This window comes from Equus przewalskii, chromosome 18, assembly GCF_037783145.1.
Source record: "Equus przewalskii isolate Varuska chromosome 18, EquPr2, whole genome shotgun sequence".
Lineage (NCBI taxonomy): Eukaryota > Metazoa > Chordata > Mammalia > Perissodactyla > Equidae > Equus > Equus przewalskii.
In genome coordinates this window covers 47,326,964-47,903,679 of record NC_091848.1, presented here as the reverse complement: position 1 = coordinate 47,903,679, position 576,716 = coordinate 47,326,964, and the positions used below count along the sequence as shown (strand labels likewise).

Here is a 576,716-nt window from a genome sequence, read left to right as displayed (position 1 = left end):
GGATTTGAGATTTCTTTTTTATTCTGACCTCTAAGAACATCTCTTTTTCCAGCCAATTTAGCCATGCATTTAAAAAGAGGTTTTTGCATATTGCCCAGAGTTTTTAAGTGTTCGGTATACTAAAAATTGTTGCTGAACACAGAAGCCTCCTTGAAATCTGTGTCTGGTGCTTTCCCAGTATCCACCCTGGTGTGTGTTTCATGCTACTCCAGGAGATTGTCGTGCTGTGGGAAAACATTGTGGGGGAAACGGGGAACTTTTGGAGAACTGTGCCTTCTAGAGGGTAAGGAGGGATGAAGTCACCCAGGGGTAGAGTGATAAAGAAGTGAGAAACTTGTAGAGAAGAAAAAATTCCTGAGAGGCAGCTGAGAACAAAGATGAGGAGATGAATACTGAAGTGGCCGAAGTTTGTTTCCCAGTGAAGGAGCCTCCAGAAAGAAAGGAAGTGTAATATTTGGGCAGAAGGAGAGGAAAGGTAATTTTGCATCAGGAAACAGTAATTAGTAGGCTGGAGGTAAGAAGGAAGGAGGCAAATTCAAGCCACGGTAAGAGGAATGTGCAGTGGAAATAGAACTGTGTGTATTCAAAGATGGAAGGATATGAATATCTACATGGAATAAGAATCATTGTGTCTGCAAACAGGCAGGTGATTCATGAAAATTATGACTTAGGGAAGATTAATCCTGTAGCACAGTGCTAGACAGTTCGGGTCATAAAGAAATTGGTTACAAAGAAGACCAACTAAGAGACTATAGCAATAATTGCAATGCGAATGTTGAGAAATTTTGCCTGTGGTGGTGGTGGACCTGAAAGGTGCCAGGCAGATCTGAGAAACGTGGAAGAGGCAAGTCAGCAGAATGTGACACCCAGCTAGAAGAGGGGGCAGAAGTAGCAGAGGTCCCAGGTGGGGGAGAGCACGTGGATTCTCATGGTGCTCCTAAACTTTCTTTGAGTTCTAGTTCAACCTATAAAGGTATAATTTAAAGCTCATTCAGTGCAAAATTAGATAGATTCCAAGATACAAGGGTCTCAAAAAATCAGTTATTTTTTTCCTTCTGAATTGGCAAGAGTTGGGAGTACAGTTTTCTCAGAACATTTCCGTCCTTATATCTGAGCAGCATCGACAATGGTGTGAGCAGGCTCCCTTGGCGTTCTCCATAGTAACCAACCACCGAGCTTCCTTGAAAGACTTGTGACAGCTGAGCCAGCTGACGGTCTGTGTACTGCCTTCCCACCAGCACGCTGATTGGTGAGCCAGAGGTGGCAGTTACTCACAGTGACGCAGGTCAGATGAGGAAAACTCATTTTGGACGAACCAGGGTCGAAAATTGAAAATGTTTCACGTTAACCGTTTTCATGCTTGACACACTTCAGAAGTTATTCCTTCTGAAACATAATCAAGGTTAGTGGTGGGCTTAGTGTTTTATTTTGCCTTCTTTATTATCAAGATGTTGTTGCAGTTTCTAAATGAATCATCCCAACAATAACCTTTAGGAATGGCAATGTCATTTTTCAGAAGGAGGCAGAATGGCCTGCCCACTTTGTGTTGAGCACCTTTCTGCGCCCTAAGCGTCAATTGCCTTTTCAGAGAGGATAATTAATTTATGGAATAGATGCTCTTTGAGACAGAGGTACAAAGTGTGGCTAACTGTGTAGTTGGGAAGAAAAGAGGCAAGAAATTAGAGGGAGAAGTTATGACAACGTGGCATGACTGCAGTGCAGCTGGAATAACCCAAGCATGCCTGTCTTCTCCAGGGAAGTGACCCCACACTTCAGTTTGCTTCTGCTGAGACATTTTGGAAGAGCCACCTTATAGGAACAATCTCACTGTATCAGATACTGGGTTAAGTGCTTTTCACAAATTATCTCATTTGACCCTTTTCACACTTTCAAGAGGAGAGTACTATTCTTATTCCTGTTTTAGCAGATGTGAAAGTTGAGGCTCAGGGAGATTAAGCAGCTTGCCCAAGGTCCCACACCAATAAGTGTTGGTGCTGGTATCTAAACCAGCATGTAGGACTCCAGAGCTGGAGCTGTCCGTCATTGCTTGCCCAAAGAGTATTGGGCCTTGGAAGATCCAACCAACCACTTTGAGCATCAGTAGTATTAGAAAATAAGGTAACTGGCCTTGATGATTCATAAAGTTGCTTCCAACTTTAAGATCCTATTCAACTCTGTCTCCGAAGGATGGAGAATAAAAAGGTGACACCACATAAAAGATTAAGAATATTAGGTCCCTGGCCTTGGGAAAAGTCAGCATTAGAGTCCAGATGAACTCCTTTGGTGGGGTGGATGTGGACGGGTAATAACAACAACTGAGTAGTTGTGTCCTAGAAGAATCCTGGAAAGATTTCTAAAATACTGAATGTTGAAACAGATGGATCAATCTTAATCTTAGAGAAATGACTCATGGGGGATTGGAACATATTATTTGGTTTCTTTTCCCTCCTTAATAATTGGATGCTCGGAAGACAGAGCTCAAAGCTCTGCAAAAATACAAGAGATTCCATTCTGAGGGATTTCCAGGTAATCTGCCTTAGTTCTGGGACCTTCGGCTTTCTGAAATCCCTTCATCTCATTTTGAGGTGGATTATTAAACTTTTCCTCTCCATACTGAACCTGAGTTGAAAACTAACCAAAAACCATTAAGGCCCATAGGCAGAAAAACTCAGAATTAAATGAAAATCCAGCTGTACTCTCTAAACACGAGTAGAGGTCTTGACATGTTCTCAGTTAATCTTTACAGTGTTAAAGCCATTTTAGTCCTAAAGAAATGCTGTGGGCAGGTATACCATTTAAATTTCCTTTCTCCTCCCCACCCTCTACCTCCCTCACATTGCTTTTGATCATAAGCAACGTTATTACCCTTTAAGCACAAAAATAGATAAGGTAATATTAACAGCCAATCTGATTACAAGTGTCCTCCACTTCTCTTTCATCTTCTGACAGTGATGTAAGTCTGGCTTCTCCACTCCAAAACATCTCCATTCAAATTTTATTATTTGCAGGATTTTTAAAAACATTCCAAGCAATAAAGTTGTTTTAGTGATCCAAAGGCTAATTGTGTACAGGGTAATTACAATTTAGCCAATATGAAAGATTGTTTAGAAGGAGATGACCTCTGTGCTCTTGGTAACTGCAGTTTAGGACCCAACCAGCTGCTGCGATGCATGAAAAACATCTTAGTTCATTAGGATCAAAGGAGTGAGTCACTTGTTCACAGTGCTGATTTCTGCAGCCAAAAAAGTATTTACACCAATTAACAACTTTTTAAGGCCCTCTGCTTGAATTGTTAACCTTCAAATAAGCTATCTCTGGGGAAATCATTGATGATACACCACTTGTCTCAAAATTCATCTGCTTGATCTTTATTGAACTTGATGTGCAAACATTTAAATGATAATTGAAACACTAATTAAATACTGTGTCTGGGCACTGGAGTCAGGAATTCAGAGAGCAGGACCGACTTACTGTTGGCAATTGCAGGAGCCAAAGCCCAAGGTGCTGCCGATTTAAGCAGGAGCAGTTTAGATCATGTTTGGGCTGCCCTGATGTCTACTGATGTGTGCAAGGCTCTTCTAGGTGTGCCATCAAACACAACACGGGGATACACACAGCTTCTAATCCCAACTGATCAGCAAAAAGATTCACCATCCATCCCAGAGAGGACCAGGTAAAATCGTATTTTTGAATGAGGCCATTGTTAGGATTATTATTTCATTGATTTTTGTTTCTTATTGTCTAGGGTGTACATTTTTCGGTTCAAATTTGGGAGCATTGGATGTGCACCTGTTTACTTTCTTTTCATTCAGTGGCTTAAAGCAGTGGTTCTCAACCCTGACTACATATTAGCATCAACTAGAAAATACTGATACTAGGGCTGCATTTGGTACCAAGTGTATCTCTGGCAATGAGGCCCAGGCATTGGCATTTTAAAGTAGTTCTGCTGGTGATATTAATGTGCGGTCAGAGTTTAGAACCACTACACTAGATGTGAGCTCCATTAGGGTAAGTGTTACCTCTATTTCACTCACTCTTGCATTTCTAGGATGTGGCACAAAGCCTGACACATAATAGCTATTCAATAAATATTTTTGAATGACACGTGCTTTGTAAGAATCCTGGGTAGAGCCGAATTGGCTGGGGCCTCTCTGAGGGTTATGGAGTGTGCCATAATTAGAGAGTAAATTAGAGAGGCAGATAGATTATTCCTACCCCGATTCTACCATTGCTTCCTGATACCAGAAAGCAACGATCCTGGAGCAAGCCCTTGGAAGCTGAATACCTTCCAAGCTGCAGTCTTTCTTTCAATTCCCACCAGATGTGCCCGCTTCCTATGATTCCTATGACTGACTCCCCATTTTCCCATTGCACTCCAATTTCCTGCTGGCATTGGCACCTCGCCCTGAATCTAACCCTGAAGAGGAGATGGTCCCCAGTCACTGGGAGTGCTGCTGGCAGACACTCCTCAGCTATCAACCACCTATCAACAGAGAATTCCTTCATCTGAGTTCACACCCTCTTTTGGGGGCATCCAATACCGAATGACTGATGTCAAAGTGTAAAGGTGAACACTTTGCCCCAACTCAGGGCCGTTCTCATGGACTATCTCAGCTCCAGAGCTCCTGGGGAACGAGCTGAAGTCTTGTTTGGGACTGTACTATAGTTTGCTTCTTCCTCTGCCAGCTCTTCTTCCTTCCCTTTCCTCCACAGGTGTTGATAATAAGGGCACTTCCTAATGAACTACTTCACTCGAATCTCCATAGCAGAGTCTGCTTACCAAGCACAAAATGACAATAGCGTGAACTACTTAACCTCAGCTATCCATGCCCTCTCAGACTGAGCCTGGGCTCTTCATACCACTGTCTGCCATGTGCCAGACGCCATGGTAATAATGATCGAGACAGGCAAAATTCCTGCCTTTATTGAGATCACATTCTGGTGGGTGAGACAAGCGATAAACAAAACATTTTGTAATGCTGGGTGATGATGAAAGCCGTTTAGAAAATTTAAGCACGGTAAGAGAATCAAGTGATAGGAGTGAGGTGGGGCAGGGGTGTGCTGGCACAGTTTCATGCTGGCTCGTGAGAACTGAGTGTTAAATCCACAGGAATTTTGCAAGCCAGTTGTCAAACAGAATCTTTATTAAAAATTAAATGACATGAACTTAAATCATATTAGAAACTAATACATACTCAAAACTCATCCCTTTCTCCTTTTACTACATTTTGCTTTATATTTGCTCTTGTGGTTATTTACATCTATTATATCTGTGTGGTGGAAATACTTTGTAATGCTGCACAACGGTACGTCTCCTCCTAATTATGGATTCAGTGACGTCAATGGGCCTGAACTGTACTCATTCAGTTGCAGCCATAGGTTGGTTATGGATACAAGAGTTTGGCAAAAATCAGCAAAAGCTTTCTGAGGGAATCAGTTGTGTAGAATCTACAATCAAGAATAATGCACGTGTTATTTTTATTTCTAAATTGTGTGATATACATCTTTTATATCAGTAAAATTTGTAATACGCTTACATACATATATACATGCATACATTTTCCCCCAGAGATCCAGCTGTGAACATTTACCAACACATCACTGGGTAGCGGCTTCATTTCAGGTACGTTAGGGAAGAAGTGTGTAACATTTGAGCTGATACCTGATTGGACCCAGGAAGCCTGTGTTTATTGCTCTTGGGGAGAAAATATGCTGCCCCAAATCCTTTGTGTTCTCATTTCTTATTCTCAGATGACGGTCTCTAGACAATTTTGTGAGCAGTTCACCCATAGGGATGATTTATCTCTCTCAAATTCTATTGATTTCTTTTAGGATTTTGAGAACTTCTATTATGTCACAGCTCAAGGTCTTAGCTTTCCCAATGAGGATAAACTCAACTTGCTTGTTTCATTATTGTTTACATTCTGATAGCATATTTTGTTTGTAAGTGCCTAGCTGTAAATATATTTAGTCATCTTTAGTTGTTTACATGGTAATTACAGATATTTTTGTAAAGAATGCCTCTCAATTATAAATTTTATTCTCTCTGGGAATTTAGATACTTGAGTACTGAACTAATTTCTTGGGAATCACAGTTAAAAGATGCTTAGATATCAACATGCAGGTATTATTATAGAAAAGGCATAAAAAAGAAAAGAAGTTGGGTGTCCTGAACCAATTTTTGGCTTTGTGATCATGAGCAAATCACATGATATCCCCAAATCTCAGTTTCCTGATCTGCACAATGGAAATTCAATTTGGCAAACTGATTTATTATTAAGACCGTGCTGAGATTGATTGTTAAGATTGTGTTAACAATTAGCCCTGAAACTATTTCTAATTCAGTGTGATGAACATTAACAACACCTGTAACATGAATACAGAATTGTGCGAAAAATCAAATGAGATAAAGTAAATCAGCACGTTTTGTGAACATGGAAAGTACTGAACCATAAATTTGTAACGTTCAGCTGCTCATAGAACTTCTGGGTACTAGGTGCCGAGTGCTTCCTGGCACTTGATAAATGCCTACCTAAGGAATGAATCTGGTAGTATGCCAACAGGTTGTTCCAGTAAAGACCACCACGCTTCTAGGCAAAGACTGGCTCTGCTGCTGTGTGGTTATGTTTAAGCTGCTTAATCAACACTTGATCACACTGGTCTAAAATAAACGTGTGGTTGCAAAATGTAGTCTAATTATGGTACAAGATGTTAAAGTAAACAAAATGTTTCTTTAATAGAACAAAATCATGCTATTTTATCCTGTGCCTTTTCTGGGCATTTCATCTGAGCACCTGCGGTTGCTGCATATTGGTTCTTTCTAAAGCCTTCAGAGTGGTAGTAACTACCCACCCACCTCATGTTAGAGATGAGGCACCACACAGGGATGTGATCATAGTTTGAGGCCAATATAAGCAATTCTTTCATTGGTCATGAGAAAATGCTTATATATAATTGAGTTTTTTAAAGAAAGAAGAAAAAGCTTTTTCTATGGTAGAGATTATACCTGTTCATCAGAAAAAAAGTTTAGAAAGTACTGAACAGCAGAAATATAATCACCTGCTGTTCCACCACCCAAAGACCATCATTTTAACTTTTTGGTCTCTATTCCTCCAATCTTTGTCTATGCATATTATTATGTGGCTGTAATAATCCTAGATGTATAATTTTATACCCGCTTTTTTTTTTCATTTGACATTATAACAAAAGCATTTTCTGAGCTATGGAACATCTTTTTAAACATCCACTTAAATGACAGCATGTATTTCACGGTGGGAATGTGTCACACTTGTAGCCGGTTTTTGAACCACTGTACCAAAACTTATTTGAAGGAATGAATGCTGACTGATTTAATCATCTGGGAAGGTTATTTTCTTAATCCAATGACATTGCCATTCCTTAGATTATTTTGGAAATGACATTTTTGGAAACACCTTCAAAACAACTCAGAAAATTGGTGTCATCAACCTACAAATTTTTTAACAAAAATAGAATTTCACCTACCTTGTTCCTTCTAATGAGCTATGAGTGACTTTTGGCTATTTCTAATAACCAAATTCACCTTGAAGAAAAAGCATTGACTAACACTGAAGACATTCAAAAGAATTCTGCATAGACTTTGATAGCACTTTCCAAAGGGAAGTTGGGAAATATTTTGTGAAATGGCTATAATAAGAGAAACTTATATTTTTTTTTACAGAGTGACTACTTAAGGTAGAAAAGAAAACTAATTTGCATAAGCAAGTTTCATCATGTTTTCTAAAAATCAGGTATTTTTTGTTACAGTCATGCCCTCATTTCCGAAGACCTCAAAATTTTGACATCCCTTAGGACTTTAAATCTCTCTAGCTGATCGGTCCCTCAGGTGTGCCCTTGAGTTTCCAGGTTCCAAATGAAACTGCTATTACACCAGCGCTCTTCAAGATACATCTGCTCTGACGTTAGAAGTAGAGAGTCCTCCAAGGTCTTGACGCAGAAGAGAATCAGTTCCTGGTCAAGAAGAAAAGAAAGCCAAAACTCAAAAACACTGCATTAGGCCTTTTCTTATCCAGGAAACCCATGCTATTTGGAGTGTCAAATATTTATGAATGACTGCTGAGCAGAACGTCCTGTGCCGGGCATCCAAACTCTGCCTTGATCACTCTGGGGGGATCTCTAGTAGGTTAAGCATCATTTTGCACGGAATGGTGGAAAGCAGAAATTTAGTAGTCAGGGGCCCTAAATATTGATAAACGTTACTTCCACTGTTAACCTAGGCAAATTGTTTCTTTCTGCCTCAGTTTCTCCTTTTATAAAGTGGCAGGAATGGGTGTGGGAGACTTTTTGTGAGATAATCTCCAGATTAAGCTCTATGACTCCTTGGCTCTGCAAACGTGGTTGGCAGTACAGGGGGAGGTCAGGCTGATTTTAGTCATGGTGAGATTTGCTTCACTGAGCAGTGAAGACTCAGGAGTGCTTTAAAATGCACGAGCATGAAAAATGACTACCAATGTTGTACGAAGGGGATAAAAACTCTTCCAAACAAATTCTTATATTCTTGACTTTGCCCCCTGAACTATCAACTGGAATTTTAGCTATTTTGGAAATATTCTTCTACCCTCTGGATGCAGAGTTTGAAAATGTAGAGATTCCCTCTACCTAGTTCTCTCTTTTTCGCCAACTCAATGAGGGAGGCTTAGTCTGGGTTGATGGAGGTGGTGAAGGAAGGGCTTGTGATCTCTTGATGGGACTCCCAGGGCCTGATATATACCAGAGTTTTGAGGGATTCAAATGCTCAGGGATGATGCGATTAGGACAGATTGGGACGAGAGGGTAGAGGAGGGAAATTTTAGTGGTTGTCCAGAATAAACAACAGGGAGGAAGTCTCTGGAAGAGTTTAAAAAGCACATTTCAAGAATGAAAGGAGTTTTGACAACTCTGGTCCAGTCTCTGGTTGCCTGGAGATGGAAAGATGTGAGGAGAAGAGGACAGGGCTTTGAATGTGCACTATAGAAACCATGAGTACATCACATGGTGTCACGGTATATTGAGATGGGGCATAATAAAACAAGAAATAGGATTCTAGAGCATGGGACCAGCAGGAATAACGCTGGAAAGCAGTCCCTTATGCCTTACTCTGGCTACGGGGTAGAATTCCCTCAGATAGCAGAGACTCTTGGTTTCCACTGGCTTGGAACAGAAGTAGGACCAATTGCCCTCTGTTCAGGGGTTTCTCATGCACTGTCAACATACCAGAGGGCCAGGTTGACCACCCATTTCAACTCAGAGATCAGTGATAGACTATCATCATATAACTCCATGAGCATGGGGTGAACACCAGTGCCCAGCAGCCTGCAGTGGTGCCAGGCAGAGGTATGGCAGCCAGGAGAGTTCGGTGAAGCCAGCCTTTGGGATACGGACTGAGACCACATTGTTCAGCCTGACTTTTGGGAAGGTGGTGGTGGAAGAGGGTGGAGGAAGGGATGTTGAAGAAGTAGAAGCCGCAGCCTCCTTTCACTGTCTTCTGTTGAACGTCCCAAATGGGGCAGCCTTCCTTTCCTGTTTCTCTACGCCTCAGAGACTCAGTTTCTGTGTGCACATGATGAAAGCCTCAGGGTTTTTGAATTAATAAGCTCCTTTAAAAATGTCAGCCAGGAAGCGCTAAAGACTTTTCACCAGCCACTTTTCAATCTTGTTATTCTAATACTTGCCTATACCCTAGACTTCGTAGAAATGTAAAAGGTAATGAAGCGTTTCACAGGCTGTTTTCTGTCTTTTTATTCTAATTTAAATCTATCATTTAGTGTGTGCTTTAAAAACGATGTTTACTTGAGTCAGAGCGCTTATTCCGTGCAGCCCAGAAGTGCTCACTGAGCTTGTATTTTAGACACGTCATGCACGTTAACATGGCACACAACCAGCGCCGTGGGAGAAGAAACATATTTTCAAACTTAGCCCTCAGTTTTAATCTGGAAATCTGTGGGGTTTTTGTCATGTACCCTATTGGGGTCAAGTTGGACCTGCTATCATCTAGCGAGCTAGAGAGCAGGATCCTGAGTCAGATACGCCCTCCCTCCATCTTGAGGCTGTGACTTCCCCCTCCCTTGCTTTATTCTTTTAGCTATAAAAAACAGAGAGAAAGGAATGCTACTTCTATATCATGTTGTGGGTGAGTTGAGAAGTATTTCATTAGTGCCCAAAAGATTTCTAAACAATCATTCTAATTTATCGAGCATATTCTACACGTGTAATAGTACAAGGTGTGAGGGAGACCAAGTCCCTGCCTCCAGTGGCTCAGTCGCATTAAACAGGCCAACTGATAAAAAACAATACAACATGATACAGGTGAGCATGAAACAGATCACAGTGCTGTGGACTACCAGAAGAGGGAGCAATGGGTTCCACCGAGATATTTCAGGAAAAGAGAGGATTCGTAGGATCCAGTTTGAAAAACAAATAAAGGACAAGGCTGGGACGTTGCAGACAAAGGAAGAGTCACGTGACAAAAACCATTAGAGAAAGCTCCATGTGTCTAGGGACCAGTGAGAAATTGAGCATGGCTGGAGCATCAAGCGTAGGGCAGGGCAATGGGAGAGTCGGGTACAAGCCTGGAAACACACGATGAGATCCACTGAGAATACCTTGAACGGCTGTGAAATTCATTTGGACTTCTCCTTTAGCCGCCTGAAAGCCAGCATAGAACTTAAATCCTGGAAGTCAGACAAGAGTTGATGGGATGTAAGGGAGTGCATTCTGGCGTCAGTGTGGATGGAGGGTGAGTGGGAACACGGAGGTGATTACAGCAACTTAGGTGAGAAATGGTGATAGCCTGAATTAAAGTAATGATTGTGGAGATGGAAAAGACGGGCCGCATCCAGGAAGCATTTCTGAAGTAGAATTCATAATATTTAGTGATATTTTTAGGCATGTGGTGAGAATAAGGTGTGGCTTTAGAAAAAAAAGTGAAAATGGATAAAATTTGTTTTCATTGTTTTGGAATCCACTTTGTGGACTTCGGCTTCTTTCCACAGGACTTTTAATCAATATCTGCTCTTAGGCCCTTAATTCACACTAATATGAATTTAGTGATTACTGACTACAGATGAAATGCTGCTCCTGAATGGGAGGATTTATTTTTGCTTTTTTTTATATGATTTCTATTTCTAGTTTTATTTTTTATATTTTACTATGAATCCAAAGATGTTCATGAGAGTGTTTTTTACGTAACAGAATCATTGAAAAACAGCCTAACAGTGGTATGTCCAAAAATGATCTCTAGAACAGTCATCTAAAAATACATAGAAACACATTTACTGACTTTAGAAAGTGTTCAAAATATATTAAGAGAAAAAAAGAACAGTTTACAAATAGTATATACAGTATAATCCCATTGTCTAAAAATAGGTATTTTTCAATGTGTTTCTAAGCAAAGGAAAAAGACTGAACAAATATTCACTGTGTGGGAAGTGAAATTATCAGTGACTTTTGTTGTCTTCATCACATGATCCTGCAACTTCCAAATTTTCAATAATAAGTATACTAAGATGCTGAATTGGAGGTTACCATGAAAGCACCAGGATATCATGGGTATGACATTCCAAAGTGAGATTCTGGACCAAATAGCAAAATTTCAAAAGTAACTTCAAAAATACAGTTTGACAAGTTTTAAACCCCTCATCCACAGTGAGAGTGTGAAGGTGTGAAGCGCCAGGTTGTTCAAGATGAGTCGTGTAGGACTTCCGGAGGGATTTCTTTGAAAACATTTGTACTGTGTGTCCTGTCTCCATCAAGGAGGAGAGGTGGATATGCCAAACCAAAAAAACAGAGCAAGTGAACAAACAAAGCGAAACAAAACCAGACTCACAGATACAGAGAACAGACTGGTGATTGCGGGGGGCTGTGGGGGTGAAATGGACGAGGGGATCAAAGCGTACAAACTTCCAGTTATAAAGTCAATAAGTCACGGGGATGTAATGTACAGCATGGGGAATACAGTCAATCATATGGTAATGACTTTGTAGGGTGACAGATGGGTTCAGTTAGTGCCTTAAAAAAAAAAACAAAAACAAACAAGGAGAAGAGGTGAAATAATGTTTCTTTTTCCTCTCTAGCTAAGAAAAAAAGGATTTTAAGAGGATGAGGTCTTTAAGAATTGGATCTATATCCCCTGCAAATGAAGGAGAATGGGCTTGTGTCTGACCCCCGCCTGAAAAATTGAAAGAGAGCGATGGATAGTCTAGATCCTGACAGATGAGCTCGGGTGAAGGTGGCTGCTTTAGCGTGAGCTTGCACGACCAGAGCTTGTGAAGGCAAAGAGCAGGCAACTATTTCCTGTGGCCCATGGTCACGTTTGGAATTTTGATAATGTAGGAGTAGACATTACTAATACAGCATCGGGACCAGGTTTGGGAATTTTGGGTGAACGAAGGATTATTATCTAAGGGTGACTGAGAAGTTCATGGAACTGTTTGAGTTTTCGTCCACGGGCATGGAAAAGAGCAATCTCCCACCATATATATGAAAACATTTTAAAGAGATAGTTGGAGAAAAAGGTTTACTGTATAATTTTATCAACTAAATTCTGTTTATTTAGTATCAGCTTTCAAATACATATTATTTTGCTAACTCTTAGGTCAGGGGTCTCCTTTTAAGGTTGTCCCACTGGTTATCACTCTAATATATTATTGTCATCTTTGTAGGGGCAAAAATCAACCACAGCCTACGTCTAAGTGAGTTTCCCAAAAGCCACACAGTGTTTTGAGAAGTACATTTCTGTGATAACAGTGATTGCATGCTCATGGACGTGGATTCCATATGCGAACAAGTTAACCGCTCCTCTGTCCGGTTGCAGTGTTTCTCCCACCTTCCTTTAAAGAATATGAGACAAGTTTCCCCCAGAAGACTAACTTGTAATTTTGCAGGAGTTGATGGAACAGACTCCTGCTCAGTGATGCACTTCTAGGAGGCACTGGAGAACATTGCGAATTAAGCACTCGTCTATGAAATGCGCAAACAAATTCAGCACTTGCTATGTATTACAATTGTTTTTGAGAAACTTAAACAAGAACTTTTGTATGACAAAGGGAGAGGAATGCTTTAAATTATTTGAAAATTTGAATTGGATCACTTATAACCTGAAAATCACTCTGGGCGACAGGATGGATGTAAAACTTGAGGGTGCGTGTGTGTCTGTCCAGTTGTGTGTGTGTGTGTGTGCGTGTGTGTGTGCATGTTTGTGCATGTGTGGAGAAGGGGGTGGTCCATAATATATCCTGATGATTCAACTATCAATTTAATTGGATCTGTTACATTCACCTAAGTTTGCCTCTGCTGCTACTGACTTTTATACTAAGAAAAATGTTTAGCTGAAAGATGATTTTGGACTAGGAAAGGATAAGAAAACCAAGATAGAAAATAAAATCCCAAAAGGTCAAGACGTATTAAGGCTTCTCTTGATGTTGACAATGGTACCATAGTAAGATTACTGATTACCACTACTGAAAGAACAGAAGTAGCAAGAGAGGAGAGGGTGTGTTTCTCCGAAAAAGGCTGATACGTGGAAATCCACCCATTATACTTGTAGGCTCTGTGCCATTGACCAGGCAGAGGCTGTGTCCCTGAATGCTCAGTGCAGACTTTCAGCTCATGGATGAATCTTCTCCTGCTGTGGGTACCGCACACCTGAGGAGGCACACTCTACTCTGGGGTTTGCTAAAGGGATGACCAGAGATGAGAACTTTGAGTTTCAGTGCTCTGTTTGGTAAATGGTTTACACTTGGATTCCTGAACCACCATTCTCAGGTGACCCAAAAAGAGGCACGGAAACCACTGTTCCCCCGAGTATGTGTCTGTTGACTGGGAAGGGGAGGCCACTTCAGCAAATGTCACAGAGAAGAAAACAGAGACCTCAGTGACCTGCTTCTGTTTGACTTTCCCTTCAATGCACTCATCAGGCAAGACCAGACAAACAGCTACCCTTGCTTTATCTGTGCAGTTCCAGCAATGAGGAGCTGTGTACATGATGTATTAAGGGGAGGGCATAGAAAACAGAATAAGGCAAGTCTCAAGCAGATTGAAGGAATCAGTGTAGGAGACACGTTACCAGACTCCCTTGGGAGGGATGTTCACAGAACCTGGGAGGGATACTCTCTGTCCATCTTGCTCGGCCAAATGACTGGACCGGCAGTGGGGACAAGGGCTCTGGAGTCAGACCCCTGCATTTCAATCCATGTACTGATGGTGTGCCTTTGAGTGATCCCTAATTTCCCTGTGCCTTACATCCATCATGAGTGAAGAGGAATAAGAGTAGTTGATACTTTATGTATACTATATACATAAGAGTGTGTGTGTGTGTGTGTGTATGTATATATAGCACTTAGAGCACCTTGCACACAGTAAGAGCTCAATAGCCACTGCTTATTATTATAGAAAGAAAAAAGGAAGCTAACATGTATTGAATACCTACCATGTGCCAGGAATTGTGCTAAGTACTTTTTCCTCATTTCCTCCTCATAACAACTCTATAAGGTAACTAGTTTAGAGTGATTAAGTGGTTTATCCAAGAATGGTTTGGATTTAAAATCAGGCCTTCTCTGTTTCACAATAGGATACTTCCTATCCTGTGGTGCAGTATTTGAGACACAGAAAGAAAAGGAAGAATCAATGTTATTTCAGAAGTCCATGTCTCTGAGTGCTAACGAACTGTCAGGGTTCTCCTTCAACTAAAGATGCTCTAAGAATGAGTGATTGGCACTGGCCCACTTATATTAGTAAGGGAAGGCTTGTTTCTGGACGAAGCAAAATGCAGCTTTCAGCAGCTTTAGGTAGAAGCTCCTTGTGCTGGCATCAAGTCCAGTCAGTGTTGGTGGATGCGGTGCAGATGGAGTTTCTGCATCGAGGGACTTGGGCTCCTTCCTTTTTGCCAGTCCTGGAGTTCTCTGTTGAATCCTCTGCCTACAGCTGGAAAATGAGGGGAAGAGTGAGTTTGGCACATTTGGACTACTTACAGGTTGGTCCTGGAAGTGGGCACACCACTTCTGAGCATGCTCCTAACAGCCAGAACTTGACCACATGCAAAAGAGGCTGGAAGAGTAGTTTGGTTGAATACACAGGAGGAAAAGAGCTTTTATAATTAGATAGTCTGTGTCACAGTCTACTCTTCTGATCACTAAGTATTTTCACTCTTCCTTCCATATATAGAACCCATCGTCCCCCTACACAAGAGAGACAACACTAAGTCCCATCCAGTTCAGAATCCAGGATCTCTGGGCAATGCAAAGTCCTTCTCAGGCTTGGATGTGCAGCCTCTGGTGATCTACGAAGTGAAAAAATAAGTTATCACTTCCCACTCTCCACTCCCCAACACTATCCCTTTTCCCCTCAGTAGACAATGGTTAAGCAACATACAACTTACACCATTTCTTTGGAAAAGGGCAGAATGGGAGACACAAAGCAGTCACTCATCCACCAAACTTCTGAAATCCTCCTGGCCAGGCAGTCTGAAGGGTCCCTTCCTGGCAGTGGAGGAAGTGACTTGGTCAGACCCCGAGTCTGTGCTCTGCCCCTCACCCTCTGTGACCCTTGATCCACGCACTGGGAGTTTCTTTCTTCTCTATTTTCCTCCATGGTTATATCTGAAGTGGGCCTGGGGAATAAGTTCTCCCTGGGAGCTTTACCGCTTTCACAGCCTGCTTCCTGCTCATGCAAGTTCAGGGGCTCAAGAATTGTTTTAAGCCTTAAACAATCAGAAGCCTTGTTAGAGCAAGCTTGTGATTAGTTTGGCAATAGAATTTCCTCAGACTCAGTAGGCTTCTGACCTATTTGTTTCTAATGAGTAATCACACCCAGGTTCTTTCGTAAACATAATTCTCAAGCCTGATTTCTTTCTTTTCTTTTGCATCTCCATGCATCCCTCTCTCAACTTCCTGGCCACTAAATTGAGGCTCACTGAAACAACAGACTTTGATGCAAGGTATCCCCCGTATCCTGATGTTGCTGCAAGTCACTGTGTGTCAGCAAGTAGTCATACAGGGTCATCATAGCTCAGGATTTTCCCAGCCTTATCTCTTACTATTTCAAGTCCAGCCGCAGTTGGCTCTTCCAAATTCGTAAGACTCTTGATCTTTGGATTTTTTCCATTCCCTTCAATCTCTGCCTGAAAAACACTCCTTTCTTGCCTGAGCTCCCGTCCTAAAGGCATTTAAGAGCAATCGACACACTTTTCACTCTACCTCTTTCCAGCCACTTTGCTCACAGCTTCAGGCTCAGAGGCAGGCAGGCGTTTCCCAAGTTGTTACAGATGACACTTGTGTGAAGTGTTTGGCCAGAGAATATCGAGGCTCTCTAACTCCGTACCTTGCCATATTTATCTCCTCACCGCCTGCAATCTGACCACTAAAATAGCACCACACACTTTAGGCTTTCACTAGGTCAGCATCCCACTTTCTGTCCTGATTTCTGTATTAGACAAAGAAGGCTAAGTGCTAGAACCAGTAATCTCAAAATATCAGTGGCTAACACACTGGAAGTTTATTTCTTCCTTGTGTAGAGTCTAATTGGCAGTAGGCATAGGGCAGGGCTCCTGTCTACCACGCCCTCAGGAATCCAGGCTCCCCGACTCTGGGGGCTTTCATCTCCTAGGTCCCCAGTCCACTGTTGGTTTTTTTATATCAGGTCTGAGACTGCCCGGAAATGACTTGCTTTACCCACATTCTACTGGCCAGAACTCATCAAAGTCCACATCAAACTATAATGCAAGGTAGAAAATGTAGTCTAGCTGTGCGACCAGGGAAAAGTGGCTATGAGTTGGATAAAGAATAATCTTTCTCCACCACACTGCTTCTGCCCTGAGGTGCTGACACCCTCAGCTGTAGCATGTGAGAATACACGAGATGGAGTGTAGCATGGGGAGGGAGTGCCTCTCTCTTGATGGACACAAGTCAGAGACCATGAGATAACAGCTTAACTTTTTCCCTAGATTTCATATTGAGTAAAATCCTTGAATATTGGAGGACCACTAAATGCAAGTATACTGTCATATTTTCAGCGTTCAATAATTGTTCAAGTCTTGTTCTGCAGAAATAGATACGATCGGTTTGGTTTTCTAGAGGGGAACTGACTCTTTGATGGTATTTCCTTCTGGAAAATATCCTCTGCACATACAAATCCCTCCTTGTTGTCTCCATGTCAGAATATTTTACATAAAAGTCATTATTATCTGCTTGTTATTATAGATACTGCAAGAGATAGATAGATATTGCAAGAGATATAGGATTCTAAATAAAGTAAAATCAGTAAGATTATAGCCCACCATCTCTAGAAGATGATTTCAAGCTGACTACATAAGAACCAAGTTACATACTTTGATAAAATACGCAAGCTGAGATCCACTTCTGGAGATAAGACTCCTGATTAAAAAACACCCAGATGACCTTAATTATTGATCTGGTTTGTGGATCACTGTCCAAGAAGACCAGGTTGCGCTTATCTGCCCAAATTTTGGCTTGGGTTGACTATGTAACGTGAGACTTTGAGGATCCTCGTGCTGTGGGAGTTTAGGGTCTTGTACCTGGTGTTTCCTCCTGGAGCCAGGCAGGAGAACCCTCTCCCTCCTTTTGTCTGATTGAATTACTTCCTTGTTCTTCTCTTATCTGTTACCCAAGCCTGTGAGTTCTCTCATAGCTAAATGATTAAAGGCAACTTTCCATTCTCCTAAAAAAAGAATAAAAGGCTCTTTGTGGTGCTGGCCTGTTTTCAAAAAGTAAAACAGACTTCTGAGGTTTAGGGTTCTCTTTGTGTGAGAGTACAAAGAAGTGTAAGCAACTAACACGTGGAGACAAGTTACAAACTTGAGGAGTTTTGCTAGTGGCACATGCTGGATGAAAAAGAGGGGGATGGCTGTGTTTGCAAGAAACCTGCTCCTTTCTCCTCCAGTGTATACAAGGGCCCACCTGAGATGATAGGATGTTGATGCTTAGTCACCAATGAGCCAGGAAAAGTGGAGCAGGGACGCACACGGCCATTACCCCCAGTTCCAGGAGAGGAAGAAGTCGATTTTGGACCTCACAGGATGTGTGAGCCAGAGATGCCCTCCCATTCTTCGTTTCTCGGGCACGGAAATGATATACAAGCAGCAGTGGTTTTGGGGATTTTTTGTGTGGTAAGAGGACACCACAGCCTCTTCCTTTCTCCTGTCACTTCTCTCCTCTTTGTAACAGAGGAAGGACATTGGACTCTGAGTCAGAAGACCTGAATTCTTATTCTGGCTCTGTGTTTAGCTAGATTTGTGACCTTCAGCAGCTCACTCACTTCTGTGAAAATTTTCTCATCTGTGAAATGAAGAGGAAGGAATCTGGGAGTTTCTGGGATCCCTTGCAACTCTACTTTTGTTGTAAAGGCTAGTGGTGACCTCCCCTGCCTCCAGGAAGTCCCAGTTGGATCTGGAACAATGGATTATCCTGTGGGGAACTGTTAGTTGGGTGATATTTTAGCACACATTTAAAGATGATAGTTTGGAGAAAAGAGTTCTAGGCTCATCTGGGGCATTTTGTGGACGCAAAGCTGTGAAGGTCAATCTACACCAGAGGTATTTGGGAATTTTCCTGATGACCTGTGGAATAATATGCCTCTTTACCAGTGTTCCAGGACACCTGGGGGAGGCAGTCAGGGGCGATTGCTGTGATGCAAGGTGGCACGATTGCTTTTAGAGCAGCAGCTACAGCTATTTGATCTTTCGTCCTCCTACCCCTTGAAAAGCATTAAAACCCCAGGCTATCTTTACTTCCACTAAGTAAGTAATGTTTCAAAGAGAACTGAGGAAATGTCTAGTAGCTCTCAATTTTCTGATGCTGACTTAGAGTGAAATGCATCCAGAACCCAGAGGCATAAGGTGTAGAATGGGTTTTCTAACAGAAGCCTGAGGTGGCACCTAGGTGTGTGTTTACAAACAGGGGCACATTCAAGGCTGCCTGGATCTCATCTGAAAGGCCAAGTTACTGTGGATCATTTTGCTATTTAAAAATTATGTATTTAGTGTGGGTTTTAAGCTGTCAAATAGAGGCTAAGTCAATACAATTACTCAACCAACTGTTTGAGGATGGCTGTGAATGGAGTGGGTCTGGGTTTCAGCCAGGTGTTGGACAAAGTCTTCTGTGTTACCTGTGAGGCAAGATGTGGTGCTGTTGGCCAACAAGAGCATAGGTGGATGATTTACTAACTTGTTGAATGAGACCAAAAGGATTAGTTAATGGATCAGTGTTGATTTAGTCTCCCTGCCACAGAGATTTATTCTTGACCCTGTCCTGTTTGTAATTTTTCTCAACGACTTGAGTGGGAACATTGAATGGCCAACTGAAAATATGGGTCAAATTCAGTGACATGAAATTTAGCAGAGGTAAATGCAAAGCCCAACACTCGGGATCAGGATATTTGCCGTTCAAGAACAGTGTAAAGGAGGCATCATTTAACAGCAGGATGCTATAAGTACTTTTGCATCCAGTTACAGTTGGATGTAAGTTCAGTCTGAATCAATAGTGTAACATTCCTGACAAAAAGGCTAATGACGTTCTGGTCAGAACCTCAGCTCTCTGCTGGGAAGAGCTCACTTGAGGAAGAGATGGCTCTTTAGGGCCCCAGATGAGTAGCAGAAGCTGGCAAACCACAAATGCATGAGAACAGGCTGAAGGAATTCAGGGGGTTTATGTTGGATTAGGAGAAGACTTGTGGGTGGATAATTCTCTCATCAAATCTGCAACAATCTCCGATGGAAGAAAATTTTCAGATTTATTCTGGGTGGCTCCAAAGTGCAGGACTAAAGCTAATACAGAAAAATATAGTGTGGCAGATTTTAAACCAACACATGGGAGAATTGATTATTGACCTACCTAAACATTAAATGCGCTAGCCTAGAAGACAGTGAATTTTGCATCCCTGGGGTGTCCAAGGAGAAACGGATGAACACCCCATGAGCAAATTGCAGAGGGAATTTAAGCAACATATGGAGAAATGATGTCTGATGTTTAACCCTGGCATTCAGTGTTCAATGGATAGGGTATGAGAGTTGCAGAGAAACTTATAGACAGTATAGTCTGAGGTAGTTTTGGACAAAATCAGCCTTCACCTGGTTGCATCTTACCGGATAATCCTTGAATGGTATTATATATTATTGGCTCCTGAGCTGAGGCTGACAAAACCTTTAGAAGGTAGATTAAAGTTTTTAGGAAACTATTGTTAGAACATAGGAAGAGTTCTAGAATAAAAATTAGGAAGCCTGAGAGCATGATTTTTGGTGCCAGAATTGATCTTTGGGAGTCATCGGGCAGGTCGCTATGACTCAGCATCCTTAACTACAGAACAGGATTCCACTTTTATTTATTCTTAGAAGCTTTGGATTATATGCTGTGCTTCTAACTGCCCCAGGGCAGAGAGATAGTAAATTATGAAAACGCTTCGTGGGACTGCGATGTGTATTACCAAGGAGGAGTTCCTTCTGAGCTTGAATTCCTTTGCTGAACAGATCTCTGTATGAATACAAATAATCATTAGAGAGACAGCTGGCTGCTGCTGTGCATCACCGATAAAACACTCTTCACACATCCCTGTCTTTTCTTCCTGGGAATTTTGCCAGAAGGGCTGGGAGCAAGTGTTTGGATAAGCAAGTGGGGTCTGCTGTCTGCTTCTGTAAGGCCCCATGGGACGTATTGATTCCCCTACATCTGTAACATCAGGAATGAACATGAGGCTAACAGACTTGGAGAAATAGACTATGTAGGGCCAGCTCTCCCCAGCTGTCGCTGTTGATAGGGAGGCCAATGAGATTAAAGAGGCAAGGCCGTTAGAACTGTCGAGAGTGGAAGGTGTTTGGGACTCGTGCCTGTTGAGAGTGTTGGGAGGAGCAGACACCACAGAGAGGAAGATCCCAGAGGCCAAAGTTGGTACTTTTCTGTCCTTATGCTACTGCACCTCCCCAAATCTCAGCCATTCCCATGACTTCAGCTGTCACCCATGAGCAAATGACCTCCACCTCTGTATCTCCTGAGCCATGTTTCAGACCTGTGTAACCAAATTCCTATTTGATGTCTCCATCTGAATATCACACAGGAAGCTCAGACTCAACATGTTCAAAGATGAGCTAACCATTCCTCTGAAATTACTCTGCCTTTGCATTTTCTTTACAAGTGAATGACAGCACAATCCACCCAGTCATCCCAGAAAGAATCTTTTATCCTTTCACTCGTTGATCTGAAAAAATATTTATTTTACTGCATACTCTGTACTAGGCAATCCTTGCTTGTTGTCAATTTAGTAGTTAAAAGACAAAATCGCTGTACTCAAGATAGTGCATTTTAGTGCAAAGAGATTGACTATAAATGTGGTAAGAATAACAATAAAAATCAAATGAAATAGGTACATATATGAGAGAATATCAGGTAATAATAATATCTAAAAGGAACAATGAATAAATAGGAGGGTGAGGGGTTGGGGGTGGTCAGAAGGTGCTCTCGCCAGGGTGCTCAGGGAAAGAAGTTGAGTGAGTGGTGAATTCTGCTGCCGTAGGAAGATTTGCAGGAACATTAAATGCAAAAGACTCTCTCTATATGTGTGTTTGTGTGCATGCATACTATGTAGGGGTGTGTGTGTGTGTGTACACATACATACCTATAGATGTGTATATATATGTGTGTGTGTCTGTGTTCAAACAAGGGTATGCATTGGAAGGATAGTGGTGAATCTGGGGACACAAAGAATGATCGAAAAGCCAGGCTTTGGGAAGAGCAGGAACCAGCGCTCCTTTGGGGATCTCATAAGCAGGAGACTATGGGTCCTTCCCTCCAGATTGCCGCCAGTCATGTGACCTGGCAGGAATAATACCCAGTTTCTATGTCTCTCAAGCTAAAATTCCAAATTCTAGATATAATTCAATCAGTTTGGATCTCATATGCAATACTGCACCAGTTAGTTTTATTCAGAAGGGCAGGATTCCACAGCTTAAATGTGAATATAGGAGACACCAGTGTGTGGGACAGGTAGTTCCCAGAGATAAGATGTTAGGTAGGCAACTCCATACGTGTCCTTAGGGAGTAATTAGAAATAAGAACAAAGATTTGTAAGATGTTCACACAGCATGATTTATAATAGCAGAGAAAGAGAAACCCCAATGTCCAGTTGGAAGGGAATGTTTCTGTAAATTATGATCAACTATTATTAAGGCAGTTAAAATTGTGTTCATGAAGAGTTCAGTGATGTGAGAAAATTGCAAATGATATAATAATTAAGTAAAACAATTTTTACAAAAGTTTTTAAAATATCATGAAAACATCAAAATATTAATGGAAGTTTAACATGAATAGTAGTGAATAAAATTAGCACCTGGATTTTAATGTTGTCTTGATTTACATAAATTCCTTACAATGGTCCTGTATGACTTTTATAATCAGAAAATTAAGCTATTTAAAAAAAGACATACTTAATAAAAGCTGTATTTTGTAGCGTTGAAACTCCAAAAGTAAACCTTCTGTGTTTGTAGTTTGGTTCTCCCATTTACTACCTGAGCCATCTTGGTTACGTGAATTGACCTCTTGTAGCCTGAGTTTTTGTATGTGAAAAATTGAGGAATGATAATTCTTACTGCCTAGGGCTTTGTAGGCATTGAGTGCATGTAAAACACTTAACCTCTGCTGTGTCTATCATCTGATGAAAGGTAACTATTGTTGTAATAACCTAGGAGCACAGATAAGAGCCAACTAATCCTGATTAGGAGAGCAAGAGGTTGTGACATTTAAACTGGGTCTTGTTTCATTCATATTTATTTCTTGAAATAGGGTGCTATTGTGAATTGGATTTTTTTGAAAGAAGATTGGAGACTATTAAATCCATTAATATAAATACTCCCATAAGGTATGGATCTTCTTTACCTTACAAACGTAGCAGGTGGCTTCCAAGCTGTACTCACATGGGAAGGTCCATGAGTAGGAGCAATGCAACTGAAAGGCCTAATTGTCCCTGTGTCCTCTGGTCCTTGGGCCTCTGTGGTGGGGCAAGCTAGACCAGCTTCAATAAAGAGTCAGAACAGTGTGACCTCCAGCCTCTGGTGCAGGCAAACCACTAGTCTTTCTTACTCTTGGCACAGGATTGGCCAAGAGGCTGCAAGGCCAGGACTGACTGGTGACTGCCATTTGTACGTAAGCAGTGGGAAAATGGGGCTGGGGGTTGGTGGGAGGGTCCCATTGTCAGCCCTATTTCTGCTTTCGTGCTCCTCTTCTTGTCTCTCCCTCCATAGCTATATCTAGAAATGTGACTAGAGTTCTGAATCTGAAGCTCTCTCACAATACTCTTTTTTTTTCAATAGGCAAATAGTTCTAATACATTTTCCACATAAGCCTTACTATCTTATTCTGCTACACTTTTCCAAGTCTCAAGGTACTTCAGATTATTGGTGGTTAGTGGGAAAAGCAGAGCCATATTAATAATTTAGAGGCCATAAGCTTGGAAAAGAGTAATAATGCCCACTCTCCAATATTTATTTTTTTCAAAAACCCACAGCCTTGAAAAATTATGTTTCAAAGTAACACAAAATTTTCATGTAGGCTGAAATTAAAAGAGCTTTTTTGCACCACACTTTTCTGATTTTTTTTTTTAAACCACTCCATTAGATATGATTGACATACAAAAAGCTATACATATTTAATGTATACAACTTGGTGAATTTGGAGATAGGTATCCACTCATGGAATCATCACCACAATCTATGCCATAAACATATCCATTACCTCCAAAAGATTCCTCCACTCTCTTTATTATTATTATATTTGTCTGTGATGAAACACTTAAAATTATCTATGCTTTTAATAAAAATTTAAGTGCTTAGTACAGTATTGTAAACTGTAGGCCTATGCTGGACAGTAGATCTCTAGGATGTATTCATCTTGCATAACTGAAACTTTGTACCCTCGGAATAATGCCTTCCAGTTTCCACCTTCCTCCAGGCCCCAGCAACCATCTTTCTGCTCTCTGCTTCTATGGGTTTGACTGTTTTAGATTCCTCATGTAGGTAGTATCATGTAGTATTTGTCCTTAATGTAGGCATTTAGCACTATAAACTTCCCTCTTAGTACTGCTTTTCTCATATTCCATAAGTTTTGATATGTTGTGTTTTCATTTTTGTTTGTCTCAGGATATTTTCTAATCTCCCTTTTGATTTCTCCTTTGACCCAATGGTTGTTCAAGAATGCGTTGTTTAATTTCCGTGTATTTGTGAGTTTTCCTTTTTGTATTGATTTCTAGTTTTATTACATTGTGATCAGAAAATATCCTTGGAATTATTTCAGTCCTCTTAAATTTATTGACTTGTTTTGTGACCTAGCATGTGCTCTATCCAAGAGGATGTCTTACATGCTATTGAGAAGAAGGTGTATTCTGTTGCTGTTGGGTGAAATGTTTTGTGTATGTCTTTTAGGTCTGTTTGGTATAGTGTTGTTCAAGTCTGCTGTTTCCGTATTGATTTTCTGTCTGGATGATCTGTTATTGAAAGTAGGGGATTGACGTCTCCTGCCATTATTGTATTGTACCTGTCAATGCTTGCTTGATATATTTGGGTAATCTGATGTTAGGTGCATAAATATTTATAATTGTTCTGTCTTACTCTATTGACTCTTTTATTATTATGTAATGAGCTTTGTTTCTTGTGACAACTTTTGACTTAAAGTCTCTTTTGTCTGATATAAGTATAGCCACCCCTACTCTCTTTTGGTTAACGTTTGCATGGAATATATTTTTTTTCCTTTTTTCACTTTCAGCCCATGTGTGTGCTTAAATCTCAAATGAGTCTCTTGTAGTCAATATATAGTTGGATCTTGGTTTTTATGCATTCAACTACACCATATTTTTTGATTTGTGAGTTTAATCCATTTACATTTAAAGTAATTATTGATAGGTAGGGACTTACTATGACCATTTTGTTCATTGTTTTCTGTCTGTCTTGTAGTTCTTTAGTTCCTCTCTTCTCTTGCTGTCTTCTTTTGTTATTTGATATTTTTTGTAGTGATATACTTTGAATCTTTTCTCTTTATCTCTTTTGTATCTACTGTACTTTTTTTGTGGTTTTCATGAGGCTTGCATAAGACTTATAGTTATAACTATCTATTTTAAGCTGATAATAATTTGACTTCAATTGCATGCAAAACTCTGCCCTTTTACTTCCTCACTTACCCTTTATGTTATTGATATCAGCATTTGCTTCTTTTTATCTTGTGTATCCATTAACAAATTTTTGTGGTTATAGATATTTTTAATACATTTATCTTTTAACAGTTATACTAGGGTTAAAATTGACTTATGCACCACCATTACTGTATTACATTCTGTATTTGTCTATATATTTACCATTACCAGTGATATTCACATGCTTTTATGTTGCAATTTAGCATCTTTTTATTTCAAATTCAAGAACTTCTTTCAGCATTCTTGTAAGGCAGTTCTAGTAGTGACAAATTCCCTTACTTTTTGTTTGTCTTGGGAAATCTTTCTCCCCTTCATTTTTAAAGGACAGCTTTGCCAGATATAGTATTCTTGACTGGAAATTTTTTCTTTTGGAAGTTTGAGTATGTCATCCTACTCTTTCCTAGCCTGCAAGGTTTGTGCTGAGTAATTTGCTGATAATCTTCTGGGTTCTTGTCTATGTCATGATTTGCTTTTTCCTTGCTGCTTTCAAAATTTTGTCTTTGAATTTTGACAATTGAGTTATAATACATCTAGGTGTATACCTCTTTAGATTCAACCTATTGAAATCTTATGGGTTCCCTCCCCAGATTTTGGAAGTTTTCAGCCATTATTTCTTTAAATAAGCTATTTGCCCCTTTCTCTTCTCATCTCCTTCTGAGATTCCCATAATACACAGTGTCCCATAAATCCTGTAAGCTTTGTTTACGCTTTTCTTTTTTCTTTTCTTTCTGTATACTATCGAATAACCTGTCTTTGGGTTCACTGAAAAAAGTAAAGAAGAATTCTGCTTGATTGAGTCTGGTTTGAAGCTCTCTAATGAAATTTTCAGTTCAGTCATTGTATTATTCAGCTCCAGAATATATGTTTGGGTGTTTTGTTGTTGTTGTTCTTTTGGTGAGGAAGATTTTTCCTGAGCTAACATCTGTTGCCAATCTTCCTCTGTTTTTGCTAGAGGAAGATTAGCCCTGAGCTAACATCTGTGTCAATTTTCGTCTATTTTGTATGTGGGTCACTTCCATAGCATGGTCTGACAAGTGGTATAGGTCTGTGACCAGGATCTGAACCCATGAACCTGGGTTGCTGATGGGGAGTGTGTCGAACCCAGCCACTTCACCATGGGGATGGCTCCTTTTTGTTTTTTTCTAATGGTTTCTATCTCTTTGTTGAATTTCTCATTTTGTTTATGTAATGTTTTCCTGGTATTGTTTAGTTGTCATTCTGTGTTCTTTTGTAGCTCACTGCGCTTTTTTAAGAGGAATATTTTGAGATCTCTGTCAGAAGTTTGTAAATCTCCATTTCGTTAGGGTCAGTTACTGAAGCTTTATTTTGTTCCTTTGGTGAAGTCACGTTTCCCTGATTCTTTGTGATCCTTGCAGCCTTGTGTTGGTGTCTGTGCATTTGAAGAAGCAGTCACTTTTCCCCAAGCAGCCCTGGTGGCAGAGTCCACTGACAGGCCTGATGCTGGGTTTCACAGGTGGGTGGACCTGGTATCAGGGTCCCTGAGTGGGCTTGATCTCTCTTTCTCCCATAGGAGAACTTCTGAACCAATGGAATCTCTCTCAGCTCTGCCCTGTGCCAAGTTGGGGATGCAGTGATGTGGGTAAATGAAACTGTTCTTCTTATCTTTTCAATGAGTCTTTTCTTATTCTGAGCTCCATCAGGGTACTATTATCTCACTTGGATTCCAGGACTCAAATAAGTTATTTTTGCCTGTGGATGTGTTGTTAAATCAGTGTTTCTGTGGGGGCGGGGGTGAGAGCTGGGACCTCCCATTCTGCCATCTTCTCACATTTTTCTAACTTTTTATATCCGTCTCACTCCCTTTTTGTTTTTCCTTAAAATATGTGCTAAATGTGCTCAATGGATCATTCAATACAGGCCTGGGAGAGAGCTGGGATTTTGACTATGATTGTGGTAATGGCCTTAGAAGTCATCTTACCTAAACTTTTCCACTTTGCAAATATGGAAATAGACCCAGAAATGCTAAGTGATTTGCTTAGGACCTTACAGTTAGTATTAAAACTAGGTCTTCTGGCATTTCTTTGTCTAAAAAGTAAACAGCAGCTGAGCTAGGCTTGGTTAATTAACCGATTTACATCTTAAAGATTTCTTGAAGCCTGTAGTCCAAGTGGACCACGAGACTGGACAAAAGTAATTTACCTCATTGCAGCTTCCTCTCCATCTCTCCTGTGTACCTCCAAGATAGTAGTTCTCAGTCCAAACTGCACATTAGAACCACCTGAGAATTTTGTTGTTTTTTAAAAAAATAACAATACCAGGTCTCATTCTAGGCCTATTAATTCAGAATATCTCGGGATGGGCACAGACGTGAGTACTTTGTAAAAATCTCCCCAGGTGGTTCTAATGTGTAGCTAGCATTGAGACCCACTAAGCTAAAAGATTGTTTCCTTGTTTTTTGTTTGTTTGTTTTGCTTCGCTTTCAGCCTCACATTTTTTCATATCTGGCTCTCTTTTTTCCTTCCCTCTTCCTTATGCCCATTCTCTTTTCTGATTCCCTCTTAACTGGCTATCATGTGGAATTGAAGTTCATTGTTAAATATTTGTTACATATTTGTTATACGTATTGATTTTTGTTTGCTGCTTGGTCTTAATTTTTAAATCAGGTGATTTGAATCTTTTTTCTTCCTTCAGACTATCTTTTCTTCACTCTCCGCTAAACTTAATTAGACTGTTGTTACACATAGCCTTAAATTAGCCTATTTTGCTGTGTGAAATAGACCTCTATAGAAAAAAAAAAGTGATGTATTCTATTTGGAGTTTTGGAAGAGGCATTATTTCATAACCACAAAAATATATTTGACATTATTGACCACCTTTTCTTTTCAATTCCCTTGATACTGCATTGTTCTGGGCTCTTACCATGTCCTGACTGATCTCTCCTAGCTCCTATTTATCTTTCAGATCTAATAACCCACTTGTCTTCTCACTGCACATGTTCTTCCATGGTGGTTTCACTTACTTTACAGCTTAACTGTCTTATCTCTCTCTCATTTTTATTGTTGCTCTCACTCTCTCCAACTTTATAACTATTGGTTGAATAATCCTCATCTTTACCTCCCTTAGTTCTTCAAATCAGCATAAATTCATCTTCTTTTTTCTCTTCTTTCCCATCTCCACAAAAGGTTCTTTCACCATTTATTGATGCACGTAATTGTTAACTTATGAATTCATTTCTTCAAGTACTAAATAAGTATTGATGAACTCGCTACACTATACCAGACACAGTGATAGCCTGGGGAGAAATCATGGGAAATTATTTTATTGGCAACAATGATTCATTCCTTCCTTCTGCTTGAGAAGGTTATATATCCCCACTTATTTCTATATGATTTATAGTGTCTTCTCTGTGGTGAATAGTCCTTCCTTGCTCCATTGACTTTGGGCTTGGTTAGTCATGTAACATATTTTTGCCAAAGGAATATGAGATGTGATGTATACCATAAGTGAGCAAATTTTTTAGGCAACATCACAAGTTTGTCAGTGCTCTGGCCCCTGCCTTCTTCCATGAGAGTAATATTTACAGAGAGAGGCTGCCTCTCAGCCTGGGTTCTTGAGTGAGGGACATATGCAGTGGAGCTGCTGCCTGGAGCAGAGTTGCAACTGACTCACAATCTACTTATAATGTGAGCAAGAAATCAGTGATTGTTGAAAGCAAATGGTACTTGAAAGTTATTGCAGCAGCTAAGTTGGCTAATACAATGATGATGAATGAAACACTGTCCTTGTCATCAAGGGCTCAGAATTCAGTGGAGGATCTCCAGTTCACTAAGATTTGTCTCTTCAGGCATTTTCAATTTTTCCTTTTTCACTGTATCTCACATTCAACAGAATCCAATTCATCCTTTAGATTCAACATCCATGTTGTCAACTCCTTTTCACTATTTGCCATCTTCCTGACTATTGTAATAGCCCCTATTTGGCTTTCCCAGCCTTAACTGTGTTCTTTACTTGGTTTTTCCTGCTGAAATATTGCCACTTTATGTATTGGTTATGAATCCATGTTGCAAATGATTAAAATCTCAACTTAAATGGACTTAAACAATGGAGAGGTTTATCTAGTTCATGTAACTGAAAGAGTTTGGGTAGGAATGACTCATGCAAAGCATGTTCCAGTGGCTTAAATAGTGCCAAGTTTCTCTGCGTTTTTTTCTGACTTTTTTAAAAACAACTTTACTGACATATAATTCACATACCATAAAAATTCACCTGCTGAAAATATACAATTAAATGCTTTTAGTACAGTCACAAAGTTCGCAACCATCTCCACAATCAATTTTGGGCATTTTTAATCACCTGAAAAAAACCTCTATACCCTTTAGCTATTACCCCCTCATATCTCCATACCCTCTCCCCTGTATCCCCAAGCAACCAATAAGTACTTTCTGTGTCTCCATTTGCCTATTCTTGACATTTCATATAAATTGAATCAGGGAATATGTGATCTCTTGAGACTGGCTTCTTAGAATATTCTTAAGATCCATTTATGTTACAGCATATATCAACACTTCATTGCTTTCCATGACTGAATACTCCTCCACTGGATGGATATACTACTTTTTTGTTTATTCATTTATTAGTTATAGACATTTGGGTTGTTTACGCCTTTTGGCTATTATGAATGATGCTGCTATCAACATTTATGTATAAGTTTTTGTGTAAACATATGTTTTCAATTCTTTTGGGTATATACCTAAGAGTGGAATCATTGGGTTATATCATAACTGTATGTTTAACTTTTTGAGGAAATGCCGGATTGTTGCCAATGTAGCTACATCATTTTACTTCCCCACCAGCAAAGCATAAGGGTTTCAATTTCTCTACATCCTCACTAACAATTATTGTCGTCCTGCTTATAGCCATTTTAGTGGGTGTGAAGTGGTATTTCATTGTGATTTTGATTTGCATTTCCCCAATGGCTAATGATGTGAGCATTTTTCATGGATTTTTGGCCATTTGTATACTTTCTTTTTTTTTTTTTTTGTTTATCCTTCTAATCTTTTATTTAGGGTTATATGTTTATGTAAACATATTTTCTTTTAGAACAATGGGGTCATATTGCTGATAAGCTGCTGTACAATTTTTTTAATGGCTAAATGCTTATTTTTTTATTGAGGTAACATCGGTTTATAACATTATATGAATTTCAGGTGTACATCACTATATTTTGATTTTTGTGTAGACTACATCGTGTTCACCATCCAAAGACTAATCACATCCATCACCACATACATGTGCCTAGTTACCTTTTTTGCCCTCTTCCCTCCCCACCTCCCCTCTGGTAACCATCAATCTAATCTCTGTGTCTGTGTGTTTGCTTGTTGTTGTGTTTATCGTCTACTTATGAGTGAGATCATATGTTAGTTGACTTTCTTCATCTGACTTATTTCACTTAGTATAATACCCTCAAGGTCCATCTGTGTTGTCACAAATGGCAAGATTTCATCTTTTGCCATAGCTGAGTAGTATTCCATTGTGTATATATACCACATCTTTAGCCATTCATCTCTTGATGGGCACTTAGGTTGTTTCCAAGTCTAAGCTATTGTGAATAATGCTGCAATAGGGGTGCATATATCTTTACACATTCGTGTTTTTGTGTTCTTTGAATAAATACCCAGCGGGGAATAGCTGGATCGTATGGTAGATCTATTCTTAATTTTTATTTTTTTGTTGAGGAAGATTTGCCCTGAACTAACATCCATTGCCAGTCTTCTTTTTTTGCTTGAAGAAGATTAGCTCTGAGCTAACATCTGTGCCAGTCTTCCTCTACTTTGTGTGTGGGATATCTCCAAAGCATGGCTGATGAGTGGAGTAGGTCCACACCTGAGATCCAAATCCACATACCTGGGCCACTGAAGCAGAGTGCATGGAACTTTAACCGCTCGGCCATGGGGCCGGCCCCAGTATTCTTAATTTTTTTTTTTATTTTTTTTATTTTTATTTTTTCCTTTTTCTCCCCAAAGCCCCCCAGTACATAGTTGTATATTCTTCGTTGTGGGTCCTTCTAGTTGTGGCATGTGGGACGCTGCCTCAGCATGGTTTGATGAGCAGTGCCATGTCCGCGCCCAGGATTCGAACCAATGAAACACTGGGCTGCCTGCAGCGGAGCGCGCGAACTCAACCACTCGGCCACGGGGCCAGCCCCAGTATTCTTAATTTTTTGAGGACTCTCCATACTGTTTTCCACAGTGGCTGCACCAGTTTGCACTCCCACCAGCAACGCATTAGAGTTCCCTTCTCCACATCTTCTCCAACACTTATTTCTTGTCTTGTTAATTATAGCCATTCTGATGTGAGTGAGATGATATCTCATTATAGTTTTCTTTTACGTTTCCCTAATAATTAGTGGTGCTGAACATCTTTTCATGTGCCTGTTGGCCATCTCTATATCTTCTTTGGAAAAATGTCTGTTAAGATCTTTTGCCTATTTTTTAATTGGGTTGTATGTTTTCTCTTTATGAGATGTATGAGTTCTTTATCTATTTGGATATTAACCCCTTATCTGATATATGATTTTCAAATATCTTCTTCCAATTGTTAGGTTGTTTTTTTGTTTTGTTGATGGTTTCCTGTGCTGTTTAGAAGTTTTTAGTTTGGTGTAGTCCCATTTCTTTATTTTTTTCTATCGTTTCCTTGCCTTCTCAGACCTGGTATTTGAAAAGATCCTGTTAAGACCAATGTCGAAGAGCATACTGCCTATGTTTTCTTCTAGAAGTTTGATGATTTCTGGTCTTACATTCAAGTCTTTAATCCATTTTGAGTTAATTTTTTTGTATGGTGTAAGATAATGGTTTACTTTCATTCTTTGCAGTGGCTGTCCAGTTTTCCCAACAACATTGATTGAAGAGACGTTCCTTTCTCCATTGTATGTTTTTGGCTCCCTTGTTGAAAATTATCTGTCCATAGATGTGTGTGTTTATCTCCAGGTTCTCAATTTTGTTCCATTGATCTGTGTGTCTATTTTTGTGCCAGTACCATGCTCTTTTGGTTACTATAGCTTTGCAGTATATTTTGAAATCAGGGGGTGTGATACCTCCAGCTTTGCTCTCTTTTCTCAGGATTTCTTTGGCTATTCATGATCGTTTGTTGATACCTATAAATTTTAGAATTCTTTGTTCTCTTTCTGTGAAGAATGTTGTTGGAATTTTGATAGGAATTGCATTGAATCTGTAGATTGCTTTAGGAAATATGGACATTTTAACTATAATGATTCTTCCAATGCAAGAACACTGAATTTCTTCCCATTTCTTTGTGTCTTATTCTATTTCTTTCAACAATGCTTTATAGTTTTTGGTGTATAGATCTTTCACCTATCGTTAAGTTTACTCCTAGATATTTTATTGTTTTTATTGAAATTGTAAGGGAGATTGTATTCTTAATTTCTCTTTCTGCTACTTCATTGTTAGTGTAAAGAATCTCAACTGAATTTTTTTCTTTTTGGTGACAAAGATTTGCCCTGAGCTGACATCCATTGCCAAGCCTCCTCTTGTTTTTTTTCCTTGAGGAAGATTAGCCCTGAGCTAACATCTGTACCAATCTTTCTCTACTTTGTATGTGGGATGCCTCCACAGCATGGCTGATGAGTGGAAGTAGGTCTGTACCCAGGATCTGATCCAGCGAACCCTGGGCTGCCGAAGCAGAGTGCACGCAACTTTAACCACTCGGCAACAGGGCTGGCCCCTAAACCCAATTGAGTTTTGTATGTTGATTTTGTATCCTGCAACTTTACTGTATTCATTTCTTATTTCTTAAAGTTTTTTGGTGCTCTCTTTAGGGTTTTCTATATATAAAACCATGTCATCTGCAAACAATGATGGTTTCACTTCTTCCTTTCCAATTTGGATCCCTTTTCTTTCTTTTTCTTGCCTGATTGCTCTGGCTAGGACTTCCAATAGTGTGTTAAATAAGAGTGGTGAAAGTGGGCATCCTTGTCTGGTTCCTGTTTTTATAGGGATAGCTTTCAGTTATTCTCCATTGAGGATGATATTAACTGTGAGTTTGTCATATATGGTCTTTATTTTTTGTTGAGGTACTTTCCTTATATACTCATTTTATTCAGAATTTTTCTCAAAATGGGCACTGTATCTTGTCAAATGCTTTCTCTGCATCTATTGAGATGATCATTTGATTTTTATTCTTCATTTTGTTAATGTGGTGTATCATGTTGATAGATTTGTGGATGTCGAACCGTCCCTGCATTCCTGGAATAAATCTCACTTGATCATGATGTATGATCTTTTTAATGTATTGTTGTATTTGATTTGCTAGTATTTTCTCGAGGATTTTTGCATTGATGCTCTTCAGTGATATCAGCCTGTAGTTTTCTTTTTCTGTGTTTTCCTTGTCTGGTTTTGATATCAGGATAATATTGGCCTCATACAATGAGTTAGAAATCTTCCTCTCCTCTTCACTTTTTTTGGCAGAGTTTGAGAAGGATAGGTATTTACATTCTTTGAATGTTTGGTAGAATTCACCAGGGAAGCCATCTGGTCCTGGACTTTTATTTTTGGGGAGGTTTTTGGTTACTGATTCGATCTCCTTATTGGTGATTGGTCTGTTGAAATTCTCTATTTCTTCTTGATTCAATTTTGGAAGGTTGTATGATTCTAAGAATTTATCCATTTCTTCTAGAGTATCCAATTTTTTGGTGTATATCTTTTCATAGTGTTCTCACAATCTTTTGTATTTCTGAGGTATCTCTTGTAATGTCTCCTGTTTCCTATCTGATTTTATTTCTTTGAGCCTTCTCTATTTTTTTCTTGATGAGTCTAGATAAAGGTTTGTCAATTTTGTTTATCTTTTTAAGGAATCAGCTCTTCATTTTGTTGATGTTTTCTATTTTTTTCTTTTAGTCTCTATTTCACTGATTTCTGCTGATTTTTATTATTTCCTTCCTTCTACTGATTTCGGTCTTTGTTTGTTCTTCTTTTTCCAGTTCCTTTAGGTGCACTGTTAGGTTGTTTATTTTAGATTTTTCTTATTTGTTGAGGTAGGCCTGCATTGCTATAAACTTCACTTTTAGATCTGCTTTTGCAGTATTCCATAAATTTTGGCATATTTTCATTTTCATTTGTCTCCATGTATTTTTTTTTATTTCTCCTTTGATTTCTTCATTGACCCAATCGTTGTTCAGTAGGATTTTATTTAATCTCCATGTATTTGTGGCTTTTCCAATTTTCTTCCTGTTGTTAATTTCCAGTTTCATACCATTGTCAGAAAAGATGCTTGGTACTATTTCAGTCTTCTTAAATTTATTGAAACTTGATTTGTGGCCTAATATGTGATCTATCCTGGAGAATGTTCCATCTGCATTCAAAAAGAATGTGTATTCTGTGGTTTTGGGACAAGGTTGGACTTGCTGCAAGTGCATGTGGAGGCTAGGCTGTCCCCCTGGCTAGCTGGTTGTAATGCTCAGCTGTATGTGGCTGCTATGGCCCCTCCAGTCACTTTATCAGGTGTGGGGCTCCCCAGCACAGTTGGCTGCAAGGTCTAAGAGCACATTCCTGTTGCAAACTTTCTGTTAAGTGAGTAGGCCTCCTGTGTGGCTGATTGCTAGGCTCAGGGGCTTGCAATTACTGTAGGCCTCTGGCCTTCAGGCTATTGTCAGCTCTCTCAGTAGTGCAGTTGGGTGGGGCTGGTCCCAGGCGTAGCAGCATACAATTGTTTTAGGCATTGGAAGGTGGTGCTCATCCCCTATGTGGCTGTTTGAGAAGCGCAAGCCTTCTCCAGCTGACGAGCCCCACTGCCCATAGGCCCACACACCCCGTCAATGCAGTCCTGCCCTGTGCACATGACTCAACCCAATGAAGCAGACGCACTCACCCCACTGCAGAGGTCCCACACACCCACCTATGTGGGCCTGCAAGTTGCCTGAGGGCTTGCTGTTGGGTGGGGCTAGTCCCTAGGGCTGGGCTGCCTTCCCTGGCTGAGCTGGATTAAACTGGTGCTCTAGTGGGTGAGGCAGACCCTTGTGCTAATAGGCCAAGGGAAGAACTCCAATGGAATCTGCCACCATCTCTGTCAGCACACTTGTACTAGGTCACAATAATGGCTGCCACCAGTGTCTCAGTCCCTGGGGAGGTGGTCCCAGCCTGTGGAGGTCTCACTGCTCATTGAGATGTGGTCAGAGTTTATCAAGAGAATCTCTTTTTACCAAAGGACTGTGCATCTCTCTTTCTGGTGATTTTAGGTTGCTTTCTGAAATGGGTGAATTTGTGCATGGGCCCTTTAAGAGTAGACTTTTTCTCTCCCTTATATTAAATGGCTTTTTCTGGACTATTTCCCATTGTTGTTAATAGCCAGCAAACCCAGGTTTTATGACACTCATCTTGGTTTTGTTGAGTGCAAAAGCTGCTTATTGTGGCAAAGATATCCCATTGAGATTGCCCCACTCCTCCAGGGAAATCTTCATACCTTAAGATTTCTCCCAGTTGTGAGCACTGCAGCTGGAATGCGGCTTTTTCCTCTCCAGAAATGAATTTCTGCCTCTTCCACCTCAGTCAACACTGTGCCTTGTGGAGTTCTTTTTAACCAGTTTTCATTTCTCTCTCAGTGGTGATTGTTCCAAAGGTAGTGGTAAATTTGTTGTGTCTGTGGGAGGAGATGAGTTCAGAGTCCTCCTACACCGCCATCTTCCCAGCAATCCCCTGTGTATCTTCTTTGAAGATAGTCTATCCAGATCTTTTGCATATTTCTAAATAGAGTTGTCGTTTTATTAGTGAGTCATAGAGTTCTTTATATATTCTTGATACAAGTTCCCTATCAGACATATGATTTGCAAATATTTTCTCCCATTATGTTGGTTGTCTTTTAATTTTTGTGATAGTGTCTTTTGAAGCACAAGTTTTTAATTTTGATGAAGACCAATTTATCTATTTTTTCTTCTGTCACTTGCACTTTTGGTGTTGTATCTAAGACTCTGTTGCCAAATATAAGGTCACAAAGATTTACCCCTGTTTTATTCTAAGAATTTCATAGTTTCAGCTCTTACAGTTAGGTCTTTGATTGATTTTGAGTTAATTTTTGTAAATTGTGTGAAGCAGGAGTCTGACTTCATTCTTTTGCATGTCATCATCAGTTGTCCAAACACCATTTGTTGAAAAAGACTATTCTTTCCCCATTGAATGGTCTTGGCATTGCATTGAAACTGTAGATCATTTAAGAGTCTACATAGCATTAATTCTTCCAATCTATTAACATGGAATGCCTTGCCATTTCTTCAGATCTTTTATAATTTCTCTCAATGACGTTTTATAGTTTTAGTGTACAAGTCTTGCATGTCTTTATTCCTAAGTATTTTATTCTCCTTGATGCTATTATAAGTGAAATATTTTTTTAAATTTCAACAGTTGTTAATTGCTAACAAATAGAAATATAATTGCTTTTTGTGTATTGACCTTGTATCCTGAAACATTGCTGAACTCATTGATTAGTTCTAGCATTTTTTTTTAAAGTAGATTCTTTAGTATTTTCTAAATAGAAGATGATATCATCAAGGAATAGTGATGGTTTTGCTTTTTTTAATTTCTTTTTTCTGAATTCCTTTTTTTTTCCTTTTCTTTACTTTCTTTTTTCTTTTACTTCTCTTTTTTCTTCTTTTCTTTCTTTTTTTTTCCCCAAAATGACATGGTTATAACTCCTAGTACAATGTTGAATAGCAGTGTTGAGAGCAGATCTCCTTTTCTTGTTCTTAATCTTGGGGAATAAAGCTTTCAGTCTTTCTCCATTAAGCATGATATTAGTTGTGGGTTTTTGCAGGCACCCTTTATCAGGTTGAGGAAGTTTCCTTCTATTCCTAATTTTGTTGTTTTTCATCATGAAATGGTTTGGATTTTGTCAACCTTCATACATTGCTGGTGGGAGTGTTAAATGGTGCAGCCACATTGGAAAACAGCCTGGCAGTTCCTTAAAAAGTTAAACACAGAATTACCATATGAGCCAGCAATTCCACTCTTAGGTATATGTTCAAGTCAATTGAAAACATATGTCTACACAAAAACTTGTAAACAAATGTTCATAGCAATGTTATTCATAATACTCAAAAGTGAAAACAATCCTAAAGTCCATCAACTGATAAATGGATTAACGAAATTTGGTATATCCATCCAATGGAATATTATTCAGTCATAAAAAACAATGAAGTACTGATATATGCTACAACATGGATAAATCTTGAAAACATTATACTAAGTGAAAGAAGCCAAATACTAAAGACCATATATTGCATGATTCTATTCATATGAAATATCCAGAACAGGCATATAAAGAGAGACAGAAAGTAGATTAATTGTTTCCAGGGTCTAGGGGAAGGGGGAATGAGGACTGACTCTTAATGGGTATAGGGTTTATTTTGGGGGTCATGAAAATGTTCTGGAATTAAATTGTGGTGATGGTTGCACAACTTTGCGAATATAATAAAAATCACTGATTTGTGTACTTCAAAAGGGTAGATTTTGTGGTGTATGATTTTTCTTTCAACAAAAAAAATCTACCCATTCTGGTTTTTTTTTTTTATTATTTTTTTAAAGATTTTATTTTTTCCTTTTTCTCCCCAAAGTCCCCCAGTACATAGTTGTATATTCTTCGTTGTGGGTCCTTCTAGTTGTAGCATGTGGGACGTTGCCTCAGCGTGGTTTGATGAGCAGTGCCATGTCCGTGCCCAGGATTTGAACCAACGAAACACTGGGCCGCCTGCAGCGGAGCGCACAGACTTAACCACTCGGCCACGGGGCCAGCCCCAAAATCTACCCATTCTTTAAGCTTTATTGATCTTCCTCCGCATCCACTCCAATCTGATGTGTTCAATTCTTCCTTTGAACTTTTATCTTTTGGGCAAAACTCTTTTATAGCAACTCCTATGGCCTTATTGCACAATTATTTGTGTGGCTTTCAAAGGTTTAAAGGGGGCATGTCCTGAAATGGACTGAAATGGATATCACCTCTAGAGGCTGGTTGGTTATCAACACAGGGACTGTATAGGTAGCTTTATGGTAGAGAATTTGCTGTGGTCCAATCAGTGATTCAGCCTCACTGTTCAGAAATTCTCTCTTGACAGTATTCCAGAGTTAATCAGACCTGGACAATTCCTAAACTCAACAGAGTATGAGCATGAGCCTAAAATGCCATTATGTTAATTTTGATTCATATCAACTCTCTAGTGGACTGATCATAGCAGTGTATGTTCTTCCTCTGGGGATATACCAACCGGGATAGCAAAAGCCAGAAATTTGATTGGTGGGCACATAATCAGAACAATACCGTGATTCAAAAGCTTGGTACAAAAGGCACTCTAGTCAAAAGCAGCTTCACAGCAGGGCTAAACCAGACACAAGAACTGAATAGTGTTTATCTCTGTGGCTGTCCTTTATCCAAGAATTGCCTGACTCTTGCCCATCTTGCTTCAAGTCCAGGAAACATTTTATCTCTAAACTGCCTTTTTACAGACTTCTGATTGCGCTTTCTGTGCTGATTTTATAGTTCAAATCCTACAGAGCAGCCTTACAGTAGCACCAGCCAACGCTCAATTTTTCCTATGTGAAACTGTAAGTTCCATAAGACAGAGATTGACTAACTCATCTTTGTGTCTCTTACATCATCTAGCATAGACTTACATGTTATAAGTATAATTGAAATGAACTCTAACTTGAGATAATTTATCTTTAAAACACATTGATAATTTTCTTTTCCTTCATAGTATGGTGTATGATAATTGAAGAAATTTAAAATTTTGTCAATGTGACTGTCATTTTCTGAAATTATTTAGCTCCTCTATCTATATATTGAGTAGATTTATTCTGAGGATTATCTACATTGTTTTATGCGAAGTTGCTCAAATAATGATGCCTCAAAAATGGTTATTGCAAGTGTACTGTCTTCTATTTCAGTAGTCCTCAAACTTAGATGTGGACCATAATCACCAGGAGGGCTTGCCAACACACAGAATGCTAGGTCCCAACCCCACAGCTTCTGAGTCAGTAGGTCTGGGGTGGAGACTCAGAATTTGAAATTCTAACAGCCTGTTCTCAGGTGATGCTGTTGCTCCTGGTCTAGCACCAACTACACTTTGAGAACCATTGCTCTCCTTCCTATTTCTTGGTCTTCAGTGTTTGAATTGGATCCCCAAAGTGTGGTCTGTGGACCACAGCACTGGCAGCAGCTGAGAACTTTTTAGAAATCGAGGATCTCAGGGCCCATCATGACTTCTGAGTCAGAATCTGCATTTTCACAAGACGCCTCAGGTGATTAGTATGCAGTCATTAAAGTTAGAGAAACACTGACTTGGAGCACTGAGAGAGGTCACTTGCAGAACAGGCCAGAGAGATATAAAGTGAAAGATGTTCTAACAAAAAGGAACAGGAAACCGTAAGTGTGCTAGATGGTGCATCCTTAAACTAAGCTGAGAGAGCAGAGAAAACAAGATGACTAAATCAGTACGGGTCCTGGCAGGACGCAAATGGGACTACTCAAAGAGGAAACTGAAGAAACTTTAATGAAGACACTACTTGCAAAGGTGTAGGCAGGATCAAGTTAACCTATAATGAATGGTGAAGCATTTAGACATTAACAACAGAAAAAAGCTGTTACCACCCTTAGGTCTGAAGGGACAAGAGGAGGAGTTGTAGGGGATAGAAGACAGAAAAACCTCCAGACCTCTTTTTCTTCTCATCCTTTAGTGTTCTCAGTGTGACTTCCATTGGCCAAATCCACTCCAAGAAGGCAGAAGGCAGGGAAGCCTAGCTGAAGGTCCCTAGAAGTCAGCCTTCTGGGGGCACAGAGGAGAGTTTGGAAGGGTGGACAGCTCTCTCTTAAAAGAATCATTTTTTGTTCAAGTACTGGTCAGAATAGGTCAGGTCGAAAGTTATACTTCTCATTTTTTTTCTTCAAATGAAAATATATGCAGAAAGTGTCAATTGACTTGATGTGGAAAATCCAAATATTCCCGTTCCACCTGCAACCTGATAACGTTCTAATGACTGCCACCAAAAGAGAGCATGGAAGGCAGCATGTAATGGTAAATTAGTGAGCAGTAGATCAACTGGCTCGAATTTGTCCTCAGAGCTTATTTGTAAGTTGAGGCCCTGCAACGGAAAAGTAAACAGGCAGCTGATCATATCAGTGACTCCAGGAACTATGCAAAGGCTGGGGCAGGAGGTTTGTTGGGACAAGCATGATGATAGAGGGTTCAAGCTGAACTCATGTGGGAACAAGAGGGAATGGAGAAATTATTCTCTTGAGTAATTTTAAAATGTCTTAGTGTTCATTCTCTCTCTTTTTTAACAGCTTTGTTGAGATAAAATTGCTATATAAAGAACTGCACATATTTAATGTGTACACTTTGATGAGTGTGGACACATGCACACACCCATGATGCCATCAACACAATCAAGATAATAGACATATTCAACACTTCCCAAAGTTTCCTTGTGTCCTTTTGTTGTTGTTGTTTTGTGTGTGTGTGTGTGTGTGTGGTAAGAACACTTAACATGAGATCTACCCTCTTAATAAATTTTGAAATGCACAATAGCATATTGATAACTATAGGCACAATGTTGTACAGCAGATCTCCAGAAGTCGTTCGTCTAGTATAAGTTTCAGTCATACTCATTGAACAACACTTCCCCGTTACCCCTACTCCCAGCACCTAGCAACCACTATCGCATTCTCTGCTCCTATGAATTTGACTATTTTAGATGTCTCATTTAAGTGGAATCATGCAGTGTTTGTCCTTCTGTGACTAGCTTATTTCACTGAGCATAAAGTCTTCCAGGGTCATCCATGTTGTCACAAATAGAATTTCTTTCTCTTTTCAGGATGAATAATATTCCATTGTACATCTATGCCACATTTTCTTTATCCATTTATCTGTCAGTGGACACTTGGGTGGTTTCTATATTTGGCTATCGCAAACTAATGTGCATTCTCTTGAAAGCTGGCACTCCAGGTGTTGCTTACCCTACATCAGAACTTCTCAAAATGTGATAAGTGCATATAAATTGCCCGAGGATCTTGTTAAAAGACAGATTTTTATTCAGTACATCTGGGGTGGGATCTGAGATTTTTTTCCATTTTTAACAAGCTCCCAGGTGATGTCAATGCTGCTGGCCTTAGGAACACATTTTAAGTAGCAAGGTCCTAAGGTACAGAAAATCAAGAGTAATCCTGATTCCATGAAATTGGAATTTTGCTGTCTTTGGCCTTTGGAAAATGGGTGGTAAATTAGAAAAGATCCATGGAAGGAGGAGAGGGTAGCTCAGGGAGTCAATCATGGTGAGTTTCTTGTAGCTTATAACTCATTCTCATTTTTCCCACCGGGTCAAAACTATAGAGTTTGTTCTTATTTTCTTCTTCCCCTGTCTTGGCCCTTAACATGAATTTCATACTCCTTTGACATATTTACCGTGTCAACAATCCCTTCAATCTTTAAATGGACTTGGTTTCATCCTATTACAGATGTTGATGCAGGAATCACAGTTCTGCTTAGTTTGTGTTCCATACTCCCTTGGAATTGGCTTCTTATGTATATGTCTACTATGAGGCAGAGAAAGAGGTAAATTTGATTCCACTTTTTTTTTTTAAAGATTGGCCCTGAGCTGACATCTGTTGCTGAGCTTTCTCTCTCTTTCTTTTTTTTTCTTCTTTTCCCCAAAGCCTCCAAGTACATAGTTGTACATTCAGTTGCAGGTCCTTCTAGTTCTGCTATGTCCAATGCCTCCTCAACAGGGTTTGATGCTAGGTCCGCGCCCAGAATCTAACCGACAAAACCCTGGCCCACCAAAGCAGAGCATGTGAACTTACCCACTCAGCCATGGGGCTAGCCTCTGATTCCACTATTTTTGATAATAAAGAAAATTTCTATCCCAAAACATCCTCTGCTCAATGCATATGAGCGTAAGCCATAATGGCATCTATAGAATGATATCAACCAAGATTCCCAAGGGTATAGAATCTTTGGGAGTCAGTCATCACCACTGTCTGATGAAACAAATAAAAAGTAAAAACTATGCTTCAAGGACAAGTCAGAAACCCACACTGCCCCCTTGAAGAAGTTGCAGATCCATTCACAGTGAATCAACGAACAGATACTCACTGAACACCTACCATGGGCCTTGTATTATGATTGATATTGTGAGAATGTGGAAAAAACAAGGACTCTGGATCTAGAGGATGGCAACGTTAGAGGGAAGACAGAATCAACATGTGAAACAGTAACACCCTGTGCTTGGTCAGGGAGGACTTGGCCATCTCAAGTTGGCTCTATACCATATGCCACATGGAAAAAGGACATCCCAGCCCTGATTCACAATTCAGCCATGAACTACTCACCCTCCAAACTCATCCCATTTGCTCTCAGCTATGATCTTACAACTTACTCTGTTCTCCCTTTGCAATTTGACCTGGTTGTGGGTTACCTGTCAATTCCAACTTTAGATTAATCTGGCTCCTTTAAACACTTTTTGTTCTCCACCCACGTCTACTGCCTCAGGCTGCCTTGACTACTCCTTGTCCCTGAAGACCAGCCCATCTTGAGGTCAGTCCTCCTAGAGGGTAGACCTAAGGCCCATGAATACACTGAATAGAAGTGATATTTAAGTGGTGACTTGAGCAAAAAGTTAGAGTTTATCCAGTGAAAAAAGTTGGTGAAAGTGTTTATAGTGGTGGTAAGTGTGGTTTCCAAGCACGGACAATGAGAAGGAATATGCTGCAAAGACACGTACAGTAGTGCTCCCTTATCCGTGGTTTTGCTTTCCTTAGTTTCAGTTACCCACATTCAACTGCAGTCCAAAAATATTAAATGGAAAATTCCAGAAACAAACAATTCATAAATTTTAAATTGCATGCTGTTGTGAGTAGCAAAATCTCATGCAATCGAGCTCAGTATCACACAGGACGTGAATCATTCCTTTGTCCAGTGTGTCCACACTGTACATGCTACCCACTCCTTAGTCACTTAGTAGCCGTCTCAGTTATGAAATTGACTGTCATGGTATGGCAGTGCTTGTGTTCAAGAGACCCTTATTTTACTTAATAATGACCCCAAAGCACACAAGTAGTGATATTGGCAATGCGAATATTCCAGTAGAAGCTGTGAAGTACTTCTTTTAACTGAAAGGTAGAAGTTCTTGACTTAAGGGAGGGAAAAATTCCTATGTTGAGGTTTCTAAGATCACAGTAACTTTTATTATAGTATATTGTTATAATTATTCTATTATTAGTTATTTTATTATTAATCACTTCCTGTGCTTAATTTATAAGTTAAACTTTATTGGGTATATACGTATGGGAAAGAATATAGTATTTATAGGGTTAGGTACTCTTTGTGGTTTTAAGCATCCCCTGGGGGTCTTGGAGCATATCCTTTGCAGATAAGGGGGACTACAGTAATAATATCAGATATATGGCTGGAAATAGTGAGAAATAACACTGAAAAGCCATTCACAGAGGACCATGACGTGATTCTCCTACAGTGGAATGATAGCAATTGCTCTTCTATATGCTTTGAGGCCACAGAGTACAATTCAGTTTGCAGTGAAGCTCCATGCATGGGGAACCCTTGATCTTACTGGCGCCAGATTCTGCTTTGAAGTGGATGTGACCCTGGCTTTATGTCCTGAAGATTCTCAAGAATGGGAAGGTCCTAGTTAATTCCAAGCTTAACCATTTGCCTAGGCCGTCTACAAGACACCTTGGTCTTATGGTGGTATTAATCACATTTGAGACAGACAAGCAGGCATTGACAAAAAACTAGATTAAATAGCTTGGAAAATATTTTAGTAAAATATTATAATTTTGGTCACAGACTCTCATGTGTTTTTTGACCTTTGTTTGTTTTCTCAAACGCCACTAAGGCCACCATCACTGTCAGTGAAAGAGATTAATAGTCTAGCAATAAGATTCAAATTTAGAATGGAATGCCACTAAAATATCATGTTGCCCAATACACTAGGGCAAAATAAACCCAGAATATTTAGTTAATATGGAAACCAAAAAAAGAGAGAAATCCATGCAATGACCCGTGGAGAGTTGACACATGTGCTGATGCTCTGCATCCATCATTTTGAGGAGAACTCCCAGGTCGATCCTATACATAGTTCAGCAGAAGCCACATCTGTTCTCTTGCGCCAAGATGTAACTGTGCCCTGGCTTGATCAGCTGTCTCAAGATTTTCAGGCCCTTTTGTCCTTTCCCAGTATAAATAGCAAGGCCAGGCCTTTGACTTCACTTTGGAACACTATCAAAACCCAACAGGTGTTGACCTTTGCTGACCTCTGGGGGCCTTTCTCTTTTCAGGGAGGGAACTGTCTACTCTTCGTGAAAGGGATAGCCCCACAACCTGACACCACAGGATGACAGCTGGTCTCCTCTCACAACACATGCCAGCAAGGAGGAAAGCTCAGAAGCGACAGCCGAGAGTACATGGCACCAGCCGCTCGTCCTTGTAAACCACCCATTAGGACAAGAAGAAAGAGAAACAAAACTGCTGAGAATCTTATGTTTCCTACACATGTAATTACCACAAATGTAAAAGATTTGGGAAGTTACAGGTTGCCATCAGAAAAATCCAATTACTTAGAGGTAAAGGTGATGTCTTTGAAACATGGTAGATAAAAATGCAAATCAGTTGTTCAAAAATGTGTCTCATAGGAAGGACTGAGGACGGTGATGCTGCACAGTTTTGGTTTTTTTTTTTTTGGCTCTGAGGCATTGCTTCCAAATTAGGTTGCCAGATTATACAAATAAAAGGAGAGGATTCCCAGTTAAATTTTAATTTCAAGAGGACAACAACAAGAAATTTGTATAAACGTGTTCCAGGCAATATTTGGAGCACACTTATACTAAAAAGTTATTTGTTATGAACCTGAAATGCAAATTTAACTGGGTGTTTTGTATTTTTTCTGATCATTTGACTCCAAATCCAGCAATCTATTGCCCTTTCTAATTCCCAGTTATTCTCCTCCTAAGACCAACAGTGGCACACCCATGCCAATCGCCACTTTATTCCAATCTTTTGAGAGAAATGGGAGACCTCAACCACAGGGCCTCAGTTGTGTCTCTGGGTTTGACTCTCTGTGTGATGCTGCTCATTTCTTTCTGCTCACTCCGTTTTTAATGCAAGTTTAAGCATCTGTCTTTTGTTTTATAATACCTTATAAATAACTGCTTTCTCAGAGGAACTGAGGCAAGTATATTAAATGAAATTTAATTTAATTTGACTAATATTTGCCCCATGCTGAATCAGGCATGATCTGGAAGCAGAGGGGCTGATGAAGTAGTCTAGAATGTTCTGCCCATTCTGCTTCTGGTGGACTATGGGATTACAACTCATTACAAAAAAGAATAGATCACTGCGGATTACCATTCAGCACAGTTAAATAAATACTTACTTAATGCCCACTAGGTACCATCTGCTGGACTAGATGCTGAGGATGTAAAAATGGACAAACCATTGTCCCACAGTGCTGACTGTCTTGTAGGAGATACATAATGGGGCAAAGATGAACTTTATATGGCAGCCTCAGGGAAGGCTTCACAGAAGAGAGGGTGGAAACAGCAAAGCTCCCTCTTAGGGGAAGTGTATCAGGGACCAGAAGTTCTGGGAAAGAATAAGAGGTAGCCTATTATCAAGGGATTTTTCTCGCCTTTCCAGTCATCCCTTGTACACTTGTGGGATTACTTGCTTCATTCCGTAGGAAATTCTGTTGTATTTCCTGCATGTTAAAGGCATTTATTGGTAAATTTTAGAAAGGCAACATAATGTTGTTACTATAGGGCAGAGAATCCATACATAGCCTTGGAGGTTTAAGAACCTCCTGAAATCATATATAAAAATTTATATGTAACAGATAACATGACTTTTTCTAGGGAAGAGGGTTTTATAGTTTTTTAAAAAAAATTCTCAAAGTGTTCTATGATACCCCTAAAATTAAAAACTCCATCATAAAGAAATCAGAATGTTCATTCAAAATAACATAGCTCATTGTAATCCATAAATATATATTGAGAGTCAACTTCCTGCAGAGCTGTTATTACCAGCTTAGGAGGACACAACAAGAAGAGGCACTACGCCTGTGTAAAAATAATCAACAGAGATGTCAAGGAGACTCGTGTTACATTTGATGATGCCACTTACCTGCTCTCTGGATTTGCAGGTCTCCTAACAAGCCCAACCTTATCCCATGATACACTTACTGGAAATTTGCTGTTTTTAATACTTTTAGTTTTACATAAAAAATATGTTAATGAATGTAGAGATTATAATTAAGCACAATATAATTGTATGTACAATGCAATAACGGAACAGATCATCATGGCATTTCCTGGGCTTCAGATATTTGACAAGATAATTGCTCTGTGGAGCAAAGTGAATCAAAGAGGTAATGATTTATTATGGTTGAATAATGTAGTTTAGATTAAAACAAAACTAGCAAATAAAGATGAAACCAATCATTTATCTAACAGATATTGAAATTTGTTATTTTATTCAGGTCCAACATTAGACTTTTATGCAGAGGTTACTAATGCTCACTAACTTCCAGGTACTTCTCTGTATTTCCCAGCCTCCTTTGCAGTTAAATTGGGGCCAAATGCCTGGCAACTGTCCTGGGTTGCTTCTATATTGAGGCATTTAGAAGCTACAGTGCCACCTCCAACGCTTTCATCTTCTACTCTGGTATCTTGGAGGCCAAAACTTCCAAAAGATACGCTATGAGAGCTGGAGGAGGGCCAAGCAATCCATACTGGGCTTTCCATGAGCGAGAAGTAAACACTTAGAGTGTCATATTAGTGTGGGTTTGGGGGGTTAGTCTATCACAGCTGCCCTCAAAGTGTAGTTACAGACCCGCAACATGAGCCTCCTCTGGCAGCTTGTTAGTAATGCAGATGATACCAACCAGAATCTACATGTTAACAAGATCCCTGGGTGCTTGATATACATATTAATTTGAGAAGCTCTGTTACAAACTACACCAGAAATTCTGGTAATTTGGGCTACCAGCTGTGAGATTCTAGTCTGGGGATTCCAAACCTGATTTAACTACCAAAGGCAATAGACTAGATTTTTAAAAACACAGAGATATGAGACCTACTGGATAAAAATCTCTAGAGGTGAGGTCAGAAATCTCCATTTGTTAACATTTCCCAGTGACTCTGATCATCAGCTAAGTTTAGAATTTTGTCAGTTTTAATTGGGAATACAGGTGAATATACACCATCAGCTTCAGTTTTGCTATGTCGTAATATTTATGAATCGTATAAATCTTCAAAGTTTAGTAAAAAGAGATTCTAGGAGGAGGCCCTAGTACTTTTATGTAGAGTTGATAGAATTGATCATTTTTATCACTTGTCATCTGACCTTCAGACACAGGGCACTCTCCTGTTTTCTTAGCCTCGGAAACTCTGGGGAACAGAGCAGCCGAGCAGTGGGGAGGGTGCCGAAAGCATGGCTTTGATGGGCACTGCATTTTCCAACTAACCGGCTTGCTTCAGCCCTTTCTGGGCAAAACGTGTCCCTGAGTTTAAAAAGCCCCTGCAGCTGTCTCCATTTAGCAGCTTCCTCATCAGAATGAGGCAGCTCCATTTCCCTTTGTGTACAGACATCAAAATACTGCCTCTTTCCTTCTTTATTTCTGCCTCTCTTCCTCGCGGGTCAAACTGCACTGAAAAAGAAGCATTGTAATCCAGTAAGCTCACTACCACAGAAGGGCAGAGAGCCTGGCTGCTTTAGGAAACAGCCAGTTAGAGCCCCTCTTCTTAAGTTTCTCACTGCGGTGGTTGTTATTTTGCATATCATTTTTAAAACATCCTCTCTCTCTCCTTGAACTAGATCAGCAGCCTTCAGCTCCCTTCATACCCCCCATTTGGCTCCTAGCATTTTGTCTCTGCCTGCTCTTTAAGCATGTAACACAACAGGAGAATCTTTAAACGTGCTTTTGCACAGTAGTTTTCTCATGAAAATCCCAATTTTAAGTTATAAAACCACCCTTCATCTTTTAAAAACATGGTACCTCAAAGACAATCATGCAAGATGGGCGACACAGCTGAGCGGGCGTTTGCCTGATTTCCTGGAGGCTCCCAGCCATGTTTAGAACAGAATATTTCCAACAAGGACAGAAGCTAACGAAGATATGGCACTTATTTCAAGGACTTAGATGCAGGGAAGGTGACTGGAGAGGAGGAGGCAGAAGTCACCAGGTTCTGTAGAAGCTTTGGACCCCAGGGGAGGGGAGCGAGGACTACAGGGGGTAGGACGTTGGAGGTGGCAAGGAACAGATCCTGAGGAGTACAAAAGGAGAGAATGAGGAAACAGTGTGAACAGCGAGGATATTGTTTTGCATGGATTAAGTAGCAAATTCTTTTCATGAAATAAAGCCCTGTGATTTGTTTTTCAGTACCCATAAGAGAAGATAGGTGCAGAGCAGATTGGACTGAAGATAAATAAACAAGTATTTCAATCCAAACAATTGGTCAATAATTGGTTAGTATCTGCGTGGAGTGTTGTTATTAACAGGTTTATAAACAGATACCATCTTAAATGATCATATATTCCTCCTACACGGGATAGGCTATTCGAACATGTGAAATATTTAACGAAGGCAGAGTTGTGAGGTAATTTTATTTTTTTTAATGCCTCCACAAAGTGTAGCTCTCCATAACTACAGAGATTCTTTGTCTGTCTCTCTGTGTCTCTCTCGTGACTTTGGGGTTTTGTCAGCTCAAGAATCTTCTCTGTCCTGGTCACTCTAAACTGAAACTACCTTTGTCTCGTTTCTCTTCTCTTTCTTTAAACTGCTCTCTCTCAGTCATCTTTGACCTCCAGTCTGTACTTCCCCTGCTATCATCTGCTCCTCCCTGGAGACAACATTTCTTGCCTTCTTTGAACATATTTGAAACGGCTGATCCAGAGCTGCCACCTAGTTCTTCTGCGTAAGGCCTTGGAAACGCCGAATAGTTTTGCAGGAAAAAATGTGCAAATGGACTCCCTCCATGAGCGCCACTGAATTCCTTGGAACTCACTGTGGCGTGGATGTGAGTCCTGTGAGCCATCAATGGCAGATACAGAATAGTTCTTCTTCCCTCACAGAGAGATTCCTGGGTTAGAAGTTCCAAAACAGGACTCATCAAAACCTGGAAGTTACCATTATGAGGTTGAGACCCCAGAGAGCTAGAGTCTCAGAATGAAGGATGACCAGAGCTTCATAAGAAAGGCAGCAAGTTCACTAGGAGATGCAAGATGGAAACACATTCCTGACTGGCCTTATGGCATTGGCTCCCATGAGTCACAGGCGTCTTGATTTCTAGTTCTGTGAAGAGAAGGAGGGAAAGAAGGAAAGAAAGATGGATAGAGAGGAAATAAATAAAATCAAAGGACACGACAAACCTACCCTGTGACAGAGAAGAGTTGACGTTAGCAGACCTGAGGCTGCTATCCTGTGAAAGACCTGCTTACAAGGTGGGCCCTTGGCTGGAGTCTGGGAACTTGGCTTTTGGAAGATTCCCGTAGTTTCCTGATAAGAAAGCCTCACTGTGCCTAAACTGTTTGTGAAAATGAGGTAGTTTATGTTGAATGCCTGTGTGCCTTCGGGGAGTCCAGAATTTTGGTACATGCTCAGTGGAGGGGGCCTATGCGACCAGTCCCTGATAAAAAACTTGGACTCTGATGAGCATCTTTGATAAAAAGCACTTCCCAAGTGTTGCCGGAGGAGCTGTGTGATGCTCCACTGTGAGAGGATTCTTAGAAGCTTACACCCAGTTTTCTCTGGACTTCACCCCAGGCAGCTTTGCTCCCTCTAATTTTGTTTCGTATCCTTTTGCTGTAAGAAATCATAGGAGCAGGTACAACTATGTGCTGAGCTCTGTGAGTCCCGGCAAATCATTGAACCTGGCAGTGGTCTTGAGGACCCATGACATATCACCTTTCTGTCACCATTTAATAGCTTCGATTTTTAAAACTATGTGTTGACTTTATAAACCACCTAGGAGAAATTTTAATTCATCTTTTCTGTACCCACTAATTTCAAGTTTGTTTGGAAAATGAGATAAAAATGAATAGTCTTTTGAAATGTTTGGAATGTTAATGTTCTTTAGATTACATAAAACCAATTAAACAATTCACAACCAAAATGTTGGCAGCGTAGAGCCAAGTGAGAAGCAGGTCAGAGCAGAGTCAGAAATTTGAGTCTGAGGCTTGGCTCCTCCACTTAACTGCTCTGTGACTTTGTACAAGTTGACTTTTCTGAGCTTAAGTTTTTAAAAATCTGTAAAAATGGAATGGTAGTACCCACCTACGGATGTAATTTTGGGGATTAACTTGGGACAATTTATGTAATATACTTAACATAGTGCCTGGTACATTCGAAATGCCCAATCAGTGGTGGAGGTAGGTGTTGTTAATGAACAATACAACAGAAACAATTCAAGGATGCCGTCAAGATCATTTCAGGGGTAATCTGAGAAGCAGAAGCCTATAGCCAACTGGCCCTTGGGGGCTCCAGTCACATCTAGAGCAGCCCCAAGAGGCATCATTTTGAGACCATTATAGCCCACCCAAGGGCGAACCTACACCTCACAGACCTCCACTAAGTTCTCCTTGTGCCCACTCCCTCCCTTGTGACCTCAGTCTCTTGCAGCTCCCTGCAGGGGAAAGGGTCCTTTGGGGGTTTCCTTAAGTCCTTTCTCCTGAACTTCAGTAGTGTAGTCACCTGGGCAGCATAGCGTGATTGAAGAAGAAAGACACACGGTCCCATCTCTGTTTCACCCCATGTGACCTTGGGAAAGTCACTCCTCTGAACCTCAATATGCCTCACTGGAAAACAAAGTAATTAAAAATATCTATTCTCCACCACCTCACTTGACACTTGAGAAGAAAACCTCAGATAATATTGGTAGAAGCTTCGGAAATTGTAAAATACTATACAGAGAATTGCTGAGGGACTGCTCTGGGTTTTTTCTAGGGTGGCCTTAAAAACCATTATTCATGGGCGTTGGGCGTTTGGCAGAGGAAAGTGACACGAGCCTGGGACTTATTGACAAAGGAGATATCCTGCTATGACATTACTTTAAAAATATAAATTGAGTCCTGGGTATGTATTTAGATGTCACAAAGCCTGACAAAAATTGATCCTCTTCCAGCGTGAGCTGAAGTAATAGATAATGAAGCCACAGCCTTGGTATTTAATTGCAATAACTGGTATCATCCTTTTCTTTGGCTTGACGATGCAGCATGATTATTTGGGATTGATTTATTGCTTTGTTGTGCAAACTTGTTTTTCATTGATTTTTCTGCCTCAGTGCTCTTCCTCACTAATTGATTGATTTGATTGTTAGAGCTTCGACTCCATCTCTGAAGATGGATTGGGATCATTATTGCAGCCTGCTGTTTAATCATTCTGCCACACAATGACGGCTGCTCTTGTGCTCTGCACCAGCACTTTATTAGCTGTAGTAATTGTAGTCGAGTTTAATAATTTAATAACACACTTGGAGATGATAACTTGGTCATTATTCAGGGGCACTTCTGTGGAACCTGCAGGCTCCCAGGCGAGTGAAAGGCTCAGTACCCGCTTCTCCTGTTAGGTGACCTTTTAAGAAGTACTTGAACATTCCACCTTGCAGACAACTGTGGCCACGAATGCCCAATTTGGAGAGGTGGAATGGGGCATCTCAGCTCAGGGGATATCAATTGTTTAGGAACCTGAGCCTGCATGTAGTAACACTTACCTTCCTTAAGTGCCACCCTCCCCAAGCCTCAGGATATTGTATAGCTATGCACACAGGTGGAACATAATACCGATCTTTGTTAATTGTGTCTCATGATATTTTTTGATAAGCCTGTAAAACTCCCCCAAGCCTCCTTCTTCTCTGAGATCAGAATGAGCAGAGCAGGGTAATCTCCAAAAGTAAAATGTGATGGTTTCACAGCATGAGGTGAAGCATCCTTCTTTCTACCCTCATCTTTTCACCCTGAGTTGGGTGAATTCTCTCTACCACGCCTGCAACCCTGCACCAAACTTGCCGTCTCCACCTCCCTGGGAAAAGAGACCAGGACAAGAGCCAAAGGCTGCTCTGATTGACCAAACTCTATTTCAAAACTCAAGACAGGGGCCTACTCCTAATTCAAGTGTACATGCACCACATACTAAATTATTCACTCGGTGTTTTGCTTCCCACATAATGAAGACAGCCGCACTTGTTTGTGAAGATATTTGAGATTCTCACAAAAGAGCGTTGCTTAGTGTTGAGTTGTATTAATTGTCTGCTCTATCAGTGTCACCTAGATTGGAAGCAAAACCCTTCGGAAGTTGATTCTGATTTCTTCCTTTGTTTTCTATTTTAATCACAATTATGGTGTTCACTAAATCAATGGGGAAGAAAACTTTTTTTAAAAACATTTGTTATTAATAACCCATAATTCTTTCCCCTCCGTTTCTTTCTCTCTCTCTCTCTCACACACACACACACGTGCACACACACCATTGACTTCATTGCTTATTCCTATTATCTCTCATGTCAATATCCTTGATTTTGGAGCTCATAATTTGGAAAAATGGTAATCTACACAGCATGAGAAGGTAAGCTGTCCAGACTTGCTGTGGCACTCAGAACTATACCTGTTTTGCTTATTTGATTTTTTCTGACATTGAGGTAAAAGAAAAATATTGGAATATAGAAATCTTCATGTAGAATTCTCGCTAATGATTTATTGTTCGAGGAAATCTACTTTGCAGAACTTTTTGTAATTACGATTTCTTTTACTGATTTTTGTTAAGCTTAAGAATTCCTTCCCAACCCAACTGCACCTCTATCAAGGAAGATGTGTTGGCTGGACAACAAATTGCTAATTTTGCAAGCAAATGCCATACACAGAGACCTGACAAGGATCCCTAATACAACAGCAAGACTTTCTGCTTCTTTCAATAGAGCATGCTGAGTTAAGGAGAGACACGTAGGTCTGAAAGAAACCTAATGCTTCTCTTTTTCCCTTCAGTGGCAGCTACAGGCACAGGTAGATCTTGCTGCGATTTTGCAAGGTGGAAGAGAGAGAGGATGCAATCCTGTCCTACCACGTCAAATCGAGAATCAATAATAACAGCTAACTTCTGGAAGGTGAGCTACCATAGCCTGACCTTTCTGGGCACTTCTGCTGATCTCCAGAAAATATGTCTGACTCAACTTGTTTCTAGGAAAGCATAACGGATTCTTTCTGTTATGAGTTAAGTGGGAGGAAGCTAGGATCCTGTAGTCCTTTTAAAGTGAATAACTTTAGTAGAAGCTTAAGATATTAGGCTTTCTTGAGTTGCTGCAATAGATTGCAAGTACTATGCCTTTTGCAGAGATACCATACACTTTGGGTATTTAGCTTGTAGAGAATTATCATTTGCTTATATCACTCCATCAGTTCCAACAATAATAATAATAATGGCGTGGTAGGCTGATAATGGCTCCCCAAATTTTCCAGGTCTTAATCCCCGGAACTATGAATCTTACCTTTAATTGCAAAAGAGACTTTGCAGATGTGATTAAGTTAAGGATCTTGAGAATGAGAGACTATTCTGGATTATCCAGGTGGACCCTAAGTGCAATCACAAGTGTCCTTATAAGAAGCAGGCACAGGAAAATTTGACAGAGGAGAAAGCCATGTGAAGGAACCAGAGAGAAGCAGAGCCAGAGAGGGTGCAACATCTCTAGTTTGAAGATGGAGGATGGATCTACAAACCTAGAAACACAGTCAGTCACTAGAAGCCGGAAAGGGTAGGGAAATGGATTCTCCACTAGAACGCCCAGAAAGTGTGTGGTTCTACCAACACCTTGATTTCAGCCCAGTGAAATGCATTTTTGGACTTCCAGCTTCCATTTGTAAGAGAATAAATCTGTGTTGCTTTTAGCCACCAAGTCTATGCTAATTTGTTATGGCTGCCATAGGAAACTGATACAAGTGGCACCAATAATAACTAACATGTATTGACCATTTCTTCTTTTACTTACCAGTCGAGAACTGTGCTAAATATTCCAAATGGATTTTTTATAATTTTATACTCACAAAGCAATGTGATGTAGGTATTAAAATTATTCTCATTTTACAGATGAGCAAACTGAGGCTCAGAAAAGAGCTAGTATTAAACCCATATCTGTCTGACCCCAAAACTCCTTCTCTGAACCTGTATGGGGAAGGTGTGTCCCCAAGGGGTCACTATTCCAGGGAGGAACCACTGCTTCTCCCGGAAGTACCTGTACTATCAGATCCCTGCCAAGCTGTGGGCAAAGCTTCTGGTGTCTGAGACAGCATATCAGAGTGATCATTCATTCATTCTTCAAACATTTTCTGAGTACATAAAGATGACATAGAGGCCCTATTATCTTGAGGTTCACAATCTTGTGGAAAAAACAAACAGATTCAAAGCCGAGTCATTCATAAGGGTAATCTTAGGCATACTTCCGGTAGTGATGCTAGTAGTGTCAGGTTGGGGTGGGTATCAGAAAAGTCTTCCTGAGGCAGTGACATTGAAGGAGATATAGGAGTTGTCTAGGTAAGAGGAAGTTGAAGGGCCTTCCAGGCAGAGAAAATAGCATACTCTAAGGCCCTGAGTAACGGAGACTGTGGAACCTTGAGCAAATTGCAATTCACTTGCTGTGGCAGTAAGGACTGCATTGGGTGGAGAGAGAGGGTACAATAGCTAGGGAGGTGACACAAGAAGAGGCTCCAGGCCCACCACTTGGACTCGGGTTCCAGCGCCACCCCTGTGGGTCCAGGCTCCAGGCTTTCCCAAGTGCCAGACCTCCCTTTGTAGACCCAGGCTTCAGGCCTGCCATAGCACCAGGCCCACCCATGGCCTGGATTCCAGGCCCACTCCTATGGACCCAGGTTCCAGGCCTGTCCCAGTAATCCCTGGTGCCAGGACAGCTCCCAAATCCAGGCTTCAGGCTTACCCCAGTGCCAGGCCAGCCCCCACAGTCCCAGGCTCCAGGCCTACCCCTGTTATCTGCAGACTCAGGATCCAGGCCTGCATCCGTGAACCCAGATTCCAGGCCTGTCCCACTGGACCCTGAAACCAGGCCTGGCTGCCTGCAGACACCAGCAACAGACCTATCTGTGGTTGCTGCCTGCCACTCCACCTAGAACCTCTGGTCAGGGTGACTGGTGAAGGTCGTTCCCTGCTGAAGCCAGTCTGTAAAGATTGGAAGAGGTGATTACATCTTCAAATGCACAGACACCAATGCAAGGAATCCAGGAGCCAGGTCAAAGAGATCCTTGAGAGTTCAGCTCCCACTGCCTCCTTTTCCTCAGATCATAGTCTCTTCTTAACTCATTCCAACTTGTCCACCAGTTCACCTAATCAGTGCTTCCCAAGGTCTCTGATGAGTCCCACACCACTAGCTCTAAGGGATATTTTGTAGACCTCATCTCATTTGACCTCTAAGAAGAGTTCGACAAAGAGGACAACTCTCTTTGAAATGCTCCCTTCCTTATCACAGCTGTAATACCAAGTAATGATTTCTGACTGCTCCTTCTCAGGCTTCCTTATAAGTCCACACTCGTCTACCCAGCCTTTAAATGTTGAACTTCCCCAAGGCTCAGTCCTAGGTTCCTCTTCTTTACTCTCATATTCTCCTGACTAAATCAGGCTTTTCTGCTATCTGCTTTCATAGCACTGAATCATTTTTATCATGACACTCCAGTTTGTAATTTTGTTCAGAATCTGTGACGATTAATGTCTCTACCCTACATCCTTCACAAGAGACTGTAAGCACATGAAAGCAGACTGCATTTGATTTTGCTCACCATTTCCTAGGGCAATGTTTGGCTCTGTGTACACACTCATCAAATATTGGTTGAGTAAATGAATGCATGGACATTTATCCTAGTCGAGGAGAACTATTGAGGCATCTCAACTTGATAAGGTTTGAATTTGAGATAGAACACAGGCTGCAGAGTGGAGAACAGATGAGAGAAAACTAAGACTGAAGGCAGTTAGAGCACATTGTAATAAGACAAGTAAGAAACACTGACGAAGTGGATGGAGAAGGAGAAAGGAAACATATTTGAGAAATATTTATGAGGTAGGCGTAGAACTTGGTGATCAACTGAGTGTAAGGATCAGAGAAAGAGAGACAACAAGAATTGCACCTAGGTTTATGGCTCAGTGACTGGCTTTGTGGTTATGCAATTCAGTGAGCTAGACACAATATGGGGAAAGGAGCTGTTCATAGGTTAAATATAATGGATTTAGATTTAGGTGTATTAAATTTGCAACGTTTATAGTCAGCATATCGCCAGGTGTTTGGATGCAGGTCTCACACTCAGAAGAAGAGACCGTAGATATAAATTCAAAAGAAATGTGAATTTGTGCTCACTTTCCCCCTTCACTTGTTTCTTCTTTTGTTGTTCCAAAGCAGATATCGAGTAGTTGAAATGAAATGAATGGTTGATTGATTTCACAGTTCCTTTCAAAAAAGAATTGAGGCAACAATACAGGTCTTATTAAATGCCCTCTGTTGGGAGAGAATTTTCATATGAACACTGTCAGAGAAAAGCCAGTGTGACCCCTCTGTTCACTGTGAAGGTGATGAGGTCTCAAGGTAAAGGATACTCTACAGTAAGAAGTTCAGCCTTAAGCAAGATGTTGAGACCTGGCTGGAAGAGGTTTATTCATACAATATATGTGAATATTTTCTAAATATGGTATCAGAATACTGTTATTTATAACTTGAGTTTTGCAGTTTTGGCCCTGGCTGTTATGGGGTGGCAGTAATCAACTCTGGGCTGGGCTGGGAGAGAATGAGCTAAGAAAGGAAAAGTTCATATTCTTCGGCTAATGAGCTCCTCCACATTCTGGTGTGATTCACAAATGAGGCTCAGTGGGTCTAGGTACATTTTCAAGAAGCTACTGTTGCTGTACAATCTTAAATAGAATTGGAAATGAACTTTAAACAGAAAACTTCAAATCTACTCATCCACACATCCCTGACTACACTCTTCAAGGCAGGATGGTTTTGAAAGATCATGTATCTGCACCATGACTTTCTTTTGTCCTCATATCCAGCTAGCAGAGTTATATTGGCTTAGTTAGATCCATGAATGTCCAGATCTTGGTCTCTATTTTAGCCCCCTGAGAATAAATGTCAATATAAAGGTGTTTTCTTCTATCTAGGATATAAGATACAGTGACATAGGATGCCAGGGATTCTAATTATAGAGTAGGTAAATATTAAAGGTAACATTAGATCCATCAGGATGAAGAGAGAGGTTGAAAATTCTCTCCTCCTCTTTGTTAGGTTCCCTCTACCCCTTCAGCTCTTTAGCCACAGGGATTGAGGTGAGTGGGAAAATGAGATAGGATTTCTGAGAGAGGACTTAAGAAGTTATTACAAATTTTGGAGATCATTAAATTTTGTTTAAGCCTTTCTCTTTCCGTTAAGCTCCATTTGGATCTTTTTTTTATTTACTCTTCCAGCATGGCAGATACCATGTTGCCAATAAAAACTCCTAATATCCTACAGCTCAATAGTTATTCTTTCAATTCATGATACTCCACAATACTGTGAACCATAGCAGCAAGAGACATGATGCATCCTGTCTCTGAAATTGTCATGTCCTTTGAAGAACAGTTGGGTAAATGTAAAAGCCCTTTCTTAAGCTTGCTATGTCTATACATCATTCACCATTACAGCATCTAACGAAGATATATTTGTAAACTGAATTATAAAAACTGGAGTCAAATGACATGAGAAATCAATACCCTGAAATAAAGGAGTTGATATTTGGTTCCTTTAAAACTATAGTTGGGTTAGATGGAAAGGGCGGAGTTGCTTCACATGAGGGCACTTTGTGACATCTCATGCTCGTGGTGTTGTTCACTGTCATATTCTTTCACTCTCAAAGTATTTGAGATTCAAAATTATCAGCAGTTCTGTGTGCATTGTATTTGGCTGAATTCCTACAATCCTGCTTGGCAAAAGCTTAGGAAATATTGGTGCCTACTGCTTCCCTACACACACCCTAAGCTATAGCCGCAGAGAAATGTGTGGTATTTCCTTGAGTATGTTCTTTCACATAAAGAAATTATCAGCTAACGTTTAGGAAAGACCATCTTCTTCCTAGACCCTAAAGTAATTAATTATTTTAATTTGTAAGACATTGAATAAAGGAGTCAGCACTCCAAAGGTCAACAAATAGAAGATATTTAATAAACTCCTACATATTTTTATACAAGTTTTCATTAAATTAAAAAAAATCAGACACTATCCACACTAGTTTCTCAACCCTTTGCTATTGAGATGTCTTTTGCTTCAATCATCTGAACAATGAAGACTTTCCCTATTTTAAGAGGAATAAGATCTTCCACGATCTAGCCCTTTGGAACCCACCTGCTTATATCAGGCCTGGGGTGGGTGACTTCCTTTTATACTGAAAATCGTTTACATGGATAATTTTTCTTTCCCACTTGGGACGTGGGGAAGCAGGTTTCTTCTAATCCTTAGCAAAAATATTACAAAGTTTTCTTGCTGATGTACTGTAAATCCCATTGGCTTTCTTCATTCTTTTTCATTCTTTTTTGTTTTTCTAGCAGGTTAATTTCAAGTGATCTGTCTTTGAGTTTGCTGATTCTTTATTCTGCTTCACCAGGTCTGATGTTGAAGCTCTCTGTTGAATTTTGAAGTTCAGTCATTGTGTTCTTCAGCTCCAGAATTTCTGGGTTCTTAAAAATGGTTTCTATCTCTTTGTTAAGTTCTCATTATGTTCATGCATTGTTTCCCTGATTTCATTTAGTTGTTTATCTGTGTTCTCTTGTAGCTCTCTGAGATTTTTAAGATGATTATTTTGAATTGTTTTTCAGGTAGTTTGTAGATATCCATTTCTTTAGGATTGGTCACTGGTGCTTATTTTTTTTTCTTTTGATGGTCTCATGTTTATCCGATCCTTCATGATCCTTGCAGCTTTGCATTGGTGTCTGTGCATTTGAAGATGTAATCACCTCTTCCAATCTTTACAGACTGGCTTCAGCAGGGAACGACCTTCACCAGTCACCCTGACCAGAGGTTCTAGGTGGAGTGGCAGGCAGCAACCACAGATGGGTCTGTTGCTGGTGTCTGCAGGCAGCCAGGCCTGGTTTCAGGGTCCAGTGGGACAGGTTTGGAATCTGGGTCCACGGATGCAGGCCTGGATCCTGAGTCTGCAGATAACAGGGGTAGGCCTGGAGCCTGGGGCTGTGGGGGCTGGCCTGGCACTGGGGTAAGCCTGAAGCCTGGATTTGGGAGCTGTCCTGGCACCAGGGACTACTGGGACAGGCCTGGAACGTGGGTCCATAGGAGTGGGCCTGGTGCTATGGCAGGCCTGCAGCCTGGGTCTACAAGGGGAGGTCTGGCACTGGGGAAATCCTGGAGCTTGGATCCACAGAGGTAGTCCAGGAACCTGGTTCTATGTGTTGGGCCTTGTGCTGAGGTGGGCCTGGAGCCTGGGTCTACAGGGTAGGCCTGGCAGTGGGGCAAGTCTGGAGACTGTAGACCTGCTGGTAAGGTGGGCCTAGAGCTCAGATCCATGAAAGCTAGCCTGGATCTGGGGTGGTCCTGGCACCTGGGTTCATCGGGCTGGGCCTAGTGCTACACCATGCTCATTGCCTGGATCTGAAAGGGTTGGCTTAGTGTCGGACAGATAAGGTAGGCGGTAAGGTGGGCCTGGAGCCTGGGTCCACTGGGATGGGCCTGACACTGGGATGTGCCTGGAACCTGAATTCAGGGACTGACCTGGTACCAGAAGATACTGAAGGGAACCTGGAGCCTGGGGTCTGGCCTAGTGCTGAAGTAGGCCTGATGCTTGGTCCTCTTTCTCCGTCTTGCTCTATCTGAATGCACAACTATAATCTGTCTACTAACACCTTTTTAGTAATAATTCTTATCATACAGACTTGAAAATTTTACACTATAGCTCATTAACATGCATTCTATTTTCCTAAGCAAATTTTTAAATTTTGGTGATAATTTCTACTCAATCCTCAAGTCTAGTGTTTTGAGCAGTTGCAGCTCAGTGGAGGGCTGCTTCCTGCAGAGGCTCATTCTTGTGCACCGTGTGCCCCAGCTTCAGAAATATCATTCAACGTTGGATGGTCTCAGAGCACTTTGGTCTAACCACCCAAAAGCCATTTCAATTTAAGCAAAAACTTAACATGATCCCTCTTTCCACTTTATGCTCTTCACAGGCCTCTGCTAAAAAGACTCAAAGGGCCATACCCTAGTCCATGGAGCCCTCCAATTATATTAGATTCATTGTTCTGAACTTGAAGAATGAAAAGGAGTTTCTTTGAGGCCTGTATCACCCAAGGTAACAGTGAACTGAGTAGACTGCCTGAATACTATTTAAAGATTTATTTTGTGCTCTCTTTTGCTGAAAGTGCTCCATTATACTTTGGCTATGCAGCAATCTACATCTAATGTGGACAAATTATATCTACACAACAACTGTCTAGGCTGGCTTAAGGGAGGTATGTACAAATTATAGGCATTTGTTTTGTTGTATTGATGGCCTTCTCTGATTACTACATAATAGGATAGTTTGATCTCTTCTGTAGTTGAACTTATTCTCCTGTAGCCTAGCCTCTTTCCACAGATGCTGTCCAAGTGTATATTTTTGTAATTTCTCCATACACACTGCACCATGGCTTGGGGAGATGAGCACCTATTCCAGGAGACTCTGGGTCAAATCCCCTTTATAGGCTGGATAGCCCCATTAATACCATAAATTTAATTATTTTATCAATTTTTGGTGGGATGGAATAACAAAGTATGACTTAAGTAAGTACCACCAAGATCTGTATGCATCTTTCTCAAAAATAGACATGTCGCAGAATTGCAGCAGAGAGGACATATATTTAAGTTCCTATGGTAGTTGTTTATCCAAAAAATACGAATTGTGATTTAATGTCCTATTAGAAGGCAGAGAGAGAGAGAAAGCTGATTATTCCTCCTATGTAAAATGAGATGATGGATCTAGCATGAATGTCATCACTGCCAATTGCACCTACACTCAGAGAAGTTATACCACGGGCCAACGCACTTTCTCCTTTTGAAGCACGTTTCCGGTTTGGGAAAACCCTGGACTACCCATAAGATTTGGAGGGCCTTCTTCTCCAATACAGAAAAGAGGGGGGCTGAGTAGAAGGTTGGAACCAAAATGTTAATATGTGAATGTAGGGTAGTATCGTTTAAAGTTAAGACTGAAAGGGAATAGGGTAACACTGGACTGAGCTCTCATTATCTTGAGAACTTAAAATTTCTGCCTCATGGCTTATTTCAAAGACAAAACAAAACAAAAATTAATTCCGAGAGGGAAGCCATCCCGAAATCAGAAGTATTTGCAGCCATGTGCCCAGTGTCATACCCTGTGGCGAACCCTCCTTCTTCCTTCCAGAGCTAGTAGTATCCACATGGCTAATTCCTTCAAGAATCCAGTCACACATCACCCTCACCAAGAAGCATTTTCCAAAGTTAAAATGTTTTCCCATCAGAGTTCTCATCGGATCCTACATGTATCTTTCCAGCAACCTTGGTGGCATTATTTTCATTACAGTACCTGGCACATGGCTTAACAGTTGTGGTAAATGAACGACTCAACCTTATCAAGTACCCTTCGACGGCCTTATGATTGGATGGAGGGTATGAGGGGGCCCTAACTTTAGAATCTGTTAACATTATCACTTGAATCAAGTTACAGAATATTTCAGAGCTTAAAATTTAAACAGATACTAACACTTTCCCCAAAAGTGGGAATCAACAAGACTAAATCTACCAAAGACTTTGTAGGAGCAGAATAGGAAATAAACCCTTCCTTCCCAAGCATGAAGAATGTTATTTGTGGGATGACTATGATGATTTGTTCCATTCATCTACACAACTTGCTGTCTAGCTGCACGCTCTCCAATGGGCCTTGACACTGGCTTTTCTGTGTCTCCTCTCTCTAATGTGGTCTCCCCCCAGGTCAAATTATCTGTCCCAGGGAGGCCCTACTGATCTTTATGGCATCATTTGCATAATTTTTTTCATTTCCATGGAAACCTCTCCACTGACTCAGAACTGCCTCTGTCTTCTTAAGAGAGAGATATTTATCTTCCCAACAGTGAGATATGTGTGATGTAAGACAGACGGGAGTGCTTTCCCTGTAGTCCTCACCTGATAAGACTCTCCTCTTTAAAGGGATTTATGATGGTCTGCCTTTAGGTTATTTATTTATATTTTGCTCCATGACCGCTTTTCCAGTAATGAGTTTAAATATAAGTAACATAAACCCATCTGGAAATAAAATTATACACTAGCTTCACGACAAAAGATAATTACATTATAATCAAGCTGTCATTTTTGGAGATAGTAGGAGATGAAGCGTGCTATAAACTGACATGTAAAGTGTATAGATCGTTCTTTCGAATACCCTCCGCAGTGGCTGTGAGCACAAAGATTCCTAGTGAGTCATACCAGACTCTTTAACTGGAAGTTTTCTGGGAGTGACCAAACATCTAATTTCTGAGAGGAATGGCTACTAATACTCAGAGGACCAAAGGCCGGAACTAGAATTTCTGTGCTCTGGCTTAGAACACAGCTTGGCTACACTGAAACCACCTGGGTTGTGCCCAGTTTCAGAGCATGATTCGAAATTTGATCATTTTTTAAACTTGTCTTTATTCTTAGGTTATTGTTTTACTTAGGTTGGTAGGAGCTTACACTGGGATCTTTCTGATATGTTTAGGCAAAATGTAGAGGGTTGGCTGACATGGCAGAAACTGATAATTTTAGGAAAAAAGAAAAGAGTGTCCTTGAAGTTATTTTTCACCACTCTGGGCTCAGTTTTATCTTGCAGCAATGAGATGGGTCACTGGTTTTTCATGGCTGAGAGGACTTTCCCTTTTCCTTGAGCTCAAGATAGCCACTGTGATAAAGAACATGGTCTACCTCCAACCACGTACTTGGCTAGACCATCAGGAAAGGGAGAATGGCATAATTGACACAGGAACAGCACAGAAGACACCAGAAAAGGCACTGCTAACACTGTCCTCTGCCACTGCTTCTGCCACAAAGGAAACCCATCACCTCAGAGAAAATACACTAGCCAAGGAGGCCCAGGAAAGCAAGCTTCTGTTGCCCCTTTCCTTGACACCATCACTGCCCAGAGTGGTCAGAGAACGCCCGTACTAGAGCAGCAGGACCCCACAGACCTCCTGGGATGCTGTAAGCCCTTGGCTGCTACTCACTGCACAGTCACTGACTATAAGTCACTTCTCTGCGTTCCCCAGCTTCTCTGAACTCTAAGCACTGATTTCTTCAATCTGCACTCAACTCCCCCGCCTCCAATCCTCACCTTTATTCTTTGGTGAACCCCAAACACGGCAAGCAGTACACTGTTGCTGAAAGTGTGGTGCTCAGGCTATCACTATCAGCATCATCTGGGAATTTGTTAGAAATGCGGAACATGAACCCAGCCCCACATCTCCCCAGAATCAGAATCTGCATTTTAACAAGATCACTGGGTGACTTATACATACATTAAAGTTTGAGATGCACTGTAATTAGTAAGTTCGAACTACCAACTGGTGTGATTTAGCTTTGGTCTTGCTGCACCCCACCCCCAATAGGCTGAGAATCAGGTACACATGGGATATGACTCTGTACCCTGGATTTCCATTCAGGACTCAAGCTTTCCACTCAGTCCAGAGCCCTGTGCAGAAGCCAGACTCTGGCTAGGATCTGACCTGTTTGGTTCCTACCACTGTTTCTGGTGGTGGGTTTGGAAGTAGAAGGCTGGATCCTATCTCTGGCCTGTGATTGTGGTTCTTCTTTCAATAGCCAGGTGACCAGAAACTATGAGTGCCACTAACCTGACTTCTACTAGCTCCTGCCATCTGACCTTCTGTTCTGTAATCATCTCCATATTGGACTGCCTTATTTATTGACGATGGCACTTCAAACTAAGACTGACTCAATCATGTTCACAGTACAACAGAGGTAGTAAGAAGGCTATTACTTCTGGTCACCCAATGTTAATGGCCATGTCACCATCCTCTAAATATAATTGTACCATCTTCATTTTTCCTAGAGGCAAGTCAGCTGAGGTCCCAGCAGCTTTTACAACTATATTAGTTGAGTTTTGGCAGCTGATCACTGCCATAGTCAAAGGCAGTTCTCTTTAAATAAGAGGTGAGAAGACCTTAAGTCTGAAGCGGAATGACGTACATCTATTCCCTTCCATCATGAAAGGATGGGCTTCCAGTGACCTTTTGTGCAAAATATATGACTCAGTGGATCCTGGAAATGCAATCTATGGGTAATCAATCTATAGGTCCTGTGAGGATTAATGACGGAATGATATACAAAACCTTAACTGAAAACAAAATGAGAAAGAATAAGAATGGCTGTAAAGAGAATGATTGCCTTGTGGTTTCTTTGTCCTGAGACACAGACCAGGATCCACCAGAAAAGCAGGGTTGACTCCAGATGGAAACTTCTCTTCCAAAATGAAACACCTCTACAAACATTTCAGGAGAAAAGTCATGTGCGGGACACCTGATTCTCCTGTGTTTGTTAAAGACCAGAGGTGGGTCTGTCTCGAACTCTGCTAAAGGAATGACATAACATATTAATGTATTATGAGAATCTTTCCTTAAGGTGGCTCCATATGTTGACCTTGAACATGATGTTTCAGAGAGGTAAAATAGGCATGAAGGACAGAGCCATACATGCTTGCTCTCGCTGGAGAAGCTACTAGAGTTATTCTGCATTAGCGCAGAGTGGCAAGCAACATTGCTGAGAACAGGATTTTGACTTCTGTTTGATCTTCATCAATGTTTTTTCCTACTTTAGTAACCTGTATTGAGGATGGGTTATGATGAAAAATAAAATGCCATAAGTAAAAACAGAAAGAGAGAGGTTATGCTGGGGGAGGCAAGAATGTGAGATTTGAAAAGCAAAGTCATTTAAACTGAAAGAAATCCAACGGAAAACTCAGTGATTAAGCAACGCCCCCCCCCCACCCCCCCCCCCCCCCCACGCACAGACATATTCCAACCTATAGAAATGGATTGTATGTTAACCCCATAGATCAGATCATGGAACACATTGTCGAGTTATGGGCAAGGGTCCCAACCAGAACATCAGTGCTCCCGTCTAGATTTCTGCTCTGTCACATCTCTCCATCTGGGGAATACTATTGAATAATAATAATATATTATATTTATTGTGCACTTTCTATATTTTAGACCTTGATTTGAACACTTTATGTGTATTAAATCGTTTGTACACAACTGCAAAAGAGGTTTCAGAACCCGTGGTCTTAACCACTGATTTGTACAGCTGGTCTATACAAGCTACATTAGAATATATTACAAGATCTGCTTGGGGTCATGGTTATAGTAGAGGAACAACAGGTACTGTAGGTAGTAGAGTATACTAAGAATTGAATTCTTTTTTTTTTTTTTTTTTGAGGAAGATTAGCCCTGAGCTAATATCTGCTACCAATCCTCCTCTTTTTGCTGAGGAAGACTGGCCCCGAGCTAACATCTTCCCATCTTCCTCTACTTTATATGTGAGATGCCTGCCACAGTATGGCTTGCTGAGAGGTGCTATGTCTGCACCTGGGATCCGAACCTGCGAATCCCAGGCCGCCAAAGCGGAACATGTACACTTAACTGCTGCGCCACCGGGCCAGCCCCAGAATTGGATTCTTAATAAGGTGTAGCCTACTCCCTGGCTATGCCAAGCCAAAATCCCATAAAAACTGACCAGAGGAACTTTTAAAATAACTCCATCTCTGTTTTACTCTGAGTAAGGCCCGGGGAAGCCACATCTTCATTGATGGCTTCAGTAATAGTCAAGCTGGAAGTAAAAAGGTAGAACGATGGTTAAGAAAAATGAAGAAGACCTGCTTTCAGGTCCATCTCCATCATTGACTACCAGTGGGACTGCTCTGCCTCAGTTTCCTCATTTGTTCAATGCAGCATCCACATCATAAAATTGTTGTAAAGATTTAATTAGTTTATATTCAATTCTTGAAACATGATGACTACTTAATAAACGTTGATAGTATACTAAATATTGTTATTATAAAAATATAGGCAAAGCAGGAAATATGCCAACTTTATGTTTGAATTTGAATTTGGGCTGTTTTCATTTACAGACATAACTCCTAGCTCTACCATGTACTGACAATGTGAACAAGTTACTTTGCTCCCTGGATTTTAGCTTCCTCTTCTTTTAAATGATGATAATAATACCTACTCCATAAGGTAAGAATACAATGAGAAAACATATATAAATTACCTGGCACACAAGTGAGCACTTAAATATTATAAAAAGTCAAAGCCTATAACAATAGCTAATGTTCTTCATGTGTCAGCTCCTGATACTCAGCTAATTAGATAAGGCACTTAGGATAATTGAATAAATTTTATTTTTGGACCTCATTAAACTAAAAGTCCCTTTCTATCTCAAAAATTGAACTTTTAGAAGATGATCCATTTGAATTGCAATTAAATAGCAGTCATCTAAATAATTAAACAATAGGGTATCTATGTATAGCAACTATTAGACAGTTTTTCTCTATCTATTTTAAAGACTTGTGGGTGTATGCTATGCAAATGGATTTTCAGGGATTTTTTATTAACATAAATAGACTGTGAATTTAAGTAATTTAGGCAGCACAGACAGTGTGAGTCATAGTATTTTCAATTTTTTCTCGGATGCCTTGAGTTTTGTGACAGCCATGTTCAGTAACAATGGGGCCTTGTGAAGGATGCAGGAGATCTGAAAACACCTATGGCACAGAGCCTTTGTTGTCACCTCAGGTATTCAGATATGCCCTGAGATACACCCTATTCGTCCACAGAGTTTAACAGAGATGAAGACGTCTTTCTCTGTTCTGCCTGACACACGGAACAGCAGGTCTGTCTGATGGGCTGGTAACTGCTTTCTGCTTGATACAAAACAAGAGTTACCTGAGCTTAATTCACTGCGATTTCACAGTTAGTATTTCTCACTTCAGAGTTAAAGTCATGACTGTGGTCAGAATCAGAATCCAAGAACAAATGACTCAATAAATCAAAATATCAACGACCGCAAACATACTTTCTGTGCACTATTCAATCCTGTGCACCTTCTCACACAAACCACAATGAAACATTTGGCTTATGTGTTATGAATTTATTTAGAGAAGAAACTTTTCAAAATCTGACATTACTACCCTTAAGGCCTTTTTTTTTTTTGTCTTCCATAAAATCAGATGAAGAGAAAGAAGATAGGATTTTGGTATGGATTATTTTGTTTAGTTTGAAGCAGCAGCTGTGAAGAATAAATCTTTCTCAAACTAACTCTCTCTCTCTTTCAAGTGCTCTCTCTCCCACTCCTCATCTCTGACCTGAAATCTCCCCGTGGACGGCCCATGCTAGGTCACATGCACAGAGCTCTGGGTCTTTCTCAACTCTCTTCCATTTAATTCACCTCCATTCTGCTCTGGCAAAGGCCAGGACGGCCACACCTTGAAACTTACCTTCAGGCCTAATTGCATCATCTGTCATATCTTGGACTTGAAGCTTTGTCTGTTTAATTGACCTTCTGTCTCTCCACTTTTCTCACTCATGTTGCTCCTTAACTTATCCACCAATGGAGAGTAGAGGAAAGGGTATGGATTGTACTATTAGACCCAAGTGTGAATGCTGGCCCCATATTTCTGTGGCTGTACACAAGTTACCCACCCTCTCCAAACCTCCGTTTCTTCCACTGTAAAACAGTGATAGTTACCCCTCTCAAAATAGCATGCAATAGATACTAACTTTCTCTGACTGTTCTTGACCCCTATTCCTCACTTCTCCCTTTGTCCTCCCCTCAGAATTTCAGAGCTCCCATTATCTTACACCATACACAAAAATTAACTCAAAATGGATTAAAGACTTGAATGTAAGACCTGAAACCATTCTCTTAGAAGAATATGTAGGCAGTATACTTTTTCACATCTGCCTTAGCAAAATCTTTTCCAATACCATGTCTACTCTGGCAAGGAAAACAAAGGAAAAAAATGAACAAATGGGACTACGTCCGATTAAAAAGCTTCTGCAAAGCAAAGGAAATCATCAACAAAATGAAGAGACAACCCAGACACTGAGAGGAAATATTGGCAAATCACATATAAAATAAGGAGTTAATTTTCAAAACATATAAAGAACTCATACAACTCAACAACAAAAAAATGAACAACTCGATCAAAAAATGCGCAGAGGATAAGAACACATACTTTTCCAAAGAAGATATACAGATGACCAGAAGGCACATGAAGAGATGTTCAACATCATTAATTATTAGGGAAATACAATTTGAAACTACAATGAGACATCATTTCACACCTGTCAGAATGGCTACAATAACAAGACAAGAAATAACAAGTGTTTGAAAGGATGTGGAGAAAAGGGAACCCTCACACCGCTGGTGGGAATGCAAACTGGTGCAGCCACTAAGGAAATCAGTATGGAGATTTCTAAAAAACTAAAAATAGAAATACCATATGATCCAGATATTCCACTATTGGGTATTTATCCAAAGAATATAAAATCAACAATTTGAAAAGATTTATGCATCCCTATGTTCATCACAGCATTATTCACAATAGCCAAGACATGGAAGCGACACAAGTGCCCATCAATGGATAAATGGTTAAAGAAGATATGGTGTATATATACAATGGAATATTACACAGCCACAAAAAAAAAACAGAATCATGCCATTTGTGACAACATGGATGGAACTTGAGGTTATTATGCTAAGCAAAATAAGTCAGACAGTGAAAGACAAATACCATATGATTTGGCTCATATGCAGAAGATAAAAAACAAACACATGGATAAGAAGAACAGATTAGTGGTTTCCAGACAAGAAGGAAGAAGGGGGAAGGCAAAAGGGGAAAAGGGGTACATGTGTATGGTGACGTATTAAAAACTAGACCATTGGTGGTGAACATGATGGAATCTATACAGAAACTGAAATATAATAATGTACATGTGACATTTATACAATTTTAAAAGCCAACATGACCTCAATAAAATGATTTTTTTTTTAAAGTTCAGAGCTCCCTGACACTTCCCTTTGTCTTGTAGTCATTTCTAGCTTAGTGTCTTTCTCAACCTGGCTGGACTCTGGTTCATGTTTCAAGTCTTCACTCACTAGTTCTCGAGAGTGTGTCCCTCAACCTCTGCCACACTAACTCTGATAATCCTTAGCCCTGGATAAATCCAAACATCCATTCACTCTGGGTTATTGAGTGCTGATGGCTGGAATCACAAGGCAATGCATCCGACTGATTTTGGTGGAGATTTCAGAGACCGTTGGATCGTGATCACCTTTTTTATCGCAGGTGAGCCTGACACACTTTGGCTGAAGTAAACTAACATTCCCTTCTTGAATCATTTGTTAGTATCTCACAGTGGACATCCAAGTAGCCTAGGAAAAAATATAGGAGACTCAGGAAGAGTATGAGGTTTTCAGTTTATTAAGGATTTCATAGCAGAAATTTGTTTTTTAACAAAAAATCTATTAACCATACTGATGACCCCTGAACTATCCTTTGCTAACCTCAGTAGAGCCCTAAACGTTGCCTGACAGTTCTTTTCAGCTAGCTCATTTCCTTCTTCAGTCCAGCCCCTCTTCTAATCTCCCACTCTTCATCAGCAGCCAACGTCATTCCAACCTGAGTCCCTTCATTTTAGCCATTCTAATAGGTTTGTAATGGTACCTGTATTAGTGCACTAAGGCTGCCATAAGAAAATACCGTAGATTGGATGGTTTAAACAACAGAAATCTATTTTCTCATAGTTCTAGAGGCTGGACGTCCCAGATGAAGGTGTCATCAGGTTTGAGTTCTTCTGAAGGCTCTCTCGTTGACTTGGAGATGGACACCTTCTTGCTGCCTCTTCATATGACTGTCTACATACATGCTTCCCAAGTGTCTCTCTGTGTGTCCTAATCTCCTCTTAGAAACTCATCAGATGGATCAGAATAGGGCTCCCCCCACCAGCTCCTCTTAACTTAATCACCTCTTTAAAGGCCTGTCTTCAAATACAGTCACAGCCTATGGTAATGGGGGTTAGGACTCCAACATATGAATTGCGGGGTTGAGGGCAACACAATTCAACCAATACCGAGCCTCATTTTTGTTTTGTCGTATTTTGGGGGGACAATTCTCCATGGATCCCTCATGTTTCTGAACATTTTGCAAGCAGAGGCACTGCCTGCCGTTTTATTCTGGACTATCTATTTAAGGATGTTTGAACACTGAACAACCTTGAGAAATAGAGACAATCTCTCCTAGTCTGTGATGCCTACTTTCCGGTATAAAAGATTCAAGTTCCCCAAGCTCAGAGTTCCTCAGCTACGATTCAAACAAACTGCATTTGAGACATGTTTCTGATCTTAGGAGAAAACCATTCGGTCTTTCACCGTTAAGAATAACCTTAATGTAGGCTTTTTGTAGATGCCCTTGATCTAGTTCAGGAATATTCTTTCTATTTCTGGTTTGCTGTGAGGTTTTTGTTTGTTTTTTGTTTTTATCAGAAATGGACTTCGAATTTTGTCAAATACTTTTTCTACATCCATTGAGATGATCACTAGGTTTTTCTTTTCAAGTCTGTTATTATGATGAACTACAGTGACTGACGATCAAATGTTAAAGTAACCCTGCGTTTCTGGGGTAAACCCCACTTGGTCATGTTGTAGTATGCTTTTTATATATTTTAGGGTTAGATAGGCTAAAATTCTTTTAGAAATTTGTGCCTATGCTAATAAGGAATATTATTTTTCTTGTCATGGTTCTGCCTAGTTTGGGGGTCAGGGTAACGGTTTCATAAAATGAGTTGGGAAATATTCCCTCCTTTTCAATATTCTGTAAGAGTATGTGTAAAATTCAAGGTAAAGTACTCTGAGTCTGGAGTTTTCTTTGTAGTAAGATTTTTAACTTTAAGTTTGGTTGTTTTAATAGATAAAAGGCTATTCAAATTATCTATTTCTTCTTGAATAAGCATAGGTAGCATGTGTCTTTTAAGAAATTTATCCATTTCATTTAAGTTGTCAAATTTATTGGCATAAAGTTGTTCATTATATTCTTTTATTATTTTTAATATCTGTAGACTCTCTATTGATGTCACTTCACATTCCTGATATTGGCAATTTGTGTTTTCTTGCTTTTTTCCTGATCATTCTTGTTAAAGGTTGATTAACTTTCTTGATCTGAAAGAACCAGCTTTTGGTTTTACTTACTTTGTGCTATAATTTCCCTTTCAATACCGCGTTAGTGCATCTCACAAATTTCTAAGTTGCTTTCATTTCCTTTCAGTTAAAAGCACTTTCTGACTTTCCTTTAGATGTCTTCTTCGTTTCATGAGTTACTTAGAAGCGAGCCAGTTAGTTTCCAAATATTTGGAGGGATTTTCCAGCTATCTTCTGGTTGTTGATTTCTAATTTAATTCCGTTGCAGTCAGAGAACAAACATTGTATAAATTAAATCTTTTCAGATTTACTAAGACATGTTTTATGGCTCAAAATATAATCTAACTTGGTAAATGTTCCATGTGTACTTGAAAGGAATGTGTACACTTGCTGTTTGTATTTGGCATGTTATGTAAATGACAATTAGTTCATATTGATAGAAAGCACTCTTCAAGTCTTCTGTATCCTTACTAATGTTCTATAACTTATTAAGAGAAGGATATTGACTTTTGTTACTGTAATTGCTGTTTATTTTCCTTATACTCTCTCAGTTTTGGCTTTATGTATTTCAAACTTCTATTATTAGGTGCATAAAAGTTCAGGATCATTATGTCACCTTTATGAAATGACCATGTATCATTAGAAAACAGCCCTCTTTATCCCAGTAATAGTCTTTGCTCTGTTATATACTTTGTTTGATACTAACATAGTCACTCCGTTGCAGCTTTCTTTTGATTCCCATTAGCATGGTATGCCTTGTCTCGTATTTCCACTTTTAACCTACTTGTGTCTTGATATTTAGAGTAGGTTTCTCATAAACAGTATGTAGTTGCTTATTGCTTTTTTATCCAATCAACAGCATATAATGTGAGTACTGATATGTTTGTGTCTAAATCTACCATGCTATTATTTGTTTTCTATGTGTCCCCTCTGTTCTTTGCTCCTCCTTTCCTCTTTTCTGGCCTTTGTTTTCTATTTAAGTGATCATATCTTATAATTTAATTTTATATCCTTTGTTATTTTATTAGCTATAAATCTTTTTATGTTATTTGAATGGGCACTTTAGGGTTGATAGTATACATCTTTAATATATCATAGTCTACCTTTGAGCGATGTTATACTACTCTGCGTAAATTACAGAACCTTAATAGTACACTTCTATTTCTCCTCTTGCAGCCTTTGTGACATTGTCAGACCTTTTACTCTTGTATATGCTAAAAACCCTACAATACATTATTATTACTTTTACCTTAAACAATAATTTTTTAAAGGTGTGAAATAATTAGATGTTTTGTATTTACTCGTGTAGTTCCTATTCTTTTGCTTATATCCAGATTTTCACCTGACATCATTTTCCTTATGCTTGAAGAATTTCTTTTAATATTTCCTTTTGTGTGGGTCTGCTGGTGATGAATTCTTTCAGCTTTTGTATCTCCTAAAATGTCTTTATTTGATCTTTAGCTTGGAAAGATATTTTTAGTGAGTATAGAGTTCTATACTCTTTAGAGAGTATAGATGACAGCTTTCTTCTTTCTCTTTACTACTTTAAAGATGCTCCTCCATTGTCCTCTGGCTTACATCGTTTTCAAGGAGAAATCTATCATCCTTATCTTTCTCCTTCTGTACATAACATATACTCTGGCTGCTTTTAAGACTTTTTTTATAACTAATTTTAAGCAAATTTGAACAATTTTTGGCCATGTTTGTTTCCGTCATTTCTCTCTGTCCCTCACCCTCATCTTCTTCCATGATTCCAAGTACTTGTGTGTTAGGCGTCTTGGAGGTATCCCACAGTTCACTGCTGCTACATTTTCTTCTTTACAGTCTTTTCCTCCTTTTATCCTTTGAGATAATTTCTATTGTTGTGTCTTCAAGTTCACTAATCTTTTCTTCTGCAACGTCTAATCTTTAACTCCACCCAGTAAAGTATCCATCTCAAATATTGTGGTTTTCATCTCTGTTATTTCAGTTTTCATCTTTTTTCTATCTCCCATGCTTTTGCTTAACATGTTTATGACTTCCTCTAGCTTCTAAAACATATGAGACACAGTTCTAGAAACTACTTTTAATATCTTTGTCTACGAATTCTATCATTTTTGTAATTTCTATGTCAGTTTTGATTGATTGATTTTTCTTTCTCTAGCCCTGAGTAGTTTCCTCACATAAATGCACTGATCAGAAGACATGAGAAGACACTCTGAACATCTCTGAAGTTCTCTTTCTGTGCAGCTCTCTCCTCTGTAGGTACTTTGCTTTAGTAACATTTGCTGCCTTGCCCTTCCTGGACTCCCAGCTCCATCTCCTTAACCACTGGGAACAGCTGGACTCCACTGCATTCCTCTCCCTGAACTATGGCCCCAAAACGCTTTCCAGGAAGTAAGATGGCAGTCAAATGGCTCACCTCATTTGTTTTCTATCTCTTAGTGATAACCCTCCTTTGTTGCCTAATGTCTCATGGCTTGAAAATCATTTAAAAAATATTTAGTCCAGCTTTCTAGTTGTTTGAGTCAGGAGAATAAATCTAGTCCCTGTTATTTCACCTTAGGTATTATAAAACCCTCCTAATTTGCCATACTCTTCTTATTCATTTTAACAAACAACAATAACAATAACAACGACAAAATACATATTGAAATCTTACATTGTATCAGGGCGGGTATAGAATGTTGGTGAGAAGAAGATGAAGAATTCATGGACTCATACCTTGAAATGCTCAGAATTTATTCTCTTCCAATGTATCTTTGAATGGACAGATTCCCACAAAATAGAATAGGGTAAATAATTTTTTTAAACCCATATAAGGTTATGTTCCCTTTTAAAGCCCTACAATGCCTCCACAAAATATTAAGCTTACTATCCTTCTCATGGTATACAATGTATTCCTTGGTCTCTAAATAACTACCTCAGCTTTATCTCCCTCAGTGGATTATATCTCTAGCTTACTTGTTGCTATATTTCTTTAGTATCCAGCAGAAGGCTATCTAGAATAGGCATCCAATAAATATTTGAGTGAATAAATTCACTCACTATGGGAATGGGGAAAATGATCAATATAACAAGAAGAAGAGGAAGAAATGGATTATTTTAAATAAAAGAAAATCCACTATGAATTAGAGAATAAGGTGACAAAAGTAAAAAGTGAGATGGGCAAAAAAGGAATTAGTAATTAGGTCAAATAGTCCAAGAGGAACCAAGGAGGATGTAGTGGGGGCAGAGAAGGAGGGCTAGGATGAAGTGGTGAGGATAAGATGCGAGAGCCTGCCCAAGGGCTCGCCCCAAAAAAACCCCAAACAACAAGCAAACAAACAAAGCCACACACACAGGAGCAGAAAAATATAAAGAATGGAAAAATTGAGGAGATAAAGGCAAAGGAAAGAAAAAGATATATAACGTGAATAATAAAGTAAGGAGAAAAATTAATAGAAATTTCATTTGTAACTGTCTCTTTCAAATTGACAAGTAATAGTTGTTATGTGTAACTTAATGGGCTTACCAGAATTACTGCCACTTTATTCTTTACAGCCCCAGTTATAAAACAAGAGTAAACAATAATTATATCCTATTCCAATGGATTTAGTCAATGTAGATATTTTCTATAGTCTATGGAATAAAGGCCAGGAAATGAATCATATTTCACAACTCAATTTCTGGTTGATTCTTTCAAATTCAAATGCCTCTTCCTTTTTCTTTGAAAAGTGTAGTTTAATTGAACAGGATTTAGCCTTGGCCTTTTATCCAAATGCTGTAGAATAAGAGCTGTGTTGAAATTCGTGATATGGTTTTCTATAGCAAGGCCATGACTCAATGACTGTGCTCACTGAAACACTAAGATTTGAAACAACAAGAAGCACAGTTGATAACACATCTCAATGAGAAGCAAACTAAAAATTGCTTGAAGAGCTAACAATGTGTGATCCTGAAAATGAAATGCCTCAAGAAATGTTCTAGCTACTATTAATTTTAAGTTTGAAAGAGGACAGACACTCTAGATAGACAAAAGGCATTTCCATGGGAAAAAAATCTGAAAATAAATAGCGGTGTTTGGGGAATTGCTCTGTGACAGGAAAGACTGACTTCCAGTTTGATCTGAACAAATCCGACTTAATGGGAAGAGGAGTTCATAGCAACAAATAAAATAATGTCCTTTGTGAATCACCTTGGCCAATTATGATCTCAGCTGTTTGCCCCAATAATACCCTTCTTCAAATGAGCAGGTGTATTGCCTAGGAAGGTGAGATGATGCAGACAAGCCTTGGTCCTGAGCCTGCAAGTCAAGCCAAAATTTCCAAATCTCCCTGGAACTCCTTGGGAGTTGAAGCAACTCTCTATTTAACCACAGATACAGCATTCTCTTTAAAAAACAACCCGGATCCTAGCAGAGCACAAGAGGCCCTTGGCGACCTTGCTGAAGCCAACTCACCCCTCTCCTGTGTATTCTGTGCTCCAGCAACACTGATCTACTGCAGTTACTGAATAGGCCACACACACTCCTTCAGACTTTCCAAATTTTGCAGTCTGCATTCTCTGCTTAGAAGTCCCTTCCCTTCTCCTTTCCCATCAGGAGGCAGGCAAATTTTATTTGTTCTTTAAGACATCTCAAATGCCGCTTCCTTTGTGAGGACTTTCTCATCTCAGACTCAGCTGCCCCACCCTTTTTCTTAGATATCCACACCAGGGCTCAGTTAAGACTCTTGAAGCCCAACCAATAAAACAATTATGCAGCCTCCCTTATGTATAATGTAAATAAATCTTAAAACAAACAGAGAGGAATTCAACAATGTCTGGATTGTCCCAGAAAACCTCAATTCTTTTTTAAAAATATATCCTTTGTCCTATGAAGACTATGTCTTGTCTGTCTTTGGGTCTTGTCTGTTTGAGTGACTAGCACATAGCGGATACTCAACAAAGGCCTCTTAAGTAAAAGAATTAATCCTTAAACATTTTTTGTGTGTGTGAGGAAGATTGTCCCTGAGCTAACATCTGTGCCAATCTTCCTCTGTTTTGTATGTGGGCCACCACCACAGCATGGCCTGATGAGTGGTGTGTAGGTCCACACCAGGATCCAAACCCGCAAACCCTGGGCTGTGGAAGTGGAGAGCGCGAAATCAACCACCACGCCACCAGGCTGGCCCCAATCCTTGAACAATTTTACTTGTACTTTGATAGATTTTTCATCTTTTTGTAAAAAACACCCCACTATTTTCCAACGCTCTCATATTGTTTCTCTTTTTACATAATACTATTTAATGAAGGAAATGTTTTTATTTTTAATAGTGTAGATCTTAAAATGAAAGACAAAACAATCAACCATAAAGAGTTGGGCAAAAATGTATCTTTAACTTCTGAGATTCAAGACCTTCTTTGTGTTCGATAGCCTTGAAAGTAATTCCTGAATGAAACTCTTGGAGGGGGAGTACTTAATTTCTGTACACTCCTATCCATCATCTTACTATGCCTGAATATTATCATCATCATCATTATCATCATTATTACAACATACTCAAGTGGAAAGTTCCAGAACAAAGAATTATGGTAGGGAGGAAACAAACTGATTGCAGATTGGAAAGGGAACTGAGCACCTTCGGAGGTAGTGGAGGACACTGGGAGGCTTAGAATGGAGAGGAGGAGCGGGGAGCTAACGGAGGTGGGTCATGAACACAGAATCTCTCTCTTAACTACATAGTGGTGGATGACACCACAGATTTTTAAAAAGGAGTGTAAAATGTTCTAATTCTGCTCCTCACTTCAGACTCTATGCTTGAGGTCCTACAGTTTCTCCCTGGGTATGGAACATTGTAACAATAAAGACTAACATCTACTGGGGCCTTATTATGCACCAGGCAGTGTTCCGGGCATTTTATATGTACTAGTTTATTTAATTTTCATTAAAAAATCCTATGGGATAGGAACTATTACAAGTCCCATTTTACAGATGAGGAAGCAAGTATAATGGGTGTAAATCTAGGCAGCTTGGCTCTAGAGTCCTCATTTATCCTCTGCTTTATTACCCCTGTGTCTTTTAAGTGGGAGCTGGAAAGGTCTTAGAGACCATATAACCCAACTCCTGTGTTTTGCAGGCAAGGAGCTAGGTCTAGAAAGGCTAAGTGATTCCTGTGAGGTTGCACAGTTAGTGAGGGGTGGGGTTGGATCTGAATCCAAGCGGTCTGTGTGGGCCCTTGCCCATACCTCTGCAGGGCCTGAGAATGCATGCTTGACCACTATAGTGCCGTGTGGGCAGGTATAGGAAGATAGGCCAGGGATAAAGTCCTTCAGTTGTGAAAGGATCCGTGAAAGCCCAAGGCCAGAGTGGAGCTCAGACTTCCTCACCCCGAGTCAAACTTCCCTTCCACTGCACCACTCTGTCTTCTGAATGACCTATGCAGATACCGTGTCAAACCCAGCACTAGCGATATTTTCGCTTACTCTGAGATCTTGGGAAAACCCTACTAAAGACAGAAGCCATGAAGGGATACTACCCAAAGCCATGCAGCTATGTAGAAGAGGAACTGGGACTTGAGCCCAGGTATCTGACCCCAGGCCCATGACCCTCATGGCAGACAATCAGAAGCAAAGCCAGGTCAATAAAATTACTGCAAGTATTTAAAAATCATGTTGTTTAAGAAACATTTAAATCACATTAAATAGAACTAGATGACTGGCATTCGTGCCGCAGTTGTCCCTTGATTTACAGTCAAGGAACTGAGACCTAGTTCCCCCAAGTCCAAAAGCAGAACATTACAATGGACTGTTAGACCCAAGGCTTAGAAAATTCTACCATGATGACCAGGCTACCAGAAGGGGTGAGCATTGTATCACTCAGAAAATGGCGTGCAGTCTCCTTCAGCAAGAGCTGTATGTGAAGATAGAATTTGCCTGCAGAAGGAAGGTCAGACATACCACTGACCACAGCAGCTCGGTGCATGAGAACCTGAGAGGAACAAAGCTGAGCCCAAACCACTGGTCGTGTTTATCAATTTTCAACAGGAAGTGAAAAACGCGTGCTGCTCCTTGGCCAGCGCTGTTGAAGTGGCTGAGGTTGCCTGGGTGGTTCAGAAATATTTAGCAGTGTATGCTTTTTACAGCCAAAATATACAGGAATTTTAAATTTTTTTCTCCTGTCTTCTGTCAGGACTGTAAGATGTATCTTAGAACGTAAAATCTCTTCAGTAGAAAATTATAATTATAATCATTAAAAATATATGTGACTTTTATACGTAGCAATAGAAATGTACTCAAGTGCTTTTACAGGTAGTAGAGAACATAGTGAGTTAGCTGAAACTGAAGTTTGCAAAATCCACGTATGTAAAATGGAAGAGCTCCAAGAGTGACTGGAAAAGCTTGCAGAACTCTGCATTAAAAAGTAGACGAGCTTATGATTAACTACATTGATAGAGCTGTGAGTGTTTCCTGAACCTTTCTATTGTCTAGGCACTGGACTAGCTTCTGTGAAAGGGAAACAGTTGACCAAATTGCATTCCCTACTCTCAAGAAATTGTTGGTCTAACAGAGAAGGTGAGCCATATACACAGCTAACCTCAGGATCAAGTCACGATGCAATTTTTCTCCACCCAGTAGAGGACTTTGTATTACCAAGTACTAAGAGAGTTCAAGAGAGGGAGAAATAAGCCCAAATGGGCATAAATTAACATTTGTATTAGGTCTAGAAGGAGAGATAGGATCTTGATAGATAAAATAGGGCATGAGCATTTCAGGAATAGGAAACAATCTTAGGGTTTTCTAAGTAGATGATTATGTTGTCTGTAAATGTGGAGACAGTTTTCCCCTTTCTTTTCCAATCTGTATGCCTTTTATTTCTTACTCTTGAATTTTGCACTGCATAGAGCCTCCAGTACAGTGTTGGATAGAAGTGGTAAGACATCTTTCAATTTTTTCTGATTTTGAAGGGAAAGCATTCAATCTTTCACCTATTAAGTATGATGTTAGCTGTAATTTTTTCTTATATGCCCTTTATCAGGTGAGGAAATCCCCTTTTATTCCTAGTTTGATGAGCGTTAGTATCAGGAATAGAGTATTATTTTGTCAAATTCTTTTTCTATATCTATTGACAGTATCATACAGATTTCCTTTTTTAGTCTGTTAATGTGGTAAATTACATTGATTGAATTTTGAACTAATTTTTGCATTCACAGAATAAATCCCATTTGTTTATGATGTATTGTACATTTTTATGTTGGTGGATTCAATTTGTTGAAATACATTAAGAATTTTAGGATGTACGTGGATGGGGAACACAGTTTTCTTTTTTGTGATATCTTTGCCTGGTTTGGGCATCAGGATAATACTGACCTCATAATAAAATCAGTTGGAGATTATTCCTTCATCTTTGATTTTCTAAAAGAATATGTGTAAAATTGGTATTATTTTTCCTTAAACATTTGGAGAATTCATCAATAAGTTATATGAGCCTGGAGTTGTTTTCTTTGTAATAGAATTTTTTACTGCAAAATCAATTGCTTTGGTATATATAAGACTATTCAGATTTTCTATTTCTTCTTAAATGAACTTTGACAACGTATCTTTCAAGGAGTTTGTCCATTTCATCTAAGCTTTCAAATTTATTGGCATAAAGTTCTTCATCCTAACTGTTCATGTACCTAATAACAGAGCTCCAAAATCCAAAACTGGTAGAATTACTAGAAGAAATAGAAAAACCCACAATAGCAGTCAATGTTCTTCTCCCAATAATTGATCGAACAAGTAAAAATGTCGAGTAGGTCCGGTTGGTTGATAATGTTCTTCAAGCCTTCTACAAACTTACTTGTTGTACCAATCTTCCAGATAACTTTTTGTTACTGACTTTTAATTTAATTTCATTGTGATAATGAACACACTTTGCATGATTTGAATGACTTTAAATTTGAGTCTTTTTTGTGGCTCAGAATATAGTCTACCTCAGGAAACATTTCCCGTGCACTTGGAAGAATTTGTATTCTGCTGGTATTGAGTGAAGTATCCTACAAATTTCAGCTACATCCAGTTGATTGATAGTATTGTTATCTCCTCTTGTGAATTGACCTTCTTCTCATTATGAAGTGACCCTCACAAAATTTATTGCTCTGAAGGTATTTTGTCTACTGTTAATATAGTGTTCTTTGATTCCAGTATTCTTTGATTAGTATCTACATGGCGGATCTTTTTTTTATTCTTTTACATTTAACCTATTTGTGTTTTCATATTTAAGGTGGATATTTTTGTAGGCAGGATACAATTGGGTCTTGCTTTTTGATCCAAGCTGACTACCTCTGCCTTTTCTGCTGGTACTTACACGATTAATGTTTAATGTGATATTGATATTGATTAAATGTGCCATCTTGTGCTTATTTTCTATTTGTGCCACTGGTTGGTTGTTTCCTTCATTGTTTTTTTCTGACTTCTTTTGAATTTGAACATTTGTCTTATGGTTATATTTTATCTCTTTTGTTGGATTATTATCTATAACTTTTGGTTGTGTTATTGTAGTGGTTGTTTTAGAATTTAGTGTTTCACTTATCATAGTCCACCTTCAACAATATGTATAGTATGAGAACCTTAAAACAATAACCTTCTATTTACTATTCTCAGTCTTTGTGCTTTTCTTCTTAGAAATATGTAGAATTTTAATTCTACATATTTTATAAATCTCAGAATACATGGTTATGTTTTATTTTAAACAATTATCTTTTTAAAATATTCAAAAACAGGAGTAAAATCCATTTATATTAACACACTTATTTACCATTTCTAGTGTTCTTCATTCCTTTGTGTATATTTAGATTTTCATCTGTTAGTGTTCTTCTGCCTGAAGAACTTCTGTTGACCTTTCTTGTATTACAGTTTTGCTGAAATATTTCAACTTTTGTATGTCTGAAAATATATTTATTTTGCCTTTCTTTTTGAAGGATATATTCTGGTTATAGATTTCTAAGTTGATAGTTTATTTTTTTCCTTTTAGTAATTTAAAGTTATTGCTCCATTTTTTTGGCTTGCAACATTGTTGGTGAGGAGTCTGCTGTCATTCCCATCCTCATTCATCTGTATTTAGTATGTCTTCAAGTTCATTGTTTTTTTATCAGGGCTTTATCTGCTGTTAATCTCATCAAGCATATTTTTCACCTTAGACGTTATATTTTTCATGTCTAGATTTTCAGTTTAGGTCTCTTTTGCGTTTATCACATCTGTACTTAACATGCTCAATCTTTACTTTCTTGAACATGTGGAATATAATGTGAATAACTATTTTAATGCTTGTGTATTCTAATTTTATCATCCATCTCCTTTCTTAATCTGTTTCTGCTGATTGATTTTCCCCTTCATTATTGGTTGTATTTTTATGCTTCTTTGCAAGTCTGGTAATTTTTGATGGGAACCAGATATGATGAATTTGGGGTGCTTGATATTTTTGTGTTCCTATAAATAACCTCAAACTATTTCTGGAACTTCATTAAGTTCATTGGAGGCAAGTTGATTTTTTTGAGGCTTCCTTTTAAGCTTTGCTAGATGAGACCTTGGAAAAACTTAGCGTAGGGCTAACTTTGCTGAGGCAATGCCCTCTCCCCAAGTCCCCGTGATTTATGTTTTTCCACTCTGGCTGATGAAAAAATGAATTATTCTCAGCCGTATCTGAGCTCCAGGAATTACTCATTTTTATTCTTTTGGTTGATTCTTTCCTCATCCTTGGGTAGTTTCCTCACACACGTAAGCTACTCAGTACTCAGGACCCTCTGCACGTCTTCAGAGTTCTTTCTCTATGCAGATCCCTCTTCTCTGGTGCTTTGCTCTGTTAACTCTAGCCACACTCACTTGCCCAGATCTCACTCCGTTTCCTCCACTCAGTGAATTTGCTGGGATCTACTTGGCTTCTGCTTCCTTGTGATTTAGTCCGGAAACTCTCTCAAGGAAGTAACCCAGAGAAATCATACGGCTTGTTTGTCTCTCCTCCCCTCTCTCAATGATCACCATTCTGTGACAACTGATGTCTAATGTCTGACAACTGATATTTTGTGTATATTTCCTAGATTTTTAGTTGTTTTGAGTGAAAGGATAAACCCAGCCCTCCTTACTCCAACTTGCCTAGAAATGGAATTCCCCATGCTCTTTCTCCTCCCAGATATCACTTCCAAGACATTTTTGTTTATTGAGATATAATTGACAGATAACATTAATTTCAAGTGTCCAACATGATGATTTGATATTTGTATATATTGAGAAATGCTCATCACAATAAGTCTAGTTGACATTAGTCACCATACATTACAAATCTTTTTTCTTGTGACAACCACTTTTAAGATCTACTCTCTCAACAACTTTCAGATATGGAATACAATATTATTAATTATATTCACCATGTTGTACATCATATCCTCATGAGTTATTCCAAGACATTTTAACACACTTTACTATACATCTGACTGTGACATGATTTTGAGACTAATATCAGTTCTACAGCTTTAACCTAAGTTATCTAATATTTCTTGCCTAAATGGTTTTGTCTCAGTATAAATGATGTGGTTGTAACAAATCAGTGATGCCCAACTTTTTCTCTTTTTCAGCAGATCTGAGTCAAATTGCAGAGATTCTATCTAGGAATAATTCTCAATAAGCGGGAAGGGGATGGGCATTCATTATCTTTAGGGGATGTGATGAAGGGTGTTATATACCTTGGAAACAGCTCTTTAGTGGGATGTGCCATTCTCTCAGTTGACACTATCTGGAGTAGATGACTCAATTCTAGGAACATCTGTTGAGCAGCTTGAGCCTAGTATAGTTTAGTTCTGTGAAAGGGGCAAATATTAGTAAGACTAGTTTTATATCCCTAAGTAGTGACAACATCTAAAGTTCTATTACTAAAAACTGTCTGAAGAGTTTCATAGCAGTTGGGATAATGTGTAATTGGAGTCAGAGTACTAGGACACATTGCATTAATAAAGTTTCTTTCTAGATTTCCAGATTTTAAAAAGAACAGAAATGCAGTGGGTGCATGATGTGACACTTTACATTGCTAACTGAAAACTAGAAGAGTTCTTTAGATCTCTGGGAACTGATAGTTTAATCTATAGAAAATGATTATAGGTCTTTTGTATTTTTATATTTTATAAATTTATGTTCAAGATAATTCTAAATCTCAAATTATTTGAAATATATTAGAAAGATCCATACACCTGTTTTGGAGAAATTCACAATGATATTCATTCATAGTTTATTGACTCAAACACGGAAACTAGTTTGTCCATATTTTGTGCTGCAGACAGCTAAACACTGACACCATTATTCCCAATGAACTAGAATAGGTCAGTAATTTTCCAACTTAGTAGACTTTATTTCTTACCTACACAGTCTAATACAATTAACGCATTTATGGATTAGCTGTCTTAGACTGTGAAACAGTTGTTCCAGAAAACCCACTAATCACTAATTACTGTAGATCCTTTCTGGAAAATCATTTTCAATGTGCAGACCCAGGGGCTTCTAATCTGGTTAAAGGATTTCCAAGTGGGATATGTAGTGCTTCAGCCAATCTGTACAAACTGATGAGTGTACAGCTAAGTGGCACTGAAACTTCATCAGAGTCATATGTGCATAACTAGAGACTTGAGGATTTACACACATTTTCTGGATGTGAATGAAAAGAATCGTTGAAGTGTGAGCTGGTATCCAATCAGCTTTGCAATCCAACCCAAACTCCTGTTGGCATATTCTCACATTCTCTTGTTTTACTATACAAGTGTACAGTTTGCACTATATCCTGGCTCATGTTTTATATTTTCCTACTTTTCTTTAAAAGTGAGACTTGTTATCCGATAGAAGAGAAGCAGAACTTAGCTCTTCAGGAGAACTAAGGCTGATTTTCTGCTGTGACCAAGGGTCAAATACAGCTGCGGCACCTGGTACATGCTGTCCTGTGGCCAGAGATGAAGATTTTCTTTCTTCAGTGTGCATTTGAATTACTCAAAGCAGCTGGTAAATGCAGATTTTCCATCTCTGTCTCAGAGATTCTGATTTAATAAATCTGAGGTGAGGCCCCAAACTTGCATTTTTAACAAACTTTTCAAGTGAATCTGATGAAGGTGAACTATGGATCACTTTTTAAGAAAGACTGGGGGGCAGTCCCCGACATAGTGGTTAAGTTTGGCACACTCCACTTTGGCAGCCCGGGTTCAGTTCCTGGGCACAGACCTACACCACTCATCAGCGGCCATGCTGTGGTGGTGACCCACATACAAAACAGGGGAAGATGGGTGTGGATCTTGGTTAAGGGCCAATCTTCCTCACCAAACAACAACAACAGCAACAACAAAAACGGATGCTAGTATTAAAACTTTGATATTTTAATTAATAAAAAGGCTCCTTTCTTTCCCTCACATGACACACTCCATCCCCACTGGTCTATTGAATTTAAAATTTCTGACACTACTATATTACACAGAATGAAAGGAATAGGCCAATAGATGCTCTGGTAAACAGTAAGGTAGAGATTTCTTTTTAATGCTTAATGCTATAGCACAACGCATCTCTCCCACTTTTCTGGATTCCATGTAGTAAACGCTTGCTAGAGAAATACTTCTGGCCCTTTCCCCAACTTTTAAGAATGAGGTACCTGGTTAATAGGTGACATAGGTTAAGTGTCTCAGCTGGAGGAAGATAATATATTAAAATCCATGCATAATGTGGAATGAGTCTCCCATTTGCCCACATTCTTAGGGTGAAGCAGAAATTCTGGGTAAGTGCAGCTGGTCTATGGATTCACTTTTCCCTTGAGTACCAGGACTGAACTAGGAGTTGGGAGAGGAGAGAGCACGTACTTACAAATACAGGTGGTCCCCATGCTAAGCCATATCCTCCCAGTAATTTTATAAGTAGTAAAGGTGATTTTTTTTTTAATTCACATACCTGACTCCTGTTCCATCTCTCAACGTTTTGAACTTGGGTGGGGAAAAGGGAGTTATTTGTTGAGCCCTACCTCTTAGACCCCAATGCTTGGCAGTTTGAAGCACACTAACACATTTTGTGAGCCACTGTTTACATGGATCTTTCTATAAGTCAATTTCTATCCATTTATGTGGTCATGCAAACTTTTATTTTCCTACCAAATTTTCCACTGATGAAGAAAAGTATAAATTATTTGAATTCTGAATTTTAAAAAAGCGGTTTGTGGGGCCTGCCCAGTTGCACAGTGGTTAAGTTCTCACACTCCACTTTGGCGGCCTGGGCTTCGTGGGTTTGGATCCCGGGTGTGGACCTACATACCACTCATCAAGCCATGCTGTGGTGGATCCACATACAAAATAGAGGAAGATTGCCAACAGATGTTAGCTCAGTGACAATCTTCCTCAAGCAAAAAGAGGAAGATTGGCAACAGATGTTAGCTCAGCGACAATCTTCCTCACACACACACACACAAAAGCAGTGTGCCATTCTAACACATGCCAGAATAAAGGCTCCAGTGTATTGAGTAAATGTGAGTAATTCTGTGATAGCACTAAGCTGTTTAAACCAAGGAACCAAACTCACTGTAATGAATTTCTGATAACCTAGGAGAAAGAGAAACTTCCATAAGAAGTGTCATTTCATATTTGTGTGATGTTTATAAAGCTAGGTCCCTCATGACCATACTAGAGCTCGTTGCTTTAAAGAAGCACAGTAGTCCCCAAAGAAATGCCAATCTTTATTCATATCTTGGAACATTTAACAGGGTTCCATATATATGATCTATGACAACTCTTCTTAACCTCTCTTGTCCTCTCCCTTTCTCTTCCATTCCTATCTCGCAGAAGCCTTCCTGTCTCTTAGCCCAGAACTTTCTCTTTGATAGCATCCCTTCCCAGTCATCTTATCCCATGAACTCCCTCTCTTATTACTGTGTCCTTCCAAAAAAAATCTCCTGGCACATCCTAGCTCCCTGCCATGCCGTGCCCCTGGGGGTGTATATCATCTTTTTCCTAGATTGCTTGTGAATTTTTTTCTTTGTCCACTTGGAATACAGAGAAGGGAGATGGAAGTTAAGCAGGCAATACCAGGTAATTTTCTTTGGGGAGTGTGTAGGGAAATGGCAGGAGTGGGGTGAGGGTGGTGGGGAGGTTGACGGAAAATTGTGAGCCTCTACACTTCGGTAATGTCTTTATTTCATCACCTCTGTGATATAGAAAGTCACCAGAAAACTATGAAGATGCTCTATATTAGCATAGCTGCCCATCTTCACAGAAAATCATTTATGAGTTGACATTTTAATGTTTTGTGTTCACTTTTATGAAGCCCACAATATTTGGCCAGACTGCTGAATGAATATCTATTCCTACAGTTTCAGACATTGGGGGGGTGTGGGGGAGGAGGTGGGGAGAGGAGTCGACCATGTCCACTGGATGTGGTAGATACAGCACTAATGATGCTGTGACCTGGAGCACAAAATTGATTTGGCTCAACACTTTTCAGATTGCCTACAGATTCTTTTGAAGAATCTGGATCTCCTCATCACACATACACACTCTTTGTAAATGAGATGTGCAGATTGTTTACTTATGTTTCCCTCCTTACATGTTCTGACTCCCCTACACTTTGAAAAGAAAATCAAGAAAAATGTTTTCTTTGAAAATTCCCCTTTCTGGAAACCATTCCCCCTGCTCTGTAACAGCAATGTGAGGGCCAGACGAGATTCCTCCAGGGTTTAAGAACATCAATCAGTCTCACAGTTGGAGGCAAAACACTTCCCTTGGGGAGCTTCTCTTAACAAAAAGCAGAATCTTTGCAGCCTCTGGTTGTGTTAAAAGGAGGGGGAACCGGAGTTCACTTTTCTACTCTTGTTTAGTTGTATCTGTCTTCACTTCTTTTCCAGCTATTTCCCTTCTTTCCTTCTGGTCTGTTGAGCTGGAGAGCTCCATGACTGCGGTGGTGGTGAAGAAAAATGTCACTTCCAGCCTTGCACCAAAGGCACTGGAACACCAGTCTGGACTTAAGTGCTGCTTTGTCCTTCTTATCCTAGACCAACATGTGCTAAATCTCTTCTGGAACCTAAAAAGGGGAAATAATCCTATAAATAAGGGCTGCTTTTTAATGTCTAAGCCATCTATCTATATCTATCTACTGACCTACCTACCTGTTTATCTCAGGCACAAACCCATTCCTGCACATAGGCACTTCCAGTGCAGACCCTCCCTGGTTGTAAGCTAAAATGAGTAGCAAAGTTGGATCTATAATCTCTATTTTCCTATCTTCAAGGTGAAAATATCACGGGAAAAGGGAAAACGAGAGTAGGTATGTGTGTGGAAGACCAGTCCAGATAACCTGGAGAACTGCTGGAATGATGATTTTTTTAAACTTAGATGAAGGTTGTGAGATTATTGTTCAGCCGTGATATTTGTGCAGGATAATGATGAGAACATTTTTACATCCTTGATGTAACCAGAAGGTCAAAATAGAAGCTTATTGGGGCTGGCCCCGTGGCCGAGTGGTTAGGTTCGCGCGCTTCACTGCAGGCAGCCCAGTGTTTCGTTGGTTCGAATCCTGGGCGCTGACATGGCACTGCTCATCAGACCACGCTGAGGCAGCGTCCCACATGCCACAACTAGAAGAACTCACAACGAAGAATATACAACTATGTACCGGGGGTCTTTGGGGAGAAAAAGGAAATAATAAAATCTTTAAAAAAAAAAAAAATAGAAGCTTATTCCTTGCCAAGGTTATTTTGCTTTCATAAATCACAATAGGGCTTAGTAATTATCTGGAGCTACCCTACAGTATTAATGTTTGTCTTAGAATTTGGAAAATGAGGTGTCCACAATCCCTAAAACTTTAAAAGAGTTCTAGTGCTAATCTGTCCCTGGGGCATTTGGAGGGCAGTGCAGGGGGGAAGCCCTTTCTGAAACCTTTGGTGTCCCAGCAGCGGGAGCTTCCTATCTTAGACTGTGGCTGTCTAAAAATACCCTACCTAGCCCCTAAATTGGTATGGGGGTCATCTTACTTCTTACTGTTAGTCCTTCCATATTGGTTTTACTTGAATTTTAACGAAAACTGTTATTTACAACCCACAGCTGCCTTCTATGGCAAACAGATCCCACCCACGGATGCTCCTTTATTTTGCTAAACAAGGTAATAAGTGAGAATGCAATTTGAATGAGCCAGAAAGTGTAAATTTCTCAGCTTGGGTGGAAAGGCGGTATTGGTGGTGGTATCATGGTGTGAAGGGGCCTCCAGGAGTGAAGTAAATTGGGGCCACGTGGGGCTGGCTGTGCTGTGGAAGGTTAGAGAGTTAAAAGAGACAGAGAGAAAGTAGCAGGGTGGGATGAAAGCAGAAAAGGGCACCTTCCCTTCCACTTCCCACAAGAGCTTCGGGTAAAAGCTACTTTTGACTTTGGGCTCACAGAATCGGATTTGTAGGTTTTGGGGAGGAGGGACTTGGGAGTGAGGTTGCAGCAAAGTGCTGAGAGCAGCCTCAGGGCAGGAGTGCAGCTAAACCACAGGCTGCCCTAGGGAGCGCAGATGTCAACCCCATACAGTAGCACCAAGATATGCGTCTGTCTGTCTTCTATCTATCTATCTATCTATCTATCTATCTATCTATCTATCTATCTAATCTATCTACTTACCTATCCATCTATCATCTATCTAGAGCAAAAATAAATAAAAATATAAAAACTGAAATAGAATAGCATTTTCCTGCTATTTACATAGTATTTCAAAAATAAGAATCTTAGAGCAGTGAATATTAACCCATCAACCAATGACTTATTTGTACTGAAAGAACTAGTTCAATTTCTGATTTGATTTATGGAATGGGTTTCTGGAACTGTGCAATCTATATCACTCAACCAAACACATTTACTGCTTTTGTGAAGTTTTTCTTATTATTTGCTACATCCCTCCCTTCATATCACTGAAAGGACTCTGCAACTTCCCCTGCCCAAACGTTTCACTTCCTTCACCAACAAAACGTAGTCGAGGGTACAGTTTTCCAGAGCAATGACAAAGATTTGGTTAGCGCTACAGGTACTTCACAGGCTTAAATTTCAAAACTTTATGTGTAAATCAATTGTTTTGTGTGGTGGTTGCATTTTTCCCATTGAAACTATATTATAAATTGTGTAGCAGACTTCATAAATCTATAGCCTAAAGTCCTTTAAAATGCGTTCTCTTCCTGTGGTGGGATGGATTTTCTTTTTTCTTCTCCTGAGCCTGGCATACATTTAGCTAGGTTAACTGAAACACGCCTTCAGTAATGTAACCCAAACCAGAGAAGGAGACACTATTTAATAACAGAACTTGGTTTAGTGCAACGGAAAGGCGCATCTTGGCAGTGGGGCAGGTCTCATGTTAGGTATTCCATTCTGAGGTTAGATTAGACCATACTGAGCCTTTTCCCAGCCCTGCCCACCACCACCCCTCCTCCCCCACTTACAACCTGGGTGCAGGCTGAGTGAAAAGGCAGGAGGGATATTAAAGGAGGGCCGGGAAGCAATGGGCTTAGACAAATAATGGGCCAAGAGGTTGGAGGAGAGAGAGAAGACCAAAGAGGAAGAGATTTCCCTGATAACTGGATGTGGTGGTTGCTTAGGGTGCCCCAGCCAAAGAAGTTACACACTGAGCCAATAGCTCAGGAACAGACACTGAAGGATGCACAGAAAAGAGAGGAAAGTATAGATAATAGAGAAAGGAGGAACTTTTAGCAGTAGCTGAGATTGTGTAAGTTAAAATTGATTTTGGGAAACATTTCTGTGTGGCACACTGTTTCAAACCTCCAAACTAGCCCTTACAAGAAATTTACAGAAATACTTTCGTTATTTTCCTAAACACCCAAGGCAGCTTTGACGTGACCCCATGCAAACATTTGCTAGGTGAGGTCCCAGGATTTATCAGAGTTACAAAGACAGAAATTGCCTATACCTGACGAGGGTTATTTTAGGCTGGTTATTTTTAAAAACTGCAGACAGGAAGGAGGCTCTGAGGAGTGGAATTTGCTTGCCCTTTGATGAGAGACATTTGCATTTGTGAAGGAAGTCTCCATCTGTGGGGGTGTCTCCCTCTCTGCACCAGGAGGAAGGAGGGATGACCTTATCTCTAGAAACTCTTAATGTGGACGGCAAGGACTTAAGTCTTGTTTATTGTGCTTGTCTGGTAACCTCATGTAGCTGACTGCCCCCACTACCAACATCCTCCTTTGTCTTTAGCCGAAGATAATATTTAAAGTGGTGGCTTCTGCCATTTACTTAATCCAGTTTTATTCTTATCTAAAAGTTATGGGACCACCCAATAACCAGACCCTACTGGCACTGATACCATTTAGCAAGTCTTTTTACATATTCTTTCCTTTGTCTTGTAAAGAGATAACTCACATACCTATGCCTTAAATTTAGTCCTACTCTCAACCCACGTTGGCAGCAGCTCTTTATTGCCCATGGGTCCTGTCACCAAGCTATTCCACACTATTCTCTAAATAAAAGAGCACTACTGCCAGACCTTGAGAGTCCAAGAAATCTTTCTTTTGACTCTTCGGCTTGCTGACCCTGCATCATACCTACCAGAATTTACTTTCTGCCAGCTTCAAGGAAAGAAAAATGAGCAAATCTGGTTATAAATTAAACCTATAAATATATCTTAGACTATATCACCACAAGCAGTCTTTGAAATTCCTGATATCGATACTATTTTCCCAATTTTTTTTTAAGGCTCCAAGATGTGAATAAAGTAGATGCAATTTGAGGCAAGCCAATCCACAATTTTTATCAAAAAAGAGAAAGAAGAAAAATTTTTAGGCCTGGAGCTTCTCTGGAGCTAATTTTCTGAATGTCTTGTCTGGAAACACCTGTTTTGAGGTGAAGGGAGAAGCTGAGGGAAAAACAACCTAGGAATACTTTATTGCATTACATCCACATTTTAAGAGACTATTTTTTTAGTGGTTTATAAATAAGGAAAATGGTATTATTCAACTTGTTTAGCAGTTTATGTTAATAAAACCCCAATTCTGAGAGGTCTTACTTGGAAGACTGTCATCCAATGTCCTCAGGTTGTGTTCCTGAGCAAAGCAGGAATGACAACACAAACCTGTAAGAATGGCTGGAAAATCAGCTTGGCGTAGCCCCACCTATAAGGATCAATAGTTCCACCTTCATTTACAAAGGATAGCATCTCTTTACTCCCCTGGGACCACCATTTTCTTTAATATCTACGTAGAGTAATTCAATCCTCCATCCCACCCAGCCTTAGGAAGCCAGGTGATGTCCCCCAGGAGGGGAACATGGGATGTGCTCAAAGTCTACCAGGGGTCAACAGTCTGTCACCTTTTTCTCTGAACTCTTCCTCTCAGCCCAAATTTCAGGTCACCCCTAGTGTTTGAATAGTTAATCTTTTTGGTCCAAGTAAGAAGAGACACCCCTGTTCTTTATTCCTTAAAGCATGAGACTATCACAAAGATCCTCTGTATAATGCTTTTACTGATGAATTGGGAATAATGGATAGAAATTATGGTAAAGAAATCAATTAAAATCAAATATAAGTATCACCATTCTGTAAATCATTCATCCAACCCCATCACAGGCAGATGTTGCAGATGGAGTTCCTCAGGAAGTAGAATCTAAGACAAAGATTAGTGTGCAGAGTGGAAGTGCTCTTGGGGTCAAAACCTGTGGAAGTGAAGGCAAAGAAGCAGAGGCAGGCAGAGGCAGGGGTTGGGCTGTGAGGCATCTCAATGAAGCTTCAAATGACTCCATGGAAAACTCTGAACCTGGGATGGCCCTTCAAACCTGTCTCAAGTTGGGGCAAAAAGGACAGGGCTTTATACTGCTATGTCATTGGAGGTAAGTTGCTTCAGAAGGATGCCATTGGGTGAGGTGATGCTCTTCAGCCTAGGCTATTTTCAAAGAGGACTGACAATTGAGTGCTTTATAGGCAGTACTTTCTAGTTGGCACTCCTAGCAGCTGGGAGACTAAGTCTTTGATTCCTAAAAGATGGAGCATCACAGTGTCCCTGCAGGAAGCTTTGACTGGCCATCTTTCTCCCTTCACATGGCTGCGGCCATGTTGCCAGATCCTACTTTCTGTGTAGTTGATCTCTTTTTCTATCATCCTCTCTTTTCTCTGAGTCCAAGGAAACTCCCCAAATCCCAAATTCAGAACATCAAATTAAAAGTGGAAATTTCCTGTTATTTATTGCTTTATCTCAGAGTCTCCACTCTGGTCTAAGTACTTTGTCTTGCCTTTAATAACCATAATGCCTATTAATATGTTCTCCTTAACAGAATAATTCACCTTTGGGACCACAGAAAACAGCCAGAAGCTTTTAAGTCACAGGTTATCCTTAATGAATCTATAAATTCCATATTAAATTTCTAGGTGGTACCCAAGATCAAATTCTCTGCTTCCTTTGCTTAACTACACTGAATTTTAGATAAAAATGATAGATTAGAGCCAATGAAGAGTCATTTTCCTCCTTTTCAGAGCAAATGTCAGTAATTTTGTGTAGGTGTGTTTTGATTTATTTATATGTATATATATGTGTGTGCATATATTTATATATAAATATACTCATTAATGTCTTATACACTTATGTCTTAAAAAAATGGTTAGAAGTCATCATTGGCAAACCTAATTCTACTTGATAACTAAGATTTTCATCTACTCAAGTCCTTTTTTTATATATACAGTCATGAGTCACTTAACAATGGGGATGTGTTCTGAGAAATGCATTGTTAGGTGATTTCATTGTTCTATGAACACTATAGTCTACCCAAGGGGAAAAAACTTGCCATATCAAAATGTGTCCCTTTAACATGAGGATTATTTTAGGTTTACTATTTTTAAGAAATGAAAGACTCAGAAAATTTTTCTTGTTACCTCCCCTTCAACTACCTACAAGAATTCAGATAAAAATCCTGTCTTGGAAAGCGAGATATCACTAGCATCACACAAACTAGGTGATAGATGGAGGGAACCTAGAAAAGCCTGTTTGTTGGGCTCCCCTTCTGTGTTCTTCTGTTTCTGTGTGGCCAAACACTTGTTTTCCAAACATTTGCTCCTTTTCACCTACCTGTGAATTGCCTTCCTTCCCTTTGAAGTCCCTGACTCTCCTCACCCCCAACATCTTCTTTTGTTTTTAGCTGAGGATGGTATTTAAGGTGAGGGCTTCAGCCATTTTGGCAAGTTACCTGGTTTTCCTGGGTTTCTTTCATGTATACATATCATTAAACTTTTGTTTGTTTTTCTCCTATTAATCTGTCTCATGTCAATTTAATTTTTAGACCAGCCAGAAGAACCTAGAATAGTAGAGGAAAATTTCTTCTTCTCCTACAGTACTTACACAAGCCTAGATAGTATAGCCTACTACCCACCTAAGCTATATGGTACTAATCTTGTGGGACCGCCATCATGTATGCAGTCCGTCATTCACTGAAATGTCATTATGCAGCACATGACTGTATAGAGAAATACTTAAAACATTTTTGACCTAGAAGATTATAGATGTAATATCTTGATTCAGGGTGATTTTGGAGATGTTGAAAATGTTTATTAAAACTAAACTTTATAGAAAGCTTGAAAAATATAAATATTGCAACCTTGTTTGAAGTTGTTCTCTGTTTCAGCCTCTCTGTATATAGAGTCTCATCAAATCCTTGGAACAACTCTATAAAGTAGGTATTGTTATCACCATTTTACTGATAAGAAATTTGAAAGCCAAAGAGGTTAACTGATTCCCTCAAAGTGATAGAAATGATGAGATTTTAATCCAAAATTCCTGGGCCCTAAAGAACTTGTTCTTTTTGCTCTTCACCACGGTGCATCTCAGGAATCCCTCTTTAAAGGACTGAGCCTTGGAATGGTCCTGGGCCCTAAAATAGTCAGGTTGACCTTTTCAGCCATTATTGTTTAATCTCTTAATTCAGTAAACATTTATCTATACCTATAGATGCCAGAAAATGTGATAGGATCCAATGTGGCTCAGCCAGTTGACTTTGTATATATGCTTAGGTAGATTAATTTTGGGGGGAGAAAACTTGACTATGGGGAATTTGTTCATGTCATCCAATCCTAGTCATGAACATCTTTTGGGAAAGATTTTAGATATGAGCCTACTTAGAAACATGGGATAAGTCCTGGTAAGACCTTAAAGTGTCTGTAATCTTCTTCTTTCTATAAAAATAAAATAAAATAATTTAAAGTCTGGGAGAAATTTTATATCGGCACAGTAAATTGTGGGAAAATGGCTATTCATTAATTTCCTAATCTAATTGAAAGGACACCTGCAGGTTTTATTGATTAGGCATCTTAGCAATAACTCTGTTGACTTAATTAGTTCTCATATAATTACATGGAGATTAATTTTCACTCTGAGTATCAAATCACAGAAATGAAATAAAAATATTTATTGAGTGTCTACTGAGTGTGAGTCATTGTGAAATGAGAATTGGGAAAACCTAATGAGGTCATCACATTTGTCTTCCATTTAAGAATAATGTTATTTGTCTTCTCCTATTTTTCTTCCAGGACCTTGTCTGTTATAGTTTTGAGTATCTTATCCGAAGTTACAAATTTTGCCAGAGAACTTTGTTTTTACAGATGAGCAGCCTGAGTCTTTTTCATCGACTTGGAAAACCTCTTGATCCTACCTGCAAAACCCTCCATTTTATTGTAAGCCGTAACGTTAGCACATAGGAGAGGCATATGCTGTTTTTACTCATTCAGTTCCATTCCCTATCTTGTTAATAGCTCTTTGGTTTCCTTTTGAGAATCTTCCCACATCATTCTCAGCCATGGAATATAATGGGTTTGGCACCAATCACAAGCTCCAGAAAAGACCATATAACTTGTGAAAAACCAGTTAAAACTTTGTCCAACTTTGACTAGTTTAGCGATGGGAACATGACCAACTGAGTCAGTGAGAACCCCTCCCCAGAGTTTTCTGAAATTATTGAGGGGGACAAGCTCTCTTTACCCTTACAAGATCTAAGTGTGCATCTGCTGGATGCCACTGTGTGGATAGAGCCTGTCTGTAAGTGAGGCCAACACAGAGGATGGCAGATTTAAAAAAGAGAGAAGAAAGCTAGAAACAAGATCTAACACATCATTTCAGCCTTCGATTGGAACTAGACCCATTCATGGACTTTTCTAATGTATAGGTCAATAAATTATCATTTTGAAATAGAAATTTGAATTGGGCTTCAGTCGTTACAACTGAAAGATGCATGATGAATGCACAGATCCACCTGGCCAAATGCATCAATGGGAAGGAAGAGGCAGCACTACTCTGTTGTACAGTCCTTGCCTTTGTCCTCTAGTTCTGCCCTTGTCATTTTTATCATTTCCCTCTAACAAGTTGCCTTGCCTTTAGCATCTTTATTAAGGTGCTAATGGGGGAATTCAGTTTGGAAAAGCCTCTCTTTGCAATCTGTTCTAAACTGAGATACCATTGATTGGATGAGTTTGAGACTTGCTCAGACCATCTGAAATGAGGAGTGGGGCAGGAATTGTATTTGTACAAGATCATTCTCTCTTGGGACTTTCTTCTGTAGTGCCTCTAAGCTATCTGTCACATTACTTTGTTCCTGTAGTTCACTAAATCTTGACAGCTGTCAGGCAAAATTTGATGCAGCGACAATACAACTAATTAATATGCCTGCACAGAGACTGGGAAGAAGATGCTGGCTGCTTCCTAGCACGTGAGTTCACCTGTCTTCACCAAACACTAATTAACTATTCTCCACAATGCGACAGAATACAAGGGCTTTCAGACAAGATTTTGATGAAGAGTTTTGTCTGGCTTGTCCAATTGTGTCAATGAATCTCTTAGAGCTTGACTTTCCTCATGGAGCTCGACATCACTCGCTTTGGCACAATCAACTTCTATAGTTACAGGTTCACCTGGAATGGTGTTCCTTTCCTTCAGGGCTCTTATTCCAGTCTATGATTATGCATTGTATGAGTTTTTGATGAATGCTTATGTACCCCTCTACACTGTTAGCTCCGTGATCCTACCTCACCTTTGAATCCATGGTCCCTAGCATAGTGTTTGGCCTATGAAGTCATTCCATGAAGATTTTTTGAAAGAATGAGGGCATAAATGAATAAAAGAGTAAAAAGGGCATAAAGTCACATTTCAGGAGATGGTTGAGAAGACTAGTTGGTAAAAGATGAGGAGGACAGGAAGCGGAATACCTATGCAGTGAGACAAAGAAATCTCTTTCGCTGAGAAAGAGTGAATATTCCACCAGCGGGACCCTTTGTGTGCAGTCTTCCAAACCAAGTGGGGGTGACCTCGCAGTAAACTGCAGTAAAGGCTGCAGTCCCCATACTCGTCTGAGAATGGGGAGTCTTCATGGACGTCTTTGCTGAAAAGGGGATGAGATCAGACAAAAGGAGAAGAAGTTCACAGACTCATAGGTCTCAGTGCTGGAAAGGAGTTGAGAAGATCACCCTGTGTAGCCCCCAGCCTTCATACAGAGATGTTTGCATTTATAGATTTGGCATCCATAGGGGTTTGGTGACTTTCATGAAGTTCAAAGTCATAGTGGTCTACAGGAAATGGTTTGAGTCTGTTTCAACAACAAACCAGTTTAGACTCATCCCAGAGTACAGTAGCCAGTTCCCTGTTAGCCCAGAGATGGATCATCCACACTTTTTGAAGCTTCCTTTTGGAAAACGACTGAGATAAGAGTGAAGCAAATCACCGTCTCTGTCCACACTGGGGGCATTTCTCACAGCTGTGATGTGGTGCTAAGAGGAGCTGTGGGGTGAGAGTGGGAAAAGGTGTAAGAGGTGTAAGAGTCATGTAGGGTACTTCAAATTCTCTCTTGAATCAGCCACAGTGGCAACACCACAAAACACAGAAACCCCAACTTTCATTGCCCCAGCGAAGGAGGTTAAATTCACACGTGTAAGGCAAAGCATGGCTTGTCATGGTGATTTCTGTGCTGTGGTGATAGAAGCTCTCTGGAGGAGCTCCTGCTGCAAGGCTCAGGTTCCACAAGACAGCTGTAAAGATGAGCTTGGTGCCACCCAAAGACATTGTCACCTGCCAGAAAGGAGACAGGTATCAGGAGGGAGACCCGTGCTTCTCTGCCTGACTGAATCCTGAATAGAAGGAGCATGTCCTGAAGGGAGCCGAGCAGCATGAAGACTGGCTGTCAGCACCCGGGCATTGCAAGGATGGTGAGGAACTGAACCTTTTCTAGTCAGGATTGTCGAAAATCCATGGAGGATCTGGGGCCCCACCTCCCTTTTTAACCCCTTGACAATGCAGACGCAGGAAGCTGTCTTCCAAAAGATAGGCATAAGAGTGTGTCTGAGGGTTTGTCATGGGAGTCATGGGCATGAGCAGACTGGGGGTGGGCCCACATTCAGGTCCTCATGCTCCTTCATCTCCTAAGCCACAGGTTGCACCCAAGGAAGTAGGCGCTGAGCCAATCCCGATGCTGGGTGAAGAGAAATGTTGTAAATCAACTAAGTGACATGTCCTTGAGGGCACTGTGAGATGTGGCACAGCCAAGGTCCAGCTCGTTAGGGCCAGCTTCACCAAAGTGGCCACCTTAGGCTATCTACTTTCAAAATGGGCTCTTGGAGCAGGAGGGGGAGGCAGAGGTGGGTGAGGGGGACAGGGCAGGCCTATTGATATGGAAATAGGTGAGGCCTGGGAGGCAGGGACAGTGTCTTCTGTCCACTGCTGGGAATGCACAGGCATAAGAAATGGTTTTTAATCAGAATTGAATGTTACCACTCTTGCTCAAACAGATAGAGGAAGAATTATTCCGCACTCACCCCCTTACCAGGCCATGATGGGACGAGAGACCAGGCAAGCAAAAAGCAATGACAGTGGCCACTTCTTGGTGGAAAGGCAACTGTGTGCAGCCCTGTATCTGAGCAGGTGTGCTGCTGAAGATATGCTTCCAGATCCCCCCTCCTTTCCTCTTCCAGCTACAGATTGAGGGGGTTGCCTTGCCTCTTCTAAACCACTGCTTCCTGAACGTTAGTATGCCTATAAACCATTGGGGTACGTTATTAAAATACAGACTTGAATTCAGCAGGTCTAGGGTAGGGCCCAAGATTCTGCAATTCTAACAAGCGCCCAGGACCACACTTTGAGGAGCAAGATTGTGGACCAACAGTTTCCAAACTTTGCTGCACGCTGGAATCATCTGGAGATCTTGGTAGAGGACACATTGTGATTCAGCTGGTCTCAGGAGGGGCCTAAGAGTCTGCCTTTGCGTCAAGTTTCCAGAGATCGCCTATGCTGCAGCTCTGCCGGCCACACTTGCAGCAGCAGTCTTAGACGGCTAGTTTTCAAGTTTTCGTGTGCCTAAGAATCACCTGGAGAGCTAATAAAAATGCAGATTCCTGAATTGCACCCCGAGAAGGTCTAATAAACTCTAGTAAAGTCTGGAAATACAAAGCTTGAGATTTTTTAATTTCTATGAAATATTCTTTGCAAGTTATAATTAAGGGGAAAAACGCATGTTGATTTTTCAGTCTTTTTATCTTTATATTGTGACAGTTTTTGCATGCTTGTGTTTTTTCACATTTTCATTAGATCCTGGAGGAAGCCTGTCACTCACATAAGTAAGGAAAAGTTGTCATTGGGTGACATCATTGTCAATCATCTTGGGATCATGTGCAGGAAGCAGGTCACTCTGACAGGGACAGGTTGTAACCAAGTTGCGGACTTTATTGAAAACAACCTTCTGAGTGATATAACTCTTTGAGTTCTGAACCTTTCAAGCCACAGTTCTATAAAGAGAACCTATGAATTATTTGAGGGCATGGCAAGGGATAGGAGTCTTCTGGATCTTTGGCTAATTCTCCCAAATAGCAGATCTGGACCAGGACCAGGAACCCGCATTTGTATAAACGGTTAATTTGATTCTTGTACACACTCTGGGAAACACTGCTGGAGCAAAGCTCATCGTGTGACGTGGTTCTGCAATGTTCAGTTCTTTGTTTTTTCAACCCTCTGTTAAAAAGTCATGTAGTGATTTTCAGACTGTTCCTGAGAGTCTTATGGATCCACAGATGTGTCTCTGGAGCCCACCAAGCAGAAGGCAGCAAAGAGCCTAGAGGCTCTAGTTCTCTGTACCTTGATCCCACGTCAGAACATCTGAGCTTTTATTTATGTATTCCTTTAAAAGGGGTAGCACACAAGACATCACTTGGAAAAGAGTGCCACTGTGAACAGCAAACCAAAACAAAACACCACTGTGAGCAGTGACAACGTTGGAAAGCCGCTCGACCAAATTGGTTCATTGTGAAGCTCTCTGTTGGGCTCAACCTGCCCCGCTGCCTGTGTCTTTCCTTTGTCTGCCCCTTGCTGAAGCTGGATTCTCCATGCGCCTCACCTGCAGACCAGGCCCGCTGGTGCCGCTGCCAATCCTGTCTGGGGCAGGGAGTTTCTCAGCTGCCTCAGCACCCCCTCTGGTGGGCACTGGATTCCCGCAAGGGTGCTGGGCTCTGTGGTCACCAGCAGGTTGCTGTGGTCCCTACCGACTGGCTTGAGTGTGTGCCCAGTTCCCTAGGGAGAGGCAGTGAGGCTTAAGAAAGAGGAAAAGCTTTGAAGTCAGACAGACTGAGAGTCTAGCCTCGACTCTGCCACTTCTTAACTCTTTGATCTTAAGCAAACTGTGTCTCGTATCAAGGTCTGCTGTCCAAGCATGAGCATGACAGCATTCACCCTTCAGAGCTGTTATTCAATCAATCAAATTCAAACAAATACATAAAGAGCCCAGCATAGTACCTGATGTTAGAAGGGGCTCAGTGAGTAGTAGCTTCTTGTAAGTTACAGCATAGGATTTGTGCTGCCAAAGTGTCCTTACTATTTGATGTAACATCACAAGACATTCCAGACTTTCCAGGGGTTTCATATTTAGTTTCAGATTGGAATTTGAAGTTATTTGGAAGTAAAAGATATTTTATGTGATGGCACTTAGTTAAGTGTAAAATATTTGGCAAATGTCTCATGATAAAAGATCAGGGTGAAAAAAATTAACCAAAAGCTAGCAGGGGGTTGAGGAAAATGAGGGAGATGTTTGGGGGAATCAAACATCAAATAGGAGCTTATTGTCTATCCTAGGTTTGCAAAAATCTTTGCCCAAATTAGTATCAATGTTTACCCTGGTTATAAAATATGTAGTGCCAATAATACATCATTTCAGCTCAAATTCACCATTTTAACTCCTTATAAGGAGTTCTGCAGGAACATTAGACTCTTAGATTCATATTGCAAGATGACCTACTTATTAGTATCATTATCCTCATTATCTAAATTTTACTGAATGCTTGGATCAGCAGGCATTATGCTAAACATTTTGTATACTAATTCCATTTCAGCTCCCAATGACTCTCTGTATTGACCATCTAATACTGTCTGTATTAGACAGTATTGCCATTCTCATTTTCCTGGGTGGACACTGACGGCCAGCAGGTGATGAACTTGCCCAGGATAACACAGGTAGCAAGTGACAGGTAACACCAGAACCCTGGTCGTCCCGCTCCAAGTCCACGCTGACAGTCAGTTAACACCAAGTCACTCAGTGACTTTCAGTCAAGGCTTAATCAGAAAATGAAAATCAGCTCCTGCAATGGGCCCTCTGTGTCTCTTTTTCCTCTGGTTCATCTATTCTCTCAACTCGCAGCAATTCGACTCTCAAGGTTCAGGTATTTGAAAAATTAAGAAAGACACAATTATCGTTAATTGACTTTGAAGCAGGGGAAAGAGTGCTTACATTTCCAAGGCTGAGATCATTTCCCTCGACATAAACAGAATAGCTATCATGATTCAATGCTCTCACCAAGCGGGTGACATGTCTTGATGCATCGAACACTCGTGTCACCCTATGAGATATCATCACCCCACGGGAACCGAGGCACAGAAATTGAGAGTTACTTTATTATGGTCACTTTGTTAGTAAATAGTGGGGCCAGGACTCTGGCCCTGAGACATCTGATTCTGAAGTTTGTACTCTTACCCTCTATCCCACACTGTCTTTAGTTTTTTAAGAGATTTGTATATTTCTCATTCACACTTGTTTTCGTTAAATAGGAAGTACCCTGAAGCCTCACTTTTTTTTTTTTCATGTTTCCTTTTACTTTCCTGTAGGCTCTAGTACAAAGCAGTTCACACAGCAAAGGCTCTGAGTGACTTCTAATATCTGCTGCTCGAGGTGGGGAAAGGGAGGCGCAGTTATGAACTGAATAATACCACCAGCCACATTTCTTTTGTCCTGCTGGTTCTTGTGGATCAACCCTCTCCCATGGAGAAATCTCATAAATCTTCAAAGGTGTGTGATTAGGTCTTCGTTGGGTGTGCAGCTTATCAGTCCGCTTGTGTATCTTGCTAATAAGTGTCAGCTGATTTACATGACTATCTCTGAAAGCAATGAGATTACTAAGAAACAGAAGACTACTGAAGAGTTTCTCTGAGTGGAAATACACCAGGCCATGATCCATGTCATCTTGTTTACTCTTCATTCTAAACACTTATCAGCTGAATGACAGTGTTTTTGCTTTATACTAGACAGATGTTAGACTCTGTCTCTGCATTCCTTGAATTTATCTTGTCCTGGCAAAAAGACACCAGGCAACAAGGGAGACTGTATGTGTGTGCCTTCTGGCATTGAAACATACATACAGTTTTTAGTCTTCCTATTATTTTCATAGTATTAATTAGTAGAATTTACTAAACTTTTTCTACATAAATCATTTCACTTAATCCTCAAACAACTCAAGAGGTAGAGATTACTGTCAGACAATGTAGAGATGAGGAAAATGAGGTTTTAGGGGTAAATAACTCATGCAAGTAGCAGAGCTAGTAAGCAGCGTGGTTGGGCTATTAACCCAGGTCTTCAGCGCAAAAGTCCACTGTCCTTTCTCACTACTATCCTCACTTTAGTGTTGCTCTGAATGGGTATTTACATTTCAACTTGACTTTTAAAATCTTTTCATCTCATCTCTCCATAGCGTGTGTTTGTAGATCTCTTACGTATAATTATTGACACAACACTGGAGAGTCCTAGCTAAACGTTTCAGCTGGTTGGAGTATCCTCAAGTTTCTATATCAAAAGCCCCAACTGTAGCTCAGTAGGGTGCTTCTTTGTGACCTCCCAAAGTCTTCTAGGACTTCTTAGATGATAGTTGTGCTTATGGTTACCCGTGAAAAAGATTTAAACCTATGTTGAAAGTTGTTTGTTTTTTTGATACAGTCATAAGACAAAAATCTCAGGTGAAATTAGAGTGATAAAAATGGTAGTCTTCTTTAATTTACCTTTGACTCATTTAAAAAATTAAATTAGACTAGTCCAATAGAAGAAGCCTGTATGCAATATGACAGCATATGCAATATGCTTTCCTAAGCTCTATGCAATACAGAAGCAGAAGGAGAAAATAGATTGGCAGATGAAATTCTAAACGTTGTAAAAGTTCTCTTGAATCCTTCTAACTTGACCATGTCTTGAAGGTCACCATTGTAGAGACTGTGTTAACATTAAAAAGAGTTTTGCTAAAATAATAATATGAATGTGTCTGAAAACATATTTACGATTGTAACAAATTTAGTAACATAAAAAGCATTACATAACATTGTGTGGTGATGGATTGTAATTAGTCTTTGGGTGGTTAATGTGATGTAATCTACACAAATCAAAATATATAATAATGTACATCTGAAAAAACAAAAAAATTACATAAAAAATTATATGAGGATTCTCATATGTTCTTGCAATAGGGTTTGAAAACATTTACCAAGATTAGATTGAAAATATGGATTTCTACTGCCTTAAATGCTTTCTGAAGCAAGATGAGTAAATAACAATTTAAAAAATTAATTTCTCTTGAAGTCAAACCAGCTAACATAAGCCTGATTCAGAATAGCTGTTGGCTTTTTGTAGGTCATGTGGAATGAATATTCTCTAATTGCAACTTGGCTTTTGAACCAGTTGATAATAAGCAACTGTTTCATAATACCTTGAATCAAGATCACTGTAGGTGATCTCAATTATTCTGAAAGCGCATGGCATTTACTGAAAGCATAGTTACTGTGCATCTATGATAGGCATAGGTATGATCTTTTAATTGGATACAATTTGGCTACTGCCACCACACTCACCTTCCAATTGATTTGAAAGCTATCTTTGATCGTTCAGTGCGATTAGTGCTTAGAATGTCAGCAAACCCACCCATCACCTCTCTAGATACCTTCATCTTCCTGCTAGCACAAGGGCACTGTTCTTTTAAAACCAAGTGGGGGCTTTCCATGACCATACGTAGTTTCTGGTCTCGGGAGTACTCATTGGGTCCATTCATTCCTAGCAGCTGCGCTCTAAAGCAATTCGAAACTTCTCCTGATTCCCAGACCTTGACCATGTTTTATTTCTAGTTTCTGAGTCTCTTTAGTTCTGAGTTGCAGTTGCTGTGTTCTGTCTATATTTCTTCCTGCATTGCCATGCCTACAATTAAAGGGATCATTTGTTTTTGACATTTGTCAACACCTTAGCCTACTATGTGTAACCTCATACCAACTAATGGCTACCATTTATTGAGGGCTTATTATGTGCCAAATTATAGGGAACTACAAATTTAAATTAGTAGTAATATAGCAGTAATTTACATTATCACTTGATATATTATTTTAATAGTTATTGAATATTATTTACAATAAATTATTAAGATTATTAATTATAAATTATTCATGCAATCTACGTAGTAACCTGGTAATGTACATACTCTTACAATTCCCATTTTACAGATGAGAAAGCAGAGGCTAAAGAAATTGAGGTGACCAGTTACATCATAACCACTATACAAACAGCACTGTCTTTGTTCTCAAGAATCTCACAGTCTAAATTTAAAGAGCTATGTGATTAGGAATCAGTTGTCTGTTTTCCACAATAAAAACAAGAATCCAGGTGAGAGAGAATATTTTGACCTTAGTTTTGGAAAGCGATTTTTGGAGGTGGCGGAATTGAGCTGAGTTCACAGCTCACACTGAATGGTGGTTATGACATATAGTCCTCATTAGTTTTGCAGATTCATTAATATAAATCCTGCGTGTTTCTTGTTAAATTTATTATTATTACTGTATACATTTGAGTTATTGTGAATGGTATCAATTTTTTCATTTTATTTTTTTCTATTTGGTCATCGCTGGTATACGGGAAATCTATTGATTCGGGGATATTTATTTTATGATCTACAACCTTGGTGAGCTCTCCAATTAGTCCTACTACTTTTTCATTTGATTCTCTTAGGTTGTCTGAGTAGGCAACAATCGTGCCATCTTCAAATTAAGATACATTTAGCACCTCTTTGCCAAAATAGATCTCTCTTAAATTCCACAACGGCATTAAATAATATTGGTAACAGCTAGCATCCTTATCTGATTCTGGCTTTTAATAGAAATATTTTAGAACTTCACTATTAAATATAACATTGACTTTTGGTTTAAGATGAAAGTCTTTCATCAAGGTAGGGAAGCATCCACCTGGTCCTAGGTAACTAATATTTTAAGCAGTAATGGATGTTGAACTTTATCAAATTTTTTTTGGATTGGAGGGGTAAAATGCAGATAAGATAGAGTTGTTTGACTTAAAAGTGGGAAGAATGGCAGAAACAAAAGTGCGGCAGTGGAAAGGCACATGGCATGTCTGAGTAGACAAATTTGGTTAAACAGGTGGATTCATGCTGATGAAAGATGTGAAGAGGTTACAGAGACAGACGTGAGTGGAGAACCTTGAGTTCTAGGCCGAGGAACTTGGGCTTTACTCTATAGAATGTACCGTGGGAAGATAGCGAATTTTGGAGAGAAGGATGATGTGAACAAGCAGTGTGTTTGGAGGAAGTCTCCCACTTTTGTTCCAAATCTACTGGCTGGGAATCTCGTGTGAAGGCCATTGTAATCGTGGGGATGTAAGACAATGAGTGATTGCCCAGGCAGTTAACCAATCACCAGCTTCTGGAGAAGAGTCTGAGAAGGAAATAAGTCAATTAATTCCATGTGCATGGGAGGTTTATACCTCGTCTATGGTGTCAGAGCAGAAATAGAAGAATGGTATCTGTTATATGGAAATGCCAATGTGAGCCATAATAGTATGTGACTATAGCATAATAGTATATGAGGAGAGGAGTATAGGAAACGTTTTGAATGTAAAAGGAGGTCAGAGAATGAAGGGAAATGAAATCAAGGTGTAACAAGTCAGAAACAGAAAAATGAAGGGTGATAACAAATGTGAAATCACATTTTCTTAAACTGAATGAACTAAATTGGAATGGTCTTGAACAGAATGGAACAGAAGTTAGCTATAGCTTATGAGAAAGGTACATGCTGGAGATACAGTTCTGCAAAAGTTCTGAACAACAGCAATAACTCAAATATTGAGAGTTAATGCACTTTCCAAGGGTCAGTGCCAGTTAAATAAGCAAGAAACTCAAGGATGCTTTCCTCAAGAGGGTGGAGACCTGAACATTTTTGAAGATAGAAGGCCAATGGAAAAAAATTTTGAGCAAACCAGATGTAAGGAATTGTTGATAAAGAAAAATCAGAAGAGGCGGGGAAAGTGGGAGTTTTGGAAATGGAGAGGGAGCTATAGGACCAGGAGGCAGATGTAGGAGTTAATCTAGGAAAGAAGATGAGTACGTAAAAGCATATAGGAATGTGCTCAGAGTACATACATAGATATTTCCCAGGAGAGAAAAAGGAAAATGGCCTCAAGCTTCTTGGTGAAATAATAGATGGGGTTATCTGCTTAGAAGATGGAACTAGACCTAAGGATAGAAGAAAAGCATGGCAACAATTGCAATGTGGAATTTTCCAGAGAATTAATCAGTGGAAAAAAGAACTTCTGACCATTAATTAGGAGCAACTGTCTGAATCGATCAAGAGCTATTGGGCTAGAAGATGAGGTTTACTCAGTGTGTGACCTTCTCTAGCTGTTTTCTAGGGCACAGGGTGATCTCAGATTGAGGACTAGCATGGGGAATGGGAAAGAAGACCAAAGGGGTGAAGGGATCGGGGGCCATAGCGACTCCACCATCAAAGGGCTGCCCAAAGCATCAAACCTGCGGAGAATTCAGCAATAATCCAGCAGATGATTAGAGATTATATTTATTCAGTACTGTGCAAGTTAACAGGAGAGAAATAGGCATAATTACTAAAATCGTTAACTGTGTAGTACCAATTTAGACACACATCAAAAAGGCTGGCCCTTTAGCACTTATTCTCAGCAATAATTTAGTTAACCATGGTTTATTTCTGAGATGACTTTATCATGGCATTGCTGTATATTTTCTTGTCCCTATCCAGTGAAGTGAAAGGGAAATTGGGCAAGAAACCAATAAGTCTAGATTTTTAACCTTATCTCTGCTGCATAGCTGTGTAATGTGGGGCAGATTGTATCAGCTTTTTGGATCTCAATTCCTTCATCTGTGAAGGAGAGGGGATTGGGAGAAGGAGGAATGGAGAGAGGGAAAGAGAGAGCGAGAAAGAGAGATTAATGTACTTGTGATTAAAAGATGTCCTCTGGTCCTAATAGTCCACTACTGGAAGGCAACGAGTGCTTTCTATGGTCTTAGGAACGCCTTTAACATCCTTGTTAAACAAGATTCTTTTCTTCTTCTTTATTCTTATCCATGAAAACTGTTCAGTTTGTCTCCAACCATTTTCTTCTTTATTTAAAGAATCTCATTCTTGAGATTCTTCTTCAACAACACATGCTAAAAAAGGTTAAGACTGTGCTTTGTCTAACAGAAATTATTTGTACAGCCTATTTTCTTCCTCTCTTTCATGGCTCGCTCTTCTTATTAGGGTATCTCTTCATTATTTTTTAAAAGATATAGGTATCATTTTTATTACCATTATCATTTTTACAGCATTGATGCTGCTACGATGCCTTATATATGAAAACTATTCTACTTCTAATTTCTCTCTACAGAGGCCCAGAGTTAGGTTTTTACTTAAAGAGTCACCCAGTGAATGTTGCCATTCTTGAATTAAGAGAGAAAAGGTGAATTGGTTCCAAATTTCATAGGAGCAAAATAAATACAATGCATATGCTCCAGATGTTTATTAATGAAGGAATCAATGATTGATTGGTCACTGTTATAACGCTTGGGCAAAATACACTTATTATCTTCAGCGTTACTTAAAGATAAGTTGGTGACTATAGGTATATTCTGAAATGTACCTAAATATAAAGATTCTCAATGCATGTATGAAGACGTAGACATAGAATTTAGTTCACCTACAAAGTGATAAGTAAGATTTAACCTGGTCAAAACAAGATCAAGAACTTAAATGTGGTTCTTTATTTTTTCAGTTTATTTATTTATATCTTATATTATATACTCCCCTCCCAAAAAAACTCAAAGCAACCTAATAAAGGTAATAAAATACAGCGTGATGAACTAAGTCTAGATGTTCATATGCTCATCCTGTGATATGTTAACAATGATTATCTGAGTGATGGAACCATCTTTAGTTTTCTTTAACAAATATTGTCTTCCTGCATTCTCTAAATTTCTCAACAATGAGCACGTATTAACAATATGATATAAATAATACATTTAAAGGTTAAAATAAAGGAGCATTATCTTAACATGAAGTCCAAAGTGAGATTAGTGTTTGGAATGCATGCTCTGACAATTGTATATACTTGTGAGATGCCAGCCACAAATTTAGCTATGTTTTCTAGCATCCAATTGAAAAAGGGAAACAACCAATTCCACAATCCAGATGATGCATGAAGTTAAAAACCCATCCATTTCTCAAGAGAGGCACACATAATCCTCTTGCTGGTACTTAAGAAATGTCCTCTACCTGGATTACACTGTGTAATGTGAGAAATAGTAACTCCAACAGCATTCTCCTAGAAAGCACAGTGATGGCTTTCATGGAATAGCGTGAGTATCTCTCAATTCATACTCATGACATTTTACCGAAGAGTAATTCAGTGTAAAGCAATTGTCAAGGAAGTCAACATGATACCCATAATGCATGGGACACATCTGATGACTTGGCTCCTTCCAGACCTAGATTTTAGAGTGCCTAGAGAAATGGGTGTTCTGCATATGCTTCAAGTAATTTTACATAAATGTTATTTCTTTCATTCGAACTTTTAATAACTAAGCTGTAGTGAATTTGTTATTCTTCTTGGCAAGCTTTGAAAATGCAATAATCTGGTGATATTAGTTAATATGTAGACATGTCTTCTTTAATAAATTAAGATAGTAGAAGCATAAACAATACTCTTTTTATAAAAATGTGTCTTTTTTCTTTTTAAAGATTTTATTTTTTCTTTTTCTCCCCAAAACCTCCTAGTACATAGCTGTGTATTTTTAGTTGTGGGTCCTTGTAGTTGTGGCATGTGGGATGCCGCCTCAGCATGGCTTGATGAGCAGTGCCATGTCCGCACGCAGGATCCGAACTGGTGAAACCCTGGGCCACTGAAGCGGAGCGCGTGAACTTAACCACTCAGCCATGGGGCCGGCCCCTAAGAGTATTAACAAGGAAGGAAGTATGAATAGATGGCCACCTCATCTCTCTCAGAGGTTGCCAGAGAGAACACCTGTGGAGAGAACCAATGCTCTCCTTAGAAAGTGATCTTGGATTTATTTTAAACCCCCCTTATTGAGGGTTTAGCTTTATTTTGAATGTACAAAGTTAAAAACTGAGTTTAAATATATATATTTTTTAAATTGAAACTTGATACTATACCTTCATCCAGCTTCCGCTAATGTTCACATCTTAAATAACTATGGTAATTTTGTTGAAACTAAGAAATTAATCTTGTTACAATACTATTAACGAAACTCCAGACTTTGTATTTCACCAGTTTTTCGACTAATGTCCTTTTTCTGCTGAAGGATTTGATCCAGGATTCCAGGTTGCATGTAGTCATCATGTCACCTTAGTCTCCTCCAGTCTGTGACAGTTTCTCAGTCTTCTCTTGTTTTTTTGTGTATCGAGAATTTTGAAGAGTACTGATCAGATATTTTGTAGAATGTCCATGAACTGGTTTTGTCTGATGTTGTCTCACGATTAGACTGTGGCTATGGCTTTGGGGGAAACATACCAAGAAGGTGAAATGACCTTTTCATTGAAAATATCACATCAGGTACATATTATCAACATGATTTATCCCTGGTGATATTAACCTGGGTCACTCGGTTAAGGTGGTGTCTATCATGTCTCTCCGCTCTAAAGTTATAATTTTTCTTTTCATGCTCTATTCTTTAGAAATGAGTCACTAAGTTCAGTCTGCACTCAGGGGGAGGGAAATTAAGCTCTCCTTCCTGGAGGGGGAGGGTATCCACGTATATTCCTTAGAATCCTCGTCTAAGGCAGATTTGTCCTTTTCTCTCATTTATTTCTATCCAATCATTTACTTACATTAGTATGGACACATGGACATTTGTTTGGTTCTTTGGGTTTTAATCCACTGCTATAGTTATTTATTTTCTTTCTCGAACTGTTCCAGTTTTGGCCATTGAGGGCTCTGGCAGGTTGGTTCCTGTGTCCTTGTGATGTGTGTCCATCCTTTTTCCTTTTTTCTTTCTTTCCTTTTTTTTTTTTTTTTTTTGTTGTCATTCTTTCTTCTTCTGAGCACTTTCTATCTGGCACTACAACATGCTCCAGGCTCATCTTTATTTTCCCTGCCCTAGGCCAAAAATTATCCACATCTCCAAGGAGCTCTGTTAACTAACTAATTTTTTATTTATGAACTCAGAATCTTAAACTAAGGTTTATTTTCACTTAAGTGTCTGAAGGCTGATGCAAATTTGCAGATGGTCCATCTTATGCATATGGATGTTTCCTTGTTCTTTTAACTTTTACAGTGTCGGAAATCATATCTGACATGCACTTGAAGAACTTATCAGTTATCAGATAGCTTATTGTTATGGTTTTAACCAGACAAATGCCATTTATACAAAGTCTAAATGGTGGATATTATTCCCGTTCCATCAGATCTTTGGTGACCGGGAATAATTTAATTAAATTCTGCTCTAAGAAATAATGTGATGGTAATTTATGTTTTTTAATCTAGTGCAGAAGATTAGCGTAAATTTCTTAGCTTGTGCTTTCTAAATATATTTCCTAGTTTATCTTTCCTAAAATATGTTACCAACATTATTGAGCTCTGGACAGCTGGCCAGAGCTAAATGCAAGCTATTTTCCCCATGAGCCATATGTTCTGGGAATCACTCTGCCGATAGATTTAAAACTCTTTGCTGTGATCAGGAGGAAAGTAGGTGTGTCTCTAAAGTAGACTATACACAGTCCAGGCGCAACCAGGGAGAGCAGCAATTTACTAACACTTCTCTGGTCTTATGAAAACAAAAGAGACAGAAAGTAAATCTAAAAAGACAGACTATAGTGGTGTTTTCAGGAGACCACATTTTTCCTGAAATCTTCCTTTGTTTAATCCATTTCTTTCTTTAAAATATTACTGCAACCTTCTTAGATAAGTTGAATTTACTACTCTAACTCCCACGTCAAAATATCTCATAGCACAACATCCTAATATTGAAAAATTAGGAAAAAGATCTTTTTCTTAATAACCTTATAGTCTCTGTGATGCAATGCTTTTATTTAACTTAGTGCTCCAATGTGTTCACTTTAACGATAAATTTCTTTGGTAATAGTCAAAAATCAGTAATTTCATTGCCATGTTTCTTAATTTTAGTGGCCATTATATGACTAGAAGACACAAACTAGACATATTTAACAGTAAAACTATGTTGGAGAAGGAGTTAATTCATGCTTATGTTTGAACATGGAGAACCAGTCTGGCCCTAAAAAAATAATTCATCAAAACCATCATTTCAACATTTCTGCTTGTGCATTATCGAAAGATTATCTGATAATCTTGTTTCCTGTATAGTCTGCATGGGCTACACTGGTCAAGTTTCCATTCTGCTTCATCATTCATAATGACTTTAGCTCCACGGGAACAAGCAAAACAGAGAGAGGAGGAAATGTAGGCCCCAATAATAATGATAATAATACCACCAGGTTTTAATCTATTATAAAATACCGTCTTATGCTCCATCTCTTTTGAGGCTCCTATCAATTTTGGCCAGAGATTGACTCAGGTGTCATTTCAAACACCTAAGCGCTCTCACCAGAGCAGGACCAGAGGCTCAAGTAAGGTTGAACCTCCAGGTCTTCTTTATACATCTGAGCAGCCTGAGGATTTCCAGTGAAGATAGTTCTCCTTTGACCCAGATGACCTCTGGAAAGCGCATTTAGTCAGAGATACCAGAAAATAAAAGTTCTAGAAATACAATGGGAGAATTAGTGGGGTGGCATCAACTGCACTGAAGAAATGAAAAATAGGAATGGCTTAAACATAATGATACAAAAAAGTCACAGCGGCCGTTATTGTTCCCAGTTCTATTAATTAGGTGAAGAGCCCACCGAGAGATGCTGTAGGTAGAACAGGAGAGGTGCTATGGTGACTGAGATCTCATGAAACAGCCAAGTTCACCCAAACTCCTCCATTCCAACAGCACCAAGTTCAGCCAAAGATACAATCAGGATGATGAAGTATCAGTTTTCAAAGTTAGAAGGAACCTCAGAGATTCCCGCATTTTACAAACGACAAAATGAAGTTGAGAGTTGCTAATTTGTCCAATCTCACTCAGACAAATGGTCTCTCCTACTTTAAAGTCTCCACAAAAAGATACAGAACTTTCTTTTGTAAGCCTTCCCACGGTTTATCATTGTTAACTACCATGATATTTCTCCGAGCGTCTACTTGAATCACCCATCCTGCAGTTTAGGCCCTTTCTGCTGAGAAATAGGATAAAACAAAACACATATATTCTTGTTTGTGCATCTTCCTATCTCACTGGAACATTCTTCAACCTAAGGCGATAGGATTTGGGAGAATCTGTTTTTGGAGCTGACACACAAAAAAATCTGATTCACAGCCCACTACTCTTTCTTTTGCAAAAAGGTCCTTCCTCCACTCCTTCGGTGCAGCTGAAGCATTGCTTTTTATAAATAGACTGTTCTCCTACAATCACGTCTTTGTCTTTAAATGTTAAACATGAATGACTCTTCATTCAGGCAGACTTTGGATAATCAAACCTATATTAAATGTATCAAAAAGACCTAATTTTTAAATTTTGCATAACTTCACTGATTATTGCTCTGCAGAATGACAACATTAACTTCATAAAACAAAGAAAATTAAAACTCTACAGGGGAAAAGCACCGTTGGAAAGTTCTCTTTGACATCACACAGAGCAGAGAATTCTTGGCAAAAATTTATCTGTGGATAATGATAGGATACAATTGTTATGTAAAGCAGTGGTTATCTATGTTAAATACCCCTTATGGGGACAGTGTAAACTAATGGATCCAGATATTGGTTTACACATTAGACCGTATATTATTTAGAATAAAAATAAGGAAATTCTTTTCACTCTAAAGAGACTCTACCAAGTGATAGAATATGTTTTAAAGAAAGCGTATATTTGTTAAGCATTAGCACATCCAGTACAGAGAGACCCTGACCAGCACACCTACATAGTAGGCACTCAGTGAAGATATGCTGCTCAAGTTTACCGTCGCCAAATTATTGAGATATCCAAAAGTGGCCACTTAACCCCTTGGATGGCTTTTTATCCAAACTCAAGGATATTGAGAATGGCATCTTGTTGGCTAAAAGAATGATTTTAGAGCATTGTGGATATTATTCCTCTCTTTGTTATTGTCCTTCTAGTAAAAGCTCTTTTTCTGGCATTAGGCAGCTGATGCTAATTTGATGCCCAAGATGATGTGTTGAGCCTTTTTGGCAACTTTGATAATAAGGGCACCTTCCCTAGGTGCTGCCATCGTTTCATGCTCAGGCAGAGACAAAGCGAGTTATTACTCAGGACACCAAGTTAGTTAAGGAAAGATCTCCCACCTCCCATCCTCGTGGTTTGGTACTATAAGTCACAAAACTACTCCTTGATCCCCTAAGTGGGAAGTGGGCCCGGGGTGGGGGGGGGCACTTCTAGTTCCAAGTCATGGCAGCGCAATGTAAAAGCCATGTAAAACTCAATGTATTGTAACTCCAAACACTGCATGGGGGTGGAGTAGGATGTGGGTCTCATAATGAATGAATGCAAAAACCCAGAGAGGGCTACCTGGGAGATCCCACAGGGTTGGAGGTGGGGGAAGAATAAGAAAACCCTTGGGGCTTGGGGAACATTTAACCTTTTTTTTTGGTCTCATCTGCTTATATAAGAAGCCAACCAAGGCTCAAGTAAGGCCTTCAGTGTCTAAATTTCAGTGCCTTAAATAACAACAGCAACCCTACCATTTATTGAATGCTTGTTATGAAGCAGAAACTACGTTAAACTCTTTGACCGCCTTAGCCAATTTAATCACCACAAAATGTCTGTGCAGAATATATCATCTTTGCTGTGATCTTCATGCTGCACCTCCAACCTTCCCAGAGTTTGCCTCTCAGAGCTTCATATCTAGATTTGGCCTCTTTTTCCAGTAAGTACCCTGAGTTAGTTTGACTCTTCATTTTGGCTGCACTATGGGCAATCAGACTAAGGCCCACTCTCCCCCAATCCTATATCCCACTCAAGCTCCAGGAACCCTTCACTGATCTGGCCTCCAGATCAGATGGAAGGTTGCCGGTACATCCTGGAGAAAACAACTGCGGGCCCTGGAACCGGAGCCTCTATTGTGAAGCTCCTTCTGGAGAGCTGGGGAAATCCATTTACCCCACTGGCCCCTGGTTATCCTTTGTATAGGTGTCATTTAATGTCAATTCTTTAAGAAATTCCACGTCTATTCAAACTTGGTGATGTCATGTGATAGTACAAGATTCACTAGCCTAGTGCTGTTGTCCTGGCTTGAGTTCCCCTTGAGTCCAAGCAAGCTATTTAACTGAAGTTCAAATACTCCATGCTAATTTACCCCCCTGTGACTTTGCACCTTCTTTTTTCTCTACTTAGAACACTTTTCTTTCTTCATCTATCTACAAGCGTTTCATCCATTTTTCAAGGTTCAGTTCAAATGTCCATTCTGTGAGATTTCTCTGACCACTCGTTCCTTTTCCAATGCAGGGAGGCTATATTTGTAGAGGACTAAAAGAAATTGTGAAAACATAGAGTTCTACAGTTGTCAGGCACCTTAGAGATCAATTAGTCAACGTTCTAATTTTACAAAGTAAAGGATCCATGAAATACAGGAGTGGTAAGATGACCAATGAATAAAGACTTTTTGATGCAGAACAGAAATTATGAGTCAGGTTTCCTCACCTCTAATCCTAGGCTGTCTTCATCAAACTAGGTTTATGACCATGTTAAATTGTGATTGTGAATTTAACATTCTATGCAGAGGAGATGCATTTGCATGGCTTCCTCAATACCCTTCTGTGATTGTAGTGTGAAAAGCAATAACTGCTCTTAAAAATGAGGTTGAGATGAGCATTTTACTTTGTGTTTCTGAACTGAGGCACATTAATGGAGCAGCCTGAATGTGAGATTAATATTATCAGAAAGGGGCTGCATGAACTGCTGCCTAGGAATATGTGCAGCTTTGAAGAAAGAAGGGAAAGAAACAAGGACTAAGGAGGACAGAGATCATTTAATAAGGAAGACAATGACAAGTTGATCTTTTGAATTAATACATAAAGGAAGGATCTCCAGCACACCAGTTTCTCAATGGTTGGCAGTTAAATATCTACCTGTTGGTAGAAAAATGTCCACTGGACAGTAAAGTGACCGGTAATGTTTGAGAAAATGAAAAGCTATTGAAAAGGAATCATAGAATCAAACAGACAGTGAGAAGTTCGGAGAACTCATCAACAAAAGGAAAGCAAGTAACTTGCTAAAGACAACCCATTCTAAATGTAGCTTTGGATCCAGAGGGCAATTCAAAAATTGAGAACAAATTCTCCAATAATTGAGTTTATGGTAATGGAGTGTAAGCACATCAGCTCACCAGGACAAAATACTCAACAAATAGGAAAGTAAGAAAAAATCACTTTGCCCTTCAGAAATCCAGTTTTTAACTTTCGGTAGCAGAAGTTGAGAGATTTCTTGATGAAAAATGCCCGAAGTCCTGCTATCACATTAGCCTGTATGGTTGGGAATTGGAGGATTCACTAAAAGAGCCCAGAGATCAAAGCAGAAGCTGAGTGCCCTGAGTCTGAGAGTGTGTCAGACGCAGGAGGAGAAGCAAAAGCAAGTTTTCCGTGAATGCCAAGTGCATGTTCCCCAGGGTAAAAGGGATGACAACTGTTGGGTTGCTCCCCGATGGGGTTAATCTTGACAAGCTTTTTTGCAGTTGTTTCATCTTTATGATACCACAAGATAAAAATAGTGATATCTGTTAGGGCTTTACGATTTTTTAAATGCTTCAAATTACATGACTTTTGGTAGCCTGTGCTCGCCATCACCCTGGGAGTTAGTGCATTTTTGTTGTCTGAGCTGATCTGTAGCAAGTCACAATCCCTTCATCTTTGTCCTCAGCTGTCACCCACTTCCATGTGATCCTGACCCTATTCCCTTCCATTAAGTCAAAGCCTGACTTGGTCCTCAACCCTCAGCTCTGGCTTCCGTTTTCTGACCTGCCTCCATTCTTTGAACTTTTTAAAATGCTTGTGGGTGCACAGCCAGACTCCAAGTCCTCCAAAAACTTGACGTCACCCATCCAGTTCTTCATGCTTTTCATCACCAGCCCCGCCCTGACCCCACCCCACTCGCTGCCCAGGTAGTTCTCTCCTTAACGCCTCAGGTCAGTGGGAAATAAACCTACCTTGTACTTCTCTGGTTGCTCAATATTCTAGCTGGGCCCATTTTTTTAGATAAGGAAACTGAGGCTGAGAGAAGATTCATTGGCCAAAATCACATACCTCTCAAGTTACAACCCAAATGCAAACTATGTCTAATCATCAGTTATCTATACATTAACCATCTCTTTTTTAACTCCTTCATCACATATCACTTAATAGCAAATACTATTTCAATGTAAATTAACGTCTCTCTTCTAAGCATTTCAAGATTGGCTCCTACCAAGTTTCTTCCTGCTTGTTAATTTTGCAAGCTTAGAGGGAATGCCATGAGCTGGGCTGGTTTGGCCTGGTATAAGTAACCTAAAGATCTGGATGAATTACATAGTGACACTGTAACTACAGCTAAGGAGGTGTGTGTGCTCACATGTGTGCTTAACTGTGTATCTTGGGGAGGGGAGTTTAGGAAGAGGTGAACAGTGATCAATTTAAGAAAGTGAGTGAGTGTCTCATCATAGAGGGTCTGTCTGACGTATTAAGGAGTTTAGGTTTTTGCCTTGAAGACTTGAATGTGCCTTAAAATTATTTTAACCAAGAGAGTAATAGAATCACGTTTATGTATTTTATATTACATTTTGTGGCTTCACCCTTCTGTGTACCACATGTATTCTCCCAACAGACTTAAAGACATGGACCAAAAGAGGTCAAAGTCCTGAGGGGCTTCTCAAACTACAAGCAAAGCCAAAAAGATCATCTTTCATAAAGCAAATTAACTCCAGCATCTATGTTTCTATCTTCTCGATAATTTGTAAATTTCACACAAGACAAAGATTAAATTAAATTATATACAGGAAAAAATATTGTAAATCAGGTATCAGCTCCAGGGTTATTGAACCATTTACCATGTCATTCTAGAAGATAACTGGGGAAAACATATTCTGTGTTGTACACCATTTAATTTCCATTAATTATAGTATCCTTTTGGAGATGTCCTTGGCTGACCTAGGATTGTCTCCCAAAAGCAGAAAGATAAATAACAAGCGGATTGTTCATCAAATGACATTGTTTTTGTCTGGAAACATATGCCATTACTTTTGGAGGTTTAAAAAAAAATGTTAAAAGTCCTGAATTGCCTGAGTTGCAGTTTTCTCAAATGAATATATAATAAATCATCCTCAAAGCCTGACTATATAAACAAATAGTTTCTGTTCTAAAAAAGTCTTGCTCTGAGGCCCAGAGAATCATAACAACTTTCAGGAAAACTAAAATAATATTGTCAGCCCTTGTAAATTATCTCTTGGATTGTAACAGTAAGAAAGCAATGCTTAGACTCAAATAATGGCATCTACAGTGCTCTATACTTCTACCTACAAGTACCAGGGTCCACCCATAAGGCAAAATAATCAGCATCCCAGGCAACCAATCCCTGAAGACAGAAGATGAGTAATCCCTAGCAGCTGTCCAGGCTATGAACATAGACACTTGGCCCTCTCACAGAGGGGCTGTGAAAAACCTCATAAATAGTGAATAAAGCAAGAAGTCACCAGTGGATATTTCAAGAACTGTAACTTCATAAGAAACCTGAAGGGCAGAGTTTGATCAGTGTAGTAGAAGCTGAACCACAGAGATGGAAGTTAGAACAAGTAACCCCAGGAGGCGGAGAATTTAGAGAACCTAATACTGAAAACACTTGGCTCTCATTCACTGCAGCTCCCATGTTACTATGTAATTTGAACATCACCTTGATAAAGACCTGATCATATCCTGTGAATGTCCCAGACAAGCTGTTAATGTGGTAACTCTTAAAACTGATATTTTCCTAAGTCATAGGTTCAGCATTTATTTATAGAGATGGCTCAGGTGTGTGAAGGAAGGAAAGGGAAAGAGGGCCCCACTGGGCAGCCCCAATGCTGTACTCCACTCAGCAAAACAGAATGCTGGAGTTAACTGCTTGATCCTCCTTAGAAAGCAGTTTAGGTACCATCTGTTGACAAATATCCCTCGAGGGTTTACTCCTTCACACTAAGTAGCTTATCAAAATAATCCTCCCCAACACACACAGACCCACCCCCATCTCTTCCCTTCCAGGAGTTCTGGTAAACAAACTTTTCTTTCTCCTTGTACATTCTATGTAATATTTTAATGCTCCAGGCAACTCCCCATTTGACCTGGCTCTGATCACAGCTGGATGCCATCCATCTGAAGAACAACTACAGGCAGTCAGTGCAGTTTACTGCTTTGTAGCATATTTATAGTTAATCAAGCTTGTTCAAAGTTGGTTCTTCATTTACGTACCCTTCTGAGCAAAAGAGAGAGAGAGAGTAAATGGCATGCCCAAAGTCATACAGATCATAAATTACAGAGCAAGAAACTCACGTTCAGGTCCTCTGACTCTAAATTCCATCCTCTCCCCATTAAAGCATGCTTCTGGACTGGGCCTACAGCACTGCTCTGTGGCTAATGGTCATTGCAAAAGGAAAAAAAAAGATAATCCTTGCCTTAGGTTGTTATGATATAAGTGGAAGAGGATTTGTAATCTAGGTCAATAGGTATGGCATCTTGATGATATTACAGAATATGTATGATGGTCTAAAATAGACCCCTGATACTAATTGTCATCATGACTCTAAGAAACAAAGATACTGATAGGCAAAGTAAATAACCTGGAGTAAGCTGAATAATTTGGGGGCCCCATTAACACCTGTATGTCTCTTGACAGCTGGACTTTTTGTAATTAACTGACCATTTGATAATAGGACCAAGCTGAATGTTTCACTATATATGCTGTAAGCAATTTGGTAGAGTGAACTAAAGGAAACCTTATTTGTAGGTGACAGGAACACAATTTCCATCTTTTCAAAGTCTCATTTATTTACAAGTCAGGTTTTCTTTAAAAAAAAAAAAAAGGGAATTTCAATTAGAGTAAGATTTGTACAAGATAACAAAAATCGAAGTATAGATGTATTTTTTACATGTGAGTTTTATCACTTTCATGTTCTCATAGTATCCAGAACTAGGATAATATAAAGTTCATAATTAGCATATTAAAGTAAAAAACCAAGGACAGCTTAACTTTGATTTTCAGTTCTAAATCAAAACATGTTTATTGGGCACTTATTCAATAAAGAGCCCTGGAGATGATATATGAGTCCTTGCTCTCAAGGCACTTAAGGTGTGTGTGGCTTCATTGCATGAATATGCAAGTTAATATGGTGGCGGGCTTGAAATGTTTATAAGAGCTATCCCAACTTCCATTAGAATATCCATAAAATACAAAAAAGTTGAAAAATAAAATAAAAGCTGGCAACAGCACTGTAAACTCAAGAGAAGAGACGACCATCTGCCAAATCCGGGTGGAATTTCAACTAATTGCATCAACCGTGGGGATAAATTCAAGAAGTACTTTCTTGAACTATACAACATGCTCTAATCTCTGAACCAGAACAGGCTCGATGGACCTAATAGGGTTAGAAAAGACTCTGATTCACCTTCTCTGTAATTGCTTCATTCTGAAACACTGAAGACAACTGACTAGAAAAACGTGTGTTCATCCTCCAACTCCAGAGGAATTAATTTTGTAGCCAGATGGAGCCAAGGTCTTACCCCCTCCATGTTTATCCCTATTATATTCTTTTTATTACCATCATTTCAAAAGGGTAATTCCCAGAACATGGCACAGAAGGAAGTACGTAGGGATGAAAAGAGACTTGATAAGACATAGGATGTTTTGTCCTCTAAACTTGGGCAGAGATAAGAAAATGTTAGAAGGGCAAGCTGGAAGCTGTGGTCTTTCATGTAATTCCAGTTCAAAATATAAACTGCATCACACCCTCTTGTTTAGTGAAAGAATATGACAGAGCAAGGGAAGATCCAGAAGACTTGCACTAAATTCCTGCCTTCTAACGATGGTAAATTGAGGGAGGACAAAACTTAAAGTTTCTATTTAAGAGAAACAATTTTCCAGACCCCCAAGAGATGGTGGTGGAGACCAACAGCATAACATCAGTTTTTTCTGATAGCAAATCCCAAAACTTCATTCATGTTTTCCCTGACAGCAAAGCATAAAAAGAAGCAACATTAGGCCCATTAAAAAATGCAGCAATAAAGAGAACATTGTTGTGAAGATTCACAAGGAAAACATTCTTGGTATGATTTTCCATAATAAACCAATGAAAGTTTTAGAAGACTGTGCTTTGAATCTTCAAATTATTGTGAAAGGAGAGTATTTTCAGTTTTAAAATGACAGTAAAAGATAATGGTTTCTCCTTCCCTCTCTTAGATATCACACAAAACAAAGAAAATGAGCAACGGGAGTACTATTTCCATTTTCAACAAAACCAGGAGATAGCTATAATTTTCTAAAATTTCTGAGAAAGAACTACAGAATTTAGTAAAGGTCTAACAGCCTTATGGAAGAAATTTCGAACATATGCTCACATCTGTAAATGTCAGGCAAAGCTCTCAGAGCACAGATCTCCAAAGTAATTGGCACCCCTAACCAATGAACTCTGGTTTAGAATAATCAAAATGCGAATGTTCCCTGGATGCAATCACTTCTCTGGACTCACTTTGCTACAATAGTTCAAGCAAAAGGGAAACCAAGGGTAAGTAAGAAATCACACAGAGAAGCCATTTTTGCTGGAAGATGTCTGTCAGTAAGGCAGGGATAGGAGACTTTGCATATGGTGAGCCACCTACCACCTTGATCCCATTAGATTGGGGAAAGTCACGCTGAAAAGAAACCACACACACACACACACACACACTTTTCTGTGTCATAAGAAGAATTTCTGCAAACTTGAAACAGTCTTGGTCCTCAATCCACAGGAAGCTTCAAAGTCTAAAAAGTCCTAACATGAATTATATGAATAGTAATAAAATCAAAAGAACTAACACAGGATCATTACAAAGATATAAAATAAAGAAAAGGAATATGGAAAGAACTTATAGATAAAATATACTCATTCTAAAAATTTTTGATGGAGCAAAAGAAACAACTGTGGGCAAATGAACTCCCATAAAAATAAAAATTAAAAATCAGAAGCTTAATTGTCTCTAAATTGCTTTTAAAGAATATGTCTCTAAAATAGGAAAGACATGACAAGGCAATAGAAGGAGATCAAATTTGAGCATTCACAGGGCAAGAAGTAAACAAAAAATGTCTAAAACCATAACAGAAGAGAAGGACACATGAGAAGTAGAATATTGGAAACTGCTGAAAACAGTTTTAAGCACGTGAGACATGATAGGCCTGAGGCAAAGGTATGAAATGAAATAAAAACAAGTAAAATAAGAGTACTAGAAAAAAGAAGATTATCTATATGGAAAACAGACATGGGAAGTGTAACATAAGTATAATTTTTATCTCCCTCTGTGCCCCCCAATAAAAAGAGATCTGAAACAATGAGACAATAAATATTTAAAGGTTTTTATAATATTGACAAAAATTTTTTAAAAACTTTTAATCCATAGACTTAAGGGCACCCTAAGCCATGGGAAAAATGTTTGCACAATCATCAACACTAAGAAATATATTCTGGTGAAATAACCAGCTTCAAAGATCAGAAAATAAGACTTTGACCATTGAAAGCTAGTCATCTATTATGAGGGACACAATAAGATTCATTTCAGACTTTTCCACAGTAACTTTTAAATCTAAAAGTGCTGTAAAATCCTTAGAGTAAGAGACTGTGACCCAAGGATTTTCTATCTAGCTAGTATGCCATTAACATACAAGGGTAACAGATGAATAATTTGAAACATGCCAAGGATAAGATCCCTTAAGCCTATCTTGAAGACACTTGAAGACACAAAGAAAACGTTAGCCAACAGAGATATAAATGCAGACCTTACAGAAAAAGGTCTGGCAGGGAGCATTTGGTTTGCTTAGCTATAAATCTGAAACTAATGCAAATATGGGGATCAATTACCTAACAGAATATAGAGCTTATAAGTCCAGACAGTACGGAAATTAAGAATCTAATCAATAATTTGGAAAAAGGAATTGCAAAAAATAATAATAATAACCCTGAGTAAATGAGTGGGAATTAATGAGTTAGAAACCAGAAATTGGTAGAACTACTAAATCTAAGAGTGAATTCAATGATAATAATGAAAGCAACAGCAATAAAATATTTAAATTGCTAGAAAACTAAATTAAGAAAAATTGGGATAGCACAAATTCACAAAATAATTACAATAACTACAGGAATTATTTTATCAGCTTAAAGAGAATATATTTTAGGACTTGGATGAAATGGTCAATTTTCTAGGAAATCATAAATATCCAGCATTGACCTAAAAAAAGAGAAAATCGAAACAGATCAATTACTATGGAGAAAACAGAGAAAGATGTCGAAGAGCTAACCTTAGGAAAATACACCAATCCCCAGATGGTATCACAGGGAATTCTCCCAAAGCTCGAAGGAAAGGATAACTTGATGCTGTTTACAATGTTCTCTAAAATAGACTAAAAAGGAAATCTACCGAATTCTTTTTACAAAGTGGGTATAATATTGATACCCAAACCCCAGGCAACAAAATGAAAACAGAAAACAAGTTATTTACAAAGGAAAAGAACCAGACTGACCTTAAACTTCTTTAACACTGAACACCAGACAACCACAAAACAGTGCAAAATGTTGTGACCTGAGAATTTGAGTCAGAAAATGTGGTCATTTAGGTGTGAAGGGAACAGAAAAACAATCTTTCAGATATGCAGTGGCTCAGAAAATATACCGCCTATCTACTGTACCTGAGAAATCTATTTCAAGATGTTTTAACTGGGGTAAGTGAAATAAAGAATTGATGAATGGGGACAGTAATGGTATAAAAAGATTATCACGAACACTGGAGTCAATTACACATATACAAGGTAAGTTTGATGCCAAATGTGTCTGTGTATGTATATATATGTATACATATATATATATATATTATACGTTTGATGCCAAATGTTCATCTGAGAATTTATTTAATAAATATCTTATGGCAATAAATACAAATTTAAATAAAGAAAGATACACTTCCTACCAACTGGAAATGGAAAAAAATAATCTATAAAACCACTGGAATGAAGATGAAACCAAGAATACAATCAAAGACTTTTGAGTTCTGTAGGTCAATTGCAGTTTCTTAATCCAAATCTCTCCATACATTGTCAAAAAACATACAGATCTGGGGCTAGCCCAGTGGCACAGAAGTTAAGTGCACTTGTTCTGCTTTGGCGGCCTGGGGTTTGCCGGTTTGGATCCTGGGGGCAGACCTATGCACTGCTTATCAAGCCATGCTGTGGCAGGTGTTCCACATATAAAGTAGAGGAAGATGGGCACAGATGTTAGCTTAGGGCCAGTCTTCCTCAGCAAAAAGAGAAGGATTGGTGGCAGATGTTAGCTCAGGGCTAATCTTCCTCAAAAAAAAACCATACAGATTGGCATGGAGAGTAAATAAAAATATCAACCACTCATTCTTACAGCAAAACTAGAAGACAGTGTGTAATGCATTCAAATTACACGTGTACTTGGGGAATTAATATTCCAAAGTATTCCAAAGTTACCTCTAGAGCCATGCCATAATAGAGAGTTCATGCAAAAACAGAATTTAAATGAGAACCCACCATGGCAGAACACAGCAAAAAGAGGAAGATTGGCAGCAGATGTTAGCTCAGGGCTAATCTTCTTCTTCTTCAAAAAAGAAGATGTGGTATAGATACGAAATGGAATACTACTCAGCCTAAGAAACGATGAAATCCAGCCATTTGGGACAACATGGATGGACCTTGAGGGTATTATGCTAAGTGAAATAAGTCAGCGGGAGAAAGTCAAATACTATATGATCTTATTCGTTAAGTAAAAGATAAAAACAACGACAAACACACACAGAGAAACAGAGACTGGATTGAGGGAGGAGGGCGAAAGGGGTGATCCAGCACCCGTGTGTGGCGATGGATTATAATTCGTCTTTGGGTGGTGAACATAAGGTAATCTACACAGAAATTGAAATATATAAAGATGTACAGCAAAATTTATATAATGTTATAAACCAATGTTACCACAATGAAAAAACAGAAAAGAAGTGAAAAATTTCACAAAAAATGGAAACAAAGTAAAAGGTAAAAAGTATCATCGAGTAAATAACATAGAAGATATGCAAGAAGATTAGACATATGTATAATCAGATTTCTGAAAAGGAAAAACAGAATGATGGACAAGAAAACTAATGTTGAAACCATAATTCAAGAAAACTTTCTATAAATGAAAGAAACCGTGGATCTATGAATTGAAAGGCCCCATTGTGTACCTAGGAAAAATGACCCAGAATGGTCAACTCAAAGACATAGTCTAATAAACGTATCAGATGTTAAATATAGAAGCAATATCTGGGCATCCATGCACAAAGGCCAAGACACTTAAAAGGAAGTAAGATCATAAAACAAAAAAAAAATGGAAGAACAATTTTAAGAAACACAAAGAAAGAAAATGTGAGCCAAGAAATTTATACATAGACAAGCCGTCTTTTAAGTGTCAATCCTATTAAAAAAAAAATAGTTTGATACAGTCGAAAACTCAGTAAATACTCTATTCATGAACTCTTCCTAAGATTTCTGAGATAATGTTAAAGCAGTGATCGGAGGAAAATGCATAGCTCTATATACTTATGATAATTCGATAAATAAAAATTAAAACCTGAAAATAAATGATTTAAATCCCCAACTCAGAAAGGTAGGGTAAAAAAGCAAAAGGTAAAAAATTTAAAAATATAGAAGTAGAAATCAATGAAATAGAAAGTAGAAAAATGATAAAACTAATAAATAAATAAAAATGCTCATTCTTGGGGAAAAATTAACAAAATAGACAATCCACTAACTAATCTAACACAGGAAAAGAGAAGAAAGCACATATATATAAAATAAGAAATAATATGGGGTAAATAATTTTTGAAACAGAGTTTTTAAAAGTCTAACTTAAACGTTAGATCTGAAACCATAAAACTCCTGGAAGAAAACATAGGGGAAAGCTTCTTGACATTGGTCTTGGTAATGATTTCACAGATACGACACCAAAAGCATAGGCAACAAAAGCAAAAATAAACAAGTGGGACCACAACTAAAAAGTTCCTGTGCAGCAAAGGAACCAATCAGGAGAGTGAAAAAGCAACCTATGGAAAGAGAGAAAATATTTGCAAACCACGTATCTGATAAGGAGTTAATCTCCAAAACATATAAGGAACTCCCACAACTCAATAGCAAAAAACCTAATAACCTGATTAAAAAATGGGCTAAAGATTTGAATAGACACGTTTCCAAAGAAGACACAAATAGCCAACGGGCATATGAAAAAATATTCGATGTCACTAATTATAGGGAAACACAAATCAAAACTAAAATGAAATATCACCTCACAGCTGTCAGAATGGCTGTCATCAAAACGACAAGAGGTAAGTGTTGGTGAGGACGTGGAGAAAAGGGAACCCTTGTGTCTGTTGGTGGGAATGCAAAATGATGCAGCTGCTATGGAAAACAGTGTGGAAGTTCCTCAAAAAATTTAAAAAATAAAAAAAAACAACTACCATATGATCCAGCAATCCTGCCTCTGGGCATTTATCCAAAGGAATGGAAATCAGGATCTCAAAGAGATATTAGCACTCCCACATTCATTGCAACACTATTCATAATAGGCGATATGTGGAAGCAACCTAAATATCCATTGACAGATGAACGGATAAAAATATGGTTTATATGTACAATGGCACATTATTCAGCTTTAAGAAATGAAGGAGATTCTGCAATATGTGACAACATGGATGAATCTTGAGGACATTATGCTAAATGAAATAAGCCAGTTACAGAAAGATAAGTACTGCATGATTCCACTTATTTGAGGTAGCAAAAATGGGCAAATTCATTGAATCAAAGAGTAGAATGACGGTTGCCAAGGGCTGGGGAGAGAGGGAAAAATGGGAATTACTAATCAACAGGCATAAAGCTCCAATTAAGCACGGTGAATAAGTTCTGGAGATCGTCTGTACATCATTGTACCTAGAGTCAACTCTATTGTATTATACAGTTAAAACTTCATTAAGAGGGTAGATCTCACATTGTTTTCTTTTTACAATAATTTAAAATAAAGTTAAAAGTACTATTCAAAATAAAAAGTGGTTTTTGGGCCAGCCCTGCTTGCCTAGTGGTTAAGTTCAGCGCACTCTGCTCTGGCAGCCCAGGTTCAGTTCCCAGGCGCAGACCTACACCACTGGTCTGTCAGTGGCCATGCTCTTGCAGTGGCCCACGTACGAAAAAAAGAGGAAGCTTGACAACTTATGTTAGCTCAGGGTGAATCGTCCTCACCAAGAAGTAGTAATCATAATAAATAAAAAGTGTTTAAAGAGTTAAAAAAAAAAGTATTTTAAAAAATTACCCAATTATTTGAATCTCAATATTAGTAATGCCTCCCTCACAGTGACGCTGACAGGGTTAAATTAGATAGATGTAAAAATGATTCCCACTACATAATCTTATGTAAAGGTGGGATAGAGAGAAGATTTGCAAGAGACTTAAAAGAGCTTTTTGCCTTTTAGAACTGGTTTTCCTCTCAGGTTTCAGATTTAGGTCTCACAAACTGTTAGGTTCAGAGAGGAAGGACCAGTGAGCCACTTCTGCTGAAGGTACTGCTCATGTCTGCCCTTGATATTAGAAGGAAGGCTGAGGCCTGGTACCACAGCATTGTACCTCCAATTTAGATGAGATAGGAGAGAATGGGAGAATAGAATGATAAGTACTGAGCTATTATAGACTAAGAATCAGCTATCTTTTTCTCCCTATATTCCTGCCGGTAGTCCCAGCTTATTTTGGTTTTACTTTAAGCTCTTTGTTGAGGACAACACATTCAGTTTAGAGATTTCTCTGTCTGCACCCAGAGGATGATTTCAATCAGAAAAATCAAACCACGAGCTTCTCGAGGGAAGAAATTGTGTCTTACTCATTTTTTTCTCTCCATCACTTAACAGTGCTTAGCATACAGGGACCCCATAAATTCTTAATGTTTGGATAAATCAATAGAAGAAAAAAACATTGTGAAAAATTGTACAGAGAAACCCTTGATTTTTATTTTTCACTAAGGAAAAGTTTATGCCTAAAATCTAAATTAACACAGTCTTACTCTGTTTAAACAAAGCTGAAAGTGAGATGGAATAAATTGAGGCTAGATGAGAAATAAAGGGATGGTAACTCTCACTTTCAGGAAATGACATCACTGTGGAGAAGTTTTGTTTTTTCTATTTTTTTATTCTTTACAGTCATTGACTATTTCAACAAGTTTTCCTGCAGAGACCCTGATGAAACAGTCAGTTACAGCCTTGAGCTGTGCTAAATAAAGGAACAATTATAAATTTCATAGTGAAGGTCTCTCTGACATACCATTCTCTTGTGGCAAGGTAGATGAGAGGAAAGTGGGGAAATATCAGCGTTACTTTTGCTCTTCCCTCTTGCCCATTGTGTGTTTTACTACCATCCATCAGAGTTATGTCAAGAATATGCTTTACCTAAAATAGCTGAAAAGTAACATAGTCTATCACTTATCCCCGTCAGCGAGTCAATTTGAAACTCATTGTCTTCTACTAGGTCAAATGGAATTGTTAATATTTTTAGAGAACATGATGGATTGCAGTTAGAATTCTAACAAAAGATGACCAAAATAAAACATCAACATCATTTTTATTTCTGAATCAGATAGAAGAATGAGAAAAGCATAGATGATATTTCTCACTCAACCTTATTTGCTATTTATTTTGAAAGGGAGGGAAGAGGGCAATGGGGATAAATTCCAAGCCATCATTTAAAAATGTGGCCCACAGGCACTTGTTATTGATGTGTCATTGCATCATGCTACTTGATAAAATTTAAAATGCATTTTTCTTTCCCTGAGTCTGAATTAAGGTTGTCTGCCCAAATCTCCTCCAGGGACGCTCCCCTCTTTGGGTCTTCATTTTCAAAGAGTGTGAAGTTGACACAAACTTACAGAATTTGGCCTTGAAATCTCAGAGGAAAGAAAATTGGTGTTTTATGGGCTCAGTTCCCTTCCCTATAGAGCATATCTCTGAAACTGACGTTCTTCCTAGCTGACTCCTTAACTAAGCGGAACCACTAACAGAAGCTTGTACTGCAGTCAAGATTTGGTTTCTAATTCATCATTTCAAATGCCTAGTTAGTTTCTATGCTTTAGTGCCCACTTCTCTAGTACACACTTTATACATTGGTATCTATGGAACACTCAAGGGGCCAGGAGGGGGAATGAAGAGAGCACCAAAGAACTGAAAATGTGCCTCCCACCCACAATCCATCCACAGAACTTCTGCCTTTATTTGTTGTATATATAATGGTTAATCCATATAGCATATGGATTAAAGACACCACAGACTTAAAAAGTTGGAAAACCATTGCTCTACACAATTTAGAACAACAAAAGAAAAGCGGAATCATAGAAATTTAGAGCTAAAGGTATTTAAGTGATAATTTAATCCAATTCTTTGTTAAACAGATGAGAAAATTGAGTTGGGGAGAAGTGAAGACATGTCTGAGGGCTCATCGTGATTTGCAGACATAGATCTATTGATTTCTAGTTCAGTTTCCTTTTCTTTTTGTTCTATAATGTCAGTGACGCTTAAAGAATGAAAAGTGAGGAAACATCTTTCCAATGGCTAACTAAACTCCGCAATGTGGTTAGCTACTTTAAAGATCCTATAGAATCTTAAAACAAATTAGTGCCCATTCCTACATCCCTCCATCCTTGCTTGCATCCATCCATCCATCGATTTATCTATCTATCCATCCATCTTTAGCCAAGGAAATTTAGTATAATACTAGAAGCTTATTCCTGGTTGAATTTTTTACAGCACAAATGCTAGAGTAAATCCATCTAATTCCCAAGCTCTCAGTCTGAAGACTAGAAACATGTCTTTAAGGCTCCATGTGGACGGCATATACTCCAGATCCTACATTTAAGAGAACACTTAAACAGATAATGGACATACGCAAATTTAGGGCTTCTGATCACAGATTCCTGGGGACTTCCAAAAATAGTTCGCATTACAAAGAGGAAATTCCTGCTTGGATTTTGCTATGAAAACCTGGGTATCAGTATGTAAGGTTGAATTATATATGGATGTCACTAATCTGTGTGTCTTCAAGCTATACATCCTCATCCCTGGCCTTGTGTTACTCTCAGAAGAGCATAAAACAAGGGAATTACAGTGACATTAACAATCTGATTTCACTGACTCTTACTGCTATCTGCTATTATGGTATCACAGCTCCCACACCAATCCCCAGCTCTTAAGTGATGTCTTACACGTACCTCAAATAATTTCTTTAGTGACCAAAAGGCATGTGTCCTTTTCCTGTTCTTCTGTTCCAAACTCACTCAGGGATATCCGCTGCCAAAGCCTGCAGTGCATATGGGCCCATGTGAAGGCGCCAGTGATTCTCCCATAGGGAGCTGCTGCTTGCATGGGCATCAACATCATTGCCATGGGGCATTGATGCTGCTGTTGGCACGGCCTCTCCCTCTCCCTGGTACTGCTGCTTTCAAAACGTGCCGTCAGGTGCTGCTGCCACAATATGCCCCTATTGTCTCAATGCACCCCACCACTTACCCTGACTAGCATTACCCGGACTGGGGCTGCTCTTGCATATGAACCCTCGGGGAACCCTGGCCAAAGCTGTATGGAGTTCTGTGGGAAACTATAAAGATCCCTTCTCTCCATCTTGTATTCTCCCCTTTAGTGAGATATCAAAAATGGGCTGTTTGGGTCCCAAGCTCTGCAGAGTTTTTATTGAAACAGCTGTGATGAGATAAAATTAACATAAAGATGTTCACGGCTTTTTCCCTTCCTTCCCCCCCCCCCCCCCCACTTAGCTTCTTTGCCTTCCTCCTCTCTGAGGAGATGAAGGACAAAATCTAGGCTTTTTCTGATGGTTTGAGAAAAGCAATCAAGGAAAAAGGACCACATCCCCCAGTTTGGTGGGGGGATGGGTGGCATATGGTAGAGGAATATGCCGTGTCGGGTGCATATTGTGAATGCTCTGTGCCGAGGAGAGGGGACGCTGAGGCACCAAGATGGTGAGGACAAGACTATGTAGATAGGAGAATTCTGTTAGGATGAAGGTGAGAGATTTCCAGGAATCTTGAGAAGCTCAAGAATTTGAAGAGGACAGGAGGTTTTCATTAGAGTCTCTGTGGATTAAGTATCTCTATTCACACGATGCTTGAAAAATAAGAAAAAGCAAAGTCCTAGATTTCATCCTGGACGGGGTGCAGCTTTATACGCACTAGGCAGTTATTTCCAAGTGCACACCATCCCATCCCCACCCTATTCCTCACCCCTCCATAGACTAAGACATGAGTTACAAGAACTAGGTCAGGAGACAAATATGAAGGAAAGGCACCAAGATGTATACAGAATTCCTGCTGTCTCTTGAGGCTGAGGCTTTGCTGCAAAGCCAAGCTTGACTGTCTTTCTCCTTCCCTGAGATGAATTCTCACTAAGACTTCTTTTAGTCCCATAAACTTCTGGTAGATCCACACCTGAGTTGGCCAGGGTTGCCCGAGCCAAGCTAAAAAGGTAGAGTTTAGGCTCAACTGAGACCCCCTTTAGCCCCACTTTCAAAAAAAAGCAGAGAGCAGAATTGTCTCTTGGATCACGGCAAGTAACTCTTGCTCATGCACTTGAGTTCTTTGGGTGCCAGCATGAGCTGACACTTTCATTGTTTACTCATTCCTCCACTCCGGTTTTATAAATCTCAAAATTAATTCAGAGCAGCTGAAGATGAATGTGCTTCAGAAGACTGCCCGCATCCCAGAGCATCCCAGTTGATTTAAGCTCTGATTTATTGTAGACTTGTGGGCTCACCAGCTTTTAACCTCATTTTGCTTCCCAGATCAGCATCTGTGTTTGTTTAACAGCCACTGGCTGAATCACTGTGAGAATCGTGGAAGCCGTGTGGAAAGCCCAGGGGCCACATGGCTCATCTCCTGAAGTGACACTGTGAGGTTTACGTCACTCATCAGGTTAAGATTTGTCTCATGGAAACTGAGCTCAAGGATTGAGTCTACCAGTTACCCGGAAGAATAAATCTCAGAATTCTCAGTGGCACGAGGTTTCCCCCAAGCATGTCAAGGTCCTTTTCGCCTAACGCCACAGCAGAGATGATGCTATTTCCTGATAGCAAGAAGGTTGTATTTAATTCATGTTTTCAATGTTTATTGCATTCCTACCCTGTGCCAGGCCCAGCACTAGGTACAGAGGTCCCTGAACCATACATGTAGTCTCTGTTCTCAACTCAAGGGGCTCACTGTCTCCTAAGGGAATGGACTGTCTACTCAGGGAGCAGACAGGTACCCCACGAGATAATGTGAAATACTAAGTAGAGGTGTATTCAAGGTGTATATTTAAATTCTGGTGGATGGGTAATTGAGTTTGACTATGGAGGAAGGTGTAGCTTACGGCAGAGCAGAGAAAGGTGAGGACACTAAGCCATCATATTTCACATCGCCACATCTGTGCCATAAGGGGAAGCGCTTGGCTTAGAAGCCCTCACACCTCCCGCTTGTACAAGCCCCTGCTATCTCCCCTCAGCTGCCCCACCCTGCGTTAGTGTGCTGGCTGCATATTAAAGCTTTGAGGTACTTTTGGAAAGGAGATGTCCAAGCCCCACCACAGACTGACTGAAAGAGGCTCTCCAGGGCAGAGGCCTGGGGATCTCTATTTCTTAAAGCTTTCTCTCCGGAGGGTTCCCTAGTGGTGCAGCCAGCCAGCCGGCACAAATCTTCAGACTGGCCTCTGAAAACCGTTGCTCTGAAAGTTCTCCCCAAATGGGCTCCACCAAAATCCCATACAACCCATCAATGGGGCGGGGTGAGGATTCCCCACAGTGTGCCGCATGACATTATCTGCTTTTGAAGATTCGACTCGGAGCCCAATCTAAAGAAGAGATGCCTGGGGAAAGATGATATATGCTAAACTTGGAAGCCCCCCAAGTCTATTTTGATCTCATCCGTCATGTCTAGACTCTCATTTACCAACACTGGGTAGAGCTATTTAGGACACAGTCAATCAGACCACTATGGGCCATGGGGATAAGTGTATGAGGCCAGATCTGGGTTAGCTTCAGGGTTAGCTCTCAGACTCTCCATAAATTCCTGGAAGTATGCATTTGTTGGTCAGGCTGAGTGCTCCTTTTTCTGTTGCGATTTGAGTACACGCCAGGTTCAGCCACTCGTTTAGACCAAAGAGCTGACGGGAAACTTGCAGGCATCCCCGAACCTACAGACTTCATGGGCATCCTGACCACATGCGCTGCTTCTGCCCAGCCGTGGTAGTATCAACACGGTAACAGGAGACAATTGTGGACTGGTAGCAAGAGACCTGGCTTCAAGTCCTGACTCTGCTACCATGTATCTGTGTGACCTTAAACTCGCTGGGTCAATTTCCTGTCTATAAAATGAAGGAATTGAGCCAGAAGATGGCCAAGGTCAGACTCCTTTTCACTGGGGCAGTATATGATTGATAGCACATTGAAAATTGTTATAAAGTGATTTATATAGATATTGTCTCTGCCAATGCTCTATGTAGTTAGAAATGTGACTTTCAGAAACAATTTTTCAAAAACTACCTTTTATTAATTAAAACGGGAAAGAAGAAAAGAGCCTAATGTTTATTTTATGTCTACCATGCACCCAGCATTGTCTTGGGTGCTTATTCTTTGATGAGTTCATCTAATTCTTCTAAAAACCCAGGAAAATTCCTGTTCGAGTTAGAAGACCCTGGAAAATTCTCATTCCAGATAAGCAGCCAGACTTAGAGGGTAAAATCACTTGCCTAAGTTCACAGAGCTAGTAAATGACAGAATTAGGGCTCAAGTTCAGGTTTCGTGATTCTAAATCCAGTGCTGTTGATAGCTCAAATTCTCCTATAATCCTGCAGGTGGAGAGAAGGCCCTTCCTGTAAATTAACCGGCCGGTCCACTTCAGTGGATAACACCGCGTAAGAACACTATTTGCCCTTCATTTCATGCTTTCCTTCAGGGTCCTCCATAAGGCTTACAGAAGCAGCTCAGTGTCTGACTGAGTTACCAAATGAATGTCTCTGTTCCCTTTCTGCTCACACTAACTCTTCTTTCTTAAAGAGGAAAAATTAAGATAAAGCATAGTTAAGTATTAAGGCAAAATTAGTGCTGTGTTTTTAAGCATGTCAATGCCAGTAAAAATCTCCAGTTTAAAATCCCAAGGCTAACATAGCTGAGCCCATTGTACTAGCAGAGGAAAGGAATTAATGCCATACACGCTCATGGAAAATTTTAAGTATTTGCTAGGACATTGGATTCTAGTAGCACAGCGAGTCATGACTTTACATTTTCTGCTTTCTGTGTGCTTAAAATGCCGACTTTGAGACTGCATTAATTTTAGCCATCATTCTCTCTCATTTGATGAAACATTTTCAAAAAATGAAGCATCACTATAAAGATATGAAAAATTAAAAAGAAATATATAAAGGTGTTACTGGCTCAATTAGCTTTCACAAAAGATGAGGAAATAGCTTGAAATGACTCTGAGGTCATACAGTAGGGACTTTAAGTTGTCAAACCCCAGTTCACACTTGGAACCTGGCAAACATTTAAACAGCACGTCTGTGAACCACTTAGCCATTCTTTTGAGTCATAGAAATGCCTCACGTGTAACCTGCTCTGGCAGAGGAGTCAGCTGGGCAGAGGTGCTGTTCACCGCAACACCAATGCCGAGCGTTTTCAAGTGGTGTGGAGGAGGCACTGATAGTATTTTCCAGGCTCAGCTGTCTTCTTGGCCTCCGACATTCTATCATTTACTTAGTGTTCTATTTTCTCTCACCTCCCCCCACTACCACCATCATTTCCATTTCTTCTAGCTTAGAAAGTGTTGCTTTAATATTAATATCTAGATAGGTCAATCCAAGAGGCTAACAGTCCTTGCCAGTCCTGATCCCAAATAAACGTATCTGTATCTGTCTATCTATCATCTATCTATCTATCTTGATTGTAAACAGTCATTTAAGACTGGGTCTCTGAGATATTTCAGGTATTTTATTTCCTGTTTTGTTCTCTTAATTTCTCTGGTTTGTTTTCAGTACAGATTCAGGTACGGCCAATAGATAAAGTAGATAGAGTATCTCTGGCTTCTGAGAGTAATTGCTTTAATGAGGGGTCTGATGAGGTTCTGTTGGTCCCCAGGAAACACAGCAGAAGGGACTGTGTTTATAATTGACTCTAATCCGCTTTAATCTTCTACCTTAACCTCACCAAGAATTAAGTGATTGATTTTTTAGTCTCTTGAAAGAAAATAAAGACCTCCTGGGATGAAACTTGGCAGCTGCCCAAAGACAAAGAGACAACTAAGGGCTGGCATCATTTGTATTAGGGCGAAGAACTGTCTTGATCTAATCAGGCAGTTGCCCTCCTACGTCTCCACAGAATCCCAGTTTTTGGTTCCTAATTGAGCACTAGCATGATCCTGGGTCAGAGGTTACACAGGATTTCATAACTATTTCTTTACCTCGACGCCAGATACCCATAAGACACAACATGGCAAATAATGGTGTAGGCAAAGGCTATTCTTTGGCATTCTGTTTCCTCTAAGGATCATCCTTACTCCCTGGTCCCCAAGTGCAAGGCCTGTGCTTCCCAATTTGCTGCAGGCATGACCCTTTTTCTCCTCACCCCACTCAGGAAGGCTGCAGCATATAGTCTCCCACTAACGAAGTTCCATTCTCCCCTATATATTGGTGTTAGCTAGTACAACAATGAGCTGTTGGGATAAAGAGGAACTAAATTTTAAATTGGATATTATTTACACAAGGTCTTGTTTTTTTTAATCTACCAGTAAAATTGGGGCCAAGATTATGAGGCAATGGGAATGGAGAGCATTATTTACGTACTGAGGGAAAGTTGACCTTCCTTTCCTTACCACTCTTCTCCCCTCCAACCCTCCTGTTCTCCCCATTCTTCAGCCACCTCTACGCTTTCCATTTCTCCCTATATCTCCCACAGTCAGCAAATTTGGTGGTCTTCTCTCTTCCCTTTGTACTTGGGCCTCTCAACTTCCTGACATCACCACCTTGCCAAGCTGCAACGTCCTGTCACACATTCTCCCCTCCTGCTCCCTGACACCAAGTACTATTGATTCCACTCCAAAGGTAACCCGTCATCTTCAAACAGTCTCACCCCTGCCCACGAATCCTTTTCTTTATTTCTTTTGCCCTCCTGTCACCATCCTCCCTGTCAATAGTGCAAAACTCCCTGCTCCACTTTCCTCAAGGCTCCTTTCTCACCAATTTTCAGCAGATAACCCACCTTCTCTTCTACTGACATACAAAATTGGGGGCTGAGATCTGAATTTCTTTAACTTTCTTGCTCTTCACATTCCAATCTACCACAATTTTTCTTATCCTCCCTGTCAAAACAGAAGCAGTTCCCTTTTTCTTCGGAGTCTAATCACTCCTCGGTGCTCTGGATCTCAGCCCTCTTCGTCTTCTACCAGACGCTTTCTTGTGAATTTGTCCCCCTTTCTCGAATTATTAGTCTCTTCCTCTTCACTCTCTGCTTCTCCTCAGCCTAAAATCAAGGCTATGTTACCAAAAGTCCTATCTTAAAAATATGCAGTGCTTCCCCCTCCTGTTACGTCTAACTATCCTTTTTTCCTCAAAAGAATCCTCTACTCTCTCTGTCTCCCCGCTTGAAGTCCAGCCTCTGTGCGCTCTATTCTTCCGCCACTGCCTACTTGAACTTACTAGTGAGAAACAGAGTGGGGACAGTAGACAGAGAAGGAAAGAAGAAAGGAAACAGAACTTCAGGAAGACTAATATTATGAAGTGGAAGGTCAAATGGACTACAAGGAAGATGGAGAAGGGCCAGCCACAGAAGTGTGTATGGGGATGAGGGATGGGAGCAGAAGAGCACTTCCCTGGATCTGCCCATAGAAGTCAGAACAAGTTTCCCAGGAGCCCCAGCCTCTGAGCAAGGGGAGTCAGGATACGTAAGAGCCAATGTTCTATTCTAGCCAGGTGAACTCTTAACCCAGTCACTTCATGGTGAGTTGCTGGGACAGAGCAGTAGAGTCCCAGTGCAGCAGGTACAGGGCTGACCTTGGTCCTCCTGTGAGATGCTGCTGGGCAGAGGCCTCAGTCAGCTGCTGATGCTCAATCCTGGATAGAGCTAACAGAGGATGAAGGCATTTTCTGGTTAGATAGTGTGGTATCCCCACACCTCTTCCCATCCACTCATCCACCCTTACCTTCTAGCCCCAAGGACTTCACTTTTAACCAAGCATTACTAATTTCCAGGTTTTGTTTTGATTTAAATTTGTCTACTCTTTTCTCAGTGCCAGATGATGTCTTTTTTATTTGAATTAAAGGGAAATGGTCTTGGTCTTTGACCTATCAGCAAACTTCAGGACCTATCTTCAAACTTACATTTATACGAAGAAAAGCCACACCAAGGCTTGAGTATAATTCAAAGAGAAGAGAATGCTTATTGTTTTGTCACAGTGAGGCCTTGAGTCAGACAAATACAGTTTATGTCAGAAAATATTAAAGGACCAACTCTACAACATGTGGATTTGGGGGCATATGTCACATTTGATATGGGAAAGAGAGAAATATCGCACAATTGGGTATAAAGGAAAGGTCAGAGGCAAGTGTACTCAATAACAATCTCAAAGGAATGAGAGAGGAGACCAGTGCAGAAAAAACCCTTGAGTCTTTCTTAGCCAAAAGAAAAGAAAGCTCCTCACTCAGGTAGACAGTACTGAACCTGAGTAAATGTCATCAGTGAGAATATTCATCTTTGTGTTCCCACTTTCTTTTATAACATCATTATTCTAGGCAAGGATTGCTCCTGCCTGGTTTCCACTGAGCCTGCAGACATCACCAACACATAAACACTAACTTGCTTAGGGAACTCCACTGGCAGCAGAACCCAGGGAAATTGTGTCATCCATTTAAGATGTCTCACATCCCAGACACACTGTTATCCCAGGCCATTGCTGGCTCCCTTGAAAGCAATAAGCAGACAATACAGGAAGCAGTCACGAAATCCAATAACTAAATCCAATATGAGATTGTGGCCCCAATCTAATAAGAATAGATTCATTTTGCTTTATTCCCACTTTGTCACCTGCTTTGTGGAGAAAGTGAAACACAATAAATCAGAACATTATGGTCACCTCTGAGTACATATTGACCCATCACTCCCTGAACCTTTATGCCAGGCATTTGGAATCATGTAAATTTGTGGACACTGTGTTTCTCAGCAATCTTTTCCTTTCTATCACAGTGTTACAACCTTCCTCTACTGAGGAAGCTTAAAAGATTTCCTCAGGGTTAGCTTAAAAGACTTGATTGTTGAATGATCTGGGGCTCATTTAAATTCACAAATGATTTTGATGGAAATGTAGACATTCATCTGATCTAGATTAAATAGCCTAGAACCAACACCACTTCAGAAAGCAATGGGGCAGCTGCATTGCCTAACTTCCCTGGGACTTCCATGGAACCTACAGTTTTAACAAAAGTTAAGTGTGTTTTGAGTAAAATTGCTAAGAAGGCAAAAGAATAGAGAATCTGAGATCCCTGTCTCTTCCAGTTTAGTTGTTTTTTTTTAAGTAGATAAATTTATTGATTCAATTTTGAATGTCTTTTATATTGTCTCTATGCTCTAACCAGCACATCTGTTCATTGGGTGACTGTTTACCTTAGGTTTTTGTGTAAACCCTAGCAAGATCCTCCTGTTAATCTAATCACTACAGCAGGCTATAATTAATTTACTGTATCATTGATTTTTTAAGGATCAGAGAAAAAGCCTCCTTAATAGGGAGGAAAAGCATTAAGGGATTGCAGGCTTCATCTGCCAGAACTAAGATATTCATCCATATAATTTATTGTAATTTTCTATGTTTTGTATAATCTATCATCTTCTGTATATTTCATGGATATCTTATACTTGACAGGCCAAGCAGACCACTATAATGTCAAGATCTCTAAAAGTCATTTAGTGATGACCGTTAAACTAGCCTTGAATCAATGAACTAGAAGGCCATTTTCATTTGTGTGATCCTTAGCAGTTTACTAGTTTACTAAAAGGGAAACGCAAGCCCAGGAAAGCTAATGACCTATTTGTCCAACTTCACTGAACTGGGGAAGAGCTATATCAGAAAACTGTCTTCCTTTTCTTGACTCCTCTCCTTTGCATCTTATTTCTATTAACATTATTGTGGCTTCCTTAGCTATACTGTGGGCCAGACTCCATACCAAGTGCTTCACAACGCCGTCTCATTGAATCCTCACAGCAACATGGGGGGATAGGTATTGTCATTATCCTCATTTTATATGTAAGAAAACTGAGGCTCAAAGAAGTTACTTGACCGATGTCCTTTAACTAACAGCTAGGGAATCCCAGATTTTAAACTAAAGTTTGTTTCAATTCACACCCTAAGTTCCTAACCATATCTTATACATAACATTGCCTAGAAAGATGACATTGAATTGTTCTCTTGTGCATTTCTCATTTCCCCAACGTCTCTCTTAAGGCAAAATGTGATTTTCTAAGTTGATTATGCTCTGAGCTCAAACCCTTGTCTGGAAATCAGTCTCTTAGGCCAGCTTTTGCTCCATACATCATGTCTATGTTAGGGATTCAAAACATAGCCGGGAACTTTAGTGAATGATGGATGGCACTAACCAGAGCACAGATCACTTTCCTTCAGCTCTTCTGAATCTGCAGTTGACACAAGTGGAGAAAAAGAAATTCAACTTGTTTTCATCAAGGAAAGAATTAAGCAATAAATGCAAACTAACGTTTTGGCAAAAAATTATTGTTATCATTATGAAACAACAATGAAAATCATACAATGCACTTCATGTTAATAATAGCTAATTTTTCAGTGGGCTTACTTTGGTGCCAGGTACTTTACATGTCATCAATCTTCCCACCCACACTATTTTACAAATGATAGGACACAGTGGCTCAGAGAGGTTAAGCATCTTGTTTAAGGTCACAGTGCTGGAAAATGGAAGAGCCAAGAACTGAAGTAGATCTGACCAATCATAGGGTCTGTGTTGTACACTTGATTGCCCCAATTTAATACAGGTCTTTTGCTTTATATTTGTATACAAGTTTACACGTGGTTTTCATACATGGTTTCAGATTCTAACATGGAAAATCACTTCCCAGTGGAAAAGTTTCTGATACATTTCTACCAAATACTTCCTCTAGGAGTGTACACAAGAAGTTTCTGGAGGCCAGGCTTGATGCAACTTAGTCTGCCCAGACAGTGGTCAGGATTAGGAAATCACGCTCTTTGAATGGTTGGCTGATGGTGGTGTACACCACTGGAGAGGAAAAATATTGCTTCTATTTTTAAAATTTTTCATCCTTCTCTCTCTGTGTATTAAACTTCTTACCTAATGTTTCAAGTTGCAGAGATGATAATAGAGTAGAGAGCCCACACAATGGAGGGTAAGGACTTCTTTTGCCCCAGCTCTCCTCTGATAATCCAAATGGCTCTTCCAGCCCATTGGGAGGATGGTTCTCCAAAAAGATTCCCTCTGAGCTATGTAGAATGTCTATGGTTTATGTCATGTCAGGGAGTCTTAGGTAAGGGCCCCTGAGAAACAGACACTGTTGAGATTTGCCTAAAGAAGGTTTATTGGGGACTGCTTTTGGAAACAACACTACAAGGGAGTGAGGGAAACAAGATGGGGCAGAAGGAGAAATTGACTTGTAATAAATTTGCCACAGAAGCCTCAGGCCAACCCCCAGGGGAGCTCTGGAGCTGGGATGACCCTTCAAAGTTGTCCAGAATTGAGGCAAGGGGCCAGGCCTTTGCACCTCCTCCTCATTAGCCTCTCCTTACATGTGGGCTGTTTCCAGGCAGGCAACTCTATTCAGATGGAAATTCTTGGAGAGTGACTCAGCTATGAGCCGTTGGAAGGCAACACTCCCAGCAGCAAGGGAAATGAGCACTTCAGTTGTGCATGGGGGAGTTGGTGAGCACACCACAGTATCTACTCCAATTTTCTCAGTGCTGATAGCGAGCTTGATTTCCTGAGGTGATTTGCATCATGATATCTTTAGTGGTTTGAATGGTCGCCCCCAAAAAGAGATGTGTGAGTCCTAACCCCTAGTACCTGTAAATGCCACCTAGTTTGAAAAGAGTCTTTCCAAATGTAATTAAATAGAGATCTGGAGATGAGATCATTGGCCCTAAATCCAATGACTAATATCCCTATAAGAAACAGAAGAGGAGATGACACAGGGAGAGGAGGAGAAGGCCATGAGAAGACTAAAGCAGGTTGGAGTGACACTGACAGATCCCAGAAGCTGAATAGCCAATGAGCAGATTGTCTCCCAGAGCCTCCAGAGGGAGAGCGATCTGCTGACCCCTTGATTTTGGGTTTCTTGTCTCCGTAATTGTGAGAGAATAAATTTCTGTTGTTTCAAGCCACCAAGTTTGTGGTAATTTGTTACGGCAGCCCTAGGAAACTAATACAATATGTTACACCGTTATAAGAAATTACGTTTTTAAACCCATTGTCTCCAATATCTTTGTCCAATGGATTTGGTGCAATCATGACAACAACATGTCAGGACCCAGGACTGCATGGACACTCACCGCTCACCATCATATGGTGGTGTAGAACATTTTGATAGATATTCATGAAAAAAGAGTCTTAGTTCCGAGCGTATAGCTGGGTCTTCTATTCACTTGGAAACTGGTCAATTTCTGTTTTTCTTATTCTCAAGTATTCATTTCCCCCCAAGTAAGTCATGGAAATATTTTCCTGGCCTGTGGTAGTTCATGCCCCGTTTTAGGCTTCATTCCCAGATTATAAAGGTAAAGAATCAGTGGGAAAAATCCAAGGGTTTTCCTCAATGAGGGTTTCAAGTTGATGCCTACGCTCACTCTTTTCCTTTCAAGGGAACCTGGGTCTTACTGGGAATGTTGAGACTTAATGAAAAGAGGAAGTCTGTTAAATGTAACCCTTGGTCTCCCCAGGGAGTGCTCTTGACATACAGGAGGTGACAGAGATGATGGAACTGAAGGGTGCTGATCCTTTGCCTGTCTTTAAAAGCAGGAACTAAATGCTATTCCACAGTGGTGAGGGTCTCAAAGAATGTCTTAGTCACTCTATATGCAGAACATGAAGACAGGCTCTCCTGATTTCAACTATTTCCTTCCATGAGATCCGAGATCCTCTTGCAGGCATTGCCAATAGGGGGAGCTCTTTCCCATGATAGGACGTATCTCATAATGCCTATGACTGAAAGAAGGAAATCTTTTTAAGCCCTTCTTGGAGAAGGAAAAAGATCCTCTACTGGCTCTCACCCATCACTCTGCTGCACATTCTCTGTCTGGTGGTTTCTGAGGTGCCCCCTCACTAGTGGGTTGGGCACTCAACAGTGACACCTGCTCTAGTACCGGTGGACCAGCAAAGAAAGCCTGCAGCCTTTCCTGTCAGGACAACTGAGGACCACACAGCTGGTATGCTGCATATTACTTGTTTGTCCCTCTGGATCCATCATGTTCATCATCCTGAGAGGCTGAGCTGTGTGGACTATATAAAAGAGCTCCCTTGACCTCTGGTTCAGCAGGTCCTCTATTTTAGAGGGAGGAAGAAGAGTGAGGTCGAGATACTTATATCCCCAGCTCCCTACTGGAAGAGTTTCCATGACTTGACTGCATTTCTGTCCTGACGGCCACAATTCCTGTCAAGGGGCTCTTTCCCTACAGCTACTCTCTGTGGTGACCCTCTCCCATTTCCCCTCAGAATGGAATGGCTTCCCACTGTTGCTAGCCCCGAGAACTATGCCATCCCTGTTGTTTCCCCTACATCCTATCACACCTTTATAAATAAACCCTATATTAAACTCTACTCACTTATCACTTTTGAGCGTGCCTTCTGTTTTCAGCTGGGATGAGATTGCCTTACCAACTATGGAGTAATGCAGCATTCAGGGAGCAATAACTTCAGTGAATGCTAAGCCACTAGTGGTAGCAAAAGTTACATGTGGCTTCTCTGATGTTTTTTCATATGATGTGCTTCTATGTAAGAAACCTAGATTTTATCATATTCATTTCCCCACAGTTATAGCATAATACCCTATAGCTCTCTGCCCATTAGAGAATAAGTCTTGACATTGGTAGAGGTAGGATTGTCACTCATTTCTATTGTAAGTACTGTTACTGAATTCCATGGCTCACGGCACAGGGATTTCTTTATTTTCTAGTGTTGACTTGAGCATTTGGCAAGTCAGCCATGAAAATCTTTAAATTTATATTCACTTCATCAAGGTACATATGGTCTGCTCTCTTATGAACTGCTAATTTTCTTAGTCTCACGTACTTCCCAGTGGACCTAAAGGTCATAATTGGTGGTGGATTCAAAGGGAGTCCTTGAACCTCTCATACTTACAGTGGTCACCCCTCTCCTTGATCGTGCTGAAATGACATCAGCCAAGAGGAGAGGTCCTTTATCTTTGTCTCTGTGGATCAATCCTAGTATCTGACATATAGTTGGAACTCAATATTTGTTGAGAAGCTCATCAGAATGAAAGATACATCTTATTTTTAGGACTATTTGACTAGTTTATTTCAAGTTTGCAAGACATTGTGAGATGAGCATGCTATATTGTTCCCATTGAGGGAAATGGTATTACTCAGTCAAGAGAGTTTCACCAAAAAATATTCATATAGTATCTATTTTGTGCCCAATACTATTCTGGGGCCTAGGGATAGAGCTGTGAGTAAGGAGACAGCCTTAGCATGCACTCCTTCCAGAAGCACAGCCTGAGATAACAGCTTGCTTACAGTTACTTTGGGATATTATCCTCTGGAACAGGAAAGGAGGACTGAAAAGAGTAAAGCAGAGAAGGAGGGAAAGCCAATCCAAGGCTGCATTCTTAAGCAGCTGACACCATGGATAAAGGTGACTGGGTCCCTCTGGGTGCCCTCTGAGGAGCTGTGTAGAGTGCACCGCAGAATCATCCAGTCAGAAGAGGAGGGATTTATGCACCAGCTCCTGCTCTGCGTTGTGCACATGCTGCCCCGTGGGGTGTTAACTCTCTCGCTCTTTCAGAGTTGTGCATGTGTCAGAATGGACATGGCACTATGTCTCTGCCCCAGGGATGCCCAGGTCAGGGCGAGGCCTTCAGGGCAGCTGAGGAGAAGTGCTTTCAGGTTGTCCATGTGAGCAGCTGGCTGCCTCCACAACACCTGGAGTAAAAATGTGGGTGGAGACATGGTGTTTGGTGAAGCCTAAGGGGTGACTAATACCCAAGTCTCCGTCCTCACAGAACTTACATTCTAATGGAAAGTGACAATATACCAAAAGAAAATAAGCAACCTAACTTCTCATAGTGATAAGCATCATGAAGGAAACACAGTTGCTATTGTGACAGAGACCCAGGTGGGGCTCCCTTAGTTACAGGAAAGGCCTCGCAGAGCACAGATCATTGGAACAACCCCAGGATGAGAGAATCCAGTCATGTAACAAGGCTGCAGAAGAGTTTTCTATGCAGAGAAAACAGCAAATGCAGAGACCCCGGGGGTTAATGAACATGGAGAGCCCAAGGGAAAGAAAGGAAAGAGGGGGCAAGACTGTGATAAGTTGAGGGAGTGTCGGGTTGGGGAGGCAGGCCAGAGCTAGAGGCTGGCCAGGTCATGTAGGTCATGTGGTAAAGTGTTGAGTTCCTCTCAAGCATGAGTATGTCCTGAGATGTCTGAAAAGACGACCTTGACATTTACAGAACTGGCATCTGAGGTTTGCACCTATGTTGGGTGTAACTGACAGGGTCTCTGATACATTGTTCTGTGCAATTTTATGTCATAGAGGCACCCTTTGGGTTACATGTTCTGTGAGGCTGGTCTGTGGGGTGAATCACTTTGCTGGAGTGTGAGCCTAGTTGACAACTCAGCACCCCCATTCCAGCCTGGTTTTCTTGACCTTTAGTCATAGTCATGGAAATAGCAACACTAGTGACATGATTAATCTCTGTTTCTGTGCAGAAAAAAAAAATGGCTCAAAGTAAACCCAAACCCTTGGGTTCAATATTTATGGTATAAATAACTCTGTGACTTCAGGTTCATCATCTCCCTTCACTGGGCACCAGATTCCTCATTTATAAAATAAGGGGGTTGATTCTTCTGAAGTTCTGTGGTTCTGTAACTATGGTTAGAGGGTGAAACTGATACAAATACTCCTTATTCCAAGTAGATTCTGTTTCAAAAGCAATAAGGCATGATTTTATTTTAGAAAGAAAAAAGAAAGTTTTTCTAACTTTCTCAAAAGTGACAAGGCATGGTACTGTTTTAGGAAAAATCAGCTCTGAGGATCTTCCATGTGCTTCAGAGGACTTTCCATGCAGTGTTTTTCGTTGTTCATTTGTTTGCATCATCATCTAGTTCTTCTAGAAATGTGACCTTCCCAGCGGGGTGCTGGGTAATTAGAGCAACTTCTCCTTCAGCCACCTGTTGTGTGTACTGAGGACGGAGGAGACAGATAAACAGAAAGAGAATTGTTTGGAGATGTAGATAGGAGACCCATAAGGCCTTCTCTGAGCAAAACAAAAGAGAAAAATACATCATAAATGGCTAAAGAACAGTGAAACTAAAATTGATGCTGAGTCACATAACACCAGGGTGAAGTTAATTCAATACCTTCAATTTAAAAATAGCATGCCTGGTTTCACCCAGAGAATTGGTCAGAATTCCACCAGGAAATTACATTGAAAAGCAAGCAAGGGAATAAATAGACGAACAGAAACTTCTCGAACAAATATGTGTGTGAATATATACACATATACATCTGCAAATATTCATATAAATCACTCACTATTGTTTCCTCTGTGACATATAGGTGCAAGTATGCCATGGGAATAAAAAAACGAACGATTTCTAGATTGGTTCTTACTTGTCAAGATATTGGAGGCAATTTGCATTTTCATTTGAAGAATGGTTGGTTTCAACTGTCGAAGATATTAAGCTGAATAGTTTAATAGTGTAAGATAAGACTCCATGAAACAAGTAGCACAAGCTTCTTTATAACAAACTCTTCGACCTTGGGCAAGACACTTTTACCTCTGGGGCCTCAGTGTCTTCATGTGTAAAATGAAGGTTCAGTCTACACCAGATGATCAGTGCAATTCCTTCCAACTGCAACATTCTACAGATTTGGCAGAAAACAGACAATCTTGTTGTGCCAGCAAGCTCATGCCTCTGTTTTTGACTCTTCCACAAAGGAGGCAAATCTTTCAAAAGTTAGACTTCTTTTCTGGAGGAGGGGAGTATGTTTTTTCACAATTATCCTCTGTATTCTTACGGTCCATTCAGGGGTCTGAAGTTCAAAACAATGTCCATGGTCTCTGTAAGATCTTCAATCACTAAACAAAATGAAATAGCGCTCATTACAAAATTTTCATTGAGCCAGCAATGTGAAACAACACCTTTTAAAAAGATGTTCAGCAATAGGGACTAAATTTCTAGCCCACTCATTTTGCCTCCCCATTACAATCCTTCGTAGCCCAAAAAAGAATTTGGTTTAGCTCTCAGTTACCCAGGAAACGCTATTAATCACAACCTCCTATTTCCTGATAACATTACTGAGCTACACCATTACAAAAGCAACAAATGCTGGAGTGGTCTCTCTCTCTCCCTCTGGCTCTCACTCTTGTGTACTCTCTCAAACTCAGAACTCTATTTAAAAGGAAATAATTGGGAAAAAAGGGGAGAGAGTTACTGGCAAAAGGTCGGATCCAGTCCTTGGTTGACTTCACCCAGCCTATTGTTTTCACCAAGCATACAAACACAACCTCTTTACGTCAATCTGTGGTTGTAAAAATACAATGCGGTTAATAAGATTTTTGTAGCAGCCTACAAAAGGATCACAGTTTCAGAGTATCCATACTATCTTTCTTTAAACTCTAAAATCAATTGCCATGCTTCTCAGATTTTCAGAGGGTTCTTTTTCTCTCCATTGAATGTGAAGAGACATTTTAAATAAATTTTCAATGTTTTGAAACCAGGTAGAATGTAGAATTTAAAACGTTTCTTCTCTTTCTGGCTATGTTAACTTAACCCTAGAAATATTGATGGTTTGAAATGTATTTCTGCAAAAATGAATGTTACTGAGTTACTAGTGAGTGAACATTACCTTCCCAAGACTTTGGCAAAATCAAGGTCTCTCTCACTCTCCCTGCCTCTCTCATTCTCTCTCACTCTCTCTCTCTCTCTTTGTTTCAGCTTGCCACTGGAAAGAAATATTTGAAGATTACTAACTATAATTATTCAATTGAATTTTTAAATTCTATTTCTTGAAGTAAAACATGAAGTAGAAATTTTATATTTATCTACTTAAAATTATTTTTCTGTACATCCATACAATAAAATATGATGAAATTATTTTAAAAGAAAGTTTATCTCTGTTCTATAACATGTGTATATGTCTACAATATGTTATGAAGTGAAAAAAAAGCACAGTTAGAGTGCATACTATGTAGTCATTCAACACCTAACATTTCCGTTAACAACGGACCGCATATGTGACAGTGGTCCCATAAGATTAGTACCATACAGCCTGGGTGTGTAGTAGGCTGTTCCATCTAGGTTTGTGTAAGAACCCTTTACGATGTTCACACAATGACAAAATCACCCAACGACGCATTTCTCAGAACAGCAGAACATATCCCCATCGTTAGTCAATGCATGACAGTACATATTTATGTAAAAGTCTAGAAAGACATAAGACAAAATATAAGTACTGGTTGTCTCTGAGTGGTTAGGATTCCAGCTGATTTTTATTTTCTTTGTTATCCTTTCAAAATGTTTTCTGATAATGAGAGAGATTGATTTTGTCATTGGAAAATGTATTAAATTAAAATCTGTCTGTAATGGATGGAATTGAGCATGGTGGAAATGATGGTGATAAAACAGATTGCTATGCTGAATGTCTCATGAAATTCTTTTTCCGTTACATAGTAATTCTTAAAACTCATAAAATTTCAGTGGAAAACCAAAACGAGGAGCTCTAATCTCATGAAGGCAGGGCTTCTACCTGACCCCAACACGTTATCCCTCACTTCCTCTCCAAAGTCCAGTGATCCTTTGGTGATTGCTCCTTGGGTGGGGTGGCTCTTCCAGCAGGAATCCAGCTCCATTACAGTTTTTCTTTTCTCCTTATTGTGATGCATGAAACTTCAGAGGAGATTTTGCTTCCATGTCCAATTGGACACCAAGCCTTGCCTCCTCTTTCTTTGTAATGTCCATGCCTCCAAAGCACTTTGCTTTAACCACTGACACCATTAGGCTCTCACACTCAGGTGTCTAAAGAAATATGACGCCTAACAGGTCTTCTGTCTCCCTTTTCGCCCTTCTTTTATTCAATCTACATATGTTCACCTAATTCATCCTTCTAAAATTTTACCTTGAATATGTTACTCTTTTGTTGAAAAACCTATAACCCTCTCTGACATGAACAAAAAAAGTGTAGAGCCCAGAATTCAAAGCCTGCATCATCCAAGCTCACCCCTTGAAAGACTTTGTCTGCCCCCAAGCCAAAGCCTCTGCTCCATGATAACAGCTGATTCACTAAATTGACCTTGAACTTCAACACTTCCAAGCATTGGCTCTTTCTGTTTCCTCTGCCTGGAATGACTTGCCTTGTGGTTTCCACCAGACTCACTTCTACAATATGAAGCCAAGTTTCGATTCCACTTGAGACGTTCCTAGCTCACTTGATCCCTGGGAGATACCCCCTTTTCTAAAGTCATATGCTACCTACTCATTCAGTTCTGTGCCTTACATTTCTTGACTCTTTTGGTGCACATGGATGTTTCTCCTTAAACAGTAAGTGCTTTAAGAGTAAGGGCTGTGTTTTGTCATTTGTATGTTAAAATCAGCTAGAACTATGCCTCTTCAGTAATCCCTTAAGAGTTGGCACACAGTAAATATTTTTTGATTAACTGAAACACTAAGCAACATGTTTTCTAATTATTTTGGGAGAGAAACATGTGCAAAGGTATAACACTCCACATTTTTGTTTTATTTTTTTATATAGTAGTTATCAGTATTGTTTGAATTAACCTCTACTAAAACCACAAAAGTAAGTTTACCTTATGCTCAACTTCCTATTTCTGAAAATGTCCTTTACTCATTGAGGGTGACTGTTTAGATGGAGCATTTAAAAAGTTTGTCCAAAACACACAATTATGGCTTGCCTCTAGCAGAAATAATGTGTGCCCCTGCTTCTCTTTGTAAATAATTGAATTTGCCTCTGAAGTTCAAGAAGTTCAGGATTTCTTTTTGTGTGTGAAACTGGCTGCTTCTGTTTTCTCTTTATATGCAGCAGACTCCAATCTACGGCAGAAGAAATGCTGTGCATTTGGGATTTGGTGAGCAGGGAGGATAATAGAAGAGATTTTCCTGACTTCCATAGAAGAGTTATTTTTAAGTATAGAGAATGCCTATCGCCACGCTGAAAGGGCCTTTAGAAAGTATTATCAGGATTGAAAAGCAGTGGAGGCAATTCCCACCACCTGGGTCAGCTGTGCTGGTGTGCGGCGTGTTGCTGCCACCTGCTGCATGCAAACAGCCATGGAGGGGCTGTCTCCTGGGTTGTGCGGCTGCGGGACACCAGGTGCATTCAATTAATATTCTGTGGGTGTCTGAAATTTTTCTTCTCTTAGAGCCTGGGTGAGTCCCAAAGGAAAACTAGTCAAATCTGATGACTCCAGGACACAGAGGTTTCTAGGTTTAAAAACCATGAACCAAGCTCTGAATCACAGCCAGAGAAGGCAGATCTGCCCAGTAACCATTGAACAGGCGCCTGGGGCGGCCCAACCCCAATGAGAGGCAAGGATTCCATTAAAATTGATTCTGTAGCTCTTGTTTCACCATATGCAAATCTCTGTTCTCCCAGCTAAATTCTAACCTCCTGAATGGCAAGGGCCACGCCTTATGTCTCATCATCATCCATACTCCCCCCAGGGCCTTGCATAGGGACAGATAAGTACACACATGACAACATGACACAATGTCATGATACACGATGACATGATACATGATGACAGCCTGGCCAAAATCATCTCCCTCTGACCTTGAAAGAGTAATCACCTCAGAAACACAGCTCAGCCTTCTCATATTCGTCTTGAGGCTTGCTGATGATGCCTCTATTGTAGTAGTGAAATTAGAGTCGCAGAATATTTCACCAATCGTTCATATGGTGGTATGTAGACACATAGTGATTCGCTTTTATTCTTTGTTGTAAACTTAAGCTGTAGTCCTCAGCCTAATGCTTGTCTTTTAAATGTTGGAAGGTGAAGAGGGCCTATTTTATCCAAAGCTGGAAAACCAGTACATTCGTTTCTGGCAGGAAACAGTCATCAGGTGCTAGGAGTCTCTTCTCTGAACCCTAGTCTGAGTCCTCTGTCAATGGAATTAACTGGGCAATATGGCAGGCCTGGTGTCTGCCCGAGGTAGGGGATCTCTGCCTTTGCATTCTGATTCATTCGGCCTTGCTCTACATGGTTTCTGGCTGAGGTGCAGACAAGCTCTTCTGCTGCCAGCGAAAAAGGCCTCCAGCCATCAGGGTGGGAGATGTCCCTACCTGACCTTTAGCCTGTCTGAGACAAGGGTGGAAAAGAAACCTTCACGTCTCCCTGCCCAGGAAGTGTGGTTTCCTTGCAAGAGGGGAGACAAGAAAACTCAGTATGATAGCTGATGCTACCCTCTGTTACTTTTCAGATTTTATTAAAATTAAATGTGTTAATTCTTTATTCTTTCACCCTGGAGCAATTCTGGAAAGAAAACATTTTAAAATTGAACAGAAAAACTATTATGAAAGACACGAAGCCCACATTTGTTAAATGACTTTGTACTCTTGAAAAGAAATGTATAAAAAGCACATTACGAAGTGCTCTGCATGATTTCCTTTGTTTGGATTTTAGAAGCAGCTTAACTGACACAGGGATCCTGAAAGAGAGAATCTTCGGATTCTGAAAAGCCTTTTAACGAAGGTGACACAGAAGATTTCAGAGAACAATTTCAACATTGTTCTGTGGAAGGTTATACTTAGCTCTGAACCACATTGCTTTCCTGTCTACGTTTCATTTCCTGGGGTCTTGCCAAGTGATAAACAGCCCCAGGCATGTGGTAGATTTGGGGTTTCTCAGCACGAATAGGGTGGCTGGAGTTTCCTTCGTTAAAAGCATCAATTGACTTCTGCGATCATTATGGAAATGCTGAGATAAGGTCTTCGGGCGACGATGGAGAAAAAATGGACATACTGTGCCGTCTATTCCATCATCCAGATACATTTTGTCAGGGGTAAGGCCTCCGGTTGTCCTTTCTTGTCAAATCGGCTGCTTTAGGGGCGATTGGGGCCTCTGTTCATTTAAAATGCCTGTGACTGCTGCCAAAGTTGATCACCGAAGGCAGATCATTACTACGGTTTTCAGTCATGTGTTTAAGTGGCAGCTATCGGAGAGATGTTAGAGTCTAGAAATGATTACTAACGAACACTAAAAACAGGAAGGGAACGAGTAGTTTGTGCCACTGCTCTGAGACATTTTCACCCATTTCCTTTCTAAGAGGATCTCTGGAGTAACTGGGAAATTGTGTTTCTTGGAAATGAAATGCTCTCCAAACGGTAGTCAGAACAACTCCAGAATACCAAAAGAATCACAAAGGCATCGATGCTCAGAGATCTTTGCTGAACTTTTTCTCTCTCTCAAAGATCCTTTTTCTTTCAGATATAACAAGCGTTTCTCTTCCAAATATTAATGTCTTTGGGTGTTGAACATACATTGAATTTTAATGAGGCATGTGTAGGTATGGACCTCAGAGACAAAGTGGGTCCCTACGACAGTGGGAACCAGTGCCTAAAGGCCCTAATTAGAAATAGCAAGAGGAAAGATTTGTTCTGCATTCCGTTGCATGCGGGCATTACAGTGAGCCTGAGTGTCTTAAGAATTAACTGTGCTTTTCAGATAGAGCTACGAAGGTTTTAAGGAGAATTTCTAAATCAAAGGAGACTTTGGAATATAATGCTGTAGATAGGATCAGAGGCATGTTATCAGGCAAAGGAGAGCTCACAGGGAGCTACATTAAGCTGTACTAACCTCTGCCTACCCAAGGTTTTGCATCCATAAAAGTGTAATAATTCCCATTTGTCAAGTACCTTTGAGAGCATTGTTTCTTCTCAGTTGCTTGTCATCTTTTTATCTTTTCCCTTTGTGAGCTTCAGTGGTACTTGTCACAATAATATATCATTCCTGTAAGAGTATTCTATGCTAATTCTAAAACTGGGGCTACACTATTGAAAGGATGTCAAAGGCTCAATGTTTAACATGTATTAAATGCCCTGTACCATTTGGCCAGAGAGCAGATGGGAGAGAATCTTCTTCTTTGTGTCTAGTATTTCAAAGTGTTGCTTATAGATGATACCGACTAATGGTTTATCTTTGGTGGAACCTCTGCCTGAGATATTTTCTCCCCTCCTTTCCTCAGGAATTCTAACTATATGGAAAGGAAGGCCCTTTGGTCCTCATATCTTGAATGTGAAGTTTCTTACTCTTCTCAACCAATCTGGGAGGCAGTTTGGAGGTTATGACAGTTATGAGCACAGACTCTAGGCAACTGAATTCATGGTCTTTTCCTGAGATGTGACTTTAAGCAAATCACTTAGTCTCTCTGTGCCTCAGTTTCCCCTTTGATAAAGAATGTTAGCAGCATCACTCTTTGGTGTGTGAGGATTGAACAAGCTAGCCTGTGCAAAAGCCTAGGCTATATATCTATTATTTTTTCAGTTTCAGAAAATACTGTTTGTGTGTAATATGGAGCTCTTGATTCATAACCAAAAAAGCCAATTGTACTCATTGTAAGAAGAGTTGCCATAAATTTGCTGATGGGCTTCAACTTTTAAAGAGGCTTAAGTTTTGTTCATAGGTAGTCAGAGACCTTAGAATATTTTTTGGACAGACTAACAGACAGAAAGATGGATATTCAGAAGTCAATAAGTTCCTCTAGTGTCCTTAAGCTAATGTCTCCTCATTTGTATGGAGTCTCATGCTTTTTTATCCAGAACAAGCTCTCTCCTACACCTAAGGCAGCCAGGGAGAAAATTCCTCAGTTGCTCCCTTGCCTCACCAAAGTAGCCAAGGTTTTTAATTAAGAGTCGCTTCATATGAATCATACAAACTGATGGCTCATGTCCTTCCTTTTCAGGGGTGTGGGAAGAAATGTTCAATGCAGAAGAAGACGTTTATGCTTTACCTGGCTCTGACGTCAACCTGACCTGCCAAATACGGAAGAAAGGCTTCTTGGTGCAGATGCAATGGTCCAAGTTCACTGATAAGTTGGACCTGATTGCCCTTTATCATCCCGAATATGGTTCCTACTGTGCCATTGGGAGTCCCTGTAAGTCACTGGTGACTTACAGAGAAATTCCTGGGAATGTGTCGCAGTGGACTCTGCACTTAAGGAACATGTCCTCCTCACTCACGGGGAAGTATGAATGTAGCTTTACTCTGTATCCAGAGGGCATTTGGACTAAAATCTACAACCTACTTATTCAGACAAATGGTAAGTGTAACTGGTAGAGGGAAGGAAGCACATGCTTTCATTCAGTTCTCATTCGTTCAACAAATGTGCATTATGAGCCAACCATGTGCTAGGCATGGTGCTATGTACACAAAAGTTGAGCAGAAAGAGGCATTGCCTGGGAAAGAAGACAGAAATTGAGCAAATAATTCCATAAGTAAATGTAAAATTGCAACGGTGATAAGTCACAAGGACTACAAAAATCTTGTGAGAGTGCCTATAACAGAGGCCAGGCAAATTGACCCTGAGAAAGCAACACCTGAGCTGAGAGCTGAAGACTGAGTAGAATTAACATCATTTAGGAGGTTGGATGTTTGTGAGTGACCCACAACTTGTGTGAAGCGCTTTGTAGAGTTTGAGGAAATGGAAAAATACAGGTGGGACTGCCGTGGGGGATTAAGGGATGAAGTGGGAGATATGGTAAGAACCAGACCATGCCAGACCTTCTCAACCATGTCAAGGTTTTAATTTTTATCTAAGAGCCACAGGAAGATATTGAAGTATTTTCAACAAAAGGATGGTGTGACATTTATCAACTGATTGTATTTGTGTTATAAAAAGATCATGCTGGCTTCAGCATGAGAATGCAGTGAAGGTGGACAGGAAGGAAAAGGTGGAGACGTGTTAGAAGACAATCCCAGTAGCCCGGAGGAGACAGAGCAGTAGTTTGGGTAGACACAGAAAGAAAATGATAAATTTTATGAGTTGGGCATAAAACAAATATGACTTGGTAATAGAGGGGATATAGGACAATTGCAGCCTGAGTGAAGGAGAGAAAAAAATTGAAGGTGACACCCAGGTGCCTGGCACACATACATGAATGGTGGTGCCATTCACTGAGATGGGAGGCAAAGGAAGCAGAGCGGGTTTGTGCAGGAATTTATGGAAGTGGCTTTGGATATATTTAGCATAGGGCAGGTCAAGGTGCCAAGGAGGCTGCTGGACACGTAGTATTCACACAACCACATTTTAGAGGCCTGCATTTGGAGGCAGGAATCCTTGGTTTCAGATCTAGCTACTGTCTGGCTAGAAATGAATTTCACCTGGGGCCTGTCATGTAACTTCTCTGAGACCATCTGCAAAATGATGATAATAATGTCTACCCTAAATTACTTGGTCCTAAAATAAATGATTTCCATTTCTACTAATGGAAAAGAATGAAGACGAATGCCAACAAACAGAAAATGCGCTGGAAATGGGATGTTTTTAACTCAGGGGCAAAGTAGCCTGGTAATATAAGAAAAACAACAAAAATTAACTCCTGAGGGTTCTGCTGAAGGAGGCATGGAGCTGCCCAGGACAGGAGCAGGTGTAGATTTATCATCTCCTCTCTATTTCTAATCAAGAGATCGGACCATGGAATCGAAACAGCCCACCTATAGGGCAGGGCCTCCTCCACCACGACCTTACAAAGTCCTACTTCCATTGAGGTTTTCCAGGAAAAAAAAAAAAACTTGAGCTCAACTGGGGCTGGGATGGGGCTGAGTAAAGAGAAATAAGGAGACCTGTATAGAATAATGTTTAGTTATACGAGTTTGAGGATTGGCTCTGTCTTTTACTGTATATATCATCTTTGCCAAGTTGTTTCAAGTCTCTAACCTTTTTTTTCCTTACATAACGAATATGGATAATTATAGTACCTCCTTCATACGTACCATTATTTTTATGATTAAATGAGATAATCCATGTAAAGCATTTAGCATAGTTACTGCCAAAGTGTAAGGGTTTGGTAAATGACAATTTTCACCAAGAATAGTAATAATAGTAATGAGTGAACTCTATCTCTTAGTTTTTATTATAAAAGAATCCTCCTCCCTCTCTTTATATTTGCCTAATTTGGAATCCAACACGACATTCACCATACATTAGCAGAAGTACACACTGACCTTGGCTTTAGATATAGATTTCGTACCTTCTGCCTAAATCAGTAAACTATATATAGTATTGCGTATCTGAGGCCCTAATGTTTACTCCATCGAGAATTGGCAACATGGATTAGTGTAGCCTATAGGAAACAGGATATGGGATGGCTCAACATGAAGACAGCAATGGAGGTGAGGTAGTATATTACCCAGAAAGGAGGGTGGTGTTGCCTTTAAGGAAAGCATATTTCTTAAAATAATGGGCAACCCAAGGGAGCCAAGCTTGTTGCTGCTAAAAACTGCAAATCGCTGGAGAGGCAGAAGCCATGTCGACATCCTGCGTGGTTGGAAAATTCTCAGTCTTCTGATTGTAACTTTGCTGCTGGTCCGCTGGACCAGATGAAAAAAAAATGGCCTCAGTATCAGAGAAATAGTACTGGTATTGTGTATTTGGGTACAAAGGAAGCAAAATAGAAGAGAGCAAAACAGAAAGGGAAAAAAATTCTTCACCGTGGAGTGGCCAAAAGTGTAAGCCCAGTGTAGAGCTAAGGGGTAGACACTGACCTCAGACGAGGCAGCTGCCAGCGGAAAGCCTTGCCAAGTCCCCACCCAATGACACAGCTTTTTCTTCTTTATGCTTTCGATCTTCTCTCCCTTCTTCTCCTCTCACTTGTGCCATTTTTCTCTTACATCCCTGTGCAAGCTTCAAGTTTACAGGACAGCTGGATAAGCAAAGCACAAATAAAGAGCAAACACTTATGAGGTACAGAATCCAGTGCAAACTGAAGTGATGTACAAGAATCTAAATGTGAGGTGCTGAGGGACCAGAGGTGGTTAGGACCTCTTCCTGTTTCCTTTGTGTGTCATCTGAGTTGCTCTCTTCCCCTGTCTGCCCACAAAACAGTGTGTGTCTACATCCTGTCCCTATGCTCCCCGAGGGCGCAGCTGAGAGGGGACTCCGTTCTCTCCCGCAGTATTTTCTTCCTGTGAGTTAGTGCTGAGGCTGTGCGTGAGGTGGGACTGTAATAGTCAGTTTGGCATTTGCTTCTTTTTCCATTCTCTGATTAAACCTTGGGTTATTGTAACTGAGGTTTCCTTAATTTGAATGCTACTGGATCCCACAATGCTTCAGCTTGTAAGATTTTGATGCATTTTAAAATTTGTCGTTATTAGAATCCGTTATGAGAGTACAGTGTGGCTTTACTTTCCCAGATTAGAACAAAAGCCCTAGGGGGCTGTTGATATTGTTATTGGAAGGAGGAGGAGGAGGGGTATTGGTAACAGAAGGAGGGGCAGGCAATAACAATAACAACATAAGAAGAAGATAATAGAAGTGGTAGTAACAGTAGCCATATAATCTTGATAACATGACCCTGATAAGCTCGGTCTGACTGCATACTATTACCCTGGCTAGAAGCACAGTTTGTTCTTTGACTTTTTTTTTTTTTCAATTTAATTGAGATATAATTGACATATAACATTCATTAGTTTTAGGTGTGCAACATGAGGATTTGATATATGTATATATTTCAAAATGACTACCATAACAAGTTAACACCCACCACCTCACATAGCTACAATTCGTTTTCTTTTGATGAGAACTTTTAAGATCTACTCTCCTAGCAGCTTTCAAATATACAATACAGGTTTGTTAACTATAGTCACCATGCTGTGCATTACATCCTCAGAACTTATCATCTAATTAGAAGTTTGTACCTTTTCAACCCCTTCTCCTACTTTACCACCACCTCTGGCCTCTGGCAACCACCCATCTGTTCTTTGTGTCTATGAACTTACTTTAGTTTTGTTTTTTAGATTCCACATATAAGTGACATCACACAGTGTTTGTCTTTGTCTGCCTTATTTCACTTAGCATAATGCTCTCAAGATACATCAATCTTATCACAAATGGCAAGATTTCCTTCCTTCTTGTGGCTGAATGATATTCCATTGTATATTGAAATATTTTCTTTATCCATTCATCCACAGATGGACACTTAGATTTTTTCCATGTCTTGGCTGTTGTAAATAAGGCTGCAAGAACATGGGGGTGCAGATATCTTTCCGAGATAGTGATTTCATTTCTTTCAAATGTATACACAAAAGTGGGATTGCCAGATCATGTGATAGTTCTATTTTTAATTTTTTGAGAAAACTTTATACTGTTTTTTATAGTGGCTGCACCAATTTACACCAACCAAGTATAAAGATTCCTTTTCTCCATGTCCTCATCAACTACTCTTATTTTTTGTCTTTTTGTTAACAGCCGTTCTAACTGATGTGAAGTGATATCTCATTGCAGTTTTGGTTTGCATTTCCCTGATGATTAGTGATGCTGAGCATCTTTTCATGTACCTGTTGGCCATTTGGAGGGCTTCTTTGGAAAAACGTCTATTCAGTTCTTTTGCTCATTTCTTAATCAGATTTTTATTTTTTTGTTATTGAGTTGTGTGAGTTCTTTATATATTTTGGATATTGACTCCTTTTCAGGTATATGATTTGCAAATAATTTTTCCCATTCATTACGTTGCCCTTTCATTTTGTTGATGGTTTCTTTGGCTGTGCAGAAGCTTTTTAGTTTGAGGTAGTACCACTTTATTTTTGCTTTTTGTTGCCTTTGCTTTTGATGTCAAATCCAAAAACTCACTGCCAACACCAACGTCAAGTGGTTTACCCCTAAGGTTTTTATCTAGGAGTTTTGTGGTTTCAGGAATTAGGTTCAAGTTTTTAATCTATTTTGAGTTGATTTTTGTGTATGGTGTAAGATAATGGTCCAGTTTCATTCTTTTGCATGTGGCTGTCCAGTTTTAACAACACCACTTATTGAAGAGGCTATCCTTTCCCCATCGTATATTCTTGGCCCCTTTGTTGTAAATTAATTGATCATATATGTATGGGTTTATTTTTGGGCTCTCTAATCTGCTCCATTGATCTGTGTGCCATTCTTACAGCATAGTTTGTTCTTAAACTTGAATGCTGGTTTTCCTTAAATTCTTGTATTTAGTCTTTATCCAACAAATATTTTTGAGTGCTAGACACCAAGGATGCAGTGGTGCAAAATACAGACACGACTCCGCCTTCAGGAATCATGAAGTCCAATGGGAGGAGACAGATATTAATCAAATAAGCAAACAAATGTGGCAATGAGGTAGATAGAGAGAAATGTTCAGATTGGAAACATGTTTAGGAGATTCATCCTACCGGATTTGGTGGTGGATTGCGTATATGGAGTAAGGAATGAAAATCAGTGTCAAGGATGATGCTCTGGTTTTAAATATGTGGAACAGAAAAAACGGGGGAATTACTCACTGGGTTAGGGAACACTAGAAGATGATCAGATTATGCAGGGATTACTTTGAGTTTGAGTTTGTGCATGTTGAGTTAGGCTTAAAGTTGGGACACACAGGAGATGTCAGGTAAACAGCTGGATATACAATTTCTGACCTAGGAGAAAGGTTTAAGCTGAAGATATAAATTGGTGAGCCATCTGAGTGTAGGTGCTGAGTGTGGGAGTGGAAGAAATATATCTAGGCAGAGAAAATCAAGTGAGAAATGCAATGTGGCCCTTCAACAGAGTCCATGGCAATGAATGGAGAAAGAGGAATCTTCAAGGGATACAAAAGAGTAACTAAAGAGGCAGGAGTAAATCAGGGGAGAGTTGGGTCACAAAAACCTAGAAAGATAATATTTCATAAACAGAGTAGCCCTCAATTCTGATGTTTCTGAGAGGATAAAATGGCTACTGGATTGTACTTAGGAACATGGAAGTTATCAATTACCTTAATGGGAGCTGTTTTTGTGGCATTACAGAGTTGGAACTCAGAGTGGGGGGAAAGGAGACACGAGCAGGAGTGAAGGAAATGGAGATAGCAAATGCTGACACAACTTCTAAGAAGTTTGTCAGTAGTAATGGGAAAGGCGTGAGTGCTCAAATGAAGGTTTTCCTTGGCGTTGTGGTAGTAGTGACGGTGGTTTTATTTAATGCTTCAAAACCAATGGGCAGGATACAGTTGAAAGAGTCATCAAATACATTACTGAGAAGGTAAAAAGAAATAAATTAAAGTTTAGGAGAGGGGGACAACGAGATTCATTACACTAGTAGTAGGACTATCCTGAAATGGAAAAAAGGGCAGGTTTTTTTACTGTAACAGGAGGGAAGGAAACGAGGATGAGTGCATGTGACGAGGGAGGTTCCATCTTCTACTATTTTCTCTAAAATGTCACACAGTCATCTCCAGGTGAGGAGAAGGCTCCAGAAGAAGAGATTGGAGAAGGTTTGAAGTAGCTTCTATGGGGAGAGGGAAAATGAGTCCAGTAGGTAAATGTATTTGGGTTTTTGGTTAGTGTTGAACAACCGTTTGAGTATGGCATGAAATTGTAGTGGAAACAATTTGCATTGTGACTTTCTCCAGCAGTGCTTGGCTGCTTGGGTCTGGGCAGTAAAACGTAGATAGTTGGAGTCTACCACAGTTGGATTCTCTTTAGATAGATTTAAAAAAAAAAAAAAAAAAAGAGCCAAGGGATTTGGAGTATTAGCAAGAATGTTACTGAAATGATGGACTATGGAACTTTAGTTAGATAAAGAGAGAATCAAAGAAAGGAGAAAGCTGGTGGATTGAGAGAAGGTAGAGAGATCAACTCATTAAAAGACCCAAGGAGGACACAGAGCAGTTGAGATGGGACTGATTGCACAAAAAAACTGGAAGAAGAGGTGTTTGTAGATTTGAATTAGTGATTTTGTAGACGGAGCAATTATGTGTGGTGATAAGGTCCAAGATGTGATTGTCAGAGTAGGTGGCTGAAATGGAGTGGAGACAGTGGAGATGACAGTGGGAAGAACTGAGAGGCCAGATATTGGATAGGTCATCTGCATGGTCAGTGAAATCACCCAGGATTATGTCAGGGTTTAGGGATAAGAGAATTGCAATCCAGATATCAACATATTCAAATAATAATGGATGATGGTTGAGAGATGAGAACAGGAGTCAACAAACTTTTTCTCTGATGGGCCAGATAGTAAATATTGTTAGACTTTGTGGTCTCAGTCTTAGTCACAACTACTGAACTCTGCCATCGTAGTGTGAAAGTACCTATAAACAATATATAAATCAGCAGACCTGACTGAGTTCCAATAGAACTTTGCTTACCAAATCAGGCAGCAAGCCAGATTCAGCCCACAGACCATAGTTTTACAACCCCTGGATTAGAAGATAACAGCAGTGAATCTAGGAAGAGAGGGAATGTTTAGTTGTTCACAAAGTGTGTTACTTACATATAGCTGGCAGAACTGGAGATGATTTTAGGTGATTTGTGAAAAAACTTAAAAACTTCTAATTGTTGAAAATTTCAAACATATGAAAAATTATACAGAATAGTATCATGAACTCTCATGTACTGAACATACAGCTTCAACAATTATCAACCCATAGGCAATCTCGTCTCATTTAAACCCGTATCAACTGCCCCCTCCCAGATTACTTTGAAGAAAATCCAAGATATCCTATTCATTTTAGAAGAAATCTCTACAAGATAAGGACGTTGTAAAAAATATAGCCATAATGCCACTGCCAGAACTAAAAAACTAGTAAGTCCTTAATAGCATCAAATACTCAATCAGCCTCATTATTTTTATTGTTATGCTTTGTTTAAACTAAGATCCAAATAAACTCAATGTATCGTGATCATTTGATAAGTCTCTTTTAAACTGAAGGCTGTTATAGTTCTCATTTTTCCTTCGCAGTGTATTTGTTGAGTAAATTTTTTTTTGCTTTTTTTTATTGCAGTAACATTGGATTATAACATTATATAGCTTTCAGATGTACATAGTAATATATCTCAAATTCTGTGTAGATTACATCATGCTCACCACTCAAAAACTAATTATAGTGCATCTCCTCACATGTGAGCCTAATCCCCCTTTTGCCGTCCCCCTCCCTTCCCCTGTAGTAACCACCAATCCAATCTCCATTGCTATGTGTTTGTTTGTCTTTATTTTTATCTTCTACTTATGACTGAGATCATATGGTATTTGACTTTCTCCCTCTGACTTATTTCACTCAGCATAATACCCTCAAGGTCCATCCATGTTGTCACAAATGGCCAGATTTCATCATTTCTTGTGGCTGAGTAGTATTCCATTATGTATATATACAACATCTTCTTTATCCATTCATCCCTTGATGGGCACCTAGGTTGCTTCCAAGTCTTGGCTATTGTGAATAATGCTGCAATGAACATAGGACTGCATGTATTTTTATGCATTTCTGTTTTCAAGTTCTTTGGATAAATACCCAGTAGTGGGACAGCTGGATCATATGGTAGATCTATTCTTAATTTTCTGAGGAAACTCCATACTGCTTTCCATAGTGGCTGCACCAGTTTGCACTCCCACCAGCAGTGTACAAAGGTTCCCATCTCTCCACATCCTCTCCAACACTTAGTGTTTCCTGTCTTGTTAATTACAGCCATTCTGACCGGAGTGAGGTGATACCTCATTGTAGTTTTGATTTGCATTTCCCTGATAGCTAATGATGTTGAGCATCTTTTCATATGCCTGTTGGCTGTCTGTGTATCTTCTTTGGAGAAATCTCTGTTCAGATCTTTTGCCCATTTTTTAATTGGGTTGTTGGTTTTTTTGTTGTTGAGATATATGTGTTCTTTGTATATTTTGGATATTAACCCCTTATCTGATATGTGGTTTGCAAATATCTTCTCCCAATTGTTAGGTTGTCTTTTCGTTTTGTTGATGGTTTCCTTTGCTGTGCAGAAGATTTTTAGTTTGATGTAGTCCCATTTGTTTATTTTTTCCTTTGTTTCCCTTGCCCTGTCACACATGGTACCTGAAAATATGCTGCTCAGACTGATGTCAAAGAGCGTACTGCTTATGTTTTCTTCTAGAACTTGCATGGTTTCAGTTTGTGAGTGTCTTCAGGTCTGAAGTGTGTCTTGTATGTAACATGTATATGGGCCTTGTTTTTTTATCCAGTTGCCCAGCCTTTTGATTGGAGTGTTTAGTCCATTGACATTTAAAGTAGCTGTTGATAAATATATATCTATTGCCATTTTGTTACTTTTTTTCTGGTTGTTTTAGTAGTTCTTCTCTGTTCCTTTCTTTTTCTCTTGCTCTCTTCCCTTGTGGTTTCATGGCTTTCTTTAGTAATGTGTTTGATTTCTTTTGTCTTACTTATTCGCTTACTTATTGTAGGTTTCTGATTTGTGATTACCATGAGGAACCTATATCATATTCTATGCATTTAACAGTCTATATCAAGTTGATAGACTCTTTAGCTTAACCTCTTTCTAAAAGCTCTTTTTCACTCCACTCCTCCCACATTTTATGTTTTTAAAATAATATATAATCTCTTGTGTGTGTCTATCCATTACCTTCTTATCATTGAAATAGGTAATTTTAGTACTCCTGTCTTTTAACCTTCATCTTATCTTCACAGGTGGTTGATCTGCTACCTTTACTATATTTTTACCTTTACCAGTGATTTTAATGCCTGGTTTTTTTGAGGGGGTTATTTTTTTTGATAATTTTTTATTGCTATTTGTGGTCATCACTTTCCAACTTAAATAAGTCCCGTCAGCATTTCTTGTAGAACTGGTTTCTTGGTAATAAACTCCTTTAATTTTTGCTTCTCTGGAAAACTCTTTATTTCTCCTTCCAGTCTGAATGACAACCTTGATGGATAGAGTATTCTTGGGTGTAGGTTTTTTCCTTTTAGTACTTTAAATACATCATGCCATTCTCTTCTTGCCTGTAGGGTCTCGGCTGAGAAGTCCACTGATAACCTTATGGGTTTTCCTTTGTATTTCACTTGTTGCCCTTCTCTTGCTGCTTTTTGGATTCTCTCTTTAACTTTAACTTTGGACATTTTAACTATAATGTGTCTTGGTGTGGGCCTCTTTGGGCTTATCTTGTTTGGAGCTATCTGTGCTTCCTGTACTTGAATGTCTGTTTCGTTCCTTAGATTAGGAAAATTTTCATCTATTATTTCTTGAAATAAATTTACTGACCCTTTGTCTCTCTCTTCTCCTTCTGGGACACCTATAATACGAATGTTAGTGCACTTGATATTGTTGCAGAGTTCCCTTAGACTGTTCTCATTCTGTCTAATTCTTTTCTCTTTTTTCTGTTCTGCTTGGGTGATTTCCACTAGTATTTCATCTAGCTTGCAGATCCGTTCTGTATCCTCTACTCTGCTATTGAGTTCCTCTAGTGAATTTTTCATTTCCAGTATTGTATTCTTCATTTATGATTGTTTCTTTTTTATATTTTCCACTTCTTTGTTGATGAGCTCACTGTGTTCATCCAGTCTTCTCCTAATATCTGTGAGCATCCTTATGAGATTTTGTTTGAACTCTTTGTCAGGTAGGTTGCTTATTTCTGTTTCATTTAGTCCTTTTTCTGGGGTTTTGTCCTGTTCCCTTGTATTCCTTTGGCTCCTCATTATGCCTCTTTCTCTGTGCTATTTTCTTTGTAGTAGGTGAGTCAGCTATGCCTCCTGATCTTGGAGAAGTGGCCTTATGTAAGAGATGCCTTTGAGGCCCAGCAGTGTGCTTCCCTCTCGTCATCAGTCCAAAAGATCCAGGAATGACCCCTTTGTGGGCTACTTGTGTCCTTCTGCTGTGGAAGGGTTGCTATTAATGCAGGTACACAGAGAGTCTAGTCTTTCCTTCCCTAGCCAGCTGTTTGTAAATCCAATTTGGGGAGTCTCAGCACCATTGGCTACAAGGTCTAACAGCACATTCCTGTTTCAGTTTTCCTGTTAATTGGGTAGGTACCCAGTATAGCTGGTTGCTAGGCTCAGGGGCTTACAGTTGCTATAGGCCTCAGGCCTACAAGGCTGTTGTCAATTCTCTTAGGAGTACAGCTGTATGGGGCTTGCCCTTGGCGTGGGAGCACTCAGTTGGTTCAGGCTTTGGAAGGTGCGGGTGATCTTCTTTACGGCTATTTGTGAAGCACAGGTTTTCTGCCGCTGATGAGCCTCAGCCCCCCAGCCCCACAGGACCACACACACCCTCAACACAGTCCTGGTCTGTGCACACTTCCCAACCCCCTGGAGCATACCCCAACGCCCCACTGCAGAGGCCCCCACCTCTCCACCAATGCCCCCCACAGTTCATGTGGTCCTCACACAGGCCCTGCCCCACAGAGGCAGACACACTCACCTGCCTGTAGAGGATCAAGGCACCCAGTCAATGCAGGCCGACAAGTAGCCTGAGGGCTTGCTGTTGGGCCCTAGGGCAGGCTGCCTGCCCTGGCTGAACTGGATTAAATCTGCACTCTAGTGGGTGTGGCAGCCTCCTGGGTTAACAGCCAGGAGAAGAACCTCAATGGCGTCTCCTGGGGTCTGCATCAACATGCCTGGACCAGGTCAGAACAATGGTCCCCATCAATGTCTCAGTCTCTGGAGAGGTCCCTCCTCTCACTGAGATGCCCCCAGAGCCCACCAGGTGAGTCTCTTTTCACCAAAGGACTGTCAGCCTTCTCTCTGATGATTTTAAGTTGCTGAGATGGGTGAGTTTGTGCATCGGCCCTTTAAGATCCAGGTCTTTTCAGCTCTTGTCCAATAGCTTTTCTGGGGGTATTCCTTGCTGCAGTTAATAGCCAGCAAAGCTAGATAGTAAGACCCTTGTCTCAGTTGTGCTGAGTCTAAAGGATGCTTAGAGCAGTATCGGCCCCCTCTCCGGAACTCACTCCTCCAGGGAGGGCTGCATACCTTAGTGTGGCTCCCACCTGACTGTCTGAGAAACTCTGCTGCTCCCAAAGGTGACTTTTTTCTCTCCAGCAGGAATTTCTGCCCCTGCTGCCTTAGTCAGGACTGTCCCTTCTTGTGGGGGTTCTTTTTATCCAGTTTTCAATTTTCTATCCAGCGTAATTTTTCCAAAAATTATTGTAACCTGGTTGTGTTCATGGGAGGAGATGAGTTCAGAGTCTGCTTACACTGCCATCTGGATGAGATCTTTTGAGCAAATTTAATATGTGCTGTAGAATTACCCACAGCCTGTATTTTCCTCTCACATCTGCATGGTATGGCCATGTTCCTCTTTCATTTTGTAGTTAGATATAGAGATTTCATTTCATTAAGGTTTTTGTTTTTGCATTTTGTTTTTTTGGCAAGACTACTTCATAGATAATGTTCTATAGTTACATCAGAGCCACATAGTTCTGGTCGTGTGATGTTAACACCTGCTGATGTGTATTGCCTACATCCATTGATTCTTAATGGGTTGCCATATAGTGATGTTCTAATTCTATCGTTCCTTCATTTATCATCTGAAGTAGCCCTATAAAAAGAAACATCTCATCAACCAATTGCACATTATTTATTAGATGTGCAGTTTGTATAAGAAAAGCAGAACAGATACTTAATTCTTTCTCTTTATTTACCAGTTGTTTTTTTTTAAAGATTGGCACCTGAGCTAACTGTTGCCAATCTTCTTTTTTTCTTGTTCTTATTCTTCTCCTCAAAGACCCCAAGTACATAGTTATATATTCTAGTTGTAGGTCCCTCCAGTTGTGCCATGTGGGATGCTGCCTCAGCATGGCTTGATGAGCGGTGCCATGTCTGTGCACAGGATCCAAACTGGCAAAACCCTGGGCCACTGAAGTGGAGCACATGAACTTAACAGTTCGGCCATGGGGCCAGCCCCTATTCACCAGTTTTAAAAGTGAGTTGATTCACTAGTATTGTTAGAAGGTGACCAATAGGTATTTTGTGTTAAGTATCATGAATTCATACGAATTTAAACATCTGATGAGTTTCAATACGTTATAGTTGTCATCCTTATTATGCTGAAAATGTCCTGCTATAAGCTATTCACTCTTTGTGATATAAGTTGCAAATATTTTTCCATTTTGTCATCTATCCTTACTTTCTTATGGTATTTCCAATGCAGCATAATTCTTACTTTTATGAAATGAAATCTATTACTCTTTTTCTTTTTTGGTCTTAATTTTGAGTCATAATTAAGAAAAAATTTTCCTGTTTTCTGATTATGTAGGAATTCTCTCATGTTATTTCTAACACTTGCATGTTTTTTTATTAGCATTCAAATTTGTGATGTTAGGTTGTTAGTGTGAAAAAGAGTGCCTAAATTTATATTTTTATATATCCCTACTAATTTTATCTATATTTTCTACTTTTTTTTCCTTTCTGTGTTTCAGTTTAGAAATTTTCCATTGACCTATTTTCCAACTAACGAATGCTATCTTTTGTGATATCCAGTAAGTTTTCAACCCATCAAATTAGTTCTTAATTTCTGATACTATATTTTTAAGTTATTGTTTTTGATAGGTTTTTTAATTCTGTGATGAAATTATCCATGTTTTCATTTACTTCGTTCATCTTTTTCTCTATGTCCTTGAATATATTAAGAAGAGTTATTTTAATCTCCTTGTTGGATAACTCCAGTGTCAAGATCATTTATGTGTCTGTTTCTATGTTCATTTTTTCTCTTTTTTTTTTTTTTTTTTTGCTTCAGCACATCTCCTCCTTTTATTATTATTGTCAAATATAGTTCATATATATTATTTATATGTGTAATATGTATAATATATATAATAAACTGCACATATATGTGATATTATATATCCATAACAAACCCAATAATACAGCACTACAATTAATCCTTTAAAGAGTTTCATGTTCTAAAGAAATTAAAAGAAGAGAAAAAATATATATAGTCTTTCATATTTACCCATATATTTACCATCTCCTGTGCTCTCCATTTCATCACATGGATTGAAGCTACTCTTTGGTGTCATTTCCTTTCAGCCTGAAGGACTTACCTTTTTTTTCCTTTTTTTCTGGTTTATTAAAGAATAATTTATATATAATAAAATCTATCCATTTGAAATTAACAGTTCAATGAGTTTTGACAAGCGTATAATTGTGTAAATACCATCACAATCAAGATATAAAACATTTCCATCACTCCCAAAAGCACTCTATATCCTATTGCAGTCAATTCTCTCCCTCTCCCCACAGCCTCAAGCAGCCATTGATTTTCTGTCACTATAGTTTTGCCTTTTTTTTCAGAATTTCATGGAAACATAATCATACAGTGTGTGATTCTTGAGTGTGGTGTTTTTTTCACTTAGCATGATGTTTTTGAAATTTATGCATGTATCAGTAACTCCTTCCTCTTTATTGCTGTTTAGAATCCATTGTATGAATATAACACAATTTATCTGAGGGACTTATTTTAGAATTTCATACAGGACAAATCTACTTGCAATGAATTCCCTCATTTTTTTTTCATTTTTATTCTTGAAGCACAATTTAGCTGAATATGGAATTCATATTCCATATTCTGTTTTTTCTCTCAGTGTTTTGAACTTGTCTTCTGACCTCCATTGTTTCTGGTGAGAAGTGAACCATTAATCATGTTATTGGCCACCTGCGTGTGATGAGTTTTGTTGTTGTTTCTCCTTGCTGATTCCAACTGCTCCTTTCATAATTTTCTCTTTGTTTTTGGCTTTCAGCAGTTTGATTATGATGTGCCTAGGTTGATGTCTCTTTGTGTTTATCTTCTGTGAGTTTTAACATTCTTGAATGTATAGACTAATTTGGGGGGAAATTTTTAAAAATCAAATATGTGAAGTTTTTGGCCATTATTTCTTCAAATATTTGTTCTGTCTCCCTCTCTTTCGCCTCTCCCTCTATGACTCCCACTACATATGTGTTAGGACACTTGTTATTGTCCTATATAGCTCTGAAGCTCTGTTCATTTTCTCTCAAACCTCTTTCTCCCTGTTCTTGAGGTTAGATAATTTATATTGATCAATATTCAAATACGCTGATTCTTTATTCCACCATAGCAAATTTGTTGTTGAGAATCTCTAGTGAATTTTTCATTTGTGTTATTAACTTTTCAACTCTAGAACGATAATGTGGTTCATTTTATCATTTTCTGTTTCTTAACTAAGATTCCCTATTTATTGAGTCATTGTCATCATATTTTGCTTTAATACTTTGAACATACTTATAATACCTGCTTCAAAGTCTGTTAAATCCAATATATGGGTCTACTCAGAGTCAGGTTCAATTAGCTACTTTTTTCCTAAGTATGGATGACACTTTCTTGTTTCTTTCATGTCTCATAATATTTTGTCAAAAACTGGACATTTAAAAAAATATAATGTGACAACTCTAGATTCTGTGGGAGTTTTTTTTTTTTAATTTTAGTAACCCATGCTTAAGTTTCAAAATCTATCTCCTTTGTAGTGTGTGGCCATTGATATCTCTGCTCAGCTTTTTATTCTAATTCTTATGTTTTTAGTTTGGGTTCCAAGGAGTTGCCCCTGCATTGGCAAAGCCACTTTGTTGGTCCACGATAAGTTTGGCAAAGGTTGTGTTCAAATGCCTCAAGCCATTAGGCTTCCATCCTCTACACATAGGTGTGTGTGTGTGTGTGTGTGTTTTAGGGAGTGCATTCAAAGTTGCCGTCAGTTATACAGTCTACCCTTGGCTTTTACTTTTCACTAGGTTCTCTCAGATCTCCCCAACTCATGTGTGTAATTTCCCAGTCAGCCCAGGATATCTAGAGAAATATTCTCCACTTTTTGTGACTCTCTAATTTCCAAGATCTTTGTGTTAAATGTCTATATGGTCTGCCACTCATCCTGAATGGGACCACAAAGCCAAGCTAACCAGGCTTCAGTTTTGCTCTGTTTCCTTCAAGTTTCTCCCTGTCGGCAGAAAGTGAAGGATTTCTGCCTTCAGACCTAGTGTAAGTCTGCCTCTTCTGGAAGAAAAGCTGCTGGTTTTTGCAGCCAGCTCCTAGATGGTAAGACTCCATTTGTGACCAACCAAGCTGGGGAAAGGGATGGAAGGATCCCTAGGCAAGAAGGCTAAAGACTCCTACTGTTCTTACTGAAACTCTAGTGGTTTTTCTAGAAGAAATGCTTCTCTATTAAATGTTTGCCTTTGGTCAATTTCCAGGGCCCTGAAATGATTGTTTTTAACAAAATTTTTCAGCTTTATATCTTTGTGTGTATGTGTTCATGTGTGTGAGGAAGATTGGCCCTGAGCTAACATCTGTTAATCTTGCTCTTCCTGCTTGAGGAAGATTGTTGCTAAGCTAACATCCATGCCAATCTACCTCTATTTTATGTGGGATGCTGCCACAGTGTGGCTTGATGAATGGTGCTAGGTCCATGCCCGGGATCTGAACCTGCAAACTCTGGGCCGCTGAAGCAGACCACACAAACTTAAACACTACATCACTGGGCCAGCCTCTATATGTGTTTTTTCCCACTGACTTCTTAATGCCCCCATAGCAAGAAGTCCCTCAATCACCCTCCCCATTTTTGATACTTATATTGTATCTTTATCCAAAAATATATATTCATTATACTCTATTCCCTATAACAACTAATTATTCTTAGTGATAAAGGTAAATATATATTCAACACTCACCACCAGCCTTTATGGAATTGCCTTTCCAGTCTGAAGTGTATTCTATTGGAGAACCCTCAGGAATCGCTCATGGGAGCAACATTCTCTGAGTTCTCACACTACTCAACAGGTTTTATGTAGTCTTTAGATTAAAAGGTTAATTTCACTGAATATAAAATCCTTAGCTCACATTTTCTTTCCTTGAGTATGTTAAATATGTTACTACATTATTTTCCAGCATGAAGAATTGCTGTCAAAAATCTAATAAGCATCTGATTTTCTTTCCCCATCACTGACTTTGTTCATTACTTTTATAAGAATTTGCTTAATGTTGTCCATTCTGAGTCTCTTTTCCTACTACAGTATTATCTTTTAATACGTATTTTCTAGTCACTTTTTATTTTAAGAAATTTTACTTGAATTGTAGTCTCTAGTGTTTTTTCTGTCTATTGCTATATTTCCTTCAGTGTCTTCTATTTATATGCATTTTTTATCTTCTGTGCCTATCACTTTCTTTGACTCTATTTTTTAATTTAAAATTTATTATTTATTAACTTATTTTAAAACTTCCCTCATTCTATTTTTCTTCTTTTAATGCAATAGCTTTTGTATTTATATGTTTTTGTTCCAGTTTGCTTTTCATTTCTGAAGTGATTTTCAAAAATTATTATTTCCAGCCCTTTCCTGAATTCTGTCACCTATCTTTTGTAAGTTTTCTTCTCTCCAATTGACTCATTTACCAGCCTTTCTAAAATTTTACACAGCTGCTACATTTTCTTTATTTCTTTTAGATCATTTTGAACTATGAGAATATAGTTTTTATTTATTTTGAAGTCATGTCTTTCTAATATGCCATCCTTGTTATAGGGATGTTATTTTGTTCTCTGTTCTCTTTTTTTCCTATTGTATCTTTATATGTGATTCTACCCCATTCCTTTTCTTTTGCTCATGTTTAAGTTAAATGCACTTTTATTTTTGTCAGGAAAGAGTGGGTCAGGCTGGCTTTTCTAGAGTCTTCAGTGTCTCTAGAGTGCCTCGTCTGTTACGTTCAAGATAAAGAACACACCATTGTACTTTCTGAGATGTACTTCCTTTCCTCCTATCCCTCAGTTTTATCTAAATTGCTTCTTTGCTTTCTCCTATTGAACCTGTCATGCTTAGTTTGGATTCTACTCCCCACAGTTTCTTCTCAGTATGAGATACGTCTAAAAAGTTCCCTCTGCTCCAGCAATGACAAGCTTTTTCTTGTTTCCCTTAAAGGCACTAGTAATCTGGCACCTGCAGACTCCTTTCTCTGCTTCTGCTGCTATTCTCAGATTAGTCTGCTTATCTTTCCAATGATTACCTGTTGTTTTGGAAGAGAAGTTCTCCAGGTCTACCAGCCATCAGAAGCCCAGGCGACTTCTCTGTTTCTTTCTGCACGGTTGCTGATACCACAGTGGTATAAGGGTCCCCCCCCACCACCACCACCAATTAATGAGGATATATTGTTACTCAGTGATCCTGTAATAGTGCCTATCTACTGTTAGTAGTAGTTTTGCTACTCTAGTTACTCTGTCAGTTTTTATAGAGAGTTTCAGGGATATTCAAAAAGTTATGCCACTTATATTGCCAACTTCTCAGAATCTGGACAAACTTTATAAAAACTTAACACTTGTGTATTTGGGTACCATACCTTAAAATTTAACTAACATATCAAGTGTATTTGATGGACCTCACAAATATTAGCGCCTAGATCAGTCTCTGTTTAAAATAAATTTATGTAAGTAAAACAATTACAACAATTTCAAGAATAAAATTAAATAATAGTACTGGTGGTATGCAAATACGGCAAAAAATTCTGATGGTGGTCTACAGAGAAGGTCATTTGGAAGCACTGACACAGTGAAATGTCTGTAACCAGAAAGGACTGGGATTTTTTTTTAATTATGGGGTTGGAGTAATACTTGGAAGCAGCAACGAGAACAAGGAAGGCACTGATCCCTCCTCCTGATCTTGAGGAATTAAGGGTGCAAGAAAATAAACAAGCACTGTTTGAGAATGCTGCAGGGAAGATGAGCCCTAGTAGAAAGGCCTGGTTTCAATTAAGGAAGGGGGGAGGAAAGAGTTATCAGGAAAAAGGACAGCTGGTGTTGATAGGAGATCGAGAGATAGCAAAGTTCTAAAGGCTAGATATTCTCAAACTGAGAAATAGTCCACTTTAAAAAATATATATACTGTTGATAATAATGAGAATGTTTATACCCCATGATCCACTAATCATACTTGTGGGAATTTATCTTGAGTAGCTGAACAGTCAGAAGAAAGCCATTAGTGTAAGGAGGATCCTTGCTATAGAGATTATAATAGTTTATACACAAATAAAGTGAAAACCCAAACTGAAAGAGCACAGTGATTCAATACTTGGAAATGATGATTTCCAAGGACACAAAGGAAGGACACAAAGCCTTTAAAAATTTCAACCACAAATAGTTTAAGAATCACTCAAAATATTAAGTAAAAACATAGCTAGCATTTGTTGGTTAATAGGATTGCAAAGTATGAGAAAACACACACAGATGAACAAAATTTGTATCACTCTAGAAAAAAGAAAATAAGATTTTCAGGATATTAGGATTATAGGGCTGTTTTCATTTATGAATTATTCTTTGATGCCATTATAGTTTAGTCACAAATGGATATGTATACGTATATAACTTCCCCCCCAAAAGACTATAAAACAGATATTTATCTCATATCACCTTGAAAATGAAAATAATTCATTAATGATGCTCCCTCAGAGTTTTCTTATACGTTTTTCTGTATCATTCTTTCTTTGGAGGAATGTTTATAAGCCTATAAAGAAAATTAGATAGGAAGACAGTAAAAAGATCAGCGGTTGTCTGGAGTTCGGTGGGAGGAAGGGATGAATAGGTGAAGCACAGAGGATTTTCAGGGCAATCAAAGTATTCTGTATGACACTATAATGGTGGACACTTGTCGTTACACATTTGTCAAAACTCATAGACTATACAACACCAGGAGTGAACCCTAATTCAAACCCTAATGTAAACTGTCATTGGTGATAATGATGTGTCAACGTAGGTTCATCATCAATTGTAACAAATGTACAACTGTGCTTTGGGATCCTGATAGTGGGTGAGGTTGTACACGCATGGGGGCAGGAGGTATATGGGAATTCTCTTTGCACTCAATTTTACTGTGAACCTAAACTTTTCTTTAAAAAAAAAAACGCTGTCTATTAAAAATTTTACAAAAGACAATTAGATGCTAGGTTATAAAGTTGTATATTCCATATGATCAAAGAAACATGATTTGAAGACTAAAGCATCGATTTTGAGTTAAAGAGCAACATGACAAATTGTGAGCTGGATTCTGTTAGGGTGGTTTCCCTGTAATTTTTCAGTGATAAGCAACTGTCTGTGCTTCTCCGCGACTCCATTTTGCCATTTATACAATGAGGACTCTAGCGGGGGTTCGTAGGTGTACCTGAGGAGAGATGAATCTCTATACTAAAACTATTCTCGTTTCTTGATGAAAAGCGCTTCATATACCAATCACAGATCCATGTCTTTTCTACCTTGCGTTTTATTACAGTTATACAGGATGAATGGAGAAGCAACCATACAATAGAAATAGAGATAAATCGGACTCTGGAAATACCGTGCTTTCAAAATATCTCCTCAGAAATCGCGTCTGAGTTCACCTTTGCATGGTTGGTGGTAAGTGTTGCCCTTTTCAGTGAATAACTTCAATGATCTTTAAATATTAATGAAGGGAAAATGAATAACAAATAATAATAGGGAAGGAAACATACTAGATGAGAGGCAGGCATTATGTGGAAGGTTGGGGAATGGCCGGGGAGGGAGCAGGGGGCGCTAGGATTCCTTCTAACTCAGCAAGGTTCCAGGTCTATGAATGCAGTAATTTAGAAATTAGTTCCTAAAGGTTAGTTTCTATTTTGAGCTATATACCAAACCATGATTATAGAGAGAAAAGAGTGTGAAGGTGCCCTGGAGAGGAGCCACATCCAGCAGAAGTCCCTACTCACAAATATATGTTTTACCAACAACATCTGCAGAGGGATAGATCCTCTTTTCCCCACACCTTTCCTACTGCATCCTGGGAAATAGACAACATTGCTTTAGATCGGGAAACAGCACGTCTAATGCTTCTGAAATACAGGTAGAAAATACACATGAGAGATCGGGATCTGTATAAGAAACAGCCACTGCTCAGCTCCATTATTGCCACAGGGAGCTGCAGGCCCAGAGATATCATGTTTTATGACCAAAAAAAGAGCCCAAAATCTGGATTTTTATGAGAAATTCCCCAAGGCAAGCCAGACAAATGGCAGCCAGCTATTAAGCAACGCAATGTAGTAGAACTTTAATACTGTTAAGTCAGATAATGCAAGACTACCACAATTATAAAGATAACCATAAACACAATTTTGAGAATCACATGAGAGGGTGTTCATTTAGATGATCCAGAATGTGATCACATTAATTTTTAGATTACCATCACAGTACAAACACAAAATTGAAAAATTCTTACAGGACTCACAGATCTCCATGAATGTAGCAGCTGATACCGTTTGCAAAATACTGCATTCATGTGACCTATCATTCACATTACAAGTTATCTAGATTTTTGTGGACTCTTTTGGAAACTAGACCCTTCATTTAAAAAAATTTCTCTGGGGATGTGCCAAATCCAAACCAGCCGGCTTGCAGGTAGGCCTTAAAGTACAACCACTGCTGATGTTCTCACTGTCCAGATGCCTTCTGGATAGACAGTAGGATGAAAAGAAAAAAACTATTTTAAAATAACTTTCCCAAACTATTCTAAAATCTACAATATCTCTTTGTCATCTGTCAGAAAACACTTTTCTCCCCTTATAGGGTTTGGTTTCCAAAAACTTAAGGCTTTCTGAACACTATGCCTGTCATTAGTATGTGTCAATTTTCCATAACAAACATGATACAATGTGGTTCTTAGAAAAAGGTTAAAAAGTAGAGATGATCTCAAGATGCCAGAAACGTCCTAACCCAAACATCACAGTGATGGATGTGCACTCTCTGTGCCTCACTTACATTATTAATATTTCCCACCAGCAGGCAAAAAGTTTCCACCCTAATGATCACAAATTCACTATTGATAGGAATGATAACACTTAAATAATAATAAATAATAATAAAATTTAATAATAAATTTAAAAAGCTTCACTACAGAGATTTTTGCTGGCTAGTAAGTCGATCTGTATATTCTTATCTTATCTCAAGGGGGTGTAATCTGTTTTCCCAAACAAATGTAAAGCCTTCTGTCAGCCTGCCTTTTGTGTGACTCTGAGTTTCTCCAGAGCAAAAAGCTGCATCACTCACTTCAGAAACCCCGGAAGCCAGTATAGTGCCTAGGACAGAGGTGCTCAATAAATAGTTAATAAATAATTGAATGGATATCTCTCTCTTTGTTCCCTTCCCCCACGGTCCCATTCATTGTCCTCATATTAAATTGACGGTCACTACTTCCATGCTGGCGGTCTGATTGGTTAATGAGCAGCAGTTCACTAAGTACCAGTGACTAGATCACCAATAAGTCATCCTTTATCTAGCAGTTTTCTTCAAAGAAACTAAGAAAGCTATATAGACATTATCTTTGGATCCTGGCAGGACATTTAGGATAAATGAGGGACACAGAGAGGGCGCCTCAGGTCACAGGGAGAGAGAGTGAGTCCTAAACTTCTTTTAGAACCTCAAGCCATGCTGTCACTGTAAGGAATGCATCATGATATGGACAACTTGTGGAATCTTTTTGAAAGAAAGCTCTCTTCAAAGGGAACATTATATTGGCAAGTGTGCTGATTAAATTCCTGCTGTGCATTCCTTTTTTAAACGTCAAAATCTATTTGCTCCTCTGATTTACATCCATGCTCCACACTGTTGGCGGCTGTGGGAATTGGCAACTCTGAACGAAATCATTTAATGTCCTCAAATGGGGAATAAACTGCAGTGCTTCATGCCATGACTGTTATAGGTCTGCAGAGGACGTAAATATCCCCTCCAATCCATTTTTTCGTTCTATAGTCTCTTGTTAAACTAGCACAAGGAATCATAACATTAAGCCAATTGTTGTTACAAATATGACATAATGTGGCTTTTAGAAAAAGATTCAAAGGTAGCGGTGGTGAAGATGAGCTCTGGAGAGTGGAAACCTGCTGTAGTGAACTCAGTCATTCTGGGAAGCTTCAAAATGCCCCCCTTCAAGCGTTGCGTTAAACCCTGGAAACAATTTTACAGACTAGAGTGATTCTAATCCAGGTCCCTGGAAAACAACCTGGAAAAGTCAGGTCTTCTTGTATGTGGAATTTTACAAAATCTAATTAATTCAGTTATGACCCTCTTAGGAAAGGTTGTTACTGGGATACTCATTTATCATAAAAAAAAAAAAAAAAAAAAAAAAACGTTATTTGCTGTGTGTACCTGATCCCAGGCTAAGGCTATGTCAAATGCGTTCGTGGAGCAGAGCTTTTGCATCTGGGGAAGTTATATTCCAGGATTGTGCCTACACTGAGGTAGACCGGCATCAGGCACAAAGAGACAGTACATCCAGCGTTGATCCAGCATGAGAGGTCACTAATAAACACAAAGGGGTAAGCCTGCAGTGAACACTGAGAGTCCATGTGAATGGTGAGGGGATGTATAAGAAATCATAGAATGTGTATGGCATGTAGAAGATAAAGGACAAGCGATATTTTTCCCAATTTGATCCTGGGGGACAAACATACAGTCATCAGAGAAATTCTGCAGGCTTGTTATAGGAGCTTCTAAATACACTCTAATATTCTGTTTTCATTCCACGCTATCATCCTTATTTCCCTCCAATAAACATATTCTAATCTGTTTTGAGTGCTATATTCTGCAGGGATACAAAACTATATTGGACATATTTCCTACCATGAAATACAACTGTAACAGAAATGTCAAAAATGGCGGCATAGATGTAAAATAGTTTGATTCTGACTGGAGGGACCTGGAAAAGTTCTTAGGTTATGTTTGAGCTGGATAGTCAAAGAACAGTTGGCCAGCAAACGACAGACATGGACTACAACAAGATCCTGGAGCCCATGAGTAGAAGTTGGCAGTGGGGGCAGGAGGAGGTGTCAGGGGAATATTTGTTCCCAAAGTTGGTGGGTAAAGAGAAACCCATGATTTTTCTCTTCAAAGTCATGAAAAGAAGGAGAGGAATATTTCAGATTCAAACAGTTCAATATTAGTGATAAAGGCACATAACTAAAACCTAGATGCTTCTATTTCTTTACATTTTTATTTATAAATGTATCTTTTCAACATACTCTTCTTTAATATTTGTGATGTTTTATATTTAAACAAACTGCAAAATGGTACTATAAACAATGTTGGTTTCCCATGCCTATGGGAAGACTAGCTAGCAGAATGTAAAACTGTCACCTTCTCCCTGATGGCAACTGACCCTAATTGTCTTCACCATAATCAAAAATGAAGTGCTGGCCAAGCTACAAAGTGTTGACAACCAATTGCAATGATTGGAAAAATATCGTCTGGTGCTCTGCAAAGTGAACGTGGGGAGTTTTGCAAGCAGCCTGCTTTGACAGCACTGACTGGATAGGGACTAAGTGGAGGAAATGTGAAGATAGAAAGCAGTTTGGAGATAAAGAAGTAGCAATCAATATAGTTAGCAGAATTTATTGAATGAGCTCTATACACTCAACACCTGCCATGTGCTGTGGTCAACACAGCCAGCCCTGATATGGAGCTAGGGCCAGCCCAGAGATGAGATAATGCCATTAAATCAAATAGTACCAAGGTCCCTTTCCTGGATGGAAAATTCTGATTCCAGTACAAAACTAGGAAAGCCTCTGAAAGTTACTTTAGGATTTGACAGGTGATAAAGGGACATATAGGAGCAGTGTTCCATTATTCAATATGACCCCACCCATCCCTCATCATGCTGATTATTTTATGCAAATCCTGTACATGACTTAATTATGCATTTATTTCTCTTGTATGGGTCCTGATTTTGTATTTGTTTTTCTTGTGAATTTGTTCTCCTCAAATAGACTATAAGCAGAAAAGACAAGGACTGTTCGTTCCACTAGTTTTGTAAGGCTGTAGACAGCAAAGTCATCAACAGCATGACTTTTGGAGGGAAATTGTTGTTTTCAAGTGCTAACTACCACTTACTATGTCTGTGACCTAAGAGGTAGGATTAGGGTGAGGTCAGTAAGGCCCTCACCTTGGGTGCAAAATTTAAGGAAGCGCCAAAAAAAATCGGTAATCAAGATACAAATTTTAATAAAATATTTTTTAAAAATCATCATTTAGAGAAAATCCATGGTGAACAAAATATCAAAATTCTAAATAAAGTCAGGTTGTAGTTTGTTTGAGACCTTGCTATGCTGTTCAAGGAATGGTATTTTCCAATCAGCCTGTGTTTCCTTGGCCTTCACGGCATTGTGACCCCCTGGGCACATGTAGGGGAGTGGACAAAGCAGAACAGATGGAGCCATGTACAGCTTTATGAAGTTCTTTTTAAAAAATTTTTATTTGGAATTTTTATTAACTTTTTCTGCTTGGCCAAAATATAGGAGGATTTTTTGATAAGTGCATATAGGGCCACACATTTTTCCTTTTGTCTCAGAATTCCATGTGACCTTGGATATGTTGCCTAACCTAAGTTTTAGTTCCCTCCTCTGTAAAAGGGGATCATTATAGTATGACCTCATGGTGTTGTTGTGAGGTGTGAATATGGTAACGCAACCAAATAACTTAGCACGGTAACCTGTACCCAGTATGTATTAAAAATTAATTTCTAAGGGTTTAGCTTTCTGACGCTCCATAATCCTTCAGTTTAGTCAGGCAGAGCATGAACACCTACGTTGATCATCCCTGAAGCTGGAGGACAGAGTGTTTGCACTAAGTGGACATCTATTGACTGTCAGTGTAGGTTTATCATGTAGGTTAGCTGGCAATCTACATTCCCCATTAGATCATGAGGGCCCATCAAATTGAGAATCCCACGAAGTTTTAGAAACTTTTGCTTTGAAGAGCAAGAAAAACAGGCAAGAATAAAGACTCTGTATAAGACCCCCTACCAGTCTCTTTCCTGCAGACCAGGTTATCTGAAATCATCATTATCAAGTAGCAGCTGAAGGACGCTGTGGGACCCCTGTCACCAAGGGCCCTTTCAATCAGCATGTTGCCCACACCTCTGTAATCTACAACTTATAGAAAGCCCTCTGGCTTCCTGGAATTTCTTTTCTATTTTTCATTTCAGATACTCCAGGAAGTTTTTTTATTTGTCTTATGATGGTTTGGTTTTTATTGGTAAGTGTTGTCTCTGAAGCCTGGTGTCCCTCTTGATCCCTGGTCCTGCGCATCCCTGCTATTTGGTGCTGTGACTTACATACCTTCTTACTTTGTGTGACCTTTGAGCAAGCTATTTAACCTCAGTTCATTCCAGATTGTCATAAGGAGTAAAGAAGACTTGAAAGAAATTTGCACAGTGCCTAAGACATAGTAGGTGCTAAATTAATTTAAGCTAGTACGAATGTAAAATTTTAGTAGTTGTCATAGCACAATATTAACATTCTTTCTCCCTCTCCCAGCTCTGGACATTTCATTGTTTGCCTGCACTGGTTTTTTCCACCTCTCCTTCTCCCATTTGTTCCGTAGGCAGCCACTCACATACAGGTTCTTGCCTCAGCCCCTTTATAAATGGGGACTCTAGAAGCTCTCATGATCTCCTGATGTCGTAGATTACAGGACACACTTTGCAACTGAGTCCATCTTTCCCAACGAAGGAATAAATCCCTCTTCTAGAAGAGTCAATTGCTCAGAAAAAAAAAAAGTTTGCATAAATTGGTTTTTTGTTGGTTTTTATGGTATACCTTTCCTCCATCAATTAAACCACCGTGGCCAGTCACACTCAGCTACGCAATCATGGAAAAAGCAGTTTTGGTCAGCAGTCTCCAACCTTAGCCTCTGACTGCCCTTCTTCCCACAACAAAGTGATAGATAGAAATGTTCCAAATGGCGAGTCATTGATTAAATGACCAAGAAGCATTTGAACTCCAAAATTCTCACAAAATCAGTCCCTGTGCATAGCGAGAGCTTTAAAACTTAGCCTGTTTACTGAAGGACCTGCAGGGGGAGCTTGCATCCTTAATTATTGGCTTCTACATCAGCAGATGCTGAGTGAAATGCCTTCTATTTTTTTTTTGCTGTCACAACCCAATACTTAGGGCTCCTTTTGGGGTAACTGTCCCCAGAATATAAGCTCTCCCCTCTAATTCCCTGTACCCTTCCTCATTAGGAGGACAGCAGCACACACTCTTAAGTCCTCCTTTCTGTGAGTATCAAGTTCTGTGCGTTGCTGCTGGAGTGAATCTTAAGCAGGGGATGGGTGTCCTCAGGCAGTGCTACCTGTAAGCTGCATGGAAAGCTGCTATCGTCCTACCCATATTCGTCTACAGAATTGTGTCATACATAAGAGCTTCTACTAAGTAAATTCTGGAAATATCTATATAAACTATTTGAGAAGTCGGCCTTCGTGTTTCCACTGTTTCTGACCCCAGTTCATGCTTGAATTCTCTCCCTCGCCTGCCTTCCATTTCTTCTACTCTGAATCTGTCTCTCTGTTAAAACCAGAGGTTCCAAATCACAGATCTCGTCTTCATTATTTCACGACTTCTTCCTCATTGAATGCATTTCTGTTCATCTTCTCCTTTTCAGTCCCCTCCATTTGCCCTGACCCCTGCACGTAATGGTTCATCTGTCGTTTAGAGTTAGACCAGTGGGGCTCAGCCCTGGCTCCCCTGAGGACCTGTTAAAAGAATGCCCCTACTTGAGTCTCACCCCAGAACAATTGAGTTAGAAGCTCCAAAGAAGAAGTTTGTGCCTCAGAACGTTTTCAAAGCAACCCAGCTGAGAATACTGAGTTATACTGAAAGACATAACCCTTCCTCCACCCTTGTGCCCTCAAGAGGCTCCTCCTCTCTAGGCCCTTAGTCAGCACATTTACTGACATGGACCAACACTGGGTCACTTGTATGGACTAGAGGAGCCAAGTAAATGCTGATCTTGGAAACTGAGATTGGAAATTGCCTAGGGTGCAAAATTCACTCTCAGCTGCCGACCCTCCACTTACAAGACCCTGAGAGTGAGGGCCTCCTTAAATTTTACATCCTGGGAGCTTCTTTACCTCGCCTACTCCTGACTCTGAGCTAAAACAAGACCTTTTCTAAAGGAATGCTGGGAAGAGAGGACAACCATAATCATTCAATTCAGGTGAAGGTTTAACAGTACAGCTGATACAGCCTCCTCAACACATATTAGCAGTAAGATTTCAGAACTTGAAATGAGAATGCTGATCTGCCATTAGTCCCCAGTGCTGCGTCCCCCGAAGTCCCGTCCCAGATAGGCAGCTCATGGAAGTTTAGGAAGGGGAAGTTCTAGTCAGAAAAGCAGCAAGTTTCGTTCATGTTAGAAGAGGGTGACATGAGTTTTTAATTGAAAGTCAAGTGCAATGATACTTGCTCTAGTGACATTTTAAGTATCTCTTAATTTCAATTCTTCATTCATCATTTCTATATTTACAAGACGAATGAATTAACGCACGTGGAACACCTAGTCCTGTAACATGTGGGATAGTTGAGTGCTCAGTAGCTAGTAACTATTTCTCTCACCAGGAGCATAACGGAACACAGGAAACACTTATCACCCAAGATCGCCCCATCAGCAATTCCACGTTATTTAAAGACAGAGTCAGGCTAGGTACAGACCATGGACTCCGCCTCTCTCCAGTCCAAATCCACGACGACCGCCGGAAGTTCTCCTGCCACGTTATGGTCAGGCCTGGCAAAATCTTCATGAGCACCATCACGGTCAAGGTTTTCGGTAAGAGTTTTTGTTCCCTGAACTCCCTGCCATCCTGCTGGCAATTTCTCCTGCCTTGCTCTCCCCTGGAGAGGAAGTGCCCTGTGAGCTGGAGAGCAGCCAAGCAAGGGTAGCTATTCTGGAGTCCTGTTTGCCCTGATACTTGCCATTCACGTTGAGGGTCGGAAGTTAAAGAATGACGACTCGGTTAATAAAATAAAATCACAAAGAAAGCCATGGATGGGTCAATTTCCCATGACCATCACCTTACGTGCAACTTTAATGTTTCTGAAAGAATATTACAAATCTCTTTAATTATGACTGCCAAAGTATAATTGCTTAGCTGTCTAATTGTCTTAGGTGCTTTCTGGAACCAGACAGAATGAGGCAAGTGTGCGAAAAGTAAGGTGATAAACACAGCTCCAAAGAAACTCTGCAGGAGTCTCCCCACCCTCCCCTCAAGGCCACCTTGGGAGGAGAGACTGTCCAGCTCCTCCAGCAAACGAGCCGGCAGGATGGCCCTCTGACCCTCTGTTCACAGGAGTGCACAACTGAGCTGAACTAGCCACTGTGGCCTCACTCAAATTGCGGAGACTCTGCAGGGTGCAAATTTGGGGGGAAAATGTGAAAATTCTATTTTTCTCAGTCATGCAAGGAAATATTAATAAGCAGCAACCTCTGGCTTTGGATATTTTTTCATCTTTGTGACCAAGAACTGTGGTTTTTAAAACATCATTTTTAAATCAAGGCAAAAAGGAAAGCAGTGATGTGGATGACCAATTAATTGTTTCTCAAAATGAGGTAAACAAAGAGAAAAATCACTTGACAAAACCTAAGGGCATGGGCTGCTAGGAGTTTTCCTCGGTTCCCTGAATGACAGGGCAAGTGAAACATCTTTGTTTATACATAAAGTCTTATTGCATTATTATTAGAGTTCACACAATTCAGTATTTTGGAGGAATCACAAACCTTTCAGTTCACAAAGATGGAAGTAATTATACCAAGATTTATTTAGTTTGAAGTCTCTTGCTTATAGCTTTCCTTATGTCTTTCTCTTTGGCTCTGGCCCTTTTTCTCCTGCCCTCCCTCCCTCCTTCTCTCTTGATCTCTCCTCAGGGATGGGCTAGGAAGTAATCAATTGCCCCTGATGAGCAGGTTCCTTATGGAGCGTGAACAATGCCCTGTGAAGAGCTCATCTCTTTGATCGTTTATGACCATCCGCTCACTTATGGGGTGTAACTCTCTTAGCACAAACATGAAACTGACTCATCTGGGCTGACTATTGGCAAATCAATGGAGGCAGCCATCCAGGATGTGAAAAGGAATATCAATTCCAAGTTAGACGAACTGGGTCCCATTGGACTAAGGGCTTTTGCACCATAACTTGATCTAATTGCCTTGTCAACATTTGAAGCATGTCTCATGTCTTCTTTAACTCTACTTCCCTTAGCAGGTATCACCTGCCATCACAAGTTTGCTCTCCTCCACTCCTCAGCACTAAACCTGATTGTCTCAGGTCTCAGAAAGAATCTGTCTCTATCAACCTGCAACTTTTAGCAATTGTTCTTTTCTTCACTTTACTGATATTTGTTGCTAATAGGAGGTCAGAAATACCCCTCCTGTCCTTAGTGTTTTAGGGTTGTATCTAGGTTTGGGTTCTCCTGGAAGAAACCATTGAGACAAGGATTTGAGTTAAATTAATTTGTTTGCGAGGTAATCCTAGGAAACGTTAGAAGAGGAAGGAAGGAAAGATCAGAAGGGAAGGAAGATAATAAAATGTACTCTATCAAGTCAGTTCTCAGTGTGGGCTTAGAGCTCACACCCACTGGGAAACTCTGGGAGAACATACATCAGAGTGATCCCAAAGGAAGGCAAAGAAGTTGGGATATTATCCACCAGCTCCCCATGTTATCATCATTAACTTTCTAGGACTTCCATTTTGGTCTACTTGTGGACAAAGTCTGCTCCCGTAACCCAATAAATCCTTAGGAGAGAGTTATAGGTATGCCCAGCAAGAGGCCTTCAGTAAGTAGAGGCCAAGTGGATGTAGCAGCACTGACAGCACCTGTGAAAAGGGGCTGCAGTATTTTTCCCGCTGGTTCATAGAGGGCTTTGTCTGCTATGCTCAAGATCTTATTGGAAGCCACTTCGGTTCAACATGATGTACTCACTGTCAACTTTGCGCTGGGCACTGTAAGTGTTGGAGGTGGAGAGATGAATAAAGCAGTCTGGCTTCAAGGCACTTACAATCTAGCAGGACAACAAAGTCACCAAAATAGTCCCTGAATGCTTCTAGTGCCAAGCTACCAAACAAATATCCAGTGTTTTCCCTGTCCCCTTCAGGGGCCTATAAATTATACCTTATTTCTAGGCCTTTGGGAACACAGTATACTCTCTTCTCTCTCCCCACCACCCGCCCCTCCCCTCCTCCACATTCCCTATTTCACTTGACTCACTGATAATCACCATTCAAGTATCAGTTAGATGTTACATCTTCCAAAAGCCTCCTCTTTCCCTCCAACGTCAGGATAGAATTTTCTTTTAGAAGTTTAAATCCTACACGTCCTCAATTACTGTACTTATCTCAGTGTGTTCTAATTTCTAGTTAACGTGTCTGTATTTTCCATGAAAATGTAAATTTCTTGAGGACAATGAGTATGATCTGTCTACCTTTGTTTCCTACGCATCTAGTGTGCTGCTGGGCACACAGTAGGTGTTTAATAAATATTTGATGAACTTTGAATCTTTCACACACACACACACACACACACACACACACACACACACACGTAGCCAGGTAAGATGGCATTCAGTGCCACTAACTGTGTTTTATTTGCCTTTAAGCTAAGCCAGAAACCCCCGTGATTGTGGAAAATAACTCCATGGATGTCTTGGGAAAGGTGAGTCACGTTAAAGCCTTTGAAAATCTACGATACAATATGCCAAGGTATGTCGGGTTGCATCATTGTCCAGAATGTTTTCTCCAAGGTCCTGCTTCCTTGGCCCTCAGCCAATTAATTTCTAGTGGAGATGAAGGGAAGCTGAACTGATTCTAGAAACCAAATGGGAATCCTTACTTTTCGACTTCGGGTTTTCAGAACACTGGATTTGTGATACTTAGTTCTTAAATTTCCTGGAAAAATTTGTCTCAATAGTTTAAATTTCTCTCTAATAAAAACTGAAGTAGATAGTGAAGGAAAAGCAGGGCAGAAAGCAGTGTGAATCCTGGTGTAAAAATAAGGTTTTTGCTGAGCTGACATTTAATTTGTTCTAATCCATTTTCTGTACCAGCATTCCCGTTGTTTTTATTTTGAAGTAATGAGAGGAAATGTGGCCTTCTGTATGCCTTCAGAGCCCTGGCTACGTCCTAGGCAGTAAAGAGAAAAGGAAAAGTGAGCAGGGCCCTCTGACTTCAATTTCTTGTAGGTCTTCCCAGCCTCTAGTCATTGCCATTGGGATCAGGGCTCATTTGCCAGCTCCTCCTCTTGCCGGCTGTGACCTTGGGCAAATTACTTCATGTCTTTGTAGTCAGTTTCCCCATCTATATGAAGGGGATAAGAAGAGCATCTGCACGTTTTTGTTGTTTTTAATAATTAAATGAAATAATGTATGAAAAGTTCTTAGTTTTGCATGGCATATAGGAAGTGCTCAATAGACATTATTGTTGTTGGGACTATTATGCATATTAAGCAGCTGGCATTATCGTGGCATTACGACTTCATTCAAGCTTTTCAAAACCCAAGTGAAATAAATATTCTTATTAATTCTCAAACATTTCCCTCTTACATGGAATGACAGAAAATTATACCCATAGTCTGGTTTCTTCTAGCCCCAAGAACATTAAATAACTTGTGATTTCTGCTCTCGCTGAATATCAGTCATTTAACTTGACAGCTGCATACAAATCATAGTTCAGACTCTGTGGGATGGTTTTAGATGAGTGTATGCATGCATTATCCAAGCATTTGTGTCTTTTGTTGATTTTATGTATTAGCCTCTTAGATAATTGCTGTTGTAGTCCTGAGTATATAGAAAAAGATTTTAAATTTTTTGTTCTGCCACAATTAATTTCTAATTTTATTGGTGGACTTCATTTCAATAGTTCAAATAAGACAAATAATCTACAGGTACAATGTTTGGTAGACGTTTTTGATTCTTACAAGGATTTCTCGTGGGTTCTCGGTGCCAGAGTTTACAGGTAATATGGACTCAATCCAGATATGGAACCACAAGATCAGATCCAAGAACTCCAGTTTTTAAAAAAGAGGACTTTTTCTTACATGTTTTGAAATTCCCTCTTCTGTACCCATGCTTGCCTAGGTGCTGGCTGGGAAAACCAGAGAACCTTCCTTCCTGGAGAATTAGTGAATATTCTCTCACCAATTCCACATAACCAGCTACAGGACACAACTTGCCTATGGGTCTTTTAACATCTTGCCAAACATTAGTAATTCCTCACTTTCATATTCTCATAATCCCCATTGTACTTTTAATAACTCATTAACTCTTCAAAGCCCTTTCACATGCTTTTGTCATGTGACGCTCCCAACAAACCTCTGAAATAGCTAGGCCATCTGCCAGTTTACAAGTGAAAAACTGGGACCTGAAGAATTTGAACCACTGGCTGAGTCACTAATAAAGGGCAAAGCTGCGACGAGAATTCAGCATCCTCACATCCAAGCAGGATGGTATCATGAAAGGAGATCATGGTTTAGGGACAGATAAAATTAACGTCACATCCTAATTTGACCACTCACTAGCTACAGAACTTCATCAAGTAGTTAACCTCTGTGAGTCTCACCTAGCTCATCTCTTAAACCGGGATCATAATAAATATTCCACAGGATTCTTAGGTGAATTAAGTTTACGCACAGTAACACATAGATGGCACGTAGCAGATGTCTCAGGAATATTTCTTTCTTCCTGCTATTTATCATTCACCCACTCTCTTTCACCCATTCCTTCCTCTGCATGTATATGCATAAATCTACTACATGATTGATTCTAGGAGGCAGTGTGGGATAATGAAAAAGCAGATTGTGGAATCTGATAGACCTGGGTCTGCATCCTCCTCCATGACTTATGAACTCTGGTCCCTGGGAGGTCAGTTCCCCAGCTTCCTCATCAGTGAACAGGGGTAATGATCCCAACCTCACAAAGGTGATATAAGGATCAAATGAGAGAATGTGTGCAAAGTGTCTACCATCTGGCAACCACAAGTGTTGGGTAATGGTAATTTCCTACCCCTCTCTCTTCACTCCTTAGAAATTAACTAAGTCAACATGCACCTATCGGATGCCTACTATGTGCTACATATTTTCTACACCAGCAGCCCTTGGTGTTAGAACAATAGGGATTTGGTCAGTTGTGAGTTATGTTTTCCAGAATTACTAGTTAAAGTTATAAAGTTTATGATTAATTTAGTTTTCCAGTAAAATAGAAAATTACCCAAATTATTCAAACAATGATGCCTCTCAGGCTTAGACAAGCCAGGGATGTCCAAGGAGAGTGCCACACCTGTGGATGCGGTGTTCTTGTGTGTTCCTGAGGGCAAGGCTTCACCAGGGCTCGACCACAGCATGCGGCTGAGAAGGAAAGTCAGTCTTTAGGTTAGCCTTAACCTCAGGGCCCTTCATGTAGCGGATTTTTGCAGTACAGCAAAAGGTGCTGGGCCAAAGAGCCCTTCAGCCCACAGCCCATGGCCCTCCATGCCTCACTCTGGTGATGCACCAAAAGAAAGCACAAGAGAGATGCGTGGAAATTCCAGAGTTTACTCAACAGTTCAGTCTTTCCTTTATGCCTGTGTTTTGTGCTTTAAGTCCATCATCTCCATGTTTCTGTCCTTGTCACTCTCTACCTTTACTATGTTTGACAAAATTTAGGGGCAAAAGTAAAACAAAGCTATCTAACATGAAACATAGGAAATAAAAGCAGTCAAGGTTAAAATGCCTAAAAAGGAAGAGAGGCTAAAATAATAAGAACCATGTAAAACAGGCACCATAATCTAAAAACACACATCAGATTTTAGCAGGACGGAGAGGACCCTAAAAGGGGCACCACCCTCCTGTGGTGAAACCACATGGGAACTGAAATCTTTAACATCAGACAGATTTCTAGAAAAAAAGGGATTACAGGACTGCAGTACAACCTGGGTTTTTCACAAGCCTGTAGTTTGGACTTGTGTTTGTTCCACAAACAGCTCCCAGGAAAGACTGATCTGGCTATTAGAGATGCTGAGGAGTCTAAGAAGCAGTAAGAGGGAGCCATATAGGCGAGGACTGAATGAGGCAGGAAGCCCCGATTATGTCAGGATCTTGTCCACGTTCAGGGAGCTAGTGCTCATAAAGTACTCGGGCTATCTGCAAGGTGGTAAGATGCTGTCTTCACCTCCTCTTGTCTTCCCCAGCTCTCACCATCCCCCTTCCCCACTCCCAACTCAATTGAAAAAAGACTGCAGGTTCTAGAGGAATCATCCAAAACAAGCCAGCTCCAGTGCAAAGGCCAGAGTAGTTTTCACTTTGATTTTATTTTATTCCTGAGTTAACATTTTAGGCATATGCTCAGCTGCCCAGGGAATTTTTCTCTCCCTACGGATTATTAGACTCCCTTTTTTCAAAGCATCTATGAATGTTTAAAGATGAACAGTTTTTAAAAAATCGGAGAACAATGGATTGGCACGCAGTTAGCATTTCAGAGGCTGGAATAAAATCTAAAACCTGCAGGTCAAATGAATGAGCAGTGGTCTGTGGGGACAAAACAAAGCATTTAACTCAATAAAACTGGCCTCAAGATCTGGGTCTCTGCCCTTCAGGCTCCCATATGTCCTGGTCTCCTTTATCTTTCCATGGTGAGTTTTTTTCTGGGCAGCTGTCTCTCTTCTCCTATCTTCATATTTCGTCTCTATCCCTTTTTCTTTTTTTCACTTTTCTGCCTCTGTTCTTTATTCCTCCTCATTTACCCCATCTCTCCACTTTTTTCTTTTTCTTTCTGAGTTTCTTTCATCTCTTCCTCACTAACTGCTTCTCCTTCAACAAACTTTAATATGAAATGTTATCATATTTTTAAATATTTATGAATCGATTTTTATATCCTCTATTCTTAAGGTTCAATTCAAGTGAGTTGAAAAGTCTTTTATCTCTCTGTGATAATTACACATTAATTATGTAAGTGTTAGAGTGATGAAAAGACTTACGGGATTCAGGCAGGTTGTATCGATGACACAGCTTTAATACAAGCGGGTGGTACAACACTGCAACAACAGGAGAAAGATATGCATTGGAAGGGTCTGGAGAGCTCAGGCTCAAGCTTCTTTGTCCTTCCACTGCTGGGCCCAAAGGACAAGCTTTGAATCCAGTTCTCGAATCACCACCCGTATAAGTGCAAACACCTCGGTCCAAAGATGCCTAGGTTCTGCTCGTGGTAGGATCTCAGAGTGAGCTGGTCACGTAGGCACATTCCAGCTGCCCGACCAGCCTCAACCGTCAAAACCTTCAGCTCCACCAAAACTAAGCGCTAGGCAGAAATTCGGTTATCTTCACTCATCAGTGCTGACAGACTGGTACATTCCTCCACAAAACAACTCACGGACCCCTGGTGGCAACAACACGTTTATCTTTAACTAGTACATTTTGAAGTTGGGGCCAAGGGTCAGTACAGCTCTAAGAACCCTGTTGAAAAGCATTTAGTCAACTCAGACTGCTGAAATTAACCCATCCTATGAGCTCTTTCTCTTAAAAAACACCAAAACAAAACACTAAACTACTTTGCTTTGTGCTTAAGCTGCTTGCTATGAGTCTAAAGTGAGTGTTTTCAGAATAGATGCCCCAAAGCCCGATTTAAACAAAATGAAAGGGATGCGCTGCTGTTGGCAGGTCTTTCTCCCTCTGGCTGGCCTCCTTCTCAGCCTTCACCTTCCACTTCATCTCCAGGATGGCCCTTTCCACCTCCTCCAGGGCTCGCTCTCTCCTTTCCACGGCCCTCTCCCGCCATTCCACGGCCCTCTCCCTCCTAAGTACCTCCTTTTCTCTTTGGCTGGCCCATAAAGCCAGGGCCCCCACCTGCTCCAGGAACCTGGCCCAGTCTCCCTCAATGCCCATGGGGAGCTGAGGCCCTTGTGGCTTTGGGTCCTGGCGCTGCCCTGTCTGGCCATGGCCACTCTTCTCCAGCTCCTCTCTGTGCATGCTTTTCAGGTGCTTCCACAGGGCTGTGGTGCCCACGTTGACCCCAGGGCCACGGCTCACCAGCCTGCCACATAGGCGGCAGGTAGCATATTGGTTGGGGTGGTGGCCAGCACGAGCAGGGGCCAGGTGGAAATACTCCCATGCCTCAGAAAACCGGGTCCCCTTGTTGTGGGGCATTGGGGTGGGCGGGGCACTTGCAAAAGGGCCCACGGGTTCTCCCGAATCGCCGCCATCCTGCTCCTCCTTCATCTCTAAGTCCCCTTTTGCCTTCATCCTGGTCTCCTCCTCTTCCTCCTCTTCCCGCCTCATCCTGTCTCCTCTTCTACAGCTTTCCTGAGCCCAAAGTCTTAGTGTAACCACAACTAAGGTTAAATGAGAGCTTGTGGGAACTCTTGGGGATTTGCAATAATGGTCGAAGGCCGGCCACACCTGGGTGGTGTGATGTTTCCTCCTTTCTGCTTCACTGCAGAGTCAGGGTGAGTCAGAGCCAAGCCAAACAACCTCTGAGGCTCTCGTGTACATTCCCTCCAAGCCCAGGATAGGTACTGATCCCTCCTTGGCTGGGCCGGAGAAACAAAACGATTAGTCCAGCAGTTACAAAGCTCTACAGTGAACCAGGTGTTCTCAGCATCAACCACCACCACGGGTGCTTTTGAATACTGAAAACTGCAGGTCTTCTCTTGAGTCTCCTCCTGGCGGCTTCCACGGTGTCTGTGCTCCCAGATACCTATACAGTGTGTTTGGAGGCAAGGAGAGCAGCCTCAGGGTTGGGCTGTGCAGGATCCCCAGAAGCTGGGCCTCACCGGCTCTTCCTGGGCGTAGGTAGGAGCAAGCATGGACAGATGCAGATGTAGGAGCGAATCGCACTTCCTAAGAACTGTTGCAACAAGCAATCCAGAAGCTACAAAACCTGCCAGGATTTCAGTGTGAGGTCAGTTTGTCCCTAGAAAGGTCCCTGGGGAGCTGGGATTCTAAGAAATCCAAACGGCAGGCTTAACAGCTTTCAGCAGGAGGGGCTGGCTTGCGTGGAGGAGAAAGAGGTGGTGCACGTCTACAGATTTGGTGTCAGCGGTCGTGCCCGGCAAGCAGCTCACCACACTCCACCTTCCCTGGCACCGTCACCTGCAAAGCCAACAACTGATAAGACCTTCCTGACAGCAGCTTACTCCAGATGTGTGGCTTATTTGCTCCATTTTAAGGATAAATAAATCAACGGAAAATAATATGACATTTTTAAAACAGCCCAACTTCTCTCTCCTTTCGCGGACCATTTCTCAAGCGATTGAGAGCCTTACTGGTCAAGCTTTGCAACCCCAAAGTTGGGAAACCCTCCGCAGCTGCAAGTGGGTACTCACAGGCAAGCCAGCCTCTGGACTCGTCTCCGACGGCTCGGCTCGGGTGCAGGGTGAGTGCTCCTGCGCACTTGGACCGCTGTTAGCTGACTCTGGCCCCCAGAGGAGGGCACCTGCAGTTCCTGTCTCCTCCCACTTCCAGGGAAGCCTTGTTTCCAAGTGGGTGTGTCCCTGCCTGTAGGGTTTCTCTGCAACGCAGACCCAGAGGTAAACTTTGTCTCCGCCCGTCCCCCTCCACCACCAAAAGAAAATGTTCCTGGCAAATACCATGAGTGAAACAGTAAATCAAGCACCTGCAAGTCTTAGTTCTGTTTCCAGACGACTAGATCATCTGGCCTCTCAGGCAAAGAAAGAGATTTATGGGGAGAAAGGGTGAAATATGGGCAGAAAAACCACATGCCTCAAGGACATCTGTGGTTTCACATACTTGGTCCGTGAATCTCGATTTTTGGATTGGAAAATGTGGATGTTGTAAATACAGTCAGTAGAAAGCCAAAGAACTCGCAGAAAAGAGAAGAGTAAGTGAAAGCAAACCCCCCAATTCAAAGAAATATGGCAAATTGGGAAACAGGTTTGGGGTTGCTTTTTATTATATTATATAGCTAGAGTTGAAAAAAAATGCTATTGGCTTCTACTCTCAGTTGGAGTGAAATAAAGGGATAATCATAACTTGAGCAAAAAATATGTATGTACATACATACTATAAATTTATTATATATATATATTGAAATTTAGGAAGCAAAATCTACCAAGAGGAGACAGGAACATTTTAAAGAAGGTGTTTGTGGAATAGAAAATCTTGAGTTATAGGAGAAAAGATAGAAATGGGAGAGTAGAAAACATGTAGACGCTGAAAGGTACATTTTAAATGAAATAAAAAGAGGGGGAGTGGAGAGAAGACTCCAAATAAAAAGGAAGAGAGTTGGTAAATAAATAGGGAGACTTTTTCTTAAGCTTTCTCTTTCTAGACTAAAAAGCTAAACGTTTTCAAAATGATTCTATGAAAAGCCTTATGGAAAAGGTTGTGTTTGAACTTAGGCAAACTATGGGCTCATTTACAAATGGTCACCATTTCAGTATTTCACCTGAAATGATCAGTCTTGCAGGCAGATTTGGATTCATTTTTCGTGAATCATCAACCTCATCACGCTTCAGCTGAGGGAGCACTGGCTTCCCTCTGCTTCCAGGACAACATCCCCAATTCACACCTAGGCCTGTGGACTCAGTCCTTCTATCCACCTTTGTGAATCCCGACTACTTTCCACCACAGACTGTAGAATCCAGGCCCACTTCTTCCCTGTTCACAAAATATGACTCTGTTGTCTAAGTTATCCCCAGATTTCACCCTTCTCTGCACTCCTACAGAACCGTCCAATTACTTTGGGGCACTTACTACACGACTCTTTCTGCTATTACTCACTTATTCCATGTGTACTTAGAATAATACGTTGGAGAAACCAGTTGTTTAGCTTGTCTTATGGATGAAAAAAGCACACAGTGAGTGAGTCAATGATTTTTATTTCTCAGCAGAGGAACATATGTGTGTGTGTGTGTCTATGTGTGTGTATCTATGTGTGTGCTTATATACATGCGCACATACACTCTTGTGCATATTTACTTCGTTCTTTTTTTTTTCAAATCTAACATGTTTTTCTTACTCATTTGGAAGTTTCCAAATAAACACAGCTCTGCTTGCTCAGCAAACCATATATGCTTGATGTTTCATAAGATGTTTGACGTGAATTTGAACTAGTTTCTTCTGCTGCTTTTCAATTTTAGAAAGACTGGGAGGAGGTTCAGGACAAGAACCGTATTCCTAAATGAAATCTTGGAACACAATCTTGGTGGAGAATATTTGAAATTTGTATCATTCAATAAAATCTGAATTCAGAGAATCCACAGGAGTTAAATCTTTTTAACATTTTTATTAAGTTGACAAGAGAATTCTTCAGTGAGCCAGATGCCTTTGTAACATAATGGAACCCCCGATTGTTCCTGGTATTACCATGTCACCATCTCTGGGTAGGTTAACTGAGCACGGAGGAAATGAATCATGAGAGTGGTTAAAGGTATTGACAGGAAACAAACCTTTACAACTTTCTATTTTTTAACATTTTATTTTCTATAAGTCTTACATCCCTTCACAGACCACCTGGAGATAAACATCAATCTTTGGCATTTTGTTGGATTAAGTAAACTGAATTCTCTTTCCTTTACTTAATAAGAATATATTTTAGGGGATCTGATTTTGCTCTCAATTTTCTAGGACAGAAAGTGACATAATTTCATGGACCTGCATCCCTGCCGGATGCATGTCGCCCCATTGTTGAGTGCTGAATGGGTGGGAAAACTGGGAGCTGCAGTGTTTGCTACCACAATCTGGGAAACGGCAGATAGCTTCTTTGGAAAGTCTCGTGATTTCCTTGGGGTTTTTGCAGTGATGAAATGAGGGATGTTAAACTGCACCTCAGTAGCATCTCCCCAGAAAAACGTTACTCAGTATCCTTAAGTTTGATTTCCCAGCCCTGCTCAGGACCAGATTCTTCGGGCATAATTAGTCGGTGGAGAAATTGGCACACCAACTATTACGTACAGTTAATTGTTCTTTACTATTTAACTAATATATTCATTAATTGTGGAAAATATTTGAGAACTAAGAACTAGGTGGGTCATTTGTAAAATATACACATGATGAGAAAACAAGTAACTATATCCAGGATTATAATTTTGCAGTGTCTCACATAAAATAACAAGGATCCAATAAGTCATACTGGATATTTTCACCACTCTATTGAAGGAACCACCGTCTCACAAAGAACAAACATAGCGTAGGAAATAAAGCATAACTAACTCCACATCTAACTTTCTGGTTTTGTAGCATAAGCTACCTGTTCTTCTGTTTCTTTCTTTTTTCAGTACAATGTGGTTTACCAGGAAATAGCTTGGACTGGATTTGAGGTAACACAGCTCCCAACTGTGCCATCAGCTACATTCCACTCCCTTTAACCATTCTGTGGTTCTGTTCCTTGGTTTCCCCATCTGTCAAATGGTGAGAATAATGCAAGTCCTACCCTCCCTATAGGATTGGTAAGATGATAAAATGAAAAATGAGTTAGGAAACCTCTTTATGAGTCAAAAGCGAGATATTTATATTAAATGGTTTCTGTGGTTGTTGCTACAAACAGTACTTTACATTATTTGGGGAATGGAAAGAACCAAAGTGTGGATGTCTTTTAGTTTTTAGTCTAACAAAATATTCTTCTCTGGCCTCTTCCTGTTAGAGCCTCTTCTTTCCATCCTCTGGTTTCCGTTTGGTCCTATCTTATTCTGCCTTCATCAAGTTGTGATTTCCCTTTTCCAGAACCCAGAATTCAGACTTGCAACATTAGTATAGTCCTAGATGCTTCTTAAGCTGACCTAGGATTCTAGCCATTAATTTATAACATATCTATAGGAGACAGCCTATGTATGGTTTATACAACCTCTTAAAGGTAAACATTGCCTTGTTAAAAGTAGAGAAAATGGTTGCCTGCCAATTAGCCTCGTGTGAAGATTGGTGGAGATGTAAGGGGCACCAATTTCTTCTGAATTTGCAAATAATCCTTTCTGTGCTCTGTCTTTACCCCCAGAGAATATTTAACTGCTCACTGAGGAATGTATTTCCCACAGCAAATCTCACATGGTTTACAGACAGAAGCTTTCCTCAAGGGGAAAGAGAAGGTAAGGAAATCAGCCAATGGAAGAGGGATTGGCAAAGAAAGAAAAAAACCAAAGAACAATAGAAATAGTGGTTGTCCAAGCTGATCTTGGCATTTAAGAACAATTTTCATTCCAAGAAAAACATCTTGCCTACCAGATGCCATCTTCTGACACCTCATCTGGCTCCTCCAAGGGGATGGGGAGTAACATTTTCCAGAATGTAAGGAATACGATTGACTTTGTCAACTCTCATATAAACACTAATGTTTTATTTAATTAACTGTTATTAAAAGCAGATCACTTATAGGAGGGCAAAAAAGTCTAATTCAAAATATTTATGAATAATTTCATTTAGTTCAGCTAACTTGGCACCACTGCTTTAAATCAACAAGGAAATAATTTTAACTTTTTTTGTAAGGATCTGGGTAGGATAGAGATGGGTAGAGGAGGTGTACATAAAGGACCTGGCTCTGTGATGAGGAACTTGTCCACCAGAAGGATTAAAAGTTCCTGGAGCAGGAACACGCACTGAGACAAGCTCGGGTGAGAATGCACAAAGCCGTATTTTTCACATGTGGTAAACATGACAACCTTTGCCAGAAAAATCCCAGCTGTCCCCTACCTGGGACACAGCCCTTCTCTTGTCTCGAGTCATTTTTCCTCAAAGATCAATATATATATTTTTTTTTTAAAGATTTTATTTTTTCCTTTTTCTCCCCAAAGCCCCCTGGTACATAGTTGTGCATTCTTCGTTGTGGGTTCTTCTAGTTGTGGCATGTGGGACGCTGCCTCAGCGTGGTCTGATGAGCAGTGCCATGTCCGCGCCCAGGATTCGAATTAACGAAACACTGGGCCGCCTGCTGCGGAGTGCGCGAACTTAACCACTCGGCCACGGGGCCAGCCCCGAAGATCAATATATTTTTAACAGTAACTGAGTCACACAGCTCTGCATTATTATTTTTAATTGATAAAATTAAAAGTTTATGTTGATGAAAGATTGTATTGATCCACTTGGTTCCTTTTGAGACTATTATTGGTTTTGTTATTAGCTCACTTTAAAAAGAGTTCACCCACAACAACAGGATGAAATCCTGAAAATATCTGTTAAAGTTCATTATAGATATGTTCTCCTGTTAAGTAAGCCCTGACTTGGTGTAACCATTACTCTCCCGCTCATGAGGCCAGACAGTGTGGTCAGAATTCTACCAGCATACAACTACGTTTAGTTATTAACTCTGGCAAGTTATGACTTCAGAACAAGCACTTAGAACCTTTAATGTAAAGAGGCTCTGAGAGTTCGGAAAGTTCTGGCCTATGACGACAGATGGTTTTACATTAATTCCTGCTGTCATATATGCTATTTGGAGTTTATACCAACAGGGGCAGTTAAACAGGGTTTTATTTCTAAAGAAGATTCACAGGACCCAAAATGGTGATAAGTCTCGCTTATTTCAGGAAGAGGATGCCGTATAGCGACACTGTGAAAATGAGGACGTGCATCAGCTGCACACGTTTAGAGCAAGCGGTCCAGCAAAGTCACTCGGGGGCTCCTTTGTCTTCCTCTGGAAGGGGGATCTGGGTAAGGGGAAGCCATGAATACGGCACAGAACACCTCAGAAGTGGAGAGCCCAAAACAGGCTGGGCTGAGGTTGTTTTATATTTTACTAGTCACTTAGGCACAGTCCTATGTACCCAGACTAGACAGCAGAGCCCTTCCAGGTTCTCACCCAGACCAGGTACAGATCATCAATCTCACTATTATCAATAAACAATGCTGGTGAGCTAGGACAACCTACCCCAGACCTCTTGCATCCATGGTTACAAACAAAGCAACACTGTTAATCAACACTTTTCACACCTTGACCATGGATCAATGCCAGGCAGGAGCTTGAGCAGAGCAGTCCAGGTTGATTCCAGGCCTGATGGAACAAACCTTCACTGCACAGAAGCTGCAGTCTGTCCACGTGAGACTCTACATTACCATAAGTCAAACCACCTCCAGCCATGCCTGGCATCAGTGTCCGGCTTGTACAGAAAACACCGGTGATTAACCTTGTTCTTATCTGTCTTGTAGGAAGATACATTACTAATGAGGAAAGGAAAGGCAAAGGCGGATTTTTGGAACTGAAGTCTGTTTTGACAATGGTGTATGGTAATAAACCAGCCCAGTCAAACAACCTGACCATCTGGTGTACGGCTCTGTCTCCAGCCCCTGGAAATAAAGTGTGGAATATCTCATCCAAAAAGATCACTTTTTCCTTGGGTGAGTTGTCTACTTAATGAGGTCAACAAGTGATGGCCAAGACTGCCCTTAAATCAGAGCATTTCCAAATCGGAACAAATAGAATACTTATTATTTACATGATATTTTAATCTCAGAAAATTCTCTCTAGAGGACTCAAAATTATTAAATTTCAAATTAGCAAACGTTTTTGACAAATGACACTCAACTGAAAAGAATTTCTTCAAATGAAAAGTAGCTGATTCCTGTTCCTAAGAATTATTTCTGGCGAATGCAGCAAATTCTTTGCTCAAATTAAATTAATAACTTTTAACTAACTAGCATTTTTATTAATCTACCATATAGTGAAAATTAACGTCAATACATTAATGATCAGGGGAGATTTTAACAATCCTAAAATTGCTCTGAGTCATCAAAAACTTTCAATTTTATATAGCATATGTAATTTTAATACTTAGGAATGGATAAACCATGTATGAGATTAATACCCCAAGAATAGGGACTGTATCTTAATGATTTTTGTACCTACAGTTTTAAGCACAGAATTTGGCACATAGGTGACTTTTTATGACTTGAAAATTGATGTGTAAGATCATTCTACTTAATTACAACAATTGATTAAGCAGAATATTTACTACTCTGAGCCAGATCAAATAATGGAGATTTTACTGTGTAAAAGATGTGAACAAATGTCTCAAAACATGCAATGACAACAGATTACTTATAAAAAAAATAGAAGTTTGTGATGACAGCTGTCAAATATGCATATATAACAGTAAAGTAATACCTATAAAACTTAAACAGATTGCCAAATCATCATTACGACACTGCAGGACCGTTAACATCTTCTACCACCTTCTTATTTTCAGAGTTACTGTAGTCTATAATATATTCACAAAAACCAAAATATGAGGGAAAGGCCTTTGTTCCAAGGCCACAGTCTGCATCTTGGGTCCTGCCCAACCATGTCACAAATGCGGGCGCTTGGTTACTAGGAGGCTTGGGTGCAGAAGGGTATATGGCTCCAGGCACATCCATTCCCACTTCTCAGAAGCAGTCGCCATTCTGATACGGGGGCAGTGGCATCATCTCTGTAATCCTGCAGGTGTGTACATGCATGTGCAGGAATACGTCATCCTGCGAACTTTGACTTAATTATTCAGAAGTGGTCATGGGTTTACAGTGAAACATCCCTACTCTACTTTGTCTAATTCCCTCAGAAATAATTGCGCCTCCTTCCTAGAAGGCTGCACATGGTCAGGGCTGGAGTCTGGGAACAGTGTGAAGGTAACGAGTTCTCACATAGTTTTGCCAGTAGCTTTGGCAGAATCTAAAGTCACAAGCTAAAGCCTGAACAACCTCAAATTCCCCAGGAGAATGCTGTCTTCATCACAGACAGAACCATGTTTAAAAAATCAGTATTTTCTGATGTTAAAACTGTGCTTGGTTTTTTTTTAAAGACTTCATTTATTATTACTATTTTTTTTGGTGAGGAAGATTCTCCCCGAGCTAGCATCTGTGCCAGTCTTCGTCTATTTTGTATGTGGGTCACCACCACAGCCTGGCCACTGATGAGTGGTGTAGATCTCTGCCTGGACATTGAACTGGACTCACTGAAGCAGGATGAGCCAAACTCAACCACTAGGCAACAGGGCTGGCCCCAAGAGTTTATTATTTGAAAGCAATTTAAGTTCACAGCAAAATTAAGAAGGTACAGAGATTTCCCATGTACCCTGCCTCCACACATGTATATGCTCCCCCATTATCAACATCCTTACCAGAAAGGTGCATTTGTTACAATTGATGAACCTACATTGAAACATCATAACTACCCAAAGTCCATGTTTTACTTCAGGGTTCACTCTTGGTGTTGTACATTCTGTGGGCTTGAACAAATGCATAATGACATGTACCCATCATTATAGTATCAAACAAAGTGCTTTCACTGCCTTAAAAATCCTCTGTGGTCTGCCTATTCATCATTCCCTCCCCACCCCAACCCCGGGCAACTATAGATCTTTTTACTATTTCTAGAGTTTTGCCTTTTCAAGAACATCATATAGTTAGAATCATGCAGTATGTAGTCTTTTCAGATTGGCTTCTTTCACTTGGTAGTATGTATTTCAGGTTCTTCCGTGTCATCTCATGACTTGATAGCTCAGATCTTTTAAGCATTAAATAATAATAACGTACTGCAGTTTATTCATCCATTCCCCTACTGAACAACATCTTGGTTGCTTCCAAGTTTTTGTTTCTTTTTTTTGAGGAAGATTAGCCCCGAGCTAACTGCTGCCAATTCTCCTCTTTTTGCTGAGGAAGACTCGCCCAGAGCTAACATCCCTGCCCATCTTCCTCTACTTTAAATGTGGAACGCCTACCACAGCATGGCTTTTGCCAAGCGGTGCCATGTCAGCACCCGGGATCCAAACTGGTGAACCCTGGGCCACCAAGAGCAGAACGTGCGAACTTAACCACTGCGCCACCAGGCCAGCCCCAAAGTTTTGACAATTATGAACCAAGTGGCTATAAACATCCAGGTGGAGGTTATGTGTGGATAGGAGTTTTTAGCTCCTTTCAGTAACTACCCAGGAGCATGATTGCTGGATCATACGGTAAGAGTAAGTTTACTTTTGATTGCAACTTCCAAACTACCTTCCAAAATTGGCTGTACCATTTTGCATCCCCACCAACAATGAATGAGAGTTCCTGTTGCTTCATATCCTCACCAGCGTTTTCTGTTGTCAGTGCTCTAGATTTTGGCCCTTCTAATAGGGGTGTAGTAGTATCTCATTGTTGTTTTAATTTGTGTTTCTCTGAGAACACATGATATGGAGCATCTTTTCATACGCTTATTTGCCATCTGTGTATCTTCTTTGTGTCTGTTAAAGTCTTTGGCTCAGTTTTTAATCAATTTGTTTGCTTTCTTATTGTTGAGTTTTAAGAGTTCTTTGTATATTTTGGATATTAGTCCCTTATCTGATGTTTCTTTTGCAAGTATTTTCATCCCAGTCCGTGGCTTATCTTTTCATTCTCTTGAACTGTGCTTGGCTTTAAGATCAGAAAATAATGAATATTTTTAGGGTAATAAGGGAGAGTATTGATTCTGATACCCAAAGCACACCATAATTCCAATTTACCAGACAGCTTTTGATCTAGCATAATTTTAGGCTCTGAGCAGATGGTTAATTTTAAATTGTCAAATGAGTTTTTATCCTTTATTATCAAATACTAAAGGAAATAAATCTTAAAGAGTTCAGTTTCCCAAAATTTTAGCTTACATTCTGATCACATTCTGATCTCTGTGAATGATTTGGAAGATGCATTTGAGGCTCTGTAAAGCAATGGCATCACTGTGTCATAGTTCCCTATTTGTTAAAAGTTCTTAAACACTCACTTCCAAACATTCTTTCTGCCTGTGGAAGAAACACTGCGTGCCTTATGAACTCTGGAGTATAATTCAGATGCTTTGTGCAAGAGTCATTGCCCTACCAAGCTATTATTGTTGACAGATACTGAGATGAAAATACAGAAGAAAAATCTGTCTCTTCTGAGCACTAAAGTTGAGACATTCTCAGAATATTACAGAGCAGGAAGGAGATTTAGTGAGACAAGGAGAGGAGTTTTTGCTCTCTTTTGTTCTCACAGAAGAATAATAATGTTGGAAGGCTGCAAAATAACAGCCCTCTAAGTTGCCCTTCTCAACCAAGACTCCCAGGAAATTCAGCGCTTAGCAATTCTCATTCTAGAAAACTCAGAAGGGGAAGGGGTCAAGGTGGAGTGATCAGTGGCTCATCAGGCAGCTATTTGAGTCCCAGGGCCTACAGATTCCTGTGAGTTAACAATAATTTTTTTTTTTTTTGAGGAAGATTAGCCCTGAGCTAACATTCACTGCCAATCCTCCTCTTTTTGCTGAGGAAGACTGGCCCTGAGTCGATATACATGTCCATCCTCCTCCACTTTATATGTGGGACGCCTGCCACAGCACGGCTTGAGAAGCCATGCATAGGTCCACGCCCGGAATCCAAACTGGAGAACCCCAGGCCACCAAAGCTGAATGCGCAAACTTAACCGCTATGCCACTGGACTGGCCCCAACACTGAATTTTTTTTAAAGCCCATTCCAAAAATATCCTGCCCTGTCAGCCCAACTTATCAGAATGTCTAAAATTGTAGCACAACAGAGTCAAATTCGGGGCATATTCAAAGAGTTGGGGGGTTTGTTTGTTTCTTTTTGAAGTGGAGGAGATGTTTTGTTTTGTTTTCATTCAAAGTTGAGTGCAACTGCCCCCTGAGGTGGGTAATATCCTGGCTGCCATCAATCTTGATGGAGATTTGGGTATTAAATGAACTTCCAACTGTAACTGTTGAGATCAAGACCTTTGGGATAGAAAGAAAGAGTTAAGGGTTGATGAGTTGCGTGAGTGTGGCTTTGAATGTTCCTGTGTATTTGGGGATATGGAGAGAGGATTAAAAAGGGATTTATCAGTAGTGGGACAAGAGAACCACTGAATATTGAGCTAGGATATGCCAGACAAATATTTCTTATTTCATGATCTCCTTCACACCAATGACTGATCCTGGGGATCCTGGAGTAGCAATAAAGGACTTTAATATACATACAAATCCCCAAGGATCTTGCTAAAACACGGATTCTGATTCATTAAGTCAGGGAAGCGGGGCAAGGCCTGAGATTCTGCGTTTCTAACAAGCTCCTAAGAGAAGCCATGGACATGTTTTGAGAAGCTAGCTCTGGGATTTGGTTTGTTTCTAGCTGGACCAGCTAAGTGTTGATTCAAGCTCTGAGGAAGCCCTAGAATTGACCTGGCCCTTGTGGGACAGACACATGGCCACTGCTGCCAGGGGTGGTCCTGAGAGCTCCGTGGGGCCTGCTGCAGAGTGAAGAATGGAATGGGAATGGAAGAAGTTGCTTTAGGCCAGCAGCTCAACCCCTTACAGCGTTATGGTAAATGTAATGGGCTGAAACTGGTTGACATGTTTCTTCTAAAGTCTGCTTTTGAGTTTTGGGAAATAATTTTTCCCTGTTAAGTTTTAGCCACTCCTTTCTACACATCCCGAGTTTTATTTTGACCAAGGCAGAGTTTCTACTTTATAGGTCAATCTGAAACCAGAAGGACTCTTGGCCTCAGGTTTCATGTTGAAAGCTGCAAGTTTTTTTGTCACAGGGCAAAGAGCTCATCTCAAAATGCGAATCTTGCAGTAACAACTTCCTAATGCGCTTGTGTACCAAGAACTCCTCAGCTTACAAAGATGTTTGGTGTTGAAATATGGCAGAATAACATCCTAAAATAGAAATATTCAATAAAAGGAGAATAAATGTTTTCATTATAGAAATCCAGGATTGAGCAAACTTATCAACATCTTCTGTTCCAGGAATTGGCAAACTGTTTTCTGTTTTTATCTGCCAGATAGTGAATATTTTATGCTTCGTGGACCATGTGGTCTCTATCACAGTTACTCAGCTCTGCCATTATGGTACAAAAGCAGCCATAGAAATATATAAACCAATGGGCATGACTGTGTTCCAAAAAAATTTTATTTACAAACCTAGGCAGTGGGTGGGATTTGACCTTGGGCCATAATTTGCCAATCTCTGTTCTAATCGGTTACAGAGAAAAACATCTAGGCATCATTTATCTTTCCAGTCCATGCTCCATCTTATTACGGTTACTACTTTGTAAGATGATGTTTATGATGCACCAGCAATGAGGTATGTACTTAAAGTTAGTCTTATTTCTTCTATTGTTAAGAATGAATTTGTATGCATTCATCCACTTACCTTTGTGAGGAACCAGACACACAGTGAGGAGTGAAACAATTGCTCCTCTTAAGAGGCATACCCAATGAATAATAAGGCCTTTGCCAGGGTAAACATTGAGCACTATGAGCACATTACAACGATCCCTAGGCTTCTCCAAGTTTGAGGAGGTGCAGACCTACCAAGAGTTTGGGGGCAGGAAATAGCATGAACAAAGACCAAGAAGTCATGGGGAGCATATTGGGTTTGGGAAACTGGGTTAAAGTATCACCTTTTGGCTTGAGGGTGTGACTTGACACAGATGTATAAGATGGCAGGGAGTATCAGGAAATGAAGTTGGATGTGAAGAGAGGCCAAATCGTGATTGGATTTGTATGTCATGCTGAGTTCAAACTTGTTTGGGATGGCATGAGGAGAAGAAAATGGTTATCCTGCCAACCTATTCATATACTTTACATACAACTACCTGCCATTTCCTCAGACACTAACAGCAAGGAACCATTTATAGGATAGCAAGTCAGAGCCAGCTGTGAGTACCACCTACACCTGAGAGCGATAACAACACTGCTAACCATGAGAATAAAACATAGTGCATCTACATTGCAGAAAACAAATTCCTTCCAATATGCTATGTGCTGTTGAGTGACATAACTTATAAATAATATGTACTTTTCTCTTAAAGTAAATTTCAGAATAGAACCAATAGCATAATTTGTAACTAAATATCCAAATAATTGACACAGTTCATGAGATGTATAACACTATACCCAGTGCCATTATATCTGGAAAATCACAAAATCCTCTAGCCTTGAAATCGTGTAGCTATATTTAACCCACATGTTCCTAAAGTCGATAGGTCCTTTTGGCATTTGTAAGTTGTTTTATGCTGCTAATAAGACTGATTCACAGTACACTAATGGAGGCTTTAAGGAATCAATAGGAATGTAAAATATTATAAGTAAAACAATGTACTCTAGCCTCTTCTTCATTCCCACCCACACCTGCACACACAAGGAGAAAAGTTATAGCCAAATAAAAATTATATGACAAAAATAGACGTTTTAGAATAATAGTAATATCATCAGTCTTAGGTTCATTGATGTGACATCTGATTGGATAGTTGTATTATTATTTCTTCTCTTGCTGATAAAAAACTTTTGTGAGGGGCCGGCCCAGTGGCGCAGCGGTTAAGTTTGCACGTTCTGCTTCAGCAGCCTGAGGTTCGCCAGTTCGTATCCCGGGTGAGGACATGGCACCACTTGGCAAGCCATGCTGTGGTAGGCGTCCCACATATAAAAAGTAGAGGAAGATAGGCACGGATATTAGCTCAGGGCCAGCCTTCCTCAGCAAAAAGAGTAGGATTGGCAGCAGATGTAATCTCAGGGCTAATCTTCCTCAAAGGAAAAAAAAAATTTGTGAGTCTACAGATTTGTAAACTATATGGTTATTTTTCTAAGACTTCAAAATATTAGCTGCTATGATTGTCTTACCAGGTCTTGGTTAAATGTCACTTTCTCCAGGAAGCTTTCCCTGACTTCCCAGTGTTGATTGGTGCCCTCCTTTGCATGTCTGTGGCCCCCTGAACTTCCACTGTCACAGCAGTCAGCGTGGTACTGGGCTACCCATCTGCTTTCTAGGCTGTTGGCTCCTCAATGATAGCTCCATGTCTTTCTCATTTACCGTTATATCCCACTTCCTCGCCCATAAAAGACCCTCAATAATGACTTGTCAGATGAATAAATAAAATTTGGGGGGGCGACTAAGTCAGTGCTCTATTTTTCTATTACAATATTTTGTTCATTTCAAATGTCTGTTTCCTCCTTTCAGGCTTGGCGGACCCTCCAACAGATCCTCCAACCAGTGGGACAGAATCTGCCCTGGGCACCCAACCTTCTCCCGCCAGCAGCACGTCACCCACAAGTGAGAATGTTTTCACACTAGTTTACTTTCTATGAGCTATTAATCCTTTAACCAAGTAAACTGATTTAAAAAATTTAGTATATTGTATGATTCATGCCCTTTTCTAATCTGTGACATTTTAGATACACACATTAAGAACTATTCTCATGGTTCCAAGAGTTAATACAGCTTCCAAAGCCCTTCACTTGAAGTCCTGGCAATATCAGGGTCAATAAATAATCAGTGAGAAATTTAAATTCTGTATTTATTATTAAATAGGTTAATAAATTGACAGTCCTCATCCACAGCTGTGTTCTCAGTGGGGTGTTTAAGAAATTGATTGTAAATGGGGATCCTGTGGACCAGAGTAGGTAGATAGTTTTAAATTAAAATTTGTTCTGGTTCAAATTAATTTTGACAAAGTTGACTGGCAGAGACTGTGAATTCAGCCTCGCAGTGGCATGATTAGTAATGGAGGTCAGGCTGGGTCAGTGTTACTATGGCAAAAGGATGGCAGCGACTTTCAGAAGTTGGCATTGATGCAAACAAATCATAAATTCCCATGTCCATAGCTTTTGTGTTTAACAAAGAACCATGGGGACTTTCTCTAATACAAAAAAAATGTGTATTCTAGAAGTATAGTTTTCATTTCTTATTTAATTAAACTTACCAATTTTAGCTCAAAATAAGAACTGAAAATGGAATAAAACAAAACAAAAGCAGTCAGTAGGAATGAACAATTCCTTCAGCCCCTAGCCTTTGGCACATAGCCTGCAGTCACTGTCACAAGTTGATACCTCTCAGAAAATGAAGCAAGTGGCAGAGTGAGAAATGCCTGCAAATCCCCTGTCAGAAGTTTTACATCCATCTGATTTTTCCCGGTTCTTAAGCTTTTGTAATTTTATCTTTTTTTAAGCTGCTTTTTCCTCCACTTCTAACTTGTCATTCAGCAGTAAACTATAGTAGATAATGAGATTCTTTATTCAACATATATTTGCATATTCAAAAATAATACCTAAAATCTCCATAGCACTTTGTGTACTAGTTATCTATTACTGCATAACAAATTGCCCCAAAACTTAGCAACTTATTAAACATATATTGTCTCCCATGGTTCCTAGGGGTCAGAAATCCCAGCGCAGCTTCGCCGGGTGGTGTGGCTCAGGTTCTTTCATGAGGTTGTAGTCAAGGTGTTGACTGGGGCTTCAGTCATCTGTTCCTCACCATATGGGCCCCTCCATAAGGCTGCTCACAATATTGCAGCTGCTTCCACCTAGACCAAGTAATTCAAGAAACAAGGTAAGCAAGACAAAAGCCACATTGCCTTTTTATGAATGGTGTGTCTCCAAAATTACACACCATTGATTTTGCTTTATTCTCTCTGTTAGAAGTGAGTCACTAAGCCCAGCTCATACTCAAGAGGAGGAGAAGTAGCCTCCACTTCTTGAAAGGATGAGTAGCAAAGAATTTGTGAACACTTCACAACTACTGTATCCTGTCACTTAAAAAATATTTTCACATAAAATTCAATGTGGTTTAATCTTCATTATTATGAGAGGTAGACAGAGCAGGCGTTACCATTCCCATTTTCCAGAGGAGGACACTGAGATGCTGAGAGCTTAAATGATCACACAACTACTAAGTGACAAAGTTAGTGTTCACACCAAAGTCTTCTGACTCTAAATCTAGTCCTCACCACATTCGATACCGTGTTTTCTCCAACTTATCTAAACACTCCATGAGGACAGACAGCATATTTGTTTTGCCTCCTAGCACATGCCTAGCACAGAGTAGGCAAGCAAAAAACATTAGTTGAATAAATGAATGAGTGAAAGAATTAATGAGGGGCCGGCCCGGTGGTGCAGCGGTTAAGTTTGCATGTTCTGCTTCTCTGTGGCCCAGGATTCACCGGTTCAGATCCTGGGTGCGGACATGGCACCACTCAGCAAGCCATGCTGTGGCAGGCGTCCCACATACCATGTAAAGGAAGAAGGGCACAGATGTTAGCTCAGGGCCAGTCTTCCTCAGCAAAAAGAGGAGGATTCGCAGCAGATGTTAGCTCAGGGCTAATCTTCCTCAAAAAAGAAAAAAGAGAGACAATTAATGAGAATAATATTCCTTCAGTAGACATCATTTAACTGACTCCATGTTGTTAAAAAAAAAAAAAAAGGATAATTTGCCCTGCCTTCCAAAAGGTTGCAGCGTAATTGGAGACAGATGCCATGCACACGTGAAAATGATAATTCGAAATCGTAGGGTGAAAGGTGCTGCATCTTATAGAATTAAAACACTCAGGGAGAGGGACAGACCAGTGAGTCAGAAGCTTTGAGTACGGAAAGGTCTCTATGGGTTATGGAGTCAGATGTTACGTAAGAGAGATGAAACAAGCTGATCCCTGAAGGGTGTGTTGTCTTTATTTGACTCACTTGAGAGCTTGAAAAACATTCTAAAAGAGCACAAAGTGAGCTGTTGCACGCTGGCAAAGATGTTCACAGGAATTGGAGAAAATATGAGTAGATAAGGTTGGGTCAGAGCGGTGGGATTGGGTAGCAGAGAAGCGGGGATGAAACTTGGAAAATGCAGAAGAAAGACAGCCTCAAGCTCCAGCCTAAGGATTCTAAATGTTATCCCTTAGGAAATGGGGCAGGGACCCCATAGAGCATTTTTTTAGAAAGGAACTGCCATAATTCATTCACCAAATATTTATTGGTTATTTATCATGTACCAGGTGCTCTTCCAGGTGCTGAGAACACAATAGAGAAGGAAAGAGAAAAATGATCATGCCTCATGACATATACACTCTGCCCATTGAAAGCAGACATGAATTTCTTCTAGCTGAGTTCTCTATGGGGTTAGTTGACATACATTAAATGTTTCTATCAGACCAAACACCACTCTTATTTCTGTGAGAAATTCAAGGAGAGGAAAAGAACAGTTGTTACCCTCAAGGAGCCTAGAATCTAATATAGGTCTAGTATTAGAGAAAGAGAGGACAATCAGATAAACATATTTGCTAAGAAGTAGAAAAATGCTACCTGATCTATTGTCTCACTAAGGTGGTAGAGTTGGGACATTTCTGGAGAATCAAAAGACCGCCTTAAAATGAGGTCCCACCGCATTGGACCTCAGGACTGTTTTAGATCAGTGGTTCTCACCAGGATAATCCTGCCCCTTTCCTCCTGGGGACATTCGGCAGTGTCTGGGGATGCTTCGGGTTGCTGCAATGGGAAGGGCCGGTGCTACTAGCATCTAGTATCTAGAGGCCAAGGAAGCTGCTAAACGTTATGCAGCATAGGACAGGACAGTCTCCAGAACAAAGAATTATCTGGTCCAAAATGTGAAGAGTGCCAGGACTAAGAAACCCTGTTTTAGATCAAGACTCAGGCATAGTTAAGAGTAGCTATTTCTCACTTTACAAAATCTGGACCTCTGTCCAGATAGTAACAATAGATTATGCTTGGATCAATTTTCAGTCTGATTTTCCTATGTCAAAAAAAATGTTAAATCAATGGCTGATTATATCTAAAAAACTTACCTTCTTAGAATAATCACTGAATTACTACTGAAAAATCCATATTTTGTCCTGGCATTCTGGAAAGTAATTGTCAAATCTCATGATGACTGGCTTCCTCAGAAGCTGGTAGGATTCTTTTAAGAAAGGAAGCAAGATGGGACATGTCATGAAAACCAACTTCAAAAGGCTATGGTTTCCTTCCAAATTCTAAGGTGTAATGAGCTATATAATTCAGCCATAATTATTAAGCTACATCTCTTCCTGCAAACCTCTAATTCATATTTTTTTCCTCAATAAAAGGATATTTTTTAAACAAATGTAGAAGATAATGCAAACAGTATTCTCTAACTGAAGGAGGAGAACCTTATAACTCATAACAAACTGCAGGAGTTACCCAGGGAAGCCCAGCTCAAGTCAGCCTGAACTAATTGGTGTTTGCCGAGTCCCAGAACCGTCCTTGGAAAGGACACAAGACTGACAAGCTAAGTGGTGAGATGAGACAAGCCCACATGGAAAAATCAGAGACATCTGACAAATCTAGGGTGGGGCTATACTGGCATAACTCAAGGGCTTCCATTGCCCTAAGGAACAGGAGTGCCCTGTGCCTTCTAACTCACTGGCTAGGAATTGGCTGTAGGTTATGTAGCCTAAAAGAGCAGGCCTCAGAAATGCCAGCCCCAATCGTGGCAATCATCTGAGACATCCATCCATTCAACAAATAAACACTGTGCACCTACAATGCGCCAGGAATGTTTGTGGTGCTGGGATATAGTGATGAACAAGACAAGCAGGCAGGGCCCCAGTATCACAGAGCCTATGATCCAGCAGGACCCACTTGCATAGCTTCCATTTCATTGTCCACCAGGCCGCAGACCCTTTAGCTCTGTCTCCAATTTTTATGTCTGTGCATGACCTTCGGACCTGATGACACTGATTTTGATATTTAGCCATCTCTAAAAACTTAGCTAGTCCTCACGGTCCAGATCTTTCTACTCCTGGACACTTTGAGGAAAATACCAGGCCCAGTCTGACTCTAAACATTGGCTAGCTCCCCAGGTAAGCACATCTGATCCTTGGCGAGTCGGGGATCAGACACTAAGGGGTGTACACTGAAAGAAGTAGCTGCCCAGGGGATACAAGAAAACTACTAATATGTGAGGGAGCATATCAGAGAGGCCAGCCCTGGTGGTCTAGTGGATAAGATTCGTTGCTATATCTGTGGGGGCCTGGGTTCATTCTTGGTCTGGGAGCTACACCACCTGTCTGTTGGTTGTCATACTGTGGCGGCTGTGTGTTGCTGTGATGCTGAAAGCTATGCCATGGCTATGTCAAAAGCCAGCATGGTCAACCATGGTAGACAGATTTCAGCAGAGCTTCCAGACAGAGTAGGAAGAAAGACCTGACCACCCACTTCCAAAAAATTGGCCATGGAAACCCTGAGAATAGCAGTGGAGCCTTGTCTGTTAGAGCACTGGAAGGTGAGAAGATGGCACAAAAAGACCGAGCAGGGGTCCACTCTGCTGTGCACAGGGTCACTGGGAGTCGAATCAACTCAATGGCACTAACAAAAAAATATCAGAAATAAGTGGGAGATCAACCTGGAAAATATGCCATTGGATCAGATTATAAAATACAAATCACATGGGGAAGTGTTTCGGAAAATCAGTTGTAGGTCTGGATATTGGGTTCTAAAGTTAAGAGGGGAATCTCAGAGAGAGTCTGCAAGGCAGTGAGAAGACCATGATTTGTCATGACAGCAACTTCTGACACTTTCACTAGTTAAGCCACGCCCATCTTAAAAGTGTCAGAACAGCTCCATTGCTGTCTGACAGCTTCTGCATTTATCCTATGAATCCAGGCACCAAAGAGTAAAAGGAAGTGAGTGCTGGAGGAAGAAGGGGTGGAATCGGGGAAGAATGTAGGCCATCAACCACATTTAAACACATCTGAGTCAGCCTCACCATGGCCCGATGTCAGGGTGCTCTCCCTTGAATCTTAGTAACTTCCAGTCGTTGCATCTTCCTCACCGCCATTCCACCTGGGGCACACATGCAGGGTGTTAAAGAATTTCTCATTTTTTCTATACCTGTCACCCATGAGTCAAGGGGAGCCTTCCCGATGACTGGTTTACCGTGGGTATTCATTTATTCAGTGTTCCCCCTTTGGGGTGAAATACATCTGGGGAAAAGCTTTTGGATGACTTCTTTCTCAGTTCATTGCATAATCATTGAGTGTCTACAAATGCTTCACAGGATGTATGATGAGCTCTGTCCTGCTTACTGTCATCTTCCCCCAGGGGAGTCCTGAAAATGCTTTCTAGACGAGTCATCCTGCAGTTCCTGCTGCCTTTAGCCATTCTGTAAGCACGAGCTCCCCAAACAATCGGCCTCCCACAGGAAAACACAGTCTTGTGGGCAGAGATTAGGACCTCACACCACTTGTCTCGTTTATGCTGGCATGGAGGTCAGTATCCACCTTGTCCCGATGTCAGGGTTCATGAGGCCGACTCAAATGTCTTTAGATGTAATTGATGGCCTATATTCTTTTAAGTGCAGTTCTCCGGTTAATGTCCCTATGGTTTTAAAGGCTCTTTGTGTTGTAGGTGAGTTGATGGAGTACAATTACACATTTGTTGAGGAGACTAGGCGTCTCTACCAAGAGACTCTATGTCAACAGACTGGAAGGTCAAGTGCAAATATTACTATTTGAGAAAATAAGTTAAATTTTCAGGTACAATTTTAGATAAGAACAAGGAAACCTCTTGGATAATTGAGCTTGACCATCCAGATCATTCAGGCAGCAGCAGCCTGAACTTACAAATAACTTTTACCTTTGTATTTCGTTAAACAAATAAGCTGGACTGGGTAGGTAGGCAAAAAAAAAAAAAGCAATTTTCCTTTTCTCATCATTCTCTGTTCAAATGAGCTCTATTGAATAATTTCTTTCTAACTTCTGAATGAAATTGCGGCAGATTCCTTGGCTTTTTTGGTGATTTCATATAATAAATGCTGTCTGGCCTCTTTCGGCCGCAAGAACAGACTCATGTCAATAATTTAAAAGGCTTGTGAGATGTAATGTCAAAACTTGCAAAAGTTCAGTCCTGAACTTCTCGCCCTCCTCACCATCAAGCCTGGGTCCACCTCAGCTGTGGAAACCTGGATGTGACGTTATGTTTTATGCCTGTGGTCGGGTGGAGGAGAGACGTGGAAGACGTCCTTGTGATTTCCTGGCTCCGTCCTCTCCCTCACTCCTGGTTGTCAGCTTGGACCTCTCTTTAGGGGTCACAGGTGGGGAAAAGAGGGGAGGTGAAGAAAGACCTTCCTTGTCGGGCTGGCTGTAATCTGATTTAGGTGCCCTCTGTATGGGGAGAATAAAAATTGCCGTCTTGACTTCGTGGGGCACTTTGGCAGATTTCTCAGAAATACGTGACTGGCCTCTGGCTGCTCTCCCCTTGGTGCAGCCCACGCCTCCCCTCCCTTCTTCTGCTTACTCTCTCGCTGCCTCTGGACGTCCGTTCTACTTGGAGGTTTCTTTGTTCCTCTAGGAATTCTTTCTGGGTGAGATTTCTTTGCATGGCATCATGTTTTGTCTGGGAAAACATGCACGTTGGCCTCCTGTTTGGGGTAAGTGCTCCTCTTCCCCAGGATCTTTCTCTTTGCTATGTCCATTCAGTACTGCTAGCCAAGCACAGGATCCCAATGTAGCCTTTTCAGGCTGAGTCAGGCACTGGTCCCCTTTGTGCTAAACTCCGGGACACACAAGTCAAGAGCTCTGAACGATTCTCTTAAAACTACACTTCACTTGGGCTAAGGTGAGGGTGCAGAATCTTCCTCCTCTCTCCCATGAGAGTGAGCCTGACACCAAGAACCCTGACAACTCTCTCCAAAGAAACCCTCACCCAAGCTGCTTCCGCCTCCTTACATAGCCTTGAGGTTGGGTGATGGACCAGAGCTGACAGAGCCCACTCCTCTCTGATGTCACATGCCCTTCATAGGTGGTCTGGAACTTTGCATTAGAAGTGAAGATGACTTGCCCTGTAATACCATTTTTAGCCTTTGAGACCTCATCTGAATGGAGGAATAAGGAGTTCATTTGAAAATTCTGTTCTGCAGTATCCATTAAAATGCAGCTTTTAAAATAAATTCAGTGACACCGAAAAGGAAATCAAGAAAAGAATTCCATTTACAGTAGCATCAAAAAGAGTAAAACATTTAGGAATAAATTTAACCAGGGAAGTGAAAGATCCATACACTGAAAACTGTAAAACATTAGTGCAAGAAATTGAAGAAGATAGAAATAAATGGAAAGATATCACATGTTCATGGACTGGAATAGCTAATATTGTTAAGATGTCCATACTACCCAAAACGATATACAGATTCAATGCAATCTCTATCAAAATTCTAGCGGCATTTTTCACAAAAATAGAAAATACAATCCTAAATTCATATGGAACCCTAAGAGACACCAAATAGCCAAAGCAGTCTTGAAAAAGAAGAACAGAGTTGGCAACATCACACTTCCTGATTGCAAATTATATTATAAAGCTATAGTAATCAAAACAGCATGATATTGGCATAAAAATAGACACATAGAACAATGGAACAGAATAGAATGCCCATAAATAAACCCAAGGATATACAATCAACTAATTTTCAATAAGGGCACCAAGAATACCCAATAAGGAATGATAGTCTCTTCAGTAAATGGTACTGGGAAAGTGGATATCCACATGCGAAAGAATGAAATTGTGCCCTTATCTTACACCATACACAAAAATCAACTCAAATTAGATTAAAGACTTAAACATAGACCTGAAACCGTAAAACTCCTAGAAGAAAACATAGGGAAAAAAGCTCCTTGACATTGACCTTGGCAATACTTTTTTGGATATGACACCAAAGCTCAGGAAACAAAAGCAAAAATAAGCAAGCATATTACATCAAACTAAAAAACTTCTGCACAACAAAGGAAACAATCAGCAAAATGAAAAGGCAAGCTACAGATTGGGACAAAATATTTGCAAACTATCTATCTGATGAGAAATTAAAATTCTAAATATATAAGGAACTCATTCAACAGCATAGCAAGACAATGAACAGCCTGATTAAAAAACAGGCAAAGACGTGGTCAGCCCTTCGCTCCCAAGAAAGGGAAGCCAAGCATCATCACCTCTGTCCAAATCTTGCTTGCGGTGACTGACTCCCACAGAAGTCATCAGGACATGAGACACCGTAAACAGCTTTCCAAAGGCGTGAAATCAGGGAATTCTCCGTATGAAAGATGACATGAGTGGAGCCATATTAAAATAGAGCCACAGCAGCCACTTCAGAAGAATTGCCATTCACGTCTTGTTTTCTTTATCTTCCGAACTGAACCAAATTGCCAAGATTCCAAGAAGTCAGCAAGGACAAGAATATCCTGTCTGTAAGGACTGATGAAACTGCACGTTGCTGATGACCGAATCTCAACCAATCAAGGAAGTATAAGTCTAGCCTTTTGCCTGATGACAGAAGCTCAAGCCAATCTATGAAGTACAAACCTAGCCTTACCTCATCCAGCACCAGTGAACTCTTCTTTAATACAGCTCACCTCATCCTCCCCTTTCCCATAAAACCCTAAGCTCCTTTCTTGTCCATAAACCGAAATCAGGTCACTATTTGGGTTTCTACCTGAATCTGTGCTCCCTGAATTGTAATTCTTTGATCTCAAATAAACGCTTTGCCTCTTAAAAACAAAAAAAAAATAGGCAAAGAAACTGAACAGATATTTTTCCAAAGTTAGCCTGGAAGGCCATATGTTCTATCTAATCTATTATATCCCCACTGAACTACTCTCCCCCTCTCTCACTTCACTTCACCAAAATTGGCCTCCTTGCTGTTCCTCCAACATGCCAGGGTTGCTCCCATCTCAGGACCTTTTCAAATTATTCTACCTAGAAAAATTTTTCCCCGATTTCCACATGGCTCAACCCCTCATCTTCTCCCAATCTTTGTTCAAATGTCACCATCTCAATGAGGCTTTCTATGACCACCACATTTAAAACTGCAGCCCCCTCTATCTCACTTCCCATCCCCTTTCCCTGCTTTATTTTTCTCCATAGCAGCTTTCAACATCCTGTATAACTTTCTTGTCTGGCTTCACCCCAAAAGAAAGTAAATCCTTGAAGGCAGGGATTTTGGTCTGCTTTGTCTACTGATGTGTCTTCATCATCTAGAAAAGTGATAACACATGGCTAAGAGTAAGTATTGATAACTCAATAAATATTTTTTGGGTGAAGGATATTTTTTTAAAAGTACGAAGGAAGAAGAGATTAACAAAGGAAGAGTTAAGAAAAAGATACCTAGTGAGGGCTTGCAGGCTGGGTAGTCTTATGACAGGAAGCTGAGAGGTGAGGATTGGCTATAACAGGCCTTCTCTCCTGGGAGGTTGTGTGCAAGGGACCATGACGGAGCTCTTGCAGGCTGAGCCCTGGTTTTGATGGTGCATATTGCCTCAAGGTTAGCTACACTTTATAGGGCTACCAGAGAACAAATATAGTCTTTGGTGTCAGACAGGCTTGGGTTCAACTCTTATCTCTGTCACCTACTAGTTCTATAACCAGGGCCAAGTCATTTGATCTCTTTAATACTGTTTCCTTATCTTAAAAAACAGGAGTAATATTATCAAGTTGATATGGTTATTATGAGTATCAAATGTGAAAATGCATAAAAAGCAGCCATAAAGCTAAGACCCACAACATCCAGTCTGAGAAAGAATGCCGTGATCAAAAGAAGAGTCCAGCAAACAAAATTAATCTCAAAATAAATCAGTACCTTTACTTATATTTTTTAATTCCTTGAAGGAGGAAGCAATGACCAAATTAATATTTCTTTCTTTCTTTCTTTCTTTCTTTCTTTCTTTCTTTTTTTGTGAGGAAGACAGGCCTTGAGCTACCATCTGTTGCCAATCTCCCTCTTTATGCTTGAGGGAGATTGTCCCTGAGCTAAAATCTGTTGCCAGTTTTCCTCTTTTTGCTTGAGGAAGATTGTCACTGGGCTATCATCTGCGTCAATCTTTCTCTATTTTATGTGGGATGCCACCACAGTGTGGTTTGCTGAGTGGTGCTAGGTCCGTGCCTGGGATCCGAACCTGCAAACCCCAGGCTGCTGAGGTGGAGCGCAAGAACTTAACCACTACACCACTGGGCCAGCCCCTCGATATTTCTTTTTCTGTTACCATTTTATCCTTTATCCTCTACTTATCTCACATCACAACTTCTCACCTGATCTCTTTTATTTGGCACATAGTAGGGTCATATTAAATGATCCTTAAAACTTTAATTGTTTGGAGAATATTTCAATATTTCCCCAAAATTAACACACCATGGGACATCTAGCACCTCTCTGCCTTTCCCTTCTCCAGCAGTGAGAGAGAAAGTCACTGGGCGGATGGCAGAAGTCCAGGCTAAGAGATTCAGTTCCACTTCATAATGTCATGAGGAGCTGACCAGAATTAGCTCTTACAGAACATTTTTCTGTCTCCTCCATTCAAGTCAGAACTGACTAGAGCTGTCTTCTGACTTAATTGAATAACATAAAGGGGTAATTTCTAATTTCAGTGAAGAAAATTTTTAAAGGTTGAAACAGAAATGGGCCAGGAAGCTTTCAGAACTTCTCATCTAACCTCATGGCAGTGTATGAATTAACATAAGCAAGGCATTTTGTACAAGGTAGTGTTTTCTTCTTCTTTCCTGGAAACAAGGGTCGTTATGATGTATCTCTGGACACGTGCATGGTTTAATAACAATAAACATCCAAACTGAAGAAGAAATAAACAACCAGCACACAAAGCCAGCAGCTCTCGATCAGTGGGTTTGGCATGTTACTTGCCTACATGGTCTATTGTGACATAGAACCAACTCTTGAAGGTTGGCGAGGCTTTGCTGTGCTGTGAATGTAAACTTAACCTTGAAGCAGAAAAGACAGAAAGCAAGCTGTCTTATTTACATGCTGAAATACGTGATCAATTTTTTAAGGACTTGGCTAAGAAAAATATAAATGCAATTCTTTTAAAATGCTCTACTCGATGTCAAGGTACAGTCAAGCATGTCCTCTTATAGTTACAGAATCTCCAGGTCAGGCTCTAGGAATGGCTTTCTTTTAAAAGCAAAACAAAACAAAAAAACCCCTGAGAATAAGCAGTGTTGTTGCCAGCAGCATGCCACAGCTTGATCACTGTCTTGCTGTTGCTAAGGCCATGGATGTGCACTGTGACAGGGAATGCCCTGTGGTCTCAAACTCAGCTCAGTTCAACACACAGAACAAACACTCCCTGAGGGCTTGTAAAGGCCCAGTCCTGGAACAGACAGGTACCACACACTACTGTTACTAAACCATGGCATGTGGGACCACCCACAGGGCCTTTGCACTTGCTGTGTCTTCTGCCTGAAAGCTCACACTGCCCTTTGCCTGCCCCCATTCTCCCACTACATTCCTCAAGAAGCTTTCCTGGGACTCTGACTAGGCTATTCCCCATTCCATGTGTTCTTATATCTGGATTGGTTTATGTGGTTCTCTGGTTGATGTCCATATCCTCCATGAACTTAAACTCCGGGAGAGTTGATCATTTTATCCCCAATGCCGAGAACAATGCCTGGAAGACAGAAAGGCCCAACTGCTGGATAAATAAATGAAATAATGTAGGCAGGGAGTAGCAAGAGATGACAATGTGGAGATTGTTAGAGGTTAGGGTCATGGAAGGCCAAGGGCCTTAACCTTGAACCATGATGTAAAGCCAAGAGGAGTGAGTGGGGTTTTATCTAGGGAACTAGATAGTTCTCTAAATGGCTTCAGCTCTGACTTCTGCTTGATGAAGTTCCTATAGTAAAGGAATCATTCTTTCAATAACCTATGCAATCTGCTGCAGACCCTCAGGCCAAGGCCCAAACAAAATTCAGCTGGAGACCAATAAGGCTGGTAGGACCTTCTGCTCCCTCAGGATAGTGACGGGGTGTCATTGATCCCGTTGTTCCTAAAAGGTTAGTGGCACATATTCAGCCCTCAACAAACTCCACAGGCCTGCCCATGAGAGGAAGCGTAGAGCAGCACTCATCTGATCCAGGCCAGAGGCACAGGGACGTGAAGACCAAGGCAGCACATGCGCCTGACCTGGTGTTCCTTCTCCCACGTGTGGGGTCTGCAAACAACACACATTGGATGGAATCAAATGAATAAATGAATCCTGCAGTAAGCAATGATTTATGTCACATCATTCTCTGACCTCTAGAAAACAACGTTTAATCAGTTATTTTAATACAAATGAAATTCCCATCAAGTTATCATGCTTCACCAGGATTCTGGTGATTCCTGCCAGAATTACATCCCATGGAGCTAATACCAGTGCCAGCGCCCAGTGTGGGTGATCAGACTGGGTAGGGAAAACGTCTGCTGCTTTTAAGTAAGAGGTATTTTAAAAAGTGGCTGGTGGTTGCTCCTTAGACTGAGATTTCTAGGTGATGGTAGTGTAGCTTACAAATAAATACAAAGTTCTCTGCTGATTGCTTCCTGGTTCTTTTGCTTCATCATCGTTATCACCATTGTTATCATATCACTGCTGTTAAAACCAGTCCTTTCTGCTTTCACTTACTAAGTCACTCAGTGAATACTGTGGAGGCCAACTCTCAAAATGAGAGGAAGAGGGGGGAGGGAAGAAGTAAGAATGAAGGAAGAAAGGAAGGAAGGAAGAAAGGAAGGAAGGAATCTTGTCCATGGGAGGAGAGTTAAGAGATTGCTGGCTGACAATGAAAGCCTCACTTTCTCCTGCATGAGAAATGAGTCCCAGAGCAAAGGGACTATTCTTTTCATCCTTCTGAGAATCATTTAAAACATAGATAGAATCTTTCTTCTTTTTCCCCTCCTCTTCTCGCTTCCTCCTTCAGCTTTTCTTCCTCTATCCATCAGGAGGAGCACGTCATATCTCTCAGTATCTCAAGTATTCACTGATTACTCATGACTAGTTGTTTATTTTCTTCTATGTATTTTTTACCTTGCTTTGTTTCGCAAAGAATATGAGGTAACTTAAAAAAATGCACAATAATACAGAATCTTAAAAATAGATAGCTGAAGAAATTGCTGCAGACAGGGACAAAGATAAAACCATTTCAATGAGAAAAATAAAATTCATATTCACTCTGTGATCCATAGGTTCATAAAATTATAACGAACTATTTGCCCAAGAGAAGCGTAGCTACTCTTGATGCAGAGACTTCCTGGACCCTGCTCTAGAGGGCGTGGTGGAGCACAGCCCAGCGACGTTCCCACAGGCTGACTTCTCCCAGCAGCCCTGCTTAGACTGCCCACCAGGCTGGACCAGTGGGACAATGCCAGTGCTCAGTGCTCTAAGAGCATTCTGCGATGACCAGGAATGTGATCCCCATACTCAGTTTGAGGCAATCTGGGCTTAATCTACAAATGCTGCATATATCCTTCAGGCAGTCCTTTTGTGCATTTTTTTCTATCACTAGAGTCTTTGATGAATGGTGGGAGGCAGTGAGCTAGAAGTTAATTACTGCGCAAAAATCTGAACTACTAGTAGCTCAGTGAGGTGAAAGAGGAGGAGGATTGTAGGTGACTCTGCCAGCGGAAATGACTACCGTGTCATAAAACTAATACCTCAGCCAGCTGCCACTCTCTTCACCCCTGACAATGAGCCCTTTTCTGATGCAGCCTTTCGGAATGTAGTTCTTGAGTGTAGTTCTTGGTTACCTCAAGCCAATCTCCTAGAATGACCAAGGCAAATGGCGCAATTGTAGAACTCCTTAGGAGATGCAAATTACCCATTGCTAGAATATGCTTGTATTTCAGCACTTGAACTAAACTGCAGATGACCTATTTTATAGCTTCTAAGATTCCTTTTCTAGCACTTACCTCATGCCAGGCACTCTTCTAAGTACTTTGTATGTATGACTCTCAATCTTCACAATCACCCTACTGGAAAAGTACTGTTATTTTACAAGTGAGGAATTTGAGGAAGAGAGAAAGGTCAATAGACTTTCCCAAGATCATACATCTAATTTCAGACTAAGCCAAGACTCAACCCAGAGAGTCTGGCTCTGGAGTCAATGCCTTTAATAGCTGAGCTCTACTGCTTTTTCAAATCTTCGAGTGGTTTATAAATCTGTCTCCTAGACTCTGCATGTGGGTTGATGGGTCTAATGCAATGGCTTCCTAGTAGTCAACCGCTATATGGAAATCTGTCTTCTTGGCAGCGTTTGACTCCACTGACCCAGCATCTGGCACACAGTGCTCACCAGCAAGTAATTGCTGAATTGGACTGACTTGCTCTGCTTCTGGAAACCCTCAGCCCCTTGGCTTCTCTAACACCATGTATCCCTGGCTTTCTTCCTGCCTCTCTGGTTCCTCCTTTTCAATCTCCTTTTCTTCTGTCAGGCTCTTATACGTGAGAATTCCTCATTGTTCCTTCTAGATCCACTTCTCTTCTCCCTAGACCCACACTCTTTGGTACTCTCGGTTACTCCAATTATTGTCTACATGTTATGTCTCCCAAATTTGTTTTTTCATCCAGTTTCACTCTTAAGATTCAAACTCAGATAGTCAACCCTCTGCTGGAATTGAAGGTCTCCTATGCACTCAAAACCAATCTGTCCAAAATTTGAATCATCCTTGTGCCTCTGACCACTTCCAAACTGCTTCTCCTCTGTTTATTTTCTCAGTTAATGATACTACGATCCAAAAAGTTGCCCAAGCAGAAAACCAGGACTTATTTTGACTTCCCTTTCTTCCTTATTTCCTTCATCTAATCATTCACTAAGCTTTGTTGAGTTCACATTTTAATCTTGTCCACTTTTCTTCATCCCACAGTCTTCATTGTATAGCCTAGGCCCCCACTGACCTACCCTTGAGTTGCAGCATCTTGTAAGGACCTGTTGAATGTCATTTCCTCCATGGGGTCTTTGGAATAAGCTCCTTCTTACTCCTCTGTCCTCATCCCTTTACTTTGCACAGAGCACAGCATTCTGAATGATTTCAATTCTCTCCCACCTCTTCTGTTCACACTGCTTGAACGTTCTTCTCCTTGCTTCTGCTCTTCCTTCCTCCCACTCCCAACTTGTCTTACTAATTCCTATCATCCTTCAGGCCTAGTTTCCATGTAACTTCCTCTGGAAGACTTTCCCTGAGCTCCCATGTCTTGGTTATGTTTCCCTCCTCTAGAATCCCACAGTCCACTGTGCTTTCTCTACAATAGCACTTGGCATCTGGTACAATTATGTTTTTACTGTTCGTAAAGGAAGGGAAACTAACTGTATTAACAACAAACTGCAAAATTTCATTTTGGTCATTTACACCTGACATAGTACAAGTTCATTTATCCTTACAGAAAGAGCCAATGGGAGGTCAACCAAGCCAGTGGCTGGGTGCTCTGTTCCACAGGTTCAAGAACCCAGGCTGGTGGTAGTTCTGTCACCTTTAAGTCGTGACTTCTAAGTTGCCCTGCATCATAATATCTGGATAGTACGTGAGGGAAGGATCACACGTGGGAGGTTTTATAAACCAGGCCTTAAAATGACAACCATCACCCCCACTCACATTCCCTTCACTGGAACTCAGTATGTAGCCACATACTTACCTTCACAGGAGGTTAGGAAATATAGTTTGTGCCAGAAGGTAGAGGACTGGGTTTAGTGATCAGCCAGTAGTCTGCCACACTGATCTTTGTTCTCACTAAACTGTATAATCCGTGAAGGCAGGGTTGAAGTTTCTCTTTCTCTTCACTTCATCCACAATTCTAGTACACACTGGACATTGAATAAGTATTTGTTGTATAAATGAAGCTGTGCATAACCTGTCTTTAAAACATTTTTTCTGCCCATCCTGATGCTGGCTTCCCATTTTAGTTCCTCACAGCATCATCTGAGGCAGCCACTAACACATCTCCTTGTATCTGACTGTATTCATGGACCTGGGTGTGGTATGTCTTTGGTATTCACTGGTAGGCTTCATTGCAAAACAATTCCTGTTGATCATCTCTGAATGTGAACTTTTTCTGCACCAGTCTCAGCCTATCAATAACCAATGTTGTGGTTGAACTAGCCCTTGTGATTCTTATTATCATTGCAAGATGCCCTTCAATAGTAACTGTAAGGAAACTTTGAAAAAAATAAAGGTTTATTACTTACAGGACCTGGAAATTACACAGCACACCAGGGGCTGCACAGCAAGGTTACAAGTAGAGAGAAAGAGAGCGTGCACAGGCCTAGGGTTCAGCTTTTATTGGGGCTGAGAGTGGGAGCCTAGAGTTTTGCAGTCTCACTCTTTATTGGTGAATTTAAAGCGTGAAAATGGGAATTTAAAGTACAAGAAGAGGAAAAAACAAGTGGTCCAAATGGTCAGTTGTTGAAATCAACCAAGATCTCCACAACAAAGGAGGTTCAGTGCAGGGAGGAGGCCTGGTTCTTTATCTAGTCCTGTGCCTGGCAATGTGTTTAATTGAGATAGCCATCGTTGAAGTAGATGCCTTGACAATCAAAGCTTAAGTCAGGCACTTACATTACCAAAAATTTTAAAAAACACCAGGGCTTACACTACAGAACTATTTAAAGATGTATAAATCACAGTGCTAATTTATTTATTTATCCTATACATATATTTTTCCGAGGTTTGATTACTCATGTTTATTAAGGGATGCTCCTTCCCAAAATTGGGGTGCTTGGGAAACTGGGGCATTGTTCACTACTAAAGCTTGAGGGTAAATGAACATATTAGCTGTCATACTATAAAGATATTGTTGAGAATATTGTACCTATTATACAGTATTCTTTTTATAAATATTGGGGAGAAATTTCTTTTTAATCACAATAAAAAGAAAAGCTGTGTTTCTCTTGGAAATTGACTGTTTTTATCTTGTGATGGCCATCAATGGCATAACATACTCCTTATTTCTTTGCTTTGTTACTAGAAAGTTCTGACCAAATAAGGGGACCACATCTGCTAAAAGTACACAACATCATAAAAAGCATTTTGTGTACCATCCTCGTTCACATTTCAACAGAACTCAACATACTTTTTCTAATTATATTTTTCTTGCCCTTGTTGTCACTTTCTATCCACTTTTTTTTGTTTTCTTGCATTGCATATTTATGTAAGTCACCTTAAATATATTTTTGGAACAAAGGGGAAATACCCATAAATAAAATATATCAAAATTTTGCTTTCCCAAGAGACATAAACATGTTTTCAGTGGACTGTGATTGGATATTTTTCTTCTTCCATCTACCTTGCTTCATCCCCAGAGATATTTTCAAATGAATATGAACTAGTCTTTCATTTGGGTGAGGGGAAGAGAGAGAAGAAGAGAATGGGAAATGATGGATTATAAAGCTGGAGATTATTTTGAAAGCTAAAAATTGAAATAAATATGAATAAATATATATAATCCGAAAATATTATACACAATTGTGAAAATTCATTACAAGATAAGTTCTTTGAGGGTGTCTTCACTGTTTGCTTCATGTAGAATAGAGTCTGGCATGCAGTAGATACTAAAATAATGAATTTTGAAAATATGACTATAACACACTTGGAGTTAGGAGAACTGGGTTAATATCAAATAAATGATGTTGAATATTGGGTATGTAACCACAAGCTTATACCTTTTGGACTCAGTTTCATAATTTATTAAATGAAACCATTAGACTATGTGTTCGCTAAGATTCTTTCCAACTCTAATACTCCATCCTCTGCATGCCACCCTTGTTAATTGTAGTGGCATAGTTAAACATGTGAATGCAAATACCTAGAACAATGTGAGAATTTTGTTTTCAAAATAGGGTCTCCAGCTGCATCTTCAATAGCCCTTGTAGATGAGAGTACGTCAACTCCAAACGCCACCCCACAAAGTGAATATAGCAAGGTTGTCCTTATATGACTTAAAAGAGACAACACACTCACAGATTTTACTACAGTTACAATAATTTTAAGGTTTGGGGAAAAGGCTATTTTTTTCATTTGATGTTGATATTTTGGTTTTGAGTTACTCTGTAGTAATTTGTAATCTGGTGACTATACATTGATTTTACAATCACTGTAATCTTAAAAATAAGGGCTGGTGATTTGTTATTATACTCTATCTTTCAATTGTCATGGGATTTTAAGGTAATATGAAAGTAATCTTCACAATACTCCCAGGGATCTGAGTTAGTGACAGAATAGAAAAAAAAAGCAAATCAGTGTCAAGTTGGCATTAAATATAAACTCTGGAGCTTTTGCTCGGTATGCCAGCTAGTGTTTCTGCATAGGAAAGCGTATTTTCAATTTTACATTTCCCCAAAGTCATATAGGCTAAAAATTCAGCACACCAAAGTAAAGCTAAATTACAGCCTTATAGAAAGATTGGATTCTGAAGAATTTGTCTTTCAGCCAGCGACTCCAATGTGACTGCCCAAGGCTTCAACTACTCCTGGACCTCCAGCGGGAAGGACGCCAAAAACCGTGAGCACAACTGTGAGTCCCTTAGAGTCCTCAGGGCCTCATTTATTCAGCCAATACATATATCGAGCAAGTACTATGTGCTTTGTTCACAATCGTATTAACAAATACTTACAAAGCATCTACCATATTGAAAGCATTGTTATAGTTGCTGGAGCTACATCTGTGAACAAAGCAGATTTAAGTTCCAAATTCTGGTGGAAGAGAGACAGACAAATGGTCATAAGTGATAATCATAGAAAAACTAAAGCAGTGAAGGGAAACTGTGAGAATCAAAGGTGAGGGTGGGTTGCCTTTTTAAATAAGTGATCTTGAAAGGTCTTACCAAGGAAGGTGACATCTGAGTAAAAATATAACTAATGGAGATGAAAGAGTGAACTATGAATATAACTGGGGAAAAGAGCAAACTAGCCAGAATATGCATATCACTAATAAAAATGAAAAGAAGGGGCCCAATGTGAGGCACAGAAATGGGTTGTTACTTTTAATCTGGCCCACCAGCAGCAGCATCGCTGCTGTTGCTCTAGCAGGTCCTGACAGGGTCTAAAGAGGAAATATACTGCCTCTCAGAGGTGTAAAACAAAGGTCAGTGTGGTGGGAAGAGGCAAGGGATGCGGCTGAAGCAGAGAAGAGAAGATCCAGGATGCCACAGGTGCAGAACTCTGAACGTAACCACGAGGCCCTTGCTATGAAGAGTAAATGTGTGCATCTCTTTTGGAAAACATTTAAGTTGTACTTTGAAAACTTCTAAATGTCTTTTATACCCACTGGCTCCATCCTCTCATGGCTAGGAACTTGTCCATAGGGAATAAATCAAAGAGAGAAAAGGAACGTGTGTAATATTGCTCTTTGTAGCATTGTTTATTGATTTTCTCTCTTTTGTGGACCTCAGGTTCACACATTTGGATTAATCGTAATCTTTCATTCATGACACACTTTTATCATTAGTCTGTGCATAGCCCTCTATAATTCAATTTAACATATTTCTTTTAAGAAATACATTAAAAATATAATAGACACCTGTGAACTCAGTGCCCAAATACAAGAACTGACAAAGCAGTATCAGAAGAGAGAGCACAAAAAGAGACCCACAAATAAGTGGAATCCGGATGTATGTCAAAGGTGGCTTGGCAGATTACTGTGAAAAGAAGAGACTGTTCAGCAAGTGGACCTAGAAACGTGGATTATTTATAAGAAAAAAAGCATTAAAAGTTGCCTCTACCACACACGTTACACAAAAATAAACTCCATATAGTTTGAGATCTTTGTGTCAAAAGCAAAACACTAAAACATGTAGTAAAATAAAGGTGAATTTCTTCCTGGCTTTGGGGTAGGAAAGGGCTTAAGAAAGAGACAGAAAGCACTAACCGTAAGAAAGATGGGAAACAATAGAATACAGTAAAATTAAGGAAATTCTCTCATCGGAAGACACCTTAAAGAAAGTGAAAAAGGCAAGCTATAAGGATCAAGAACTTATAATTGACAAAGGATCAAAACTTTACGTCAAGAGTGGATAAAGAATGACTACAAATCAATTTAGAAAAAGACAGAAAGTATCAGAAAATGAACAGATATGCACATCACAAAACATGAAACACAAGGGGCTAAAAACCATCCAGAGAGATGCTCAGCCTCTCTAGCAATCAGGAAACACAAGTGCAGAAAAGTGCAAAAAAGATAAGCATTTTATGCGTAATCAAGTGGCAAAAATTAAATATGGAATTGCCAAGTGTTATATAAAATGTACATCAATATAATGTTTTATATATTGCTGGTGAAAGTATAAATTGGTACCATCACTTTCCACCACTTTGGCATTATGTTTAAAGCTGAACATTTTCATACCCTGCAAACCAACAATTCTACTCCTAGACATATACCCTCCCAACACACACACACACACACACACAAATTAATACATATATCCAGGAGACATGTACACAAATGTTAGGGGAAAACCACTAGTCATAATAGCAAAAACTGTAAATAATCTAAATATCCATAGCCAGGAGACTCGATAAATAAGTTGTAGTATAGTCATGTAATAAACTATTATAGAGCAATGAAAAGTGAGTGAGTGACAGCTGCGTACAACAACATGAGTGAATCTTAATAACAATGTGTTGAGTCAAAAAAGTAAATGCCAGGTGGCAATATATGGCGTGGGTTCTTTTTTATAAAATTGAAAAACGAATATGCCCAAACACCATATGGCTTAGACATAATGTGTGATAAAAATTTTAAAATTATATAAGTAAGTGAATAATAAACATAAGATTCAGAACAGCATTTGCTTTTGAATGGGCATACAAGGAATGGGAGAGGGGAGAGACATGTAAGATGTTATGCGTGTATGAGTGAGGGTAAGGGGGTGTTAAAGAAAAATATGTCCACTAATAAAAGAATGTGGAATAGGAGGAGATAATAACTCAATGAAATATTATGAAGCCAAACAGAAGAATAGCCATAATGTTCTAAGCTAGCTGGTACATTTTATTATATAGACGAGGGTACAAGCCGGCAAATTTTTACCAATTAGATATAAATTGAGAATAAAAGCATTAGTAAGACTGGGGATGAAAGTCTAGACTTGACAGATTAACATTTATCGTGTATGGTGTTAACATAAAATTGTAATAAACTATGCTGAAGCTCTGCTTAACCTACACTAGTTTGTCATCCTTTATTCTTAATACCATAATACAAGTTCTATGAAATCTTGTTTCTGTTTACTTGCATTCCCAGTGCCTAAGATAATGTCTGGCATCTAGTTAGTGCTCAACAAATATAGTAGAATGGACAGATGAATTAATACTTGTTCATTACCGGGAGAAATTGAGTAGCAATGGGGATAAAAGTTTATTAGACAATGTCAAAGGAAAAAGTTCAACTCCAATTTAAATTTATGCTATGAGAATATGTAAATTATCCCATATTTTAATTTTCAGTTTAACACTTGGTGTCTGATGTTTTCCTTTGTTTATTTTATTTGATTATCTATTGAAATTATACTAGAATGTAAGATACGCAAGAACTAGGATCTAGAGTTTTTTTGTGTCTGTTCCCTGTGGAATCCTAATGTCTGTAACAGTGGCAGGCGTGCAGCAGGGGCTCAGAAAATATTTGTTGAATGCTTGAAAGTCTATGTGTACGTATGAGCCAGGACAAGGAAGAAAACACATATACACACATATAGTGAGAAGGAATGATCTGCTTAATTGGAACTTTGTAAGTTTCTGTTTGTTTGCTTTATTTAAATTTATTACAATATTAGGTGCACCAGGAATATAAAAGACAGCCTTTTCATCCTGTGCAGCAGTATGAAGCATTAAAGACCACCTAGAGACTTTCTGTCCCAGAAACTGAAAAACTGAGAGTCTTTCTTGAAAGTGCTTTATAATTTACATAAGTATATTCTTGTTTTTTTAATAGATTTCATAATGAAACTAACTATTGTAATCCTTAGTATTTTCTGTCCTTTCCCACTTGAAAACTTCATTTATCCTCAGACATCTCTTTGTCATTCTTACAAAAAAAATCGCCTTAGAAATTGTGAAATCTAGGAAGGGACCCTGAAACACAAATAATTTTTCCCTGGCAGTGAAAAGCCACATTCTTACTTATGCAAGAGTAAGAAGATCTTAACTGGTTGCCATTTTTTATCCGTAAGCTTAGAGAAAAAATTCCCTGCAGTGAGTTGCTCTGTTTATAATCATTCACAAAAACACATTAGGATCCAACAAGTTAATATTGATTGCTCACTCCCAAACTGTTTTTGAAACATGTTTCTACCCGTTGGATGGGACTGTAATGAGACATCCAATATCAGATGATGGATTTGGCAAGATTAGTGTGAGGCATTGGTAATGGGATTTTTTTTCTTCCAGGATGTTTATTTCAATAGATTTATGAAATGTTCAAAGACAGAAAAGGAGTGATAATGGATGGATTTCTGGTGAAATAAACCCACATATCTGCATCCCCTCTGTTTCCTATTGGTTGGGATGCTGATTCTCTAAACTCACCATTCTTGACCTCAAATTCTAAAATCTTCTATGTCTCAGATCCCATCTCATTCAATTTTCCTCTTCTCTAAAACACTATTCTCCTCCCGTTCTGTTACATAGTTCCTGATTAGGCCAGCCTCAAATTAAAGATTTATTCCTTCACTTAAAAAATCAATTTCTAGGGGCTTCATGGATTTCTCCACAGCTCACGCACAAGGCCCACACTACCAAAGCTCATGAATGTCGTCTTCCTTTCCTGGTCGGGAAGAACATGGGGGTACCCTCTATGGACTAGGTGGTCATGGTAACAGTGGACACGGTAGCTAGTGCCTGTATGTTTTCTTGTGGAAGGGGTGGTGCTGACCCAGTACATATTCACCCTGAAGAGGACGATGGAGCAAAACACCAGGATCATTGAGAGACCTGTACCCAAGCGCTGCATCTCTGGATATTGCTTACCACCTAGGCTGTTGTTCTAGGATAAAATTAAGGACAGAAGAACTCAGAGTGCCCTAAGCAAACCTGGATAACTAGGAAAAAGTCTGTACATGTAAAACTGATGCCAGAATTCCAGATAAATTCATCTTGCATCAAGAATCCTACCATAGTAAAAGAAATTATCTCTGGCTTTATCAAGAGGGACTGCCAAATCTCAGATAATCGCAGACTTTGATATGACATTAAGTAGATTTCCCTACAAACAGAAAAGATTCCTAATGTGTCATATTACTGACAACTATAAATTGGTTACAGACGAATATCAAAAAAAGTTTTTGCAACTAAAGGGAAAATACTATGCTATCAAAGTTGATCTTGTTTTACCGTAGAAGAGAAATACCCTTTTATGGTAGAATGGTATGCCAAGTCACATAGTTTCCTTGTTGAACAAGTTTTACCAAAAGCTAAATTTAAAGAAATTGTAGAAGAAATCAATGTGATGCTCACAGAAGGATATAAGGCTTTGAGAAACTCCAACACAGTATCTTGTGTTCATATTTTCGGCTGATAATGATGACATACTAAAGGAGGTTATCCACTGAGCTAGTGTTTATCATTGAAAAGTCAAAGTAGTGTTCATTCATGGATTTTGATGAAAATATGTTCTCAAAGGATTTCAAGGAGAATTAACTCGTATTTAACAAATGAGATGATGCCTTGAACAACACAGGATATTTCAATCAATTAAAAGACAATAGCACATAATTCTGCTAAGAGTCTCCCAGGAGAATAGTAGACGCAGTAGCCAATGTTGAAAGCATTCTGAAAACTGGATATCTTAGTGATAGAGCGGAAGAACTTTTAGAAAAGTATTGCTTTAGTGAAGGATGAATCATTGGAAGGAGCCAACTCTATTTAACTGAGGATTCTATAAACAAGTATTCTTGAGGAAGATCTCTCTTCTGTGGGAGCAATTGATACAAGAACTGCTCATTTCTTCATCTTACCAAAAGGCTTAATTATAATATATTCTGGCTCTTGAAGTTTTCCCTTTACATTATGTAAGTATTTTCAGACATGTTGAATCCATCAACTGGAAGCTCCTTTTTCTTCACCTCTCTCAATACACTTCCAACTATATTTTTACAGGTTTTAAGAAATCTTAAATCCATAAGTCGAAAAATAACTCTATTTTTCCAAAGTGGATTTTGTAGTTTAATTTTATCATACATTTTTTGAGGAATCTTTTTACAGTTGAAAAGTTCCTGCAAGTCTAAAAAGAAGTTTTATGAAATGGTCAAATAATTTCCACGACTTTAAGTACTGTCATTTTCATAATTTGGACCAATCATGCTGATAGCATCACCATCTCCTGAAATTGTGTTATGTTTAGTTATTTTGTTTGGGGAAAATCAAAATCGACCAGAAAAGACTGGCCCTCTGTATTTGGTGAAAAAACTGTTGGCCTCCACATGTAACTGATCATTACAAAATATTCTATATTGACTTACTAATAATAAACATGAAATGGAAAATTTAAAAAAAAAATCCACTCTTGCTTGTTCAACCATTTGTATCTTAGCATAAATTAATAGCCGTTCTTGCAAACAGACTTTGAAGAGATAAGGAATAAAGGCATCAAGCCCTAAAATAAGGAAGGAAACACCATATTGGGAAAAAAAACTGTTAGGTTATCTGGAACAAACTGCCTTCTTCATAATTTTACCTAAATCCAGGCCTGGTCCCAAGTTCTTTTAATTAGTTCTTGCTCTTTGTCAATCAAATTCCTGGCTTAATAGCTTAACCATTAAAAATGGGCATTAAAAACATGCTCAGTCTGTCATCATCCATAGACCTTGGTAATCTGTCTTGAACAAGAAAATAGTCAAGATCGCATATGCAGAATGAGAGAATTACACTGACAATAAGAAATCCCCCCGACCTACCCAAACTCGAAACTGCTGTGTACGAAACCACCCTTACCTCTGAGGTGACGCCAAGAGGAAGCAGCTACAGCAGGCCCTCCTATGAGCAATCCCTCAAAAGCACTGACTTACATCTCGTCTGAAGGGCCTGGGAACATTCCTTTGCTGTAACTACTGTTAGCATCTAGGGAGAAATCAAGGAAGGGGAAGGTTAAGGGTTTTTTAAATGTTTGTTTTGTTTTATTTTGGTTTTGCTTGTTTGTTTTGGTCCTGACACACAAGAAAGCACTTTAATCATGTATGCTAATGTTTTAAATAAATGAGCATAATGTATTTCTACTGACTGCAACCATGTACTTCCATACTAAGTTTACTTTGCATCACATTATAGGCCTGTTATCAAATACAGATATGTGGAGCCTGCCAAGGAGTGAATCTTTCTTGCCAGAGATGGGAACTAACCAAAATTAGTTGATAGATCTATTTCAAAAGCCATATGTGCTGCCTGAGTTTGCTGCCATCTACTCAAGGGGAAAGTTTGCCTCTAAATGCATCAAAAGGAGTCACCCGGCAGCTAACAAGGCCTGTGACCATAGGGGTCTAAAGATTCACTTTTGACACAGTTCAGTTTTCACAGTCAAACAAGAATGTCAGCTTACCCACGAGTACAATTTTGTTTCCTCATGCATGTTCTACCATGGTCTTCAAAGGCCTATTGGCACCTTTTCTTGACTCAAGTCCACCATAACACACGTGGGCTCTCATTCTCTGCCATTCTTTTTAGCTCATCTGTGGGATGGGCTTGAGAACAGTCACAACACATTATCTGTGGCTGGAAGAACCTCTTCGAGCATTTTCCTTCCATTCCTTCTTCCTGCTTCTAAGTGGATATGATCTAAACCTTCCCTATTAGAGGCATCTGGACCACAGCCGTTCCCTCAACTCCCACTTTATCTGGGGACATTCTCGTGTGTGCTGCAGAATAGTTCAATGATGTTGCTTTAAGTCTTCAGTAATATCCTTTTTTCATAGTTATTATTCAATTAAAGGTCGAGAAGAGACAATGAAACAACTAGTCTTGTACAGATTGACTCTTCCTGTACCTTCTTCCCTTAGCAGCTTCATGGATGCCCAGTGAAATGTACAGTTCATCCCCCTCAGGGGCAGACTCAACACTCCATGGTGAGTACTTGGGGGAGATTCAGGGTCGGGATGGTAGTGGTCTGCTTTATTTGGGCAGAGGTGGAAAAACAAAAACTGATAAGAAGCCAATCTCAGATAGGTGTTTAAAAGTGCATCCTGATGATGAAAATGACAGTGATGATGAAAATGACGATGGAAGGAACCAAAATTCTTCTCAGTCAGTCAAAGAAGATAATCAGAGACCAAGTCTTAGATTTTTCTCTATTTTACTTCAAAATTAAATTTACATAATGGCATTTTTGACCAATTAGATCCATTAAAATGCATTTTAAGTTTTAATTTTCCATTGGAAAATAGAATGATTTGTCAACATGAACTTGTCTACTCGACTGTTGTGAAGGAGTTTTTATTGACCTTATCAAACACATTAGAGTGGGGAGAATCAGCATTTTGATTGACTGGACCTCTGATACCCTGGGAGAATAGGGATAAGCCTCATCTTTCCGTGAGCCCAACATAAGGCATTTCCCCAAAACCACTTAAATTTCTCATGGAGATTCTTTAGTAGATATTGTTTTGTTGTGTGTGCTATAACAGTTTCTCTTTTTTTCTTTAAACTAATAGGAATTTCCCACTCCTTTGATAGCTGTTAGATCCTAGGATCCTAGCCTTGCAGTAAATTGGTCCTTAGTAAGCTTTACATGTAATATTTTAGGAGCATTTAGGCCATTCAACTTGAGCTCTTCCTAATAGCAAGTGAAATCCTTTCATGATTTTATTCCACGTATAGGGTTGAGACAGTTATTAGGATCAGCTCAGATATCTTCCTTATATCCCTAGGTGATGTCTTCCCCAGCACAACCAGAACATTTTCAGAAGTTCCCAAAGCTGCCAGTGGATCTACTAAAAATAGTGACATCCGTATCACTGGTGAGTCATTTACCATTTTGGAGGGGGAGGGGAATTTTATGTTTTATTCACTTAACAAATATTTATTGAGTACCTAACATTTGCTAGACACTGTGCCAGTTATTGGTTATACAGTAAAAACATAGTCCTCCTGAAGATTATAATCTATTAGAAAGATGATACTTAGTAAATAAGTAGTCATACAATTTATTTGTGACAAATGTTATGATATAGTACCAGCTGTTGTCAGAGTCTAACAGAAAGATCTGATTTTAACTGGGGAACAGAAAAGGACTCTCTTAGAATACATGTAAATTAAGATTTGAAAAATGAATAAGAACTAGCCAGTAAAAAAAGTAGTGAGAAACATTTCAGTCCTGTGAAAATATAGTCTGAGGCAAGAAGGAGAATGTTGGAACAAAGAGTACTCTTATAATTCAACTAAAAAAATTTTGTGAATGCTAAATGTAATCCCTTGTTTTATATCATGAGTTCAAGGTATTCAATAAAGTTAGCACCCTCCCAATGCAGGTCTTAATTGTAAATTCAGAGGCATAATCAACCCTTTCACTTCAGGGGGTGTTTACTTCCCTGGTGAACTCTCCACTGATACTCAGCTTATTTCATATTCACGGTCCAACAGTCCTCAGACCACCAGAGCATCATCCTGGACACAACACAGCAATAGAACTGCAAACTGAGGTCCTACCAATATTTTTAAGATATTAGTGCCTTCAAGAACTAAACTTAAAGTTTAGAGATAGGACAAGATTGGAGCTCTGCTTCTCCACTGAGACATTCCTGAAGTCAATGATCTCATTTCCTACATTTGGTTGGGAGAAAACTTGTAAGCAATGACGTAAGACCTCTTTAAAACCATTTGTTCTTTCATTTCTCTGACACTTTGGAAGTAAAATGTTATATCCCATCATATTTTCAGTGTAGAGCCTAGTACGTTTGACTTGATTACAAAAGAACTTTGTGTAGTCCTGAGTTGATCATCTGGATGACTGCTACTTTTATAATCTTGATACTCCAGTGATTTGAACTGCTGTGAACTCTAGCCACACAAACATACAACGTGCCACATGGTCTTGTATTACAGGACTATGTGAGCTTCCAGGGAACCCTCAGTGTCTATTTTAACAGAGCTGAGGTAGGGTGAGCATCAGGAAAACCTCAGATCCCGGGATGTATGTTATAAAAGGAAAAATCTTCAACACTGGTAACCAGTGTTAACACGACAACGTCACATGGCTGCAGTCCAAACTATGTAAATCGTAGAAAAGATTTGGTAGCTAATATTTTAAATCCAGTTTTTTGGCCTGTATTTTTTGAGACTTTGCTGTATGAAAAGCAGTATAATAAATCTAAGGCAATAAAAGAAATTAAAAATCTAGTCTTCATCTACAAGCAGTTTACAATCTAACTGAAACAATGAAAGAAAATCAATCTGGATAATTCTGATACGAAAATGCCCGAATGAGCTATGTAAATCTAAAGAGTTGAAGACCTATCTATAAGGTACAAGGAATTTCATTGGAATGTTGGTAGAAATAACAAAAGCCTGGAAACAATTCAACCATCTAACGTTAAGAAACCAGTCAAATAAGCTATGGTAGATACACACACTGGGGACCCATCCAGTCGTTTAATAAAATGAGGTGAATCTCTATGCACGTCTATGGGAAGTGTTCCAAGAATGTTTTTTAAGAGAAAGAAGTTGGGGACAGAACAGTATGTATAGTATGCCCTCATTTGTAATAAAAGGGATATAGGTTCCTGATACCTATATATGCATATGAAATTTCCAGTAAGATACATAGTTAACTATCCAAAGTTATTGACTCTAGTGTGAGTAACTGGCTCCTGAGGTGTAAGGACACTTCCTTTTCATTGTAGTTTTATATTTCTATACTTTTTGAATTTTTAACATGATTGTAAAATACTTTTTTAAAAGGAAAAAATAAAGTAACTATGTAATTATAAACATTCCCTTTCATCCTCTGCCAGGTAGAAATGGGCAATTTTGTTTCCTAAGAGAGTTAATTTTCTTAATTCTTCCTATATGTCAGAGAAGAAGGAAAACAGTCCAAACGATGATATTTATATTGCCTCTGGTCTAAAACCCACAATATTTGAAAGTCTTTGATTCACACAGTTTGACTTGGTGTTCAAGTGCTAGAAATGTAATGAATGAGTTGAGTATGGGTTTCATCAACATAAGAAAAATCAGTCCATTGATCACCCACCAATATAATTTTAGCCAGCCATTTTCTTTCAACTTTCTCTCTTTTCAGACTATGGAAAAAGCAAAACCAACTAGTTTCAATTTTACCCCTCTTGTTCCCTCCTCCCCTTTTTATTGCTGAAATGGATAGGGGGAAAAGAATGAAAAAGAGGGAAGGCAGTAGAAAAGGTACTCCGAATACAATTCCTTGAGTGACACTGAAATGAGGCGTCTTGGCTGATAGGCTCTTGAGTGCTACAGCTCCATGAGGGTTAGGCAGGCCTGCCTGCCTTTGGACTCTCAGGGCTTTGAAATGTTCTAAAGCTTTTGACTCTTTCTTCCTCCTCCTGACATACTAATATTCCATAAAAGCATTTAATGACTCTTTACAGAATAAGAAAATCCAAAGCTAGACCATTACTTTACATATAAAGTTTACTGGAGTAAATGTGGAAAACAAATTTAAAGCTTATCACTTTTATTTATTCCTTCTTACAAATAACATTACATTGGACACCATGTGCCAAGAATTTTCCAAAGCCTTGGGAAAATGAAAGAAAAAAATCAGTTCTGGAACATTCCAACAAGAAAGACATAAATGCAAAAACAGAGATGAGAATAAGGCATAGATATCATCCCAGAGTGTGATTGTTGCCAATGAACACCCCACGGCCCTTGGAGAAAAATGTTTTAAGTAGGAGAAATAGTTCAATTAATCCTGTTTTCCAAATGCCAAAGTTTGGCATTAAAGTTTGTCTCTCTTTATGCCATTTTCAGGAATTGTGGTTAATAAGCCCAAAGATGGAATGTCCTGGCCAGTGATTGTAGCAGCTTTGGTCTTTTCCTGCGTGGTAGTGTTTGGTCTTGGAGTGAGAAAATGGTGTCAATACCAGAAAGAAATGTGAGTACAATACTAAGACATGTAGGAAGAGAGAATTTCTCAGAACAAAGTATTTACTCATCACTTTAAATATTATTCCTGTATATGGAGTTCCTCTCCTATTTGACTGAGGAAATCAGGCTCATAGAAGCTCCAAGATGCTATCTAGCTTCCCCAACATCACACAGTTTGGATTAGATGCACAACTCCTGACTTGATATCCCCCTCTGCCTGTGGTGGCTGTAATGCTCATCAGATGCAACAAGTCAGGGGGCATGAAATGAGAAGTGAGCCTCACCTCACCTCAAAACTGAAACTGATTCTTCCTTTAATCTTCATTATTTTTTCATTTTCATGCATCTCTGAACTGCCTGGGCCCAGCTGGGCCTAGATGCTCAAGTGTGAAATTGAGGGAGAAAGTTAATTTTAGGAAATTTCCAGCTGCTTTTGAGCAGAATGGGCTTTTACTGCCATTTTCCTTTTTTCCTCAAGGGGAAAAGAAAGTAAGCGTTGGGTTACCTTTTTCTGTCTTATGGAAATATTTTCCAAAATTCTTTTCCCTCCACTCAGCAATCTGAAATGGCAGGTAAGGTTAAGCCTCACTTTTCTGGCTGGGCTGTTTGGGATCAGTGTGGACTAGGTTATGCTTAGAGGAGACCCGCATAATACATAAAGCTGATCTCCCACACGTCTTCCTACTAGCCTCTGAGGCAGCATTGACCATTGTGCAATACCTTCTTCTTCTTTCCTTAGAGAATTCTTGAAGACTCTATAACCATGTGCAGGGAGTGTCCAACTGTGAATAAAACACTAAACCATAAATTCTAAATTCTTGTGCAAGGGCTACACTTTGGCCACCACATTAACCTTGAGAAATTCACAATTTCACTGAAAAAAGGGAAGTACAAATTTCTTAGAATTTTATCCACCTTTTAATATATATTAAGTCTCCATTAAAACATCAGAAAACCAGGTAATAGGCACTAGAGGTTTTTATATTAAAATGAGAAAATGGGATTCTGAAAATCTGAATTGATTTTTTTATTGTTCTATATTTAAAGGTCTGTGTTATATAGAAATGAGAAACTCTCCCTCTCTCTCTTTCTGTCTCTGGAGAAATTAAGGTGCTATGGATTGGTAGACAAGGGGTAGAGATATTTGACTCAGGGCATAAATCTGCTCACAGATTTATCTGTTTCCTGATATCCAGAGAGCTGGAGCATTTGTACAGCTAAATCCTCCCCTTTGCTCGATGCATTTCAGACAAAGAGATGAGTTGTGCTCACATAGAACAATACTTTATACAAAGATGACTTTAAGAATGTTCACTGATTCAAACAACAGGGATTCTGGCATTATCCATCCAGTACCAATCAACTCAGGGATTCAGAAAAGCTGTACTTCCCACCTCTACTGTTGCCCACAGTACGAAATGAGTGTGTGGGTGAAGGCTGGGGGTAAGGTTGGCAAAGGGACTATTTGGAAAACTTCAGTCTTTAGTCTCAGAATCTTAAAATTTTGTCTCTGAAGGAATGTTTTAACTCACATAAGAGAAACCCTTCTATTAGGAGGCAGTTGCCATGAATAGTGTAGGTTCCAGTTAAAAGATTTGAATTGTTAGTCTAGTTCTCTTGAGGAAGTTGCTTAAAACCTCTGAGCCTCAGTTTTATCTGTAGAACAGTGACAATAATATCTAATTCCTAGGAGCAAATTAAATAACGTTATGATAAAAATGCTTTGCAAACTATAAAATACCTTATCAATGTTAATTAATGATATCATCGTGATGTTCAAATGGCTGATAGGACTAACAAGCAGAAGGCTCTGCCAGGAAAACTTCTAAGAGAACTAAGAGGGCATGTCTCTTTCTCTTTCTCTGTTTCCTACTTCAAAAAAATATTTTGTATATATCCTTCAATCACCCTCTCACATTCTTAGCATTGACAGAGCAATGTTTTGCTCCTAGCATGGAAAGACCCCCACCTTTCAAGCCACCGCCACCTCCCATCAAGTACACTTGCATTCAAGAGTCCATTGGGTGCGATCTGCCTTGTCAAGAGATGGAGACACTCTAGTCATTTGAGACGTTGCCATACAGCAAGACTCTGCTAGAATCCTATTGAGAAGGTAGCTCTGGTGCTGTCTTAATATAATCGCCCTCTAGCCAAGCCTCTACTGCAGCAGAAATGACTGTCAGAATTGAATGACCTGTATTCCCAGCAACTCTCCCTCTTTCATCTGTGTATGCTTTAAATTTAAGCAAGAGTGGGAGGATATGTCATGCTCACACCCAGTGCAATCTGTAGGGATTTTCTTGCTTATGTAAGAAGTGCAAATTAGGCTGCTGTCATTAAAAAATATGTGCAGTGTTTTTAGTTTTCATTTTAATTATCTGATTGAGGGGATGACAATGGTTTCGAGCATATGTCCAGGCCAGATCCTCTTCTCTTTGGGCATCTGCCAACATTCTAAACTATTTGCCAAATTTACCATAATCCCTGAGGTTTGTTGCATTCCCTAGGAAAATTACAAGAAGAAGAAAATGGGAAAGTCCTAGCGAGAGTTCCAAATAATGGGAAAGTGCAATGAATCTTCCTATTGAAATTCTGTTGTTTGTTTTCAGTGGAGGAAAACAGAATACCTTGCACAAGAACCTCAGTTCCAATCCTCCTTCTCTCTTCCTCCCACCATGTTCACCCAGCCTCCTGCCCCATGAGATGAGGAGGGATCGAGGGATGACTAGCCAACAACCAAGTAGCCTAGTAGATATAACGCTGCACTTGCCTCTCAAGTTATGTGAGCTAAGAGTGGCCACATTCTCGGCTTTACCTCTGTGTGGTGTGTGTGTGTGTGTGCGTACACACGTACGCATGCATGCATCAAACTATTACCAAGCTGTTATATAAGTAAACAGGCAGCCTAACCCTAATCTGACTTATTTAATTCCCATTATGCTCTTGTTCATCTGAGGACTTTCCTGTTCATCCAGTCTGCCTGCTTTGATCTCTTTTGAGACAGATAAAGAGCCTCAAATCAGACTAGTGTTGATGAATTAATCCTGCTCCTACCAATATTTTACAAAATAGTTCAAACAGAACATATAGGTGATGGAGAGGAAATCTAGTCAGCCAGGCCTACTCTGTATTCAGCACAGTTTGTGAGTAAATAAATTACTGATACCCCTTGTCCTCTCAGCTTCCCCATACACTCCCTCCCTAGGAGGGAAGAACAGATGTTGCTGATAGATATGACAAGCAAATTTTGTGTAGACTTCAGTCTCGAAAGGAACCTTTAGTTCGTTTGCAGTGTACTTGTTCCTGACTGCACATGAGAATAACTTGGAGAATTTTTTTAAACACCATGGCTGTTCCACTCCAGATCAATTAAATCAGAATCTCTGTGGAATGAGGCCCAGGCATCAACTCTCCCAGATGATTCAAGCATTCTGCCAAAGTCGACTGCTGAATCAGTGGAAGTCCCTTCTCGTTGATTAGAATCTTGGCACCAAAGTGCTTAGCTCTTACGGTGGCCAGCTTCCAAGATGGCCCCATCATTCTTGCCTCCTGCTATTGGCACCCTTCTACAGTCCTCACCAACACTGAACACAGCTGACTTGTGTAGCTAGTTAGGACCAGGGTAAGGCAAGTGAGGCAGCAAGGATGTAAAATTTAAGCAGATATTCACACTCAGGGTGATGCACATGCATAATCTTGAGAGAGAGTACCAGTCCCAGGCCTGGCCTAACCAATAAGATAGTGCAGAAATGACCAGAGTGTGACTTCAAAGGCTATGTCGTAAAATACATTGTAGCTTCCGCCTTGATCTCTCTTTGGTCATTCGCTCTGCGGGAAGCCAGTTGCCGTGCTGTGGGGGCACTCGAACAGCATGTTGAGAGGTCCCCCTGTTGAGGAACTGAGGCATCAGCTAGCATCAGCTGGCCAGCTGTGTGAATGAGCCTCGTGAAGCACATCCTCCAGCCTCAGATAACTGCAACCTCAGTCAGTGTTTGGACTGGGACCTCATGAGCACCAGAACCTTCCAGCTAAGCCTCTTCTGAATTCTCGACCCACAGACGCTGTGTGAGATAATAAGTACTTATTGTTTAACACCAATCACTTTGGGTATAATTTGTTACATGGCGTAGATAACTAATACAGCTCAATAAATGGGAAAATAAACTAATATTGGCTTGCCTTAATTACCCTTAATTCCTCATTAGTTCTGGTTTTTTTGTCATGCTGGAGGCAAAGGTCTCCCACCTTTGCATTCACTCTAGGCAAAGAGCTCCAGGGGGATTAGTGCCTCTGAAAAGCTTCAAGAAAAAATGACTAACTTCATATATATTTGTGACTGTTGCTTCATGTGTAGTTTTTATTTATTACAACTTAATCATCAATATTTGTATAAAAATCACTATGGCTTTATTTTACTGTTTCTTTAAGAGATGTGAATACGAGTAGAGGTATTGGGATATACAGTGGCAGAGTTGGAGGATGTTTAGATTCTTTCAGTAAAAACATGGACAATTTTGCAGTACAACATAAGCTATGTAATTTTTCAATCTATCCTATGACAGGTGTCTCACAGTGTTTTTGTATTAACTCCTCTTTGAATCACCCTTTTTTGGTCTTATAAATGAGTCTGGTCAGCATTTGCAAATTCTTCTCCAACTGGAACACAGTGAGTGGTTGCTTGTCTGTGGTGGAACCGCACTCAGTGGTTCAGAGGAATTTTTCACAAGCCTGCAAGAGAGAGGGTGTCTAGATACTTTTCAGGCCATGCTATGATCTTGACCTCCCTCATTTAATTAAAATGACAGTTTCATCTGCACTTTAAAATTGCATGAAGGTAAGTTCATAGAGCCTGTCTCAAACCAGCAACTCTTCTCTGTGGAGTGGATTTAGTTCTGTCCCACAAGAGGAGAGGTAGCAACACCGGACTCTAATCCCTAAGTTTCCTGTGTGTCTTCATCCCTGCCTTCATTTTCACTGAGAAGAAGCCACACATAAGCATTTTCATCACTCATTTCTGAAGCACGGTGTGTTAGATGAGACTTTTGTTCAGAAATGTTCACTTCCTTACCCACCTGAATCATAAGGACCCCTTGACTTTGGGCTTGGCTGTGTGATTTGCTTTGGACAATGGAGTATCATGGGCATCACTAACCCAAGGCTAGAAAGGTGCTTGTATGATTAGACTCACTCACTTGTTCTCTGCCATTACCATGAGAAGAACATTTCAGGATGACCTTCTAGCTCCAAGAAGAAGATGAGACTCATGGAGCAGAGCAGAACCATCCAAGCCAGGCCCAATCAAGATCAGCCAACCTCTAGCCTACTTCAAAGATGCATAAATTAAATACTGTCATATGCCACTGAAACTGTGTGATTGCTACACAGCATTGTTGTAGCAGTAGTTAATCTATACACACAAGTCCAGAGGTAGGCATATTTTAGCTTGTATGCCTAGGGTAATAGATAAAATGTATGCCTCAGTCAAAAATAGTCTTTCCTTTGATTCAGCATAAGTTTTATTTTAACTGAAGAACAAATGTTGGCTTTACCAATTAACTTTGCATTATAGGTCTTTAAAATCATAAAATATTTGACCAGGATGAGCGTTAGAGGTCACATTACAAATAAGGAGTTAGAGGCTCTGTGAAATTGACTTCCTCAAGGTCATGTAATTAGACGTGATAGAACCAAAATGATAACCTAGATCTCTGATTTCCAGTCCAATGTGTGATCAATTTCCATTATAGCATGATATTTAATTGCTTGGTACCTTCATTTCTTATACATAAGAGCTGTTTTGTGTTCATTTAAGTAAATATTGATTTTTTGTAGTGCCCAGGTATTATATTCCAAAAATTGTTGGCAGAAAACAAAGAAAAGTAGAAATAATTGACCCCTGGGGGTGAGAGGCCCAAGAAAGTGTGAAAAAAAAAATGACTAGACAATAAAAAGAGAGAGGAGCATAACCAAGATGAGAAGCTAGAAAGAAAGTTTAGAGAAACTAACCTAGGCAAGAGAGAATGAAAAGGACATTGTCTCAGAGGCTCTAAGCAGGGAGGAGTTTCTTGAAGGCAGCCCTCTTGACACTCTGATTTAGGAGAGTGGCTTTGGCTTAAACTTGGAGGTTGAATCTGCAGAAATACAGAAACAGTGTCCCCTGAGGGCTGACATACATAGCGTGAGTTTTTGACAACAGCAATCATGGCTGTGTCAACCAGCTGAAGCTTGAGTGTCCAGCAGAGACAGCTGAAACGGCGAGTCAACTTCACGACCCTAGAAGAAGACATTAACTGGCAGAAATGGGCTGATGTTCCAGCCAGAAACATATGATGAGATGGTGGGAACAAGGCATTTTGTTTCCCAGCTCCCGCAAAGGGGCTTTTGTCTGGAATCTGTGATTACTAACAGAGCTCCATGCTGCAGCAAGAAAGGCATGACCACAGAGGAGGAGAATATGACCTTAGGCAAGATCAGGGACAGGAAACACTTTTGAAATTACTCTTAAACCTTGTCTAGTGCTTATGTGATGGGTCTGGACATTAGTTGGGCACAACTTAACATATAAATGAGAAGAATAGAATCAGAATGTTTCTCCCCAACATGCACCATTCTACCCTTCCAACCTCTGTCATATTCTTTGCCTGGTCTGCTCACACAGATTCCTCATGTTTGCTCAAAGTCTGAGTGAGATTGTGATTATAGGGAGGGGTGCTGAGCAGAATAAAGGGGAAGAGTAACAAATCCAAGATCACGATGTAAAGAAGAGAAAGTGAATGGGGCCACATCCAGCTGCCCTTGTTAATGCCAGGAACACATGCACACGTGCCCTGAGTTCTGTCAGACAACTCCCCGTTTACCGTCCAAAGAAGTCATACCACCAAACAAAACCGATTACAGTATTATGTCATTCAGTATCACTCAAAAGTGCTAGGAAGGCAGGGTAGAGGGGATGGAACAACAGTTACATGAATTGTGAAGAGAAATTTGATGGTGGACCTGACAACCTGAGAACCATGTACAATAGTTAACCTCTCTATTCTGCACTTTCTCTCTTCAAGACATAAATATCTGTTATGCTAAATGGGAAGAGGAATGGGGATTTGAGAATTCCATGTATGGTGGAACAATTTTTGTACTGGTTTGGGACCCGCATAATTTCATTCTTATAGGTAATTGGGTTGCATTGGATTTTTCTCATACATAAAGCTGTGGCACTGATTCAAAGAGATGTATTTTGGTGCCTAATAGATCTTACTGTGATGTAATTGTAAATGGGAATTGATTTTAATTTCAGTGGCTAGTTAAGGGATGTATGACAAGTTCTGCTCCTGAGTACCTCTTTCAGATGGTTACTTTAGGATTTGTAGATTCGACGCTCAAGACACTGATAAAAAAAATCTGAGAACCACTCCATACCTTCAGTGAGTATAGAGTTTAATGGGAGAGGCAGACATTTAAACAAGCAAAAACAGTACAACATGATAAAAAAAAAAAAAAAAGTATGTACAAAAAAGAGAAAAGACTAAAGAAGAGGGTATCATTTCAGGGATGGTGTAACAAAAAATTTTTAAAGGTTTCAAAGGGAGGGCTGTCAATAGAGGCAAAGCCACTGGCAGTAGAAACCCTGATATCTGAGACATAGTAATGGGACTTGAAAACCTTACTGAAGGACTATACCAGGAATGCAAGGAAAGTTCAACAACAGAAAATCTCTTAATATAATTCACCACATAAATAGGGCTTAGGAGGAAAAGCATAGGGTTAATTTCTACAGATGCTTAAAAATTCAACACCAATTCCTAATACAAACTCTTGAGAAAAAAGAATATTTCTGTAACTATGTATATACTTAATATGTGTGTATATCTATCTATATTCATGTATAATTATATCTAAATATATGTACACACAATATAATAGTGTATAGATATTATAACTATATAGTTATATATATACATATAGACATACACTATGGTATACATACACTATAACATGTAATATAGTGTAGTTACAGTATATACATACTATAATTACTACTACATACAACTATAACTATACAAATATATATTCAGAGGCAATGAAAGGAAAGCTGGATAAATTTGACTACTTAAAAATAAGAAAAATTTGCATGGAAGAACAAAGCAAAATCAAAAGTCAAATGATAAACTAGGTGAAAATATTTACGACATATATCCTAGATAAAGGACTAATATACCTAACTGGTAAATAACTTACAAATATTGAGGATAAAAAAACTGAAAAATCCTCTGGAAAAATGAGCTACAGATATGAACCAGTGATCCACAAAAAAGATATAAAAGCAACTCTTAAACACTTCAAATAATTTCAAATTCATCCATATTAAAATAAACGCAAATAAAACTTCACTAGGACATCATTTCTTCCCCATTCACTTGTCAAGAATTTCAAAAGTTTGAGAATATGCTCTGTTGTTGAGGCTATGGGGTAACGGTCATTCTCACCTGTTGCTGACGGGAATGAAAAAGGGTGCAACCACTGTGGAAAGCAATTTGACAATATCAAACAAAACTACGTATTAATTTGCCCTTTGACTTAGCAATTCATCTTCAGGAATTTACTCTGAAATTCTGCCTCCAACAATATCAAACTGTATATGCACAAAGTTCTTCATGGAAGCAGTATTTGTAATTGCTAAGACTCTAAAACTATCTAAATGTCCAAACATAGGAGATTAGTTGAATATACTATGGTAAATACACAAAATGGAGTACTATACAGCTCTAAAAATAAGAATAAATAAAATCTTTATTAACTAATATGGAGTGATTTCCAGGAGACATCATTAAGTGAGAAAAGTAAAGTGCAAAGAGTATACAATACGCTACAGCTGTGTAAGGAAGAAGAAAAAATTTATATATAGATGGCTATCTTTACAGAAAAGAAACACAGGAAAGATAACCCAAGAAAGAGAGAAGTTGATTAGCCACAAGGAATGAGGACCAAAATGAGTGGAAGGGGTATGGGAGGGAATGACACTTCTCTGAGGAAACTTTTTTGTATAATTTGATTGATGAAAGTATGTTAATGTTCTACATATTTTAAAAAGTAATCATAATTAAATAAGAACAGGAAGAAAAAATCCAAAAACTGAAACAGATGAACATAGTTGTATTTCAAATCAATACCATAATCACACTGAAAGAGAAAAAAGAAAGAAAAACTATTAATTTGAGTAGCTATGAACACAATAAATGGCTATTTACCCCCAGTCTTATGTAGGAGGGGGAGATGGAAGGTGGGAGAATTGAAAACAAATCTGGAAGGCTTTGTAGTAGGGTTTTAAAAAAATTATTGTAATGATTTGAGAAAAACAATACTGGAACTATTCTGTGTATATTATAGGATTGAGTAAATGTGTAAATGTGGAGTTTTGGGGAGCCCAGATTCTCACTGTGGGAGAAGGAACATATAGATATGGAATAGAGGAAGACAGGAAAGAACCTATGTGGATGCAGGGATGGATTCATATTGGAGATATCAATGTGAATGCGTGATTTCCTAAATATATGTATTCATGACTAGGTATTTGCATAGCTGATAATGTACTTCCCAGGGTATCACATCTGGAGGCCCATGATGTCTACCTGTTCCTCATTAAGGATGTTCCTTTTGATCGTGTGTGTTGTATTGTAAGAATATATACATACCTATCTTTCCCAGATCTGTCTTTTGAAAGGACCAAGAAGCAAAGATATTCCAGTACCTATGAACACACTTGGCTCTCAGATCTTGGTCACTAATATCATTTCCTGCTGAAGGAAATCAGAACTTTTCAGAGAAATGTCTGATTAAGGGCAAAGCAGATATGATATGAGATTGGAGTATCTTGTTATGTCAGAAGATAAGAACGGATTCCAAAAAATGCTGGAGGTATGTCAGAAGGGTTCAGGAACCAACTTAAAAGGACTCGTACTGGCTAAATCTAGGACAGTTTGAGCACGAGTATAATTAAGTATACTAACAAATTAGAAACCATTGGGAAAAAGTAGGAATTCATGAGTCCTTACCAATAATAGATGGTAGATATATAAGTAGGCAAGGGTGGGGAAGGAAGGAAGGAAAAAAGGAAAGAAAGGAGGGAGGAGGGAAGAAGGAAGCAAGGAAGGGAGAGAGGGAAGAAGAGAGGGTTCTTGCCTACAGTAGGACCCCGAGCGCTGCCTGCTCAATATGGAAGAAGTGCTGGAGGTGGAAAGTCATCATTTTGTAAGCATCATAGTAAATGCTGGATCAGGTTAGATTAATCACAGATACTAAATTGAGGAAATTTTGACGACAGTCAGGATATTTGCATGGCCTTTAGGGTCTCCCTGAAGTATGCTTATTAGTGACAAGGGAGGGGAAAAAGAAGAAAGAGAAACAATGTTTTGGAGAAATTAGACAACAACTTGATCAAGTGATCAAAATTAATGTCACCAGTGAGGAACACTTGGACTTCATGCTCCTTGGATGTGATACCCAGTGAAGGACACAATATCATCTATGCAGTGTTAAGGCAAAGAATGAATAAACTGAATGCAATCACAAAGTAATGTCAAATAAATACAAAATGAGGAATGTCTGAAAGACAAAGAAAGGCTCTCAAAATATTCCAGAGTAAAGGAAGCTAAAAAGGCATAACAATTAATTGGATTATCTAACTCTGTTATCATACAAAACTGGGGTTCTCCTACCTGATGTGCATAAAATAAGCCAATTATTACAGCATCAGCTTTTGGGGAAAGAAAATAGCTTTATTGTAAGGTTGATCTGCAAGGAGACAGGAGGCATATGTCTCCCTGATTCTTAGGGAATACACACTGCAGCATTTAGGAGTAAACGACCATAATGTGCATAACTTACTCTGAAATGGGTATGTGTGCGTGTGTACATAATACACACATATTCATACATGCATTGTGCATGCATAAGTAAGTACAAACACATACACAGGGAGAGAAAAACAGATGATAAAGATGTTAATCATAGATGAATGTTGGTAAAGGGAATGTGTGAGGGATTTTTTTACTGTTTTTATTTTCACAAACTTTTAAAAAAATTCGCATTATTTCCAAATGGAAAGCTTTTCTTTTTTAAGTGCTTAAGTAAGACTCTAATAAATAGTCCTTAATTTGACTCAAAATCAACCTATTTTTCCAAGCATTGCAGCCCTTAGATAGTAAGACAAGATGCAAAGATCTGTTTATTTGGGAGAGTTTTCTTTCTCTGTTCTCTTGGGTGTTATTTAATCTGAAAGTTCAGAAGGAAATAAATGAGGATTCATCCTGCAAGTTCACAGTTTTTGTTTCATTTCTGAGCTTTATTCTCCCTTAGGTCATGGCTGGGATCCACCAAACTTCAATCCATTTTCCTTTCTTAAGGAAATGAATAGAGCCCTTTGATTTTCCCAGAACTCCAGGGCAAACTTTTCCTCTCACCATCAAACCATTTCACATCAAAGGAGACTAAGCTGTGTCTGCCCAGACTTCACCCAAGAGACAGCTTTCAGCTCCTCTCCAAACCCTCAGGCCATGTTTTTTGTTGACACCTTAGTAGAAACGATGAAAACAGTTGCCAGTTTACAGCAGCTCCCCACACTCTGGGTGGTGGTGGAGGCAGGCTCCTGTTCAGCCTTCCTACTGGATTCTCCCCAAGCAGGAGCTGGGGGCAGAAGCCTCAGCGATCACTTCCCCTTCTCCTCCTAGAGAGCTTTATCCATTACCCCAAATTTTTGGTACACAGCTTGGCCAATACACATTCGTTTGATAAATACTTAATTTGGAGACACTTTCTATTTTACTGAGACCAAAATTTTGGTTTGCCGTTGTTGGTTAGGTGTAATCAGAACTTGGGTTCCGATCAAAACTTGCAGTTAAGGAAATGCAGGCCACGAACTCTTCTGCTGGACTCAAATGTCCTTGAGACTGAGGGCTCTCCACATCTCAGCACTCCCAGAGTGAGGTCAAGGCCTGGGACAAGTGAGTGCTCAACTGCGTTTGTGTGAGGGAGTGACAGGTGGTAGCGACGGAGGAATTAGGAGAAACATGCCTTGTCGAACAGAGACTTTAGCTAAAAACGGGTGATGGTCCCTCACTCAATATGGTGAGCTGACTTTTCTGACTCGCTCCATGTCACAGACCAATATATCCACATGAAATCTATGTTCTTCAAAATGTTCTTACTGTGGCAGCTCAGTCAGGAGAGGAGAGGTCAGGGCTCAGTCTGGGTGGGTTGACAGATGCCTTGGGTTGAACAGTCCTCTGGGTCAGTTTCAAAGTTTCACTCAGATTGATGGAATCGGGCTGATATTCAGAGGTGCAGAGAAAAGGCCAGATCCAGGGAATCAGGAAAGATGTAAACAGGAACACCATGGGGGATGCGGGAACTGAGGAGATGTTGGTCAAAGGGTACAAACTTCCAGCTATAAGACAAGTAAGTTCTGGGGATCTGAAATACAGCATGTTGTCTCTAGTTAACAATACTATATTGTATACTTGAAAGTTGCTAAAAGAATTGATCTTAAATGTTCTCACCTTAACAACAACAACAAAATGGTAATTATGTGAAGTGAAGGATGTGTTAACTAACCTTATTGTAGTGAACATTTCCCAACATATACAATATATACACATGTCAAATCATCGCATTGTATACCGTAAACTTCCACAGTGTTATATGTCGATTATATGTCAATACAACTGGGGGGAAAAGAAGAACCCCGGTTAGCCAGGTGAGGAACTGTGTTCTAAAACTCTGAGAGCAAGAACAGATCTCAACAGGGCAAACAACAGCCGTGGGAGTTCAGACCCGGGTCAGAGCCTCATGTCTTCTGCCTCCTTTGTACGAACTGATCAGGCTTTGCTATTGTACACTCGGTGCCACAAGGACAGGCTGGGCCCCACAGGTGAAGCATTTTCCTGATCGAGCCAAGAGCAGAGAGCTAAGCTGTAGGTAGGAGATCTTTGGTCCTCTGCTCTCTTTAAGGAGACAGTCATGTCTCTGATGGCAAGAGAAATTTGGCCCATATCTCTGATTCTCAAACTGCTGTTGCCCATGTTGCCTAAGGTTTGGGCATATGGACACTATTTCAAGGTTGGCCTCAAATTCGCCTGTAGTCTTCCACCCTGCTGAACTGGGTCAGAGCTTAGTGAAGCAAGAGAGCTTTACTGTATCTGCCCAGATTCTCGGTGCCTTTCTCTCAGACCTGAGACTTTCATATTAGGGAACACAAATGTCCAGGGATGTGGAGGTGTGCCAGGAGAGACTCAAAGTCATGGGATAAACACAGCACATCTAGACATCAATTTTATTCACTCGTAGTGTGTGTATATACATATATATATGTATATATACAAAATTGAATGAATTTGTAAAAAATAAACCATGCAACTTGAAAGAAATGCCATGAACAGTGTTTGCCGCATGGGGCTCTGCGCAGGGTGCATTTACTCTTCTCCATGGTGAGGGCATCTCGGTGGAAGAGTGGAGGAGTTCTGCCCTAGGGCAGCACACACACCAGTCCCATCACTGTGAGGGTATTGGAAAAACACAAAGGTGACTGCTATCTAGGCCATTCATACTCCTGGTTCTGAGAACTTTACTAATTGTTTTCTGAGGCTGGCCTCCTGAGGTCAGAGCATCTCATCCTGGCTGCTGACTGAGGGGAGAGGGTACAGAAATTTTTGAGCTGTCCCAGAGGCTGCAGCGTGCGACCGATATAAAGGCTTTATTAGAAAGCTACTCCCACACCGCAGTCTCAAGGCTTTGCAGGTAGAAGCATGATTTTAGATGATCAGGTTCGTGTATATACTCCTGGTCTCACTCCAGGAGTCCCAGTTCCAGCAGAAGAAACTGAAGATTGGAGGGAGGAAAGGTAATAAAGAGAATAGGAAGGGAACGCTTAATTGTGTAAAGGTAAAAGGTATCTATAGCCAGAGAAGGGAAAAAACAGACTATATTGGAGAGACCAAAAGCTCATCTAGTCCAATCTCCCAGTAAACACTTCGATCCCCTCTGCCACATCACTGTCCCATTGTTGCCAAACTTGTCTTGGATACTTCCAGTCACAGGGACTCATTTCTTCCCCTACTTCATTACATTGCTAACTCTGACTTCTAGAACATTTTTCTTTATACTTGGCTGAAACAGAAGGATGCGTGGGATAAACTTTACTTTCTCTTTTACTTCTGCTACTGAAAGGAAGTGGCAACCCTAGGTACCGATAGATTGTTAGACATACTAGGACTTCCTCCGTGACCAATCTCAGCAGTTGAGGGAGGGTGGAGGAGACATGTGGCTGAGTGGGAGGTTAGCTGCAGACTCAAGCAGATCAGAATCCTTTGAAACCAAATCATCAAAAGGCCAAGAAACTCTCTAAGGGCTTTAACTATAACCTAACATTCAGAGAGAGTTGACAAGAGAAAAATACTAAGTAGTCATTTTTATTTACCTTGAAATTTATTTGCTTTGTTGTAAAAAAGGAATTATTTTGGTTGGTTAAAGTTGTTTGCACAAACTTGCAATTTTAATAATAAGATTGGAAGAGAAAAAGGTCTGCTCTGAATTAGCCTGATATTCAGCCCATGGATGATGTGGCATCGTGCTGTTTCCAACTGATGTCGCAGCAACCCAAAATGCAGAGTCAGGTCATTAAAAAGAACGCATTTCTTTTTAAGATCAAATTCACTAAGTGATAACAAATATATAGAAGTCGTTCTAATTCTGACTGAAGTTCAAGTGATTACTACTATACACAGAAGTACAGATGAGTTCTAATAGCTGAGGTCATTCTCATAACTCCAGGAACCTTGGGGTGGGGTATCCTGGAAAAAAAAAGTGAGGTAGAGCAGTTGGTTTTTCTGCCAGTTAAGCTGAGATGAACTTTTTCTGCCAAAATAGTCTTCTCTAATTGCATAAATTTATACACAACAGGGATAAGAATTGCTTACTCTGCTATTTCACCTATTCTAGCTTTTTTTAAAAAAGAGAAATTGTTTGACATTTCAAGGTCTTTGAACTGCTTTGCATTTGAAAGCATGTGGGACACAAAGATCTCCTGGGGAGCTTATTTAAAAGGCAGAAACAAGAGTGGCACCCTCAGGGGATCTGATTGGTAATGACCCAGGAATCGGTATTTTTGCATAAACTCCCAGTTATTCCTACTGGTGCTGGTGAGACGCAGACAGTTTTAGGATAACTGAAAGGAAATTTACTGTCTGTGTGAAGTGTGCAGTTAGTGCCAGAAGGTGGCTCCATAACATATTAAATCAGGCACTTTGCCGTAACTAGCTAACTAGCTCATTTACTTGTTATGGCTGTAGGGATGGAGTGGGAAGGGAGAGTGGAAAAGGGTGCAGGAATATGATGTGGCCGAAGCAATAAATGAACACTAAACTAATTTTACAATCATCACTCGTTATTCACTTCCCTCAGAAGTATTATAGTAACACTTTGTTGTCGCTAAAGGAAATTTTCTTTAAAGTACACCAGAAAAACTTTATTTTCTATAAATATTAAGGCACAGAGGCTCTCTTCCTGAACACCAAGCGTTCAAATATGAGAGAAACAATCTTGTGGTCCACTACTGCTGCCATTCACTCTCGTCTCCATACAGAATCCCAGTTGTGGACCATAAAGACCAGGTGGGGATGAGGCGGTACCACATGTCACCACTTCCTGTTTAAGCTGCTGCTTCTCTCTTACTCAGCTTCTCAAAGACACTCACTTGGGTATAATCGGGGTCTGAGTCCCAATAATATGGTCTCCGGCTCTAGCCTTATCAACAAAATGACTGGATCCCCAGCTCCTGACTCTGCCTTTGATGTCAGGAATGTCTGAGATGTGTCACATGTGCTCACAAGGCAGTGTGCTTCTTTACTTCCCCTTCCTTGGAGGTTTCCTGAATGTCCTGAGTTACTGCAATGAGGTCACTCTTCCTGGAGGTAATTGCTGCTGTCACCATGTCCCCAGCACCACCCATGCAGGTGACAGGTCTTCATTCCACTCTAATCCTTATCACAGGTTTTTGGCTTGAATTGCGAAAAGGAGGCTGGGGATGACTAGGGATAAATAAACTCTGCTGATACGAGGCACAAAGCAAAGCAGCCTTATACTCCATGGTATCTCTCATTTACCTGGCTCCTCATTTCAGTCCCTAATCAGCCCCATACCCTCCAGCCAGCAAAAAAATTGTGACCGAGACATCACTGTGGAACCCCAAGCATTATATAACCTCACCCATCTGCTGGTAATGTCCCTGGAGCACACTTGTGCCTGGATTCTGATTCTCTCTGAGGTCTGTTCCTTTCCCATCTAGCACACGGACTGGGAGGGAAGGCAGCACAGGATCGTGGATGTGGGGCCAAGGACAGCTGCAGCGCAGTATCATTGAGCCCGTTATGTTTCTTCTGAGCCTCTCCGGGTCCCTTCAGTCAAGTATAAGCCAGGCCGTCTTGCCCTGCCAACCGGACATATCCAAATGACAACCTGTTTAGGCACTTGCTCTGGGACCCTCACTATTCATTTATGACATGAGTCCAAAGAAAATGAACCATCCTGGACATTTTCAAAATATGGTAGCCTCCGAGAGAGGGCAGAGCCTGCAGTCACCTCTTCCGGAATGCAGTGGGGTCCTTGATCAAGTAATGAAGTAAACACTTGCAGAAAAGAAAACAAAATTTGTAGATGGATTCATAGAAACAGGTTGGGTTGTAAACAACGAAAACGGGTGAACAATTTAAGGAGACTTTCTAGTGAGGAAAAATAACTTCAGAAGTAATCAGGCTCTGTACTGGGGCCGTAGAATTACAGAGCCTTGGAGAGGAGAGGCGGGGAGGGGAAGGCAAGCAGCACAGTTTAAAAAGGCCATGCATTTGGTCTCTGCGTCCACAGCTTCGGCATGCTTTCTCACTTTTTTCTTGCTTAGTTGACTGAGTTCAATGATTATCCTGAAAGACCATATTTCTCAACCATTCTTCAGTATACCAGAATTATCTTCCTAAAGGACAGTGAATCATTTTACTCCCCTTCACAAAAACCTGCAATGGCCCCTTTTGTCTATAGGGAAAAAAAAGCCTAAACTCTTTAATATACTTTGGTCATAAACAGCCTTTACCAGGTTTACAAAAACAAAAGTAATAGGTAACATACAACAGGAAGCCACCGGTACAGTGATGGAGACTTGGAGCCACAGCCGTGCCACTAACCAGCTATGAGAACTTGGGCAGACCTGTGTAGCCTCTAAGCTTCGGTGTCCTTGGTAAAGCGGGGATGGTTATAGTACCCAACTCACTGTGCTCTTGTGAAGGGTCAATGACCGTGTGTTCCATTTTGTATTTCCCACTTACTCCACGTGCTGCCACTCTAGTGTATGTTCTGTTTTTCATGTCTCCAGTTCATTGTCACAGCTAGGCGGATGTCTTCTCAGTTCCACATTCCTTTCCCGGAGCAAAAACCCTCCACCCATTTTCCACGTGCAGAAGTTTTTCTCAGAATTCCAGACCTGGCTTGAGTGCCACCTCCTCTGACAGCGCATCCTTTGCCCTGCCCCCATCAAAACGCACAGCTCTTTATCATCCTCCTCATGCACCTCCCTGATCCCTTCATTCCGCCTCATGTTACAGTTTACAATCCGCATATTTCTCTCTCTTTTCTCTTGGATTATAAATTATCTGAGGTTTTTTAAATCAGACGCCAAAATTTAACTTTTCTTCCATTCCGAGCACGGATCAGAATGATTTGTACATGATAGGCACTCCATTTGGTTGTAATTATTAATTAAATTGACTTGCCTTAAAATTTCAGTCCTGGGGCCGGCCCAGTGGCGCAGCAATTAAGTATGCACATTCTGCTTTGGCGGCCCAGGGTTTGCCGGTTCGGATCCCAGGCGTGGACTCGGCACCGCTTGTCAAGCCATGCTGTGGCAGGTGTCCCACATATAAAGTGGAGGAAGATGGGCACAGATGTGAGCTCAGGGCCAGTATTCCTCAGAAAAAAGAGGGGGATTGGCAGCAGATGTTAGCTCAGGGCTAATCTTCCTCAAAAAAAAAAAAATTTCAGTCCTCCTATTAATTAAGTCTCTTTTCCCTTTGATAAATTCCATAATACTATAGGTAAGAAAATATTCACTATCCAAATTCTAAATGATATTTCTTATTTTAAAATTATTTTTCCCTAAGTATCTGTGGCATAGCAGAAAAATCCCATTGATAATTTAGTTTCCATTACATTATATGACAGAAAAGTTATTCTCTAATACTTAGAGATTCTTAGCTAGGATTTTTAAAGCAAATCTATTTTTTTAATTATAAAAGTGCTATAAGAATATTATAAAACCTTGAGAAAGAGAGAGAAAAAGCAATACATATCCCCACCTGTCAAATATGACCCTGTTTTCTAAGGCCCTCCCACGCAAAGTGTGGTCTGAGCCAGCAGCAGCAGCAGCTGGAAGCTTGTAAGAAACGCAGAATCTCATCTCTATCCTAGACCAGTTCGATCAGAATATGACTGATTTGCACAGTAAAGTTTGAAAAGCACTGTTCTAAGGTACTACCTAGAACCCAGCAGAGCATGTTTTACCAAGCATCTCCATCCTTCTAGCAAATATTTATTGAGCATCTGCTATATGCCAGGTACTGTACCAAGTACTGTGTTTTCATCTGCAAGATTTCTTCCAGGACTGACTCAAGAATACATGGAAAGAATGTTGCCTTCTCTTGAACTGTTTTCGCGGGCGAATCAAGTAGTTTTGATTGGAAAAGCTGCTAGAGGTGAAAAACATCTCATCGTGAAGTGGATCCACTTCTCTTGTTTTCAAGTTCTCATGCAGTGATGTCTCTAAGTCCAAAGTTTAATACTTTCTGAATTTGCTCACTCCTTCCATTAAGAGCTGAAAAATAAGAAAAAAAACAAAAGGCTTTGAAATTAACATGTCACAGCAGAGCTTAAAGAACACATTTTGTTTGCTTTAGATAGCTTCCATAGAGTTTTGGGCTTGGGAGTTAAAAAAAAGTTTTTTTTACATTCAAGGGAAGCCCAGAAAGGTGACATTTCAAAAGTAATCTTGGGATCTTCCTTCACAGAGTGTTTTTGTGGGGAGGCAGGGGGAGCATTTCATTGATGCAAACAGCCAGATGATGTATTCCCACTATCCTGTGGTGTACTTGACAAAAGAGCACTATACTGAAGTGCCTTTTCAGCATCAGAAGATCCATGATAAATAGTGTACACTTTCTTATTAACCGAAAGATACTCCTGCAGTAAAAAAAAAAAAAAAAAGAAAAGAAAAGAAAGAAAGAAAAAAACCTTTCGGTAATATTATACAGCTCAAAAGGTTGAAAAGGAAGCTTAAATGAATGTTAAGAATAGCCGGGAAGAGGAAATTTTAATAAAACGTCAACAGGAGGCAAAATGCAGCAGGAGTTACGGTATAGAAAGGTGGCTGAGGCGCAGGCGTTGCTGTTGGGGAGTTAGCCTGGACATGAGGTGAGGCCATTTGGTGATTAAATGTCAGCTGCCCTACAGATCTGTATAGGAGCCTTCAGTGTGCTCTTGGTACAGGCTGCTGTTTCCTTTTCCCTAAGCCCCTCTTGAGGCCCTGAGGAGCCCCTAACTGGAGCCCTCCAGGGCGCCACCGTGGAGGCCAGGGTGCTTTGCCTGTTTGCCAAGATGTGTCTGTGATTATCGATGTCCAAAGTCCTCCTGTCATGAGAGACCCTATAGTTTACTGCCACGGAAAAGTACCATTTGAAGGAGTAGGAGACATTGCGGAAAGCGGGAAAATGGACTTGAGAGTCTCATTCCAAGCGGGATTTCCAAGTAGCGCCACCACATGAACTGCTCCCTGACTGCCCCCGGGCACCCATTTCATCTACGAAAAGGGGATCTCCCTGCCTTGTGGAGATTCTGTGAAGAGCAAATGGGACAAAGAATTTGGAAGAAGATTCCAAGCAAGGCAATACAGATGTAAAGTATCATTTCCTTCTCTGTAAAATGGGAGTAAGTGATGTGTACGTGAATCTTAACTACGAATTGATTGAAACACAGACCATCCTTGATACTGTCATCCAAATATGAGATACAGCACCTTTCTCAGCCACTTTACCTCTCGTATTTCCGCTGCCTCTGTGGTTTATTGAGAATGCAACACTTCCTGTGTAATGTCATTGTGTGTGTGTGTGTGTGCGCGTGTTGAGGAAGGAAAGACATTGTGGTTTCGTTTAACATCTGAGCGCTGACTGCGTGAAAGGCTGGAGGAAAGACGACTTGTCCGAGGTCTGACGGGTCCCAGCCTGCAACCCTCGCCGCCTGCAGCCCCTGCAGCAGGTCTGTCCACCCACCCGAGCGCAGGAGGACCAGAGGGAGGAGGCGGGGCAGCCAAGGGCTGGGGGCTCCTCGCTGGGCCGCCCGGGAGGGCGCGGGCCAATCAGAGCGCGCTCTGCCGGCGGCCAATCACAGGCCGCCTAGCCCCGCCAATCTGCCCAGCAGTGCGGGGCGGGGCCGCGGGAGTGCCGGCGCCGCCGGTTAGACTTGGGAGCGCTTCAGGAAGCCTCCGGGCCGGGGAGTCAGTGCCGACACGCCGGGGAGGGCTCGCAGGCAGGCCCAGCTTAGGTGGCAGCCCAGGGACACACACGGAAGACAAATCAGGCCGGCGACGGTGCGTCCGGGCGCTCACGTGTGTAGAGACCCGCCGGCTTGTCTATATGCGGTGTGGGCACCTGTCGTGTGAGTGGCTCCGGGCGTGGCTGCTCGTCGGTCGTGCAGTTTCTGTAAGATTTATCCCTAGGGGCCTACCTTCCCCAGCTCCAGACGGGAACGTAAGAAGTTTAACTGAGCCGGGTCTGAGCAGATTAAGCGAGTGGAACAGCCGCTGGGCCGGGCCGGAGAGGGTGGGGAGTGCGGGTGTTGGGGGTTAGGGACCACCTATTCGTCCCGTCTGCCAGGCAGAAAGGCCTTTTGGCAAGACTGGCTTGACAGAGGTGGCCCTGAAATGCCTCGAGAGCCTAGGCAATAATGATCACTGAGTGAGTGGCCCTGGGCTGACCCTGGGCAGTTTGTTGACTGACAGAGTGATGCTAGCAGTTAGGAAGGCGAGGAGCAAACTCAGGATGGGGACCATCTGCTCCCCCAACCCCAGCGGGACAAAGACATCATCGGAGGTCTGCAATGCCGACTGGATGGCCTCGCTGCCCCCTCACCTCCACAACGTCCCCCTTTCCAATCTGGCAATCCCAGGTATTCTTTTCCTGCTTGCTCCCCCTGTGTGTGATTCTGCCATTTTAGTGTTGTTAATGGGTTGTGTTGCTTTTCTATTGTGCTGAGAAAATAATTGTCAGTGACCTTAACTAAGTCTCTTTTTATTTCCAAACCAAAAACTTAGTGAAGCAGCTGCTGTACGGAGATTTAAGCACGCTGCATCATTGGCAGAGGGACTCAGGAAAATGGAAGCACTGTTTTTGTTTGTTTGTTTGTGTCTTTGTTTTGTTTTTACTTAATAGCCTCATTCTAAGAATATTACCTTCTTACTGTTGGGGCCAGGGTATGTGAAGGGTGCGTTTACTTAAAGCACTTAAAGAGAAAAGGAGAGATCAAGGGTAATGAATAGAGAATCATTAATGATTTTAGATCTGAGTCAAAATTAAGACTGAAAAGTATTTCCTTTCTCGTTTATCTGACCTTTCATATTGGAGAAACAAAAAACAGATTAGCATCCGAGAATAGGTTCAGACCCAGACCGAGCATAAAGACGTATTTTTGTTGTTGGAGAAGCCAGAAATAGAGAATGCAAGCGCTCGTCACAGGCAGTCATCAGGTGAGGTGAGGTGGTGGTGGTTGAAGCTTTGTCTATATATACACAGGTGTCTGCTCGGCTGATCTAGAACCAAAGCCTTGAAAAGCGCTTCTGCTCCAGCCACTGTCCCTCTTCTGGGGGTTTTATATATTGACAACACTCTCATTAGATTTGTTAAATGTGACCTCTTCCTTCCACTCAAAAGCTGGGTGAAGCATGGTTCTAGGGAAAGACGTTGGACTACAGTGATCTTGGTGTAGTGGTGCTGGGCAAAGTCCTAGATGCTGGTACCTGGAAAGCACTCCTAGGGGTAGGGGATGGGCCATTCCCACTCCTTTCTCTCACCTGGAGACAGAGCAATCAGCTTCACTCCTAGACTAACAGGCAAATGCCCGAGCATCCCAGGAGCCGTCTGCCTTTTCGGTGGCTGATGAGATGACCTCATGCAACCTCGGATCTTTGCTTTCTATGCACAAGCAAGAGCAGTGCTGGCTTCAGACGCAGCCTTTCCTTCCTCATCTCTTCTTTTGGAAGTCTTCCAGGCTCATTGTCCTCGTGGGCTCTTGTTGCTTTTGAGCAAGGAGAGAGTTGCAAAATCTCTTCAGAGTTATGATCACTTGTGTTCTATCAACCATTGACTACAGCTTCTTGGGAAAGGCCAGTTGGTCACACTTCAGAACAGGTCTTTTCCATGTTTCCTGGATGCCTGTGGAGTTATCACTGAAGTGATGCACAGGCCTCTTTTAACATTAGTCATTTGTCTTCAGGCCTTCTGATGGAGCTGTTTGGCAGGTGCTGGGGCAGGTAGTGTGTTTGCAAACAGAATGGCATCTTAGGCAGGCTGTAAATAGCTCTGTCACTCCCGGCCTGTCGGGGTAGGTTGGGGCTTCCTCCTTCCCTGTGTCCTTTGGACAGCTCCGTCCACAGCTGCGGCCCTGCCCGTGGCTTGGCTGTGCACCCTGACTCCATGACTCCGCAGAGGAGCAGGCATTTGTTCTGCAGTCTGTGGGGTGTCTCACGGGGATGAATTGCCCGGGTTTGCAAACAGCAGGAGCCTACTCCTGCAACTGGAAATTCTATGATTACCCACCATGGAGGAGGCAGAATTGGTTCACCCTGCTTTGTGAAGTCCAGTCCTTCTAAGCAAAAAAGAAAAGGGCTTGACTCCTCAAAGTATGCTGGATTCACTACTGTGAATGCCCTTTTCCCAGCAACAGAAGAGACATAAGTGTATGCATATGTAAGCTTAAGACAGGAAAACCACGTATTAAGTGCTAGCCATTCATGGACCCTCTGCCCCACCCCTATTCCACCACTAGTTCCTGTTCCCCTACCTCAGGTTAATATTCCCAGCCAAAGGCTAGCAGTCTAGTTCTGCGGAGCCTTGCTGACAAATTCTGAAATGCAGAGGGCATTCAGGAAGTGGATCTTCTTCCTCCTTCCTCTCATGTTCTTCTGCCTCATCATCACCTTCACCATAATAGCTGTTATTTACTGAGCCCTACCGTGCAGCACCACTGGCATACATTACACCTCCGGGATAGATATTAACATCGTCATTTTAGAAATAAGGAAATTATTGTCCAGAGGAGTTAAGTAATTTTCTCAAGATCACACAAATAGTAAATAGCAGAACTAATATTTGAGCCCTAGGTAGCAGGCTCCAAAACCCAGGCACTGTCCCTGTGCTCCTAAGGGGACCTTGGGAGGTACAGAGCAGCCGTGGGGGCTGGGAGGTAGTTTTCACAGGCCATCCTCTGCAGTGAATGAAAGAACTTTTAAAACTAGGTGGTCTTTATCTGAGTGACTATGCATCACTGTGAAGAGATAGATAGACAGACATATATGTGTACATATTATATATCTGAGTAAATATATATATATTTCCCCGTTTACAATTATGTGTGTGTGTGTGTGTGTGTGTGTGTATATATATATATATATATATATTTAGAATTGGAACCCAGTAAGTTTTAAATTCAAATTTAGTGCTTAGACCTATTTTGTGTGTGTGCGTGTGCACGTGTGTGCTCGAGTTGCCAACCTAGGACATCTGTAAGATCGGATCCTATCTGTTGCGATGGGGGTGGGCGGCAGTGATGTGGGAAAGGGCAGGGAAAAGGCAGAGGGTCAGGCAGTGCTAACAAACCTGGGATGGAGGAAACTGGTTGGATGTGAGTGTATCTGCCGCATTCGCCTAAGTAGTTGTGGGAGAGAACATGTGTGAATATGCACCTCTCAACAAAGCCTCGATGTATTATTTTACTTCCACAACTGTTAAGAACACCTGTTAATGACCAGGGTCACGCAAACACACTGAAATATCTTGGAGAAGAACCTCAGAACAATTCTCATTGCCAACTGTATCGAATGATTGGAGACCCTAAGGATAAAGGATCTGGAAATTGCAAAAGTCAGATTTTTAAATTAAAACTTTAAACTCTACAAACATTTTTGCTGACGTTAGTGAAAGCATGATATTCTCTATGGACAAATAGACTGATAGGAAATTTTTTTCTATAATGTGTACAGCTTTTCAATGAATTCTTTTTCTCTGTATATTTTAGTGCTATTTCTTTTTTGCTTCTTTTTATTTGAAAGGTCTATTGGAAAGAGACTTGAACTTAAGGATCTTGAAATTTGATATTGTTGATTCTGGTTGTGTGATATTGAAGAAGTATATGAATTTCTCGGAACTTAGTTTCCTCATTTGTAATTAAGGTGTTAGATTAAACAAAATATAGAGTCCTTTCCAAATTAAAAGTTCTTTTTTTATTTTTTGAGGAAGAGTAGCCCTGAGCTAACATTTGCTGCCAATCCTCCTCTTTTTGCTGAGGAAGATTGGCCCTGAGCTAACATCTGTGCCCGTCTTCCTCCACTTTATATGTGGGACGCCTGCCACAGCATGGCTCGCCAAGCAGTGCCGTGTCCGCACCCGGGATCCAAACTGGCAAACCCCGGGCCCCCGAAGCAGAACATGCAAACTTAACGGCTGTGTCACTGGGCCAGCCCCCAAATTAAAAATTCTTTGATTAATTTGAGAGGTTTTTGTTTAGTTGATTGGTTTTTGGTTTTTGCCTTTTCTTTGTCTAAAGGTGGAAAGAGATGGGAAGAATGATTGGCTCATTTAAGTCTAAAGGCCATTTCTTTTATGCGTCTTCAGAGCAAGACATTATTTTTGGCATGTGCAAACAAGGACTCTCAATTGCCAGAATGAAGCAGGGTCTTCTCACTTTGGCCTCCTAAAAGGGACTGCAGATTAGTTGTTCTAAATGGACAGATCTGAATACGTTTTAAGAAACCTCCATGCTCAGGCCTGTGGGAGACCCAAAGGTGAATCAGGTGTCAACCTTGCTGTGTGTATATGTGTGTATGTATATATACACCTTCACCATACATAATTTTTAGAAAAACTAATTGGGTAAATATTAAAACAGAGATAAAGTGTTCCAGAAGGACACAGAATGGAAAGATTAATTCCAACTTTTAAGGTTAGGAACTACTTTGTTGAAAAAATGGCAGTTGACTTGGGATTTAAAGAATGGTCAACATTTTGAGAGATATGGCTTGGGGGTCAGGACTGAAAAGAGGGCTTTCCAAGTGAAATAAGCCAATTGGCTGAAGGGATAGGGGTACATTTGGGAAATGGCTGGAGGACTCCCTCTCCTGCCCCTCAGTAAGGCGTTGTTAATATGTCTGATCACAGCACTTCTCGTCTGTCTTCTACATTGTCTATGAACAACTTGCACACGCAGAATTTGACTTATTTCTCTTTATAATCCTAAGTCCTAGTTCGGGGTAGCAGCTCGGTTGTTGGTGACTGTTGAGTGAATAATTTAATGCTTGGAACTGGAGAGTAAGAATGCTGGAAAAGTGGCTTGCAGCCACCGTCATTTTCAGTTGTGATCAGAGCTAAACCGAATAGAGCGGTTTGGTTCATCTTCTGTAAATAGCTGTATGAAGCAATCTGAACATTTCCAATCCATTTCTTGTTACTTTTGCATACTATTCCTGCAGCTCTAGATGAGGCTCGTCACTCAGCCCCTTGAGAAATGAAAATTCTGAGGCAGAGCGAAGTGGTCAGAAGAGTCAGAGCAGAACTCTGGAGAACTTCTGTCCTAGAAACAATTCTTCCGCCTGCATCTTTTCTGCCTTCCTTCTTCCCTTGTCATGTTTGAGCTTCTCACCTTTCCTGTCTCGCAGCAGCCTCAGCCTGCTCTCATTTCTTGTTCTCCTCTTCACCTTCCTTCCACTGACCCGGCCCGTATCATCCTGGCCTCTCCCTTTCCGGGCTCAGCCCTTGCTCCCACACTTCTCACTGCTCTCCAATTTCCAGACGGTTCTCTGTTCTCATCTTACTGATGATGATTCCCTTCTCTTCTTTTTCGCTTTTCTGGAATCCTCTCCTTTCACGTGCACTTCTGCTTTGACTGCCTGGTGACTTCTATGGCTCTTCTACTGTGGTCCCACACTCCCTCCCTACATACGTGACACGGAGACAAAATCACCCTGGGGGCAGGATGCAGGAATCTTACTCAGATCCTGCTATGGAAGTTGGATCAGGTCTGGTGTATCTAAGAGAGATGTGAGGGACACCACCCCAAAAGAAAAGGGCTTGGCTTTTCAAGTATGCTGGATTCACTACTGTGAATGCCCTTTTCCCAGCAACAGAAGAGACATGAGTGTATGCATACATAAGCTTAAGACGTGTACTAAGTGCTAGCCATTCACGGTGGACCTCTGCCCCACCCCTATCCCACCACTAGTTTAGGTTGGCTCTGCTTTGAGGGTAGTGTGAGCCATGAGTTGGCCCTGGGACAAATCTATTCTCCTACAGGATTTGAAGCTGTAGAAAACCAAGGACCGAGCTGAATCAACCAGGGCTGACCCAATCAAGAAAAAATCATATGGGACCAAAATTGTCCCCTAAATGGGAATAGTTTGGTGTTGTCGTTTTGCATGGTCGTAGTGAGGAATAAAAAGAGGCTATGACTTTGGTGTTCCCATTAGTGGGTTTCTCTTCTAGGAAGCTTCATCACTTCCCTAGATTTCCCCCCTCCCAACCCAGTCACACAAAAGCCACAAGGAATTCAGGAGTCACATGTGTCTGTAAGAGGTGGCATCATGGATTGGTGTAGGTTATTAACACTAAAGCCACACTGTCTGGCTTTGAACTCCAACTCTGTTCCTCTAGACTCTGTGACCTTGGGCAAGTTACTAACCTCTCTGTGCCTCAGTGTCCTTCTCTGTAAAACAGAGATAATAATGGCACTAACTCATTCGGTCAGAGTGAGAATTACATAAATTTATTCATATAACACACTTAGAATAGTTTCTGTCATAATATAAGTGCTATGTAATAATAATAATAGTAATTATTATTATTATATGTCTTTTTTACATTAATCACAACGTTCATCTGTTGAAAGCCTGAACCTGAAATGAACAACAAAAAAGAGGTGTAAGATGCAGTCCATAGGCTCAGGTAATTTACGGTCTAGTCAAGGAGCTGACCTTCCAGTTGAGCCGTGTGGCTCAGTGTTCTCTGTCTGATCAGATCAGGATAACTCGAACGGTCCTGTCCTCGGGGACAGAGTTAAGGGCTGCCCAGGAAGCGTGCCCCGAGGGAGTCTTCAGTGCAGTGTGAGGGCAGCTGATCAAGAGAGCCAGGAAATCCTCTTTATCTCCTTACTCTGCCCTCCCATCCCAAGTTCAGCTGTCAAGCTTTGTCGTTTCCAGACATCCAAAGCCTTTGGGAAAAATTCAACTCTCCGTGACAGGACCATATTGTTAACTTTGCTTCTGCTCTCCTCATTTCCCCATCACTTGTCCCCCTAACCCAGTCATTTTGTTTCCAGCTCCAGATTAGGAATATTACAGAATGCTTTCCTTTGAGCAAGTCTCTATGCATAGTTTATAACTCCTTCCCCAGCCATCGGGATAGCTTCATGATCTCTCCAAACATATGCATCACCCCCGCGTCCCCCGCCACACACAGACACACATACTACCCATCACCCACGCAGAAACACCTAGCTGTGACCGCAGCCTCATCCTCAAGAGAGCCCACATTCTAATGCCTGTCATGGTTTACTCTTTATAAAGATCCTGCAAATCATGCCCACTGACATTTCAAATCCTGGGCGCCTGCTCTGTCACCTGCACGGTGCTGTGTCAGATGTGCTTCTGAAGCTGAGGATTTGGTTTCTAGGACGTGATCTGACCTGACTTCCACTCCATGGGTCAGGCTGGCTCCATATCTCTCCCAGCCTCTAAAAGCGTCCAAGTCCAGGGACACTAGAGGTAATGTTAGCGAAATGCTTCAGTGCCCTGTAACTTTGCCTTTGGGAAAAATGCAAACTATTTTGCAAATGCTAACTAACGCTAATTAGAGTTTCAAACCATGCCTGCAGAGGACGGATTATTTATAGATGTTGTTACAGGTGGGTGTGTTTGTCTGTGTGAAAAGAAATTGAACACACATCAAGACCCAAATTTAGGTGGAGGAGATCTTTGACCAAATCTGTTTGAGTATTTACACACGTGGTTAAACAAGAGTCCTTCCACTCTCTCACATCCATAGAAATTTCAGTTTTATATTGCTAAGCACCCGTGGGGATCAAAGAGTACCTGGGAGGATGACATTAGCAGATCTCTAGGTAGCTCCAAGAGAAAATGGATTTGTTGGGGCCGGCCCAGTGGTGCAGCAGTTAAGTGCGCACATTCAGCTTCGGCGGCCCGGAGTTCACTGGTTCGGATCCCAGGCGCGGACATAGCACCACCTGGCAAAAAGCCGCTGTGGTAGGCATCCCACATATAAAGTAGAGGAAGATGGGCATGGATGTTAGCTCAGGGCCAGTCTCCCTCAGCAAAAAGAGGAGGATTGGCAGCAGTTAGCTCAGGGCTAATCTTCCTCAAAAAGAGAAAAGAAAAGAAAATGGATTTGGCCAGAGACGCCTGCATTGCTCTGAGGGGGATGACTAGATTGTGGTATCTGTGAAAGGTCAGCAGTCTCTCTTGGATCCATTGTCTGCTAAGCAGCTGAAATTTTCTTAGAGAATAACAGGGTTTTTCTTTTTTAAATTTCTAATTATTTTAGAACTATTGGCTGTAATGTGTTATTTCTTCCTGGAGAGTATCCTATCGATATTTTTTTTCTCTGTACACACCTGACAATGGCAAAATAACGGAAAAATAGTAAGTATGTGTACCCGATAATGCAAATCTCTTAAGAGTGCAGCAGTAAGGGTGGAACTGAAAAATTCCTAGACTGTCAGCCTGAGATGAATATTTTATGAACAGGTATGACTTCAAGGCTTATATAATGAAAGCAGTATTCTTAAAGTACAGTTGAAACCAGATGAAAAAAATGCCAAAGAGATAAAGATGAATTGTCCCTCCTCCCCTCCCTGGGTTTGAGTTCAGGTCGTTGTCCTGGCAGGAGGTGCCCAGATGGACCCGCCTAACAATTATATGAGCACCTTATATCAGTTTGGCTAAAAAAAAATTATTACTGCTTGTTTATTCCTTTTGCTTCTCATTGCCTATGTTCAAAAAATGTATTCATCTCAAGGAAAATCATTTATTCAAAGGATATTTATTGAGCGCCCTTTTGTGCCAGGTACTGTGTTAGATGAAGTAAATATGGAGATAAATAAGGTTCTTCTTCCTGCTCTTCATGAAGTCGTGATCTTAGAAGAGAGCCGAAATTCAAACACTATGGAGAAGAATGCATAGGACACTAAAACGCTCAGAAAACTAACACCCAATTCCGTTACTGGAAGGAGGAGGAAAGCTGGGTAGATTGGGCTTCCAAGAGGAGATGACCCTTGGGTGGAGTTGTAAAGAGCAACTAGCAGATATCCAGGTATTACAAGGAGAGAGAAGAGGGTCACAATGCAGAGGTACCAAGGAGCCAGATAAAAGGTGACCTTGAGGAAACCCAAGAGTCTAGAGTGGTCAGGGCATAGATTTAATTTAAAGAAAGGTTTGGAGATGAGACTGGGAAAGTGGGCTAATGAACCTTATGTGTCATGCCAAGATTAAACGTTAAACATTATCCCGAAAGCAAAAAGCAGCCATCGAAAGACTTGGTCAGGTAACCACTACCCTCACCCACAGCAACTATTATATCCAATATAAGATGACTTGAGTTTGCAATTAGTGTCTTTATTTTTTTATAATGTTTTAAAATTTCAGCTAAAATTTCACCTCTTTAGGAAATCTATCCTGACCTTCTAGTTCCATTTAAGTGACCTCCCAAGCTCCTCTAATGTTCTGCTTGTTCAGCGTGAATTCTATCGTTTCTTGTTTAACTATTATTTCCCCAAGTATATTGGCAGCTGGGGGGGCGGGGGTGGGGGAACTAGCTCTGTGCACTACACCACCACCCAGCTGTGAAATGGAAACTTTTACGTCCTGTACCAGATCATCAAATACCACTTATTTCACACACTGACATCCAGGGTTAAACCAACAGGCTCAATAAAAGCAGGAGAATTCTGTAGTAGAATATTTAATTTTCTTTATTGCAGTAACATTGGATTATAACATAGAATATTTAATTTAATATAATGTTTTCTCCTACGCTAAACAATTTACCATTTTCCCCTAAATGTTCATACTTTATTTCTTTTGTGTTAAATACTGAAAATTTGTTAACAAAACTGAGAGGGCTCATCAGGGGATGACCAAGTGCCCTTGTGAGGTGTCACTTTACCACAGACAATGCCATCTGTTCAGAGATAGAGCAGGGTGATAATTAGCAAAATAGAGAAAGAATTTCTAATTAGTGAATTACTTATACAATATCTTATTTGGAGGTAAGGATTGGGGTTTATTGGACAGTGGAGGAAGAGAAAGTCTTTCCAGAGAAAAATAGATATCCATCCATATGTGTAACACTTTAAAATGCCTCCTATACATGGAATTGAAAACCCTTTGACTCACACAAGTCGTTGGATGTTGAGGCTGATTTGGGGAATATCTAGAACAATGGAATTCCCATGGTGCCCTGCAGAGCCCTGGGGAGGCTTGGTGCCCCCTTGGAGCCAGCAAGACACCTCAAGACCAGGAATGGGGACTATCAAGGACAGGCCTTTACCAGAGAAGCTGAACTCAGAGAACCCAGAGAAGCTCTACCTACATGCATTTGTTTTTACATATAAATACTTCATTTGACAACATTCCAGGTCTTCAAGTGCTCTGAAAACCCGATTTCCTCTAACTCTCTCCAGCTCATCCAGCCAGTTGAGGGTAGACCAGGACCAGCTCTCTCGATTCCCAGGCTGATGTCGGTCCTCAGACAGTCGGATGCCCTTTGGCTTCTCAGCACATAAAAAATAAGTTGATCAACATCCTCTGGTTCCAAGGGTTCTGCCTTCTACAATTGCTTTGCTGCACTGTGAATAATTATGAATTCAGTAGGCACCTGATTAAAAATTAAATTGGCCACATGGCCCTCTCAGATTTTACTGACAGTTTGATGGCTATTATTAACAGTCTCCCACTTGCCCCATGGAAAATAATCCAGTCTTATAGGGGAAGTTTATCCCTTTGGGTTGGCAGAGTTTAAAGATGTTATCCTTTGGTTTGGAAACTGTTAAATGGTCCCCGATCTTGAACTGTGGACTCCCGTTGGCTCTATTTTTTCTCCTAAAGATGCCTCAGCCTTCCTGCACTTTCCAGGAAGGAGTCAAGTTCTCTACAAATGCGGCACTTTTCTCGAAGACCTAATTCGAGTGTGAGTGTGTGAGATGAGAGACCCCAAGGAGATGTTATTAGAAGATAATTTATGTGGGCATAGTTTGCAGGAAATCTACTCTCTGGGACTTTTCCTCTTAAATTGTTCAATGCGATATTTTATTATAGCTGCTCCTTTAGTCATCCTCTCTGGTTTATTTTCGTCCTCTGTGTTTTCTGACACATTGCTCTCTATTGACCCAGATAACTCAAACTAGAAGAACAAATGGAGATAAGTGGGGCTGGGGGTAAGCAGGTGCTGGGGGTGAAAAGGTACAGAGAGTAACTCTGCCTGTTTAAAGAATATGGATGGACCAAAGAGAAGTTTGGGAAAGGACCAGGAGACCTAGGCTTACCTGCCCTAGGCAGCTCTCTGAACAGCTGTTTGTTCAAGAAATCAAGCTTACACTTCATCTATACACTTATATTCAGTGCCTACTATATGCCAGAATGAATTAGACATGATCCACCCTCAAACACTCACAGTCAGATGTCAGAGACAAATATGGAGATAATTACCACAGTGTCCCAAGTTCATCACGTGTCAACAAAATGCCGTGGAAGCACACGGCAAAGAGCAATTACATCTGCTTGGTGGAGTGAGGTGAGCTCACAGACAAATGACTGGGACCTGAGTCACATACGGATACAGGCACACCTCAGCGATATTACGGGTTTGGTTCCAACCTCCATAATAAAGCAAGTCACATGAATTTTTTGGTTTCCCCGTGCATACAAAAGTTATGTTTACACTGCTGTTTTATCTTAATTGTACAAGAGCACAACCTAAAACAATGTACAGACCTTAATCAAAAAATGCTTTATTGCTGGGGCTGAGCCTGTGGCCGAGTGGTTAAGTTCACGTGCTCCACTTTAGCGGCCTGGGGTTTGCCAGTTCAGATCTTGGGTGCAGACCTACACACTGCTCATCAAGCCATGCTGTGGCGGCATCCCATATAGAAGAACTAGAATGACCTACAACTAGGATATGCAACTATTATTGGCACTTTGGGGAGAAGAAGAAAAAAAAGAGGAAGATTGGCAACAGATGTTAGCTCAGGGCCAATCTTCCTCACCAGAAAAAAACACACACAAAAAAACAAACCCCACCATACTTTAAAAAAAAAATGCTTTATTTCTAAAAAATACTAACCGTCATCTGAGCCTTCAGTGAGTCATACTCTTTTTGCTGGTGGAGGGTCTTGCCTCAATATTGATGACTACTGACTGATCAGGGTGGTGGTTGCTGAAGGTTGAAGTTGCTGTAGCAATTTCTTAAAATAGGGCAATGATGAAGTTGGTCACATCTATTGACTCTTCCTTTCGCAAATGATTTCTCTGTAGCACGTGATGCCATTTGATAGCATTTTACCCACAATAGAACTTCTTTTGAAATTGGAGTCAATCCTCTGAAACCCTGCCACTACTTTATCAACTATGTTTATGTAATATTCTAAGTCCTTTGTTGTCATTTCAACAGTCTTCACAGCATCTTCACCAGGAGGAGGTTCCACCTCAAGAAACCACTTTCTTTGCTCATCCGTAAGAAGCAACTCCTCATCCATTAAAGTTTTATCATGAGATTGCAGTAATTCAGTCACGTCTTCAGGCTCCACTTCTAATTCTAGTTCTCTTGCTATTTCTACCACATCTGCAGTTACTTCCTCCACTGAAGTCTTGAACCCCTCAAAGTCATCCTTGAGGGTTGGAATCAATTGCCTCCAAACTCTTGTTAATGTCGATACTTTGACCTTTTCCCATGAATCACAAGTGTTCTTAATGGCATCTAGAATGGTGAATCCTTTCTAGAAGGTTTTCAATTTACTTTGCCCAGATCCATCAGAGGAATCACTCTCTGTAGCAGGTATAGCCTTATGAAATGTATTTCTTAAATAATAAGCCTTGAAAGTAGAAATTACTCCTTGATCCATGGGTCGCAGAATGGGTATTGTGTTAGCAGGCACAAAAACATTAAGCTCATTGTACATCTCCATCAGCGGTTGGGTGACCAGGTGCATTGTTAATGACAGTAGTATTTTGAAAGGAATCTCTTTTTCTGAGCAGTACATCTCAACAATAGGCTTAAAATATTCAGTAAACCATGTTGTAAACAGATGTGCTGTCAAACTGTGTTGTTCCATTTATAGAGCACAGGCAGAGTAGATGTAGCATAATTCTTAAGGGCCCTGGGATTTTTGGAATGGTAAATGAGCATTGGCTTCAACTTAAAGTCACCGGCTGCATTAGCCAGTGACAAGAGAGTCAGCCTGTCCTTTGAGGCTTTGAAGCCAGGCATTGACTTCTCCTCTCTAACTATGAAAGTCCTAGATGGCATCTTCTTCCAATAGAAGGCTGTTTCATCTCCAGTGAAAATCTGTGGTTTAGTGTAGCCATCTTTGTTAATGATCTTGGCTAGATCTTCTGGACAACTTGCTGCAGCTTCTGCATCAGCACTTGCTGCTTCACCCTGCACTTTTATGTTATGGAGACAGTTTCTTTCCTTAAACCCCATGAACCAACCTCTGGTAGCTTCAAACTTTTCTTCTGCAGCTGTGTCACTTCTCTCAACCTTCATAGAATTGAAGAGAGGTAGGGTCCTGCTCTGCATTAGGCTTTGACTTAAGAGAATGCTGTGGCTGGTTTGATGTTCCATCTAGACCACTAAAACTTTCTCCATATTGGCAATAAGGCTCTTTTGCTTTCTTATCATTTGTGTTCACTGGAGTAGCACTTTCAGTTTCCTTCAAGAACTTTTCCTTTACATCCGCAACTTGGCTAACCGTTTGGCACAAGAGGCCTAGCTTCAGGCCCATCTCACCTTTCGTCATGCCTCCTCACTAAGTTTAATCATTGCTAGCTTTTGATTTAAAGTGAGAGACCTGCGATTTTTCCTTTCGCTTAAACACTTAGAGGCCATTGTAGGGCTATCAATTGGCCTAATTTCAATATTGTTGTGTCTCGGGGACTAGGGAGACCCAAGAAGAGGGAGAGAGACAGGAATGAATGGCCGGTCAGTGGAGCAGTCAGAACACATGACATTTATTGATTAAGTTCACCATCCTATATGGGCGTGGTTCATGGCCCCCCAAAACAATTACAATAGTAACATCAAAGATCACTGATCACCATAACAAATATAATAATAATGGAAAATTTGAAATATTGTGAGAATTACCAAAATGTGACGCAGAGACACGAAGTGAGTAAATGCTCTCAGAAAAATGGCGTCAGTAGACTTGCTCAATGCAGGTTTGCCACAAACCTTCAATTTGTAAAAAATGCAGTATCTGTGAAGTAGGATATCTGAAAACAAGGTATGCATGTAATTAAAATGGAAAGGCAGGGCAGAATGAGATTGTTCCCAAGGCCTCTAAGGGTTTTTTGTTTTTCTAAACAAATCTTTTGCTATATTCAATAACTGTAAAGCCTGCTTTTCATACATAACTTTGCAAATGAGTCTGTTCTTACCTCAGGCCGCAGAAATATTTTCACATGCAAAATTACAATCTATTCATATCAAATTTATTGCAATATTCAATATTCATAGAGATTAAATACCTGAGTTGTAATACAAAATGTTTTTCTACAAAAGCTGCCCTAAAAATCTTCAGCATTTAAGGACACATGTTCATTTTTATGTCTGTTGTTAACATTCTTTATCTTATCTCTATCTTTAACTTTTATTCACCTGGGAGGCAGTATCGAGAAGTAGTTCAGCATGTGGGTTCTGTTTTACCATACCTACGACCAGATCCTAGTTACTAGTTATGTCACTTTGAATAACAAGTTTAACCTCTCTGTCCCTTAGTTTTCCCATCTGTGAAATGGAGATAACTACAGTGTCTACTTCACAAGTGCAGGTTACAGGAAGCACCGTCCACAAGACCACCCTCACTCTGACACCAATTGCAAGTTTGGGGGGTCCTCAGGATCACCCTTAGTTTCAATAATTTGCTAGAAGGACTCACAAAACTCACTGAAACCTATTATACTCACATTTACTGTTTATTACAGCTGAAAGCTACAGATAGAAATTGGCCAAGTGCAGAGGTACGTAGTACAGAGTCCAGGGGAGGTCCAAACGGGAGATTCCAGCCATCTGTACCCTGGAGCCCTGGGCGGAGCAACTTTCCTGATGTTGATGTGTGACAGTTGCACAAAGTATCGCTAACCAGGGATGCTCACCTGAGCCTTGGTGGCCAGTCTCTACTGAGGTTCCACATGGCTGGCCTCAGTATCCAGCCCCCCAGAGGTCGAGTCTGGACCCACATGACTCAAAGCCACCACCATAAATCTCATCCTTAGACTTTTTGATGTGGCCCCAAAGCCCCTCCAGGTAAACAAAGATACTCTTATCAGCCAGAATATTCCTAGGGTTTAAGAGATTACCTCCTAGCGCAAGGGCGAAGAGCAGGCCTCTCCTTGGGCAAGGTTAAAGTCGTTATTACACAACAAAGGTGTTTAAGAATTAAATAAGATAATACACTAATATATGCAATGTGCTTAGAATATTACCTAGCACAAAACAGGAATAACTTTTGGTTATATAGTTATTATTAATAATCCTTTTTGATCGCCTTGTTTGTACCTAGCATCATACTAGATGCTATAGGAAATCTTTACAAAATTAACAAGGTGTAGTTTGTGATCCTGTAGGAGAGATACTGAGGTTCAAATGAAGCCAATAAAAGCAGAATGCAGTGAGTGCCGCAGTAAAGACACCACTGTGCTGGGGACCTGGAAAAGAGGTGGTTATTTCCACATAGGAGTTCAGGAACTGCTGCACCGGGAGTCAACCTGGGAGCTGGCTTGAGGGATGGGTAGGATTTCAATGTGGGGAGGAAGGGCATTCTAAACAGAAGGAACCAAATGAGTAAGATTGGAGATGGGAACGCAAGGGCACCTTCAGGGGACAGAGAAGGGCTGTGGGTACTCACTGTAGAAGTGACATGAAAAAGAAATGGAAAAACCTGGAAAGACAGACTTAAGCCAGATTGAGAGAGGTTTTCAACCTGGTGTTGAGCACTTTCTGCTTTATCGAGTGGACTTTAGGGAGCCAGTGACAATTTAGGGCCCAAAGAACCCCCCCCAAAAGTATTTTGTTTCTTTTCATGACTCTGGTCTTTGAAGATGCTCTTTCCCCAACCATGACACTGTCCCTCCCAATACCCCCCACTTCACTTGGCTGATTACAATTTATTCTGCAAGAAACATCTCAGTTCTACTTCTATGCACACCTCCATCATGGGACACATTATGTGCTGTTGGGACTGTTTACCTGTCTTTCTGCTGTACACAACTCTGTGGTCATCTCTGTGTGCTCGGTGTCTGTATGCTGGTTCAGAATCAGTACTTTGTGGAAAAAGAGGGAGCAAAAGAGGAGAGAGATGAGAAATCTTGAAACGTCTACAAAACATTTAAGCATAAAGCAGATATTTCTAGTTAATTTAAGGAGAAACTCAGACACACAGAAAGTTATCGTGCATAGGGAAAGACAAAATCTGATAACGGCATTGTCAAGTCTTCTCAAGGTGTCCCAAGGCTTCAATAATAATAATAAATAGAGAAAGACGAGCCTACTTATGTAACACTTATAAAGCACTTACTAGGTGCCAGATATTGCTCTCCTTGATTTTTGTAAACCCAGTTAACCTTCACAACCCACTGACGTGAGTGCTATTATTATCTCCGTTTGACAGATGAAGAAATGGAGGTACAGAGAAGTTAAGCAAATTTCAACAAAAATCCTGATAACAATACTGGAATTGCATAAACCTGGTCTTGCCAAATTCATTTAATTGTATTTGAATAAAAGACATTGATAGAGTTGGAGATTGACCCAGTGTTGGGCTGTGACTTCAATTCCTTTTGTTGCCTGTCGTACAGAGTAGTTTTCTTTTCATCCGGGGCGTTTGTTTCTGTGCCAGACTCTAATGCCTGAGCACCCACGAGGACGGCTGTGTTGGAAGCACTGCCTGCTAACCTGTTCCGGCTGAACAAGTCACTGTATTTTTTTCAAGACCAGACATCCAGGAGGCTTTGTATTGACTCAGAACAAAAGCAGCCCAGTGGTTTAAGTGGTCTGTGTAGTAAATCACTCAGCAAGGCTCCAGCAGAGAAAAATCTTTCTGCCTCTGTACAGAGAGATCAGCAGAGGCTGTTAGCAGCTTTGTGAGCTTGTCAGAACACTTCCTGGGTGGGGGGTGTTCTCCTTCACTTCTCCTGCTGTGGGTAATGTATAAATGTCCTTTAAACCCATCATTTCGTGTAATTTAGACTGCTACTTGTTGGATTGTCCCCCCTCCTTTTTCCCTTTCCTGTCAGAGCGCTGAGCTTAGTGCTTCATTTACAGAAAAGAGAACAAACCCTTCTTGTTCTCGCAGGGGATCGAGCCGAGGAGCTTCCCTGGGTCTCCGTCATTCTGCAGTTTGTCAAAGGGATCTTCAGCTCACCCTGCCCTGAGCAAAATTTCGAACAAGCTAGGGGATTATGAAGGTGTTTTATTCAAAGTCCCCACAATAAATTTCATAAAAATGTTCCACAAAGCAATGAAATGCCAGCCTTTAGAGTGAAGGGAACTGTTACTTAAATGCTAAAGAAGAAGCGAGCTACTGGCCAATAGGTTCAATCAACATAGCGCAGACCCGATGCTCGCCACCCGGAGGATCGTCCTTGTGAGAGTGCGAACCTGGATCTGTGTGAGGGAAAGGACTGCTCCAGCAATTTGACGAAATTCTCAGATGAGCCAAAATAAATGAATACCACCCTCAGGCTTGAGAAATGTTTGATTTTTGCAAATATTAGAGTTAAATCTATAAGCACGTTTTCTGCTTAAGTATAGCAAATATCAAAGAAATGTATCTTATTTCTTTGCAATAATTAAAAATCATTGTTAAAATAGGGTCATAAATTCATTTAATTAGCTGTTAATAAATTGGAACCATCCAATTCTTGAGATAGAAGAGACCCTCAAGTTCATTTCATCCACCTTCCTAAATTTGCAAATGGAGAAACTGAGCTCCGGTATGAACTTAAAAGCTGAAGCTCAAACAAGTCATCAGAGCAGAGCCAGTGCTGGGATTCAGGGTTCTGAGCTGTGTAACTGCAAAGAAAATGTGTCCTCAACTGAGAGAAGGTTAGAGTGCCCTCGTGTGTCCCTACAAAGAAATTCTTCATGTCTTTGTAAAATTTAAAATGACTTTAATCTCTCCATCAATTTTCCTGCATTGGGGTGAGGGTCAGACATTTAGCTCTAAAAGCAAACCTCATGATCACCATGTTATGGGAAGTAAACGTGCAATGCATTTGACTTCTTTAATCAGTAAGGTGGTGGGAGCAATAATACCATCCCTAGAGTAGCTGTGTGTGGGTTCGGGTCTGTTTGACCTGGGTTTCTGTCCCAGGAGGCCAGGTGCAATCTCTGTAACCCAGAACGAGTTGCAAAACCAGTCTGAACCTCAGTTTCCTCATCTGTAAAATGCAGGTAATCACTGCCCTGCAGGATTGTGGTAGAGATTAAGTGAGATCATGAAAGTAAAGTGCCCGGCCTGGCACTTGATACATAATGAACACTCAATAAAGTGAAGTTGTTACTTGTTATTTTCAGACGTGAGCCCCCACCAGGGATCACCAGCAAGTCCCTGATGTAGGAACTGAAGTGCAGATGCTGGGGAGGTAAACAGAACGGCTGTGGCTGCTTTTAGCTCTTGGATGAGACGTTTCCATGAGCTCTGGGGGCAGAGGGAACAGGGAGATACTTTTTAAAGAACATACTGAATATGTGATTCCTCCAAAATGAATTCTTTCTTCACAGGGAAATTCAAATGGAACGACGCCAAATGGCTTTCCCACTGGTGGAATCTCTTTCAGAGGTGACTCTTGGTCTCTGACCCTAAAGGTCCAGCAGTCAAAGAAAAAGCCTCTACTCTGAAAGAAAATATTTGAAAACTGGATCCTATTGATGGCATTAATCCAATTCTTTTAGAAGTCTTTATTTATTGAGAGGGTAACCATATTAAAATCAATGAAGAACAGAGGTGGAAAACTATGTCTGGATGAATTCCTCCTTTGATTTTAACTTTTCTTAACTCTTTAGTTTATGAAACAGTTCTGCTTAAGTGTTCAGCAGAATTGCAATAAATCAAGTCCCTTTGCCCCAGTGAACTTTCAAAGGTTCCTTCCTCCCCCACAGTAATTCTCACAGCCTTCCTTTTCACACATGTGGGAGGGAGGTATCATTACGTACAATACAAAAGCCTTGACCTTTAAATGTCAGTGGAGGTGTAGAGTCTGGTGATTCTGTATCTTCCACTAGCTTCTTGGAGAATCAACAGAAATGGTCCAACAGTCTGTATGGGGGCAAGGGGGAGGGGCAAAAGGAGCACACCACCTGTGCCCCCCTCTTTTTATTTTTGCACAACCATGGAAAAGGAAAGGCAAGATTGGGCTGGACTCTGTGATCTAAATACTAATTCTAGATACCACCATCACTGGGACATTTATGTAGATCATCACACTGCAAGAGCAGATCAAAGGCTGCTCGGAGTTTGCAAGCCTTGCGCCTGGTGTTGCTCACCCTTTCTGGGACTCTGTTACCTTTAAATAAGGCAAATGCAGCACCTGAGGCCGAGGCTTTATTATTTATGGTAAGTTCATCATAGGGCGCATCTATGGTTGTGGAGGGGCAGAGCTGGAGCCTCTGAGCCTCAGCAGGAGAACACCACGCTCAGCGGCACAGGCAGCTGTGACGTGCCAGCTGGAGAATGCTGCGCTCCACAGCACGGCAGGGCTATTGTGGGCAACGTGGAGCTGGAGCTCGACTCTCTGTGGTCATAAATCTTTAGTCTGCTACTGAAAAGATATTCCCTGCCTCATCCTTGGAAGTCTCCTGTTTGCAGATTGACTGAACAACGCATATTCTAGCTGCTGTCATTACCTCAATAGCATTTGTGAAACACTCTGTTGTTGCTGTTCATCTCATTTTCTGTTTTATGCTTTTGAACCTTTATACATCATTTTTCTCCTTAGAATGCCCCTAAAAATCTATATATCTTGATTATCAATGCTTATATTGCTAGCCTTTATGGTAGAGTTTTGATTGCAGCACACCAAGAAAAAAAAGATTTTTCATAAGATGATCTTTTTAAAGTCCATCTCAACCAGAAAGAAGGCTCCTTTTGTCCTATCCCACTTTCTCCTGTCCTTTATGTGGCGCTCCCCTACTCCCCAGCTAGGTCTGCCTCTGCCAGTGGTCTCTGGTCCAGGCACTGGGTGAGACGAGGCAAGGAGGGCAGTCCAGCGGAGGAGAGCCCCTGGTGTGATGGAGCCTGAAAACAGCGTTGGACTGAGGCACGTGTTTGCTTCAGACAGGTTGATTCATGATTTAGAGAGAACTGTAGAAGTGAAATTGTAGCCCATCTTTGAAAAACCCCCATTAGCTTTGTCTCCTCTCCCCAGTGTCTCAGCCCTGCAGCCCATGTGAGTCCCTCTTTCTCTTATCTTCCATTCTCTGCCTTCCTTCCTGGCCTTCCTCTCAACCTTTCTCCCCTTTCTCAGCAGAGCAACTTAGGTCTTTCCAAGCTTCTGGCTCCAAACTTGCACACCCCCACCCGCTGCTGAATACTGCTCCCAGTATGTCAGAAACCATTAATGCCAAAGATGAGTATTTCAGTTGTGCTTAGCAAACAAAAGATAGCACAGTTACGAGGATTTGCTCTGCTTAGAGGACAGTGTGGACTAAAAATGACTTTTTTTTTTTCTTGTCACGTGTTCATATTCAAGATAAAGAGTTTACTATGTGCGTCAAAGAGACCTTTTTTTTAAACATCTTGCCCATGTTGTAAGGAGTCACTGGTGAAAATCTGCATCAACTGGCACCAAATGTGCAGTTTATCCCAGCGGTGCTTTCACATCCCTTGTAGACGGGTCCCTTCAACCAGTGCTCTGCTGGTGTGCCCCCAGCATAGCTATCCCTGGAAGCCCACTGTCCTGCCAGAGCTGGCTGTCATGCGTAAGGAAAAATGTTGGAGAGGGAGCTGAGCAAGTGATGGCCTCTATGGGAAGTCGGAGCCATAGGGTAGGAGTCCGGAGTCCAGTTGGACCAGTGCTTTCTGAAGGGCCACAGAGGTGTCCCTGCATGTTCCTTGTCACCGTTTGAGTCTGACAGTGGACACTGGTGCTGAGTAAGTGAGCAGTTCCTAAATGGCTCTTCTGAAACTTGACCTTGCTGATAAGTTCCGTACCCATTGAGACATACGTTTTTAGTCATTTTTAAAATTAAGTAGTGGTCTCTCCAAACCCTAGAAAAATATCTAGAGTTTTTGATCAAATGAGCTTGAGTAGAAATGTTTTGATTGCCTTAGTTTTAGTACATTTGAATTTTTTTTTCATTTCTTAAAAATTGCAGATCCGTTAAAATGCAAGCACTTTTAGTGAGACAATGTGTTTGAAGGCCTAAATCCCAATTTTTAGCTCATTTCCTAAGAAATATTGTTGAAAGATTTTTTAATAAAAATTTTATTAAGACAGAGTTCTATGTAAGTCAAAGCATGAAACATCTTATTTTCTCAGAAAAATTCAGTCCTTTAAAATGGCTTAACAAATCACCATGCTGTCATCTCTGAAACTCTCCAAGATGGATGGACAGTATCAGGAAGAGCTTTTGTTGAGCTGGGCTTCTCAGTGTCTGATCCCACTTCCATTTGAGGTCTGTTCTCTCTTCCTTTTCTCCTTAGGAGATCAGAGGAGATTACTCTCTCTCTCTTTGGCTTAAACACTGATGGCTTTTCTGTCTCTTTATGAGGCATGATACTGCTCTCTCTTCTGCCGTTTGCACTGTCTTTGACCTAGTTGAGCCTTTTTCCCACCCAGACACCTTCTGGTCATCTGAATGACGTGGCTTCATTAAGATAGAGTGTAAGCAAGATTTTTGGTCTTTTGCGTTTGAGCACCTTTGATACCCTTTCGTCATTGTTTTTGGATGGGGAAGGGTCTTTGCAGCTAAGATCTTATTACTTTGCCGAGAACATTTTTTTGGTATGTGTATTTCATGTTAATTTAGAAAACCACATTTGACATTCAATGCCATTTTATGCAGCATCAGCTCCAGTGGGTAACCAGCCCAACAGCTGCACCTGTTTTCCTGTGAGTTGCCTGCATTATTCTGGCCTCACTTGACAGGGTATATGCTAATAATCAGGGAAAGAATATGTAAATTATGAATCATATGACCTAAAGTTCAAACTGAGTAAAATAGACAAGTCCTAATTGAACAGTGACTATTCCTGATAGAAAATGCATTCATCTTTAGTATATGTTTTAAGACCAAGCTTACAATGGACTAGACTGTCTTAGTTTTGATAGAAATAATATGATGAAGTCCCAATAAAAATTTGGAGTTTACATGGCTCTTTTGAAAAATGAGCTCATGGGGCCAGCCTGAAGGCATAGTGGTTAAATTCAGCACACTCCACTTCAGCAACCCAGGTTCAGTTCCTGGGTGCAGACCTACACCACTCATTGGCGGCCATGCTGTGGCAGCGACCCACATACAAAATAGAGGAAGATTGGCATAGATGTTAGCTCAGGGTGAATCTTCCTCATAAAAAAAAAAAATGGAGCTCAAAATAATGTGTCTTTAAAAGAAATTTTGCAGAATGATGATTATATCTATTAGAAGCTCTCTACTGATATTAATAAAAGTCCTTCTGTGAAATAGTGGATTTTTTTTTAGTTCTTTTAAACATACTTTTCATGTAAATGAAGCCTGTTTTGTTTTTCCTCCTGATTAGAGTTTTTGTCTGGATTTCGTTTCAGATGGGCTAGTGTTAGTGTCAACACAGGCACCTAGACATGCACATAAACACTTTGGTAACTGAGAGACTTTAGTCCCAAACACCTCTGTAGATGTCGCTGCGACGATGTCTTGCTGTCTAAACATTTGCTATAACAACTTGTAAGATTTGTTTTACCTGGAATCATTGGCTGAATCAAAATTCTTATAATAGTGAAATCACACGTGTGGCCTGGCAAAAGCATTTCAGTTGCAGGTACATCCAGGTGAGGATGGAGAATGTGTCGCATCTCCCAATAGGCTTAGCTACTCTCCCAATGGGTTGCACATTAGTGCTCTCAACTTACCACATTATTGAGTGCAAATGTCTTCTAGAAAAGTTAAAAACCTGTGAATAAAACAAGTGAACTCAAGGGGCCTGAATAGCCCACACATGCAAAGAAAAATGGAAAGTGATAAAGCATGTTGAGAGAGGCAAACTAACATGAACTTGGCCATGCTCATGTCCCCAAGAACTATGCACTAATGTTTTCAGTGTGTGAGAAAAGACAGAAAAACTCCTGAAAGTACTATGGATTCTGATGTTTGGTGTTTAAAATACTTTATATTCTAGAAAGATTCTTTATGGATGTTTATATAGGTGTTTGAGTGTTTTAGTGATATTTATTAAAACTGATAGGGCTTTTGGATGGGTTGGGAAAGCGTTACTGTTTTTTCCATTTCAAATAATGGATTATAGGTTTTCACTCTCCAATAGTCTGCTATCCAATATGCTTTTAACAACAGATTGGATTTGTTTCTCTGTGTTTGTTTTTCTATAGAAATCACTCGAGGATGTCTAATTCTATGATGTTAAAAATAAAAAGTTCAAGAATATCCTTGGAACTTTTTCTTCTACACTTTCAAATTGTGTAGTACTGTATTTATTTATTCCTAAGTTATTGACATAGGAGCAGCCTAGAGATAATTTATAGTTTTACTTTTAGTGCCAGTTTATACGTAAACTGTATGATACTGTGATCTGAATTTAGCCCTTTTGATGTTGATTCTGGATATAACCTAAAACAAATCACTTAAACTGCAGACTTCATCTTGCCCAGTTAACTGCCACAGCAGACCCCTGAGTGTAAGTAGTTAATGAGGTTTCACAACATTATTTAGAAACAAGAATTGTTTGTTTCTCAGATTGTATCATCCAAGTAGAAGATGACACAAGTCCCTTAATAGTGAAATAGTAATAATAATAATTTGTTTGAGCTCATTCTGTTGGCCAGGGACTCTTCTAAGTGCTTACCTGAGTTAATCATTTAAGCCTAAACACAAACCATTGACGTTAGTACCATTGTTATCTCTATATGACAAATGAAGAAACTGAAGCACAGTGTTTCAGTCCATAGCTAGTAAGCAGTAGAGCCAGGACTATGACCTTAGGCAGCTTGGCACCAGACCCCATGCTCTGAACACTGCTGGAGCTCTCCGTTTAGCTTATGCAGAGCTACGGTAATTCACCAAGTTATAGTAATTCACTCAAAACTCACCATTTGTAGATTTCTTCTTGATAAACTAGCATGTTGTAAACTGCAAGTCTGGGTCCTTTGGGCCTGAGAAGGCAGAGAAATGACTTGTTGGGCCTGGAGATGCCTATTGGGAATATTTAAAGGATAACTGGAAAAGAGGGAATTGAATTGGTTCCCAACTCATTAGTGTTCTGGGGGCAGGGGATGGGAACACAACAGTCCAGTATTGGGTCGCCTGATGGGTGAGTGTCCAGTGGGAAACAGTTGCTAGAGGCAATGAGAGACATGCCAGTTAAGGACAAAAAGAGTTGCAGGGTTAGAGATCCAGCCCAGACAAGTCAGATGTCCATTTGGCAACCAGGGAGCTCTACCTAGAGCCATATTTCTCAGCCTTTTGTTCTTTATCACCATACTAAGGAGTTTTTTTAGCCATTTCTATCCTGCTCACCACCCCCAACCGTGAAATTTTGATACCACAGATACACTGTATATCTGTTTAGGTACTGTGTGTGTGTGTGTGTGTGTTTATATTTTTATATATATATATATATATATATATATATATATATGCTTTATACATAAAAAGAGTAAGATTTTTTTCATCCCCCAAGAACAATTTTTATCCCCTTGAGAGCAATGTCACTCCAAAGAGAATGCATAGCCTAGAGGCACCCATACATTAAATGATGTGAGTAAACACAGAGTGGGAGGGCAGGCTTCAAAATTAGGTCTCGGAAGGCAGGGTAGTACTTAAGGGAGAGGGGAAAAGAGATTTTCTTAAATATGTGAGTTCAAGGGTTCTTTGACCTGGGGTCACCATCCCACCTCCCCAGATGCCACCCAGAGATGTCATAAAGAAGCTTCTCTTTCTTTCTCTTATGTTTCACTTAACTCTTGTCTTATCCTTCCTTCCGTGGCTATAAGTATAGCCACCATGTCATCTGAAATGCCACTGTGCTGTAATGAAATGTATCATTTCAGGGTGTGTGATTTGAATTCTTTTTGTTTTATTTGGAGACCAGGTTCCCAAGAAGCTTGCTTTAAATTCTTTTTAATTAATTGAGTCCAGAAAAATGGCTACTACTCCAGTTTGCAAGAAATGGGTAATGAAAGTGCTTTAACTAAAAACTATTATGTGCTAACTTGAGAGCTCCTAATTCCCAAATTAGAAGTCGTAGAAAGAATCAAATGGCAATTGGTATTCCAGATAAAGAGCAAACTGATTGTCCCTGGCCCTCTCACGGCCAGCTTATTTCCTTATAGATGGTCTCTTAGATTATCTTCTAACCTAATGCTGGCCAGGAGGAAATAACTAGAACACTGAGCAAACCCTTTCCCATTCAAATCTCTCTTTCCTCATGATTTTGCTGCCACGGTGACTATACTGAACTGTGCAACCCAGCCCACATCTTGAAGGCCCTAATTAGCCTTAAATAACTTCATCTAATCACTTACTAGAAGGCATGAGAAGGAAAACAAGGCCTCCCACTGTTTTTCTTCTTTACAAACAAGCTATGGTTGTTCAACTGGTCAGGGCAGGAGGCATTCTTGGAACAGAAGGAATGGTGAAGAAAGCTTCTACCAAGATATGGAGAAGGCAGCCCACCAGATTATTATTTGAAGATTTGAAAGTGCTAGAAACCAACCAGGGAAGGTGACCCAGAAGTCAGAGAGCTTTTTGGCAAAGGATAGTCTTACATTTATGGCAGCAGATGTCCAGCCTGGGTGCCCAATAGAATCACCTGGGAGCTTTTCAAGTTTGCCATTCTCAACTCCCACCCCAGAGAGATTCTGACTCATTGGGTCCGGGGTGGGTCTTGGGCACTGGTGTTGTTTAAAAGCTCCCCACCCCGGGGAGTTTCTGATGTGCATCCAGGGTTGAGAATCACTGCTTTAGATTACAGAGTGCTTTCACATATATTATCTAGGGTTCTGTATACATGAAGAGAGGAGATAGAAACATTTTTAATGCCTGTCGATTGTATAAGGAAAAAAGAGACAAGAGTAGTAATTATGAAAATGAAAGGATTGCACAAAAATAAGTTTCCAAAAATTGGAGGAAAGAACCTCACCTTTGCAGAGCTAAAATTGGGGATGATATCAATCCATGGAGTGTAGAACATTAAGAATATGTGTCCGTATTTCCTGCTCTATAGGGAATATTCTTGAGATGACAGCAAAATTCCCTACCCAGAGAAGTCTGAAAATAGTCATCCAATATTTGATGCCTATTATTTCCTAAAGCCTTATTCATTCTACTCTATAAATGAGAAATATTGGAAAGGAGAAGGAGGACATTTGCTGTTAGTCAAAAAATATGTTGGAAAACATGTTAATATTTCCATGTGCATTTTCGGGCTGTGCACATGATTTGCACGTATAGACAGACAAAATGCCTCAACAGTGATCCTAACAGCTTTCATATGGTTATAAATTCTGCACGTAAAAGTAGCGTCTAACTACTGTGGTTATAGCTGAAGGATGACGTAGAGCCAACTCTGGGCTCTCAGATTAGGGAGAATAGAAGTCAAGTTACAATGAGGCAGAAGAAAAGTCAGTTGTGCTCAGAAAGTAGGGTATTGAATTGTAAGGTTTTAGAAGTGGGTGATGACAAAGCTTAGGCTGTGACCAAGAGAGTAAGTGACAGCTACTGTCAACAAAGCAGAGGCTAAGCTATCATCTCCGTGTCAACCAACAAGGTGGAAATGAACCACACTTCATGTGCGGGAAAGAAAATCTTCGAGACCCTAAGTATTTAAGATAAGGAGCTTCAGTTAATTCACCCCTCCTCCCTCTAGTTTCTAACAGAGACTGACTAATAGTAATAGAAACAGTAGTTCAGCACTTACTTAGTGTCAGCATTGTTCCAAGCACTTTGCATACATTCCAATATTCACAGCAATTTTTGTGACAATAGGCACTATCATGCCCAATTTACAGACAAGAAAACTGAGACGTAGAGTAGACAACTTGCCCAATGTGGGTTATAAATGCCGGGGAGAAGACATAGACAGAGTTGGCTGAGAGATTATTTCATGGAAGATATCAGCAAACGAAAGTGAATGGAGTCCAGGAAGAGGCCTGCCCATCAGTGTATTTGCACACCAACAGATAGATACGTGTAGGGACTGGTGAGAGATGAGTCTGAAATAATGCATGGGAGCCATACTGGAGAGAGTCCTAAACACCGGTGTTCAGAGTTTGAACCTGATTTTGGGGGAGGAGGAAAATGACATAGCACTGTAGCTTCAGATGATTAACTTTTGAATATGAACAAATTAGAGAGAGGCTGCACTGAAAGGACACAAGTTAGGGTTCTGTTCGTCCTGATTATATGAGAGGTAATGAGTGTATGGACGAGGGGGTAACAGTTGAAGGTTAAAGGAAGAGACTGTGTGATACATGTAAGAGTCAAACGCAAAGTTTTTGTAGCTGGCTGGATGCAGGGGGTGAGAGAGAGGGAAGAAGTTAAGTAGAATCTAAGGTTTCAAGTCTGAGAAACTGAGTGAACGATTGGTGGAAGTTCAGGAGAGGCCCTTTTTGGGGGGTGGGAGGTACAACGTGAGTAGCTGGACCTTGAAAATCTGCGATTTGTTGTGTGAGTAGGCCATTGGGTGGAAGACCACAGCAGGAAGTCGGAAACATAAATTTGGAACTTAGAAGAGTCTGGGCTGGAAATGAAGCCTTTGGGGTTATCAGCATAATGGTGCTGTGGTAAAACTGGGGAGTGGATGAAACCTCTGAAGAGGGGGAAAAGAAGCCAGTAGAGATCTTCGGAAAACATTTACATTTGGGGACAAGCAGAAGGAAGAGGAGCCAGCAAAGGAAGCAAAAAGAGTGGCAACTGGTAACAGAAGGATAGGAACACTCAGAAGCATGCATCCCAGAATACAAGGAACGAGAGTTTCCAGAAAAGAGCTGATTTAGCAAAACCTCAGAGAAGCCAAGAAGAATAACACCATCTGGAATTGTTGATTTGAAGGTTTTAAGGATCAAGAGTAGCAGTAGAAGGACAGGAGGTGGCTTTGCATGGGAAGGAGTGAGGAGATCATAGGAGACAAAGGCTGCAGGACTTGCCTCCCTTTCAAGAGTGTGACAGCGAGGAAGAAAGAGAAGACGGTCACTTGAGGGGATAAGACACGTAAGGGAAAGTGCTTTGTTTTGTTCTTAAGATAAAGAGCACCCCTTAAATCTACTGTAGACAGAGATGAAGGAGTCGGAGAGAGGGATGAGGGAAGCTGCGCAGGTATCGCTGGGTAGTAGCAGCAACAACACTTTCCCTGACAGAAATCACAGCAGAGTGAGGTCCTAAGCTGTTTCCTCTCTTGGCATAAAACAAACCAGAACTCATGGAACTGCTGTGCTTAATGACTCAACGCTCAGCACTTCTCTCAGAGAATAAGGCGAGGACCCATGAGGCAGGGTTCTTCTCTGCTGGAGGAATGCGTGAGTTTAATCCATACATCCCAGGGCAGAGAGGGAGAAGGAGCCCACACCGCACAGTCGTTAAAGGGTAAAATAACCTCCCTCGGGTCCAGGGAGAAGACAACACTTTGATAGTGAATTTGGGGTGTAAAATATTAGGATTTTCTTTTTATAATTACTATTTGTAGGTTGTATAACGTGTAAATATTCTATGTGCAGGAGAGGGGAGGACATTTTTATCCTGTTTTTCAAAAAATAAATAGTTAAATGCACTTAAGTACCTGAATGTTATTTCCCTCACTCTATATGAGGCAAAAGCTTCCTGGGAAAAAATGGGAAGAAAGGCAAACATATTGATAGCGGTTAATCAGTGATGGCTAGCTTCGAAGGCTGTAGGCCTAGGTAGGACAACTGCCATAAAACATTCTGCAAACAATGTGCTCCATTGTCCTGTCCTTTCCTGTCAAGGGGAGGGAGGGCTGCGCTGGACACAGGATGTCACAAAGGAAAAGGGGAAATGGCAAAGGGAGCAGAGAGATAAAGAGAGACGCCATGTTCCCAGGGAATGCGCACACCCTCCCTCTTCTGTGGGTACCACGTGTGGCCCTGTGTTTTCAGAAATGGTCCCTGGAGCCCCATCACTGTCACATTGCTGCATATTCCTCAGACGTGGAGAAAAACCTTGGAGGTTCTTAGCACATCTCCCTCTGGAGATGGAGCTGAGCTTAGCACCAACAAGAGAACCCCAGAGGGGATTTGTCTCTCCTCCGTGCTTGGGTAATGGCTAGTCCCTCATCCCCAGGGAAGAATTAAGTTCAGTGCGTGCCTCGCACTATATTACACACTCAATCCTGAACAGCTGGACTGCTAATATAATTTAAAAAGAAGAGAGAACTGGCTGTTCACCATCTATATATAATGTATTCATAATAAATCTCTCAATGAGGAGGTATAAAGGTTTCCTGTCTCTGTACAGCCAAAGGAAGCAGAGCATTAGGCAAGTATCCAGTGAGTCTCATTAACAGAGCCAACCAATGTGGAAAATCCAGGGGGACTCGCTCCACATTTCTATTAGTCACGGCAATTATTTTTACCTGAAATATGCTAATAATTTTCTCACTTGCAAAACTGACTTTGCCTAAGGATTAATAGATGTGCTTTTTCTTAATAGTTACTGAATATCCTCCATGTTCTAGAGACCACGTAAAAATAAAGCATTGCCTGTCACCCTTTTTTTCTTTTTTCACTTTATTTCTGAGAACATAAAATAGTAAAGCCATCCCAGAATGATTTATTTTCAAGAAAATGGAAATAATAAGGCATAAGACAGTAGTTTTGTAAAATTCTATATTATGTATGAAATGCCTCTAACAATAAGATCATCTCAGTGTCTAAGAGGGTACCTACCCTCTTTTCTTTAATGCAGAGGAAAAGGACATGATTTTGACCATTTAGTGGCACATTTGACCATTAAGGGATGAATTCAAAAAGAGGGCCATGTAACTAACCTGTATCGAGTTCTTCAGAAGGTTTATCTGATCTGTCAAGAAGTCATTTCTACTGACTCCTTTTTACAATAGTAAAATAGTGTATACAAAATCATAAAAAGAAGATAGTTTGGGTTTTTTTAATTCTTCCCTTCCTAGAATTTAAATGCCTGTTGCAGCATTGTTGGGATAGAGAGTTTTCGTAGGCTTTGTTTCGATGACTGCACGAATAAAGTGGATTTGCCACCATTGAGCGTACTTCAATGAGAGATGCTTAAGCAACCTCCACTTTGTCTCTGCTATGAATATTCTTCAGCAGCCATCTTTGTTTTTCTAAATGTTAGTTTATTTCTTCAGGATAGCTTTTCTGAAATGAAATTACTAGATCAAATGGTATGAATATTTTAAAGCTCCTCTTTCCAAACATATTTCTCAGTAGCTTTCCAAAAGGGTTTTAATTTACCTTACATTAACAATATACGAGAATTATAGTTTTACCTCAGGCTTAACAAGCTGATAATAAGACTACGTTACTTTTATTTGTGCTTACTCATTCCTGGCAAGCTTGAAAATTTTTTCACGTCTTCGTTTACAACTTTTGTGTGCATTTGGTTCTTAATTTTTCTTTGTTTTCTTCTCAGTTGGCTTATTTTTCCCAGCTCCAGCCTCAACTGCTCTCCTCCCCTTTATTGCTTTGTATAGGTTCCCATGACTCATTCAGCTACTGGGTAGATGAAAAGTCCCCGGTGGGGCCTGATCAAACCCCAGCTATCAAACGCCTCGCCAGGATCTCCTTGGTGAAGAAGCTGATGAAGAAATGGTCTGTGACTCAGAACCTGACTTTCCGAGAACAGCTGGAAGCTGGGATCCGCTACTTCGACCTGCGTGTGTCTTCCAAGCCGGGGGATGCCGACCAGGAGATCTACTTCATTCATGGGCTCTTTGGCATCAAGGTCTGGGATGGGCTGATGGAGATTGACTCCTTTCTTGCACAGCACCCGAGGGAGATTGTCTTCCTGGATTTCAACCACTTCTATGCCATGGAGGAGGCCCATCACCAACGCCTGATTCTCCGCATCCGGGAGGCCTTTGGAAGCAAGCTGTGCTCAGCCTGCAGTGTGGAGAGTCTGAGGCTACAGACCCTGTGGGAGAAGAAGTGCCAGGTAGGAGGAAACAGAGATGAGCTTCCAAGGGCGAGAACCTCACTCTTTCTGCTGTTTCTATATGGCCAGCTGTAAGACAGCTCACTCCAGCGCTCTTAGACCAGAAGGTATAGATTGTTTGGAATATCAAACATAGCACACTGGTTCCCAGGCTGTAGGATAGGGCTCCCCCGGCGCCATCGAACTGGGATTAACACCTGCCAAATATTTAAAACTTGTTTGGCAACCTGTTTGACATCTAAATTAACTTTGAGTGGGCTGGCCAGAACCAACCCAAAGCACAGTCGTCAAATGGGACCAGTTGGTCATACCACTTTTCTGTCTCCCATAGAGCCCATTTTTGCCTTCCTAATTGCCCTCAGGGATAATCCATTCCATCCTGCCTTCAACTCAGTGTCAGAGAATCCCTGCCAAGGGATTGATTGGTAAATTACAGCATTAGCTGAGAAAGGCACATGAGGTGATTCATCTCAGGGGTGTTAACATCTTCAAAGGCCATCTTCACAGAATTTGGGTCATACTGGCAGGAGTTAAGGAAGGAAGAGCCTGTGGAAGGGATCCAGGTTGGAAGAACAGTCCCCAGATTGCTCAGGCTGAGGACAGCCCCCAAACATAGACCCATGAAAGACACACTCAAGAAAAAGAAAGTGAGCTTCAGATATATTCTGCTCTGATCCCAAAGGATGGTAGATAGTGGGAGAGGGGAGCTTCAGGAAAGGTCAGCCTGCACTTAGACTCTTTTTATTTTAAAAAGGGGAAAAAACAAGTACTTTTCATTCATAGTTGCTCACTTACTCATAGATACATTAACCAAAGCATCTAAAAGAGGCAGTTATTGTTAAACTTAAGGAAGAGCTTTTAGTTAAAAATCAATTAAAGATTATTCACTTGCAAATATTTATTGAACACCAAGTATGTGCCAAGCATCATTCTCAGTACTTGGGGTAAATCGGTACACAAAGATCTTTGCCCTGAGGGAGCTTTCATTCAGCTGGAGGGAGATAGATCGTAGATAATAAACATAGTAAACACATTATATATAATGCTAGAAAGTGATCGGAGTGATGAAAAAAGAAAGTCAAGCGTAGTAAGGGAGAGCCAGGGCTCTGTGGGTTGGAGGGTTGGTTGCAATTTTAAATAGCTTGATCAGGGTAGACAGTTAAGGGAGTTAATAGGGGCTTATTAGGGGAAGAGTTTTCTCTACAGAGGAACCAGCCAGTGCAGAGCCCCAAAGCAGGAGTGTGCCGGACACCCCAGGAAAAGCAGGGCCTTGGGGCTGGATGGAGAGTAGAGCAGCAGGAGGCCAGAGAGATAATGGGTGATCATGTAAGGACTTTGGCTTCTACTCTGAGTGAGGAAAATTCTGGAAGAGTTCTGAGCACAGGGTGCTGAGACCTGAATTAGGTTTTAATGGGATCTCTGTGATTGCTAGGAAGAGACCAGGGGTAGGAGGAGCGAGGAAAGATGGGAAACCAGTGAGGAGACTACTAGTCGGCAGTGGGCAGGTCGGAATCTATGGGAAGGTAGGGCCAACAGCGTTTTCTGATGGATGGGATTTGGGGCGTGAAAGAAAGTGAGGATTCAAGGATGACTCCCAGGTTTGACCTGAGTAACTGGAAACACCAGGTTGTTTTGCACACCTGTAAAAATGCTAAATGCCTTTGACTCCACAGTGGCTAATGGGTTAACTTTTAGTATCTGTTAAAAGTTGTCTAAGCCACTTTTTCTCACTAAAACTTTGTAAGTGGTATTTTGCCAATGATTTATCACACTGTTACCAAAGTGAGTTCACCTCCTGGCGAGTTAAAATCAGACTCTCCACCAGAAGTAGTGGTCTCACAACATAGGGTATATTTGCAGCAAATAGAAGGCCATGCAGAACCATTTCCAAAGTTGGCATCCCCAAACGAAGGGAAGCAGGGCCGTTTATTTCCGATGGGGAATGAATATTCCAAAGGGAGAGGTGGGTTTTGGCTTGAGCAGGCTCATTTGGAAAACAAGCCTCCACATAAACTGCAGGTTATGCTAATAAGGCCTAAGCTCCTCCCAGAGAAGAGATCTTAGCATTAAAAATAAGGCAAAGGTCATAGGCACCCGCTTTTGTGGTAGGGCTTGGTCTGGTTCAGGGTGGTTGGTGACTGCATCCCTTAAACAATGAAATGTGCCCAAACCCACCCTTGAGTTCCTCAGGGCAGTCAGTCAGTGACAATGCCTCTCCCTCTAAACTTGAGTTGGTATCTGTTCCAACTCACAGGTCTAATTTGGAGAGATTTTTTCCCCAGTGGAGTCTCTCTCTTACAATGTTAAACAATAGTAATAACAACAGTCATAATAGCAACTAACATTTATTGAGCCTTTCCACTGTGCTAGGTACGTGGATTAACATGTGTAATCCTCTCCACAACACTAGGAGGTTGGTCAGTATTTTGTTATTATCCCCATTTTACACATGAGAAAACGGGAGACTTGGAGAGGTTAAGCACCTTGCCCAGAGAACATTGTTAGTGAGTGGTGTAGGGGAGGAAGATAATTCCTCTATCCTTTAGGTCCTTCTGGCTGGTCTAAGAATTAAATTGACATGAGGCAGAATAAAAGGGGAAAATAGAACAAAGTTTAATAACATGTATACATGGGAGAGACCCAGGAAAACTGAGTAACTCACTGAAATGGCCAAAGCCACCACCTTAAATACCATCTTCAGCTAAAGACAAAAGAGGATGTTGGGGGTAGTGGTTTGGGACTTCAAAGGGAGGAAGGCAATTTACATGGAGATAGAAATGCATATGTTTGATAACCAAGTAGTTTTTGGGCCATCTATAGACAGTGTGACCTGGGAGACAGAAATTTGGTAAAAATGGGCTTGTTAGTGCCTTCCTGTCTATCGCACCTAGTTAACATCTTACTATAGTTATCTTCTGGTATTAGCTCCTTCATGGAACAGATCTTCTGTCTTAAGTTCCTTTAGGCAGTTAGGGAGAAGGTCAAAGTTTCTTTCAGAGTCTGTTGTCTTTAAAAATAATCAAGGCAGGGGCTGGCCCCGTGGCCAAGTGGTTAAGTTCGCGCGCTCCGCTGCAGGCGGCCCAGTGTTTCGTTGGTTCGAATCCTGGGTGCGGACATGGCACTGCTCATCAAACCACGCTGAGGCAGCGTCCCACATACCACAACTAGAAGAATCCACAACGAAGAATATACAACTATGTACCGGGGGGCTTTGGGGAGAAAAAGGAAATAATAAAATCTTAAAAAAAAAAAAAAATCAAGGCAAAGAGACACATTTTGCCGTGGCTGATTTTGATCCCCCACATGGCAAGAGCCTGTTACACATCTTGGTGACTTTCACAACTAGTGTAGTAGATGATGCCAACAGAAACACTTTGTCTTTATTCATGAGCCACTGTTAGCAGGGTCTCAGAGGGTTAGCAGAATGGAGAAAGGGACAGAGATCTGTAAGAGGGCTTTTGACTATGGGGATTCAGGGAAGGTTAAATTTGAGTATAGCTAAGTTTATAAACAGATATTTGTGATAAATATAGTTTTATAATTTTGTATACACATAGTGTTCTGGATAGGTTGCCATATTGCATGCTAAATTGCTTAGAAATCTGCAGGAGTAACAGATATTTTCAGGAATAATGCATAGCGTGGACAGTGAATTTCTAGCAGCACAGCAATGATCTATCATAAAGTATGGGCTAATCTGTGTCATCCAATGACAAGTATGCCTAAAATTATGAAGGAAAGAGTCTGTGATGACATAACAGAAAAAGAGAGAATGTCGTCGATTTGAATTCTGGCATCTCCTTTTTCTTCTTCCTTTCCCAAAATTTCCCTGCCAGGTCTCTTCTCAAAAGCTAAGCAGATCTCCCACAGAGTCCTCAGGCATCTCCCCCTGCTGGGGCAGTGCCATACTGGCAGTTAAGCGTCAAATATTCATTATGTAATGAGCTGCCTTGCGTGTAACCCCCTGAGTATTTTATGGCTACAATTTAATAGCAAGAACTGTACAACCATTTTGTCAAATTTCATTTATTCAACATGCAATTACATCACAACTCACAGGTGTATCTCTGTACGTTAGTGGCTATGAGTTTTGAGGGTACAGTGAATTAGAATATTTAATCTGCATCTTGACAGTATTTAGAATCTTAATGAAAAGGTAAGAATGCAGAACACTAGTAAAATACAAAACACCTGATATACAGTTGAGGATAAAACTACCTCAAATGTACTATATGAAGAAAGGGGTTTGTAAGCACTCAATTGAAAATAGTACATAGTATAAATCTACATCCCAGGGGCCTCTAGTAAAGGACTGGCCAGAATGAGAAGAGGTCAATTATGGAACAATTCTCAAAGGAAATAAGATTTTTAATCTGAGTCTCAAGAGAAAAACTGATCATTGGAAGGGAAAGTATTTCAGAGAAAAATACAGCAGAGCCAGGTAGGGGGCACATGCAAAACCCGGGCCCTGGGGCAACAGTTACTGCCCCTGGAACTCTGTAGAATGAGGGTTGGTTTGCTAGGCCAACCTCCTCCTGTAAACAGAAATTCTCCCTATAACCTTTAGGGTCAGATTGCCCAAAAAGACTCTCGAGGAAAAGTATTCAAACCCCTTTCCTGTAATTTGTACTTTCTGCATCTTTTCCAAGGCAGAGTAAAGAATAGACTGTCTTTTCGTCCCTCACGCACAGGAAACGGTCTGACAGGCCCTGTCGAGGGTCACACAGCCTCCGCCTCTCCCACAGTCCATTTCACAGGCCAGCTTTCCTCACTTATGATGCTGGAGACCTCTGCCTTCCAAACTAGCCAGTTCCACCGCCAGCAGCAAATCTACCCGATCTCCCAGGCAATCTGCTTACAATGAGCCGGTGATTAACCTCATTAACACACAGCCAGCATTAGCAGTCAGTCAGACATTACTCAAATCCATTAAAAACAACAAGAACAGCTATTAGCCTGTTCAGGCATCAAGCCTGGCGCTCCCCAGCCCTAGGCCTTCAGGAGCGGTTAGTCTGGCACCTTAGTCATGAGCTAAATGTGCACCGGAAACAAGACACACGTTCAGAGCCCTCGATCTTGGGTGCCTGGAGGATTATGCTCTGGGGCCAGCTATCCGAGGATTGCAGTCCAGAGAGTGTAAACATGCACGCTGGACATTCCTCCAGGAAGAATCACTGGTACCCAGGAGGGGAAAGATATGTGACTTCTAGAAACCAAATTAGCAACTCTCTGTCCCTCAGCTGCCTCTCAGAAACTAATTAATGCTGTGGATGTGGCTTGCTAATTATTTTGAAATCACCACCATCCTGAGAGGTCCCTCTGGAGACCCATCAGCTCCTCAAAGTCTTTCCTACCTCAAGCAGAGAACTCCCTCCCTCTCCTGGGACAGGCAATTTCACTCAGAGTCAGCATACACAGTGCAAGATGTGTGTGCTCCCAAATTAGTTGTGTATTGATCTGAACTCCAAGAGCTGTGTCAGTTTCATGAGCAAAGGAGTCATAACTTCCAGACAGCAGTAGCCACAGGGGTTCTCCACCTGGGTCCAGAGATTCCCAAGGGGAGAGAGTGTGAGTGGAATGTAAGAAGTCTGTGAATTTGGATAGGAAAAAACTACGTTTATTCTCACTCACCTTTTTTTTTTTTAAAGATTTAATTTTTCCTTTTTCTCCCCAAAGCCCCCTGGTACATAGTTGCGTATTTTTGGTTGTGGGTCCTTCCAGTTGTGGCATGTGGGACCCCACCCCAGCATAGCCCAACGCAAGCGGTGCCATGTCCCCACCCAGGATCCGAACTGGCGAAACCCCAGGCCGCCAAAGCAGAGTGCGAGAACTTAACCACTCCGCCACGCAGCGGGTCCCAATTCTCACTAACTTTTAAGTGAAAATTAATATCCCCATTGATTGTAAGTGCCTGCATTGACCACAGCAGGATTGGCCCTACTCTGACTTTGTCCCCATGGAAATCACAGAGATTTCCATATCACATTCCAGTTCTTATGGATAGCTTTTGAAATATCATTTATACTCATCAGTAACTCAAAATTATGGAACGTATTAGATTTACAACAAAATATTTTATTTGAAGGTGTAGGGGAGGAAGGCATTTCCTCTCCCCAAATGGGGGTTCGTCTGGCCGGAGAACGAATTAAATTCACATGAGACAGAATAGCAAGAGAAAATTAAACAAAGCTTTATGAGGAACCATGGCCCGGGGCCTTTCTTCTCGAAGGAAGAAAGGGCACCGAAGAAGTGGTGTGCACGTAGTGGTTATATACCCCCAAACAGGGTGTTTCACATGTGATTGAAATGTCCCTCCCACAATAGTCACAAGATTGCCCCATCAGCACAGCGCTTGATGGACACAGCAGGTAGTGGTCTGCTGTCTCAGAGGGCGTAGCAGGAGGCAAGTCTATTGTCTGGAGCTGGTGGTCACAGGTGAGCGCAGCAATCAGTTCCTAGCCTAAGGAAAGATGCTTAATCCTTAGAGAAATGCCAACGTTGGGAGGGGAAGGGGAGTCAGTTACAGGAGGTTACCAGACTAGCACAATAAAATGCAGATTTAAGTCCTTGCCTTTGGTATTGATTAAGAGTTTTTAGAGAAAAGGTCATCTCCTTTCTTCTTCCTGGTACAGAGAGGGAGGCACCTTTACAGATAGAGATCTACCTTACAAATGTAAATGTGTCCCAACAAAGGGCAAGTTCCATTCCTCAGAGCCTCCTTCCCTGTCCCAGTTTATCAAAAGCAATCAGCCTCAAATAATCCTGTGCCAAAGAGACATATCTTGGGGTGGCCAATTTCAGGTCCCCACAAAGGTATTTATTATGAAGCATATCCATTAATTTATTGCAAACTAATTAATATGTTGATAGCTGTATTTCCATCTCATTGATTTTCTTTGTAATCCTGTGTATTTTATTTTACGCATTCATTTAAAGCAGTCTGAGAAGGCGTTCAGGATTTTACCGTGCTTCCACAGGTGTTCATGACAAAAGAAAAGTTAAGAATCTTCAAGTCACACCTGTAACAAGTACTTTAATCTTTGCTTATTGATTTTTCTAAAAGAATGTATAACAATTCTTGACTTTCCATGTATGTCTATATTTGTTTGCCTTTCCACCTAGCCGTCAGCGTAAAGCTAAGGAGTTGCCATTCAGCTTGTCCATGAACTGCTCTCCTTTTCTGTTTGGAACGTTTCAGGTTCTTATTTTCTATCACTGTCCCTTCTACAAGCAATACCCCTTCCTGTGGCCAGGAAAGAAGATTCCAGCACCCTGGGCAAACACCACAAGTGTGCACAAGCTAATCCTCTTCTTGGAGACCACTCTGAGTGAGCGGGCCCCTCGCGGCTCCTTCCACGTCTCTCAAGCAATTCTCACCCCCAGAGTGAAGACTATCGCCCGAGGCCTGGTTGGTGGCCTCAAGAACACTCTGGTTCACAGGTAGGAATTTGCTTCCATGTCATCAGTAAGGTTGTAGAAAAAAAAAAACCGTTGATCTTGATTCTCTTCTGAATAAACAGCAGTAAAGCCATATAGTTTGAAGATTGAAAATAACAACAAAACAAAAAACCTTATTTTGAAAAAGCTATGCATTTGAGATAGCTTGCGTTAACTGTGGCCAAAGGATCTCTAAATACTTTGTTAAAATATACATATGATATCATAAATACTGCCTAAATTTTGATACTAAAGCAAAGTGCTTTAAGTCAACACCCGTATGTTGGCTTCTGGAGGTGGTCACATCATTTTCTTGCCTCTGCCCTTGCGGCCGGCCCAAGTGCTCACTCGTTTAAGAAGCATTCAGTGAGCCTGCTCTGCTGAAGCTAAGGATTCAGAGATGGCCCTCCAGGGATTTGGGGTGTCCTTCTCCCTTTCGTGGTGACAGTGAGTCCTAAGACGCAGCCTGGGATGCCCCCGCTGTGCCAGAGCCTCAGATACTTCCTCAGTACAGAATCAAGCCTGACTGTACCATCAGGCAGGAGAAGCTCCAAAAAGTTTGTATTAGATGATGTTCTTTATCCTGGACACCAATTAACAATAGGTGTTGTCAAGAAAAAGGTGTTGTCCAGAAAAGTCTTACATATATGTACATGTATGTATCTGTGTTGATGCCTGTGTCTGTGTGTAAAAGGAATGTTATAAATACGTTTGGATAACAGGGCATCCCTTGCCATCCAAGCTGAGGAAGCTAATACATTTGGGTGACAAAGGATATTTACAGGTGTCACTTTGGTCCCAGGTGATGAACACCAGAGTTCAAGATTCATCCATAAACCTGCCCCTGTCTCTTTGGCTCTGAGTTTGGATAGCATGACTTCAGATAGCAGGAGGTCACCTGGCAGGAGTCTGGATAGGAAGGAGCACCTGCACGTTTCTTTCTCGGCGAGAGCTCCTGATTAGTTGGCCATGAACAAAACCAGAAACCCCACTCCAGTCTTCACTGAATTATTTGTGCTGAACTTGAAAAAGAGAATTTTATAAACCAGTGACATATCTCTGAATGATCCAGAGTTACAAACTTTTTTTTTATAATATATGTTCATGTATCCACACCATTTTCCTCATGCCTTTGTAAATTTATAGATTAACAGTATTTATTTATTTATTTATTCGTTCAGCAAAGATTGAGTACCTAGGAAGAGCTAAGTCCAAAGATACAAGATGAATAATACAGTCTCTACTCTCAAGGAACTCACAGTCTAGCAGGAAAGCTAAACATGTAAATTTCTATGAAGGAATGTGAAAATCACTATAATAAAAGTTGGTGCTGAGAGCTGTGCTAGTAAAAGAGAGGACGTGTTTAAAAATAAAGACAAGGTACATCTGTAAACCGTATTCTGAATATAAAGTACCCTCCTGCAGATGATTTCATTGATTCTTAAATCGAGACAGCCTCTAGGAGGACACATTGTCTGGAGCAGTTTATCGTCCCCTTTTAAGATGGGCTCAGTGAGGTGCAGTGACCCAGAGCCACATAGCTGGTAAGAGTCAATAATGTGTCTCAACTCTGGACTTCTGACTGTTGGACTGTGGCCCTTTCCAGTGCTTAGTGCTGACTTGAATGGAGCGTGTTTCAGTGCCCTGTTCTCTCTGCTCCACTGGGCTGTAATTAATTGTCTTATTAATACCCGAATCTGGTCAGATCTTACTGGTTACAACTGTGAACCCACAAAGTCCCCATGCTTTTCATACTTGTAAATTCCTAGACCATTCATCTGGCTACAGATGCAGCACAAGGCCCTTTCACTTAGTGCTAATGATGGCGGCACGCACCCAAAACTAAGGCATCCCAGCATGCCGGAGCCCTCGCCCATTGGTAGCAAGCATATGTCTGCAAGATTGGAAAGATACTTGGGCGTCTTGACCCCTGCTGATCACAAGAATATTACAGGGATGCGTCATGCATTCCTAGGCCTCCACGTCAACTGAAGGAAGAAGTTCAACTTTGGTCAACAGTTTGTACCCAGACACATGCACAACATGTGACTGCCATTTCCTCTGTGCTACTGAACAAGCATAGGAAAGAAGCAGCTGTCATAGGGTCTTCTCGTGAGTCCCAGCACCTGGAAAGTCTGTCCTAACTAAGGTACACAGGGGTGCTGTCAAACTGGTCCTGGGCACAGATTGGCAGCTTAACCAAGAGGAAACAGACAAGGTCTGTTTTCCTACAAATGTGGTGGTTTTCTCAGCAGAGTTAACCCTCCCTCCCCCAACTCTTTGGTAAACATGGGCCTAAGATCTTGTTCACTTTGGTTCATCACCCTAAAAGGAAGCCATGAAAAACATAGCCATCTGACTGAAGTTCTATGGCAATTATCCTTTCTATGGTAGGGTTCTTAGAACCTTGCAATCCTACTGAAATCAAATGAAAGCAAGTTTTGCCTAAACCTGATTGATGACAAAGCATCCATGGGACCACAGACCAGGCCACGAACTGAAATCAGAAGCCTGAGATTGAAGTCTGACTTGGTCCCTGTTATGGGCTGAATTGTGTTCCCTGAAAATTTGTATGTTGAGGCCCTAACCCCTAGTACCTCAGAATGTGACTATATTTGGTGATAGAGCCTTTAAAGAGGTAATGAAGTTAAAATGAGGCCGTTAGGGTGTATCCTAAGCCAGTCTTACTGGTGTCCTTATAAGAAGAGGAGGTTAGGACAGAGAGAGAGACACCAGGGATGCTGGGACACAGAGGAATGATCATGTGAGGACACAGCAAGGAGGCAACCATCTACAAACCAAGGAGAGAGGCCTCCTGAGAAACCAGTCCTGCCGACACCTTGTTCTTGGACTTTCAGCCTCCAGAACTGTGGGAAAATTAGCTTCTGTTGTTTGAGCCATCCAGTCTGGCACTTTCTTATGGCAGCCCTAGCAAACTAACGCAGTCCTTTAACAACAGGGTGGCCTTTGACCAGTTTCCTGAGGTCTCTGAGCTTTGGTTTTCTCACCAGTTAAATGGGTTAATAATACCACACAAGGTTCTAGAGTCTTAACATGAAGATGCTACCACAGTGCCAGGCACAGAAGAGGCATGCCATCCCTGTCTGTGAAAAAACTCAGAGACACAACAGACTGGCCTGTTCTCCCTGTGCCTCAAAGTCAACAGAAAGTTTCTCACCTCCTGCTCTGCAGCCCGTGGGATTTGGTGCCTTGCAGGCCTGTCCGCAGTATCTGGCTCAGCCTTCTGCATTGATCTCTCATCTTGGTAAATGCCTGGAGTTAAGAAAATAAAGTGGCTCCTCCTCACAGTGGGTTCTACATTTCCCTTTCTTTGTGTGTGATCTCGGTTATTTGATCCTTGCCTTGGGGAAGGTGGACACATGCAACCTGAAGCTGACACAGAGCTCTTTGTCGCTGGAGACCACAGGGGCACACCTTTCCCTGCTTTCTCTGCTCAGGCTGCTGGGATCCTCGGAGGTGCGGCTGGTGTCAGCCAACTGGAGGTGCCACCGAGCCTTTAATTCTCATTTCCACGTGATGACCAGAAGGTGGCGCCGGCATTTCACACTTGAACACTGACTAGCGATGGTTAAAAGAAGTCTTGAATGTCCCCTTCATGCGGGCCTCTGTGTATTCCCGGTCCTGAGCTCCAAGAGAAGGCCGGATTTGTAGTCCTTTGTTCTCAGGCCACAACATTTTGTCACCTAGCAGCAGGATGTGACCACTTCAGGAAAATTTCTCACCCCCAGCCCCCGAATCCCTCTACCTCACACTCTAGCATTGACGATTCCTTCTCTCGTGCCAAACACTTACATAGTGCTTACTCTATCCCAAGCACAGTTCTAAGCACTTTACGTGTATTACTTTATTTAATTCCTTGAAAATCTATGTGAAGGAAGTATAATGATTATCCCCATTTTACATGAGAAGAGACTGAGGCACAGAGAAATTGAATAAGTAGAGGTCAAGTTGAGGTAGTTAAGTCTTCAGGAGTCCCAATTAAAAATGGAAGTACCTGTGATGGTGTTCCATTGATTCTTAATCAGCTATTAATATAAAAATGCAAATCAATTTATGAGATGGGTTTTAGCCCATCGCTGATTGTAGAGTCTGCTGAGTGAGGGAAGAGGGCGAGGACAGATGATAGTTATCGTGATAAGAGGAGAAGGACAGAATGGTACCAAGGCCTTGATAGGGTTGTCTAGGAGAAGACTGCGAAGTCAGAAGATCAGCTAAAAGAAGAGAAGTCAGCTTCAAAGGAGAAAAGGAAAGGTGAAGATGACAACTAAAGAGCGTATTACCAGAGGAGGAGAAAGGGCCCCATTAAGTTAATAAAGTTGACTTATTCTCAATTTTGGCCTAGAGCATATCCGTCTTAAAATATCTCCAGTCACTTAGCCAAAACATAAGCCCCAGTTTGTGTCGTCCTTAAAGCCTTCTCAACGTCTTGAGTATTTAGTGAACTGTTTTTACTGTGATGCAAAACTGTGAGTGCACTTGAATGCTGCCTCCTCTGTACCACCCATGGTATTTTATACTTGCTACTAATATAGAAAGTATCACATTAAATTGTCATCCTTTGTTTATGTCACTAAACTGTGAGCTTCTTTGGGCAAAACAGTCTGACTATCCCATAGAAAGCCCTCAAATTATAAAATGAGACCGACAGACTGTGTTTGTGAGACAACCAAGTAAGCAGTGGTCTATTAAGAAGCTATACACGGTGCTGGAACAACTGTATATCCAGATGGGAGAAGTGAACCTTGACCCCTACTTCATAGCATGCATAAAAAGTAACTTGAGATGGATCATAGATCTAAATATAAAAGCTAAAACCATAAAGCTTTTAGAATAAAACAGGAAAGTATTTTTGTGTCTTGGGCATGGGCGGAAGTTTCTTAGGTCACAAAAACTATAAAAGAAGAAATTGATAAATTAGACTCTGTCAAAATCAAATTCAGCTCACCAAAATATGCCATTGAGAAAATGAATAGGCAAGCTATAGGCAGGGATAAAATATTCACAAAGCATATCTGACAAAAGACTGGCATCCAGAATATATAAATAACTTCCATAATTCAACAATTAGAAGAAAAAGAAAAAAAAAGAAAAAATGGATAAAAGAATTGAACAGTTACTTCACAAAGAAGATACATAAATGACCAATAAGCACATGACAAACTGCTCAACATCATTAGTTTTCAGAAAAATGCAAATTAAAACACTATGTCTTTACACACACACTGGAGTGGCTGAAATTAAAAAGACTGGTAGCATCAAATTTAGGGGAGGATATGAAGCAAACAGAACTCTCATACTTTGTTGATGGGAATATACAATGGAACAACCTCTTTGGGAAAGATCTGGAAGTTTCTTATAACTGTAAACCTACCATATAATAAAGCAGTTTCACTCCTTGGTATTTACCCAAGAGAAATGAAAATAAACATCCACAAAAAGACTTGTATAAGAATAAAAGAATTTTACTTATAATATCCAAAAACTGGAAACACCTCATTTATCCATCAATAGGAAAATGGATAAACAAACTACAGTACATTCATACAATGGAATACTATGCAGTGATTAGAAAAAAGAACAAACTGCTGATGTGTGCAACAATGTGGATGAATTTCAAAACCATAATGCTGAGTGAAAGAACCTCAAATACATGAATACATATTGCATGGCTTATATGAACTTCTTGAACTAATCAATAGTAGAAAAAAAATCAGTATAACTGTTGCTTCTGGGAGGACAGGGAGAGGGATTGGTGGGGAAGGTGCAGGCAGGAACTTTCTGGGTGCTGGTAATGTTCTATGCCTCGATATGGGTATGGATTATGTGTATACATTTGTCGAAACTCAACTAGTGCACACTTAAGATTTGTGTATTTTATCAGATGTAAACGTTATGTCAAAAGAAAAACAAACTGAAAGCAAATATTAAAGCCTAGTTAATGATTTGCGTACTGAGATATTTAGGGGCTGTATTTAGATGTCTGCAGTTGGAATTTGTCAGAAATATAAGATGGATTGGTGGAAGGATAGAGTGATGGATTAATGGATAGATGTGTACTGAGCAAGTAGAGTAAAGTGTTAGGGGTAGAATCTAGGTGGTGGATATACTCACTGTAAATTTCTTTCAGTGTTACAATATGTTTGAAAAATTTCATGACAAAAAAAATTAAAGAACCTACCAATACAATAATAAGGCTCTTGATCTTAGTCTTTCAAGGTCCTGTTGACATGGTGCCTCTTTGGTGCTTGAGGCAAATCAACTCCTCTTCCAGCACAGAAACCCCAAAAGTACAAGTCTCTGAAGAAATAGACATCACTTCGTCCCTGAAAGAGATACAGAGCTGCAACAGACAAACTTCTGGGGGCTCGTGATTCTACTGACATACTTTTCTTACATTAACAGAAACATTTTGCTTCTGTTTCTGGAAGAGACCTTCAAACTCTATTCTCTGTTCTCTCCTGTGTAGGAATCTTCCCGCCATCCTGGACTGGGTGAAAACTCAGAAGCCCGGAGCCATGGGGGTCAACATCATCACGTCTGACTTCGTGGACCTGGTGGACTTTGCCACAACTGTCATTGAATTGAATGACCTCCTGCAGGAGGATAGAGCTTTAGCTAAATGCTGATTTAATTTTTCATTTAACTTAATGTTGAATTTGTTGATCCAGGCAAGAGTGCTAAAGGATTTCCTGTTGGGATGGCCCCTGGGCTGTGATGCTAAAATAAGTAAGAGGAGGGCATTTTTTTCCCTCCTAACAGGGCCATTTGGATAAAATTACAGGGCATTTAATGGCATTTTTCCCAAATGAGACTTTCAAAGAACTTAAGTCCAAGGGAAGAAAGCATGTTTCACATGATCAAGGTCAGGATCTGCCCACTGGCTTCTGATGTTGAATGTAGTACGGAAATAGGGTCTCCACGTCCCACTGGGGTATTGGGTGTCCCCTAATTGGCCCAGTTCCCTGTTGTCTTCCAGGATGTTGTGTTTGAGCCAGTGAGAAGGCTGAACCAGAAAGGCAACCCTGGTCAAAACAATGGCTCATTGCAGGTGTGGACTGCCCTGTGGGTGGCATCAACCTGGGAGAAAGGGCCATGTCTCTAGGCATGTTAAATGTCACCACTTCTTCCCTGAGAGAGGAAGACCTCTTTATCACCAAGGTATTTCAGCCACAAGCTGTTCTTGCTTAGATCGTGCTTGGCAACTAGTGACCGTCATTCTTTAGTTAAACGGTTAAACATACTGCCCTTGGTATCAGAAGTGTGTTTCCTGGTTTTAAAACATTGATTCCTTTCTATTTCTTTTGGCCCCTTCTTAAAAGTGAAAGGAACAATGATGAGACATCTTTTCGGTGTGGGGCCCAACAAGAGATAGACATGCATGTTTGTTGCATGCCGGATTCTTTCATTTAATTTTGTAGCTTTTCCCAAAATGGCTGCCAGGTAGGTGCCTGCATCCTTTTGGCAAAGTCATTTCTGGAGTGCAATCTTCAACCAAGACCTTGGAACTGCATTTTGTGGTTGTCTGCCTAGGACTCAGGTCTGCACTGTGGGACGCACTGCTGAGGGAAGGCCCCTTGTCTGTGACACCGTGGAGGCAGACGCAGGAGGCATGGGAAAGTGCAATGGATTTAAGGAGGAAGCTCCAAGTGAGTTTGGAGCCATTCTGTAACTCCTTGAAAAACAAGACTACCTCGGGGACATTTAGGATGACTTATGTGTCATCAAGTGAGAAATACTCAGTGTTGGAACATTTCCAGTTCATGTCTTGATTGTTCTACTTTCTGCAGGTTGTTCTGAGCCTACTAGTCGCCACTGTATGAGGGCTTTGAAACTCAAGAGGGGGATTTTTCTTTTACTTGATAAGAGGTGGTAATCCCTCAAGAGCTCTCTTGTGTTTTGTTTTATTTATTTATTTATTATTTATTTATTTATAGATTAAGTATCTTCAGTGCTTCTTACCCTAAGAGCACTCACAAAGGAGCTTCCTGAACTTTTCTCACCCAGGCCAGATGCTGCCATGGTCTTCCTCCCCTCAACAGGACCACACTTCTCAGGACTGTGAGTGACCTCTGACTCTGCTGTAGATGTCCTGGCTCCCCCAGTCATGTCTGGGACAGTGTTCATGTGTGAGTGTGGTCCAGATCTGAGAAGCCACTACCAAGCCATGCACTGGAACAGAAGATGAAATGGGTCATGAAGAACTCCAAATTCCTGAGGAAGACCCTCCAGAAGAAGGTTGAAAGGGGAGGAGCTAGAGAGAAAGCTGGGTATGGGAGTGTGCACACTTCGATGCTCCTCAGAACTGTCTGAGAATCCCCAAGGAAGGCAGCTTCGGGGTTCTTAAGGAGGAAAGATAAACACGGAATCCTGGATGGATGTGTGCATTCATAAAGATCATGAGACCACCTCCCAGCAGCTTCCCATTCCTATTCTTGGATGCTCCTAGCTGGACTTTGCATACTACATGCTACAGTATGGGGTATCCCAGGTGAGCTACTAAAAGCACATGCATACCCCCAACTCTTGGTCTTTCAGCCTTTCCTCTCTGTAGGGTAATTTAAGCCCTGACCCTTTGCTTCCACAACTTGAGGAGGTCACAACTGCAAATGCTTCTGGGAAAATCTGGTTTAACTTTTCCTTTTCTTGCATTTGAAGCCCTCCCCAATGAGGATTCTGGGATTTTATTGTCAACTACCTTAGGGCCTTCTCTGGAAATGAATAAGAAGGTGGGTGCCCTCACTTTCTCAATCTTCCTCCAGTTCTGATATTAAACTTAGTTTAAACAAGCTCTGAAGTCCCTGGCCCACCCTCAGGGTTTTACTTGTGTTGTTATTATTTCGTTTTGGTCTTGTTTTTAATTCTTGGTCAATTTCTAGGGACTAGATCATTGCCCCTCTTTTAACCCTGTGTTACTTGGCAAAGAGATAAGGAGGCAAGAGGAGACTTACTCTGCTCTGTTTTATTTGAGCCTCAGCTTTGTCCAGGTGCTCGGTGCTATGAGGCCAAGCGTGTTGACAGGTATCTGCACAGGATGCCAATGACAACCAAGGGCTGCTGACTATTCAGTGAAATGTTTACTTGATTTTCTCCTTTAGTTTTAAAATATATAGTTGCACTTCACTTGGGTTGTAACATTTAAGTGCACCTCAGTGTTTGCATGAGAAGAGAAAAGTCATCAAGCGTGACACAAAAGCACAGAAAATGATACAAGGTCGCCTGCATGGAGTCCTCCACTGCATGGCGAGTGCAGGCCTCATTTCTTCATGCTGCTTTGGGTTGCCAGCTGGGCTTCCATTCTGAAATTCTGCACAGGAGCTCTGGGAAGTAGGAGAAGGGTTATTTATCATTCATCCTTGATAAACACCTTTGAATGGGCAGAATCTCTGCCCCCAGAAAGAGTTGCTCAGCGTGTAGTGAAGGATGTGTGCATTCTGCTCCTTGATCGAAGGCCAAGCAGGAGAGTTGAGTGATGGGACAGAGGGAAAATAGACTTTAGTTCTATAACTCATTCTGCAACTGGCAACAATAAACATGGTTACCCAACCACATCACTTATTCTCGCAAGTTCTGGGGACCTTTCAGATCAAACAAGGCTCTGATATTTGCTCAGAATTAACTTTACGATTAGCTAAAAAGCTTCTTGATTGAGCCAAAGAGGACTTTAGTTTCACAGGATTTGGGGCAATATTTGTTCTGAAATGTAGACTGACTTTTTCATGAGCTCCCTGGACCATTTCCCACATGGCCACATTTCCATGGCTTTGTGGCAAGGGGGACCATCACAGATTTCAGTTAGATTAAAGCAGTGTTTAAAGGCTTGAACTTTGAGCCTATTAGAAGTACCACTGTGGTTTCATGGGTACAGAAGATATTGTTAGAATTGGAGACAGAGGTCAAGATGGAATTGATGGAAGGGAATAATAAATTATTGAGGATTAAATTTTAAATTAATGGCAGATCTAAGAGGATTATGCCAAAAAATATTATATATTTGCTATATTAGACTGTATAGTAATTAAGTTTATTTTCCTTAGCACTGAGTCCAGACCCCTGAATTATCGAGAACAGTTAAGCCACGGTCCAAACCCAGGATTTTATATAAACTCAAAGAAAAGCACAAGATTCTGAGCCCAGGTCATGATCGATCCTAAGAATCCTCGTTCTTCTTCCATGACCTCATATTCACATCAGAAAGTTTCTGTTTCTGTTCAAGGAGACAATGTAATGGAGCATTCTGGAATTAAAGGCAGTTTTGTGGTGTGTCAGGATTTTCTATTTCTGTTTTTCTGAATTTTGCCGTAATAAAGTCCTCCCCAAAGAGACATTATTACAACCCAGCTAGGAGGCTTAGTGCTCAGCTAAAGGTGGAGAAAAAGGAGATATTAAGACTGAAATGAAACTGTCTCTTTTCCTGAGAAGCAAAAGGGCTACCCCAATTCAGGCCATCTTACAGAATTAGTTTATGCCACAGTTGAAATTTTTGTGTTTTTCTTTCTTGGCTGACTGCGGATTTTTACTGGTGGGTTCTGGGAAACAAAACAGGCAAATGAGTAGGGCACAGCCGTGAGACTCCCCTCCTGTGGCTGAGCGACTGAGTGATGCTGTGCTGGATTTGCCTTGGCTCCTTCCTCTGGAATAAAGAGGCTGTCTGGTCCTTTAGTGCTGTTTTGCAAACCTTGGGTGAGTAGCTCCCCAGAATATCGCTCCCTAGTGATTAGGTTCACTGCCTTATAGTCAGGGGCTCCACAGTCGTGGTAGTTCTTCCCTGAGTGGTGTGTGTAGAGAAATACTACTTGGACTTATTTCTCAAAAGTGTGGCGTGGGATGACAGAACTTGTCCAACAGCGGCGCCTTCAGTAATCCAGATAATGAATAGGGCTGAAAGAAAGCTGCTTGCATGTACATGAGCTCCTGAAAGGTGGGCTTTCCCAAATACCTGCTAAATAGGCACATTATGCCAAAAGGAAAGGGATAGAAATTGATACCATCAAGTGTCCAAACTGATAGGAAGTTTGTTTTATATCGCATAGAACTTGCTTCTCCCTCTGAATTCCAGTAACTTTCCAGTACATCTTGCTCCTCTGCCTCAGGCTGCTTTCTAGTTTTTGCCACCATAGCTTTGTCACTCACAAATGTTGCCTTTGATACACAGGAGCGAACTGGTTGAGTGATAAGTGATGTACCTGGAAACTTCACGCTTAATTCCAAATAATACTGAACAGCTCTTTACTGCCCCCCAGAGACACACTGATCCTGGTCCTCTGGCTCCCCCAGCTTCCTTCTAGAAATAGTGACACTGATGGCACTATATCATTGAATTAACCCTAACCCAGAAGAATGCAGTACAAAACCCTGTTGATGTTGAAATAGCATTCTTAGAGGCTGTAAAAATATTCTAAGATAACTTTTTCTGTCCTGAGGTAGAGTGTTCTAGTATTTTCTCCAACAAAACTTGTTCTTAGGACTTTTCAAACTTGTTTCTAAGCCACATCGTTTGGATGAAATATTTTCCCTCTCTCTTCTGGAAATTCAATCCCACAGTCTATTAAGGCAACCCCATGAATAGTGTAAGACATTTTCCATCTCATTTCTTCTCATCTCCTTCACAGAAGACCACTTTCTGCTTTTCTCTTGTCTCTTGGCCATCCTCTGTCATCTGCTGATTACTGTTAATCACAGGAAGCTGGCAAAACTTACAGTAAAAGGCACATACGTTCACTGATGTCCAAACGCACTCCTATCACTGTGGTTTTTGCTCCTTACTCTTCTCAGATGCATTATTCTGACCCCCACCACTACCACCCAAAGACTAGAGCTACACCTGAGAGGAACCCAGAACTTGGGGCTAGTGTTTCATTCAAAGAGCAGGGGCATGCTCACAAGCTTTGAGCCTAATGAGAAGCACAGCACTTTTAAAAGTCAAATAGGCCTTCGGTAGCTTTGTACGTTTGCAGTTTTACATTTGTTATTAGTTTATAGCACTAATAACACTGTAGTCATGAACCTATAGTGTCAATATGATAAATCTTAGAAGATATTCTAGAGACAGTGGTACCCTGCCGCTATTATACTTCCTAATTTACACCCCAATATTAATACGTATTACATACAGATTGTGTATGCATTATTTGTGTTGTGTATATGCCAACTGTAATACTTGACCTCACTGATCAGAATCAGGAAATACAAACACTGTCATAGTGAAAATAAGTCTTGGTCAATTCAAATGATACGCGAATCTGATAAATGCTCTATTAGATATTATGTTTTGTCCTCTATGCTTGTTTTATATTACAGTGCATGCTATTTGCTAAGTTAAGTAAAATAATAATAAACGATGCCAACTTGAAAGTTAGAATTAAAATTTTGCATATATGCCACTTGGTACTCTGAAATGTATCTTGTGGCTTAATTATCTTTTTCATGCACATTTCACTTGGATTTTTTCCCCCTAGGAAATAATTGTTCAAATCTCTCTCTCTCCTTTCTTGTAACCTGGATTAAATTGTTTAATTCAGCCTGAAACATTGTAAAGCCAGATTACCTCATTTTAACTGTGAAAAAAGTTCAATAGATGTGATAATATGGTGTCTTTTCTTGTATTTGATTTGAACTACCTAAGGAGGCTTAAGCCTAATAATAAATAGAAACCTTCAGCAGGTACTTTTCCTTTGCTCGTATGCACGTTTTGTTATTGGCCCACTTCTAATTTTGTCTTGAAAAGTTATAGACTCAGCATCAATGAAATTCCTCATTATACGATACTGGCTGAAGACCCTTGCAGCCACATCCAGCACCTATTGGAGTGAGCTGCACATGCCTGTGGTTCCCAGGGTGAGCTGTGCATGAATGTGCACACAGCCTAGTCACCCAGTTTTCCAAGCTTCATCCTCAGCACTTGAGCTATTTCTACTAGGCTTGGCCCAGGTCCTGCTGGCATCCATATTCTCGCCTGACTACCATCTCCAGCCCACATTACTGCGTGATCACCAAATGTCCAGAAATAGAACAATGCAGAGGTTAAGTGTTTGTGCATACAAAGGTTAAATAAGAGTGAGCCTGCACTTTCTGTTGGCAATGAAGATTCCAGTATTTTCCTCATTCCTAATTCTTTTTAATACAATATCTAAGGCCACTTAATTTCAGTAAATTTCTCTTTTTGCCCTACCCCCTACAAAAATAATGGGTTGAGGTGAAAGTCTTGTGTATGAATTTAGCAGAGATCAAATTAATTCTGAGTAATCATTCATTTGACATAGTTCAATGTTAGAACAGGTAATTAGGGATAATTATATTTCTGGTCAAGTTACCATAGTAATTGAAGAACATAGTCATGGTCAGAATGTTCTGCCTGTATTTTTAGGTTTTGTGTAGTAAATCTACATTATGTCCTCTGGTTTGCTTTGATAAGCACCACTGTCGGTCATTCCTATTTGGTTTTAATAAAAAGTGACATGATGTAGATAGAGCTGGGTCCAAACATAAGCAAAGCAGGTATAACCCACATAGTGTAATTGCAAGGTTACTACTGCCCTGCCTCCATTTCTGAACGTGCACTTGCTTTGAGACATTGCCTCTACGACAATGGGGCTGTTGCATTATGTATGAATTCTTTAATATCTAAACACATATTAATTTATCATATTACAACATTCTATTTAGCACAGAAGCTAAGAACAGGCATTTCAGAGATGCACAGACCTGGGTTTCTGTTTCAACTCTATCACGTCCTGGCTGGGTGACGTTAGGCAAACTGATAGCTCTAAATATATAGGATATGGGACTAATCATACCTACTCTGAGGGATTATTGAGAAGTCCACATAAGAAAACATATGGAAAGCATTTTAACACAGAGCCTGGCACATAGTAAATTCTCAAAAGTAGCTGTCAGTCTTAGTACCAGAGGTAGGGACTCTGTACCCACTTCCTCCAAATAGCATCCAGCACAATGCCTTCAACATGGTTGACTGCTAACTATTGTGTTTATTGGTGAACGATTTAGCAGAAACTAATTAATGAGAGAGAAAGCAGATAAATTCAGACAGCGAAAGGGGAAGTTGCACAATCACTGGACAAAATATGCATTGCTCAGAGCATGGGACTCATGCCACTAGTGGTATGCAGGATGATGTGGGGTGGAAGATGCCACATCCTTGAATAGCATTAATATTATTAATCACTTAATCATTCTCATTAGTTGAAAGTCTCTGCTTAGTGGTCATACCTCTCTAACCCTTATTTACCTAGCAAAACCAAGAAAGACTATAGTATCCAGCTAACATTTAATACCATTTCGTTTGTATTGTGTTTATTTTGTGGTTACCTCCTCTTTGTAGCAAGTGACCCTGGGTTTTTCAATAGTGATGTAAAATTTCCTTTCTAAACAAATTTATTTAGGTCTTTTAAAGAGTCCACGTGCAGACTATGGGAATGACCCAAGTTTCTGATCCTATCCAGGTTGAAAAAATGCAGTTGAGTCTACCACACACTTTTGCTGAGAATTGGGTTTGGCTGGGCTCTTTTAAACATCCTTCCCTAACTAAATAAGCGTATAAATGAACTGCTATTCGAGATAGAAAATCACCTCTTTTTTCATGAGAGAACTTTCTTCATGGTTCCTGTAGAATGTCATGCTCGGGTCATCCTCTCTCCACATCATCCTCCAGAGCAGTTGAAACTGGAGGCAGAAAGGTGCTGGCATGGCTCCGTCCCACAGATGGCTCAGCTGGGTTGACATGGAATGTAGAGAGCAAGCTTTTCTTCCACTTGGAAAGTGATTCCTTTTCTGTGAACCCCTGAGGTTAGGATGCCTGAATGTCCTGGATTTTTGTTGTGTTTTTTCTCCAAAGGAATTCTTCTTGATCAGCAGTATGTTTCTTTGTTTACTCCTCTACAAGTCTGCTCACTGTGACTAAGGAGTGTTATTATTTTTAAGACTTGAAACCTTTCTTCTCAGGGAGGGTGGGAGGTGTCAAGGGAGGGACAGTGGCCAAAGCCCATGTGCCTCAAACCTCACCCTGGATGGCCTGGACGAGTGTCAGTAAAACAAAAGTGCTAGTCAGACCAGGGTGTTTGCACAGCTGGGCAGTGTTTGGGGATAGCATGGGTGGGAAGCAGGACGCAGAAGTGTCAGCCTCTGTCCAGTAGCATCATGCAATTGAGAGAAGCTTCAGGCAAGCAGATGGCTTTAATCTAAGGGGCCTGGTGTCTGAATAGGATTTGTCCTGTGGAGAAAGGGCCTACGAAGCAGAGCTCTTGTTGCAAAAGGAGGCCCTAAAAGCTATTCTTTGTTTAACCTGAGAACTTTGTTGCCTTTTGGCCTAAAGACTTAACTGCATTGATCCTCGTTGGGCGTTTGCTCCATCCAGGCCCAAGGAGTCTCATTTCTAGGGCCTCCGTGAAGTAGGGGATCTAGAAGAAGACAGTAGATTGCATTTGCAAAAGCTTCCCCACCAACACCCTTGTGCATGTAGAACTAGCTTGCCATGTGTCGGGGCGGGGATGACTGCTTCACTGGGGCCAGAAGGCCCTGAAATGTCACACAAAATTTTAGATACATGTGCACTTCTTCTGCTTGAGGATCCATAGCTTTCATTGGATTCTCAAAAGAATTTATGATCCTAAAAATTTATATATCACTGGCTTTCAAGTGCCTGTGATAATGAATGATCGTTTAAATGTTGGTAAGCAAGCAAAGATGGCTAATTTAGGCTAGCACTAGAAAGCTTTGGTCCTTTCTGTTTAAAAAAAAACCTAAATTAAGACTCATGAGTTTGTTCACTCTGAGTGCTCTCTTTCAAGAAGTAAGGTTGGGTAAAACAAGATAGAAAGGAACAGACTATGCCAAGTCCAGAGGATCCTAAGGGATAGTTAGATGGGCTCTAGCAAGAGAGGGTGGTGGGCAAGCCAGAGAAGCCAAGCATGCTAGCAGGCATAGAGAGAGCTGGGCACTAGGCACAGATCTGAGCACCGCATTTCAGGGGGAAGTGGGTACGTTGGATCCTTCCCAGAGAAGGGCAATAGGAGAGTGAAGGGTCCAGAAGTCATGTCACATGAGACACTGGGGATGCTGAGTTTGGAAAAAAGATTGAGAGGAAGGGGACAGGGATATCGTCAAATATTTTCAAGTTGTTACATAACTGACATTGTAGAATCTTAGGACTTTAGACATGGAAGGGACCAAAGAACATTTGTCCAGGTGCAAACGTTACAGGAGGGAAAACTGAAAGCCAGAGAGAACTGACTGGCCTAAGGCAGTGCTGGCACTAGAATCTGGGCTCGGAGTCCTTCCAAGTGTCCTTTCCCATCATTACCAACGTCCTCCCTGAGTGCCAGTGTGATGGGAAGAACTAGGAGCCATGAGTTATCATTTCAAGAAGGTAGAGCTTGGCTTAATAAAGAGCATTCCTAAGTGGAATGGGATGCTAAACGAAGTTACGAACTCACCATCACAAAGAGAATTTCTGGGAGAGTGTATGAGTTGCCTATTGCTGCTGTAACAAATTACCACAAACGTTGTGGCTTACAAAACACAAATCAATTACCTTCCAGATGTAGAGTCAGAAGTCTCAAATGGGCTTGCAGGACAGTGTTCCTTCTGGGCTCTAGCAGAGAATCCATTTCCTTGTCTTTTCAGTTTCTAGAAGCCACCTTCCTCGGCTCCTGGCCCCTTCCTCCATCTTCAAAGCCAGCAGCATAACGTCTTCAATCTCTGAGTCTGCGTCTATCATCACATCTCTTTCTTTGATTCTGACCTCTTATGAGGGCCGTTGTGATACACTGGACCCACCTGGGTAATCCAGGATCATATCCCATCTCAGCATCCTTATCACAACTGCAAAGTCTCTTTTACCGTGTAAGGTGACATATTCACAGGTTCTGGGGATGAGGACACGGACATCTTTGGAGGCTATTGTTCAGCCTACCCCAGAGTGTATCATGGAAAGTGCATTGACACTGGAACTGGCTTTTGAGCAGACCTGAATTCAGAGCCTGGCTTCAGTGCCTACTAGTTGCATGACCATTACCCCTCTGAGCCTCTGTTCCCTCATCCATAAAATAGGAGTAAAAATCTCAAGATTTTTACAAAGATTTGTGGTAATAGATATAAAATGCCTAACAGATAGTGCATGCTCTATAAGTGACAGCCATATTTATTCAAGGAACTACCAGATGATTATTACCAGACAGGAATTCACTAAAAGAAACTCCATCATTAAATGGAAGGTTTAATAAAGTGACCTCTGAGATCCCCTTCTGAGATGCTAAAATAAAAGGGAGTAAAATAAAAAGAGATTTCCTCCCACATATGCTTGTCTTGTCTACTTCCCAGATCCAGTTACAAAGTAATTGCTTTTCTGGATAGCCAATAGCTAACAGACTCTGCTTTTTGCCCCTCACAGTACTGCTATCTGATCTTGTCACCTAGACCTCTGGTCAGGTTTGAGCAGGAGTAAGAGCCTGGCCTGGTGGGTAATGATTGGTCAGACCAGGCAGCTGAGACCAGGGTAGCCTCCCTCCCTCACATCTGTCAACATACCCGGCTGCAGGCAAGTTGCTGCCGTGACCACTATCTGTAGGGGCCAGAGAGAGCAGGAAAGGAAACCGAAGGGAACACCTCGATTCCGTGCTTAGGGAAAAGTAGAAGCCTGTGTTGATGCTTCTTCCCAACATCTCAAACTCTTCAGCAAGGATTGGAACAGTCGTGGGCCATCACTGCTGAGTCGGGCAGGGAGCTGAGAGAAGAATCCAGATTGAAAGCAGCAATCAAGGTAGGTGATCTGTCTGGTCACAGGCCCCTCTCTCAAGATCATGAAACAAGCTCTTTGCACATCCTTGTAGCCAGAGCACCTCTCATGATGGTCCACTGAGGGAGAGGTGGTAGCCGTGGCTGTGTGTTGGGAGAATTCAATCGCTTGTCACCAAGGTATTCTGAAAAGCGGGCTGTATTTTTCTTCCATCTTCTCTCTCCTTCAAAAATCGTTGTTCCTCTACATATTTCAAAAGTTTGTAAAATTTTTTATCTTTCATTGTAAAAAATTACACTGTGATTTGTTGGAATTCTTCCATCGGTCATGGCTCTGCAAATGCGACTTTGTTCCAGAATTTGGCTTGTATAAAATCTTTCTGCTTTCAAGATAGACCAGAGAGGACATATTGCGTATAATTCTGAGTTCCTCAGACACACTGTCAATGTGGAGAGCTGTCAACCTTAAATGATAGGATCTCCCAGGGAGCAAAGTGCATTTTTCTGCTTTGGGACCTAGGGAGTTAAAAGTCTTGAAATTGCTGGAGCAGAATCAAGCCTATTTACCTAAGCTTATCACCGCGGGCAGCCAGGTCAATCATTTACTGAGGCGAGGCTGTTTGCTACCTTTGACAGAGGACCGCTAAGGAAAGCCCTTGCCAACTGAGTCTCTCTGCAGAACAGACACAGGGCAACGTGGAACAACCCTGCTCTGAAGCTATAGCCCGTATTGTCTTCCAACTAGAGTATGTTTTTATCCTGCTCAGAGTAGTACGTGCCCCAGGAGCCTTCCCACCTCAATAATAGACACACCTGAACAAGACTCATGCACAAACTGGAAACCCGATATCACCTCAGGCATAAGAGCTGTGGCTTTCAAGGAGCTTCCCCTACAGCTGGAGGTCCACAGGGAAGAAACAGAATAACTATAGAACACCTTATTAAGTGATTCTTGAGGGAGAATGAGATTATTAAGTAATCACCGAAAAACATGGAATTTTTCCCCTTCAAGTCTACACATTCTGAAAATGTTATTTTTAATGAACAAGATCCACTCTTCTTTAGGTCTGAAAATAACTCCTCTAATCGCAGAACAGTTGTCATTTTGTCACCACATACACTTGTCAGGTCTATGCAATGGTTCCCGGCTCTTATAATTATTAGAAGCCTGGTGATAGGGAGGCCCTATTTTTCTACACTCCCTTTAGGGAAGGGGTTGGGCCATGTATTAAACAAGGTAATGTTTGACACTATTTTTGTCAATCATTTATGGAACTGAAGTGAATTCCCTTGGGTGAGGTTTGTGGCCAGAATTTTTCACAGCTCAGGCAGTTACCTAGATGCAGCAATTGAGGCCATTGCCGAGTGTGGCCCAGACACAAATCCTGTGTGTGATTTTGGGTTAGTCTGTGGCTACCTCCCAGGAATGTGGTGGAAAATTATGAAAAACGGATAGATTTCGGTGAGGATATTAGGCCCTGTAAAATATTAAGTGTGCCTGGCCGGTTTCCAGAATATATTTGTAGAGAATGCAAGTGATGGAGCTGGCTTTGAAGAGGGGAGAGGGAGTCAGGCATCCAGATGCATTGACCAGATTTACCCACAATACTGCAGGCCCCCTTCAGGGCAGACACTCAGGTCTCACCTATTCTTTCTGTGCAGCATCTGGCTCAAGGCCAAAAACACACTGGTGGCCCCTGAGTATACCCAGCTTCCCTCCCCATTTCATGTATATTGGATATTAAGAGGGGAGAGGTTATTCATAACATTGACCAGACTAGATAGACATTACTCCTTTTGCGTGTTAGAAAGTTAGACCCCAGAACTTAATTTGCTGACATCCATGCAGTCAGAGGGTGAGCCAGGATTCTACTCAGCTCTGCCTCATTTCCAACTGTTGCTTTTCCCATGTGATCATGGAGGTAAGCACATGCAGAAGCATCAGTTGTGGGGTGGGGAGGAGTCACTGAGGAAAGCAAGGCTGCCTAACATAGTCAGAGGTTCTCCACCGGCACTTGGATGTGTCATGATGAGGCCAGTTGGGTACCACTATAACCAAAAGGCCAGCATTGACTAGGCTGGACCTTCTTTGAGGGGAGGTAAGGAGAGAATCAGGTGGGGAGCAAAGGGAAGTGCCTGGTGGTGGCAGTCACTGGAGTCTTTCTAGGCCTGGATATTTCCTAAGTAAACTCAGGCAATTCTCAAGCTAGATATCTACCCCTTTCTATCTCAGAGGCTCAAATTCATGAGCCTCAACTAAAGTATAATGTCTGAACTATTTCCAGGGAAAGAAATCACACCATCCCAATCCTTCTCTGGGAACTCAAGAATCTAATTACTATCTCATTTCACCTCAGCTAATATCCACTCATCTACATCCAAGGGATTTAGGCAAAAAGAGGAGTAAAGCGAGAGGAACCAGCAAAATTCTAACATATCAAGGCTCCCAGTACCTGCAACCGAAAGAGGCCCCTATGAGCTTGAGTCCAAATGGCTTGTTGGTGCCATTTAGGCAGTAGACGAGTCATGAGCAGGAGCAAGCCTTCCTTTGCCCCAACCCTGTTTCACTTTTGTTCAGATACATCCTAAAAATGCCATTAGCTGTCTGGCCTAAATTCCAAAGCAGCCACACTTCCTGAGCATTTACAAGATCAAGATAAGGAAATACCATCATGAAATGTGGTAGACTAAATATCTTTGAACAAAGAGTTTCTTTTTTTCCCTGACCCGCCTCATACATACCCAATAGTGTGATAGCAAAGGCATTATAAGCAGAGATTGCACCACCAAGTCCACTCAGTACCTTTCCTCACACAGCTGATCCTGCGTGACCTTTACTCACGTGCTGTCATTTTTGTTAACCAAAACATGAGGATAAAAAGTTAAAGCTGAAACGCAAGGACTCATAATAACATTTCACCTTTATCCGGGGCGTCTTATGACCAGGAAATGAAGTACTCCCTTTTTATCTGCATTTTTTCGTTGAATTCCTATAATAAACTTAGGCAACTCACCCAAGTCACAGAGCCAGAAAGATGAAGTGAAATATGAGTTGGGGTCTGTCTGACTCCAAAGCCCACATTTGTCAGCACTTCATTCTGGGAAAACTACCAACCAACAGTATCGACATTGCTTGCATTCTGAGTGTAAAAGAGTAAGGAAGGAGTTCTTTCTAAATTATTTGCCTGGCTCCTCAGAGCATATATTTATGACACCACCCCCCAGGTGTTCTTGAACCTGTACAGACAGAAACCTCAATATCACAGTGATTTTCCTCTCCTCCAGGAGCACACATACACATGTGCACACACATGCTCACACACACACACACACACACCCTAACGAGTGCCTACAGGTCAGCATTTTGATCTCTTTCTGAAACTGTGAGAGAAAATTTTTCTTATCCTGGTTCACAAACATTGTTTTGTTTGTTTATTTGATTTTAATGTAACATGGAAACAAATTTTTCATATATTATACCAGGAGTTTTTAAAGTTTATTTCTGCAGTCAAATTTCTGTCTTTGAGAAAACTAAATACATCAAAACTTCTCAGGGCGGTTTTATAGAGTCTTCACGACAGCCCTGTAAGGGAGTATCACGTTCAGCTGACACCCTTTCAGATAAGAAACCTGAGACCCAATAAAGGCAAGTGTCCTCAACAGCACTCAGCTGACAAGTCCAACAGGTCTTGGGGCTCCAAATCCTTTGCTCTTTTTCTCTAATGCACAAGTAGCTTTCTGGATTTCTAAAGCTTGCAAATAGTAGGGATGGGACATCCAAGCTGTTCTCAGAAATTGAAAATGCCAAATGACTACCCAGCCTGTTCCTGGGCTGTGGAGACCCACTCACGTTTTGATTGCTTTGCATTTGGCTGGGATTCTATCAGGTCAGAGTGGTAATGTTCTTACTCTAACTAGATTTTCATTAAGTAATGGAAATGAAGACAGTAATTGTTACTTAATAAAATCTACTTTGAAGTAAAAATCTTTCAAATCCGTGTGCCCATGAGCAGAGTAAGATATCAAAGGGATTCTTGCTAGGAGAAAGGTGAGAAACCACTGTCCTCGAATGTGTTGCATGCCTGGGGAACAGTGTACATGGGTTGGCTTACAGAGCCCCCATGGTGTCTCTTGCTACACACAAATCCTCTGTTGGTTGACTCTATAACCAGATGGATGTCTCATGGGTTGAGCAGTTGCCAAGTGGTAGGAAACTAAGGAAGTCCTCCCACAGGTTGAGAGTCCATCATGGGTGTAGTCCCAACCCCTGTAGAAACCAACTAAAGTTACAGGAGGAATTCCTGTGCCCCGTGAATTCCATTTCAGTCTTAAAATGCTCTGAGCAGTGAGGGAGCCCTACATCCACTGTGCATCAGGAGGGGACTAAGTATTTTCTTATTCTTAATGCTTCACTGGGAACTGCTCCAGGCTGGCCACCTGAATCTCCATCCCATGTGACATTCTCGTTGTCCATGTCCTTACTTGGGTTAATGTGCATCTTTATCGCACCTTTTGTCCGCTTTTCTGGGACCTCTGAGGCTCTAAAGATCTTGGTACAGGAGAACCCACAAGCTTCAGGCAGTGAGCAAACAGAGAGAATGGAACTTCTCTTGCCCCACACCAACTTGAAAACGGTTCCCCTCTTCTCTACAGTTCCAAGGTCAAGTTTCCCTTGGGAGCAGTTAAGGAACTGAAGGTCACAAAAAGCTGGCAAATCACCGTGACTTGGAGGGGTTCCCAGAAAGCAAAAATGGAAATGAGATTGTTTTCACACAAGACCCTGTATCTGGAGGACAGGCTTCAGATAGTTTGAATTTGCCGTTTCACTGTGCACTTAGGTAACCCCCACAAAGCCCAGTATTTTTTTTTCTGAAGCCAAAACAATATGAAAATACTTGCTGCAGAGAACTCTAACTAGGCAGAATTCTTTTTTTGTCATCACTGGGCTGATGTTTTCAAGGATTTATTTAAGACTAGCCTTTTTATGGTGCATTTAGCTGGAGCTGTTGTGTATTTCTTGTTAATAATGACTTTCATCCATGGAGCCTGCTTTGTGGTGATCTCATTCGATTTCACAAGGTAAGCAGCTGAAAACTTGTGGTTAGTACGTGAGCAGGTTGCAAGAGAAGAGAAAACCCAGAGGCCAAGCAGAGATGTTGCAGTGAATAAACAGGTGGCAGACTTCTCTACGCCCCAAGGAACACCAGTACCTCACTCTGATTCTCCCAGTTCTAGAGATGTACCTTCAAGGTCAAGCATATGGATTCCACAGAATTTCGCTCTGCTTCCTAGATGGGATCCTGAATATAAGCAAGAATCCATGTAGACGTCCCAAAACCTACTGTTCTCTACCAAAATACATCTCATTTTGTTTCTCTTTGCAAAATGGAAATGTCCCTGATGAGAGGTATTGTTACAGAATGCAGTTGTGTTGTAACTTGCGGTCCAGCATAGGGTCCTCGTCCTGAGGCCACCAGTGTGTCATTCTGTGGGTTGGTGCCAACTTTTAAACTTCTTGGTGGTGACTCGGTTTCGATTTTTCTCTGAAAAACCAGAAAAATTAAGATCAGAAAGTTCTTTAAAAAAGTAAACACAGAAAGGGTTTTTCACTCTGGAGCCATCATTCCTGTCTCTTATGCACTGGGGGGAATACAAAACTGCTAAAGAGATCTCCGGAATGTAATTTTGAGATGATTGTTATAAACTGGAGAGGCTGGGCAGCAGTATTTTCTAGAGAAAAGCCCACTCAGCTGGGAAAATGCAGAGCTCTCTCGTCCAGCTGCAATGCTGGCCCGAAACTCAGCTTTGCCGCCCTGTGTGTCACTTATGCAAGCTCCAGCCAGCAGGCAGGCATGACTACTATCATCCCTCTATAAATAAACAGAGGCCCTTAGAGGTGACGTGACTTGCCCGAGGTTACCGAACATAGCCACGAGTCAGAGGGAACTGTGTCTGTTTGCAGGGGGAGGGGTGACATCATAAGCAAAAGGCGGAAGAGTGAGGGACAGATCCGTGCCTCCTCTGAAGTTCACAAAACAATGGTCAAAGGCTGCAGCGGAGCTTTAAGTTTGCTTTGGATCCTGCGAGCATCCCTGTCCTCGGCCCCACCCTGCCTCAGCAGCCCTGCCCAGGGTTGCTCACCCGGGTTATTGCGAACTGGGTGCCTGTGCTCATGTCCCTTCTTGTAAGCCTCATGAAAGGCTATGTGTGATGAAGAGAAGGCACAAGAAGGAAGAAGGATGCATCAAAGCTCTTCCCCGAGGCCCCGAACTGAAAGGGCAGTTTTCTTTGGAGAGACTCTGATTTCCTTCTAATTTTCTGCAGAAATGAGTGGTCATCAGGGTGATTGACAGAATTATGACATTCCATTCCAAGCTTTGATAGTTTTTATTTTTCACCTCTATGGTTATTTCACTCCTCTCTGCTCTACTTCTCCCATAAAAAGGACAGAATAATGCTTGCTTACTGTGACATTGTATGAGAGAAAGCAGCCCCGGGTGGTACTGTTCAAAGGAACCACTAATTGCACGAAGCTCTGAGGCATGACTGAGAGATCTGGTGAAGTGTGCATGGCCCTTCATTCACACACTTACTCGTCACCCCAGACCCATGCCCAGGGAGCTCTAAGGCCCTGAAGAGCCACTCACAAATAATGGAAAGAACCTCTGGTCCAACAAGTAAAGCCCTGAAAGAAATTGGGCATCAATGGTCTTATGTCTCAGCACCATTCAGAGACTGCATTGCTTTGCTGCCCATTTTGTCCCTTTTTAAAGATGAGAGCGGGAAAGACAACATTACTTATTATCACCAAGGGATATCTGGTATTTTTTGGGTGACGGGGCAATGCCATGAATTCAGCAAGAATACACTGGTTTCCTGGCAGGGTCCTCAAGTGTCTCTCTGTGGTACTCAATAGAAATCTCCCTGAGTTTTTGCACTTCTCAGTTTTTTTTTTTCATTTACAAAAGGTAGGCTATGTTTATTTAGACTCACAAGCAGTTGACTGACTCAATGTGACTCAAGCCACAAAGAAACCAGCTATTTCACTCCATTCTGAGTCCTAGGATTGGGGCCCATTCACAGGTTTACGAGTTTCTCATTGAGGGCAATTTGTGACTGTGTGAGATTGGCCAAGTAGGTCACCATCAGCAGGTCATTGATGTTGCTGTTGAGCATGGTCTCGAAGTCATCAGGAACTATCTTGGGTACTTGGTTAACCAGACTCATCAAGAAGCAGCCCACTGTATTGTCAGCTGACACCTTTCCAGACAGTACATCCTCTGCGTACTGCAACACTGTGCTTAGGGCATCCTCGATGCGAGCCAGCACCCCTCCTACTTGCCGCAGGTCACTTAAGAGTCCGATCACCCGGTTGGGGCTAAAACGGGTCTTCATGATCAGGTCAACTCTGATGCGTTCTGTGTCATAATATGCATATTTCACTGTCAGAGGTGTGAACATCACCCCCATGGTCCTCCCAGAGACACCCATTAAAGTGCTGACATAGGCCTTGACGCTCATGCGGCCGTTCTGGAGGCTCGTGTCCACAGTGAGGTGAATGAGGTTGGGGGCTTCCCGGCTGTAGTACTCATGGATCAGCACAGAGTGCTCTGTGATGTCATGGCCTGTAGCGTACCAGCCCTGGATGAGCTCATTTGGAGAGACCTTCTTGTGCAATTCATACATGTTCTTAGCAAATTCCATGTCAACAGCCACCTCATCTTCTGACTCGTTGTGTGGCACTGAAAAGCAATTGGTGACTTCCACAGAGTGCTTGTCAACGGTTCCCAGCAGGGTCCCGATAACGTGGGCAGCGCCCTCGTTGCGTCGCTCGTAGCTGTCCACGATGGAGGCCAAAATGACCAGGTGCAGGCGGACCACGCGGCCGCCGGGGAAGTGGCCCGGGAGAGCAGGACCCGGCAGAGACTGTGCCGGGGTCTGCGCTGGGGCTGGCGCCGAGGTCGGGGGCTGGCCGGGAGCCGCGGTCGCAGTCGCCGCTGCCGCCGGGTCTGAGGATGAGGCTGGAGCCGCCGTCGGGACCAGAACCGGCGCTGCAGCCGGCGCTGAGCCTGGGGCCGGAGCTGTGGGTGAGGCTGGGGCTGGGGCTGCGGCCGAGGCTGGGGCAGCAGCCGTGGCTGGGGCTGGAGCTGCAGGAGGAGCACTCGCCGGTACCGTCGGTGTGGCCATCTTGTCGAGAGAGCTGCACTTTGCAGTTTTGACTCTATTCCTAATACCTAGTTGACTTCTTCTTAGGTAGTCTATTGGGGAGAGGGATGGGTAACACGATAAATCATGCTTAACTGACACCGCCTCAACCATGTTGGCTACACTCACTTTTTAGAAACCACAAAACAAACAACCAGAACAAGTCACCCCTGGGGTGACCACCATACAAACTTAGTTAAGGCAGGAGAGGAAGAGGATTGGCTTATGGTTCAACCATGTCCTACCTTGGAATGAAGCTGGAGAACCACAGGCCCATGATTCCAACAACCATTGTCCGTGTCAAACTCAGCTCAGATACAGACCTCAATGTGCTTCCACTGAGTAAAATAAAAACCAAGCAAGCAAGGTGCTGAACTATGGGACAGTCTCATACATTCTCTAACGCTAATGGCCAGGTGAACAAGCACCGGTTGGCACCTTCACAGCGTTTTCTGCAGGGTGCATGAGCACACCCTCACTTCTTGAATTGAACTGAATTCCTAACGTTGGACTGGATTCTCCAGCCCCGCCAGTTTTCTACCAGGAGAAACAGCGTTTCAGAGCATGAGGCAACATGGAACCCAGTTTTCCTACTTTTAAAACACTATCTGGCGGCACATGCACCCACCACAGTCCTCACTCTGCCTTCTGAAGGCCAAGGGAGGTGGAGTCCACAGTAACCCCTCTGTGCTGAGAGTCTGCCGGATAATGAAAGTGAGGAGGGGTGGATCCAGTAGAGCTTTCCAGAAGATGTAGGGACTGTTCCTGACAATCCCATTTTTCACTGTCTACTAGGCTGAAAGGGAAGAGGCAGCATTTTGAACACAGGAGACTTTCACGCCATAAATTTTCAGGCATTTGGTGGCACCAAGGGTTCTGCTGTAATCATGGTGGAACTAAAATAATTTACAAGGGGTGTGTGTGTGTGTGTACAATGCATGCAAAGAATTTTATTATGAGAAAGGTATTTGATCAATTTTGTAAAAAGAAAAATCTCTTGTCTAGACTATTCCTGGGTGTGGGTTATACAAAATCTATATACTCATTTAATTTCTGGAATTAATTAGCAAATGTCTGTCCAACTCCCCGGCCTTAAATACTTCTATTGATAGCATACCGCTTTCTCTAAAATTGCTACAACATATTTCGATCATTTTTAGAAAAGGCAAGTTACAAGAACCTTTGGCATGTAAAAAATTCTTTTGAGACGTTTAAATGAATCTCAGGGTCAGTTAATTATACTGAACTTCAGATGTCTTCAAGTAACTCTTGGCAGGCTAAATTTTATATCCCATTACCATCTTATTTTACACGATCTTATAAGTAAGATTAGCCAATGAAACTCGAGTAAAGTGATCACTGGCTACAGCGGCCTGAGCACTATTTGGTTACATCATGCACTGTGCCCACTCTCCAAACATATTTTTTTCTCCGAGTCTGCAGACATGCACTCTGGCCGTGGCTGGTTATGCTTAATCTTTGGCTGTTCCTCTAAGGGGATTTTCTGAGGGTCACCATTTTTCTTCTTTGCACTATCTGATATGCCTCCAACTGGGATACTATTATTTTTCACATGCATTTATATCAGAAGCTATTAATTCCCACTTGCTCCAAGCCAAGGTCATAACAGCAGGTTGGAATCAAATATTTTCCATTGTTTTAACATAGATCCAATAAGAAGACACTGATGGAGAGCCTAACATATGTTTGACGCTGTGCTAAGTGCTATAGATACAGAGAGGAGTAGCTCACAGTTGTGCTCAAAGGAAGACCAACATCTCATGGAGCAGATGAACCGATGAAGGAGCCAAGGCAGCATGGTGTGAGGCTGGGAGGGCCGTGGTAACTGCCCTCTAGAAAAGTTCTAGATGGATGCTCAGGAAGATTTTCAGAGGAGTTGAGATCCAAGTGGTGTTTTGAAGAAAAGGAAATTTGGTTTTGCAACCTTCCTTTTTAAGAATTCAGACTCTGAAGAGAAAGCTACTTTCTTTCAGGAATTTGTCTGAATATCCTGAGGAGAAAGGACAAAAGTAGAGACAGTTGTGGTAGGCATCGCTGAAGAAGATTTGATTGCCTAAGAGGAAGGTCCAGAGAGACCCTCCTAATTAAAAAGTAAGAAGAGAAAGAACTAGAACTTCACCTGAATCAGAGCCTGCGCCTAATTCGCAGCCCTTAAACCTGGAGCCTTAATTTAGAATCATTCTCTGCAGCCCAGCCTCATGCTCTCCCAAACCCTGAGGGCTTTTGCCTGGTGAACAGTCTTGTTATAAATCTCTACTCAGTTATGACTTGAGTTTCAATTTATTCTGGGAGCAACTTTAAACATAAATGAAGAACAAAGAACAAAACACTGGAGAAACAGGAGTGAGGGCCTCTGACGTCAGCAGCTGGCACCAGTTAGGAAGCTCAGTGTTGAAGGACAGGAATGACCTCGCCAGTGCCCATCCCAGCAGCCTCCACGAACGTCCAAACCCAACTCTCCTTTAGTTCCTCACATTTTAAGCAGGACACAGCCGGAAGGACAAGCTTATTAGCTTTCAACCTAGCCTGGTTGGAAATCCTTCTTAAATTGGCTTAGGTAAATATTTAGTGTGTAAGTGAAAACTTTCACCATCTTAAACAGTTCGCCTGTTTCCTGAAGCTGGGCCAAGAGATTGTTGAGTTGTTTGATTCTCTTAGAAACTCAGATCATAAATCAAACTCATAATGGTCCAGTTTTCACGTTGGTTTCACTCTTTCACTCACAGAAAGAAAGAATATATGTAAACGTTAATTAGGAAAGATTTGACTACATAAATGCTCAAAACTTCTTTTACAAATACCATAAGCAAAAGTAAAAAATAGAAACAGTAAGCTGGAAAAGTATATTTGCAACATAAATAACAAGCTAAATGTTACTATTGCTAAAGAGTATTTACAAATCTGTACCTGTTAGAGGCAACACCCCAGCAGAAAGGTGGGGAGAAAACAAACTGGTAATTCACAAAAGAAGAAAGGTAAATGACCTATAATCAAATGAAAAGCTGTTTAGCCACACTAACAAAGAAATAATAGCAACTTTAAACAGTGAGATAGCATTTCCTTTTTATGAGATTGGCAAAAACTGGGTAACATCAGGTATTGGTGAGCATGTAGGGAACAGACATTTTCACACACTGCCATGAGGGAAGTGTGAATTGGTGCAAACTTTTTTTCTCTTTTCTTTCTTTTGGTGATGAAGATTTGTCCCGAGCTAACATCCGTGCCAATCTTGCTCTATATTTTGTATGTGGGTCACTGCCACAGCATGGCTTGATGAGCAGTGTGTATGTCCGTGCCCAGGATTTGAACCTGTGAACCCTGGGCCACCAAGGCAGAGTGTGCAAACCCAATCACTTTGCCACCAGGCTGGCTGCTGCCACCTCTTTTTTAAGGGCAGTTTGTCAAACCACATAAAACTGTTTTAATGTGGGTAACTTTTAATTTCGCAAATCCACTTTTAGGACTTACTTTTAGACAATAAAGGAAGAGTGCATTAAAATTTTTGCATAGTACACATAGTACATGGATATTTATGCAAGGCTTGTTCAGAGCAGCAAACTTTGAAAACAGCATAAGTGTTCATCAGAGAGGGATTGTATGTACACACACACGAGGATCCTATGCAGCCATTTAAAATGATGAGATCCATCTAGCAACAGTGGTTCAGAGCTTGAACTCTGTCACCAACAGACCTGTGTTTAAATTTTAGGTCTGCCAGTCACTAGCTGTGTGACTTTCAGCAAGTCACTTAACCTCCCTGAGCTTCAGTTATCTCATCTTTGAAAATGGGGAGAAAACTAGTACCTACGTCTTAAGATTGGGGTGGATTAGCTGGGAGGGTGAAAGCAGAGTTCTTAGCACACTGCCTGACTCACAACGAAGGCAGAGTTGCTGACTGTTGGTTCAATACTGTCAGCTTCTGTGCAAAATGGCAAACTAGACCCAAGAATTTGCCTCTTGATCTTCCCAAGACCTTATCAAAATAAAAGTATTTTTTTTTAAAAAAAGAATAAACTTATGACAGAGAAGAACACACTATTAAAAAAGAACAGTCAGAATAAAAAAAGTTCTCTTAGTGATTAAAATTATTCTTGTCATAAAAACATCGATAGACTAGAAAATAATGAAGAAACTTTTCAAAATTTAGAGCAAAACTGGGGGTGGCAGGTGGCATAGCAGTTAACTTTGTGCGTCCCGCTTTGGCAGGCCAGGGTTTGCCAGTTTGGATCCCAGGCGTGGACCTATGTACTTCTGTCAAGCCATGCTGTGGCAGGTGTTCCACATATAAAGTAGAGAAAGATGGGCACGGATGTTAGCTCCAGGGCCAATCTTCCTCAGCAAAAAGAGGAGGATTAGTGGTGGATGTTAGCACAGGGCTAATCTTCCTCAAAAAAAGAAAAAATAGGATATTGGTAGAAAAGTAATAAAAAAAGATAATTAAATAGTAATAATAAAAATTAGAGTAGTCAGCATATACTAAAAGCACTTGAATACATCCATTACATGCATGATTTCCATCAGTCTCCCAGCAAACCTGTGATGTAGCTAGTAATACTATTACCTCTTTACAGTTGGAGAGATTAAGGCATTAAGAAACTAAGAAATTTGGCCCAGGCCACATGGCTCGTATGTGGTGGTTTTAGGGCATGCACACAGCCAATGCGGCTCTGTGCTGGATTGTCTCTGTCACCTTGGCATCTCTGCCACCCCTACTGAGGACTTCTGTGCATCACAAAGAAACAGGAACTACATTTCCCAGAGTGCCCTCCCACATGGTTCAGGTTAGAGCCTGGAGTGGGCATCTGTGATTTGGAAGGCAGAAGAGAAGCCATTATTCTCCAGAATCACCAAGACTGTTGCAGGCAGACGTACAGGCAGAAGGTGCATGTGAGGTCTGAAGCAGCTTCCAGGTGCCCATCTAGAGAACCATGCACACTGGGATGGCAGACGGAACTCGTGAGTGACAGTTCAAGAAGCTTTCATTCCTCGAGCCCTTCCACTGCTTATTCTTGTATTAAAACACTTTCTACTTCTTTTTGGCCGGCGCCGCCATCTTCCAGTAATTCGCCAAAATGACCAACACAAAGGGAAAGAGGAGAGGCACCCGCTATATGTTCTCTAGGCTGTTTAGAAAACATGGAGTTGTTCCTTTGGCCACATACATGCGAATCTACAAGAAAGGTGATATTGTAGACATCAAGGGAATGGGCACTGTTCAAAAAGGAATGCCCCACAAATGTTACCATGGCAAAACTGGAAGAGTCTACAATGTTACCCAGCATGCTGTTGGCATTGTTGTAAACAAACAAGTAAAGGGCAAGATTCTTGCCAAAAGAATTAATGTACGTATTGAGCATATTAAGCACTCTAAGAGCCGGGATAGCTTCCTGAAACGTGTGAAGGAAAATGATCAGAAAAAGAAGGAAGCCAAAGAGAAGGGTACTTGGGTTCAACTGAAGCGCCAGCCTGCTCCACCCAGAGAAGCACACTTTGTGAGAACCAATGGAAAGGAGCCTGAGCTGCTGGAACCCATTCCCTATGAATTCATGGCATGATAGGCGAAAGAAAATAAAAGACCTCTGCGCTGTAAAAAAACAAAAACAAAAACAAAAAAACACTTTCTACTGGGAACACACAGAATGGCTCTTGTTTTCCTGACAAAACTCTGACTGATATAGGCTCCAAACACTGAGAGCTCATTTAGGAAGTCCCACTTCTAATTTACAGGTGTCTCAGAAATAGCGCAGCAAATTGAAGGGGAGAAATTATCAAAAAGAATCTTAGCACTCAAAAGTCACAATGCTTATAATAAAAGGGCTCATGTCCAACGAAATCAATTAAAAAGGAAAACAAACAACTAGGCAATCTTATAATGTTTTAGAATGTCAAACATTAGGAGAACATAAGAACTTTCAGAGAGGAAAAAAAGTAACCTACAAGGAATATAAATTACACTGCCTTCTGACTTCTCAGCAGCATCACTGTAGGATGTTAGAAGATGTTGGGAAATGCCTTTAGAGATCAGAGAGCACATGACTTCAACCTAGAGTTGTATATTCAGCCAGACTAACTCAAATCTTAGAGCAAAATACGGACATTTTCTGGTAGGTAAGGACTCCAAAACCTTAACTTCTTCGAATGATTTTTTTAAACAAGGATAAAATCCTAGTTCACTTGATAAACTTTCTGCAGAATGCAAGATGATGATCTATAATCATTTTAATATATGGGTTTATTTCCGTGAGTATTAAAAAGTACATAGCATAGCAAACTTTCACATTCATGCATATTATTTAGAACAAAGGTATTGGAGGTATTTAGGTATAAAAAAAGCAATATAATAAGACAGATAGTTCATGAATATGGCAAAATCGTGAAGATTATACATGAATAACTGAAGTTGGGCAAACACTTTGCTAAAGTAAATGACTTAATGTCGTCTCTCTTCCAAATATATTTACATTTTGAAAGAAGAGACTTAAAGGGCACCGCAGAGCCAGAAGCTGGAGCTCATCAGCTGTGGCAAAGCGAGGGCGGAGGAGCCCAGGGCCTATTACTTGGTGACCCACCCCAGAAGGGAGCCGGGTTTCCCTTGCTCAGACTCCATATGCATCATCCTCCCCATGGAAGCCTCTGACTGTTTTGGCTTCCCAGGGAAGAGAAGGTGAGGACCAGTTGAGCTGACTCTTCTCATTTGCCTGCAAGTTCCATTTCTCATTCCACAGTAATAGCTTTGGCAATCTGACTCATGCACCAGTACCTTTATATTCACTTTCTCCTATTTCCCTCTCTTTTTTTTTAATCTTGTTGGATTATGTCTTTCTGTGTAATCTCAAGTCTTATTTGGAGTGAGGAAGAGTTTAGTTAAATAACATCAGTGACACTAACCTCTTGTGAGATACGCTGCCCCCAGGGCCTAATCACCTGCGGGCGCGTGGACACACTGGAGATTCTGGTCCAAAAGAGCTAGATTTAAACCTTGGTGTTGTAGTCAGGTTGTTGGTTCCACAAACAGACACTGACTCTGGAGCTTTAAGCAGAAAAGGAACTGATCGGAAGGATGTCAGATAGTTCACAGAGTGGCTGAGAAGGCTGGACAGAAGCACAGGAAGAAAACACCTGGGGCAAAACAGAGCCCAGATGGCACCCAGGACAGTCTGTTTAAGATGCTGCCATTGGTATTGTCACCACACACACCAGCTACTGTTCCAAGGACCATACCTGGACTCTACCCTCCCTCAGTGGCTCCAACCTTAATCTCTAAAGGCCCCCTGGACATTTGCATTCCTCAGCGAAGGCTCAAAATCTCAGGCAAATGTCGCTGGTGGCCTGAGTGGCCTAGGAGCTGAGGAAGGAAACATCTGGCCCTTTGGACTTTGGTCCCCTTATTGAGCTTCCCCAACATAGGAAGGCAGGGCAGGCAAAAATGACGCAAGTCTATTTCACTTGGTGACCTTGTGAGGCCCCACCAGAACAGCAGACTCCTCTCCCTCTTTATAGTCACTTCATTTTTCTTGTTAAATTGAGCAGTTTGCAAATGAGAATACTTGTTAGATTAATTACATTTACATAATATATATTTCCTACTTCTTTCAAAGTCAGACTTTAAACGTGTTTCTCATTTTCTCATTTAAAATTTTAGAGTGTTTTTATTTGAACTTCTAAATAAACTTGGACAAGGCTGAGGAGTCTTTTCTGTTAAATTCTATTGGGACGTAAGTTTCAGATTACCTGTGAGACTTTTTCATTCGAAAAATAAATCCATTTTGAGGATAAGTTCAAGGAGACGGAATGTTCTAACGTAATTAACCAACAGCAATGTAAGATGCTTATTTCATGAATTCTTGAAAGAGATTTTAAACTGTGATAGTGCAAAACCACTCAACTACTTAACTCGAGAACCAAACAGATGTCTGGTAAATTCTGGTAAAAAAAAGATCTGTCGGGAAACAAAGACATCCGTTTTAGCGGTGTGTGAAAGATGACGTAGGTACCTATAAAAAAATAATATCAACTGTTGGTTGATACTCTTTGCACTAAATGATATTTGTAAGCAAGATTTTTATGTTTTATTGGATTCAATTGTACACTGCCCTATTACAACACATTTCCCATGTTTGTTTTAGTCTCCCTGACATTTACAACTTCCTGCGGGGGGGGCGGGGGGGGAGGGGGCGGTGTTAATTAGTTTGTCAACCTACGTTAATTTTACAAGAATCCAGATAGAACTGCTGGCTAAACCTTGAGGCTTTCTGGTGATCAGGCTGGAGAAGTCACAGCTGAATGAAAAAATATGCTGCCAGGGGTATTTTTCCATTCCCCCCCCCCCTATAATTTTAATGGCTCAATGAAAGAGCTGTTTTTCTTTCACAATAGTATCGTTGTTCAAAGTGCTTTCAAGAGCTGCTCCACTACATTGAAACAGTCTAATTAAACCATTAGTACAACAAAGATACCAACAGTCGCTAACGCCAAAGAATACACTCCCATCTCATGGTAGAAATTAAGGGTGACTTTTTTTTAGCACATAGCTGGATTCCCACTTTAGAGAACTCCTGTCCATTAGACATTTCTTTGCAGAGAAACATCATTAATCTGTGAGACTTACTACAATGGGATATTATTTTCCTCAACAGAGGCTGTTACTGAAACTGCATATTATCAAGGCAGCTGTCCGAGTAAGTTTTCATAAAGGATTAGGCAGTTATATGAGTATTTAACAGCTGCACCAGCTAGGATAAAACTAGGGGTCTTAAATCGTACGCCTCCTGATATATGGAATGAAATGATATATTCTTTACCCATGCAGCAAAATAATATTATTTAAAGGGAAAATGAAATTAGAAATAAAATCTCATTCATTTGAATGTAAAGCACTGTGCGAACACAAAGGAAGAATTAAAAAGAAATATCAAAAACGTTGCCCCTCCTCTCGAGGAGTCTCCGTGTCTCAGTAGGAGCGAAGAAAAAATTCAAAACGTTAAGTAAAATTAAAAGTTTAAATAAAAGTTTGAGGCGTTGAAGAAATTCTGCAAGTTAATGCATGACGACCTGCTGAATAATAGAGAGAGCTGCGATGGAGATTCAGGAGGCAGGCACACGTCAGGGCCAGAGGTTAAGAGGCTGGATGTGATTTATCAATTCAGACCTCTGAGAAAGCCACCAAGATCGTCTGGAGCGTCATGTGTTAAAGTTGGAAGTGACCAGGGGATCATCTCCTACTCCAGTGCTTCCTAAACTTATCTCTTGAGAAGGATCATACGGAAAACCTCCTAAAAACAAAACGTCCGATCCCTTCCTCAGTCCGGTTGAATCATATATGCCCGGGAACATATAGGCCTTTTCTTATCTATATTTAAACAATTTTAAATTGGCGTAGAAGGTCTAAAAAACTGTATTTCTTTTAAATGCCCACGTGATTATTTTTAATGGGAAGTTTGGGGAAAACTATTCTTAATCAACCTTGTAATTTCAGAAAATAAAACATTAAACAAGTATTAACTGTAAAAAAAAAAACGCAGATGGAGACAAAGATGTTTACGCGAGTGTGAGGGTGTGTGTGTAAGACAATATTAATCATCCCAGGGCAGAGCAGAGAGAGAAACTCATGCGAAGAGCTGCGGCCCAGTGTCTTTCAGGTAATGGACCCTCAAAAGATACCTTGTATGGACTGAATTAAAAACAAAGAACAAGGCAAGCTGGAACCCCCGAGCATTTGATGACCTATTTATTACCACCTTATGTTCAATTCATTTTGTAAAACCCTCTCGCTGGAGACACAGATCATGAATCTTAAAGAGTCTCTGGTGGATTATGGAGCAAGACTGAGTCAAATGCTCAGTGCCTGGGAAAAATTTAAACACCAAGGAGGTAAAGAGATTTGAGGTAGAAAGTTGAAATTTAAGAAAAGGAGACTGTAAAAGCTGCCTCTCAGAGAACATATCCAGATGCTTATTAGATTGTGGAAGATTTTGCTAAAGCATGTGATAGAATGATTAGTTCACAAAATCATTTTAAACTGGCTTAGAGGACCTTGAAGAAAATTACTTAAAACTAGCCCAAGCCCTCTGCAAACCACAGAAACATAAACTACCACATGGGGGATAATCTCACTGGGGGAGGGGGTGGGGGTGGATGACCTAATGTGCCCCTCCCAGCCCCCGCCATCCATCCTCTGGTTCTCTTGCATTCCTCCAGTCAGTGGGAGCTTCTAAATTTCAGTGTGCATGTATCTATGTGCATCTTTTTTACAAAAGAAATTTCTGAACCCATATCCTAATACATTCTCAAGTTCTACCATCGTCTTTTCTCACAGACTCCCCACCTTTTTAGCACTGAATTTGTGAAGCATCTTAATAAAGAGTTGATTGACAAAACAACTAGAAACAATAATGTTTTGACATTGTTGATTTCTTGACTTTTTGAGTACATATATTTTAAATGCCACACTCAGAGTTTACTGGAAACACCAAGTTGCCATTAAATTCTTTTCTAACCAAATATTCCAAATGTATTTTTTGCTGTGGGTATAGCTTGAAGAATCCACGGCTTGACATTTTTCATAAGATTGGATCCATGGGAGGAGCGTGGTCCACAGCCACCATGAAACCATGAAAGTGGTTTTACAATCTACTAGACATGGGAGAGGCAGATGCGGCGAGCTGTACTTTGTTAACGAGTTTTATCAATGTAAGGCCACGGCCATCTTCAGAATAAAAATGTAATTTTACATATATGTTTCCCAATATATGTAATATATATAGGCAGGAGCGAATATTTGTTTCAGCATGTACGTTTACTCTTTGCACCAACTGAGTTTAAGATGGCAAAAAAAATAACACATACTAAATGCCAACACTGGACATTGCCCAAACTAGTCTTCATAGCAACCATGTTAGGTGATCATTTTTCTCCCCAATTTATAGGTGAGGAAATAGGTCTCAGAAAGTTTAAGTAACTTGTCCAAGGGCATACAGCTAGTAAGACATAAAGCCAGATTTTGGACTTGGGTTTATCTCTCTGCAAAGCTTTTACTCAAAATGTTATGTTGAGAGGAAACATTTATCATTGGCTCATAATGGCAACAACATGCAATTTGTAAGACAAGAGTCTTTAGGGGGCGGAGAACTTGGAGTATCTGTCCAGTTGGAGGCCACGTGAAGTCCGGCTTTCTCCATGCTCCTTTATTGGATTTAGGCTGTAGCCACAGCACTCCTGCAGAAGCAGCTCAGGAAAGGCCTGCTGGCGGCCTCCACTTCCACTAGCTCAGGGTTGATACTCGTAACACATCTTGCCTTCATTTTCGTGTTGCTAACCCATGCTCAGGGTTTACTGTCTTCCAGTCCATGTGCAGTGAATTAGAGTGAGACCAGATAACAAGAAGAAGTGCTGAGCAAAACTCTTTTGAAACTCAAAAACAGTTCCTGGCAACAGAAACCACGTTTACATTTTTTAAATTCTTATTTTACCTTATTTGGAGATGTAAGATGAACTCAAGAGACCCCTCAAACCAGAACTTAATGTTAGTGAATGTTTGTTGAGATAAAAGAAAATGTCCTTCTACCCCAAAGATGCTAAATATGGGTTGCACTGACAAGCACGGTTTACATTTTCTGGCAAAACTGAATAAAATTTCCCACTATTTTTCAATTAGGAAAAGCAGCATCTCAGATAACAAGAAAGGCTTTTGTAACGAAGCAGTGAACTTGGAGTAATTTTTATTGAAAGTTATGTTTACACGGTTATTAAAAGGCAGATTTGTGTTGGACTGGCGACCCATTTTGCACTGGTCTCTGGAGAAGGAACTGGAGGGAAGAAAACTTTCTCCATTTTCTTGTTTGTGCAACATGCATTCGGTTTTAGTTTTCCCTGAGAGAGATGCGGGATCGATGGGCCTGGAGGCAGGCGAAGCTTGACTCAGAGCTTCCATTACAAACTGAAGTAGTGATTTTCCCCATTTTCAGCTTTAGTTGCTTCACCCTCTGTCATAAATTTTAGGCAGGGTGGGGAGGAGAGGGGGGACAGGGTGCTGCTTGTCCATGCATAGCATGGTTCAGAACCTTTAAAACCAAGCACATTCAGAGAGCTCACCCCAATTCTGCAATTGTTTAGTTCAACCTAGAACCACAGTTTTATTAAACCTTATTTTTCTCTTCTGGCATGAAGGGTAACTTGGAGCTAATCACCCAGTTTAGGAAATGGGCAAGTGGTTCCAAAAACAGAAGTGGGCTATGCATCCACACAGGAGTGGAGAAAGCTCAGTCTCCTCATGAGCATCAATTCAGAAAGGAACGTACACTGTTGATGAAATTTATCACACAAGATGGGATGCGAGCAAATCCTTCATCCTAAAAAGGACAGAAACCCAGAAGGGAATGACTGGGGAGAATGAGTCACTAGCAGCTGTTAAGAATCCCAGACCTCTATTCCTGATTTAACTCTCTCCTTTATCTACCCCAGAGGCCGGTGGTTCTCAAACTTGAGCTGCATCAGAATCAGCTGAGGGCTTGTCAAAACACGGATTGCCCCATTCTCAGAGTTCCTCATTCAGTAGATCTGGGTGGAGCTAGAAAATCTGCATTTCTCGCAAGTTTCCTGGTGGTGTTGATGCTGCTGGTCCAGGATACCGAACTATAAGAACCACTGCTCTAGCAATAGCAGTTTCAGAATTAAGCCCAAGGGACAGTTTACTTACCTAGAAGACCAGCCCAGCATTTCTTAAAAATACGTGCTTGCGTGTCAACCTGAAAGGGACACTGCTAAAAGACAGGATGAGGGGTCAAAGGAACAGACCTTCAAACAAGTGTTGTCGCCTCTCCTGTTCACCAGATTCAGCTCAGGACCAGAGCTGTGTGGGCCAAGGCTGCCCTGTCCTTGGGGATGCAGAATAAGGTATCAGTTCTGGGTGCCAGGCTAGACCGGGATTTGAGACCCAAGTCCATCACTCAAGGTTAGGAACCAGTTGGAGTCAGTCACTTTGCTTTTCTAAATTGCAGTTTCCTCGCCTCTAGAACCAGAAAAGTAATACCACTGATCTCATTGGTTGTTAGGATTAAATGTGATCGTGTTTAGAAAGCTTTAACACAATGGCTCATGCATAATAGGGCTTCCGGAAATGCTAGCTGTAGGTATTATTTAATAATGATATAACTAGCATTATCATACCATTATGACATAGCCCATACGTATAACATTTTTATGACTCTCAGATTTTGAGGGGTTTGTCTCATCTCCACATATTGGGAACTGAGGCACGAAGAGGTTAAGTATTTCACCCAAGGGCATCCTAGGGAGCTCTCTGAAGTTATGCCCCGGGCTGCCGCTATTGTCGTGATTCTAATCCCAGACGTCCAAGTGTGATCTGATCCAGACCTTCTGCGCAGCCCGCCCGGAGACCCTGGCCGCCCTCCTCAGGATTACAGGAGGAGGTATTATTTCTTCAGGCTCTCCTGGAGTCTCTCTCTGCCTTTTTTGGCCCACATACTGCTGAATGTAGTTTGTGTCTGAAATGGAAAATTTCTGTAACACAATACCCAGCTCTGATCCCCACAGACTCTCAAGGTTTTTTTTTTTTTTGGTTTGGGCTAAAATATGACTTCATGTGCAAAAAGAAGCCTCATTTCCCAGTGCTCTCAGCAGATTCAAAGCCCTCTGCTTCCTAAGAATTCTAAGGAATTAATTTCACTTTTCTGAAAAAGGAGAGCAATGATGAAGAAGTGAGAGGAGAAATGCAAAAATTAAAACTACCTGCCCGTTTGATGTAGGATATACTATTCTGAGAGCCCCTTCTCTTCTCCCCCTGCGCCCCTCGCCCAGCACAGCACCATTCCCAGCACTCCCACAGGAACCCCCTAAAAAGACAGGGAAGCATAGCTGCCCTTAGCTTATGACCTTGCCTGAAACTGGGTGTGTTGGCTAAGCAGGCAACAGAAACCAAGGACTTAGAGATTCGACTGATTGACTCACTGGCATTCTTCTCTCCGAGAGCGTCGCCTTTTCACAAACTGTGTCTAACGCGAGCCTGGACCAGTCTGAACAGTACACTGGGTTTTCACTGAGTGACATATCTCTCTGACAGCTACTCTAGCCTCGCAGGGGGCTGCACAGGCCCTGGAGCCCAAGCGTCTAACTTTGACTCACGGCTCCGCCCCTTCCTAGCTGATTGTGTGACTTTGGGCCAGTTTCTCAACCTCTCCATGTCTCAGTCTCTCATCCATAAATGGGGCTCCACCCTACACTGTCAGAGTTTACCATAAGTAAGTTATTTAATAAATTATGAAGTGTCTAGGACAGTTCCTGGCACTGAATTAACTCCACGTGTGCTGCTATTATTATTACCACTTCTGCCCCACTTCAAGTAAGGGAACAGTCAAGGCTGTATTTGCTGAAGAAAATATCATGCCTACACAGAGAGAAAGCAGTTTGGTGTTCCGGTAATGGCATGACTTTGGAGTCAGACAGACCTGAGTTTGACCTCTGACACTGCTACTTAAGTTGTGTGACCTTGGGCAAGTTATGGACCTCTTTGAAATCCAGTTTTCTGTTTATAAAATAGACATAATAATACCTAGCTCATAGCGTTGCTTGGAAGATCCAGTGAAGTAATGTTCGGGAAGTACTTGGACATTAGTCAGCAGCCAGGGAATGGTAGTTATTTTATGGCAAACTAGTCACATGAACGAAGATTCCATTAACTTCTGAAAGCACTACAACCACTCTACTTGATACAACTGACTAAAATAATTCCAAAATCTAAGATTCTTATAAAAATATATACATCGTCAGTGAGTGCAGGGTCAAATAGCATAGTCTTTGGTACATCTTCCCGTCTCTCATGGGAAACTTGGTTTGCTGTCTGAATTTATAGATCACTCATCACCCCTACCCCAACCTAAGCTTTCTTCTCTATCAATCACTTTTTGTCCTAGCGTGTGCATGTTGATATGGGGTGTTGCCGGGTTTCATAAGGGAGCTATGAGGAAAGGACGCCCTGGACCTTCCCATTTCAAGCCCCAGAGGATATAAATTTTGTGTGATGAAATGAAGGTACTTGAGGCATCACAAGCAGGGCAGCAGCATCGCTCAATTCTGGCGGCGCTGGTTGAGTCACATTGTATCAAAAGTGTGCTCCAAAGGGGGACCTTTAACGGGGAGTCCAACAGAATGGGCGCCTCCTGGAACTGTGCAACAGAACAGCTCTGATCCCAGGGCCCGGGAAACAACGCCCACTTTCTCAGACGTGGGCTCTAACCCTACTTGTCTCGTGAGTCAGACTCTGTCTTCCAGGACTTAATTTATTCTTGCTGAGTGAGCACGTGCTGAGCCTCCGGTGACATAATCATGAGGAGGAACTGCAGAGTCACCGATGCTGAGACTTGAAAGTCCTACCCAAGTCATCAGGGCAACCCTCACCAGTGCCCCAGGGAGCATGTCAGTGCAGTTCCGATTTGCCTTTTGTCGATAGGAAAAGAATAGTGTCAGGCACTGGCTTCCAAGGAGTGTTCTCGTTCTCACGGAAGGAGGGTGGGGGAAGCGGGCAGACGCACCCTTCACCCTGGGCTTGCTCTGCCAGCACCTGTGTTTGAAGCGCCTTGTGTGACTTACGGGTTTCCCGAAGATGTGGGAGAAAGTCGTGATGTTGGCCCTCAAGTCACAGTGAGAAAAAAATGGACGAACCCAAAGAGCAGCGGAGGGAGACAAGGGAACGTAATGACTCCAGGACCCCTAACCAGGCGGCTGTTCTTTTGCTCTTACACTTTCCCTTCTCCCGTCCCCACTTGCTGCTTCCACAATAGTATCATAGAGCACTTTAGAGCTAAAAGCCAACCACGAACTTATCTTGCCCTAAGGCCCTCAGCTTTCAGATGAGGAAATGAGTCCCAGATGTCAGGCAGTACAAAGCGTCCAGAAAGATGATCGATCCAGAAATCACTTAGGCTTTCAACGGCCTTTGAAAGGCGAGAGGAATGTATTCAGGTCAGAGTAAGTGGTGTTTTCAACTCCGTTATATAGATAAAGAGGCTGAGGCACGAAGGTGAAGGGTGACGCATCGTCTTTCTTGGCTCTTAAACTACTCCGCTGGGTTGGACAACCCATGGAGGCATCAGGGCCTGAGCGGGAGACCAGACAGCTTGTATGAAGCACGCCCTGAGAACTGAAGCGGATAGGTGGGTGGGAAGACATGGTCCCATTCTTTAACCTTAAGGTGGGAAAAAAGCCAACCTCCTATCTGTAATGTAGAATCCACTTTAACATTTCATTGTCGTCATTTCTTCCTCTGCAAACACTCACACATGCACACACACACACACACATATTGTAAATGGGAAGAACAGAAGTCTGGAGTTAGAACACCAGGCTTTTTTAACACCTGTGTCATCTCTCTCTCTTTCACATTTTTCCTTCTGTAAATTAGGAATCATTATAATGTCTTTCTCATAGCACTGTTCAACAGATCACACAAAATAATAAAGCCTAACTGCTTTGTAAACCATGAAGGAGAGATTCTTAAAGAATTTGGTTCAAGAACTTTCTTAAAAATTTGATGAATGGCTAAAGACTTTCACTAAAATTCCCACATGTAGATAATGAAGTTTTGCACATAATTTCAGAGGGTTCACAGACACGCTGAAGACTCCAACTTAACACCTGCTCTAACAGCACTTAGCAAATGTGGAATATTCCAGCCTGGACAAGCATAGTGTTTTCCCAATTTAGCATAAACTAGGATGAGGGATTCATTTACTTGATAAACCCTCACTGGGCCCTCACTAGGTTCTCGGGGCTACAGGAGCACAGACATCGTTATCCTTTAGGGGTTAGCAAGCCAAAATGTGTATTAAAGCAAAGGATGACCTTCACGTCAACTAAGAAAGTCACCTCACTGTGGCATCTGGCTCAAAGCCCCTGTCTGGCTACTCAGGTCAGGTAGAAGGCAATGTGGTCACCTCTGATTTGAGACAGGGAACTTGTGTACAAAAAGGTCAAGGGACCTTTCCGGGTCTATGAAGCTGTTCTTTTCCCCAGGACTTGATGCTCCAAAGGATTTGGTGGCAGACAGGCAGAAAGAAGCTGTGTTCAGCTTTGGGTGAAGCACAACTGCTCGCAGTCCTGGAGCCTCCTGGTCTGAACCTCTCCTGCTAGTGAAAGGGCTTCTGTAAACCTCTGTCATTCTTCCACATTCTGCTAAGTGTGCCCCTCATAGACTGTTGCTGCCAAACTAGCAAATCCAAGATTTCTGGTGACATAACTCAGAATCGGAACCAGGCATTTTTATGTGAGCAAAGGTGATGGTGTTTTTTTAAATTCCTGCAATCCAGGGTTTAAATCACTCTACCACTTTCTAGTTTGGAGAAGCATAAAAAACATAATTTTCTTGTCTGAAAATGAGGATAATAATCATGCCTTCCACATCTAGTTGTGAGATTGAATGAAATAATTCCTATGAAGTGCTCAGAACTGTGCCTGACACTTAGAGAAATCTCAACAATGGTGATCCTTATGACTATCATGGAGCCCCTTCTCAACGGCTATATCCTTCACTATTGTCAGAGGCCCATTGATTTTACCAGCAATGGGCAATATGTTTAGTTGTAGCTGCTATTTTCCAAAATATCATTTTTTAAATATGGCTACTAAATTTGTCTGTAGAGATGTTCATTTTTGTAATGACTTAGGCTTGACTTTCTAAGCTCCAGATTGAGCAGTGTATGAGTTAGGTTGTATAGGGAAAGCAGGTGGAATTTGGCAAGAGCTGGTGGGATGTGCTGAAGAGTGAGGCTTGGAAGCTAAATTAGAAAAAGAGAATCAGAAAGAGAGATGGCCAATCCTGATTGGAAGTGCCCAAAAGAAAATTAGAAGAAAGCAAGAGGAGACAGTGGCAAATGGGTGCATTTCTCCTATTAGGAAGAGCTTAGGGAAATAAATTGTGTTAATAAACTGAGTAATGTCCACAGAAATTATCTCATTTAGTTTTGGGTGATTTTGACTGAAAACTAGATTGCAGGAATAAAATAGAATTTCTGCCTGGGGGAGAACTGGGAAGTAGTGATGTATGTAGAGGAGGACTAAAAGATTTTAACGTAAAATCCTGTTGAGTCAACCTGCATTCACTGGCTGACTTACCTATGTATATACAGTTTGTAACAAATGTTTTTCACGTTGGAGTAAAGTTATTATTCTATGTAAACAGCAGACTAATATTATGGTGCATTTGTCGGGGAAGAAAATGTAAGAGGACAATTGGCGAGAGCTATGGTGCTAAAGAGGACCCCTTTCTCTCTTAGACCAGGCCCTAACCTGTGAATGAAAACAATGGAAGTGATCAGCCACAAGAACTCAGGGACTGTGGGGGAGATCTGGAGAGCCGAAGGTCCACCCGTCAGCTAGCCACCAGTCCCTCACCCTCACCCTGTCATCTGGCCACAAGCACATGAGTCACCACCACAGCAATGTTCATGGACCCGGGCTGAATAAAGGTCTATAAACTACCAGAGATTTAAATGTCTTTCTGCGTACCCTCCTCGCCCAAATCCACCCACATTCCTAGAGTCTGCTCTGCCTTGCCAGCTTATTTGGCATTGTCTAGTTGGGCCTACGTGCAGAGGTCCTCAGAGACAATACTTTGATTCATGTCTGGAATGCTGCAACATACCGTCAGACCCACTCCCACGCTTATTTTTGCCTGCAGAAGAGATCCACAAGTGCCCAAGGAGCCCTCTGGCCACCAATGAGCGCTTCCTTGAGTCTTGAATTATGGGCCAATGAAAGCAATGCCTTTAGTGAACTGCTGCCTCCTTTCCCCTCTGACCCCTGGTCAGACACGTGGCTGTGAATGTTGCCAGATGGAAACTGTTAGTGAAGATCCACGTTTAACAAGACTTTTATTTATGACCTAAGAGCAGTACTCATCAGTTATCCTGTGGGCTTGAGTTGTGTTTAGTATATAAGTGACCTCAATCTTGTGTGTGAAACCTCGTGTGTTTGGATGTGGCCTGGTCTAGGGAAGAGAGAAGAATTTGTTCCTTCCAGGTTCCTTACCAAGCACCACAGCCAAAAGGAGGATGGGAAAGCCAGTCCAAATTATTGGGGCCTCATGGTCTGGGAAGCAGCCCAATGTCCAGATAAACATCTTCACCTAGGTCCGAACCCTTGCTCAGCAGCGCTGGCAGACACCATCCTCTCCCCATGTTCCAACATCCCAGAGATTGTAATGGCAAGCTCTTTTGTCTCACAAGCCTCTGCCAACCAATTATTTCACCATCTCTCTGTCCCCAGTCTGACATTTTGTAGCTCTAGATCAAGATTTTATTGGAGTCTCATCAATAGATTCCTAAATAATAGGACCTAGGACTAAAGTGTTGATGGCATGCTTAAGCGTGTTCAACCTCAGGGGGCAGGGATGTTGGAGAATTGGGTTGTCTCATCTCTGAGGTTTCCTAGGCCGAAAAATGCACTAGACAAAACTGTAGCTGCCCTCTTAGTGTCTGAATGTGCAATGCTGCCTACAACCTGCTGCTTTAGAATGTTTTTCTGCCAACGCCCTGTGCTCTGTTCCATCTCTGAACTGTATGATCTTCAGCTGGTTTGTTCAGTAAGTGTTTGGGCAGATGGACGCAAAGTGATGAAACACATATGGTTTAGGTGGACAGAGAGTCACACGCCCGCCGGGTTGGATATGCTTGACTAGTGCTTGCCACAGTATCTTACAGTTTAGAAGATAAAGATAAATTAACCCATAGACTCTATTGTTGATTTTAGTTGCTTTACTTTTTAGCCTCTCATATAATTTCACAAAATTTACTTTGCTTTCCAGTATTCCTATACAGTATTTTAGAGAAAGGAGCAGAATCATCAATTCATAAACGGAAGACTGAGGTAATGAGAAAGACCGGCCAGAGCCCCACAGCTGAAGGTCATTGGCTGCATCCAGAGGCCCAGGTTTCCCTCTGTGGAAGGTGCTTCCTCTGGGAAAGGCTCTCATTACATCATCAATGTATTTGTCCAGGTGCCAGGCTCCCCTGTGGTGTAGAAACCCCATTGGGGGAAACATTTATCATCCGTAAGCGAGTATTTAGATCTTTGCTCATTACTTTTTCTCCTGATTTCCTTGGGGGGTGTGTACATGTGTGCCTACCCTTTCCCTTAGAGATTACCAATTAGTAAGACTTTGAGAATTTAGTTTGACATTTATTTGTTACTATTTTTAATGCAAATGTTAAGTGGCTGTCCTCTGAGAATCTGTGGCTTTCATGCTATATTTTTTTTTTCCGGAAACAATTCTCTTGGCTCAGGCACGCACACACACATGCAAAATACCAGGTTATAAGACTACGGAAACACAATTGGGAAAATGCTGTACAGAATACTAAAATACTTTAACTTCTGTTATTACGGGAATACAATGAGAGAGCTCATATTACTGTACCCATTTCACAAATGGAAAGCTTATTCAGAGATAAGGAGTGACTTGCCATATACATGATTCCTACATCACAGAGATGGAACTGGGAACCAAAAGTAAAAATCTGGCTTTTCAACCCAGGAACTTGCCAGTACATGCTGTAAGACTCCTCTCGGAAGATGAGCAAAGGTTGGCAATGAGAAAAATCCTAGTGCCAATGGGCTAGTCAAGGATCTGATCACCTGCAGAGAAGAGTGACCCCAGAACAATACAGCCATTGTTGCAAATCCAGTAACCAGAGCAGAGGCTGGTGGGGCAGCTTTAGTGGAGGTGAGAGAAGACATGGAGCCAAACAGCTTCATGGCGCCCAGGACCTCCTCCCCAAGGCTCTTCACATGCCAGTGTGCAGTGGTGCCTTTTTTGATGGCAGTTCTGGTTGGCTCAACCCACTCAGATTGGCACCTCAGCAATCCTGGGCCTTGAGAAAGAAGATGCTGTGTCTAGGTGAAGATGTTGGTGTCCTAGGGCTTCTGTAACAAAATACCACAAACGAGGTGGCTTAAACAGCAGAAATTTATTGTTTCACAGTTGGAGGCTAGGATTTTGAGCTCATGATACAGGCAGGTCGGTTCCTTCTGAGGGCTACGAGGGAGGATCTTTTCCGTGCCTCTCTCCTTGGCTTCTGGTGGTCTGCTGGTAAGCTTTGGCGTTCCTTGGCGTACAGTGCATGGCCCCGATCTCTGCCTGCGTCTTCACACGGTGTGTTCCCTGAGTGTCTGTCTCTGTGTCCAAGTTTCCCCTTTTTATAAAAACACAAGTCATATTGGATTAGTGTCCATCCTAATGACCTCATCTTAACTTGACTGTGTGCAAAGAACCTATTTCCAAAAACAGTCACGCATCACTTAAGGACAGGGTACGTTCTAAGAAATTCACCGTTAGGTGGTTTTGTTGTTGTGTGAACGTCATAGAGTGTGCTTACACAAACCTAGATGATAAAGCCTGCTACGTGCCTGGGCTGTATGGTACTAATCTTATGGGACCACTGTTGTATATGCGGTCCATTGTTGACCGAAATGTCATTATTCAGCACATGACTATAATGACCTGTTTCCACAGGTACCAGGCGTTAGGACTTCAACCTGTTTTGGGGGACATAATTCAATATATAACAGTAACAAAATGTTTCTTCTTAAAAAGCATCTCCTAATCCAAAAACAGTCATGTCCTTGACATGTCTGTTTTGGTTTCACCTACCTCAAACATAATGATTAACTGTCTTTGTTATAAAGATAAGTTTTTTCCTGTTAGGCTTTTTCTTTACTTTGTGCATTTTTAACAAATGACCTCTTGAATTTGGTATAGATACCCCCCTCAAAAAAAGATAAATGCTTTTTTAAAATAGAAGGCTATTAGGAGAAATTATTACTTCTCTCTTACCTAAACTATGAACTTCCATCTATTCACATTATTGAGAACAAGTAATATACTTAAAATGGCTCAAAATCTATGATATTATTACTATTGTTCAAAAGGAAACTCTCTTCAGAGGAAAGTGTTTTCCAATGCAATATTGGAAAAGTTCTACAGGTTTTATTTTCAAAAAGATTTAATTTTATACTTCTGATTTATTTTAAAAAATAAATTATTTTTATACTTTCTATAATAAGAGAAAGATTTTCAAAAGTGAGGGGAGGAGTAAGAAGAAGGGAGAGAAGAGGAAGCAGAGTAAACCCACGAAAGTGTGCAGCATGTCAAAGGGAGGAAGGCAACAGGTTTCTGTGACTGTGGCTTCCCCTCCATCCTGGAGCGCTTTTTAAAGCTCTGCCTGCTGTCTGGTCTCTGGGCTGATAAGTCAGTGGCTCAACCCTGGCCTAGCTGGACACTGAGAATGACACGCTTTTGTGAAGCAATTTGTGCCGGGGACCCAGCCAAGTCTAAACTGTTTTTGATTTGCGTTAGCGTATTTCTCGGTTCAAATTCACAGGGAAAAGTTCCCGTAAGAGAACACCCCAGGTGGCTTTCTTCATCAGAGGGTTTGCCTGCACCTGAGAGCTCGTCTGTTTGTCGTGTATGTCCACACACCTCAGGGAAAGACAGGATTTCATAAGGGAAGCGCCTCTCAGAGCCCCTCCCGGCACGCTCTCTTCAGAGCCCCACAGGCCTGCAACCCTGGAGGAGAGCCGGGGTGTAAGAAGAATGTGGTCTGGTTTTTTGCAGAGAGAGATGAGAACTCTTATTTGAGGCCGAGAACCCCTCCTGTATCCTCTCCCACTCACATGCAAATCAGACGCTTCTGATTCCCAGCCTATCTTTCCTGGGTTTAAGCACATAAGCAAACAACCCCAGTACGTAGATAAGTAACTACTTTTTTGCTACCAAGGTTGAACTTATAAAGATCAGAGACAAGCTGTTGGTGGAGGAGACAAGCAGGAAATGCAACACTCTGACAGCGTTACTCAAAGTGCAGTCTGAGAACCACTTTTAGCAGAATCACCTGAAAAGCTTGTTCATAAAAATGAACACAGTTTCCCAGGTTCTGCTCCAAACCAGCAAAATCAGGAATTCTTGGAGTGGGACTCAGGAATCTCAGGTTTGTCAAGTTTCCCAGGTGCCCTCAACGCCCTTTAAGGTACGAGAGCCGCTGCATAACCCAAATGTACGTGAGGGCAGCCGAGGGTTACGTGGACATGGATCCCAACATGTCCCTGGGAGTCCCTTCCGGAGCCGTAAAGTCAGTGATTGCTCTCACCAGCTTTAGAGAAAGTCGGATTCTAGATCGGGCCTTCCTTGACTCCAGAGATTCCTGCAAAGTGTGTTTCCACACCTTTGTGCTCTCTGCAGCACCTCACATGTCATCCACACCGTTGGATTATCAGGATCAGTTTACCTGAATTTCTCTTTTAGGCAGAGACAATGGCTTATTATCTTTATGTGTCTATATATCCCTTGTCTGGCAGAGAGCCTGCTTAGTAAACTTTCGTTGATTAAATAAATAAACATAGCTGCTTTACCCGTCAGGAACTTAGCAAAGGGTTTATGCTTGGTCTCAGTGAACTATTAAGACTCAGTACAACACAGGTTTAATACAAGGCCTGGTTGGAGGTTTACCTTATTCCTAATATCCCCAAAGAGCAGAGTTTCATCGCAAATGCTGCCGCGTCATCTCTTGCGTTGGACGCTTGTTTATGTACGGCCTTCTCACTCCTCACTGGAAAGCTATGCTGAGAGCAGGTAGCAGGAAGAAAGAAGCCCAACTGGCCGAATCAGAAAGTTGCAAGTGATGCTTAGTTGGTGTATATTCAGGACAAAAGTGACCTCTCCGTTTCGCCAGGGTCTAGCAACACCTGTCAGTCGTGCTGTGAGGGGGCAGCACTTTGCATGGTGCTGCTCTGAGCAGACAGGGACTGCAGACTCAGCCCAGGAGAGAAAGCCGGAGCCGGGGAGAGCCCGTCCTTGTTGCCCGGCCCCGCTTCTGCGGAGGGCTCTGGGAGCTCTCGCCTGGGGTCTCTGAGAGGCTGAGGCATCTCGGTGACCTGCTGCAGGAAGGCGGCTCACAGCAGGTGCTTCTCTGAGCTTGCTCTTAGGCTACAGGTACACTCCGACGAGTGGCCCTTGAGGGAGAGTTTTTAGTGGTTTAGGGAACTAATAAAGTCAGAAAGAAACAAACAAATTTGATCATAAGCCCTGATGCTAATGGCCGCTCTACCTCCAGGAAGTTGGTGGAGATCAGCAGGAAAATGCTGGGATTAAACTGCTGAGTGGCTTGGCACATCTGGTCTGAGATGCGCTGACTGAAGAGGTGCCAGGACCAGAAATGTGAGAAGAAATACAGGGTCCTGAGAAAGGGCACTGCTGCCAGGGCTTGGGGTGGTTTTCATGGTTTTTTTTTTTTTTTTCTGTTTTCATCTTTAAAAGAAAGGAAAAAAAGCTGACTTGAAATAATTTTAATCATGTGTATATCCTAACTCTGGCACACTTTTTGTAGTGTTAACTTCTTTTTATTTCAAAGAACAGTTTACTAGGCCCAAACTTCATGATGTTTTTAATTTAAACAGAGGGTTTTGCCAAACCCAGCCTCAGGAGAAATATTTTCATTATCCAGCTCTTTTATCAACTCCGCAGCCTGGGTGTGGTTTCTCTCCCCAATTCAGCATCCCCCTGTGCTGCTGAGTAACCAAACACGATGGCTGTGAAAAGTGAAAATACTCTCTCAGTGGCTTGGCTTCCAGCAGCATCTGATGGGAGAGACATGCCAGAGGGAATGAGTTGCAGAAACAGGGGCGCCAAATTAAGATTGGTATTTAATAGCGTTATGTGCAACATAAAGAAAATATGGGGCTTTATCATAAGAATTTCTAATAATGATGATAATCATAGCTATTAATTATTGAGCACTGACTCTGTTGCTCTGGTGGCTTTATAGATATATCATCCTTTCAACAACCTTATGAGTAGGTACTATCATCATCATCATCATCATCATCATCATCACCATTCATAGACGAAACCAAGGAACAGACAGATCAAAGGAAGATGATTTGGCCTATCATTTTGCCAGATCCATGGTTGGTCCACACCCTTAGAAAACAAACCTCAAGAACCTAGGTCTAATCAACTTAGTCAAGACAGTTTCCCCCATAGATTAAAAAGGTGAGTAAACATGGAAGAAAATAAAAGGGCATGTAAATGATAGTTTAGAAAGACTAGTGAGTCAAAAAGTAAGAGTGGGAAGACGCAGAGTATGCGTATCCAAGGTGTGATCTGAACTTGAAATAGCCCTAAGCACTCTGATAACAGAAAAAGTGTTAGACAGGGCCTTGGAAACTCTTAAATCATTGCTAATCCAGATTTTTGGCAGCCTCTCCCAGACTATCTTCTAATTGTACATTTTTTTCATGTCTCGTAATTCATGTGCATGGAATCCAGTTTATTTAGAAGGTTAAACAGAAAGGAAAGTCACATAGAATGAGTAAGAAATGTAATTATAAAACTGAATGTAATGAAATTTTGGCTTGAAATTTGACCCAGAGAATAATTATTTTAGGTATGTTTTTCTCTAGTAAATAAATTAGCAGAATTCTTATATGTGTCTATAATTTTATGTTTGGGAACCCGTTTATGTCTTGTTGCTAAATTAGTGAGAGCCCAGAATTTGCACTGAGTTTATGGAAATGGCACTCTTTTCTCAAATGAGGTGTTTAAGTATGCCTCAGTGCTTTGCCATAAAATTAGCCCTGAAGAATTCTGAGAGTCAGTGCAAGCTTTGGAACATATTTAGCTCTTTTTCAGAGATATTGAGTTCCCCACAGCAATGCTAAAGGCAGGAGATCCTTAAGCATAGTGTAACAGCAGAGAGCAAGCTCCTGAGCTGATGCTTCTGAATAATTAGAATGAGGAACCTTGGTAACCGCTATTTGAGAAGGCACTCTTGAAGAATAGGCCTTATTTAAATGTAGACTGCAGAATTACCTATATAGATGGAGTATAAATGGATCTGGGCAAGAATCTCCTTAATTATGTAAACTTTCCTGAGTCCTATTCTAAGCGTCTGTCAATGAAGCAGGACTAGCGGGAAGGAAAGGGAGCAGGAAATGGAGGAAGTTAGAAAAGCAAAACCTTTCTTTAGTATAGTGCATAGGGCAACATTTCAATTTATGGAAAGTCCCTTTTTACTCTTGTAACATATTTCCAATGTATTTATGATTTATAGGCTTTGATATCTATTTTATAAACTAAATATTAATTTGCTATCTGAGTACACATTCCTACAATTATGCCTCACCCTCCAGGTTGATCCAGTTGGGCTCTTCCGTCAGCATCCTGGAAAGTCCACCTTGCTGGGGGTAAACCTTTTCCTGCCAAAACACTGCAGCAACTGCACCTTATCTTAGAAAACTGGGAAACGTGAAGGAAGGGATTTGTAATGATTCATACACCTGGATGTAGAACTCGAATCTAGGCCAGCATACGAGTACAAAGTAGTCACAGTTCCCCCTTGATGTTGCATGTAACCTTCACCTTTCCTAGTCATGGGGAGGCTTAACAACAACATTTCCTTTAGATTTGGCAACCAGCCCTGGAGCCAATGGTAACTATTATACTTGTTCCTTTTGATTCTTTCTCAGTTAGAGAAGATACAGATACATTCCGTCCCAAGATGCTTAGGCTAAAGACATTTAAGTATATTGCTAAGGAAATAGAAGATTGATTCTCAGCCTTAAGGAGCTTATGGTCAAGCTAAGAAAATTTGGAAAGTGTGTACAGTTTAGGAGCCAAAGGAAGAAAAGCCACTAACCAGCATAAAGAAGAGAAGATAAAAAGGTAAGCCAAGAGGCAGTCACATGCAAGGACACGGGAAGCCCAGACAGAAGGGTTTTGATGTGAAGGCAGCATCATTTGCCACAGGAAGTTATGAGAAAATGAGTCCTTTATGAAGATAGTGGTTCTTGCTAGTGAAAGATATCTCAGCTATACAACAGTAATAGGGAATTAATTAAAATGGAGCCTTTATGATTTCCTAAATAAGTTTTTATGCTTTTTCTTTCTTTCCTTTTCTTTCTTTCTTCTTCCTTCCTTCCTTCCTTCCTTCCTTCCTTTCTTTCTTTCTTTCCTTCCTTCCTCCTTCCCTCCCTCCCTCCCTTCCTCTTTCTTGCTTGCTTGCTTGCTTTTCCTTCTTTTTCTTCCTATAAGACAATCCAAAACATGCAGAATATACTGTGAAGTTAATGTTCAGCTCTAAAATTTAGGCTTAGAATTTATGGTATTTCTTTTCTCTTGTTTTCTAACCAAGGACACTTAGTACAGTATCATAAATCAGACTAGTCCTCTCTCAAATATGAATATTTAGAAGAACAAAAAGGGCAAAGACACTTCGATTCCAGTTTACTAAAAAGAGCTCTTTCATTCTCTGTTCATCTTTATGTGATTTCCTTCAATTACATGCCATATTTATTTTCTTCAAAAGGATGCTGGCTTGTGGCAACCTCCATATGCATCATGTTCTCAATTTGCTGTTTGATGCCATCTGTTTAACACAATAGAAAAGAATTAGGACTCCTATCACGACAGTTGAATTCATCTGATCCTCCTTCAAAGAAATATATGGCACTATTCTACTGGGCAAAAAAATTCATGTGTGCTAAATCCTTCAGCTAGTGTCAGGTATGAAACACAGGTTTTATCCCAGTATAGATGTTGCATCTTCTTCTACATTACTGGTCTCCTTTTTTCCAGGCAAATGGACTGGCTTTTGGCAAATTAAGATCACATGACAAGCCCTAGAAAACATATTTTCTAAGCACAAGAGTCAGCAGAATCTTGTGCAGAGCCCTGGGTTTGCATGCATCACACAAAAAACGTACTTTTTTGAGGGAGTATATAACCTCTCATTTTGAACCCACTGTTATGGGTTGAATTCTGCCCGCCCCCTCCAGTTCATATGTTGAAGTCCTAACTCACAACACCTCCGAATGTGATCTTATTTGGAGACAGGGTCTGAACCAAGGTAATCAAGTTAAAATGAGGTCATTAGGGAGGTCCCAAGCCAATATGACTGATCTCCTTATAGAATGGGGAAATTTAGACAACGACATACATACAACGAAAACACCACGTGAACCTGAAGACAGCCATCTAAGTCAAGGAGAGAAGCATGGAACAGGTTCTTCCGTCACAGCCCTAAGAAGGAACCGACTTTGCCAACAACTTATTTCAGACTTACAGGCTTCAAAACTGTGAAACAGTGCATTTCTGTTGTTTAAGCTGTCCAATTTGTGTACTTTGTTATGGGAGCCTTAGCAAACTAATATACATACTATTCTAGATCCACCTCATTGGGATGTATTAAGGATTACAGAAAATATGTTGTGTTCAACCCAGCTTTAGGGGTGAAACTGCCTTTCCTAGAACACTGCACTTGACTACAGTTTCAGTGAAATTGGAAGACAACTCCTGCTCTCATGTGAAATGTGCTTCAGCTCTTGTTATGGTGTCCATGGCCTTAGATAGTAAGTAGAGTAGAAAGCATCTCGACTTACTACCTAGGGCTCAAGATAGGCCAATTTGGTCTTAAGAAACCCAAGATCCATTCTGAATCCCTAAGGAAACCATGACAACTGTGCAGTCAGACCTGGGCAAAAACTGGAACTGTGGGATCTGTGGAGACCATGCTTTCTCTCCTGTCCTCTTTTGTCATCTGATCCATTCTCTTCCACCTACAATTTTCTTTTGCTCACACTGAGTTTCTTAGTGACTCCCTTTGGCTTCCATGTTGTCCATGACCGTTCATGTAGCCTTTCTTTGGCTACTTTTACGAGATTGGTTCTCAAACTTTAGCAGCATGACAAGCACCCAGAGGGCTTGTAAAACTCAGATTGCTGAGCCTCCTCCCAGTGTTTCTGATTCACTAAGTCTGGGGAGGCACTAACAAGTTTTTAGGTGATGCTGACCCTGTGAGTCTAGGGACCACACTTTGAGAACCATTGTTCCAGAATATGACATTTCTCCTTCAGTTTTCACTGATTACTTATCTACAACATTTCAGGTTCCCAAAATCTATGTTCTTAAAAAGGCTCTGACCCAGATCCTCTTTTTGCCTTAGCTACATGGGTGCCTGGCCATCCTATGTATTGGAATACCCGGGATAAGTAGCCCAATTAGCTGTGGCCAATGAAAGATTGGGTTATGTAGCCCTACATTTAGCTACTTAGATTTTATAGGTGGAGCCATGCATCAAGGACTCTGACGTGTGTTTAGTTTACAAAATGTGGGCCAAAAGTTTATTTATAAGTCAGATATTTGTCAAAAATTTGTTTATAAATCAGATATTTGTTGGCTTCATCTTATACATTATTAATAAGTACAGCATCTCAGAATCATGCTGAAGAGTATCATGCTAAGGGGAAAGCACATTCATAGTTTTAACTCGGGTTGCCTGGAACTCATAGAAATTCTTCAGGTAAAACCATGATGGGCTGTGGCAGACTTGCAGCTTTGATTGCAAGGGCATGGACCCAATTGTGGCAATAGCATCAGAAGTAGAGACAAAATCTGTAAGGGATGCTGACAGATGTTTTTATATGTGGGTATATTAATTGAGTGTTAATCAAAGATTATCTGTGTGTCTTTACAAGCAGATTATTTATGGCACACTAAATCTCTGTTTTCCCCCTGGGTCAAGCACAGAACTATATACATAGTAGATGCTTTGTAAGTATTTGATCAATGAATGAATGGTCATCATCCTTTATATTTTTGCAGTTACTTAAAATTTTCCATTCCATGTCACAATCATAATGTATGGAATTTGCTCTGAAGTCATTTTTCAGCTTTTATGATTCAAGCTGTCATCTTTGTGGCCTGGTGACTGAGTAATATCAATTAAAGACAATTAAAGAAAAGTCTATTTGCTAACAAAATTTCAAAATATAACTTCTTTACTTATTTCTGAAAAACTATGAAAGGAGATCTATTGAGCATGGTGATCCCTTCTTTAAAATTTCCTTATCTCCCTCCACTTGCTTTCCTCATACCCAAACCTATTTTGACACTTCCAAGAAAACTCCTTCCCGACACCTCTAGCCCATATGCCTCTCATCCTTCTCTATCGTTCTCCCTTTCCTCCAAGTTTTTAACAAGCTCTGTATCAAAGGTACTCATAAGGCAGGGTTGCCAGGAGAGTTTGGAATACTCAAGTTTTGCCCCGGTACAGAACTTAATTAGGATTTTTAGCAGCATCTCTCCAATAGCAATGGCCTCATTGGAAAGCCCATTCTTCTAGGATTCTTTGCTTCTACTTCTAACTATTTTTATCAAATCACAATTAAATCTCTCCTTTGTGGACATTTACAAAAAGATGACAAAAAACTAATGACCATTAGTTTTCCAAGTATGATTCAATTTAAAAACAAGAATTTTCTCCAGCTTTCTGCTATGCACATGCATTCCTTGCTCCCCACACTCTCAACTCTCAAATTCTTAAGCACAGAAATTTTGAGGGTTGTTTTTTTCTTTATCTGGAAAAGAATCCAGAGAACTTTGCAAGCTTCTCTCAAGTGGTTCAAATACTCCCTTTAGTGCAGATAAAATACAGTCCTCTGTATTTGAGGTATGATGTGGCGGCTGTAAACAGAGGCAGTAGTGCTCTCGCACCAAACGAACCCAGTCAAAGGGCCATGGTGCAGCCTGGCTATTTTGAATTTATCAAACAAGGAGAGAATGACTTAGTTCTACCTCCCTGAGGCAAAAATTATGTTTATTTATTTAGGATCTCAGGAATTGGACAGGATCCAAGTCCAGGGCCAAGAAACCATGAGAGGATTTGAAGGAGAGAGACAAAGTATAAAGCTCAAAGTCACCTTTAGCATCTAAATGACAATAATAACAGAATGTGGAGATAGGCAATGACTGCCCTTGCCCTTGATAGCAAATGTCTGGATTTCAACTGAAAATGACTTTAGTTAAATGTGGAATCTCCTATTCCAAGTTAAATGGTCAAAGTTGGAAAGGATGCTAGGTTCCCAGCAACTGTGTCAACGCTTGAGCTAGTCTTGAAGCTCAGGGTCCCCACTTTCAAATGTAAAATGAGAGTGAGATCTTCTCTGTGCCTGCATGAGCCTCCAGGAATATTGGCCACTCTGAGCTCAAGAGCTCAAGTTCAAGTTTTTATAGTGAATTGATTTTGTTTTTATTATTCCTCAATCTGGAATGCTCACCACCCTCCTCTCCACCATGGCAAATTCTTGCTTATCTTTTGGCACCAGTTTAAACATCGTTTGTGCCAGACAGCCTTCCCTGGCCATCTCTACTCCCCATTAGACTAGGTGAATTCCTACCAGAGCTTCTGCAGCACCAGGTACTGATCCTGGCAGATCTTCTGTTTCTGCCTAGTGACTGTGTGTCTTTCTGATCAATGGGAAATCCATGAAGGCAATGACCCTCTCTACTTTCTGCACCATTTTGAACAAGTGCTTAGCACATATGAGGTGATACACAGAGCTTTTTGTTCTCAGCCTATTCAGAAAGAAGAGAAATTTTGAAATATTTCTATAGTGCCCTCTTTTTTAGGGTTGTCTATATACACATTTGCCTATTTTTGCATAGTTTGAATTAGCCTTTACAGCCTAACCTTAAGTGATATATAAATTTGTCTTACTTCCAGTTTTGTTTTTTGTTTTTCTTCTTAGTTCCTGTCTGCTTCCCCCTCCTCTGTCCCCAGTGGCTATTCCAGGATAGCACTTTCTGAAATTCCAAAGCTCTCTGTGCTTCAAATTCTTGCTTTACATGTTTATTTCTAGAAACTGTGCTTGCGGGAGTTCTGAGGCCTGTGGCTTCAGCACCGAGGTCATGGGAAAATCCTTACTGTTCAGAAGGAGATTCCTGGAGTCCTCTAATGAATATATGCAAATCCTCTATTGGGTAAGAGGAGAAGAGCCAGCTCCTGATTACCTTTGCTTAGAATTCTTCTCTCTGAGTCGGGTAGCCTAAACAAACAATTGTGTCTACAATGTCCACTTTGCTTTGGAATTTTTTTCTCTTTTTCTTACTAGTGATAAGTTCTTTAAAAGAATAAGCATTGCTAGGAATGAACTGAAGCATGAGCAAGGTTAGGAGATAAGACAAACATCTCCCTTAGGTGTGTTCAAGTCTCCAGGTCCAGATTATCCAGAATAAACTTGCAGATCAATCAGTGAACACCCAGGAAGAGAAACATGTTGGAGAGAAGTAGACATAACTATGAACGTGCCTGCACTCCAGAGACAGGAAGTAGCCTTCTGACTTAGAGATCAACAAGCTTGCTGTTGATCCTTAGCAAGATTCTAGAATTGAACATTGAATAGCCAATTTGTGGCCAGTTGGGTCAGAATATCTTGCCTTTGTCCCAAAAGAGCTTTCATCAAACTTAAAACGCTACATCAGATGAATATCAGAGAGGAATTCAATTCTGATTTCACTAAAGCTCTTGACAAAGTTTATTATCATATTATTAAGAACCAGATGGTAAACTGAGGACTATATGAAAACACAGTGGGGTGGATTCAGGGTCAATTGAGCAAACATATTAAAGAGAATCCGTTAGTAGATCTACGTCCTTTGGAAGTCTCCCGGGCATGTCATAGTGCTCGCCCTGCCTGGCATCACACAGATGAGGATTTAGATAACATATCTCAAAACTGCCAAAAGCACCAAACTGGGAGGGAGAATACGTTGGTTAACAGAATCAAGATGAAGATTGAGAAATTTGTTCGTTTGTTTAAGATTGGCACCTGAGCTAACAACTGTTGCCAATGGTTTTTTTTCTTCTGCTTTTTCTTCCCAAATCCCCCCAGTACATAGTTGTATATTTTACTTGTGGGTCCTTCTAGTTGTGGCATGTGGGTCGCCACCTCAGTGTGGCTTGATGAGTGGTGCCATGTCTGCGTCCAGGATCCGAACCAGCGAAACCCTGGGCCACGGAAGTGGAGTGTGTGAATTTAACCACTTGGCCACGGGGCCAGCCCGAGAAATATTTTAAGAGGCAATAAATATAATAGCTAACATTCCACAAACTTATGATTAAGGACACATGTCTCAATAGTAATTTTATAAATTGAGAATTCTATATGTTGATTTAGAAAAATCAGAAAATACAAACAAGCAAACAGAGGGGGAAACTGTCAATGTGGCAGTCATTAGAACTGGCTGCAAAAGTTGAGCTCCCTTTCCAAGCCTGTTGTAAGCTTGCACTTCCTGACCCACTTTGACGCGAGACATGGCCTTGTGATTCTCTTTTAACAACAAAACAGCAGAGGTGTCAGGCACTGTGCTCAAGTTGTCCCATCCTTTATTCCTGCCTCAGTGATGATGGAAGCTTCTGGAGCCTCCATCTGTCTGTGTCTCTGAGTGGGTATGATGAGAAGGTTGGTGTGTAGCATGAGCAACAACTAATCTTTTGTTGTATTAAGTCACTGAGATTTGGGGCTCACTTGTTACTGCAGCAAAACCTAACTTATTTTGGCTGATAAGATTAGAATTTCTGAACACAGAGATAAGAAGGAATATGTTTGTGTTGTGTTATTTCCCAGATTTTTAGTATATATGTATCCTATACACATAAATTATAAAAATGGCACCACTCTATCTTGTAACGTACAGGTTCACTTCATTATATTGTGAAGTAAACATATTTCTACAACATCAATTTTATAACTGCATAATAATGACAGTCCATCATTTGGACATTGCATGCATTACTCAATCAATCCTATTTTTAGACCTTTCTTTTTCCTATTATATTATAATTAATGCTATGATGACACTCTTGGTGCACATCTTTACTGTTTTCCTTAGGATAAATTTAGAAAAGTGGTATAATAGGAAGAAAGCTTATTGGCTTATTGAGCTTTTATCATCTACTTCTAAATTATCCTAAAATAAGTAATACAAATATATAGTCCCAATACCTGCATGTGAGAAAGCCTGTTTAGCCAGATACTTTTCTACATAGGATTCTGGCTATTTTGACTTTCACCCATCTAATTTTGCCAGCACCTTTGGAAGCTGCTTTGTTTGAACATTTCATCCCATGTCTGTGGGCCATTTTATTTCTCTGTTTGTTACTCAGCAGTTTGTGGCCTTTTTCTTTTTTCTATTTTAGTTGATTCACAACGGCTCTTGAGATATTAATTTTATTAGCCCCTATCATATATTTTACAAACATATTTCTCAGTTTTCTATTTTTTTAATATTGTTTATGACTTTTTTCCATATTGAAGCTTTATTTTAGCTGAAATATAGCAGTCTTTCCTGTGTGACTTGTCTTTGGAAGTCATGCTTAGAATGTCTTCTCAAATCTCCAAATAAAATACCACATTTTCCTCTAGTACTCGTTATTTTTTTTTACATTGTACATGTACTTTTTTTGCATTTATGTGTACATTTTTAATTCATCTGGAATTTATCTATGACTGTTGAATATAATAGGAATCTTTTCTCCTCCCCCTCAAAAAAAAGAGTTTTTTAACCAACCTAAAACACAAAAAGCAGCAGTGAGGCAGACAAACAAATTAATGCAATTTTAAACTTCCTTAACAAAAATCTAGATACACAGAAAAAGTGGATTCTATTGCATTCTCTATTTATTAGACCGTATCTGAGATATTTGGATCTATATTTTACGTCTAAATTGGGACATTGGCTAATTGGAGTCAAAGAAGGGCTAAACAGTGGTGGTGGTTCTGGAAACCTTGTCTTTGGAGGAACAATTCAAGGAATGTTTTGCTTGGGGAAGAGATTAATGTTGACGATGAAAATTATATTCAGATTTAGGAAAGACTGCCATGAAGGTGCACCAGATCCCTTCTGTGTAGTTCTAGGTGTTGGCATGTGGTGCATTAAAATGTACAGCAATGCTTATTTCACTTAAATAAAGGGAAGAATTTTGTGTCAATTAGATCTGCTCAAAAATAACGTATCGATACCCCCACTACTGAAGGAGTTCAAACAATGACTCAGTGTCATTCTATCAGGAAGTCTGTAGAGGAGATCCTTGCCTTGGGAAACGATGTTGCACCAATGATTTCTGAGGACCCTTCTGAAATCTAAGACTTTGTGATTCTGAACTACGTTGACCTGCCTGAAGAAAATGGCCTAATAGATAACCCTTGTTCCTTTCAAAAATTGAGGCCTGAGTTCTGAGAAGAGCTTACACTGAGAGGATAAGACAGAGCATCAGTCGAGGGCAGGAGCACTAACTTAGGGCACTGGTGCCCTAGCCGGTTCCTACCACACAGTAATTAGCAGGGAACCTTAGGCAAATCACTTATCTTGCCTAGGCTACCTTTGTCGTTCTAAAATGAGAGAAGCGAACTAAAATATCATTACTAGATGACCTAAGGGTCCCATCAAGGTCTAAGATACTGTAATTCTACATTTAATAAATAGATGGAACAAACTACATAATCAGGTTTCAAAATAAAAACTCATATGGCTGTTCTAGTAAACCCTGGTCATTTCAATGCCTTAGCTTATTGATAGCCTCTAGAAGCAAATCCATAGGTGACATCTAAGGTTCGTACATTCATTATTCACCAAAAGATTTTAAGAACCCTTTTTGTACCAGGAACTATGCTAAGTGCCAGAGATTCAAAGATGATCAAATGAAGTCTGCACGCTGAAAGATCTCACAGCTTAGTAGTGATGACAGCCTAGTAGACTAACAATTACAATACAATGTGATAATTGTCTTTAACCGCTGTAGGTTCAGAGACATTCGTCTCTTATCCAAGTCTCTAAACAGTAGGTCTGGATGATATCTAAAGACTCTTCCAGCTCTACATCTGGCACATGCTTCTAAATCAGAAGACGGGTCCACCATACCCACTTCACCAGGGCAAACCAGTAGTTGTATAAAGACACATGTTGAGCCATGTCCCCAAGGCTCAAGGCGGAGACTCAATCACAACTGCCTGTTTAAGATTCAAGACACCTCTGGAGCCTCAGTCAAGCAAACCGCAACCTCCATAAATCCCTCGTGACAATTACCTTCTGTAAGCATTTTCCATGGTGCTGGCTCATTTGAGAGTTCCTAGTACAGTATAAATAAAACCCAAGGAGAAACCCTATCTGTGCTTTAGGATCCTGCTCAGTAAAGTCACATTTATTTTAGGAAAGGGTCCAATGACATCTGTACTGTTAACAAGTGACTACATTTTGGTGTGTGACTGTAATGGCAAAATATACAGATTCAGTGATGCTGGGAAGTTTTCATCTCATATCTAAAGTTGGCCTTTGCAGAGATAGTTATGTGGTCTGCCTCTTAGAGCCTGTAAACTCTTGGGGCAGGATTTTCACATTATATTTTGTACAGACTAAGCCCTCAGATTCTCCCACATTATGAAACTCCAACATTTGTTTCAGGGACCTGTCAGTACCTGATCAGAAACAGAGAAAAAGAAAATACACTAGCTGACAGAACAGCCCCTGACGCATGTGATTGTTTCTCCCGCTACTAGATTTCCAATAAGAACACATCCCCAGGAATGCAAGGGAGAAAAACATGTCCTAGAGTAGTGGTCTCAGAATCACCTGGAGGGCTTGTTAAAACATAGAGTGCTGGGCCAGCCCCCGTGGCCCAGTGGTTAAGTCTGATGCACTCCGCTTCAACAGCCCAGGTTTGGTTCCCGGGTATGGGCCTACACCATATCAATGGCCAGGCTGTGGTGGCAGCTCACACACAAAAAGAGGAAGATTGGCAACAGATGTTAGCTTAGGGTGAATCTTCCTCAGCAAAAAAATCCCACACCAAAACAAAACAAAAAAATGTGGAGTGCTGACGCCAGAGTTTGTGATTCATGTAGATCTGGGGCAGTACTTAAAAAATTTGTATGTCTAAGAGCTGGCCTGGTGGCATAGTGGTTAAGTTCTGCATGCCGTGCTTCAGTGGCCCGGGGTTCATGTCTTTGGATCCCAGGTGCAGACCTACACATCGCTCATGAAACCAGGCTGAGCTGGCATCCCACATACAAAATAGGGGAAGATTGGCACAGATGTTAGCTCAGCGACAGTCTTCCTCAAGCAAAAAAGAGGAAGATTGGCAACAGATGTTAGCTCAAGGCCAAGCCTCCTCACCAAAAGAAACAAATAAATTTGTATTTCTAGCAAGTTCCCAGGTGTTGCTGATGGTGTTGGTATAGGGACCAAACTTTGAGAACCACTGTGCTCGAAGATAGTTAGCTGATACTTAACAAATGCTTTCCCATCTCAAAGAACTTCCCAAGCCAAGCCAGGCTTCTCTATCCGCTAAGGGTGTCTCTAGAGAGTTCTTTCAGAAATGGAATAAAGACTAGAAGTAAATATCATTAAGAGTTCTTCTGAGGCCAGAAAAAAGCTACGAATAGAACAATGACCTTGGATGTATGGTATAAGTGGAGAGCGTCCACAGTAGGTGGAACCAGTGATCTGATGTGACTCAGCACAAGGAAGACAAGGACGGCATCCATCAGGGTGTCATACTTCACACTACAGCTGCTTCCCCCATTCCTCAGGAATAGCTTAATTCTCCTGTTTTCCTTGTATAGTGTCTACTGGAGCTGAACTATTGACCTTTAGGTACATGACTCCATATGTAACCAAAAAACCCTAGCTTACGATTCTTAGCCTCGTGACTTCCAGCTGCTCAAGGTGAATGTATTCTCTGTTTAAACAGTTCAGCAATTCACCATTTGTGTGTATTTATTGTATTCTCCATAGCATGCAAGGCCATCAGAATTTCTTTAAAGAGCAGTTAATTTAAAATCAAATGGTCCTTATAAGTGAAAGATTCTCCTTTCTCTTTCTATACTTTTCTGTACTAGGGTTTCAAAAGCTGAAAGTGAGGGTTCACTCCACCGTGTCATCCACAGACTGTTTCCCTGACTTTCCATGGTTTGTGACTGGCCCAGGCACCTGCCACAGAGCAGAGCACTCTCAAGCTAGAATCGTAGTACTCAATTTGCTTCTATCCATTTCCAAAGACATGGCTGGTGGTGTGGCTGACTCTGGACTTTCTCTCCCTTCTTGTCTAGGGCTCTGCTTCTGACCCTGCCATTTCCCTTCTGGTCCACCTCACCTTAAAGAAGCCATAGGTCCCCCTGAGAGAAGGGGGAGGCATTCCATAGCCATAGCCGAGAAGAGAGGACCACCCCAGGGCAGAGCCCCTGGCAGCCCACCCAGGCTCTTCTGGGGTTGATCCAACCCTGTCGCATATTTCTCTAAAATAAAACATCAAGCTGAAGATACAACAAATGCTTTTTTTCTACAGTTTTTAAACAAATACAGACTTTGTAAGCCCCCAAAATAAACTTTGAGAATAAGTAGTAAATTTTTCAGTAAATGTGTTAGAAATAGATGGTAAGGAATCCTGTGATCTGACCAAGACTGTAATGGGAGCATGACTGAGAAATGGGCCAAGACTCCTGGTCATAAATGGGCTCCTCACTTGAACCAATATGATCACCTCATGCCTTCTGGCCCCAGCACATCACTAGTTTCCAGGAAAAGAAATAGTAGGATAATTCAGCCTTAAATGTGGTTAAAAAACAAGAGAAGGGAACTCAAGCAAAGGAACTAGCGGGTGGAGAGAATGATGCTTTTCTCTTTTTAATGACATTTCAAAGCAGCATTTTGGATAGATGTTATTTGGTGTCTTATGAATGCTGGGGGGTAGATCTGCGTGCTCACCCTCCTCTGACAGAAGACTAAGACTGACGCAGTGATCGACTCAGTCCTGATCAGAAGCAGACCTAGAACTCATGGGTGTCAGGCCTGCTATTTAATGTCAAGGCCTTCCTCCTCTAAATGTAGAAAAGTCCAGGAAGAAAAAGGATATGTCAATGTTGTTTTAAATGACATTAATTCAACTCCCTAAGGGAAAAGGCCCTGGTGGAACATGTCTTTGACTCTTCTTTTGTTTGCTTCTCTAATCTATCTACCCTTTATTCTTTCTCTCTGAAAAGAGACTGAGGGAGGTGGTAGAATTGGGATGGATAAACCTACCACATAGGGATGGTTTAAAGATTAAAAAGATAACTTATGCGGGGCTGGCCCAGTTGCACAGTGGTTAAGTTTGCACTCTCCACCTTGGTGGCCTGGGGTTCATTGGTTCAGATCCTGGGCACAGACCTACAAACTGCTCATCAAGCCATGCTGTGTCAGTGTCTCACATACAAAGTAGAAGAGGATTGGCACAGATGTTAGCTCAGTGCCAATCTTCCTCACTAAAAAAAGAAGAAGAAGAAGATAACTTATGAAAAGCACCCAGCAGACATAGTAGACACTCAATAAAGGAATATCTCATACTTCTTCCCTTGTTGGCAGAGGGAAAGCATTACAAAACTGTGGGCAGAGAAGGGTTGTTACAAGAGCTGTGGTAGGTTCTTCCCCTTCTTGGAGTCAAATTGGTGTGGAAGGAGCACCAGGGTTCACACACTGGATCCCTTTGTGACTCTTTTGCAGCCTGAGCTTTATCTTTCCCAACCATCACTGCAGGTGGCTGGAGAAAGCCATGCTCGTCACAACCACAAGGGTTTGCTCAACAATGAATTATGCCTGTAGTTCAAGGTCCTATCAGATTCCTGGCATCAGATTAGGAGTTCCTTTGAAGAAAAGATTGTTGTCTTCAATAGAGCTTCTTATTAGCCCTCTTTCTTAGGAGGTGTAATAATATACTTTCTTTGGAAACTAGGTAGTCATTGGGTCAACCAACAATTAAGGAAACATCATTTTTATTTGGTGACAAAATTAGCATGCATCTTCCTGTCTGGATGATTTTAGAGGCTATAAGAACAAAATATTTTTGCTATAAGTACATATAAGTACATTCTACATAAAAAAAGAGAAAGAATTAAATGCTGTGCCATATACAAATGCGAAGCCTTGTATTATAATGAATGAGAGTACAGCTTTGGGTTCAGATGGTCCTGACTTCAAGTTTCTTTCTAGGCTTGTGGACTTGGGAAAGTTATTTAACCTTTCTGAGATGCGGTTTTCTCATATGTAAAATGGTAATGATAATAGCTTACATTTTAGGGTTGTGAAGAATTACATGAGATGATGTGTATTATGGACTTGGTTCACACAGTGTCTGGTCCTATAGGGAATGGCTCAATAAACAGTGGTTAACATAGTGACAATGACTACTCACTTTTCCAGGATTGGCCAAGCTACTGTCACTGGGGTTATGTGCCTTGAGCATTTTTGTTGGACCCTTATCTTAAGCCAAGTGAATAATGCAAGACTGAGTTCCTGAAAAATCTTGGAAACAATGACCTCTTTGACTCTCACCACCACCAAATTGTGAAGTCCATGATCTGGTCAGTCAGAGTGTATCTAGCCAAAGTCACCTCATAACTTTGGAATGGAGTTCCATCACCGGAATAGCTGCCTTAGTGTCTCCATGAGCTTGAGGAGCTTACTGGGGTAGGGGTAGAGGTGGGGGTGGGGGACAGGAGGCTTCAAACTGCCCTGGATCTTGCCATCACCTCAGAGGTGTTTCAGCTCAGTCAGCTACTGTAAGGTGGAAGTCTAGCCTCTTAATGTTTATTCCTACTCAGAAATAGGTAGATCCCGAGTTTTCATAATTCTGAAGACCTCATAGCATACCCCTAAATATTCAGCTTCTCCTATCAGAAATAAAGTCCATTTTCGGGGCTGGCCCCGTGGCCGAGTGGTTAAATCTGTGCACTCTGCTGCAGGCGGCCCAGTGTTTCATTGGTTCGAATCCTGGGCACGGACATGGCACTGCTCATCAAACCACGCTGAGGCAGCGTCCCACATGCTACAACTAGAAGGACCCACAACGAAGAATATACAACTATGTACTGGGGGGCTTTGGGGAGAAAAAGGAAAAAATAAAATCTTTAAAAAAAAGAAATAAAGTCCATTCTCCACTCAGAGACTTGCCAAGAGAGAGACCCCTGCTGTTGTAGCAATACGGGGACTCAATCTGTTGCCCTTTGACTCTAGGCAGGCTCCAGCTGCCTCCTTTCTGACCACTAAAGCAGAGTTACTCAAACTCCTCAGGTAAATGTCTCTCTTCTGAGAAAGAAGAAAGCTCCAAAGTCCTTGAAAAGTTGAGTCTTTATCTTCCAGAACTTTCTAAGCCACATAATTAGTAGTCTCTCCACACTCTCTTCACAGCACTTAGGGCAGTAGGACTCTCTCAGCAGGTTGCTGAGTGATTGCAATTAAGGAGCCGGACTATGACAGGGAACTGATTGATGTTTGTGGCCACCCAAGCAGTGTTTTGACAGAGGAACATGACCTGTCTTGGATGCAGTAGGGTCTTTTGTTTGGCGAGGTGAGCATAGTGTGAGGAAAGCTGCCTATCTGGGTGCTCTGGACATAAAAAGACGTATAATGAGGACGACAATAACAGAACAGCTTCCAGACCAAACCGTGCTCTGGTATGAAAGGATTTATTTTTCATTAGTTTGCTTCTTTTTACTTATAAAAAGAAATGCATGATTATTGCAAGGAAGCATAATAAGATAGAGAAGCAAATTAAAAAATTAAACATTTCCCAGAAATCCACCAATACCTACTATTAATGCTATAAAATGCATCCTCCTAGTCTCTTTTTAATGTACATATTCATTTTTTAAAATGGTATGGTGAGCATACTGATTTGTTATCTGCTTTTCCCTTATTATATTATAAACATTTCCCATAAATATTCCTCCTTAATATAATCTTAACTGAGTGCCTAACAATCCATTTTATGAGTGTACCACAATCGTTTTACCAAACTTGAACTGTCAATATTTGGATCGTTTCCAGGTTTTCAGTATTATAAAAATGTTTGATGAATAACACTGTAGATAAATGTTTATTCTTAACTAGTATCATTTCCTTACAATAAATTCGTAGATGTTGCCTTTGTCGAGTGAAAGGCTCTGAGCAGGATTTCATTCACGCGAAGAAGGCTGCTCTGAAGATTCTCAAATAGGACTCCTTTCGAGCAGATGTGATGCTTTCCTCCTGGGCGTGGATTTTCGGGTCGTAGATAAATGACCACTCGGCTCAGTTTTCTCAGGTCCATCCAGTTAATTCCCGCTGACACAGGGACTCATCCTATTAGTGCCCCTTTTTATTCTCGAAAGTGTCTTGGTTTAGGCAATGTACAGGCGTCCTAGTCAGAGGGTAAATGAATGCTCACCTTTACGAGATAATGCCAAACTGGTTTCCAAAATTGTTGCACCCACTCACACTCCCAAACAACGTATAAATGATGCTGGGAATCTCCAGCCTCCCTGACACTTGGTATTGGACTTTTTCGTGTTTATCGAGCAAATGCTTATAAAATCCTATTTTGTTATAATCGTGATTTATACTTCCTGATTTCTGTTGATGTTAAATGGCATTTCATATTTTTGTTAGCCATATATGTTTCCTCTCCTTTGAAATGCGTGTTCATCCCTTTTGACTATTTTCTATTGTTATGTTTGATTTTAGCCAGTAAAAACTGAACACAGCCCAAGTCCCATCAAAAGCAGAGGGCATGAATGAGTTGGATTATACAAAATGTTATATTATTTGGCAGCCAAAATGAGTGAATCACAGTAACACGCAACACTATGGATATATTAAAATATACTATTAAATGAAAAAATAAGTCCATAAAGATTTTTTGTTTATTTTTAATTTGTTCATTTTATTTTATTTTTTGCACGCACATCTATTATATATATATACGTATATAAAAAATAAAATTTTAGAAATGCCAATGCTGCAAAAAAATCTATATAAAAGGGAAAGCATGGGATGATGAATATGAGATGCAGGTTACCTCAGCTGGGAAGGAAACAGGATGACACGCAGAGACCTTATGGTCAGTGTCGATTGTCATCAAGATCTGAGCAATTGTTTTGGGTGCTGTTTTCTAAGGATTTATCACAAATATATAAGCAAGCAAGTAAACAAAATAAAACTGTGTGTATGTAATAAATCAAGATTATGATTAATTCATTTCCAGTGAGGAGAGGGAAGGAAATGTACATTTTAAGGTCATGTATAGATATCACCAGATCCACACTCAAGAAAGATTAAACAATTTATATTCCCACCAAAATGTATGAGTGCCTATTTCACTGCATCCTGAATTATTCTGTAAAGCTAAAGCGATTGGATGAGATCCACCTGGCCATAATATACAGAATGAAACTGGACACTTGGACCCTGATCCATGACTGAATCAACCTTTACCATTCTCTTCTCTGCTGAAGGCCTGCCCACTTCGGTCTGGTGCTGGAAGATGGGATATGAAGCAGGGGCTGCGGCATTTGGCTGAGGGGTGAACCATATGGAATGCCTCTATTACCATTGCTTTCGATGGCTCCCAGATGTGAAGAGAACCACATGCTCTCCAGCTGTTCCCATGTTTACTCCAGCCACAGACCTCTTTTCAGTAACATTTTCTCAAATTTTATTTATCAACACTATTCTAAAAACTGCCTGTCTTCCCCCACTATCATCCTTAACAGTAACAACATGTCTGGTTTTTGTTTAAGATGCCATGAGTGTCAGGTATATAAATAAAAGTAGCTCCTCAATCCTCAGATATACTTGTATTTATTTATTTTTTAAAGTCAGAAAAATATCCTTAGGCCTCCACCCTCCAATCAAGGGAAATTGCACCTCAGCAACTCGTAAGTGCGCCTTTCCCTTCCAAAGATGATACGAGAATAGAAATGGCTGAAAAGAGGATGGTACCTTACCTGGGAAATTCAGTTCATCACTGAAGTGCATATTGCCCAAGCCCTGTGTCCATTTGAATGTAGTTGCCTCTATTCTCTCTGTGGAAAGCTGGAGATGGGGACCCTTCCTTAAGGCTCTCTACACTGGCCTCCATGATGGCCTCCCTCAAAAACCTATCCATCTCCAATGAGCCACATGGGAGCAGAACTAGGCCCCTACCACGTTTGTTTAAATGTAAATATGCATTTGAGAAAACCACCCACATACACACATCTTCAAGTCTTCAGAAACCCCACTTTCTTTCCCACCCACACTGGCTCCTCCAATTCTTGCATTTCCCCCTCCTCTTGGGGAATCCTTCAGCGCACTTCATAAATAAAGGCCCATTTTCCTGAGGGGAAATGGAAAAACACCTCTCCATCTTTCCAGAGTCTTCTAGAGTAGTGAAGACAAACTAATATCTTTAAAAAAATTCCAGAGGTGTTAAGACATTGTCCTGTTGATTCTACCCTCAAAATATGTCAACAATCTAACCACTTCTCAGCACCCCCTTTGTTGTCAACTAATTCAAGCCATCATCGTCCTTATATGGACTGTCATATAATAATAAATACAAACGAATCTCCCTGGATCCGCACTTTCTCACTTTTAATGAATTCTCCACAAAGCAGCCGGTGGGAGATTTTAAAAACACAGATCTGGTTGTGTTACATCCCTAATTAGTATTACATAAAATACTAAAAATAATAATATAATCAAATTAAAAATCCTCGTCAAGGTCTACAAGGCCTACGAGTCTCCCAGCCTTATTCCTGCTGCTTTTCTCTAGGTGTTTGATGCAACTAGGTTTGTTTGCTGGTTGGTTTTAAACGCTCCCTAGCTGTTCACTACCTCAGGCTTGGTCTATTCCTCTGTGTGAAATCTTTTCCTGACCACCTCCTGCTCATCCCTCACGTCTTAGCTAAATGCTGCTTCTTCAGAGAGGTTTTTCATTGATTCCATCATCTAAATGAGTAACCCTGTTTCAGTTTCTCATTGTACCCTTTATTGTCCTTCTTAGCATTATCACAATTCATCATTATCCAATTGTTGGTGTGATTATTTGTTCAAGATCTGTTTCCCTCACTGACCACATATCACCGGTGCCTAACAAACAGTAGACACTCAAGAAATTAAAGAACGAAAGAGAAAGATATGGAAGCTTGAATGGCTACTATTTAGGCAGATATGCATTTGCACACACACACACACACACACACACACACACATAGAGTAGTTGTTGTGGATTATTGAACAGCCCCACCCTTTTCTAATTCTTGGCTCAGACACTCGGTAACTAGAGACCCAGCCATTGCCACAGCATTTCTGTTTCATATTATTGTTGACCGCCATACTTGAAAGCAATTCAATCCATGTGTAAGGATTCCATGAGACAGTCTGTCATGAGACAAAAAGATGCCTTGTTCTATATTTGCTACAATGTGTGCCTTTTTAAATCCACCCTTTTTGTGGCATTTTTTAATGCTCAGGAGACTTCTGTAAGTCTACCAAGCATGTTTACAGGCTGAAATAATAGAAAGATATGTCAGAAGTGAATATTTACTTACTTCCAAGCACAAACTGAGAAATATTTATCCTTGCTTTCAATCAGCTTTAAGAAGCATCAGCCTCCTGAGCCCCATCCCGTCGTTGTCCCCTTCACCACACCGCCTCCGCCACACCTCGCCACCCCGCCCCCACCTTAGAGTCGTACAATGTTAGACCTGGAATGAACATTCGAGATCCCCTTAGCTTTACAGATGACAGAACCAAGTCTCAGAAAGATGAAGTGATTGCCCAAGGCCACTCAGCTGGGATTACAAATTGTAAAGAAAAAGAAAGGGTAACAAGGTGAGCTTTTAAAAGCATGGCCCCAATAATTGGCTCCCAAATTTTCTATTGTAAAAAAAAGAAGCAAGGAACATTCTAAGCCTGAGAGTGTTCTAATTTTTTCAAAGGATTTTTTAAAAGTTAATTGTAACTATCAAGCTAAAGCAACCAACGAAGTAAGGCCTAAAAATCAAGTCATTCTGTGTAGGAAAATCTTCACGTTGTCCTGGCTTGTTAGCATTTACTTTTCATATTGCTTTCTGGAATCAAGTAAGATTAAGTGAAAATTAGCTGGACAACAAATCTGCCATGAAATTATCAAAGCATTTATTTAAAATGTTATCTTCTTTTTTAATCTAAACAATTCTAGTTCCTGGCACTTTTCATGTTTCGATATAAACGATCAATTATAAAGCGTTTACTGAACTCCTTTTATGCAAAGGAGAGTTGACGAGGCCCCATCAGGGCCAGGAAGGTGAACCAGAGCCAGGTCGGGACTGAGGGAACTCACGCTGTGTTATGGGGGGAGACAACCCGAGGAGGCAGAAATTCACCCCAAAATCTACCATGGCATCAGCACGATTTGAAAAAGGACTTGTATAAATATAAAATCAGAGTAGTCTCTGAATTTATCTTTGGAAAGAAGTATTAGAAAAGAAAATTGTCTCACTTCAATTCTTCACATTGAGGAAGCAGAAGCTTTCAGTTGATCTTTAAAGTACAGATTGGCTGTTTAGAAAGTTTTTTTAAAGCTAGGAATGACTCTGGGAAAAAAAAAAACTCATACCAATTGGAAAATATTTCTAAAATCATTTGGGGGACAAGAATAAACAATGTGAACTTGTCTTTAAGTTATCATGTTGAGTGCTGATTAGTTTTTCCTTCATATCAGATCATAGAGACTTCAAACAGTTTCACTGCTAAGAATTTATCTTGTGGATATATTCCTATGGGAACAGCCTCAACATGCTTTTATGTAATTTTCAAAAATTTAAAACAACATAAATGTTCATCAAAAGGGAGTGATTTCATTAACAGTGTTCAACCTGTTTAGTAGAATACTATACACTCCCAAAAAAGAATAAGGGGGATCTACAGGCACCCACACGGGGGAAGGTATAAGATGTTACTAAATGAAAAGGCAAATAACAAACTATGTATATATCATACCCAACGTGTGCAAAAACAAGATAGTATAAATATACTATTCAGAAAGCATTTCTGGAAGGATACTCAAGAAACTCTTATTGGGGTATATCTTTGGGAAATAAGAGTGTGGCTTTGGGTGAAGAGAACTTCTACTATTCATTTTTACACCCTTCTCTACCGTTTGATTGTTTTTAAATCATGGATAGGTATTACTTCCTGTTCATTAGATTCTTACACTATTACACATATATCACTTTAAAGCTACAGTGCTTTTAAATTGAAGCTACTGGGGGAAATGTCTTAACTTCTTTTCTCTTTGTATGTCTTCAGTTTCTCCATCCCAGGGACTCTGCTGTGGACGATGCATCGCCTTAGCTTGTCCCATCTCTAAGAACATCACGCACTGGCAAATCTGAATTTTCATTTCAGCCACTAAACTCTTTAATCCTACTTTCTGTAAAAAGTGCCTCACAGGTTCTTCACAGAACTCTGTTAAAGTAGTGCATATTAAAGCTCCTGCTAAGTTTAAGTTCAAACTTTAAAATTTTACATGATCCTTGGTCTTTCAACTATTCATTCATTTTACCTACCTTTAAGGAGTATCGCATACACAGCATTCTCCAAGGTACAGGTTGATGAAGACAAAGTACCTGATTCTAAGGAGCATAAAATGTCGTGGGAGAGAAAAGAACCAGTTTTACTCTATACAACCCAGTTCCAAAAAAGCTCTTATAACACAGGAGTATGGGGGAGCAGATGAAAGCTTACTAAATTACACTGGATCAAGGAAGATTTCCAGGAAAACATAACAATTAAGATGAATCTTGAAAAAGAAGAAATAGTTGGTACAATCACGCTGCATTTTACATGACCTAGAAGTAGAGAATTTTATCTGTCGAAGTGACTAAAGAATATGAAGTCTAATCCTCTCATTTTAAAGATAAAGAAACATTACTTTTTAAATTACTTTTTAAAGGGTTGTGGGGCCAGATTAAGTGACCAGAAAAGAGTAGACACTTAACAAACATTAGTTCCCTCCAGGACCAGCTACATAATTTACAGGGCCTCTTGCTCACAAATTATTGAGAATTTCAAGAGAGCTACAACAAAGCGTCAGATGAGGGCCCTCTGAGATCGGGGCCCCGTGCACTGCCACACAGTTCTCAGGCCCAGGAAACCCCTTACCTCGGTCCCTAGAGGCAGAATCTAAACAAGACCCCTGGTCTCCTCGGGCCCTGTCTCATGCCCTGTGCTATTCAGATTTAGAACAAAAACCCAATGATAATTGGCAATGCCAAAACCATGTATGACGGCGAATCTTTTTAAATTTTTCCTGTGCACAATTGTACAATTGGGTTGAGAAACATACAAAATCACATCATGCTGGTTGCTCAAACAGCTAAATAACCTAGGCGTTTAAGCAATGGAGGGGTCATGAATTCTGTCTTTCTCTTTTCTATTTTTGCGTATCGTAAGAAACAGATGAATTTATAATGCCTTTTTTTTTAAAAAAGATTACAGTAAGAAAAAGCCCTATAGGATACAGAAAAGCATGCTTCCTACAAGGCTAATCTCTGCTCTTCTTTTACCCATGTGGACAAAGACAGCTCAAAAGTTAAAAACCCATGGGACTGGCCCCATGGCCGAGTGGTTAAGTTCGCGCGCTCTGCTGCAGGTGGCCCAGTGTTTCGTTGGTTCCAATCCTGGGCGTGGACATGGCACTGCTCATCAAACCATGCTGAGGTAGCGTCCCACATGCCACAACTAGAAGGACCCACAACGAAGAATATACAACTATGTACCGGGGGGCTTTGGGGAGAAAAAGGAAAAAAATTTTTAAAAAATCTTTAAAACTTAAAAACCCATAAGTGATCCATTAACCTAAATTTTTTTTAACTGAAGGTCTCATAATTATTTGTATATATTCATTAATAAATGTATGCCTCCATTTATTGATGTAACAAATATGAGTCGATGTGTCCCAAGAACCTAAGACAAGGCTGGTTCACAGCAGGTGTTCAGTGAAAGATGAGTGACAATGAATGACTGAATGAATGAGCGACTAAAAGAACCACAGTGGAATATTATTTATAATTTGAATACAAATGTTCATATCATCGTTATTCATAATAGCCAAAAAGTAGAAACCACTCAGATGTCCTTCAACAGGTGAATGGATAAATAAATGTGATACATCCATACAATGGAATATTATTTGGCCACAAAAAGGAATGAAATTTTGATACGTGTTACAACATGGATGACCCTTGAAAACAGTATGCATGCTAAGAGCAAGAAGCCAGAAACAGAAAGCCACGTATTGTCTGACTCCATTTACAGTCGTCCCTCCATATCCGAGGGTGCTTCACCGCAGATTCAACCAACCACGGATGGAAAGGCCTACAATGGTTGTGTCTGTACTGAACAGGAACAGGCATTTTTTCTTGTCATCATTCCCTAAACAATATAGTGTAACAACTATTTACATAGCATTTACATTTTATTAGGTATTACAAGTAATCTAGAGATGATTGAAAATACATGAGAGGATGTGCGTAGATTATATGCAAATCCTGCACCATTTTATATTAGGGAATTGAGCATGTCCTAATTTTGGTATCTGTGGGAGTCCTGGAACCAATCTCCCATGGATCCTGAGGGACGACAGTACGTATATGAAATGTCCAGAACAGTGTTTTGGTGTTTTTACGGTGATTAAAAAATTCTAGAATTAGAAAGCGTTGATGGTTGCACAGCTTGTGAGTATACTAAAAAACATGGAATTGTATACTTTAAAAAGGGTGGGTATTACAGTATATGAATTGTACCCCAATTTAAAAATCTTTTTAAAATAAATAAACCAAGACTGAGGGATTTAAGTAACTTGTTAGAGATCGAATACCCAGGAAGTAGAGTTCTGTGACTAACACCAGAACTTTTGGCTCCTAGCAGGGGCTTTTCCCAGTCTGTCCAGCTGCCACCCCGAGATCTGCAGAGCACACCAGCTCTCTCGAAGGCTCTAGAGCTCTGTACTTACACATAGGAAACCACCTGGGCCAACATGTTAACCCAGCCAATGCTGCACTCTGACTCCTGAGGCTCTGGCCCCAGAGGGGTGTAATGCAATCATGTGCTGCATAATGACATTTCGGTCAACAAAGGACCACATGGAGGACAGTGGTCCCATAAGATTAGTACCATATAGTCTGGGTGTGGAGTGGGCTATACCATCTAGGTTTATGTAAATGCATTCTATGATGTTCACACAATGACAAAATTGCCTAACAACGTATTTCTCAGAACGTATCCCCATCCTTAAGTGACGCGTGGCTGTATAAAGCAGAGGAGAGAAAGAGCAAGGGCAGAGCTCCTTCCAAGAGGTTCCCCACTTCCTTTCTGTTGTCCTAGATGCCACCCAAGCAGCCCTTGCACCTCAGGTCTTGCTCAAGAATCCAAAATAACTACCAATACCCTTATTGTGCCTCTGCTGTATCCCACAATACCTTAGAATATTTATTTCCTGTTTTCTCAAATCTAATTTATTTCCAGACTAGCTAGAGCAAGATGACCCATAACCATGTGTGAAATGCTTGGTATTTGTCCTTCAGGACAGATGTTAGCCCTATTAATTTGGCAAATTATAAAATAACAGCAATCACAGCTTGTCCTTGCTTGTGAGTGATATGTGAATGTTTCCTAAGGTTTCTTTTATACTGAACATGCGTTTAATGGTTACAGCAGTGAGGCGAACAGCAGGCATCACCTCCCTTCTAAAGAAGAGGAAGCGAAGATGGCACTAAAACCTCCATCTTCTGACCCCGAGTTCATTATCTTCTCTTCTTTCCTACCAAAGGAACCAAGCAGTCTTTCTTACACTGAATTTCTTTTGCCCAGAGGTTGGGGTGAAGTGTAAGGGAGGTGGGTGATGGGGACATGTGGTTTTTGTCCTCTTAGGAAACGTTAAAGTTTAAGGTACTGCTCCCAAAGATAGATAATTCATCACAGTTAAAATGGCAACCTGTTACTGGCAAAGGAACGGAAAAGTAGAAATGTAAAATAAAGCAGATAGGTCTTATCAGGCAGCACCAAGGAGATTAAAGATTTAACTCTAAATATGTGTAGGAGATTTTATACCAAAAGTTTTATACTAATCTCTAGGCACAAAAGTAAAATCAGAAATGTCTACATGTTCATCATCATACGGCCATCCCTCTAATTTTGAACTCAGCAGCCATTCCTTGATGCACATCCTACTTGGGAGTGGAAAATGGGAGAACGCAGAGGACAAAAGGTCCACCTTTTGCTGTGAAGCAGGGAGAATAGGCAGCTAGCCAAAACTCGTGTAATTCTTCAACTTTTGCTTGGGATCAGAGTGCCTCTCCCTCACCGACCAATATGGAATGGAATGTAAGCTTGTGACTAATGGGTTTGCTGAGATCCTGAGACCGGTTCTGTTCTAGCCAAACCTTTTGTATTCCTGTTAGCTCCAGTCCAGTTAAGCCTCGCTGAGGACGCCCCCCTCCCCACCGTGCCACTTCCCCCACACATACCTCAGTGACAGTCCCACCCGCACTTGTTAGTCAACCCTGGAATTTGAACTGTGAGAACACGTCAACTCCTGACTCAGGCACTTGGACTGGTTTTCAGTGAACTCAGGCTAATTGAATGGGACACCATCCCACCAACCAGCAAGCAGTGGCTATCACACGGGGTGCGGAAATCATGGGTTTTGAAACCAAACAAACCCAGAATCTTATCTCGACTCTGCCTTGAATTCTTTGTAGAACTTGAAAGTGTTCATCCCATTGAGCCTTAGTTCTGTCATTCATAAAAAATGGAGGTGTCCATATCTTTCTTTGCAAGTGTTGTTTTAAAAGAAAAAGAGATAAAGAATGGAAAATTTCAATTTACAAGTATTTCTTTAAAAATCTTGGATTTCTTCCTTTCTGTTTCAAAGCTAGTGAATGACTGCAGGCCAAGCAGAATCTTCAGGGCGGGGACGTTCTGAAGGATCAACCCAGGCCAAATGCACGTGGTCGTTAGAAGACGTTGGACTTCATCAGCCCCTGAAACTCTTTACATGGTCGCTCTTATCCTTGGTCTATTCCATTGTCTCTAAACTTTTGTTCATCATCATACCCCTAAAGAGCCTTTTTACACACTTTTTTCTAATCGTCCTCTCCCTCGTGAAATTTAATACCAAAGATATACTACTGTATCTGATTATGCACTGTATGTATATCTGTGCTTTATATACAAAAAAAGCAAACTTCTTTCAGCACTGGCCGAGAACTAATTTTTACCCCTTGGGGGTAGTCTTGCCTCCATTTGAGAATGCATGGTCTCTTCTGTAAAACCGTGGGGAGAATTTATGAGGAGACATTTTTTTAAAGCCTGTGGAGAAAGATGTTGTTGGATCCTATTTCAGAACACTCTTCCTATCGTCTCGTAACTATTACAGGTAGAAGAGAGTTAGCCAAGTTCTAACAAATTATCTGTCTCCTATGAGTAGCCACCAGGGTCCAGATCAACACGTCAGAAATAAAGGAAGGAGCCTGGGGTGCAAGAAATTAAATGACTGGCAGGTCCCAACCCTCTGATGTATCTTTCCCAACTCAGAGGACATTATGACATACCATCTGCAGCATGAGCACACAGATAATGGGGCTAAACCTTCAAAAACTGGTCCCAAATCAACTGATGAGTTGCTTTCTACTCTACTCTATGAAGATGTCCTGATTTTGCCCAATTAAACTTTTATTCCTCACTTAAAATTACAGCTGATGCCACTTTCATCTTAAGGCCTACAATTGAAATTTTTGCAAGAGAATTTTGCTAAACTGCAGCATGTATTTGGATCTTTAAATACCTGATAACAATCAGTGGGACTTTTTTTGCACACTGAGCTTCTAAAAAGTAGGCCACATTTCATATTATTTTGAGAAAACCTCAAAATTTTGTAATAACAAATTTCATTGAGAAAAAATTTTGTTAATATAAATAATAGAACAATATCAACTTTGGGCCCAGTTAAAGGAAATAATATAGAAGATAGTAATAATAGAACAATGCTAAGTGTTGGGGATGATGTAGAGCGGTTGAAACTCTCACACACTGCTGGAGGAAATTAAAATAGTACAACCACTGGAGAACAGTTTGGTGTTTTCTTAACGAGTTAAATATATACTTACCACATTATCCAGCAAATTCATTCCTAGGTATAGGTATTTGCCCAAGAGAAATGAAAACATAAGTTCACAAAAGATTTATACACAAATATTTATAGCAACTTCATTCAAAATAGCCAAGAACAAATGACGATATATCCATACAATGTAATACTACTCAGCAATAAAAAGAACCAATTATGGATAAAAGCAGTGACATAGATGAATCTCAGAAACAACACGCTTAGTGAAAGAAGCCAGACACAAAAGAGTACGTATTGTCTGATTCCATTTTTATCAAACTCTGGTAAAGACAAATCGAATCTATAGTGACAGAAGGTAGGTCTGTGGTGCCAGGGGCCAGGGATGGAGAGTAGGGGCTTAACTGGGAAGGACACACAGAACTTTTAGGGTGATGCAAATCTTCTATATCTTGATTGTAGTGATGGTTACTTAGATGTATACAGTTTTCAAGAGTTACCAACTTGGGGCTGGCCCATGGCCAAGTGGTCAAGTTTGTGCACTGGGCTTCAGTAGCCCAGGGTTCGCCAGTTCAGATCCTGGGCACAGACCTACATACCATCATACCGTTCATCAAGCTATGCTGTGGCGGCACCCCACATAGAAGAACTAGAATGATCTACAACTAGAATATACAACTGTGTACTGGGGCTTTGAGGAGGAAAAGAAAAAAAGAGAAAGATTGTCAACAGAGGTTAACTCAGGGCCAATCTTCCTCACAAAAAAAAGAGAACAAAAAAGAGTTACCAAGTCAATATGTGCATAAAAAAGTAGGCAAAAATGTTAAAAACGCAACAATGAAAGTTACCTATTGTGAAAATGCCACAAATAGTATTTATAAAATCATTTATACAGTTATGCAACTGTCACCACGATTCAGTTAAGAACACTCCCATCGCCCAAACAGTTCCCGCATGCCTCTTTCCATCAATCCCCCCTCCCAGCCTCAGGCTCAGGTGACCAGCAAACTACTCTCTGTCTCTACACTTTTGCCTTTTCTATAAATTTCATATAAATGGAATTTTATCTAATACAAGATGTAGTCTTCTGTGACTGGCTTCTTTTTCACGTTCTTTTATTGTTTTGTTTTGTTTTTTCCTTTTCTTTTCTTAAGATGAAGAAATTCAAGTCCAGAGTGAGTGTGGGACTCATCTGAGGTCACATGTTAGTAGCAGGTCCAGGACAAGAGCCTCCATTTGCCAATTCTCAGTCCAGGACTTTTCCATGACACCACGCTGTTGTCAGGATGCAACATGCCACAACAGACAAAAACATGGCTCAGGACATCAGATCTGCTGTCACCTCTAGCTGTGTAGTCTAGGCAACTAGCTCAACTTCTCTGAGGCTAAATTCTTCTTTATACAAATGAAAATAGCAATATCTAACGCATAGCTCTGTTGTGAGGAATAAATTAAGGGTACAAGATGTGTAAGATAGGGCTAGGCAAACATGAGGAGCTTAATACATGACAGTTATTGTTGACTGGAAAATCACCCAAAGCACAGTCCGTCTTGAGACAAAGGACATAGGGAGGGAAAATAATACATGCTGGCAATTGAAGATTAAGGTTTAAACACTGACATTGAAATGTTCAAAGAAAAATGAATCCTACAGACCAAAGGCAGTGTCAGAAAAATTGGGAAGAATTGCCTAAATGTAGTTAACTGAAGTGTTGCTTTATTTCTTTGGTAAGAAGAGCATTTTAAGAACAATCTTTTTTTCTTTTGCCTGATTTTATGCCTAACTCAATTGTTCTCGGTCTTGGCTGCAAATTTGTCACCTGGGGAGTGTTAAAAATTACCAATGCCTGGACCCCAGCCCAGGAATTCTGCTTTCCTTGGTCTGAGGCTCTGTCTGGGCACTGGGGATCCTGAAGTTTCCCCCGGCAATGTTAACGTATAGCCGTTGTAGAAAAAATGTGGCCAAACTGAGAAATTGATTTGTTTCCTGAGTTTTAGGGAATGGGTTCAAAATCATGGATTAAACTGTCTTTACGGTGTACCACTTCTGACACCTTAGGAAGTGGTAAACCACAGAGCCTGTCTCTCCCCACCCAGCTGTTCTGTCCGCAGATGATCTTCTCTCATTTTTCTGAACAGTGTGGGATGTTTGTGCAATCAAGCATGAAGGCTTTGTATAAATGACATTAGCTGTTTCTGCCTGCAAGGAGGGGGCCGCCCTCCACCTCCACACCCTACGCTGCTGCTTTTCTTTTCACTCTTCAGGCAGAAATGGGTGTTCGAACATGTATTTTTGAGCAATAAGTGCATCTCACATGAGTAACAATTTCAAGAAGACAAATAAAATCTGCATAGACTATTGCTCCAACTTAGAAGTTCTAAAGAGTCAGGAGGGCTGGATAAGTTTTCTACCCTCTCTGGTCTTCAAATATTTAATTTGTAAAATTAGTAGAGTTTATTTTATGAACTCAAAGGTCTTTTCCAGTTACTATAATTCGATGGCTGTAATTCTCATGACTAACATAATAATGGGCAAACTCTTTATGTAGGGTCTCATTTACAAGTCTATTACTAGTGCTAAACAACTCCAAAATGAAGGTTTAGATCTCTGTGAGCATCATTAGCACATACACATAAATGGTATATTTCATCTTTGAACAGTATATTTAAATTACATTTCCCAAGAGTGGCTCAGTCTCTAATTTCCATGAAGAACGGACAGCCATAATCGAGGAAAAGCCACATTAATAAATTATTATGCTTTACAGATAGGGTAATGACAGAACCCTAACTGATGTACTAATTGGTCAACTACGGGCTTGCGAAGTTGTGACATAACATTAATCCCTACGGTGAAATGCTTAGGAGCCTCTGTGCGATGCTGGGCTTCCTGGGAAAATCACTAATAAATCCACATAAACCAGAAGTGCCAGAAGAAAGCTCTTGCTACGGAATTGAAGGAGAGTTTGTTTAAAGAAAGGAAAACAACTCTAAATAGCAAAATAAATATTTTCCTCTGCCTTTGGGTGACCTTATGCTCAACCTCTTCCCTTATGAGAAGGCTGTTTCCAAGCCTGTGGTTTTGTGGCATGTCAGTAATTCTCAAGAACCTATGCATAGTCTGGCAATGGGCCACTTCCCAGCCACACAAACCTGATTTCCTCCTCTTTTCTCCACAAAGACCTATATACTCACTATCTCCCTCATTTCTCAAGATAGATTCTCTTTCTTTAATGCCAATTTCTTCACGTCTTTGTCCCTGATTTTTCCTTAATAAGTTTCCCCTTCCTCGTTTCTAAGACACAGCCTGGCAGGTTGACCAGTCATATAGAAGCTTGCTTTCTGGTGGTGTTAAGGTTGGAAGAAAGGTGGGTCAATGAATTAACTTACCTGAAGTAAGAGTCCCCTTAAATTAAGTTCATTGGTCTACTCATTTGTAGAGGTTTGAGGATAATAACCACGACATAATCAAAGAGAGTGTCAAACTAAGAGGTTAGAAACTGCCTTAAGAATATAATAAGGTCTAAAGTTTTAGTTATGCAAGATGGATAAATTCTAGAGATCTGTTGTAAAACGCTGTGCCTATAGTTAACAATATTGTATTGTACACTTAAAAAATTTGTTAAGAAGGCTAAGAAAAAAAAAGCATATAGTAAAGCAGGACCCATTGCGTCACGTCAATGCTGACAATCCCAAGGAAACCTGAGTGGAGTGTCAGTGTCACACTGCCATGGAGCTGTGTAAGAGAAGCTGGAGACTAACAGGTCAAATGAAAGATTAGTCAAACAGAGGCCATACATACCAACCAAAAAGAGTGTCTGAGACAGGAAATACATGTTCCAGGAGAGGGGGTCTATCTGGGGCTGGACTACTGGGTGTTTCCATGTGCATTTCTGAAATCAGGCCTTTTTCTCTTCATGACTGTCTTAGTCTGCTTGAGCTGCCATAACAAAACCCATAGCCTGGGTGGCTTACACAACAGAAATTTATTTATCACCATTCTGGAAGCTGGAAGTCTGAGATCAGGGTGCCAACATGCCCACTTTCTGGTGAGAGCCCTGTTCCTGCCTTGCAGAGAGCCCACCTTCTTGCTGTGTGTCCACCGGCCTTTCCTCAGTGTGTACGCATGGAGAGAGAGAGCATGCTCTCGTCCTCTTCTTACAAGTCCTATCAGGTTAGGACTCCCCCAGTATGACCTCATTCAACCTTAAGTACCTCTAACAGCCCCATCTCCAAATACAGCCTCAGTGGAGGTTAAGGCTTCAACATATGAGTGTTGGGGGACACAATTCAGTCACAGCACTAACCCAGCAACCCATAGAAAATCCTCAAATGCACGAGTCAGTTTTACTCTTTAAAACAACATTTTACAAATGCCTTATTTTTGACAACAGAATCCTTTGTCCAAAATAAATTTTACAAAGATGTCTAGTATACAGTATAAAATAAATGAGAGACTAAATAGATAAACAGGCTGGGAGATGGAGTTGGAAAATGTGTCCTGTCTGTGAAGGAGTAGGACAGTTGCTTCTGCACCAGATCAGCTCTGGGAGAAAACACCCACGAGATTTCGAGGAGGTGTCATCTTGGGCCAATGGCTCAGTACATGCCCCATGAAACCCCCAGGGGAAACGTCTTCTTTGCTATCACACAGGAGAATCTGTAGAGAATCTGTACCTTGTGATTACCATGGAACAGAGTGGAGCCAAACACGACCGTGGCTGCATGAAGAGACTCAGCCAGAGTGTCTCATCCTGAGTCATCAGGGTATTTCTCAGGGAATGGAAACAACTGGTCTTGCAAGTTAAAGCTCCTGAAAAGAATGTACACCCTTTAGCGTCTAACTGATAAAATCAAGGTACCTGCAAAACTGGAAGCTTTGCAAACAGGATGTAATCATCTTTATAGGAGAGTCAAAGTCTCTTCATCAAATCATAAAGAAATGGACTAGGGTCAGGGGAACTCTGGTCTCATCCATATTTTGCCACTGGTTTGCATTGTTGGAGAAATGGCCCGGTTTCCTCATCAGTAAATGAAAGGGTTGATAAGGCCAGTGATTAATACATTATATACATTGATTCTTAATCTACATAAGAATTAACTGGAAAGTTTATTTAAAATGTAGGTTTTCTGATCTGTAGCTCCTCCAAAATTTTGATTTAGTTGTTCTGTGGCAAGAGCCAGGTATTTTCTGTATTTACTGGCGGTCTGTTGATTGTGATATAGGCAGTCAACAGATTCCTCCCTACACTCACACACACACACACACACACACACACTTTAAGAAGCACTGATGGTCTTTAAAGTCCTCCTGCCTTTCAGATACTATAAACCTATGTTTCTCAGTTTCGTCCAAGCAGTGTGATATTAGTTCTGCATTCCTGACCTTCTATCTGCAGCAGAATTACTCAAAACAAACATCTTTTGCTCACTCTAAGCATATTGGTTTTTACTCCCTCTAAGCACCATTGCTATTGTGATAAAGTCCAGGAAAAGGAGGAAATAATGATGCCTGAGCAATATTCATTTTTGTGACCTTTATGCTGTGTAGGCTGGTGATTTTCCGCTTCCATTTTGTATGTTTAAAATGATGCCCCAAGGTAAGAGATTTGGAATATTCCTTTAGCACCCCACTCTCTTCCTTCTTACCTTGCTACCAACCATGTCCCTGTGAGATCTCAGAGCCTGAATTCCAGTACTCAGATAAGAAACTAGGGCTTCCCTGCTGTCTGTCACGTCCAATTCCATTTCCAAGGTCACTAATGTGTTTCAGGCCAGACAGATTTTTTTAAACACTGTATTCTCTTTGAGGATGTTCCCAGTCATTTAGAACCTCACCTGTATGTTCAGGGCATCTTTCTGTAATCAGTCTTTATTTTCAGTTGATATGAATGGAACTTAAGACAGTTTCCTCGAAGGGAGGGATGCCTTACATGGATTGCGTCTTTAGAAAAGTTACAATGAACACAAAAGCTATAACTTTGTAAGAACAGCACCCTGGAAGGGCAATGGGGCAGGACAGTATAAACACATGGTGCCTGAGTTGTCTAATGAACCCCAAATTTATTCAATGATCCAGTGGAAGGATCAGGGAACATATTTTTTCATAATCCAATGTTTAATGATGTAGCTGCTCAACTTTGGAAGGAATCAATGAAGGAGGGAGGAGTAATGACATCATCAGGACATTCTCAGTTGGCCTCTTCAACTCTGTAAGTTCACTTACTATGGGTCATCCTAGGACAGTCGCTTGCTGCCTGGTTTCACCCCCACTGTTCCAAGTAACTTCATGGAGACAGGTCGCTGAGGGAAGGATTCAGATTGGGGCTCCATCAAATACTACTTGCCTTGGACTTTCTGGAGAGAAAGTTAATGACTATAGCTTGGAGTCAGACAAGTTAATTTTTTACATTTTCTGTTTATTTTTAAATCTTGTTCCAAAAGCTTAGAGGGCAGGAGGACAGTTGGGCAGCCTTCACAGCCATAGTCCAGGAGTGAAGTAATGTGGCCCTAAAAAGGCAGGGGAAGACATTACAAAGATGGGCAGGATGCTTCTCCAACAGCCTTATCACGTTGCCCTGTGATGCTTCTTTACATAACTATCCCTCATTAGACTGGGAGCTTCTCTAAAGGAGAGGCCAAGTCCTGAGTCCTCTTGAATCCAGCAAAGTGCTCTAGTGTCTCACGGTAGTTGGTAGCAGATTTGAGTGAAAGCACTCCTGTTGAATGGAAAATTTCTATTCAAGTGTAAAAAACAATGCACAATACTTTCTTTGGTGTCTTAGTAGCTCAGAAATTTTTGAAAAAGGAAATGACATTTTTGATATATTTGGGTTTGCTCTCCTTTTGGTCTTTGGTTAATCTTTAACAAATATAAAATAATTAAATGAGAAGAAAAAATCATGGTTTAAGATTCAAGCAAACCTATCAGGCCTGGTGTTTTTATGACATTTTTCCTTCTACTTGAATGTACATGTTTTGACCGGAAGTCCAAAACATAGTATGGTACTCAAAATTGGAAATTGTACAACGATGTGGAAAGAATGGCTAAAGGAAAGGAAAGTGGAAGAGTGCCAGGAATTGCTAATAACTATAAACCAATTGGAAAAACTATAAAGTATATTTGAGGCTTCAACCTGGTTTGGACTTTCTCTTCTTTGCCATTAGCTTTTGAACTGAATAAAGAGGTAACATATTCTGAAGCCTATGATTCATTATGTGAGTGTGATATTTAAGCCACTTAATTAGGGTGAATACCTAATTTGTCTTTCAAACTAGGACACTGTTGCCAATGAAAGGGGGCACTAAGCCAGGTCTGTCTCAGAAAACCCAACACATATGCCTGCTCTACTCTCCATCTACTAAAGGGCTTCTTTTTATCACCATGCAAAATTGGGGTTCTTTTGCCCAATGCACATTAAAAAAGACAATTATTATGGCATCAGCTTTTGGGGAAAGAAATATAGCTTTATTTGCAAGATTAATCTTTAAGGAGACAGGAGAGATGCGCTCTCAGATCTGTCTCCCTGACCCAGGGCTTAGGACAAAATTTACAGGGTGAAGGGCAGGGCAGTCTGAAGAGTAGAGACAGGTGATTGGAGGTAAGGAGAATTAAGGTAACTGATGACCTGCACAAGCATAGTCAAGCTTCATGGCTCTTCACAGGATGCTTGTTCCCAAAATGGCAGCGTTACCACGATCTGAAGGTGGAGTTTTTAGCTCCCTGACATCAAAAAGGTCACTTATGGAACATTTGCACAGGTCCAGTTGATGGGTTGGTAGGCTCAACTGACCTGAATTGGACAACAGTGGGACTCTCAGTTCCTGAAAGACAACTCTTAATTACTCTGTTGATAAGATGAGGTCAACTGCACTGGTTCTAGAGGGCCTGTGGTTACATTTTTATTCTGTATGTTTTCTTCAAAATATTCCACACTGTGCTCAAAGAGAGAGCTTAATTAGACTCCCACAGTGTGCCACCCTGAAGTGAACATCAGTTTGCTTCAAACACACCCAATCACAGTCCAGTTATGAGGACATGACGCAGACCAGTGTTTCCCAAAAGATGGAATACACGACCAGGTGAGAATCTGATTTGGGGTCACAAAGCACAAAGGACGCTGCACAAAGTAACATCTCATCACAACAAGGAGAAAGCTGGATTTAGATGCTAAATTATCTTAATCACCTCTCTGACAGGTATTAATCTCTCACTGTAACACATAGCATATGCCTAGCTCACAGTCAGTTTTTTATGTCGCTAAAAGTAACAGAATTGTTTTGTTTTCATTGTATTTACTTTTAGATGATCTATTTAATGTGAGTGATACTAGTTTTTTATTTGTAATGACGCTATTTTCTTTAAAAATGAATTTAAGTATAATAGAGAGCCAACTAAACAATATTCTAGGTGATATGTCAATATAAACAAAAGAAATCTTAAAAAAACATAAATCTTCAAGACAGAATTGCTGGCCAAAATGATAAAAGAATTAGAATTTCTGACCCAACACATGTTCATTCTTGATCCAAGGAATCATGGGAGGCAAGAGTGGTACAAAACTTCGTCCATATTTAGGTTTTCCCTGAAAGCCAAAAATAAGAGCTAGGGAGAGAGCTTCACGATGTCTAAATGAAAAGGGAAAAGCCCGAGAACCTTCTACAATGGGGAAGGTTGTCTGAATGCACCAGAACAAGGAGAAGAGATGAAAACTTGGTCAGGAAAAAGCAGGGGTTAAAAACCAAGGGAGCCTGAGACCCTCAGTACAACCATACATGGTTAGACCATATATGAAGCAGAGGGGAAGAAAAGAAATCAACAGAGGAAGTACTGCAAAGTCTATGTCAGAATTGAATAATATAACAGAAGGAGGTGCTTAAGAGGGGAGAATGGATGGCTCAGGAAATGAAATGTGTCTTGATATACCTGCTATGAAACCCCGTTCAACAAGGTTGACTGGGGAAAATGGGATAAAAGCCTTTGCCACTTACCTTTCCACCCAGATGTTCCCCACCCAACTCACAACTTACAACCACCAAGTATCCTATCTCTACTCCTATTTTAGAGAAAAATTAATGTATAAGCAAAACTTCCTATGGAATCTTTGAACATTTAAATGTGATGAGTGACATATGAGCTGGGTTTTTGGAACTTGTCGGCATATTGGTGGTGATTGACATCATGACAGTGGATAAAATTGCACTCTATGCATCCCTCCAAGACAGCTTACCCATGCTATTGTCAGCAAGGAATATTCTCCTTCTACAAATCTTCCTAACTTTTACTATTCATTGTTCAGTGTTCAGCTTAAACTCCCCTCTATCTCCACCTGTGCCCTTGGTGTGTGTTCTCATAGCCTACTCTTTCACAGCTCCCCTAACACTGCTGTTATTACTTATGTAATATTCCCTATTAGACTCTAAACTCCCTAAGGGCAGGAGAGGGGTTTACCGTAATATCCCCACCCTCTGATCTAGTCTAGTTCACAGCCAGCAGTCAATAAATGAATGAATAAGTGAACAAGGGAGTGACAAGAAACACATTGACCTGGGCTTTGGACAGGTGGAGAGGAGAGGTGAGACCTTGTGAGGAGAGTGAGAATGTCAAACCAGCTGTGGCTCAGACCAGGAGAATAGCACAGGAGAGTTGAGCGCCTCAAAGAACATGAGGGAGAGAGGGGTGAAGCTCAGCTCATCTACCCAAAGGGGCCGCTAATATGGGTTGGGCTTAGTCATAACTGGCTTAGGAAGTGGGAGAGACTGGCCTAAAGTTTGGAGACACTGCTGCTGAAGAGGACATTACAGCATAGGACGACCACTCATTTTCTTTATGAGAATGATCTCATCAACATATGTGCTTTTTTATCTCCTTCTGTTTGAATGAGCATCCACCCCATGGAGAGACTACCACATCCCATTGGTCTGGGAGGAGTACAGCTCATATAACCGAGAGGGGAGGGAGCCTAGCTAAGCCTGCTTTCCCTGCCCAATCAGCTGCTTCTATTAAAAACAGAACTATTTATTCAAACAGCTCCCTAAATATAAGTTTATCACTAGGAAAACATTTTCTAAAATAATCAGAAAGAGAGGCAGCTATGTAACTTAGGACAAGTTACTTAACCTCTCAGAACTTCAGTTCCCTTCTCTGTAAAGCTGGAACCACACCACTGACTGAACAGGGCGATGAGAGGCTCTAATGCCTAAAGTACCAAACGCAGACCTCGTCATCATTCGTAGCAGTTGATGGTAAACTTTAAGGAAATACAAATACTTTAGCATAATGTGATAACCCTCTCACTAAACATTAACTCTTTTATTCCAAACATCAGTCTAAACTCTTTCCCTTCAGATCTCAGGAGAATAGAACCTATTATTTTATCCTGAAAATTCTTTGAGTCCTAGAAGCCTTACAAATTGGTATACATTGGTACACAAGTCCCCGAAGATGCTTCTTTTTAGCCTTATTTCTTCTCATTTGAGTAGGAGGAAGCTTTTGAAACCCACTTAAGAGGCGAGGCCATGTCTGTACCAGATTCCACCTCTCACTTCCTGCTTCTTTCTTCCCTGGGGCATCCTATTGACCTGTATCCAGAGCATCAGCTCCATCCCAGCCATCTGACTCCCTCCTGCCACCAACTCCCGAACTGAAACCTACTTTCCCTTTTCCTGGGTTTTTCAGGGTGTCACTCTTCTACCACATACAACGGAAACACTAGACACCTCGCTCCAGACATTCCAAATCAGACTCTGTGGGAGTGAAGTTGGAACTCACATTTTAACAAGCTCCTTGAACGAGTCTTAGGTACATGAAGCTTGAGAATCCCGGCCTTAAAGCAGGGGCAGCGTTTATGTGGGCAGAGACAAGTCTAACTGCACTATTCATGATGACTTTATAGCTTTAAAAACCAACACCCCAAGTTAATAGGTGAAAGCTCACATTAATGATTCCCGAACGGTAAGGTACTGGCTGTTGACAGTGGGAGAGCCGATTTTAAATGGCACACTCACTTGGCATGAAATAAGAATGAGTCACAAAGTGGGGTTCTTTTCAATTCTCTTTCTATCTGATTACACAAGGAGTAAGTCTCAGAGAAGTTCTATGTGTCTTCCACCATATCACTAACACTTCCCAATCTGCCTTTTTTAACAAAAAGAGAGTAGGTTTCAGGTTACAACTTTCTCAAGCAACAATATTTAACTAGAATGGAAAAAAATTGTATGATTTTCTATGTATTTATTTTTATTGTTTCCCTCTATTTTTTTTAGTAGTGATATAAAATTTGCTTTTATTAATTTAAATATTAAATAGTGAGTTAATTAAAAAAATAATGGTCCTGGTAGTATATGGTATGGCAAAAATCATGATGGGTAAAAATGAACAACTAAAGTTTTGGAAAAAACTGTCTAGTAGATAAAGAAGTATGAGCAGGTTAAAGCAGTCTTTAGAATAAAATTAGAAAACGGATTTTTGTGTTGTACTCCATGATGTTAAGTTTTACATTCATCTCTCTCGTTATTTTATGCACAACAGGGGCAGTTCATTTATCATTTCTTGGATACAGAATATGAACAAGGTTCCACACCAGTTGTCTTATAGGTATGAGGGGAAGTAAAAACCTCTTTCTCTTCTTATGGACCATATACAAAATAGCAAAACCCAAGAGTTTTTTATTGGTCAAGGGCATGGGTTTACTGCTTATTAGTTTGGGACAATTATATATCTAATACATACATCCATAGGTACACACGTAAATACATATATTTGTAAACTAAGTACAGTGCCCAACACATAGAAAGTGCTTAATACAGGTTTATTATTCCATTGCTATTTTAAATCAGCACAGCTGCCACTTTTTATTGTTTCTCATTAATAGAAATGAATCATTAGAAAGGTCACGTGCTGAGGACGCTACATTTAAACCCTTCATCACTCCCACCTTGTAATTCTTTACTCTTCAAATTAGGCTGAAGCACAACTTGAATCCCTTGACCAAAATTATTTTCCCATATTTTCCAGCATTTATATTGTACCTTGCCAAACTCTCATCTCATAGCCAATTAGATTTAGGACCGTGGTTCCCCAGGTGGAGGTAGCCCAGAATATAAAACTAGGCTCAGAATCTCTGGACTGCTGGGGACCAGGGCTTCTCAGCTTTTATAGAACCACTAACAGTAACACTGCTTAGCTGACTAAGTATAAGAACTGATTCAGAAAGAGTAGAAAGGAGAGTGAATTTTGTCCACTTTACTAGTAATATGTCTCTTAGGAGAGAAGATAGGCTGGCAATAGATTATTTAAGTTATTAAGTACTAAACTAAATTTTCTAGCCCATTAGGCCTTTATTTCTTCTTTGATGAGCTATGGTGCCTTATTTTTTTCAGTGATGTCTTCTCATTTTTTAAAAAATACAGTTATGCCCTTTCTGAGATCGATCTCTTTTGTGAAAGGCTTTCACAGAATGTTGTGGTTCCTGTTAAATATAAGCTGACTCATGGAAAATGAGTTTTGGAAAGCCACTCTTGCTTGAAAAGAAATAAAAAATAACTGCGTGTGTATTTGTGTTTCCACTCAATAAAGTATGAGAGAAAGATGCAGTGACCTTGCAATTGGAGATGTGGTGGCCCTTGTTTGAAACCAGGAGAGTGAGATCCTCTTGGAGGCCATATGTTGAATAAATGACATGTTCACAAAATACTTTCACAGGGGCCGGCCCTGTGGCTGAGTGGTTAAGTCTGTGTGCTCTGCTTCAGAGGCCCAGGGTTCAGATCCTGGGTGCAAACATGGCATCACTCGTTGGGCCGCATTGAGGCGGCGTCCCACATGCCACAACTAGAAGGACCCACAACTGGGATGTGCAACTATGTACTGGGAGGGGGTGGATTTGGGGAGAAAAAAGCAGGGGAAAAAAATACTTTCACAAAATATGGTCACATAGTTTTTCTTTTGTTGCTCACTTTACCCTCTCCCCCAACACGGGTTATTAGTACTGGGTTAGTTTCTCCTACTGGGATCAACTCTCATATCTCCTACTTAACCCCACTAGCCAAGAACTCTAGGGATTGACTTTACCACAAGTGGGCTAGTCCTGCATCCACCCTCTAAGGGAAGAATCAGATGGGACCATGATTGCCATACATCCTCCACATCACACACTATCACTATTAAAGATGGGTCCTACAAAGTCTAATATCTCTTTGTAGTTATGCCCTTGATAGCACTACAGTGATGCCTAACAGTAAGGCTCCAAAGTTGCAGCTCTCTTAATCTTTCCCCACAAGGCTGATACCAGTCCAGACTGAATCCAGAGGAAATTCTGACATCAGCTACACACTGTGCCACAATCATTCCAATACATCTTGGGCTCTGGTCACTATAGTAAATGTTCCTTTCCTCAAAGTTAGTTTTATTTCACAGATCTTGTTGCTTTTCCCTTCCAAATGACCTTCCAATGTTCATGTCCATCCCAGTTCACAATGATAAATCTTAACTTCAGAGATGAGGAATTCTAACCAATTCTTCTGCATGAGAATCTGAAAAAAGCAGAGTAGATAACCCATCTGAATTCAAGGTCCCTTAGCCTCTTTCACGTCTGATCATCTGAAGTGGAAGGCCCGTCTACATCTTTAATGCATGGCATAGTCAAAGACACTGACTGCTTCCCACCTGGGGGACACTGGGTACAGGAGATGTGCATCTCAAATTCTAGTTTATTTGTTTGTTTGTTTTTTCTTTTTTGAAGAATTTCTATAACAAGAAATTTTGAGAGGCTGCCTAAAATGTCAAAAAAAAAAAAACAAACAAAAAACCAAAGTGGGTGTCCTAGAAATATAATTAGTACATTCTCTATGGATATACTGTACTTCCTCCCAGCAAACAAACCCACTATTTTCTCAACCCTGATGTTATTTATCCTTTAGAAGACACCCATTATCATACCATGGCTCATTCTGATCATTCTGATTTTGTTTTATCTGTCTACCCCATAGATAAACAAAACTCAACGGGGTCTGAAAATTTAATTCTCAAGATGCATCCATATTTATCACATAAATTATTGAGCTGGAAACCAAGCAAAGTTGGTGACGTCTGTCAGGCCTCATTTAGCAACCACATCTGGCACGATATGAAATGTCTCTCAGGCTTTAGTGGTCACCAAGCTTTGAAGAAGAGTAGTGTCCAAGCAGAAAGTCTAACCAAAAGGAAACTTGGACTAATGTCAAACCATCCTTGACCTAGTGGCTTGAGGTTGTTCCTTTGCTTCTCTTGAGCTCTCTAGAGAGAGTCGAGCATAGTCTTCTGCTTCTAGCTACTACATGTGGAATTACAGAATTGGCAGGAGACTTAGTGATCAGCAAGTGTAAACCTTTATCGAGTCACAAATTCCTTCACTGTTGTAATGATTCACACAGATGCTTAAGAGTAAAAATGAATACCCTACGTCTAAATATTTAAAAGTTAAAAATAAAGATTAAAAAATGGTTAAGTAAATACGTTCTATCTCCCAGTCTTGATAAAAATACCTTCATAGCTACCTGGAAAATGAGATTCGATTGAGAATTGTCAGACCCCTCGGATTTGCATTCTAGAACAGAGAAATGCAGGGAAAGCTAGCCGTGGGCCAGCCTCAAACCCTTCTCTTTTCAATCTCAGATCCATTTAACACTGTGTTGTGCCTCATTCTAGCCCACACCTATAAATTAATGCACATCACCCACAAGCAGTTGCCGCATGGCCACCTCTCACACCTGGATGTATGTATCTTCGAGAGAACAGACCTTTACAGAAGATCTGTTTCGCAAAAGTGATCCTTCCCTGGAGACTTCAGGAAAAGTCTTACATGGTCTTTTAGGTCTTACATGGGTTCCTCTTTAGGATCCCAAATTATTCTGAGCTTCCAGTGTGAGTCTGAGCTGAATCAGGTCTGCCTTCAGCAACTCTCCCAAGATAGGATCCAAAGAAACAGATGTCTTACACCTTGATGGATTTCACATCTCTTTTCTGGGCCAGACAAGACTCGTAGTTCTTAGTTCTTCTGAGGCTCAAGACACTGGGCCAGGGAGCCAAGCCCGAGAGATTAGCTCCTCCATGTTTCCAAGGGAAGAATTGTAAAGGCTCTGTATTAGGGTTCTCCAGAGAAATGGAACATTTGGAATATATATATGTATATACAATACATAAAATAATATAATACATACAATATATAATATACACAATTATATATTATATATAGTATTATATAGTTTTATATTGTATTATATATTATGTATATTATATATTGTACTGCATATAATACATACCATAATATAGTACATATAATATATAATACATATGACTATAGCATATAATAATATACACAATATTATACTATTATAATAATATTCTAATAAAATATAATATATATGTAATAATATTATAATATATAATATTATGTGCCACAGCCTTCTCCTCTCCTCCCCTCCCAGAACAGCAGGCATGGGGCTGCCCTGGGGAACACCCACCACAGGGCCTTCTCGGGAAACATATGCTGTGAAGAGACATAGAGTGAAGGGTGTCACAAGCCCAGGGAGGGGAACCATGGGCAGGAGGTAGAGTTTAGCATCAGTGGGACCAATGGCCATGTCACCAAATAGGCAGGTGGAGTACCACAAAGGAGTGGCCCTGGTTTCAAAGGAGCAGTGTCCAGGCCTCCAGCTCAGGGCTGGTTGATGGTTCCTCAAGGAGGGGCTCAGTGTAAATATACATGATTTATTTTATCATAAAATAAATAAATGTATATGATTTACTCTAAGGAATTGACTTACGTGATTATGGAGTCTGGCAAGTTCAAAATTTGCAGAGTAAGCCAGCGGGCTAGAGACCAGGGAAGAACTGATGTTGTGTCTCAATTCCAAGGCAGTCCACTGGCAGAATTCCCTCTTCTTCAGGAGAAGTCTGTCTTTTTTCTCTTAAGGCCTCCAATTGATGGGATGGGGCCCACCCACATTACGGAGGGTAAGCTGCTTTACTTGTCTACTCACTTAAATGTGAATCTCTTCTAAAAAACACCTTCACATCAACATCAGACCAAATATCTGGATACCATGGCCTGGACAAGTTGACACAAAATAAATTCACCATCACAGCCTGCATGACAGTAAATCTGTCCCCAGGTACAACACCAGTAATGACACTAAAAATAAGACCTTGTTTGCCAAGTGCTACTACATTTTCTAAAGTTGCATTTGAACATGTCCATCTTATTACTGTACCCAGTAAAATTTCAGTAACCTGGGGGCGGCCCATTAGGCTGCCTAGCGGTCAGAAACTCTAGGTTTTATTTCCATTCCAGACTGCTGGCAGGCAAAAATGTCAGTACTGAAAAGACATACAGCTTCCACAGGGTAACAGCTTTACTAGGCATGACCAAATTTCCCCAGGAAGAGTTTGAATTTCAGTTGTCAGGAAATCCTATATTTGGCAAATTGGGGTGATGTGTCAAGCCCCATAAATAAAAGCAGGCTAGGTTACTTACAACTATACTGATTATCTTTCCAGTCTACTTTTGGAAGCCAGAACCTTTGGTAGTAAAGTTAAGTATTAGCTTCTCTCCTGCTGCTTTTCTCTATTTCTTTTGCACTGTGCATCAGAGAAAGAAAAAGTATCTTCTTTATTTTATATATATATATATAATTTACTTAAATATAAATTTATTTATATATATAAAGTGAGAGAGATACCTTTTTTCTATCTATATAAATAATCTGAATTCACTAAGGATTCTAAGAATCCAAATAAAATTTACGATACTTTGTAGACACTCAAATTAGAAGTCACAGGGGCTGTGTCATCTGTTCAATATAAACTAAGCAAAGAAGAAAAGAGACAGAAATTTATAGGATGCAAAGTGGGAATATTAACTATAATGATAATATCATGGATTAAACGCAAACTATATACGGCAAACACCAGCAGGCACATTTGTATACACAACTTCTAGTTCTAAATACAAGACAGTAAGTGTCATTTCTCCCACTTAAAGGTAAGATTAAGTCTCAGAAAATTTGAACGACCTACCGAACACTGAAAACAACTTGTTCTGCCAGGACTCAAGCAGCTGTTTCTTTTCAAAAATGAAAGGCAGGTACAGAAGAGACACCTCTCAGATTCCTCTCGGTTCCAGGAGTGTAAGGAAACTCAGGAAGTTTCAGCAGGCATATAAAGTATTCTCGTCTCCCAGAACTGAAAATCTCACTGGGCAGTCTCCAGGCCACCTCAAGTTTCTGGAATTTACTCACGCCATCTTAAAAAGTAGGACTTTATCCATTGCAGTGAAAATCCAGTAAGAAAGACCAAAGTCAAGGTAGAGAATCTTTTCCTGTGAGCTCTAGGAAAGACCGGCAAGTTGCAGAAGAGGAAGCCTGAGGGATTAAGTTGATGATTTAAGCTCTTTTTTCACTCTTATCTCCCCTCCTTTGTGTCAGTTGGTGACAAGGACCACTGCCAAAAATCGCCAAAACTTTTCTTCCTTCATTTATTCTTTCCTTCATTTTGTTGATCACATACTCCATACCCAACATAGCACTACAGTCATGTGCTGCATTATGACACCTCGGTCAACAATGGACCACATATACGATGGTGGTCCCATAAGACCACCGTGTAGCCTAGGTGTATAGCAGACTATACTATCTAGGTTTGTGTAAGTACTGCAGAGGAGGAAGTTTCCTCTACCCTTCTAGGTTCTTCTGTCTGGTCTAAGAATTAAATTGACATGAAAATTGACAGGAAAAAAACACACAAAAGTTTAATAACATGTGTACATAGGAGAAACCCAGGGAAACCAAGTAACTCACCAAAACAGCCAAAGCCCTCACCTTAAGCACCATCCTCAGCTGAAGACAAAAGTAGATGTTGGGGGTGGGGAGAGTCAGACACTTCAAAGGGAAGGAAGGCAGTTCGTAGGTAGGTGAAAAGGAGCAAATGTTTGGAAAACGAGTGTTTGGCCACACAAAAACAGAAGAACACAGAGGGGAGCCCAACAAACAGGCTTTTCCAGGTTCTTCCCTATCTACCACCTGTTTCATGCCATGCTAAGGTGAAAGCTCACTTCCTGAGACAGGGTTTTTAAATTTTTTAGGCAGTTAAGGGGGAGGTAACAAGAAATACTTTCTGAGTATTTTCTTTCTTAAAAATAATCAGCCTGAAATAATCCTCATGTTAAACAGACACATTTTGGGGTGGCAAATTGTATTTCCCTTCAGTACCGTCTATGATGGTCACATGACCAAAGTGCCTAAGGACACATTTCTCAGAATGTGTCCCCGTTGTTAAGTGATGCGTGACTGTATAAACAAAGAAGTAAAAGACACAGTCCCTGCCCTTGTAGAATTTGCTGTTTAGCCCTGGAGAAAAACAAATATAGACACAATTATAATATATCTGGTTAAGTAAAAAAGTAGATTTATGCAACAGATAGTGTGGGAGCAAAGAAAGGGCTTCAAAGCACCAAGCAATTTACTTTCCTGGGAGGAGCCTCAAAGATGATGGTGCTGCCAGGTGGTCGAAGGAGCAGCAGTAGTATTAGTTGTCCAAGGGATCACCAGGTGATGCTGGGATGCTCAACCAGGGCAACTTCCAGAGGAGCCTGTGAGCCAGGTGGCCTCAGGGACCAGGAAGAAGATGTGAGTTGTGAAAGACCCTGATCACCCCTTTTACTTCAGACCAGAGTTCTTGATTTAAAGAGGTGGAATTCTAACAGTTCCCACGAATGAGAACTGAGAGATGAAAGAGATGTTCTCAAATTTCTACCCCATTTGTACTTTGTGTTGGTATGCCTGAGAAAATGCTTATTCTGAAGTTTTTAGATATTTTCAGATAATATTTCACTTGCATCAACTCAGAAATTTCAAATAAAGCAGTGCCATATCTCAATGCTCGCGGAAAGGGTATTTATCATTAAATGAATTGTAGAATCGTGTGTCTGCAGATGATAAAGCTTTAAGGCGAATAATGCCCCTAATTGCTGATCTCAAGAGCCCTCTGTGGAGCAGCCAATGGCTCTGCCCCCTAGAACCGTGGAGTAGACTCTGCAAAAGTTTTCTCGCTAGCCGTCAGGTCCACAGTGACCAAACAGTGTTCCGGGCTTTCATAGACCTAGCAAAGGCTGTCCATTTACACCTACATCTAGATGGACATATTCACAGCAAACTTAAATTGGAGACAAATGTCAAATCACAATCATGCGCATCAACATCCTTTAGATCTTTAGAACGACCTGGTCATTACATAATGGAGAAATAAATGTATGCTAGTCCACATACCACTAAAGGGTGAAAAGAAAATATGTGTTCTTGATTTCTCTGTGACTGGTCTGATGTCCCTCACCAGCCCTCTTGCCTCTGGGTAGCAGTACACGTGCGCGCGTTTGTGTGTGCGTGTGTACACGTGGGAGACGTACGGGTGGAGATTTGGTTCAATCAGGTAGTCTTATCTGTCTCTTTAGGTACCTTGGTCTCAGCTGGATTACTCACAAAAATGCTTGGTCTTTCAGAGCTTCATTCCCTCCCCCTATTAATCTCCACGATGGCACCTGAGTGTAGATGTGTAACTCGAGGTAGTTGAGAGGAGGCCTGGTTCAAGAATCTATACTGTGTTGTCTGGATCTTGCTGGTCTCTTCTGTAGAGTGGCTGATCCTAGCTGCTCCCTGGACTGATGATTCTGTTGGCATCCGCTGCTGAAGACCGCAGCTGGCGTAATTTGTAATTTATGGTCTGTTCTCTCAGCTCGTTTGGGCCCAGGAATTTCTCCTGAGGACTCAATCCTCCCTCAGTCCTCAGTGGTGCTGTGCATCCCACCTGAGGTCTGCCTGGTCCCCTGTGGTTCCCGGGTCAACTGCTTGATTCTGCAACCCCCAACTCCAGAGGCGCTTTGCCCTTACTTGGTGACTTTCAGCAAACTTTCGCCTCCCTTCCTGGGGCAAGTGGGAATTTTTGAGTCTGTCTATGCCACTTGGGAACAAAGCTAAACTCAGGTCTGTCTCTGTCTGATCCACATTGCTTTTACTTTCATGTGATTATTAAGGGTTGAATTGTGTCCCCCCAAAAGATATTTGAAGTCCTAATCCCCAGTACCTTGGAATGTGACCTTATTTGGAAAAAGAGTCATTGCAGATGTAATTAACTAAGATGAGGTCATACAGGAATAAGGTGGGCGCTTCATCCAATATGCCTGGTGTCCTTATAAGAAGAGACACAAACGCACGAGGGGAGAATGCCCTGTGACAACAGGGGCAGAGACAGAAGAGCTGCAGCTGCCAGCCAGAGAATGCCAAGGATTGCCAGCAAACCCCCAGAAGCTGGGAAGAAACAAAAGATTCTCGTCTGCAGGTGTCACAGAGAGCATGGTCCTGCTGACACCTTGGTTTTGAACTTGTAGCCTCCAGAACCGTGAGACAATAAATTTCTGTTAAGCCCCCCAGTTTGTAGTACTTTGTCATGGCAGCCCCAGGAAACTGATACACTACCCCGGGATTGAGTTGGGATCTCTTGGGTGCTGTGAGGGGACCTCCTTCCAGCATCCCAAACACAACAGGAAGCAGACAGACCCTGTGGGTTCTCCTCAGTCTAAAAGTGCCCTGCCCTACCCCACCCCTACCACCTTGCACCCCTGGAGGTCAGGGCACATGGCTGACTGCCTGCTCTGTATACATTTCTCTCCCTCTTCTCCCAGCTGTCCAACAGGACCCAAAGGGTCAAGCTTTCTTAACTTCCTTTTCCTATCTGACTCAGATATTCCCCCCCCCCTTTTTTTTCCTTAAGAAGCTTTACCCTGAGCTAACATCTGCTGCCAATCTTTCTTGTTTTGTATGTGAGCCACTGCCACAGCAAGGCCACTGACAGATGAGTGATGGAGGTCGGTGCCCAGGAACTGAACCTGGGCTGCTGAAGCAGAGTGCGCTGAACTTAACCACAGGCAACTGGGGCTGGCACCAGACACCCCTTTCTAAAACCCTATGATCAAATCCACTAGGCCTTACCTCTTGATGCATTAAAGGAAACAAGAAAAGAAAGAAAGAAATTTCAATTTTTCTCTCCAAAAAGTCTGGCTTTTGAGTCTCTTGCTTTGCTGCAGACTCAAGTATCCCATTTGAGATGCCAGAAGCTGGCTATTGACTGTTTCATCACCTTTACAATTCTAAATCTCAGGCACATCAAAGGATCATCACGTGTAGCTGTGATGCAAGAAGCTCGGACGTGAACAATACTTGACGGCAGAATGGTCAGTCACAGACTCATTGCTCTGTTACGTCTCCATCCGCAGACAACTTGTGACTTGCAACTTCATCTCTCCTTTCTTTGAGGGATGAAACCCTTAGCTATACCCTCTCATCCTCCAACCCATTAGCTGGTGTGCACATTTCTTTCTGGCAGTCTGGACCAGAAACAGCCTGACAGGCACACTGCTAGCTACTGGTGTCCCCAGGAATCAGGGTCAGTACTTCTCCTTACAAATAGATCTTTCATCTGACTCATTTGGTGGCTTTGACTGCCCAGTTTTACTGTGTGTTAATGGTCATGATGGTTTTTCTACTTACTGTATAGCCATGTTCCTCCCAAGAACTCTGGAGTGGACATTACTGCTGGTCTACAGCATTCATTGTCCTTTCTTCCTTTCCAACAGAACTGTGATATTGTTCAGATATCCACTCCTTTATGACACAGCCCATGCCCCTCAGTGGCCTGCTAGGTCAAAGCATTACCCCATAACCTTTTCCCATGATCAGTTCTGGAATGGGCATATGACCCACATCAGACAGACAGGGCTCAAAGAGCTTTTGCTAGAGAATTCCAGGGAAAAAGCTTCCTTGTCCTTAAGGGACACTTCAGGAAGCAAGCCTGCTTTACACTGGAAGTGGGAGAAAAAAGCTTGAGGCCCTGACTGCAGCTGGCAGCTATGTTGCAATTATGAGGAAAACTCTCCTTGGGATGAAGCCTGTGTTCAGCAGAGCTCAGAGTGAAAAGTGAAGCCCAGTGAATCCATGTTGTCTGGTTATATGAGCCAATGACTTTCGATACAATTTAAACTAATTTGATGGACTTGTGATTAAGAGTATCCTAATGGATACAAACTTTATTAGACATTTTAGAGGTATTTAAATAAATGTCACAAACACAAATCAGTGGAGAATAATTCAACAACATACAAAAGGCTGAGATTTTTTCTGATAAGCTGGATCCAGATTCTTAACTCTCAGCACATTTCTATGTTGGTGATATATGAAGATTCTTACAGTATCAGAAGGAGAGATCTGCAGAGAGACATCAAGATATTAGTGTGAAAAGAGTCTCAACTTTTTTGAACTCGTAATGAAGCCAGGTGTGGTGGGAAATGCTTGGAGCAGAGTAAGATAAATAGGCATTTTCCATTGAAGGACATGCAAACCATACTTCCTTTTAAATGACGTTGTAAGTGCTACATTATTATGAAGGTTTTTTCACTTAAATGTTCTCAATTTTTGGCCCACTTAAATCATTAGCCTATAAGAGAGCTGGAAAAGGAAAGGAAGTTTCAAATAATACAATCAATTAGCTTCTCTTTGATTGTTTTAAGAAGCTTAATTTAGGTAAGAGTTTTCTGGAATAAAACCTGGGTTATCTTTAAATCATCTTTGTCATCTCTCCTTAGTATGTTTATTATTATTAATATTAATGCAATATAAAGCTAAGTGTTTGATTGTCTTATCAAACAGTCTTTTAAATAAAGCCTTAAAAATATACTAGTCAGGTAAAACTCTTTCTACATGGTAATTGCTGGAATTATTCCATTATTCAAAGGGATAAACCTGGCACACCAGGAATAAGTTCACCCACATACTCTTTATTCATGTCTAGAAAGTGTCATTTTCTGAGGCATATGGGTAACTTTAAACACTTGTGCCATTTTTCCTTCCTTTGCCTAAGCACCAAGGACTCTTTGGAGCTAAAATGAGAATTGGACCCTACATTTACTCTCCAATAGGTAGAGTCAGGACACAAGAAAGCATAATAGTAGAACAAGAGGAAGTCCTTAAGGGCCAGTAGTAATGCTGTAATTTTGCTCTGTGGTCAAGGAAGAAATGCAGGAACTCTGCCATCCCACACTTCTTAGGCAATTCTGCCCAGGGAGGTGTGGTCATGTGGTGAGAGGGTGGAAGTGGGGCAGAGGGTGAAGATCAGATGAACCAGAGCCTTCTGGGAGAGACAGGAGGGACCTGGGAGCCAGGCAGGACCACCTATCTGTAATTTCTCACTGTAGCACTGATTGCAGCCAGGACTTCCTTCGTCATGAATTCCTTTACTTGTAACACATACAGGTCCATTCACTGAGAATGACAAGTTGTTCATTATAGTACTTTGGGATTTCTATTCAAAACTGGGAGATTTGCAAGAAGTAACTCTAACACGAATGTTGAAACACTCATAATTCTGGATAAATAGATGTCTATCTTATTTACCTAAGCTAATGCTCAGTGAATGTAAAGCAACACGATCACCTTTACCTTATTAACACGGATGGGGAAAGAAACCTAATCTGAAGATTTCCAAGGAATAAAACTAGGAAATTTAAGGTAGTACAATGATTTAACCTAATTTAATCTGTTTGATGCTTGGGCCTGTGCAATGTCCTTCCTTTGCTTTCTTTCACTGGAGTTATTTGTTCTGAAAGCCGATGCTGAGGACCTCTGAATGATGGCTCTGAGCGAGGCTCTGCGTGATAGAGCAAACCTAAACAAGGTATTGGTCATTATCTTACAAACTTTTAAAAGAAACAGTGCGTAACACACGCTATTTGTTGAATATTGAATGAATAATCCATAGCAAATGATAAACCAGAAATCACTTCTGAGTTTTATGGAATATTTGCTTTTTTATTTAAAGTTAACATTAAAATTCATTCTGGCAGCCAGCCTGGTGGTGCAGCGGTTAAGTTCGCACGTTACGCTTCGGTGGCTCAGGGTTTGCCAGTTCAGATCCCGGGCGTGGACATACGCACCACTTGTCAAGCTATGCTGTGGCAGGAGTCCCACATATAAAGTAGAGGAAGATGGGTGTGGATGTTAGCTCAGGGCTAATCTTCCTCAAAAAAAAAAAAATTCATTTTGTAGTATCTATTTGATGGTAAGGTGAATACATTTGACCATTCAAATTTGGCATAGAAGGCACTAAATTGATAATCTATGTTCAAATAATGAGCAATATATTTTGTGATTTCAAAATACATAAACTATTTTCATGAGCATAGGATTCTATTAAGTGAGACTAAGCAGCTCTGTCTGGAGGGAATTTCAGGTTGACCTAAGAACCCTGTCAAAGCTCTAGTGAGGCTTTGTGCAAGAAAGCACTCTGTAAAGCGCTGTGAAGCTGTTTATAAAGCACAGAGTTATCAGAATGGAAGCTGAAATCAGACAGGCTGGAGCTGAAGTCCCAGGTCTGCTGCTTGCTGACTATACACCGTTGGGCAAGTTATTTTACGTCTGTAAACCTTAGTTTGCTCATACATAAAATGGAAAAGAATAATACTATCTACCTCATGCATTTTCAGTGATGTGAAGTGAGCAGACGCACAAAAGCATTTTAGCCTAGTAGCAGTTCAGAGCAAGAGCTCAGTGTCAGCCGTCATCATCTTCTTTTTCTTCATCATCATCCTTACCACCAGAGGTGGCAATTTCTCCCTACTGCTCATCCTACAAAATGTCAAGACTCCTGAGAGGAAAAAAGGAAAGGAAAAAGAAAAAGAAGCAGAGGCGCTGCTACCTCACATTCTTATAATCTCTCACCTAGAACAATCTGCACACTGGTCTCTTCAGGCTTGTCCTCCTCAGATCGACCTTCCAAGCCACCAAAGAGACCTGTTAGGGCAGAAACCTGCCCCATCCCTCTTCTCATTCTTACACAGTTGCCTGTTATCTACTGGGCAGAGTCCAGGGCCTTTCTCTGGATTTTAGGGAGGGTCTTTGAGAGCCGAGCTCCTGTCTGTCCCTCCAGGCTCAGCTCTGATCTGGTGGACCAGAGCAGACCAGGGAAATGTGGTAGACCTCGCTGTCTCCTGGCCAAATCCTACTTGGCTATGACTCAGTTAAGAAAACACCAAAAAACTGAGCAACTCAGCTCAGACTGTTACCTCCTGGGAAGCGACATGCTCACTCCTCAAATTGCTTTATAAATACACTAGGCTGTGAGCTCTTTATGGGGAGGGTACCAGGGCTTACCACAGCACGTGGCACGTTTTAGGTTCTCAATAACTATTTCCAGATGAATGGCTGAATGAATAAATGAATGAATACACATCAAAAATCAGATGCAAAGTATATAGATTTGTAGAGTTGCTCGAGCCAGGTACCCTTGCAGGGCTTGAAGGAGACCAAAAGATAATATTCTTTTCCCAATCAAGTTTGAAAACAATGAAAAAGTAGACATGGAAGTCTGGCAGAAGGAGATAAAGATGTCATCTTCATTACCGATAAAGCTGGTAAAGGAGGGCATGGCTTAGGTGCATGACAACAGCAGACTTCCTAAAACTGCACTCCAGAATTAGGTAGACTTGCCCACCAGTCACTGCACAGCTCCCCGCTAGAGGACTTCTCTGCACAACTTGGGGCGTGAAAGAGCAGAGCAGAATGTACAGTTCCTAAGGTCAGCTGGCTCCCAACTACACAGAGCCAGTTTATTTCCCAAATGCACCAATGAGAGAGTTGCCTCTTCTCTAGGGCAGAGTGAGTCAGGTCGGGGAGAGAGGTCAAGAGGGTTACAGCAACTGTTGTAACTCGGACTTGCAAACATGGAGCCGGGGGAGTCACTCTGCTCCCCAATATTTTTATGTGCACTGATTAATTTAGATGCTGGTGATAATTCCCACAAGTGACAGGAAGAGTGGACCACAAAGATACCCCTAAATTATATATCAGTCAATGGATTATCTTTTGACATCCCCCCTCTAATTCCCACTCTTCAGTTGATCTATGAACATAAGTTGAATTGCGTACTTAGATCAACTTCTTATCAAGATTTTAAAATTGTTTTGGCTTCTAAAAGATTATACCTCCTCTTTTACTCAATTAATTCAATGAAACCCAACAAATAGTTCTTGAGACTCTGCCAAGAGCCAAACACAGTAGAGTACAAAGATGAACTCATCATAGTGGTCCTCTGGAGTTTACAAACCACTCAGCATCTGCTGGATCTTTTCTCCTGGGTACAAAGAAGGGAACTCGGTCACTTATGAGATCAAAATGAACAGAGACAAATATTTACAACTTTTTTCCTAATTTCCAAATGTCTTTCTGAGTAGTTAAATGACTGTTCGTCCAGAATTTAAGCCATTTCTCTTCTCCTATCATCAACATTAATTAGAGCCAAGATACTAATGATAAAGGTCACGGAAACCACTAGGGAGCCATTTATCTACTCTCATTGCCCATATTGCACCATCTCACAAGGTCTGCAATTGGTAAAGGGGGGAACTGGGTGAAAGGGTTCAGATAGATTATGCCAATCCATCACCACAACTGGAAAACAACTCACACTAGTGGATGGCTTGTTTCACCTCCCTGAACGAAGGCATCATACATATTCCTCTCCTATCCTGGCTTCCTGGATCTTCCATTATTCTTTTGCCAAAAAAAAAAAAAACCTTGACATCTTATGTTTAAGAGTTCTATTTGTCTTTTACTTAACTAGATTCTGGAAGACTACCCACATGATTTCACTAGATATTTAACTTATTTTGTTTTGACTTCATTTTGCCTTATATCTTCTCATCACCAAACAGACAGGACTATCCAAAGAAACAGGGATTAGATACGGTTTGAATTCCTAAGAGATTCAGATTCAGGGTCTACTCCCAACTTCAACTTTTTAGCCAAACCATTATGGAGAAATTGGTAATTTCGTTCCCCTCAGCTGCACTAAGTGACGTACATAAAGCTACTAAAATTTGGAACAGGACTCCACGGTCTCAGCATCATTCTTGAGTGCCAGAAAAGCAGCTTCTCTCCTTCCTCCCGCTTCTATGCTTGTATTAGACAAATAGCAGGATCAAGAAGTAATTTCTAACAGCACTTGCCATTTTCCCTTTGGAATAGCTCAGCAGCATAGATGGTATGAGGACAGCAAGGAACCCTGGGCCAGAGTTTCTGCTCGGAAAAAAAGAGACTGTCAAAGTTAAAGCGACCGAAGATTCTTTACCTGAAATGTAGCACTTTTTCTATTGTATTAGCAAATAGCTTAAGGACTCGTAGCAGTGATAAAAAATGAATATATATAACTTCTTGGGTGTGTATAAATATTTTATTTCTAAATGTTATGAATAAGGAAAATTGCAAAAAAGGTGACACATCCAAGATCTGAGAATATTGTTGTCAGCATGAAGGGCTGTGGGATCTTAAGCAACTAACTATATATACTTCCATGCCTTTTCCCTACATTTGAAAATAAAAAAGGAAAAGAAAAGACAGGCATCATGACATGGTGTTTTGTTATCCCTGTATCTGTTCAGAATCTACAGGAGATAAGATAAATAAAAGGAAATTATAGACAGTAGAATCACGAATATTGTAAGCACTTCTGCAACTCGCTCTGCATGTGCATTGTTTTAATTTCAAATGTTTTAGTACTTATCCAATGCAATGTGTATTAAATATTGAACAGATTTTTAAAAGGCTTTCATGTACTAAAAAAAAAATATTATTGGGCTTTGGAAATAGTATTCACTGAGTAAAATGCACAGTGTTTCTTTTGCCCAAAGCATTTGAAGCCATGAAGGGAAAAGGGAGCCTCCCAGGAGCAGTGATGAGCACATTTCTAGGGTCAATAAGCTAGAAGGGGCCTTTTTGCAAAAATTTTCTTAGAGCCATCAATTTAAATCCATCTGGAGCACAACCAGAGGCACTCACAACTAGAATATACAACTACATACTGGGGGGCTTTGGGGAGAAGAAGAAAAAAATAAAAATAAAAATAAAAATAAATAAATCCATCTGGGGAAGCAATGAGTAATCCTGTGATGAAACCCTGGCTCTACAACACACCAATGTAATGCCCCACGTGGGGTCCGTCTTTACAGTATGTTTACCCTATAGTTAATATGTCCCATGCCCAATATTGTTCAAGGCTAAATATGAATAAATACTTATTGTTTCATATGAGAATATGCAGGTAGGGATATCTATCTATATCTATCTATCCACCTATACAGACAGATATACAGATGACATGAATACAGATATGGATGTAGATGTACATATATCCCAGGTTAAAAATATAGATAAGTTCAAGGTGGGGCTAAGTAAATTCGTGAAGACTAGTTTCACCAGTAGGATCCTGTCCTACCTACCAACATGCATATTAGGTTGGAAGGCCCAGGGTTATTTACTAGGGAATCTCATTGATGGCAGCTACCCTTTAGGGTCAACAAGCTGTGTCAGAGAGAATTATTCCCGCAATCCTGGGACCAGACAGAAGTAGAAAATATCTGCTGCTGCTCCCCACCACGTGGCTCAGGAGTCTTCCCTTTGACTCTGCAGGCTTACCTGCAAGCTCTACCAGATGGGCCCCCTCTCTTGTCTGAGCCCCACCAGAACCAGAACCTCCAACGCCGGCCCAGGCACACCTTCAACCGCTGCCAACAACTCCAACTGCACTTCAACCTTTTCCACTAAATACACATTCATCTACATCGAATCATCTTATTTCCCCAAATCCAACAATCTTTTCAGACTTTACTGGTTCTATAATGCATACAGCTTGCTTGCAATGGTACAAAATTTGTGAACTTAAAATATTTTTACTAAAGAAAAAAAGAGAATGACAGGTAAAATTATACAAATTATTCAAAGTAAATATTTTAAGACCCCCCCCCACCCCCAGCCTCACCCCTGTCCATTCCCAGTCCCCAGGGGGAAACGGCATAAACTTTAGTGTCTCTCCTTTCTTACACTTGGGCTTTTTTTCTGCTTTTAGCAAAAATCAGATGACGTTGTATATGTTGGTTTACAACATGCTTTTTTCACTTAAAACCTATTCAGGTCAGTTTATTTAGATTTACCTCATTTTTGTATGATTCCATTGTAGAGACATACCATAGTTTCTTTAGCCATTACCTTACTTATAGTTATTCTGGTTTTTTAATACTGTGCCTCACAAACAGGCTGCAGTAAATATCTTTGCAGGTATGATTTTTGCTATCATTTCTTTCCAAGGCAAATTTTTAGAAATGAGATTCCTGGATCATAGAGTATCCCCTGTGAGCAGTTTTTAATAAATGCTGTCAAATCATTGGGATCAATTTTATATTTCCCTTTTCCTTTATACCGACCTTCTCCTTTGCAGACTCCAACTCAAAGTCTATGCAAACCCTTTGGAATATCAACCTGCTGTTTAATCTTGACCTGGCATCTCTCGACTACACTTTTCAGATACCCTTTAGAGCTTCACATGCTTAGACACTGACTTCAGTTTCCTAACTGGCTTTTGTATATCTTGTCTCTTATTCCACCCATTACAGCCATGTCACTCTTCTCAAAAACTGCCTTATGCTTGTCACATCTCCGTAATCTTCCGTGAGTCCCCAGTGACTAAAAAATGAACCTTACTCATGCATTCGAGAGCCTTCACAATCAGGCTTCAATCTTTCTCATTTTATCCTTATTTCTCCTATTTAAAAATTAGAGAAAGAGTGAGGAGGGGGAGAGATCTACTGTGAACCACTTTCACATGTCTTAAAAATATTTTAATCCTCACATCCATTTCAGAAGAGGGGAAAGTAATAGATAGGGGAGGCAATTTACTCTCTACCACAAAGCTGTCACATCTAGAGTTGTGGTTTGAAATTTAGTATATCTGACAGCAAAATGCATGTTCTTACTATCACACCATACTTAAATTCAACTCAATAAATATTTATTCAACATCCATGCAAAACACTTTATTATGTGTTATAGAGGATTAGAAATTTTAAAAGAATGGCACATAATTGACATTTAATCATGGTGCCTGCCTCCCTGGCAGCACGCTTTGTGCTATGTGACCTTGCCCCATCAATAGATGGTTGAAACAAATGCAGGCACCTGTTCCGGTTATCCACTGCTACTTAAGAAGCCACTCCAAAACTTAATCACTTAAAACAATGACAACATTTATGTTCCTCACAAGTATGTAGTTTAGGTAAGGTTCAGAGGGGACGTCTTGTCTCTGCTCCCCTCATCATCAGCTAGGGTGGCTTAAAGGCCAGGACTGGGAATCATCTGAAATCTTGCTCACTCACTAGTCTGGAAGTTGGTGCTGACTGTCAGCTGGGTCCTCAGTGGGGGCTTCACCTGGGTTCCAAGCAAAAGCATTCTCGAAGGGCCAGGCAGACGCTGATTTGCCTGTTAGGATTTAGCCTTTGAAAGTATCCTTTCCACTGCAGATACAGGCCCACCCAGAAGCAAGGGGAAGACATGTAGACCCCAGCTCATGAGGGAGGGCTGTCAATGTCCATCTGAAAAAGAAGAAGTGAGATGGTGTGGCCATCCTTAGAATACAATCTGCCACCTATAGATGTGCCAGTGAGCTGTCATAGGGAGACAATCCAGGACAATCAAATGCCTTTTCAACTCAGTATAATTTAAGAACAATTTAGAGAATTAAAAACCTGCTGGGGATCAATCTGGAAGGACACAATGGAGAAATGGAGGAAGGCACAATGAAGCGTGTATTCCCTGAAGTTCTGGGGCCATAGAAACTAGGAGTAAGAACCCAAGTCCCATTCACTTTTATATATATCCTCAACAGAGCACAGTACTAAACGCACGGTAGGTGCTCCTGTATGTCCTGTGAAGAAATACACGAATGCCTGGAAAGAGGGAAGAAAAGGAGGGGGAATTCTGGAGGGGGAAAGATAGATTCTATTAGAAATACCTTGAGTCTAAGGTTCCAGTGATAGCTCTTGATTGAGACGTCTAACAAGCAGTTAGTGAGGTGTGTCTGTGGCTCAGAAGAGAGAGCAGGAGTTAGGGAAGTGGTTTAGGAAGCCATGGACGAGGTGAAGCTTTGGCTGGATGGAACTGCCAAGGAGGAGCTTGGAGAGGAAAACCAAGGACTAAAGCTCAAACAAAACAGTGAGTGGTTAATCCTACAGGCTCTGAGTCTGAACACCTGGATTTAATGTCCAATATACCTGCTTCACCACTTACTGTGTGTTTTCTTAGGTTTATCTATTTAATCTCTCTGTTCCTCAGTATCCTGTTATAACATTGTTATAATAATAAAAACTACTCATAGGGTTGCAGATTAAATGGCATAATACCTGCAAAGTACTTAGAGCCTGGCACATAGTAACCAATCAGTGCATGCTAATTATCATAACTACTGTCAGTTTTTTTAACATCTAAAGTTTAGGAATGGGCAGAGGAAAAGCCAGAGGATAATATTGGACGTGAAGGCCTTATGAAATCTTGTCTAACAGTCCTGATGAATAGCTGCGGGGGCATTCATTACTGAGTAGCCAACATGAAAGAGTTGCTGACTCTGTTAATAAAGACAGGCTGTCATGGTGAGTCATATTTTCTACACCAATATTTCTACAAAGTCTGCGCTTTTAGGTGTGCCATGGTAATATGTGCTGTGTCAAAAAAAGTATGTTCTATACTCAAATAAATTTGGGAAATGCTGGATTCAACAAAATTAGACAAACATTTCCTTAAATGCATATGCTAATATGAGCCACAGCTTGCTAAGAAGGAGATAGAGAGAGCATCATTTCCCAAACACTTTTAAACTTTTAGGGATCTTTCTGCTAAACCAATGTGTAGAACACAACTTCTCAATGCTAGTCAAGAAAGAATCTCTTGGAAAACTTCTTAAAAATGTGTGTTACTGGATCCACTTCCACAGATTCTGCTTAGAAAGCCTGGAGTGGGGTTAAGGAACCTGTAGTTTTAAAAAGCTCCCTGGTGTTACCTTGCCTCCAGGCAACAGGAAAGAGCAATTGAGCCCTCCCATAATCTCTGTTTCTCTCCAAACTGTTCTAAGAAAAATGGCTCCTGCAAAGAAAGGCAGCAAAAAAAGGGGGGAAGGGGAGTGGTATTCTACCACCAAGGAGATGACTAGCAAATGGCATGTCAATATTCATAAACGCTTCCATTGAGTCAACTTCAAGAAGCATGGACCCCAAGCACTAAGGAAATCTGGAAGTTTCTGTAAAAAAGAAAAGAAAAACAACAACGGAACTCTCAATATGATTACAGTCATGTGTTGCTTAATGACAGCGATATGTTCTGAGAAATTCGTCATTAGGTAATTTTGTCAACATGTGAGCATCATAGAATGTACTTTCCCAAACCTAGATGGTATAGCCTACTATACACTGAGACGACATAGTGCTGATCTTATGGGACCGCCATTGTATACACTTCTGTTGTTGACCAAAACGTTATTATGCAGCACATGACTGTATTTACACTGGCTCAAGGAAGCTATCTGGGCTAAAGGTATAAGGACTATCCAATAACGTATCCGGGTAGGTTATCCAGAAAACATAATGAAGACAAAGATTCATCAAACAAGCCCAGCCTGTCGGCTACCTAAGTACCTATCATGCTTTCAGAAACCTTCAGTCACTGTCGATGAAAGCTAATAATTTGATTACCACAAAAAATATAATTAGGGAAAAGTAGTTGTAGGCTTTATATCTAAAGAAATTTAAACTATCGCCCCATGGAGTTAGTGGTAATCTGACAGATTTCCAAGAATTCCCAACAGAATTTTGAGGCAGAGTTAGATTAGAATTTTTTTAACTTAGGTAATTCTAGGTAGAACGTGTATCTAAACCGATGGGGATGGTTATGTTCTCTGCGTGCCTGTTTAAAATTTAATCTAAGAACAGGCTCCTTAACTGAGATTTACTTGGAGACCAACCAGACCTGAGAATATGCTGATCTAAGAGATATACCATTAAATCTAACCGAAGAGAGATTGTCTTAGAACCATTTTGGGAAGGAGGCAAATTTTTCTTGTGAACATTCTATCTAGGAAGAATTCATCAAAGAGTAACAGTTTAACATTTTTCTATTTTTACAGTCTGCTTTAAAATTTTGATGGTAAAAATAAAAGATAAAAGCATGACATCACTTCCAGGCTTCTCTCTACATACTGGAGCAATTATTCCTTTTATATGTCTGGCAGGACGGGTTTGGGTTGCCAGTCAATCTCTGCCTTTTCCCTCCCCCTGGCGCAGAGGGGGCTGGAGGGAGGGTAAATTAGTCTAGGAGAGGCCACCCAGGCTGCGCTCTTCCAGACTGAAAAAAGACTAAAGAGAGTGACAACTGAATGCAACACATGATCCTAGATCAGATCCTATAAAGGAGATTACTGGGACAATTGGTTAAACTTGAGTGGAGTTTGTGAGTTCAATGTCAGTAAGCGTCAGTGCTAATTTCCTGATTTTGATCCTTATCTTGCGGTTATCTGGAGAATGTCCTTGCTTGATGGGTTACACGCTAAACTATTCAGGAGTGATGGGCCCCATGTTGAAAACTTACTCCCAAATGTTTCCAGAAAAAATGTGCTTTGTGCTATCCTTGCAGTTTTTCTGAAGTTTGAAATTATTTTTTAGTTAGCATTATCTTTAGCACTGAAAAAAGAATACATTTATTTTATTGTTTGTGTTAGTGTATCGTTGATTTTCTCAGGTTCCCTAAGTAAACTATCAGATCACCTGAAAATAGTTCTACTTCTTCTTTTCCAATTCCTATGCCTCTTAACTGTTTTGTCATTTTAAATGGTACTGGCTGATCCCTCTAGAACAATGTTCAACAGTAGCAGAGAATGAGCATTCCTGACTCTTTCCTAACCTTAGTAGAAATGCATCTAGTGTTTCCCCATTAAGCACAATGCTGGCTTTAGGAAATATGCATCCATTCCTGTTACCTTGAGTGTCTTTTTTAGAAGCTTTTGTCAAAAGTTTTTTTTTTGGCATCTGGGGAATAATCATATGATTATTACTTTTACATCTACTAATATGGTCTTCATATTAACCGATTTTCTAATAATCATCCTTGCATTCCAGAAATAAATCTCACTTGGTCATGATCTGTTTTCTTAACATGGGGTTGGGTTCTGTTTTCTAACATTTGACCTAGTATTTTTGCATTTCTATTGGATGATTGCTTGTAAAGATATTTATTTACACATTAGAATCATGTTCCTCCACACTTTTTAGGAGAACACCCACCATGAAAGGGGACATAGTAATAACAGAAAGGACGTGGGAGGCCGTGTAATGGAGACATGGAGAGATTCGACTTCAGAGTCACTTAGACCTTGGGAAGGTTGCTGGCTCGCTCCCCTTACTGGCTGGGTGACCTTGGAGAAGTTATTCCCCTCTTCTACCTCCTGTATTCTCGTCTGTCAGGTAGGAGAACCTACCACAATAGGTTGTACGAGGATTAAATGATAAGAAGTCTGCAAAGACTTCAATACGATGTCTGACACAATGTAAGCCCACACAAACTTTAGAACATTGTATTATAAAGAAGCATGTTTCTTTTGCTGCTTCTCATATTATTAAAAAAGTAGTGTTAGGATATATGTGAACAGATACCATAGTTTCCTCAGGAGGCACTTGGTGTCTCAGTTTAAATGGTCCCCAGCATTTTGCTATGATTACTGAGCACAGAGGAGATTGAACAGACCAGTTTAGTGAACCAGGTTTGTATTTTGTCTCTTCTTTTACAGTTACTCCCTTGTAGGAGAGCGGTTTGAATGTAAACAGTGAGCTCTTAAGGAGTGCCAAGTGGGGGCAAGAGGAGGGACTGGGAAGGAAAGATCCAATTTCTTGACCCTCTACTACCTGCCAGGAACTCATTTAGGAATGTCTGCAGTTAAGAGGTGAGGAAAGCTGGAAGGTAACATCAAGATCTCAAAACCTGAGTGAACCGTCTGGATAGCGGGGTGGGTAGAGCATTTCTCTTTATCGAAGAGCTGAGATCAGCGTTTGTTCTTTTCTTCTCGCCCATAATCTCTTCAAACAGAGGAGAATGGAGTAGATGCACTCTCTCTGGGTTGGGCTCTTGGCTACTTCACCTCTTAGTCAGTGTTCTGAACATCAGGAAATCACTCTGTATAGTCAGTGGTCGTGCTTCTAGGACTCCTGAGCATGGAGGAGGTAAGGAGAGGGCTCACTTACTCACGCATTTGTTCTCCAACTTTTTATGATGGATGCATGTATGCTACAGCTCTTTATTAAGACCACAGAAAGGAAAGCTCCATCTACCACTCTGAGACTGTTAGACACAGAATGTTGTGGGAGTGCCAGGGGGAAAAGAGATTGGCTTAAAGACGTTGGTATTTCTGCTGAGCCCAGAAAGTTGGAGCTAAATAAAAAACCAGGTATTGAGAAACAGGTTCCGGACTGACACAGAGTAGGTCTGCATTTTGTCTCTTTCTTGCTGTTGGTCTTGGACAAGCTCCTTATGTTTTCTGAGCTTTAATTGTATCACCTGTAAAAAGAGGAAAAATTACCTCATATATATGGGTTTGTGGTAAAGATTAAAGGAAACAATGTATGTAAACACTTAGCACAATGCTGGGCATGAGAATCCTCAAGGATACTGGCTATTATTGTTATTATCTGGTCCTCAGCAGTCTTCTTCAGTTCTTGCCTCTGTCAGTACTCCTTTCCTCAGAACTCAAGTTTCTTTTTATAAAGTACCTGTGATATAATTCCCATACTATACAATTCATTCATTTAAAGTATAGAATTCAATGGTTTTTAATATATTCAGAGTTGTCCACAATCTAATTTTAGAGCATTTTCATCAACCCCAAAAAGGAACCCTATACCCATTAGCAGTCACTTGTCTCTCCTCCACCATTCCTCTAGAACTAGCTCGAGGCAACCGCCAATCTACTTTCTGTCTCTATAGATGTGCTGATTCTGGAGATTTCATGTAAATAGAGTCATATTATAATATGTGATGTTTCGTGACTGACTTCTTTCATTTAGCATAATGTTTTCAAGGTTCCTCTACGTTGGAGCATGTGTCAGTACTTCATTCCTTTTTATGGCCAAATAACATTACATTGTACAGAGATACCACATTTTATTTATGCATTCACCTGTTGAAGGGTATCTGAGTCGTGTCCACTTTTTGGCTATTATGAATAATGATAACATAAACATTTGTATTCAAGTTATGCGTGAATGTATGTTTTCATTTCTTTCGGGTATATACCTATGAGTAGAATTGCTGGGTCTTATGGAAGCTCTATTTTTAGCCTTTTGAGGAACTGCCAAATTGTTCTCTAAAGTGGCGTTTTACATTCCCACAGCACACTTTGAGTGTCCTTTCCCACACTTGTTATTATCTGTCTTTTTGATTATAGCCATCCCAGCAGGTATGAGGTGGTATTACACTGCGGTATCACTGCGCTTTTCCCTAATGATTAACGATGTGCAGCACCTTTTCATGTGCTTACTGGCCATTTGTATATCTTCAGAGAAACATCTATTTAGACCCTGTGGGCATTTTGTGTTTTTATAGTGTATATAAAATTCTATACCTTTTTATATTACAGATACAAGTCCCTTATTGGATACTTTCTTGATGGTATTATTTGTAGCATGAAAGTTTTTCAAGTGTCTTTTTATTGTGACTTATGGAAGTCTACATTTCAGCATTTATAGACTACAAATTGTTCAGGCTGGTAACCTTTCAATGGAAGAGTTGGCCTTGTACTTCATTGACAAAAGTGTGGCCCTCAATATGTAAAAATCCCCTACTCTTAACCCTTCCTGCCACATAGCTACATGGGCATCTATCCTCATCTCCTTTCTTCCATCCATTCTTTTGAAATGAGGAGCACTTCTTCTATTCAAGGCCAACCCTCCAACTGGGCTCTTGATCTCATTCTCTCTCCTCTCTCAGGCCCTTACTCCATCACTTAATCCTCTTCTCTCCCAGATCTTTACCATTTTCCTCTCCATCTTGCCTCAGCTTATGAACCAGCTTAGCTCCTCCCTCCCATTTTGAGGAAAAGCAAAATTTCTCATGATCTGCATCCTCCAAATATACAACTCTAGCTTTGATCTCTATCCTGCACTTGACTTGGATGCTCTATAGATATATTCCAACTCAATATGTCCAAAAGTGAATTCCCCTCCTCACTCCACATCTCCTCTACTTCTCGTATTTCCATTGTTAGATAAATGGCATCGTGATCCACCACCTACCCAAATCACACCAGTCTCTCCCCTACACCCACCTCCCAGTACCAATAAATCATCTTGGCCTGATGATGATATATATATACACATATATATATATACACATACCAGTCTGAACCTTGTTATCTTAAACAAATGCCCTAGTTTAGCTTCTTAGCATCTCTCCCCTGAAATATTGTATAGGCCTCTAACTGGTCTTTCTGCCTCCAGTTCTACCACCATTAAAATCCATCCTTCTAAACATATCAAGAGCAATTTAAACAAAACTGGTGAGTTTTTCAGCATTTGGATAGGAGATGAGGGTTTTTATCTTATGCAGTAACATATGTTACTGGTATGTGAATTTGGTAAGTCTCTTATTCTTTCTGAGCCTCAGGCTTCTCATCTGTAAAATGGGAATGATAATACTTAGTCTTAGAGTCATTATGAAAATCAAATGAGAAATATTTGGTAGAGAAGGTACACAACAAATGGGAGCCCTTATCTGATAGCATTCAGCATGTCTCCTGGGGCACCCCGAGTCTGCAGTGAAAACCAGATATATGAGAGCCGTGGGAGGCCTGACTTAACGTCAGGAGGGGGAGCTCTTAAGAACGAGGACATTGGTTTCCTTTTCTATAATATGAGATTTTGTAAAAGTTGAAAGAAATAATAAAGGCAAAATGCCTAATAGGATGGCTGGTAAATGATAAGCATGACACGAAAAATAGAAAATAAGAAACAAGAAACCACAAGCAGAAACAACTATGCCAAGAAACTGATTTTTCTTTCCGCCTAAGTATTGCCCATTGCTTGTTTGCTGGCCTCTGTTTTTCAAAAATCTGTAGATGTTCTTATCCAAAAGTGTGCTTTTGTTGATGGTAATTGATGGTGCTGATTTTTAAGTTTCATCATGCTAACAGACAGTTAACAGTGGGATTACAGGATGATCAAGGATGTCTGTGTTTCAAACTCAACAGCAGTTAATGTTGCCCAGATGTTAGCTCTATTGATCTTTGGTTTTCAGAGGTCACCTCAGCTTTCAACTTCTCAATCATGGAACATCTCTTTTCTTGCTGATTACAGGCTGGGAACCATCGCAGTTTCTCCTCTGAGATTCAGCAGAGGATCCTGATGGAGGAGGATAATACCCAGAGGGAGGAGCCCCAGGAGGAGGCAGTTGGCGACGTGCAACATTTCGGTGAGAACTCTCTCGGTAAGAACTTCATTTGCAGAAATTTTCAGTAAAGGTTTCCGAGTACCTACTCTCCACCACACATACTGGGAATGACTTGGCGTTTTCCAGCATAAACCCAAGAGTCCAGCAATCCTTGCCTGGAGCTTTGGTCATGTGCTTACTTACATTGAAGACATGTTCAGGTTTTGTTTAGACCAGACACTAGGTGACAGGCAGGCCAAAACAGCTGGCGTGGAGAGGTCTTTTCTAGTGATTCATCAGTTATTCAAAAATCAAAGCCTACACAAAAAGAGGTAGGATGGGCCACATAGAGAAAGGCATCAAGTTTATAGTCTCTCTAAAAGAGTCTCTCTAGAAGAACAGCCAATCTTGGGACAAGACTCTAACCCAACTATTCCATTCACAGGGCTTGTGGTGCTGGGTAAATCTTTGTAATGTGTTCCCTGGCATTCAAAACAGAATAAATGGACTCATAAAGTGTATATTTTCCTCCTTATTTTTTATTGCACCTCAGATGAACAAATAACCAGAGGCAGGAAAATGGGTGCTCAGGGATATGCTGGGAACCAGGTGTCAGTTAACCTCGTCAGTGTTTCTCTGCGATAGGCTGATCCTCTCCGCACTGCAAAGTCCTCTTCTATTACAGAAGGGTGATGTCAAACTAGATTTAATTTTTTATTTACTCATTGCTCTACGTTCTAGACACAGGAGTTAAAATAGAAATCCCCTGTATTAGTCAAGATTCTCCAAAGAAACAGAATCAATAGGAAGTATATATATAATAAATCTCCATCTCTCTTTCTCTCTCTCTCTCTCTCTCCCCCTCTCTCTCTGTCTCTCTCTCTTTGCATATATATTTATTTTAAAGAATTATCTCACATGGTTTTTGGGACTGGCAAGTCTGAAATCTGTAGGTCAGACCCACAGGTTGGAAGTTGAGGCAACAGTTGATGCTGTACTCTTGAATCCAGATTCCAAGGGACAACAGGCTGGAAATTCAAGCAGGGTTTCTATGTTGCAGTCTCGAGGAGAATTCCTTCTTTGGGAAGCCTCAGTCTTTGCTCTTAAGGGCTCTACTATTGGATGAGGCCCACTCACATTATGGAGAGTAATTTGCTTTACTCAAAGTCCACTGATTTAAATGTTAAACATATCTAAGAAAATATCTTCCCAGCAACATCTACACTGGTGTTTGACTAAACAACTGGGAGCCACAGCCTAGCTAAGTTGACACAAAATTAACCATCATAGCCCTCTTACCTTAGGGATTTTATGTCTAGACCAGACACGGAAAATAAAACAGAAAATTTGCTATCCAATAATATGAAGTCCTTTGGCACCTGACCAAGACCGGGAACGGAGCTGGGAAAAGCTTTCTGGAGAGTGTGATTCCTGAATTGACTGTTGCTGATTTTGAGGGAAGAGGTGAATGAACATGACACATGGGAATGACTGCAAGTAGTTTATCAGGATTGAAATTCCATTCCTTGCAGGGAGAAGAGGGGCGAAATGGTAAGCTACTAAGTGGGAAAATAACCTGGAGTTTATTTGTTTAATGCTAAACTGAGGATTCTGGATTTACTTTGTCCTGAAGTCCTGGAGGAGTCACTGAAGAATTCTTAAGCATTGCAATGATGAGATTAGATTCTCAGTATTCAAGACCAATACATGTAATTATTCAGCAAATATTTCATAGTGTCTGTCAGGCATGAAGTACTGTGGACGACATTGGGGATATAATGGTGAACAACAGAGAAGGATCTCAACCTCACAAAGCTTAGAATTTAGTAGGACGATAAGGAAAAAAAGACAAAATAATTATACATTTTAATTAGTGCTATTGAGCACGGAGGCTTGATTCACAAGCTTATAATTCCAATGTCTGCCTACTCCTGTCTCAACCAGCCATCACCTCGCTGCATTAAGTGCAAGCTTCAAATACTGAGCAATCATCCAGGAACTGCCCTAAACCCCATCCCTTCCTCTGGCCAAGTACACAGCACTCGGATTTGATACTTCCTGACTCTCTCTCCAAAGTGTGGATCTTAGCTTCCCCTCCAGGCTCTTCCATCTTCCATTGCTGTGGGTGAGCCTTGCCTGCCACACACCCTACGTCCCTCCAGCCCTGGGCCCAAGGCAACTTCATCTCCCCCTGACCCCTGGGCCTATTCCTGGTCCTCTCTCGGAGTGAGTTAAGAATACCTGACAACTGAAGGCAAAGAGGATGGAGAGAAGAGTACTATTGACAGATGTGTAAGAGGTAACAATGGTATGGTTGGCAATAGATTGATAATAGGTTTAAGAAAGTATGAGAGACTGAAGAAATTTTCCAAATTGGGGGGTTGGACAACTGAATATAGGGGATGACTTTTATTTAATTACAGACTATAACAAAAAAGGAGGGTTGACAGGTACACATAGGGAAAGAGATAATGATTTGGACATGTCTACTGAGCCCTCTAAAGGTGTACAGTATGGAATCATCATCTTCCTCCATGTGCACCCCTCAACCCTCTTTTTTTTTTTCCTCTGGTACTAAAGATGGCAGCAGTTGGAATGGAAAATAAGAGATTGATATTTCCAGTAGGATCAAAGCATTCAACTATTTGCAAAGTCACAGGGAATTTAACACAAAATGCTAATAGCCCATGAGAGAAAACTTTCTTTCGAAGACTAATTACCAATAAATTATTCATTGGGGTAATGTTGCTCTCCACCCATATGGATCCTTCAAAATTGCCTGTGTAAGGAATTTTCCACCTGGATAGTCACTTTGATTAACTTCTGGAACCAGAAAGGATGAGGGGCAAAACCAGCTTGTGCAACAGGAAAACAACAAACCACATCAGGGCTTGTCTTGATTTCATTGCCTATCAATGCTCACAGACTAGAAGATTGAAAACTACTTGACTGATTTCCCCCCACCCCCACTCCAGCTGTTGGGGGTCCTCAGACCTTATCTGGGTTTTTTGGAGAGGAACCAGAGGTAGAGCCACAGACAACTCTGCCAGCAAGCGTGGGATGGGGAGGAAATGCACCCTTTAAACATACCCGTATTTGCCTTCTTGACAGCAAATCCATGCCAATATCTGTAACTTTCCTCTTGCATTGTTGGGTTGATAAACTTTTTATAAAGCTAACTTTAATATCATTATTAAAGGTGTTCATGTTAAAGCTCTGGAGATTCTTATGTCAATCTTATAAATAGAATACTAATACCTTGAGAATCAAGCTCTTGAAATGAACAATAAGAGAAGGACGTTTAAATAGAATTTCATTTTGTTCCCATTTGAGAAACACAATCAATGAATTTCAATCATCTTCTTTAGGCATATTTGTAACGCATAGAAACTCCTGGTTCTTGAGAACAGTCAGAAATTCAAATGAGTCTAAAAGAACCGTCCTAGTCATGAATATCATTGTCTGTATCTCAGAAATAAATGCTTCAAACAACCACTTAGAACTTTTGAGCACTGACACTAACTCTGTGGTCACAGCTGGGTGCTATATAATAATGTTTTTATTAGCTCTCTTAACAACTCCCTTAAAAGAAACAATGCAATTATCCCCATAAGGCCAAGCAAGTACCCCAAGCCACTAGTGACACAACTGGTTCACTGGAATACTAAGTCACCGAATTTCCAATTCAACACTTGACCCAACAGCCAAAAGGAACCTGTTTCATACTTATTTCTGTAAGAATCTTAGGATCTATGACTATGGACTCATCATAACATGAAAAAAAAGGATGGCAGCCAGGAGTGGGCAGACGGATTCAGGATCTTAACTGGGCCCTTAATGAATATTCAGCAGAACAGCCTTGACTTGGACTGATAGCTTTGTTTAAGATATTAGGAAGCAGAACCAGTACCACTTTATTGGGGTCTTTAAATTCTGTGGCTGGAGCTCATCTTCTCTTTCATCCTGGCTCTATATAATCAGTTTCTACTTCCTACACAGCCGCTGTCTCTTCCTGTATTTGTCAGGCAAGGAGGAGCCAGTGCAAGTTTAGAGCAAGGAAATGACATAATTAAAATGGTATTAGATATGAAATCTAAAATTCAAAACCCCATTCTCCCCTCCCCCGCAATCTGGCCCCAACTCCCTCTGTCTCATTTCCCCCACTCCCTCCACATACTGTGGGCTCAGGCAGGCTGCATTCGTTCCCACTTCTCTCACTCACCTTGGCTTTACTGCCCTCCTGCTTTGTTCACACTATCGCCCCTGCCTAGAAGGCTCTTTTTTCCGATAGGAAGGTCACATATGTTGTCTTCCCTGATAGACTCATTGGGCAGAGATACCCCTTTCTCTGAACTCATTTGATCACTTTTTCACAGTGTGTTTTATATTATATTATCACATTACAGTTATATGCTAGCAGTAAACTCCTTATATAGAGAGACATAACAAACGTCTATTTTATCGCCGTCTTCCACTCATCTAGGCACATTGTGTGGAACAGAGTAGATGCTTAGCACACTTGCCTCTGTGTTTAACATTCCTCATGTTCTCAATCCTGGCCCCTGCTCTGAGTTGTCAGAAGTCTCGAGCGCAGTGAGGTCTGTATATATCTGACACATCAGTTAGGACACGTATCCCTCCCCAAAGTGGCTCCAAAGAAATTTGTATTCTATTCTGAGGGAATTTGAAATAATATTTGAAATAACTGGGAGGAAGGTGAAAGTCAGATGAAAGGAAAAATGAAGAGGAGCAACAGAGAATAGAAGCTGAATTCACTGCAATATTTTTGATAGAGTATTGTTTTTTTCTGTGATGAGCAGATAAACTACAAAGAAAACTTGTTTTAAGTCTGCCATGCAGGAAAAGTAGACCAGTTCAGGGTCTTCAAGTGATTAGAAAAGTGGGCCAGATAAACCCAGCTGGGATAGGTTAATCTAAAGGGGCACACACACACACACACACACACACACAGAGCATCCTTTTCCTGCCTGATTCCAGTACAAACTCACAGAAAAGACTGGAGGCAAGGCAGAAAGAGAACATTTTGATGCAGAAATTAATCAGCTGTTCCAAGTGTATTCAGATTATTCTCATAATTAGAGAACCAACCTTTTAATAGTTTTACCATAAAGCAGTAGATGGAGATAAATCTCCACTTTAATTTTGGTTGTTTTTCTGGTTTAATTTGAAGAGCTAATGTGTTATGTATACTCCATATATTTAAATATATATTTGAGAACGTAGAGTAAAATCCAAATATCCAGTAAGGTTATTGGAATAAAAATACATCAAAGACCTAAAAAGAAAAGAAGGAGTAGGAAGCAAAATCTTTATTTCCATAGCACAATAACTTAATAGTACATTTCACTTCGAGCTTCTGGTAACCAGGATACAAAGGGAAGTATTGGATTATGTAGTTTTCCTTAATAACAACTACAAATCCAGTGTGAAAATAGATGAAGGTACCTTTTCTAAGAAGTGAAAGTATGTTGAGTTTTAAGAGAGAGAAAATTTATCCTAGTACCTAAATTCTAAAAGGAGTTCATGACGAGGAACTCAACTTAGATAGGGCAGTACAAAAGAATGGTTGATGTCATTGACAAGGGTTCCACAGGAGAAAGCAAGAATGGTTGGAAGCTACTCTTTTTTTTTTTTTTTTTTGAGGAAGACTGGCCCTGAGCTAACATCTGTGCCCATCTTCCTCTATTTTATATGTGGGACACCTACCACGGCATGGCTTGACAAGTAGTATGTAGGTCCACGCCTGGGATCCAGGCTGGCGAACCCTGGGCTGTCAAAGTGGAGCGCACGAACTTAACCACTATGCCGCTGGGCAGTCCCCTGGAAGCTACTCTTTTGATGAGGACATTATGCTAAGTGAAATAAGCCAGGTACAGAAAGTAAAAAACTGTATGATCTCACTTATATGTGGAATCTAAAAAAAGTTAATTACAAAGAAGCCGAGAGTAGAAAGATGCTTACCGGGGGCAAGGAGGTTGGGAAATGGGGAGATGTTGGTCAAAGGGTACAAAAGTACAGTTAAAGCATAAATAAGTGCCGAGATCTAATGTGACAGCATGATGGCTATGGTAAATAATACTGTATTGAATACTGGAAATTTGATAAGAGAGTAGGTCACACATACACAAAAGGTGACTACGTGAGAAGATATGTGAATTGGCTTGACTGTAGTAATCATTTCACTATGTGTATGTTCATCAAATCATCCAGTTGCACATCTTAAATATATACAATTTTTATTTAAAAAAAAAAAGAAAAGAAAAGAAACTACACTTTTGAGTGCTCCCTGTGCTATCTATCCCCAGTGCAAAGAACGGTGCCTACGTTATCACATTAATTCATAAAAATGTGAGCTGGGTGTTATCAGTCCCACTTTCCAGAATAGAATTTTGTTTCTCAGTGAAGGTAAACGATGCACTCAAATTACTCAGCTCATAAAGAGGCTGAGTCAGGCTTTAAACCTAGGTCTGCCTGACTCCAAAATCAATGATCTTGCCACTGCACTCTGCAAATAATAACTTCTCAATTCTTTACACAGGTATAATATTAAAGAGAACTTCAGTACAAACAGTTGTTCCACGAGTTGGACTGAATGGACCAAGTTAATAGCTTCAAAGATTTGTTAGGCTATCACTGCAGAGAGAAGAAGAGATGCACAGATTCCAAACATAAGAGTTAGTCAAGATCAACCAGTCTTTGTTAATGAAAGGGTACAATAGCAAAATTAATTTCAAAGGAAGTAATCCACAAATAATCCATATCACTGTGTAACACTTCACCTCCCCCACCTGGGAGGGAGAAGGATATAGAAAAGTAAGCTCAGGTACTGCGACCACTACAGATCCCGGAGAACGGAACAAGGAAGGAAGTTCTGCTGTGTAGTTCATAAGACAACCTCCCTAGTAGGGGATGGCAGAGAGAGGGAGGTGGGGCTTGGGTCTGTGATTCAATAGGGGACTTTGTTTTAAAGAACCCAGGAAATGGAAAAAATAGAAGGAAAGAGCTCATTTCTTTTCTTCTTTCTATTTTTTAAAATGTCATAACTAAAATAAAGTCTGGTAAAAATAACTATTACAATAATAATAAGTGTTAAATTTTGAGTGCCTGCTACACACGTTAAGATATTGGGGTCTGCATTTCACATTTAATGTAACCCTTGCACCTTGTCACTCTCCTGTCTCCAGGTGGCTATGGCATTATGAAAGCTGTTGAAAACCATACTAACTCATCAACGCTGAGACACTTTGCTGGGTTTAGTCACTTAAAAAAGTCACATTAAATGAATGCTCTTTGAGCCCTTTCCATTTATCAAGTCTTGGAGTATAGCTCCCACAAATATGAATCAAATGATCCTTAGCCTTCAAGGAGCTTGACTACAGTGAAAGAGACAGAGATGTCAACAGATAACAAGGCTGTGAGAGGAGGCCAATGAGGATCAATTTTTCCTGGTGATTAGGAATTATACATTATACAGAAATTTTCCCTGATATCATTCCTGCTTAGAGAAGAGGTGGAGAGAAGCATTGAAGAGCATGAACTCTAGAATCCAGCTGCCTGTGTTCAAATTCTGCCTCTATCAACCTATTAGCTGAGTGACCATTCACTTCTCTGTGCCTTACTCTTTTCACTTATAAAATGGGGGTGGTAACAGTACCTACCACACAGAGTTGTTATAAGGACTAAACTAATTAATTCTGTAATATATCTGGAAGAGTGCCTGGTACCTAAAGTAACTGTTGCTCTCAATAAATGTTAGCTGTATTTTCTTAGACATGAATATCATCACCTTAATGACGATCATTCTAGGTGTGTTGTGTTGGTGGACATACTCCTCAGACCATCTGAGGGAGAACAACTGTCTTTAAGACGTCTGTCTAGTCTAGAGTATTGCTGACGTTGTTCTGGGCAAGGAAATGTTTGCAACTGTAGTGCTTTGGGTCAAAGGCATCATTCATTCTTGAGCACCAACTACATGCCAGGAGCAATGGGGATCTATCACTGGAGAGAGCAGATAAAAATCCCTGCCCGCAGAGAACTTACATTCTGGTGAGGAGAGTGAGATAATAAACATGATGTAAAAAGTACATTTCCTAATATGGTAGACAGTGATAATTCTGTCAACAAAAAAATAAAGCAAGCTCCACTGGTATGGAGAATGCATTTTTTACTTTAAATAGAGTGGTCAGGGTAGGCCTGAGGAACGTGGTGACATCTGACCAGTGTCTGAAGGAAGTGAGGGAGCAAGCCATGTGGATACCTCGGTGGGGTAGGGTGGGGGGTGGGGAGGAATTCCAGGCTGAGAGGACAGGTAACACAAAGGCCCTGAGATGGAAGCATGCCCGTCTAGGAATCTACTCCAGGAATACTAAGGAGGCCATTGTGGCAGGAGCTGAGTGAGTGAAGCAGGAGCTAAGGCCAGAGAATGACAGATTCTGTATTGTCCTTCTGGGCCATTCTATGCACTTTGGCTTTTATTGATTGAGATGGGGACCATTCCAGGGTTTGGAGTAAAGGAGTGATACGAGCTGCCGTAATGTTTACTCTTAAACATTTACTCTCTCTGTGTCTTGTTTCTGCTGTGTTGAGAAGGGCAAAAGCAGAAACAGGGGTAATCAAAGTAAAGACATGATGGTAGATTAGCCCTGGGTGGTAATAACAATGGAGCTGGGAAGTAGTTGAATTTTGGACTTATTTTGAGAGTAGAGCTGAAAGCATTTCCTGATGGATTAGATTTGAAGTGTGAGAGAAACAGAAAAGTCAAGGATGACACCAGGGCCAGCCTGGTGGTGTAGTGGTTAGGTTCCGTGTGCTCTGCTTTGGCGGCCAGGGTTGGTGGGTTCAGATCTGTGCAGCGGACCTACACCATTCATCGCCATGCTGTGGCAGCATCCTACATATAAAAGAGAGGAAGAGTGGCACAGATGTTAGCACAGGACTAATCCTCCTCAAGGAAAAAACATTGATAATGGATGTCAGCTTAGGGCAAATCTTCCTCAGTGCAAAATAAAAAAAGGATGCCACCAAGGTTTTAAGCTTGCTGTGAGGAAGACTTCAACTGGGAAGGGTGGTTGGGAGACAGAGGGAGGAATTTCAGGGTAGATGTTAAGTGGGAGAAGCCTAGCAGACACCCCCCCCCCCCAGTGTGCAGCTGCCTGGAGCCTGCAGTTCAGGGGAGATGGCCAGGCCGGAGGTAAAATCTGGGAGTCATCACCACATAGAAGATATTTAGCGCCATGAGACAGGATGAGCTCTCCCAGGCAGCGAGTGTCGATACATAAGACAGATGTCCAAAGTCTCAACTCTCAGCATTCCATTGCTCAGAGGCCTGGAGAAGAGAAGGGACCAGCAAAGAAGACTGAGAAGGAGCAACCAGCAGGGTGGGAAGCAGGAAAATGTGAGAGAAGTCAAATAAAATGGTTTCCAGGAGGAGAAAGTGGTCAACCGTTAATTGCTGCTGATCGTTCAAGCGAGATGAGGACTGAGAAACCTTCCCATTTAGTAGTTTGATGTCAGTAAAAAGAGTTCCAGGGACAGGGTAGAAGCCAAAGCCTGACTGGGGCAAATGGGAGGAGAGAACTTGGTGACAGCTTTTCCTCACAACTCTCTAGAGGCGCTTTGCCGTGGCTGAGCAGAAAAAAGGGTAAGTGGCTGGAGGGGGAAGTGGATTCAAGAGGGAGTTTTTTGTTTTTAAGATGGGAAAAGTAACATGATTTTATGATGATGGACGTGATCCAATAAGTGGGGAAATTGATGATGTGGGAGAGAAGAGAGAGCTCCTGGATTGATCCCTGCATGTTTCTGTGGGGCAAAGGGCCAGGACAGGGAAAAAAAATTCCTATAAAACACCAACAGCTCATAGGTGAGCCTCTCCCAAAAATGAAAAGTCAAGACTTTTACTTGCAGAAATGAAAAGTGCATTAAAGAAGCCATTTGTTGAGTGCCTACTGAGTGCCACTCCTGGTGTCTGGAACTTTGCATATGTTATCCGGAATATCCGGAAGCTTATTAATCATCCCGCAACTACGTATAGATGGAGAAATTGGTGCCGGGAACTAAAACACTTTGCCCAAAGCCATACTGATCCTAAGTTAGTTTGCACTTCATTGTGCTTTTTCTTGCTGTTTTGAGCTCCTCGAGGGCCGATGGCCTTCATCTTTGTAACCCCGCATTGTCGCTCAAAACCTGGCAGAGGTTCCCACTCCCGCGCGCCGAGATGGTCTGCGAGCGGCCCCGGGGTCCCCTGGGTTGCCTTCCACGGAAGCACCGTTGGAGGACGTTCAAATCAACATTGTTTTCATTGGTTACAGCAACTCAGAAAAGCACTTTGGAAAATACAGAAACTTTTAAGAGAAATAACTGGAAGGAAATCAGTATATAAGTTATTTTAAAGTCCTCAGCCCTTGGCCGTTCCCCAACGATCTGGCAAAGCTGCTTTTCTGACGCATCAGGTACCTGCCCGCGGGCGAACGGTCGGGAGGAGGTGCGGTCACCTGGAGTTTCCCAGTAGAAACTTCATCGTCGGGGGAGGAAATCATCACCCCAGGATGTGTACCCTCCCACCTTTCTTCCAGCTCAGAAGACAAGCCTGCCACCAAAGTCTCTAAGGCGCGGCCGTGAACGCGGCTTTGAGAAGCTGGCGCCCAGTGATGGGGCGAACAGCCAGGCCCCTCCAGCCCCAGTAAAAGCCCCAAGCGCAAACTGCCCGCGGCTGGGTGGGTCGCCGACGGCGCTGCTCCAAGTCCCTCGGTGCCCGCCGCGGTGCTTACGAAGGGGGCCCGGGGCACGGGACCGAGCGGCGCGGAGCCCACCACCGCGGCCCGAGGGGGACGGCCCCGAGCGCCCGGGCGCACCGAGCGCGCCTTCCCTCCCGGGGCGCGCGGAGCCGGCCGCGCCGCGGCGCCAGGTGAGGAGGGGGCGGCGGCCGGTCGGGAGGAGGGGGCCGCGCCGGCTCCGCGCGTCCGGGTCACTCCCCGGGGGCGCTGCCTCCCCCGCCGCCGAGTTGGTCGCCGCCGGTTGCGCGGCCGAGCCGGGGGGGTGGGGGGTGGGGGCGGAGAGGAGGCAGTGGCCACCGGGGCCGAGGAGGGCGCGCTGAGCGCGCGCGGCGAGTCCGAGGGGCCGGGCGGCTGCGGGGGAGCTGCGCCGGGGCCGGGCCCGGGCCGAGGGAGGGAGGGGGGAGGGAGGGCGCGGGCCGGGCCGGGGCCAGGGCCGGGCGAGAGGGCGGCGGGGCCGGCGGCGAGCGGCGGCGCGGAGGAAAGATGAGACGGTGAGTGGCGCCGGGGACGCGGAGTTGCTTTGCTGCCCTTGCAGGCTGCGGGGACAAAAGCCCGGGCTGGGGTGAGCGGAGCCCGGGCTGCGCAGCTTTGGGGGCCCCGACCCCCGGGGGATGGGTGGATCTCCGGGGGAGGGGGATCTGGGGAGGGAGTATCGGGGTACTGGAGGTGCTCTCAGAGCGATTGTGGGGGGCGGGCGGGATTGGGGGGGGGGGACCGGGGCAACTTTTGCGGAGAACTCTGGAATTCCCAAGGAGAGAGGGGTCGGCGACTTCAGGATAGAGCTGCTTTGTCGCTGTGGCGGAGAAAGGAGAAGATCCGTTGCTGGGTGGTGTGCGGCGCGGGGCTCAGAGAAGACCCCCCCGCCCCAAATATCTAGCTACTGCGGTTCTGGTTCCACTTTGTTTCAAGAGTGGGGCTCGCACGTTTGAACTGTCCAGAGACCCGGATTCCGATTTGACCTTGGATCCCCCCAGAAGTTTATGTTCTGGCGATCTCTGCACCCTTAAAGATAGCGGCTGGAGCGTTGGGGAGTGTCTTGAACCCTTGTTTCACCGCGCCCGGCACGGGGGAGGCGCTACTGAAACGGTCGCTGGTACATTTAATAACTTAGCTCTAGCAGTCATCACTTAGCAAAGCGCCGAGAACCTGGCTGACTCCCGCCACCGCCAGGAAATTAAAAGGCTGACAGGCTCTCCCTTCCAGGGTTGGGGTTTCCTGTTTGAAAGAGCTTCGGAAGCCGAACCCGCTTCCAGCGTCTACCCATCTATCTACCTTTCTTCTGTAAGAGAGGGAACTGCGCCCACAGCCTTTTATGCTGGTTCACTTGCCCGGGGCTGGAAATCCTCTGGCTGGCCCTGCCCTCATCCCTTGAGGTGTTCCTTGTGCTGCTCTGAAGTAGCTCTCAGGAGTTCTAGAATGCACATCTAGTCTCACAGCCAGACGCAGCTGGGAGTAGAACTAAGAGAAGAGGCAGAAAAATGTGGGGTCCTTTTACTATAAACATTTGTCAGCCACATTTCCCTTCATTATATGAATGCGTAAGTTACAGGTATTTATTTTCAAGTATTGGACTTGAAGCTTCCAGTTTGGTTTAACTTAGGGTTTGAGATATGTCTCTGAGATCCTACCATTATCTGGATTCAGCTGGGAGACGGAGGTAGGTCTAAAGGGAGTTCACAGCTTCAGAGGGTTAAACTTCTGCCCCGAGAGCACTTGAATTCTTGGTGCCTGGTAGGATAGCAACAGAGGCGTTGGATTTGGGATAAATAAACCTTTCGAGTTGTCCACTATTTTAACAGAATGGCTATATTCCTGGTACCATTGCCCTCAATTGTGTAAATATTTGTTTGAATAAAGAGCTAAGATTCTTTGAAAAGTAACAGTTGTGTCTATTCAGGATTCGCTTTTCATATCCTGGACTTAGTTATTTAAGAGGGTTTTTTTTTTTTTTTGCCTTACATATTTAATGTGGAAATTTAAACGTATGTACTTAAGAAACTCTGTAAAGTCCCTAAAACGTTTATAACTGGCATTTCCTTTCAAAGCAAGGGGGAGTTGCATTTTTGCTCTTAGTTGACTAGTGTGGCCTTCACCTCCCAAGACCCAGAGGTTTGCACATCCCAGCCTTTCTCACAGATGGAAAAATGAGATGTTTGGTTAAGTAGTCATCATTTCAGTCAGTTTGCAGGCTTCAATCTGTTTCTGGCAGCTGGCAGCTGCTGTTCTTTTGGGCTGAGGACCCACTCTGGGGGGTGACTCTTAACCATGTTTGAAGTGGGGGAGGAAAAGATATTTGGGAAGTTGGGCTAAGAGCTTCCTAACTCCTATCTTAAAGAACCCGGACCAAAGCCGGAACTCTAGCAACCTTATCAGAAACATTTTATTTACTGGCTTTTGCACAAGAGAGAGAGAAGAAAAAGCCAAGTGATTAAAACAACCACTGGTTTTCATTATTTTCTTCAAAGCCCTGTTTTGACATCTGTAAGGAAGGGTTGATTCTGGAGTACAGTAGAGAAGTTATTGTGAAAAACGTTACTCCTTTTAAATACTTTTAAAGAGCCCTTGAGATGATGGCTTTCTGTGCAAGTTCTCAGTCCTTAGGGAGGTGGTGCTGTGAAGGACTTGGAAAGACAGTGGTTTCCTCCATCTTCCAAGTGGAATACATGTGCTTTATCAATCTGAGTGTCTGTTAGGTCTTGGTGTACTTATTAACTGTGTAAATGTCACCCATTTGAACCAAAAACAACTTTTAAGTGATATGCTTTTCTAAAGCTCTTTAAAATACATTACAGCAGTGGTTCTCAATGAGGGGGGGAGTGATTCCCCACCACCCCCGCTAGGGAATATTGGCCAATGTCTGGAGTCATTTTTGGTTGTCCCAACTGGGGGTAGGGGACAACCCCACATGCCAATTAAAGCTCGCATCTAGTGGGTAGATGCCGCAGATGCTGTGTAACATCCTACAATGCGCAGGACACACAGGAAAAGAATTATCCAGCCCCAAACTCTAGATGCTCGCTAGACTACTTCCTTGTGGGCGTATGTTAACAAGATTAGGGATCTTAATCTAATTTGGATCCTCAAGAAATCAACTGTGTTCTTGCTCAACACAAAGAAGCGTGTCACAGAAGGCTTTTTGTCTGCAGCAGATTCTTTTGCCCTTGGCGTTAAGAGTCTTAATGTACCATAGATGTGAAGGAACTTCTTCTGTTCACTGACGGCTTTGAGTTGGCTGAAAATCACACAATTTTGGAGTGTGAGAGTGCAAGGGGGCCCCAGGGATCACCCAGTTCAACCTTTTCGTTCTATAGGTGTAAAAACTGAGATACCCAGAGATGAGTGACTCATAAGGTCTCAGTGACAGACATAGTTCTAGATATAGTATAGGGTTAGAGAATTTAGAAACTGATATTTGGGCAAATATAATTGTTTTTAAAGTGGACCTGACCTTTTGTGGGAGTTTAGAGGTCCCATTCTCCGTAAGGAAATAAATAAACTCTGATGGGGGAAGGGTGGCATTAGCTATGGTGACTGTGGAGCATATGCCTGGGTGTGTCAGACCCAAGAAAGGGATAATTCCATTGTGTGACCTGTGACACTCCACGTCTGATGCCTGTACCATCTTTCCCGTGGCAAAGTGGGCAACAGATGGTTGCACAGACGTAGCAGATGCTGCTTTTGAATCCAGGTACAAAACAGAACATTTGAGATATTTCTGTCCCTCCCTGCCTTATGGGTTAAGAGTAGGGTGCATGAATGGATAGGGTTGTCTTGGACAGAAGGGGGAATGAGAGAGGCCTCCTGAGTATGGAGCTAAAAAAAGCACTTGGCATATGAGGAAATGAGCATGCATTGGGGCAGTTGTGGGGGAAATTCATAAGCTGATGAGTGGCTATCTGAGGTAAATGTGATTGCACGGAACTCGGGTGAGGAATCTGAAGACTGTTCAAGCTTGGCTGTTCTTTGGGCGAGTGGGACAAGATAAGTCTGGGGGTCAAAGGAACCTCAGAAATCCTCTTGTCTGAATCCTTTGCCCACAGTCCACTTGCTTGGCTAGACAGCGCAGAACCTGCAAGCCGGTTCTCCTAACTCGTGTTCCACCACACTCTCTCTTGCACCCCACAGTCTCTGCCATTCCATCTGTTTACCTATTGGGGAAGAAAATGATAGTGGTAGAAAGTCTTTGTTAATTTCCCAGGAGAGTTTAAAAAGCATGGCATTTGTGAATGGCTCTGTTTATAGAAAGGAGTCATCTCAATGAGTTTTTGATTATCAGAAAAGTTGTGCACATATGGCCCGATCAATTACAAACATATGTACTCTCACATTTACATTACTATAATTAGCCATTAGGCCTGTGACTAGGGATTCTAGTTCTGTGTGCTCAGTAGTACTGCCACAGTATTACAATCCTCAAGTCTGGGAGGTTCTGGTAATGTAGGAGAATTTTTTGGGAGAGGTCAGAGCTCTGAACCCTGCTGAGGTAGGTTTTTATCATTTTGCTGTCTAGCCAAAGGGTGCACCTCAAAGCTGAGCAGAGTAGCGTATCTAGAAATGATTCAAAAGTGATGCCTTTTTTAAGGGGGCTGCTCCCTGTAGGTGCTTCAGGAAAGAGATGTTGCAGCCTTGTCAGTATCACCTTTTGGTGAGTCATTCCCCTTAGTTTTTTTTTCAGATGATAGGAGAGGAGATGTGAGTTGACTTTTTTTTTTTAATAACTGTTGGCTGGAAATGTTTATTGGCACTTGATTAATATGACTTTCGCCTTTTAAAGTAAATAAAACCAAAAAGGGCAGCTCACGTTTTCAGATCCCTTCAAAATAAGCATTTCGAAAGCAGAACTTGTCTCTGTCACTCAGGAAGGTGAATCTTCCAGGGGTTAATTTCCACACAGTTGTGTTCATGATATTTAGGGATGTTTCTTACATGTTGAAAAGAAGCTTTGTGCTGTATCTGCTTTAAGGGCAAGATGGCAATCTGTAGGCACTAGTGATCAATAAGAGAATCTCAAGTATAAAAATCATTTTACTGGGATGCAGTGGAAAAGCTGGGGGTGCAGAAGCTTGCTATACAAAGAAACAGATGCATAAGATGTAGAGTAATGGGCTAAGTTATATGCAAAGTTTTTGAGAAGTTTTCACAGGAGATATTTGTTTTGTTTTGTGTGTGAAGGTTGATTTATTAGATGCCCTGCTTTTCCTTCTTTTACAAATTAAGGGGAAGAAAAAGATTGTGCATGCCAGTGTTTAATATTGTTACCTCAAGCAGGGTCAGCCTTTTCCAAGACTTGCTGCTAAAACTAGAGTTCCATGGAAATTCGGTGTTGATCATCTTAGAATATTTTATTTGCACATTGCATGTGACTTCTCCAGATGGCAATATGCTTGTGGAATTAGCATGTGGAATGGCAAAAAAGCTAAAGGTTACAAGATTTGTCCTAGATTTGTTTCTTGACCACTGTACTGCTAAAACAAGGGCAGGTAAAAGCACAGGAAAGCCGGCTCCTGCATTCTTTTGACCGGTTCAAACCCAGCCTGAACAGTGCTTCATAGCCAAGAGATATTCAGAGGGGACTGGGAAGTCATGTCTGGCTGCCACACTGCTTACGTCATCTCAGAAGTAGGTTTTCAAAAACAGCTTAAGATTTATTAAGGAAATTGCAAGCCATGGGAATGCAGACAAAATATTTCGTATACATCATGCTGAATCAAATTCCCGTATTATATTGCATTACCATAACTCTGACCAGGACTTTTTCCCACTGTGCTATGCTGCAACAATTTATTATGCCCTTGGAATGTCATGGGTAACAGTGCCGGTGAAGCCTTTTCCCAATTAGGTAGCTGCCACCTTATCACTAAAACATGTTTCTGTTCTGTGGTCATTTCCATTTCCTGCATTGTATAACTGGCACGCCTGTGTTATTTAACCACTATCTTTGGGAGTCTAGAAAGTTGGAGCAGAAAGAACATCTAATTCACTCTCACCATTTTAAATATGGGGAAATCTCTGCTAAAACAAGGTGAAGACAGGCAAAGTGTCTTGCCCCAGCTCTTACTTCTGTTGGTTATTTTGGCAGAACCAGGACCAGGACGCGTCTCCTGACTCATGTTCCTGGCAGCCTGTCCAGTGTTCTTTGTACTAGATTGGCCATTACAATAAAAATAACATCCTCATGTAACCATTTCCTTTATTAGGTCTTTTGGCCAGAGTTATAAAAAACAGCATTGATTAAATTTAATTTAGTCAGTTGTTTATTAATCTCTGTTGGTTCCAGTTTTTTCCCTATTCCTTCCAAGCAATAAGCGGTCAAAATGTAGCTGGAAAGGGAAACATTGTCTTATAACGCTCTCTCTGCATAATCAACCATTAAGTAATGAAGAGATGGTATCGTTATTGTTTTGTTTTGTTTATAGTATTTTTAAAACCTATCCACTCAGTTTTAGAGTTAAAGGTGAAGCCATTATGACCGTGGAAGATGTAGTCAACTTGTGTTTTTTTGCATCTCTCCTGAGCCTACTTATACTCTGACTATTTCCAGTTCGTAAATATTGGGGAAGAGAGTGGGTAACGTAGTGTGTTTGGGTTTGGGTAATGTTACTTTGGAAAAATAAAAGATGTCTCTTAAGAGAGTGTGTTTTGATCTGTAGTGTGAAAAGGGGACAAGGTGGTAGAAAGATGAGGGTTTTGCTGCCATAGACTCTCAGCTTCCAATTCAAGCCCATAGCAGTGTTTTCAGGGTCAAGAGAGAGCATCTTTGTTCCCATGTGATCCCAGGGTCAGTGTTTTCCTAGCTTGAAATTGGCTTTGAGCTTGAAGGGTGCTCTTTCCTGGAGTAGCCTTTGCTTCAGGAAGTGAATCTGAAGTACTGGTACACACAGATGCTACTCAAGACCTCCAATTTAGTTCTTTGCAACTCTCCGCTTCTCTGGCTTTATCTTCCTTGTGGTGATCACATGATAAAGGAAGATTCCTCCAGGTTTACAGGGGACTGGTCAGAAAGACCTAAACCCAGAGATAAATTACACCAATGGTCAGGAATAAGAAACATCTTGATACATTTGATTTATTTGGGAAAATGTTATCTTGAACTACAACTAATTTAGGATTCTATAAAGAACCCTGAAGATAGGGATCTATAATTTCCTACCTAAAGAACTCTCCCACTTTCAGATGAGCAGTAACATACTTTGAGAATCTACAAAGTGTATCAGTGTCTCCCTTAGCATAAATATGTTAGGGATGTGTGTGTTTTAATGTTTTTTGAGGCTCCAATTCTTCAGGATATGGAAGATTTGTCAGGCTGTGTGAATACTTTTACATTTCAGCTTTCTGAAGACATGGTTTCTTATTTGGGCTCACAGAAATTTAGTTACCCCATCTAGCGTTATCTTGCAAGTATATAATTTAATGGCCTGATACTTGTAATCTGGACAATGGATTTAACGTTTTTCCCAGGCACTTAAAAATAGTATCAGATTTTAGGCACTTAATTCAATATGATAAAGGGTTAATATTTCGTGCTTTAAAAAAGTCATCTAGGAGCCAGTAATATGACCCCATACTTCTTTGTAAAGTGAGCTACTATAATTTTTATGTCAAGATATATTAATATATTTTTATTCATATTGATTTGCAGAATGCATACGTCTTTTTTTAATATTTTACTATGGAGAAATTCAACATACACAAAAGTTAAAAGATTGATACAGTGAAATTCCATGTACCCATCCCTCAGCTTCAACAATTATCTACATGTACTAATCTTTTTTCATCAATAGACATTACTTCCCCCCAAAACATGAATTGTTATAAAGCAAATTCCAAACACTATAGTATTTCATTCATAAATAATTTAAAATGTAACTCTAAGTGATTAGGATTTTTAAAAAAAATATAACCACAGGGGCTGGCCTGGTGGTGTAGCGGTTAAGTTTGTGTGCTCCACTTTGACGGCCCGGGGTTTGGTGGTTCGGATCCTGGGCACGGACCTATGCACTGCTTATCAAGCCATGCTGTGGCAGGCATCCCGCATATAAAATAGAGGAAGATGGGCACAGATGTTAGCTCAGAGCCAATCTTCCTCAGCAAAAAGAGGAAGATTGGCCATGGATGTTAGCTCAGGGCTAATCTTCCTCAAAAAAAAAAAAGTATCATTATCATACCTAAAAAAATAGCAATAATTATGGTATCATCTACTTTCCAGTGTTCAAATTCTTTGATTGTCTCAAAAAGATTTTTTTAATAGTTGGATTGTTCAAAACAGGATCTAAACGAGGGCTATACATTGTATTTCATTGCTGTGCTCCTGAGTCTCTTTTAATCTCGAACAATTCCCTCTTTGTCTTGTTTTGTTTTTTCCTTGCCATTTGCTTGTTGAAGATATTGGTCATTTTTTCTGTAAACTTTCCCATATTCTGGAATTAGTGATAGCATCTCCAGCATGTCGTTTAATATATTCCTCTGTCCCTTGTATTTTCCGTAATCAGAGACAGCATGCTTTTAATTTGAGAGCTTTCCTACCACATCATTGTGTTGAACTCAATTTATATATGTAAATACTTACTGAATTAATATAGTCTCTTTTTAAAATTTTGCTAAAGCTGCTTTAATAATGGTATAAACACAAATGTGAGTCCAATTGATAAAAGTTGTATCTTGATTATTTAGGTAAAAGTCAGGAATTTTGCCCATGGGAAGGGAATTTTAATGACTCACTTGTTTTTTGAGGTTGCTTCTGCTGTCTCTCCTCCCTCCCCTGCCCTCCTCACTGGCTGACGAGAGTTATCATAGGAAACGTGCAGCCGAGTTCCTTGGATAGTCTAAAGAATGTTTTAAAGTTCCTACAGACAAGTCCTATTCAAGGGACTAGCACAAAACTTTTAAAAATCCCTATAACTGATGTCTTACTCTCTTCACTGAGTCTTCTAAAATTCTTAAAAATTCTTAATATAAAACACTCCAAACTTATTTAAAAGTAGTCTCTCATCACTCATTTGGAGGTAAAGATCCTCATTTGAAGTATGGTTCTTTCTGTTGATTTCGATTACTTCTGGAAACTTTGGCTACCATCTGGACTTCTTTTTTTGACAGAACTTAGACTTCAGTGCTGCTAGAGATGACAGAGGGGAAGGTGGAGGGCGGGGGCTAGTTGCCTTCTAGTGGTAGGAAGAAGCTGACACTTTTTTTTGCTTTTTGTCCCCATTTCTTCCATCTGCGTTAAAAGTTCTCATTATCTGCCATCGCTCCTCCCTCTGTTCTGTGCTCCTTTCCTCCCTGCAGCATTGTCTGCTACCTTTCTTCTTTCCTTAATGGGCTCCCTTACCTCTTCTTTTAGATATTTTCAGAATGTAGTAAAGTAAGAATTTGAAAGAGAAAACAGAAGACAACCAAGAGAGAAACTGTGAAATCAGTGTCCTGAGACATCGTTTCAACCTTCCAGTGGTCCTCTCCTTCCACCCCAGCTCCGCCACACGTCACCCCAACACCTAACAAATTCTGAGGACGCCTCAAGTTCCCTGGGTTCTGAAGCGCCTCCTCTGGCAGTCACAACAAGCCTGCGTGCATGTTAGACTGCTGTGGGCGTGTGGGCAGCATGCGTCCTTCTGTGAGTATGTGTGTGTGCGCTTGCCTCACACGGTAGATTTCAGCCACCTGTTGTAATAGGCTCAATCTGCAAGAATAAAACAGCCTCCTGATTCTGCCATGAAAATACATTTATTCCTGTGGAACTGCTCTTTTTGGATCTTTTGGAGAGATGAAAATATAGTCCTTGGAGATTATCAACTTACCTGCGTGTAGCTAGTGGATAATAATTATTTTGTTCAAACAGGCAGACCTTTAAATGACGAAAAACATGGTGCAAGGGAGGAGGAGTGGGAATCCCTTTGCTGCCGTTTATTTGCAAACAGAACAATAGGGTTACTATGTCTACTAACAGAGGTTTTTTTCCTTCTCTATACTGGGATATAAAATCCTGAGTGTGGTGGAAGAGTTTCAAGAAACAGAGTTTAGAAAGCCGGGATGAGTGAGGGAGAGACAGGAAGCTTCTAGGGAGATGGGCGTTGAGACAATGGGAAGGTCCAGGTTTGGGGATACTTGCAGAAACTGTGTGTGGCAGGTGATGTTTGAAGGAGAGAGGATCTGGGACTATCTGCTAGGAGGAGGTGTTTGCTGATGGGCGTGGGGCCGTGTGGAGAGGTGAGGCTTGTTTGCAGAGATGGAGGAGGCCGAGGAGGATTTAGTGATGAAACAAAACATTGGTGAAAAAGGAGAGTATGTTTGCAGAGGGAGAGTTGAGAACACTGAGGGTTTACTAAGGATGGTGTTTGGATGATGGAGGAGGGGGAAAATAGGCTGCTTTTGGATTTCTGAAATGAGAATATTGCTAGAGAAGGATGTAGTTGTTCCTGAAGCTTCTAATTAGCCCCCCTCTTCATCATGTTTTCGTGTTGGGGTTCGTGGGAAAAGAGGGAGGTTTTGTGTCCATTGTTCTCCATTCTGAAGCTTGGAATTTGGGGCTGAAATAGATTTTTTAGTTTTTCCCTTTCCGTCCTCTAAAAGCTTCCCCTCAGGCCCCTTCTGCTGCTATTGGTCGCTGCAGAAATGCCCTCCCATGATGGCCCTGCTTCTGAGGGACCACTCTAAGCTGGTGTCTGAATTCAATTACATGTCGTCAGTACATGCTTTATTTCCAACACTGCCGTAGCGTAAACATCAGTGCTGAAAGAGACCGGCCCATGGACCACCAGTGTTCTGGGAGAGCTTTGAACTCCAGGCGTCCACCACTGTCTGCGAGGAAATATGCTCCCAGAGCCAGCAGCTCAGCTCTAAGGGCCCTTGCGGGAGAGGGTTGAGACTCAAATTTTATTATAAAGCGGAAATTTAAACCTATACCCTCCTGATTTTTTTTTCTGAGAACATTTTTCCTGAATTTGCTTCTATAATCTACATCCCTCGCCTTTCCCCAGCAATATGAAATGATTTCCACTTTCCTATCCCTTGCTCTTGCAGTCCCCTCTGATTAATTCCTGCTGTATTGGGTGATCCAAGGAATGGTCTGTGCATGGCAATGTCAAACAACAAGTAATGTGCTGTATAATTTAGGACTCCTCCAAACTCTGTTGGTATAAATTACCTGGAAGACTGCGTTTGTATAAGCCAGATTTTAGGCCCTTCTCCTCCAACACAACACAACGCAGCAAACACTTCATTTTAATTTGTTTGTTTTTTAAAACTTTACTGCCTGGGTATGTTTTCATTGTCTTGAAACTAAGATCACTGCAGCTGTGACAGTCACAGTGCTGTAAATTCACTGTTGGTGACATAGTTTGAATGGGACCAGCTTCACTGTGTTATTTGGTCTAAACGGAGCTGGAGAATTAGGTTTTAAAACAGATGCCAGTATTGTGCCAAAGAGAAAAGAATCTGCAAAGAAACTTTTAAACATGATCCTTCAGATTAGTTTTTTAAGTAATTTTCTTCTTTAGGGAAAAAGTACTGTGCCTTTCCTTGGTGTCCTTTGGAGATCTCTTCATGACTTCTGGCATTTTCTAATTAACAATAAGATGCTGTACATTTCAGGTGATAAAATAACAAGAGCTCTGGGGGGATTAAATTTATGGATTGGAGAGTAAGCCCAAGCATTTCAACACACATTAACTTCTTTCCTGTTTGGACTTCCCGCTGTTGTCTTTTCTCTCAGATGGGCACCAGATGCCGTCTTCCCTTCTCCAGACCCGTTCCGGAGCTACGTGTGTAATATATGGAGCCATTAAAGCCCCTGGGACTGTTTTGCTTTCACAATAACATAATGCAGTGATTTTATAATTTCACTGAGACTTCTTTTTTGTTTACATAAAATGTACAGGAAACTCAAAATAAACACAACAGTGTAGACCGAGAAGCCAGGCTGGAAACCCTGGAGTCTTCCTCGCCTCCTCTCTTACACATGTGAACACAGATCTCTCTCCCCACTGCCCTTGCTCTTGTTTGTCACTTTGGCAACACCTCTTGTGGTGTTGCTGTCACCTCCCACCAGCCTAGCTCTTCTGCTTTCTTTTCCTAAACACAGCTGTGGTCTCTGATGCGTTCTGTCTGCAGTGCTCCATCACATCACTCCCTGCCTGGTTGCTGGGGAATTAAACCCAGACTCTTCCATTGTCTTCTCTACCCTCCCGCCTCTGCTCGCCTTGCCTACACTCTCATCCTCATTCACCGTACATTGCTGCTTACTCACTGTTCTGCATTTCCCTATGCTTTTCCCGATTGGAGGCCTCCACTCTTGTAAGCTCACCTGCAATGAAAAGAATACTCTGGAAAGAGGGAGGTACCAACAGCCATTACTGTCACTCCTGTGGTGAGAAAGTCCACCTGTGTGGCTGATTCTCCATCTTTTTTTTTTTTTAAAGATTGGCACCTGAGCTAACATCTGTTGCCAATCTTTTTTTTTCCTTCTTCTTCTTCCCAAAGCACCCCAGTACTTAGTTGTATATTGTAGGTCCAGGTCCTTCTAGTTCTGCTACGTGGGACACCACCTCAGCATGGCTTGATGAGCAGTGCCATGTCCATGCCCAGGATCTGAACAGGTGAAACCCTGGGCTGCTGAAGCGGAGCGTGCGAACTTAACCACTTGGCGACGGGGCTGGCCCCCTTATTCTCTATCTTTTGAGTTGAATTGATTCGTGGGATTACGAGATATCAAGTTGAGACAGGTACACATATGCATTCAGTTAACGGCAGGTAACTAAGCTTCAGGAAAATGAGTGAATTCCACATTTGTACTTGATGATGAATCTTTAAGTATATAACCTTTTACACATCCTTAACAGACCTAATAAGATTGAACTGAAAAATTGGTGTACCAAACGTGAATATCCCTTTAAATATTCTCTGGACTGCCCTTCCATTCAAATCATCTGTAAACCCTATTTCCTCTACAAATATGTGTGGTGAAGAAATGTTGCATGGCTGTTTCTTAGAGGTGGTTTATTGTTTGCAAATGTCCTGCTTGTCCGTCCCCTGGAGTGTGTAAAGCTGATCTTCTTTCAGCCAATGATTCTTTGGAATATTTTGGTATTGTATTTTGTTTGGCCAACCAAACTGCTTCAGTCATTAGGCTTTTTGATTTTTCAGAAAAGTGTGTGTTGCCACCCTGTAGAGTAGTAAGAAACCCGTAGCAGTTTGATACTCTTGTTTTATTTGCCCAAATAAAGAGGGACCTGAGTTCGGTGATATTTCACTTGGGTGATTAAATAGGTTTTGCAGCTGCAAACAGGTTCAAATATATTAATACATTTTATCCTTTAAGAGGACATCAATATCTTATACTGCTGAGTCAAAAATTAAACTTTTAGGTATCCTCTGACATCAGATGTTAAGCTTTAGTTCTGTACCGTTAGAGTAAATATTTAACATGTGGGGTTTGGGCTCAGTGCTTAGCTTTGGCTTCTGTGTAGTCGCATCTGCTCGGGCTTGCTTTCTGGGTTGCTGCTTCTGCATTGTGGGAATGCCTGTTCTATCTAACTTGAGTTCTGTTTTTGATTTTGTATACATTATTGTAAAACCAAAGACTTCCCCACTAACTGGCTTTAATTCTTTTCTTTTCTGTTCTAGCATCTCACTTATGGATGTCCTTTTGTATCCTGGTCTAAAATATCCTAAATGGTTGGACGATCGCTGTCCAATTTAAACCACTTTCAGGGTTGGCATAGGGCTTGGGCCCAGAGGGCGTATCTTACATGGTCGTGGAGATAGGAAAGGGTTTAGATAACTATGAGTGAGAAATACGTGATGATTAAACACAGTTCATCCAAGGAGAGTTACATCTTAGATTTTTAAGGACCATGACACAGATAATAACCGTTGCTTTTTCCTGCACAATTTTGGTTAATTGTTCTGTATGAGACGGCATGTTCGCTGGATATACCAGTAGGCAGACTTCAGATGGGCTTGGGATTTTGTCCATACCCTTAAAATCACAGCATTTTAGCTGTAGAAGTGGCTTTATGGTACCATTGGATAATATCCATCAAATTCCCTTTCCTTCAATGAAACTTAGTTTCATTGTCATTTGTTTCTACCACAACTTCCTCAGGCTACCACTCTCACTGGGTTAGTCCCCTTCCATGCTCCTTTACCAATCCGTCAATCAGTCCTCTAGGAAGGCATGTGTCTCCCTGTGTAGCATTTGTTCATATGTGCATCTTTCTCTTTCCCCTGTAAGCTGTGTAAAGGCAGGAAATAGTGCCTTTGACCACACGCTGCCCACTGCCCAGCTCAAAGCCTGGTTTATGCTGGGTACTTAATGAAGATTAGCATCTTCATGGTAATAGACAACTCCTAAATCTCAGTGGCTTCAGACAGCTTTGGGTTGGCAAGGGCCCTCTTCCATGGTGCCCTCATTGAGGGGGTGCAGGCTCGTGAAGTCTCCAAAAACTTGGATGTGCGCTGATCACCTTAGCGGGGCATGGAAGTGATGAACATGCTCCGGCTCTTCGTGTTTCAGCTTGGAACTGACATTTTACTTTCTCTCATATTTCACTGATCAAAGCAGGAGACACAGCCACACCTAATGTCATAGGGGAAGAACAACACTGCTATGATTCGAAAGGAAGAGAACAGGAATATTAGCGAACAACACATGCCTGCTGAGTCAATGTCTGATACGTGCTGGGCACTTAAGACCTAGTTAATGAATGAAGTACTTAAAACTACCAGTTGGGATTTTAATTTTCTTTTTCTATACAATAAGCCGAACTACTTCAAATAATGAAATATCCTAGTAACTACATTTTTTAAAAAATGAGAATACTGATATTATTGTCTAAGTTATGTTCAGCAAACATCTGGAGACTCATTGTAATCACCCTGTTCACTTTATTCATATTAGGGAAGGTGTTATGTTTGATTTTGTGGTTTTTCAGATGCATAAAGTATGGAATGGGTAAATTTGCATAATTAACATTTTTGCCTGAGTCATTTAGAAGAGTTGGAAAAATGTTGTAGTCTTCAAATGATTGCATATTAAGTGAGTCTGACCAAGAAGTTCTTTAAAATAATCGTTTTTGGAAGAGTTAATATCTGGCATGAAAATTGGGCAAGATCCAAGGAAAAATGAGAGTCTAATCCACTTAAAAATGAAGTATTGCTACAGATTGTATTATAATATTTTACACCGAGTGTTTTGTTTTTCCCTAATTGTCAAAGCAACCCAAATACGTTGTATAAAATGTGGAAAATACAAACTAGTAAGGAAGATGTGAGTTAAAAATCCCTGGTGATACCACCCAGATAAAACCACTGCTAACTTTTTTGATGTCATTTCTTATCAATCTATTCTATTCTTGTTTAATCTGCAAACAAATCTTACTTCATTACTTTCCTCTCATATATTTCCGTTCCCGCAATTTGCCAACCTTGGAAGCCTAAAACTGCTCTCCTTGGTCCTGTCGTTTCTCTACAACTTTACTATCCTTGTTGAAGATGCCGTAGAAGGTGGAATTCTGAGCCGTTTTGAGTTACTTCTGGTTTAGGTTTTTCCCATGTGATGTGCACTGAAGGTGCTAATAAACTGTTCTTCTCTTGTTTAAAAAAAACAAAAAAAACCAAAAAGTGCACCTGTGCCAATGGGATTCATCCCTCTTGGAAAAGAAGCCATGCTTGTGTCACAAGCACTGGCAAGGAGGGGTGATGAATTTGAACCAAATGACCCTGATGAAGTTGGGAAAGGAGGTGGCTTCCTTGGAAATGGGGCCAGATTTCCACCAAGAGAACTGGTTGCCATAAGGAAGGGACGCCAGGTCATGCCCAGTGGGTAGCCTGTGTTTATAACAGGACCCCCTGCCCATTGTTATTGTTCTTATTGTAGAAAAGACATATAGACAGACAAGGCAAGAGAAGATATTGGCTTGTAATAAGGAGGTAGCAGTGGAAATGGTAACCAATGATCATATTGACGATGTGTTTAAAGGACAGTGTTGATAGGATTTGTTGATGGATAAAATGAGGAAAGAGGTGATAGAGGAGTGATGGAGATGGTAGGATCGAGGTGATAGTGATAGAGGAGATCAAGGATAACTTGCAGGATTTTGGCCTGAGCATCAGTGTGTAATCTGTGTATGCGTCGTGTGTATACAGTCCTGTGCTGTGTGATGACATTTTGGTAAATGATGGACCTCGTATATGAAGGTGGTCCCATAAGAATAGTACCATATAGCCTAGGTGTGTGGCAGGCTGTACCATCTAGGTTTGTGTAAGTACACTCTATGATGTTCCCACACTGACGAAATCGCCAAACGATGCATTTCTCAGAACTTGTGTCCCCGTCATTAAGCGATGCATGACTGTATAAGAAAACTACAATGTATACATGGTTTTTACAATTTACTTAACATTGTATGATTGTACTTTTTATGCTATAAAACATACTGCAAAATGTGATTTCGAATGGTTGTGTAATGTTCATTCCTATGAAGTAGCTTAACTTTTCCCAATTGTTGGGGCATTTAGGGTGTTCTCTCCTCTATAATGAATAACATTGTAATGTCCTCAGGATCCACCTCTTTCCTTGTTTCCTCAATTCAGAAATATTTAACTTGAGGGAATTGGCCCAGGTTTGCTGGAATTTCAGTATGGGAAATCAACCCGAGATGAAGTTAGCTGAGAATAGAATGGACCAAGACTAGAGGTTATCTTGGTTTCAGTCCTCCAAGGGAGCATGGCGAGATATGTCTCAAACTGGGCTTTGTTGCTGTCAAAGTCAGAATTGGTGGTGGTAGACCAATGCCGAGAGGGATAAGAGAGGGTAGAGATAAGATTCCTCAGGGCATCATCCTTGAGGAATGAAAGACCTGGCAAGAGCCAAATGGCAGGACAGATCCCAGCTGGGGGCCAATTTCAACGGAGAGCCTTAATTTTTTTTGAGGTCCACTTCAGAAGATAAATGCTGCTTTTATCCATCAGGGCAGGGCTCTGCAATGGAGGGTTCCCCAGGGCAGAGCTGATCTGAGGAAGCTGCAGCTTTACGGGTTGATAGCTACTCAGCCCAATCCGTAGGATTTGAGCAGCCAGACTGTTTCTTGGCCCCACGCTGTGGATAAGAAGGCTGCCTGAATTTTCCCAGGAAGTCTGTGAGGCTGAGCAAACAAGGTGAAGATCCTTAATCTGTGGCTGGGAGGGAGTGGGGAAGGCTGTGATTGAAAACTTGTGTCCTTTGAATGTCTCACCTGTAGGACAGTGGGAGTCAGGAGAGGATGGAGATAAAATAGAAATACTGGACATAACCTTCTTCCATAAACTTGTGCCCTAGTTACAGATACAGGCATGTTATGAAACTGATTCCTAACCATAAGTGACGCTGCTTATGCACAGACCAGAGATGTAATCACTAGTGCCTGAGGAGCCTGAGGAGGTGGAGGACAGTCTTAGCAGTGCATGAGTTCAGTGAGAATGTTTGAAGTGTGTTTTCGCTTTAATGATAATCTAAAGAAAACGTTTTTATCAGTTATAAATATAAACCTTCTCATTTGCTGTGATAATTTGTAATTAAAAGACATTTTCATCGACTGAAACTTTAGTTCTTTAAGTTAATGTTCAAACCAGGGTCCAAAACATATTCTTATGGGTGCATACATTTTTAAAAATGTTTTCATCATGGAAGATAGAGTCCTAATCTGAGCCATGAAGGTTGGGTGGGTTCAGATGAGTACAAAAGAGGAAGAAAGGGGTTTCCACGAGACCAGAGAGTTTGAGATCAAGGGTGAACATGATGTATTTGGGATACCCGGGAATTTGAAGGATACGTCGGTTTCAGGTTTTTAAATACTGCACTCTGTCCCTGATATGGCAGCAATTTGGGGAACATTCTTTCCTCTATGATTACCTGCCTTTTTCTGATGGTCGCAGGAGCTTTAAGTCTTTTTGTTGAGAATGTAACTCTCATAGGGAATTCCCCTTTTAAAGATCCATATTCTAACCCTCATGTTATTGATCAGTGTCTAACATAAAATTTTCTTTCTCTGGCAGAATGTGAATTTTGTTTCCTCAGGACTTTAGTTAATGATTCTAGCAGAGACATCTAAAGGAAGAGGCATTACATTCCCCCTTTGGGTGTTTGCAAGGTACTCAGGAAGCAGGTGGTTTGCCAGGACTAGAACACTAAAGGGAAATTGTCTTTTTTATGTACCAGCTTAATCCTGCACCTGTACTTGGGTAGAGATTTGTTCCTTTCAAATATCATTGACGTCCTCTTGGGTTATTTTTCTTTTGTACAAAAAAAATCCCAAACCAGTGATCTTTATTCTTCTTCGTTTTGCAGTACAATTTTACCAGGTTTATGACTAAAACAGAGTTTGCATTTGTTAATTACATTAGGCCCTGCTGCAAGGCTATTTGTTCACATGTAGGCTGACAAGTGATTGGTTTTTTAAAGTTTTCTTTGTTAAGTAAAACTTTCTCTTTATTTTCCTTTACAGATTCCAACAAGATTATGGCAGAGCATAGCCACATGCAAAAGCAGCTGGATTTACAGAATGGTAGCTTAGAGGCAGACTTTGTGGCGAATTCCCTGGAGAACGATTCCGAAAACATGATGGAGAGCCTGAGCCCAAAGAAATATTCTTCCAGTCTGAGATTTAAAGCCAACGGAGACTATTCTGGCTCCTATTTAACTCTCTCACAACCCGTGCCTGCTAAGAGAAGCCCTTCTCCTTTGGGAACCAGTGTCAGAAGTAGCCCCTCCTTGGCCAAAATCCAGGGAAACAAGCAGTTCTCTTGTGATGGAACTGACAAAAATATTTCCATGAAACCTCCCACTCCTTTACTCAGCACTTCACCCTCCCTCAGTGGATATCCACTCGGGAGAGCAGACTTTGATCCTTATACTGGCCGGGACAGTGAAAGGCCCTTGAGGCTCTCAGAGAAGCCCCCCTATTCCAAATACAGCTCAAGAAATAAATCCCACGACAATGTCTACTTTCTCGGAGGGCTGGAAGGCCGAAAAGTGTCTGGCTCGCTCCTGGCCATGTGGAATGGCAGCTCCCTGAGTGACACTGGCCCCTCTCCCAGCAGCAGGTCAGGGGCCGCAAGCATGCCTTCAAGCCCAAAGCAAGCCAGGAAGATGAGCATCCAGGACAACCTGATGCTTCAGCCCAAGTTGACCAGACACAAGGAGCTGGCACCTGAAAACATCGGTGTCAGAACCAGGAAGTATTCGGGCAGCAGCCTGAGTCACATGGGAGCCTATAGCCGATCTCTCCCCAGGTTGCACAGGGCCACGGAGAACCAGCTGACGCCTCTCAGCTTGCCTCCCAGAAACTCTCTGGGCAGTTCCAAACGAACAAAACTAGGCGAAAAGGATCTACCTCATAGCGTAATAGACAACGACAATTACCTGACTTTTTCTTCTTTGAGCTCAGGGGCTTTACCCTATAAAACCTCTGCGTCTGAGGGCAGTCCTTATGTAAGTTCCACCCTCAGCGTCCCTGCCAGTCCTCGAGTGGCTCGGAAGATGCTTCTGGCCTCCACCTCCTCCTGTACCTCTGATGACCTTGATAGGGCTCCCTACTCAGGGAGCAGCTCAGGTCATTCACTTCCTCCTGGAGAGCCGGACAGAATGTTTGCAGCCAGGAGGAACTTCTCTTGTGGATCTGTCGAGTTTGATGATGCAGATTTGGACAGCCTCAGACAGGCCTCAGGAACTCCCCAGCCTGTCCTTCGCGAACGGAAAAGCAGCATTAGCTCCATTTCAGGACGCGAGGACCTGATGGATTATCACCGGCGACAGAGGGAGGAGAGACTCAGGGAGCAGGAGATGGAGCGACTGGTAATCTTCTTCATCCAACTTGACCTCACTGTTTTATTGAACAGCTTCTTGGAGACTTAACTCCAAGGATATATGTGGGCGTGTAGACTTTCCATGTGCACCAGCCACTAGTGTCCCTTCCTAGGTTTTCTCTTGCTGTCCTTCCTCTTGCCAGATCACGATTATTAGTTACGAGTGGGGATTTTGAAGGCCGACATGTGCCTAATGTTATGTTAAGTTGCTCTGCAACTTTATACTTGTGATTTCTCACAAGTGTAAATTCTTAATAAACCTAACAAAGGTAGTTGTGAATTTTACTGAATTTCTTATGTCTTACAAACTTTTTCTTTAAGACTATGAGGAAGCACTGATTTGCATTATTTATATCATCAAATTTGCATAGTATGATGGAAATAATCAGTGAAATCACTGCTCATCAGGAATTAGGCAGCGAATCTTTCTGTACACCAAGTTGTCTAGAAAGTTGAAAGGTTGCTTCAATGGTGCTCAACCTTTTTTCTGCACTTTATACCCATACCACACTCCCTTCAGCCATGTCTTAGTACATACAGTGACTCCAAACCACATATACTCACAAAATTTATTGAGTTATCTTTTTCTCATTAAAATGGATTTATGGTTATTGTGTAAAATATTGACAATAATAAGAAAGGAGGAAACATGAGAGGGCCACTAATGGATGCCACATTTTTCTATTCTCTTTTAAGCATAGGGGTTTTTTTTAGGATGAATTCATGTCAGAGATTGTTTGAATTCATTAATGATTAATGATTAATGCTTTCTTTAATGAGGGAATCAGCAGGAGAGTAAAGCTGATTTACCAAACTATAGGAGTATCAAAAGTATTTTAGTTAGTAAAAGAAAGTATGCTAGAGTAAGATTTCTGAGTCACATACCCAAAGAGTTAATGCCCTACAGGACAACAAAATTGTCACCTTTGGATCATAATGAACAGAAATCATTTGCATTTATACAGGACAAAATTTGTTTGAAATTTTGGAAAAAGAATCATTTGCATGACTCATAGTTTTTGATAAGTTAATGCCTATCCTTACAGAGTTTCCAAATATCCTAATCAGTAATAGTGAATTAATGTGCATACCCCTAGAGAACTGGAAATTCCTTGGATGGGTCTGTTAGACAGTGCTCCAGTATGGCAGCTCCCTTTGTTATCATAAATAATCTCTGAAGATTTTTCATGGTCACAGAAACCCATTGTACTTGGGCTTGATTCACTGACATAGGTCGAGAAGTTTGAATTAGCATATAAAAGCCTTTTTGAGTGTGGGTAGCGCATCTAGCACTATACTGTGCTGAACTATTGTTAAATAAAGCCAGAGAATTAACTTCTATGTGATGACTTATTAAGAAATCTAGGAGAGCATTTTCAGTGGCTTCTATTACCCCAGAGATCTTCCTTAAATGCTCTTATTTACTCTTCTGTTCCAAGGATAGGAAACCAAACTCAAGAAATTCATCTCTACCGGGTTTCATCTTTCAACACCAGCACCTATAAGTGTTGGTGACTTTCTCTTTCCTCTAGTTTCCCCAAATCTGCTAAGCTTCCTGGCAATCCAAAAAGTGACCTACCTTACTGCTTGTAAGGTCAGTGCCCCAAAAGCCACAGACAGGTCCTAGTTCAACTTCTTGGGAGAACTTTGTGAGTGCTGGCTCCAAATATGAAGTTATAACACTTTTTCCTTAGTAATAGGTTTGTCATATCTGATGAAATAAGGCTTATTTTTAAATACGATACTCTAGGTTTGGCCTCTGTTGTGTAGTCTGTTTGTCTGATTACATCCCAGTAAAAGGGAGGACAGATTCTTATTGAGCCTGTGCAAATAATGTTATTGCCATTTAAAAGTAAAGTCACAGGAAAAATATTTCTTTCTGAATTCTGAGGGACCAAGCAGAACAAGTTACCATTAAAAGAATGTTCCATTTAGTTTGCAAAATCAGAGTCAACTAAAGTGAGAGTTAGAGATAGATCAAGGTGAACACTAAGAGGTTTTTCCCATCGGAAAATAGGACATTAAAAATAATGCCAATAGTTTTCCAAAACACATATCTTCATTTAGAAAGTAGATTTCTGCTGTCAGTTTCTATGTAATTAATTCTTAGTCCTCTGCATCTTGGATCATTAATTTGATTTCATGAAGTCATCTGTGTCTGGAATAAAAGAAGTCCTGAAAATCTGATTTAGCTGCCTGAGATGGTCTCATGCTTGTCTACATAATGGCAGCAACGAAGCCTCTCCCCGCAAGTCTGTTCTTTGAAGAGTGCCTGGTGAAGTTCTATCCTCCAGGCTCTGAGACTGTCTTCCTTTGTTAAGGGCACATTCTAGTCTATATAAACTTGAGTAGAGTCTTTCGGTAGTAGGCATGAGAGGAAAGCAGAGACTGCTTGGTGAGGATAAGAGTAAGTGTCTGTGGTTAATCTGTAGTTAATTTGACAAACAGTATCAGCAAGAAGGAGAGTTAAAATCTTCTATCAGGACAAGAGACATCGGTCTTATTTGATCAGAGTTTCCCCTGAGGGTAAGAACATGTTACAGAGTGACGACATTGGCATATACCCAGGGCCTTTCTCTAAAGTAGGCAATCTCTGAACTTTATTTATGTTATAATATTTTACATGTTCAAAATTAGCCTAGGGAAGGCTGAACCTCTCATTTGATTTGACAAATCTTCCTATGCAATTCTTGATAGTGTTGAGCTATTTATAAATATGGGGCATGGCAAAAAAAAACCTAGTTATTCTATCATCTTTCTCTTTGTAAGGTTAATGAACAAATCCTTGTGCTTGCCCAGGGGTCCTCTGGGAAAGCTTAAGATAGTTCAGGTATAAAAGAGATCTTGGAATTTTTTTTTTTTTCCTGAATTTAGGGTCTAATCCTGGGAAGGCAAAATCAAATATTAATCAGAGATTTCATCTCTTGAGTAAGACGGGATTGTGGATGCCTGAGAGCAATGAATGTTTGCAGTTTGGTTACCTAATAAAGTGACAATAGATTATTTTATAATAAACAAGAAATCTTAAATCATTCAGAAGTGAGGAACTTTTTTCTGTCACTTTGAGTGTGCAAGGATATATCCCAGTTAGCACAAGGCACAGAAATTTACTCTTGTGAGATACTAAAATGCTGCTCTCTGGGCAGATTATATCCAAAACCCACCTTTTACTACCTCTTGTAACCACACGCTGATTTCTCCAGGATCAGTCTGTCGTTTCAATAGAGATAATTGCATTTTAGTTTTACATTAATAGGGTACTTGTCATGCATTACATTAAAAAAAATACTTCATAAATAAACCCATCAAAGTTTTGCAAACTTTGCAAAAATTTTAACATTTTATTACATCTTTATAGACTTTATTTGCAAGTACTATAAACCAAGTCAAATAAAGCTCCCTTTCTACAAACCTACAATTTTTAAAGTTTCTATCAACTTTTGTTCTTCATGGTCTTCTTTCACATTCTGGAACAACCAGACATTTTAAGACAAAAATACTTACAGATATTGGAAATTATGTTTAAGCTGACACATCACAGAATATAATTACTACTGCTATAAAAAGGTTTGTCACAATTATAATTCAGTTTAGTTGAGCACAAATTTTATATTTTTCTGAGTCTTAAATATTGTGTGGAAGTAATCTTAGCTTATCTTTTCAGTAGACTAATATAAAGCATTTAAGAAGTTCAGGTAAGCTAATCTCTTTAGGGATAAAGCAAATCCAAACTTATTTAAAAAATGAAATTGCACTTATATTATACTATACACTGACAAAAGAAGGCCAAGACATACACCTTTTAAACTAAATTGTCAAATCAGTCTGATTTGTGTAAGGCTTCACTTTAATCGTGTGAACTTGTTTTCTAAGGTAAAAAAGTGCTTCTAAAGTCAGTGGTTTTTCCAAGAAAGGTCTTTTTCTTAAAACGAGAACACATTTAAATTATTAAAATTTCGTTTTATTTTCTTGGAATTTTGGGTATGTTAGATTTATTTAGCTGCTTATTAGTCTCTATAGGCCAGAACACAGGTCCTTTCTTTTAATTTATTATTATCCTCAGGAGTAAGGAAAATATTTCACCTACACGCAGGGAATTTTTTCTCAGGTGCAGAGACAGACAGATAAAGAACTTAGAGGACAAGTTCTACAGCTTCAGCTGCAGATCGAGAGCAAACACTGGAACGCAAAATCTCACCGTTCCAGATCTCAAAAGACTGGTTGCATTTCCCCTGGGCCCAAAATATGGTCCTGATTTGGGCTTACAAATAGAAACACAATAAACAAACAAAACAACAACAAACAAATGCTCAGTCATCTGTCACCTGATCATGGCTAGATTCCAGTTCTACCTGACAGGTCACCAAGTGTCGGACCATAAAACCAGATTCCCAGTCATTGCTGCCACCGGTGGGGATAACTGTTGATTGTGTGCAGACCAAAACCCTGACCAAACGTGGCCAAGGATCAGAAACAAAAGTGTGAGCAGAGAGTAGGAAAACAAAAACTCCAGAGGATGGCGAGTCAGTGAGGGTGAAATTCTCCTACCATTTGGGAGGCAGTCCAGGAGCCAAGGAAAGCTGTGCCTGGACTTCCAGCCCCTGAGAACACTTCATGAGCCATGCAGCCTAATTGACTCTACAGGCTGGGTCCACTGGGACCTCCAAATTGTCAAAGCATAATTTTCAAAAAATAAATGCAACTCTAATACTTATGTGGAATGAATAGATGCCAAGGATTTATTGAATTCATTAATTAGGAAACCAAGCAAGATAAAGCTGGTTCACTAAGCATAAGTCCTGCACTAAGTTTTAGCTTAGCTTGTGATTATACCAGTGTTTCATCTGGATGTTTTTTCTTTGTTCAATCTTTATTTGAAAACTCAAGGTAATTATATTGAGTGTTAAAGAGTGAACTCTAATTATGAACCTCCAAGGACCTATTAATGAGGTATAATAATTCACTTTGAGTCTACATTGAATAGCTTCCAACTGCTGTGCTATTTGAGATGTGTAGTTTTTTATCGTTTGTCTTCCTCTCAGCTGCCAAGTCTTGCTTTTTTTCTTATTTTTAAAAATTTTATTGAGGTCATGATAGTTTATAACATTGTGAAATTTCAGTTGTACGTTAGTATTTGTCACCATATATATGTGCCCCGTTGCCCATTATGCCTACCCCCAACTCCTTTCCCCTCTGGTAACCACTAATCTGTTCTCTTTGTCCATGTGTCTGTTGATCTTCTACATATGAGTGAAATCATATAGTGTTTGTCTTTCTCTGTCTGGCTTGTTTTGCTTAACATAATACCCTCAAATTCTATCCATGTTGTTGCAAATGGGATGATTTTGTCTTTTATTATGGCTAAGTAGTATTCCATTATATGTATACACCACATCTTCTTTATCCATTCATCAGTCCATAGGCACGTGGGTTGTTTCCATGTCTTGGCTAATGGGAAAATGCTGTAATGAACATAGGGGTACATAAGTCTCTTTGAATTGTTGATTTCAAATTCTTTGGATAACTACACAGTAGTGGAATAGCTGGGTCATATGGTATTTCTATTTTTAATTTTTTGAGAAATCTCCATACTGTTTTCCATAGTGGCTGCACTAGTTTGCATTCCCACCAGCAGTGTATGAGGGTTCCCTTTTCTCCACATCCTCTCCAATATTTGTTTTGTTTGTCTTGGTAATTATAGCCATTTTAACAGGTGTAAGGTGATATCTCATTGTAGTTTTGATTTGCATTTCCCTGATGATTAGTGACGTTGAACATCTTTTCATGTGCCTGTTGGCCATCTCTATATCTTCTTCGGAAAAATGTCTGGTCATATCCTCTGCCTATTTTTTGATCGGGTTTGTTTTGTTGTTGTTGCATTGTATGAGTTGTTTATATATTTTTGATATTAACCCCTTGTCAGATATATGATTTGCAAATATTTTCTCCGAGTTCTTGGGTTGTCTTTTTGTTTTGTTCCTGGTTTCCTTTGGCTTGCAGAAGCTCTTTAGTCTGATGAAGTCCCATTTGTTTATTTTTTCTTTTGTTTCCCTTACCCAAGTAGACACATATTGGAAAAGATCCTTCTAAGACTGATATGAAAGAATGTACTGCCTCTATTTTCTTCTAGGAGTTTTACGGTGTCATGTCTTACCTTCAAGTCTTTGATCCATTTTGAGTTAATTTTTGTGTATGGCGAAAAATAATGGTCTACTTTCAGTCTTTCACATGTAGCTGTCCAGTTTTCCCAAGACCATTTATTGAAGAGGCTTTCCTTTCTCCATTTATCTTCTTAGCTCCTTTATCAAAGATTAGCTGTCCATATACGTGTGGTTTTATTTCTGAGCTTTCAATTCTGTTCCATTGATCTGTATGTCTGTTTTTGTACCGGTACCATGCATGCTGTTTTGGTTACTATAGCTTTGTAGTATATTTTGAAGTCAGGGATTGTGATGCCTCAAGCTTTGTTCTTTTTTCTCAGGTTTCCTTTAGCTGTTTGCGGTCTTTTCTTGTTCCATATGAATTTTAGGATTCTTTGTTATGTTTCTGTGAAGAATGTCATTGGGATTCTGATTAGGATTGCATTGAATCTGTAGATTGCTTTAAGTAGTATGGACATTTTCGCTATGTTTATTCTTCCAATTGTGTACAGGGAATAGCTTTCCATTTCTTTACATCATCATTGATATCTTTCAATGATGTCTTATAGTTTTCATTGTATAGGTCTTTCACATCCTTGGTTAAATTTATTCCTATGTATTTTATTCTCTTTGTTGTGATTGTAAATGGAATAGTATTCTTGAGTTCTCTTTCTGTTAGTCTGTTACTAGAGTATAGAAATGCAACTGATTTTTGTAAGCTGATTTTGTACCCTGCAACTTTGCTACATTTCTTGGTTATTTCTAAAATTTCCCGATGGACTCTTTAGGGTATTCTATATATAAAATCATATCGTCTGCAAACAGTGAGAGTTTCACTTCTTCCTTGCCAATTTGGACACCTTTTATGTCTTTTTCTTGCCTGATTGCTCTGGCCCAAAACTCCAGTACTATGTTGAATAAGAGTGGTGAGAGTGGGCATCCTTGTCTTGTTACTGTTCTCAGAGGGTTGGCTTTCAGTTTTTCCCCATTGAGTATGATGTTATATATGGGTTTGTCATATGTGGCCTTTATTATGTTGAGGTACTTTCCTTCTATACCCATTTTTTTGAGAGTTTTTATCATCAATTGATGTTGGATCTTGTCAAATGCATTCTCTGCATCTATTGAGATGATCATGTGCTTTTTATTCCTTGTTTTGTTAATATGTTGTATCACATTGATTGATTTGTGGATGTTGAACCATCCCTGCATCCCTGGAATAAATCTCACTTGATCATGGTGTATGGTCCTTTTAATGTATTGCTATATTTGGTTTGCCAGTATTTTGTTGAGGATTTTTGCCTCTATTTCATCAGTGATATTGGCCTATAATTTTCCTTTCCTGTGTTGTCCTTGTCTGGCTTTGGGATCAGGGTGATGTTGGCCTTGTAAAATGTGTTAGGAAATATTCCATCTTCTTCAGTTTTTTGGAATAGTTTGAGAAGGATAGGTACTATCTGTTCTTTGGCTGTTTGGTAGAATTCTCCAGAGAAGCCATCTGGTCCCAAGCTTATTTTTGGGGAGGTTTTTGATTCCTGTTTCAATCTCTTTAGTTGTGATTGGTCCATTCAGATTCTCTATTTCTCCTTAGTTCCGTTTTGGGAGGTTGTGTGAGTCTAAGAATTTATCTATTTCTTCTAGATTGTCCAATTTTTTGGTATATAGTTTTTCATAGTATTCTCTTACAATCCTTTGCATTTCTGTGGTATCCATTGTAATTTCTCCTCTTTCATTTCTAATTTTATTTATTTGAGCCTTCTCTCTTTTTTTCTTAGTGAGTCTGGCTGAAGGTTTGTCAATTTTGTTTATCTTTTCATGTTCCCTGTGCACTTGAGAAGATTGTGTATTCTGCTGATTTTGGATGGAGTGTTCTATAAATATCTATTAAGTCTGTCTGGTCTAGTTTTTTGTTTAGTTCCACTATTTCCTTTTTGACTTTCTGTCTGGTTGATCTATCCATTAATGAAAGTGGGGTGTTAAGCTCCCCTGTTATTATTGTGTTGCTGTTAGTATCTCCTTGTAGGTCAGTTAAAAGTTGCTGTATGTACTTTGGTGTTCCTGTGTTAGTTGCATATATATTTATAAGTGTTATGTCCTCTTGGTGGAGTGTCCCTTTTATCCTTATATACTGTCCCTCTGTCTCTCATTGCCTTTTTTATCAGGAAGTCTACTTTGTCTGATATAAGCATGGCAACACCTGCTTTCTTTTGTTTGCCATTAGCTTGGTCTATCATCTTCCATTCTTTCACTCTAAGCATGTGTTTATCTTCAAACCTGAGATGTGTTCCCTGGAGGCAGCATATTGTTGGGTCTTGTTTTTTAATAATTCAGCCAGTGTCTTTTGATTGGAGAATTCCATCCATTTACATTTAGAATGATTATTGATATATGAGGGCTTAACGCTGCCATTTTTATCACTTGTTTTCCAGTTGTTCTGTATGTCCCTTGTTTCTTATCCTGTGTATTTCAGACTGCCAATTCAGTTTAGTGGCTCTCTATGATGGTTTTCTTAGTTTTCTCTTTATCATCTGTGTCTCTATTTTGATTTTTTGTTTAGTGGTTACCGTGACGTTTGTGTAAAAGATCTTGGAGATGAGATAGTCCATTTTCTGATAGCCTCTTATTTCCTTCGTCTAAGCAGTTTCCATCTCTTTCCGCTTCCCCTTCTAAGTTATTGTTGTCACAACTTATTCCATTTTGTGTTGTGAGTTTGTGGTCAAAATGAAGTGATTATATTTATTCTAAATTTTCCTTCCCTTTATCTTTTTTTTTTTAATTTTTATTTTTTTCGGATGTACATCATATTTCAAATTCTGTATACATTACATCATGTTCACCACTGGAACACTAATTATAGTGCATCCCCTCACATGTGACCCTAATCACCCCTTTTGCCCTCCCCCCTCCCCCCTTCCCCAATGGTAACCACCAGTCCAATCTCCAATGCTATGTTGTTTTTTTTGTTGTTGTTTTTATCTTCTACTTATGAGTGAGATCATATGGTATTTGACTTTCTCCCTCTGACTTATTTCACTCAGCATAATACCCTCAAGGTCCCTCCATGTTGTCACGAATGGCTGGATTTCACCATTTCTTATGGCTGAGTAGCATTCCATCATGTATAAATACCACATCTTCTTTATCCGTTCGTCCCTTGATGGGCACCTAGGTTGCTTCCAAGTCTTGGCTATTGTGTATAATGCCGCAATGAACATAGGGGTGCAAGTATCTTTATGCCTTTGTGTTTTCAAGTTCTTTGGATAAATACCCAGCAGTGGAATAGCTGGATCATATCGTAGATCTATCCTTAATTTTCTGAGGATACTCCAAACTGCTTTCCATAGTGGCTGCACCAGTTTGCACTGCCACCAGCAGTGAGAAGTTCCCTTCTCTCCACACCCTCTCCAACCCTTCCCTTTATCTTTAATATTATAATTAAGTGTTTGCTAATCCATTCGGATAGAGAGTTACAATTTTCTGATTCCATCTGCCTATTTATCTCCTTGCTCAAGGTTTTGTGAACCCTTTCTTTCTTTTTTTTTCAGGTATGAGGGCCTTCTTGATCATATCTTATAGGTGGCAGTCTTGTGGCAATGAACTCCCTCAGCTTTTGTTTATCTGGGAAAGTTTTTATTTCTCCATCATATCTGAAGGATATTTTTGCTGGGTAGAGTATTCTTGGCTAAAAGTTTTTGTCTTTCAGAGTTTTGAAAATATCATTCCACTCTCTCCTACCCTGTAAGGTTTCTGCTGAGAAATCCACTGAAAGCCTAATAGGGATTCCTTTGTAGGTTATTTTCTTCTTCCTTGCTGCCCTTAATTTTTTTTTCTTTGTCATTGACTTTTCCCAGTTTTACTAATATATACCTTGTAGAAGGTCTTTTTACACTGATGTAATTAGGAGTTATATTTTCTTCTTTTAATTGTAATTCCAGCTCCTTCTCCAGGTTTGGGAAGTTCTCAGCTATTATTTCTTTGAACAACCTCTCTGCTCCTTTCTCCCACTCTTCTCCCTCTTGAATACCTATGATCTTTATTTTGCATTTCCTAATTGAATTGGATATTTCTTGGAGAATTTCTTAATTTCTTTTTAGTCTTAGTTCTCTGTCCTCCTCCATCTGAAGCATTTCTGTATTCCTATCCTCTTTATTGCTAGTTCCATCCTCCATAATATCAGCTCTGTTATTTAAGGAGTCCAGATTTTTCTTTATCTGAGTCATTGTGTTTTTCATCTCCAACATTTCTGATTAATTTTTCTTTATAGTTTCTATCTCATTTGTGAAGAATTCCCTCTGTTCATTAATTTTGTTCCTGATTTCATTGAATTGTCTTTCTGAGTTCTCTTCTAACTCGTTGAATTTTTTTTATGATAGCTATTTTGAATTCTCTGTCATTTAGGTTGTAGATTTCTGTGCCTTCAGAATTAATTTCTGGGTTTTTGTCTTTTTCTGTCTGGTCTGGGGTATTAATATATTTCTTCATATTATTTGAAAGAGTGGATTTTTATCTTCACATAGTGATAGTACGTGCTTGCAGATTCCACCTACCACTACTCGGGATGGGGCAGGAGCTGTGTTCTGAGCCCACTGTGATCCCTGTCAATTGTGCCTGTCAGAGCCTGGGCCACTCCTTGTGACTGCAGGGGCCCTGTGGGCTCTCCCACCAAATGAGAACGCAATCTTGCAGGGGCTTGGAGCTGCTGCTGCCTACTCCCACAGTCCTGCCAACAGGTGCTTCCCGCTTTAGGGCTGCAGTGGTACTATGGGCATTTGCATCAGCTGGGAACTTGTTTGCCTGGGTGCACAGATCTGCTGCCATCTTCTCCTAGGTCATATCAGCTGTTCTCCTTGGGGGGCAGGAGCCTCCCAACTGGGTCCAAGCCTGAACCACTTCCTGGAACCACAGTGGCACTGTGGGCTCTCCTGCCAGACAAGAAAACCATCATGCAGGGGCTCAGGGCAGCTGCGGCCTCCTCCCACAGTCCCATCGAGACATGCTCCCCACTTCAGGGCCGCAGTGGGGCTATGGGTGCTCCAGCCGGGAGAGCAGTCGCATGTGTGTACAGGGCTGCTAAAGGGCCAGAGAGTGCTCACCTGTCTCCACCACCTCCCTGGGTGGTGTCCATCCACCTTCAGGTGTGTAGCTGCATGACTCTCTCAGGCATCCTGGTGTGCTGTGTGTGCCATGTTGCTGACATCACTCCTCCCAATTCTTGCTTTTGTCATTATGCCAGCCTTTTTTTTTATGATTTTAGAAACAGATATCAAGCTTTGTTTAAAAATATTCCAAACTAAGAGTTACTAGGTGCAAGTAAGGGCTCGAGAAGCTCCTGTGTGCATGAAGTGTGTTCACTTCAGTCCATAGATCTTGTGACATTCTGTGGGCTGGTCAGTGGTCATTTAAGCTCCCTAGTTCTGAGCTGTTTTCCAGGTAGGGGTAATAGATAAGATTTCTCTAGTGGGTTGAGATGCTGATCCTTTGATAAACCAGATGTTCAAGAGGCTAGAGAAGTCATTATAAAGTAGGCAGGATATTCTTTTATTCATATCACTTGATAGCTGTTCCCTCCTAGTAATACAGAGGTAGTGATAGCCATCTAGTTCATCTTTTGGTCCAGGGCAGTTAAAGTCATTTTAAAAAGAAAAGGGGAAAATAAAAAATTTAAAGCAAACCCTACTGCTGTTAAGAGTATTCATTTGGTGACATGGCCAAAAGCATCTGTGTGCTATTGTGGAGAAGCAGTGGATTCCCACAAATTGCTTTGTAGCAATCCGATATTTTCTTTCTGGCTGATGACTGTCATCTGCGGTGCCTTGATAAACAGCATTGTCGCCATTTAGAATGATGTAGGGTCACACTTGGTATTCATTTCTCAAACATATTGTAATATGATGCCAGCTCTCATCAGGCACCAAGGAATAAGGCTTTCTAACTGTTCACATACTCTACCACCCTGAAGATAAGATTGGCTTTCTTTCAAGGCACATATTAATATTTCTATGGTAGTTATTATCTGAATAGGTGAAATGTCTTGGTCAGCAATTTTCTACTGTCTGGAAGGTGTTTTGTTTTAATCTCTTCTCTGAAAGTGTTTTACAACTGAAAAAGTTTAAGTTGCATGAGGCTGGGAGCAGGTCTGTCTTGCTCACTGCTGTGCATCCAGCTCCTACCCAGATGACTAGAGTGTGGGAAGCATTGCATATATGTTTTTAAAAAGAGTAAATGATACTCATTCATGACGTTCATTCTGGCTTTCCTTCTTCTGTGACTATAGGCTCACCTCTAGTTCCCAGACATCTCAAACTTAAGTCTGTGCACTTAGTTCCAGGGTACAGGGATGCTCTCTACAAAAGAACCAAATGTCTCAGCATAAACGCATTCTTCTTACTTTCAGAAAGGCAGAAGTTCCCTTCCAATTTTAAATTAAAAATGAAAAGGTGAAAATGAGTTATTTTTTCTTTTTTTGAAAATTCTGTAGCATTCTTTGTGAGAATTGGTGCTTTCCAGGATCGTACAGAAACCAAGGCTTGTGTCTGTTGAGTAGACCATAGATCTCATTTTTCTAAAATTAAGTAGAAGTATAGAGGAGCATATTTAAGGAGTTATGGAATTTTATAAAACAAATGTATATGTTCTCTAATCTCCTTAAGGTGCTAAGATACAGAGACTATTTTAAGCACCAGAGAGTAAACAGGTTTTCTAATTTAGTTTTATAATTAGGAAAAATTGTCTGGGAACCCAAGAAGAGTGCGTATGGTCAGGTGAAAGTTACTCTACCTGTGGATGTGTTCTGTTTCTTGCTGTCTCCGCTTTCTGTTGACTCCTGACCCCAAAAGACAATTTGGGCATTCAGACCTTTATATATTGTAAATTTTACCGCAGTTCTTAGTTGGGAGCAGAATGGACAATGTTGAAAGAATGCCAGTTGTTGGCTAACCGTAATATTAATCCTTTTTCTCCCCCCCAAGAAGAATGTGTTTGAAATGTGAAGGCAAGCTTAAGTATTGAAAACTATTTTGTCTTCCAGTTTGATTTGAAAGGCATCTCCTTCCTGACGTGGCCCTTCCTCTTGCTACATCCTGACTGTAGTTTTAGTTTAAAAAAAAAGATTGCACTAATGGGAAGTGAGCCAGTTAAACTGCAAATGGGGTTAGAGGTTGGTTTACTAACCAAATAAACTTGGTGGCTCAGATTTTTTAAAGGGCTATTTAGAAATTATGACTCTCTTCCTATATTCAGAGTCAGAATGTCCATTGTTGCATTAATTGATTTAATCCTCAGATTTAGCATAAGCCTTAAACTGATTTCTTTCTGTGGAGCCTTGTTTTTCTTAGCTCTAGTGTTTAAAACAGCCAGTCATTTTCTGCCATTCTCGCCCTTCTTTCACTGCCATGCCTCGTTTGAATGGTTTATAGAGTCTGGCTTGGAAATACAATGCGAGCCATAAATGTGAGTCACGTAATTTTACATTTTCTTATGTTAGAAAAACTAAACAAAAGGTGAAATTCATTATAATACATTGGACAGCACAGCATTAGATTGGTGATGCTGTCTACTGCCTAAATAAACTATCATTGTCTAAGCTGACTTCTTTCATTTCTAATAAAATAAGAGAAAATCTCTAACTAGTGGGTAATATAAAGCAAACTGTTATCTATGGTCGGATCACCTTGTGTCATTAGAGAAAAAAGACTTTATATCTTTTAAACAGCAAATTGCTGGCATAAACATTGAGGGAATTAATCATTAGCAAATTAAGATTGCCAACTGTCCCCAGTTAACTGAGAATAAAAACAGTTGTCACATCGTTTTTTTCTTCTTCTTCGGTTGGAGGGCTAGCGGGGTAGACAACGAATGGGAAGGGAAAACATAGCATTTAGCAATAATCCAGTGACTCCAAACTGGAAAACACAGAGCTGAAGTCTTAGTGTAATTCTGTGTGACAATAGTCTGTGACAGTTGCTATGAAAAGCAGGCTCCTCTCTACCTGAGAGCAAACCCTAGGTTCTTATGACAGTGGCAGTACAAGCTATTGCCTCTTGATGGTGCCACACATTTAAAAATTCCTGCTCAGAACTGAGGGATTGTATGCTTTGAATCTTACTTAGCGTGGTTGAGTGTTCTTGGGCTAAATGCTGAAATAGAGAAGGTAACTCAGGCTAAAGGGAGGCCCTGTATGCCACCATGTCACTTATAGAAAAAGTCTCATCTTTTCTTTAAAATGATAAATCAATACATGAAGTCTCATTTAAATAAGAAATAAAACTCACAAGTAAAATTCATAGGAAAACATGCAAACTAGATGGAAATTGAAAATATAGTGTATCAATACCAACAGGTACATGGAAATGGGGTCATTTTTCCTATGATCCCCAAATTTATTGTCAAATTACTTGGTGTATCTACATTAAAAGCCATTTATTGATCTACCTTTATAAATTTCTCATCAAATAATAGGTTTGGTGACTGTGCTGGCAAATTCTTATAATGTGAATTTTTCTTCTTCAGTTCTAGAAAAGTTTATGGGAATATTTGCTATGAAGAATATTTTTAAAGCTTAAGATTGATTTTTCAAAACAAAAAAGAAGTCCAAAATAAGTATTAGAATGCAAACATATTCATCGTTTTTTCAGTGGAAGAATTTTGATTCCGCCATCTCAGTGTGCAGAAGGCACTTTTTAAAAAAGTTAATCTCTTTATTTTGAGGTAATTGTAGATCCACATGCAATTATAAGAAACAATTCAGAGAGATCCTGTGTCCCCTTTACCCTGTTTTCTCCAGTGGTAACACCTTGTAAACTATAGTGCAATATCACAGCCAGGGTATCGACATTAATACGGTCAAGGTACAGAACAGTTCTAACACCTCAAGGGTTCTTCGTGTTACCCTTTTATAGCTGCTCCCACTTTCCTTCCGTCCTTATCTCCTCCGTTACCCCTGGCAACCTCTCATCTCTTCTCTATTTCTATAATGTTGTCATTTCAAGAATGTTATAGAAATGTAATCATATACCAGGTAACCTTTTGCATTTGGCTTTTTTCACTCTGCATAATTCTATGGAGATTGAGCCAGATTGCTGCCTCTTGTTCAACTCCAAGTCTGGGATGTCAAGGCAAAAGGGTATCCTAGGGGACTCATTTCTGTGTTTTTCCTTGGGTCCTTAGGGTTCCTAGCTGATCTGCTCTCTCCTTACCATCTTCCAGAAATTTCTTATGTTTGTCTTATATGTAAAATGTCCAGGATTCGTAGTTAGACTTAGTGGGAGGACCAGGGAAAAATACCTCTTCCACCGTCTTCCCAGAAGCAGAAGTTAGGGACGTTAGTTTCCCAAAGTTTAGAACGGCCAACAACTTTGCTCTGGTGAAGTCGAATTGACTGCAAGGGGAAAATCTTTCTGTGGGGGGCATGTGCTGTTGAAGAATTTTGGCTTGGAAAAATTGATGTTTCTCACTGAAAATTACTAAGACCATACCCATTGTAATTTAGATTTTAAGAAAAGACGATTTTAAGAAAATGCTAAGTAGAATTAAAAGGAACAAGTTTCTCAGACATTTCTTATTCTTTCATTTTGATTGTAGAATGACAGAACTGGAACTTTTTATTTTTTTTTAAAGATTTTATTTTTTTCCTTTTTCTCCCCAAAGCCTCCCAGTACATAGTTGTATAGTCTTCGTGTGGGTCCTTCTGGTTGTGGGATGTGGGACGCTGCCTCAGCGTGGTTTGATGAACGGTGCCATGTCCGCGCCCAGGATTCGAACCAACGAAACACTGGGCCGCCTGCAGTGGAGCGCGGGAACTTAACCACTCGGCCACGGGGCCAGCCCCCAGAACTGGATCTTTGAAAGGTCATCTTTGCTAGCGGATCACGAAGACCAAGACCTAAGTCATGTTAGACAGATTTCAATTTTGAAAGTTGTCCTGGGAGAAGGGAAAATGTAGTTACTTTCTTAACATCTCAAATATAGAAAGAAGACATGTCATTGCTTAGTTTGCATTTCTGTAACTAAAATTACTGGCATGCTTTTTAAAATTTTAACACGTGGTGTTTCCCATGTGATGTCTCTCTCGTAGGTAGTCTCATTACAACACTTTCAGTTGATATGTGATGTCCCCCCTCCTTTTCTCACATGTCGACTTTCCTACTTTTTTACTCTACCAACCTCTTTATGTACAAAAAAAGAGTTCCTTATATTTTGGGGGACAGATTTTCAAATGTGACAATTTAGTTTAAGGTCTTGATACCTCTCATGGACTGGTTTTGATTGAAGAAAATAAAATATTACACAAAATTCTAAAATTATTTCAATGGATTGTGTTTTGTAGACTATGGTCTTTCAGAGGAAACAAACCAAAAGATCCTCTGGAACTTAGTTAAGCTGAGGTGAAAATGTAAACGAATGACAGCACTGTTGGATTTTTGTTTTGCTGTCTTTTCTTTAATTGTGTTGAGCAGTAGCATAATTCCTTTAACAGAGAGTTCAGGCTCCCTGCAGAATTCCTTCTGAAACACTGTGCACATAAAAGGAAAAATATCTGGCATATTTTTCTTAGACACTATGTGGAAATTATGATTATATTGATCACATGAATTTCCTTTCTTTATAGCCAGTGTTTTTCAGTCTATAGGGAGAAGTGCATTATTTTCCCCTTAAATTATCTGAGTTGAGGAAATAATGTTATGGAGTCATTCATATTGGGCATATTTTTGCAAATGATATCTTTTAGTATTTTAAGAATAGTTCACCTCAACCCTAATATTTTATAAAAGTAAAACTTTTCACAACTTGCACATCTGCCAGTTGATTTTAAATGGCAAAATGATGCAAAAAGGCATCAGGAAAAGGACTACATTACAGAAGATCCTATTTATATCTTGCTGAAGTCTTTGGTAGGTCATTGTGATCAGAAATTAACTTGAGTCTGCCTGACAAATACCAGTAATAACTAGAGGTGGAAAAGCAAGTTGAGAAAACATTCTTGGGGTACAAAGTAAGAGGATTAATTCAGTCAAGTGATGGTATTTTAGGACATGTTTGCTGCAAATGAAAATAAAAATAAACATTATCTCAGTATATATATGTATTATATATAATCTATATAATTATATATTATAACATATATTATTAAATATATTAATAACAGTATATTTAACAAATGTGTTAATAATTAAATGTTATATACTTATGTTATATATATATATTTTTTTAGAGCACAAGCTCCTTCCGAAATAGGGACACAGCTAGAAACAGTAGTAGTAGAGGCAAGTGGGTTTAAGGGAGACGTTGACACACCAGTGAGTTATAGTAATTTTTAAAAGAACGATCAGGAATGTGAGGAATTGATTTATGAAGTGAGATTAAAAAACTAGGTTTCTTTGTCTGAGTATGAGTGAGGCAGGATGTGATAAGCTGCTGAGGTATTTGAATGATGCCTGCACTCAAGGGGCGGGGACATTCATGGTCTCTGGAGATGAAGGTGGAGCCAGGGGCCATGTCAAATAGAAACCTAGATTTTACATCCAGAGTGGAGTGTGTGCACTGGATAGAATGGACTTTTTGGAAGGCAGTTCTTTCTAGAAGTGACTCCACTGGATTTCATATGCTGTAGGAAATGCATGTTGATCTGTATTTGTGGGGATAGAGGGACCAAATGGCAGTGAGAGACAGAAAAGATTCCTTCCTCTCTCCGTTACTGTGGTGACTGGGCAGAGCACTGTTGCCAGGGGCTCAGGCACGTGATCCACTCGGGAGGGAATTTGGGGCAGTGAGGGAATTCTCTCTCCTTCCAGACTGGCAAAGGAGGCCCATAGATTTGTGAATTTTCAAGGAGACATTTGGTTATATTCCATGTTTTTCCTATATTTCCTTTGCTGAAAACAATTGGATGTGGTTTTTAGGTTTGGTTGTTAACCAGTATTAGAGATGGTTACCCAGGACCCATAAGACAATTATCTATTTCACTTCCAATTTTTGATGGAAACCATCTCTAGTCATGGTTAACAAACACTAAGCACCTACTCTGTGACAGGCACCAATTTTAGACTTTATAGTATAAAGTATATAAAATATTCTCAAACATACTCCCCTATTGATTTCTCTCAAGAACCCAAGGTAGGTGCTAATCTTATCATCTCTGTTTTACAGACCAGGTAATAGAGACTCGCAAGGTTGAACTTGATAAGAACCTCTGTGTTATAGGTCTGGCGGGTGCCAAAACTTCAGATCTAAACCTGTGTTCTTTCCACTTAATCGAACATAGACACAGATTCTGCTCCCAAAGTCCAGTGTTTCTGTGAGAGAGAGAAGTCGATTTACTCCACAAATTGTTTACATGAGATTACAGACAGAGGCACAATGCTTCCTTCATGAAGAGTCCTGATATCTTTATTTCAAAGTGCTTCTTCTGTTTCTGCTCACTTTACCCCTGATCTTCCTGGGTAAGTGGGAGGTACCCTTTCTCTTACAGGGTGTTCAGTGTGCACAAAGGCAGGAACACTGCCTCAGATTGCAAGGGGCTGGGAAGGAGGGCAAATGAAGTGTTGAGCATTGGCAACTCCTTTGAGATTGGGAGCGTGGGGGTGGTGGGGGTGTGAAGGAAAATGAGGAAGTAGGGGAGCAGATCTGCTGCATAATCCGATAAGGATAATTTATTGTTTAGTTTTTTTGAGGGGAGGGATGGGATTTGAGTACATTTTCAGACAGAGGGGAAGGAGTCAATAGAGAGGAAATAAGAGTGTAAGAGAAGAGATAATTGATAGATCAAAGCCACAGAATGGTGGGAGGGAATATGGGTGCAATGGTGCAGAGGCCTTTGCTTTGGAAAGACCAAGGGACTCTGCCCTAGATAATTGGGCTAATGCCTATATTGTGTCTACTGTGTCTCAGACACCATCATAAGTGCTAAATACATACATACGTATGTATATATATGTTCTGTTTTTTTTTTTTAATCCTCATGACCACCCTATAAGGTCTATACTTCAGTAATCCTCTGTTTTATACATGAGGAACTAAGACTCAGAGAAGCTAAATGAGTTGTTCAGGGCCATACAAGTGGCTATGGAACCAGCATTCAAACCCAAGCAGTCTGGCTCCAGAGTTCAAGCTCTTAGCCACTATGGTACATTGAAGAAAGGAGGACTAGATAGATAAAGATAGATAGAGGAGGCAGTGATGGGGTAAGTGTGAAGGCCAATTACAAGGTTAAAGGGTGCTGTCGACCCTCACATCTGACACCAACTGCAAGTTCAGGGAGTTCCCAAAACCACTCTCAGTTTCCATGATTCGGTAGAAAGACTAACAGAACTCACTGAAAGCTATTATAGTCACAATTATCATTTATTACGGGGAAAGGCTACAGCTAAAGATCAGCCAAGGAAGAGACACATAGGGCAGAGTCAGGAGGTTCCAGATGTAAATCTTCCACTGTCCTCTCCCTGTGGAGTCAGGGTGTATTACCCTACTGCATGGGTGTGTGACAATACACATGGAGTGCTGGCAGCTAGGGTAGCTTCCCCATGCTCCAGTGTCCAGAGTTTTTGTTGGGACTTCATCACCTAGGCGTGATTGATTGATTGTCCACATGGTTAATCTCTGTCTCCAGGGTGAGTGATACCATGTGACACCAAGCCCCCACACTAAGTCACATGGTTGGTCTTTCTGGAGTGGTCAGCCCCCACCCTAAGATTATCAGCTGTGGCCAACCTTGCCCTAAACAAAAACACTTCTATTGTGTATGAAATAGATTACCTTCCAGGAGCCAACAGCAAAGATTTCTTTTTGGGCAAGACCAAGTTCTTGATTACACAGTAAGTAAATGAGCTTCCTTTAGTAGGATCCCTGAGTCCCTCATCTTTAGGTTTTGGGCCAGCTACCTGCTTGAATTAAGAAAGGTTTTCATAATGGCTTCTCTGGGGGGAACAAAAAGGAAAGGAAAGAAAAAAAAGTTATTTCAGAGGCTTAAAATAATATAGGTCTACTTCTCCTTCATAGTCCCTGGCCAGCATGGGTTGACTTGGGCCTCTGCTCCATACTTCCTCACTCAGGGCCCAGGCTGGTGGATCCAACACTATCTGGAGCATCACTCTGCCTTGGCAAAGCAAGGCATGTAATGAATCATGGACTGGCCATTCAGGCAGAAGTGACACACATTGCTTCTCACATTTCATTGGCCAATGCAGGTTTGACAGTCATATCTAGTTTAGGGGTTGGAAGAGAAGAACCATTTTATTCTGTGCCCAGAAGAGGAGAACTGATCATAATAGCTCCAGTTACTACCCAAGGGATTTATCTCTAAAAACAAATAGACCCATATAAAAGACTTGTAGCTGTTGCTTCTGTTTTCCTCCTGTTTGACCTACCTAATTGAGACATCAGAGTTTGTGGAATCCTGGAAATTCTGCTTCGTTGCTGTCAGCTCCAGCTCGTCTCGTTCTGCCATCCACTGTTAGACCAGAGTCTCTGACTCTCACTGGTACATCCTATGAATTTATTCTAAAAGTTTCTTTAGGGCTAACAAGATCTCTTTGAGTCCTGATATAAAGAGAAAGAAAGTTGACCCATTTCTCTGCGTGTACCTTATCCCTCTTAACAAAGAACCCCATCTCTCTAGCCACATAGTAGTTGCTGGTCTCAAGCATACTATGATAATCCACCACTCTGTGTCTTTGCTTCTATGGTTCCTTTACAGAAATGCCCTGCCCACCTGTCCAACAGACCAGACAGACTGAAAGTTATCTATGAGTACTCAAATCAAATTTCTTTCTCTGTAATTTTTCTCTATTGCTTCCCTGCATGTGAATCCATGGGTTTTCTGTAAACTTCCGGTATCACTATGTTTTTAATTGATTGCCTATTTGTGCCTCTTGTTAAAGACTTGAGGGTAGAAATGCTCTCTCTTTTCATCTTTGTACCCCCAGCACATTACTGGGCAGAGAGTAACTTAATAGAGCTTTATTGAATCAAAGATTATGGAGACATTATTAAGGAGACCTAATTGAATATATTGAACATATTATGGAGACATATCTTATGGAGACATAATTGAACCCTTAGGATTGGCAGAAGAGGGAAGTAAAGTCAAACTTATCAGTTACAACAGGTCCTCTTAAAAAGAAAACTCTCAGAGCCAGCCCTGTGGCCGAGTGGTTAAGTTCATGTGCTCTGCTTCGGCGGTCCAGGATTTCGCAGGTTCGAATCCTGGGCACACACCTAGCACTGCTCCTCCAGCCATGCTGAGGCATGTCCCACATGCCACAACTAGAAGGACCCACAGCTAAAAATAAATACAACTATGTACCAGGGGGCTTTGGGGAGATGAAGGAAAAATAAAATCTTAAAAAAAAACCCCTCCTTTCAACTAAATTATCTCTAACCCTTAAAGGTTGACCCTTTGTTTTATGTAATAAATGATCCAATGTATTTCATTATAAGTGGAAGGATTTTAACAAAAATTTCACCGGTGCTTAAGTATCAGCTACTGGTGTTCTGCATAATTTATTTCTGTATCCTATTTACCGTCCTGTGGCCTAGACTGGCTGCCCTTGATTACAAGGGGACTGGGTGGGTTTAGGAGACGAGTGAGGTCCCTGACGAGTGCTGTAAACTGTAGTGGGGCAATGCCAAACACATTCCTCTGAAAAAGGAAGAAAGCTCTGAGGGCAAAAACATACACTCGGCCCACAACTTTTTTTTTTAACCACTGAGGGAAAGAATTGCATACCTTTTTCTTCAGGTATGTTTTTTAAGATCTTGCATCCCCTTCAAAACTTTCTTTGCTATATGTGGTATATAGAGATGGAAGAAAGGGAAAATGGAGAGGGAGAAACAAATAAAAATGTATTTAAAATAATTTGATTCAAAGTGACCTACTTTCTAAATCCCTAACAGCAATGTTTTGGACCATTTAGGTACTTAGACTCTGTACTGGTGGCTTTTCAAGAGAATGCACAGTAGGATGCTGGTTTGGAAAGGTGGGTAGGAATTGGAGATCTCAAAGAGGGTAGCTTGGCAACTCAGCAGATTGCCAGGTGAATCATCAAAGGAAATCGAGGGTTAGTTATGGAGCTGTACATCGCAGTTTGCCAATCCCAATTGGCGCGTGAGGTTTCAGCGTAATTATTAATAGTGTCCTGTTTGATTCGCAAAAGTATCCTGGCGTGCAGCAGTCACCCTGATTTTGGGTCACACAGAATGGGGAATGTGGTAGATGAATGGGAAGGAACAAGACTCCAGAGTGAAGACGGCTCACGGGAGAATTATTTTATGAGGGTGAATTCTGTTCAGGGTTTTCCTTAAAAGGCTGCTTGTGTGTTCTGAAATGCCTTGCAGACTTTCTTCTGACGCACTTCTCGTCATCAGTTTATTTTTCTTTGGTGCAGCTTTTACGGGGCCAGCGTGGCTCGGGGTGGCATGGATTTCTTCTAGACTCGTGGGCAGCAGTGCTGCATGCGTGTGATTCAAGCCTGGACAGATTGGCTGTGAATGGGTTGATAAGAATAGAGAGAAACGCATACCAGTAGACCAAACTTCCTGTGCACAAGCCTTTGACTACTGCGTTTCACTGTCTGAAATAGCATTCATCTTAAGGCTGGGATCATTTATTCCCTCTGGAATTAAGCAATAGTGCTGGCAGCAAAAGGAACTATTTTGGGAAGGAGATGTGGGAGGGATTTTGCTATGTATTGCAGGCTAGGCAGAAGTCCCTGTCATGCTTTTGAAGACTGCACCGTTCATTGGAGCCCTCGGAATTGGACATCGACTACTTTCAGATAATCCCAAATGTAATTAATGTCAAGGCTAATGCATACACACTGTAAAAATTAGTAAAGACTGAGTTTGGATGCTTCCACTTAATTTATCTAAATGGCAGAAAGAGAACGTTTTGGGGGGAGATGAGCCTGTAATGCAGAGACTGTAGAGAAAGGTAAAATATAACATCTTCTTCCCGTCCCCCTCTTCATATATGCCCTTGCAGGCTGTGTATGCATTTTCCCATGTAGATTTTTCTAGATTGTTGGAGAAGTTTAAGATAAGGCGGTGAATGCTTTGTCCCCCCCCCCCCCACCCATGCCCTTCCCGTCAAGCTGAGATGGGTCGGGCTTGGCAGCTGGTGGCAGCCGCAGAGATAAATAAGCAGCAGGGCTCCTGGATGGACAGGGGTGCAGAAGCTCTTGGGATGAGTGGCTGCCGTGGGAAGAGCCATGAGGACTGAGCTGCAGCTGGAGTCCAGAGGCGCGGGCAGTGAAAGGGAGGTGGGGCCTGTAGGAACCAGTTGAACAGTCCTTTTGATCAAGCTATTGAATTTTTTTGGGGGGCAGATACCTAGAGGACAGATAAAAGTCAAATACAATTTAAATGATTTCTATCTTATTTAATTAATGAATTTAAGGGAAACCAGGAAATTATGTTGGTCTGTTGCTATTTAATGTTTCTATTTGATACTCCTTCAGTTAATAAAGAGCTAACTGCCTTCAGAATTTTCTGTTTACAAATTAGCTGCCATTAGAAATTGAAAACGGCAGCCCAGTGCTGCTTAAAAATTTTCTATTTTGTTACTGATAACCGGTTTGGAAAATATTTTTCTATGGAAGGCTTTTGAATTCTCTCTTCAGTGTGGTAGATGTAATCACAACAGATATTTTATGTTATTTTATTATTTTTCTTTTCACTTTCGCATTGGAATTAATGTGGGAGGTGAAGACGTTGAGGTTTCCCACCCAAAACAGTGCTGTCTAGACTTATGATAAGTATTTTGTAAATTGTATCCTGTTGTTCACAAATATGTAATAAATTTACTTAAAGTCAAAAATGATAAATATCTACCTGTTTTGCATGGGAAGCTTGGTGAAGCATCAGTAAGTGGCACCATTATCTACATCAATGGCCTATATATTGATTTTCTTAAACAAATGAATTATCGATTTATTTTCCACTAAATGAATCAAAGATTTAATTATGTCAGAATTTGAAATATACTAAATGTCTTTTTATCTGGACATGATATGAAGTGTTCTTCCTTTTCATGCAATGTTCCTACTTTTTTATAATTTTAATTACTCATGTGAGAAATTGGTAGAAAAGACCTTCACCTGGTGATGAGACATAAAAAGTTTTGAAAATTTTAAAGCATTTCAAGAAAAAAATTAAAGATCTAGTTATGTCTTCTAAATTAAAATATCCTTTAAGTAGCACTTTTCCTTTTGTGTGTCTAACGGTAGAATAATATTTGTATAGAAAGAGAATTAATTTTAAGCACAAATATTAAGTCTGTATTGATGGAAAAGCTAGACATTGTTGAAGGTAGATGGGTAGAGGGAAGGAAGGGGGATGAAGATATTAAAAATGGAGATTAAAAAAAAAAACCTTTGAAGTGTTTGGAGAATTGATAAATCAAGAAATGGCTGCCTGAGCCCTGCTGTGTGCTAGGTCAGCACTGGGATACATAAAGAAAGGGGCAGCCAGGGTCCGGCCCCGTGGCCGAGTGGTTAAGTTCGTGTGCTCCCCTGCGGTGGCCCAGGGTTTCCCCGGTTGGGATTCTGGGCGCGGACATGGCACTGCTCGTCAGGCCACGTTGAGGCGGGGTCCCACATGCCACAACTAGAAAGACCCACAACTAAGATATACAACTATGTACCAGGGGGATTTGGGGAGATAAAGCAGGAAAAAAACAAAAAGAGAGAAGATTGGCAACAGTTGTTAGCTCAGGTGCCAATCTTTAAAAATTTAAAATAGGGGGCAGCCAGAACGGAGTTTGGGAGGAAAATCAGGCATTGTTAACCCGGGTTTCATCTGGATCTTTAAATCCATCCATCAAAGATGATGGAAAGTCATCAGCCGAGTGTCTGTGGGTTTATGTGTGGGATGAAGTCACCAGTGGTCCCAGCCTCTTAGTCTTTGCATTTGGAGTCTCTGTTCCTGCAAACTCACCGACCTGCCCCTCCTCCCTGTTCCAGGAGAGACAGCGTCTGGAGACGATCCTCAGTCTCTGTGCTGAGTACGCCAAGCCCGACAGTGGCTCATCCACTGGCACCACCGTGGCAGATGTGCAGAAGATCAATAAGGAGCTGGAGAGGCTGCAGCTCTCGGATGAGGAATCTGTGTTTGAAGAAGCCCTGGTGAGCCCTGACACCAGATACAGGTGCCACCGGAAAGGCTCTGTCCACGATGTGGACTTGGCAGTCTTCGGGAGCCTCGGTCAGAGCACTGCCAGCTTCCTTTCCCCCAGGAGCGTCAAGAACGAGGACCTGCTCAGGGACCTCACCAGGACTCCGCCACCAGCCTCCTCTGCCTTTCTGAAGGCATCCAGCGAGTCCGCTTACCTAAGCATCCTACCAAAGGTAAAGCCGACGTGGACCCAGGGCTTAGGACTCTGCGTCTGCATTGGCCTAGAGATTAGAGGGGTTATCATGCTTGTTTTCCAAAATGTTTTCTGTGAAGCTTCAATTTAAGAGGTGATTAGCTAAACAGGGTGCAGTAAATTGGAGTGTTTACTAGAAAGTACCAAATTTGCCCTGTAAAAATTGTAGCAGTACAGAAAGTAGAAAGAAAGAAATGTTTCTTTTCTCCCTGCCCCTTCCAGTTGTACTCCTGAGAGAGAAACACAGTTAAAGTGTCTACGTGCCTTCCTAATATTTCTGTGCATATACTGGGTATATTATAGGTATAGACACACATAAACACACACCTTGTGCTCTGCAGTTCTTTTTCCTTCAATAAATGTCTTGAGTTTCTTTGCGTATTAATATCCACAGCTCTACCTCACTCTTTTTAATGGCTGACTAGTATCTTATTATTTGGAAATACAATTTAAATTGTTCCCAGTTTTTTATTGATAAAATCTATATGTAGCAAATATTCTAGAATATACATATTTGCACAATTGTGCAAATGTATCTGTAGGATCACTTACTGAAAGTGGAATTGCTAGGTCAAAGAGTTTGTATATTATTCATTTTAACCAGTATTTCCAAATTATAGTCTCAAAAGACTGTATATTTCCGGGTGACACTTTCACTAACAGTTTCTGGGTGCACCTCATTCTGCATACACTTGCCAAGGCTGTATGTTATGAAAACTTTTCAATTTGCTAAGTTAATAGGTATTTTAATTTACTTGTCTTTAATTATGCATAAAGTTGGGCATCTTTTCATATTTTTAGATGTTAATTTGTATTTTGACCCACTTATTCATGTTTTTCACCCATTTTTTTAAAAGTGTTTTGTCTTGTTTTTACTGAGTGGTAGCAGCTCTTTGTGGCAAGGAAATTAGTCTTTTGTCATGAGCAGTCTTCCCTTTGACTTTATTTATGATACTTTTTGCACGTATAAGAGTTTGATTTGTATGTAGTCATAAATATTACTTAGTCTTCTGGTCCTTTGCTGATTTGAAAGTGTCTTCCAAATTTGAGGATTTCTTAAATGGAAATTGAGGAAAATGTTTTGGTGTTTCTTTTTACACAGGTTAAGTTTTTTTTTCCTATGAAATTAAAAGAAAAATTATTCCCCTACCTGTTTTCTAGAAAGGATTTAATTTTAACGATTTCAGGATTTAAAATTTAATTTCAAATTTAAGAAAGCTTACAATAAAAGATATAAATTTTATTAGGATACAATTAGAACACCAAAAATAGTAAATAGGAGGGAAAAGCAGGTACCATAGTCACAAGAATTTATTTATTTAAGGACAAATAGGATTAATTAATTAATTTATTTAAGTCACTCTGACCATTAAGTTCAACTCAGAGATTCTTGGCCAAAGAACCAAAAGATGAAAAAGATACATCAGTTAAATTTTTGTTGCAAGAGAAGGACACGTACAGATTCTTTAAGAGAAAGACGTTATCATGGTGCTAAATTCTGGAAGTAATTTATCATGTGGAGTATTATTCAGAGGAGTTTGTGTGTTTGTTTTTATTTTCAGTTGTTTGGCTGCAACAAGACTTTTTCACTGAGTGTTCCTAGTCAGAAGTCCTTACCTACCTTTTTTTTTAAAGATTTTATTTTTCCTTTTTCTCCCCAAAGCCCCCCGGTACATATTTGCATATTTTAGTTGTGGGTCCTTCTAGTTGTGGCATGTGGGATGCCGCCTCAGCACGGCCTGATGAGCAGTGCCATGTCCATGCCCAGGATCCGAACCTGCGAAACCCTGGCCACCGCAGTGGAGCGTGTGAACTTAACCACTCAACCACGGGGCCCGCTCTCTTACCTACCTTTTGAGTTGTCCCATCATAAACATCAGGACTCCGGACTGTTCTATCTCTTCTTTCTTCTGATGACCACATTTACCTTACTAATTCTCCGTGAAGAATAATTCTGAATAGGACATCTGTCTCTATTGCCAGAAAGTTGCAACTGTTACAAATTAGGATCTGGGGGGAAAAAATCAAAAGTTGTTGATGTTCCGGGAAAGTGGATAACCCATCATTTGAAAATTTGAGCTGTTGGCATCAGCCACTGGGCTTCCTTAGAAGTCTTTTGCTGCCTTTACATCTTAAATTCTTTCACATTCCTTCCTTCATGGAGCTCTGCAGATTTTTGTGAAAATGGTGAGCTGCGTGCCTCTCTAAAGACTAACTTTTGGGAGACAGGTTTCCTCCCGAGGAGGGCTGTGACAAGAAAGCTGTTGCTGTGTAAAGGAGCAGATCATAACAGATGTTTTCATTGCTCACACATGCATTTGTAGAACAAGAGGCCTCTGAAGCTTGGAGCAGCTTACCTTGTGGCAGGAGGTATAAGACGGTGCCTCCTTTAGAGAGAGGAAACATCAGTGCACCTCTGGGTACCACATAGCACCTAGATGAGGGCAAGTGAGGGGGAGATGGGTTCCAGGGAACCAGTTTTTTATTCATCACTTTTTGAAGACAAATAACTGTTATCTGAGACAGGAGATAAAAGAATCTTTTTTTTAAAAAAAAAAGGTCGCGGGGCCAGCCCCCCATTGTGTAGTGGTTAATTCCAGCGTGCTGCACTTCAGCAGCCCAGGTTTGCAGGTTTGCACCCTGGGCGTAGACCTACACCACTCATCAAGCCACGCCGTGGTGGTGACCCGCATACAAAATAGAGGAAGATTGGCACAGATGTTAGCTCAGGGCTAATCTTCCTCAAGCCAAAAAAGAGGAAGATTGGCAACAGATGTTAGCTCAGAGTGACTCTTCCTCACTAAAAAAAAAGTCCTGACCATTTGTTTTAGATGTCCTTTCTCTTTGGGTACTCTGCTCACTGAATTATTTACTTAACAGAGTACAGTGTTTATAATTAATCGATCTAAGGATTAATGGAGAAGAGAGGAATATGAAAAACCTTCTAAGCTGATTTAAGGAAACAAAGGTTTTAATGATATTTAGGAAACCTGAGATTTACCATTCTGGAACTTGCTTTACCTAACACTGAAAAAGGCAGGTGACCTTGGAAATATGCTAATTTTAATTGGCTTTTATGAACCTGTCTACTGCCCCTTGAGATGAAAACTGAGAGTAGCTCACTCTTCTCTTTTTTTTCCTTGCAGTTTTATTGAGATGTAATTGACATGAAGTACTATTTAAGTTTGTGTGAGGCATAATGACTTGATTGACATATACTGTGAAATGATTACCACAATAAATTTAGTTAACATCCATTACCTCATATAGTTACCAAAAAAAGGTTATTTTTCCTTATGATGAGAACTTTTTCACACTTCTCTTTTCAAGTAATCGTTCTGTCTACACTGGGTAGCCCTCGTGTCTGCACCATCCTCTGGTTGCAAGAGGTTTCTAAGAAAAGACTTGCAAACAAAAGGGCAGATACAGTGTTGTGTCCCTATTCTCTCTCCTCCTCTGTGTGGATCAAGTTACCTCAAAGGTGACATGTTTGGGGATGCACATACATGTGTTGTGGGCTTATGAAAACATGTCACTCTCAGTGGAATCCTATCCATTACTATAAAAAAATCCCAGGTAGATTAAAATTGCAACTTTCTGTCACCATAAAACTAAAGCTGTTAGTGGCTAACACACCCTGGGCTCTCTATTGGTTTTCTTTATTTGGATATAAATGAAGTTACAATATCCTTACCCTATTCTGTCACAAACTAGGATTTTAGAGTGCCTTTTGAAGATTTTGCTTTTTGTAAATAACTCAATGGTAAAAACAGTCATTTCCTAGATAGCATTTATTGCTAGAAACAGCCTCTCGAGGTTTCAATTATTAAATACACCTGTTTGGCTAGGTTTTCTAGAAACTTTGAGTTTTACAGATACTTATAATCACCATTAATGCCTATCTTTGTAGTTTTGCAGATTGTCCAGTTTTTATCTTCTCTTAATGCTTTGCTTCCACCAGTGGGAGAGATATTTTTAAACCGTGTTGGAAGTTGAAACCTAAGAAGAAATGTTGACCAACAGGATACTGGCCTTGTTGAGGCCTTCCTGCTGGGATTACTCGTCAGTGATTTTGGAATGCCGTTCACTGGGACAGGCATTCCTCGTGCCCTAAAACAGGCACCTAGGTATTAGCACGGTGAGATTCATTGTCTGCGATGAAAAGGTCGGCCGTAGTTTTATTAGTCGATAAGACACTGGATTTAAGGTGACAATTAAAAAGCTAAATGTCAAAGCCTGGAAGGCCTGCACACCTTTGTTCTAATCAACACGAGATACAAAATAACTTCTCAACCATTTAATCTCCTTAAGCAGCAGCAAAGTGAGGTAAAGAATAGAGAATATGACTAAAGAATAAAGAATACATGATGCCTATCTTCTTACAGTAAATTTTAGGATTGTTAAATAAATTAAATGAGCTTAGTGAGGTACACAAAACTTTTAATGGTTTCTTTGGTTAATTTAGATATTCTTTTCAGTGATTAGTGAGTAATCTTCAATAATTTACGTAACTGCACTGCTATTTTCAATTTATAGTTGTGAAATTGTATAATTATTGACTTACTGATGCAAAGAAGTTACTTCTTTTTCAAAGAGAGATAAAGATAAAATGAATAATATGCCAATACCAGCATCCTTTGACATGCAGAAAGACTGGTCTCCACCAGGTGATATCCAAGATAACTAGCAGTGAGACCCAATAGTATGGCTAGAGATTCAAGAGGCTGTTGTAGGAGATGTACTCACTTGGGGATGGGAGAGAATAAGGAGCTTGTAATGAAGGTGCAGTGACCCCAAGAGATCCCTGAGGAAGATGTTGAAAGTCTACATTCTAGTCTGTGCTGTGCCGAACTTTCTTTATTGCCTTAGAGAAGTCACTGCAGTCTGTGGACAACAGCTTCCTCATCTATGTAACCTCTAAGTTATTTCAGCTTTGAAAGGATATGAATTTGTACATTTAAGTTAGTTTGTATGAGCTAACCTTAAGAACCTGCCTGCTGAGGATCTATGGGGAAAAGACAGAGAAACAATCCAAAGAAACAATCACAAGGATGCTGTTAGAATCCAAGTAGACACGGAGACTGTGAAACCCTAGACTTACGACTGGTTTATTAATTGAGAAACTCTGGAATTGAAGTGTGAACAGCCCTTTTCTGTGTTGATTAATCACAGACCCCAGAGGGCATAAGTGAAGAACGGAAGATTCAGGAGCTGGCAGCAATGGAAGAGACCCGGATAGCAATTCTGAACAACCTTGAGGAACTTGAACAAAAAATCAAAGATATAAATGACCAGATGGACGAATCCTCCAGAGAGGTAGACACCACAAATCCACTTGTTACCCTCTCCCTTTCTTCTTTCTTTCCTTTAACTTGGAAATATTGATGCCCATTAGGGCACAAGCTTTGGAGGCAGAATGCATAGAAGTCTATGTGAGCAAACATTTGTTCAGTGGGTACAGGTGTAGGGTAAAAATGCCTTTTTTTACATTTCTTTCTTCCTTCTGGTTCTTTTTTTTTTTTAAATTAGATGAGATAAGTGTATGCAATGTTTAATGTACTTTATGTATAACTGGCTTTGTCTTGACTAGTGTATACTTTCTGACCTGCTACAAGATCTGTCAGCTGAAGTACCATGTATTTAGGTGTTCAAGTTCAAATCCAACAATCATTTTCTGAGCATGTTGACTATGAGTTAGGTATCACCTTGGCACTATGAGGGATTTACATATAAATCAAGCACAGACCTACTTTCTACAGGTTTGCAAACCAGGGAAGAGACAGACGTATTCTATAACATAATTGAAAAAAGGGGCATTTTTTATATTACCTCCACGGAGTGAGAGGAGCAACTAATTCTGCCTAGAAAGGGTCTGTGTGTCTGTGCTCACAGACACAGGTGCAGATAGCTTGGTAAGTGGAAGGGGACTGCCCACCTGTCTCTTACACACAGTCCCTGGAAGCCCCTCCTGATGGCCTTGTGAGGAATGCAGGGCTTGCCTGCTGGCTGAGTGTAATTTTCACTTCCTGTGGTCCAGCGACAAACAAAGACGTGGCTGCGCCCAAGATGGCTCATGCTTGAGCCTGAATGTAAGCCAATAGGCAACTGTCCTTAAGAAGTAAGCTGAAAAGGGATTATTATAGAAAAATTAAATGATAACTAGTTTTCTTAGGAAATATGTCCTGGGTTCTCTGCTTTCTTATATAGGAATCCTGAGTCTCACATGGACTTTCTGGAGCGTTATGTAGACTCCACAATCTGGCTGATACGGTAGTTACTTTTTGAAATTTGTAGCTATTGAAAATGCACCTATAAAGTGGGTAGCTGAGAATCTCCCCAAAGATGAAGCAACTCTGAGCTTTGTTTTCTGTCCTCAGTTGGATATGGAATGTGCTCTTTTGGATGGAGAACAGAAATCGGAAACAACTGAACTTATGAAAGAGAAGGAGATTTTGGATCATCTAAACCGGAAGATAGCAGAACTGGAAAAGAACATTGTTGGTGAAAAGACCAAGGTAAAAGAAAATTATGTTTGCATGCCATTTTTATGGGCAAAATGGTGGTCCTGTTTGATTCAACTTAAATGTATGGATTACCATGGGTTTGGATTTTTGTGTCATGTTTCTGGAGACAGACGCACTAGAGAAACGTCTTAAGATGAGGTACATTGTCACAAACTAAGGATTATCAGGTACTGAGCAGCTGATGCTGAGAGAGTAGAGCCTATAAAATTTTCAAGCTGATATTCATGGTAGCTTATGCTACTGGACATGAGTGAATTGCCTTTTTCCATCGGCCTTTCTGCTCTTCTGATTCCACTGGGTTTCTTAAAGAGTTATTTTAGTATACTGAATTTCTTTACACTGGTGCCTTGTAGGGATGGCTTAAGCATATTCAAATATGGTTGCCTCATTTCTTTTCATTTTTCTGTTTATTAAAAAGATGAATGAGAACTATTCATCTCATCTCTCTTGCCTTGCCATTGTCTTCAATGCAAGTGCACTGCTCTCTGAAAATGCACTGAAGTTTTCAGGGGATCCTCTCACACTGCCAGCTGCAAACTGTCCATGACACACAGTTGACACTTATCTTGGAAAAGGTCTGACTTATTCAGTTCAGACCACACCTGAATGTTAGCTGATATTACTAGGGAAAGTATGAAAAATTACTTGTGGTTCTTAGAATTCAGGGCAGTAGTTGGGTTTTTTGTTTGTCTGTTTATTTGTTTACTTTCTCTGGGAAATATTTACTTACTCTCATCTCACATTCTGAGTTAGTTGCAACTGAATGAAGCCTAAAATAAAAAATAAAATTCCAGTTTGGGAAAGGAAAAGCAAACAAGCTTTAACACATTCTTCCTTGCTCTCCACTAATCTGAGAAAAAGAAAACAATTTTAGTGTGAGTATGTTCTCATGGCAATATGTGGAAAGGATTTCTGCTGAATGTGGCTTCCTTTTTAGGCTCTTCTTTGTTTGAGACCTATAAATAAGGGCATTTGATCTCGGTGCCAGAGAATGAGCTCAAAAAGATATTGTCAGAAATGGAAGTCAGATTAAAAGCTACACATCAATTTCTTCGTTGCCTGCTTATCAAGATTAAACTGCACAGCTTTTCCATATTAAATTTTATGTATGTTCCTTCTAGCTCCAGACTGTGAAATAGTAAAGAATCCATTTGGGTAGTAGGTATATTCTTCTTAAACGCTCAAAACCACATCAAAGGATTGATTGTCTAGTTCTGCAGCACAGGAACATTACGCTTTTCCAAGATTCTGTACTGATACTGCAAGAAGCTTTTGTAGAAGCTTTGTTTTGGTACTTATTAGTATTTTACTGTTTATGTCCTACTGGAAGACTTGTGCGACATGGGAATGGAATGTCATGTTCCCTGTGAGCCTTTCTGCCTTCCTCATCCATAGAATTGTTTATCTGCGTGTAGCCCACATATGACATGGCCTATGTGTCATCTGCCCGTTAGCATCAGATTCCACACAAAAGTGAAGCAAGTCGAGTCAATGCTGAATCTCACTTCCCAGGGAAAACTGTGTTCTATTCTCCAGACCTAAAATAGAGGTGGAACTCCAGGAACATGGGCAGAAGCAAGCAAGGAGGCCTCCTCCATCCTTTTATAATTGTTTTTGTGGCTTGACAGAGGCTCTGCATAAGAGAGGGTATGGTGGGGGTTGAAATATAGGACGAGCTCCTGCAGCTGTTAGGGAATTAGTTGGTCTTGGAACATGGGATTATTGTCTGTCATCACATGGCGTGAAAAATGGCAGAAACTGGCTTTGGGTGAGGGATTCCTGAGGAGGATGAGGGAAATAGAAAGACATTACTACATATTCTTGACAACCAAACTCAAATAGAGACTCGGTACTGCTTGGCGACACTATGATGTTTCTCAAATAAACCTCTTCTACCATTTTATGATGTGGCTCTTTCATACCTTCACTCTATTCAAACCTCTGGTCCCCTTTTCTCCCACTGACTCTGAGATGATCTCACCACCTACTTCAGTGAGAAATTAGAAGCATCCCATCTCTTGACAACTAAGGAAGGTTCTCTCTTCCCCTCAAAGACCCGTCCCTCTGGATGTGCTCTGGCTGTCACCCCATCCCACCGTCTCGAGGTCTTCAGTCCTTCTGTACCCCAATCCCCCCAACTTCTCCCTCTACTGGACCCTTACTGTCAGCATGCCAACATTATTATTCTTGAAAAATGTTATTATTTAAAAATAAACTTCCTTCTAGCTACCGCCTTATCTTGCTTCTCTTCATCCCAGCCAAACTTTTCGAACAGTGTTCTTAGTGCACTGTGTTCTCTTCTTCAGTTCCCCGTTAACTGTTCCTGCCATTCCAGATGGCATAGGCCCCCACGGCCCCTCAGATTCGCTCCTGTTAAGATTCCTGAAGACCTGAGTGCCACCTAACCCCATGGCTGCTTTGCAGTCCTCTTGTGATCAGACCCCTGAGCAGCATTCAAGACAGGGAACAACTCTTTTTCTTGGCATTCCCCTCTCGCTGGCCCCTTTGCCTCGTGTACCACACTCTTCCGGCTTTCCTTCTCTTCGTCTTACTTCTCTCTCTGACTTTCCATCAAAGAGTGTCCTTTGCTTGCTTATTCCTCTGCTTCTATCCAATCAGTCGTTGGAGTGCTTATCTCTGATCTGAATTCTCTTTTTTTTTTTGGCATAGTCAAACTTTCCCAGAAGTGCACAGAAAAATTCTGCTTGCTCTCATTGGTCTGAATTAAGATATATGTCTTGAATCATTCACTATTTTTTTAAATTGAGGTATAGTTGACATATAACATATGTTAGTTTCAGATGTGCAGCATAGCGATTTGACATTTGTACACGTTGTGAAATGATCACCACAATAATTCAGTTAACATTCGTCAACTCTTCTTGAGAAGAGAACCCTCTTCTCTTGTGTCCTCACATTCTTCTATAGCCATGGCTTCCAATAACCTCTACATGCTGGGCACTGTTGAATGTATGTCTTTAGCCTACAGCCCTTTTCTGAACTTCTGACTCACATCCTGTAGCCTACCTGACCTCTCTGCCCAGATATTTTCAACGGAACGCTCCGTAACTGAATTCTTGAGCTCATCCTTCCCTTTGTCTTCCACACACCTCCCCGCCTCCAGTCCTGTTCTTCCTGCAGCTTCCCAGTCCAGGAAATGGCACCTCTATCCCCCTGTGTATCCAAACAGGAGATCTTGATGCCTCTTTCTCTGTCACTCCCACATCCAGCTGATTGCGAAAATATTTCTCAATTACTTCAACTTCCCTGTATCTCCCCTAACAGATTCTCTTCTAAATCATCAGCATCTCTTCTTTAGCCCCATTTTCATTTGCTTCCTTTCAGTCCACATTCTTCCTAGCAGCCAGAGTGATTTTTAAAAAAATATAAATTAGGTCATATCACCCTGATTTGCGTTCCACTATATTTTATATAAATCTAAATTCCTTGCCTGGCATGAGCCTTCCTGTCACCACTCTCCCCCTTCCTCACATGCCTGTCGCACTGACCTTCCTCCTATTTGTTTAAAGATCCATCCTCCCCTCCTCTGGCTAAGGTCCCTTGCAGATCCTGGGCGCTCCCGGGAGGTCCCTGCCCCATATTCCATGCCCTGGGGGGTTCTGTATTTCAGGGCTGAGGTTTAGTGTTAGTTTTTCAAAAAGAAGCCTTCCAGAACTTTGCAGTTCAGATTTGGTTCTCCCTGATGTTCTTTTAGCCCTTTTACGAATCGCATTTTATAATTTACATCTGTTTTGGTCTCGTTAGATGTTTATTTCCCTCTCTAGCCTGTGAAATAGGGGAAAGCACCGTTATCCACATTTATCCAGCTCCTAGTAGGTGCCAGAATACTCCCCAGTATTTTTGGGAATGTTGTCCTTTGGATCTCCTGCTCACGGTGAGTTCAAGCTGAGCCTTAACAGAAACATTGAGCCAAACACCTGCTCGAGAGCTCCGGGGACCAAGGTTCAGGACAGCTGGGATGGTCTGGGATGGTCTGGCCAAGTGCACATGCCAGCCGGCTTGTCATCCCGCTGCCAGGCCAGCTGGAGCGTAAGACAGAAGGAGGAAGCGGCCTTTGCCCTTTTGGATCTCGTTTCCTTTTCCATACACCTGTTGCTGCTGTCAGATATAAACCATGGAATGAGAAAACCAAAACCTGAAAAGATATCCCTGTTGGTCAAGCTCCGATTCAGATGTCGATGGCACATCCTGTGGGCCTTGCCCTGGTTTTTGGAGACGGGGCCTGGCGCCATAGGAAAAAGGTTCACTAACACCTCAGAGCTCAAAGTCTGCCGTGAAATTGTTGGCGTTGTCCCCTTGGCTCTCAAAACCAGTCTTCAGTATTATTAGCTGATTTTGGAACTATCGTTCTACTTTATGTATTATAAATTAATATATATTTTATATATAGCTATATAGTTATATATAAATTTATATATATATTTTACATATAAAAAGTAATATGTATTTTAGATGACTGCTATTTGTTATGTTACCATATAAAATATAAACTATATGCATAATTATATGTACAACCTAAAATATAGACAATGTGTTCAATTATATATTGAACATTTTTGCAGTGGCTCCCTGGGCTGACCTTTCACTGCCCTATGGGTACCACTGTCAAGAGCATCAGTAAGCCTGTTTCCACGAGGCCCTGAGCTAAATGTCACCTGCCTGTTATGGTCTCAGACAGTAGCCGCATCACAGATAGAGTCTCTATGAACGTGGATACACCCTGAGCAAATATGAGTGTCTGACATGAACATGAACCCGGGGGGGTGTTTATTTGATGAAGCAGTAAGCAAAGAGCCTATCACGTTTTCTTGGGGTGAGTGAAAGGAGAGAGGACAGTTGACCTCTGCTCTAGTGAACTGTTTCAGTTTAATGGGCTTGGTGACTGAGACGGGGAAGCCACCAGAACCGTGAGGCTCAGTTTAAGCAAAGGCTGCTTGTGGGACTGGCTTCCCTCCCTCGCACTCTGCCACCTCAAGGCAAAGCCCAGTTTGGGGCAACTGCCGAGAAGGTATGGACCTATGCATTTGTTTATGTAGGTTTTCTTTCTGTCTTTGTCTATTTTTGGCTATATTAAAATCAAAACTAAAAATAGTTTTTAAATGTTCTAAATTTTTGGATTATCTGCATCTCATTTCTGCTCTTTAACGTAAAAAAAAAAAATCAATAGTCAGTTGTACCGAAATGAAGGAAAATGGTTCAGGAAAGGCTCTGCTTCTGTGGTCTTATTGAAGCCTTTTTCCCTTACCTAGATGGCAATCCTAAAGCTCAAACCATCCTTTTGTTTAAGGATCTGTCTTCACACAGATAAATTGTGGTATTTTGTAGCCATCCTGACCTGTGCACTTTTATAACTAAACATACTTAAAGGTGTGGCCTGGAGCTTAAATTGCTCTATGCCATGCACCATGTTCCTGAGTAAAATCTTTAATTATTGGACTAATTTTTCAACAATAAGTGTATATCATTGTATATTAAACGGTTAAATTTTATTCTGCATTATTATGCTGCCAGAGTACCTGTTACTTCCTGCTCATCCTTGGAGCCAGGAGGACAGAGAACCTGGCCCTGAATTCCTCAGGAAAGTGTTAATGCCTCTTGAGTGCCCAGCATTGGCCAAGTCACAGCTGGCGGTCAGCAGGGCCCAGCCCTTCCCGAGCCTCTTTCTTACATTTCAAAGTCAACTCCCTGGTTAGAGGAAGAGGAAATACATCGTGGGATTTGGGGATTAAATCAACGGGATTCCAGATTAGGGTTATTTTTTCTGGGGGTTGTTTGATTACATAAATCCTTAGTGTTCTGATTTTCCAGTTTTTTCTACACTAAACCTCCATCAGTTGTGTAATTAAAATGTCAAAGCCAATGGAAAAGAATTCCTAGGAAATATAAGGATGTACCTCTTTAGAGGCAGGCAGAAAATGAGTTCTCAACAGTCAGCATTTGTCAACACAGGTCCATAATCTTTCCTCTGTAATTCCAAAGTCTGAAAAGTTTTGTGGGGGAAAAAAGTCATTTTGTATGATTGGCCCCAAAACTTAGTTGGTTGCCTGCCTCCCAAACAACCCCACAGGGTTTAGGAACTGGAAGGAAAGAGATTCTCAGGGTGTATGGAGAGGACTTTGGATGGACCCCCCCTTAGAAGTGATGGCTCAGGGACTATGAATTTGAACACATCACTGCATCAAATTCCAAACCTGACCCAGTGTTTCATGAAACATGGCCTGAGTACCTAGTGTGTGCTGGGTTCTGTGCTAAATAGTTTGGAAGTTACAAAGATGGATCTTAATTTTTAAGAAAATCTTTAGCAAGCTAATAAAGTTGACAGATTTAGCAAAAAAGGATGTAGGATGCTCAGTTAAATTTGAAATTCAGATAACAGAGTAATTTTCTTTTAGTGTAATTATGTCCTACGCATCATTTGGGACATACTTAATATTAAAACATCATTTGGGGGCCTGCCCTGTGGTGTAGTGGTTAAGTTTGGCGAGCTCCACTTCGGCAGCCCAGGTTCGCAGGTTCAGACCACGGGCACAGACCTACACCACTCATCAGCCATGCTGTGGCAGCAACCCACATACAAAATAGAGGAAGATTGGCATGGATGTTATCTCAGGGCTAATCTTCCTCAAGCAAAACAAGAGGAAGATTGGCAGCAGATGTTACCTCAGGGTGAATCTTCCTCAACAAAAAAAAAAAAAAGAAAAGAAAGATCATCTGTTGTTCATCTGAAATTCAAATTTAACTGGGTGTCCTCTATTTTATCTGGCAGCCTTACAAGTTTAGTAAAGCAAGCGTCTTTTCGGGGTAACCTTGAAACATCCACTTACCAGGTATTGCACACTTTTGTAGGATAAAATGATTTTTTCATTGTTATTCAAGAATTTCCTATGTAGTGGTAGAATTCAAATAGAGCCTGCAAGTTAAATTTCAGTTCCTTCCTTCATGAATACAACATAAAATAGAGAAAACTATTATTGTCTTCTAATCACAGATCTAGCAGAATAAGTGGTCCCAAGATGAGCCTTGGATTATTAAATTCATTCAAGGTTATTGGAAACTCTTGGGTACAAATTCAGATTATTTAGGGTAAGCTTATAACCACTCCTGATCATTAGAAGAGAGACATTTTGCATCCGAACTTGAAATGCATTGTTCCTCTCTGAATACATATTGCATACTGGAATCTCTCACAGATTATTTTTCATTTGGTTTACCTGAGGCGTTTAATCTGAATGTAAAAATTTTACAATTGGGATGTTACTTGTAAGGGAGGCCTTTTATACTAGGAAGTAAAAGTGCCAAGGTCAAATGTTTTCAGAACAATTTTGTGTGGATCCCAGATCAGTGTCCCTGTGTATCATTAGAAAAATCAAATTGTAGTAGTTGCCTTGGCTTCTCCCATCATCCTGCATGGCTAAATCATGGTTCTTAACCTGGCTACGTATTAGAAAATCTGGAGAGATTTTTTAAATGTTCATTCCCTAGCCTTATGTCCCTGGATTTCTGACTAAGTGGAGGCCTGGGAAAAGGCATATTTAAAAGCTCACCCCGCTTATTCTATCGTGTGGTTAGAGCAAAGAACCACAGAGCTAAATAGGTACTTCATGAGGATGGTGATCAAGTTCCCTCTTTCCTCTACCTCTCGTCTCCTTATAATTATTTATTGAGTGAGTGAACAAACAACTCTCCATGAAAGCAAATATAAGCCCGATTTTATATATTGATTTCTATTTTAAATTACCTGTGAATAATTTACCTTTGGCCATGGATACACTTTAGGAACTTTGTCTTAAATATACAAAATAGGCAGAATCTGACAATGAATTTGTGACCCAAGTGGATTTACCAGTACATCAAGAGACGACAAGTCGATGTGAAAACAGCACCAACGCAAGCAGCAATGTCTCTAGGGGAGCCACATTCTGTTCTTGGTTTTGTTAATGCCCCCTTGTACGTCTGGATTTTTCTAGAATGTTCCAATTCCTTGTATTCTTATTTTTTCAGCAAAGTTAAATTTGTTAAATTTATTAAAAATACACTTTAATTCATTTATTTCCTGAAAGTAGATACGTGAGTCTTAAAAAAAAAAAAAGAGTCGTACTCTCTCCCTATTTGGTATTTGGAAATATCCCTGTGCCCATAGTTAGTTAGAATAGGTGAGTTTACCAATTTAAATCTAGAGGAAGGGAGCAACACCTAGTTTTAACATTTTACATATAAAAAGCAAGAGTCCCTAAACCCTGGAATGCCACCTAACTTATCCATCTATTTTATCTTCACTGTAGAAGGTGATACTTTCAGCTCTAATTAACTGCTTGCCTAGAGCTAATTTTCCTTTGCAATAAATAGAAGAGAGGAATATTAAAACTTCCTGGGTAATAAATAGAAGAGTATTAAATATTCATTTGTTTCTGGCTCAAAGTTGGTCTACTTCTGGCTCTTGCAGGAGTGATGTCACCTCTGTGGTCCTCTGTGATTTATGGACGGGCCCACCTGCCACTAGTCCTTTCATCCCTCCCCTTACTTCCTTTGCCCCAGCTTTGACCCCCCTGTCAAGCTGAGCTTTTGCTTCGAGACCCAGGTAGCGGTCACAGCCTTACTGATAAACCGCAGAGACGCTCCAGAAGGTTCTGCTGGTGCCTGCTTGCATAATTCTTCTGCTTCCTTGAGTGGAATTGTGAAATGTTTGGAGCACCTCAGAAGGAAGGCACTGTGTAAACCTAAGGTATTTTTTATTAGTTGTTTATTTGTGCTTGTTTAATAATAAGCACATACTATTATGGTTATTAATATTATTAATATTGTTAATACAATAAAAAATGGAGAGCATCAGAGGAGTAGTTTGGTTATTTCTTCATATTTGAGACCTATGTTTTAGGCCGGTGCCTTTCCATATTATCAAATATTGTGTCAATGTTTTCTATCAAGTATAAATTTAAATTTTAGGGCTTTACACATATGGTATTTCATTGGCGTGAATAGTTTCTTATTTGTTTAACTTTCTGTTGGAGACTGGAATTGCTGCAAAATTCAGTGATATAGTAACTGGAAACAGAGCTCTTTTGAGATAAAGTTCTTTTGCTGTGTAAATAGGTCAATTTTTGATCCAAATGCAAAGCAGATAACGCGTTTTCTTAGCCAGAAGATAATAGGTGTTTTGTATTGCTGGTTTTATTAAGGGAAAAATAATATTAATTCTGAAACTAAAAATTAAATCTGATACTAGTATATTCGGTTTTACTACGAATTAACACTTGAGTATCCTTTATCCTGTGAAGGCGGCCGTCGCTTTCTCCAGCTCCTGCACAACAGATGTGCACAGGGAGCAAACTTGCCATTAATGGCTGGGGAAACTTTATGGTCGGCTAAAAGCTAAGTTGTAGATTGATATGTGGAGTAGAATTCTCAGTTTTATGACTTTTGAATTTGATCATCTTGAGAAAAATATGCATTTCTAAATCCAAATATACGTTTTTAAAATGTCCTTGAAATTTTAAAATTTAAGCCAAAAATGGAGACTCAGGTGAACTGGTATAGGTATTGATGTCATATAGTTTTTGATTTAAACCATACATCTTCTATAAAGAATCTAAATATATGTTTATACAGGAAGTCATGGCCGTTTGGATGAAGAAATTAAAGTATAATTTTGTAGAACTATTTCAGGGCTTCATCCTTTAAAAAAAATCCTTCTGTGGGGCTGGCCTGGTTGCGTAGTGGTTAAGTTCCTGCACTCCACTTTGGTGGTCCAGGTTTGCAGGTTTGGATCCAGGGCATGTACCTATACACTGCTCATCAAGCCATGCTGTGGCAGCATCCCACATACAAAATAGGGGAAGATTGGCACAGATGTTAGCACAGGGCCAATCTTCCTCACCAAAAAAAAAAAAAAAGAAAAACCTAGAAAATCCTTCTGTGATGTGCTTGGAAGCCAGTTTTATGTCTACCAATTCACAAGAATGAACTCAGGAAAGTAAGGTGGTGGTGATTTTGCTTACTGAGGGTCAAATCATCATAGTACTTCATAAAGTGCGTTTGTTTAGGCTGAGAGTGTTACACAGGAGAGAAGCAGGTCTAAAATTCCTTCAAGGGTTCAGAGCACCATCAAGGGGGCACAACTTGGGAAGACTGACAGGAAACAGACTGAAGTTTTGTTTCTCGATTGCAAGGCTGTGTAATCACTGTACCACAGCATTTGCCTGGTTGACTCTGGGGACTGCCCAGGGTCACACTGGAGTGTGTGAGTGGGAGAGATTTAGTGCTCTCTTTTCCTTCCTTTTATTCTCTGACTCCTGAGTGTTCTCCTCTCCTTTTTTTCACAGTCTATGTTTCAGTTATTTTTTATGTCAGTCCTTGTAGGGAAGTCTTTATTTCCACATAAATGTCACACTTTCGGTGTATCTCAGCTGCCTGAAACACTTTCTCTTGCTGCTTTGTCCATCTTGCATTTTTACTAGCTCTCTCAGCCCTTGAATTAGATGCTCTGCTTGGAATCAGATTTTCTACTTGCTTAAGCTCTAAAGTTTTCCAGATAGCTAGAGCTGTTTCAAATGACCAGGATGTGAGCTAGTGCACCTAGGGTGCCTCTGACCTGAGAACAGAATTTCAGTAATTTCCAAAGCTTGCCTAACAGTCACCTTCAGCAAATTGGAGTACCACCATTCTTGGGGTAAATGCCTGCTTTTCTTTGTCTGGTTCTCTGCCAAGTGAATCTGCAAAGCTATCTTATGCACTCGGTTGGCATTTCTTTTGTTTCGTGTTGACCATTAACCAACATTTCAGTTGTTTGCCCTGCTTTTGTAACATGGCAGCAGGAAGGAAGGAAGGACGGTGTCATTGCCAACAACCAATGAAGTGGACCGTGTTTTGAGAATGCAGAAATGGGGCCTCCCTGTCCTTATTTCCATTTATACCCCTTCATCTTAGTTACTAACAAGATGTGTTTCTACACTCATAGGATAACTAGAGTTTGTGTATATTTGTTTGTTTGTGTTATCCTTTGGAAATGTTCACTAACGCCTGCTTGAGGTGTGAAGGTAATTTCTGTTCTTCTATTTTCTGCTTTCTGACCTTCAGGAGAAGGTAAAGCTTGATGCTGAAAGGGAAAAACTAGAGAGGCTTCAGGAGCTTTACTCCGAGCAGAAGACCCAGCTGGACAATTGTCCTGAGTCCATGAGGGAACAGTTACAGCAACAACTGAAAAGGGTCAGTAGCACACAGGAATGCACCAGTTGCTTTGTGTTTTGTGTTTTCAATTAAATTCCAGTGATCTATGACTTCCTACTTCACATAGCATAAATTTGCATACATTCTGGTCATTAGATACTTTTTAAATAGAAATATGCATGCTGACAGTATATACTATTCCATGCTAATCAATTAAAAAATTCCTTGTTAGAATCCTTTACCTAATTTTTAACGCAAAAACATTTCTGGGGTCGTTCTTTGTAATAAAAGAGAGACATGTAATCGACGCCAAGATTGTAGCATTTTAATCAGCTGACGTCCTTCTCTGCGTTCTGCACTGCATCGTGAGTAGTTTGCCCTTGAATGCTTTTTTTTCCTATGCTTGGTTTTATATTCTTGTCCAAAAATTATAATGTTTTTCTTATTTGCTCCCCACCATCACTCATCCTTTGGTTTTTCTTTTTCTTTCTGCTTCTTAATGACATTGAACTCATTAGCACAATCACAGGACTCAAACACCAAGATCTAGGATGCAGAGCATTCCTGATGCTCTTAACATCTTCTCATAGGAGCTCATAATTTTTAAAAACATAGTGCAGCGTGGACCTTCTTCTTGAACTTTATCAGGGTATTCTTTGATCCCTAACCATGGCTACGCTGGTTATCTTCTGAAACCAGGACTTCCCAGGTGGATAGTTTCATAAATACTGGCAAGGCCACTTAATATTTCATAGCCTCTTGGCAACTGGGTTGTTTGCCCTAAACAGCAGCCCAAATAAACTGTGACCCTGGGGAAACAGTCGTGAACAGTCCTGGACCTCTAGAGGAGTCAGATGGTAATAACCAGTCCCAAGTGATTAACACTTTATGATTCCACGTGAGTAGAAAAGAAGGCTAGTTTCATTCATGTTATGATGTCTGTACCTTCTTGGGAATGGGCAAGTTGAAAAATCAGTTAAGACAGCACACCCTCGAAAAGGTTTAAGATGACCTTTAATACAAAAATATTTGATACCTTGAGGATCACTAGGTTATGAAGAATTACAGTTAAAACTTTTCAATGTTACGGGAGGTTGAAAGCCTCTTAACAATAGGTACTTAATGCAGATAGATTAAATTGCAGCATAACAATTCTAATATTTATTTCTTATGATGTTGGATCAAAGTGAGTTCCAACAGTGTTTCTTCCCCTTACTAATTTTATTGTGTACAGCTGAATTTGCTGTAAGAACATAAAACTTCCTGTCCCTCAGTGTTACAACTCTGGAAATCTTGTGATTAAAATGATTAGAAAAAGAATAATATTTGTAAAATTATTTTAGTTTATAATTTGTTTGTGTTTATGCCAGTTCACAAAAGAGATTGGGAAACTAATTTTTCTATTTGTGTACTGTTTTTCAACTCTCCCTATTGCTAAAGATTTTATACAGTTGTTGTAAGACTTTATTCAGAGTCGTAAACATGCTTATATATCTTGTTCTTCCTTTCCTTTAGTTATTCAGTTTTTGTTTGTATTCTTTATAAACATTGCTTCAAATAAATATTGGTAGATTCCATTAATAACCTGGACTCAGGTGGGTTAAATAATTGCTGTTTGCTTAATCTAGATTCTATAGGATAACTCATAAATTTGTGTATGTTCTAAGGATTTTGACTACAAAAGAGGAAAGGAAATGATGAAGACAGCCTATTCCTCTAATTGAAAGCAAAGACTCCTTCCTCTTCCTCTCCAAGCAAAGTGTAAAATTCTTATCATAAAGCCCCTTTCCTTAGGAGAGAGAACTGGCTTATGGTAGCTTCTGTTCACCTAATATTAAGAGATCTACTAATTCTGTTTTCCAGCGATGATGACCAAAGTAACTCTTCATGAAGGCCTTGACTTAATCACTAGAAAGTTCACTTATTTCACAAGTCCACTCATAGTAGGAACTTCCTGTTTTATCACAACTCATTTCCCATCAGACTTCAAACACTTCGGAATACCGTTTCATTACAAATCTTCTCCAAGGCATTAAACTAAGTTTAATAAAGTTGATTTTATTACAACTGACTTCATTAGGTGGCAAGTCATACAAAATAGAGAATAAATGACTAGGAAGAAAATAATCTTCTTAAACTGTATGTTGTCTCAAATACGTAAGCTGAAATTATAGGGTGAGTTTGTAAATACAACACTATGGATTTGTGACTGGGCTTCTTACTTCTAAATCATTGCTTTAGAGTCAGAATTCAGTTTTCATCTGATGTTGATTTCATGGCCTGTGGTTCTATGTAGTTGATGTGGGCTCACCAATCAAATTGTTCCCTGGGATACAAGGAGTATGGAAAAGAAAGCAGAAGTTAAATAAGTCTTTCATTTACCAGGGTAGATTCCAGCATGAAATGGAGGAGACACCTGGCTGGGACAGTTTTCTTCTGCTTTTGATATTTACTCGGCTGAATGGTTGATCTCAGTCTCTTTGATTTTTTTTAAATACTATTTAGTGATATCCACAATTTAGGAGACCTTTTTTTCTCACTGGCTCTACAATCAGTTGATCCTTTAATCTTGGATAAGTCATTCAAGCTCTGTGGGCCTCAATATCCTCATATATAAAATGAGGAGATTGTACTAGATGATTTCCATTGTCTTTTTCCGAATTCCAAAAGTATGCAATTGAAGTGTTTGGCTACAGTGCCTAAGACAGAGAAATGTTAACAAACCCTGAGGCCCATTTGAATTTGCTTTCAGAGTTGGCCTTGAGCTGTCATGAGATTATTACTGTCATCTCTCCTGGCCATACCACATCTATTCTCTTCTTTCTGTCCCTCTGCTAGGCAAAGAAAACATAAAGATCTGCACATAAACTTCTGCCATATCCATTCTCAAAAAGTTATTGGAAAGAAAAAATGAATTGCGTTCAATTTTCTTTAGTGCAGCTGGTTTATTTCCTTTCACACCTGGCCTTGGAGCTTGCCTGCCAGGAGTGATTTGTAATATTCTTTTAGTGAGTGAAGTTTAGTTAAAATTTTCATTCAACTAGTCATACACTTGACTTTGAGCTTCCTGTATATGTTATTCTCTGCTCAATTAAAGTACTTCTGCCCCCAAATTCCGTCCCCTGAATTCTTATTCTTATCTAAAATCTTTTGAAAGTTTTTTTCCCCTTTCAAGCTGTTTTTCTTTCACAATGCAAGTTTGTATACACACATTTTAATGGTTTAGATAACGTGATCAGGTGATTACCCCAGCAGAATCAGAGTGCTGAGGTTAGGTTTAATTTTCAACTTTCCTACCTAGTGTGCTATTATTTTCATGCAGTGGTTTCAATATTTACTACAAATAAATTAGTGACTCTGTGACCTTCATGCCATTAAAATAACACCTCTTGCATATTAACCAGATGTAGAGTAAGAGGTTGGCTAGCATAGAGTATGTCTTGTGAGCCATATCGCACTTCGAAGATTCTTTATAAACTAAAAAAAATAATTATTAAAATTTTTATCTCAATAACCTTTAGCCACAAACCATGCTTAATTGAAAAACCTTAAAAACTTGAATATGGACACCTGTATGAGTAAATCTATCAGCTGATATTTTGTTTCAAGACATAACACTTGAGTTCTCTCTTAATTCCTTCAGTAATGACTAGCTTTGGTCCAAATTCATTAATTCCTTTAGAAGTTATAGGCATGAAATGTCTGATAAACTTGATATGTCAGCCAATAACTTGAAACCAAGCTCACTTTCTGTTTGGCCAGTTAAAATGTAAAGAAGAGTTAAGAAATGTTGAGTATGTTTTTCAAATTGTTTTTCCTGCTCTTAAACTTTGAGAATCCAACTGTCTGCGTTGACATAATAATCTTGTTGCTATAGTGGTGGTTGTAATTACATAGTAGCTAATAGTCCTTCTATGAATTCCATTTGATTAAAAGGCTGCTTTATCACTTACATAAAAACCAGGGGAGGAGATGGTAGGTTTAGATGCTGATATAGATCTAACTTATCATATATTTATTTATCCAACTCTTTTTGATGTTTTAATTGAAAAAAAAAGTTCCCTGACTCTTTTTACCTGTGTGGAATTGCGAGCCATAGAGCCTGGCTCCCGCTTCTTTCTGACCAAAGATTATTTATAAATTGTATTTTAAAAAAATCTTCCATATACCACATTTATAGTTCTGTCAAAGGCTCCAAAAATAAGGAGGGATTTTTTTCTAAAAAGTATATTGGAGAATAATTGACACAACACGCACCACTCTCTGCACAGACACTGATTCATTCCTGTCTTCAGACATCTCACGGGTTGGGGAATGCGTATTCTACACCTGATTCTTAGGATATCTGATCTTTCTTAAATGTCCTGAAGATTATTCCTAGAGTAGCCGTGCTTAACCTTTTTGTCACTCTTTGTTCCTGATGAGCACTGTGGTTCCACTCTTTCCAGTAAAAAGGTTTGTAAACAATTTTAAGGGATTCAGAGAAGTTCAGTTTAAGAACTCCAGTCTTCAAATGCTTTTGATGACTTCTCCCTTAAATATAATTATTTGAGCATGCATGACTATATATATTATATAGGTCTTATTATATTATAAATATATATATACTGCATGCATGCACAAAAAATATGTATTTATTTAAAATAATATACGTATACTACTCTACCTGTATGTATATTAGAGAACATGTATTGAGAAATTGCAAAAAAAAAAAAAAAAAAGGAAAAACTAAAGAACATCTACCAGTGGATTGTGTCGTGTGCCATTTGGGGACCCGTATCCTTCTCAGAGACCTCTGGCCAACTCTTGAATCGTTTCTTTTTGCAGTCAACAACTTTGGAATCCTGACTTTAATCTCTATACTAAAGTCTCATTTCATTTGAAAATTTGTGGAAAATAGGAATTTTATCAAGAAACTATATTACACCTTTAGTCTGCAGATAATGTTTAGGTTATTTACTGAATTCTCTTTATACTTCATGATCCGTTTTAAAGCCTACTAGATTTTAGCAAGAATTCCCACATCCACAGAGCAGTCCAAAGCCGATAGTGAAATAAATGCTGCCCCACCCACCCCAGTCCCTTTTAGTTCCATTCTAATGGTCCCTGCTCTGGGGTTTAACTCCAAAAGAAGGGACTGTCATGTTTCTAACCCTGATCCATGTTGTAACTGAAAAGACGTTTTGGACTGTTTGCTTTTAATATTTTTTTCTTCACATTGAGAAGGCTGCAGCCATTCTGGTGTGTCTCGTTTTCCTTCTTTTTCTCCGAAGGATGCCGACCTGTTGGACGTAGAGAGCAAACACTTTGAAGACCTGGAATTCCAGCAGCTAGAGCATGAGAGCCGTCTAGATGAGGAAAAGGAGAACCTGACCCAGCAGCTCCTGCGTGAAGTGGCTGAATATCAACGGAACATTGTTACCAGAAAGGTGCTTTTGCCAGATGTCGTTCAATGTAAAAAATCAAAATATACTCCTCGTTATGTGACAATAAGCATTAATATAGCTATAACGTTTGCCTTTCTATTTGCCTATCTTTATATCTGAATAATTTTATGTGTTTAATCATATATCACATTTGACAGAGTATCAAGCCTGCTCTCTATGTGCCAAATGGTGCTCCAAACCAGATAAAGTGCGACATGTGGGAGTCATTGTTACTTAATGCTGTAGATGCGTTTATGAATAATATTCAATTATTCTTTCATGTAAAAGCCAAGGCAGAGAAAACAAGAAATTTATGTATGTGTTTTAAATTACTTCCTTTTGCAATCATAGTAACTAGATTTAGAATAATTCTATGAACCAAGTCTTCTTTGGAATTTTCTCTGTTTCTACTTCTCAGTAGTTCTCAAAGCTGGCTGGTAGCTTGTTACCGTTACAAGTCGCCCTGTGGAATGCCATGCAGATTGCTCACTCCACCCAACCCCCAGCACCCAGAGGTCCAGAATTCAGTTTGTGTTCCAGAATTTAAAATCAGACCCCAGTGCTCTGTACTAACACAATAAAATTGAGGGAAGGGAAGACAAAGAAGGTGACTTCTTAAGCTCTCAGTTTAAATAAGAAATTCCATTGTTTTTTCCCATGAGGCGTCTCCCAAGATGATGTCAAAAATTCCTTTATAGTCTAAAGACTTCCTGTTGATTCCTGGGTTCTTCACATAGATTTTAAATCACTTGAACTGTATTGGCCTTAGGTACCAGCCTTGGCAGGTCAAAGAAACTGCCTCATAGCCTCTGGGTGGTAATCACTGGCCACCATCAATGAAAATGGGGTCCCTGCTGGTCCACTTGCAAACACCTCCTGTTTCCAGGGCAGACTGGCAAAGCTTTGAGTGTCTAATGTGCGTCTTTCTATGATCATCTTTTTTCCTCTAGGAAAAAATTTCTGCATTGAAAAAGCAAGCCAGTCACATTGTCCAGCAGGCTCAGAGAGAACAAGACCATTTTGTGAAAGAAAAGAATAATTTAATAATGATGCTGCAAAAAGTAAGTATTTTCTTTTCAGCGCTGGTCGCAATAAAACACAGGTTCCAACTTGGGGAAAGTTGTTTCCTTCAAAGCAAGTGCATTTTAATAATGAAGAGTGAATTATAATTTAAGGAAGCCTTTTTTATACACATTTTTATTTAATCCTCCACATTAGTAAGCTCATGCTGTGAAAGATTAACTATAATTCAGAAAATAACCAAGGATGTTTTCTTCATGCTTTGTCCACGGCATGAAAATACAAACTATGGAAAATCTGTATGTTTGCTGATTTTATTCTTTGAAAAAAAATCATAGTTGTCACCAAATACATAAAATATATTCTGCTCTTTTTGCTGCTGTCAAACATTTTGGCTCGGCTGCTCCTGTGTTTTGAACTCCAATTATTTGCACGTGATTCTTCCTGGTAAATGCCACATTGGATTTAGTTTAGCTTAATTGGCTAGGTAGACTCCCCGAGTGGGTGGCAAGATCATCTTTACCAAAGGAACTATGTCTGCATCTGCCCAGCACCTAAAGTGGCTACTTGTAAAGGGTTTCCTTTGCCCAACCTGCAGCCTAATTTTCTGACATAGTCCCTGGTCTAATTTCAGGGATAAGACAGCAGAAATTAAAGTTGCTGTGTCTAGTTCAGGACTGAGCCTTGCGTGCAGGCCACTACCTAGGAATGTGACACTTGGGATCTTGAAAATATGAGATAGACCCAGAATGGAGTATAGGAGAAAAGTCAAATCCAGAATGATGGATTAAAGGATGAGGCTGTTCCATAGTCCCACCTAGAAGAAATGTAGCTGGAGTATTCCCCTCTTAGCTACCTAGCTAATTTTAGGGTGAGAAGAAAGAGGAAATTGGTCCTTCATGTAGAATTATAAGTTCACTCGAGGTGCCTCTGTAACCCGCACAGATCCCTGTCAGCTCCCCTCCTCCTGCTTCTTCAGCCCCTAGAAATCTCTGAATGGAGTTGTCTTTTCCATCCTTATTCTCTGCTCCAGAGATGAACTCTGATGCCATTAGCCTCCCCACCACCTTTTGCACACAATATTCAAAGACACAGTTTAAATTAGATAGTGTAATATGTAGTAGTTAAGTAGTTTCTGAAATTTTAGCACAAAAAATCTCTTAGTGATAGATTTTTAAAAATGGGTAAGCACGATCATAGAAATACTATTTACTCATTAAACATATGCAAAATACAATTCTATTGTAAAAATTGTGGCACATAAGAATTAAGAGTTTTATTTTCCCAAATTGATCTGTAGAGGTATCTCAATCCCAGTAAAAATCCCAACAGACTTTTTGTAGAAGTTGACAAGTTGATGCTAAAATTTATAGTCAATCTTCATTATTCATAGAGTTCATATTTGTGAATTTGCCTGCTCACCAAAATTTATTAGTAACCCCCAAATCAGTACTTACCATGCAGTCCTTGATGGACATGCACAGAGCTGTGAAAATTCTGAGTCACTCAATGTGCACCCTTGCAGCTGAAGTTGAACAAGGCAGTGCTCTGCCTTCTTGTTTCAGTTCTCGTACTGTAAACAAGTGTCCTTTTTGTGGGCTATGTAGTGCCATATTTTCACACTTTTGTACTTTTTGCTGGTGATTTTGCTGTTTAAAATGGCTCCCAAGCCATAGTGTTATAAAGTACCATCTAGTGTTCCTAAGGGCAGGAAGGCTGTGATGTACATTATGGAGAAAATACATGTGTTGGATAAGCTTCATTCACGCATGAGTTATAGTGCTGTTGCCTGTGAGTTCAGTGTTAATGAATCAACAATAATATTAAATAAAATGTCTTTAAATAGAAACACACATAAAATGAAGTTATGTATTGATCAGTTGACGAAAATATTGTGACCAAAAGCCCACAGGAACCCAACCCTGTATTTCCCCTAGGAACAGTGGTTCAGTATTCCTGAATTCATTGTTCATAGCAATGTTACATAACATAACTACTGCAAATAATGAGAATCAACTGTATGTGAAAATGCAAAGGGCATAGAATAGCCAAGAGAACTTTGAACAAGAAGAATAAAATTGGAGGATTTATGCTATATGATTTCAAGGTTTACTATAAAGCTAAAGTATTTAAGATGGTGTGGTGCCAGCATACAAATAGACATAGAGATTAATGGAACCAAATAGAGAGTCCTGAAATAGACCCACACATCTACTGTCCATTGATTTTTGATAAATGCTCCAAGACAATCTAGTAGGGAAAGGAAAGTCTTTCCAACAAATGGTGCTGGATCAACTGGGTAAAAATGGACAAAAACAAACCTCCACACCATCCATTCTCACACCATACATATAAATGAATTTAAGCCAGACTACAGACCTAAGCATAAAAATTAAAATGAGAAAGTTTCTAGAAGAAAATATGAGTTCAAGTGCACCTTCATGGCCTTTGGGGTAAACAAAGGTTTCTTAAAGAGGAGATGACAAAAGACTTGTATCCAGAATATATTAAAAACTCCTACAACTCAGTAATAATAGATATACACCCAATAAATAAATTTGTAAAAAATAGGCAAAAGACTTCAATACAAATACTTCACAAAAGAAGATATATGAAGAATCAATGTCACATGAAAAAATACTCAACATCATTAGTCATCAGGGAAATCGAAGTTGACTAAGCTTAATAGATTTTGTGTTCCTTCAGGAAAAGGAAAATCTTTGTAATTTGGAAAAGAAATACTCCAGCCTCTCTGGGGGGAAAGGGTTTCCTGTCAACCCCAATACTCTAAAAGAGGTAAGCTATGATTTTATGTGTCTACTCATATCGCCTTAGAAATCAAGAGATGTCCTTCCGTTTTATGTGCTTAGCTGAATAGGAAAAACAGTTACAAAGGACATACGAAAGCACTCAATGCTTTGATGGTGTTTCTGCCTTCATTATTTATGCTTTGAGGATTTCAGGGATTATGTTTGTGTCTAATGCAGATATACTGTGTGTGTGTGTGTGGTGTGTGTACTTTGCATTGAACAACATTGTGTGTTAACTTGGAGTTTCAGAAAATTTAGGATCCAGACCAAGGTTAGTCTTAAATTCCCTTCTTTCCGTTCTACAGTTTCCTTTCTCAGTTCTTCCTCTTTCTTACTTTACTTCTCTTTCTCCTAAATCTTATAGAACGTGAAAATGCCCTCGAATATTGGAGAAGATAGTCTGGTTTCTTTCTTTTCTCTCTCTTTTTCCCCCTAATCTTGTTTCTGCTATTTTTCTCCTTAAATTGGAAAATCCTGTCTACACTAAGCTATACACATTCTTCATCGCAAACATCCATCTTTCCCCCATCCCCAGCACCACTCTTTCTCAAATATCCTGTTATAGGGCTACACTGCTACAATGCTAGAATATTTTCACTCTAGTTTGGAAAATTGTAACCATGACTGAGAAAGAAAATAGTTTTCTTTGTATTTTTTTTTCAAAAAGCTAAAGAAAAAGGTTGCTTCTGCATAAAAATTTGCATAATAACAAAAAACCCTTTATTTATAAATTGTTTTTTAAAAGATAGCAGAGTTAGGAATTCCTCCATGGAAAGTATTTTGTGTGTGTGTAGGTATGTGAAATAAGTTCTCTTCACATAATAAGTGTGACTAATATGTACCTTAGAAGCATTTTGTGAAATATTTCTGCAATAGCTTTATTAGATCATTCAGTTTCATCGTCTCTGCTATTCAGACCAGGGAACCGGCAGATTCAGTGAACAAAGGGTAGTTGTGAATAGAGTAGAGTGGACCAAGATAAGGTCAGCAAGGTGGATGGACATGGGGCAGGTCTTGTGGGTCATGTTAAAGAAATATAGTTTATTTTATGTGGATGGGAAACCATTGAGTGGTTTTAAGCAGAGAGGTGACGTTATCTGTTGTCCATTTGTTAAAGATTACTCTGGGCTGCTCCTTGGATCCTGGATTATAAGGAGTGGGCGGTGATTGCAATAGCGTAGGCTGGAAATGCGGGTGGCTTGGAGTCGAGCAATGGCAGAGAGATGGAGAGAATTAGCTCATGAGGATATGTTTTGGAGCGGAGTTGACAGTTCTTGCTGATAGATTGGATGTGGGGATGAAATAAATTAAGGGAGATGTCAGGAACGATGCCATTATTCTAGTTTGAATAACGAGGTGGATGGTGACTACCTTTTACTGCGATGGGGAGGGCTGGGGAAAGAAAAGGCTTACGAAGGAACATCTACAGTTTGCCTCCTGACAGTGCGTGAAGGGCTTGTGGCATCCAAATGCATTAGATAGGCTCTAAGGTCTCTTTACCTCCTAGGAGAAGAGTAAAATCTTACTTTTTCTATTAATGAGTTCTTTTTGTCTGGGGACTTCTGGGTATCAGAAGCTCATTTGGCTTTTTGACTCATGTGTGTGTCTGCAACTCTCGTCTTTGTTGAGTAGCTATGTGTTCTCTTTCATGTACCAAGCAGAATTGGGTCACAACATGTTTGATTTTCTTTCTTTTTGTCTTTCTTCCTGTCTTTCTCTCTTTCTCTTTTCTTTTAAAGAGTGATGAATTAAATCGACCTCTTTTAAACAAGTCCCACTTTGGACAAACAGTATACATTTTTGAAGCAGTTAAGTTATATGGTCTATGACTCATATAAGGAATCAAACCTTGGTTTTGAAACATTCTATCAACTGAGCAAAAGAATAACTCAAAGCTGTTACTCTCCAATCTCATTTACTAGCAGAGGTAAAATGAAATTTGACAACCCAGTTGTCTACTTCCTTTCTTCAATTTAATCTTAGAAAAGTTTACATTGTATCTGTTGGTCCTTTCTGAAGTGCAAGGCTATATTCAGCAGCATTTTGATGCCTCCAATTTATAAACAGTCAACTCTAGTTTTCTCCACTTCGTCATAATTATAAATTCTCAGTAAAAACCTTGCTTTTGAGTCTGGAAGTTTTACTTCATCAGCATAACCATATCTTGCCTTTCCTGAAGCCAATTTTTGAAAAGATTGCTGGGCTAGTAGAAGAACCCAAGTGTTAAGTTTCATTCAGTTTTACTTTTAAAAGAGAGATACTATTTTACACCCTTTATTCTCTTTTTCGTACTGTTTTATTGGTGTGGTAAAAATCATGATTGGTCTGTGTAATTACTTTCCATGAAAATTTACAAGTGCCTTTTCCTCAAATAAAAATTCAGGAGTTTTGATTCTCATAGATTTTGTTTTGTGGATATTTCCTCTAAGCTGAAGCCAGAACTGAATTACTGAACTTACAAGTAACTGGACATTTTCTGTCCTGGGGGTCGAGTCAGGGGTTGGGGAAGCTGCACTGAACTGAAACACTCTTGAGTTGCAACTCCACCTTTGGGGTGAGTGAGTGTGTGTGTGTGTGTGTGTGTGTGCGCGCGCGCATGCGTGGGCAAGTGTGTGCACACATTTGTTTTGCTAGAGAAGGCTCGAGAGGGGACAGTGTCCTTTTTATTCTCATTTGGTTGAGATGCCTGAAATCTAGATTCTGTTACAAATACGTTACTCTTTTATAAATGCCTCAGTGAAAAACCAGAAGCTCTCAACCCACTTATACTTACACTCTAAGTTGTCAGGAAACAGAAGAAGCAGGGAAAATATAAAAATAAAGATTTGTGGAAAAGGTTCTTGAATTAGGGAGCAGATGATTCCCGTGTCAATTTTATATCTCAGATTTTTGCGTGTGTGATTATTTTAAATGTTGTGTAGTGACAACCTGATTCAATCAACAGAATGAATGCTGATACCTCTGGATATTTTGAATTTGAAGTATTGGGTTATTTATGATATAGTCATCTTGATTTCACCAGAAAAATTATTTTTAATATTTGGAATATCATTTTTCAAGATTAAGCACTGTAAATCCATTTTAATTGCTGATTATTCCTTTAATGAAACATTTGATAATGTCACAGATATCTGGCCGTGCCGCTCTAAGCTAACTTCATTGTACTGGGAGCATTAATACTCTCGCATGCCTCAGCTTTTGCTTTCTTTGTGTTTAACTTCTGAATTCCTCCTTTTAGGGATATATCAGTGTAAATGAAATTAATGAGCCATGTGGCAATTCCACGAATCTATCCCCTTCCACTCAGTTCCCTGCTGATGCTGATGCTGTTGCCACTGGGCCTCCCACAGCTGTGCTGGTGAGCCAGCCACAAAATAAAGAGGTGTGTTGGCATGACATTTCATTCATTCACTGCTTTCCTCGTGTCAAAAATTAACCCATGGTTAACTGAAAATGAGGGTATGTGTGACAAATAGATGTCTGGTTGACCAGAAGGCCAGAGTGATGCTGAGTTTGAAAAACATACCAATTTGGGGATACTGCTCTATCAATTATGATAATAGAAATCATGAAATATATGGTACAGAGTAGAGTGCTAGGAGAAGTAAGTTCAAACAACAATAAACTCTACATCTTAACACTCTAACCCAATCTAGTTTTCTTAGAAACCAAAAAGCCTTTCTAAAATTATTGCTTTGAATCACATTTCCAGTTTGATTTCACTAGTTTGTTTTGGAGTATGGATTTTTTTTTTTTTTTAACATTATGCCTTTTTAAAACACCTGGGGAGGGATAAATAGCAGTAACTTGAAGTACCTTCTAGTGATCTAAGTTGTTAGCAGTGTGCATTTTAATAAGAGGCTAAACTGAAAGATACTACCCATGATTTATGGCTTCTTGATCAAAATATAAGAAAATGGAAGAATCAGATTATTGATTTCATTTCTTTGTCTTATTCTTTCATTTCATATGGACATGTGTATACTTTTTTCTTTCTCCTATAAAGCAAAGGCCACCTGTCTGTTCTGCATCTGCGTTTCCTTCCACTCTTTCTCCTCATCCTGTCACTCAACCTCCATCAGCCCCTTGGCCCGAAGTCATGGCTCCATCTGTCCATCCTTTCCCTTTAAATGACACGCCCCCTCCTCTACCAGCCAAGAAGCACAGAAGACAGCTGCAGCAAGAGCAGCAGGTACTTAGGAACTGGTGTCCAGAGTTTGGGGATTTTACCTTGACAGCAAAGTTATTTAAGTAGAATCTTTTCTTCAACTTTTCCAAGGTATTTTTAAAAAAGACAGAGACAAGGTGCATACTCCTTTGCTATTTTTGTTGTTTTGTTTCGGATTTTTTAAAGGACATTTACTGTGTTCTAAGGGTGTTGGGCTTGTTAGAAAGTTTGAGACCTTGATTGTCCTTTCCTGGCTTTGGATATGTTGGAGCTAGTTTCACATCCTCGTGCTTCAGTTCCCATTCAATCAAAATATTGCAACTTACCTCAGACATTTTTCAAAGTAATAATAATTATTTCCATAAAATCCACAGTGTACAAAGTTGCTGGGTCAACACAAAATCTTTTTCTGACACATTATTGAAACCATCATAATAGACATCATTCCCTTGCTATATGTCAAAATTTGCTAAACATTTTCTAAGCAACAATCTTATTTCTTCCTTGTGACAGTCTCGTGAAGAGTTAACTCTATGTTGACGTTCAGGGAACTGAGACTCGGCTCGGGGTAGATAATTAGCTTGTCCAAGGTCACACCACAAGTAGTGCATTTAGTCCGTAGAACAACAATTTTTATTGACCAGATTTTTAAATAAATAATTTATTATTCTAAATGTTGCCCTCCTTTTAGGGCATTCTGTCCATATTCATGCTTGGGTATTCAAAAAAATCTGTTTCGAGACTCCTTTCAACTATAATCAGATCCCCGTATGAATTTGGCCCCAGAAAATGCTAAGGAGTCGTAGTCACTAGATCCCCAAATTGGACAAGCTCTGGTTTGCAAGGCCTGGACCTTACATTTCTTCAAGGCGCCTTCACTATCTATTACCTTTGTTAAAGAACTATATCTCCTCCTACTTTTAGATTAACAGATATTAGCTTGTATAAATAGATAATTATGAAGTTAAAATGCAGGTATTTTTCATGATTGGCATGTTTGAAGGTTGATGATAAATTTGGTAACTCAGATTTGCATTAATTTTTATATATTTCAAAAGCCTGAGCTTAGTATAAAAATGATCAAACCTAAAGAAGCTTTAATTAGGAAATTACTATTGAAGACATTTTTGGGGAGGGGGGTCAAGAAAAATTTGGATAAATTTCAAATTGGCAAAAATTTTGCCTTAGGAATCTGAAAAAGAAATGATATAGTCAACAGGAGGATTTATAAATGTGAAGGATTAGTATAGGGGCTTTTTGGCCAAGAGCTTCTTTAAATAAAAGAGTAACCCAGAAGGATGCCTTATAGGACACGTATGTGGATTTGGACTGTGTTTACATGGTTAAAATATTATTCCAACTTTAAAACAACTTCCCTCTTTTCTCGTTCTTTCTCTTCATCTTCTTCCTTCTTCTTTTCTTGTTCTCCTCACACTGGGATCTGTGCCATCACACAGAACTGTCCAGACAGACAAGGGGAGAAACCGCTTACTTGTTTTGTCCACTGGCTGTTCCACCATCCATGTGGCGACCATCATAATAGTTTGTATGTTGTCCTGAGGCCCCAGTACAGCAGGCACTAACTATGAAAGTGAAAGGTGGATTTTTTTTTTAAGTTTCTAGGTTCAGTTTTAAATTTTTCCAGGTTCTATGTATCATACCAAATACTAGCCCAAGTCTATTAGTGAACACCAGTATAAGTTGAATATTTTTTTAAATTCCGTGTTAAAATTCCAAAACTTCTTTGTAAATGCATACTTCTTAATTTCTTCAGTAACCTGTTTCAATTAGTCAAGTTTTGCTATTCTGCTTTACATTTGCATTTAAAGCACTTTAGAAGTCTGGAAGAAAGGAAAAAACAGCACAAAGAAGGCCTCTATCTGAGTGACACTTTGCCTCGAAAGAAAACCACACCCTCCATATCCCCACATTTCAGCAGTGCTACTATGGGGAGAAGCACCGCCCCAAAGGTAGGACATGGGGACAACCAGGGGCTTCATGTTCAGGGAGCCTCCTTGTCCTTAGGTTGACCGACGTGCAAAGGTCTTTAAAGAAAACGCTAAATAATAAACCATTAAATTTGCTTCTTGGGCAGACGTTGTAACTAAATTGCATTTTCTATCCTATTTGGAGGACATTTAGAATTGTATGCTCTGAGACCAAAGAACCTGGTCCAGCGTACTTTCTACCACCACATGCAAGTGGTGGGTGGCATTCGCTTATGTGACACACTCCCGTGGCTGCATCCCCGATCTGGAAATTGGAGGATATAAGCTCTGGATTCCAGGAATAATAGCTACAAATGTTTAGTGAGTCATTTCTGTGAGCCTGACACTGGGTTAAGCTCTTTATGTCAATCGTCTCTTTTTAAAATCCAGTAACACACATCAGTAGAGGTACTAGTTATTATCCCCAGTGTACATATCGATAAACTGAGGTGTAAAGAAGCTAAGTGACTAGCTCAAGTGCCCTCAGCTGGTCAGCAGTGAAGCTGGAATACGAACCCGTGTGGTCTGACACCTGAGTCCTCACTCCTGTTCTGCTGACATGCCTGAGGGGTCACTGCAGGAAGAGGGGGAGAGGGAAGTGAGAAGGAGGTTCTGAGTGGGACAGACTTTTGGGCCCTTCCCTTGCCCCTAATCGGAATAACTTTGTTTTAATCTATTTATAAACTGGCGTTCCAAGTATATTTTACACTAAGGATTTTGCTATTTTAAAAGAGTGCTAAAACCCCTGGGGAGATAATAGGTTTCTCCAGTTTGAGCCTACTGGATAACTAGGGGTGGATGGAACTGGTGCCCTTGTAACAAGCGTAGCTCTTCTCTGTCCCTGCATGATGTGCATGCGTTCTCGTCCCTGCGTCTGCCCTCTGCTCCTTGTGCATGAAGAACTTTGAGTTGTTCTCTGAGGTGCTTTTGGACACTTTGCCCCATCTGTCTTCAGTTTTGGAGTTGCTGCCACTGGAGGAATTGCTGTGAAGTTGAGACTGCCTTGGAGCTCTTTGGGAGGGACAGTGACTGGCCTTTACCATTTAGCATCAATAAACAGGATGCAAAGACCTACCTTCCCTGCCCTCCGTGCTTAGATAGGAGCTATGGAAACAGGGATGTGGCTGTGTCCTGAAGGACCACTGGGCCTGCCGTTTGCCTGAGTGTTTCTTCCTGATTCTCACAGGCTCATCTGCCCCTGGGACAGAGCAACAGCTGTGGCAGCGTGCTCCCCCACTCGCTGGCAACCATGACCAAAGACTCAGAATCTCGGAGGATGCTCAGAGGTATGGACCTTTGAAATCAAATGTCATGTCTTCTGTTAAGCTTTGGAATTCCTAGGGGTAAGAGGGTCAGAACAGGGTTGGGGATGCTTAGACGGTTAGAGGATCAACCAAAGTTGTCAACTTTACTCTTAATGTGCCCTCTTTGGGGAGGGAAATCTATCTCCTCACTGTTGTACTAATGTAATTTTTCCTATATGCACAGATGGCTGGTGCACTTCAAACATACCCATTGTACTTTATAAATTCAACAGATCTCTCAAACCAGAAAGGCACCTAGAAAATTATTAACTTTCCCATTTGATTGGTAGAAAGAAAAGAGAGACCACTGAGATCCAGAGAGATTACCAGGGCACTTAACTAAGTCACTCACCTAGTTTGTGGCTGAGCCGTTCTTGAACTGTGTGCCAAAGACTCCTGGAGCTGACGCGGTAAATGAAGCACCAGTGGCCAGGACAGAATTCCCGCAGGCCTTTTAATGTGGTTTGAGCCTTTATTCTGTGTGGTTTTTAGGTTGCAGGTAAACTTTGACTCTCAGCATATTTCAATTTTTGTGAAAATATGTTGCATTTATAATGGAGTTCTTTCATCTTTTTTTATTGAGGTAACGTTGGTTTATAACATTATATAAGTTTCAGGTGTATATCATTATATTTGATTTCTGAGTAGATTACAGCATGTTCACCACCCAAAGACTAATTACCATCCATCACCATACACATGTGCCCTATTACCCCTTTCACCCTCCTCCCGTCCATCTTCCCCTCTGGTAACCACCAGTCTATTCTCTATGTCCAAGTGTTTGTTGTTGTTGTTGTTTTTCTCTTCCACTTATGAGTGAAATCATACGGTATTTGAGTTTCTCCATCTGACTTATTTCACTTAGCATAATACCCTGAAAGTCCATCTTTGTCATTGCAAATGGCAAGATTTCATCTTTTTTATGCCTGAGTAGTATTCCCTTGTGTATATATACCATATCTTCTTTATCCATTCATTGCTTGGTGGGCACTTGGTTGTTTCCAAGTCTTGGCTGTTGTGAATAATGCTGCAATGAACATAGAGGTGCAAGTATCTTTTTGACTTAGTGTTTTCATGTTCTTTGGATAAATACCCAGCAGTGGAATAGCTGGACCATATGGTAGTTCTATTCTTTACTTTTTGAGAAATCTCCATACCATTTTACATGGTGTCTGCACCAGTTTACATTCCCACCAGCAGTGTATGAGGGTTCCCTTTTATCCACATCCTCTCCAACACTTATTTCTTGCCTTTTTAATAATAGCCATTCTGTTGGGTGTGAAGTGATATCTTATTGTAGTTTTAATTTGTATTTCCCTAATAATTAGTGATGTTGAACATCTTTCCGTGTGCCTGTTGGCCATCTATATATCTTCTTTAGAAAAATGTCTGTTCAGATGCTCTGCCCATTTTTTAATTGGATTGTTTGGTTTTTTGTTATTGAGATGTATGACTTCTTTATATGTTTGGATATTAACTGCTTATCGGATATGATTTGCAAATGTCTTTTCCCAATTGTTAGGTTGCTTTTTCATTTTGTTGATGGTTTTTGCTGTACAGAAGCTTTTTAGTTTGATGTAGTCCCATTTGTTTATTTTTTCTGTTGTTTCCCTTACCTGAGGAAATATGATATTTGAAAAGATACTGCTAAGACTGATGTCCAAGAGCATGCTCCCTATGTTTTCTTCTAGGAGTTTTATGGTTTCAGGTCTTACATTCAAGTCTTTAATCCATTTTGAGTTAATTTTTTTGAATGGTGTAAGATAATGGTCCAGTTTCTTTGTTTTGCATGTGGCTGTCCAGTTTCCTCAACACCATTTACTGAAAAGACTTTCCTTTCTTCGTTGTATGTTCTTGGCTCCCTTGTTGAAAATTAGCTGTCCATAGATGTGTGGGTTTATTTCTGGGCTCTCAATTCTGTTCCATTGAGCTGTTTGTCTGTTTTGGTGTCAGTACCATGCTGTTTTGATTACTATAGCTTTGTAGTATATTTTTAAATCAGGGAGTCTGACACCTCCAGCTTTGTTCTTTTTTCTCAGGATTCCTTTGGCTATTCAGCATTTTTTGTTGTTCTGTGTAAATTTTAGGACTCAGTGTTCTATTTCTGTGAAAAATGTCATTGGAACTTTGATAGGGATTGCACTGAATTTGTAGATTGCTTTAGGAAGTATGGACATTTTATTTTTTATTTTTATTTTATTTTATGTTTTTGAGGAAGATTAGGCCTGAACTAACATCTGCTGCCAATCCTCCTCTTTTTGCTGAAGAAGACTGGCCCTGAGTTAACATCCATGCCCATCTTCCTCTACTTTATATGTGGGACACCTGCCACAGCATGGCTTGTCAAGCAGTGCCATGTCCACACCCGGGATCTGAACTGGTGAACCCTGGGCTGCCGAAGCAGAACGTGGGAACTTAACCACTGCACCACTGGGCCAGCCCCTGGACATTTTAAATGTGTTAATTCTTCTGATCCATGAGCATGGGATATCTTTCCATTTCTTTGTGTCTTCGATTTCTCTCATCAATGTCTTATAATTTTTAGAGTACAGCTCTTTCATTTCTTTGGTTAAATTTATTCCTAGGTGTTTTATTCTTTCTGTTGCAATTATAAATGGGGTTGTATTCTTAATTTCTATTCTGCTACTTCATTGTTAGTGTATAGAAACACAACTGATTTTTGTATGTTGATTTTGTATCCTACAACTTTACTGTATTTGTTTATTATTTCTAAATGTTTTTTGGTGGATTCTTTAGGGTTTTCTGTATATAAAATCATGCCATCTGCAAATAGTGACAGTTTCACTTCTTCCCTTCTAATTTGGATCCCTTTTATTTCTTTTTCTTCCCTGACTATTCCGGCCAGGACTTCCAATACTATGTTAAATAAGAGTGATGTAAGTGGGCATCCTTGTCTGGTTCCTGTTCTTAGAGGGATAACTTTCAGATTTTCACCATTGAGTACGATGTTAGCTGTGGGTTTGTCATATATGGCCTTTATTATGTTGATGTACTTTCCTTCCATACCCATTTTATGCAGAGTTTTTATCATCAATGGGTGTTGTATTTTGTCTAGTGCTTTTTCTGTATCTGTTGAGAGGATCATGTGATTTGTCTTCTTCATTTTGTTAATGTGGTGTATCACGTTGATTGATTTGCAGATGTTGAACCATCCTTGCATCCTTGGAATAAATCCCACTTGACCATGGTGTATGATCCTTTTGATGTATTGTTTTCTATTTGCTGGTATTTTGTTGAGGATTTTTGCCTCTGTGTTCATCAGTGATATTGGCCTGTAATTTTCTTTATTTGTGTTGTCCTTCTCTGGTTTTGGTATCAGGGTAATGTTGGCTTCATAGGATGGGTTAGGAAGTACCCCTTCTCTTCAAATTTTTGGAATAATTTGAGAAGGATAGGTATTAAGTCTTCTTTGAATGTTTGATAGAATTCAGCAGGGAAGCTGTCTGGTCCTGGACTTTTGTTTTTTGGTAACTGTTTTGATCTCCTTACTAGTGATTGATCTATTCAGATTCTCTATTTCCTCTTGATTCAGTTTTGAAGGTTGTATGATTCTAAGAATTTATACATTTCTCTAGATTATCCAATTTGTTGGCCTATAGCTTTCTGTGGTATTCTCTTACAGTGCTTTGTATTCCTGTGGTGTTCATTTTAATTTCTCCTCTTTCATTTCTGATTTTATGTATTCGAGCCTTCTCTTTTTCTCAGTGAGTCTAGCTAAAAGTTTGTCAATTTTGTTTCTTTTCAAAGAACCAGCTCTTAGTTTCATTGATGTTTTTTCTATTTTTCTTTAGTCTCTATTTCATTTATTTCTGCTCTGATTTTTATTATTTCCTTCTGTCTACTGATTTGGGGCTTTGTTTGTTCTCTTTTTCTAGTTCCTTTAGGTGTATTATAAGAGTATTTATTTGAGAATTTTCTTGTTTCTTCAGGTAAGCCTGTATTACTATAAACTTCCCTCTTAGTACCACTTTTGCTGTATCCCATAAATTTTGGTATGTCCTATTTTCATTTTCATTTGTCTCCAGGTATTTTTTGATTTCTGCTTTGATTTCTTCATTGACCCAATAGTTGTTGAATAGCATTTTGTTTAATCTCCGCATATTTGTGGCTTTTCCAGTTTTCTTCTTGTAGTTGATTTCTAGTTTTACAACAAGATGCTTGGTATTGTTTCAGTCTTCTTAAAGATGCTTGGTATTGTTTCAGTCTTCTTAAATTTATTGAGACTTGTTTTGTGGGCTAATATGTGATCTATCCTGGAACATATTTCTTGTGCATTTGAAAAAGAATGTGTATTCTGCAGTTTTGGGCTGGTATGTTGTGTATATCTACTAAGTCCATCTGGTCTAATGTGTCACTTAAGGCCAATGTTTCCTTATTGATCTTCTGTTTGGATGATCTATCCATTGATGTAAGTGGAGTCTTAAAATCCCTACTATTATAGGGGTACTGGCAATTTCTCTTTTTATGTCTGTTAATCATTGCTTCGTGTATTTAGGTGCTCCTATGTTGGGTGCATAGATATTTACAAGTGATATGTCCTCTTGTTGGATTGTTCCCTTTATCATTATGTAGTGCGTTTCTTTGTCTCTTGTTACAGTTTTTGTTTTAAAATCTATTTTGTCTGAAATAAGTATTGCTACCCAAGCTTTCTTTCATTTCCATTTGCATGGAGTATCTTTTGCATCCCTTTAGTTTCAATTTATGAGTGTCTTTAGGTCTGAAATCTCTCTTGTATGCAGCATATATATGGGTCTTATTTTTTTATCCATTCAGCCACCCTATGTCTTTTGATTGGAGCATTTAACCTATTGACATTTAAAGTAACCATTGATAAGTATGTACTTATTGTACTATTGCTTTTGTTACTTTTTTCTGGATATTTTTGTAGTTCTTCTCTGTTCCTTTCTTCTTCTCTTGCTCTCTTCCCTTGTGATTTGATGGCTTTTTTTAATATTATGTTTGGTTCGTTTCTCTTAATTTTTTTGTGTATTTATTATAGGGTTTTGGTTTGTGATTGTCCTGAGGTTCGTATGTAATAACCTATGTAAATGGAAATCTATATTAAGTTGATGGTCTCTTAAGTTTGAGCTCTTACTAAAAGCCCTACACTTGTTACTTCCCCCTACATGTTATGTTTTTTATATCATATTTTACCTCTTTTATTTTTGTGTATCCTTTAACCTCCTGTTATTGATATAGATAATTTTAGTACTTTTGTCTTTTGACCTTCATACTAGCTTTATAGGTGGTTGATCTGCTACCTTTACTGTATATTTGCCTTTACCAGTGATATTTTTTCTTTAATAATTTTCTTATTCCCATTTATGGTCTTTTCCTTTCCACTTAAACAAGTTCCTTTAACATCTCTTGTAAGGCTGGTTTATTGATGACAAACTCCTTTACTTTTTGCTTGTCTGGAAGACTCTTTCTCTCTCCTTCCATTCTGAATAACAACCTTGCTAGGTAGAGTAGTCTTGGCTGCAGGTTTTTTCCTATCTATCAGCACTTTGAATATATTGTGCCACTCCCTTCTAGCCTGAAAGGTTTCTGCTGAGAAGTCAGCTGATAACTTTATAAGGTTTCCTTTGTATGTAACTTATTGGTTTTTTCTTGCAGCTTTTAGGATTCTCTCTGTATCTTTAATTCTTGACATTTTAATTACAATGTGTCTTGGTGGGGCCTCTTTGGGTTTATCTTGTTTGGTTTGTTTGGTGCTCTCTGTGCTTCCTGTACCTGGATGTCTGTTTCCTTCCTCAGGTTAGGGAAGTTTTCAGCTGTTATTTCTCCAAATGGATTCTCTGCCCCTTTGTCTCTCTCTTCTCTTTCTAGGACACCTATAATAGAGATGTTAGTGTGCTTGATGTTGTCCCAGAGGTCTCTTAGACTGTCCTCATTCTTCTCAATTCTCTTTTCTATTTTCTGTCCTACTTAGGTGGTTTCCTCTACTCTTTCTTCCAGCTCTCTGATCCGTTTTTCTGTGTCATCTACTCTGCTGGTGATTCCTTCTAGTGAATTTTACATTTCCTTTATTGTATTCTTCAGTTCTGATTGGTTCTTTTTTATATTTTACAATTCTTTGTTGGAGTTCTCACAGTGTTCATCTTTTCTTCTCCCAAGATCAATGAGCATCCTTATGACTATTAGTTTGTACTCTTTGTCAGGTAGTTTATTTATCTCTGTTTCATTTAGTTCTTTTTCTGAGGGTTCGTTCTGTTCCCTTATTTAGAACATATTCCCTTGTCTCCTTATTTTGCCTACTGCTCTGTGCTTTTATCTATCTTAGATAGATCACCTAAGTCTTCTGGTCTTGGAAGTGTGGCCTTGTGTAAGAGATGCATTGTGGAGCACAGCAATGTGATCCCCTCTTGTCACCCACACCAGATGTCCCAGGAGTGTCCCCTGTCTGGGCTATGTGTACCTTTCTTTTGTGGCAGCGTTGCTCTTGCTGCAGGTGCACAGCTAGGCTAGGCTGGCCCCCAGGCCAGCTAACTGTAAGACTCAGCTGTGTCTGGCTGCTGCAGTCACTTTATTGAACAGAGCATACCCTGACATGACTGGCTGTGAAGTCTAATAGCACACAACTACTGCTATTTTGCTATTAAGCAAGTCAGACTCCCAGTGTGACTGTTTACTAGGCTCAGGGCCTCACAAGTGTTGCAGGCCACCAGTGTGGCTCCCTACAGCCAGCTGCTGTTGTCAGCTCTCTCAGGAGTGCAGATGGGTGGGGCCAGGCCCAGGTGCAGCAGTACACAATCGTTTCAGGTGTTGGAAGTCAGAGCAGATCCCTTCTGTGGCTGTTTCAGATGGCCAACAGCACAAGTCTCCTGTAGCCAACACACCCCACTGCCTGAGGGCCCACAAGCCCTGCCAACACAGGCCTTTGTGCACACCAACCCCCACTGAGGTGGACCCACTCTTCCTTCCCACATAGGTCCACAAGTTGGCTGTGGGCTTGCTGGTAGGTGGAACGAGCCCCTGGGGCGGGTCTGCCCCAGCTGCACTGGATTAGCTAGGGTGCTCTAGGGGTGGGGCAAATCCCTCTTCGCACTAACAAGCTAGAGGAAGGAATCGAATGGTGGCTGCTAGTGTGTGTGTCAGCACAACTGAACTAGGTCACAATAATGGCTGCCGCCAGTGTCTCAGTCCCTGGGCGTGTGGGCCCAGCTGCCTCCTGCCTCTCCAAGACGTGCTCTGAGCTTAGTAAGTGAGACTCTTTTACCAATGGACAATGCACTTTTCTATCTGGTGTGTTTGTGTTGGTATCTTGAAGGGTGAATATCTGTGTGGGCCCTTTAAGAGGAGGTTTTTCTTTCTCTAAAGTTCGGTAGTTTTTCTGAGGGTGTTCCTCGTTGGATTTCAAAACCAGCAAAGCCAGGGAGTATGGGATCTCACCTCGGTTGTGCTGTATCCAAGGGCTGGGATGCCCACCGTGGAGCTCAGATGCCCTGCTCCTCTGGAAAAAGCTCCATACTGTTGAGATTGCTCCCAGCCATGAAGCGCCATGGCTAGGATGTGGAATGTGGTTTTTTCCTCAGCAGGGCTGTATTTCCGCCTCTTCCACTCGTGTCAGTGTTGTTCCTTGTTGTGGGGGTTCTTTCTATCCAGTTTCCAGATCTCTCTCAGAGGAAATTGTTCCACAGGGAGTTGCAGATTTATTGTGTCTGTGGGAGGAGAGAGTTCAGAGTCCTCCTATGCCACCATCATCCAAACTCTATAATGGACTTCTTAAAAAGTCTTTGTAGGGCTAGAAGAAGTTACTATAATGCAGTTCCAGAGGTGAGCTTCTCATTGAGAGGCTCACATTTATTGTGCTAACATGATAATTCAGGTCAACAACTTATATTAGCCCTAACTTTTGAGCAGTCATGGTGCTAGATATCAAGAATGCAAACGAATGAGATGATCTTTGCCCTTGAAATGTTTTTAGTCCAGTGAGGAAGAAAGACACATAGCAAATGACTTCAATAAGATGTGGTAAATGCAGTGACGGAGGTATGTCCTGGATGTAAATGGGGATGCTGATGGAATGATGGATATTTGGCTTCTCAATGCATTAAGGCATTAGTGGGATTGAAACCCACCTCTCCAAGCAGACTGGGGTTTAATTCTGACTGCTCAGCCTCTCTACTAATGGATAATCACTGGTTTCCCATCAGAAAAAAAGAAAAACATATATATATATATATATATATATATGTATGTATATATAATGTGTATATTTGTGTGTATAAGTGATAGACATATATATATCACTTGAATGAAGTTTTCAAATCATTACTAGAAGTGATTTAAGAGTTAGGAAATATGTCACTTATACCTCAATTAAAAAAAAGAAGAGTTAATAGAGGCTGTAGTATACATAGGAGACGTTTATAATGTATGAGGAGTTTACAGTGTTAATGTTTGAATCGAATACACTTGATTGAATTTCCCCTTTATTTTCTTTACCATAATTTCAGTAAGATAAAAAATATCTCTTATGATTTATAAATAACACACATAAATAAGTCTTTGTATTTTGGCTCTCATTTACCACTGTTCGCTTGTGGATCAAAGTCTATTTTCTGTTGAAGCATTTTTCTGTGATATATAAATGTATTTTTCCCATTGACTGAAGATATCAAAGGTCAAATTGGCCACACCAGCACTCTTTATGTTGAAAGTATTTTCTTAAAATAGAGAGTAAGAAAAAACTAGAGCTTTATGTTAAACAGATAGATTTGTAAAAATCAAGAGCTATTAATGTTATTGTGTAAGAGGATTTTTGGGAGAATATGATGAAACTGAAGAGATGTTTGATGTCTATTTTTTTAATTTCTGTTTTCCCCTCAAATAATGGGAATCCCCATGCTAGGTTCATAGAGGAAAACTGAGCAAATTCCCTTAGGTCACCTTAGGAACGTACCCTCTGCAAAATCTATTGTCTTTGACCTATCTTTTGTGCTCTTCTTCGGTGGTAGGTCTCTTGTACACCCAAGAAGACTGTCGCTCTGAAGAGGTGTTCCTCTTAAAGAGTTTCATGTGGTGCTGATGAGACAGCTTCTGAGGAAATAGAGGACCATCATGTGTGTGTTGATCCACATAGATCTGATGTGTGTGTTGTGAGGCCAGCCTGCCACCTTTGGCTCCTTGACCCAGGGGAGGAGGGACTGGGGACACAACAGACCATAAAATTGGCAGGACTTTCTACTAAGCTTGTACAGGTGGCCTACAAAAAGACCAGGAAGGATGAATCGTAATTTCATTTAGAATTGTTTCACTAGCTCTTGTTGGCTTCATTAAAATAGCAAATAGCAATAAACTTACATGGTTTTGAAAAAAATTAGACCTTCCACATTTTCATTAACTCAAATTTAATAGATCTTATCAATTCTTTTGACTTACACAATTAACTTAAATGAACTCTTTTTTTGCTGCTTATTCATAATGGACACCTCAAGGACAATGGTGTAAGTATAAGCCTTCCTTCAATCAGCACTGTCTTAATGGAACTGACAACGTGGATTGTGCAAACAAAGCTCTTTGAGAGCAGAGTTTAAAGCAAAGAGCCCAGGAGCTCAACTCTTAAAGTTGTAATGGTTATTGGCTTTTGTACAACCTGTGAACTATTCCTCTGTAAACTTTAGAATGAATGAAATCTTTGTCCTTTTGTCTTCTCTTAAATGCAGGGAAGTCCAAGAAAGGTATGACAGCCTTCTTGTGTGGTGTTTTTGTTTTTCTGCAAATAGTGAAAGGTCATTGTCAAGTCATCTATAAGAAACGATCAGATTTAAAACTGTACAATGGTGGATTTTCAGTCTAATGATTAGTCCTTTTACACAATAGAGAGAAATTGTTGTACATTTGCTAGAAATGCAATGCTGGGTGCAGCTGCTGTTCATTCACAGGCAGCTGCATGACCCTCTTTGTTTTGGCTTTTTATTACAAGGTCAGACCATGCAGGAAATATGAGTGCTTTGGAACCATTGTTTTGTAAGACTGGGGATCTAGATAAAGAAAAGAGTGGGCATTGTGATGTATATAGGCTAAGGGTAAAATATGATGTTTCTCCTTTATAAAGGCCAGGTATAAAATAAGGCAGGGGAGGATGGAAGGATTTGGGAGGCTCCTACTTATTTATTCCATTTGAGCCTATTTTATAAGACATACTTCGTGGAGAGTAAAGAACAGTTTAAATGACTGACTTGAATAAATAAGACGCTTATTACTGTGGCTAGATGGTAGAGATGTAAGGTGTTAGCCGAATGGCTTGTTATAAAGTTTGATGAATGGTGCTTCAAATAATTGAATGGCATTTTACAAACCTTAGCTCTTAAAAACTATTTGTTACTGTCTGCTTGGAAAAAAGAGGTTTTTTAAGCTATAATCTTGTTTTTATTCTCCCTGTATTCTAACTGCATATAATTATTCAACTGTATGCATGTTTCATAGGCTTATTATTTTTTAACTTCTTGAGTTCTCTGTAAACTCAGATTGAATCTAAAAGTATGAACATCTGACCTTGTTAACCTGGTATTGTTACTCACACCATCAGTGATTGCATGTTGGAAGTGCTGTATGTTTTTCCTGTCCCCTTGTTATCCTTTTTGATCTTGTATCTTTTTCCCTTTCTCCATCATTCTCCTCCTTCACTCCTGACTTGTCTCGTACCTTCATCTTCCGGCCGTGGACTGTGATGGTTAGGAAGAATGAATTTCTCAGCAGGTGGGCTATGAAAGACTGAACTGTCAGAAATGCTGATTAATTTTATCCTCTGAAAGCCAGGTTATAATTTTAAGTCATCTCATTTTCTATATTAAGGCCTAGATAACCATTTTAAAGTATATAACACACATTTGGGAGATACTGGCAAGACTGCTTATCCCTCAGTGGGTAACTCATGAAGAACTTTCCAGGTCCAATTAGCCAGAATTTATAGAGACTGGCATTAAAAAGTAATCATAATAAATGGGCTTGCACATCCAATCTGTTGGGTCTCCCAGGCAGTGAAGAGAGTTGAGTTGGTTGGGGTTCCTAGTATGTGCTGTGCTTAGTGATGAGCCTCACATATTATCACTTTATAAACTACCCCTTCAAACAGCTGTTTGTGGCTAGATAGGAAGGATCTAGAGCTTTACAAGGCCCTTTTTACTTGCTCACCCAATGTTCTTCTTGCTGCTAATTTAAAAACGAAAACTAAGTAGTCTCTGAGGTTGGGAAAGTTTCATTTTTCCCAATCCGGGTGCTTGGCCCGCCCCACACAGTAGATGCATTCCATCTCCTTATTTAGCCACTAATTCAGTTGGAACTTATAGATGAGAAAATGAATCCATTCAGTGACTATTTTGTGACATCCATATGCTAAATAAGTGGGTATACTGTGGTGAACAGGACATACAGGTCCCCCTCCCTGGTCAAGCTTACACCTGTTTGGGTGCTCCTTCACTGCACCAGCACTTCTTCCTGGCCTGGGCCTCCTGCCAGGACACCCTCCTTCGCTACCCTGCTCTCCTTTGCTGTTTGCTCTATCAAAGTACCTTTACCTTTGGATGGCCAGACCAGAGCCTGAATACAACCCTTTGGAGGGTCACAGGGGAGAGCTGAATGCCCTTATTTGTAATTGCAGGAGTAACTTGGTTTTTTTTTTGAAATTATTCAGGAGAGAGGAGGCTAAGCCAGGTGACAGTTGAGTTCATTGTGATCGGTAAAATATTGCCAGTTGGGAGAAATGAGCAGCTCCATAAGGGAGAACATTTCCACTCACAATAGCTCCCCAGGAAACGAAGATCCTGCATTGGGAAATATATGCTCATTAGGAGCAGTCTTTTTCGTTTCAGTTGCCATGAAAATTTAAGGTGCTTATCCTACCACCTGAATGATGGAAGGTTCTCTCAGGCATAGAGCCAAACCTCAACAAATAGTGAGGTGATCTGGGGATTTACATTCACAATTCTTAGCCCAGTACACGTTGTCATGCAGCTGTTTCTCATGCCCGCAGCTGAAAAGTTTGAGTCATTTTAGTTTACTGTCTACCTCACCTGAAGATGGTAAGTTCATTTTCTTATTCTATGATACTTTTGAAAAAAAAAAAACTCCTGGAAGATCTGAGGAGCAGGGCATACAGTTGTTTTAAGAAGAAATACGCTTCACCCTCTTTTCTGCTTTACCGACAAAGTGTTAATTGCATTGTGGGGACTGACTTTTCTGAAGGGTGGGGGAGGTTGTGGTACATGTCATTGCCAAGGAGGCAGTTCTTATATGTTTTAAATTTCATGGCTGTTTTTTAGGGATTTGTTTTTCATACTAAAACAAGAAAGTGTCTTCCATGGAGTTGGTGCCAATGTGGAAGTTTTCTTTGCCAATAAGCCTTTTTTGAAAGCATAAGGAAAGATACATGTGTGACCTTTTCAAATAATCTCTGGTGTTCTTTTTTTTTTCGTCCCCCTCCTTTTCCTAATGAATAATTGGAAACAATTTAAAAGGAGCAATTAGTAATTCCAAAAGTTCGAGTATCAAAGGTAAATGTTTGAGTAATGAATTATTTTGCCTTCTTAAGAAAAAAAAGGCACAAGCTCTATGCTTATGAATGTGCTGGCTTCATGTCATGCTTTATGCATCGACCATTACAATGAATGATATTCTATCTAAAAGCTCACGATGTGCTGCTATGTTTCGCATCTTCTCTTAGCCAAGTGATACATAGTTTTGACATACGTGTGTGTGAGTGTTTATAATTTATAATTACAGCTTATATAAAGAAAACTTATCTTCCCAGAAATGCCTTAATCTAAACCAACATATTTTCACTTAGATATCCAAAACTGCTCCAAGTACTAATGGCATGCAAACTTCTCTTGGACTTAAAATCATTTTACATAAACTGTTGGTGTATGATGCTTTGTTAAAGCATCATGGATGTGGCTTCTGTTTTAAATGGGAATGTTTAATCCGCAGATGAGGAAGCTGTTTGCAATCATTGCCTTCTTTGCCCTCTGGCCTGCTTTTTGGCCATTTCATTATCAATTAAAAGCCTCATTTGAAAGGTCGGTAGAGCACAAGAGAAGAGGGGAAGTTCAAAGGAAAGAAAAGAGTTTCCAATCGTAAACTCTTAATAGATCTGGTAGTAAATTTACTCAGGAAGAAAGAGATTGTAAACTACAGTACCGGCTAGAGAAACGGCTTTTTAGTGACTTGAGAGACGTGTTTATCAGTGTGATCCTTGCTTCCTGAGTATATAGTAAATAGAGAATTGAAAGGAAGAATAGTTCAATTTGTGATGCCCCTGAATCAGCTCCCAGAGAGCAGCCATAGCAATAACACGGAGGAAAGCCAGTACCTAACCACGAGCTGACCAAGGACCAGGGTCAGGAAACACCTCTTATTAGTGACACTTTTGCTCCTGTTAATGCGAGTCCTACATTTTCATACAGTTGATATTACCAAGTAGCTGAAGGCTGACAGCCAAGGTGGAAAAAAGGAGAGCTATATATGTAGTAATTAAGAGTACAACCATTGGGAGGATTTTTGACCACGAATGTTTTAAATAAGTAATTGGCAGACAATGGAAATTGAAAAAAAGCATGAGAAAAATGTGCACTTTGGGTCTTAACCAGATTCGAAGTGTTGGTGACAGTATGAGTGAGATAAGGTTTCTCAAATCCTGCCCCTTGATGAGCCACTTGCTGTTTCATGACCACGGCAAGTACTCCTTACATTTGAATACCACTGAAGAAGTGACTGCCCTAAGACCCTGGGGTTGCTTATCTCTAGGAGTCATCTTGCTTCACTTGAACACAACTAGTTTGAGAGGGTTCAGAGCTTTTAAACGTGTTTCTGTTTTTTGTGTGTGTGTGCTGATGTATTATCAGGTGTGCTGAGATGTAGGAATGGCATCGCAAAGTGTCAAGTGATCCCCTGACAAAAAAGGTCACTCCCAAGACCACTTCTTTGAAACTCTCGCGTGCGCTGAGCATGATGCTGTTTCTTTGATCTTGGCTTCAAAACAAATTAAACCAAGGCCCAAGTTTCATACGCAGATGTTTTGGGTTGCTGGTTTGAGTCTGTTAAGATCTAAGACTGAAAAATGAGGCATACTAACAAATTTATGGTTCTTTTCTTAGGGTATAATCACCAACAGATGAGTGAAGGACAAAGGCAGAAATCGTCAGAATTTTACAACCGCACAGCGTCTGAATCAAATGTCTACTTGAACAGTTTCCACTACCCAGACCACAGCTACAAGGACCAGGCCTTTGATACTTTGAGCCTAGACAGCTCTGATAGCATGGAGACCAGCATCTCTGCTTGCTCACCTGATAATATCTCTAGGTAGGATTTATTTGTGGGGAAGGTTTCTGGTTTGGACAAGGTGGTTGGTTACTGCTTTCAAAAAGTAAAGCCAGCAATTTAGGGCAATGTATATGTACAAGTCCCAATTTTTGAGACTTAAAGAGTCTATAATGCAGAAGAGAGTTGGGTGTCATGGCGGACTTCGCAAGTAATTTCTTAGTATCCTATGTGACTTAGTCAGTCAGACACCCTATAATCCATTTTTCTCCTTTATTCTATTTCTTTTCATTTGAGTTCACATGTATACTGTGCTTCAAAATTGATTGACTCCAAAGTTCATTAGGACTGCTTTTGATTAAATCAAGAAATAATTTCCAACTATAGAGTAAGAACTTTGAATGATGTCTTGCCCTTATGTTTCGTTAGAAGGAAGGCTTTAGCTGTTCCACATATTAAAATTTTTGTAGGGATTTAACCATTCACATTTGTGTTCATCCTTTAAGGCAAGCATACGTAGTCTTATAGAATTATAGCTAAAGGCACGTCTACAATACCCATCTAATTATGGTCCTCTTCCTCTTCCAAAGCTTGGATGATGCCCAACCACTTTGTGAATAAAGTCAGACCCCAGACTCTGGCATTCTAGATCCAGCCCAGTTCCTTAGTCATTCTCTCCTCTTAATACGCCCCACAGAGCTTTTATTTAATTGAGAGGGTAATGAATTCTCTGATCTCTGTGCCTTTGACCATCCTGGTCCTAGTCCTGGAATCATGCAGTTTGTTCATTCATTCATGTAGAGGTTCCTTCACTCCACAAATACTTATAGAGTGCTTGACAGTCAACCATGGGCTGGAGTTGGCTCGTACTTACTGCAAAGTGCCAGCTCCTAACCCTGTGATCGGTGATGTCGTGTTGGTAGCTTGAAACTGGCCATGATGGGAGTATTTATGCCACATAGATCAACATTTGCTACCTATCAGAGTTTTTGTTCTCCTCCAGAGAGCTGGTTTAGCAGCACATCGCTGTCTACAGTCGATTCATCCTTTCCTTTTTCTATTCACTCAACCTATGCTTACTGAGCACTGAAGTGTCTGGCATTGCAAAACATCTTTACCATCTCCCGTCTCCCCAACATCTGAGTCTGGAGAAATTCTCCTCATCCTTCAAACTCAAACTTAAGTTGGAAACTCATGAAAATTTCTCCCTTTAGGGCATTTTTCTTCTGTTTCCATGTCACTTAATACTTTTTTCTATTATATCACTGATCATATTGCAGCACAGAATTTCTTCTTCAGTAATTAGTTGGTGAATGTTTCTATGTTAAGGAGGATGTCTAATTATCTTTTGGTTTCTACACCCAGCAGAGATCTTGGCATATAGTAGGTACTCATTAAGTGCTGGCTGAATAAATACCTCAGGGTATAGTGAAATAGACATATTTTCAATTTTGATATTTTTCTGTATTTCATCTGTTTCAACTAGCTGAGAACCATTATGCTTTCAACCCAAGAAACATCCGATATTCAATAAATGTTAATTGAGCACTTGTGTGTCTCAAATGAAAATTCTAATTGGATAATTGCCATCAAACATACTTCCCTATATGGGAATGAAGCCACAGGCTGGGAGCAGGAAGACTTGTCCTTTTTGGGCTTGACCTGACAACTGCTGGTGCCGCTTGAAGCCGGTCACAGAAGTGTCTTGGTCCTGATTTGCTGTTCTGTCAAATGGAGGGAATATTTCTTGAACAAAAGTAGATGATGGATTTTAAAATATTTTGATGGAAAATTACCATCATGTAAACATAATTTCCTTCTTACAAAGTTTTGGCTAATTTGCCCTTCTCCACTAAAAAGAACAGAGTGACAGAGACAGAGGGAAAGCAGTATCAGTAAGGTATAATTAGCCTTGGGTTAGTTAGTGTTTCACAAAGGAAAAGAATACGAGAGACCCAAATATAACCAGACATTATAGCCAGGGAATTTTGGGGGTGGGGAGAAAGAAGAAAAGGATAGATGCTACATTCTGTGGTAAATAGAGTGTATTTTAGTCCTGGCATCAATGGGTGAAATATTAATATTACTAGATAGAGCCTATCAGAGAAGGAAAGAAATTCCTGAGGGAAAGCAATAAAGGAACCATGAGAATTGTATTGCTGCTTGTCACATGAGAATAACCTAAATTTAGGAGGGAATTATGGTGATAATAAAGATGATTTTTTTTTGCTGCCATTATTATTTGATGTTAGAAGGGTTAGTATTTCACTTTATTCAATATTAGAAGATGAAATATCTCGCTTTTTAAAAACGTAATATGACTATTTGGGGGAAGACGGTTGAGTGTGTGGAACGCTTGGGCGTCACACCACCTCGCACACTGAGGGTTCTCTGCTGCTACCCACCGCTCTGAGGGGTGGTCAGAGCAGTGCCGGCGGGTGCTGGGAGCTGGTGTTCTCAGGACAGAAAGCCGAGAACTTTGAATAATTATTCATAAATGCCAGTAAACTGACCAAGTGAATGTGGTCCTTTCCAGTAACAGGACACAAAGATAAGTCAGCAACTCAGTGACTATTATGTAATGATGATCGGAAGAATAAAAGATGATGTTAAATGGGCATACAAGGCAGCCGTTTGGTTTCACAGTGTAGTGATCTCACAGGGACTGCCCATGTTTCTTTGGTGCTCTGTACTTAGTTGTTTTGAAAACATCCAACTACTCTCCCCTCTTCCCCAAGAGTTGTGAACATTTTATACCAGTATTCCTTTGACCGCTTGACTGTTTTTTTTTTTTCTATTTTTGAGCCATCTTTAATAAATAAATACCCTCTAAGGGTTTCCTATCTTGGTCTTTTTCTTCCTCCATTTTCTGCTCCCTGCTTCTTCTTCCCCTCCAAAAATTAAAAGTAAATATGCGTCCCTCCAAATTATCACTCCCCAAACTCCATCTCTCATGTCTAATGGTGGTACACAGCAGCAGTCCAGCAGTGAGCAGAAGAAATTACCTAAAAAGGGACCACTTTATGTTTACCAAGCATTTCAGATCTGAACACTTAAGCACAGTGACCCCAAAAACTTCATTTATTTTCATTTGCTCACCTAGTCACTTTTTCCTTTTTTCTTTTGTTTTTTTGTGAGGAAGATTGGCCCTGAGCTAACATCTCTGCCAATCTTCCTCTATTTTGTATGTGGGATGCCGCCACAGCATGGCTCGATGAGCGGTGTGTAGGTCCACGCCCAGGATCTGAACTGGCGAACCCTGGGCTGCCAAAACGGGGCACCTGAACTTAATCATTATGCCTCCAGGCCAGCCCTACACTTTTTCTTTTTCTTTTTTTTTTAAAGATTGGCACCTGGGCTAACAACTGTTGCCAATCTTTTTTTTTTTTTTTTCCTGCTTTATCTCCCCAAACCCCCACCCTGTACATAGTTGTATATCTTAGTTGCAGGTCCTTCTAGTTGTGGGATGTGGGACGCCGCCTCAACGTGGCCTGATGAGCGGTGCCATGTCCGCGCCCAGGATCCAAACCCTGGGCCGCCACAGCGGAGCGCGTGAACTTAACCACTTGGCCACGGAGCGGGCCCCTACACTTTTTCATAGAATGATTTCCAAAGGTAGAAAATGAGACTAGTTCCACTGAATGTGCCATATTAAGAGGACATCATTATTGCAAGATGATCATTCCTGCAGTTAGTTATACATGGCCATGATCATTTTCCATAGTTACTTAATACAGATCTGATCCAGCGGTGCTAGCAATTGTAGGTAACCAATCGCCATGGTCAGAGTTACTGGTAGTATTTATTTCATTGTACTGTCAGATCCTCTGAATGTCAAAAAGTTGAAGCCAAAGTGGAAGATACCTGTAAAAGGTCTAGCATGGGTCTCTCCTTTTATAGGGAGAAAGAGAAAAACAAGCCTTTCTCTTCTGTGCCACCATCTACCTTAAAAAAATCCATGCTACCCTATAATAAGTTTGTACCCATTATTTTGATGGAAAATAATATGGAAAACATCAGGAAAGCAGATAATAAGGAACTAATTTTTGGAATGTTTATTAGGACAATACATCCTTAATGGGAACTTTTTGAATATAGAGAAATAAAAAGACTAAAAATTTTTTTCTTTTTAAGAGTTTTTAAAGATTATGTATTAAAGTACCCTGAAATTATGTGTATATTAAAGAGGTAATTCCATGCTGAAATTCTAGCAACATAAACTTAGTCTTGTGGTTTATTATGTCACAAAAAGTAGAATTTTGTAGAATTACAGAATTACTCAGAGTTGTGGGTACATTTGCCCTTCACTTTTTGTTGAGACATCATTTTTGTGTCTACCAGAAAGTTACTTGAGTCAGACAATGTTTCTGCTTTTTCAGCATCAAAACTCACACTGTTAGAAAATAGGCCTTGGGTCTTAGAAAAGAGCAACTGAAAGTCAATTCTGCATAAAATCTCTATTCTGCTAAAGTTACTGAACTGTCTTGTAGAAGGTAGTGTTCTGAATACCACCTACAAGGATACTTTATTATGACTATTGCTATTATTAATTTACTAAGCCCTCACTTTGTGCTCGTACTTTGAGAAAATGTCGAGGGAGTTGATTTCTCATGATAGCTTAACTACCAGCCATGTGTTTGCGGAGGGGGAACAAGACTGGGTGTGGAGTTGAGGACAATCCATGGTTGAACATAGTTTTAAAAGATTCTTTGACCAGAATTTCAGATGCTTCTAACCCTTTCATTTTAGGCAAAGGTTTGTATTTTGCTTTCTACCCTAGATGGTCAACACCCAGTGTATGCATTTTATTCTAGAGAGTTCTCTCAGAAGAGATATCGAAAGCTGGAGTGATTTCAGAGGGGCAGTCAACTGTCAAAGGGACCAGATATGTCAGACCAGGTGATAAATGATTGCAGAATATTAGAGAAGAGAGCGCTGGTTCTTCTAATACTCAAGGAACTACTGAATAGAGAAAGATTAGACATTTTATAAAGAGCAATATTTTGCTTAAGCTGAGAATATATTTGAGAAGATTAATTGAAAATAAATATTCTGAGACACTAGCTCTTCATTTAGTGGCAATTTTGGTGCACTGAAGGCAGTCTGGAAAAATTTATGTGTCTTTATAGAGAATTTTGCTTTGTTCCATGTTTTGTTTTTTGCATATTTCTTGTATGACAGTGTTCTTGTTTGCTGTTCTTTCTTCCTTTTTCTCTTTTTGCTTTTGCCTCTAAAGTGAATATTCTAAAAAGAAGTTCAAATTTTGCCGAAAGGTAATGTTATTCAGCACAGAAAACCTCAAATCTGCTATTTAGATTCCTTTAACTTCGATGGAAGTTTTGTTTTTCTTCATGATATGGTTTTTACCAAAGTTGGTCAGATACAAAAGCAATCTTCAGTTGATAAAATAGCAGAACATGACTAAGTAGGGAAAGTAGCAAAACTTGTCATCCTTGTAGCATTTATGGCCCAATGACTCAGTATCATCAGCAATCTTAGAGCAATCACATACAAGATCAGAATTTTGTGCCTGCCTTCCAAGAAGGTTGGGGTTGGAGCAATGGAAGGAAGCATTACTCCTCTAGTAATCTGGGTGGCCTTGAGAAAGCAATGATGAGTGTCTTGTGCTACAGGTAATGCATTGTAAAGCTTATCTGCAGTGACTTCAGACTCTCCCTTTGCATGGGGGGTGCTAGGCCAAAGGGCATTTTATTTGTTGACATTTTCACATGCGGTGATATTGACAAGCCTAGACTTCTGCCTGAATTCCCATTGCAGTTTGCATTTGTTTTTCACTGTAGGTGCAGTTCTGATAGGACAAGAAAGTATTAAATGGTGGCAACATAGTATCATAGAGCAGCAAAAATTTTGCTGAATAAAAGTGGTTTACACATCAAAGAAATATTAAAATTAACAATAGCAAAAGTGTGGCTATAGAGAACAAGTAGGTGTCTGTGGATAAAAATTAATTTTTTAAACAGAATAACGAAAGTAGCTTTTAAAGTATATAAAGTATAGTTTAAAAAATAGGTGACTTTCATACCTAAAAGTGATGATGATATGAAGTGGTAAATGTTAACACGTACTTTCTATCAAACGTTTTCAGAAAATTCAGTTCATTTGGAGGAAAAATTAAGACATTTATGGAAACACTGCCAAATGAGCAGATTGAGTGTAACTGGCATAAAATTAATTAGAAATATGATAAAATAAATAGAAAATACCCTGAAAAGTTCTTTAAAAATGAGCAGAAATATTTAAAGATGGATAAATGTGTGAAAACTTGCCCCCAGGATGTGCACAAATTACAAATATATGAAAAACCATGGACAGAAAATATTTGCTTCTCCCCAAGCTAGTTCCACCCAATTCATCTGGATAGGCTTCATGAGGCTTCAGGGTCAGACTTAGGCCAGTGAATGGAAGCTCTAGGAAGAAAGATTTGGATTCAGCGTAAATATCAGCATTCTAACAATGCTGTCCAAACAATGAAGGAATGGACACAGGGAGTTTCCTGTAACTAACAATGTTCCAGTGCAAGCTGGATGCAAAATGGAGATGTCGGAGCAAGGATAAGGGACAGATGGGGGTTATGCTGTTGGGGAGTGGTTTTTTTTTAAATTGTTGAGTTTTTAAGACTCGAGACTTAACAAAACTCAAATTATTTATTTTCAATTTAATTGGAGACATAAGACATATATATCTGATGTCACAGGATACGGTAGAATATACACAGTTTTGTGCTATTATATGGCCTGTGTGATTGTCTTAGGATTTCTCAGCTGAGCTGATGAAATCTGCCCCTTTTCTATCCATGAAGTCAGGTATTCTCAATAAAGAGGAATACAAATTCCTGCACAAAAATTAAAGAGTTTTTTTCTTTCATTCTTGCTGGTTGAAGAGAACAGACCTTACCCTTTTGTACCTCCCCCAGCAGCTTATGGAAATAATGAGAAGAAATTGCTATGTTCTTGTCTTTCTTGGGAGAAAACACCTGGCTGAAAACCGGCCGACCGGCCGAAGGTAACCACGCAAAGTACAGCCTATTGTTATTTTTTTTGGAGCAGCTTTAGGTTCACAGCAAAATTCAGAGGAAGGTACAGAGTTCTCATATACGTCTTGCCCCCACACATGCACAGCCTCTCCTATTATCAACATTCCCCACCAGAGTGGTACATTTGTTAGAGTTATTGAACCTACATTGACACAGCGTTATCCCCTAAACTCCATAGTTTACATTAGGGTTCACTCTTGATGGGGTATGGTCTATGGGTTTGGACAAGTGTATAGGGTCATGTATCCACCACTATAGTACACAGAGTATTTTCATTGTCCTAAAAATCCTCTGTGCTCCGCCTCTCCATCCCTTCTTCCCTCCCCACCTCCCACTTCAAACCACCCACAACCACTAATCTTTTTGCTGTCTCCATTGTTTTGCCTTTTCCAGAATGTCATATAATTGGAGTCATACAATATTTAGGCTTTTCAGATTGGCTTCTTTCACTTAGTAATATGCATTTAAGTTTCCTCTGTGTCTTTTCATGGCTTCATAGCCTATTTCTTTTCAGTGCTGAATAACATTCAGTTGTCTGGATGCACCACAGTTTATTCATTTACCTGCCGAAAGATATCTTAGTTGCTTCCAAGTTTTGGCAATTATTAATAAAGCTCCTACAAACATCTGTGTGCATGGCACTGATCTTAAGATAAATATGTCCTGTGTTACTGCAGTCATTTATCTCTTCCAAAGAATGCTTAGCCTTATGTTTGAAACATCCTAGGTTTGAGATCAACAATACAGTTTTGGGAATCTGTGCTAACCATTATCTTATTCATTTTTATATGAATTCACTTTTGTAGGAATATGTCTAACAAACATGAATCCCTACTGTGTGCCCATCTCTATGCTATGGAGGATACAGGCACAAAAGCTTCTTTGTCCCCAAGAGAGCATAGAAAAGATGACATGTATTTAAATCACTATTCAAGTATACATGCATAGGAAATAACAGTGGTTCTCCATGGCGGGAACATCAGAGTAAATAAGTTTTGATATAAACCATGGTCCCTTTTTTCCATAATAGTCAAATAAAATGTAGAAAAATAAAATGTTTTGTTTAGTGTTCAACTTATTCATGTTCTTCCGTTTCTCTTGTAGTTGTTCTAACTGTTATTACAGCTTTCACTCCCTTTGGTTTTTCCCTTCACTTGTCTTTCTCAGAATGCGTTTCCTTTGAAACTCTTGAATCCCTTCGTGCAGTTTCCTCACTGGTATGGTGCATATTGGTATGGTATGGTATTATTGACAGAACTGGCCACCACCTTTCTATTGCACCTATGAGAGAAGTCATTTTTTAATTGCCATCATCATTAAAAAAATAAAATGCCCACATGTATTAAGGCACAAGAAAAAAGCAGCTGGTGACACATATTCTCAAAACCAATAAAATGGCTTCAAACCTTAGGTGTCATCTACATAGATCTTTGGTGATAGTCTTGTTGGTCTGGCATCTCTGAATAATTAAACTAACAGGAAGTTCTCCCACAGGCTGTAATTTTTAGACTTTGGAGGAAGCATTTTGAGAACGCATTTTGTAAGATTTGGTTTTGGTTTATTTATTTATGAGTAAAGCACTTTACGTGTGTGTGTGTGTGTGTGTGTGTGTGTGTATTTGAAGAAACATCAATCTGAAACAATATTCTTGAAAGGCTTTTGTGTTTCCTTCAGTGCCAGCACTTCAAATATTGCCAGAATAGAAGAAATGGAGAGACTTTTGAAGCAGGCTCATGCAGAGAAGACACGGCTGCTTGAATCCAGGGTAGGCTTAATATCTTTATGCCAGAGGTCAGTGATGTGTCAGTTGAAGATGCCCTGTCCTTGACGTCAGGAAACTGTCCTCGGGCCTCAATAAGCAATGTGATCTTGGAGTAATCGCTCAACATTTCTGGGCCTCATTTTCTTATCTGAAAAGTAAGGATGTAGGAGAGATGTTTCTAAGGCTCTTTACTGCACTACGGTTTTTTGTAATTTAAAATATAGATAGTGTTGACATAGACTAAAACGAATGCTTTGCATTATATTTTCCCTTTGATGACTGCTTTGTTTGCCTGCCAAGGAACAAGGAGGAATGTCATGTCTCTATGCATGCTCCCTTCCTTGCCAGCTTGTGTTAACTGCACTATTGTAATATTAAAAGTCCCACATTATTGTGACTGTATGTCAAGCCGGAATCTGAACTTCCTTAGGAATCCCCCAAAATGCCTTTGCATCCTGCTGTAAGGGCACCTCCTTTCCTCTTGTAACTTCCCCGTGTGCTTCCTCTGTAACCTTCGGCCAGGAAGCCACGGAGCAACAACAGGAATTGGAAGGACCCATGGCCTTCAGTTAGTGGACGGCCATCGAAAGAAGGACTAAATGTCATATGACTGGTGCTGGGTGACAATTTGTGAGGCTTTTTATTAAAAATGAGAGAGTTGTGGTCATCAGTATGAAATGACTGGATCTAGTCACAAGCTGGATTTTCACTTAATATGCAATTGTTAATTAAATGTAGTGGCTGCGTTTCTGCCTAGGATGATTTTGAAAGCTACGTGGGTGGTGATTACAGGTGTTTTAGTCCAGGCTATATATTGTAACAGCCTAGGCTCTAAAACCAAGGATTAGCCAGTGAGAATTTTCTTTTTGATATTAGTTGGAATCATTTGAGTATCACCAATATGTCTTACAACTTGTTCTGCATAATGATAATTTAGGAACGGGAAATGGAAGCCAAAAAACGAGCCCTGGAAGAAGAAAAACGACGCCGAGAACTCCTGGAGAAACGATTGCAGGAAGAAACTAGCCAGAGGCAGAAGTTAATTGAAAAGGAAGTAAAAATAAGGGAGAAACAAAGAGCACAGGTTGGTGGTCGATCCGGATGGATTGGAGTGGGCTGCCCCCTGGTGGTCACTCTATAGAAGATGGTCACACTGTGTCTGTGGGTGTCTTCCCTGCTCTGTGCGCTAGCCCTTGACAGACATGGCTAAGAGAAAGATGTGCATTAGTAGGCCAAAAATGTATGTTTATTTCAAAATAAAGACATTCATTGGGGACCTACTAACCAATGACACTTTTCTCTAGTCATGCTTGGAACATTTTGATAGGAGAAGCACTTTTTCTTCTAGCCATGTTTGGAGTATATTGAAAAGGGGAGTGCTTTTTTGAGCAGCTTCAAAAGATGCAGCGGGATTCGCTACTGAAAACAAATACAACACGCAAACTAAAACCTTTGGTTGAGGAAGAGAAGAGGTCCTATTGAGCCATCTTTTGGAAGCAAACACTCCAGCCCAATTTCTTGGTGGTCATATTAGAGTTTTAAAATTTTTTTTCTAACCACTGTGTTGTCACACATGTCCCCTTTGCTACACCAGTTCACACACCTGTGCACAAGATTACTGAACTCAAGCAAAACTCGAGACAACCACCCATATTGTTTAATTACCTATCTTGGTCATCTTAAGAGTTTGAATCGCTGTTTTTATCACTAGAGCTGTTTGCATAATGTATGTTTTCTAAGGAACTAAAATAAAATTTCGTTTAAATACCATGTAATTTAAATTTCAAATCAGTTTTACCAAATAGAGTTAAAGGTAAAAGGTACTATTTCTCTTATTCTTGATAGTTGCTGGCAGTTTGATAGAATAGCAGTGAGAGACTGTCTTTGAGACTTTCTGTGCTTTGAGGTTTCAGTAAGTCTGTGACAACTACAAAGTACCACAGAATCAGGCAAAACACTGAAGGAAAAATACAAAGTAAAATATGTTCATTTTATTTCCTTATGCCAAACCCCTGCCAAATGTTGATTCATGGTGAAGGTCATCCAGGCTGTTTGGTATCTGAAGCCAAAACCAAAAGCACAATTCTATTTTAATCCTAAGTATAAGTTTTGCCTCCAAGTATATGATTAGGTCATTTTCCCCAGGGCAAAGGGGTAGGGTAATTTAACAGAATAAAATAAAACACCATTTTAGAGATGTTACCCATGGTGGTCTGCCCTCCCTAGATTAGATGAACCTCTACTCCAGCCATAGTAAGATAGAAGACGTCTGAACCTCCCTTCAGTGTCTGTCCTGGACAGTTCATTGGGTACAGCTTTGATTCCCCGTCTTACCTTATTTCAGCTTCGCTTTTGAAAACTTACACCTCTGCCTTCAGTTTTTATCAGAGAGTGTGTGCAAGCCGGTGGGAACAGCTTTGGGGATCTTGTGAGGGTTGGACTTACTAAGTAACGTTCAATCAATCACGTCAGGTCTGAGATTATTTAAGGAAAACTATTGTTAAGTTCTCTGGCAGAGGGAACTCCTGGAAACTTTGCAGTGGAGGAGTCCTCATCTGTAGGAAGCAGCCCAGATAAGTTCATGCCTCATTTCCCTGTGTTTTTAAGTGCAAGTGCCTCTTTCAAGTCAAGATAAATGACATTTTTCCATGTTTTCATCTGCCTGTTTCAAGGAATAGAATCTATTGGCCTGAGTTTATCTCCTTCTTCCTCCCTATTAGTAGCATTTGTCTGAAAATACTATCCACTTTTTAGACTCTAAATGCTACTGTTTATCTTGGGTGCTCATAATCACATGGGCATTTTAACACCTAGGCCTTCAGTTCATTTCTACTCCTAAACATCTGTGACCTAAAATGAAACACATAACTAGCTATAGATGAGATGGGTTTGCACTTTTCCAGGCTCGACCTCTGACACGCTATCTGCCTGTCCGGAAGGAAGACTTCGATTTGCGGAGCCACGTAGAGACTGCTGGCCACAATATTGATACTTGTTATCATGTATCGATCACAGAGAAGACCTGCCGAGGATTCCTCATCAAAATGGGTGGAAAAATCAAAACTTGGAAAAAACGTTGGTTTGTTTTTGATCGGAACAAGCGCACCTTCTCTTATTATGCAGGTGGGTGATAAAAAAATCTAAGTGGTGTATTCAAATTGGGAACCCTCTGTTATAGAGCAAGGCAGTGAAATTCAGTGTAAATAGGTAGATTGGGAAGTAATAGAATTAATGGCAATATTAGCTTTGTAGATGAATATTACTTTATATTCAGATTATAAAACCACATGATATGAATTTCCTCTCTAGAAATCATAAAAATTATGTTATTTAAAAATTATGTTAGTCTATTTAAAACTATGTTAATTAGTCTATTCTACTTCTGAAGTAAGCTCAAGTCCAAATAAATACTAAATGGAATTTATTTTTAGACCAAAATATTGTCTTTTAAACCACAAGGCCAGAAAAAAGGTTTCTATTTATTTATTTATAATGGGATATGTGCCCTAGTTAAGTCAAACACAATTAGGCAGGCTTGGCTGACGGTCATTCAACTATAGTTTATAGACTAGAATGGTTATTTAAGCACAGAGAGTAAAGCTCATTGGTGAACTAGTGAATAAGTATTTATTAAGTGACTGAAATATTTTTGGATTCTTTAAATGATGGATTATGAGAAACATACCCTACCAAATCTTATATAAATACAAGAATATTCGTATAAATGATGTACTTATTAAGAAGCCTCTTATTTACTCTTAGATCACATGTGAACTGTGTCCATTATCAGCACGAGGATAGCCCTGCCCTCTTTTCAACTGCTGAAGAAGCGTAGTATTATAGCAGAGGTTATGAAGAGACACTGCTTTGGGGTGACTGTGGGAGCATTTGTGAGCATTGTCAGGAATTGTCATAAAGTGTGTCAACGTAATAAATAAAAGTAACAGTCCAGTCATTGAATCTATAGTGGGAGGTCAGGATATGTTTATGAAGAGAGGTCTGAGGAACCAGGAAGCGTGTGGGAGAAAGGATCACTGGCCATGAAGTGGCAGAATTGAGGTGAGGAGAGGGTGGGGTGCATGGAAAGTGGGGCTCCAGTTACTGCAGTGGCCAGTGGCCTGAAGCGGATGGCCTAACCGCCTCAGGTCCCTGCTTGCCTCTCTAGGGCTTTTGACCATGGGTTTTATAAGAATCCAGAGACATTCTCTTCAGTTAGTACAACAGAAAAGATGCCTGTTTAATAAGAAATGGCAATTTAGTGTCTGCAAAATCCATAAACAAAATTTGCTGTGTGCTAGTCTCCAGAGACAACCTCACCCAGAATTTTCCAAAAATAAAATTTTAACATAACTTCAGACAAAAGAGCTTCCCTCCTCTTCTCTGCTCCTCTTCTCCAGGAGCCTTCTTTCTTTCTTTCATCTGCCTGCCGGGCGAGTGGTCCACTGCCCCTTCCTCCTGACCCAGTCAGAACCAACACCCCTTCTGACCATGTAAATGCTTTCTTCCAAATTCAACTTCTTGGTGATCGGTTTTCAATGTTTGTTTAAATACCAAAACCTTTCTGATATATGAACAATTACCCAGAACCCTAATACATAAAACAGACAAAGGTTATATTTAATTCATCTTTTTAATACTTACATATTATATAACTGACCGGTGAGACCTAGGTTGACAAACGCTGCCCATTCGGCTCTGTTTACAGCTATCATCAGCTTTGTCGCTCCCACCACCCCCCCCTCTTTCCCAAAACACCACCAAGTGCAGGAGTGGATCAGCCCACAGGCAGTCAGGCAGGACTGCAGTCCAGGCCCTCTTCAGCTTGTCTGTGAGGTAAAAGGCCATGGTATGTATGAAGGAGCTGTGGACGTCAGCGCTGAAAGCTGCTCTCAGGTCTCTATGTTGGTCACGACCCTGCCCTCTTTACTTGGCCTCTTACATATTAACTGGGGAACCTTAGAAGAGTCTCTAAAGAAAACTGAGGGGCAGAAAATATGTAAATTGATGGGATAAGGCTATTGAGACAGAATGAATAGTGTCATCTGGTCAGTTTACAATCACATTATTCATTCTCTTAGTTCACAATGTCCTTGTGAGGCCTATAGTTTTCATAGTTCTTGCTCATATATGAAGTATCCTACAAACAAAATTCATTCTCCCATTTTCTGCCTGCTGGAAACACTGACAAGATTTACTTTTATCTCTAGATTTTATTTAACATCTCTTTTCAGAAAACAAAGTATTATTGTAGTCCCATGAATATCACAGAATCCTTTCCAGCAATTTTTTTTTTTTTTTTTTTTTGAGGAAGAGCAGCCCTGAGCTAACATTTGCTGCCAGTCCTCCTTTTTTTGCTGAGGAAGACTGGCCCTGAGCTAACATCCATGTCCATCTTCCTCTACTTTATATGTGGGACGCCTGCCACAGCATGGCTTGATAAGTAGTGTGTAGGTCCACACCCAGGATCCAAATGGGTGAACCCGGGGCTGCTGAGGCAGAACCTGTGAACTTAAATACTGCACCCGGGCTGGTCCTACCAGCGAATTTTTGAGAGAGATACTGACCTTCTCGTTCACAGAAAGTGGTGAAAACCCACTGAACATGATATTAGTTAAAACAGTGTTTCCCAAGGAAGAGCAAAAACAAACACAAATATGGCCCACAGTCAAATAAGTTAGGGAAATGCTAGGTTCAGTGCAATTAAACAGGTTTATTTCCTGCTGAACTTCTCAGGGCCATTATTTTTCAGACTAGCTTTTTCTTGTTATGGAAAAAAAGAGACATTCACCTTGGAAAAAATTCAAAATACAAGTGTATAGAATGAAAGTAAGTCTCTTACCCATCACAAAAGTTCTGGCCTTCTCCAGCACTGTGAAGCCTGAAATATCCTTTCAGATTTTCTCTATTCATTTTTATGTATGTTTCAGTATGTCTCAGTATTCTTTCTTTTTTAGTACAGTCAGGACCAAATATTCGCTCTGTTCGTACCTTTCTTCACCTAACAATATTTCAGCGTTTTTCTCTAATGAGCACATACAGATCTCCCTCAGTCTTTGCAGTGGCTGTGTGGGGTCCATTGTATGGCTGGGGGAGGGTTGAATCAGTTCCCTGTTAAAACTCAAGCACATCTTTTGCAGCCTTGTGCTGTAACCAACACAAATCCACGTGCACGACATGCATGAATAGCTCTTCTACAATACGGTTCTAGAAGTGGACTTGCTGAGTAAGAGGATTTTTGCATTTTTAATTGTGTTTGTTTTACTAAATTGCCTTCCAAAAGAGCTTTGCACTTCCACCAACAGGGGATGAGAGAGTCTCTTTCTCTGCATCCTCATCCGTGCCCTGGAAATTCTTTAATATACTCACATGCCTCATGATCCCTGCAGAGTTTGTTACAAAATAGTTCAAGAACTTATTCGATCACTAAGTGATACTGTTTATTTGGTTGATGGTTTGGTTGGTTGCTTTTGTTTTGATGAAATCTTTGGAAACAGTTTGGAAAATGCAGCATTGAAAGGACATTAAATTATTGATATGAAGCTTGCTGAGAACAGGATAAAAAATCAAGCATACTAGACAAGAAATTTGATAGGAAAGAAATATAAATAGAATACTATTTTAAATTATAAATCAAAAAACACACTTGCTACAAATTTCATTACAACAGGTCTGCATATTAATATTTCCATGACAATGACTGCCTTGGAGGATGTGGGGCAATAATTTGTATCAGTGTCAGTGGTGTTTATATTGTGTGTGCTAACCTGGCAGAAGTTCTGGGTTATCTTTTGACTGCTAATTTGCTGAAGAGCCTTGGGCAAAGTCATTTAGTCCCTTTGGTTTGGGGCTGATAATTCCAACTTTTTTTTCTTTTTCCAATAGAGAATGAGGCTAAGGCACTAATCTGGATTACCTGAACTAATTGTAGATAATTTAAATACTAAATATTTTAATGATGATAATTACAATGAAATTGTAATTTTTCCTGTCCATCAGTAGTGATAAAGTATTCATTTTAACACTATTCTGTCATTGCAGACAAGCATGAAGCTAAATTAAAAGGAGTAATATACTTTCAAGCCATTGAAGAAGTATATTATGATCACCTCAAGAATGCTAACAAGGTAAACACTGATTTTCAGATTCCTACGATTTGAATGCATAATTAAGTTGGAGAAAAGATGTTTTTTGAATTCAAAGCGATGTAGATTTGTTGTTCTGACATACAGATGGATATGATTCGAATGGTGTTGGAAAAGTAAATGTAGAAGTAATTAGTGCCACTGATCTTTTTGTGAAAAAAAAGCCACATTGAAGTGAGGAAATATTCTGGACATATTGTTTGGGGAGATCCTGCAGGACTCTTTGCTAGGGTTCTAAGAAGGAGTTACTGCCTAGTTCTGAGGAGGATCATGAGGAAGGATCTTCGCAGGGCTGGGAATCACAGCTACTATTTATTGAGCACCCGCGATCAGCCAGGTACCCTGCTAGAGCCTTACAGAGTAGCTGCCAAGAGGACTGACGAGCTCTCTGTGAGGTCTCTTGGGCAGCAAGGCCAGAAGGACAGTCAATCTTGAGAAAGGTGTTGGGTGCAGGGGTACAGTTTACACTAGAGCAAAAGTAATGCCTGCATAGATTTCTATAAATTGGAAGAAAAATTTCCTTTTAAGGATGAAGAAGCCCTCTGTGTTATTTAATGTTATAATTTCAAGATATTTGCTTTACATTCTTTTCCTTTTTTGATTTTTAGAGTCCCAATCCATTACTCACCTTTAGTGTCAAGACTCACGACAGAATCTACTATATGGTGGCCCCATCGCCGGAAGCCATGCGGATCTGGATGGATGTGATAGTTACTGGGGCCGAAGGTTACACTCACTTCTTGTTGTAGTGAACTGGCACAACAGTCCACTTCAGGGCAGACTGCAATAATCTCTTACAAGAATGAAGCCATATGCAATCCCAGGTGGAAAGGCCCAGCAGAGCCGTTCTTTTAAGTGTATATACTCAGAACTCCTTTCACGTTAACGGAAGTCATTTGTAACAGAAGAAGAAGGCGTTTTAAGTCAAAGCTTGACCAGAAGTAATTCAAAACTTGATCATAAATAGCAAAAGAATTGATGCACCTATGAGGAAAAAATCCCACTATTTTGGTAAATAGCGTCACTTATAGGGACATTTCTTATAATCTATTTTTTATCAATTGTTGATTTTGGTGAAATAAACTAGACAGTTTACAAAATGTCTGTATATGTACTTGGAAAATATGAAATTATTTTAGCACCCGAATCATTGGCATTGACATTATTGGTAATCAACTGCCTGTTTTAAAAAGGGGCATTTTACTGAAGGTTATTTTATAAATATAAGCAAATAAGGGCTTGGAGGGGAATATATTTTAGGAGGAGTTTTGCCTAAATTTTTAAATACTGCACCAAAACCAAAGACTTGACATGACTTCTGTTTAACAGTAGTTTCAAGTGATGAACTTCAGTTACTGTTACTCTGCATTTTAAAATAATATTCTGATGCCCTCAAGTGCCCAGGACGTTGACTTTGAAGAGTCACCACCAGCATGAGCTACGTACATATATAGCAAACCACTTTTTGTAAAAGAAGAAAGAACAAAAAGCTGTGCGTTTTAGAAAGACGCAGTCTTGGAAAGACATTCTGTCACCTTGGGCAATTTTAAATAAAGAGAATAGTTAGTGTTAGGAGCTTGTTTTGCGGAAAATTTCTCCATTCCCAGTGCTGAGAGTAAAGGCAACTAGTGGTGGATTTCCTTTAGTTTCTCTGCTTTCTCGTGGTGGTGGAGCACACCTGTCCGTTGCAGCCTCACATGACATAACTGAAGTCGGAGCTCTGTTTTCACCAAAGAACAGACCAATTAAAATGCTTATTTACAGAAGTGGTGTAGTTCCATAAAAGGCAAATGAAGTTCAACTTAATGTTCTCTGTAATGTACTATTGTATTATGTATTTCTTTACAACCAGCCTTTGTTTTTTTAAGAGTTAAATTAATTTTTTGTTGAATGAAATGACTTCAGGCAAGTCTCTTTTATAACGGTTTTTCAAATACCATTTATCCTGGTTTGTCACATTGTGTGTGTTTGTAAATATGAATGAACTCTTTCCTAAAACTTGGCAAATGAATAGAAGTAGAAAATAATGACGTAACTTACTAGTACAAGGTGAAATGATTAGATTAGAAGAGTCTAGAAAATCTTTGTCAGGCCTGACCGGGTACAGTTGTTTTTTTAATTTGCAGTGTGGTTTGTATACATGTATGCGTGTTGCCAATAATAAGATTTTGCAACTGGATGACACATGATTTTACTTGAACAGTGAAGGACAAAATCATGATGGCAGAAGACATTTTTATAATCTGTTTTTTCAGAGATGACCCCTAAACCCTGTAACGACTTAAGAGCGAGAGATGCAATTGCTAAAATTTTGTTGGTTAATGTAAAGATATAACTTTTCTGTACTGAACTTTACTTTCTTCATAGGATTATAGATATTCTAATCAACTTTATATCTTGCATGATGTAGTAAACCTTTTAAATATGTATGTTAAAATGTTGAGTTTGGATTAAAATGTTGACAGATTTCACATTTGAAAATAAATTCATCTCTCATTAGGAAGTTACCTGTTGGTAACATGACAGGGGATGCATTAATCAGCAAAAATTTGATAGGAGAATCTACATAAAGGTTGTTGTGTGCTAACATTATGATTTGTAGTTCATAAACTGAAGTAATTAGAAGTCTCTCTGGTCACATTTCTGTTGCTTACAAAATGAAATTACCCCTGAGAAGCCTGACTTCTTATTCTCTTTTTGCACAGAGACAAATATTACCGGGGACTAGGGTTTGCTTATCCTTCTATCTGATAGGGAAAAACATCACTCAGGTGTGAAGTATCACTCTAGGGCTTTAGTTGGTGGGGACCTCATTTGTCTCCCTGAACCTTAGTGCAGATTTCAGAGAGAGAAATGGCCCTCAACAATACGTCCTTTCACCCCTATTAATGAAAGCAATGTCAGGTCAATGGACACAAATTTGTCTACTGCAAGCCCCTCACTATCAGTAAAAACATCCTCATGTGACACAAGCCATAGTTTTTCCTGATTTCTTAGACTGGGAAGGGTGGATAGAGAGAACGATCCATGGGTTTTCCAGCTTTTTGTGTAGTGCTTTTCCCGCTATGAGGACAAGTCAGATTTTTTCATTTTGCTGCATATAAAATGCAAGAAGATCTGCAAAAATAAACGGAGAGAATTGGGATGGGAATGACTGAAAATATTTGCAACTGTCCAAAAACCATAGGGAGAAGTGTTTATTGCTAAGACAGAAGGGATGGTGAAGTGACGGCATCACAGCCATTTAGTCCCTGTGGAGCCTACCACAGGCTGAATGGAGAACTGGCAAATAGCTCAGCATCTTCTGGAGTGTGTCCTGAAAGCCAGCAGCCATCCTTGCTATCTGTTTCTGGCATTATACCTCTCAAGAAAGACATCGCTTCAGTTTCTATTCATCCAGCTTTTCCAGTGTGTTGCAATAGAACAGGTTCTCAAGACTCCAAAGATGGGCTGGATTCACTGTATCCAACCTTTGCCTTTAACCCCAACACCAATCACTGCTCCAAAATTTATGGACCAAGATAGTGAAGTGGCTTGACTCAAAGTAGTATACCGGCCACAATAACTTTTACGTAGAAAACAAACTAGATAAGGCCTTACTTGTCAATGGATGAGGCCCCCAGGAATTAATTCGAAGGGTGTCAGAGCTGGAATCCAGAAACCCTTGTACCTTTATTCAACCATTTTTCTATTATTTATTCATCCATTTCTCTATTATCGGCCATTCCATTTTTTTTCCTTCTGTTTGCCTGTAAAAGTGGTAGTAGATAATATGCATCCTTATGAACTTGTATTGTTTTCTATAGGATAGCCACAAACTGGGGCACTGCGTCAAAGGGCATTGAAAATGATGCATATTTTAAATTGTAATAGTTGTGGTGAGATTACTAGACAAAAGAGTTTAGCAGTCCACCCTCCAGCCAACCTTACCTGAGGGCAGATATCCCAGCATCCTCACCAAGGGTCGCTCTTTTTAATTTTTGCCAATCTGATGGGTGGGGGAAAAGGCATGCTATTTTTTTAATTCCCATTTTTCAATGAGTGAGGTTGAACGTCATGTTTACAAATATGAACCGCCTCTTCACAGCTGTTGGCCAATTTTATCGGAATTATATATTTTTTCTTATTTCTAGGAGCAGGCTGAATAGAAATATTAATGTTCTTTTATCGATGCTGTAAAATCAATTTTTCTAGACTCTCATTTGATTCGAGGTGATTTTTGCCATTCAAAACGTTTAAATTCGGATACAAACATTTTTATTCTTTACGGTTTTGAGATTTCAAATCTTGCTTGAGAAAGTCCCTTCTACCCCCAGACTATAAAATATTCTCCTCAAGTGTATTTAATCCTCTGTTTTATTCTTCCGTTGAGATCGTTTATCGACTGGGATTTATTTTTGCCTAGAGCATGAGGCAGGAGTCAGAATAATTCAATTATTCAATAGTGAGGCATACAAAGAGCTAGAACAAAAGCAAACTGAGAGGGGGCGAAGCAGCGGTGAATGCTCGACTCTACTGCAGGTATTTATACAAGCAGGATTAAGGTCAGATCTTGGAAGCATTTCCGGTACAGGTTTAAAGTGTCAGCGGGTGAGAGCGACTAGTCAGGCAGCAAGTCTAGTATTTTATGCTTCCGCTCCCTAATGTCCTCGGGATGATCAGATGGTTTCCCGTCTAGGAACGCTGGATACAGTGCCTCTCCGCGCCTCCAGCCCTGAAATATCTACCAGCCCACTGAGAAAGTAGCGTACTCAGGCCACTTAACATTCCAAACTGTCACAGGCAAACACTCCGGCGACGAGAACCGCCCCACGGCAAAAAACCGGCAAGCGCGACGACGCTTTGCGCATGCGCGCTCTGCGGGTGTTGCCAATCGCCCCGAGCGCTGTTCAGCAAGTTCCGTCGTCCAGACGGCGGCGCATGCGCAGCCCCGGTTCCCGTAGGCTCTGCGCGTCTCTGTAGGTCGGCGTGGAGCGCGGGGAGCTCTGGGAAGATGGCGGGGGTGGGCATGGCGGCTGTGGCCGCTCGGCTGCCTCTTTGCAGGTGGGGCCGGGCGCCCATCTCCTTCGGCTTTCACCGTGGTGTCAGCGCGTTACTTGCCCAGAACCCCGAGTGGGCGCCACGGGGGCTCCCAGGTCAGTGTCCGAAAGGCGGGAGTAGGACGCGTTCTTTGGAACACCCCGGGTTCCGTCCGTCCCTGTCTAGGGTTTCTGGCGCCCCATTCAGAAATGCGCTGCCCCCTTCTCGGGACCCCGGTTCTGTGCTCTCTCGGCGGTTCTGGCGCGGACGGTGAGGGGGGCTGTGCCGCGGGCCCGGGCGTCCTGGACTGCGCGCCCCGCCGGCGCTTTCGGCTCAGCAGCCGGAGCAGCCTGCTCTGCCCGCCGCCCCTGCAGTGGGCGCCAACGTTGATTATCAGTTGCTCTTGCTTTCCTTTCTCTGCGGGTTCTCAGGGGTTTACAGATTGTGACTCTGTGTGAAGGTGCTTAGACCTACCCTCCCTTAACTTGAGGGAATTTACAATATGAACATTTTCTTTGTAAAAGTGTAGACGCCGTCATTAAGCCTAAAGCCAAGTTTTGTCTTCTCGATGCTCCCGGTCCAGTGAAAACGTTAATCATTACTCTACAAAGGAAATGAGAATTTGAACCCCATATCAGAGCACCTGAATATTTTCTCTATCTTGTGTTTGATTCTTCCCCGTCCCACCCTACCCACCTTCACCCTCCCATATATATAGTATTTCTGAATTACCTCCTTGTATTTTGGGATTTTGTTGTGTTCACACCCTTGCCACACGGTTGTCAGATGCATAGAATGGAAATTGTCATTGCAGATACCCTTTGTTTTGTGTTAAAAATTGTAAACGTATGTAATCAGTTTAACTTAGGTTTAATTGTACACAACCAAAAGGCGTGTTATATATATGTTCCTCTGGCAAAGTATAGTGTGTCAATTCATTAACTAGAGTATAATACTCCATCTGTTTAGCAAACATTCATTAAGCACGTAATGGCCCAGGCTTTGAACTAATCTTTATAACACAAATAATCATTTATGGATATAATGTTTAGAACCTGACCGCTTATAACTCACCAAAATTAAATAAATTGTAATTGACTCAGGGAGAAATTCCTGCGCTGCAAGTAGTATCGAGAAGAGGATAGGAAGGATTTTTTGAGTGCTGAGCTAAGATACAGGGAGTGGACATTTTTGCTGATACAATCTGCCAACCAACATAACTGGCTCCTGCTGACCCTGTTTTTCACTGAAAGTTTTTAAATATGGCATATTTCACTATATATTGAAACTTTGAAACAAGCTTACATGTAAAAGGGATAGATGTAAGGCCTTCAATTCAGTTTTTCAAAAATCAACTTCTCAAATCCAAAATGAGGAAAACTTCAGCAGCTCAAATGGAGGAGTCTGAGGAGCCTTCATTAGCCACAGTAAAGTGGAAGGAGGTTTCCTGTAAATAAAAGAAGAGATTTTGGTGGTCCAGAAAAAGACTGTAAGGAAATACACAAACTAATTTCTTTGGAAGGAGGAGGTGGGAGTAGAAATGACTGTTTTTAAAATATTTTTCTGCTTTTTTTAGGAGCAAGAATTGATTTTATGGTAGGGAAAGAACTTTAGAAACAATGAAATGGAGTAACCTTTTAAGGTTTACCGGTTGTGCTGTTGTACTTAAATTGTACTAAGATTTGTGTGTACCATTCACAAAAAGCCAAACCAACAAATAAAACGCAGTGATTGCAGAGTCCTATGAGAAATCTTTTTCCAAAAATGATACTATCATATATCTATACAAGGTTACTTTTGAAGAAACTACACACTGAACCCACCTCAGCTGATACAGAATCATGATTGGCTATTACCACGGGCCATGATTTTGTGGGTGGAGAGGGAGTCAGTAATAAAAGGGTCACAGCACATCCCCCTTTGAAACAATTTCCCAAGGGCAGATCAAACTTGTTTCTCCCCCTCCCCGCCAAAAAGTAGAAGATGTGAAACTCCTCAAACATTAAAAAAATTAAAAACAAGACAAAAATCTCACAAGAGAAAGCTGAAACTAATGTAGGTGAATCTGAATGTTGATTGATACTATTTAGGGCAGATGATTTAGCAGCAACAGGAAAACATTCGTGACAAGTCTCTGTCTTCTGTTACCTTGAAACTTCCACCTCATTGTGTATTTTGGAAGAATCAAGATTGGACCTTGCTCAAAAAAGGTACAGATTTTACCAAGATTTTAAAAGATAATCATGCACAGACTTAAGTTTAATGCTTCATCTGTTTTTGTTTTTCCTATGAAATGGAAATAGTATTTGACATCAATTCGATGAGTTAAGAAAGTTAAGATTGAAAATATATATGGTTTTCCAAAACCCGTATTTGCAAACTAGTTTATTTTTTGTGTACTTTGTTTAGCTTGCAGACAAAAGACATCAATCTCTTTCCTTAGTCGACCAGACCTTCCAAACCTGGCTTATAAGAGGCTAAAAGGCAAAAGTCCGGGAGTTATCTTCATCCCTGGCTATATTTCTAATATGAATGGTACAAAAGCATTGGCAATTGAGGAGTTTTGCAAATCTCTTGGTCACGCCTATATAAGGTAGGAACAACACATTTCACAGAAAATATTACTGCCATTTAGCGTGGCAATATCAAAGACTTCTGCTCTAACCAGTTGAAGCAAATGCCAACATTTTCATAGATTGATATATTTTAATGCTTTGTAAATTTTCATCTTGTGATTTAAGGTTCTTGTAAATAATAAGTAAGGTTCTTTAAAATGACAATAAACCAATATAGTAGTTGGCTTTCTTGTAATTATTTTGTGGTTTTCCATTGGGGACTTAGGATTTTTATTTGACTATTTTCTTAGTTTTAGGATACATAGTTTAAGATAATATATGTATTTAAAAGTATTATAAAATCAATATTGTATAATTCACATTTCTACTGAGTTTTCTCTTTCTCACTCCTGTAATCTGAATATGTATAAGCATAAATAGGGATATGTGTTGTTTAACTAAAATTTGACTTCACAATTCCTGATATTTTGTGTTGAAAATTATTTTAGTAAAATGACGTGTTTACGTTGTTGTTATTAGGTTTGTTTACATATAACAATCACTTATTTAGTGCTTAATTTGCCAGAAGAGATAGTATGGTTTAGTAGAAAGAGCACTGGCTTAGAATTCAAGAAAGATGTGTTCTAGAATTAATTCTGGCAATAACTGTGACAAGATGAATCTGTTAATAAACCCTGGACCTATTTTCTTCATCGTAAAAAAGGAGGAGATGGGACTAAAGATAATCTGAATTCTTTTCTAGCACTAACAGCCTGAAAGTCTGTTCATCTAAGTTGTTAGGAGTTTCACTAATATTCACTCATTAGGTCTAGAAAATACAACTTTAGAAATAAAATAATAAATATAAGTGAAAATAAAATAACTTTTAGACTTTATTTGTTCAAGATATTAGAAGAAATTATGTCACGTATATGGATCTAGTCATATCTTTTTTCAAATTAACTGAATTATTTCATTTTCATGCTTAGAACTCTTAAAAATCTGTTTTGAGCCGTTATAGTAAAGACTGGGGTATCTTTTGCAAGTAGACTTTCTAGCAGTATACTGGGTGCTGTGAAATATACAAAGAATTATAAAACATGGTCATTGCCCTTAAGGGTCTTTTAATCAGGGTGGGAAAACACAAGATAAAATATGTATGGGAAATTAGGCCAAGATACTCATCAGAATGGGACTGTGTCAAAAGAGAAGTGTGCTTATTTGTAGATGGTGAGAGAAAACTGGGGGTCGAAGTGGATAGAAAAGACTTATAAAGGAACACTGAAGAATAGTTAGGATTTGGCTAAGAAGGAGGAGCTATCCAGGAAGGGGAACTAGCCTGAGCAAAACATGATAATATCAGAAAAATTACCAGCATTCTCCTTTTTTGTCCCCAAAAGAATTTGAATTTCAAGAAATTGCCGTTTTACCAGGTCTTGAATTTGAATTGAGACTATGAGAACTATAACCAGTTCCTGTCCCCCTATAAGACACCTATGGGTTTTTTGCATCTTGGATACATATGAAAATTCATTTTCTTTTTAAAGGTGTATTTAATAATCGTGATGAAATTATAATAGGCACAGACTATTAAGTAGTGCTGTATTAAAATGTAGCCTAAGTCAATCTTGTAAATCCTTATAAAATAAAGCCCTTCACTGCAAATTTTTAATTTGGTCAAGTTCCTCTTTATTTGCTTTTATCAAACTTCATTGCAATCTAATCACTATTAACTATTGATTGCATTTTCGCTTGTTATAAGAGATTTTATCTTCTATTTATACTCCGATTTCTCAGTTTACTTTTGTTGTGATTTTGGCTATAAAATTTAGATCTTGAATGAGGAAATGGTTAATTTTGTATACAAGAAATAGTACATATGGCTATATGAAAATGGTCTCCTAATGTTCTGTCACCATGCCTGAAATAAGATTGAGTCAGAGCTCGGGAATATGGCACATGGCTTTAGGGCTGCTATTCTCTCATAATTATTTCTAATAGAATTTTAAATTCTAGATTTGGGAATATGTCCCAGAGTATTGAGGCTGCTAGGATAGAGTTGTGTTACTGTATTTAAAGGTCCTGAACTGCTGAATGTGTTTGAATTGTCTTTGTCTCTTGGTTAGGGTTCAACAAGAATGAACTATATTTTTTACTTGTAGCCTATTAGTATCACTGAGTGTTTATATTTTCTTTTTGAAGGGGCTTTACCTGTGTTTTACGTCTTCACCATGTATTTGGAAGGCAAATGTAAAGGATGCAGCAAGTAGAGATGCCCGTTTGCCCACTAAAGGGGAGGAAAAGAGAGTTAGCCGGGCCTTTCTCCCTTCTTCTCCCCAGTCCATCTTCTATCCTACATCCCTGTGTTGAGGAGAAACGATAACTGGGTTAGACTTCAGCAGCTGCCTTGTTACACTGTTTCCCAAGGATCCAAAATCATTTCACTTCGTATCTCTAAGAAAATATGTATACACTATATATCACATATGTCTTCGCATATCTATGCGAAAAACATGGAATTTATAGCTTTTACCAGGTTTAAGAATCAGAAAAACATGAAAGCTTTAAACTTGAATAAAGTAATTCTTTTTACTTTTACTTTCCACTTCTGTGCATTTAGTATGTATTATAATAGTGTGTGCGGTTTACATGCCTAGCCACTATGAAGAAGGCAAGGACAAAATAACACAAGAATAAGACAATAAGATTCCCCTCCAGAGTCTTACAGTCTCATAGGAATGATGAGACACATGTATACACATGACTGTCTTAGAGAGCAGGATATAATAAATTAATTGTGACTGATAAAAATGAATTCTATAGATATTTCATTAAGTAGAGATTTATTTTTTCAATCTGTCTGGGAAGCCTTTCCAGCAAGAAAAGGTTCATTTGGACTAAGCTCTAGAAAGAGGATATTAGAAATGTAGGTGAGGAGAGAAGGTATTCCAGGTGAAGGAATTAGATGAGGTGTGAAACAGAGATAGAAAACATAGAGCCTGTTTTAGGAACATGTTGATCAATTTGGCAAAAGCAATAGTTTCCTCTGATGAAGTGATAAAAGGTCAGTGAGACGACCAGAATACAGTGGTGTAAAAAGACAGGCTAAAGCACTAAACTTTTGTGTTGTATGTCACAGGGAGCCATTGAACATAATGCCATATCAATATAGTGTTTCAGAAAAAACCTGACAGGTATAAAGTGGACCCATTTGGAGAAAAAACAGATTCCTGGTGACACGGTTAGAAGATAGGCTGGGTTTCAGATGACAGAGATACTGGTCTTAACCAAATTGAAGAGAAAGGGGTGAACATGAGAAGAAATGAGAGTGAGTGAGGATGGTACAGGGTAGGCAGTGTGCTATACCCTAGAGAAAAAACTTGAATGAAACAGTCTGCCCTTGAAGAACTGACTTTCTAGTCAGAGGGAGACAGATATTTAAAACTGGATTACAATACACGATATGAAAAGTGTTAATTGAGTACATACAAAAGAAAGTGACTGACTGCTACTAAACAGGCATCTATGTCCAAGTACTCAGACGAGGTGGCATGGCTTCAGGGATGACTAGGAGTTTGGGTGGGGAAGGAAGGTTTTCTAGGCAGTGGAGTGGCATGCAGAGGCTCAAAGTTGTGACAGGGCTTGTCCAGGAGTTGGAAGTAGTTCCCTGTGACTGGGGTTTAGGGTAATCTGCAGGACTGGTATGATGCTTCATGGTTTGTTGAGTTGAGTCTTGAAGGAGAAGTAAAACTCATAGATGAGACAGATTGTGAGCATAGAGAACTAGGAAGTTGGAAGGAGAAGCAAACTTAAGTGGATGGGCTGGTGATGATGGATTTGATTCTGGTCTCTTTCCCTTCTGTTAAATTTGCAATGTACTGACCTGGGCACTGGGAAAACAGTGGTAAACAAAACGAAGTCTGTGTGAATATGGAGCTTCCATTCTAGTGTGGGAGACAGACCACAAATGAATAATCTAATATATATAACGTCAAGTTCAACATTTGCTGTGAAGAAAATAAAACAGGGTAGGAAATAGAGAATGATGAAAGAAGCACAGTTTTAGGTTGAGTGGTCAGAGCAGGCTTCTCTGGGGAGGTAACATTTGAGCCGAAGGCCTGAATGAAGAGAGGAGCCATCTAAGTGGATATCTGGAGGTAGCGTATTCCGTGTAGGGGGAAAAGCTGATGTAAAACTCCTGGGGCAGGAACATGGGGGGTGTATTCTAGTAAATTCAAGAAGGAAAGTGAGGATACAGTTGGGAGGGAGAGAGAGAGCAGTAAGAAATGAGGTCAGAGAGGTAGTCAGGGGCCAGCGTATGATAAGGACTTTGGATTTTACTTAAAGATTTCAGAAAGCCTTTGGAGGGTTTGTGGCAAGACATGATTTTTGTTGTCAAAGGATCCCTGACTACTATGGGGGGAAACAGGGAGACCCGTTAGGAGACTGTTGCATTAGTGCAGTCAAGAGAGGACAGTGACTTGGACCAGGCTGGCAGCAGTGGAGGAGGTGAGAAAGTGAGTGGTTCTAGGAAATGTTTGAAGCTTAAGCCAGTAGGATTTGCTGAAATATATGTTGACTTCAGTGTTTTATTTTAATATGTTTTAGGCATTGTAATAATTAATGTGCTACCTTCCTTCAAAATCGGAGAAACAAGCATATGGGTAGATACCTAGATACAGGTCTGTGTTTTCCGTTTTTCCAGGTTTGATTACTCAGGAGTTGGAAATTCAGATGGTAACTTAGAAGAATGCACAGTGGGAAGATGGAGAAAAGATGTTCTTTCTATAATTGATGACTTAGCTGTAGGACCACAGGTGACTATTTTTGTTAAATATGATAATTGTTGACTAATCTCTTGATATTTGAGCTGTTTCTTTGGATACAAAAGTTTATTTAATATTTTAAATTTAACAGTTTTGATATTTGATTTAAACTTATTCTATTTTCACTTTCTCATAAAATGTACCATTTTACTTTTCATTTTACAAATTTTATTTGTATAATTCTTTATTGTAAACCTAATTAGCAAAAAGTAATCATAATTCTAACTCCACTTTGTGCAGAATGTTAAAAATCTGGGAGCCAATGGTATAAAAGAAAAAAAGTACATACAGTCTATTAAATTACTCCCCTTAGAGGAAAAAAAAAAGAAATTCCTCTTTAAAACTATCTATATTTTTATTTTTAGATACTAGTTGGATCTAGCCTCGGTGGATGGCTTATGCTTCATGCTGCGATTGCACGGCCGCAGAAGGTAGTTGCCCTTATTGGTGTAGCTACAGCTGTAGATGGCCTGGTGACACAGTTTAATCAGCTTCCTGTTGAGGTAAGTCACAGGCAGCCTCAGTGTGTACCTCCTATCAGTCTTCTGCTCCTCCTTTCTTTGAACATTTGTTCATTTGTCATCTGCCCTTTGACTTAATACTGGCCCATCTTCTGCGTCCGCTGCCTTTTTGTAACTGTGTCTTTTTGTAACTATTTCTATCTTGTAACTATCGTATGTACCTCTTTGCCTTAACTATTTGGTCTCTTGTTTAAGGTTTCCTTTTCTTCACAGTCCCTTCAAATCATTCTGCCAAATATTTGAGCCACATTGATGAAATCACACTTTGTCTCCTTTTTTTAGCAAAATTTTCTTTATTGATCACATTTCCTTATTTGGATCATACATCATGATCTCTTTTTGTACCTCTTATTCTTATTTGGTGGCATGTTGGAAATAGTACCTATTCTTAGGACCATGTTAGACTCAGCTAAGCAATTATGAAACTTTTTTTTAGTCTGAAAGCCTCAGAGCCTCCCTGAGCCGAGCCCTCCAAGCCCACACTCAGTCAGCCAGAATTAGCACACAGGAGGTGAGATTTGCCATTCCTGGCTCACACACTTAGTTGGCACACTTTTCCTACTTCTATTCTCACCTTTAAAAAAAGAAAAAGTGCTTTTCATTATTAGCATGTTCTTCAGTAAATCATGGTGGAAATGAGGTTTCTGAAATAACTGTGAAGGTAATTAGTTTATTATATTTTACTATTGGACATATGTTTAAGCACTTCAGTTGTCTGAAAGCATAAAGGAATAGCTGTTTGTTGTATATGTTATTTTTTGTGTTTTGCAATCTGTTGAGTTCTCCTTGGGCATACTTTTTCTAGGTATCTAAATTTCACCTGTGGAACTAGATCCTGAAAAGCCTGAGACCCAGAAAATTAAAGAAAGAAACAGTCTAGAGCAGTGGTTCAAAAAGTGTAGTTCACAGGCAGCAGCAGCAGCATCACCTGAGAACTTGTTTGAAATGCGTATTCTTTTTTTTTTTTTTTTTTTAAAAGATTGGCACCTGAGCTAACAACTGTTGGCAGTCTTCTTTTTTTTTTTTTTTTCTGCTTTATCTTCCCAAACCCCCCGTACATAGTTGTATGTCTTAGTTGCAGGTCCTTCTAGTTGTGGGATGTGGGACGCTGCCTCAACGTGGCCTGACGAGCGGTGCCATGTCTGCGCCCGGGATCCGAACCCTGGGCCGCCGCAGCGGAGCACGCGAACTTAAACCACTTGGCCACGTAGCCAGCCCCCGAAATGCATATTCTTGACTCAGAGACTGGGACTGCGGCCCAGCAGTCTGTTTTAACAAGCCCCTCAGGTGAAGTGTGAGAACCACTGCTCCAGAGTAGGGGAGCAGGAGGAGGAGGAAAAGCAATAAACAGAAGGAAGAGTGTGTGTGTAGTGTTGAATAGTAGAATGTCATTGCCTTTTTTTTTTTTTAAAGATTTTATTTTTCCCTTTTTCTCCCCAAAGCTCCCCGGTACACAGTTGTATATTCTTCGTTGTGGGTCCTTCTAGTTGTGGCATGTGGGACGCTGCCTCAGCGTGGTTTGATGAGCAGTGCCATGTCCGCGCCCAGGATTCGAACTGACGAAACACTGGGCCGCCTGCACCGGATCGCACGAACTTAACCACTCGGCCACGGGGCCAGCCCCGAATGTCATTGCCTTTTGCCTCGAGTTCTGCATTGACCAGTGCCATATATTGTATCTGTGCTATGTTTATTCTTAGTTCACCTTCTTGCTGGCTCCTTCAGCAGTGACGTTGTCTGCATAGTCACGTTCTTCATATGATTTCCTCTCAGGGCTAAAATTACAAAGCTAGTCTTCCTTGCACTTATCTCCTATTTCTGATTTTGTTTCACTTTCTCACTTGTTTCTCATACGTAGTTGCTCAGTGTCCTCATGCTGCTAAATTTTTCTGCCACTGACTCTTTCTGCCTCTAAACCTTGGACCCCTTGCTCCATCCTCTAACTCAGGTGCTTCTCATGGTAGGAAATTATTTGAAGAACATATGGCAGATTGGAAAGGAATTGATTAAACAATTTTTTTTCGGTTATGGGAAATGACAAGATCTATGAACATTTCTTTTATGTGCGTGTATCCACATCGCTCAGAGGGAGGATGTGGGAGATACCCACTAAATACCCGCTAAGTGACTGAGAAGATCTGTAGCCTGCAAATCAGGGCATATCTTTGCTATTCCTAAATCAGACCAGCAAATGGTTGTTAAAAGAAACATGTTGAGTCCTTGTTAACTTAAAAGCATGTGTAAGAAAAGAGGGACACTCAGACCACTATCTCTTCTTCTCCACACAAACAGATAGCCCTGACGGTGTCAAGTGAGCAGAAATGGAGATTTTTTACTGTCTTCTTTAGCCCTGGGAATGTTAAGACCCAGCATTTATCATTGTGCAGGAACTCGACTAACCTGACTCTGATCATTGTCTCCTTTGGTCACTAGAGGGCGTCAGACAGGATGCGCAGCTGTTTGGAATCCAAGCTTTTCAAAACAGTGTTGCCTTGATACAGTTCTTCTTAGTGTAGAACTTATGTATATTTTCTTTGGTTAATGCTTTTTTTTTTTGCTGTTTATGAACTTTTTGTTTTTGAGGGTTTGGGACATATAACATTTTTTAAAGTTAAATTTTTTCTCCAAATGGACAATATTCATTCAATTCAGTGGCAGATAACAGAGCTACCTGGGGGGCGAGGAGGCATAAAATGCAACAATTATGAACTGGGTCCAAGTAATTAGCATAGTTCCCACTTCATCTAATAACCAGTGAAACTAAGTTTTAATTACTGAAATTACAAATTCAAGAACAGTCCTGAGTAGTTTGAGGATATCTGAATATCATTTTTGCTTTAAATATTTGGTTCACATGTTGTTTTAATGCAGAGAACCCTATGTTAAGATTTCATAAATTTTCTAGTTTTTTAGAATTTCATTAATTTCAAATCATTTGGAGACATATTTAGAAGTATAGCTTTGAGACATACAGCTTTTTCACTGAATCAGTAAATCTTTTTGGAATTTTAAAAAATGCATTAAAATGTCTAAATATATATAGATTATAGTGTGCTATTTTACTGTTTAAATTCTGTTTGCCTTTTCCTATTTGCAATATATTACAATTTTAAACATGGAAAAAATCATAATATCTTTATTGAAAATTTAAATACACAATTTTCAAATCTGTTATCTGTGGTGCGTGTGTGTGTGAGCTAACATCTGTGCCGGTCTTCCTATTTTTTATGTGGGACACTGCCGTAGCATGACTCGACAAGTGGTGCTGGGTCTGCGCTCGGGATCCCAGCCTTTGAACCCCAGGCTGCCGAAGCAGAGCCATGAACTTAAGCCCTGTGCCACTGGGCCAGCCCTTGTTATGTGTGACTTTTTTTCTTTTGTTTTTGGTAAGATGTCCACCTGTTTTTCTAGTCAGAAATGCCCTTCATGTTATATGGTTTCAGGAGTCTTAAAACTATTTACATCTTGGTTTATTAGTTTAAGTTCTGATAATCTTTCCAAAGAATTTATTAAATACAGATAAACCTTTATGCTCCGAGGGGTTCATGGACATATCTAGCAGTGCAGGAATAGTCAAGTTAATTATCTTAGGTCAATTACAGTGGACTATTATGCAGCCTTTAAAAACTTCTCATGGAATTTTTTAAAACCCAGAAGTATGTGTATTAAATGAGTAACATGGCATAGGAAATGACAGATAAATGTGTAAAAGATATGTATTTTAAATATTTTATATATATATAAAATATATATATACACACATATATATATAAACCAAATACATAATAGAAAAATACTGGAAGAAAATAAGCCAGAATATTAATGGTTGTTATATCCACGAGGTAGGATTATGGGTGATCTATTTCTTTTTATACTTTTTATATCTCCCTTATTTTCTATAATGAGTATGTTACTTTAATTAGAAAAATTGTTTAAGATAAATTCTAATCTACATAAAAAATTCTTCAAGAATCAAAAGATACCCAATGTTTAATTTTAAGGAAATAAGTAGACATAACATTGTTCGGTTTACAGGAAGTATTTATCATCCAAAACAACAAGCACATTTTTTTTCTCATTCCATAGGATTCTGGAAGGCACAAACTACACATTTTTTGCGTTGAGCCTGAACTTGCATGTGTTTGATTGTTCCAGAGTCACCACTTGCTTATTTTGCATGTTTAGTTCTGTGCTGGACTCTTCTCCTTTTCCTCCTGCCCCATCCTCTTCAGTAACTTCTTATGTAGGTGCTTTTAGTTTTATGACTTTAAAACCTAAACAGTTTTTACTTCTAAGATTTAATTTCATATAATAAAAATGATACCTGGCTTGATTCTAAGGCCTTATTTATTTGTCTCCCTTCATTTTTCCTTTCTGTTGGGATGAAGCAACATCTGATTTAAGATGTTACCTGGTAAAGTTCAGTCAATCTAAGTTTGAATCCTAGCCACAACAGTTACTGCCTTTCACCTTTGAACATGTTACTTACCTTCTCTCAACTTTGATATTCTCTTTTGTAAAAATGATATAATAACAGAATTATTATCAGGATCTTATGAGATAATACGTGTAAAATACTTGTCACAGCACCTTGCACACAGTATTTAATTATGGATAATTATTGTTATTACATTTTTGTTGTCTCTTTTCCTCAAGGATTGTTTTCCTTCACTTAAGACTATTCCATGTGTTTATGTTGCATTAAAACTTTTATTTTCCTCACTTTTCCCAATAGGTAAAAAAGGAAATAGAGATGAAAGGCGTGTGGGCCATGCCATCAAAATACAGTGAAGAAGGAGTGTATCACATTCGGTACAGTTTCATTAAAGAAGCTGAGCACCACTGCTTGTTACACAGCCCCATTCCTGTGAACTGCCCTATCCGATTGCTCCATGGCATGAAGGACGACATCGTCCCCTGGCATACGTCCCTGCAGGTTGCTGACCGAGTAGTCAGCACAGACGTGGATGTCATCCTCCGAAAACATAGTGATCACCGAATGAAGGAAAAAGCAGACATTCAACTTCTTGTTTACACTATTGATGACTTAATTGATAAACTCTCAACTGTAGTTAACTAGAAGCACATTTTTAGTTGGTATGTAGACTAATGGATCCAGAAGATTGCAAGAGGATAACAAATGAAAGACCCTGATACTTAAAAGGTTTTTTCCTCTTCTCTCTGGTAAATATCACCTATTTATTTAATAATGTATTTGCACAAGTGATACAAATTGTGAAGGAAGTATCAGCTGCTGTTAGGAAAATTTTCTCCTTCCTGCAATCCTTGATATTTTTTTTTCATGAAAATATTTCCTATTTTTTTATTAAGAAGATGTTTACCTTCTAATGCTTATGTTAACCATGCCAGCTCTTGTGTTCTCTTCTACTTAGAATTGTTAATAAAGCTTGAATTTTTTGGTTTTTGCTTGGTATCACTGTATATGGAGATTTGTAAAATTCTGATTTTAAAATGCAGTTTACAAAATATAGGAAAATGTTTATTGAAATCTGAAATGACTTGAGAAATGTCTGAAGCATAATAAAGTTCAGAAAATAAGGATATTACTTTATATATTATATCCTACATGTTATATTTGAGCTTAAAATTAAGGTTATCCTTTTTTAAAGGCTCCAAACTTTACAGTGATATAAAGGAGCCGTATCATTTCTAACTTTTGGCTCATATGTCATATATTTAAATGGAATTTCCTCTTAAACAATGAGGTATTTTCATATTTCATAGAGGAAATTTATCTTTCTCCATTATTAGCTACCTGCAGAAGTGTTCCTTTTTTATTAATATGTGCCTTCAGTACAAATAGTCAAGTGTTTACCCACCCAAGTCAGAGAACTTTCTACAGTGCAGAGATAGTAAGAAAAGATGAGATGCAAATATAAAGGTTTTAAATAACTGAACTTGTGCAGTAATCAGTCTTGATAATCAATATTGAGTTGGTGTTTTCTAACTTGTCATTTTGGCTGAACTTTCTTTAGCCCACTTAAGTTATGTCTGTCAAAGTAAAACTTCTTTAAGTTGACAACATGACATACATATATATGTATATATCTATATCTATAATGAGCATATGTCAAAGATTTATTAAACTTCTTAGGGAATCGACAGATGGTAAACCTGAGTCAGAGGACAATTCAAGAAACGTAGGTATCGAAGAAAGAGTGTTGGGATGAGATTCCCGTGCTGAGAAGAGCTAGCATGGGAGGCCCGACTGCTTATCCTCAGAGAGGCCTGCTGACAAGGTCAGCCCTTGGCTGGTGTCTGCGAACTTGGATTTTAGGAGCATTCCACCATTCCCAGAACCAGTAAAAGTGGCTCACTCTGTCTCAACTGTCTGTACAAACAGTGTCGTCAGTGCCACACACCTGTTCTCCTGGGAGTCTGGATTTGGGTAGGTGCCAGGCAGGGCCTGCCTCAGTGACCAGCTCCCAGTACAAACTGGGCGCTGAGTCTCCCAAAGCCTCCTTGGTGGACAGCATTTCACATGTGCTGTCACAGCTCACACGGGAGTCAAGCTCAACCCATGCCACTCCACTGGGCGAGAATCTTGGAAGCTTGTGCCTGGGTTTCCCGGACTTCACCCCACAGGCCGTTTTCCTTTGCGATTTTGCTTTGTATCCTTTCACTAATAAATCATTGCTGTGAGTGGAACTATGTGCTGAGTCCTGTGAGTCCTCCTGACAAATCATCAAACCTGGGAGTGGTCCCTGACATATAAAACAGGTTAGTATACAGGGCAATAATAGTACAATCTCTGAGTTACCTTTTATACCAAACAAAAGGCACAGATCAAAAATATGTGAATCATCTGTGTGTACCATGGCGCCTGGTGCCAGACAGGGTTGTTAGAGGATGGCAGGGTGGCCAGTCTCTGCCCAGACGCTGCCAGGCATGACCTTTAGAAAGATGAAGAGGAAAGGGCCCCTGCCCATGAGGGTTTTCTAAGGTTGGCCATAATTACAATAAAATGTCATAAATATCATTAGAGGTTCATAGCATACCTGTAGAGGCACTGTAGTACAGTGCTTGGGGACAGAGACTCGAGCTTGCGTTTAAATCCTGGCTTGCCATTTACTAGCCTTGTGACTGCGCAATTTACTTCACCTCCTTGAGGTTTCCTCATCTGTAAAATGTCATAACATAAACCTAGTTGATCATAAGGGTCAAGTAAGCACAACGAGTCTGGAACAATGACACATGGGAGTCACTGTCTTTTCGCTTTTATTTTTGTTATGCACAGAGCACACAGTCCAGTGAGAAACTGATGGTCAATCAATTCATGGAGGTTCAGGAAGGAAAGTGGAGGCAAGGAAGTGGGTCTGGCTTCTAACGCTGAGCTGGGTCGGACCTTCCTAACCTCAGGATCCCTTGTGGGATATCCTTTCAAATGTTCAATGGTTAGAAAAAGCCGCAGAGGAGGCAACTTCTCTATCTAAAGACAGGAAAAGCTGTTTTAAAATTTAATCTAGCTCTGCAGGGGGTAACATCACAAATTCCAAATGTTAGAATCAGTGAGATTTAGTATATTCTAGTACATTAGTTATTTTAGTGTTCTTTTCTATTTTCCCCTAAAGCTCTTTTTTTCTAAAACCACTCCATGCCGTGTATTCAGTGACATGGAAAACCCTTGGACAGCCAGCAGCCCCTGAGTGCCTTATCCTCTGGAACTCCTGCTTGCTTTTAAAAAGCAGCACGACCCCCTCTAAACAATCTCAGCCAGCGCAATGGAAAGGAACGAGGGAATGCCAATGGAAAGGAAGGCTCAGTGAGGCCACATTCTGTGTTTGCTTTTGCTGCATCTACTGAGCTTAGAGGCATTTCCAGACACAAATCTAAACAGTATGCTGTTCTCTGAGTGGCCAATGGAAAGGTCTGTGTGGAGGAGGGGCAGAAAAGAGCTTTGAGCTATGCCTTGCTGTGGCCCCTGCTCTGCCACAGTATCCTCTCCAGAACCGGGAACTCAGTCATTCACTAAAAGCACCCCAGCTGTTTGATTACAATGGAAGGAAATCTTTGGGTATAAAAGATCTGCAAAACACAGTCTACGGAAAAAAAAAAAAAACAGAAATGCAAATGTACATCTTTAAGAATTGTTTCTGGCTTTATCTAACAAATCAATACCTTCCATAGAGCCGTTCCAGGCCTGGAGAAAGTAACATGCTTCCTGTGTGGGTCTCCATTTTCTTAGTCCCACGTTGGAACTGACCTTATTGCTGCCACCCAAGATGCAACTCAGTGACTTCCAAAATTCTGCTGACAATATCCCGGCTCCAAACTCTTCCCCTAAGCTGCACGTCTCTGGAGACAGTTCTGCTGTCTTTAGAGCTTCTTCAATGGACGATTCCACGCAGCATGGAGACCTGCATTAGTCAGCCCTTCGCCTGTGGTTTCTAAACCTACTGCTCTCTCCCAAAGGCTCTGATTCTCTCACACCCTTTGTTTTTCACCGAGTTCTCTCTCCTAGGCCTGCAACTACTGACCACTAAGTCTTCTCTCAGGCAAACCACCCATACATCTGCTAAGTAATTAAATTTTCACTAGTCCAGGCCCCAGCCAGCAGGAGATTTTTCTCAATGCATGTATTATTTCAGGAATCATTTCCTGCATAACTTGTAATCAGTTTCCCACTGGGAGAAAGATCATCTCACATACTGGAATTGCTTTATCTAACGAGCCTGAATCAATTGACCAATCCGCTCCAGGGACAAGAATTATATTTTATTCCTCTCCAGCACAGTGAGTGGTTCGCACAATTAAGCACTCAAAAAATACTTGTGATTGAAGCAAAGGACAAATTTTGGGGTATTTGTGTCATGAAAAGTATCAAGAGTTGGACACAACACCAATGAGACTCACTCTTTACCCCTAAGTGGCTTACAGCTAGGAGGACACACTGCCAAGCCCTTCGGGATTTATAAAAATTTCAGACCGACCTAGGTCCAGTGGCTTCTCCTGAGGTCTAGTTCGCTGATACTAAATCTTCAGTTAACCACTGACAGCATGTCAGTCGTGACTTTGTGGTCCTTAATTATAAACTGATGAAATCTTTACACTCTTTCAAAACCTTTCAATCCAAGAGTTCTTAGCACATTGAGCTGTTCAATTTATGAAACTTGATCTTAGTGTCTGTTGATTAAAAATAGCATTAAAAAGCTACATTCCTTGAATAGGTCAAACTGAGGCACAACAGTTTCCCACCAGGATGGAAGTTTCCGGAACAAACCCGGCTGGCAGCTGAACAAGTTAATGGTTGCAGCTCTCAGCCCCTCCCCTCCCGCCTCGCCAAACAACTGTTACCTCCGGGCAGGGGGAAAGTGGTTTGGCAACTCCCGACAGATGGACAGCTGACAGAATGGACCCTCCTCAGGCCCCATCCCCCCTGCAGCTGTGTGCTGGCCCTGCATACAATCGGCCGTCTCCCCCAGAGGAGGGGAAAGAATTGTGCAGCTGAAAAAGAGGCTCTCAGCGGGAGGGAGGTGGGCGGGCTTGACTGACACCCCAGAGGGCTGGCTTTTTGGACGGCTCTTAGCAACGGCCCTGATTTGACCCTCCTCAGCCGGGAGAAAATCGAATCAGTGTACCCTTCTCCCAGGCGCCATGCAGCATCAGCAACTGAACGTCAAGGCGGCCTTCCTCCCTGCCTGTTAATTACCTGCTCTTTCCCATCTCAAGGGTCCTGCCCTTGCAAAGCGCTACTAGAGGAGGGAAGAAACGACCATCACCCAGCCCCCCTGCGGCCTGGGGGTTCAGCCTTGATTGTGAGTCCTGTACATCATCTCGTCTCATTGATAAGCGGGACCGAGACGGGGGTTCCAGCCCCCCGGGACCGGCAGGGGCTTTATTCTAGAGTCACCGGCGCGTGTCTGCGCTTTTCTTTCCCGTTTGTAGGTGAACCCCCAGTGGCTTCATTGGCTCCTTGATTTAAACCACGCCCGGCTTTCTGCCCGCTTTGCCGCTGCTGGGCCAGGCGGCCCAGCCACATCCCAGCCGCGTTCGCAGGGAGCCGGCGCTGCTGCGCTATTGTGTGGATGCCGCGCGTGTCCTCTCTTCTCTTGCAGAGATGGCTAACCGGGGCCCGAGCTACGGCTTAAGCCGAGAGGTGCAGGAGAAGATCGAGCAGAAGTACGACGCGGACCTGGAGAACAAGCTGGTGGACTGGATCATCCTACAGTGCGCCGAGGACATTGAGCACCCTCCTCCCGGCAGGGCCCATTTTCAGAAATGGTTAATGGACGGGACGGTAAGGCCAGCAGCGGTCTCGGTTGGGGTCGGCGGGCTGGAAGCCCTCCGGGGCCTTTCCTGGGGACGTGAGGCTGCGGGAGGAGGTGCTGCTGCCAAGCCCCGTGTCTCACGGGGAAGGAACGGGAAAGCCTTATTTCCTTGGAGTCGGGAGACCTGGGCTCCCCGCACAATTGCCTAACTAGCTTAGAGGATTCTCCACCCATCCGAGACATCGCCGCTTCTAATGAGTTGTTGACAAATCCGAAGCCCTTTTGCTCTTTCTAGTGAGAATAAAGATAAGTATTTCCTTGAGATCTCTCCAGCCCTCTTGGTGCACCAGCTCGTCTGGGGCCATTCCCCGCCCAGGGGAATAGTTTCACTACATAGTAAAACAAAGAAAGAGGTGGGGAAGGAACTAACCACCTTCCATCCTTCCCGGAGCCACGCTCCCTGGGGGTGCTCAGCGTCTGTTGGATGGATGGGTTCTCATGAAACTGAAGAGAATCCTTATTTGATACCTGCTTTTCTGACCAGATGGTCCTGTGGTTTGGGGAGCTGGGGATGGCCCTGACAATTCAAACAAGCCGGTCTTTTCCCGCAGGCTGTGATTTTCTGTTACGTAACTGCTATTCCCTACTTTTGTGGGGTTGCCCAGGGCTTGGGTTATAGGGATCTGGGAGGAGGGTACCCAGTTCTGTTCTTTTACATGTTATTAGCACATATAGGATGAGTTATTGAAGCCTGATTCTGATCTGCCTTTTGATAGAAGACATAACATTAGACTCTATCATTTGACCTTTCCGAGAGCCACTAACTCCTGCCTCCATTGGAAGTCTGCAGTCATGGCCTCCCAAACACGCATCCTTCCCTAGCTGTCACGTCTTTCCTTCCCGCAGAGAAAGGAAGGGAGGAGCAAGGAGGGAAGGGCATTCTCAGGCTACTGGACTCACTGGGGCCAGGAGCAGCCCCGGGAATGGGGTCGCCTGGGTCTTTTGGGCTCAGTATGGAAACTCGGCCCCCCAGCCCTGAGCCCATGCCTTCCTACGCCCAAACCTGTGAGCTGTGTCCCCTGAGAGCCAGGATTCCCTTTGCATTAGTGATGGGTAAAGACAAATGGAAACACTGATTTTGTCTCCCCTGTCTCCCTTCAGGTCCTGTGCAAGCTGATAAACAGTTTATACCCACCAGGACAAGAGCCCATTCCCAAGATCTCAGAGTCAAAGATGGCTTTTAAGCAGATGGAGCAAATCTCCCAGTTTCTGAAAGCTGCGGAGATCTACGGCGTCAGGACCACTGATATTTTTCAGACGGTGGATCTCTGGGAAGGTAAACAGTGCTCGTGCCTTTGCGATTGTTCTCCCCCCTCCCTCCCCTTCACCCATCTCTTTGTGAAACCTGCTCACAGTGTTCTTCCCTGTGCCTCTGTGTGTGTGTGTGTGTGTGTGTGTGTATGAGCACACACATGTGTTTGTGTGGTGGGGGCAGGGGAGCATCAGCTGTCACCCCAGGGGCACTGTTAGCCTCCCTCTCTGTGAGTACCCTCCTCTAAGGGTACTCACACCCTGGGACACAGTGGAGACCTCAGCCAACTAACACATAAACAGAAGCCCCCACGGAGAGGAAGCTAAAATGGTTACACGGATGCCTTTCATTCCTGTTACCCCTCCCACAGGAACAAATGACAGCTACTGGAAGATGGGGGAAGGGGGGCAAGTGTGCTTCTGACTCACCAGCCGTGGGGCTTATAGACAAAACCACCTGGTATGATTTTGTCATTCAGTCTGAGAAATAAATAGCACCCCAACCTTTTATTAAAGTATTATCTGAGAGCTTGGTGACCATGCCTTCCAGAAAGGTATTCTGCTCAGGGAATGTGACAAATGATTTTTTTGTTTGTTTTTTTGTTCACATTTATGAATTGACTTGATTAAGAAATCTTACGAAGCGAAATAAAGTCACCTTTCTGGATGTATTTAACAATCCACTATTATTGGGGAAAAGTACGTGAACGGAGACACTGCCAGAGAATTTGGGACTTAGCATACCCCTGAGCCCAAATGCGTGCCCATCCTTGCAGCTGCTCCACACTCAGCCTGCCTGGGCACCAGGAGATGCAGACCAGTCCTCGCAGGACTGCCAGGTTGAGTCTGCTCTCTCGTGCTCATTGTCACTGGCTGTCATCAGTGGCCCAGCCCTTAGGGGCAGTGACCCAAATGACTCTGCTGACCGTGGGAATGGGGTAGCTTTCCTGTGATCAAGAGACAATGGTATTTTAAGAGGTATTCAGATGGTAGCTGAAATAGATTTATAGCAGATGACCATTCTACTAAACAATTTATAGAGAAACAGTTGCCTCCTTAATCCTCCCACTCCCCTGTGGCAGGCAGAGAGCTGGCCTTTCCTGTTCACCCATGAGTGGTTACAATGCTGAGATGCCAGTCAGTTTACCTTGTGTTTGCCATTACTTAGAAACTCAGATAGCCAAAGCCTCAGGCTGGGCCGTTGGACTTCATGGACACTTGCCTCCAAATCCCCATGTCTTGTCACAGCTGAGACTTGCTCCCTGCTTTTAGATCAAAACTGTGATGATTTTCCCCAGCTAATAAAGACAGCTACTGCTTATTGATATTTTCCCATACACTAGGCATGGTACAAGTGCTTTACTGCATAATGCCAATCAATGCTCCTAACAATCCTATGAGGTGAGTGTTTTTAATTTCCCCATTTCATAGATGATGAAAGTGAAGCTCGCCTGTGATTACTCGTGTACCTGATACGGCTGTCCAGTAATTAGCAGAGCTAAACCTCAAACCCAGGCTCTCTGATGCCAAAGGACAGGGCCTTACCTAGTCTGCCATCCATGCTTTGTCCAGGAGGCTGCATCCTTCCCCTGCATGGTGCATGTGCTGTTGAGTCATAAGGGTGACTGATGAGGATGGAGGGCAGGAAGAGGAGGACTCAGGGCTAGAGCCCCTGCACTAGGAGTTTGTGTGAATGGAAGGGGCCCCATGAGACCCCTCAAGTACAGGAAGTGTGTAGGAGGAAGGAACTGGGAGGTGGGTGGGAGGTGGGGATCCCGAGGGTGCTTTCCTGTCTTTACATTACTGAGGATGTTTCACTTGCCTTTCCCCTTTTTCCAAAGACCACACAGGTGAACTTTCCACCCAGAAGCTGCTGGCAGTGAGGGGGGAGGGGTGTAGGGAGCAATGGCCCCTGATAGAGCAGGAGGAGGTCTACACCGCCTGCCCAGCCCTGGGTGTTAGTCACCTGTTAGGGAAGTAGGAGGTTGAGGGACATGAGTGTGACTGTGTCTGAGAGAGGGTGGCGGACAGATGGGCTCCAGGGTGGGATAATGCTTCTGAAAGAAGGGAACAAGGCAGACACTGAGGGCTCTCATCCCCAGGGCAAGAAGGATGGGGCTTTAAAGGAAATAAGGAAGGAGACTCACTCCAAGGGTGCTGGACTGACCTGCTATAGGTAGGGCATGCAGTAGGTGGGGATAGCCGGCAATAGGAAAGCAGATGCTTGGGAGTGTCCAAATGGCCTCTAGGGGCCCCAGGGCCTGGTGGTCTCATCCATGGAGTAGCATCTGAGGACTGAGGTTCAGGGAGATTCATTCCAAGCGTTGGAGAGAATGCTTGTCATCTCCCAGGATCACTGCCTGAGGCTCAGGCCAGAGCAGGTTACAATATAGTAGAGCAGGAGGTGGGAAGGTGGGTTGCTTTGAGCAGAGAAAAGGGAAGGGGGGTGGCCTTGAGTAAGTCCAGCAGTGAGACCCTGGGAACAGCAGCATGGACTGAGTGAGCGAGGCTGGGTCCTTTCTGCAGAGCTGGTTGTCGCCCCTGAGTTTGGGCATGAGTAAGCTGCAATTAGAGGGATGCTGCAGGGTGGGGTTGGCGTGTGTCTGTGTGCAGGGGAGGATGTACATGTTTGTGCACACAGCTTTTGGACTAGCCATTTGCTTAGCTTAGTCCCGCCTTCTCCCTACTATTCCACCCCCTGACTGCGGTTTTCCGTTCACTCACATTCATTTCCGATTCCGTGCACCGAGGTTGTGGTGGCTGTGGCTGCTGTGGGTCCAGCCCTCCTTGCTTCTCTTCCTCCTCTGCAGGCATTTTACGCTCTGCAGCTCTCAGTCCCCTGTCTTCCTGCTGGGCATCTTCCCAAGTAGGGCTCTGCTTGCCCACGGCTGCCCAGTGACTCCATGCTGCTCTTACGTCGCAGATAAATCAAGCTGAGGGATCCCTGGCTCGCAAAACACCTTCTCTTTTAGGCCTTAATCAGTTAGACAGGCAGAGGCCCCAGAAGTACCCACTATCCTGAAATCCCTTTTAGATGCAAGGTAAATATTTGGAGTAGACTCAGGAGCATCCAGAATAAAAGATTCAGGGGTTTAAAAAGGAACCCAGGGCTGAACGGTCCAGAAAACAACCCTACCACAGGGACAGTGTAGACAAAGCTACTGAAGTTCCCCTGAGAGAAGCTGGGAGGGACCAGTCCTTTCAGTGATGGGGAAGAAGTGAGTGCTGCTTCCAGCGATGGAAGACGATGGGGAAAGTCTTGCTCTTGGATGAGAGAAGGTGAATGCCTGGCAGGTTGCTTTTGGATTTGCCATGGGTGCGGGCAAAGGGCTGGGGTGGGGCCATCTCAGCTCTCTGTGACTCAGAGGAGAGGTGCTGGAGGACACTTCAGCATCATTTCTGTGGAGGGAAAGGGAAGGATAGAAAAGGAAGGGCCAGAAAAGGAGGGGTGTGTGCAATTGTGTGTAAGAGAGAGAGAACACGCGAGAGCCTCTGTGTGTGCTGGTCAGAAAGACTGCAGAGAAAGCTCAACCTGGAAGGCAGTAGAGCGCGGGCTCTGGAGTCAGAAATTCGACTGCCCGGTCACACCTCTGTGCCACCACTTAGCAGTTAGCTTTTCTAAGCTGTGATTTTCTCAGCTGTCAAATGGGGATAATAGTACCTATTTCACAGGGTAGATATGGGAAGTCAATGAGATAATGCATTAAAAGTGCTGAGCCTACTGCCTGGCAATGGTGGAGCATAATAAATGCTGGCAGTGTAACAAGTACTGTAGTCATTGGCCTGTCTTTTTTAAAACTAATAGAAAATGAGGACAGCAGGAGCAAGGCTGGAAAGGCACTTATTCTGTCTTGGAACAAATGGACAGAAGCCGATAGGGTTGCCTGGATGACCTCTGCCCTCTCTGTCATCTGGGATCCCTTCACCTCATCGGCCATTCTCCCATACGGAGGGCTGGCTTTGTGGGTCACCTTACTGACTTTTTTCCACCTCGTGATCATTACTCTTGATGTCTTTCCATCGTATATTGCTTTGCCAATTCCAGACTCAGAAGATCTGGGAAAAGCAGAAAGAGGATGAGTTTTGGAGTCAGGTAGATGGGCTGACACTCTTCCCTAGGACATCCTAGCTGTGTGACCTTGGTTAAGCTGCTTAGCTTCTCAGAGCCTCAGTTCCCTTCTCTGTCAACCAGTCTAGCACCTCCCTCGGAGGGTTCTTGTAAGGATTAAACATGTAAAATGCCTGGCTCAATTCCTGGCAGATAGACACCTAATAAATGTTGGCTTATTTCTCCCTCCTAAATACTATACATATTGTTATATACATAATATCAATGTTACATATGTGCTCATCCGCAACTAACCCTTTTGGTTCCTTTGCATGACCACGTGGCCAGCATAGACATGTAGAATTCTAGAATCTCAGAACAGGCCGGACTCAAAGATCAATCACATCTGACTACTCTTCTCAGTAGTCCTACCGACAAGGATCCTGGACACCTGGTTTTGTCTTGCCTCCCTGTTCCCCCTCGTTGATGACTGGGAGTTAGAGAGGTAAACCCGTTAGAGATATAAACCATCGGGGCTGGAGTGCCTGGAAGGTCCAAACGTATTCTCTGGAGAGGTGTCACTGTATGTGTCATTCCTCAACAGCAAGAGGAAGAGACGTTTCACCCAAGTGGAGAGACGTTTTGGGATATTGTGACGTACTGTAGTGACTTGAGATGTCACAAATGCCGGCCGCTTGAAGCCTCCTTTTCTGTCGGAACAGCCTTCCCAGCCTTTACGCCAAGTGCTTCTCACAGTAGGAAGGAAGGTTCTTCCTTCCGCCGTGTTCTCAAACACCAGTGTGCCTCAGAATCACCGGGAAGGCTTGTTAGAACACAGATTGCCAGACTCCAGTCCCAGTGTTTCTGAGGTGTTAAGTCTGAGGCAGGGCCTAGGAATTTGCATCGCCTGCTTCTGCTGGTCTGGGAACCCCACTTTGAGAACCACTTCCGTGGAGAGTTTATCCCGAGAGGAAAGCAACGAAAATTCATAAACCCACAGAGCAAGCCCAACCCACCCTCTGACATTTCTCCCTTGATTATAGCAATATTTTCTCTACGTTAAGTGGAGAATTGGGAGCTATGACTAAGATATCACTCAGGGAAATAAGAAATGGTTTCTTCATCCACTGATTGCTTTCTCCGTAAGTCCCAGAAAGTTGAAAAAGCCAGTATTCCAAGAATTACAAGCATGAGTCAAAACTGATAGAAAATGGAAGTAGCTCTGAAACAGAGTGTTGACTGTAAGGCTGTCAAAACTAAATACTAAATCTTTAATATTGAAAGTAGAGTCCAACCTGACTTTACCCCCCTAGATGACATCTCTCTGCTCTTTTTTCTTTCTCTTTATCCTTCTCTTTATTTTTTCTTCCCAAAGATGTGCATAAGATCTCACGAAAGTATAAAAAATTTAAGAGAACAATATCCCAGTTCAAGTATCTTTATGGGAACGATGCTCAAACTTTATGTCATTGAGAATCTCTGGGTTGGGGCAGGGGCTCCTTACAATGGCCCCCCTTGGTCCCACTCCCCAGAGATGATCATTGAGTAGTTTGGAGTGTAAGATCACGCTGGGGAAAACATCACTTCGTGATAATGCAGGAAACAGGGCATGCTGTATTGTCAAGCAGAAGTGTCAGTTGCTCTCTGAGACGCTCTCTGAAACCTTTGCCAGGCAAGACAAGGACAGCTCCTGAGCCATTGCCTCTTTTTACAACTTCCAGTCTAATATTAGCCTCCTCTCATGATAGGGGCCTGGAAGAGTCCAGGTAGCTGGATTGAAATTCTCAGCTGTTAGTGTGAATCTGGCTTCTCCTCTTTCATGTGTCATTTCCCTTCTTATAGCCGGTGGTCCCGTTTCTAGATTGCCACCAGGACTGAGTCTCGTTTCTGCTCTCCCGGCATCTGGATACTTCTCAGCATTTAGTTGGTACTTCTTTTAGGACCGTTCTTTTTTTTCTTGGAAGAACAGCCCTGAGCACTGGTTTTCAGGCTGTCTTGCCAAAGCATCTAGGGGTAGCTTTCAGGGAGCAAAGAGATTCCAAGTTGCCAGGGCTCTGATCTGGCTCCCAACTTGGATCGGAGCCCTTCTAATGATTGATTTTGCTATCGACTTTGTGGCAGAGCTCTCTGAAGAAAGGAGTTATTGCTTAACGCATATCATTTAGTACTTCCAGGGGCCAGACATTGAAGTTTTTAAAAACTGAAATCCAAAGTATTAGGGCAGTGCTTGACCACCCATCCGGCTGTATCAGACTCATGTCGGGAGATTGCTCCAGAATCTGAATTTTTAAGATTCTCAGGTAATTCTGATGATCAGTCTGGTTTGGGAGTCACCAGGTGAAACCCATGTTTCTCAAACTTGCCTGGTGGCATAAATCACCTGGGGAGCCTATTAAAAATATAAACTCCTAGGCCCCAATATAAACTGATTCAGGCCTGCCGAATCAGTCTCTCAGGAGAATGACCTCAAAATTTATATTTTTGAAGAGACACCCCACCCCATCTCATAAATAGTCCAAGAAGCCTGGGAAACCCTGCTCCGAAGCAGCCTGTGTTCTAGGCAGATGGTACACTTGGGTGGGATACCAGCAGTTTAACTTAAGTTGTGTTAAGCTGACACACTTCACAGATCTTCCTTACCCTCACTGCTCCTCCAGACGTTTAAATTTTTGACCCCCAGTTACAGGAATCAGCCTCCACAAAAGTGAACTGGCTCCAGAGACAGATTTCTGTTCAAAATGTTTAGAGTCTTGATGATAATTAACATGATCTGCACATCAGTGGGGGACTCTAGGCCCCAACTGCTTTTTCTTGCTTTAATCTTTTTTCTTCTCTTTTTTGGTGAGGAAGATTGGCCCTGAGCTAACATCTGTTGCCAATATATGTGGCATGTCACCATGGCTTGGCTTGACGAGCAGTGCTAGGTCCGCACCTGGGATCTGAACCTGCAAACCCCAGGCCACCAAAGTGGAGTGTGCAAACTTAACCGCTACACCAGTGGGCCAACCCTCTTGCTTTAATCTTATTTGGGTTGAGACCTGGAGAAATTATTCCAGACAAAAACACTCAAAGACTTACAGCCATTTGGGGTTGGTGCCCTTGACCTTGTGGGCCCCAAGAATTGTGCCCCAGTTTTATCTCCCTAGTGGATTCCCTCTGGCCTAGCACCAAAGCAGCCATCACCATCGCTTTGGGTCATCCCTGATCACTGAGGAATGTACCTCCCCAACCAACCTGCGATGGGGACCCATGGGAGATGGCAGGTGGCCTGGTGGGCTCTGCCAGCTTTGTGTTCAGACATTTGGGCTAGAGCCAGACTCTGGTTTACTCGTTGTGTGACTAGGGCACATTAATTAATCTTCTTGAATTAGTCTTCTCATCCATACATTGGGAGGAATAATATTAATTTTATGGAGTTGATATCATGTATAATAAAGTGACTAGCCTCTAATTTGTATCAAATCTCTTGTCTTGGGACCTTTCTCAAGGAAAACTTTCATTTTGTCAAAACAAAAAATTTGTTCCTGGGAAAAAGTGCCTCCTTTCCCAGCTTCTTTTGCTCCAATTATGTAATCGCCTCCTTTTCCTCTGTCTGGGATGAGGGCAAGTAGTATTTATAGTTCTCCATTCCTGGATATCTTCCTTTGCCCCCGACGTAGTTCCCTCCATCCTTTCTGGGTTCATGTGGTGTATACATGAGCCAGCTACTTGGGAAGGAGGCTGCGCATATGGTTTAACAGCACTGCTTCCGCGCCCACGGCTCTAGTGTAGCTTCTGGGGCTGAACTCCACGTGTGCCAGCCTCCAGATTGCCCCAGATCCTGGACAGACCAGACCTGCTCTTTCTGACCACTAGAAACAGATTTCCTGTGTGCTCTTTGTACAGAGTAGAGATGAGTGATATACCCTAACCTCTTAAGCCCTCGTGTGCTTGATCATTTCTCCAGGCTCTCTCTAATGACTCACTGCTTAAGAGCAAACCCTCTCCCTGTCTCTTCCAGAGTGAGCATTCAGAATGTCATCACTACTGTTCTATTAAAAAAGAGAAGGATCCCATTAGAGAGTGACATTTGCAGAAATGCCTCTCACCGGTGGAAGGGAAGAGTCCTTCTAACAACCACCTCTGCTTCCTCTCTCTTAATTCTCAGTATGCCTTGTGCCCGCCCCCTTCCATATGCTGCCCCGATACTCCATTCTGCACCACGCCAGCTGTCTCTTGAGTCTGGGGGGCACTCCATTGATGCGCCAGCTGTCTCTTGAGTCTCGGGGGCTCTCCACTGAGAGCATTTCATCCCTGTATCCATCAGCCAATCCCACAGAGCCTCAGCATCCAGGAAATCACCCTGTGGTTAATGGAGTGGAGGAGAGAGGTGAGGGAAGAAGTCTCTGCTGTCTCTCTCTCTCTCTCTGAATAAATGGACATCCTGAACTGGGCTTCCTCTGTGGGCCTTAATTGTTGACGTTGTTGGAGTCATGCTCCATTCTCATTTAGTGTCCGTCTTCCCCCTGGAATTCTGTATTCCTCAGTGACTGAGCTGCGGCAGCCAGGCTGGAGAGACCACAGATGCTTCACTCAGTCTGAAGATGGCCTTTTAATATTTGCCCTTAACTGTTGCAGCTCCCCTAGGCTGAATGAGGCCCTCCTTTCTAACCCTGAGCCCTTAGCTTTTGCACTCCACACTCGGGCCTTGCCTGGACCTGCGATCAGTTCTGAATTGCGGGCCTAACCACTTGGTAGGTCTTTCCCCGTGCAGGACAGTTCAGACAGCTGGAGGGAGGACAGGAGGAAGGCTGGAAGGAGCAGGCTGGCTTGTGGGGGCCACTTGCCTTCTCCATGGTTAAGGGTCCCCAGGCTCCTCAGGTTACTCCCCCTCCCAGTGTGTGAGGGGCACCACACACCTCTGTCCCCCTCCTCTTTCTCACGCGCAAGCCAGTTATTTATTGTCTCCATTTAGCTCCTTTCAAGCAGCACAAAATAAGGGACCCACCATTTGTGTCACATCGAGTACTTTCTGCGTTGATTTACTTTTCTTCATTTGCCAGGCCTCCGGCCCAAATAGCCAAGTGAATACTCAATTTGATGCACGTGGGTGATTTTAGACCCTTCTAACCCGGAGAAAGTATGAGAAAGATGCCAGCTGGGGTTTGGCACAGTTAATGCATCCAGCCAGCTTCTCTCCAGTTTCCTTTTCTCTTTCCCGTCCTGTGGGAATTCCTCCTCTGCAGACCGCTAAGCCAGTGCCCCTTCAGGGCCTCCCCTGACCACAGCCTCTAGAACCCCCGAGGCCAGGCCTCTGCTCAGAGCAGGGACCTACGTACGTCGGAGCTGCTAAGTGTTGGAATGTTTTATTCAGACGGCCGCTGGGAATGGATGAGAGACTGGGTATCTCTGGTGTGTACCACATAGAGAAGAAATAGCCGGGTGATTCTTTGTTCCTTTCTCGGTCTTTTGGCCGTGGTTATCTTCAGGCCACTTTCAGAAGTATTTGATATCCTCTCCCTTGAATGTGATCTCCTACAGCCCCCATTAGAACTTCCTTCCCAAAGGTCCAGCCCCATTCTTGCAGATTCCTTGGTCCTGATGCAAGCTTTGCTTTTGTCTCTTCCTTGGCTTCCAGGGAAAGACATGGCAGCTGTGCAGAGGACCCTGATGGCTCTAGGCAGTGTCGCTGTCACCAAGGATGATGGCTGCTACCGGGGAGAGCCCTCCTGGTTTCACAGGTAAAAAGCCCTTCTGGCCCCCTGGAGCAGGATGAATATAACAGGAGGGAGCACCTGAAGCCTTGTAGCTCCCCAGAGGCTATTTCCACACACAGCCACTCAGAGCAAGCACTCCTGGCCCCACATTCAGTCCCCCAGAGCAAGGAAAGACCGAGGCTGCCTGCTGTTCAGGCCAACATCCCACCCACGGCAGAAACACTTGGGCCTTTCCTGCTAGATTCCTGGGTCCTCCAGCTCTGTTGCCCGATTCTGTTTCTCCTGAGACTGAACCGGACTGAGTGGCTTTTCTCAGAGGTGGCTGGATGTCTGAACTTGGTTTTTTTATGACCCAAGTAGCCTTGAATCTGCTTATTTATTTGTTTATTTTTGCTCTTAATGAAAGGAAAGTATGTCCTATTTGCCTGCAACAGTCCTGGTTAATGCCTGCTGTCCCAGCGTATGTATTAATAGCACTCCCTTTCACTCGCAGAAGTGGTCTGGTCTGGATAATAAAGTATATATGGTCATGTCAGTAAAGGGCCTTTCCTAAAGAGATTTGTGCTGTTGTTTCTTCCCCGGGGTGGGGGCAGCAAGGGTGCTTACGCTCCACCCAGTAGCTCAGGGGGAGAGGAAGAAAGAAGAGCATATGTAGCGGATACTTGACTCTTCATGTCCCTAATCTCTTTCCCTCTACTTGACAGTTATAAAAATCTACCAGCTTCTGTCATTTTAAATGAACCTGGTCTGAAAACCTCCTAGATATTGGCCAGTTTAGTCCCAGAATTATTAGTGATCTACCATGATCTATTTGGCCCACAACCAAATTAGAATTGTCCCTTCCTTAACTCCTAGGTCCCTCAGCTCTAAAATGGAGCATTAATCCTTGGCCCTCTACAGGGAAGAATGGAATGGGATTAACGACATGCTTTGTAAGAAGTTCTGATTTTAATTTCACAAGGGCTTGAGGTAGCTGTGAGAGAGAGGGTGACAGGAAAGCTGTCTGAGAGTGAAGTCCCCAGAGAGGCAGCCACTGATTCTTTGCTGGAAATCCTAGAAAACCATCTGGGCTTCTAAGGAGTAGAGAGCTCATGTATCTCAGTAGGGCCTGTTTGTGGTAGGGCCGTAGCTCAGGGTAGGACTAGAGCTCAGGATAGGGCCATAGCCCAGGGTAGGACCGTAACCCATGGTAGGGCCATAGCTTAGGGTAGGACCATAGCTCAGGGTAGGGCCATAGCTCAGGGTAGGGCCATACCCTAGGGTAGGGCCATAGCTCAGGGTGGGACGACAGCCCAGGGTTGCGCCACAGCCCAAGGTAGGCCCATAGCTCAGAGTAGGGCCATAGCCCATGTAGGACCATAGCTCAGGGTAGGGCCATAGCTCAGGGTAGGGCCACAGCCCAGGGTAGGCCCATAGCTCAGGGTAGGGCCATAGCCCATGTAGGCCCATAGCTCAGAGTAGGGCCATAGCCCATGTAGGACCATAGCTCAGGGTAGGGCCATAGCTCAGGGTAGGGCCACAGCCCAGGGTAGGCCCATAGCTCAGGGTAGGGCCATAGCCCATGTAGGACCATAGCTCAGGGTAGGGCCATAGCCCAGGGTAGGGCCATAGCTCAGGGTGGGACCATAGCCCAGGGTAGAACCATAGCTCAGGCCAGGTGCATAGCAGGACTCTAGTTCAGTATAGGGCTGCTCTTCTATTTGGTGTCCTCTAATAGAGCCTCTCTAACTGCGTATCTTGGGAAGGGTTTGATAACTGTCAGAATGACATTATTCCATCTCACTCCCTCTGGCCAGGAAAGCCCAGCAGAATCGGAGAGGATTTTCAGAGGAGCAGCTTCGCCAGGGACAGAACGTCATAGGCCTGCAGATGGGCAGCAACAAGGGAGCGTCCCAGGCAGGCATGACGGGATACGGGATGCCCAGGCAGATCATGTAGGACGCCGCATCCTGCCCCCTAGTCGAGAAGACAGCTGTTCACACCACGGTCTCGATGATAAAGAAATAAGTAGTCACCTTCTGACCTTCTCCTCTTTCTCAAAGCCTCCCGTCCCTGGTTGTTGCAAGTGCTGCATTTCTGCCGAGAATCCACGTTGCCTCCTGCTGCCACCTTCTGTTCATGTAGAACTATGCAAAGACTCCACTTCCTTCCTCTCCCAGAGCTCCTTCTGTGCCCTAGAGTCTCTGTTGGTTGGATTATTTATTTATTTATTTGCCACAAATGTCCCTCCTCAACTTATAGAACGCACCTAATAAACAAATTAGTCTTGTGTCTTAAAGTGTACAGTTCATTCTTTGTCTCAGGGTCTTTGCAGGCAGGGCTGGTTTTCATTTCATTTGAGAGGCCAGCAAGATGGGATTAAGCGTAAGCTATAACTGTAGAAATGTAGGTTAGCTTTCAGGAAACCCTTGCAAGGAAACCCTTATATTGACAATGCAGTAGAAAGTTTAGGAATAGTTTTGCCCATTCTGACAGCCTAACGCCATGAAGTCAAGAACAAGGTCTACTCTCTAGGGGACACAGGAAGGAGCAAGCCAAAGCCACTTCTTAAGGCGCTCTTGTCTGGATGGCCAGGCAGTGTCTGATGGATGGGCGGTTTTATCAAATGGATGGGGAGGAATTGTTGAGGGAAAGAGCAGTTTTCACTTCTCTAGCCATAATCTTCCCCCTCCAGGCCAGGCCCTGGGTCTCATGCGGACATTTATACAGTTTCTTCATCGGCCAGGAGTTATAAGCAATGTAGATTGCTCTCTTAGTCATTTATAGGGCTTAAACCCCTAAAACTCTTGGAGACCAGCTAAGACTGAGATCTGGGTAAGATGGGATAGGTTTTAAAGATTTTCTCATCCATAGAAAAATTAAGAAGGCAAATAAGCCTGGGGACCACAATTTGTCTTATTCTTTTCTACCAGTAGAAAGAACAACACAAAAATGATGCTTTTAGTAAGAAAAGAAATAAGGTCTGTTATCCATGTAATGAGTTGTTAATTAACAAGAAAAGGTAAAATGAATGAAACTACTATAGACTGCCACACTGCGAATGTTTGGGTGATGGTTTATCATACTGTTCTTTGCAGTTCTAGGATTCCCATGGAGGGCTGGGAGTGGCAGGGCCGCTGAGGGGGCAGAATCCTGGGTCCTCACTCCTGCTTTCAACCAGAGTGTCACTCATCTTATGTATTATCTACATAGGATTCATCATAAGATTTAAAAGACTTTTAATATATAAAAAAAAAACGCACAGTAAAAAAGAATTATACTAAAGGAAATTAGCCTGTGCATCATCTAAAGGACCTAATGTATCCTCCAGGAATCCTAGTGAAACCTCTGACAACCACTGGTGACTGATCCAGTCCTGGAAAGACGGCACATGAACATGGCAGCTGAATTCCTTCCTCAAACCTTACCTTGGAGCTGCCATGAAAGCAAGAGAGGGAGGTTGGCAGATCCCAACAAGTGAAATAAAACTGGGAGGAAATTCCTGGAGAGAGCTCGGAGGTGGTTAGTCCCTGTTTGCGATTAGGAGTGGAAAGCGTGGGAAATGGCCTCCATCAGCGAGTGGAGAGTTTTGGGAGAGAACTTTCAGGCTATGCCCGTTCTGTTCCCACGTTGCCCTGGCTCTACCACTGCTGTGCCAGATGCTAAGATGCAGAAAAACAGACAAAAACAGCTCAGAGCCAGAAGGAAGTTGCCTGCCAAACCTAGGCCAGCGCTAGGGGCCAGCTGCAGTGAGGAGCAGGGCATAAGAACACTGGTGCATGTGCCAGCACCTGGGCACTTCCTCCTCCCAACATTTTCCCACCCACCCCCTCAGGCTCCCACGCCCTCAGTCGCATCAGATGATGGCCACCTGGAGATGAGGTTGTTGAAAAATTGGAGGCCCTGGGACAGATATTTACCTGGAGTAGACAGGATTGAGGTAGGAGGCGACAGAATGGGAGAGCCCAGTTTGTAATTCCAAAGACTCTATGCCTCAATATATTTCCAGCTTTCAAAACTCACCAGAAGCGATCCAAGCTAGGGCCTGAGATCTTCCCCATTTCTCCACTTTGCATTTGCATCCACAGTTGCGGATAACCTCAGGGACATGTAAGCTCAGGCAGCAACTGGAAGGCTCCTGAGGAGTGTCAGTACCACTGTCACCACAAGACGCACTGGGCCATCCTTACTAGACGAAGCAGGATTCATGGAGGCAGACAGGAGAATCATTTAAAATTAGTCTAACAAATATATTAAAAATGATAAGGGAAAATTTTAGAAACATAAAGCAATAATCCATTATGAAGAAAAAATCAGCTGGAGATATGGAACATGAAAAACATAAATGAAATAAAGACTGGTAGTAAAGTGGATAAAAAGAACAAATTTATAAATTGGAATAGCAACACAAGGCACTCTGAAAAAAGGATAGGCACAAATAGATGGTAAATATGAAAAAAATGTTAAGTGATATGGGTCAAAAGTCATACAATTGAAATCTCAGAAGGAAAGGAAAAACATCAATGTAGGGGAGGAAAAATTTGAAGAAATAATTTTTAGAATTTCCCAGAATTAAATAAAAGACCCAAGAACTGAATTTTTAAAGACTTATAAGGTGCTAAAAAAGAAATGATAAGAGCTCTTAATGGAAAGCTTTATAGGGAAATGTATGCCCACTGAAAATAAGCACAAAACTCTCAAAGGCTTTAAAGAGTACAAGCTCATTACACATAAGAAAAAAGAATCAGATTAAGATTGGACTTGTCAGCAGGAAACTTGGATGCATAAAGTAATATTTTCAAGATGCTGAAGGAAAAAACAAATTGAACACACAATTTTTCATACAGCTAACTAATTTTTTAGTTAAAAGTGAAGCAGAAATACTCATCAAGACCCTCTTGAAAGTACAATTAGATTAAGTATCCCAGTAAGAAAAATCTATGAGCAGAAAAATGCTACTTGATACGGGCAATGAGGATAAGTTAGAAAATTTCATTCTTGTTTAAATAAACAAGGACTGAAAAATAGAGAAAAATTATAACAGTTCAAAACTAAAACTCTAGACAACACAGTCGGCCCTCCATATCCATGGGTTCTGCATTCAAAGATTCAACCAAGCATGGATCAGGAGACCTACGATGGCTGTGTCTGTACTGAACATGAACAGACTATTTTTTCTGTTAACAATACAGTATAACAGCTATTTACACAACATTTACATTGTGTTAGGTATTATAAGTAATCTAGAGATGATTTAAAGTATATGGGAGGATGTGTGTAGATTGTATGCAAATACTACACCATTTTATATAAGGGACTGGAGCATCCACTGATTTTGGTATCCGCGGGGGTCCTGGAACCACTCCTCCGCGGCAACGGAGGAATGACTGCATCAATATGGCATGTGTGGCCTGAGTAGAGAAGCACAGAAAAGCGACATAGGTGAGAATGTGCTAAGGAAAATGTCCTGTTTGGAGGAAGTACAGAGATATTGATAAGTTTAAGAAATTGTTAGGAAAAAACAAACATTGAACCCAACTCACTCATGAAGCTAATTTAACATCCAAAACCCAATGAGGGTGAGAAGAGAAAATTATAGATGATTTCGCTTGAGAACATAGATGTGAAAAATTCCCAATAAAATAATATCTAACCAATCCCAACGATGTATTTTAAACATCTGTTAGAATGACCCACTTTTTCTGTTTGAGAGAATTCTTTTTTTTCCTTTAACTGGATGGCCTCTTGGGAACCCACTTTCTCATAGAGCTAGCCAGGAGTGAAACTTGAACGTAATTTCCATTCCTTGCCTTTTCCTCTTCTAAAGTCATAGAGAGATCTCTTATTTCAAATTAGCAAAACTGTTGATTTCATCAGTCATTGAAGTGGAAATAATCCTCTTGACTTTGACTCTTTCATCACTATGGTAACTGTAAAGCACAAAGACAACATGTTTAAATTATGGGAGTATTACTGGCAGAAATGAGTAGATCGTTCTTGCAAGTTGTTTTGTATGCCTACTTCCCTTGGATGTTTTGAAGGCTAAATTTCCCCATGTAAACAGGCCATGGGCAGCTTCTTGAATGAGGCAAATCCAAGGCCATCTTTCTCTGGGCTTTGGTAATGCCCTCATGTTGTGCAGACGATGAATGTTGAAGGCCACTCCATCCCCTGAGTGAGATAAGACTCTCTGCTCCCAAGCACTGTTTAAGCACCTCTTCAAATGGTAGGTGCCAATTCTCGATAGTCTATTTACCCATTTCAGCTCCATAAGACAATCTAATGGTTTGATTGGATCCAGAGTACAGTCAAGTCCATTTTTTTTAGAGAACAACCTTTCTCCTCTCTCAAATTACAGACCTACTTAGCATGCCATGTATTCTATCTAATTACTAGCAGTGGTGACTGAGGCAGAGTAATCTCTAAATAGTCATTATGCAAACTCTGTGAATCCTCAAGGACACCGCTGTGCTATTACAGCCACTAGCTAGGGGGCCAACTGAATAGTTTTTATCTAGGCCTCTGGGGCTTAGTTTTTCTCCATGTGATGTTGGCATGATGTAAATTGTAGAAATGGGAATTTACCATCAAAACAGTCCTTTGCCATCAGGTGTATCCGACAAACAAAACAAAGATAATTGAATATTTTCTAATATAATCCTTTCTGCAATATATGATTAAGTCAAAATTACCTTGTATTGTAAGAAGTGATTGTGACATAATCCATAATAGATGAGTCTCTCAGACAATTCTCCTTGGAAGCCCACAGTGATTCCAGATGTTAGTTTGTAGCTATTTTATTATCTTGCTATTGCTTTATTAATAACACAGATCTTAATATTTAGCATGCTTAATTTATTGACTTTCACTCTAGCTTCGAGGTATTTGTGCCTTGGGCCAGCGAGATAATTTCTCCTTTGTATATTTCAAAATAGATTTTTTTTTTTGCCCCTTGATAAAACTTTGTAAAATATTCAAACAATTTGGGGAACTTGAAAGACCCTTATTCATCCTATTATCCGGGATAACCACGGCCCACAATTTAGTGCACCTGATCATATAATATTAAAATATATATATAACCAGCATAACATTTTTAGAATGTGTCCATCTCTATTATCTCTTGGCAGTAAACTAATTTCTCTTAGCTACAACCTGTCTACCATTAAAGCTTCATAGAAAGGAGGAGGGCAGATATTGTCTCAGGAAATACAAGGATGTGACTCATGGGGATGTCCCACAAGATAGGAAGAGGAAGCTGGTCCATTCTACATGGAAATAACTGAATAAATTTTCATTGCGAATTCATTGAATGAATGTATCACATGTCATTTAGCTAATCCTTCATTGTTGAATTTTAGAATGTTTCCAAATTTCACCATTAAAATTAACGCTATAAAACATCCTTATAGATATATCTTTATAATAATTTCCTTAGGATAATTTCCTAGAAGCTAAATACACATTGTTGATTCATATGGTCAAATTACCATCCATACTACCAGTTTACCATCTCACTTGCAAAGTGTAAGTGTGGTCATTTCTCTACACTCTCATCAGCATTATCACTTAAAAATATATTTGTGAATATTTTGGAAGACACAGTCTGCATACGAGGATGTTGGTGGAACTTGGTGTTCTTCCTGGGCAGCTGCAAAAGGATGTTATGATTGCTGGGTCCTTGCCTCAAATCCCAGCATTTTTCATCTCTGCCAAAGAACACATTAAATCCATGAACTGTTGCTTGTTAACAACTCTGAAGTACTCAGCGTTGGTACAGACAGAAGGGTCAACTGGTAAAAAACTATTGCCAAGTGTGGGACCGGAACAGAAATTATCATTTTGAGAATTCAACTTGAACGTCTTGGCAAGAGAACTAAAGGAAAATGTGGTTAATTGATTTGTCACTCAGCGAAACTGAAGATCTGATGTGGCTATGAGCCTATTACATATTCTCAAAATAAATATATCAACTTTGAATGGCCCTAAGCTGAGAATGCAGACCTACTTTGAGGACGAGGATAAATCTCACTATGATTCAAGTGGCTTTAGGGCGAATATTGCCCGGCTGACCTTTATTTTAATGAAACGGATGTTGAATGGCTTTCTGTTGGATAAAGTTAAAGATCCATTCTGGATCCATGTTCTTGGATCAATAATTCCTTGGGAGAGCACTGCATCAGTCTTATGATGGGAGGAGCTTGGCTCATGGAGATTGCGAAATGAGCAACTCTACCTGAGAAGAAATCCTGTTGCAGAACAGTTGAAGGGAAAACTAAGGACCTAAGGAAGTTTCCCTCGAAAGACATTCACTGAGCACCTCTTAAGTGTCAGGCACCCTACATAAGCCATCTCCTCTACTGCTTGTAACAGTCCTGCAAGGTGAGGATTTACATAATTTTCCAGAGAAGGAAAGTGAGGATTAGGGAGGTTAAACCATTGCCCAATGTCTCATAGTTAGTAAGAAGACGAACTGGAATTGAATTCTGAACATTATGATTCCAAAGTTTCGTGAATTCCATTACGCAACACTGCCTTCTGCGTCCCAGACATAGTGCGAGGCTCCGGGAGATACACAGGTGAAGACATGGTCCCTGCACTCAGCTCTCACTTCATCTTTCCCCCATAGGAGCACACAGGGAAGAGGTCACCTACCTATCATTCAGGAGAACGCAGATATGTATGATTTTCTCGACCCACCTCAAAGGATGCGTTGGATTCCTTCCTGAGTTCAGAGCACCCTTGTGTTTGTAAGTAACCGATACTTAAGGTAGCTTGTTTTACATCAGAAGCTTTAACCTGTGATTCTTGAGCAGAATTATTCCTGCAAAGCTGATAAATGTTATGTAAATCTTTTTGGTTAGAATTTTTTGATTAGGGCCAGGATTAGGGTAAGGAGAGAGAGGCCCTCTCCTTGGACACAGAATTTAATTGAGAGAAGCAAACCAGTCTGAATATTTACCTCTGTGGTAAAAGGAAGACTGATGGAGGAACCAAGTCCTCGGCAATGTTGTAGTCATTAATTCATAGTAATTAGTAGATGTTATTCATTAATATTTAATGAATATGTTATCCCAGATTTACTGAGTACCTGCTATAAGTCAGGGCTTCGTAAGGAACAGACTCCCTCAGCTGATGTGGCTACTCCAAAGGAAGGAGCCCCTGGCCTGTGCAATCCTTCCTCTTGGCTCTGCACGGCTGTGGAGAACAACGACTCTCACTGTCTGATGCCAGCCCAGTGGGCTGATTCCATCCTTCGCTGGTTTGCTCAGACACTAAGGCATTTTATTAGTGAGGCTGAAGAGTCTAACTCTTGAAAACAGGGATTTGGTAGCTGTGGGTATCTGTCAATCAGCACTATCAAGGACTTCTAGTGACATTTAACTTGCGAAAGAAGTGCAAAAATACCATTAAGATAAACTCTTTCTGGTCCATTGGAGCAAATTGGTGCACTGAATGATTACTTAGCAGAGGCATCCACTCATATGCCCTTTATGCTTGATGAGAAAGGGAGAGGATGGCAGCGACACCCTCAATAAGTCAGATGCACTTAGCCTGTTGGGGAAAGGCGATAGAATTCTGCTGGAGGCTCCTGAATCCTGATTCCAGGCCCGTAAACATTCCCAGGCATACTTCAAAATTCTCAAATGAGATCAATAACATTGTGACAGTCAGGAGACCTCCTGGCAAATAAACACCTATCTCAGATACCCTGGGGTAGGCCTTAATCAAATAAATATGCTGGTGAAAATGAATGAAAAATAATTTAGCAGTTAATGCTCTAGAAACCACAGAGGCATTGTATGTGTTGCCTGGAACAAAACCTGAACCTACAGTTGGTTAGTAATGGAAAAAAAAGGAAAAAATTCCTGCTTCAGCACTCTATAAGTTCCCTCAATGAGGGCAAGAAATGGAGAGCTCCACCATTTTTAGCAGAAAGGGTCTAATTCAATTCTGAACTATTTCTCTCTTCTGGAGGGTGAAGGGTTTGGGGAGGGTAGCATTTTGTCTTACCGCGTCACTGATGTTTTTATTGGGATTTTAGCTGTGCTTCCAAGCATCTGATCTTTGACACAAATGACCAGAACGCAGACTAACACCTTTCTTGTTTGCCGTTTATAAATTACATGAAGGCTGTTGGGACCTCTCATTGGGAATGACTTAGGATAATGAGCAAATAGTTGAATGGTATTTATTTCAGATTCCAGAATATGCACAAAGCCTGTGAGGAAGTCGGTGTGACAAGGCGCTAAACTTAAAGTAGATCAGAGCATCGAACACATAACAGAGATGCAGTTGGTGGGGAAGCCAGCTCTGCGGAGCTGGGCAGGACTTGACTCCGCTAGGACGTGAGATGCTCTCCAGGCCCCTTTAAGCCATGGGATACTGATTTAAAATGATTTAATTGCTCCTCTTCCTTTGCTTTCTCCTCCTCTTGTTTTTATTCCTCCTTTTTCTGCAAACCTCTCTGTGCCAAGGTTATTTTGATTCATCTGTTTTATTTCATTTGATCATAATTATTCTCATTTTTCATCATTCTGTCATTTCCCAATCCTATTCTTTCAAGCTGATTAATTTG

At 40.6% G+C, this 576,716-nt stretch overlaps 7 protein-coding genes, 1 long non-coding RNA gene and 2 pseudogenes across 66 annotated transcripts; 7 read left to right on the top strand and 3 right to left on the bottom strand.

Moving 5' to 3' along the window:
* Positions 1 to 150,112: 150,112 nt before the first annotated feature.
* CD96 (CD96 molecule) lies at positions 150,113 to 237,022 on the top strand. Of its 5 annotated transcripts, none has more exons than XM_070582758.1 (15): positions 150,286 to 150,514; positions 152,414 to 152,770; positions 172,656 to 172,780; positions 180,787 to 180,994; positions 183,818 to 183,873; positions 193,422 to 193,463; positions 194,135 to 194,225; positions 196,279 to 196,467; positions 204,049 to 204,141; positions 222,462 to 222,530; positions 223,051 to 223,134; positions 230,606 to 230,671; positions 231,473 to 231,562; positions 234,549 to 234,672; positions 236,618 to 237,022. In XM_070582758.1, the coding sequence occupies exons 1-15, from the start codon at positions 150,454 to 150,456 to the stop codon at positions 236,724 to 236,726; spliced, it is 1,764 nt and encodes a 587-aa protein (XP_070438859.1). In that variant the 5' UTR covers positions 150,286 to 150,453; the 3' UTR covers positions 236,727 to 237,022. The 5 variants fall into 5 exon arrangements, with proteins under 5 accessions (XP_008528700.2, XP_070438859.1, XP_070438862.1 ...); XM_070582759.1 differs by having other exon boundaries at positions 150,319 to 150,514; positions 230,609 to 230,671; XM_008530478.2 differs by lacking the exon at positions 193,422 to 193,463 and having other exon boundaries at positions 150,113 to 150,514.
* ZBED2 (zinc finger BED-type containing 2) lies at positions 188,180 to 191,848 on the bottom strand. The gene is made up of 2 exons (XM_008530446.2): positions 190,509 to 191,848; positions 188,180 to 190,275 (listed from the first exon to the last, which is right to left on the bottom strand). The coding sequence occupies exon 2, from the start codon at positions 189,460 to 189,462 to the stop codon at positions 188,809 to 188,811; it is 654 nt and encodes a 217-aa protein (XP_008528668.2). The 5' UTR covers positions 189,463 to 190,275; positions 190,509 to 191,848; the 3' UTR covers positions 188,180 to 188,808.
* Positions 227,604 to 228,631, top strand: LOC103557780 (cytosolic 5'-nucleotidase 3A pseudogene; annotated as a pseudogene).
* Positions 237,023 to 254,872: 17,850 nt separating the features above from the next.
* Positions 254,873 to 306,715, top strand: PLCXD2 (phosphatidylinositol specific phospholipase C X domain containing 2). Of its 6 annotated transcripts, none has more exons than XM_008530363.2 (5): positions 254,873 to 255,005; positions 255,733 to 255,914; positions 286,134 to 286,594; positions 293,793 to 294,034; positions 300,519 to 306,715. In XM_008530363.2, the coding sequence occupies exons 2-5, from the start codon at positions 255,752 to 255,754 to the stop codon at positions 300,676 to 300,678; spliced, it is 1,026 nt and encodes a 341-aa protein (XP_008528585.1). In that variant the 5' UTR covers positions 254,873 to 255,005; positions 255,733 to 255,751; the 3' UTR covers positions 300,679 to 306,715. The 6 variants fall into 6 exon arrangements, with proteins under 6 accessions (XP_008528585.1, XP_008528602.1, XP_008528593.1 ...); XM_008530380.2 differs by having other exon boundaries at positions 254,905 to 255,005; positions 255,748 to 255,914; XM_008530371.2 differs by lacking the exon at positions 254,873 to 255,005 and adding an exon at positions 255,087 to 255,336.
* Positions 306,716 to 311,492: 4,777 nt separating this feature from the next.
* Positions 311,493 to 534,578, top strand: PHLDB2 (pleckstrin homology like domain family B member 2). 50 transcript variants are annotated; one of them, XM_070582707.1, is made up of 22 exons: positions 311,493 to 311,825; positions 411,090 to 411,219; positions 440,429 to 441,777; positions 466,882 to 467,265; positions 472,458 to 472,601; positions 473,663 to 473,800; positions 484,904 to 485,032; positions 490,267 to 490,422; positions 491,370 to 491,480; positions 494,146 to 494,235; positions 497,557 to 497,631; positions 498,256 to 498,441; positions 500,247 to 500,387; positions 501,592 to 501,691; positions 512,414 to 512,434; positions 515,830 to 516,037; positions 524,724 to 524,814; positions 525,749 to 525,895; positions 527,715 to 527,934; positions 529,517 to 529,657; positions 531,850 to 531,935; positions 532,562 to 534,578. In XM_070582707.1, the coding sequence occupies exons 2-22, from the start codon at positions 411,138 to 411,140 to the stop codon at positions 532,700 to 532,702; spliced, it is 4,140 nt and encodes a 1,379-aa protein (XP_070438808.1). In that variant the 5' UTR covers positions 311,493 to 311,825; positions 411,090 to 411,137; the 3' UTR covers positions 532,703 to 534,578. The 50 variants fall into 50 exon arrangements, with proteins under 50 accessions (XP_070438808.1, XP_070438806.1, XP_070438812.1 ...); XM_070582705.1 differs by having other exon boundaries at positions 497,488 to 497,631; XM_070582711.1 differs by lacking the exon at positions 484,904 to 485,032 and having other exon boundaries at positions 497,488 to 497,631.
* On the bottom strand, positions 315,223 to 325,070 carry LOC139077038 (eukaryotic translation initiation factor 3 subunit F pseudogene; annotated as a pseudogene).
* Positions 325,099 to 325,581, top strand: LOC103557745 (large ribosomal subunit protein eL21-like). The gene has a single exon (XM_070582757.1). The coding sequence runs from the start codon at positions 325,099 to 325,101 to the stop codon at positions 325,579 to 325,581; it is 483 nt and encodes a 160-aa protein (XP_070438858.1).
* On the bottom strand, positions 407,494 to 421,959 carry LOC139077039 (uncharacterized). Its single transcript, XR_011529201.1, has 2 exons — positions 421,636 to 421,959; positions 407,494 to 408,297 (listed from the first exon to the last, which is right to left on the bottom strand). It is a non-coding gene; the product is annotated as an uncharacterized lncRNA (long non-coding RNA).
* A 2,267-nt stretch (positions 534,579 to 536,845) lies between the features above and the next one.
* Positions 536,846 to 550,297, top strand: ABHD10 (abhydrolase domain containing 10, depalmitoylase). The gene is made up of 5 exons (XM_008530504.2): positions 536,846 to 537,088; positions 539,382 to 539,565; positions 544,233 to 544,344; positions 544,719 to 544,856; positions 549,610 to 550,297. The coding sequence occupies exons 1-5, from the start codon at positions 536,947 to 536,949 to the stop codon at positions 549,952 to 549,954; spliced, it is 921 nt and encodes a 306-aa protein (XP_008528726.2). The 5' UTR covers positions 536,846 to 536,946; the 3' UTR covers positions 549,955 to 550,297.
* Positions 550,298 to 554,164: 3,867 nt separating this feature from the next.
* TAGLN3 (transgelin 3) lies at positions 554,165 to 568,436 on the top strand. The gene is made up of 5 exons (XM_008530333.2): positions 554,165 to 554,650; positions 554,951 to 555,132; positions 556,265 to 556,439; positions 566,080 to 566,182; positions 567,955 to 568,436. Exons 2-5 carry the CDS (start codon positions 554,953 to 554,955, stop codon positions 568,094 to 568,096), a joined length of 600 nt encoding a protein of 199 aa, XP_008528555.2. The 5' UTR covers positions 554,165 to 554,650; positions 554,951 to 554,952; the 3' UTR covers positions 568,097 to 568,436.
* The last annotated feature ends 8,280 nt before the right edge of the window (positions 568,437 to 576,716 follow it).

What these genes read in the sequence shown, in the direction of transcription:
- LOC103557745 (XM_070582757.1), top strand. Translation starts at nt 325,099, where the DNA reads ATGACCAACACAAAGGGAAAGAGGAGAGGCACCCGCTATATGTTCTCT.
- PLCXD2 (XM_008530363.2), top strand. Translation starts at nt 255,752, where the DNA reads ATGCTAGCAGTTAGGAAGGCGAGGAGCAAACTCAGGATGGGGACCATC. An exon ending in TGTGGGAGAAGAAGTGCCAG is followed by an intron (nt 286,595 to 293,792) that starts GTAGGAGGAAAC and finishes GGAACGTTTCAG; the next exon opens with GTTCTTATTTTCTATCACTG. An exon ending in AAGAACACTCTGGTTCACAG is followed by an intron (nt 294,035 to 300,518) that starts GTAGGAATTTGC and finishes TCTCCTGTGTAG; the next exon opens with GAATCTTCCCGCCATCCTGG.
- ZBED2 (XM_008530446.2), bottom strand. Translation starts at nt 189,462, where the DNA reads ATGAGGCGGGAAGAGGAGGAAGAGGAGGAGACCAGGATGAAGGCAAAA.
- PHLDB2 (XM_070582705.1), top strand. Translation starts at nt 411,138, where the DNA reads ATGGAGGAGGATAATACCCAGAGGGAGGAGCCCCAGGAGGAGGCAGTT. An exon ending in TAATAATGATGCTGCAAAAA is followed by an intron (nt 491,481 to 494,145) that starts GTAAGTATTTTC and finishes GTGTTCCTTCAG; the next exon opens with GAAAAGGAAAATCTTTGTAA. An exon ending in AGCTGCAGCAAGAGCAGCAG is followed by an intron (nt 498,442 to 500,246) that starts GTACTTAGGAAC and finishes TTGCATTTAAAG; the next exon opens with CACTTTAGAAGTCTGGAAGA.
- CD96 (XM_070582758.1), top strand. Translation starts at nt 150,454, where the DNA reads ATGGAGAAAAAATGGACATACTGTGCCGTCTATTCCATCATCCAGATA. An exon ending in TAGCTTGGACTGGATTTGAG is followed by an intron (nt 193,464 to 194,134) that starts GTAACACAGCTC and finishes CTTTACCCCCAG; the next exon opens with AGAATATTTAACTGCTCACT. An exon ending in GGCAGACTCAACACTCCATG is followed by an intron (nt 230,672 to 231,472) that starts GTGAGTACTTGG and finishes TTATATCCCTAG; the next exon opens with GTGATGTCTTCCCCAGCACA.
- ABHD10 (XM_008530504.2), top strand. Translation starts at nt 536,947, where the DNA reads ATGGCGGGGGTGGGCATGGCGGCTGTGGCCGCTCGGCTGCCTCTTTGC. An exon ending in GGCGCCACGGGGGCTCCCAG is followed by an intron (nt 537,089 to 539,381) that starts GTCAGTGTCCGA and finishes TACTTTGTTTAG; the next exon opens with CTTGCAGACAAAAGACATCA. An exon ending in ACTTAGCTGTAGGACCACAG is followed by an intron (nt 544,345 to 544,718) that starts GTGACTATTTTT and finishes TTTTATTTTTAG; the next exon opens with ATACTAGTTGGATCTAGCCT.
- TAGLN3 (XM_008530333.2), top strand. Translation starts at nt 554,953, where the DNA reads ATGGCTAACCGGGGCCCGAGCTACGGCTTAAGCCGAGAGGTGCAGGAG. An exon ending in AATGGTTAATGGACGGGACG is followed by an intron (nt 555,133 to 556,264) that starts GTAAGGCCAGCA and finishes GTCTCCCTTCAG; the next exon opens with GTCCTGTGCAAGCTGATAAA. An exon ending in GACGGTGGATCTCTGGGAAG is followed by an intron (nt 556,440 to 566,079) that starts GTAAACAGTGCT and finishes CTTGGCTTCCAG; the next exon opens with GGAAAGACATGGCAGCTGTG.